This window comes from Bubalus bubalis, chromosome 15 (genome assembly GCF_019923935.1).
Source record: "Bubalus bubalis isolate 160015118507 breed Murrah chromosome 15, NDDB_SH_1, whole genome shotgun sequence".
NCBI lineage: Eukaryota > Metazoa > Chordata > Mammalia > Artiodactyla > Bovidae > Bubalus > Bubalus bubalis.
In genome coordinates this window covers 44,962,820-45,514,626 of record NC_059171.1, presented here as the reverse complement: position 1 = coordinate 45,514,626, position 551,807 = coordinate 44,962,820, and the positions used below count along the sequence as shown (strand labels likewise).

Below are 551,807 nucleotides of genomic sequence, written 5' to 3'. Positions count from 1 at the left end.
GCTAGAACAGAGAAGGTTAAGACTCAAACCTGATTATACTCAAACATGGAAGTGGCTGGGTTAAGCAACAGGTTAACAAATGGAAAATTTTATTTCTGATAGTAACAGATGCTATGAAATACAAAAAAGTTTATATATGAAGAGATGTGTCTGATATCTTTTTCCAAAATGAAAAAAGTCAAGTATACAGATCTCGTGGCTGAATGTTCCAGACATAAGATTCCAAGTGCCAAGACTCTACATTAGAAGCTTATCATTTGAGGAACAAAAGAAAATATAGCTGTCATAAATTGAGGATCAAGAAGTATGTAAGTCACTCAGTCTGTGACTCTTTGCGATTCCACCAGGCTCCTGTCCATGGGATTCTCCAGGCAAGAGTACTGGAGTGGATTGCCATTCCCTTCTCTAGAGGATCTCCCCAACCCTGGAATTGAAGCTGGGTCTCCTACATTGCAGGCAGATTGAGCTATCACAGAAGCCTAAGGATCAAGGAGAAGCCCTCTCAAACATCTCCCTGCCCTAATTTCTAGAACTTTTGAGTAAGCTGCTTTATGTAGACTTTATAGATGTTACCTTTTATTAAGGGATTTGAGCTTCAGAATTATCCTGGATATCCAGGTGGCCCAGCATTCATCACAAGAGTCCACAGAAGAGGGAGGCAGGAGGTTAAGGGCCAGAAATGACGGAAGCAGAGACTATACTTTGAAGATGGAGGAAGAGGAAATTGGAACAGATTCTCCCCTAGAGCTTTAAGGTGGTAGGAAGGGGTGTTGACTTGATTTAGCCCAGTGAAACTGATTTTGAACTTCTGACAATTTGTGCTTTAAGTCACTTAAGTTTGTGGTAATTTTTTATAGTAATAGAAAACAAGTACTTAGTGTAAACTATGTCAGGCACTGTGTAGGATTGGAAAAAAAAAACAAAACTGCCCACCTTAAAAAGTTGACTGACTTAAAAGAGAGTAAGATTTTGGCTGGCTGGCAACAAATCTGTCAAGGAAAACAGCAGGGGCAGAAAGTTGTCAATCTTCCCCAGGAGGTGGTTTCCAAGGACACAATAATCTGTCACATCTTGGGACATCCTTGTGTAGCACTTATTTCACCATCTTTAAGTCTATTTTGCCCATTAGACTAACACATGAAAGCAGAGCTATTTTCCTTTGTACATCCCTCTCAATGCTGAAGTTACACAGCAAATAGCATTTACTTAGCACTTTGAACCAGGCACTAATGACCTGACATACTTTAATCTTCACCAAAATTCTATATTAGTTACCACTATCTCCCTTATTTTGCTAAGGAACGAGAGATGAAGTAATTTAACGACTCAAATTATTAAGTGGAAAAGTGAAAGTCACTCAGTGGTGTCTGACTCTTTGTGACACTATGGACTTTCCAGTCCATGGAATTCTCCAGGCCACAATACTGGAGCAGGTAGTCTTTCTCTTCTCCAGGAATCTTCCCAACCCAGGGATTGAACCCAGGTCTCCCGCATTGCTAGCAGATTTTTTACCAGCTGAGCCACAAGGGAAGCCCAATTAAGTGGAAGCTGGATATGAATTCAAGCAGTTTGGCTCCAGAGCCAGCACTCTTAATCATTTACCACAAAGAAACCCTCAAAGATAAGCCAAGACCAGGGTAACACTGCTAAAAGCCAGTGAGTGCAACAGACAGTTAAACTTTATGGCTAGGATAGCCAGGAGACGACCTAATAATAATAAAGCTGGAGCTTTGAAGGCTACAACTGGAATGTCCTTACATGAGATCAATCTTTGCATAAGTGGAACCTGGGTGCCCAGAGTTTCTTCAACGAGGCTGGTTAGCTTTCTGGTGATTTCTTATAGTAAGTGAAAGATTTTGGGTGAGTTTAAGTAAAATAAGGCATTAAGCTGCATTTCAGCAGGTTCTAACAGTTCACAAAATATTCTCATGTGTTTTTAGTCCTTACACTCCTGTAAACGCAGATGGTATCCTCACTTACAAACTCTCATACATTTCCCTATCCTCTGAACCCATTTGGAAACTATGTGGAGAGTGGAATTTCTAGGATTGTCTGCAGAAGACTTGTACAGCCCAAACACTGTTTCTTTCCTCTCCATATATCTAGGATCTTCCTATCCTCACCAGCTTCAAAAACTTGGCTACTTTGGGAGATGTGTCAACATCCAAGGACTTTAACACGTGCCCCTCAGTGTTGATAGTGGGGGAGACTGGGTATTGGGCACAGGAAGATACATGGGAAATTTGCTGTGAACCCCAAACTGCTTTTTTTTTGTAAGAGGCATTGTTAAAATACCATCCCACATAGAATACCATCCCTATTACTATTGCAAATCCTACACTGTTTCCCTCCACCCTCCCATGCCTAAGGTAGCCAAACGCCACTTGAACCACTGGCACCGTAACCAGACGTTTTCTTCTGAGCCACTTCAACCTTTCAGGAGACTGGGATGTGCCAAGACTGGGGACTACCAGGTATATTTACTTATCAAAGCAGTAAAATGAAATAGGTAATTTCAGAGCTTAAGACTTTTATGCTCCACCAAGAAATTAATGATTTTTAAACATAGATCCAACTGTTTACCAAAACATTAAATTTCTTGCAAAATACCTGATACTCATTATGTAACATTGGTTATAAACAACCTTCTTAATTTCCTTCAAGGATTCATCGACCCTAAACTCACAGATAAACAGCTTTCAAGACCCAAGACTGTATTTAAATATACTTAACTTTCACATACTAAAAAGTAATGATTCTGGTACAATATTATAAAAATTCATACTGCATCATACCCTTGGCGCAATCAGTGAGGATAGTAAAACTTTACTTATATGTATTCCATGTTATGCAGGGAGTGTTATTTATAAATTACATTCACAGGCACAAATTTCCTTTCTTCTTGTTACACACAATACATAGTAGAAATATTAAAAACTCACTGAAGTATGGGTAGAAGATGCAAAGCAAAAATAAGAGTGAAATGTAAAAAGAAAATTGACATTAAGATTACCATTTTATAAGCAAGTCAAAACCTGAGAAAATGGAATTTCTGCAACATTTTTAATCTGTAAACTGAACTTTTTATCATGCACAAAGGCCTGTGAAATAGGCTTTCTTAGATTAGACCCAGTTTGGCCAACTGAAAATGGAAAATCAGGATTGTTTTTTGTACAGGAAAATTTTCAATAAGCCCAAGGAATGTTTTTCACAAGACACAGGCTGGACCCTAAGTTTTGCATCCAAGAGGCTAGGCTGTTGATTTTACTTAATCTTGTCGCACCAAGATTTGCAAAGGAAAGATAAAAGTCAACCAAGACAGTACATTTCAATTTGTTTCAATTGTTTATTAACCAGATTACAATAATAATCCTGGTAGATACCTGAAAGGAAGGAAAAAAACCCCATTAAACATAATAATTAAAAATTAACACATACCAGGAGTTATCAATACCAATTGTTTCCTACTTAAAAGTGGAAACAGAAAAAAAGAAAAAAGAAACAGGCCTTTTCTTCTCTCCATAATGTCCTCAAAAGGGAAAACCAAATCAACTGTGATCATATTACATGGCTGATTTTCCCCCACTAAATGCCAACTCAATGAAATCCTTATCAGCATTTAGATCAATTTACTCTACTGCTGCTGCTAAGTGGCTTCAGTCGTGTCCCCATAGACGACTCTGTGCGACCCCATAGACGGCAGCCCATGAGGCGCCCCCGTCCCTGAGATTCTCCAAGCAAGAATACTGGAGTGGGTTGCCATTTCCTTCTCCAATGCATGAAAGTGAAAAGTGAAAGCGAAGTTGCTCAGTCGTGTCCGACTCTTAGCGACCCCATGGACTGCAGCCCACCAGGCTCCTCTGTCCATGGAATTTTCCAGGCAAGAGTACTTGAGTGGGGTGCCATTGCCTTCTCCTCAATTTACTCTAGCATTAAGTAAACTTCTTTCTGGATGTAGTTGCTCACCTTAGTTCATCCTTCTAATAAGCCTGTTGATCTGGTCTTCCCTGTTGCCAGCATCTCCACCTTCTACAAAATGGGTGGTCTTTTTCTTCATTCCACCTCGTGGAGAAGACAATTTAAAGGGCCACAGGAAGTTGTTTGCTTCTTTGAAACGTTTTCCAACGGTATAGATCTCATGAATCAGATCCTCCATGCAGATGATTCCATATTTCCCTGTGTTTAAAATTATTTAAGATTATTAAAATTGTTTACTTTGAGATTATTACATTTTAAGACATTAAAGAGTATATATAGGCTGTAACAGAGTTAAAGGTAAATCAAGAGTGAAATTAACAAAGAAGGAAATATGAGGCTTTACGTACAAACATACAGCTCAAGCCAGTAAAATCACACCTTCCTTTTTCCATAAATAGTATAGGGAATAAGGGAAGGTTCTTAAACAGTAAGAATAGCCAGGCTATTCTCAAGACACCAAAAAACAGCTTGTCTGATACAATAAATTTTATAATAATTACCTTTCCCCAAAAAGGCAGAACCTACCAAGAGATCGAGCAATCAATGCGTTGTCTGTCAGGGCAATTCGCTTTTTGTTGATTTTGCCATAACCACGCTTGTAAATCAATTCATTTACAGACTTCAGATTTGGGTACCTAAATACAAAAAGAAAAATAGGCATAAGTGACTAAATAAGACTATCACTGTCAAAACCTCTATAATTCGTTTACCAAAAAAGAAGTCAAGGACACCTACCCCCATGCAATGTATGGCTCCACAATTCTCAGCATGTTAATTGATGCCTTGTTGAGCTTCACAAAGGTGCCGTTGAATATCTGCCGGAGGCGAAGGAGCTGCAGCACCTTTCGAACCTTTGGGCTCACACCGTTGATACTGCAAGGAAAAAACATAGAAAATTCCTTTAGCTTTTATCAAAACTTTTACAATAAAAAGACAGGGAACTAACATTTTGGGGCAACACGTCACACCCAAATAGGAATAATCTCCTGTTACAAGACCACTCTTTCCTTTAGTTATAGCTGTATTCTATCACCTGTCAACTTGCCTCCCCTGCAAGGAAACAGTCTTTTGATATGTATTTTTCATATTCAAAAACTTCCCCAATGTTCTTATTACTTCCTTTTGTATAGATCTCTTTTAAGTCATTCTCCAGGACACTGAAATCAAATGCTCAGAATGGACAGATGCTTTGGGCACAGGGCTTATCATCACTAAAATACTCCCCTACCCCATTCCACTTACCATTCAAGTTTCTTTTCCAGTGTTATGAGAACCAAGGTCCCCACAAATGTGAAATTTTGCTGAGTGGACAGCTTTCCCTTTAAGAATAGACTGCAATAAAAACTGAACTTACCCTCTGATCCTGATGACAAATGCCAATTTGGGTTCCGCGGGTACATAGAAGTTACCGGCTTTTCGTGCCATCCTAGCCATTCGAATTTCAGTTCTGTACATCTGCCTGTATTCCTTGTGGTAATGCTTAGCTTTTTCATAGATAAGCTTCCTCCTTGCCTTTCGAAGCTGAAAAACCAACATTATTCTTATTCATTTGCTTTTTGGCTCCCAAACACAATTAGCAATACCAGTTAAGAGAATACTCTTCTCTTTAAACTTTCTCACCACCATATATATTAACATTCCAAGAGAAAGACACCAACTTCATTAGAAAAGATCATTCTAAAAGTTAACCACACTGACTGCTACAGTAGCTGAAATAAGCCTTGTTAAAAATATCCAACTGATTTTCAATCACAGGACCTCTTTACTGGTGCGTCAAAAAGTTTACTTACCATCTTTTGGGCAAACTTCTTTCTCAGTCGCTTGATCTTAAGCTCTGCGAAATTCTTCCGCTTTTTCTTAAGGGTTTCTGGCACAGCAGGAACCTTCTTTTTCTTCTCTCTGACAACAGCAGACAGAAAAAGAGTTAAAAGGCCCACAGCACTACATCACTCCCCATTCAGTACTCAGCACGCTTTCAACGTACCTTCAACTGTTCTAGTATGCTATGCCTGTAATCTTTATGTCTAACAAGGGCCACTGTCTTTAAAACGAGTCATAAGACAATAAATTCCCATTTAACCTACAATCAGTGCCGGGGTCCCAAGACAACAAAAATAGCGACAGCGAAACACAGAGTAAAAGACTGCTCCAAGACACTGATCCCTAGACTATTAGTGCGACTCGTAAACCACCAACCACCACCCCGATTCAAACCTCAAGTTCCACATGTTTAAGCAAAGGCCGGATACTAGGGACGCTTAGGGCAAAAGCCAGCTAAGGAAGAACCCAATTCAGAGGTTCTGACCCTTCCTCCTAGGACGAGGAACTGGATAATCCGCCAAACCCACATATATTCAGCTCTCACACCTTGTCCCCGGTACCTCCAAGACCCCGAGGCCTCCTGAATCCCATTTTAGCCTGAGACCACCAGTAGTGTCACAGCGCGTCACAAACACACAGATATGTTGTCAAAGATACAGGCTACAGACGGATCGAGGGAGACAGAGACTGGAGGGCTCTGGTTTCGGGGATGGAAGAGGATACTCGAGACGACGAGGAGAAACTTACTCTGCACCCTCCATGGTTCCAGCCGGGAAAGAGGAAGTAGGCGCATGCGCGCTGTCCACTTAAAGACGGCGAGCGTGAAGCCCCACGACTCATAGGTGTCTCGAGATAAGCCAGAAAAGAACTCGGAACTAAGAGCTCGACTCGCAGACGCAGAACCAAGAACTGCCTGACTCAGCCTCTTTACGATCAAGTTTCGGGTAAAATGTGTATGGGAAAAATGAATGCGTTGGCTAGACTAATCGATACGATGAGAGCAAAGAGTGCCGATTCCTTGACTATTCGGGGTCCTAATCTTTAGGCTGCGTCGACAGGCTATGGCTCGACTTCTACCCAGTAATATATGCGAACGACACGCCGGCGGGGCGCGAACTACAAATCCCGGCATGCATCACGTTCAAGGCCCGCCCGCCGAAAGGGCAACGCCGGTCAGCGTCTGAAGGGAAGCGCGGCGGTGGTGGTCCCGGCCGGGTAAATGGGGAGCCTCTAGGCCTTCGATCCAAAGAGCCACCTACGATTCTAGGCTGCTCCCGGCTTTTGGCCGCCTTCCCGGCCCTTCGCTAACACCAGCAGCCGACCGGCACGCCAGTTGCCGCGCTGCCGAGGTCCTTGTCTTCGTTCCTCCAGACTGCAGGGCTGTCTTCCGCAGCGCCTGATCGCCGGCGGAGCCGTCCAGAACCCCTGGGTTAACGAAAGTGACTTAGACGGGGGAAAAGCGAGGACCGGACGGCCGGAGGAGGACAGCCCGGGCACTGCCGACTGTCCGGCCTGGCGGGCGAAGGTCGGGACAACCCACGGCGGGGTGGGGGTGGGGGTGGGGGCGTGAACCGCGATGGGAGGTGCAAGGAGGGCTGGAGGCTGCGGCCACGGCCGTGTGAGAGGGGCTGCCCCGCCGCAGCTCGGCGGACGGCGGGCGGGCGGGGGGCTGGGTCGGGGGCGGGGTGCGCCCGGGGGGCGGGGAGGGCCGAGCTGGGGGAGGGCCGATGCCGCCGCCGGCTCTTCCCGGTCGCGGGTTATATATCGCGGAGCGTGGAGCCCGCTCAGCAGCGGCTGGCGGCTCAGCGACTCGCCAGCGGCGCTGCGCTGCGGAACCCGGTGCCCGAGTGACAGCCGCGGGGGGGCGCAGGGCCAGGGTCCACGAGACCGCGAAGGCAGCCGCAAGCCGGGGGGAGCGCTCGCCGGCGCCGATCGAGTCCCCTCTTCCCGGCGCTCCCGCTGCCCCGCACCCCACTCTCCCATCCTCTCGCAACTTGGGTCAAGTTGACAACTCCCGCGGCGGCCGGCCGACCCGTGCCGTCTTCGCCGCGCGCCCCTCGCCCGGAGTGAGAGGGACCCGCGGCGGCGCCTTGGCCATGAGAGCCGCGCGCGCCGCCTAACTCGCGGCTGTCACCGCCGCTGCAGCGGGACCGGCCGGCGGGGCGGACGCTCCGGGACCGGCGGGCGGCAGCCGGCAGGAGGCGCCGAGCCGGGCACAGCCTGGGGCCACCGCGCCGAGCCCGGGCGGGAGTGGCCCCGCGCGAGCGGGGAGCGGCGCCGCGCACTCCAGCCCGGCGGGCACCTCGAGGGCGGGCGCGGGGCGCAGCCTTCGGGTCCCAGCAGCTCTGACCAGCGCCCCCGGGGCAGCTCGGGGAGGGGGGCGGACGCAGGCGCTGGGCTCGTACTGGGGCTCCCCCGGGACGTCGCGATGAACATCGTGGTGGAGTTCTTCGTGGTCACTTTCAAAGTGCTTTGGGCGTTCGTGCTGGCCGCGGCGCGCTGGTTGGTGCGGCCCAAGGAGAAGAGCGTGGCCGGCCAGGTGTGCCTCATTACGGGCGCCGGCAGCGGCCTGGGCCGCCTCTTCGCGCTCGAGTTCGCCCGGCGCCGGGCGCTGCTGGTGCTCTGGGACATCAACACCCAGAGCAACGAGGAGACGGCGGGCATGGTGCGCCACATCTACCGCGACCTGGAGGCGGCCGACGCCGCGGCGCTGCAAGGTAACTCGGACCGGCGCCCGCGGCATTGTTGGGTCAAGCCTCTTCCCACCCCCGCGCCGTCCCCCCGAGGGCGCCGGAACCCCACTGTCACAGCCGGTCCTGCTCTCGAGGAAGAGCACCCTACCCCCTGCAGCCCAGGCTTCCGCGAGTGGAATTTGCCCCCTGATCCGGGGCATGAGCCCTTCTGTATCAGAAGGGAGAAAGTGTGCCAAAGCCCGGTGTTAACGGAGGTCCAGTCCTTTGGGGAAGACTGTGGGCTTTCCTAAGCCCTCAGAGTCTAAGCAGGGCGAGGGAACTTGGGACCCCCGGTTTGAATCCTAAAGAGATGTCTCAGTCTCGTTTGGAAAGGAGAAACTAGTGTCTTTGGGAAGTTGTTCTCAGACTCGCTCATTGATACATACGCTTAAGTTACTGCTGTCTGAAGGGCTGAGACGAGGGCAGCATTGATGATTTCACTATAGGTTTAGCCACGGGAAAATAATTAACATTGTTGCACCGGAGATGTTAAGTCAGTGCTTGAGTTACATACTCAGCCCGATTGAAAGACATCCGGCCTCTTAAGGGAAAACGCTTGAAGGATTTAAGCCTTATTGTAAAATTAATTCCATGTTTTTGATAACCTTAGGAAATCTGCATTTCTGGGTATTTATTAACTAACCTGAGTCTGAGACTTTAAAAAAAAAAAAAAAAAGCCAAAGTGGAAAACATAACCGACCGTAAGTATCGGTCTGGATTTGATAATGGCTCTTGCTTTTTGACAATTTTTTCATTTCCAGAGAAAACACCGAATTATATTGGGAGGATTAACTTAAACATCACCCCTCCCCGATACCGATCATTTGTCACCAAAATTTTTGGCACCTGTCTTTTATGTCAGAAAATCAAAGGTTAAAACTGGTACATCTCCATTGGAATGAGGGTAGCAAACAGATTTCTGTGCTCCCTGCCCAAACCTAAAAGAGAAAGGTGGTTGTTTTCCAGAGAAGAGATCAGGTTTTTAGATTAAGTTCTTACACAGGAAAATCACACATTTACCTGTCAACTCAGTTTATGTAAGGCTGCTGCTTGGGGGTTTTAGCTACTCCAGATAGGACCAACCAGTGTGATCCTCACTTTGTTGTAACAAATTCGGTTCATTTCTGGACTTTGGCTGAGTTCAGATTATTAATTACAGTTTTGATTTGTGAGCCTGGGGGCTCGCAGACAGACTAAATAGAGTAAGAGCTGCTTCTGACCACTGTTCCCCCCAAAGAGGAGTCTGTGTGTGTGTGTTTGGGAGGAGGAGGTGTTACTCTCTGGGCTGAGATCCGTTCATTCCAGGTGTCTTTAGCTCCAGAAAGCCAATCCCATGAGGTCTGACTTGTATTGGGCTGGTCACAATTACATGATTTTCCCCTAAGCAAAGTTATCCAGTAAATTGCTGTAATTCCCAAAGACTAGAGGGAGGAAGGCAGCTGTAAGTGCGGTCATTGGCAGGCCTTATGGTGTTAGAAACTTGAAGCTCACTGTAGTATTTTTGTTTTGTGTGATCTTTGTCCTACTGATGGCCACGTGACTCATGTTTTGCACCCCCCCCTCCCGTCCCTTCTCTGTTCCATTTTTTTTCCCTTCATCTGGACTTCTGAGGACAGCTGGGAATGGTGAGGAAGAAATTCTGCCCCACTGTAACTTGCAGGTTTTTACCTACACCTGTGATGTGGGAAAGAGGGAGAACGTCTACCTGACAGCGGAAAGGGTCCGGAAGGAAGTCGGCGAGGTCTCTGTCCTGGTCAATAATGCCGGCGTGGTGTCTGGGCATCACCTCCTGGAATGTCCCGATGAGCTCATTGAGAGAACCATGATGGTCAATTGCCACGCACACTTCTGGGTAAATATAAACATCCTTGTTTTTATTATTGGGCCATACTCAGCAAGAAGGTTGGGAAAGAGCGAGATTTCAGTACCAGCCTGAAAGCCACCTGCACTCTTTCACCCACAAAGCTGCCTTCCAACTCTCTCTTCACCCCCTGGTGAATTACAGCGTATGCCGGTTACTATTAAATGGTTGTTTTCCTCCCCCCGCCCCCCACTCCCAATTCAGAACTTCTGGAGAGGGTAGAGGACTGAACATTTTGAACTAGTTTGAAAGATTGCCATAAAAATAACAAGAGGGAGTATAAAACCCTGAGTTTGTTTATTTTACTTTCTGTTGAGTTTGTAAAACATCAGTTGTTCTTATGAATTCCTAAAGTCAGAGTTTAGGCTTCCAAATTACTGCTGAGCCACATTTCAGAAAGCGCCAAAGATTCTGAGATCAGCATCTGTGGTCCGGTGGGAGTGGTCAGGCCACCCTGGCAGCCACTTACCATCCACTGACTATCCCCAGGGTCTGTGGCATATTGGGGCATATCTCAGAACTTTCTCAGCTTAGAAGATATATCTCTAAGAAGTCACTCTGAAAGGACCACAGAGTCCCTCTGTAGGGGGCAGAGGGGTTGAGACCTGGCAAAACAGGGACTAGAACCATTTCAGCCTCCAGTCATCATAGAACTATTACCTCATCTAAATAGATGAGAGAGAGGGCCTTCTGCTCTGGGGGCAAAACTTATCCCGGTTTGCCAGCTAACCTTTTCTAACAGTAGGCGTGACGCTCTCCCCTTTAACTGTACTCTCTTGACCCACTTTATGCTATTCTAACCCCCCTTTACTTTTGTAGGCAGGTGGGATCCAATAAAGAACGGATAAGGAAATAGGATTTTTGTTTATTTGTTGTCTCATAGGCGGATTAGTCTTCTAACAGAACACAACAAAGAACTGTTTCTCCTAAATAGGTCACGTTAAACCTCATTAATTTTTTAGCAACTGCTTAAAAACTTAATCTGGCTTTAGAAGTACTCGTTGAAACATTGCTCCTTGAACAGTAAGCCATTTTTCTGACCCCCGCAGAAGCTCATTTCAATGTTGTATATTCAAGCGTGAGCTTTAAATCATTTCCAAAGCTCTAAAAATGAATATATAAATGACAGACTCTAACTCATACCTATGTTTTAAGCGCGTAAGGTTACCAAATACAGTTTGGAGGGCTTCAAGTGTGTTTTGTGTGTGCGCGTGCGCACACGTAGATTGGTATGTGTGGTGCGCAGTGGGAGTGGGACACTGAATAAAAATCCTGTTCCCGTGGGGGCCGCAGAAATGGGGCAGCTGATCAGGTGGGTAAAAGCCAGTGCAAGAGAATAAACTTGGCAACACAGTTCATCAGGAATCTTGTGTGTTATAATTTGGAGTAAATCAAATAGCCACCACTTGAAATAAAAGATGTACATAAATTGCGGGTAGACTGTAGTTTTCATATTTAAAACCTGGTGAGGATGAGGCTGCCTTAGCAACTGCATCTGATTTCAGTCCATTTGTCATTCTTAAACAGAGCTCTAGCCATCAGTTGACTAGTTATGAACCATGGGCACCAGGATTGTTCTTTTTTTCCCAGTCACTTCTGACTGAGATGATGCATTTCCAAACTGTGTACTTTTACCTCCACAAAGTACTCTGAAGTTTAACCACCATGCCCAATTGCCCTGCTTGATTATTTTGCTGACTTGTACAATGTCACACATAAACAGATTTTTAGAAAAACCCTGTACAATCTGAAGTTAGGTACTAGTAAGAGGAAAGCTTCTTTTTGTTGGACATCCTATAAAAAGAGAGCCAAGTCAAGTATCTTAGGCATAAAAAATCCATAGCCTCAGCTTTAAAAATGCACATCAGTTGATAGACTTTCTAACCTAAGGAGGAAATTAAATTTTGAACAGAAAAATTTTTGTGGCACCAGATCTCTCTCTCTACCAATGAGGAACGTGCCACCTTCCCAGAGTCCTTCCTTTGCTTGGAAATGTTGTTTAACTGCACAATTTAGGGAGTTCTTGGACGCTTTGACAGGAATGACGTCACTTCATATTAAACTATGGGAGGCTCCTGAATTCTCCAGCTGTTTTTCCCTTAAGCATCTAAACCTCAGAATTTATTTTCAAAATTGAGTCAGAAAATTCATTTTAAGAGTTGGAGTTTCTGACTTCTTGCCAAGACTCACAAACCATTTAGGAAGAAATCTAGCAAGCCAACATTTAGAAGACAACTTACTATAATTTTATAGTGATTTCTTTGGGGGAGGGCATCGAGTAGTCTAAGAACCACCTGAATTCAGCTTCCCTTCCAGTAGTCCCCTTAGGTGAAAATGTTCGTGGTAACTGTTCTAAGACGTACTGTCGTGTGCTGCTTTCCTTCCAGAAAAAGGTAACTAGCACAGCGTCTTTTTACTGCATCGGGGTGGGGAAAAGTAGTTGCCCCATACATTTTAAAGAGTGGATCATCTGAGCCAAGACTCGTTCAGTGATTGGAACAGGTCACCTTGAGCCAGACTTTTTAAGTAGCAGTTGATGTCTGTGTTCATAACATAATCAGCAGTGTGTTGATCCTGACCCAGCTCTACAGTCATAGGCAGTGAACTGGAAACCACGTGGATGTTCACTGTGGGTGCTCCGATTTCAAACCACCCCTTATACCACTCCTCCGGCCTGGAAGGCCCTCTGCTCCGCTCCAGACATCTTTTCAGAGCTAGCTCAGGTTCTTCCTATGACCTGCATCCTCACTCTGGCCCTTTTCTCATGTTTTGATGTGTTGGAGCCACAAGGATCCTTAGAGACCATCTTGTCCAACCCTTTGTTTTCTGATGAAGCTGCAGTTGAATAACTGACCTCTTCTTTCTGTTGATCTCTCGCGGTGTTTGTTGTCGTCCTCGTCCTTTGTCCCTGCTGTGTGCTCTCTGGGGTACCTCCTGATCCATTGTTCCCCCGGAGCCCCAGGTAGATGGCAAGCTGTCTGAAGGCAACTTGTTACGGACCTCTGTTTGTTTTCCTCTGCCAGGAACAGAACTCTACTCCTAGTCACTTAGTAAATGTTTGATAGTAGAGGCTAGGCTTCTGCTTAAATATTTAGAAGATCACCTACTCAGAGAATGCTCCCATGAGTCTGGCTTCTGAAGCTTCAAAAGGTAAGCATTATGTTGGACTAATTCAAGCTGCGGAAGATTGACAGGATCTCAAAGTGAGGGATCTTAAGTTTGTTACCACATGTCTCTCCTTTTGTTTCCATCCACAACTTTTCCAGTCTCCGTGCCCACCTGTAAGCTTGCTTTTTCCTATAGTATATTGACTCTGCTCGTTGGTGCAAGGCTGGTGGTTGATAGATAAGTTTAAATCAGCTCAGTTCAAATATATGGCAGTCATTCCTGTTTCTAGCTGAGCCTCAAGGAGAGGATTCTGGCCATGGTTCATTTCTTTTTTGATTTTTTTTTAAACTTTTATATTGGAGTGTAGCCACTTAACAAGGTTGTGATAGTTTCACATGGACTGCAAAGAGACTCAGCCATACATGTACATGTATCCATTCTCCCCCAAACTCCCCTCCCATCCAGGCTGCCACATTACATTGAGCAGAGTTCTGTGTGCTATACAGTAGGTCCTTGTTGGTTTTGCATTTTAAATACAGCAGTGTGTACGTGTCCATCCCATACTCCTTAACAATCCTTTCCCCCCATCCTTCCCCCCTTCCCTGGAAACCATAAGTTCATTCTCTAAGTCTGTGATGCAATTCCTTTCTTGCTTCTCAGCCTCAGACCTATTTCCATACCCATTAGAAGTGTTTGCAGTACTTAGCATTATTTTGCACAGCCCTCCGGTCTGCCCTGGGCTTACTTGGTGGCTTAGACAGTGAAAGATCTGCCCTCAATGCAGGAGACCCAGATTTGATCTCTGGGTCAGGAAGATCCCCTGGAGAAGGGAACGGCAATCCACTCTACTATTCTTGCCTGAAGAATCCCATGGACAGAGGAGCCTGGCAGGCTACAGTCCATGGGCTCACAAAGCTATGATACTCAGGGTTCTTCTAGCCCAGCAGCTCTCCTCGGAACCTTGTCTTGGTTACCAGTCAAGAAGTAATAGATTTAGTGGGTAGGTTTTAATCAGCATCATCTGTTGTGCAACGTTCAGTTAGGACAAGAACGTGGGAATGTGTGCAATACAATGCTCTTGACTTTTGGCATAAATCAGAGAAACCATATCTATTCAGACTCACTCTGTATCTGGGTAAGAGGCAAAAACTTGAAAATACTTCTCTAGTATCCTTTGAAATACGGAGAACTGGCCTCCACATAGGAGCTACAAACCCATGTTTCTCCAAAAAATATTAATATTTTGCTTCACTTGTTATTTTTAAAGGGAATCTTTAAAAGGAAAAAAAAATCGTAACTTGTCATTTCTAAAAGACAGAATTTATCTGTAGGTCCTTTTTGACCAAAGAGCTGCATTTGGCGTTTATACATGAGCAGCAAATTGATCCCCGATTAACCAAAAGGGGGAAGCAAAAGCATTTAACTCCAGGCCTTTTTATGTTCTAAAGAAATTTTGCATGGTAAAGGACTAAATCTGTCAAATTGCTAGTCGGTAATTTACTTCTATTGATATGATAGTCAGACAAGGTAATTGGTAGTTAATTAATAGACCACTTAACTTAAAAGGTTTCACAGTTTTAAAATACTAATTACTGTATTGGGCATTTATCTATATCCAAGTGTCTAAAGTCTATTTAGTTAAAATCCATCCAGGAAAAGTAAAAGCCTACCGGTTAGATCTGAGTAATGTAGCACTTAAAGACATTAGTGCTGTGGTTGTACCTAATATCTCATGAATGGTCCCTAATCATTAATGTTTAAGTTCTTACGTGATTTATTGGTTTTTAATCTCAAATACTATATTCCTCTGTCCTCTGGTTAGAGAAATCTAGTTTTGTTCGTGGCTTCTTGGATTTGGAATTTTTTTAAAAAATCACTTCTAAAGTATTCTTATAAAACTATGTAGCTGATACTTCCTCCTCCAAAATGTAATATTAAGAATTCCTAGGGTAAATATTTTATAGAGTATTGTTTTCCTGTCTTAGGACAGCGACTAAAAATGTGAAAGTCGTAATGTATTTTCAAGTTTGTACTAAAGCTGGCTTTTGTTATTAAATAAATTCATATGCATAAACATCAAATGTTTTGAGCTTCTGCAATAAACTTTTTGTGTCTTGGACCGAATTGTAAACTTACATAGGGTCAGCATACTTCATGTTATTAATTCTCATGGTCACAGTTAAAAACCGAGTAAAATGTCTCTTTAGATAGCAACTGCTTGGGTACCTGGAACTCTGTACATTCCTATCAGGGTCATTTCATAGCCTTCTTTCCTAACATAAAATAAGATCACATGCTCATTGAGCTTTAAGTGTCTATATTTGATACATTACATGCTGGACCCAAATCTAGTGCTACTAGAAATAAACATCTATGACATGATAAATAACCGGTGTGAGCAGGGAACCATCCTACAAAAATCTTCCCAGCACCTTTGATATATGTTGTAATCTGGCTATCTCAGTTGTTTGGAAAATATTGCCAAGTAACCAATGTCATATGAGAAAATGGCAGGGGCTTATTTAATGGCCATATCCAGTGTGTGGCATGAGCTTTCTACCGAAAGTGAGCCTGTCAAGCATCTCTTTGAGATGCTGGAGCTCTAGCTGGCATGATAAGCCCACTTTCTCCTGCTTCTCCTCTCGTCTTCCCAGTTCTCTCTTCTCCTTGCCTCCAAGATCTGAGGGCTGTCTAGTATGGCATGCTCAGACCGCTTCTCACTGTGCTCCTCAAGCTGGGTAGTCTCTTTATTTCAGTAGCTTTGACTGTGATTTCTGCGAGTTCCCAAGTTCATACAACTGTCTTGCCTCTTCCACGCATTCCCTAAAACCAGCAAATCTCAAAACGGAAAGCAATTCCTCTTTGCCCCGTCTTGAATCCCCTGGTGTGTGACAGATGCCAGGCCTGGAAACATCAGCAATGTCTTTAATCCTCCATCCTGCACATACTCGTGGGTCACCAAACTGTGTACTTTGATCCCCTCCTTTCCATTTCCATATCCTCCTCTGTGCTTCCGTCACCTCTTGCCTGGTCTTGGCAAAGAATCTGTGAACTTCTCTCCCTGTTTCCAGCCTTTGTTCGCCAACCTCAGGGTACCTAAGCAGACTTGAATTGGTTGTATGCCTACTTAAAGATTATGCTGACTAGAACCTTACCCCAAGCCCTTGCGTGACCATATTGTTCACAGCGTGAAGTCCAGGTTCGTTAGCATGGCAGCTCCAGCCTTCCAAAGCCGATTTCCACCTGCCTGCCAAGCCCATCGCCTCACTGGGCCTGAAGGGGCCGGCACACTCACCTCTCCTACCATTTGGGTCCCATCTTCCTCGGGGACAAAAGTTGAATAGTTCAGACAAAATGTATCACTACTCCTGAGAAAGAAAAACGAACACATTTGAAATCTTTTCACATTGACTTCATAGTGTCTTGATATACCAAAGGGGGCAGTCCTTGTGAAATAGAATAGTTGCATGTTCCTTGTTCAGGGAATGGCACTCTCTTGTTTGATTATGTGCTGTTTAATCTTGATTTTTGGAAGCAAAATTGATGTTCTTTTCTCCTTCATTATTTCTACATCCAGGGCTTTATCCAGTATCTGCCCAAGTAGACATTAACCTACAGGGCACGTCAGAGTGGCAGCATTCGTTAACCTGCGCTAATGCTGACACTGCCGGACTAGCTTTTTCAGAAAGACTGAGTGGGGAGCACCTGGCAGAGTCCTCAGCCATTCGATTGGCTGCAGGATCAGGTCACCGTGGCCCAGAGCATGGCTGCAGACCCTGTGCTTAAATGCTTAACTGCTCACATTCTCAGTGTATTCTCTTCTACATTTGTCTTTTGTTGTTGTTCAGTCACTGAGTTATCTTCGACTCTTTGGGACCCCATGGACTGCAGCACGCCAGGCTTCCCTGTCCTTCACTATTTCCTGGAGCTTGCTCAGACTCATGTCCATTGAGCCGGTGATGCCATCCAACCATCTCATCCTCTATCACCCCGTTCTCCTCCTGCCTTCAGTCTTTCCCAGCATCAAGGTCTTTTCCAATGAGTCAGCTCTTCATATCAGGTGGCCACAGTATTGGAGCTTCAGCATCAGTCCTTCCAGTGAATATTCAGGGTTAATTTCCTTTAGGATTGACTGGTTTGATCTCCTTGCAGTCCGAGGAACTTTCAAGAGTCCTCTCCAGCACCACAGTTTGAAAGCAACATTTATCTTTACCTTAACCATTTTTCAGATTTTCAGGATCTTTGGCAAATTCTAGTGAATTGACTTGAGTAATTTGAACATACATAAGATGTGACAATCAGAAAACTCCTTCCAAGCAGTTTAATACCCTCAATAGGGAGGGGGAATAATTTTTTTTAAGTAGGAAACCCTTTTTTAATGTTTTTTTTTCCCCTTGAGTTAAGGAATATTAATAGCAGATTCATCTAAAATTCTTGTTCTAGTTCTTTCAGAAACTGAAATGATGATAAGTAGGCAACTTGTCTCTGCCTAATCCGGCAATCTGCCTATGTGACTGGATGGAGAGATGATGTGTGTGGTTCGTGCGCTTGTGTGGGAGTGCTCAGTGAGGAAGAAGGCTCCTGACCGTGGATGGTGCAGCTACAGCCTCTGGACTTGGAAAAGTGCTCCAGAGGCTGTGTTAAGTCCAAAACACCGGGGATGGTTTTGGACCCCCAAATTGTACTATGCTGAAATTCCACTAGGGGGTGTCCTGGCAGGGTGAATTTATGTCTTCCTTCCCCACACAGAGCCACTAGTTGTTCCAAGATAAAGGGCCTTTTGTTGTTCATCTCTGGAGTGTGACAAACTCTTGAGAGTCCTTAAGAAATAGGGACCTGTTCCCTGCCTCAACTGCAGGGGTTAAATCCAGTGTTTTGAGCCTGTAACTCCAGGGATCGGATTAAAATGTGTTAATCTCCCTTGGTTTAATTAGTGATTTCTTATCTCAGAAGTTACTGGTGTAGTTGGCTATTCAAAGAACTAACCCCTTCTTAAAGTTCTATCAAATGACTTAGGCAGAGACCCCTTGTAAGCATAACCAGAAAGTTACTCAGAGGATGGAATCTTTTAATTCTTTCTTTGAAAATATACAGTAGACAGATAAAGCATACAGCTGGGCCCCATGATAGGGCTGTCTCAGAGAACCTCCCAGATTGTGGTCTAACCCTGATCAGACACCACTGTTTAGAGTAATTGTTGTCAGAGCATGGCCTTAGGACCTAATCTCGTTCACCCTGCCACACCTGGCCAGCCAGTTCCCATCACCTGGACCTCTGGGTTTACACAGGCTTACGCCATCACAGCACCGGCGGGCATGCCTTCCGACATGCCTTCTGACAAAAGGATGCCAATGTCTTTTACTTGCTCTTATCCAGCATGGCCTGCTCCTGAGGTGTTTCTTTTTCTTTTTCACTTTATTTGTCAAGTCCCTCAAAACTCAAGTTCACACCTGTCAGGGACCATTTTCCTAAACGCTCTGAAGCTAAAATTAAGTGAACCACAGGGAGAAAAAAAAAAAAAATGAATATCCTCTCATAATGATGATAAGACTTCCAACACGGCAGCAAATGCTGCTAGAATATTGAACAAGGAAGGGCAATTACCGCCGCAAACTTGAGTGCTGTCAAATGAGCCCAACTGACAAGCCACTTACAGTGAATTCACATTTGGAAACACAACATGACTTGGTGGGTGAAACTTCCAAAGATCCCACAAAGATGTGTGAAAGGTGGCAGCGGTGTTAAAATTGGAAGCACTGGCATTGTGGGGGGCTTGTGGAAACCAAAGTGTTTCTCATTTGCCACTTGCATAAAAATGTGAATTTCTTGCCTTGCCTTCAAATGGCTTAGTACTGGAATTGCTGAATATTAACACGGTTCAGCTTCTCAGTGTTACTCTAAACAATGAGGCTCAAAATAACACTTCCCAAATCAGTGTAACTGGGAAAATATTTGTGGTGTAACTTATGTAAGCACATGGGTAGCTTGAGGACAAGTGAAAACTTCAAATTCAAAGCCTGAATTTTTTCCCACCTGCAAATTGTAATTAACATACTGCCCCCTACTGATTTCTCAAGGTTCTCTTTAATGAGGATAGTTCTGTAATCTCTCTGGAAAGAGAAACTTCAGGTCTGATAAATGATTGTTAAATAGTTCAGACTGACTTTTAGTATTTTTATATTTGCTGGACTCTCCTTCATCAAGCAGTGTCATTTGTATTTTGAAATGGTGGTTCTCTGACCCTTAGAACAGAACTGAAGGATTAGAGAAGAGGTGTTACTGGAAAGTGTCTGTTGTTTCTGAGCATCTCCCAGGATTCTGGAGGAAGAGAAGAGGTATTACTGGAAAGTGTGTGTGGTTCCCGAGCATCTCCCAGGATTCTGGAGGAAGAGAAGTGTTACTGGAAAGTGTCTGTTGTTTCTGAGCATCTCCCAGGATTCTGGAGGAAGAGGGCGGGCAGCTTTCAGCCCCGGGTGTGTGAGACCGCTTCTGGTGGTCCAGTGCGGGGTTTTTGCCGGAAGTGTGGTCTGACACTGCCCGGAGGGCAGGGGGCCTGGGAACCATACATGGTAAGAACCTGGAACTGGCAGGAACTTGAAGAAACAGCATAACCAAAAATAGATAGCACTTCTAACCCAAGTAGCCTATAAATATATGCTTGATTAGCCTTGGGTGCATTTACTGTACTTTTATATAGCGCTTAAATTTTACAAAGCCCTTTCATGAATGCTCTTCTCTCATTTGCTCCTCACAGCAACTCTCAATTAAGTAGAGCCATTATCCCCATTTTTATGGATGAGGAGACAAACCGAGAGAGGCTATGGGACTTGCCTAATGGCTCCACTGGGGAAGGAAGAATCTAGGACCTAGACCCTCAGCCTAGGACCTTAGTTTGTGTGTGAGCACTCAGTCATGTCAGGCTCTTTGTGACCCCAGACTGTAGCTCATCAGACTTCTCTGTCCATGGAATTCTCCAGGCAAGAATACTGGAGTATAGCCATTCCCTTCTCCAGGGGATCCTTCCTGACCCAGGGATCGAACCAAGGTCTTCCCACATTGCAAGCAGATTCTTTACCATCTAAGCCACTAGGGAAGCCCAGGACCTCAGTGTAGTAGCTCTGCAGATACTTCTCCAGGCCACATGTTCTAAGGTAAATTCTCCTGTGAGTCACTTAGGCTTGTGCCCTGTGGTATAATGTATGAATACACCTTCAAATGTTCTTTTTTTTTTTTAATTAGTATGGTTAGTTTAGCAATGACTAATTAACCCTAATATCCCCAAAAGTCTGCTCCATAAATTAGATAAGCATGTAAAATTATAAAGAACCAGTACCACACTACAATTTTATTACCAAAGCCCAGTTCATGTGTTTTTCCATAATTTTTTGTGGTCTGTAGCTGAGGTGGTTACTTCATTAAGGAGAGCGTGGTATATCCTTAGCCACCCAGCTTCCTTCTCTTCCTAATTTGCAGGTCAGCACTGACAGACACAGAAAGTAATGAATAAAAAGGGCTCTTCTAGATGGACCGGCTGAACAAAGTTCTGTAAATACTTGGTACTGAAATGTCAATAACAGTGTGATTTGAGTTTTGATTTTTGTTGGTTTGTTCTAGGCTTATCTCCTGGAAAATGTAAAACCTTTATTCTGTTATATAATAATCTTATGAGATCAGAATTCCAGATAACTCCACGAGCTTTGCTTAGAAAATGTAATCATGGATTCTCAAAATTGTGCAGCTTTGGCCAGCTGATAGTGTCCCAACTTGTGGACTAAGCATCTGATTTTTAAAGGAATAGTTCTTTTCCTATTAGGGTTTTCTCGTAGGCTAATCAAAGCATGAAAACCTCAAAAGATAAATGTGGAAAATTTTTAAAGGTGAATACTGAGGCTAAAAAGGTCTAAATTCCTTGCCTTGAAAACTAAGCCATCAAAGCTCTGTAGGTAAGGGGAAAGGATTTTGAAATCTTCTGGATCTCTTTTTGAGAGCTTGTTCTAATGCGGATGGGGGTGTCTTAGTCCATTTGGACAGCTTGAGCAGAGTACCATGGACTAAGGGGCATATAAAGAACAGGAATTTTTTGCTTACAGTTCTGGAGGCTGGACGAGGTCAAAGTCAAGGCTCTGGGAGATGGGTTGTCTGGTGAGGACCCATTCCCTGGTTTCTAGACAGCTGTCTTTGCTGTATCTTCACATGGTGGAAGGGGGAAGGGTCTCTTTTACAAGGGCACATATCCCATTCATGAGGGCTCTACCCTCATGACCCAGCAACATCACATTGGGCATTAGGTTTCAGCATGAATTTTGGAGGGACACACACATTCAAACCACAGCAGAGGGGCTTGCTGGTGCTAAAAATGGAACCAAGGCAAATATATAAACAGTCAACCTATAAACTCCCATCGTTGTCCATACAAATCTCCCAGGGCTCTTGACATCAATTTGAACTGGTGTTTGTCTGACAAAACATTATTGGGGAAAGGATGCGTGGAGTGAAGAACAGGACCTCTCAACCCCAGATACCCTGGTTCAGAGAACACAGATAGGAGAGAGGGCAGAGAAATTAGTCTGCCTTTTTTGTTGAATTTCTAGGAGAAATCTATTTGAAGCCACTTGACATTTGGAGTAGACATTAGCTGGCTCACACTGCAACCTTCTGCTCAGCCTGTGGTCCAGAGCAGTAGTGTTACCTGCCAGGCTGCACATTAGGAGACTTAGGCCTCTCCCAGACCTCCTGGGTCAGGGTCTGCACTTGATTTAGATGCCAAGTGGTTCTTGTGCACATCACAGTTAGTGGAGGAACTGCTCTTGAGCATGTATTTCCATTCCCACTTTCTCAGTAGTCTCTGCATGTTTTTTCCCCAGAGCTAGTTAGTCCTTTAGGAATTTTGTAGACTAGAAAAATGCCAGACCATGGATGCTGGGGTCCATCCTTGTCTAGGATTTTGTTTGTTTTGTTTTTGTGGTTCCAGGCCATTGTTAAAAGATGCTCTCTTGCCCACTCCTCCCCTTGGTTGCTGTGCCCAGGGTGGAGTTTCACAGTGTGCTGAAGAGCTATGTTCTTCCTGCCTAGGACCAAAACAACTGAAAACAAGTTGCAGGAGGGCAGAGGCCTTGCCTCTTGTGCATCCCCCTCCTCCACTCCTGGTCCCTGCAAATTGTCAGCATTATTTACCTTCAACACTATTTCTGAAGTGAGTGCTAGAGTGGTGAAGGTTTTGACATGTAAACTAAAAAGAATGGGCTTTTGAGCCTAACCCAATCAACAAGTGATGGAATATAAGTTGTGAATTTAAGTTGTGATTTTTTTTTTTAAAGTCTAGAATGTCTTCCAAAGCTAGAAAATGTGATGACAATATGAGAATTAGAGCTCAGAAAAAATCATCACTGGACCACATGGAACCTAATTTACTAATGTGCGAATTCCTTCTAAAGAGTGGTTCTCATGGGGACTCTTCCTCCCCAGGGGCATTTGGCCACATCTAAAGACATTTTCCTGGGTCAGAACTGGTGGGGTTATTTCTGGCATCTAGTGGGTAGAGGCCGGAGATACTGCTTAACATCCTACAATGCACAAGACAGCCCTCCCACAGCATAACATCATCCAGCACAAAATGTCAGTGGTGCTGAGGGCAAGATGACTCTCTTCTTAGGCTCTCAAATGCAGCTGCACAACAGAGTCACCTGGGGAACGCTGGCTCCGGTGCTGGACTCCCTCCGGGATATAACTGGTTCAGAGTGTGCCCCAGCATCAGAAGGAACTTCCCCAGATGATTCCAATGTATAGCATAGTTTGAGAACCGATTTCTAGAAAACATGGCTTTTACAATCCTTAAGTTTCTTTCAGAAGGGCTTCCCAGGTGGCTCAGTGGTAAAGAATCTGCCTGCCAGTGCAGAAGATGTATGGGTTTGATCCCTGGGTTAGCAAGATCCCCTGGAGGAGGAGATGGCAACCCACTCCAGGATTCTTGCCTAGTAAATCCCATCGGCAGAGGAGTCTGGCAGGCTACAGTCCATGCGATTGCAAAGATGTTTTTAAACAATACCTAGCACAATACAGGTGCCTCATAGACCCTCATACACAGTGAGTGAGTTCTGAATTGTTACAGTGCATGCCTAAGAATAAAGAAAGTTTTTAGGAGTAAGCTCTTGATGAGATGCACCTTGAGTTTAGGTAAAGATTTGATTTTCTATAAAGACTCCTACAGTAAGCATCCTAGAAGGTAGAGAAGAATTTGAACTCTTTGCACATATGAAGTACAAGAGATGACAGAAAGTGATCATGGGGCCCTTGCTGGGCTGTGGTTTGGTGGCGGGGGTGGGGGTGGGGGGCGGCATCCTGCCACCTAGGCAGTGGCTGAGCCCTTGTGCCTGTGGATGAGCCTCCTGGAAGTGGTTACCAGTCTCTGGAGCAGAACTGAAGCCCCTGCCCTTGGGAAGATCTGTCTTTATTATACTTTCGGTGATGTGAAAGCAAAGCAAAGGGATTAATGACAACCTGTTGTTAGCAGACTATTTGCAATTTTTCGGGTGATTTTCACTGTTCTATAAAGAGTTACTAAATCGGGGAAGGGGCCCGAGCTGGAGCTCATGGCATACTCCTTTGATCATCTAGGACTCAGCCTGGGGAGGGCCAGGGAATGTAGCATTTCGGAACCAGTGGGCAGCATTCATTGTCTCGCTCTTTTTTTTTTTTTTTTTCCATCGTTTCTTTTAACACACTGGGCATCTGTGGACTCAAGTAAAAGACAGAAAAATGATTGTAATTTTTTTTTACTAGATAAGAGGCATGGATTCAAATTATCTTACTATAAAAGGCACAGTCATGACAACATATAAATGTTTAACGAACAGATATTTTTGCTGCTCACCAGATGCTGGCAACTGCGCTAATGGAGTTGATACCTTACTGAGTCATTTATGAGAGTCTTAGGCAAGTAATACCTCAGTGTTAAGACTTGTGTATTGAACACGTGGTGGAAATCGAAGGATGAATGATTGGATATAAGCCATCATCACACTTTTGAGCTAAGAAATCTTGGCTATCTCCTTTTTATCTCCCAAATGAGTTAAGCCAAGAGAGGTCAATTAACAAGGAAGGTTAAGTAATTGACAGTCAGAACTATGTGGTCTCTGGGCAGTAAAGGCCAGTGTACTTTCCAGACACATTGAGTTTTTAAGTCCTTTCCTTTCTGGCATTTCTGCACAGTGAACTCTGAAGTGTCAGGGAATGTTGATATCTGAATCCCTGCCTCAAGCTAGATCCATCCTATGTTTTAACAGTGGGAAGGCAACTTAATGAAGCATTTATTTTTGCTGAATAACTAATGGTGTCATCATCTAGGTGTTCCTTTGAAAAGCCCAGCTCTTTTATTAGCTTCTCGGTTGCAGGGCAACTGCAGGAGTAGATTCGTGCATGTGTGTTAGGTATTAACTGCTGATGCCTCTAAAGGTTAAACCAATCCCTGTGGGCTCAGAATAATCAGAAAAAGGACAGTAGATGTAACATTGATAGGAATTTGATGATTATGACATATTCTCTACAGCTAAAGAGAGAATATTTTATATCAAGCACATAGAGACTTTGATGAACATCTTGTTAAGTCTGAGACTCATTCCAGCCTTCAGTATCTTTGAGACTCTATTGCACAATTTGTCAGAAGGTCTTTCTTGTCTCTACAAACATACCCAAACAGGAAAGGGAAAAAAGGGCTGTCATCGCATTACATGAATTTCTGAATTTGTGTTGGATTCCTAGATGGCGCAGTGGTATAGAACCCACCTGCCAGTGCAGGAGACACTAGAGACACAGGTTTGATCCCTGGGTCAGAAAGACTCCCTGGAGAAGGAAATGGCAACGCACTCCAGTATTCTTGCCTGGAAAATTTCAAGGACAGAGGAGCCTGATGGGCTGCAGTCCATGGGGTCGCAGAGATTCAGATACAACTGAACATGAGCACGCATGCTGTCAACTGCAAATGAAGTATTGAAAGCCAGTGTATTGCTAGCAAATACAGATTTGAGTTTGACTTCCTAATTGAAGATAATTTTGTAATGAAAATTCTCAAGTTACAGTTTCTGTGGCCAAAATGAAGTTTACAACATTGGTGGTCACTACATGGATTAAACAGATATCTCTAAATCGATAGGATTGAGGCTATTTAGGCATGTGTTCCTTTCCCAAATTAGCTTGGGAGGACATCACCCTTTTTTAATCTTTGAACACACTAATGATTTATCCTATATTTTTAAACCCAGTTCCCTACATTTTCAGCACCCTCAATAGTATGTAGTGTCGAGTCATAGTTTTCCAGGAGCAGTGACTGAGTTTCCAGAGGAATGTGCCACCAGATGTCATTTTAGCCTTGTAAATAAACAGTACGTCCCTTTGTGATTCTGATAAAGACAAGTAACTCTCATAACGACACAGGCAGAAATAGCAAAACACCAAGGAGGGTCGTTGAGCCGTTTTGGAGGGATACCGCAAGCCTGTCAGTTAAATGTTCTTTGTTTAATAGAATCTCGATTGCATTTTTTCCAAATCATATATTGCTCTTATTTGGAAATTCTGAAAACCCTTAAACATACATCAGAAAACTGTCCAATACATGTGCTGATGGCATTAAGCCTTTTCCCATCATAATATGATTTTTGGTCCCCTTTAGGAAAGAAGGGGACCTGAACTTCCCTGGTAGTTCAGACAGTAAAGCGTCTGCCTATAATGCAGGAGACCTGGGTTCAATCCCTGGGTCGGGAAAATCATCTGGAGAAGGAAATGGCAACCCACTCCAGTACTCTTGCCTGGAAAATCCCATGGACGGAGGAGCCTGGAGAGCCACAGTCCATAAAGTCTAAAAGAGTCGGACACGACTGAGCGACTTCACTTAGAAATGAAAGTTTTCTGTGTTATTTTTGGACATTCAGGTGAGAGAGAAATACTTCAAAATGATTTTTTTTTTTTTTTAAGATGCCTTTTCTTGAATTAACTGCAGGACAGTCAGGTAACTGCACAAAAATAGAGGATGCAGCCTTTTCCTACTGTGAGAAATGAGCTTTGCTCCTCGCTCAGTGTCCATTAACCTCGAAAAACTTGAAAATATGGAAAATGTATTCTGAGTGTTTTACCTATACCTTTAAAATGTCATCAATCTCGAAATTTCTCGAGTCAGACTTTGCCGGATACCGCAGTTCTTCACATTCTCTTTTGTTTAACTTTAGGTTAATTTGTCCTGACAGTGCAGCTGCAGGCTCTGCATTGCAGTCTGTCATTAAGAGCACCAAGAATGGTCTGGAGGGTTGGAACTGTTGGGAGTTAATTTGGCGTAAACCTAACACTCAAAGATTTCTCAAGATATGACATGTCATGTCTATGTCCAGTCACACTTCTGTTTAAGAAGTTCTTGTTTATATTATAAATATGACCTTTACAGTTATCTTTCAAAGGTCCCAATGCTTTGAAGAGGAACCCTGAGGAGCTATGGAGATATTAAACTCGCGAAGCATGTTTTCATAGCAATGTCAGTGTCCATTTGAATATCCTTCTTCTTTCTTTTCTTTTTAGTCACATAGCAACCCTGTCAGCCAGTTGCAGGTTATGATATTGGAGTCTTGTGATAAAATTCAACACAGGTAATCAAAAGTCTCTTATCACACTTTTTAGCCAGAGTCCATTACTAAAAGTTTTCTCTTTTGCAGATAAACTAATCCCACTGGGTCCCTTCCAACTCTAAATTGTCTCACTGAACATACAAATTGGTATATACTGGTTGCTGACTCTGAGCCCCCCACCCCTGCCCTGCTCGAGAGTCAACCACGTTTTCCTGATGACAAACTAGATGCCCTCCCCTGTGTCTCAGACATTTGAATAAGAGGACAGATCTTGGAGTGCAGGCTTCCCTGGTGGCTCAGTCAGTAAAGAATCTGTCTACAGTGCAGGAGACCCAGGTTCGATCCCTGGATGGGGAAGAGAAACGGCAACCCACTCCAGTATTCTTGCCTGGGAAATCCCTTGGACAGAAGAGCCTGGCCGGCTACAGTCCATAGGATCACAAAGAGACTCAGCGATTATACCATCACCACCAAATAGGACCTGAAGTCCCCATCAGCACAGTCAGGGTTAGGCTAAGCATCAGGCTAACCTTGCCAGCTACCGTTGGGACCTGCTAACTCTGGTGACTGATGAAATGTACTTCCTTTAGAGATCCCTTGACTAGCTGGTAACTCCTGATAATTCGTCCTTCAGCGGTGTTCAGCAGGCTCTCTGAGTTGCCCCTCTCAGATTCACTGTGAGCAGCCTGTGCGTGAATTTACACTCAAACCTTTTGGGTGTGAGCCGCAGATTTGCTCTTTATGTTCTTCTAATGAGTCTGAGACAAAGTTGAAGATCACGAACCTGAGCTTGAACTGACTGGTGTCATGGCAACTAGCACTTCACCTCTGCTGGTCCCCCTCTCACTCGTGCTACGATATTTGTGCGCATTAGTAATTCATTACAAAGTGCCAGGTTTCTTTGTGCTGTCAAACCGTGTCAAGGACGGAATATGATGTGCTATCTCAGATGTCACCCACCAGACTGTCGAGGGCAAGAGTAATTAGAAAGGAAAACTTGTCGGGTTACTCTGGAAAGTTCCTGAGAACACGATGCTTTCTCGCCACCCATTTACAGCCTTTTTTTTTTTTATTCCTAACATAAGGACCAGGCTTCGTGTTGATCAAAGCGTATGTGGTAATGCGCCCCAGACACAAGGCAGGGGTTTGGTTGTGGAAAGAACGCCTGGGCAGTAATTGCTCGCCTCCATTCAGGCAGCAAGGGAAATGATTAACAGCCTCAGTGCTCAGTCACGTGGATCAGGCTCCAGCCTGAGCCGTGCAAACTTGGGTTTAAAAAGAAACCTGAGCGGCCCTGGTATGAAAGCTTTTCCCCCAGGCCTGCCTCTGCCCGGCACCCAGGAGGAGCTGAGTGGTGGCCGCCAGCTTTGGAAGGCAATCAGTAGGGATCCCAAGGCCACCCAGCCCTTGGATGGCTCACTTCCCCTCCCAGTTTCCTCAGCGCCTGGTGTGTTGTCCCTGGGCTGCCAGGAGTTGTCGTAACTGTAGTGTTAGACCTGTAAGTAGTGAGCCTTTCTAGATGAACATAGGCCTTTGCCTTGGAAGGTAAAAAGCATAATGACACACTGGGTTTTGTTTCTACAGAAGGCCAAATTTGTCCCTGATTGGAGAAAAGAAGTCACATATTTTACAAGAATCTTTGACTTGCCACACCCCTTTAAAAAAAAAAAATCAACCCCTCCCTCTAAAGAAAACTTCATACTAAAACAAACAAACCTGTGTCACACTTTACTAGCTACTTAAAATGAAGTCTGTTTCCCTAAAAAATATGTTTACAACACACAGTTGGAAAAGACTTTAGTCACATAGATATATTTGGATCCTTTTGTTTCTCTGGTTCTTTTTTCTTATTTCCTTTAAGCACAAACCCAGCAGCTTAAATGTCCCTCCAAACTACTTTGTGGGGTGGGAGGGGAAGCAGGTTCATATCAGACTTTTTAGCATACGCAGCTGCAGCATGCTACTTTTGTGAAGGATGAACCAGAACTGTTTTCTATTTGTTGTACTGACGTAACACAGTTTGGTGCTGATGAGTATGCCAAGTTGCTTCAGTCATGTCCAACTATTTGCAACCCCATGGACTGAAACCCGTCAGGCTCCTCTGTCCACGGGATTCTCCAGGCAAGAATAGTGGAGTGAGTTGCCATGCCCTTCTCCAGGAGATCTTTCCAACCCAAGGATTGAACCCACATCTCCTCTGTCTCCTGCATTGGCAGGCAGGTTCTTTACCACTGGTGCCATCTGAGTATAAAAGTCTGCTTAGAGACAGGAATGAGACATGCTCACGTGTTCCCCATCATTGCTTGGCCAGATCGTAATCAGGTCCTGCATGTAATAGGTGTTCAAGAAATACCGGTTGAAGGAATAAGTTAATTCCAGCAGGGCTAGAGGGGACATGAATCCGTTTTAGAACCTTGCAAGAAGTTAAAAAAAACAGTGAGGAACTTAAAACAGTTACCTGCCTTCATATGTGCTGGGATATGGATTAGTCCTTTAACACCTGCAGGCACCAACATGGAGCACAAACATGGAGACGTCATTAGAGCCAGCCCACTGGGCATCTGGGTTTCTGGGGAGGGCTGGCCACCTGGTAGAGTTAGCATGGACACAGCCTGGGGATGACCACGGTCAGCGACTCGGATTTGTCATAACCACGTAGCAGATTCCTGCTAGTATTCTGTACTGTATGTAATTGCTTAGAATTTACTCTCAAGTCCTTCTAATTTCTTAACTTAAAAATAGGACCTTCATGCTAAATCTATCCTTCTCTTCCAAGACGAGGGAAACTGTTAATACTTAGAAGTGATCTCTGGATAATGTCAAGACTAAATTTTATACTTTTGAGCTAATCTAGAAACAATTGATTATAATCAGATATTTAAGAGAAGACTCATAGGCATGAGTACTGAAGGATGTGTTTTTAGTTTAGATTGACGTAGATAACTTTCCCTGTGATGTTACTTTATTGTAATTCTGTGATATGGTGCTCGTACACAAGTTATAAAGCCTAGAGTTTGCAGGTGCTGTAAACTGAAAACAATAAAAAAAAAAAAACAAATTACCACAGAACATATAATTATTTGTCACAGTGAATGATACTGGTTATATGGACAAAGTCAAGGTGAGTGGAATAACATTGAAGACTTAACACTCTTAACTACCTGTGTTAGAGAATTTTTAAGGGGCTCCGATGACATAATTAACATAAAGGACTTTGAAAAGCGTGAGAGGCTATGTAAATATGTGATTGATATTACAGTTTGAGTTTTATAAGAAGACTTTGGGGGCAGATTGTCAGAAAAGAGTTGAGTTCACGGGTAAAACTGTACAGATGAGAATAAGCATGACCCAGGCTTTCTAGTAGCTCGGTTGATAACGAATCTGCCTGCAATGCAGGAGACACCTCTTCAATTCCTGGGTTGGGAAGATCCGCTGGAGAAGGAATAGGCTACCCACTCCAGTATTCTTGGTCTTCCCTTGTGGCTCAGCTGGTAAAGAATCCGCCTGCAATGAGGGAGACCTGGGTTCGATCCCTGGGTTGGGAAGATCCGCTGGAGAAGGAATAGGCTACCCACTCCAGTATTCTTGGTCTTCCCTTGTGGCTCAGCTGGTAAAGAATCCGCCTGCAATGAGGGAGACCTGGGTTCGATCCCTGGGTTGGGAAGATCCCCTGGAGAAGGAAAGGGCTACCCACTCCAGTATTGTGGCCTGGAGAATTCCATGGGGTTGCAAAGAGTCGGACATGACTGAGCGACTTTCAGGGAACAACGGTGCAGAGCCCACGATGGATGTAAGTGGGGACCGAGGGCTTATATGATGATCAGGAGTCAGACTGGGGAAGACCTTGGGCTGCTTCACAAAATTTCATCTGACAATGCGTCACGGATTGGAACGTGGGAAAAACTTCAAAATTAATGGAATGACTGTTTGATCTTGTCCACACAAAAGTTATCAGAGCAAATCATATACGTGTGCAAAAATTCAGTGATGTCTTAACCGGAAAATCCTCTGAGGAGGGAATGCAACTCTTCTTTAAGTCCACTGGGTAGTGTTTGGGCTTTTTTTTTAACTTCATAAATCATGGGAAGCTGTGTTGGCAGTGGGATATAACTCAGCAGTAGATGGATTGCTCTTTGCTGCTTTCTTTTAGGAAGCAGGTTATAAAACTGTTGGGAGCCTAGTGGAGTAGTTAATAGATTATCTTAAGCAATTTGAAGTAATTTAAAAAAAGAAAAATTACAGCTTTGTGTCTTGAAGGCATGAAAGCTAGAGGGAAAAGAGAAGTTTAGTGAAATGAGAAATGGATGCCACCTCTGGGTCCACTGCCCTGGAGCTTCTGCCACATGCTCTGTCCCCCTAGGGCTGGTCACCTGCCTCCACGGGAAAGACACTCCCCAGGAAACCCCACAGCAGAGCTGGGTCAGTCAGCTGCCATGAGCTGTTGTCATGTAAAGTTAGGGTTAGGACACAGTTTTCATTAAAACTATTCTGTACTTTTACCCTCTTTCTTTACACCTAAAATACTTTACCTCCTGTGAGTAGACTCTGATAATACAGCTTGGATGTTTGAAGATGCTGCTGGAATATCTCAGCCTTCGTGGGTCTGTTGCTGAGTAGACGTAGTCATGAGGCAAACATTACAGGAGCCTCCTATTTGTGGGCAGCGGGAGGTCCTTCCCAGACCATGAGATGCTGCACTCAACTGTCACAAGCATGAAAAGATCTCTGACCCAGGAGTAGTTTAGATTAGCAGATAACTCACTTGAAAGGTGATAAAGAGCCTTCTCCTAATGGCTTTCTTTTCATCTCTGGACATGGTCCCCGAAAGCGCTTGTGTTACAGTCTTGTGGGTCACGGCTTGTGATAGGCTTGCCATGCCGATGACACGGTGCTAAGTGAACCAGGACGCTTCAGGGATCTTCTGGTTTTGATAAATGGGAAATATTTTAAAACAAACTGGGGAATGTAGCATTATATGGATAAAACTTTGTTTCATGATCTTGAGTTGGTGGGGTTCGGTTTGGTTTCGTTGTTTTTTTGTTTTTTAGGTGAAATCCATAGGTCATTTCTGAAGCTTACATCTTCCTTTTCTTGCAGACCACTAAGGCTTTTCTTCCTACCATGCTGGAGATTAATCATGGTCATATTGTGACAGTTGCGAGTTCCTTGGGATTGTTCAGCACTGCTGGAGTTGAGGTTTGTCATTATAAAGCATCTCCTTTCAATCAGTTCATCTCGTCACAAATACACTACAGTCCTAGAAGCATGCCTGCTGCCCTCATAGTCCTACGAGCCCCTGGAAGCTACCTGTGTGCTGTTTGTGGAGTGCACCCCAGCACCCACCAACTCTACATATTCTGCCGTAAACTTACACTAGTTTGACAAACCAACGGCAGCAGCAGAAGTAGGTGGGCCGGTCCCCAGTATGGCCCCATTCTCATTAGCAGTTTTACTTGACGACAGTGGGAAGACACAGGGTCAAGCTGAAACTGGAGGGCACTGGCAGTGCCCCAGAGAACAGATAAATGAGGCTAAAGGTTGACACTCTGTTTTGGTCAGCTTGTCAAAAGTGAGCTATCTTGTGTTATCTCATCAGATGAGATGGTTAGGGTGGGTATGAGGTGTCCGCATGTTAAGTCTGTGGAACTGGGCTTAATCAGACCCTGTTCTTCACCAACTTCAAGTTACAAAGCATGCATGTGTTTGTTGTTCCGTGTTTGTCCCACGGGTGCCTGTAGCAGAAAATAGGAAACATCAGCCCATGCAAATATGCAAAAGGATGCGCAAGAGACGGCTTCTGTATTGTACATTTCCATTCCTAAATTTAAAGTTGGATAATGGAGAACTTCTTTTCTATACCGTGAGTCCTTAGGTTGAGTTCTAGTTGAAGTTTACAAGGTGGAGTTATCATTTCCATTTTCACTTGGCCCTTAAGAAGAAAATTGGATCATAACAGCTCATAACTCCAGCTCTAGTCTCCTTTGTTCTCCTAGCATTAATTTAAACAAACTGGTTTTTCAGTCTCCTTTACTGAACAAGAGGCCATTTGTAAATTTTCCAGACACTTCAAAGTGAGTCTCTCTCCATTTTTAGCCCCAGCTTGTTAGCTTTCATAGACTCCTTTGTGGTAACTTCCCCCAAAGTAATCTGATACTTCGTTGATGTGGCAAAAAGTGTTCATCTGTTTCTGCTGTTGCTTTGAGAATATTATTTCTGCACCAAACCACATCAGATACCCGTCTTTTAGAATGCTCTCCTTTTTTTTGCTTAGTCACCTGTAACCTTTTGTATCAGACGTGTAACCTGAGTAACGGGGCAACCTGGGGCTTGGTCCAGAATGTGCACTATGCTGAGTACCTCTGCCCTCTGTGCTTTGCCCCCAGGACTACTGCGCCAGTAAATTTGGAGTCGTGGGTTTTCATGAATCCCTGAGCCACGAGTTAAAGGCTGCAGAGAAGGATGGAATTAAAACAACGCTGGTCTGCCCTTACCTGGTGGACACTGGCATGTTCAGGGGCTGCCGAATCAGGTCAGTGAGGGACCTGCCTCCATGCTGATGATTAGCAGCTCTAACAAACCATCTTTTCATCTTGGGAGACTATGTGAAATCAGTCAGATCTCCAACCGTAAGCAGCCTGGCACTTCCACAGCTGACATTTTAGCTCACGTGTAGTTTTCATTGGTCAAGGTTTGTCAAGTTGATGCATGTGTGATTGACAAGCAAGGGCTGGTATTAATTTGCAGAAGGCAAGGAGCATCAGTAGGAAACGACCTCTCTGTCCTTCAGGGAGCAAATACCTAGGATTTTACTTAGAAGCTACTACTTTGGAAGTGATTTTCTTTCTTTAACATCAGTGTAGTTAGTGCACAACCCCTCAGTCACGTCCGACTCTTTGCAACCCTATGGACTGTAGCCCGCCAGGCTTCTCTGTCCGTGGGATCCTCCAGGTAAGAATCCTGGAGCAGGTTACTATACCCTCCAGGGGATCTTCCCAACCCAGGGATCGAACCCACGTCTCTTGCATCTTCTGCATTGGCAGGAGGGTTCTTTACCACTGCACCACCTGGGAAGCCCCTTAACATCCATGTTTGCACATAAATGTGACTTTGGTTTGGATACAGAACAGTGTCACTGCCACTGAGGAGGGTGGCCTTTCTTCCAAAAAGACCCTTCCCACATTTGGGAACTTCCTTTTTGCAGAGAGTGTCTGTAGCTAGAGTCACTCTGACAGAATGAGAAGAAACATTGAGATTTTCTACAAATGAAATAAAACACCCCCACACTTTGAAAGGAGGCCCGTGGGAATAGCCATGTCAAGTCACATCTGACTCGAGCTACACAGAATAAACAAAGCCGTGACTCACGAAGAGGACACTTGTGGAGACATGCTCACTGCGAGATCTTTGCTTAGATGAATTTGAAAGAAAAAGCGAGATAAGTGAGCCAGTTCCCCGTGGGTCAGGGCCAATCTTGACACATCCTGAACCTGGCCCGGCTGTGAAGTAAGTGGAGGTGGCTTGAGTCATTTCAATCTCAGGCTGAGTCCAGGTCCAGACTGCGAGTGGACTGGACCCCACCTCTTTTTCTGTGTGTGTGTTGGTTTGGCTTTTGCCTCTTACAAACTTAAGAACCAGTTGCAGAGGGTCTGAGGAGCTCTGTCTCCTATTTAGCATCACAGCGGGTGTCCAAAGCTCTGGGGGCTGGACAATGAAAAGTGAGGGGGGTAAATTCTGTTAAGTTATTTCTACGGGAAACTGGATGAATTCAGCTGAAGGTAGGCTGTCTCCCGTGCACTTCATTTCAGAGACCCCACCCCCCTCACTCCTCCCCCCACCCCCCAAAAAAGCCCCGGGCTTTTCCTCTCCAGGCATCCAGGGAGGCACACAGCTGAATTTTCTTTCACTCAGGAAGGTTTATGTCGGTGTTTACACACCATCATTTGAACTACACTTAATGCTAATTTGGCATCCTGTTTGGGTTTACTGTTTGTTATGTCAGACACCCTCTCTTTTTTCAATTGAAAGAAAAAAATAATAATAATTTGAAATACCTTCCAAGGCATTTTGAAAACACAACTTTCTCACTTTACAGAAAAGCAGACCAATTCTGCTTTTCTTTTATTAAAAAAAAAAAACAAAAACAAACAAACAAAAAAAAACAAACTTGTTTTCCAGACAATGCAAATAAAATATGTTCACAGTAGGAAAATTTGGAAAATTCAGTGAAAGCACAACGAAGTGAACAAAACAGATTGCAAATCCTATTGCTCCGATAGCATCACCCGTGGTGTTTTGATATGTATTTCCAGCCTTCCGTATTTCATGTGAATTCTTAATTTAATCTTGAATGTGTAACTCCCAGGAAAGAAATCGAGCCTTTCCTGCCCCCTCTGAAGCCCGATTACTGCGTGAAGCAGGCCATGAAGGCCATCCTCACCGACCAGCCCATGATCTGCACGCCCCGCCTCATGTACATCGTGACCTTCATGAAGAGGTGAGTGTGAGGGGCCTCCCCGCTCGGCGGGCTTTCCCACACCCACCCTGTAATTTAACAAGCACACCACATCTCACGTTTGCTAACTGTGACTCTTCCTTTTCCAGCATCCTCCCTTTTGAAGCAGTTGTGTGCATGTATCGGTTCCTAGGAGCAGACAAGTGTATGTACCCCTTTATTGCTCAAAGGAAACAAGCCACAAACAACAACGAAGCGAAAAACGGAATCTGAGGGTCTTTTTTGTATGGAATATCATTTCTACCAGAAGACCATCAGGATATCTTAGTCCGACCCACATCAGCTTGACTGATACTCTCTGGATTCTACATCCATGGTTTTTTTTTTTTTCAAATCAGCTTTTTACAAAAATAAATGAAGTGTAAATTAACTGACTAGAGTACTTGGAAAACGTGATCAGCAGAAGTGAGCTTAAGTCGTTGCCAACGGGGTCCTTTGCAGGCAGAACCCTAAGACCAGTCCAGTCTTTTAGATAACAGCTGTGTGACGTCGCCAGGCCACCATTATTATTATTATTTTTGGAATGAACAGGAAGTCTCAAGATGATAATGACTGTGTGTTTCATGTGTTTGTTTTCCTTCATTCCCATAGAGTTTATTAATTCTTGTAATTAATCTCTAGCAAGTTGACACCCTTGCAACTTCAAGGACTGACAGTGCTGTATTTTCTCATGTTTTCTAAGTTTCAGCTTTGCAAAGCCTGTGTGGCTCTTTCATGGTGTGTGTATATATACAGCCCTTTTAAAAAGGCATTTTGAAATCTCCATCAATTGGAAGTAGAGGATGTCTGATTGTTACAGTAAAGTCATGTGATCAGGTCTCTTTGTTAAAGTAACAACGACCAAATTGTTGGTCGAATTTTAAAATGTATATCTGAGGTCTTTCCTTACGGAGACCTATTTATCCAAAAAAAAAAAAAAATCATAGATTTTTCTACCTGTGAATTTTGCTGCATACAGAAAGTGCCCTTTCCTAAGAAAGTTGCTGTGTTTCATTTCTTTGGTTGGACTTTGATCTAGAATACATAGCAGCTCTGCAAAGAAACAGTTTCTAAAAGTGAGAACTTGTGCACTTAAAAACGTCCCTGTTTTTGTGCCAACTATGATTAGCAAGGGGGAAAAAATCTTACACTATGGAATACATACGGAAAGGTGTAAAGATTCTTTTGAAAGTTTTATTCACATTGTAGAACAACAAATGACATTTTTACAGTATTTTTTTGTAAAGCAAACTATTTTGTGCCTTGAATTTGGTAAATGTGTTAGTGAAACGTTGTAAAAGTGAACTTCTACCTCTGTATCTAAATGTATACCATCCACTTGTAAATTACTATAAACTATTATGTGATTGCTCTCTTTTTTAGAATGTCTTGTTTAAATAGCGGCCAATGTTTTAGGCTATTCAAATAAGCCATCTTTTACTAATTAATTGGGAGATTTTATAAAGGAGTGATTAAATTTAAAGACAACTTACATACAAATGACTGTGTGATCATTAGTTATCAGCAGTGTTATTGGGACAGACACTGTGTCCTTATTTTCTTTGCCATATCACTCAGTAATGAAAAATGTTTGAACAGGCTTGTGTTCAGGGACACTGGTAGGTTAGGGAGCCCTACACTCACATTTCCCATGTTACCATCTTCCCAGATTAGATACTTTATCACGGGCTTGTTGATACTAAAGGTGGGGAAATAGAACCCCATTACCTGTGTGTTGTCCGGCTGCACCACAGATGAGTTCTGCCATGTATCCACACGTAGGAAAGAACTGCCTCACCGCTAGTGTCCCCAACACTCGTCTTAAAAAATAGCTTTATTCAGTGTTTAAATTTCTTTGTATAAATGATAACTAAACTTGAAGCCACTGAGGCACTGACTATCTCTTATTTTCCAGTTTGGATTTTAAGTACAGTTGACCCTCAAACATCATGGGGGTTAGAGGATCAACCCTCCATGTAGTCAAAAATCCATGTATAATTGATAATCAGCCCCCTGTATCCATGGTTCCTCTGTTCCCCCAACCCCCATCTACCGATTCCACCAACCACAGATTGTGTAGTACTAGAGAGTTTACTACTGAAAAAAAAAATGTGTGTGTAAGTAGATTGGCACAGTTCAAACACGTTATTCAAGAGTCAACTGTGCTTTGAAGTAAACCTCATATAACAACATGAGGTGGAGACATATTTTTAGGGGTTCTCCAGGTGTTCTCTGTCAGTTAACCCCTGGTACCCTCCAACCATCCTACAAGATATCTGTTCCAGTAAAGCAAGTCTGCCCTCCATTTAATTTCATTCTCATATGTTGTCATTTAAACCTTTTTCTATTCTTGTTTGTTGTTGCCCTGACAAGGTTGTCCATCTCTAAATTCAATAAACAAAATTTAGTTAACTTTTTGGTATAAGTCTTCAATTCCCATGTCCCAGCCTTAGTTCAGTTACCTCTGTGACTCTTCCTTGAATGTCATCCAAATTCTCTTTACCATCTTTAGCTGTGAAGTTGGGAAGGGGACTGAGTCAGAGCAAACTCAGGGCTGCAGGATTCCTACCTGTTGCACTGCTTGACTCCAGTCTCCTGTTCTTAAGCTATAGGTGCATTAATGATGCTCTTCTCCCCAAAAGTGAACTCTCTTCTAGTCAACCCTGCCCACTTCTGTTGATCATTTAAGTAACTGCCAAGGCTGCTTTTCTGGCAGCTGATTATTCATTGACACCCCCAATTCCACTTTGAGGTTAATGCTGACTTAGAATATGTTACCTTTTTCCGTTGTCTGGCCCTTTCAGGCACTGTTGAGGGCAACTGGGCTCAAGGCTGACCCCCTAGGAAGACCACTTCTGTCCCCTAGCTAGAACTGGTTCTCTCTAACCTCTCAAGCAGTTTAATGATAATCATATTGAGTGGAACCCAGGAATCAAAAGTTTCGAAGGCAGCAAACATAAATTCCAACTGTTGTTTCCCCCCTTGATCTACCAGGTCTGTTGTTCTGTTACAAAAGATTAGATGAGCTTGACAGGATTGAATTACGTAAAGCCAGGCTGGTGGGTGGGTTTTTGTTGTTGTTGCTGTTGTTGTTGTTTTTAAGTATCCTGTTTCCTTGAAAGGCTAACAGCTTTCAAATTTTTCCCCAAGTTGAAGGAAAAAAGAAAGTCAAATGTCTTTTTCAAAGTTTTCTTTTCCAACTGGCAGAAAGAATTTGAAATTGGTGTTGACCTGAATCTTGGAAATTTGCTTTTGCCTCCAACAAAATATAAAATCAGTGGGGGCTGGTTGGGGTGTGTGTTGGGGGGGGTGGGGGTAGTTCTTTCCATGCCAAATTTATTGCCTGTGTCTGATTAAAAAGAGTAAAGAAAGCAAGGCTGTAATGGGCCAGAAGTGGCTGGGACGGGGCGGGGAGCATAAAGCCAGCATTTGTCCACACTCAGTTAACAGATAAACCAGGCATCTACTAGGCCCAGGGACTCAAGTAGCATACAATTTGCACGCAAGTTCAAATACATGTACCTTTCTGGGCATATACCACAGATTAACCTCAGGTGTGATAAGGTCTTAGTGAGGTGGGGAGGCACCTGAGATAAGCCCTGCAGGTTGGTGATGCAACAGATGGAGATGAGGGTGAGAGCGTGGATGCTGCAAGGGATAAATTAAATGATCAGGAAAGGCCCAGAGGTTGAAAAACAAATATAATTCTCATCATGTCTGAAACAGAACATATGAAGGGAGTGCCATGCAACCCCATGACAAAGGCCCATTTTGAAAAGAAGCCTTCATTCTGGGAGGAGGAAGGGGTGCTTCATTTGATGGAGAGAAGAGGGAAGCCCAGGGAGGTTTTTTTTGCAGGGAAGTGACAGGAGCAGAGTTGGGGAGTTAAGAGCATCAATCAAGTTGTTGTAAGCTTGAATTTTCAGCTGCTGGGAGCCAGGAGAGCAGTCAAGAGGGAAGCTGTGACGGGCCTGCGAGCCAGCCTGGCAGTGAGACTGGAAAATAACACAGTGAGAGTTTAGGAGGTAGGAGAACTCTGTAAGACCGAACAGCTGATTGCCCACAAGATCTGGCTTAGGCTCCAGTGACTAGAGCCTCTCGAGTCAAAAGCCAGGTTGTTTTTACTTTTTAATTTACTTTTATTTTTTTTTATCTTTGGGCCATACTGTGTGCCATGTGGGATCTATTAATAATTCCTTGACCAGAGATCAAATTCGTGCCCTGTGCATTGGGAGTATGGAGTCTTAACCACTGGATCTCCAGGGAAGTCCCTGTTTTTATTTTTAACTTACAAGATTTTTTAAATTGAAGTCTAGTTGATTTACAGTGTTGCATAAGTTGCAGGTGTACAGCAGTGATTCAGTTATACACACCTATATATCTTCTTTTTCATATGCTTTTCCTTAACTGGCTGTGTGGCACGATGGACAGCACATTGGACTTCTAGCTGGCCTAGATGTAGTTATTCATATGATTTTCCATTATACACTGCTGTGCTGTCATGTCCAACTCCTTGAGACACATGGACTGTAGTCCACAGGCTCCTCTGTTTATGGGATTTTCCAGACAAGAATACTGGAGTGGGTCACCATTTCCTACTCCAGGAGATCTCCCCAACCCAGGGACCAAACCCGCATCTTTAGCATCTCTGCATTGGCAGGTGGATTCTTTGCCACTGTACCACCTGGGAAGCTCAGAAGACATTAAATATCAGACCTAGAGATTATCATACTAAGTGAAGTAAGTCAGACAGAGCCAGGTCATTTCTAAGTGGGAACAGCAGAACCAGCAGGGAATTGAAGAAAAACTGCATTCGAGCTGACACTCCATCCCCAACAGAAAGTGGGACATTAGCCCTGGCCCCCAGGAGAGAAGTGGGTGCTGGGACTCTGGACAGAAACTGGGAGTAGGGAAGCACAGAATGAGAAGGTCCAGGGCTCAAAACCCGGGGAACGTGAGAGAGCAACTGAGGGGAGAGTCGTAGAAGGTGACGTCTGAGCAAAGTTCCGACGGGAACTTCCTCCTCCCAAGGAGAAACCAGACTAGAAACAATTATCTCCTCTGCCTGGACCTAATCTCCAGTCTGAGTCACACTTAAGAAACCTCCGTCTGGCCCAAGAAAAAGAGTCTGTGTGGCCAGCCCTGGGGCAGAGGCCCAGAAGGTGAAGGGCAGTGTTAACAGATAGCACATGGCGGCTATCTACCAGAGTATTTAGGCTCCTAGTAACTGAGTCATTGTTGAAATGACCAGAGGAGAATTTCTTTCTATGTGAAGGCTGGAGACTGTGGTCTGACCATTTTGTTGGCTTGGCCTCAGAAGCATGACTTGCTTAAATGCGTGAGGCCATGTTTCATGAGAACCCCGGGGAAAACCAAAGTGCTTTCCAAGTATCATCAAATGGATACTTGTTAGTTCAAGTGAACTCCTTGTGACTTGCCAAAAAAGATGGGACAGAACCAACTTCTATCAGTCTGCTCAACAAGACAGTCTCCTCTCTGGTTCCCTCAAGTACTGAACTCTTACACAAGATCTACTCCAGGCAGGTCCCCAAGGTCAAGATGAACATCCAGGGACTCCCTAGTTCTCCCAGGATTCAAGGCCAGAGCTGTCTGTGACCACAGTCCTAGGTACTCTCTCGTGACTCTTCCTGGGCCTTGCAGTTTCTATCATACAACAGTGCTTGACACATTTCCCTGTCTCTTTGGACAAGTATTGAGGATATGTAGTCATGAATTCTACTCACTGGGTCTCTAGTTCTCATTTAACTTGCTGCATTTCTGTAGAGCATTCCCAAGATGTCTTCCAAGAGCTTCCAACAAACTTTTCAGCTGTCAAATGTTGAAATCTTTCTAACCACTCACCGAAAGCAAGAGAACTGATTAGCAAGAAAAACAAAGCATCTTCAGCTCAGATTCTACGTTTGAGGTTTTCCTGTCAAGGTGATTTAAACCATACTGCAGGGAGAGATGTGTGTTCACAACAGCCATGAAAAATGCCCCCTTGCCTTGCCCACACGTCCTGGGTGGTCCACCTGGATTCCTCTGCAGCCTCCCCTCCCCCACAGAGAAGGAGCCTGGCTCCTCCTTTCCAGCCCTCTGCCTGTACCCACGCTGTCACCCCAGCTAGCCTGGTTCTGTAAAGGGCGTGCGTCATCCAGGAGGCCGATGGGCAGGTTGGAATCCTGGCAGCAACACAGGCATACAGCATCATGAAGCCATAGATTCCCCATGGAAGCTCAATGTTGTGTGGATCAAAATGTGTCCCCCAGCCCCCCCCCCCCAAAATAACGTGCTGAACTCCTAACCCACTGCTGCTGCTGCTAAGTCGCTTCAGTCATCTCCAACTCTGTGCAATCCCATAGACAGCAGCCCACCAGGCTCCCCTGTCCCTGGGATTCTCCAGGCAAGAATACTGGAGTGGGTTGCCATTTCCTTCTTCAATGCATGCACACATGCTAAGTCGCTTCAGTCGTGTCTGACTCTGTGCGACCCCATGGACAGCAGCCCACCAGGCTCCTCTGTCCACGGGACTCTCTAGGCAAGAATACGGGAGTGGGTTGTCATTTCCTTCTCCCCTAACCCCCTGGTTCCTGTAAATGTGACCATATTTGGAAATAGGGGCTTTGCAAATGTAATCATGATGAGTTCGTATTACAAGAAGGGACACCCTCAGTCCAATCACTTGGAGCTCTTCTGAGAAAGATGGAAACCTACGGGGAGAAGATTGTGTGATGACAAAGGCGAAAATGGGAGGGACACGGCTACAAGCCAGGGAATGCCAAGGATTGCCAGCAAGGACAGTGAGAAAGAAAGGAGGAGCAGATTTCCCCCCAGAGCCTAACAAAAAGGAATCAAGCCTGTCAACACCCTGATTTCAGATTTCTAGCCTCTGAAACTGTGAGAGAATACATTTAACAAAAACCATCTATAACTTATTTTATCTTATGATTTATTATAGAATATAAACCTCTTGGTCAGAAATGCATAAAAGGGGGACTTCCCTGGTGGCTAAGACTCCACACTCCCAATGCAAGGGGTCTGAGGGCGATTCCTGGTCAGGGAACTTGATCCCACATGCCAAAACTAAGAGTTCACATGCCACAGCTAAGACCTGGAGCAGCCAAATAAATAAATATATTTTTTAAAGAGGCATAAAAAGAATTTCCCTGATGGTGCAATGGTTAAGATTCCGTGCTTCTCCTCCAGAGGGCATGAGTTCGATCCCTGGTTGGGGAACTGAGATCCCACATGCTGTACATTTATTTATAAATGATGTGTTTTATTTAGCGCACAAAAAATCGCCTTGTATATGTATTTAAATTTCACTTCATTGTATATTTTTTCTTTTTTCTAATATTTATTTGTATTTATTTATTTGGCTGTGTCAGATCTTAGTTGCAGCATGCAGGATCTTTGTTACATCGTGTGGGATCTTTCCTGGATGCTCCCAGGCTTAACTGCCCTGTGGCAAGTGGGATCTTAGTTCCCAGACCAGGGATCAAACATTTGATCCCCTGCATTTCAGATCGGATTCTTAACCACTGGATTACCAGGGAAGTCCCTGTGTGTTTTTTCATTAGGTACACAAAGAAATGTACTCATCGTAGATTTACTCTTTTTAACGTGTGAACTATTATTAAAGTTTACTCTCATTCCTAATATTAAAAAAAAAAAAGCATCCAGTCTGTGACTCTCTGCTAAGGCAGCCCAAGGAAAGGAGCATATCAGAGTCTGCTGACCTACAGCCTGTGCTCAAAACCAGGTCTGCCTCTCACTGGCCATTTCTCCTCGGCCTTTTCCTTAACTTCTGGAAGTCTCAGTCTCCTCAAGTATAAACTGGGAATCAGTAGTACCGATCTCAAGAATATTGTGAGGAATATTCAAGGGGACTCACGTAAAGCACTCAGTATTGTGCCTGCTACCAATTATAAATGCTGAAGAAAAGGCATTAGGTTGAATTATATCAAAATGATGTGACAATTATTTTTGACTTACAAAAAAGGCAATTTCATAGGGTTCAGCCTAGCAGTAATGATAGTCATGGTGGTAAGAACAGAGGCCTTGTTTGTAATGCCGTTTGGTTTTTCCAAAGCAATTCTCAGCTCTCTGACCCCAACTGGGGGTCCTACAGTTCAGTTTCAATTCTGACACCTCTCAAGGTGACCACAGACCCACAGGTTAAAGGCTAAGTCCCACGAGACTGCCCCCACTTCAGATGCCAGCTGCAAATGGGAGCCCTGGGTTACCCACACATCTGTCCAGCTGACTCCACAGTCAGGGGTTCCTGCAACACCCCCTTGGGGTTGCTACTTCGCTGGAACTCATAACTCAGGTAAACACTGTACTTAAGATAACAGTTTATTATAAAGGATACAAATCAACAGCCAGATGAAAAGGTTGCACAGATCAAGGATGCAGAGGGGAAAGGTGGTACCCTCTCCAGACACACCGCCCTTCCAGCATTCAAGGTGTACGCTCACCTGAAGGCTCTCCAAATCTCATAGTTCCAGAATTTTCACCCTTGGCTATTCTCCTGAAACTACCACAACATTGTTAATCAGCTAACCTGCTCAGATGCTCAGTCCTGTCCAGCTCTTTGCGACCCCATGGATTGTAGCCCACCAGGCTCCTCTGTCCATGGGATTTCCCAGGCAAGAACACCGGAGTGGGTTGCCATTTCCTTCTCCAGAGGATCTTCCCAATCCAGGGATTGAACCCATGTCTTCTGCATTGGCAGTCAGGTTCTTCACCACTAATGCCACCTGGGAAGTCATACAAAATAAAAAGTTAAAAAAAAAAAAAAAAAGGAATTTTTATTCCTTGGCAGTCCAGTGGTTAGGACTCGGTATTTCTACTACAGAGGGGTTCGATCCCTGGTCAGGGAACTAAGATTCCCCCAAGCCACATGGTATGGCCAAAAAGAAAAAGAACTTTTATGGTGGTTTTATTATGTAGGCAAGATTGACTAAATCATTGGCCACTGATGAATTCAATTTCTATCACCTCTTCCTACCCAAGAGGTTGCTGGTGGGAGGGGATGAATGGCAGTTGAAATTTCCAACCCTCTAGGCAAGGCCAACCCCCTCCTTGAAACCATCTAACTGCAAACTTCAAGTCAACTCATTAGCATAAACCCTGGCTTAGTTGAAAGGGGCTTGTTATGAATAACAAAAGACACTTCACTCCTGAAATTCCAAAGGTTTTAAGAGTTCTATGCCAGGAACTGGGGGCAAAGAACAAATATATATATGTCTTTTTATTATAACACAAAAATCTGTTGTTGTTTTGTTTGTTTTAGTCACTAAAGTCCTGTCTGACTCTTTGTAGCCCCATGGAATCTGCTATGTTGCAATTATTTGTACATCTGAGGTCAACCGTCCTGTTTATTCATCTCAACCGTCCTAGTCCTAGCAGATCAAATAGAGCCAAGCACACAGTTAGACGCTCAGTTAATGTTGACTGAATGACCTTTGTGTTTTTCACATCTTACCTGGTGGCCATCTCATCCATGCAATAAAAAGGAACTTTCCCAAATCTTGTGCGCATTAAAGGAGTTGTTTTCTTGCTCTATTGCTTCTAAAGGAATTATGAGGACAAAGGAAATTTGTATTCACGTGCCCTTGGTAGACTTTACTCCAATCAACCTCACCAGTACATAAGGTTCTAAAGACCAGAAAAGTTTGTGAGGCACCTATAGATGCTGTTCCACCGATGCTGGCCCTCCCAACCCCTCTGAGTATCTCACCAGGCTTGGAAAGTCAAGAAAGAACAACAAAAGTTAGCCACATTTTGTAAAAGATGAGCATTGAGGCAGACACAGAGAAGTTGAATCGGACCCCTAACACATCATTTTCTTCTGTCTCGAAGTGACAATGGAAAGCTTATCTTTTTCAGGAGAAGAAGAAAAAGAGAAAGAAGAAATAGATGCTTCTATTGTCCAGAATCTGACTTTTCATTTTCTATGGCTTTGCTCTGACTTTGGCAACAGCATTGTCAGACTTTTCTGGGCGCTACAGCAAGATGGATGCTAGAGGATCTTTGCCACATTCCCGGGAGGGGACCGAAGATGCTTTTCTCATGACAGCCTTTGGAGTCCAACTTGCTGCCCTCAGCATTCCTGAAGCAGCGGAGGGAGATTCCCCCCACCCCTGCCCTGCCCCCTCAAGCCATCTCCCCACACCCCCTACCCCCGCCCACCCTGGACTGTGAGCCGGGGAAACAGAGAACCTGGCCAGGGAGTGAAGAAATGAATCCGGCTGTCACGGAAGGAACTAGATGGAGCAAAAGCTGGGCCCCGGGGGAGATTCCCTAACCAGAATTCCTCCAGCTGCTCTGACTTCCTGCTCCACCACCGCCTGGAGTCTGTCCCCGAGGACCTTCCCGAGGCCAGCTGAAAGCCAGAAACCATCCTTTCTTACCTGCTCCAGATGCAACGCAGCGCATTCTGGACAGAAGGGACAGCAGGATCCCCTCTCTGGGATGGAGGTTTCAGGAACAAGTTTCATTCGCAATTCTAGGTTTTAGCTCCAAGAGCCACAGGATAAAGAGGGTGCACAATCGGGGTTCTCAATGAAGAACTGTCCATTTGAAATTACTTCTCTTAGAAGGGAAGAAGTAGTGCTTTACGGATGGGAGAAAAAAACTTCACGGATCAGTTCATTGTCAGCTTAAGAGGAAGGGAGGAGGAGATGGTGGACTACAGAAACATACACACAGTTGTAGGATTCCCCAGGCCAGTCTACTTGGCCCTCCCAGGCAGTGGAGTGTTGTAGCCTGAAGCAGATTCCTTAATCAGCCTTGGGATTTCTAGTATTTTCTCATTGTATAAGATCTCCAAAAACCTGATTCATTTGCAACCACACCAGCTACAATCTGGGAGGTGGGAAGATGAAAAAGGAAAAGAAAGAAAATGTTTCTGTATTTCTAAGTTCAAATAAGTTATTTAAAGAGCACACCTCAGTCTTAGAAGAACAGGTATTTCAAAGACTGGAACACCTGCGTGTTGTTGTAAACAGCTGCATCCTGGAATATAAAATGCTGCAGCCACTATGGAAAAAGTATGGTAGTCCCTCAAATAATTAAAAATAGAATTTTCATATGATCCAGCAATTCTACTTCTCCATATATATCCAAAAGAATTAAAAGCAGGTCTCAAGGACTTCTCTGGTGGTCCAGTGGTAAAGAATCTGCCTGCCAATGCAGGGGACACAGGTTCAATCCTTGGTCTGGGAAGATCCCATATGCCTTGGGACAACAAAGCCCCTGTGCCACAATTACTGAACCCATGCTTTAAAGCCCACCAGCAGCAAGAGAAGTCACCACAATGAGAAGTTCGAGCACCGCAATGAAGACCCAACACAGCCAAATACAAAAAAATAAATAAAAATTTAAAAATAAAGCAGCGCCTCAAAGAGGTATTTGTAACCTATGTTCATAGCACTATTCACAAGAAAAGTTACAACCAACCTAGACAACATATTGAAAAGCAGAGACATTACTTTGCCAACTAAGGTCCGTCTAGTCAAAACTATGGTTTTCCCAGTAGTCATGTATGGATGTGAGAGTTGGACTATAAAGAAAGCTGACCGCTGAAGAATTAATGCTTTTGAACTATGGTGTTGGAGAAGACTCTTGAGCGTCCCTTTGAAAGCAAGGAGATCCAACCAGTACATCCTAAAGGAAATCAGTCCTGAATATTCATTGGAAGGACTGATGCTAAAGCTGAAACTCCAATACTTTGGCCACCTAATGTGAAGAACTGACTCATTGGAAAAGACCCTGATGCTGGGAAAGATTGAAAGCAGGAGGAGAAGGGGATGACAGAAGATGAGATAGTTGGATGGCATCACCAACTCAGTGGACATGAGTTTGAGTAAACACCAGGAGCTGGTGATGGACAGGCAGGCCTGGCATGCTGCAGTCCATGGGGTGGCAAAGAGTCTGAGCGACTGAACTGACTGACTGATTGACTGACTGATAAAGTGAAAGAAACTCACAGTCCATTGACAGATGAGTGGATAAACAAAATTTGGTATAGACATACAATGGAATATTATTCCACCCTACAAAGACAAGAAATTCTGAGACATATTACGACAGGGATGAACCTTGAGAACATGATGCTCGGTGAAATAGACAAGTCACAAAAGGACAAATACTGTATGAGTCCACTCATACGAGGTACCTAGAGTAATCAAATTCACGGTGACAGAAAGTAGAATGTTGGTTGTTAGAGAATGGTTAGGAGGCGAGGATGGGGGAAAGGAAATGGGAATTTATTTAATGGGTACAAAGTTTCAGTTCTGCAAGACAAAAAAGTCTAGAGACTGATTGCACAATGATGTGAATATGTGTAATGCTATTAAACTGTAAACTTGGGAATTCCCTGGTGGTCCAGTGGTTAGGACTCCATGCTCCCATTGCCAGGGCCCAGTTTCAATCCGAGATGGAAGTAAGGAAACTAAAATCCCACAAATCCATGTAGGGCAGTCAGAAAAAAATTTTTTTGAACTGGAAACTTAAAAATGGTCAAGATGGTAAATTGTACCATACTCGTGTATCCTAAAAGTGCTGCACTCAATATGCCAGCAAATTCTGAAAACTCAGCAGTGGCCACAGGACTGGAAAAGGTCAGTTTTCATTCCAATCCCAAAGAAAGGCAATGCCAAAGAATCCTCAAACTACCGCACAATTGCACTCATCTCACACGCTAGTAAAGTAATGCTCAAAATTCTCCAAGCCAGGCTTCAAGAGAACATGAACTGCAAACTTCCAGATGTTCAAGCAGGTTTTAGAAAAGGCAGAGGAACCAGAGATCAAATTACCAACATCCGCTGGATCATCAAAAAACCAAGAGAGTTCCAGAAAAACATCTACTTCTGCTTTATTGACTATGCCAAAGCCTTTAACTGTGTAGATCACAACAAACTGTGGAAAATTCTGAAAGAGATGGGAATACCAGACCACCTGACATGCCTCCTGGGAGATCTGTATGCAAGTCAGGAAGTAACAGTTAGAACCAGACATGGAAAAACAGACTGGTTCCAAATTGGGAAAGGAGTATGTCAAGGCTGTATATTGTCACCCTGCTTATTTAACTTATATGCAGAGTACATCATGAGAAATGCAGGGCTGGATGAAGCACAAGCTGGAATCAAGATTGCCAGGAGAAATATCAATAACCTCAGATATGCAGATGTCACCACTCTTATGGCAGAAAGTGAAGAGGAACGAAAGAATCTCTTGATGAAAGTGAAAGAGGACAGTGAAAAAGTTGGCTTAGAACTCAACATTCAAAAAACTAAGATCATGGCATCCAGTCCCATCACTTCATGGCAAATAGATGGGGAAACAGTGACAGACTTTATTTTTGGGGGCTCCAAAATCACTGCAGATGGTGAGTGCAGCCAGGAAATTAAAAGAGACTTGCTCCTTGGAAGAAAAGCTATGACCAACCTAGACAGCATATTAAAAAGCAGAGACATTACTTGGCCAACAAAGGTCCATCTAGTCAAAGCTATGGTTTTTGCCAGTGGTCCTGTATGGATGCGAGAGTTGGACTGTGAAGAAAACTGAGTGCTGAAGAATAGATGCTTTTGAACTGTGGTGTTGGAGAAGACTCTTGGGAATCCCTTGGACTGTAAGGAGATCCAACCAGTCCATTTTAAAAGAAATCTGTCCTGAATATTCATTGGAAGGACTGATACTAAAGCTGAGACTCGAATTCTTTGGCTACCGGATTTGAAGAGCTGACTCATTGGAAAGGACCCTGATGCTGAGAAAGATTGAAGGCGGGAGGAGAAGGGGATGACAGAGGATGAGATGGTTGGATGGCGTCACCAACTCAATGGACATGAGTTTGTGTGGCTCCAGCAGTTAGTGTGCTGCAGTCCATGGGGTCACAAAGAGTCAGACACAACTGAGCGAGTGACTTAACTGATCTGAACCATGCATCTGTGTGTGTGTGTGCTCAGTCACCTCAGTCATGTCTGAGTTTTTGTGATCCTGAGGACTGTATCCCTCCAGGCTCCCCTGTCCATGGGAAGTCTCCAGACAAGACTACTGGAGTGGGCTGCCATGCTTTCCTCCAGGGGATCTTCCCGAACCAGGGATTGAACCCAAGTCTCCTGCATTGCAGGCAGATTCTTTACCACTGAACCACTGGGGAATCCCACTTGTGTATCTTACTACAATTTAAACAAAAAACACTTGGATGGCCCGGCCTTTGGGGCCACTATGAAGAAGGTGACATTTCACCCATAAGTGACCATAGCGGATTTTCTCCTTACGGGATGCTATCTTTGCCTGTGACAAGAGAGGAAGAAATCACAGGGCAAGCACTACAAGCTGATGCCCCATGCTGAGCAGTGAGAATGCAAAGGTGACCAGGACACACATCCTTAGGGGACGGAAGGCTGGACACTCAGAGGAAGTGACTGCTGTATGAACACTGCGAAGGCTGTTGCCAGGTGTACTTTCTAAGCCTCTAACACTGCCGGCTCCAGTTTCCAGTGACTTCTCCAGCTCCCAGACTGCACCCCACTCACAACATCAAGCATGCTCACATGAAATACAGCACCTTTTCCCCATGAGTCTCCAGAGATGCTCCTAGGAAAGTGCTCACGGCCAGAGACTGTTCCCGGGTCATCAGGAACACCCCTCAGTCCTGAGGGATAGCCAGTTCTGAGCAACCTTGGGAATTCAGCTGCTGTTTAAACCTCTTTGTGGTTGATCCCGGCTTGACCAGGGCTCTCTGCAAATCAGGGTTGAGTCTTGGTTTCCTCCCAAGGCTTGGCACCGAGAAGGCCTTCAGGGCACATGAGCTATTGCTTTGCACCACTATTTTCCTTCCCGAACTGAGGACAGAGTTTTCCAAGTTGGGAGCCAGCTCTCTCACTGGTCTAGGGTGGAAGGTAATGAGGCCACTGTGGTTTTTCTCAGGAGTCCTGGCCCTTCATCTGGGTTGGAAGTGACCTGAGGCATGACCAGAAACCACTAAGCTGAGGCCCGGCCGAGACCGACAGCTCACAGAGTGGGCTCAGACAAACAGAGAGGGGACCCAGAGGCAGGGGCAGACCACCAGTCAGCCTGGCTCTGCAGAGCGGTCCAGGTGCTAACACAGAAGTCCCCTAGTAGGAAACAGGACTTCTCTGGGCTCCAAGGTCTTCAGGCAGCCTTTTCTCAGCCACGCTCACACACCTGAGTCATAGCAGCCCCACCACAAACTGGTACAACCGCTCTGTTGCCGCATCCGGGGGACAGTTCCTGATAGGTTGGTACTCAGTTTCCGAGCACTTAAAATCCTCAGACGAAACTTCCATTCATGTTGTTGTTGTTATTCTGTGTTCTGTAGCTTCATCTTATCCATTTTTTTCTTGTTTTAGTTCTACCTGTTTATTGCTACCAATCCATCTCCCTCCACTCCCCCTTATGCATGGATGCTCAGTCATGTGACCCCATGGACTGGCCTGCCAGGCTCCTCTGTCCATGGAATTTTCCAGGAAAGAATACTGGAGTGAGTTGTCATTTCCTTCTCCTCATCTTGTCAATTTTTAATTGTGTATCATCTCATTCATGTATCCCTCCTCCCCTACATGCTTCCCCCCACCTCTGTCCCCAACATTCTTCTGGATTTACTATCTCCCTGGGGGTCTTTGGGCTTCCCAGGTGGCTCAGTGGTAAAGAATCCACCTTTCAGTGCAGGAGATGCAGGTTCAATCCCTGGGCCTGGAAGATCCCCTGGAGGAGGAAATGGCAACTTGCTTCAGTATTCTTGCCTGGAGAATCCCAAGGACAGAGGAGCACGGCAGGCTACAGTCCATAGCGTGGCAGAGTCGGGACATGACTGAGCATGCGGGCCACTTGGGGATCTTTGAGCTTCGGCCAGGTCATTTCTACTGTTTTCCCACTTTCAATGTGGGGCCCCAGGCTCACACCCTCCATGGGGCCCCCAAATTGCTCCACCAGAAGTGCAGTCTCCTTTTCTCCACTGAACTCTCCGAGTGCCAGGTCTGTGCTGGGGGTACTCACTGTTCACATCTCTGCTGCAAGCAATTAGAAGGTAGGGATCTTACTTTATCCATCTTTGTATTTCTCCTCCCATGTAACTCCCCCATGCCTCACACAAAATTTATGCTCAGAAAATGTTTACAGAAAGAACACATGCAACTCAACTGTATAAAACCAAACAGCCCAATTAAAACACGAGCAAAGAACTTGAATAGACATTTATCCATAGATCTGCAAACAGCCAACAAGCACATGAGATGTTCAATGTCATGAGTCATTAGAGAAACACCAATCAAGATCATAATACGATACCACTTCACATCCACTAGAGTGGCTATCATAATAAAAATAACAATAAAAACAGAAAACAACTTTTGGCAAGGATGTGGGAGAACTGGTACACTTGCACATTGCTGGTGGGGATGTAAAATGGTTCAGCTGCCGTGGAAAACAATTTGGTAGTTCCTAAAAAATTTAAACCAAGAATTACTGTGTGTGTGTGTGCTAAGTCACTTCAGTCATATCCGACTCTTTGTGACCCTATGTACTGTAGCTTGCCAGGCTTCTCTGTCCATTGGATTCTCCAGGCAAGAGTACTGGAGTGGATTGCCATTCCCTCCTCCAGGGATCTTCCCAACCCAGAGATCGAACTCAAGTCTCCTATGTCTTCTGCATTGGCAGGTGGGTTCTTTGCCACTAGTGCCACCTGGGAAGCCCAAGAACTGCCACATGACCTAGCAATTCCACATCTAGGCATGTACCCCAAAGACTTAGAAATAGGTATTTAAATGAAAACTTGTACATGAATGTTCATTGTAGCACTATTCACAATAGTCAAAGGGCGGAAACAATATGCGTTTCCATCAACAGATGAATGTGCTCTACAGGCTGCAACTTGAATGAGCCTTGAAAACATTACTCTAAGGAGCCAGGTGCAATAGATGACACATTGCCATGTCATTCCTTTGTATGAAATGTCCAGAACAGGCAAAGCTGTAGGTACAGAAATTAGATCAATAGTTGCTTACAACTAGGAATAGAGATGGAGGCTGGGGTGTGATGGCCAAAGTGCATGAAGGTTTCTTTGAGGTGATAAAAATGCTCTAAAATGGACTTTGATGTTGGTTGCACAACTCTGTGTATAGACTAAAAATCACTGAATTGTACACTTTATTTATTTATTAATTTTGGCCACACTGTGCAGCTTGTGGGATCTTAGGTCCCCAAACCAGGGATTGAACACAGCCCTTGGCAGTGAAAGCGCCGAGTTCTAACCACTAGACTACCAGGGAATTTCCTGAATTACATACTTTAAATGAGTGATTTGTATGGTACATAAATTTCATTTCAGTGAAGTTCTTTTAAAAAAAAAAGAATAAATGAACGTGCTTAATAAACTTTTACCATTCAAGTTTTCACATTCGTGTTTTTGAATATTCATGCAGTGTACTGAAGAAGACATACCATTATTTAAAATTTGCTGGGGCCCAATTTGAATTCCACAAGTCAAGAAACTGGCATACTTAAGGGCGTTCTTGGACCAAATGAGAAGACCAGATGCCAGCTAGATTCCTTTATACTAACAAGGCATTAATGGCTTTTATACATTAAGATAGAGAAGAAGTGATAGAAATTTTAATACCATTTTGTTTCTCTGTGAAAAAGAAATGGCCCCAGTCAGTGGGGAAGGGAGTCATATAATCAATAGGTATAGCCCACGTGCAGGGCAGCAAAGGAGACACAGATATAAAGAACTGACTTTTGGACAGAGTGGGAGAAGGAGAGAGTGAGATGATTTGAGAGCACAGCATTGAAACATATACATTACCATACGTAAAATAGCCAGTGAGAGTTCGATGTATGAAGCAGGGAGCCCAAAGCCAGCACTCTGTGACAACCTAGAGGGATGGGGTGAGGAGGGAGGTGGAGGGGTGGTTCAGGAGGGAGGGGACACATATGTATGCCTATAGCCGATTCATGTTGATGTATGGCAAAAATGATCACAATATTGTCAAGCAATTATCCTCCAGTTAAATAAATAACAATTTAAAAAAATCTATAGGTATAAAAAAGTGACACTGTCCAAGAGTTAGAATTCCATGAAAGTCTTCACATCTTCCCAGGAAATATTGAGTATCTGTTGTTGTTGTTTACACTCAGTCGTGTCCGCCTCTTTGTGACCCCATGTACTACAGCATGCCAGGCTTCTCTATCCTTCACCGTCTCCCAGAGTTTACTCAGACTCATGTCCATTGAGTCAGTGATGCCATCCAACCATCTCATCCTCTGTCATCCCCTTTTCCTTCTGCCTTCTATCTTTCTAAGCATCAGGGTCTTTTCCAATGAGTCTAGTGTATTTAGAATCCTAGCTTTTAGACTCTTTTGGTTATCCAGTGGTTAAGACTCTGTGCTTCAAATGCAGAGGATGCAGATTCAATCCTTGTTCAGGGAAACTGAGATCCTACATGCCGTTTAAAAAATCTAGAGGCGGAATGTCAAGATTTGCAGGGTTTATCCCACAAAACTGGCTCCAACCTGGAACTGATACCCAAACAAAGCTCACTGACTGGAGATAAAGATCTTTCTATGCAGGTACCATACCTTTGGAGCCGAGGATATCCCAGCCCTTGGCAAGTGAGCCTCATCTAATACTCCGGGTTAGTTATAGACGACTAGGAAAGTGAAGCTTTGCTGGAGAGGGAAGTGCAGGGGTGATAAGGAAAAGATAGACAAGCAACAGAGTGGCAGTGGATCCTCCTGCTGCCAAGGCAGCCACTGTATACTTACAGGATAACAAAACAAAATTCATCCTTTGTATGGTTGTTGAAGCTATCAGTTCCTTCCAACTCTTGTGTCTGCCCCCCACCTTCAAACAGCTGGGCTGTGCCCTGCTCTTGGCCACAGGAGAAGAAAACCTCACAGCAAAGGAGCTGTAAGCAGATCTCACTGATAATCAGGGAAATGGGATTTTAAACCACAAGGAGGGACTTCCTTGGTGGTCCAGTGGCTGAGACTCTGAGTTCCCAGTGCAGGCGGCCTGGATTCAATCGTTGGTCGGGAAACTAGATCCCACATGCCGCAACCAAGAGTTCACATGTGAAAGTGAAAGTTAGTCGCTCAGTCATGTCCAACTCTTTGCGAACCCATGGACTGTAGCCCACCAGGCTCCTCTGTCCATGGGATTCTCCATACTGGAGTGGGTAGTCATTCCCTTCTCCAGGGGATCTTCCTGATATGGGTCTCCTGCATTGCAGGCAGATTCTTTACCATCTGGGCCACCAGGGAAGTCCAAGAGTTCACAGGCTGCAACTAAAAAAAAAAAATTGTTTTTATTAAAAACCAAAATAAAACCTCAAAGAGATACCATTTCATGCCTATCACTACTGGCAAAAGTGAAACAACTCTAACAATACCTTGTCCAGAGTGTGAAGCAACAGGAACTCTCATAATTGCTGGAGAGAGTGTACCACCTTTGACATCTCCAGAAAAATTCAAGCAGCACACACAGCATTACCCTACAACCCCACCCTAGATAAAAAGCCTGGAGAAATCCTCATATACGTGCACAAGAGGATGTGAACAAGAACAGCCAATGTAATATACTTGTATAAACAGACTGGAAATGATCAAAAGGTCCATCAAGAGGAGAACAAACACACTGTGATATGCTCGTTCAATGGATTATTATAAAGCAGTGAAAAAAGGAATGAACTATGGCTATATGCGTCAACCTGTGTACGTCTCAAAATGTATTATTAAAAACAATAAGGACATTGTAGAGAGATGCAGTATGTCATTTATTTACAGTTCAAAAATATGCAAAATTATTTTATGCTTATTCTTGGATGCATATATTAAATATAAGAATCACTATGAAAGCATCCACAAAATGCTAAGCACCAAAACGAGATAGTACTAGCCCCAGGAGAGAGAAAGTAATAGGATCAGATGAGGTTGAGTGTGCAGGGGTTTCAACTGTATAATGTTTTTGGTCTTTTTCTAAGTATATATATGTATATGTGCGTTCGTGCTAAGTCACTTCAGTAGTTTTCCTATTCTTTGCAACCCCATGAACTGTAGTCCACCAGGATCCTCTGTCTGTGGGCTTCTCCAGGCAAGAATACTGGAGTGGGTTGCCATTTCCTCCTCCAGGGGGTCTTCTCAACCCAGGGATCAAACCCAGGTCTCCCGCATTGCAGGCAGATTCTTTACTGTCTGAGCCACCAGGGAAATCCTATTTACACATACACCTGAAGGAAATAATGGAAAATCATTAAACTCTAATATACTGGGTGGTAGAATAACGAAGTATGCTGACATTTTTATATTGACTTTTATTCTTGTTTTGCATGTTTGAGTACTTCCTAGTTTTCTAAAAGGCAGAAGATATAAAAGCAAAGAAATCCGTGAATCCCTTCCTGCATTTGCCTTCTAAAAATGTATGAATTTGAAACATTCCTTAGAGGAAAGAAGAACGTACACAAAGCATTTGGGATCAGAGGGTTTAAGAAGAGTAAAGTGATCCCACTCACCCTTATTCCACAGAAATACTCCCAGGGCTGGGGATCTCATAGGGGGAAGATGGAGAAGAAGTCGAGAAAGAACATTGATTCTGGGGTCTGAGGGTAAAGAGCCTCCTGCTCCTACCCATGCAGAACAATGGGGAGGTGGCAACAGCCAAGATAGTCTGGGAGGATCTGAGTTGGAAGAGACCCGTGCCCTGCCCCAGAGACTTTGCTGGGCAAGCTGCTGCCTTAGCATGGGAGAGAGGCAGTAAGTGGGTTCAGAGCCCTAGCGTGACTTTTATGATCTCAAGTCTGGAGTTAGACAAAACCACGTGGCAAACAATCCAAATGTGTGTCATTAAGTAGCTGTGAGAGTTGTGGTCCTCCTAGACAAGAAGAATATATGGGAGTGGGGGGATTCTGAACAGAGTGTATGTGTGTACTAAGTTACACAGTCTTGTCTGACTCTTGGCAACCCTATGGCCCTATGCACCATAGCCCACCAGACTCATCTGTCCATGGGATTCTCTAGGCAAGAATACTCTAGTGGATTGCCATGCCCTTCTCCAGGGGATCTTCCCAACCCAGGGATCAAACCCGAGTCTCTTACGTCTCCTGCATTGGGAGATGGGGTCTTTACCACTCATGCCACCCGGGAAGCCCCTCTAAACAGAATCAAGCAACAAATAAAAAAGATGAAGCAACCCTGGTGCAGGAAGTTACAGACTCAGACCACACAGAGACCTGGGTGACATACACCTTGAAACCTGGAGATTCCAACCCCCTCTACAAAGCAAGAATTCTAGTCAACGCATCTGTGAGTCACAAGGAAAACTGGACCCTAAGTCCACAGTAAAATCACCTCAGTCCACTGAGATGGGTACTACAACTTGCTAGTTTCAGTTTTGCTGTTTCCTCCATGTGTAAGTGTCTTTGTCCTTGGAAGGGATTCAACAAGTATTAATACTCCTCTATTAGGATTTGCAATGATTTGTGTATATTGGGCATTTTGAGTGTTAGTAATGTTTAAGAGGCGTTGGCATTAAAGAATCTAATATATTAGCCTCATGATTCCAATTTAAAATGTGTAATTGAGTAATTGTTTAGATTTGTGATTTTACTAGGTTTGTAAACAATATTGGAATGTTTATGAGAACTTGAGATGCATTGGATTTTTAAGTTTAATTTATTATACTTATTAGGGTTGTTTTAGTCTTGGGGAATGTTCTGATTGTTAGCTATTTGAAGTGTTTATAAATAAAGCCAAATATGTTACATTTATAAATCCAATGTAAAATATATAAGGGGATTTGATTAATACAATGTAAAAAGCCCCTTTAAGAGTGATTGTTAAAATTTACTAGATTTATAAATAAAATAATGAGTTGTCAGTTGGACTTAAAAGCTTAAGGAAAATTAGGGGGTTTTCCTCAAAGTATTATTTAAATTGAGTAGAATTTTTTAAAAAGTAACCACAAGTATTGTTGGGCTTCCCTGGTGGCTCAGATGGTAAAGAATTGGCCTACAATGCAGGAGACCTGGGTTTGATCCCTGGGTCAGGAAGATCCTCTGAAGAAGGGAATGGCAACCCACTCCAATATTCCTGCCTGGAGAATTCTGTAGACAGAGAAGCCTGGTGGGCTCTAGTCCATGGGGTCACAAAGAGTTGGACACGACTGAGTGACTGATATACACACAAGTAGTGTCTCTTTCATACATCGATCTCCCCTCTAGGACATCACACAAGTCACTAATCATTGCACTTTATAGAAATGGCAGAGGGGCTGCCCAGGGCTTTGCAGGTGGCAAGGGAGGACAAGCCGGGCACCACTACGGGCTGCCGTCTGGGGCCAAGTGTTCCTCTCCCTGATTCCTGCTGCTGTGTAAACACAGAGGCTCCACGGAATCTTTTTCCAGTGTTCAATTTTGAAAATTTTCAAACATACAAAAAATCAAAAAACATACAGTACAATAAACACCCATACACCTATCCCTAGATTCAAAAGTTGCAAACTTCATGCCATACTGATTTTATTTACATCTATTTTTCTGTGATTCCCTGGTGGCTAGACAGGAAAGAATCTGCCTGCAAGGCAGGAGACTTGGGTTCGATCCCTGGGTTGAGAAGATCCCCTGCAGAAGAAAATGGCAACCCACTCCAGTATTCTTGTCAGGGAAATCCCATGGACAGAGGAACCAGGCGGGCGACAGTCGATGGGGTCACAAAGAGTCAGACATGGCTAAGCAACTAACACTTCCCGTCTGTCATCTATCTATCATCTGTTTATCTATCATCTAACAGAAACACCATAAAGCAATTTGCTGATATCACGACACTTCATCTCAAAATGCTTCACTAGAAATCTCCTAAAAGTAAGGTTTTTCTCTAATAGAACCATACCACCATGTTGCACCTGACAATGTGAACAAGGATTTCCTGGAACTCCCTGATGGCCCAGTGGTTAGGACTCTGTGCTTTCACAGCTGAGAGGCGGGTTCAATACCTGGAAGGGGATCAAGCTGTGAGGCAGAGCCAAATCAAAAGCAAACAAACAAAAAACCTAAGGATTTCCTAAAATCATTTAAATTCTTAGTCCATATTCAAATGTTCTCAAATGTATGTCCCACTGATTTTTTTTTTCATTTGGGTCTGATTTATTTAATTCACATGCTTTTGAGATACATATATGTAGTGTGATGCATCAGTACATTGTTTAATATATACCTAAATAGAAAATTGTGAGTTTCCCAGGTGGCTCAGTGTGTAAAGAATCTGCCTGTGATGCAGGAGACTCAGGGGATACGAGTTTGATCTCTGGGTCAGGAAGATCCCCTGGAGGAAGGCATGGCAACCCACTTCAACATTCTTGCCTGGAGAATCTCATGGACAGAGGAGCCTGGTGGGCTACAGTCCATAGGGTCGCAAAGAGTCAGACACGAATGAAGCAACTGAGGCTGCACACCAGAATATCGTGCTGTATAATGTATTGTACTGCTACATCATATTCTATTATAAAATACATATGTTTATATATCCATTCAACCAGTTGTAAGTATTATTTTTCTAGTTTTTGCCTAAGTAAATGGTGTTTTCTTTTTTAAAATTAATTAATTAATTTTTTAGTATTTTTGGCTGCGCTGGGTCTTCGTGGCTGCACTCAGGCTCTCTTTAATAGCGATGAGTGGGAGCTACTCTTCGTTGAGGTGCACATGCTTCTCATTGCAGTGGCTTGCCTTGTTGCAGACCATAGCCTCTAGGCCCATAGGCTTCAGTAGTTACAGCATGCAGGCTCGGTAGTTGTGGTGCATGGGCTTATTGCTCAGCAGCACGTGGAATTCTCCTGGACCGGTGATTGAACCCCTGTTCCCTGCATTGGCAGGCAGACTCTTATCCACTGTACCATCAGAGAAGTCCAGTGCTTTCTTAAACTACTTTTCAAGCAAGAGTCATGCATGGCATGTCTCTTTATATTATTTAATCTGGAACAACTCTTCATCTTTTTCATTAATTTCATGTAGCTGATGTTCTTCCAGGTTCAGTTGTCTTGAAGAATGTCCTGAATTATGAATTTGTCTTTTTTCCCTGACACTATTTTAATGTCCCCCATCTCTGTTTTTCCTGTAAACTAGAAGTTAGGCCAAAAGGGTCGTTTAGGTTCAGGTTAAATATTTTTGGCAAGAATGCATCATAGGTGATAATGTACTAAATATTGTATCATATCAGGAGATTCGTAATATGGGATCATCCCGGTAGAACTTGTTTAAGATGGCAATGTGCAGGACTTCGCTGGTGGTCCAGTGGTTAAGAATTGACTTCCAATGCAGGGGACTGGGTTTGATCCCTGGTTGGGTAACTGAGATCCCACAGGCTGTGGGGCAAGTAAGCCCGTGGGCCACAAGAGAGGCCCGTGTTCACCAAAACTAGACAAGCCCGGATGCCACAACTAAGAGCCAGTGTGGTTGAAAAAATCATAGTAAAATAAATAAATATTTTTTTAAAAGAATGGCAATATGTTTTTTAAGTGTTGGAACACAGCAAACACAAAATAAACATTGTCTATTATCGACTTCATTTTACAGATGAGGAAACTGAGACTCCTACATTTTCAGCTAATTTTCTTCAGATAACTTACCTTGTGAGTGGCAAAGCTGGGACTCAATCCTAGGCCCTCTGGTTCCAAATACTGACTTCTTTCCCTTCACTAGCCAAATTCCCATCTTCACAGAACTAAAAGTGAAAATTGCTCAATTGTGTCCAACTGTGAGTGGGTAGCCTTTCCCTTCTCTAGGGGATCTTCCCAATCCAGGAATCAAATCCAGGTCTCCTACATTGTAGGCGGATTTTTTACCAGCTGAGCCACCAGGGAAGCCCAAGAACACTGGAGTAGATAGCCTATCCCTTCTCCAGCGTATCTTCCCGAGCCAGGAATCAAACCAGGGTCTCCTGCATAGTAGGCGGATTCTTTACCAACTGAGCTATCAGGGAAGCCCACAGAACTAAAAGGTACCTTACAAATTATCCAGTAATTTACTAGTTCATTTCACAAATAATTAATGCAAGCTTACTGTGAGCTGTTTGGGCCTGATTTCAGGTCCATAGGATGCTTCAGTGATAAAACAAGTCCACAGGAAACTTACTTTGTCATGGTGTGAGATGGACAGTAAACACAAACATAAAGTAAAATTATAGAATATGTTGGCTTCCCTGGTGGCTCAGACAGTTAAGAATCTGCCTGCAATACAGGAGACCCGGGTTCAATCCTTGGGTTGGGAAGATCCCCTAGAGAAGAAAATGGCTACCCCTTCAGTATTCTTGTCTGGAAGATTCCATGAACAGAGGCACAGTCCAGGGGGTCACAAAGAGTCAGACACCACTGACTGACTAACACTTTCACAGAAGATGTTACATGATCTGGAGGAAAATAAAGGGGAATTGGGTGGGTCTCACTGAGAAGGTGATTTTTGAGCAAAGACGTATAAGAGGGGAGAGGATGAGCCATGTAGAAATTTGTGGGGAGAGTGTTCTAAGCAAAGGAAACAGCCAGGGGACCTTCCTGGTGGTCCAGTGACTAAGAATTTGTGCTCTCAATGTAGGGGGTCGGAGTTTGATCCCTGGTCAGGGAGCTAGATTCCACATGTCACAACTAAGAGTTTGCACATCCATGTCCCATACCTAAGACCTGATGCAGCCAAATAAATAAATAAAATATTTTCAAAATAAATAAATCTATACATAGTTCAAGGTGAGGTCTAGTAGAGGAACTTGAATTGGAAGCTGTGGGAAACTGAGGTTTCCAGTCTTTGCAACCCACATCCCTGATTTACCAACGTGGAGATGGGTGGACACAGCTGAGCATCTGGGAAGTTCTGGAAGCCCAGAGAGTAGAGTAAGGAACCATGTATGAGTCTCAGGCCTGCCCTGGGAAGGCCATGGATCTTCCTGCCTGCATTGGGCTGGGGTTCTCCAGGCTGGATCTCCACGGGTATCCACTGAATTAAGAGCCTGGGCTGCACTCTCGTGGGTAGGTCATTGGAAAAGTCTGAGCTTGAAGAGCTCATGAAGCTAATCAGAGCCAGCGGGACACTGTGCTGATCACAGAATGCTTTCATTCACCTGCTCCTCAGATGAGGACGTGGCTACAAGTGTGCAAGCATTTGGACCAGAGCCTTAGAGCTCCTGCTGCTGGATGAAAGGATTATCCAGAAGCGGTTGACCTGTCCCGCCCGGAGCATGGATGGCTCTAGCCAAGTGCCCCAGATGTGCCCTTGAGACCAGAACTGGTGATGCTGCTGTGGGTTGCATCCCTACCCTCATCTTCACTCTCCATCCATTGCCCAGCTTCCTCTCCTGGCTAGAATGTTCTCTGGCAGCTAAAACAATTTTTTGCTCATTGGGGCTGCAAAGCAGGCTGTGAGACAGATGATAAACACAGACGTTCAAAGGGACTTTCTTCTCTTCCCCAAAGAAAGAGATTTCCTGCCTAGGATTTCTAAGGCTTGAGGGGAGGGTGTGAGAGAATCAGGGGAGCTGAAGGAAGTGCAGGTGTGGCACAGGGAGCCATTGTTAGGACAGGTTCCAGGTGGAATCCCAGAAGCATTTCTGGAGGGTAGAGGTGAGGTTGGCCAACCCTCATGCCAAGGGGACTGAGGTCCAGTGAGAGGCGGGGCAGGATTCTGAGATGGTGTGGCGGGTGCTGAGATAGAGGGGGGGAAGTGGATTTTCCTTTCTGCCTATCGTGCCCAGGCAGCTGTGGTCCAGGGAACTACACTGGCCTTTCACATTCTACCTCTCCCATTCCATGTTCCTGGCCCCATGTCTGATGATCAGAGCCGCACATTGTTCAAAGAGTTTCATCAAAGTTTTGCTTTGACACAATAGGAGCTATTAACTGAGACCACACTCTTTTTTTTTTTGCTTTGAAGACAGCCAAACAACAGATAAGAGAGTCCCTATGTAGTTCAATGGAAGATGGTCCTTAAAGAACTTGAAGGAGGCTGGGGAGCTGAGCAGGACAAACCTGAGCTAGATGGGCCGTGGCTAGCTGAAGCTGACATTCAGAATGCTGGGGACAATAATTGCACACCCTGACCGAGTGCTGGCCTTCATATAGTAACTCATCTAATCTTCACAACAACCCTGTGAGGCAGTTACTATTATTAAGCCCAGTTACAAGCAAACACAAAGTCACAGAGACAGGCAGTGACTCATTCAGCCCAAAGTCATAGAGGTGATGTAGAGCCAGGCTTAGAACACCCATAATCTGTTTTCGGAGTCTGCACCCAGTTACTCCTCCTTCTCACTTGCCCACACTTTGAGTCAGGGGCTGATGGCCCAGTTTAACAGAGGAGGTTGGGCTCCAATTCCTCTGCCACACATGAAAGTGAAACAGGACCCAGAAAGCCAGTCTCACGTCTGATGATGAAGGGGAACCCAAGGGGAAGAATCAGTCTCTGGTGCATTTTCCAATGAAGCACAACCTCAGACCAGACAATTGAGTCAAGTCCTGCCTCTGGTTCAACAACACATAGTGAAGGAAAAGATGCTCAGTGTCATTCATCAACAGGAAGATGCAAATCAAAGCCACAGTGAGATACAACTCCATACCCCCTAGGATGGCTATCATCAATAAGTCAGAAGGGGCGTGTTGGTGAGATGTGTGTTGGTAGAGAAATTGGAGCCCTCATCCATTGATGGTGGGAATGTGAAATGGTGCAGCTGCACTGGAAAATGGTCTGACAGTCTCTCAAAAAGTTAAATACAGAGTTACTATATGATCCAGCAATTCCACTCCTAGATACAGTCCCCCAAAGAACTGAAAACAGGGATTCAAACAGATTATTGTACACACATGTCCATAGATAGCCAAAAAGCAGAAACAACCCAAATGTCCTTCAATGGAAGAATGGCAAAAACAAAATGTTGTATATCCTTTCAATGGAATATTATTCAGCCATCAAAAGGAACAAAGTATCAGTACCTGCTACAATGTGGATGAGCCTTGGAAACATTATGCTAAGTGAAAGAAGCCAGATACAAAATGTCATCTAGTCTATGATTCCATTTATATGATATCTTACGCGGAAGAGGTAAGCACATAGAAACAGAGAATAGATCCGTGGTCGCCAGGATCTGGAGGGAGAGAGGCCTGGGGAGTGCTTTCTTAATAGATGTACGGTTTCCTTTTAGAATGACTCAAATCTTTTGAAACTCTGTAGAGTTGATGGTTGCACAATGTTATGAATGTACCAAATGCCACTGAAGTATTCACGTCCGAATGTTATTTGAATATACCTCCATTAAAAAAAAAAAAAAAGTAAAACCAAAATATACAGTGTAGAAAAGAGGAGAAATGTAGTTTGGCATCTGTTTTTCTGAAAACCTGAGTGTTCGGGTGAGTGTGAACCGTGGACACCATGATAACAATGACTAACATGCCTCCTCTGCCCACAAGCTGCCCTAGGGCCTCACACCATTGACCTATCTGCTCCTCACAACACCATGAAGGTGACGGCCAGGGAACATACAGTCATCTGTACGGGTAGAAAAAGGCAGAGCTGGGATCTGAAACCATGCACTATACTCTAGAGTTCTTGCCCTAACCCAAATAACTCTGCTTTTCTGTAGGAGTAGCGACAACGTTGAGAGGCACAATAGCCAACATTTAATCGGTTATGCTCTTAGCGGGTGCTAAGAAATTTGTTTTTTCACAGGTCCATTCCACAAGCATTTATTAAGCACCTACTCTGTGCCGATTGCTTTTCTAGGAGACAGACCAGGTCCCTATGCTCGTGAAGCTTACATTCCAGGAGAGAGAGCGACAACACAATAATAAATGTGAATACTGCATGAAGTAAGGGCTAGTCAAGAAAGAAAAATAGTTAAGGAGAGGGAGTGACAGGGTAGGCTGGAGAGAAACAAGTGTGGTGGGGAGATCCGGGGAAACTGCTCCTAGAAGGGGATGACACTGAGCAGACTTGATGAAGTGAGGGAGAAAGATTGGCAAACACTGGGACTTCCCTGGTGGTCCAGTGGCTAAGACTCCTAGCTCCCAAATGCAAGGGGCCTGGGTTCGATCCCTGGTTTGGAAACTAGATCCCACATGCCACAACCCTAAGAGTGTGAGCCACAACTAAGACCCAGTACAGTTAAATAGATAATTTTTTTTAAAAATTGGCAAAGACCTCAGGGGAGAAAAACTCAGGCAAGGGACCAGTAAATGCACAGGCCCCAAGATGAAAGTCAACTTGAGGAGCAGGGGGGAGATCTGTGTGCAAGGGATGAGGGGTGGGCAGCGGGGAGGGGCGCAGTCATCACTTTCCTGCACAGAAGTCTGAGCACAAGGGGACTCACAGAGAAATGTGCAAGTTTAATGAGAAGTCACATACTATTAATATCTCCATGAACTCTCACAGGCAACACTATGTGAACCTCAAAGTCACTCAGTCGTGTCCAACTCTTTGTGATCCCATGGACTGTAGCTCACCAGGCTCCTCTGTCCATGGGATTCTCCAGGCAAGAATACTGGAGTGGGTAGCTATGCCCTCCTCCAGTGGATCTTCCCAACCCAGGGATCGAACCTGAATCTCCCGCATTGCAGGCAGATTCTTTACCATCTGAGTCACCAGGGATAGGCGGCTTTATGAGGCACATACTATTGTTATTATCATCCCTGTTTTATATGGAAAAAAAATTCTGAAGCTCAGAGTGGTTAGTTAACAAATTCAAGATTCCACAGGAGTAAGTTTGGAGCAGAGATTTGACCCAGGACTTGTGATTCCAGAGCCCCAAACCTTAAACAAACAAACACCTCAGCTACAGGCCTTTTAGCAACACAAGCTCAGCCTCAGGCTGAGCTGGTTCAAGCCCCCAGTAGAAGTGCGCACTCTGCTTACATTCTGCACCTGAGGCAGAACTTGAGATGCTGGGAGACGTCCTGAGAGAAAGGAGGACGATGGTGTGAGCCCTGGTCCCACACGGTCTCTGCTCCATCCTCCGCAAGCATCAGAGTAGGATTAAAGCCTTGTTTAGAAATGAGGAAAACTGAGACACAGACAGGTCTCCACATTGCCAGGGGTACAAAGAGGGTCAGGTGGTGGAACTGGAACTCGGACCCAGACAGTTTCAGACCAGAGGCAAGGAGTTCACCCACAGACCCACATTACTTTTATCTTGGGTTCCTGATGGGATTAGACTCATGAACTTCAGATGGCCTCACCTTGGAATTCCCTGGCAGTCTGGTGGTTAGGACTCTGCACTTCCACTGCATGGGACACAGGTTCAGTTCCTGGTGGGGAAACTAAGATACCACAAGCCTCGAGGCACTGCCAAAAGATTTATTTTAATTTAAAAAATAATTATAAAACCAAAACAGGATCTTCCCTGGTGGTTCAGTGATAAAGAATCCACCTGCCAAATGCAGTTCGATTTCTGGTCTGGGAAGATCCCACATGCCTTGAAGCAACTAAGCTGGTGCGCCACAACTACTGAGCCCACACTCTAGAGCCCAGGAGCTGCAACTACTGAAGCCCGTGCACTCTAGAGCCCGAGCTCCACAATAAGAGAAGCCACGGCAACTAGAGAGTAGCCCACGCGTGCTGCAACTAGAGAAAAGCCCAAGCAGCAACACACACACAAATAAAACCAATGGCTTCACCTCCCTGATCCTGGACTCCTTACCCCTGTGGGAGGGGTGGGGACCATCCAGTCATCCTGCTCCTCCTTCCACATCCCTCTTCCCCATTACCCTGCAACTCAGAGATTTCTTCCATCCCTGTGTGCACACATGTCTGCATGCATGCATGCTAAGTCGCTTCAGTCATGTCTGACTCTTTGCAGCACTATGGACTGTAGCCCACCAGGCTCCCCTGTCCATGGGGTTCTCCAGGCAAGAATACTGGAGTGGAATGCCATGCTCTCCTCCAAGGGATCTTCCCAACCCAGGCATTGAACCCGCATTTCCTGTGGCTCCTATATTGCAGGCAGATTCTTTACCGCTGAGCCACCAGGGAAGCTCTCATCTACCACCCATGACCTGTTGCCAAATCCTGCCAAGACGCCTCAAGCCTACTCATTCCCTCTTCTCCACACGCAGTGCCCCTGTGACTCTGTCATTCTCTTACAAACTGGGAATGCGAAGACAACCAGATGCAGCCCCACCCTCAAGGAGCTTACCATCCAATGGGCAGAAACCAATGAGTAGGCAATTCATATTTGGTGAGTAAATCCATGAGAAAAGAAGACACATGGTCACACCTACAAATGTGTGTGTTGAAGGGAGGCATATGGGTGACATCTAGGTAACTTGAGGAAGTCAAGGAAGGCTTCCTGGAGGAGGTGATATCTGAATTGAGCCTTGATGGCAGTAGGGACAAGAGACAAGGCCCAGCTCAAGATCCCCCAAGAATCCTGTGCTCTACATAGTCTCGATCCTACAACTTTTGCTCAAAGAGTAACTGCAAGAGGACAAAACAATGTTGACAGACCTGGGTTCAAATCCCCACTCTAACACAACCCAGAAGCCTTGGGCGGGTTGTTAAATTTCACTGAGCCCTTCTTTCCTCAGCTGTAAAATAGAATAATGCCTACTGTGTGTAGCTGTTAAAAGAATTAATGATAACATATGTCCCAACCTGACACATGGCAGTTATTTAGTAAGCGGTTGCTCTTGTTATTAGACTGTACTGCTAAAATACCTTTACCCTCAAACCTCAATTTCTTTAAGAAATCATCTGAGATCTGAGAGTGGAAATTAGAATCTCCTCTTTCAGATCTGTTCCATTGCTATCAGTGGACCTCTCAGGGTCTGCCTTGCATTAGTGATGTATGGTTTGTCTGACTCTCCTAATAGATGCTCAGCTCCTGAGAATAACAATTGTATTTCATTCATTTTTTTGTAAAGTCTTTATCGAATTTGTTACAATATTGTTTCTGTTTTTATATTTTGGTTTCTTGGCCTGGAGGCATGTGGAATCTTAGCTTTCTGACCAGGGATCGAATCCATAGCTCTAGAATTGGAAGTACAGAGTCTTAACCACTGCACTGCCAGAGAAGTCCCTGTTTCATTCATTTTTAGCCCCTTCATGCTCAGCTCAGTCCAGGCTTATCAGCATTAATCAGATTGAAATATGGACCAAATCTTGTCCTGGGCGATGCCTGAAGCAATCTGGGGATGGAGATGGGGGTGGTGTGTCATTCTGGCCATGGGCCACAGCAGGCGTAGGTCAGGGCATGGGAACCCAACGTTGAATGTGCAGTGATGGGGGATGGGGATGGGACCAGCATGGATCAGCAGAAGAGGTGGAAAACACAGGAAAGAAAAGGTGGACATTAGTAAAACAACATACTTCAAATTGTCTGACCATATAAATTGGAGTCACTTTGCTTCTCATTTAAAAATCTTTCACAGGGACTTCCCTGGTGGTCCAGTGGTTAAGAATCCACCTTGCCAATGTGGAGGACATGGGTTAGATCCCTATTCCTGGAAAATTCCACATATCATGAGGCAACTAAGTCCCTGCACCACAGCTACTGAGCTCACATGCCGTTGAACCCGTGCTCCACGACAATAGAAGCCGTGGCAATGAGAAACCCCTGCACTGCAACTGGAGAGTAGCCCCCACTCACCGCAACTAGAGAAAGCTGGTGCACAGCAATAAAGACCTAAATATATAAATAAATCAAATTAATTTAAAAATTCTCCCGCAAATAGGCAATCCCCAAAAGAAGAGTTAAAGAAACATTCATCGTATGAAAAAGTGGCCAAACTCATGAGAAGTAAAAAGTGAAAACTGATACAAGACAGAAGAGCTGCGCTTCCCTGATGGCCCAGTGGTAAAGAATCCATCTGCCGGTGCAGGAAACACGGGGCCGATCCCTGATACGGGAAGATCCCAGATGCCACGGAGCAGCAAAGCCCATGTACCACGACTACTGAGCCCGTGCTTGAGAGCCTGTGAGCAGCAACTACTGAGCCCACGCGCCCTGGAACCTGTGCTCCACACAAGAGAAGCCACCACGGTGAGAAGCCCACGCACAAGTAGAGATCATCCCCTGCTTGCAGCAACTAGAGAAAGCCCTTGGCAGCAACTAAGACCTAGCACAGTCAAAAATATATATAATCATATATATAATATATATTTTATACCATATAATATATACATACAATATATGTATTAATAATACATATAATAATATATACTATATATTATATACATATATATTTTTTATATACACATATATAAAGGACAAAAGAGCTCAGAACAGTAAAGATAGAAACAATGTATGTGCCTCACTGGTGGCCCTTAATCTATCCCAGCAAGATATAAGTTGATCCAACATTAAAATGTGCCTACCCTTCATTTCTACAATCTTATTTCTAGGAACTTCTTTTAAGGAAATAATCAAATAAGAATGTCATAGCATGGACAAAATGATTTATTACAGCACTGCCTATTAATAATAGCCCCCAAATGCCAAACAGTGAAATACCCAATGATAGGAGGCTATTAAATGATGGCACAATATTATGTAACTGTTAAAAATAACATGGCAAATCTGTATTTCTCAACATCGAAAGATTCTGTGATATGGTAAAAGTAAAAACAGAGCAGGTTACAAAATGACAATATCTTATTTTTTGTATTTGTATATTTATATACACAGAGAGTAAGAGAATTCAAAAATTCACCTGTGTACAGTGGTTATATACGCATACTTTCTAATTTTTCTGCAATAAATAAAATAAATTTTGTGTTCCACATGGGCTGTAAGTGACCTGGCCCTCGGGTAAAGCAAGTAACTCCTTCTAGACGGTCAACACCTGGCCACCCTTGTACTCACCCAGGATCCCAGGTACTTGGTCCCCATCAGGACATGAGTCCAAAGCCACCAGCACAGAAACTCTACCCAGACCAGAGTGGGTCACACAGTCTTGCCTCTGAAAGCAGAAGAGGATCTGTGAGCAGATGGGCAGGTTTGTGAGGACAGAGGTGGGGCTGTCCCTAGAAGCTCTCCTCCGGAATTAGGGATTGTAAACTCACACGGGCAGTCGGACAGCCCAGGGTTTTTCCTCACAAAGTAGGGATGTGCAATGGTTGGGGAAGAAGGTAAGACCCGCTTACCCCAGGAGGTCACCAAGTTAAGACCTCATTATCACAACTAGTCCTTGCAATGACAGGTTTTGTCAAGCTCAGATAAGAGAAATCTGATATTTGATATTAACTGATCACCAGCCAGTGTGAGAACTCCTCCCTGCCTGAGCAGGCTCCAAGCACCAGCATATGTTTGAAGAAAATCCTTGGGCTTGAACTTGCTCCAGGATGCAAAGCTGACACCTCTCTGGATGAATGGAGAAGCAAACAGGATGGAGTTGAGTAGAAAAGCAAGAAGACGGTCCTTAGAGATAGGTCCTACTTCCTCTAAGAGTCCACCAGAACTTTTCCTTCTATTATTCATTGACAGTGAACACTTCCTGCTCGGTACTATTGTCTTTTTATGTCTTTTCAGGCACTTCGTAGTTCAGATGAACTTTATTAGATTGACCATGCCCCCAAGGGAAAGGCCAGTTTCACTGGTCTTTTTATCCCTCCACCCACTCCACACCCACCCCTTCAGTACCAAGCAAGGTGTCTGGAGCAATAAGATCACTCCTTCAACATGTACTTACTGAAGTCTTACTAAATGATGCTAGGAGAGTCTATAGTGAACAGGGCAGATGCACTTTCAAACTCATTAAATACCCATTCTAGTAGATGGGCACCAGACAGTATATGAACAAGCAAACAAACTTAGTAGACTTACATAATTTTAACTACGTATGTTCAGCAACTCTCAGTAACACTGAGAATAATAAAAATAACAGTGACATCAGGCAAGCAATTCCATCTGCCATTGCATTCCGTGAGCACATCTAAGGGCTTCCCTGGTGGCTTAGTGGTAAAGAATCTGCCTGCCTATGCAAGAGACACAGGTTGGATCCCTCACCCAGGAAGATCCCACATGCTGCAGGGCAACCAAGCCCATGCACCACAACTACTGAGCTTGTGCTCTAGAGCCTGGGAGCCACAGCTACTGAGCTCACATGCCACAACTACTAAAACCATTGCCCTAGAGCCTGTGCTCTGCAACAACAGTGAGCACACCCAGAGAAAGCATGAGATGGACAAAGGGCATCTGCTCTCCTGTCCTGGGCATCTCACCTTGCTGAGTGGGACTCATGTTTTTTCAGAAAGCATCACTCTTAAATAAAAGCTATCTGGTGCTCAATCAAAGGAAACAGTGATCTGTTCCAACTTGGAACAGATCTGAACTGTCTGACAGTTCTGTCAAACTTACTGAGAGATGGTCAGTGGTATTTCAATATGGTGTCTCCCTGGGTTGGGGGGAGGGAGGAGGGTTTTAAGGATTATTTCGATTACATGTCATTTCCATAGTGCATGTGAACTTGAGGTTTAATCCCTGATGAAGTTTGACTCCCCTGTGTGTATGCTGTCTGACAATTTTCCTAACTCCATCTATGGTATCTGATAACTCCATACCATTTTTTTTATGAGGGCTCCATGGTGGCTCAGATGGCAATGAACCTGCTTGCCAATGCAAGCGAGTTCCAGAAAAACATCTACTTCTGCTTTATTGACTATGCCAAAGCCTTTGACTGTGTAGATCACAACAAACTATGGAAAAGTCTTCAAGAGATGGGAATACCAGACCACCTGACCTACCTCCTGAGAAATCTGTATGCAGATCAAGAAGCAACAGTTAGAACCGTACATGGAACAGACTGGTTTCAAATTGGGAAAGGAGTATGTCAAGGCTGTATATTGTCACCCTGCTTATTTAACTTATATGCAGAATACATCATACGAAATGCCAGACTAACTGAAGCACAAGCTGGACTCAAGATTGCCGGGAGAAATATCAATAACCTCAGATATGCAGATGATACTACCCTTATGGGAGAAAGTGAAGAGGAACTAAAAAACCTCTTGATGAAAGTGAAAGAGGAGAGTGAAAAAGTTGACTTAAAACTTAACATTCAAAAAACTAAGATCATGGCATCCAGTCTCATCACTTCATGGCAAATAGATGGGGAAACAATGGAAATAGTGACAGACTTTATTTTCTTGGGCTCCAAAATTACTGCATGTGGTGACTGCAGCCAGAAAATTAAGAGGCTTGCTCCTTGGAAGAAAAGCTATGACCCACCTAGACAGCATATTAAAAAGCAGAGACATTACTTTGCTGACAAAGGTCTGTCTAGTCAAAGCTATGGTTTTCCCAGTAATCATGTATGGATGTGAGAGTTGGACTCTAAAGAAAGCTGAGCGCTGAAGAATTGATGCTTTTGAACTGTGGTGTTGGAGAAGACTCTTGCGAGTTCCTTGGACTGCAAGGAGATCCAGCCAGTCCATCCTAAAGGAAATCAGTCCTGAATATTCATTGGAAAGACCGATGCTGAAGCTGAAACTCCAATATTTTGGCCACCTGATGAGAAGAACTGACTCATTGGAAAAGACCCTGATACTGGGAAAGATGGAAGGTGGGAGGAGAAGGGGATGACAGAGGATGAGATGGTCGGATGGCATCACCAATTTGATGGACATGAGTTTGAGCAAGCTCTTGGAATTGGTGATGGCCAGGGAAGCCTGGCATGCTGCAGTCTATGGGGTCGCAAAGAGTCCGACACGACTGAGCAACTAAACTGAACCAAACTGCCAATGTAGGAGACACAGGTTTGATCCCTGGATCGGGAAGATCCCTTGGAGAAGGAAATGGCAACCCACTCCAGTATTCTTCTTGGAGAATTCCCTGGACAGAGGAGCCTGGCTGGCTACAATCCATGGAGTCACAAGAGAAGGACACGACTCAGAGACTGAACAACAACAAATTTTTTATGAAGTCCCTATTATAATCAGTATTATAATGTGTCAGTATCTACTCTACACACTGCAACTAGAAATGAGTCCAAAGAAGTCCCACTCTCAAAGAGTGAATGAAGTCTTCTATTTGCAGGGTGCTTTGTATCTATAAAGTATTTTTATAAAGTTGACCTAATGGTTATCTGCCCAGCATCTCTATTCTTTTTCTGGGAATTGCACTCCATTGCACCCATACTTTTAGAAAATGCTCCTTTTCAGGATACAACTCTGAGTTTGGAATGGAAGCTATCACTGTTTTCCAGTATCTCGTCCCTTGCTCCTCAGTGGATTTAAAGTGGAACTAAATGCAGAGTTGCAGGCACTTCTGGTGGGGAAGCACTGAGATCTGGTGTGGTCATGGCAGGGGCCATGCTTGCACGCCATGCAGAGTAAGGGAACATGCAGGAAAGCACTAATGTTCAGCTGGGAGCAGAAATGAGTGAGATACGGAGGAGCCTCCCTGCAGCAAGCATTCCCACTGCCCAGAGGATTCCCTGAAACATGTGATTTCCCATCAATTCTTTTGCCTGAGCCAGTTCAAGATTGCAACCAAAGCATCTGAGATGTGCCTCTACTTATCATGTGTTCCTCACCTTGAAGAAGGCACTCAAAGAGGTTAAGCAAGCTCAGAAAGACCAGGAAGAATTGCAACACTGCTTCAGAACCTGTTTCACATCCTTGACCCTTGTAAGGGGTTTCCCTGGTTTTAGTCTCACCTCCACTCAAGTACGATCTGCACACTCTGGTCCGTGTCTTTTTCACAATGCAAAGCTGAGTGCATGGCATGTCCGGGTCCAGTCCTCTGGTGACAGTCCCACCTGAGACTCCTCCGGCCCATCTTTCCAGGTTGCACTCCTTCCCTCGGCTCATGTGTGCCCCCTGCGGCTCCTCATCCCTAGAGTCGAGCGCTCAGGCTCTGTGGGTGCACTGCTGCCCCTGCCAGGAGCTCTCTCTTGCCTCCACCTCGTTCCTCCAGTCCCCACACAACCAGGTAGCCTCTCTGCCATCCACCACCCCAGGCAGGACCACCCCTCCTCCTTCCTTTGCACCTCTCTTGGATCTGCACCTAACAAGGCACCAATCTCTTTGTTTCTTAGTCTCATCCTCTGCCTTCTAGAATCAAGGTTCAGGGGGCCAGAGATAGTGACATCATCTACCTCTATGCCCTGGCCCAACGTGTGGCACACAGTAGGCATTCACTCCATGTTTGCAGAAGGGGCGAACAAGAGGATAAGGAATATGGAGTCGATGCAAATATTAATCTCCAAGCATTTATACTTCATTAATAATCAGCATCAGTTTGGGGTCGAGCAATGTGCTGCTCTGAAGCCAGTTAGAGCTGAACAGGCAAATCTGAAATACCTTTTCAGAGATTCATCTTCACTCTGTGTACCCAATTAACGTGGGACCATTAGTCCCTTCTCAAGCTGCCAGGATCTATTAAGCCATTTAACTTATCCTCAGGCACTTCAGGATCAGTCCCAAGGGCATTTTTTTCAGGCATGGGCAGCCAAAGCCTAAGTGGTGAGCTTTCTATCACTCCCACTGGGAAGCCATCCACGGAAGCGAAACTTTAATGGCTCTAAAGGGCCGTGAAGCAGGAAACCTACAGCTCCTACAGCCTCAACCCTTAAAGAAATGCTGGTCTGGTACCCTTCCTAAGGGCTGGCCTTCTGAGTAACTGGAACAGGAAACCACCCTCTGTAGAGTGATAGGAATGGTCCTAGGAAAGTCCCCAGGCCTAAAGGATGTCCCTCAGCCATGCACTCCACTGCCTGAAATTCCCCCCATTAATCACTTTGCAAATATTTATTGAGCACCTACTAGGTGCCAGGCACTCGGGGATTCTGACACAAATCATTACACATTTATTATTTTGAACTAAGTTAGAGCTTTATGCTGAACTCAAAAGCAATTGTTCCTTTGAGCGTGATCCACTAAGTGTTATCAGTCAATAAACACCATCTTGCCAAGGAGACTACTGGGGCAGGAGACAGCTGTATGGTGGGGTTTTAGGATACACAGGGGTGCAAGTTGCTGGGGAACAAGAAGAGGTGTGGTCTTAGTACTAACTCCAAGTGTGGTGATTGGACACTGTGGTTGAGGTGAACCATTTCCATTTCTTTCTCATACCCCTTCCTACCCGCTGCAGCCACCTGGAGTTGCTAGATTAGAGAAACAAGCAGAGTTGACCTGGCAAATATACCTTGTTTATAGGATTAGCCTGTATTCCACAGCTTGGTCACACTTTTAATTCCATCGGGAAATGCCCCAGATTTGCATTTGGAGAGTGTGTGCAAGCAGATCCAGGATTCCTAGTTTGGGCATTTAGTTTAGCCTCTGTGAACAAAACTAAGGCCAGGGTCAACGCTTTATGCGGTGGCGGTTATAACACAACAACTATCGCTGTTGTTGACAGCTGCCATTGCAGGAAAGCTATCGTTTATTAAGAACCTACAAGGCGGCAGGCATTTTAGCAGATGCTCTATTTAATCCATTTTTCAGAATAATGTCAAGGTATGCATTTTGAAGAAACCACATATTTTTGTTTTGTTTCTGACGGCATGGCTCGTGGGATATTAGTTCCCTGATCAGGGATGGAACCTGTGCCCCCTGGAGTGGAAGTGCAGAGTTTCAACCATTTCACCATCAGAGAAGTTCCAAGAAACCAAGTCTCAGAAGGGCTAGTTGCTTAAGGTCACACCTCAACTGCTGAGGCAGGGTTGCAACACAGTCCCTATGTGGCTCCAGAGCCCATTTTCTTTAATGTTAGGCTACATAAATCATGGGTACAGTTAATGTTTAGTACCATCCTTGTCTAGACCCAGAAAGGCAACATGAATGATCTGATCAGAGCCTGGAGAGGGGAAAGGGTTTGCCCCCTGAGACCTGTAAAGTTACAAGGGACTTCCCTGGTGGTCCAGTGGTTAAGAATCCTCCTTGCAATGCTGGGGATGTGGAAAGCTTAATGCCTCGTGGGGGAACTAAGATCCCACATGCCTCAGAGCAACTAAGCCCGTGCGCTTTGACTACTGAGCCAGGTGCTCTGGAGCCCTTGAGCCACAACTAGAGAGTCTATGTGCTGCAACAAAAGATCCCATGTGCTGCAATTAAGACCTGAAGCAGCCAGATAAATAAATAAAATAACAAGGGAAAGTTCCTCTAAGCAGAGGGGTTGGCTCAACCACGACCTCATTAAAGATATGGAAAAAGGAAGAGGGTTAGGTGGCCAGGAGAGGACTCCTACAACAGATGAAATCAGGAGTGCACATGTCTATATTTTTGGCCCTGTTGTCTTAAGGAAGTGATGTGCCACTGATGAGCAGTATCCGCTCTGGTGGAGACAGATGTATCAGGAAGTGTCCCAGCCTGATGAAACCAGTCACCACCACCTTCTCCCACTGGGTATTGGTTCCCCGTAACATGCAATTCAGTGGACAGAATTATCTGATTCTTAATGATTCAGCTCCTTTAAATGACCAAACTGAAATTGTAATTATTCATCTTCTTTCATCATCTTATGGGCTTCCCTGGTGGCTCAGACGATAAAGAATCTGCCTGCAGTGCAGGACACTGGGTTTGATCCCTGGGTTGGGAAGATCCCCTGGAGGAGGAAATGGCAACCCGTTCCAATATTATTGCCTGGGAAATCCCATGGACAGAGAATCCTGGCGGGCTACAGTCCATGGGGAAGAAAAGAGTCGAACATGACCGAATGACTAACACTTCATCATCTTAGGGCCTTAGTTCAGCTCAGTCACTCAGTCATGTCCAACTCTTTGAGACCCCATGGACAGCAGCACGCCAGGCTTCCCTGGCCATCACAACTCCCAGAGCTTGTTCAAACTCATGTCCATCAAGTCAGTGATGCCATTCAACCATCTCATCCTGTGTTGTCCCCTTTTCCTCCTGCCTTCAATTTTTCCCATCATCAGGGTCTTTTCTAAGGAGTCAGTTCTTCATATCAGGTGGCCAAAGTATTGGAACTTCAGCTTCAGCATCAGTCCTTCCAATAAATATTCAGGATTGATTTCCTTTAGGATTGACTAGGATTAACACCACAGTTCAAAAGCATCAATTCTTTGATGCTCAGCTTTCTTCTTAGGGCCTAGTACATCCAGATATACCAATAATAGCCCTGAGACCCACCACTGAGGTCTGTCTGGATGCTAAACTGGCAGGCCCCAGGAGACCCTCTAGCCAGTCTCAGGCTTTCTTTAGGTGGTACGGCCCTGCCAACTCTCCCTCCCTCCTTAGGAATTTGGTGCCTTTGCACTGGCCTTGATCCAGCCGCACTCCTCACCGGAGACCCAGGGACAACCTGGTACCCACAGGGGTGGGTGTGCATCTTGCTAGCTTCTTTCCCATTTTCTTTGTATTCTGCCTTCTATGATTTCATGCACCTTCACCTGATAAACCAATTCGCATGTTACCTTTCCCAGGCATTAAAAATAAAAACAGCTTCTGAAGTGTTAAAAATCATTGTAATTTTTATTATAGAAAATATGTATTTCAACTGTATAATTAAGTATCAGTTCAGTCGCTCAGTCGTGTCCGACTCTTTGCGACCCCATGAATTGCAGCACGCCAGGTCTCCCTGTCCCTCACAAACTCCCGGAATTCACTCAGACTCAAGTCCATCGAGTCAGTGATGCCATCCAGCCATCTCATCCTCTGGCGTCCCCTTCTCCTCCTGCCCTCAATCCCTCCCAGCATCAGAGTCTTTTCCAATGAGTCAACTCTTCGCATGAGGTGGCCAAAGACTGGAGTTTCAGCTGTAGCATCATTCCTTCCAAAGAAATCCAGGGCTGATCTTCAGAATGGACTGGTTGGATCTCCTTGCAGTCCAAGGGACTCTCAAGAGTCTTCTCCAACACCACAGTTCAAAAGCATCAATTCTTCGGCGCTCAGCCTTCTTCACAGTCCAACTCTCACATCCATACATGACCACAGGAAAAACCATAGCCTTGACTAGACGGACCTTTGTTGGCAAAGTAATGTCTCTGCTTTTGAATATGCTATCTAGGTTGGTCATAACTTTCCTTCCAAGGAGTAAGCGTCTTTTAATTTCATGGCTGCAGTCACCATCTGCAGTGATTTTGGAGCCCAGAAAAATAAAGTCTGACACTGTTTCCACTGTTTCCCCATCTATTTCCCATGAAGTGATGGGACCGGATGCCATGATCTTCATTTTCTGAATGTTGAGCTTTAAGCCAACTTTTTCACTCTCCACTTTCACCTTCATCAAGAGGCTTTTTCGCTCCTCTTCACTTTCTGCCATAAGGGTGGTGTCATCTGCATATCTGAGGTTATTGATGTTTCTCCCGGCAATCTTGATTCCAGCTTGTGTTTCTTCCAGTCCAGCGTTTCTCATGATGTACTCTGCATGGAAGTTAAACAAGTAGGGTGACAATATACAGCCTCGACGAACTCCTTTTCCTATTTGGAACCAGTCTGTTGTTCCATGTCCAGTTCTAACTGTTGCTTCCTGACCTGCATACAGATTTCTCAAGAGGCAGATCAGGTGGTCTGGTATTCCCATCTCTTTCAGAATTTTCCACAGTTTATTGTGATCCACACAGTCAAAGGCTTTGGCATAGTCAATAAAGCCAAAATAGATGTTTTTCTGGAACTTTTTTGCTTTTTCCATGATCCAGCGGATATTGGCAATTTGATCTCTGGTTCCTCTGCCTTTTCTAAAACCAGCTTGAACATCAGGAAGTTCATGGTTCACATATTGCTGAAGCCTGGCTTGGAGAATTTTGAGCATTACTTTACTAGCGTGTGAAATGAGTGCAATTGTGTGGTAGTTTGAGCATTCTTTGGCATTGCCTTTCTTTGGGATTGGAATGAAAACTGACCGTTTCCAGTCCTGTGGCCACTGCTGAGTTTTCTAAATTTGCTGGCATATTGAGTGCAGCACTTTCACAGCATCATCTTTCAGGATTTGAAATAGCAATTGTATATTATTTATAAATATAGAAAAAGGTCATTTAGTTAAAATTAAATTCTAGAACTTTTCAACTTATAAGAAGCAGAGAGAAGAATATAATGAACTCCTACATCCTCACCATCTAATTTCAATAATAATCAACATTTTAATCAATCTGGTTTCATCCATCCCCTACACTTTTTTGCTCTGAGCACTTTTAAAATAACCAGAAGACATATGACTTTACCCACAAAAACTTACATATGTGCCCTTAACAGATAAACACGTTTTAAAAGATATAACCTGAACTTCCCTGGTGGTCCGGTGGTTAAGACTCTGTGCTTCCAATGCAGTGGGCATGGGTTCAGTCTCTAGTTGGAATATAAGAGCCCACATGCAGTACAGTGTGGCCAAAAGATATAAAATAAAATAAAAATAAAGGACATAACCATAATGCCACTATCACCTTTAACAAAATAAACAAGAAACCCTTAATATACTCTAATACTCAGTTCCAAAGTTCAAATTTCCCAGATCATTTCCAAAATGTCTTATTGTAACTATCTATTCCTACTTCTCTGAAGACAAATACAAGAGTTCATACAGATTATGAACCATGTTGTTTTAGCTTTCCTATTTTAAAATTCCCTGTTAGCCTTTCACTAGATAGTTTTAGCATCCATTGATGATCATTTCTAAATCCATTATCTTATCAGGGGTTGCAAAAGTCATGATTTTCTAGTTCTGTTATTCCTTGTTATTAGGGAGAATCTTGATGTAAGGATGAACTTTATCTTACCAGATCTTTGGCTATTATGACATACTGTTCATGAAGGAAAGGTGGGATATTCTCATTTTTATCAATTTTCATCGGTACCCAAACAACCTCTAATAGTGACCAATAAGGAGCTTGTTTTTTAAATCATTATAAATTTTGAGTTTTCTATTTTTGCCACCTTTCAATACATTGCAGTCATTATTCTTTTTGATGCTAAAAGTTTCCCATCTTTGGCCAGTAGAACTCTCCAGTTGGCTCCTGGGCTGGGTTTTGTGTTTTTTTTTTTATTGCATTTAATTTATTTGGCTGTGCCAAGTCTTAGTTGTGCTACAGTGGGGTCTTCAGTTGTAGCATGTGGGATCTAGTTCCCTGACCAGGGATCGAACCCAGGTCCCCTGCATTAGTAGCATGGAATCTTAGCCACTGGACCACCAGGGAAGTCCCCGGGCCAGCTGTTGATAGCTTCCCTGCTTTCTGACACAATCATGTAGACTCATCTTGGACATTTCTTCCTCCAATCAGAAAGCAACTCTTTTTCCAAGGAGCTCTGGTTCCTTTCAGTGTTCCAGGCATCTTTAAAGGACTCCCATTGGGATGATAACATACCTACCCTAGCAGAATCGAATAAAACTGGGAATTAGAAGCACCAAGATGAGTAAATAAGACAAAGGTTTTCTTCTTTGGGGATGGAGAAGGGTGGGATGAGGGGAGAAAGGAAGATTCCAGAGACCCTCACACAATTCTCCCTGCCCTGCTCATCCCTGTCTCTAAATCTCCACTCCCCGTACACTCTAGTCTTAGGACTAGAACTTTCCATCGCAGGAAATACAGGTGAAAGTTCGGTCAACTCGGAACCCTGGGGCCCCACCTGACCTGCCTCCGCAAAGAGCCCGTAGCCTTTGTGCAGCGTTACGTCACTTCCCTCCCAGCCCTTCCTGAGCCAGCTCCCTGATGTCTTCCAATAACACAACCGGCCTCATCCCAGTGACATCAGGGAAACTCCCATTTCCAACAGTTTCTCCTTCAGCTGCAAAAATGTGCAGCGGTAGACGGGGTGTGGGCTTCTGAAGTCTCTGCAGGAAGCAGAGTTGTTTTCTCAGCACCCCCTCTGAGCGCATCTTCCGTGAGGGCTGTGGTTGCTCAGCTGGTGTGGAACCTTCGCATCCCCTCACCCGGTCCCACCCCACCCACAGGGGTCAGGGAGGGCAGACCCCACACCAAGTGGAAGCTGTTGAGGACGACAGAGGACCAGCGCAGACCAGCAAAATCTAACGGAGGCTGACAAGGCGGGTGCCTGAGACCCGCCCCCCGCCCCCCACCCCCCGAATTTCTTGAGTTTTGTTTCTTCCACCCCTTGCTCAAAAAGACAATAGATATCACTGCACTTAAACTGACACGGGGTGAAGAGAGTCTGAAATTCTGCCACACTCCATCAGTGTGTTCATGAATCTACAATCACATTTCATGTGGTTATCACAGTCTGCTGGTGCTGCCAGCTGGAATGTTGATCATGACAACTTCCTGAAACCAAGGAAAGAAGTCCCCATTTAATAACACTCAGAAACCAGCTAGTCCTGGCAAAGAGCTCCAAGGACCTACTGTGTGCCCAGCGTGCTTTCCCATGGGTTCTGTTTTTTCCTCCCAGTATCCCACGGTGGACTCAGGTCAGGTCTCAATGTTCTGAGGCCATCTGCTCCCCTCTGTTTCTACTTTCCAGACTCTGCAGTGAACCTTCTTGATTGGGACCAGAAAATCCATGATATTTTTCCTTTTAGGAACAAAAAGTTGCATAATTATTGCTATTGTAGTATTAGAACCACCATGCCTTGGCTTCTGTTTTACACCTAGAGAAATAGACCCTGGCTCTGTGATATTGTTGTTGTTGCTGCTGTTCAGTCGCTAAGTCCTGTCTGACTCTTTGCAACCCCATGGACTGTAGCATGAAGAATTCCCCATCCTTCACTACCTCCCAGAGTTCGCTCAAACTCATGTTCATTGAGTTGGTGATGCCATCCAACCATCTCATCCTCTGTCACCCTTGTCTCCTGCCCACAATCTTTCCCAGCATCTGGATCTTTTCCAATGAGTTGGCTCTTCCCATCAGGTGGCCAAAGTATTGGAGCTTCAGCATCAGTCCTTCCAATGAAGATTTAGGGTTGATTTCCTTTAGGATTGACAGGTTTGATCTCCTTGCTGTCCAAGGGACTCTCAGGAGTCTTCTCCAGCACCACAGTTCGAAAGCATTAATTCTTCAGCACTCAGCCTTCTTTATGGTCTAACTCTAACATCCTGACCTGACTACTGGAAAAATCATAGCTTTGACTATACAGAACTTTGTCAGCAAAGTGATGTCTTTGCTTTTTAATATGCTGTCTAGGTTTGCTATGGCTTTTCTTCCAAGGAACAAGCATCTTTTAATTTCATGGCTGTGGTCACCATCCACAGCGACTTTGGAGCCCAAGAAAATAAAATCTGTCACTGCTTCAACTTTTCCCCCATCTATTTGCCATGAACAGGTGGGACCAGCTCTGCGATATGGCTAATATAAACTCGGCAGAATAGAGTAAGTCAGATCACACCTTCCTCTGCTCATAGATCTTCAATATCTTCTCATCTCAGGCTACTAGTCAAGGCCCTTATAATGGATTTCAAGGTCCAACCGACCTCATGTATGTCACCCAGCTCCAGCCACAGGTGGGGGACACAATTCCCATCGTGGTCTCTGTAAGTGCCTCTTCTTGGGGATGAGTAGGGCTCAAGATCCTGCAACTCTCCTGCTCGGTCCACTCCACTCCAGCCATGTCAGCCTCTTTGTCAGCCAAGATTCAAATCCAGGCATCAGGTCTAGAGCCCACACTCTTTACTGTGAAGCTCTACTGCTTTTTCCCATTTAAATATTTTCACACTAGACTCCGTCTTTCCCTTTTGCAGGAGAAATGCCCAGTAATATCAAATGATAGCACCCCACTTTCTAGTTCATCTGTGGGTTCTTACATGAGCTCAGAACCCTGGGCATTAGTGAGAACGACTCCTGCTGCTTTCCAGTAATCCAAAGGAAGCTTTGGAAGGCAGGATGCCTCCCAAGCACCTCCTGATGGGTTTATGATTGTGTCCCGTTTTCTTATCTTAAGCCTTGGGAGCAGGACTCCTCCCATGACTTCAAATCTCTTTCAGAGGCTGCTGGTTTTAAATTTAATCTTGAGAAGGCCCTGCTGGGACAGGTATGTCCACCTTGCCATCGGCTGGATGTGTCTGTACTTGGGTGATTACCACATCTGCACTTGCCTGGCAGGTCATGCTGCCCACCAGTGGGTATGGCCACCTTCCCTGCAGTGGACATCTATGTTTATTATCTCATTTCAACTTTACCCCACTTTGTAAAGTGGTTCTTAATATGCCAACTTTACAAATGAAGAACCTTGTCTAATGCCACCAAGATTTATAAGTAGGCATGACTCCAAAGCTCATGCCTTTTCCAATTAGCTACCCTGCCTTTCAAAAGTAGGTTGTCTCTCTGTCTTTCCCAGCCTTCAATGTCTAGATCCATGGTACACAAAATACATAAAAATGCAAATAGACACTGCAATGCTTTGAGGTCTAAACAGTATTCAGCCTTACTTCACTTAACCTTATTTTAACCTTGTTAAAATTTACTTGGGCTTCCCAGCTGGCTCAGTGGATGGAGAGTCCGCCTGCAGTGAAGGAGACTTGGGTTCGATCCCTGGGTCAGGAAAATCCCCTGGAGGAGGGCATGGCAACCCACTTCAGTATACTTGCCTAGAGAATCCCATGGACTGAGGAGCCTGTTGAGCTACAGTCTGTAGGATCATAAAGACTTGGACACGACTAAAGCAACTTAGCATCCACAAACCTTATTTAAAACCTTATTTTTATGTATGTATGTATGTATGTATTTCAGCCATGCCACAAGGCTTGTGGAATCTTAGTTCACCAACCAGGGATCAAACCCAGAGCCCAGCAAAGAATGCACTGAGTCCTAATCACTGGGCCACCAAAGAGTTCCCAAGCCTTTGTTAACCTTCGAAGACACTGGCAGACTTCCCTGGTAGTCCAGTGGTTAGGAGTCCACCTGACAATGCAGAGGATGAAGGTTCAATCCTTGGTCTGGGAAAAGCCCACTGTGCCATGGAGCAACCAAGCCCATGGACCACAACTACTGAGCCCGCGTGCTGCAACTATTGAAGCCTGAGACAGAGCCTGTGCTCCACAACAAGAGGAGCCACTTCACTGAGAAGCCCACACATTGCAAGGAAGAGTAGCCCCTCCTCACAGCAACCAGAGAAAACCTGAGCACAGCAATGAAGACCCAACGCAGTCAAAAAAAAGAAAAGAAGATGCTGACATCTGGAATCCACTCCAGTCTGGTGTTGATCGAAGTATGCCGCTTGATAACATTTTAGTTGATATTTAATATTTTTAATTTTAATATTCTTTAGGAAAAATACAACCAGCATGCCAAACCTATTATTTAAGATACTAATTAGGATGAAACTATGTTTTAAATAGTTATTAAAAATAGTAGGAAACTAATGGGTCTTGCCTGGAGAATCCCAGGGACGGGGAGCCTGGTGGGCTGCCGTCTACGGGGTCGCACAGAGTCGGATACGACTGAAGCGACTTAGCAGCAGCAATGGTACCACAGATTCACAGAAGTGGCAAAAATCAAGACTGCAAATGACAACTATGAGAAATGTGTACACTCCAATGTATAATGAGCAAATGGCTCTCCTCCTCTCTGTCTATCCAGCCACTATCCTGACTTTTTAGCAAATTAATGCCAATGATTGTAAAGCAGCATGGGGTTCTCTAGAATTGTGTATCACTGGCTTTTATCACTATCTAAAAATGGAACTACGGTTTCCTAGTCTCTGGCACCTTAAAAACAAAATAGAGAACATAAAATGAAGAACATCTTTTCCCCATCATGTAGGAGTCCCATGAGATTTACTGAAAAACTACCTTTATCACTACACCAGTTTTTGGGAACTAATAATCCACCCCAAGAATAAACAGTAAATGGGATGACGATTTTCTAGGAAGCACAGAATCTGGCTGCAGTAGCAGCAGCAATGAGCCCAGAGAGATTTTTTGGCAGTGCTCGAGGGCCGTGGAAAACCGTGAATTCTGATTAAGAAAGCACTCATCTGTTTATCTCCGTGGGAGTCGGGGAGCGCCTTCTGTGAGGCATGAGGGTGTCGGTCTTATCTGGGGATTTCCTTTGGCATTACAGAAAATGATTCAGGGGTGCCTCCATTCCCCAGAAGGACCGGCAAGAGGCCAGCCAGGCGGCCTACTCTGTGGGGTCCGGATTTTCACTGACGTTGGCTCAGGAACCCTTCAAAATGATTCATCTGTTGCCTGGCATGGCTTGGAGGACAGCTCCAAGCCGGGCTTCCAAGAGTAAGTAAAAGCCATGGTAAGAACAAGCACAGTGGTTCGTGGAATTTCTTTTACAAACAAGGCTGCTCCATGTGCAGAAATGTTCATCGTAACACTGCTGGCAACAGCACAAAAGCTGGAGGCCGCTGTGTCTATGAGTGGGAGACTGATTTAGGGTACTGTGGTATGTCTGGTATGGCGTGTGATGAAATACAGTGAAACTATTTTTGAAAGATGACAGTAAATCTATGTGAATTGACACTGAAAGACGTCCAGTATGTTTCAACAGAAAGAATAAGCCTCACAACCATGAGTAGAGGTGTGTGGGAGAGAAAATTTGCCTGCAGATGATGTGGGCAGAGCTGCTTCATGAGCTTGAGGAGGGGGTAAGCAATGGATTGTGTGATGTTGCCCCTCTTTTCATGATCAGCCATTCTATGAACGCAAAAGAGATTCTGACTGAATAGTGGGCTTGTAACTGAACTTGTTCCTATGACCCTCTTGGGGAAACCTGAACCTTTTTGCTTTTTCTGGAACTGGGAAGAACTGCCAGTGAGCCTCACCCCTTATCTAAAGAGGTGATCAGACTCTCTGTCCTGAGGACCAGCCAGAATGACATTGCCCAGGGGATATTGAAGGGTTTAGTTGTCTGACTCTTTGTGACCCCATGGACTGCAGCATGCCAGGCTTCCCTGTCCTTCACTATCTCCTGGAGTTTCCTCAAACTCATGTCCATTGAGTTAGTGATGCCATCCAACCATCTCATTCTCTGTTGCCCTCTTCTCCTTTTGCCTTCAATCTCTCCCAGCATCAGAGTCTTTTCCAATAAGTCAGCTCTTGGCATCAGGTGGCTAAAGTACTGGAGCTTCAGCTTCAGCATCAGTTCTTCAATGAATATTCAGGGTTGATCTCCATTAGGATTGACAGGTTTGATCTCCTTGCTGTCCAAGCGACTCTCAAGAGTCTTCCCCAGCACCACCGTTTGAAAGTATCAGTTCTTTGGTGCTTCGCTTTTTTTATGGGACAACTGTTAACATCCATACATGACTAGTGGAAAAACCATAGCTTTGACTATACGGACCTTTGTCAGCAAAGTGACATCTTTGTTTTTAATATGCTGTCTAGGTTTGACATTGAAGAGGGTGGAGCCTATTCCACCCCTGGGACTGGACTACTTCCTCTTCCTTCTTTCACAATGTCCGTGACTCCCAGCCTGCACCTGAATTTCCCAGGGCGCATCTCTCTTCCCCGGGCATTTCCCTAAACTTGAGGGCTTCCCTTACCTCTATACTTCAGTCCTATCAAGTCATCCTTCAAATCCTTGTTCTCTGGGAGGAAGCCATTAAATTTCAGGTGTCTCTGCCAGGCCACACATTTGCATGTTAACTGGGATTTTTCTGGGAAAAAACTCCTTACCCAAAACAAACCCACACATTCTTTCAGTCAGATGCTGGGAATAAAAAACAAGCCTTGTCTGGTGGAAGACCTCCTGCAGGGTTGGAGTATGGTGCAGGTTGGGATTTCAGACAAGAGGGCAGCAAAAGATGTTCTGGGAGAAGTGAGTTTCATCCACATGACCAAAGCAGACCAAGTAGGCTCTGCCCCAGCATTTGTGGGAAAGTGTGCTCCTGTTGTTTAGTCGCTCAGATCAGATCAGATCAGATCAGTCACTCAGTCATGTCCGACTCTTTGCGACCCCATGAATCGCAGCACGCCAGGCCTCCCTGTCCATCACCAACTCCTGGAGTTCACTCAGACTCACGTCCATCGAGTCAGTGATGCCATCCAGCCATCTCATCCTCTGTCATCCCCTTCTCCTCTTGCCCCTAATCTCTCCCAGCATCAGAGTCTTTTCCAATGAGTCAACTCTTCACATGAGGTGGCCAAAATACTGGAGTTTCAGCTTTAGCATCATTCCTTCCAAAGAAATCCCAGGGCTGATCTCCTTCAGAATGGACTGGTTGGATCTCCTTGCAGTCCAAGGGACTCTCAAGAGTCTTCTCCAACACCACAGTTCAAAAGCATCAATTCTTCGGCGCTCAGCCTTCTTCACAGTCCAACTCTCACATCCATACATGACCACAGGAAAAACCATAGCCTTGACTAGACAGACCTTTGTCGGCAAAGTAATGTCTCTGCTTTTGAATATGCTATCTAGGTTGGTCATAACTTTCCTTCCAAGGATTAAGCGTCTTTTAATTTCATGGATGCAGGCACCATCTGCAGTGATTTTGGAGCCCAGAAAAATAAAGTCTGACACTGTTTCCACTGTTTCCCCATCTATTTCCCATGAAGTGATGGGACTGGATGCCATGATCTTCGTTTTCTGAATGTTGAGCTTTAAGCCAACTTTTTCACTCTCCACTTTCACCTTCATCAAGAGGCTTTTTCGCTCCTCTTCACTTTCTGCCATAAGGGTGGGGTCATCTGCATATCTGAGGTTATTGATATTTCTCCCGGCAATCTTGATTCCAGCTTGTGCTTCTTCCAGTCCAGCATTTCTCATGATGTACTCTGCATAGAAGTTAAATAAACAGGGTGACAATATATAGCCTCGACGTACTCCTTTTCCTATTTGGAACCAGTCTGTTGTTCCATGTCCAGTTCTAACTGTTGCTTCCTGACCTGCATACAGATTTCTCAAGAGGCAGATCAGGTGGTCTGGTATTCCCATCTCTTTCAGAATTTTCCACAGTTTATTGTGATCCACACAGTCAAAGGCTTTGGCATAGTCAATAAAGCCAAAATAGATGTTTTTCTGGAACTCTTGCTTTTTCCATGATCCAGCGGAGGTTGGCAAATTTGATCTCTGGTTCCTCTGCCTTTTCTAAAACCAGCTTGCTCAGTCGTGTCCAACTCTCTGTGACCCCATGGACTGTATGTAGCCCGCCAGGCTCGTCTGTCCATGGAATTTCCCAGGCAAGAATACTGGAGCTGGGTGCCATTTCCTTCTCCAGGGGATCTTCCCAAACCAGGGATCAAACCTGCGTCTCTTGCATTGGCAGGCAGATTCTTCACTGCTGAGCCATCAAGGAAGCCCACTAGGGATAGGAGCATGCGTGTGTGGTAAATCACTTCAGTGGTGCTTGACTCTTTGTGACTGTATGGGCTATAGCCCACCAGGCTCACCTGTCCATGGGATTCTCCAGGCAAGAATACTGGAGTGGGTTGCCATGCCCTCTTCCAGGGGACCTTCCTGACCCAGGGATTGAACCCATGTCTCCTACAACTCCTTCATTGCAGGCACATTCTTTACCGCTGAGCCACCAGGGAAGCCCACCAGGGTTAGAAGAACTAGGTTCAAATCTTGTGTCTACCACCTATTCCCTGGCTGACCTTAGACAAATCAAGTCACTCAAATCTACAATTTCCTCATGAGTGAAGTAAGGATAAAAACAGTGCCTGCATCCTAACCCATGGGATTCTAGTTGTGCTAACTGAGATGTCTTGTATTTTACATTCCACATCACAACACCCCAGTTGAATGTTGCTGAGGTGTCTGCTAGCTCTTCTGGAGGCAAAATGTGACCTTATAGCTGGTGCTCCCTTGCCTTGATGGGTTGGGTTCATGACACAGCAGATTGACACTGTAGTCTGGGCCAACCAAGAGTGCCAAATGTGGCCAGATGCTCAGACTCCTAGGCCAGGTGTCTGGGTCCAACTCTGTGACCTTGGGCAGGAGATTAAACCTTGCAGGACTCCAGTGTTCTCATTTTTAAATGGAGTCAATAATGAAACTCACCACCTTGCTGTGTTGAGAGAATTAAATTCATGCAAAAGCAACATACATGATAAGCTTCTTGACATCAATCTTGGAGATGATTTTTTGACACCAAAAGCAAAGGCAAATATAAACAATTGGGACTATATCAAACTGAAAAGCTTCTGCACAGCAAAGGAAACCATCAACAAAAGGAAAAGGCAGCCTATTGATGGGAGAAACTATTTACAAATCGTATCTGAGAAGTGGTTAATATCTAAAATATATGACAAACACATACCACTTAGTAGCAAAAAGAACAAACAATCCAGTTTTCAAAATGGGCAGAGGATCTGAATAGGTATTTTTCTAAAAAAGATATACAGATGACCAACAAGTGTATAAAAAGTTGTTTTATAGTCATCACTGGTCATCAGAGAAATGGAAATCAAAACAATGATGATATCACCTCATACCTGTTAGAACGGCCATTATAAAAACCATAAGAGAGAAATGCTGGTGAGAATGTGGAGAAAAGGGAACACTGAGCTCTGTTGGTGGAAATGTAAATTGTTGTTCCCACCATGAAAACAGTATGGAGTTTCTTCAAAAAATTAAAAATAGAGCCATTTAAAGAAATTAATAGATTAATTTTTTAAAATAGAATAGATTAAATTAATAAATCCATTTAAAAATAAAAATATTTTAAATTTAAAAATCCATATTTTATGGATCATAAAAATATGATCCAACAATTCTTCATTTTATATGATCCAATAAATTCCTGGGTATTTATCAAAAAAAAAAATCCCAAAACACTAACTCAAAAATATACCTGCATCACCATTTTATTGCAGCTTTGTTTTCAATAGCCAAGATGTTGAAACAACCTAAGTATCCATTGATAAATGAATGGCAAAAAAATTATATATATATATATATATATATATATACACACACACACATACCGGAGATGGCAATGGCACCCCGCTCCAGTACTCTTGCCTGGAAAATCCCATGGACAGAGGAGCCTGGTGGGCTGCAGTCCATGGTGTTGCTAGGAGTCGGACACGACTGAGCGACTTCACTTTCCCTTTTCACTTTCATGCATTGGAGAAGGAAATGGCAACCCACTCCAGTGTTCTTGCCTGGAGAATCCCAGGGATGGCGGAGCCTGGTGGGCTGCCGTCTCTAGGGTCGCACAGAGTCGGACACAACTGAAGTGACTTAGCATAGCATAGCATACACACACACACACACACACACACACACAGGCTTACCAGGTGGGGCTAGTAGTAAAGACTTTACCTGTCAATGTAGGAGACAAGAGACTTGGGTTGAATCCCTGGGTCAGGAAGATCCCCTGGCGGAGGGCATGGCAATCTACTCCATATTCTTGCCTGGGAAATCCCATGGACAGAGAATCCTGGCAGGCTACAAGTGCATAAAGTCACACAGAGTTGGACACGCCTGAAGCAATAGCATGGATGCACACACGCACGTACGGGCTTCCCTGATGGCTCAGCCAGTAAGCAATCTGCCTACAATGCAGGAGACCTGGGTTTGATCCCTGGGTGGGGAAGATTCCCTGGAGAAATAAATAGAAACCCACTCCAGTATTCTTGCCTGGAAAATCCCATGGACAGAAGACCCTGGCAGTCCATAGTCCATGGGGTCCCAAAGAGTTGGACACAACTAAGTGACTAGCACTATATATACATACATACATGCATATATATATATATATATATATATATATATAAAATTCAGCCACAAAAAGAAGAAAATCTTGCCATTTGTGACAAAATGAATAGATCTTGAGGGCATTACGCTAAGTGAAATAAGTCAGACAGAAAAAGACAAAATCCATATAGTCGCTTACATATTAAAGCTAAAACAATCCCCAAACCAAACACCAGAAAACTTCATAGATGTAGAAATCATAGATATAGGAGCAGATCTGTGGTTGGCAGAGGCAGTGGGTAGGGGGCATGGGAGAAATGGATGAGGGTAGTCACAAAGTGCAAACTTCCAATTATAAGACAAGTAAGTCATGAGGCTATATATACAACATGATGACTATAGTTAACATTATTATATTTGCAAGTTACTAGGAGAACTGATGCTTTTGAACTGTGGTGTTGGAGAAGACTCTTGAGAGTCCCTTGGACTGCAAGGAGACTCAACCAGCCCATTCTGAAGGAGATCAGCCCTGGGATTTCTTTGGAAGGAATGATGCTAAAGCTGAAACTCCAGTACTTTGGCCACCTCATGCAAAGAGTTGACTCATTGGAAAAGACTCTGATGCTGGGAGGGATTCGGGGCAAGAGGAGAAGGGGACGCCAGAGGATGAGATGGCTGGATGGCATCACTGACTCCATGGACGTGCGTCTGAGTGAACTCTGGGAGTTGGTGATGGACAGGGAGGCCTGGCGTGCTGCAATTCATGGGGTTGCAGAGTCGGACACGACTGAGAGACTGAACTGAACTGAACTGAACTGAGGAGAATAAATCTTAAAAGCTCTCATCATAAGGAGAAAAAATGTATAGTGATGGATGTTAACTAGACTTATGGTGGTTATCGTTTTCACAACACATACATATGTTGAATCATGTGGTACAATTGAAACCAGTGCAGTTATATGTCAGTTATACCTCAATTTCTTAAAATTCCATGTAAAAGCAGGTGAACAGTGCCTGACTCGGGTTGGTTCAGTGTGCGCTGTCGGTAGAGACCACTGAGGAAGGGTCGTACACTCAGTGATGACTAAGGCTGGGTGGTGGGTACACCAAGCACGTGGGACATTAGAGAATTCTATTTCATTTCCCAGCAGAAAGGAGCTGAGAAGAAGCAATGCATGACTAGTAGTCCCTATCACACTGATTCTCTGACTATAGCATCAGTCATAGATAAAGAGGTTTCAAATCCCAGAATGTGAAGCTTCACATTCTGAAACAACACAAATACAAATATAATAATAAAACACACAGTGGGGTATTTAGAAAGAGCAAAACTGAAACTCCCCTAGTGGTCCAGTGGCTAAGACTCCGAGCTCCCAACGCAAGGGGCCTGGGTTTGATCCCTTTTCAGGGAATTGAATCCCACATGCTGCCACTAAGAATTTTCAGTCTGTAACTAAAGATCCTGCATGCCACAGCTAAAACGGCAGCCAAATGAATAAATAAATATATATTTTTGAAAAAAAAATCAAATTATACACAACTATACTATATACTCGGAGAAGGCAATGGCACCCCACTCCAGTATATTTGCCTGGAAAATCCCATGGATGGAGGAGCCCGGTGGGCTGCAGTCCATGGGGTCGCTAGGAGTCAGACATGACTGAGCGACTTCACTTTCACTTTTCACTTTCAAGCATTGGAGAAGGAAATGGCAACCCACTCCAGTATTCTTGCCTGGAGAATCCCAGGGACCGGGGAGCCTGTTGGGCTGCCGTCTATGGGGTCGCACAGAGTCGGACACGACTAAAGCGACTTAGCAGCAGCAACAGCATACTATATACTATATATATGAAGAGATGGCAAGAATATACAGAAGAACTGTACAAAAACGAGCTTCATGACCCAGATAATCACGATGGTGTGATCACTGACCTAGAGCCAGACATCCTGGAATGTGAAGTCAAGTGGGCCTTAGAAAGCATCACTACGAACAAAGCTAGTGGAGGTGATAGAATTCCAGTTGAGCTATTCCAAATCCTGAAAGAGGATGCTGTGAAAGTGCTGCACTCAATATGCCAGCAAATTTGGAAAACTCAGCAGTGGCCACAGGACTGGGAAAGGTCAGTTTTCATTCCAATTCCAAAGAAAGGCAATGCCAAAGAATGCTCAAACTACTGCACAATTGCACTCATCTCACTCGCTAGTAAAGTAATGCTTAAAATCCTCCAAGCCAGGCTTCAGCAATATGTGAACCGTGAACTTCCTGATGTTCAAGCTGGTTTTAGAAAAGGCAGAGGAACCAGAGATCAAATTGCCAACATCTGCTGGATCATGGAAAAAGCAAGAGAGTTCCAGAAAAACATCTATTTCTGGCTTTATTGACTATGCCAAAGCCTTTGACTGTGTGGATCACAATAAACTGTGGAAAATTCTGAAAGAGATGGAAATACCAGACCACCTGATCTGCCTCTTGAGAAATTTGTATGCAGGTCAGGAAGCAACAGTTAGAACTGGACATGGAACAACAGACTGGTTCCAAATAGGAAAAGGAGTACATCGAGGCTATATATTGTCACCCTGTTTATTTAACTTCTATGCAGAGTACATCATGAGAAATGCTGGACTGGAAGAAGCACAAGCTGGAATCAAGATTGCCGGGAGAAATATCAATAACCTCAGATATGCAGATGACACCACCCTTATGGCAGAAAGTGAAGAGGAGCGAAAAAGCCTCTTGATGAAGGTGAAAGTGGAGAGTGAAAAAGTTGGCTTAAAGCTCAACATTCAGAAAACGAAGATCATGGCATCCAGTCCCATCACTTCATGGGAAATAGATGGGGAAACAGTGGAAACAGTGTCAGACTTTATTTTTCTGGGCTCCAAAATCACTGCAGATGGTGACTGCAGCCATGAAATTAAAAGACGCTTACTCCTTGGAAGGAAAGTTATGACCAACCTAGATAGCATATTCAAAAGCAGAGACATTACTTTGCCGACAAAGGTCTGTCTAGTCAAGGCTATGGTTTTTCCTGTGGTCATGTATGGATGTGAGAGTTGGACTGTGAAGAAGGCTGAGCGCCGAAGAATTGATGCTTTTGAACTGTGGTGTTGGAGAAGACTCTTGAGAGTCCCTTGGACTGCAAGGAGATCCAACCAGTCCATTCTGAAGGAGATCAGCCCTGGGATTTCTTTGGAAGGAATGATGCTACAGCTGAAACTCCAGTCTTTGGCCACCTCATGCGAAGAGTTGACTCATTGGAAAAGACTCTGATGCTGGGAGGAATTGGGGGCAGGAGGAGAAGGGGATGACAGAGGATGAGATGGCTGGATGGCATCACTGACTTGATGGACGTGAGTCTGAGTGAACTCCGGGAGTTGGTGATGGACAGGGAGGCCTGGCGTGCTGCGATTCATGGGGTTGCAAAGAGTCAGACACGACTGAGCGACTGATCTGATCTGATACTATATATACTCGGCAAACTGTAGAGTGTTACACAAAGTTGGTTACCATAATCCTTAAAAAAAATAAAATAAAAAAAAGCAAAGTTAGGGACTTTGACAACCAGTTTTGAGGATAACTAAAAATCAGTCGGAAACAACTACTCTAAAATGAAATGTATGAAGCAGTTGAATTCTGAGTATTTTCCTGCTGATCTTGCTGGGGGGTGGGGGTGGGGTTCCAGGGATACCTAGGAACTTCAGGTGTCATTCAAACAGCACTCCTCACACCCAGTTGTGCTCACATCCAGATGGAAGACAGGGAGACAAGATGTTGCGCCATCCTTCTTTCAGCATCAGCGATGAGTTGTGTGCTAAGTGCTGGTGGGCAGTATAGCAGTAAAGTCTCTGGGATTTTGGAGGAAGGCTTGAGTTTTGAGGCCTGGGGTGAGTAGGCAAGGATTCAAGGAGGGGATGGTCTCTGAGTCAGACAAGATGAGGAAAAAGACTTTGTCCAAGAGAAACTCTTTGGTACCAAACAAGGATCCATTTTAAGCCTCTTTAAATTTGGTAGGAGATGGACTAGAAAGAAAAGAAGAGGAGAATTTTAGGGATTAGTATGGCAGAGGGTCAGTGGGCAAGGGTTTCTTGGACAAAGTAAAACCAGAATCTACCCACTGGCATCACGTTCCTGGAGACCTGGAGACCTCAGGCCTCAGGTCACCAACATCCCTAGCAAGAGGCACAGGTTTCCATGTACCTTCTAGACCAGACTTCAGTTGACTTTCCAAAAATATTTTTTCAGATATTCCAACTCCATAGATATCCAGTCAACTTGGGGACAGTTCAAAACAGTAAACAAAACTCCTTTGTTCCTATTTGTGTGATCAGGAGAGCATTATATATAGACTTGTGACATAGATTCCTGGGGCTTGAGCTTTGTTGTTTTTATTTTTTCCCCCTAGTCAGCATCTAAGGATGTGCATTTCTAGCCCCATAGAGAGAAATGACATGTAAGAGTAAAAGGTAGAGACATTTGCAGTTTCCGGTGTGGTCATGACTCTGGGAGGTGGAACCCATCTCCAACAGGGTGGTACCTTCAAAAGCCCAAGAAGTTTAACTCAACAGCCTTTCTGTCCACTATCTCATTAACGGACACTGTCGTTGTTTACCATGTTGTTGCTTACATGGGCTGAATGTCCACCCCCCCTCTTCCAAAAATGAAAAAGACATGGAATCTGTGAATGTGACCTTATTTGGGAAAAATCTTTTCAGATCTAATTAATTTAAGGATCTTGAGGTGAGTTCATCCTGGATTAGGGTAGGCCCTAAAACTAATGACAAGTGTCTTTATAAAAGAGGAGAGAATCCCCAGGCAGTCCAGTAGTTAGAAATCCACGATTCCACTGCAGGGGGCCTGGGTTCGATTCCTGGTCAGGGAAATAAGATCCCACAAGCCACATGGCATGGCCAAAAATAAATAAAAAATAAATATTTTTTAAAAATTAATTTTTAAAATTTATTTACTTATTGACTAACCTGGGTTTTCATGGATGCGTGGGCTTTTCTTTAGTTGCAGTGAGTGAGTACTACTCTGTAGTTGTGGTGCTTAGACTCAAGAGCCCAAGCTCAGGAGCTGAAGTACACAGGCTTAGGTGCTCCTTGGCTTCTGGGATCTTCTGGGACCAGGGATTGAACCCATGCCCCCTGCATTGGCAGGCATATTCTTTACCAATGGGCCACCAGAGGAGCCCCCAAATAAATCTTTTTTTAAAAAATCATAAGAGATCCAACATCATCATTGGTTTCACTAATGAAGAGGAAATTTTTCAGAGTTAGTATTTTTGTGGTGAAGAATCACTTATCTAAAGTCTGGCAATACCTTTGACTACTTTTTTTTTTTTCTGTTAAATTCAAGAAAAATGGAATGTTTAACTTAAAATATCCCTGTATTAAACAATCTCGTATTTGTCAAGCTTATCTATCCGACTCCGCCTTTTTCTTCCTATGGTTCTATAAGTCCATATACACACAAAGACATTGGGGAAGGTGTTCATCAAATGTTGACAATGGTACGTTATGAAATGATTTTCCTTTGCATGTTTCTAGGTTCCTGAGGCCTGTGTAAAAAATGCATTTATTTTCACAGAAACAACAAAGTTATTTCTAAAAGCTTATGTGTTGGTACATACAATAGGCAAGTGCTTCCCTGGTAGCTCAGCTGGTAAAGAATCTGCCTGCAATGCAGGAGATGCCAGTTTGATTCCTGGGATGGGAAGTTCCCCTGGAGAAGGGATAGGCTACCTACACCAGTGTGCTTGGGCTTCCCTTGTGGCTCAGGTGGTAAAGAATCCAGCTGCAATGTGTGAGACCTGGGTTTGATCCCTGGGTTGGGAAGATCCCCTGGAGGAGGACATGGCATCCCACTCCACTATTCTTGTCTAGAGAATCCCATGGACAGAGGAGCCTGGCAGGCTACAGTCCACGGGGTCGCAAAGAGTCAGACATGACTGAGCAACTAAGCACAGCATAGCAGCACAGAGTAGCCAAGTTCATGGAGACAGAACACAGATTAGAGTTTCTAGGGATCTGGGGGCGTGAGAAATAGCTAATTATTATTTAACGGGTACAGAGTTTCTCTGTTTGGGATGATGAAAAAGCTCTGGAAATGGGTAGTGGTGATGGTTGTGCATTGTGAACGTGCTTAACACCACTGAATTGCACACTGAAAAAAGGTTGAACTAGTAGATTTTATTATACAATCACACACAAACACACACACCACCACCACATATAGAATACATATATGTATATTATGGGTTCCCTGGTGGCTCAGATGGTAAAGAATCTGCCTGAGATCCAGGAGACTCAGGCTTGATCCCTGGATTGGGAAGATCCTCTGGAGAAGGGAATGGCTATCCACTCCAGTATTGTTTCCTGGAGAATTCCATGGATAGAGAAGCCTGGTGGGCTACAGTCCATGTGGTCACAAAGAGTCGGACACAACTGAGTGACTAACACTTTCATTTTCACATGTATATTACATGTGTGTGTGATTGTATTATGTGAACTTATCTCTTGTGTTTCCCTTGGGCACTATGGCAGTCAATGCTAAGGTAACCAAGGTGGGGTAGATGAGCATGGCCAATGGGCTGACTTCTTTCTGTTCAGTATTTGCACAAATGACGCTGTAATGGTTTAACCTCAAGAAGAGACTGAAATGGGAATTTGAGGATCTTAGGCAGAGCCCAAGGAAGAAAAGCCCTCTAAATACCTTTGAGTGGAAGAGAGGGGTGGGGTTGAAGAAAATCTTTTCTGTTGCCCTTGAAAGCCTGGCAGGTTAGGTGGGGGCTTTTCCTTTTCTTGTGCAAAATTGGCCAAGGAGGTCTGAGCTCTGCTCTGCTATTGGATCCCTGTGCTCTGTATCTTCTCATCCAGCTAAGTGTCCCATGTTTGGCCCAGCGATCCAGTAACCAAGTCCAAGTTCACGTCTGTGTGTCTGGTCTGGAGCCTGTCATCTTCTAAGGAAGTGCAATCCTGGACTCTGTGCTCTCTCTCTGAGGAAGACAGATGGATCAGCAAATCGTGGGCTGGAGACAGGAACTCGGGCCCCACCTCCGGCCTGTCAATTCCAAGCCCCTCAGAACCTCTGTTGTAGCTTGCTGCCATAGCAACTGCTGGGAAAACACCTGGCCGAGAGGGAGCCTGCCAAAACCCACTGGAGCAACAGCGAGGAGGGACAAGGAAGAGGGTATTTCCGGGACAGTCAGTGAGCAGTTAGAGACAAGGGGGCCAGATCTGAGCCAGCTAGCCCGAACAGTCTGGAAGTATTTGACCCAGAGTTTAAACCACAGAGGTTGAAAATATAAATCTTTTAAAAATTTAATATAATTGCTTCTGTAAGCGCTGAATACTGAAGGACTCTTTGTAAGTTGCTTTCTCAGTCTTTATTCTGGGGCATGATGACCAGTAAGAAGGCTGGCCTCCATTCCTGGCCCTTCATGGGGTTTATAATTACAGCAGATCCACAGAGAGCTCCCAAACACCCTGGCCAGCCAGGCGGACACCAGCTGTTCGCACATAGACCTTGAAGACAGCGATGCCTGCAGACAGTAAAACATGTTCTCATATTAGCGTCTTGCTAGGAGCACTGCTCCCTTACACTGTTAACAGAAGACACAGGAGGCAAAGTGGCTTCCCTGTGTGTGTTTCTCCTCTCCACTCCCTTTTCTTTTCTCTCTTTTTTTTTTTTAACATGAAGTTTTAAATTTCAGGTTCTGTGATCTAACTTCCCATTTCCCACTCACAAACAAATGACATCTGGCCACTCTCAACAATAAACTTGGAAAGATGAGACATTTCCTGTTAGTTCTTCTTGTAACCCCTGCTTAAACTTTCAAATTCCTGAAAGAATTGCCTGAAAAATAAATGGATCATTAAAAAGTGAGGAAAAGGTGGGGGGTGGGGGTGGAGGGGACCTGCACAAGGGCCCTTTGACAATTAATGCTCATAAGCTCTTAGCAATATTTCTGCTTTCCCTTCTCTTTCTTTTTTTTTCTTTTTACCACGTCAGAGCCCTGAAAGATCAAAACAGATTTTGTTATTCTGCACAACCACCCTGTGGAAATAGCAATTGGTAAAACCTTCCACCAGGCTGCTGGAACCCCCATTGTGGCTAATTGCCCAATTCCTTTAAGTGGTGGCAGATAATATTATTTTAAAGCACTCATCTGTTTTTTAGCACCCTGCTTATCTATCCACTCAATTTCTGAGAAATGGCATCCGGCCTCACAATCTCAACAGTTACATAACACATTTCTTTCAAATCTGTGTTTCCAAACCTGGACTTTATTGTCTCATCTTCAGCTGCCAGTGGGACACAGGGCCATTTCTCCCTCGAGGCCCTCCGTTATCTCATAATCAGCAAGACTAAAACTGCTCCCTGCTCACTGGTTTCCCAAAGCCAGCTCCCTTTGCCACACTTCCTCTTTCTCTCGATAATTCCAACTTTTTCTGAGACCCAGGCTCAAGCTGTGATGTCACCAAAGAGGGCCTGGGCTCTTCTGCAACTCGGCCCATGGAGGCTGTTACATCCCATCACGTCACACAAGCTCCCCTCTCTTCCCATTTCTATAACCACCAACCTGCTCTGTGCTTGCCAAGTCCATTGATTTCCTAATAGGTAACTGTGGTGTTGGAGAAGACTCTTGAGAGTCCCTTGGACTGCAAGGAGATCCAACCAGTCCATCCTAAAGGAAATCAATCCTGAATATTCATTGGAAGGACTGATGCTGAAGCTGAAACTCCAATACTTTGGCCACGAAGAGCTGACTCATTTGAAAAGACCGTGATGCTAGGAAAGATTGAAGGCAAGAGGAGAAGGGGACAACAGAGAATGAGATGGTTGGATGGCATCACCAACTCAATGGAGATGAGTTTGTGTAAACTCTAGGAGTCCGTGATGGACAGGGAGGCCTGGCGTGCTGCGGTCCATGGGGTTGTAAAGAGTCGAACACAACTGAGCGACTGAACTGAACTGAATGCCCCTTCTTGGCCACTTCCTGTCCCTGTTTATCCAGGAGGCAGCAGACAGCTAGTCTTCCCTGCTCACAATCTCTCGATGCATTCTCAAGGCTTACACAAGGTGAGGTGAGGGTGGGGGAGTGTAAGGGTCTTCATGAGGGTGCCAGCTGGGCAGTGGCACAGGGCCCCAAGGACGCAGGAGGGCAGTACATTTGGTTCAGTGCTCCACTGCACTGTCTTGAAACCTACATTTTTGAACAGAGGAACCCCAATTTTCATTTTGCACTGGGGCCTGCCAATTAGGTAACCATTCTTGCTTCCGTGTTAAACCCAGTCTCCTGAATCACACCTTCCCTCCTCCTCTCCATAATCTCTCCCTCTTTCTCTCACTTCTATTCTTTTTTGGTCACACCACAGGGCTTGCAGGCTCTTAGTTCCCTGACCAGCAATGGAGCCCAGACCCTTGGCAGTCAAAGCTCAGCATCCTAACCACTGGACCGCCAGGAAATTTCCTCTCTCACTTCAATACTACTTATGTTTCAGTATTCCCCTCCTCCGTAATCTTTCCCTCCACTCTAGTCCTCTGACAATAATGATCAGCCTCGTTTGGCTCTTATACTTTCATTTTTCTTACTTTCTCCTTTTACTCCCTGAGCCTTGTCCTCCCAAACAGTAAATACTGAGTTCTGGGAGTATGTCTTACACCAGTTCCTACTTTGCCTTGGAGGGTGCTCGGGTGATAACCAATGGATGAGTTATTTCTTCCCTCTCTAGAAAGGGTGTTAGAATGTCTCCACTTTATAGATGAGTAACACACAAAGTGGGTTAGTGAAAAGTAAAAGTGTTAGTCAAAGCTATGGTTTTTCCAGGAGTCATGATTGGATATGAGAGTTGGACTGTAAAGAAAGCTGAGTGCCAAAGACATAATGCTTTTGAACTGTGGTGTTGGAGAAGACTCTTGAGAGTCCCTTGGACTGCAAGGAGATCCAACCAGTCCATCCTAAAGGAGATCAGTCCTGAATTGGAAGGACTGATGCTGAAGCTGAAGCTCCAATACTTTGGCCACCAGATGTGAAGAACTGACTCATTGGAAAAGACTCTGATGTTGGAAAGATTGAAGATAGGAGGAGAAGGGGACAACAGAGGATGAGATTGTTGGATGGCATCACCAACTTGATGGCATGAGTTTGAGCAAGCTCCGGGAGTTGGTGATGGCCAGGAAAGTCTGGTGTGCTGCAGTCCATGGGGTCGCAAAGAGTCAGACACAACTGAGCAACTGAACTGAACTGAACTAGTCGCTTCAGTTGTGTCCCACTCTTTGTGACCCCACGGACTGTAACTTGTCAGGTTCCTCTGTCCATGGGATTCTCTAGGCAAGAATACTGGAGTGGGTTGTTATTTCCTCCTCCAGGGGATCATCCAGACCTAGGGATCACACACAGGTCTCCTGCACTGCAGGCAGATTCTTTGCCATCTGAGCCACCCGGGAAGCCCCCATAGTGGGTTAAACTGTATACAAAGTGGAGAAAACTGGAAATATTCATTGAGCACCTCTACACATGAGTTCAATGGATATTTATTAAATGCCTGCTTTCTGCCAGATTCTGTTCTGATCTCAGCCATTAGAGAGGTCGGCTGGCTGCCAGCTATTTGGCTGTCCCCTACAGTCCCAGGAGTGTTCTGTGGCTGGGCCCACACAGGCAAGTGGTCCCCATTCAACACTGCCTTCCGCTCATGGAGAACATCCTTCAGTTCCCAGGTGAGGCCATCACATCCAGATCTGCTCTGGGACCTTGATATCCAACTCTGCCTGGGCTCAGCCTTAGGCCAGATCTCCAGTCTCCTGTCTCTCAGGTTCTTCAAACATACCTGGAGTTTGTGCTATCAGCTCTCAACCTGGGATGTGACTTACAGAAATGCCGGCAGAGAGAAGGCAGGGAGCTTCTACTTCCCTGCCCCTCCTTACTTCCCTACTTTTTCTCCTGTAATTGAGGAAATCTAATTCATAAGGAACTTGTCCAAATTAATGGTTTCTGCCCAAAGCTCCCTCAAAAATCCTATCTTTCCAATCGTACCTTACCGGAGACAATGAAGGACTCTCCATGGCTACCTGTCTGGGGGTGGGTGGAACACAGGTTATGGGGTAGAAGGAAATATTAGGGATTAAATAGGTTAACCTTTTAAAATTATGTAATATCTCACACGCCTCCATTTACAGATAGTAATGGAGCATCCCTTCCACATAACAAGCCCTGGACCAAACACGTAAACAGAAAAGGGCGACAGCCCCTGACCCTGGGGCTCATAACACACTGCAGCTTCCAGTGTAGAGCGAAGGCATCACAGATCCTTCTGCACTAAGGAGGCTCTTAGTCAGCTCTTCTGAAAGCTGCCGTCCCATAGGGAAATGACTTCTTAGAACAAGAGGAGCTTATTAGACTTTTTCTTATAAATACAGATAAAAAGAACAGACAGCTCCTGGTGGGAACAAAAGCACTGTGTGAACCTCACATGTGCATGCATACACACAAATAGATGCTAAATAAAATACTATGGGGGGAGTGGGAGGAAGGTTCAAGAGGGAGGGGACCTATGTATACTTAGAGCTAATTCACGTTGTCCCACAGCAGAAACTAACACATTGTAAAGCAATTATCCTTTCTCCAATTAAAGTTTTTTTTAATTCTTAAAAGAGATAAAATAAGTACTATGATTTCTTTGAGTAGTGACATTCCTCTTTCTAAAATTTCCTCCGTTCGAGTTCATGATGCTTCAAGCTTTGGAAAGGTATGTGGGCACTTTTTCTTCCCCCGGGTCATTTTTGGAAGTACAGGGGTGGAGAACCGGGCTCCCGGTGGCTTGCACAGGCAGGTGTGTTCGGGCTCCTAGGTTTCCAATCCTGTGGCAACTGGCTGTCAAGTCAGGAAGGAAGAGGAGCTGGGGAGCTGGAGCCAGAATGGAGAGTGGGCTCTGAGCCTGCAAGGCTGGGGTGTCAGGCCTGGAAGCCGCTCCTGTGAGGAGGGAAAACAGTGTCTCTTTCCATCCTCGGATGGTGCTGAGGAAAACGCTGCCCGGAAAGATCCTCACAGGGAGCTGGAGGAGTCACACCGACACGGAGGTCAGCTACGTTCTGAGAAGAGCGGAAATAAGAATTGTGAAACTCCCAGATGACCCGATTCAGAAGCGCGGGGTTTGCTTCTTGAATGCCACGGAATTGCTTCCGGAAAATACTCATTTTTAATTCACATGTATCTGTGATCACAAAGGAAAGGCATGTTGATTGCTGGTTTTCTGGTGAAGTATTTCTGATGACGGGATTTTTTGGAGAAAGATAACATGTCATCTGTTAAGCAAGTCATAGGAAAAGAAATTCTTTTTTTTTTTGATACTTCTTTTGAAAACGAGTGCAAGTTTTTTCTCAAGAACTTCTTACCAAACCAAAATCAGAACCTAGCCACGGAGGAAGACAAGGCATTTTTACCTGCGTCGGTGTTGGTTGAGTCTCCTCGGGCATTGCCAGGTGCTGAGGATGAAGGCAGGTAAGACAGAGCCTGGGTTCTCAAGGCACTTGCAGCCCGCAGAGGGGAGAGAGAGAAGTGCTCAGAGATCAAGGAAGAAAAGAAAGAAGCGTGTGAGGTCGGAGGGAAAGATGGCTAAATTCCTGGAATAGCTGGCATAATTTGACCTCTCAAAGTCTCCAATGGCTTCCATTTTGTTCTGAGTTAAAGCTAAGTTAGGGCAAAGAGTCAGACAGAACTTAGCGACTGAACAGCAACAAGAATACTGAAATGGGTAGCCAATCCCATCTCGATCCAGGAATCGAATGGAAGTCGCTTGCATTGATTCTTTACCAGTGGAGCTACCAGGGAAGCCCAGAGAGCAACACCAACAAAGCTAAGTTTCTGCTCTGTCTGCCCAGGTCCCTTCTCTGGCCTCATCTCCTCCGCTCTCACTGCCCCTTCCCTCCACACTAGCCACACTGCCTCACCAGACACAGAAACCTAGGGGCTTTCAACTTGTCTGCCTGAAACGCTTACCGCAGAGGTACGCCCAGGGTGGCTTCAGGCCTCTGCTCAGCTATCACTTTCTCTGAGAGGCTTTCCTCCCACCCCGCAACACACTCCATTATTCTTTCCTTTCCAAAGCCGATGGTGAGCCCTCAGGGATCCACGGACCCCACTTTGAGAACTGCTGCATTCAAATTCCATGGGAGGCTTACTGATATCCAGCTCCCAAGCTCATCCCCAGAGATGCTGTTTTTAGCTCCAGAGAAGAGCCTGGACCTGTGTATTTTAAAAAGTAGCTCAGTGTTTTAATGTGGTGGTCCAAGACCACCTTTTGCAAAAATAAATGGGAAGCCATTGAAAGGTTTCCAACTGGGAGACAGAAGACTAGATCAGGCCTACAGGAAGGCCTGGGAGCCACTGTCCTAATCCCTAAGAGATCACATCAAGAGTCAGCTAATCGCATTCTGCAGGGGAAATCGGGCCCTCCACCTGTTTGTGTAAATAAAGTTTTTCTGGAACACAACCATACCCATCCTTTTACATAATTGTCCATGGTTGTTTGTGTTATAAGTGCAGGGTTGAGTAGCTGTGACAGAGACTATAAGGCTGGTAAAGCAAAGAATATTGTGTATCTGAGCCTTTTCAGAAAAAGTTTGCCAATCCCTGGTCTAAAGTAAGGGTTGGAAGGTGGAGAGAAAAAGTGACTAATATTTGGACTAATATTGGAGATAAGACTACATAGATGGGTAGATGACATGAGGTAGAGATGGGGAGGAAGGAGCTGAGCCTCCAAGCATGAGTCCCGGGTTTCAAGCTCGTATCACTGGGTGAGAGTGGTACCCCAAAATGAAATTTATGTTGCTGGAAGAAACCCAGAATTTTCATGAAGATGATAACTATATGTTTTGGAATATACGTTTTCCAGGCTTAACATACAGTTTCATTGAGATTTTCTGTAGTTCATCCCTATCAGGTTGGTATTTGCCTCTCAGAAACAAGGCTCACAGTTTTGTCAGAGAACTAATTTAAAATGCATTGCCTCATTTATCATCATCACCCAATGAAAAGGTGCGATTATTTCCATTTTATAGATCAGAAAAATGAGGCTTACACGTAAAATAATGTGCACAAGGACAGATCTATCAGACTCCAGAGTTCTTAATGTTCCTCTTTACAAAACTGAAGATCTAATTAAGATCTAACTTGTATATTATACGGTTTACAAAAGTGGTTTTTAAAAGATCACTCCCAGTGACAGGTAATAAAGGATTCCGTTGTTTGTGCCTTTCTGCTCAGAGCTTGTCCTACCCTTTGCTTCCTGCTTCTAAGTAAGTTTCTCCGAAGAATTAGAAGCAATTCTCTTTATCCTACGGGCTTCCCAGGTGGCGCTAGTGGTAAAGAATCTGCCTACCAGAGTAGGAGACGAAAGAGACACGGGTTCCATCCCTGGATCGGGAAGATCCCCTGGAGGCATACATGGCAACCCACTCCAGTATTCTTGCCTGGAGAATCCCATGGACAGAGGAGCCTGGTGGGCTACAGTCCATGGGGTTGCAAAGAGTGGGACATGACTAAAGACTTAGCACGCACACATGCTCTTTATCCTACAATTCTTTGCAAGACCAGAAATGCAGCTCTAAAAACAAAGTCCAACTATCCTCTTAAACAATCACGCTCACCTGTGCAGAAACAGGAAGACCTGGGTTGTAGCCTAAGTGATACCAAGGGGCTGAATGTTCATGCAACTGCATGGTTCTTAATTTGCTTTTTTACATCAGGGAGAAGATTTCCAACTAAGAAGGAAACCAAAAGAATTACAGCTTTCTCTTTGGAATATTTTTCTTTCCCTCTGGGTACATTTAATTTAGGGGAGAAAGTGTACAGAAATTCCTGTCAGGCAATATCTTCAATTATCTTGTGACAACACATGGACTTAAGAGGCATCTCCAGAGAGGGTGCAAAAGGCTTTTTTTCCCCTCTCTCTTTATCTGGTATTATAGGCAGAGATTTGGGAGAGCAAACTGTGGTAAGGATTCTTACCTTTAGCTGTCTTTTGCCAGTTTTCCCAGGAACCCCTCTGCAGGCTTTGGCAACTACTAGAGTTTGGCAGGGTTTTCCATTGATTTTCATTTTAGTTTCCCTTGGCTGTTGAAGGGAACACTGTAGCAGTTTACCAGAAAATCCCTCAGAGACTCATTAACTCTGAGAGGGGGCCATATGGGAGGCCCCCTGGGAGTATTGTTATAGGAGTGCCTGAGAGGCCACTAAGCTGGTGGACTTTGTTTACACTCTTGTTCCAAAGTCCTCTCCAAGTGCTCAGCTATGGTCATGCGTTCACCAGATCAGCGGCCTCCCATCCTAATTTCTGCCTTTTTATGAATCCACTTATCGCAGGAAATGATCCATTTACAAAACATTTTGAGGATCCTTCCTGACTTTAAAAAATTCTTCAACTATGGCCCTTAGTTCAGCCTTTCGCCAAAGAGTAAAACGTACCTGAGAAGGATCCCTGGTGGCGGTCTTATTTTAAAAAGATAACTGTTTAATAGTCTCCTCAGGGTGGAAAGGGCAATTCAGCTAGAGGATTACTAGCATGTGTGCTCAAATCACAGACGCTGAGGAGAGCAACAGGAGTTATGCCCTTCTTATAGTTGGTTTTAGGCACCTCTTAAATTTTAGTTTTTCATTAGCCTTTTGCAACAAATCCTTTAAAGTAGCTATTTTGGAATTTTGAAGCCTTTTTGGAGTCTTCTGCATGTCAGTTAAAATAAGTATCCTAGTCAGTTTTTTAAAATTTGAGAACCCTCGCTTTTTCGTGCACTTCTTAAATGAGAGATTCCATGTAATTGGAACATTCCCATAATGACCAGTGTAATTCTAGGTTGTCTTAGTAATATTTTAACATTTTCAAGATATTTACAGCTTCCAGGACTATAGTTCTTAGATGCAAAATAAGCAGAAGGTGGCACGCTCAACTTTTTGGAATTTAAGAATACTATTTTTAGTCAATCAATCAATTAATCAGCTTATCCTTTGAGCCAAACTAATTCCAAACGAGACGTATCACTGTATCACCACCCTGTGTGGTGTTTTACAGTGTACTTGTGGCGGGGAAATTTTCTTGAGATTGACAGGTGATCTCTCATCAATCTAACCTGTTTCATGACCAACTTATTCCAACATGGGAGTCTTACGTTTGCACTTGGTTAACTCTAACAGCTTTCAAATGCCCCACCTGTGATTTTGCAATTTTTTGGCTTCTGAGATTTACATTAGGTTTTACCCCACATGCATATTAAGAGAAACCAACAGCTAGTGAAGAAACAGGGCTGTAGTGTGGACACCAGCACTAACCAAACAGATGTCACTATGGAGTGGCCAGTACAAGGCCTTGTGCATACCACCAGTAATTCTCAACATGGACTGGAGACCGGGGGAAAGAGTAAACCAACAGACCCCAGAGAATGGGGACAGCAGGCTGCTTCCAAACAAAGGGGAATTGCAGCTGCCACCAGCTGTTCCCAATGTGGAATCTGGGGACAGAAGTTAGGGCTGGGGTTTCCAATAAAATGGGAAATTATGGAGTGCATCACCAGCAGTTGCCAACATGGATCTGAGGACTGAACCAGCAGACCTTAAGAAATGGAGCTGCACACCAAACCAAGGCTGAGGACTTGGGTTCTGGGTAGAACTGTTTGCCAGCTCAAGCTCACCAGCCCTGGACTGGGAAGCCAATTAGATCGGGAGCTTGACATGAAGAAAGTAGAGTTCAGAACCAAGAGGATGTCAACCTGCAGTCCTCAGAAATGATGAGAAAGAGAACTCAAAGATTCTCGGGTACCAATGTCTGCGTTTCTCCTTGTCTATCACCTTACTTGGTGACAAAACCAATTTCTCTTTGTTTGTATTCCAGTCCCTTCAAAAAAAACTGTAGAGGAAAGCATGAAAAATTTCACTACCTCAAAATGAAGGATTCTCTACAACAACAGACACCCTTAATAATGTTAAAATATTAGCAACAGAGTGAGAAAAGAATTTGCAACCTATGTAGCAAACAAAGGATTTGTAAAAAGAATATAAAGAATGCTTATGAATCAATTGGAAAAAGACAAATAAATCAGTTTAAAAATGGTTAAGGGACTTCCCTGGTGTTTCAGTGGCTAAGATGCTGGGCTCCCAATGCAGGGGGCTTGTATTTGATCCCTGATCAGGGAACTAGATCCCACAGACTTCAACTAAAAGTTCTTATGCCACAACTAAAGGTTAGTGCAGCTAAATAAATAAAAGATGTTTTTAAAAGATACATAGCAAACAAGGTAGATATGTTGATAGCCATTATGTTATTTTTAAAAAATGGTTAAAGAATATAAACAGATAAATGGCCAATAAACAACATAAGGAGTTAGTCTCTTTAGTATGCAGGGAAACATAAAACAATGAAGCCTCAGTTCACACCTATGGGACTGGCAATATTTAAGTGGGATCATATCAGTGCTGGTGAAGATGTGGGGCAGGGAAACTTCAGAGAGCTTCAATTAGATCCATAGATTAGTGTCACTTGGCCCTTTGGGGCAGCTATTTAGTGTATACATTACACTTAGATTTGCTACTCCATGATCATCAGTTAGAAGTCTAGGTAGCTTCTCTGGAGACATTCAAGGGGGCATGTGCAAGACCAATGCAGCATTGCTTGTAAATGTGAAAGTTATAAATGTATATTACAGGGGGAAATGCCTAAATAGAACAACATACAGTATATTCAGGAAGACGAATCACATCTATATGGATCAACAAAAAGTGAAAGTGAAAGTCGCTCAGTAGTGTTCGACTCTTTGCGACTTCATGGACTATACGACCCCAGATTATACAGTCCATGGAATTCTTCAGGCAAGAATACTGGAGTGGGTAACCTTTCCCTTCTCCAGGAGATCTTCCCAACCCAGGGATTGAACCTCGGTCTACCCGATTTGCAGGCGGATTCTTTACCAGCTGAGCCACACGGGAAGCCCAAGAATACTGGAGTGGGTAGCCTATCCCTTCTCCAGGGGATCTTCCTGACCCAGGAATTGAACCGGGGTCTCCTGCATTGCAGGTAGATTCTTTACCAACTGAGCTATGAGGGAAGCCCAAAACACACTGCTAGGTGATAAAAGCCATGTTCATATTATATGTGCATGCGTGCTCAGTCACATAGTCATGACCAACTCTTTGCAACCTCACAGAGTGTAGTCCTCTAAGCTCCACTGTATATCCCGTTATATGTACAGTATGGAAATAAATTGTATAAAGACACTTATATGAAACAATTCTATGAATTTTCTGGGGGTGCATATAAACATATGTAAGCTGTTAAACCCTGGAGAAGGGCACAGCAACCCACTCCAGTATTCTTGCTTGGAGAATCCCCTGGACAGAGGAGCCTGGCAAGCTGCAATCCATGAGGTCTCAAAGAGTCAGACCTGACTGAAGTGACTTAGCACACAGCACACAAAAGGTGTTAAAAGTGGGCTGGATGTATACCCTCCAATTTACAACCAGGTTTGTCCTGGAAAGAAAAGGTGGTATTTGGGGGAAGGTGGTCGAGGAGGACTTTGGTTGTCTGTAGCTCCCATTCCACACCCAAGGCTGATGTGTGGGAATGTTCATCATGAAGCAATTAATTCAATCCTGACACTATATACATGGAGGTAGTGTCAGATCCCATAGGTTAAGGGCATAGCCCTACAAAACTACCCATTCCCAATTTCAGAGGCCAACTTCCAGGCTGTCATCTACGCTTCTTATATATATATATGAAGTCCATGGGGTCGCTAAGAGTCGGACACGACTGAGCGACTTCACTTTCACTTTTCACTTTCATGCATTGCAGAAGGCAATGGCAACCCACTCCAGTATTCTTACCTGGAGAATCCCAGGGACGGGGGAGCCTGCTGGGCTGCCGTTTATGGGGTCGCACAGAGTCGGACACGACTGAAGCGACTTAGCAGCAGCGGCGGCATATATGTATGTATTTAAATTTTTACTTAGTTATTTATTTTTGGCTGTGCTGGCTCTTTGTTGCTGCTTGAGGGCTTTCTCTAGTTGCAGAGATCAGGGTCTACTCTCGAGTTGCGGTGTGAGGACTTCTCATTTTGGTGGTTTCTCTTGTTGCAGAGCACAGGCTCTGGGACTCATGGGCTTCAGTAGCTGCAGCTCGAGGGTTTAATTGCTACTTGGCACGTGGGATCTTCCCAGACCAGGGATCGAACCCATGCCCCCTGCATTGGCAGGTGGGTTCTTAACCCCTGGACAAGCAGGTAAGTCCATCACCTGTGCTTCAGGATCAGCAGTTCCAACAATTCCCCTCCCTGGGTTCAATTAATTTGCTACAGCAGCTCACAGAACTCAGGAAAACATTTACCTGCTAGATCACCAGTTTATCATTAAAGGATATAACTCAGGAACAGCCAGATGGAAGAGATGCACAGGGAGGGGTGTGCAGGAAGAGACACAGAGCTTCCCATTTTCCCCAAACCTCCACATGCTCACAGCCTGGAAGCTTACTGAACCTTGTCCTTCTGGATTTTTATAGAGGCTTCATCACAGATGCATAATTGATTAAATTATTGGCTATTGGCGATTGAAATCAATCTTTAGACTTCTCCTTTCCCCAGAGGTCAAGGGTGGGACTTAAAGTTCCACTCCTCTAATCACGTGCTTTATTCTCCTGGAAAGCAGTCTGCATTCTTGGGTTACCTAATGGCTTCCCAAAAGTCATCTTATTAAGGTAACAGAAACCTTTATCTCTCTCATCACTTAGTATACTTCAAGGGTTTTAGGAGCTCTGTGCCAGAAACAAAGATGAAGAACAAATATATTTTGTTCTCAAAGAGTTAGGTACAGAAATTGACAGTAAGCCACTAGAAAATTTTATAGCCGTTTGACATTACTCCAGCATCCAAGCTCATGATCAATAGATTCATCTCAATAAAGAGAATGTGGGCCAGTTGTTGAACTCAGTGAAAGTTTGCTCCAAATGTTGGCGGAAGATGAAGGCAGAAGGATTCAACGTGAGAAAGATTTAAGATTTCCTGATGTGAGATGGAGGGGACCACCTGATAATAAATGTGAGTGGCCTCTAGACTCTGAGGGCAGGTCCTGACTTCCAACAAGAAAATGGGAACTTCAGTCCTATAACCACAGGACCTGAATTTTGCCAATAACCTGAATGAGCCAGCAAGCAACTTTACCCCTGAGCCTTGAGCTAAGTCCAGCCAATGTTTGGAGTTCACCCTGATGATACCCTGAGCACAGACCCTGCTGGAGCCCACCTGCCCTCTGACTACAGAACTGCCTGCTAATAGCATGAGTGTTATTTGAAAAACAACAAAAACTTGGATCGAATGCCAGGGTCAGGGCTTCTCTGGTGACTCAGTGGTCAAGGATCCACTTGCCAATGCAAGAGACATGGATTTGATTCCTGATCCAGGAAGATCCAACTAAGCTGCAACTATTGAGCCTGTGCTCTAAAGCCTGGGAGCCGCAAATACTGAGCCCACATGCCCTAGAGCGCATGCTCAGCAACAGAGGAAGACACCACAATGAGAAGCTAGTGTATCGCAACGGGAGGGTAGCCCCCGCTTGCCACAACTAGAGGCAAGAATACTGGAGTGGGTTGCTATTTCCTTCCTCCAGGTGATCGTCCTGACACAGGGGTTGAACCGGAGTCTCTTATACCTCCTGAATTGGCAGGTGGGTCCTTTACCCCTAGTGCCACCTGGGAAGTTGACTTCTGGTAGTTTAGTCAGTACGTCGTGTCCGACTCTTGTGACCCCATGGACTATAGCCTGCCAGGCTCCTTTGCTCATGGGATTCTCCAGGCGAGAATACTGGGGTGGGTTGCCATTTCCTTCTCCAGGGGATCTTCCTGACCCAGGAATTGAACCTGGGTCCCTTGCATTGCAGGCAGGTTCTTTACCTGTGCTATGAGGGAAGTTGCCATCTGGGAAGTTGACTTGTAGGTCTGTGCAAATTTATGAGGAAGGCCACAGGCAGGGCACAAAACAATGAGCTGCTGCTTCTCGTGTAATAATAGATTTGCTGCTGGATACATGTTATTGGAAATGGAAACTGGAGTCTGGAGAAGGCACCAGGACTTCCTGGGGTGCAGGGCAGTGCATGCTGGCAGCTTAAACTCGGCCCCACAATAACTCAGCCCTCACAGGCCGTTGGGCCAGAGAGATTTATGGACCCCAAGGAACGCGTGCAACCAAGGCTACTCAAAGGAGGCCATACATTGTGAGATTCTGACTGTCAAATAACATGTTGGGGTTTCTTCAGTGGTCCCAAGACTTAGAGATTACATCTTTAACACATCAATAACTTAGCCTCTGGTTAGCAAGGTTCACTGGGGCATGACTAATCAGCGGATGAAAGTGTCTTTGTGGGGATTAACTTTAATGAAAAGAAAAGGAATAGTTATTTGGGGAGTTTGAAATCTTCCATAAATCAAAGTGAACACTGACAAAGCAGGTTCATAAGGTAAGAATGAAGCCATTGTGGGGAAAATTAAGGAACAGCTACTTTTTATATAAATCACAGGTCAGGGCTACATTGGTTGGGGATTCCATGGGAACAAGACCATTTAACTTCTTCAGGTGTAAAGCAGTGATATTTGGGGAAGCTCCACTCTCCTTAAGGGAAAACAGATGGCCTGTGTCCTTATTAACCCTTTCCCACCTACTTGCAAAACAACCTGGCAATGGGCTTATTGAATTTTGAGGGAGTGATCTCTGCTTATTCCAAATCCCACTTATGAAGAACATCCTGAACCCATCCCTTGCCTAAGGGCCCTGTAATTCAAAGTCTATCCCAGAAACCATGGGAATGACTCCATGTAGGCTACTAGTTACTCAAGAAAGATGACTGTCTGTCTCAGTGAGAGCTTAGGAACTAGATTTATAAGAATAAGCTGGACTGCACTGCAATCAATTGATTAAAGTTTACTCCACTAGTAAGAGGTAAAACTGGCCTGTCCCTCCTGACTCAATGCACTGAGAAGGATGCTGCATCACCAATGTGTGTTCCTACCAAACACGTGTAACCTGAGTTTAATCATGATGAAACTATAGGATCAACCTTGGTTGAGGGAAATTCTACTAAACAACCAGCCAGTTCTCTCTCTTTAAAAAAAAAAAATATATATATATATATATATATTTTTTTTTTTTTTTTGGTAAAATACAAAGAAATTCTGAGTAACCATTCTAGCATAAAGGAGACTAAAGAGATATGACAATTAAATGCAATGTGTCATCCTGGACTGGATTTTCCTCAAGACAAAAGTCACCATAAACAGCATTGGGACGTTTGTGAAACATGCACATGACCCATGTTTTAGTAACAGTACTGAACCAAAGTTAAATTTCCCGAATTCCAGAATTAAATAGCAGTTACATGAAATGATCCTAGTTTCTGAAGGATGGTTTTGGTTTAGATGCTAAGTCGCGTCCGGCTCTTGTGACCCCAGGGACTGTAGCCTGCCAGGCTCTTCTGTCCGTGAGATTTTCCAGGCAAGAATACTGGAGTGGGTTGCTATTTCCTTCACCAGAGGATCTTTCTGACCCAGGAATAGAACCTGGGTCTCCTGCATTGCAGGCAGATTCTGAGGGATACATATAGAAATATTTTGAGGTTAAACTTCAAGATGTCTGCAACTTATTTTCAAAGAGTTCAGAAAAATTATATATGTCATATTAAAGAGAGAGAAATAAATAAACAGACACCAAGACAGAGAAAGAAAGAGAGAAATGTAGCAAAACATTAACTAGCAATTGGTGAACCTAGACAAAAAATACCTAGGAGTTTATTATATTCTCACAATTTTTGTGGAGGTTTAAAATTTTTTCAAAAGAAAATAAAATAACGAATCAAATACATTTTAAGAATAGTAAATGCAGGGGAAATTCATATAATCCTTAAAATTTTTCCTCGCTGAGTTCTGGTTGGTGGAGTCAGTGACAATCTATTGGACTATGTGTGATGTGAAAGAAATGGTTAATAGTATCAGTTAAGAATGCTTTTGACTTTGTTTCATAAACCTAACTTGTGCAAATGTGAACATGTTTCTCACATCAGTCATTCTGGAACTGGTGAGGAGACTCCAAGGCTCCTTTCATTTCACTCTGCTTTTAAGTGGATTGGCTTTATGTCTCATGGATCCAAGATGGCTGACATCATGTCTTCCAGGCATCATGTCTTCTTTCCAGAAGAAAAGAAAGTGGAAGAAGAAAAATGAAGCTGTATCTATTTAGAAAAGCAAAAGTTTTCCCAAAAGCTCCCAGAGAGCAGCTACAGGTAAATATAATCAAAACATGTCTATTCTCTAGTTACCCCTTTTCTTGACCTTGAAATTATGTATTACGAGAAGGAAATGGCAACCCACTCCAGTGTTCTTGCCTGGAGAATCCCAGGGACGGGGGAGCCTGCTGGGCTGCCGTCTCTGGGGTTGCACAGAGTCGGACATGACTGAAGCTACTTAGCAAGTTTCAGAAGGCAATGGCAACCCACTCCAGTGTTCTTGCCTGGAGAATCCCAGGGATGGGGGAGCCTGGTGGGCTGCCGTCTATGGGGTCACAGAGAGTCGGACACAACTGAAGCAACTTAGCAGTAGCAGCAAGTTTCAGCAAGTAGTAAGTAAGAGTCTGAAGACTGGATTCAGCTCCGGTTCTGTTTTTCATTCTATTTGTGACTTTACACAAATCTGTAAATCTTTCTGGACCTTCATTTCCTCATTTTAAAAATGAGACATTTAAACTGGATTATCTCAAGTTCTCTTCCAGCGATAACAATCTATGATTATATAATACTTCCTAGCATTTAAGAGTGCTTTTGTCTGATGTGGACACCACTCTAACTCAAACTGACTTAAATAATTAGAAAATTTATTATCTTATGAAAGAAGAAAGCTGGGTGGACCTGGATTCAGGTTATTTGATTTAATTCCTTAATGGCATCACTGATCAGCATTTCAGGCTCTTTCCATCTCTCTGCTCTGACCCTGCTGGACTGGCTTCATTTTCATACTGTTGATACAGCTCTTCCAGGTGGTGTATCCAGATAAGACAATGTGCATTAGAAGAAGAAATAGCATCTAGTACCATGGTATTTCTCAAGGGAGAGATGAAACTTATCCAGCAGCCTTCTAGAGACTTCCTTTTGTGTCCCACAAGACAGAACTGACTTGTGTGAGGGTCCCTGAGCCATCACTGAAAAAACAGAATTACCTAGTTGGTTTAGACTAAAAGGCTTAGGCTAATTATCTGAGGTCAAACAGACTTTGGATAATCAACCATGATGTGCTTGTATCAGGGTTCTCCGAGAAAACAGAACCCATAGGTAACTAGATAGACAGACAGATAGATAGATAGATAGATAAATCTATCTATCTATCTATCTCACATAGTTAAGAGGCCAAGAAGTTCTACAATCTGCTGTTGGCCAAAGGCCCGAAAACCAGGAGCTCAATGTCCAAGGGCAGGGAATTCGCCCTTCCTTCACCTTTTTGTGGACTAGTTGAGGCCCACTCACATTGGTGAGGACATGTTCTCTTCTCTACGCAGCCCACTGCCTCAAATGCACAATCTCTTCCAGGAACACCCTCACAGACACATCCAGAAATAATGTTGTGCCAGCTCTCTGGGCCTCCCTCAGCCCTTCTTTCAAGTTGACACATAAAATGAACCATTGCAGTGTTCTTTAACTTTTAATGGGGGACTCTTTTGGGAAATGGTTTTTATTCCAGATACCACAGGATGCTTCATAGACATCAAAGGCTCACATATATTTGCTCGTCCTCTTAAATCAACATTGGCCACTTTCACTTTAACCAAGGAAATATCTCCTTAACTGACTGCTCTAATAAAGAGTCTGAAAGAAAATACCCACACAGGCCTAGAGGGGAGTGAGTGTCTCTAGAGTTTGTTTAAGAATATAGTCATTCATTCACATACATATATTAATTCAACACATATTTATTGAGCATCTACTATTTTCTAGGTACTAATGAAGAGTTGTAGTCTCTGCTCTTAGAGAATTTATACCTTGGTGTTGAAACAGATACCTTAACAAATTATTCATCGTAAGAGTCAGAAAGAAAGAATACCTGAAGACTTGAGTGACATTGTAAAGGCAAATTGCAACTATTTCAGATACTTGAGATTCTAATGATACTAATTATGCTGTAAAACATAAGCAAGATGGTTTTATGTATGTATGTGGGTATATGTGTTGGGGGTATTATTCTTTTGTTTCTTTTATCTGAGATTAAAAGAATTCCCATGTACATTCACACTTCACAGACAATTGTGCCTTTCAAATAAATAGTTGTGTTGGTTTCAGCTCTGACACTTCCTTCTCTAAGAAGTCCTAAAACACAGAAACTACTTTTGACCATGCCTGTAGATTTTCTCCATCCAATTCCACTGGCTTCTCTTAATAGTAAAAAGGGAGAGATTCTTTAGGCTTCGTTATTAATGAACTAACATAATAAAACTTACTACATGCCAGACACAAAATGTGTATGTGTATATATATATATCTCTCACTTAATATATATCACTCATTTACTCCTCACCACAACTTTACAATAGAGTAAAGAAACTGGGCCACAAAGGGTGAAATAACTTACTCAAGGTCACAAAGATGGTATTCAAAAGCACTGACCTGGCTTGAGTTCATGATCATAGCCACTCAGCCGGGCTGCCTCTCACAGTGATCTCTAGCTCTAGAAACTGGACCTCAAGACAGAATCAGTTTCAGTCACATACTCTGTATTGGTCACTTAATTCATTCCCATAACACCTTGTGTTAAGTAGGTATGAAGGCAAAAAATCAGATTATTTATAAAACACTGTGGAAACTTGAATATGGCCTATGTATTAGATAATAAAATGGAATTTGTCATTTTTGCAGGCAGGCGGCTGCGACTGGCACGCTAAGCACAGGCGAGAGGAGCCACCCCACATCCAACGTCAGGGGCAGAAGCCGGGAGGACCCCATGCCCGAAGGCCGGCGGCCAAGAGGAGTTACCCCACGTCCAAGGTCAGGGCAGTGGCCCAGAGTACCAGACTGCGACGGCGCAGGAACGGCCGAGAGGAGCTACCCCGCGTCCGAGGTCGGGGGGGCCGCCGAGAGGAGATACCCAGCATCCGAGGTCAGGGGCATTGGGCGGGAGGAGCTACCACACGCCCCCATGCCCGAGGCCAGGGGCGGCCGCCGGGGGAGCAACCCCACGTCCAAGGAGCCGTGGCTGCGCAGGCGCAGGAGGGCCTAGAGGAGCTATCCCACGTTGAAGGTCAGGAGGGGCAGCGGTGAGGAGGTACCCCTTGTCCAAGGTAAGGAGCAATGGCTGCACTTTGCTGGAGCAGCCCTGAAGAGATACCCCACGCCCAAGGTAAGAGAAACCCAAGTAAGACGGTAGGTGTTGCAAGAGGGCATCAGAGGGCAAACACACTGAAACCATACTCACAGAAAACTATTCAGTCTAATCACACTAGGACCACAGCCTTGTCTAACTCAATGAAACTAAGCCATGCCCATGGGGCAACCCAAGATGGGCAGGTCATGGTGGAGAGATCTGACACAATGTGGTCCACGGGAGAAGGGAATGGCAAACCACTTCAGTATTCTTGCCTTGAGAACCCCATGAACAGTATGAAAAGGCAAAATGATAGGATACTGAAAGAGAAACTCCCCAGGTCAGTAGGTGCCCAATATGCTACGGGAGATCAGTGGAGAAATAACTCCAGAAAGAATGAAGAGATGGAGCCAAAGCAAAAAGAATACCCAGCTGTGGATGTGACTGGTGATAGAAGTAAGGTCCGATGCTGTAAAGAGCAATATTGCATAGAACCTGGAATGTCAGGTCCATGAATTAAGGCAAAATGGAAGTGGTCAAACAAGAGATGGCAAGAGTGAATGTTGACATTCTAGGAATCAGCGAACTGAAATGGACTGGAATGGGTGAATTTAACTCAGATGACCATTATATCTACTACTGTGGGCAGGAATCCCTCAGAAGAAATGGAGTAGCCATCATGGTCAACAAAAGAGTCCGAAATGCAGTACTTGGATGCAATCTCAAAAACGACAGCATGATCTCTGTTCGTTTCTAAGGCAAACCATTCAATATCACAGTAATCCAAGTCTATGCCCCAACCAGTAATGCTGAAGAAGCTGAAGATGAACGGTTCTATGAAGACCTACAAGACCTTTTAGAACTAACACCCAAAAAAGATGTCCTTTTCATTATAGGGGACTGCAATGCAAAAGTAGGAAGTCAAGAAACACCTGGAGTAACAGGCAAATTTGGCCTTGGAATACGGAATGAAGCAGGGCAAAGACTAATAGAGTTTTGCCAAGAAAATGCACTGGTCATAACAAACACCCTCTTCCAACAACACAAGAGAAGACTCTATACATGGACATCACCAGATGGTCAACACCAAAATCAGATTGATTATATTCTTCGCAGCCAAAGATGGAGAAGCTCTATCAGATCAGATTAGATCAGATCAGTTGCTCAGTCGTGTCCGACTCTCCATGACCCCATGAATCACAGCATGCCAGGCCTCCATGTCCATCACCAACTCCCAGAGTTCACTGAGACTCATGTCCAGTCGAGTCAGTGATGCCATCCAGCCATCTCATCCTCTGGCGTCCCCTTCTCCTCTTGCCCCTAATCCCTCCCAGCATCAGAGTCTTTTCCAATGAGTCAACTCTTTGCATGAGGTGGCCAAAGTACTGGAGTTTCAGCTGTAGCATCATTCCTTCCAAAGAAATCCCAGGGCTGATCTCCTTCAGAATGGACTGGTTGGATCTCCTTGCAGTCCAAGGGACTCTCAAGGGTCTTCTCCAACACCACAGTTCAAAAGCATCAATTCTTCGGCACTCAGCCTTCTTCACAGTCCAACTCTCACATCCATACATGACCACAGGAAAAACCATAGCCTTGACTAGACTCACCTTTGTCGGCAAAGTAATGTCTCTGCTTTTGAATATGCTATCTAGGTTGGTCATAACTTTCCTTCCAAGGAGTAAGCGTCTTTTAATTTCATGGCTGCAGTCACCATCTGCAGTGATTTTGGAGCCCAAAAAATAAAGTCTGACACTGTTTCCACTGTTTCCACTGTTTCCCCATCTATTTCCCATGAAGTGATGGGACCGGATGCCATGATCTTCATTTTCTGAATGTTGAGCTTTAAGCCCACTTTTTCACTCTCCACTTTCACCTTCATCAAGAGGCTTTTTCGCTCCTCTTCACTTTCTGCCATAAGGGTGGTGTCATCTGCATATCTGACGTGATTGATATTTCTCCCGGCAATCTTGATTCCAGCTTGTGTTTCTTCCAGTCCAGCGTTTCTCATGATGTACTCTGCATAGAAGTTAAATAAACAGGGTGACAATATACAGCCTTGACGAACTCCTTTTCCTATTTGGAACCACCCTGTTGCTCCGTGTCCAGTTCTAACTGTTGCTTCCTGATCTGCATAGAAATTTCTCAAGAGGCAGGTCAGGTGGTCTGGTATTCCCATCTTCTTTCAGAATTTTCCACAGTTTATTGTGATCCACACAAAGGCTTTGGCATAGTCAATAAAGCAGAAATAGATGTTTTTCTGGAACTCTCTTGCTTTTTCCATGATCCAGCAGATGTTGGCAATTTGATCTCTGGTTCCCCTGCCTTTTCTAAAACCAGCTTGAACATCAGGAAGTTCACGGTTCACATAGTGCTGAAGCCTGGCTTGGAGAATTTTGAGCATTACTTTACTAGCGTGTGAGATGAGTGCAATTGTGCGGTAGTTTGAGCATTCTTTGGCATTGCCTTTCTTTGGGATTGGAATGAAAACTGACCTTTTCCAGTCCTGTGGCCACTGCTGAGTTTTCCAAATTTGCTGGCATATTGAGTGCAGCACTTTCACAGCATCCTCTTTCAGGATTTGGAATAGCTCAACTGGAATTCCATCACCTCCACTAGCTTTGTTCGTAGTGATGCTTTCTAAGGCCCACTTGACTTCACATTCCAGGATGTCTGGCTCTAGGTCAGTGATCACACCATCGTGATTATCTGGGTCGTGAAGATCTTTTTTGTACAGTTCTTCTGTGTATTCGTGCCATCTCTTCTTCACACCTTCTGCTTCTGTTAGGTCCATAGCATTTCTGTCCTTTATCGAGCCCATCTTTGCACGAAATGTTCCTTTGGTATCTCTGATTTTCTGGAAGAGATCTCTAGTCTTTCGCATTCTGTTGTTTTCCTCTATTTCTTCGCATTGATCGCTGAAGAAGGCTTTCTTATCTCTTCTTGCTATTCTTTGGAACTCTGCATTCAGATGTTTATATCTTTCCTTTTCTCCTTTGCTTTTCGCTTCTCTTCTTTTCACAGCTATTTGTAAGGCCTCCTCAGACAACCATTTTGCTTTTTTGCATTTCTTTTCCATGGGGATGGTCTTGATCCCCTGTCTCCTGTACAATGTCACGAACCTCATTCCATAGCTCATCGGGCACTCTATCTATCAGATCTAGGCCCTTAAATCTATTTCTCACTTCCACTGTATAATGATAAGGGATTTGATTTAGGTCATACCTGAATGGTCTAGTGGTTTTCCCTACTTTCTTCAATTTGAGTCTGAATTTGGTAATAAGGAGTTCATGGTCTGAGCCACAGTCAGCTCCTGGTCTTGTTTTTGCTGACTGTTTTGCTGACTGTATAGAGCTTCTCCCTATATAGTCAGCAAAAACAAGACCAGGAGCTGACTGTGGCTCAGACCATGAACTCCTTATTGCCAAATTCAGACTCAAATTGAAGAAAGTAGGGAAAACCACTAGACCATTCAGGTATGACCTAAATCAAATCCCTTATCATTATACAGTGGAAGTGAGAAATAGATTTAAGGGCCTAGATCTGATAGATAGAGTGCCTGATGAGCTATGGAATGAGGTTCGTGACATTGTACAGGAGACAGGGGATCAAGACCATCCCCATGGAAAAGAAATGCAAAAAAGCAAAATGGTTGTCTGAGGAGGCCTTACAAATAGCTGTGAAAAGAAGAGAAGCGAAAAGCAAAGGAGAAAAGGAAAGATATAAACATCTGAATGCAGAGTTCCAAAGAATAGCAAGAAGAGATAAGAAAGCCTTCTTCAGCGATCAATGCGAAGAAATAGAGGAAAACAACAGAATGCGAAAGACTAGAGATCTCTTCCAGAAAATCAGAGATACCAAAGGAACATTTCGTGCAAAGGTGGGCTCGATAAAGGGCAGAAATGGTATGGACCTAACAGAAGCAGAAGGTGTTAAGAAGAGATGGCACGAATACACAGAAGAACTGTACAAAAAAGATCTTCACGACCCAGATAATCACGATGGTGTGATCACTGACCTAGAGCCAGACATCCTGGAATGTGAAGTCAAGTGGGCCTTAGAAAGCATCACTACGAACAAAGCTAGTGGAGGTGATGGAATTCCAGTTGAGCTATTCCAAATCCTGAAAGAGGATGCTGTGAAAGTGCTGCACTCAATATGCCAGCAAATTTGGAAAACTCAGCAGTGGCCACAGGACTGGAAAAGGTCAGTTTTCATTCCAATCCCAAAGAAAGGCAATGCCAAAGAATGCTCAAACTACCGCACAATTGCACTCATCTCACACGCTAGTAAAGTAATGCTCAAAATTCTCCAAGCCAGGCTTCAGCACTATGTGAACCGTGAACTTCCTGATGTTCAAGCTGGTTTTAGAAAAGGCAGGGGAACCAGAGATCAAATTGCCAACATCTGCTGGATCATGGAAAAAGCAAGAGAGTTCCAGAAAAACATCTATTTCTGCTTTATTGACTATGCCAAAGCCTTTGTGTGGATCACAATAAACTGTGGAAAATTCTGAAAGAAATGGGAATACCAGACCACCTGACCTGCCTCTTGAGAAATTTCTATGCAGATCAGGAAGCAACAGTTAGAACTGGACATGGAACAACAGGGTGGTTCCAAATAGGAAAAGGAGTTCGTCAAGGCTGTATATTGTCACCCTGTTTATTTAACTTCTATGCAGAGTACATCATGAGAAACGCTGGACTGGAAGAAACACAAGCTGGAATCAAGATTGCCGGGAGAAATATCAATCACGTCAGATATGCAGATGACACCACCCTTATGGCAGAAAGTGAAGAGGAGCGAAAAAGCCTCTTGATGAAGGTGAAAGTGGAGAGTGAAAAAGTGGGCTTAAAGCTCAACATTCAGAAAACTGAAGATCATGGCATCCGGTCCCATCACTTCATGGGAAATAGATGGGGAAACAGTGGAAACAGTGTCAGACTTTATTTTTTGGGCTCCAAAATCACTGCAGATGGTGACTGCAGCCATGAAATTAAAAGACGCTTACTCCTTGGAAGGAAAGTTATGACCAACCTAGATAGCATATTCAAAAGCAGAGACATTACTTTGCCGACAAAGGTGAGTCTAGTCAAGGCTATGGTTTTTCCTGTGGTCATGTATGGATGTGAGAGTTGGACTGTGAAGAAGGCTGAGCGCCGAAGAATTGATGCTTTTGAACTGTGGTGTTGGAGAAGACTCTTGAGAGTCCCTTGGACTGCAAGGAGATCCAACCAGTCCATTCTGAAGGAGATCAGCCCTGGGATTTCTTTGGAAGGAATGATGCTAAAGCTGAAACTCCAGTACTTTGGCCACCTCATGCAAAGAGTTGACTCATTGGAAAAGACTCTGATGCTGGGAGGGATTAGGGGCAAGAGGAGAAGGGGACGCCAGAGGATGAGATGGCTGGATGGCATCACTGACTCGACGGACATGAGTCCGAGTGAACTCTGGGAGTTGGTGATGGACATGGAGGCCTGGCATGCTGTGATTCATGGGGTTGCAAAGAGTTGGACATGACTGAGCGACTGGTCTGATCTGAAGGGGCGACTGCAACTAGACAGGTTCCAGTACATGGCAACGAAGAGCCCAAATGCCGGAACTAAGACCTGACACAGCCAAAAATAAATGAATAAAATAAATATATATTTTAAAGCAGAGATGCCAGAGAACTCATCCCCAATACCATCTCCATCTCCTGCCCCATCTCCATTCACATCTCTGTCTCCATCCACGTCTCCAACTCCTCTCAGTGGGTCTCAGCTCTCACCACTCCCCAGCTTGGAGCAACACACAGCAGGCTGTCTTGGGCTCCATGAACAATGCTTTTGAGTGGACAGGGGGTGACTACTGAGTGGAGGCCTGGCCCAAGCCTTAACTACAGAGCAAGAAGAACCTAGTTCCATGCCCAAATCTAGGCTCCCACCTACATTTGTAAATAAAGTTCTGTAGCACACAGCCACTCATTCATTTACATATTGTCTATGGCCACATTATTGCTTCAGTGGCCCAGTTGAGTAGTTTTGACAGAGACAGTGTGGTTCACAGGGCCGTTTACTGCCTAGTCCTTTACAGAACAAGTCTGCTGACTCTCTACCCTATTCCCCAAGGCCCAGGTTTCTGTATCCACCTCCTGAGCAGGGGCAGGGGTGGAGGGCAGTTGCAGACCTGTTAGCTGATGAGAATAGCATGTAGGCAGAGGTCGTTGTAAATACCCACCTCTGTTCTGCCTTCAAAAGACCTGGGTTTGGGTCTCTGGTCTGGTATTGACGGCAAATCACAGAATCTCTTTCTGCCTCTATCTGCCCATCTCGTAGATCAGGGGGAAATGACAATATTTGCCCAATCTACCTTCCCAGGTGAGGATCAGTTGAAATACTGCATGTCTGAGCTTATAAGGCTAAAGTTCAGTTCAGTTCAATTGCTCAGTCATGTCCGACTCTTTGCGACTCCATGAACCCTAGAACGCTAGGCCTCCCTGTCCAACACCAACTCCCGGAGTCTACCCAAACCCATGTCCATTGAGTCAGTGATGCCATCCAACCATCTCATCCTCTGTCGTCCCCTTCTCCTCCTGCCCTCAATCTTTTCCAGCATCAGGGTCTTTTCCAAAAGTCAGTTCATTGCATCAGGTAGCCAAAGTATTGGAGCTTCAGCTTCAGCATCAGTCCTTCCAATTCAGGACTGATTTCCTTTAGGATGGACTGGTTGGATCTCCTTGCAGTCCAAGGGACTCTCAAGAGTCTTCTCCAACACCATAGTTCAAAAGCATCAGCTCAGCTTTCTTCACAGTCCAACTCTCACATCCATACATGACCAATGGAAAAACCAACCATAGCCTTGATTAGACAGACCTTTGTTGGCAAAGTAATGTCTCTGCTTTTCAATATGCTGTCTAGGTTGGTCATAACTTTCCTTTCAAGGAGTAAGCGTCTTTTAATTTCATGGCTGCAATCACCATCTGCAGTGATTTTGGAGCCCAGAAAAATAAAGTCTGACACTGTTTCCACCGTTTCCCCATCTATCTGCCAGGAAGTGATGGGACCAGATGCCATGATCTTCGTTTTCTGAATGTTGAGCTTTAAGCCCACTTTTTCACTCTCCACTTTCACTTTCATCAAGAGGCTCTTTAGTTCTTCTTCACTTTCTGCCATAAGGGTGGTGTCATCTGCATATCTGAGGTGATTGATATTTCTCCCGGCAATCTTGATTCCAGCTTGTGCTTCTTCCAGACCAGCATTTCTCATGATGTACTCTGCATATAAGTTAAATAAGCCGGGTGACAATATACAGCCTTGACGAACTCCTTTTCCTATTTGGAACCAGTCTGTTGTTCCATGTCCAGTTCTAACTGTTGTTTCCTGACCTGCATACAGGTTTCTCAAGAGGCAGGTTAGATGGTCTGGTATTCCCATCTCTTTCAGAATTTTCCACAGTTTATTGTGATCCACACAGTCAAAGGCTTTGGCATAATCAATAAAGCCGAAATAGATGTTTTTCTGGAACTCTCTTGCTTTTTCCATGATCCAGCAGATGTTGGCAATTTGATCTCTGGTTCCTCTGCCTTTTCTAAAACCAGCTTGAACATCAGGAAGTTCACGGTGCACATAGTGCTGAAGCCTGGCTTGGAGAATTTTGAGCATTACTTTACTAGCGTGTGAGATGAGTGCAATTGTGCGGTAGTTTGAGCATTCTTTGGCATTGTCTTTCTTTGGGGTTAGAATGAAAACTGACCTTTTCCAGTCCTGTGGCCACTGCTGAGTTTTCCAAATTCGCTGACATATTGAGTGCAGCACTTTCACAGCATTATCTTTCAGGATTTGAAATAGCTCAACTGGAATTCCATCACCTCCACTAGCTTTGTTCATAATGATGCTTCCTAAGGCCCACTTGATTTCACATTCCAGGATGTCTGGCTCTAGATGAGTGATCACACCATCGTGATTATCTGGGTTGTGAAGATCTTTTTTGTACAGTTCTTCTATGTATTCTTGCCATCTCTTCTTAACACCTTCTGCTTCCGTTAGGTCCATACCATTTCTGTCCTTTATCGAGCCCATCTTTGCATGAAATGTTCCCTTGGTATTTCTAATTTTCTTGAAGAGATCTCTAGTCTTTCCCATTCTGTTGTTTTCCTCTATTTCTTTGCATTGATCACTGAGGAAGGCTTTCTTATCGCTCCTTGCTATTCTTTGGAACACTGCATTCAAATGGGTATATTTTTACTTTTCTCCTTTGCTTTAACTTCCCTTCTTTTCTCAGCTATTTTTAAGGCCTCCTCAGACAGCCATTTTGCTTTTTTGCATTTCTTCTTCTTGGGGATGGTCTTGATTCCTGTCTCCTGTACAATGTCACGAACCTCCGTCCATAGTTCATCAGGCACCCTGTCTATCAGATCTAGAAAGCATAATCAAAAGGGATATTCTAAAACTTCAGGGTGCTCGTAAAACACCCAGAGGACTGATTACAATGCAGCTTGCTGAGACCCACCCCCCAGAATTTTGGGTTCAGTAATCTGGTGTAGAGCCTGAGAAAATTGCATTTCTTGCACATTTCTGAGTCATGCCCTTGCTGCTTTGGAAACCTCTGCCTTGGATTAACAAGCAGTTCTCTACCACACATGCACATTAGAGTCACCAGGAAGCTTTAAAAATCCAGATGTCCAGAATATATCCCAGAACAACTAAGTCAGAATGTCTGGGAGGGGGACCCAGGAAACAGCATTTCTCTAAAGCTTCCCAGGTGATTCCAATGTGCAGCCAATGTTAAGGGCATTAACCAGGGTCAGTGGGAGGAATATTTGGGTGTTTTTCTTGTTTGTTTTGTTGTTGATACTATGTCATTTATAGCTTTAAAAAATTATAGACTAGAATGCAAAATGTATGTGAATTTTCAGACAGTTTCTATTTGCCATGAACTGCTTACTGCTTTAGATTACATTCTGCTACCAAAGGAAGTAATAATTTCTGTGAAAATGTCTTGTATCTTGGAAGAAGCCAAGATTGAACAGTATCATCTTAGTCAATCTTTGTCTAAATCCCTCCATTTGCATGTTGATGCAGCCAGTGGATAGAATTTCCAGGTTTACCTCCTTCTGCAACCAACTATGAAATTACTTCCTCCAGAATGCCCTTGGATTTATTTTTTTTCCTCCATTAATCAACACACCATCATGTCTTACTTGCCACTGGAAATGAGACCTTTGGCTATATTCCCTACTAATAACAAGATTGGTTTTATGAAACCTAAATCTGATTGTGTCTCTCTCTGACCGGAAACCTTCGATGGCTACTACTGCACTCAGAATAAAACTTAAACACTTCACTTGGTTTACAAGTCCCATCCACTGCTCATCTCCCCACCTTTATCCTGCTCCCTTATCTCTCAAACACTCTTGCCAGAAGACTTCTCTCAGCTCTTGAAAGAACCCAAACACTTCCTCATTTAAGGCCTTTCGTCCACCTCAGCAATCTTTCCCAGATCTCCTTGTCCTTCAGAGCTTCACTTAAAAATGTCACCCCCCCAAAAAAAGAAATGTCACCCCAGACAGATCTTCCCCCTCGGCTTATCGAGGGCCAGCTTTCTGGCCCCAAACCCTGCTGTATAGTATCTTCTCTTTCCTCTAGGCCCTTTAGAATAGTTACCACAGCTTGTAATGACTGTTTCCTTCCTCCTCTTCCTTCCTTCCTTCCTTCCTTTCCCTAGCTCTGTCTACTCTCTTCCTTCCTTTCTTCTCTCTCTCCCTCTATCTATTCCTCTAGGATGTAACTTCCTTTAGAAAAGGGACCAAGTTGTTCTCCACTGTGTTCCCAGGACCAAACACTCTGGGTAGTTAATTGCTCAGTCAATATTTATCACATTAAGGTTACTTTAGTGTTACTATCAGCCAACACTGACTTCTCACTTGTCCACACAAGTGACATAAGACCCACAGGTTGGTATGCCCCAGCCCATAGGGTGGACTTGGGGAGACAGGAGTGAAAGAGGGCCAGGCCTCTGAGAAAACTGCTGCCACTCCTTCCTGCCAACTGTCATCATGCAGGCCCCTGGCTGCTGAATCTTCCAACATTTCAAGAGATGCAGACAATCCAGATCTTCTGTGATTTAAAAAATCTTGGCAACTAAACTGAAAAAAAAAAAAAAAAAAAAAAAAACAACATAGGGGAGGCCAAACAAAACACACAGCACATCTGTGGGCTGGGTCCAGCCGGAGGGCTGCCAGTGTGCAACCTCTGCTGAAATCTAGATGGACCGAATCCATGGCTCCACTCTGATCTACCAGCCCAGCCACCCTATCAAAGGGAGGAGTGACGTTACACGTGGTTTGGATTATCAATGATTCCTAAGAAAAGTCCTCGGAACCATGAATTTGACCCTGGATTTCAAGGGCGGTAGGCCCAGTGATGGGGCGAGCCCAGAAGCATGCCATCTGCTTAACATTTCTCTGTACCTGGCATGTGCCAAGGAGGGTGCAGCCCTTGGACAGCAGCTGAAGATCAGATCCTTGAGCCATGATGCTCCAGCAAATTCCTTCCTCCCTCTGCCTTCCCTGCACCCTTGAAACTCCAGCTTCACTCCTCCCTTCTGCCTCTCTCCTGGCTCCCTAGGAACCTGCTGGCCCCCAACCCCACCTCCTCCCTAAAGCCCAGTCAGAGGAGGTGTTTCTCCTTTCAACTCCTCTTCTTTGGCACAGGCAGCACTAAAGGCGATGGTTTGGGTGGTGACCAGCACCGGCTGTTATGTGATGCTTTATTTTACTATGCTTGTTTCACCATTTATCTATCCATCCAGCCCTCTCTCCATCCATCAATACATTTTCTGTTCTGATGTATTTGCAAGTAAATTGTGCCCATCAGTATATTTCCCCTCTTCAACATGCACATTAATAATATTCAATATTTGTTAAAGTTTTTTTGAGATAAGCATTTACCTTCCATGAAATGAACAAATCTTAAGTATTTAGTTTTGAGGTCTGACAAGTACATGTACCCAGAACATTATTATCACCTCAGAGAGTTCCCTTGTGCCCCTTTCCCTGTTGATCTCCCATCCTGTCCCCCAGGAGCAAGCACTGCTCTGAATGTTTTCATCATAGATGAGACAAGTTTTGCTTGTTTCGAAGCTTTACATAAATAAAGTCATTTGTGGTTGTTGTTGTTTAGTCACTAAGTTGTGTCCAGCTCTTTTGTGACCCCATTGGCTGTAGCCCACCAGGCTCCTCTGTCCTTGGGATTCTCCAGGCAAGAATACTGGAATGGGTTGCCATTTCCTTCTCTAGGGGATCTTCCCAACCCAGGGATCGAACCCGTGTCTCCTGCATTGGCAGGTAGATTTTTTTTTTAACCACTGAGCCACCAGGGAAGCCAAAATGAAGTCATTTAGTATGGACTATTTTGTGCAAGGCTTCACTCAGTATAATGCATTGGAGATTCATTCAAATGATGAATTTCTATGATCCTTTGTATGTTTATCTAATTTGCTATTGATGAGTTGTTTACAGTTTGGGGCAGTTAAGAAGAGATTTGTTGTGAACATCCTTGGACAGGCATTTGGATGTTCATTTCTCCTGGGTGGAATGTCTGGGTCACAAAGCAGATGCTTATGTTACTGGGTTTTAACTGGGGTTTCCATTTGATCCAATGATATCAGCAATCACATCTGAATTCTTCCTCTGGGTCGGATATGGCTGGATGTGTCCAGAAAAGTGACACACAGACCTTGCCTTCAGAGAGCTTACAGTTTCTTGAGGGGGACAGACATGCACTCGTGGCCACTTAAATGACAACGTGTGGGGGACTTCCTGGTGATCCAGTGGTTAAGCTCTCAACACAGGGGGTCCCGTTCAATCCCTGGTCAGGGAGCTTAGATTCCACATACTGCAACTATGGGGGCTTCCCTGGTGGCTCAGACAATAAAGAGTCTACCTCTGATGCAGGAGACCCGAGTTCGATCCCTGCTTTAGGAAGATCTCCTGGAGAAAGAAATGGCAACCCACTCCAGTATTCTTACTTGGAAAATCCTATTGATGGAAGATCCTGGCTGGTTACAGTCCATGGGGTTGCATGACTGAGCAACTAACACACATACTGCAAATAAGGACCATGGCAAGCTGCAAGTACTGAGCCAGCTCACTTCTGAGCCTGTGCACCGCAATGAAGATCCAGTGCAGCCAAAATAAAGACATGTAACAAAACGAAACAAACAAGAACAAAATCCAAAGATGGTGACCTGGGGCTCACCATCTGCTAAGGAGAGAAGGTAAGGCAGCCTCTGCCATGAGTTTGGGCAGACAGAGGTTGGAGAATCTTGGAGAGCTTCATGCAGGAGGTGGGCTTGAGCGGCCCCCAGAGAGGAGAGTGAGGAGGGAAGGGGGAGGGGCGGATGAGTTGGACAGGAGGTGGTGAGGAAAATATGGGGGCAGGACAGGGCCAGGCCTGCTCAGAAGACAAAGAGAAGATAAGGTGACCTGGCCTAGAACACCTGGAGCGAAGACTAGCATAAAATCAGGCTGCAGAATGTTTGGGGATCAGATCATTGACCATCAGGTCCCAGAACTTCAGGTTTTGAAAGATTCTCCTCCTTCCTCTCCTGGGGCTCAGTGAGTTGGGTGACCAGTAATTTTAGTCCCCAAACAAAACTCTCAAAATCCAGAGAGGACTGCAGATTTTTCATGTTCCTTAGAATTTCTGGTTGCAGAAAGTCAAGTATGTCATTTCAGCACTGCCCTAGTGATGTTCCAACTTTTGAGTTTGTCAGGTAGGTGGATAAGCTTCCCAAGAACTGCTGCTGCTGCTGCTGCTAAGTCGCTTCAGTTGTGTCTGACTCTGTGTGACCCCATAGACGGCAGCCCACCAGGCTCCCCTGTCCCTGGGATTCTCCCGGCAAGAACACTGGAGTGGGTTGCCATTTCCTTCTCCAATGCATGAAAGTGAAAAGTGAAAGCGAAGTCTCTCAGTCATGTCAGATTCTTCCTGACCCCGTGGATCACAGCCTACCAGGCTCCTCCATCCATGGGATTCTCCAGGCAAGAGTACTGGAGTGGGGTGCCATTGCCTTCTCCCCCAAGAACTGGACACAGCAGGAAATCTCACTGTCATTGCTTCTTTGTTTATTGATTTTTGGCTGTGCTGGGTCTTCGTTGCTACATGGGCTTTCTCTAGTTGCGGTGAACGAGGGCTATGCTGAGGTGTGGTGTGCAGGCTTCTCACTGCCGTGGCTTCTCTTGCTGCAGAGCGCAGGCTCTAGGTGTTCCGGATTCAGTAGTTGTGGCGCACAGGCTTCATTGCCCCACAGCATGTGGAATCTTCCCAGACCAAGGATTGAAACTTTATCCCTTGCATTGGCAGGCAGATTCTTAACCAGGGAAGTCCTGTCATTACTACTTAAATGCCCCTGTTTGTGACTTTGAGCACTCTGTGTAGTCGATGGCTTTGGAGGTGGGTGAAGCAGGATTGGGGCAGGTAGTTAAAAGAGAACACCTGGGATGCTGGCGTTCCATCCTCAGTGGCCTGGCCCATGAATAAGATGCTTCGAATGTGCAGACAGGGCTCCCACGTGACAGAGCCTGTGCTTCCTGTATTGTGCATTCTTTCCTGGTAGGACACACCATCTCCTGACAAAAACAAATGTCTCCCCTCCAGAGAATCTGTGTATCTTTTCCAGAATTAGCAAAGGCCCTACCCCTGACGAAACCTAGGTTTCTGACTCAGAATCCTATAAAGATGCTCAGATGGCCTCAGGCAGCAAGAAATCTGTTGACCAGCTCTTGTGGATCTTACAACACGCTTGGGCTGCCAAGCCTCCAAACTGGCCTCTGTGTGAGATTACAGAAGCAGGCAATCCTGGGGAGGTGCACCCTCCAAGAGGCGGCAGAGAACCACGGTGAGAATAACCTAGACTCTTCTCGTACAATTTCTTCTTCTCTGGCATTAGGAGACATATCACCTTTGTGATTTCCTCTCTCTGCTCCTGGAGGATGGACACTGGCAGTGCAGGGGACCAGCTGTCCAGGTTTGCTTGGTGTTTCTAGTTTTAGTACTAAAAGTCCCACATCCCGGGAGACTCCTGTCCTGGGCAAACTGAGAAGATTAGTCACTCCATAAATGGTGACGCTCCTATGGAGCACTTTTCTCTGAAGAGAGTTTGGGTTTCTCTACCATCTCAGAGGCATGTGCTGACAGCTTCCAGGCCAAATCAGGCCCTGCCTGCCCAACAAGGGTAGCCAAGTGAAGGGAGAAAATGATCCTCTTCCAACTGGGCTGATGGTGAGCACAGGACATGTGGACCTGGACACAGAGGAGGAGTCAGGGCCATGGGTTTAGCTGCAGAGGTGGTTTCTGGATGAGTTTCCACCATCTTTGATGAGGCAACAGATCTTAAAAGGCTGTTTTATTTGCAAATTTCAGAGGAAGAAAAAGATATCCACTGAGATGGGCTCTCTCACCTCGGGGCTTGAGATCGGGTCATGGTCAGCTTTCAGAGGTTTGGTTCTGGGTTGGGGTAGAATTTGTCCCCCTCAGATGTGTCTGATTCTTTGAGACCGTATGAGCTATAGTCCACCAGACTCCTCTGTCCATGGGATTCTCCAGGCAAGAATACTGGAGTGGGTTGCCATGGCCTCCTTCAGAGGATCTTCCTGACCCAGGGATTGAACTGGCGTCTCCCGAGCCTCTTGCATTAACGGGTGGTTTGTTCACCACTGCACCCCCTGGGAAGCCTGCACAGAGTCAAAAGGCCTCTCAGCTATGCAGGTTTTATTTCCAGAGGTTCATTCTCCTGTGCGTTCCTCTCTGCTAGAGTAGAAGGATCTGAGATTCTTGGCCTGAAAAAGCCCATTTTTGTCCTCCAAATTCCCAAGGACCACGCCTCCAAAGGCGATCACAGAAGCCCGTTGCCCTGTGGTGGGGGTTGGCATGATCGGTGTCTTGAACCACTGTCTTTCTGAGATGCCATAGAAGTCTAGGGCCCCATTGTTCTATGGGTGCTGGGTCATACTGTCTGAAACAGCTCTCATTGGTATAAACACAATGCGTCAGTCTCAGCATTCTAGGGGTCTCTTCCTGTCTCTGTTCGGCCCCGCATACCACCACCCCCCCCACTCCCCAGCCCTGACATTGCAACAATGCTCTGGCGACAGGATCACCAATTGTCCCTTGAGGATTTGAGGCTGAGCTCAGTGCTGGCGGCTCTCAGACAACTGTGGGCATGTGTCCTCCACCAGCCACGCTGGCCAAGACGTACAATGTGTTCTTCATTAAGGGCTACACAGGGGGTCTGAATTACAAGGAAATAATTCGATCTAGCAGGTTAGGGTGAAATTGCCAGCCAAAAGAACAATTCATGAGATCATCCAAACCTGGATGTGAAATTAATTCCATACATGGTAACTCACCACAGACCACCTTGTTTAAATTTGTTTTTTCCTCCTAATAGGATCTTCCTGGTATCATTTGTGTTCCAGACAATAGGAAAACAATACAACCAACATGCTGGAAATTACATTAAATTTGAACTACAAAGAGTTACAACAGTAGTGTGGGCTTTAGGCAAATTGTGCCTGTTATAAACCAATTCGTTTGAGTTGATGAGTCAAAGCATGCTTTTTAACAGTATCACAACCTAGTAGGAAAAATGGAATTTTGGTCAGTGTGACTGAACCAGAACTTTCTGAGGCACTCTTGTTTCAAGCTCAAGCCCGGGTCCATAGGACTGTCCTCTCCCAGTGAACTGGTATTGACTCTGGGTTCCTATGAGGGCTTCCCTGGTGGCTCAGATGGTAAAGAATCTGTCTGCAACCCAAGAGACCTGGGTTCGATCCCTGGGTCGGGAAGATCCCTTGGAGAATGGCAACCCACTCCAGTATTCTTGCCTGGAGAATCCCATGGACAGAGGAGACTGATGGGCTACAATCCATGGGGTCACAGAGAGTAGGACACGATTGAGCGACTAACCCTTTCCTTTCCCATGAGACAAGGAGGTGCTTCAAGCCTTTGTCATCCTTGCTGATCTACCCAACCCAGAGTTCAGAATCCAAAATGAATCTGTTCAGAATCCCTGTCCTTGTGTACATGCTTGGTCGCTTCAGTCATGTCCGACTCTCTGCGACCCCATGGACTGTCGCCGGCCAGGCTCCTCTGTTCCTGGGATTCTCCAGGCAAGAACACTGGACCGGGTTGCCACTTCCTTCTCCACCCTGTCCTTGAGGAATTTACAGATGAGATACTGGGGAAACGTTAACACAGACAGAGCAGCAGTTAAGAGCATGAGACAGCCCATCATGGTGGCCTGGCACTCGAGCTTAATGGTGGCCAAAAGGCTGGAAGTGATTGCAGGGCTGAGTGGGCCTCAGAGCCCACCCGGGGCTGGGCGATTCCAATCAGTGGTGCTGACTAAGCACAAACATCCGGTGGTTGTGATCAAGTGTCACATCACATAACTAAAACTAGCCTTCAACACAAGAAAGAATGGGAACTTAGCCATCTGGGCTCACCTAGTCTTGGCATCTGGCCCTCTCTTATGGAGACTGACTGGAAAAAAAAAAAAAAAAAAGAGTGCTGCATTCAACCGCCTGTGTAAAAACAGCCCCAGTCCCAAGTGGCTCTGCTCACTCATTTAAAGAAGACCCCCTCCCCCCTACTCCAGTTGGAATTTCCCAGGCCTTCGGTGCCCCCACCCATGTCTGAGACGCTCACTCAACCAGGAGATGGAGTGAAAGAGAACACCAATCCTGTTTTGCTCCTTACAGAGAACTGTGGGAAGGCTTCTGTGCAGAGAGATGGACGCCAAAGGGTGATTTCAGGGTTGCTTTTGCCAGTTTACCCTAGCATTTGGGTTTAAATCCATAGAAAATACAAATCAAATGATTCAGTTACCTAAAACTGCATAACAGATCATCCCCAAAGATGGAAAAATATAATTTCTCACAATTCTGTGGGTTGACGAGACTTAGCTGGGTGGTATCTCTTCTCCACAAGATGGTAGTTGGGGCTGTGGTCATCCAAGACTTTATTGGGCTGGAGTGTTCAAGATGGCTGATTCACATGGCTGCTGGTTGATGCCGGCTGTCTTGTGGAGACAAGCTAGGAACTCAGCTAGGACTATTGACCGATGTGTTGTGACTATGGCCGTGGCCTCTCCACGTGGCTTGGGCTTCTCACAGCATGGTGGCTGGGTTCTAGTGAGAGCTGGAAGAAGAAGTGACCCAACAGAGAAGAAACAGGAGGCTGGACCCAGAAAGCTAGGTCTGGAACTGCCACAATGTCACTTCTACCAGATTCTATTGATTTAGCAAGAACAGGGCCAGCCCAGTCTCAAGGGGAGGGGAAAGAAATGCAGTGGGGGGAGTGACCATTTACAGTCATTGTAGTCCCCATTCAATCCTAATGATTGCCTTTCTGTAGAAATCAATGTGTCCTGATCTTTGCCCGAACAGGCCACATCCTCTCAACCTCAGTCACCTTCAGCACTCTTGCTGAGGAGACCCCCAAACCAGGCTGACTCCCAATTGAGTTTCAACCATTGTTAGGGAAGTTAAAATGGGGGTAGTCTTGTTCAGGCTTCAGAAGTAGGAAAGCAAGCTTCTGACTGACTTCGGACCTTGCCTGGATCCTGCCTGGACTACAGGCCTCCCTGCAAGCACAGTAATTGTTGTTTTTAAGTCACTCAGTTGTGTCCAACTCTTTTGCAACTCCATAGACTGTAGCCCGCTAGGCTGCTCTGTCTATGGGATTCTCCAAGCAAGAATACTAGAGTCAGTTGCCATTTCCTTCTCCAGGGGATCTTCCCAACTCAGGGATTGAATCCAAGTCTCTTGCATTGCAGGCAAATTCTTTACCATCTGAGCCACCAAGGAAGCCCAGTATGTGGATGTGTGTGCTAAGTCGCTTGAGCTGTGTCTGACTCTTTGTGACCCCATGAACTGTGGCCTGCCAGGCACCTCTGTCCATGGGATTCTCCAGACAAGAATACTGGAGTGGGTTGCCAATTCCTCCTCCAGGGAATCTTCCTGACCCACAGATCAAACCCATGTCTTTGTCGTCTCCTGCATTGGGAGGCGGATTCTTTATCATTAGCACCACCTGGGAAGTCTCAATATGTGAATACACATTGCCAAATTGTCCTTCAGAAAATTGTACCAACTCACGTGAGCATGTGCTAAGTTGCTTCAGCCACATCTGATTCAAGACTACCAATGTACGGTCCTTGTATCCAATGTACTAGTGTATCAAGTAGCTAGACGACAGCGGGCAGAGATTTGGCTTGAGGAGCTGGCTTGTTGCTCAAAAAGAGAGTCAGGCAACCCTTCCTTATATCCTTCTCCTCCTCTTTTCTGAACAGTCTGATAAAGGTCATCCATGACCTCCTCATGCCAGATCGTAGGGGCTCTTTTTCTGTCTTTTCTTGCTTAGTCACTTCCCTCTGTGGCAGCTGACACTGTTAACCATCCTGATCTCCCCTGGCCATCATTTTCTTACCAGGGCCATTCCTTCTCAGATACCTGTATGAGCTCCTATTCTCTGTGTCTTCAATGATGGTGCTTCTCAAGTCTTGACCCTTGACCTTCTGCTCTTCTCTTACTCTATGGGATCTGTCTGGAGGATCTTCTTAAGACACATGTCACCAGTTACCACCTACATGCTATTGCTTATCTTCTCTTAAACTGTGATGTCTTTCCTGACCTTTCATGATGCATCCTCAGTTACCAACTGAAGGTTTTTCTCTGGATGCCCTGCAGGCATGTCAGCCTTGACAAGTCCAGAACTGAACTCATTACCAGCTTGCTCTTCCTCTGTATTTACTCTCTTAATGAATAATACTGCCACTTATCTGGCTTCCCAAGCCAGAGCCCAGGAGCCAGCCTAGATGGTCCCCCTCACTCCACCCCTATATCCATTTGGCGATCAGGGCCTGTCCAGTCTACCTTCTTTATGTTCCCTGTTCTCCCTCCTCCCATTGCCACCCTCACTGGGACCCTCTTTATCTCTACTCCATTGTAAATATCCTTTATTACCCATTTCTGTGTGTTTAGTTGCTCAGTTGTGTCCAACTGTTTGGGACCCCATTGACTGCAGCCTTCCAGGCTCCTCTGTCCATGGGGATTCTCCAGGCAAGAATACTGGAGTGGGTAGCCTTTCCCTTCTCCAGGAGATCTTCCCAACCCAGGGATGGAACCCATGTCTCTTGCATTGCAGGCACATTCTTTACTGACTGAGCCACCTGGGAAGCTTACCCACTTCTTGGGCCTCTACTTCTTCTCAGGATGGTATACTAAAGAAACAAGGGGAAATGACCATGATGGTGAGGGCATACTTGTAACCAGAAAGAACAGAGAGATAAACTGACTCTTCCATATGGGCCATGAGGACAGGGCTATTTACAGTTCTCTCTCTCTCTCTTTTTGAATATTATTAATTTTTTTTTCCCATTGAATTGATTTCTTTATTTGGTCTTTGGGAGAGTCTCTTTTTTTTTTTTTTTAAACTTTACACATTGTATTAGTTTTTCCAAATATCAAAATGAATCCGCCACAGGTATACATGTGTTCCCCATCCTGAACCCTCCTCTCTCCTCCATCCCCATACCATCCCTCTGGGTCGTTCCAGTGCTCTAGCCCCAAGCATCCAGTATCGTGCATCAAACCTGGACTGGCAATTCGTAATTTATCGGATCTTAGTTGCAGCAAGCAGGATCTTTTAGTTGTGACATGTGGGGTCTAGTTCCCTGACCAGGGATAGAACTCAGACCCCCTGCATTGGGAGCACAAAGTCTTTAACCACTGAACCACCAGAGAAGTCCCTACAGTTCTTTCTGTTTACCACCAAGAAACTTCATGACAAAAGCCAAGGCCAGCCTGGTATCTCAGTGTCAGTTCACCAGCCTTGGTTCCTGACTACTGACATTGTGTGTGCCTTTTTGGGTCACTGGGAGTCCTCGCCCGCCATCATCCCCTGGTCCTCTGAGGAATCTAGAGTGGAAGGTGTAGCATGAGGTGTGTGGGAAATGTGTAATCCCTTCATGAGAAGTAATTCTCCCACTTGTGGGTCCTTCTCACCAAATGAATCCCAAGAGGCATTAGGAGCCGCAGACACTTGGCTTTGTGGAGAAGGCATATCAAAAACGATGATCCTGTTATCTGAGTGGCCCACAGGGGCTCCCTGGCCCACATCTCTGAGAACATTCAGTTTGGAGTAGTACTTACTTGTGTGCATATTTTACGACTGCCTTTAAGAAACAAAAATTCCCCGATGCCAAACAGGGTTGTGCCTTATTCATCTCAGCCTATTTTTCTTCTCTGCACTTTTATCTGGCACACAGTGGTTGATCCATAATTATTGTAATAACTCATGTTTATAAGGTACTTGCTCTGTGCTGAATACAGTTCAAAACACTACATGTTTTTTTTAATTTTTGGCTGTGCTGGGTCTTCGTTGTGGTTGGGCTTCCTCTAGTTGCAGTGCAGGGAGCTTCTTATTGTTGTGGCTTCTCTCGTTGCGGAGCATGGACTCTAGGGCACGCAGGCTCAGAAGTTGTGGCACATGGATTTCATTGCCCTGTGGCATGTGGAATCTTCCAGGGCCAGGAATTGAACCTGTGTCCCCTGCACTGGCAGGTGATTTCTTAACCACTGGACCACCAGGGAAATCCAAAATGCTCTACATGTCTTCATTCATAAAACTCATTTATTTAACCCACGTAACAACACTGCCACCTTCACTTTATTTATTTATTTTTTTTCATCTTCACTTTATAGCTGAAGAAAGTGAGGCTTGGAAAAGTTATGGGAACTTAACCTGAAAATACAGGGGGAGTTAGTGGAAAAGCTGAGCTGAACCTAGGCAGTCTAGGAATCCCAACTCTTAACCATATCCAACACTGTTTTCTTGGTACAAGATAGATCAGGATTATATACCGGTAGCTGGGAAGGTTGGTGGTGATGGTAGAAGCTGTGATCGTGGAGAGGGTGGTGGCTCATAAAGCCTCAGCTATCACAGGGACTTACCCCAGGAAAAGGAACCATGCAAACTGTGTTCCTACAGCACTTTGGTTGCAGGTTGGTTGAACCAGATCACCAGATTAAGGAAAGCAGGAATTCAGAGTAGCCATTCTTTTCAAATCAAAACCTGGATCACTGGTCTGTTTCCCCATGATGCTTCTCATACTCACTGTGAAAGCAGAAGAAACTGAAATTGATTTCTAATGAAGTGTATCTGTTTCTGTCTTCTTGCATTTCCCCCTCTGTGTATCTGGTTGGCATTTTATCTTCCCAGTTGGATCGGAAGCTCTTTTATGAGAGACATTACTTGAAGCTTCAGGGGTTCCCCATAATGACTAAGTCAGGGATAGAGATTCAATCAATATTTGCTGATTGGTGGATAGGTTAAGATTTGAGTATGGTCAGAAATTAGAAGGCAAGATATGTTTAGCCAGACATTTCCAGGCTAGTACTGTCTTCTTCTCCTAAGACAGAGGCAGTGGCTATAGTGGGGATGAACCCTTGAACAGCTGCTGTGTGTTATGTTGTGATGACTGTGGAAGCTACTCTGGTTCCAGGCGAAAAAAAAGAGTCCTGACCTTCTCTGATATCAGAGATAACCCCAACAGCTAAATTCTCCTTGGAATTCACATCCAAGCCTGATCTTTGCCAAAGCTGAGGCCTTGATATTGCTCTAAAGTTGGTGAAGAAGGACCTAGTTCTTTCCCCCTGCACTCTGGGGATGAGGAAGGCTGAATGGCCAAACACCTTTCTGGAAAATGACTACACATATAGATTTAGTGGCAGGCTCGAAAGGAAACAGATGTTAACCGCTCATTCCTGATGTTGAGGTGAAAGCATCTAGAAACTTACCTGCTGGGAACACTGAAGCTGTTCCCATCATGGATACTTTCTCCAGAACATTCCACTTCCTCCATTTTTCTCCAACATATCTTGGCTTCCTCACCCACTTTACTTCCCCCTCATCACAGAATACATATTTTATTGAAACTGTTTATAATTTGCATACAATCTAAAAAATCTAATCCAGAAACTCTAATTATCTTTGCATCCAATAATTATAACCTACACATGTGGCTCAGTGGTAAAGAATCCACCTGCCAATGCAGGAGACTCAGGTTCAATCCCTGGGTCAGGAAGATCCCCTGGAGAAGGAAATGGCAACCCACTCTAATATTCTTGCCTGGGAAATCCCATGATCACAGGAGCCTGGTGGGCTACAGTCCATGCGGTTGCAAAAGAGCTGGACAGGACTTGGTGACTAAACAACAACACAGGTTGAAACAATATCTTCAGCTGCTCAGTGATCGGTCAGAATGAAATTTAACGTCAGACGTCAATCTACTTTTAAAACCATGTTTAGTTGAAATAAATGAGTTTTGTTCACAGCTTTTCTCTGTTCTTTTTTTCCCTAAAGGCTGTCACCTCTGTTTCCTTTACTTTATACTTTTGAATCCAAATTTCTGATCATCTCTATTGTCCGCTTTCTCCCACCCACTTAAATAACGCAGTCTCCTCTCTTCTTGGAGCTCCCTTATAGTTAGAAGTAAAATTTGAAGGAAAACTAAACCAAGATGGCCTCCATCTGTAGCCACTTCAGTTGTAAGAATCAGCAATGCCCTGACATTTAAAATCCACTCAGGATGACAAAAGTAGGGATGTGGCAGTCAGGCTTCTGGTTCTGTTATCACCAACAAAGGATGACCCCTCTACTGCCTAATTTTCTCATTATTCATGCTGAAGGAAAGAGGGCTTTTAAAAATAGACTAATTTGGGATCAGCTTCCCTTGTGGCTTAGTGGTAAAGAATCTGCTTATAATGCAGGAGACTTGGGTTTGATTCCTGAGTCGAGAAGACTCCCCGGGAGAAGAAAATGGCAACCCACTCTAGTATTCTTATCTGGGAAATCCCATGGACAGAAGAGTCTGGTGGGCTACAGTCCATGGGGTTGCAAAGGATCAGACACGACTTAACGAGTAAACCACCACCAGCAATTTGGGATCACTGGGAAGCTTTCTTTCTTTTTTTTTAACCTAGGTAGTTTTGTGACTCACTCAAGATAACTTTGTGTTTCATCAGACCCTTGAAACTAAAGACTGAAAGGATTAAAGAAAACCAAACAAAACAGTACAGCCTTCATAAATCTCTGACCGGTCTATGACTTTGGAGAGATTTCCTCACTGATTTAAGCTTCACTGTTTACACTGAAAGGAAGAACTAGCACATGACTGTAATGAAGCTTGTCCCCCACAACTCCTTTCCAGAAGGCAGGTAACTATTGGGTTTTCTCCCTAAACAGTGATTCTTGCTTCTCTGAAGACTACTCTGTCCTGTTCCAAAGGGGCTGAGTTGAGGCAGTCATATCTGTACAACAGGGGTCAGGGGTGAACATCCGTCCAAGGTGAGCCAAGCAGGAGCTCCTTCCCACAACCCAGGGAATGAAATCAACGGAGAGACTCAGGGTTCCCTCGGGTGATTGTGAACTTGGTAGCCAGGTTCTCTGGTTTGTGCAATTGAGAAGCAGGAGTTGGTATGGAGAGAGAAATGATTCACACATTCAGAGAGGGGAGGAGAACTGAGAGAGAGAGAGAGAAGGAGAGCTTCCTGGTTTCCGCATAGCCTTGTACTTCCTGACTCCAGTCCACTTCTGCATTTTTGCTCTTAGGTTCTCTGAAACTCCTTGTAGTTTTTGAACATATTTCCCATTGCTGGTTTGAATAGTTTTTTTCAGAGTACCACTGATATATATATATATATATATATATATATATAATATATATGCTTTATAATGTACATATATATGTATACATACATATATGGAGAAGGAAATGGCAACCCACTCCAGTATTCTTGCCTGGAGAATCCCATGGACAGAAGAGCTCAGTGGGCTACAGTCCATGGGGTTGCAAAGAGTCAGACACAATTAAACTGACACACACACACACACACATATATGTGAATACACTGCCATGTGTAAAACAGATAGTGGGAAGCTGCTGTATAGCACAGGGAGTTCAGCTTAGTGTTCTGTGATGACCTAGAGGGATGGGATAGGAGGAAGTGGGAGGGAGGCTCAAGAGGAAGGACATATATGTATACTTACAGCTGATTCACTTTGTTGTACAGCAGAAACTAACACATCATTGTAAAGCAATTATCCTCCAACTTAAAAAAAAATACCCCAGGAAACAAGTTTTCAGGTACAGAGAAGATAAAATAAGAATAATAAAAATGGTAATTATTAAAGCCACCTCATGCGAAGAGTTGACTCATTGGAAAAGACTCTGATGCTGGGAGGGATTGGGGGCAGGAGGAGAAGGGGACGACAGAGGATGAGATGGCTGGATGGCATCACTGACTCGATGGACATGAGTTTGAGCAAACTCCAGGAGTTGGTGATGGACAGGGAGGCCTGGTGTGCTGCAATTCATGGGGTCACAAAGAGTTGAACACGAAGACTGAGCGACTGAACTGAACTGAACTGAAAGTTGAAAAAAGATGATTTTTAAGTTTTTATAATTCACAGCCAAAGAATCCTAATTGATATGAGTAGTATTTTCCTTGCAGGTATTTGATTTTAAAAATTCACATATTAGAGACAAGATTTGAATTCAAGCATACCACTAGTAATAGAGGTATTAATGGTAACATAAATTTAGACCTGCAATGCTCTTAGAGATCATCATTTTACAGATGTGAAAACTGAGGCCCAGGAAGGCTAAATCCCTCTCCAAGGTCACATCTGTGTCTGAACCAGGTCTCTAGACTCTTGACTTCTAGATCTTCGCTTTTTCCCTCATTCCCACTAACTTTGATTGCAATATTGTATTTACTTTCACAACTTAAACATTTAAAAAAAATAGACTCTCAACTTCCGTATATCCTTAGTCCTACTCTTTTGGATGAGACATTGAAAATTTAAGATATTAAATGACTTCAAAAAGACTGCACATGAACAGAAGTAGAACTAGTTTATTTACAGGCAGAAGGTTCCGTTCAATAGACCAGACTTCCCTGTCCATGCGTTCAGGCCAGCACTGATCCTGTTAGGTGGCAAATCCATCATGGCAGGGTTTTTGGGGTTATTCATCTACTCAACAAACATTTATCAAGTACTTACCATATTAAGGGACTTCCCAGGTAGCTCAGTGGTAAAGAATCCGCCTGCCAATGTAGGAGATGTAGGAGACTCGGGTTCCATCCCTGGGTCAGGAAGATCCCCTGGAGGAGGAAATGGCACCCCACTCCAGTATACTTGCCTGGAGAATCCCATGGACAGAGGAGCCTGGCGGACAGCAGTCCACAGGGTCACAAAGAGTCGGACACCACTGAATGAGTATGCACACCCGTACCATATTAAGGTGGGCACCGTTCCAGATCAAGAGATACAACAAGAGGTAGATTCAGTTGGTCAGCCTCTTGAGGGTAAGTGAGCTTCAAGAGCTTTACCTGGTATATGTATATTTGGGGCTGTGGGTGGGATCAGTCAGTGAACATGTAGAGTGTGTGAAGGTGACATAGGTATACTACTAAAGGCATGGGGTTTTCTGACAGTGTCACAAGAATACAGCATGCTGCCCAAAGCTGAGTGGGATAAGTGAGGGACTGACTAGTGACTGAGAGAGACAAACAACAATCTACAATGCAGGCTTTCTGAGGAAAACACGCTCACCTCTCATGCTCACTTCCTGGTCTAACTTTCCCTCCAGCTAGAATGTGGGTTCTTGAGGGTGAAGTAATTTCATTTGTTTATTTATTTGCTGCATTCCGAGCATACATCAGAGTGTGCTGGGGATCCAGTCAAGGGAGCTTTTAGTCATGTTAAGAAGTTAGAATGTAAGAGGAAAGCCTCCCCAGCAAGACAATCGATCAGTGAGTCTCAGCGAGATGAGCTGGAACTTGGGTGGTGTCCACCAGAAATCAGGTCTAAGGAAGTCTTTGCTTTGAGCCAGATATTACAAGCCCCTCCCCATGGGACATTTTTCTGTGATTGTGAAAATAAAGGAAGCTGTCTGGGGGTGAGGACTGGAATTGAATCTGCTGGTCCAAGGAAGAGATGTTCATGCAAAACTGGGATGCTGGGGGCAAGATGGTAGGTCTTCGTGGGTCCAAAGTCCTCTGAAGTAAAGGGGGGCTTTTGACTTGCTGTGTTTTTTAAGAAATGCCCCAGTGCCCCCTGGGATTGAAGGTACAATCATCTTGTTAACACTAATGAGGTATATTATCATAAGTGTCAGGTTAAGCAGTGAGATTTAAATTTTATTTCTTCAACAGGTTTATCTGTCATTTTGATAGATCATTCATTTGTCCATTTGTTCATTTATTGAGTGTATCATTTATCCATTTATCAAGGACTTATATTGTGATGGGGAAGGTTGGGAAAGACCCAAAGACACATGATTTTGCCATTAATGACTGCTAATGAAAAACTGTTGGCTTTTCCTACCATTCTTGGCCATGATGATAACAAGTGGCCTTTGGAAATTAAAAGTTACAGAACAGAGTCTGGCCAGTTGCACAGATAATTCAACAGCAGCAAGATTTAAAGACCAATCAGTTGGTCTGGATCACATTTCCAAGGTCACTAGGAGTCCTAAAAACCTATGTATAATAAGGTAAGTTTTTCATTAATCTATTTTTATTTTATGGTGCAGGAGATTGGTTGAAGCTGTCAAAAAAAAATCACCATTGAGAATGTTGGCTTGGCCAAAGAATACTAGGACACCTCAGAGAGGTCACCCCAGGAGAGGGGAGGAGGGTCCTTGTCACAGCCTGAAGGGTGGTGTCTCACCATTGATCTTTGGCAAGTTGTGCTGGAAAGGGCTGGTCAGAGTTCCAAAGCGCAATATTATATTTCCAATTAAAATGTAAAAACAAACCTCTTCCATAAAACACATTGGCTTCAGCCCTGGGAAGTGACTACAAAGCCTGCTGCTGATTGAGAAAAGCTGAAAGCAGACACTGTAATTGATAAAGAAGATAAGTCAATCTGTGTCCTTTAAAGAATAATGAGTTCCATTTTTCATCAAAAAGATCTCCCTGTGCTGAAGAAACATTCTTTCAATAAATCTACTTAATGGTTTCCCTCTAATGATATATAACATGGCAGGCCACCCATCATTTGCAATGCTAATTCAACCCAAAGGAAACCCAACCAGTTCCCAGGAAAGGCTGCTGGAAAACCATCTAAAGGGAAAAATTCGAAAGGCCTTTTGGGGCTCCTCAAGTAGGTAGATGGATGGGAATTTGAATACATAGAGTCTCACTAAACTTGAAACTCGATGCAAATGTCCATCCACTACCCCCACGGCCACTCCTGTGTGCTCACCTCCAAGGATGACTTGTCAGATGGTTCCAGAGTAAATACCTCAGATGCTTGGGCTGTGAGAAACGATGAGCTTTGTTTGTTTCCTGAGCTCATCCATCTCCCACAGCCCGGCCAGCCTTGGTGGTGTTGGGACCGTGGGCTGTGGGAGGCACTTTATGGCGTTTGGGAAACTGAAGATGTGTTTTAAAGATCCTGTCTGAGTGATGCTGACAGGGCATGGTCCCTGCCCAGCCCAGGGCCAGAGCCTCAGGTGCTGAAAGGCCCAGGGGGAAGGAAGGGCCTGCCCCCTTTCCGAGGGTGTCATGTAGGACCCTCCTCACCTGGTGCCAGGCAGCAGACTTATTGTTTGACCTGGCTGATCTTCGTGAATCCCAACTTTACAAATGGGCTGTTATCTCCACCAGGGCCCAGACATTAGGGAGCAAAACCCATTTCCTCTGAGGGCACCCAGCCCTCTCGATGCTGGCGGACTTCCCCGCCTGGGAGTCGTTAAGAACAACCCTCCAGTGATTTCCTTCTGTTGCTGTTTGTTTATCCTCCAGTCGCGTGTGAGTCAGCCAGATCATGACTTGTGGTGGTTTTGCTTGTGAAACCTTATATAATTCTAGGCCTATTGTCACGTTGGGCCGAGCAGTTAGACCATAGAGTGTTTTCTCATTGCACAACGTTGGCAGATCAATAGGGAGAAAACCTGAACAATGAGGTGACGCTGGCTGGTCAGGAACCTGGCTCCGAGTCACCCAGGGAGGCAGCCCTGCAGTTTCGCAGAGGCAGCCTGGTAGCAAGAGAAGCCTGGACGTCCCCTTCTGTCACCACTGTGCAGTGACGGGGCCCGCCTTCGGGACGGGTGACACTGGGGTGACGTTTCAGAGAGGAGAGCGAAGCAAGGAAAGAAGAACAATGACCACACTTCACACAGAAACCGACCACATTTTTTTTTTTACTGCGTTGTCTTCACCCTGGATTCCAACATGCTGGTCCAGAGCATGGCTGGCAAGACCTCTATGGATCCTCTGACTGGCTTTCCTTCCCCGCCATGTACATTACTGCTTTTGATCCCACTCCGTGACCCAAGTGCAGAGGCAGTTATCAAAGAACACTTTGGATGCAAACAGTGAGCGGCTTACAACACATGGATGGGGTGGGAGCGATGTCCACCACGAACGTGGAATCCACATAAATGGCTGGAGAGGCAAGACGCCTCCTCAGTGGCTAATAGGATGATGGCGTTCAAAACCCACAACTGGTTTTTGTTTTCTTTCTGAATTCCTGGCGTCTATTGAAACCAGTTGTTCCTACCCTTATTTCATATGTGTAATCACAAGTCTGACCTGATTTCCACCATGGTTGTTGGCATACATCTTTGAGTGGTGCACCCTGAAGTTATTCATACTGATATAGGATGAAGCTTACAAACATCTGCATTGAAAGAGAAACTGGGGTGACTCTATATGAAGACAACGACCATCACATTGCACAGCACATCGTTGGTTAATCTTGGAATCATCAGGCATTATTTAAAATGAGAGAGAATAGAAGCGAACACAAGTGCCACGAGAAAACAATCCTAACAACAGAACCAAACCCAATTTCTCTATTCATCATTGAAAAACCAAACCCAATTTCTCTAACACTTTTCATTAATTGTTATTTTAAGCTCCAGTAGCAGGATCGGATTTCTGCTGCCTCTGGGCAAATGAGTTATGATCTGATCTCAAGTTCCAAGGGAAATGCTCAAAGTTTTATTTTCCCCCAGTTGAATAAACAGTCCTATGTCTATTATCCCTTGTGTTAGAATAGTGTTGTCTTCACATAAGACTCAAATCATGGTATTAGTCATTCATTTCCTTGAACACAGACACCCTCATGCGTGCTGACAGGTTTATAAGGATGCGGTGGCAGCGCGGTTATGGGAGCTGCTAGATGACCGACCTTGATTTCTTGCAGTCCTGAGCGATGGAGCCCGGGTGTGTCTGGTTATTGTTCGCTTTCTCTCCCAGATGCTGGGCTTGTCTGGAAGATTAATACATTAACAAGAGCTGAAGGTCCAGGGTTGCACATCTTCAGACATGTTTATTAGCAGATGGCACACAGGATTCAAAGGTCACCACAAAAGTGACATTTTAAAGTGAAACAACAATATTTATGTTCAGATAGTCTACTGATGAGATCATGTGGAAATGGTTTTGATTAAATTAGCTTATAAATGGTTGCCAATCTATAGACAACTTAAAATGCCACGTCTGTTTACCAAATGTTTTCTTCTCACGCTCTCACCCTTTAAATATTAATGACCAAATGCTGTTTTTTCTTGGTCAGCGTGGGGGGGTGGATAAGCTTTTTTTAACTGTAAGATCTGTATATTTGGTTTTGACTTCCTGGGTTATCTGACTTTTCCTTTTTTTTTTTCATTCTAAAAATGTTATCTCCTGTATGAGTTCTGAAGTCTCACCTGCTATTATTCCTGCTTGGAAAGAATTTGGATTCCACTATGGTAAATACAATGGCTTGCAATTTCTTTAGTATAAATTGGGTCTCTGGAGGGACCTAAAGTTCAGTCCCTCGGATCAAATGTTATGTTCAATATCATAAAAGAGGTATGAGCTGGATTTCAGAAATTCTTATTAAAGCTGCGATTTGGCCTCTGCAGCCCTCAGAAGCCACAGTTTTGTGACAGTGTGTGCTAGCGTTTCATATAACAACGTGAAAAACAAAATGCAGCCAAAGGGAGAGAACCCTGCTCTCATCTTTTTTTTTTTTTTTTTTCCTTCTCTGTTGTGCCTACAACCTAGCAGGGCTTTGAGGGAAAAATTTTACCTCAGAAAATGGTTTAGTCAGAGAAGGCTCAACAGTCTGAAATCAAAGTCATCTTTTGTAAGTTTTGCAGGTCTCTGTGGTCCATAAAACTCACAGAAATATTTCCAGCAAAGGCATTAAAATGCAGAAATAATGATCCATCAGTAGATTAAAACTTTCACAGAGATATTTAGAGGCAACAAATATGAACATATATACTGGTTCTCTTTTATTTACACTGAATTGTGTTATGAATAATTTTGCAGGATATAGATATTATTGTCTTGAGTTTTTCACTTTATTATGATGTTGATCTTATTTTCCAGACAAGTTACAAAATTACAAATGTAAGAATACCACAGAAGATGTACTCACTTTTCAAGAGAACCTTTTTCAATATTCATTGCCCCTTCCATTGAATCCAGTCCTTGTTCAGAAAATTGTTTCAAGGCACTTAAAGCTGCCTAAAAATGAAAACAAACACGCAGACAAGGAGATTCATTCACTGACTTTCACATAATAAACAGGAATGCAATGGTAAAAGAAGCTGTGATATATAGTAAAAGCTATCATTTTCATTCCTCTAAATAAATGCTTTTTTGTATCACTTAACAAAATTACATTTGAGAGGGTATATTATGATGGAGCAATGTATGTCCTAGAAAGGCTTTATTTTTGTGTGTTTGTGGGGAGAAGTGGAGAGAGGAACCTGCATAAACCTTATGCCTTATCCATAATTTTGTAAGATGGCAACAAAGTTTTATCCGCAAATGTAGAAACATGTCATAGAAGCCTATCTATGTTCAATGATGATTTCTGCATCATTTCTCCTTACATTCCTGAAACTACATGTTCTCTTCTTCCAGATGTGAAAGCATCAGATATTTTTTCCCAACTGTCCAAAGCTAGCATAAATGTACTGGTCAATTTTATAGACATTTAGCCCCAACCAAGTCACAGAATGTGAGTGGTGAAAGGGACCAAAGAATTCTGATGGGATGGTATGATGAAGGTATTCTGTACATAGAGAAAAAATCTGCCTCCGTGGGGGCCCTGGGGAGGCCTGCCTGGCCACCGCAGAGCCTCCTGAGGTAGGGATATGCCCGGATGCGTGGGATGCCGAAGGGTGTTGACAGGCTGGTGGAGCCTCGCTGAATAGCTGGGAGGCACCAAAAAATGTGATGCTGATAAGATCTGCATAACTTGTTGACACTCTTGTGCACGGTCCAAACTGTTATTTCTTTGAATAAGAATTTGGTTCTTCTTCCCCTCCCCCACAGCCCACCCTTTTAAGCTCGATTTAGAAGGGCTTTGTTGAGTCTGAGATAGGTGTGAGCGGCCAGACTTGTTTGTATCTTGGAGATCCTGCTGGGTCACACTTTGGTCATCTGCATCTTCTCAAAGGCCTTTGTAAAAGAGTTAACTCCTGCCACTGCTCAAACTTTTATCTGCCAGCAGCTTCTTTTGGGTAGTTAAGTGCATGATCTTTTCTGCATCTCTTTATACGTAATATATCTTTTTGGTTCGGATTTTTAAGTTAATAGACTTAATTTTTTTTTTTTTTGAGAACAGTTTTAAGTTTATAGAAACATGAAGCAGGGAAACCCTCTTCCCTTCCCCCTCCCTCAACATCATTTCCCTTATTATTAACATCCAGCATTACAGAGGTACATTTATTACAACTGATAAAATATTGATATATTATCATTAACTTAAGTCCATAGTTTACAGTAGGGTTTGCTCTGTGTTGTACCTTCTATGAATTTTGACAAATGTACAATGTCATGTGCCCACCATTACATCATAGAGAATAATTTCACTGTCCTAAAAATCCCGTGTTCCACGTGTTCACCCCTCCTCCCTTTCCACTTCCCCATCCCTGGCAACTCCTTTTTTTACAGTCTTTATAGTTTTGTCTTTTTTGATGCCATACAGCTCTAAGTGTACAGTATGTAGCATTTTCAGACTGGTTTCTTTCACTTCGCAATATGCATTTAAAGTTCCTCTATGTCTTTTCATGGCTTGTCAGCTCATCTCTTTTTATTGCTGAATATGTTCTATTGTCTGGATATACCACAGTTTGAGGGATATCTTGGGTTACTTCAGGTTTTTGATGATTATGAATAAAGCTGCTATCAACATCTATGTGCAGATTTTTGTGTGATGTTTGTAACATTTTTTTTAGTCCTTTTATTTTTAAAATATCAACCACTATATTCAACCAAAAGGACTAATACATCCTCATCTTTTCCTTCAGGCTGTTTCTTCCTTTCAGATCTGAGCTGATCTTCCCAGTTCAGCTGAATGCCCACTGATGCCTCTGCTCTGGCCTGGGAGGGCTGGGGCAGGGGCAGGGTGAAGGTGGGGCGGCTGTGCTGGGCTCTGTGTTTCATCACTCTCTCTCTAAACCCGGAGTCCTTTAGGAATGGCAGTGCCCCAGCCCCATTACCCTTGATCTCGGTCTAGGCTCCTACTACACAGTAGCTGGCATAGGTTACAATGACACGTAAGCACTAACCTCAGTTGGGTAGGACCAGTATGGCCATCTCATTGGGGTTACTATTATGGACTGAATTATGTCCACTCTCAAATTCGTATGTCGTTCCAATCCCCCATACATAGAACATGACCTTAGTTGGAAATAAGATCTTTGCCAACATAATTAATTAAGATGAAGTCATACTAGATCATCCATCCCAGGTGGCACAGTGGTAAAGAATTCACCTGCCAATACAGGAGACGCAGGAGACTCGGGTTTGATCCCTGGGTCAGGAAGATCCCCTAGAGTAGGAAATGGCAACCCACTCCAGTTTCCTTGTCTCGAAAATTCCATGGACAGAGGAGTCTGGTGGGTTTCAGTCCATGGGTTTGCAAAGAGTCAGCCACAACTGAGCTCACACACACACACATATATTAATTAGATTAAGGTGGGTCCCAACCCATTATGACCAATGTCCTTACAAAAAAAGGAAAATTCAAAAACAGAAACACACACAGGTAGAACACTGTGTTAAGAAAGTGAGTTAAGAAAGTGTTGAATTGATGGAACAGAAGCCAAGGAACACCAAAGGCTGCCAGGCAACCACCAGAAACTAGGAGAGAGGTATGGAACAGATTCCTTCCGCATGGCCCTCAAAAGGAACCAACCATGCCTACACCTTGCTCTTGGACTCCTAACCTCCAGAGCTGTGAGACAAGAACTTAGTGTCAAATTTATTGTGGGTGATCCTTTGTTACGGCAGCCCTAACAACAATTACAGGCACATCATCATTCCTCTATAAGGAAAGACCCTCTTTCTCCTCTCTTTGATATTTCCTTCATTGTCTTTTTATTATAAAAATAGTTTCTCATTACAGAAAAATCATAATATGTAAGCAAGCAAAAAGAATGTGAAAATATTCAGTCTTACACACCACTCAAAACTTGGTGCATGTCTTTCCAATCCTCTTCTATCCCCCTCCTCACCAGTACACACTTTAACCTGGATCATATCCTAACACTATTTTAGAACCTGCTCTTTTCATTGAATCATTAGCGATTTTCCATAGCAACAGAAACACTTCAGCAACGTCATTTTGCAGGACTACACAGTATCTCACTGACTTTATGTGCCTTCCTGTATTTAACCAATCCCTACTGTTGACATTGAGACCACATCCAATTTTTAGGCTCTTATTAACACTGCACCAGGATCTCCCTGGCAGTCCAGTGGTTAAGATTTTAAGCTACCAATGCAGGGGGCATGGGTTCCATCCCTGGTCATCGAACTGAGATCCCACATGCAGTACAGCATGACCCAAAAAACAAAAAACACTGCACCAACCAAGCTTTCTAATACTAAATCATTGCCTACTGTCCCAATAATTTCCTTGTGATAAAGTCCTATAAGTTGAATTTCTGGACCAAAATGCACACATATTTTGAAAGATGTGATATGAACTTCCCTCTGCCCTCAGAGAGGTTGTATCCACAACAACACTCTGAGGAGCACCTGTTTCTCTAGGTCCTTTTGGAATTACCTCTCAGAACAACTTGTGGATCATTGGAGCCAACCGGTTTTGTCATTTTATGGCCCCACTTTATTTTTCATTTGTCCATCCTAAGCATTTACTTGATTCACTAGACTTAACTTTGAGGGAAGTTTGGTTGCCTTCAAAAGTTAAATTCACCCTCAAAGGACTCAGATTTGGACATTTCTCCTCCTTAAAATAAAAAGTAATTCGCACAGGAATTGGAGTTTTTTAAAGCCAATGAGGTGACCTCTGTGGTCCTTTCAAGTCCTGAAATACTCGGGGGCCTGGGCAACCTGCCCACGTGACTCTGCTGAGCATGGCCCTACGGGTGTGCACATCCTTGTGGGCTTGTCACGTGAACCTGAGCGTGAAGTCCCGCCCCCTGTGCACACGCATGGAGGGTGGCACCAGGCCTGCTCACAGTATGTGAATTATTGGCAAGAATGCTGATTTTTATCAATTTCTTCCCAAATGGACATTACAGAACACCTTCCATAGTAATCTGTCTGCATGTGGTTGGTGTTGCTGAATGAGACTCCTGAGTGCTCCAGGGCTTCTTGGTCCTGTTTTATTCCCAGCATAGCCAAAATGACCACCAGTACAAATTCTTAAAAAATAAAAGCAAAACCCACTTATGAGCTAACTGTTCAGCCCATTTTTCAGTAGTTGCTTGGGGAATACAGGTTGTGTCAATACCAGAAATCTTATGTCTTGGCTCACAGAGTCCAGGACCCAATGAAACTCATTCTCTTCCATCCAAATAGAGATGCCCCTAAGAGATGAAGGTGAAGTCTCAGGGAGCAGGTTGCGTGCTTTAGCTCTTGCAAAAGCTTCTGGATGATTTAATCAACATGACAGGCAGGTCCCCAAGCGCTGTGAAGATGACTGTCACCGCTCCAAGAACGTCCTCCCAGCTGGAATGGCGGGGTACTCTTTCACTTGATGCCATGAATGGATTTTCAGAATTCTTATGTGGCTGGTTCCCTCCAAAGGTATGTTTAAAGGCTTTCAAATAACATTCCCTTATCTGTCTGATGAGATAATTCAGCCCACATCTTATTGATAACCCTGAATACAATCGCTTCTAAGTATGAGATGACTTCTTTCTAATTTATAAAAGGCAATGAAGATACTTTATCTTCTCTGTAAACAGCAGTTGCTGCCCTTTGATGAGCATCCCTGTGCCACAGTCATGAGACCAGGTCCCTTACCTGCGTGACCTCAGGTGTTACCACAGCCCTGCAAGGTGGGCCCTTCCCATGAAGAATTCAACAACCTACTCAAGGTCGCATGGCTAGGAAGTGGCAGAGCAGAGGCGTGAACCCGGCACACATCCTGGGTCACTTCACGTTATTTTCTTCAGACATAAAAACCGCTCACATTCAGCCTAGCCAATTTCAGCATAACTCCTTCCAAAGTCCGTCTAGTCTAAATGTCTAAACAAGGTCCGTCTAGTCAAGGCTATGGTTTTTCCAGTGGTCATGTATGGATGTGAGAGTTGGACTATAAAGAAAGCTGAGCACCGAAGAATTGATGCTTTTGAACTGTGGTGTTGGAGAAGACCTTTGTGAGTCCCTTGCACTGCAAGGAGATCCAACCCAATCCTAAAGGAAATCAGTCCTGAATATTCACTAGAAGGACTGATGCTGAAGCTGAAGCTCCAATACTTTGGCTACCTGAGGCGAAGAACTGACTCAATGGAAAAGACCCTGAAGCTGGGAAAGATTGAAGGCAGGAGGAGAAGGGGATGACAGAGGATGAGATGGTTGGATGGCTTCACCGACTCAATGGATGTGAGTCTGAGCAAGCTCCCGGAGTTGGTGATGGACAGGGAAGCCTGGCGTACTGCAGTCCATGGGGTCACAAAGAGTCAGAAATGACTGAGCGAACTGAACTGAACTGGATGGACCTAGAGACAGTCATATAGTGTGAATGAAGTAAGTCAGAAGGAGAAAACAAATCATTCAATAATGTAGATGTAGAATCTAGAAAAATGATACAGATGAACTTATTTGCAAAGCAGAAATAGAGACAGATGTAGAAAAGAAATATATGGATACCAAGGGGGGAAGGAGGTGGTGGGAGGAATTGGAAGATTGGGATTGACATATATACACTATTGATACTATGTATTCCTAGGGATCTTTCTGACCCAGGGATCGAACCTGCATCTCCTGTATTGGCAGGAGGATTCTTTACCACTAAGCCACCAGGGAAGTGGTAAAGCAATGGAATATTCAGTTCAGTCAATTCAGTCGCTCAGTCGTGTCTGACTCCTTGCGACCCCATGAATCACAGCATGCCAGGCCTCCCTGTCCATCGCCAACTCCCGGAGTTCACTCAGACTCACGTCCATAGAGTCAGTGATGCCATCCAGCCATCTCACCCTCTGTCGTCCCCTTCTCCTCCTGCCCCCAATCCCTCCCATACAGCCATAAAAAGAATGGAATAATGCTATTTACAGCAACATGGATGGACCTAGAAATTATCATGTTCAGTGAGGTATCAGTGAGTGTACAATATGGTATCACTTATATGTGGAATGTAAAAAAAATGATATAAATGAACATATTTACAAAATGGAAATAGACATATGAAACAAAGTTATGGTTACCAGAGAGGATAGTGGGTGGTGGTGGTCAGGGTAGGGGGAAGATAAATTAGGAGTTTGGGATTAGCATATACACACTGCTGCTGCTGCTACTGCCGCTAAGTCGCTTCAGTTGTATCCGACTCTGTGCGACACCATAGACGGCAGCCCACTGGGCTTCCCTGTCCCTGGGATTCTTCAGGAAAGAACACTGGAGTGGGTTGCCATTTCCTTGTCCAATGCATGAGAGTGAAAAGTGAAAGTGAAGTCGCTCAGTCGTGTCTGACTCTTAGCGACCCCATGGACTGCAGCCCACCAGGCCCCTCCATCCATGGGATTTTCCAGGCAAGAGTACTACTACACATAAAACAGGAAAACAGTAAGGGCTTACTGTATAACACAGGCAGGGCTTCCCTGGTGGCTCAGTGGTAACAAATCTGCCTGCCTCTTTTCATGGAATTTTCCAGTTAAGAATACTGGAGTCGGTTGCCATTTTCTATTCCAGGTGATCTTCCCAACTAGGGATCAAACCCATGTCTCCTCTGTCTCCTGCATTGGCGGGCGGATTCTTTACCACTGGGTCACCACAGAAGGCCTGGGATTGTTTTTTAAAGGTCTATCCAAGGCAGTAGATGTAGCTTTGTTTGAAAGGTGAAATTTTAAGTGTTTTTAAAAAGTGGATGACATTTCCTTTTCTTAGTCCTGTCTTTCCAGCTCAACACTTGTATCCATTTGTGTGTGTGTGTGTTTCCCTTAGAGGAGGGCATCTGCATAGATACATAGAAATATTTTTGTCCCCCAAAGATTTTACAACTGTTTTGGGAATAAAGCCCCACAGGGTCTAGAACAGATGTCGCTACCATTTCATGTAGGGCTTGTTTTGTGCGTAGTTATAGCAATGCCAGAAACATAATGCCAATAAGATGCTTCCCATGCCGGTTTGTTGGTCTTGGTTCGCATGTGTATGTGTGTGTGTGTGTGTGTGTGTGTGTGTGTGTGTTCACAGGATAGGGGTGAGCCTTTCCAGTCGTTTCTGTCATTTCTAACTTTCCTCTGGTTGATGAGCAATTAAGCAGACTTGAAACCAGGGCCTACTCTTCCTGCTTTCTTCTGCAGGGATTAAATAGCTTGTAAGGACAATGTAGCAGCATTAAATCATTCTTTGAGAGACAACAATGGCTCATTAGCAAAATGTGAATTTTAACTCATCCCCTCTTGACACGCAGCACTTTTAGGAGTCTTTGAACAGGATGCCCAACAGATCCTTTTATTCCTTTCTTTTTTTTCCATTTCACACTTTTCCCACCGATTTCACATCCTGAACCCCAGAAACAGGCTGTTCCCATTAAAGTCAATGGTAACCATACAAGTCCAAATGTGGCCTTCATTTTGAAGTTAAGTGTTCAAGGTTTGTTTTGTTTAGGCTTCTCCCCCTTAAAGTGCTTGCTCATATGGAACTCTTCCTGGGAGTAGATCTAACTGCTGGACTCATTTCAGAACACACACAAATGGACCTATATGTGGCTCATTAAATCAGTCTCCTTTAATGAGAAAATCATAGGCTTCAAATTACAAACATCTTCAACTGAGCTGCGGACTCCTCTCACTTTTTTTTTTTTTTAATGTGGCTCATTTTTAAAGTCTCTATTTTATTTGTTACAATATTGTTTCTGTTTTCTATTTTGGTTTTTTGGCTGCAAGATACATGGGATTTTAGCTTGCCAACCAGGGATCGAACCCACGCCCCCTACATTAAAATAAGTCTATCCACGGGTTCGCCAGGGAAGTCCCAGGACTCCCCTTCCTCCTCCCAATAATCTTTGAGATCAACTCTGCGAAATCACTTAAATGACTGAAAAACCAGAAGGTCTTTTCTTCAGTAGGTTTGAAGCCTTACTGCCCAAAGAATGTGAATTTTAATGTTTCTAAGTTATCATTTTCTTACTTTTAAAAGTCTGTAACAAAATGCCAAGTCTCTCTTTATATAAAATAAAAGAAACCCCAAAGAGAACATTGTATTTCTAAATTTTATCACATTATGATAGAAGCCTCAATCTGTATTTCATTTCAGATGAATCTGTGGTTGGACTTAAGAAATAAAAATAGGATTATATTGAGCTTTAATTAAACCAATTGCTGCTCTGCTTTCTAACAGTTTCACTATCGTCCCCACTTTCATTTGTGCTTACACAATCCTGTTAGTTCGGGTAATTTTCATAAAATTGGTATTTTATTAAAAAAAAAAAAAAAAGCTCCTACTGTTGGAACAAAGGGATGTCAGCTAAGGTGAAGACTACTCATTCTAGGGAAAAAAAAGAGGTGGGGGTGGTCAAAAGACATGCACATTTTAGACCATCTCCTAAGGCAAAGAACAGGAATTCTGGCTTGAGAATTTGGGGAATTAGTACAAAATGGGACATTTAAACTATAGACTTAGGCATCATCTTTATTTCAGTGATCAGGCTCTGACTGTTGGTTAATCCACGTAGCTGCCAGCCTTGACAATAATACAGAATCGAATTTGAAAAAGGATTAGCTGTGCTAAGAGGAGTGTTTTCAGCGTGCTTAGAACAAGCTCGAGTGGCGCCCTCATCGTGTTCTCGCCGTCCAGTCACGCTGTGTCTGTTTTACCAAGAGCATTCATTTTAAATTTGTGTGTTGTCTCTATTTTTGCTTCAACGAAAAGTCCCCTTTGTAATGGCGTTTATGGAAACATGTGTTGGGCACAAAGGCAAGCGTCCCTGAATGGTGACAGCATCTATCTCTGAGCTTGGCAGGATAATCCTCCCAAAGGTGTCCATGTCTTACCCCCCAGAAGCTGAATATACTGCCTCACATGGTAAAAGTGATTTTGCAGATGGGACTGAGGAATGAACATTGAGATGGACAGGTTATCCTGGATAATCCAAGTGGGTCCAATTTAATCACATGTCAAGTCACTTCAGTCGTGTCCAACTCTTTGCGACCCCATGGACTGTAGCCCTCCAGGGTCCTCTGTCCATGGGCTTCTCCAGGCAAGAATACTGGAGTGGGTTGTTATGCCCTCCTCCAGGGGACCTTCCCGACCCAAGAATCGAATCCATGTCTGTCTCCTGCGTTGGCAGGCGGGTTCTTTACCACTAGTGCCACCCAGGCCCTAATTTAATCACACAAGTGCTTAAAATCACAGAACCTTTCCTGGCTTTGGTAAGAAAGAAAGATGTGGCCAGGAAAATATGGTCAACGAAATGCAATGTTCTTAGTTTGAAGGTGGAGGAAGGGGGACAAAAACCAAGGAAAGCGGGTGGCCTCTAGAAACTAGAAAAGGCAAGGAGATACTAGAGCCTCAAAAAGGAACTGCAGATATCTTGATTTCAGCTCAGTGAGACTTGAGACTCCTGTCTGAACTCTAAGAACTCTAAGATAATACATTTGTGTTGTGCTGAGTCTATCGTAAAGAAAATCAGTCCTGAATATTCATTGGAAGGACTGATGCTGGAGCTGAAACTTCCATACTTTGGCCACCTGATGCGAAGAACTGACTCATTTGAAAAAACCCTTATGCTGGGGAAGCTTGAAGGCAGGAGGAGAAGGGGACGACAGAGGATGAGATGGTCGAATGGCATCACCGACACAATTTACGTGAGTTTGATATAAGATTGACATGGTAGGCTCCGGGAGTTGGTGATGGACAGGGAAGCCTGGCGTGCTGCAGTCCCTGGGGTCACAAAGAGTCGGACACAACTGAGCAACTGAACTGAACTGAGCCACTAAGCCTGTTCGTTTTTTATAGCAGCAGGAGAAAACGAATACACTCTTCTGGTCGCCTGGACAAGGAAGTGAAAGGGCATGGCACTTAAAGTCTGTCAGGCCTAGATTCAAATGCCAGCTCCATGGGATTTCCCTGGTGGGCCAGTGGTTAAGACTCCATGCTTCCATTGCAGGGAGCATGGGTTCAGTCCCTTTCAGGGAACTAAGATCACACATGCCTCGAAGCACAGCCAAAAAAAAAAAAAGAAAGAAGATGCCAGCTCCACTGCAGACCAGCTGTGTGTCTTCATGCAAGCGACTGTATCGCTCACAGCCTTGTTTTCGTGTGCCATGATTAGGCCTAAGCAAGCTAACAATAAACCCTTTCTATCATCTAAATGCCCGGGTCATGTTAAAATTTCCCTGATAACTTCAATAATGTATTTTAAAGTTGGTTTTTGAATCTATATTCCAACAGTTCACCAGTTGTATGTGATTGACCTTTTAGGATCTAGGCATTCCATGGCAGCAGAATAATGCCTCCCAAAGACATCTGAGTTCTTGTTCCAGAGACCTGTGAATAACAGTTTTCAAGGGACTTTGCAGATGGGATAAACTGAGAGCCTGGAGATGGGGAGATTAGTCTGCATTCTCTGGTGAGTTCAATCTGATCCAACGAGCCCTCAAAATTAGAGAACCTGTCCCACCTCCAGTCAGAGAGAGACATAATGATGGAAGAGGGGTCGGAGGGCTGCGACATATTGGCTTTGACTATGGAGGAAGGGGCCAGGAAGCAGGGAATGGGGGAAGCTTACAGAAGCTGGAAAAAGCAAGGAAACACTCTCCCCGCTGAGCCTCCAGAGAGGAACACAGCCCTGCTGACTCTGGATTTCAGCCCTGTGAACCGTGATTGACTTCTGACTACAGAAGAGTCAGATAATCCACCTGTGCTGTTTCACACCACCCTGCCTTTAACAGAGGGACTGAAGTCACACTAAGGTGTGACCTCTGCCGCCAGGTTCTTTCCCAGGACCAGGCTGGTGCTGGGTCTGACAAGGAGGTCAGAGGGCCTGCCTGAGACTCTGGCTTGGGGGTCTGAGAAGAAGGGCCAGCTGAGTGGCAGCCCTCCTCAGGCAAGAGCCAAAGGACTCTTCTCAAAGCAGACTTCACCCTAGGATCAGGTCGCCAAGATCAAGTCACCTAAATCCTTCTAGGACCTCCCTCTGCCCTCGGGGCCTATGCAACTTCTCTCCCTTCGCTCCTTCCATTCTGTGCTGGCCTCCTTTCTGTTCCCTGACTTTGACAAACTCCCCCTGACCTCAGGGACTCACAATGGCCAGTCCCTCCAGCCACCCCCTCCTCAGGACCAGCTGCCTGTCAACAGTCAGGTCTCAGACCAGGAAGGCCTGATCTGAGAAGGCCTGACCACCCCCAGCAAATCACACATTATCCTCATAACACTTGTCACAGCCTGTCATTATTTCCCAGAGGGAGGGGCCTTGTCTGTCTGATTGACAACTGGGTACCGTCATTCAGTCAACAGAGTCAGTGGTACTATGAGGTATCACCTCACACCTGCCAGAATGACCATTCATGAAAAAGTCTACAAATAACAAATGCTGCAGAGTGTGGAGAAAAGGAAACCTTCCTACACTGCTCACGGAAATGTAAATTGATACAGCCATTGTGGAAAATAGTATGGAGGTTCCTCAAAAAACTAAAAGTAGAATTACCATATGATTCAGCAATTCTAATCAGAGATATATAGACAGTAGATTGGTGGTTGCCGAGGGGGTCAGGGGTGGGAGAGGGCTGGACTGGAAGTTTGGGATTAGTAGCTGTAGACTGACAGATACAGGATGGATAAGAAAACAAGGGCCTACTGTAGAGCGCAGGGAACCATATTCAACATCCTGTGATAAATCATATGTGACAGAATATGGAAAGGAATGTAGATATGTATATAACTGAATCACTTTGCTCTACAGCGGAAATTAATACAAAATTGTAAATCAACTATTCATCAATAAAAAATAAATTAAAGGGACTTCCATGGTGGCCCAGTGACTGAGACTCTGTGCTTTCAATGCAAAGGACTGGGGTTTAATCCTGGTCAGGGAACAAAATCCCACACGCTGCCACTAAAGATCCCACATGCCGCAATTAAGACCCAGCACAGTCAAGTAAATAAAGATAAAAATAAATATTAAAAACATACAAAAGAAAATAAAACAGGGTTATTGAGGCCAGGGAACCACACTGGGCACCAGGAAAACTCAGCTGAACAGACAGGGTCCCTGTCTGTTCTCAGCATGTCTTCCAGCAGGAAGGAAAGCACGCCGACCACACCAGGCCGACAGGTGATGCTGTAGAGACAGCACCGACAAGCAGCCCTGGGAAGGGCACCCAGGTCTGCCTCGAGAAGACGGTGTCATGGAGAGGCCACAGGGTACACAGGGTGAGAAGGACTCCTTCGAGGAGGCGAGCAGTGGGCAGAGGGTGATGCTGGCAGGGGGCACTGCTCCTGCACAGGGGCTGGGAGGGAAGGCGGGCTTGGGGACATGATCAGAGTCCTGGGCGATAGACCAAGGAGGCTCCGTGTCCTGGAAAAGCTGAGCCAAGCCTGAGGGGCAGAAGCCATAGGCAAAGGGATTTGGTCTCCAAACAGGAAGGAACCTTGTGTCTGCAGAGAGCAAGCTGGGTCCTGAGGAAGGACTGGGTGGGACACCTCGCTGGAGCAGGTAGCTGTGAGGCCACTTGCGCCTCAGGCTCTCCGATGCTCTAAGTCAGGTGAAGAACGCCTCACAGCTGCAGAGTGAGGCGGCAGTTGCAGAGGTGACAGGTAGAGCTTTGTCACCTGTGATGACTGTGGTTTGCAGGGAAAGCTGAGTTTGGGCCTGAGCTTCACTATGGGTCCTGTGAGAAAGTGTCTTTCCCTTCTCGTTCCTCAATGTCTCAATTTAGAAGACGGAGTAGCCGTACTATTACAGGGGTGAATTGATGGATGTGTCCTGGGGTTGTCTGCCACACATTGTGCTGCATGGAAAATGTGTAACAACTAACCCTCATGGGGAAAAATCCCTAACTGGTACCACCTCCAGCTCCCTCCTCACTGCTTGGAGGCAGGGCAGCAATGCTGTTTTAAGAGCCGGGCTTATTGACCCGCTCCACCAACTGGCAACCATAATAGGACTTTAGGCAAGTGAAACTCTCAACTCTTCAATGACATCTCATGTTCATAACACTCACTTTACTCTAAGAAGTTTCCATCCCTAACTCATTTATCTTCATGGTTGCTACAAGGAGCCTTGACTGTCATCTCCAATTTAAGAGGAGGATGCAGAGACAGAGATGAAGAAATTTATGCAAGATCAACAGGACTTGATCTTGATGGATCTGAAATCTGGACACAGATGGTTTGGCTCTGGAGCCAATTCTTAACTATTATATTGTACCACCTGCGAATCCAGTGATAGGATGCACCCTCTGAGTGCTCAGGAAATGGCCTGATGGACTTCCCTGGTGGGCCAGTGGTTAGGACTCTGGGCTTCTACGGCAGGGGGCGCGAGTTCAATCCCAGGTTAGGGAACAAAGATCCCACATGCCTCTCGGTGTGGCCAAAATATAACAAAAAATTATTTAAAAAAAATATACCCGTAGGTCTTGTGTGTGGTGAGGTGCTTAAAAAGAAAGAAAGGAATGGCATGAGCCAGTCCAAGAGCATGGAGCCTCATGAGAGACAGGGTCTGAGTACAGGCTCTGAGGATACGGGCTGCCTCTTTGATCCAATCCCTTACTTCCTCTATGCTCTTCTGAGCTGTGGGCTTTGGGTGGGAATTGAGAACATATCTGGAAAGACAGATGTGAAATTTACATGTTCTAGCTGCTCTTTAGGACAAAATCCCAATTTCTGACTCAGGCTCTGACGTCCTCGTGACTGTCGACATCTACTGTCAGTCTCAGCAGCCTCATTACCACACTCTTCCAAACCCCAGAGCTCCAGCCACACCAGCTCCTCTGCTCTTTGTAGAGCACCTTGAGTTCAGTGCTGTCTCGTGGACCTTCACACACTTCTCCCTAGACCTGGGGCCCTTCTCTCTGGTCTCCATAGGGCCCTGTCCCCCATCTCAGCCAGTTCTCTGCTCAACTGTCATCCCTTGAGACCAGTGACCCTACAGGAGCAACACATCCCATGCCTAGCCTGGCGTTCTTGCATCTTCTTACACTGCCTAATTTTCAGTGCTTACTGGCCCTAAAATTTTATGTTATCTATTTAATCATTTCCTCAATTATTGCCCACATCCACATTAGAATGTAAGTTCCGTGAGGGCAGAGATCTGTCTGTTTTGTTCACTGCTAAGTGCTCCACACCTAAAATAGACACTCATTTAATAAATACTTATTAGTTGAATAGGGCTTCCCTAGTAGCTCAGATGGAGAAGGCAATGGCACCCCACTCCAGTACTCTTGCCTGGAAAATCCTATGGATGGAGGAGCCTGGTAGGCTGTAGTCCATGGGGTCGCTAAGAGTCGGACACGACTGAGCGACTGCACTTTCACTTTTCACTTTCATGCATTGGAGAAGGAAATGGCAACCCACTCCAGTGTTCTTGCCTGGAGAATCCCAGGGACGGGGGAGCCTGTTGGGCTGCCGTCTATGGGGTCGCACAGAGTCGGACACGACTGAAATGACTTAGCAGCAGCAGTAGCTCAGAATCGTCTGCAATGCAGAAGATCCCGTTTCGATTCCTGGATTGGAAAGATCCGCTGGAGAAGGGATAGGCTACCCACTCCAGTATTCTTGGGCTTCCCTCATGCCTCAGCTGGTAAAGAATCCTCCTGCGATGCAGGAGACCTGGGTTTGATCCCTGGGTTGGAAAGATCCCCTGGAGAAGGGAAGGGCTACCCACTCCAGTATTCTGGCCTGGAGAATTCCAGGGACTGTGTAGTCCATCGGTTGCAAAGACTTTCACTTTATTAGTTGAATTAATGAATGACTGAATGAATGGCTGAAAACAGTGACCAAGAATATCTAGCTACCTCATATATATGATAAAGTGAAAGTAAAGCGTTAGTTGCTCAGTCATGCCCAACTCTTTGCAACCCCAAGGGCTGTAGCCTGCTAGGCTTCTCTGTCCATGGGATTTTCCAGGCAAGAATACTGCAGTGGGTTGCCATTTCCTTCTCCAGGGTATCTTCCCAACCCAAGGATTGAACTCTGGTCTCCTGCATTGCAGGCAGATTCTTTACCGTCTGAGCTACCAAGGAAGTCCTATATATACAGTGCGGTTTTATTAATTCTCAGAAGTTCCTTATGGAAATTAAGGGGTAGCTCACTTCCTCCACCGATTAAAATCCAGAAGTAAGCGTTCATTTGATGTTGAAAGGCTGATTATTCAGCTGAAGTACGTAGCTGCTACATGTTGGTCTTTCAAATGAGGGAATTAAGTATCATGATAGATCCCCAAGGTAGGTGTTCTCATATACTGTGGACTTATTTTATGCCAATTACTTTATTACAACATTGGAAGAAACTTTCTTGGAATTAATTTTAGTTTTTTTTTTCTAGAAATTCTTTGTTTCCTTCAACTAAGAGAAATATTGTCAGTGTCAAGTTCAAGAAGTAAACTTTTATCTTCTTTCTCTAGGTGCCACTGAAAGAAGCACGTCACTAATAATATCACAGTTGGTTTGGTCATTTTTAGAAACTCCATTAAAAGTAATTGTTAAGGTTTATAATTAAATAGCCATCTTAAAGGAAAAAGTAGTATCCCGGTTTCCTAAAAACATCTTCATTAAGACAATATAATCAAACAAAGAGATTTATAAATAATTATGATCACAAATGGTCCCCTTTCCCTGCTTCCACACTCAAATGAAAAGTAATTTAGTATACTTTTGGGGATGCAGTTTAGGTCTGCCAAATTCTTCTAAGTTGTTTCAAGCTAGTACTCTGAGGGTTGACATTCTAATATATCCAAACAGAGGTGTTTTTTTTTTCCCCCTAATTGTTTGGCTGCAGATAAAGATGTAAGGTTATAAGTATAAGAATTTATGCGATGATCAGTGATGGAATCCTAATCCATCTTAAGCTGTCAGCATGACAACTGGCAGTTCCCAATGTGTATTAAGAGACAGAGAAATTTTTTTTTGCCCGAGGGTACATTCCCTTTCAAAAGCAGAATATTTTTCTTCTTTTGCTTTCTAAAGATATCATGTCAGACTCCATTCTTAATGGTTAATCTTTTAAGGAGGCAAGATAAATCGGAGAGAAAATATGTGATAGATTTATAAATTGGGGGAAAATATAACATGAGGCATTCCAAAACGCAATTTCAAATCAAAACCTTAACATGGGCAAGGGACGCTATATCAACCAACAGCATTCTTTAAAAATGCCTGACATTCAGTTGGATAGAATTATATATTGAAATAGATTGTAGGCATATTGGGGATGTTTTTCCTCTAGCATCTGGTAGTATCAAAGGCCAGGAGGAAGAGTGGGTCCAGAATTTAAAAGCTGCCTTTTGGATAAATATGTGGAAAGGATAGGAATTAAGTTATCAAAAGGCTAGAAGAATTTACTGAAAGTGAGAAGGGTGCTAAAAGCAATAAGCTATTTGGAATTTGATAGCACTCAACTTTAGGGCTTTGCAGAGCTGGTATTGTTAGCCAAATAAGGGTAAAGTGATCGTACAAAAGAGGACAATTTAAGAATGAGTCAAACATGAAAAGCAACCAGGCAATACCCTGATCTGTGAAAATAAGCAGTATTTATAGTATCTGAAAGTCTTCCCAGTGGCTCAGTGCTAAAGAATTCGCCTGTGGTGCTCGAGCTGCAGGAGATGCGGTAGGATCCCTGAGTGGGGAAGATCCCCCGGAGGAGTTCAAGGCAACCCACTTCAGTGTTCTTGCCTGGGAAACCCCATGGGTGGAGGAGCCTGGTGCGCTACAGTCCACAGGGTCATGAAGAGTCAGACACGACTGAAGAAACTGAGCATGCACACACATATAGCATCTGAGAGGCAACCTGGAGTGAGCCCCAAGGGAGCCTCCTCTATGAAGCCTACTCTATATTTGGAAAAGAATAGTGACTGGTGATTTCTATGCCCTGCATCACTCAAAGTAAACTGCTAAACAGTCACCCCTAGAATCTCAATGCTCATGGAAAGACCTATTGCACATTGCTGGACAGCGGACCCTGATCAATCAAGGTCCTAGACCCCTTCCATCTTGTGACTCCACCCTCCTCTAGGCTTGCATTATGGTCCTCTCCATTCAGCCAGTGAAAGAGAAAATAAAATGGAAGATAGCACTTAGGAAGATTTTAAGAAAGAGATCTCAAAGCCCTCGTGCTGCGGAACCCAGTGACATGACCATACTGAACTCCACGACTCCACCCAACTCCAGGTTGGGTAACTAAATCTGGCTGTGAGCTGAGGAAAAGAGGAAGCAGGTGTTGTGAGCAATTAGTTTCAATTAGCACTCACAAGTGGTACTATGTCATCACACGCATTTGCTGAGGTATCTGCATGCCTATCTCCTAGAGCTGAAATTATAGTCTCTAGAACCGGGCAGGGAGAAGGCAATGGCACCCCACTCCAGTACTCTTGCCTGGAAAATCCCATGGACGGAGGAGCCTGGTGGGCTGCATTCCATGGGGTGGCTAGGAGCCAGACATGACTGAGGGACTTCACTTTCACTTTTCACTTTTACGGATTGGAGAAGGAAATGGCAACCCGCTCCAGTGTTCTTGCCTGGAGGATCCCAGGGATGGGGGAGCCTGGTGGGCTGCCATCTATGGGGTCGCACAGAGTCAGACACGACTGAAGCAACTTAGCAGCAGCAGCAGCAGAATCGGGCAGAGCTGGATGTTGTTTAGTAGCTACAGCACTAGCAATGACGTAGAATCAAGGCTCATTTGTAGGCAGGGGACGTGGGCTGCCTGGTTCACAGAGCACAGCAGCCTGGAGATGCTAAGACTGGTGATCTATGCGTGAATATTGCCAAAAAACACCCAGGTCTTTCTCCCTTCCTCAAGATGGCCTCTCTGTGAAGATATTTCCAGAGGGCAAAGATATTTCCACATGCCTACAGTGGGCAAGGGGCACTTAAGTCTGTTAATTCTTAATGTGTCTTCATGCAAAAAGCCTTCCCAGGGACCCTATGTCTCTTAGGAGGTGCTTCATTGTGGGAGGGAGCTATTGGGTTCCTGAATGACAAAGGATAGGGTAGAGGGTTTCTTGTGAACCCAAAGTTTGGGACTAAAAGTGGAAACAAAATATTTGTCAAGGGAACTTTACTGGTGGTCCAGTGGCTAAGACTCTGTGCTCCCAATTCAGGGGGCCTGGGTTCAATCCCTGGCCAGGGAACTAGATCCCACATGCTACAACTAAGACCCAGTGCAGCCAGATAAATAAATACATTTTAAAAATAAAGTCTACTAAAAAATCTTTATCAAGGATACACCAGACTTTCTTGTTAACTGAGAAAGAAGCCAGAAGTGATAGGTGAATAGGTAGGACTATATAATGTTATAAATTTATAGAATGTTATTCTGTCTCCATTTGATTTCACACAAAGTAGTAACAGCCCCCATGTGACTGACAGAACACTGGTATCTAGAATATATAAAGTAAATAACAATCTAATTAGAAGATGGACAAAGGACATGAAGAGAAGGTTAACCAAAGAGGATTTACAAATGGCAAATAAACACCTGAAAAGATGCTTAACATTACTAGCTGTTAAGACTAGGATATCATTACAAACCTATTAAAACACTGAAAACAAACATTTGTGACAATACCAAATAAAGGAGAGAATTCAGACAAACTGTGTCTATTGTTATACATTTGTGATGGGACTATGAAATGGGTCAGCCACTCTGGAAAATAGTTTTCCAGTTTTATAAAAAATACAACATAAACTTACTATACAGCCCAGCAATCATATTTTGGGGCATTTGGGAGGTTCGTGACATTGTACAGGAATGTACAATGTCATTGTACAGGAATCAAGACCATCCCCAAGGAAAAGAAATGCAAAAAAGCAAAATGGCTGTCTGAGGAGGCCTTACAAATAGCTGTGAAAAGAAGGGAAGTTAAAGCAAAGGAGAAAAGGAAAGATATACGCATTTGAATGCAGAGTTCCAAAGAATAGCAAGAAGAGATAAGAAAGCCTTCCTCGGTGATCAATGCAAAGAAATAGAGGAAAACAATAGAATGGGAAAGACTAGAGACCTCTTCAAGAAAATTAGAGATACCAAGGGAACATTTCATGCAAAGATGGGCTCAATAAAGGACAGAAATGGTATAGACCTAACAGAAGCAGAAGATATTAAGAGGTGGCAAGAATACACAGAAGAACTGTACAAAAAAGATCTTCACGACCCAGATAATCATGATGGTGTGATCACTGACCTAGAGCCAGACATCCTGGAATGTGAAGTCAAGTGGGCCTTAGGAAGCATCATTACGAACAAAGCTAGCGGAGGTAATGGAATTCCAGTTGAGCTATTTCAAATCCTGAAAGATGATGCTGTGAAAGTGCTGCACTCAATATGTCAGTGAATTTGGAAAACTCAGCAGTGGCCACAGGACTGGAAAAAGTCAGTTTTAATTCTAACCCCAAAGAAAGGCAATGCCAAAGTATGCTCAAACTACTGCACAATTGCACTCATCTCACACGCTAGTAAAGTGATGCTCAAAATTCTCCAAGCCAGGCTTCAGCAATACATGAACCGCGAGCTTCCAGATAATCAAGCTGGTTTTAGAAAAGGCAGAGGAACCAGAGATCAAACTGCCAACATCTGCTGGATCATGGAAAAAGCAAGAGAGTTCCAGAAAAACATCTATTTCTGCTTTATTGACCATGCCAAAGCCTTTGACTGTGTGGATCACAATAAACTGTGGAAAATTCTGAAAGAAATGGGGATACCAGACCACCTGACCTGCCTCTTGAGAAACCTGTATGCAGGTCAGGAAACAACAGTTAGAACTGGACATGGAACAACAGACTGGTTTCAAATAGGGAAAGGAATACGTCACAGCTGTATATCGTCACCCTGCTTATTTAACTTATATGCAGAGTATGTCATGAGAAACGCTGGGCTGGAGGAAGCACAAGCTGGAATCAAGATTACCAGGAGAAATATCAATAACCTCAGATATGCAGATGACCCCACCCTTATGGCAGAAAGTGAAGAAGAACTAAAGAGCCTCTTGATGAAAGTGAAAGAGGAGAGTGAAAAAGTGGGCTTAAAGCTCAACATTCAGAAAACGAAGATCATGGCATCTGGTCCCATCACCTCATGGCAAATAGATGTGGAAACAGTGGCTGATTTTATTTTTCTGGGCTCCAAAATCACTGCAAATGGTGGTTACAGCCATGAAATTAAGATGCTTACTCCTTGGAAGGAAAGTTATGACCAACCTAGACAGCATATTAAAAAGCAAAGACATTACTTTGCCAACAAAGGTCCATCTAGTCAAGGCTATGGTTTTCCCAGTGGTCATGTATGGATGTGAGAGTTGGACTATAAAGAAAGCTGAGTGCCAAAGAATTGATGCTTTTGAACTGTGGTGTTGGAGAAGACTCTTGAGAGTCCCTTGGACTGCAAGAAGATCCAATCAGTCCATCCTAAAGGAGATCAGGCCTGGGTGTTCATTGGAAGGACTGATGTTGAAGCTGAAACCCCAGTACTTTGGCCACCTGATGCAAAGAGCTGACTCATTTGAAAAGACCCTGATGCTGGGAAAGATTGAGGGCAGGAGAAGGGGACAACAGAGGATAAGAGTTGGATGGCATCACCGACTCAATGGACATGGGTTTGGGTGGACTCCGGGAGTTGGTGATGGATAGGGACGCCTGGCGTGCTGAGGTGCCCGGGGTCACAAAGAGTCGGACATGACTGAGTGACTGAACTGAACTGTCCCAGAGAAGAGAAAATTTATGTCCACATCAATAACTTGTACACAAGTGTTCAAGGCAGTTTTATCTCTGTTAGTAAAAGAAAAAAAAAAGCCCCAAACCCCCACAATAGATGAATTATTAAACTGTGGTACATCCACACCATGGAATACTACTCAGCAATATACAGGGATGAACTGTTGGTACATACAACAACTTGGATGGATTGCAAGGGTATTGGGCTGAGTGAAAAAAAAGTCAGTCTCCTTTTAAGACATACTGAGTCACATACTGTATGATTCCGTTTATATAGCATTCTTGAAATGACAAAAGTCTTGCCAAGGATTAGTGAGTGATAGTGGTGGGAGGAGGAGTGGGTACAGAGTGAGACCACAAAAGGATAGCACTAGGGAGATCTCTGTGATGATCAAAGAATTCTGTGTCTTGATTGTGTGGTGGTTACGTGAGTCTCTGTATGTGATAAACTGGCCATAGACCTACATTACAGAAGTGGTCCATTGTCAGTTGGTTTCCTTGGTGGCTCAGAGGTAAAGAATTCACCTGCCAATGCAGGAGTTGTGGGTTTGATTCCTGGGTTGGGAAGATCCCCTGGAGCAGGAAATGGCAACGTACGCCAGTATTCTTGCTTGAGAAATCCCATGGACAGAGAAGCCTTGTGGGCTACAGTCCATGGGGTTGCAAAAGAGTAGTACATGACTTAGCAACTAAACAACAACAAACCAGTGTCAATATCTTGGTTTGGATATTGTAGTATAGATAAATAAAATGGAAAATAAATAATACATAAAATTGGGGGAAACTGAGTACAGAGTATACAGGGTTTTTTGTATTATCTTTGCAACTTCCTGTGAATCTATACTTATTTTGCAATAAAAACTGAAAACAAAATTTGGACTGTACTGTTTGTAAAATTAGTATTCCTAATTTTAAAATAGTCCTCATTGTAAAACTTTGAAAAATACTTAAATGTCAAGGAAAAGCCCCCCATATTATCTTACCCTTCGATCAACTACAAGCCCACAAACTAGAAGTAACTGCTAATTAATAGTTTGGTGTGCATTTTTCCAGGTATTTTGTTTGGTATATCCTTACACATATACATGCTGTTTCCCTTGTGACTCAGACGGTAAGGAATCTGCCTGCAATGCAGGAGACCCAGGTTCCATCCCTGGGTCAGGAAGATCCCCCAAAGAAGGGAATGGCAACCCATTCCAGTATTCCTGCCTGGAGAATCCCATGAACAGAGGAGACTGGTGGGCTACAGTCCATGGGGTCACAAAGAGTCGGACGTGACTTAGCGACTAATACTTAATACTTATACATATACATATATGTGAACTCTGTGTTTCCCTCAAATGGAATCGCTATGCTGCTTCTTCTGAAGCTTGCTTTAGTGGTATTCTAGATAGGTGGTTTAAAATTAGATGGGCCGTCCTCCCTTGCGTTACTGAAGAATAAGGATTTGCAAGCCCAGCTGCCTGATTCCTTCTCTTGAGGAATTCTCTTGAGATCTGGAGCTCCGTCATCAAGGGGCACCCCCTTTCTTCGGGAATGTGGTTCCCTGGCCCACCTGTAAGCTTGGCAGTTCTTGCTGATGGGACACTGATACATCTGCTCTAGTTTGAACCCACTAGGCACCTGAGGCTAGGGTCAGGTTTCCCTGCATTTAAAAGAACAGGCTGGATAAAAATGTTTGCATTTGTTTATTAAACAACACATTGTGTGTTTGGGAGAATTTGGTCTAATAATTGCTTTTATTTTAACACACCACCAGACAGCATGGTTAAACAGAGAGGGCAAGCTGGCTTCTCCCACCCTTAGTTGCCAGAAGTAACAGTATGTGCATGCTCGGTCACTTCAGTCATGTCTGACTCTGTGCAACCCCACGGAGAGAGGAGCCTGCCAGGCTACAGTCTATGGGATTCTCCAGGCAAGAACACTGGAGTGGGTTGCCATGCCCTCCTCCAGGGAATCTTCCTGACCCAGGGATTGCACCCGCATCTCTTACATCTCCTGCACTGGCAGGCAGGCTCTTTACCACTAGCGCCACATCGACCAACATTCACCAAAGGATCCACTGGTTAACAACAGTCCTAAGAAGCATACACCCTGCTGGGTCTGGGGAATGACTGGCCCTCTCAGCCATTACCTCCCTCTTTCTTGTTCCCATCACAGACCCATCCCCATTGTGATTCCACTTGAAATTTACATTGGACTAGCCTAGTTGTCTATGGGGTCGCACAGAGTCGGACACGACTGAAGCGACTTAGCAGCAGCAGCAGCCGCCTAGCTGTCAAAGGATGGAAGCTTCCCAGGGAGGACCCCGGGGCAAAACTCTAAAACAAATCTACTGTAAACTCAGTTCTCTCAGTTGTAGGCATCACTGAATTTTAACTAGAGAAAGGAAAGGTTGGCAAAAATCATCTTGGCTGAAATTCACAGGTCAGGGATCACTGGGGAGAGATCATTTGGAGAAAAATTCCCATATGATTTTTTTAAAAATCATTTGCCAACAGGAGACACAGACCTTAGAAAGGCTGAGAAACACTGACTGGGACCTGTGCCCATGGTTTGCTCAGAAACTTGTATCTCAAGGTGGTCATGGACTCTTCTGAGGTCACAAAGCTCGTGAACAGCCCGCCCCAGCCTTGAACCCAGATTATCCTGGAGTAGGACAGAGTGAGTACAGTCCAGCTGGAGGGATGGCTACATGTATTTGTTCATCGGATACTTACAGCAAGCAGAGTGCCAGGCCCTGGGCCAGGCTCTGGGCACACAGAGATGAAGGACAGACAAGCCTGCCCGTGGGATGCCCCGGGCGGGTAGGGAGCATGAACGCGCATGTGATGATGTATGCAGTCTGGCCCGCAGGGTGCGGGGGGTGGGGAGGAACTTCTTGAGTGAGGTGCAGCCTGAGCTTTTGTAAAGAAAGGCATCCAGGCAGAGACACTGGGGTGATAAGCAGCATGCCTGGGTGCCTTGTGAAGGACGAGGCACCAGTGTTCCCAAGCGGCAAGGGGACACTGGGCCTGTCCTCACAGGAAGCCTGAGAGTGAGGCTCTATTAGTTTGCTGGGCTGCGTAACAAAACACCACAGACTGACAGACTGGGTGCCTTAAACAATAGAAACATACTCTCTCACGACTCTGGAGGGGAAACTCGGAGATCGAGGTGTCAGCAGGGTCACTCACCCCGCAGCAAGGCTTGCAAACAGATGCCTGCCTTGTCCCTGCATTCTCACATGGCTTTTCCTCGGTGCACATGCCTCCCTGGGCCTCTCTCTCTGTGTCCTAATCTCCTCTTCTCATAAGGACACCAGCCAGATTGGATTATGGGCTTCCCGGGTGGAACAGTGGTGAAGAACTTGCCTGCCAAAATAGGAGACATGGGTTTGATCCCTGGGCCAAGAAGATCCCCTGGAGGAGGAAATGGCAACCCACTTCAGTATTCTTGCCTGGGAAATCCCATGGACAGAGGACCCTGGCAGGCTACAGTTCATGGGGTCGCAAAGAGTCAGATACAACTGAGTGACTAAACCGTTCTTGGCCCCATTTCATTTATAACTTAATCATCTCTTTAAAGGCCTGTCTTAAAGCAGTCACATTCTGCCATACTTCACTGTATGGGGCTTCAATATATGCATTTTGAGAAGAAAAGAGCCCAGTCTCTAACAAAGGCCTATGTGTCATTTCAAGGAGCAGGGACTTGGGCTACACAGACGTTCACCAAGACAGAGACACACTCAGGTTTGCATTTCTGAAAGAGCCCCGCGTCTGCAGCTGGACAGTGGCCATGGCAGGGAATGCAGTCAGGAAGCAGCAGAGTGGACCAAGCTTTCTCTTCCTGACTTGATCCTTCTTCAGCTCTTCTTCCACCAACAGCCCTTGTGGTTACACCACTTTCACTCTGTTTGGGCCCAAGCGGCCCAGTTCAGTCCAGTCGCTCAGTCATGTCTGACTCTTTGTGACCGCATAGACTGCAGCAGGCCAGGCTTCCCTGGCCATCACCAACTCCCGGAGCTTACTCAAACTCATGTCATTGAGTAAGTGATGCCATCTAACCTCTCATCCTCTGTTTTCCCCTTCTCCTCCCGCCTTCAATCTTTACCAGCATCAGGGTCTTTTCAAATCTTCTCTTCGCATCTGGTGGCCAAAGTATTGGCGTTTCAAATTCAGTATCAGTCCTTCCAATGAATATTCAGGACTGATCTCCTTTAGGATGGATGGGTTGGATCTCCTTGAAGTCCAAAGGACTCTCAAGAGTCTTCTCCAACACCACAGTTCAAAAGCATCAATTCTTTGGCTCTCAGCTTTCTTTAGAGTCCAACTCTCACATCCATACAAGACTATTGGAAAAACCATGGCTTTGACTAGATGGACCTCTGTTGGCAAAGTAATGTCTCTGCTTTTAAATACGCTGTCTAGGTCAGTCATAGCTTTTCTTCCAAGGAGTAAGCGTCTTTTAATTTCATGGTTGCAAGCACCATCTGCAGTGATTTTGGAGTCCCCAAAAATAAAATCTCTCACTGTTTCCATCGTTTCCCCATCTATTTGCCATGAAGTGATGGGACCAGATGCCATGATCTTAAGTTTTCTGAATGCTGAGTTTTAAGCCAACTTTTTCACTCTCCTCTTTCCCTTTCATCAAGAGGCTCTTTAGTTCTTCACTTTCTGCCATAAGTGTGGTATGATCTCCATATCTGAAGTTATTGATATTTCTCCTGGCAATCTTGATTCCAGCTTGGGCTTCATCCAGCCCAGCATTTTGCATAATGTACTCTGCATACAAGTCAAATAAGCAGGGTGACAATATACAGCCTTGACGTACTCCTTTCCCAATTTGGAACCCAGTCTGTTGTTCCATGTCCAGCTGGGCCAAGCGGCCCAGCCAAGGGCAAAATGGTTCGGGTGCAGAGAGGCCTTTCCTGGGTGTCCATTGCTATCCCCTGGGTGACTGCTGGGCCCCTTCTGCCATCATCAAAGACAGCAACACCTTCCCAGCGGGGCTGCAGAGAGGGTCAGAGGCAGACAGAGGCCAGAACTCCTGCCAGGCTACTCAGCGCAGGTCCAGGGCCAAAAGATGGGCCGAGGTTCTCGGAGGCCAGGGGCTGAGTGGAACAAAGTCGCAGCCCAGGGCTGCTGCTTAGACACTGTCCACCAGACCAGGGGTTTAACTCTGGGCTCATGGATTTAGGAGCTTTATGAATTTAGACAGGGGAGAGATTCAGTTATGTGTATTAACATCTAACAGAAACTTAGCACTTCTTTAAGCAAAATATTGAGCTTCCCTGGTGGCTCAAACGGTAAAGAATCTGCCTGCAATGCAGGAGACCTGGGTTCGATCCCTGGGTCAGGAAGATTCCCTGGAAAATCTTGGAAATGGCAACCTACTCCAGTTTCTTGCCTGGAGAATTCCATGAATTATATTAGATGTATGGTTATCAGACCCACTGCGAGATCTAGTCAGTCAGTGCGCAAATAAACAGGTTTATTGCTATAGCACAGCTTTATTCTTTTGATAACTGAATATCTGATAATTGATTTTAATATAATTTTTTAAATCTTATGTATTTTAATTTTAGGTAGGTTAACAGTATTCTGTGCAAAGGTCTGCAGGTTTCACCAGATAACCAACAGAGTTGTTGCTGTTCAGTTGTGTTGCTGTTTAGAGGTGTCATACACAGATGTTTCAGACTGCCAACCACCCTCAGTTGTTTCCAACTCTTTTTCGACCCCATGGACTGTAGCCCTGCCAGGCTTCTCTGTCCACGGGATTCTCCAGGCAAGAATACTGGAGTGGGTTGCCATTTCCTTCTCCGAGGGATCTTCCCAATCCAGGGATTGAACCCGAGCCTTCTGCACTGCAGGAGGATGCTTTACCACTGAGCCACCAGGGAAGCCCTCTGGCAATAGATTCCATGGCTCAAAACACATTATAAACCAAGGCCACAGATACGATGAAGCAGAGTCCAAAGACAGGAAACTAAATGCGCATTTTACCCTCTAATAATTAGGCGTTTGGGAGCCAGGACTTCAGAGAATTAAAGCAGCTCCTGAGCAACTAGCAAGTTCAGAGCCTCCAAAGAAAACACAGATCAAGATGAGAAAGATATCTGTGTTCCCCTGATGACAACTGATCTGAGTTCTTTATTATCCTTTTGCACACAAACCACAAATCTGAAAACGGCGAGACCTTTTGTAAAACACTGATCATCATCAGGTCGCTTCTGCCTTCAGCCCTGGATGTGTTTATTTAAAACCTACCAGTGTGTGCCAAACGGGGTGAGGGGCTTTGCTAAATTCACACCAGTCAGTGAGTGTTCATTCTGAGCTTCAAGCGGACCAGAGGCTTCCGTTGTGTATGGAGACACCGCAGGGTGTGGTAGCCTGGGGACTCTATCGCCACCCGGAGAGAGGACAGGAACAAGATGGTGACGGCTTCTGCAATTGCCAACCACCCTCTGAAACGTCTGTGTATGACACGTCCAATTGCCAGTGCACAGGACGTGCAAACCAAACCGGGGAGGAACCGTCCGTGAAAATATCAAAATGCCCAGTGGTCCATGAGTTGGTGCCCCATGCTGCTGGGCTAGGCATGAAGTTGGTGGTCTTCTTGCCGCATTTCTTTCCCAGAGCAACCAGGTAAATGGAATCCTTGAACAGGGTGCTCTTCTTCCTAGCCACTCCTTCCTAATTCCGGGCTTTCTACTTTGGAGATGTTGTCTGTGTTCATCGCACTTGAACCTACAGCCGTCAGCCCCTTTAATAGGGGTGTCTATAAAGAGCTGCCCTAAAATATGCTTTTCCAGTGCACTTAATGTCTTTCCAATTAAATCCAGATGTGAAAAGCTGAAGGATCAGTTCTCAGGACCAAACAAGATGACATAAATCTTGCAGCTGACAGAGATCCCACTGAGCTCGGTTGGAGAAACTCACAGAGAACTTGTTTTGGGCCAGAAAATCGGCTGGGTATAAAGACAGATGTGTACACTCTGATGCACAAAAATAAGTTAAGAGAGAGAAAACGCTCTTCTAACCCAGAGCCTCCAAACTGGGCTGGAGGCATGGAGCAGGTTGGTTGGACTCCCCTCCCACCCTCTGCTACATCAAAGGAAGTGATTGAAAAGGCTTTACTAGAAAACAGACCCAACCCAGCAATGCTTCCTGATCTCCTTAATTGCTCTTCTCAGGGAGAGGAAGGTGGGCACTCCTGACAGACCTTCGCTGGAAGAGAACAAGGGCTGTTTGTGCAGCTGAGGGCTTGGCTTTATTTTTTTAATTATCGGGTTTTGTACACTTTCCAGAAAGTTCCTTTTAAAAATAGTATATTCTTCCTCCTCTGCTCCAGATGCTAGGAAGTACAGGTTCAACCCAAACCGTGTCTATTTCAAAGGGACACAAAAACCCAGGGCTGGAGTTCAAGGAGTTTGGTGGCAAGCTGCCCAAGGACTAGAGGCTTGGGTTTTCTCTTACCCTCCCGGTAATTTGGTTTTAAGGCTTGGAAAACAAATTCCCCTTGGAGGATGGGCTGCTGCAGGATGCAGTGTGGAGAAAGGCTGGGCTAGGGGTAGAAACCAGGAGCCGGGGGCAGGGAACGCGCCCAGGCCAGAGTCCAGGCGGCCATACTGATGGACAGGTGTGCGGTGGACGCACAGCTCCCTGCTCATCCAGGAGGCTGGCTGGCTGGGTTTCAGGGACACAGGACAGCAGTGTGTCTTTCCCCCTCAGGAGCACCCCCTCTGCAAGTATCCCTTGCTTCTCCTCTCACCCCTCTCCTGCCCCATCGCGACAGCAGCTCTGTGACTGAGGACGGAGGGCTGACACTTGCTCGCCCCACCCTGGCAGGGCGGTGAGAAGCCTCTGGCCCCCTCCACTGAGCCTTTTGGCTTTTTCCTGCCGTGCCTCCCACAGAAAGCCCTGATGAGAGTGCATTTCATTGACAATTTTATGACCCTGACCATTTCCCCCTGTAACCATATCTTTAAAATGACTCGTTGTCTTCAGGTGGGTGAGACTGTGCCCTTCTTTCTACTTCCTGCTGCCAAAGACGTCTCTGCCCAAAACAATGGGACTAAAGTCTTAGAAAGTGAGTTCTGGATCACAGAGCTATGACCACTTTTATTTTCCATCTTGAGATAAAAGCCAAAACATGTTTTTTAAATTTACGTTTGACATCTTTTCATCGGGTATTACTTTTCAGAGTGAATTCGAAGTGTTGTAAAGATGTCTTCAAAGACAGACAACTTCAACTGGGAAGAAATGAATGCCAATTACATGCATCCCACATGCTAATTTATAGCACCGTAAAGGTACAGTTCAAAGCTCGAATGAGCCAGAAGGAACCTGGTGGATTGATGGTTTGCAGTAAGAAAGGTTTAGAAACAATAAAATGTAACCAGGATTTTAGCTTGGAAATGAGCTAAAGGGTCCATTTGTTCCAAGTTACTGAGTTTTTAATTTAGATCTGCTGTTAAAACCTAATGCATTTTGTGTCTGTGGTTAGTAAATGACTCAAACCCAGTGTCTTTAAGGAAACATTGCAAAAGAGCAGGAATAATTCTTAGATAAGACTCGAAGCTGCAGGTTCCTTAGCAAAAATGTAAGCTTGACATCTCACCTTTAAAATGATGTGATTACAAAATACAAAAGTTAAAAAAAAAAGACACACCTGTGATTTTTTTCTCTTAGTGGTTAGCAATTATTGTAAAAGGGAAAGCTTATTTCCATAGAGGCAAAAATTCACCGGTAACAGCATATAACATATTGTACATTCATGACCACTTACTGGCAGTTATTTTCCCCAAATATTTGAACCTGAACAAGAATGCAAAATCTATCATTCGCTGTATAAATACATGTATAAACATGTACTCCCATTTCTGTGCTCAGTATTCATGTCACTTTACTCTGCATCTACACCTAAGATGGAAATATATTCAAGAAACATATTCTTTAGATTAAGAGTGCTATCTGGGAAAAACTGAGAGGCACTTCACTACCCAAACCAAGCTGATGAAAACTGGCACAGAGGCTTGTCATAGCCTGAGTGTTTTGAGGCCAGAGCAGGTAAACTAGTTTGAAAATGGATAGCTCTTCTTAGAAATCAGAAGGAGAGAGGTTTTTTGTTTGTTTGTTTTCTAGTAGGGAATGCATTCTTAGGATAGGTCAATTTTATTTTTCATTTTATACTGAACAGAAATATAAACTCTGCTTTGGTAACACAACATCTCTTTCTAAAAGACACAAAGATATTGATTAGGCATGTCTTTTTTTTTTTTTTCTTTTTAAAGTCAAATGTCCTAGGTGTGAGTCAGAGCAGCTGGGCCACTCTCCCCAATGAGGTACCCATCTCTGAAACAAACGACTTTCCCCAGTGACCACTCTGCTCCGAGGGCAGAGCTGAGTGCCTTCAGTCGGGGCACATCTGCACGGCCAGAAAACAAAGGGGCACTTCCACTGAATGTATCTTCCTTTCACTCAAGACCATCTGATTCTAAATATGCTCCTTAGGGGGGAAAAAAATGACCCAGAATATTAGACTATTTAAAAATGAGTTATCCATAATAAATAAATTCTCTATAAAATGGAGGTCATTAAATTTGTTTCTCAGTAGAGCAAGCTGTAAAACGGGCATCCTGTTTGCCCGTCCAAGTTAGCAGCTACAAATTCTGCACTTCACGCTGCATGTTCGTTCTTCAAATGCCACACATTCATAAAGTTGCATTTTACTACACAGGCCGAAACATTAAACAGTAACTGGGATATTACACCCACTGGACAAATTCATGATTCACAGGACCCTGAAGAATAAGATTTCACCTTGGATTGTCTGTTTGCCCATTTCATTTGTAGATATGACCTAATTAAAAAAAAAGTTAAGTGGATCTACCTTCAACTCACATATTTACCTATGCTTTTTTCTTTAACCCATTTTGCCCCTGTCTCTCTCTGCTCTTACCCCTTCCTGGGAACCACCAATCTGTTCTCTTTACCTATGAGTCTGGGTTTTTGTTTGTTTGTTTTTTAATTCCACACACCAATGAGATCATATGGAATTTGACTTTCACTTAACAAAATGCCTCCAAGATCCATCCATGTTGTCACCAATGGCAGGTTCTCCTTTTCATGGCTGAATAGGATTCTTCTCTCTCTCTCTGTTTATATATATATATATATATAGGTTTCTCTGTGGTTCAGACAGTAAAGAATCTGCCTGCAGTGCAGTAGACACAGGTTCAATCCCTAGGTGGGGAAGATCCCCTGGAAAAGGAAAAGTCTACCCACTCCAATATTCTTGCCTGGAGAATCCCCATCGACAGAGGAGCCTGGTGGGCTACAGTCCATGGGATCGCAAAGATTCGGACATGACTGAGCAACTAACACACACACACACACATATACACACATCACATTTTGTCTATTTGTCAATGGACACAGGTTGTTTCCATATTTTGGCTATTGTAAATCATGCTGCAGTGAATATACATGGGAGTGCATGTATCTTTTCTGATTTTGTTTTCTTTGGACAAACACCCAGGAGTAAATTTTCTGGATCATATGGTAGTTCTACTTTAATTTTTTGAGAAGCCTCCATATTGTTTTCCACAGTGGTTGCACCAGTTTACATTCCTTTCCATAGCACACAAGGAGTCCCTTTTCTCCTTATACTCCTTATGCTTTCTATGTGTGCTTCTTGATAATGGGACCATAGAAATGAATTTAAAAGACTTCTTCATGTGACGCTTGTTTGCACCTGTATTGAGGAATATTATTCTAAACCCTAACACAGTGGTGGCAACAGAGAAGGAAAATGAAGATCAAGATACACAGGAATGGGACCTTGGGGCCCGTTTCCCAATAGTACCATATACTCATCCACTCTCTTCTTCAACATAACAAAAGTAATAATACTCCACAACAAAAAATTCAACTTCAAAACTGTCAATTTAGAGACGGGATTTTCCCCCTCTAACACATACTGAACATAAATAGCTATCTATGTTTAAAAGTTTTCATTACTATACTAAAATGTGAAATAATACTTTGAACATGATTCCAAATCCAAATAATATGACTGTTATATAGACTTCGTAGTAGTGTTAGTCGCTCAATTGTGTCTGACTCTTTGTGACCCCACGGACTGTAGCCCAACAGACTACTCTGTCCATAGGATTCTCTAGACAAGAATACTCAAGAGTGGGTTGCCATTCATTCCCTTCTCTGTTCTTTGGGCTTCCCTGGTAGCTTAGTTGGTAAAGAATCCACCTGCAATGCAGGAGACCCTGGTTCAATTCCTGGGGTGGGAAGATATGCTGGAGAAGGTATAGGCTGCCCACTCCAGTATCCTTGGGCTTCCCTTGTGGCTCAGCTGGTAAAGAATCTCCCTGCAATGTGGGAGACCTGGATTCGATCCCTGGGTTGAGAAGATCTCCTGGAGAAGGGAATGGCTACCCACTGCTGTATTCTGGCCTGGAGAATTCCATGGGCAGAGGAGCTGACAGGCTACAGTCCATGAGGTGGCAAAGAGTCAGACACGACTGAGCAACTTCGACTTACACATAAACAGAAGAACAGAAAGGTGAAGTGAAAGTCGCTCAGTCATGTCCAACTCTTTGCCACCCCACGGACTGTAGCCTGTCAGTTCCTGTGCCCGTGGAATTCTCCAGGCCAGAATACTGCAGAGGGTAGCCATTCCCTTCTCCAGGAGATCTTCCCAACCCAGGGATTGAACCCACATCTCCCACATTGCAGGCAGATTCTTTACTATCTGAGCCAACAGGGAAGTCCTGTGAGCTACAGGGAAGTCCCAATTTATAGCCTTTAAATTGTTATAAATGAAATGAAGTCATTTATTGAAACATATTATAAAGTAATAAGACATGGTCAGTGTAATAGTGGTGGGTATGAAATTCAGGGCCTTTATTTCCAGTGTCTGATCTCATTAAAAAAAAAAATAATAGTCCATGATGAAATCTTACATTTGAATGGCATTTGCCATTTAACTATTTTTAAAGAGAGAAGATAAGAGACCAGGAAAAGACTAATGAGGACGTTCATTCAAAGGCAACTCAGTAGCATCTCAGCTTGGTTGTAGAAGTTCTAGATGAATGGCCTGTAGGCACATGACCACAGAAGACTGCTTCGGTGACTTTACAATAAGGCTGACAGTGAGACTGTGCTCCCTAGGGAACAATGACAGCCATGAGAGCTGTGGATGCACAGGTCGGTCATTGTTGGCACTGGTGGGTGGGTGCCTGTGAAGCAGGCAGAATACTTTGGTGGAGAGGACAGTTCCCCTCAGGCTAGAAGGGGAGTGGTTTGGGCAGTTCTTCCAAGCCAGCTTACGCTTAAAGATAGGATTCAGCCTCGAGCAGAGATGGAAATACTTAGCTAGGTCATCCTATTCAGTGTTTGTAGCATGACACTGGATTTCTCCCATGTGCAAACCCGCCAAACACATGCCTTGCTGCAGGCAGAAGGGCCATCTGGATCCCATCTCTCTGTACCAAGGTGCAGGTCTGGGAGTCTCCTGCCTGCTCCGCTTAGGCTGGGGCTGGGACTCACTGCCACCTAATGGCAGGGACATTCCTCCTGAAAAGGTTCAGAAAGGAGAGGCCCTGAGGATTTGGAGAATTTAAGATCTTTGGCCTCAGGTCAAACTCCTTCTCTCTTGAGCTGTGTGGCCAAGGTGGAAGGTCCAGAGTCTGGACCACCAGTCAAAGGCCAACATGCCCAGAAGGCTCACACCAGTCACAGCAGACTCTGAGGTCTCTGATCAGATCTCCCTTGACCTGGGAAGGGTGTGGGAAACATTCCCAATGGGCTCTGTGTGCACACTAAGTCGCTTCAGTCTTGTCCAACTCTTTGCAATCCCATGGACTATAGCCCACCAGGCTCCTCTGTCCATGGGATTTCCCAGGCAAGAATACTGGAGCAGGTTGCCATTTCCTCCTTCAGGAGATCTTCCTGATCCAGGGATTGAACCCATGTCTCGTAAGTCTCCTGAATTGGCAGGCAGGTTCTTTAGCACCAGTGTCACCTGGGAAGCCCACTGGGCTCTGAGGCAACCACAAATCAGGGCAAGGATGGAGGAGGGTCGCCACAGCCCTCAGAGAGAGGCTCAGCACTGCTCCGAGCTTTTGCTTGGGCTACTTTCTCTGTCTAGAGGGCCCTTCCTCACCTGCCTCCCCATGAAAAACCACTACTTATTACATATTAAAGATTCAGCAAAACCATCATTTCCTCCCTAAAACACTCCCTACATTCCCTAAGGATGAGCTGTTCCTGCTTTTTGTATTCCAGAATGTTTTGCCCATGTATTCATTACAGACTTTATCACACCCATGATATGCAAGGCTACACATCTCTGTACCCACCAGGCCACCAGCTACTGAAGGTCAAGAGGTGTGTTGTACTTATCTCTGAAAATGAAAGTGTCCGTCTCGCAGTCCTGTCCGACTCCTTGCGACTTCATGGACTGTAGCCTCTGTTCATGGAATTCTCTAGACAAGAATACTGGAGTGGGTTGCCATGCCCTTTTCCAGGGGCTCTTCCTGACCCAAGGATTAAACCTGGGTCTCCCACATTGCAGGCAGATTCTTTACCATCTGAGCCACCAGGGAAGCCCATTTATCTCTCTAGTCCTAACACAAAACCCGAAATATAGTGGATGTTCAATAAATATTGGATGGATAGATAGATGAGAAACTGAGGCTTGGTATCTGAAGGTGTCAGCCAAATCAAAGTTCACTGGCTTTTTAATTTTTAAGCTTTTTATTTTGTGCTGAGGTATAGTTGATAAACAGTGTTGTAATAGTTTTAGGAAAACAGCGAAGGAATTCTGCCATACATATACTTGTATCCATTCTCCCCTGAACTCCCCTCCTATCTAGGCTGCCACATAACAGATTTCCATGTGCTGTACAGTAGATTCTTGTTGGTTATCCATTTTAAATATAGCAGTGTGTACCTATCCACCCAAAACTCCCTAACTATCCCTTTCCCCCATCCTTCCCCGCATCATGGAAGTCTGTGAGTCTGTTTCTGTTTTATAAGTAAGTTCATTTGTTATTATTTCACTTTAGATTCCCCATTTAAGGGGTGTCATACTATACTTCTCCTTCTCTGTCTGACTTAACTTCACTCCAAATGACACTCTCTAGGTTCATCCATGTTGCTACAAATGGCATTATTTCATTCTTTTTTAATGGCTGAGTAATATTCCATTGAACATATGTACCACATCTTCTTTATCCATTCCTTTTGTTGATGAACATTTAGGTTGCTTCCATGTCTTGGCTACTGTAAACAGTGCTGCAATGAACATTGGGGGTGCATGTATCTTTTGGGGCCATGTTTTTCTCTGGATATATGCCCTGGAGAGGGATTGCAGGGTCATATGGTAGTTCTATTTTTAGTTTTTTAAGGACTCTTCAGACTGTTCTCCATAGTGGCTGTACCAATTTACATTTCCACCAACAGTGTAGGAGGGTTCCCTTCTCTCCACACTCTCTCCAGCATTTATGGTTTGTGGATTTTTTGATGATGGCCATCCTGGCTGGTGTGAGGTGATATCTCACAGTAGTTTTGATTTACATTTTTCTAATAATTAGCAATGTTGAACACCCATTCCTGTGTCTATTGGCCTTGTATACTTCTTTGGAGAAATATCTATTTAGGTCTTCTGCTCAATTTTTGAGTGGGTTGTTTTTATGCTGTTAAGTATCATAAATTATTTGTAAATTTTGGAGACTAATCCCTCATCTGTCACATCATTTACAAATATTTTCTCCCACTCTGTGGGTTGTCTTTTCATTTTGTTTATTGTTTCCTTTGCTGTGTGAAAGCTTTTTAGTTTAAGTAGGTTCCCTTTGTTTATTTTTGTTTTTATTTCCATTATTTTGGGAGACAGATCAAAAAAGATATTGCTGCAATTTATGTCAAGAGAGTGTTCTGCCTATGTTTTCTAGGAATTATATAGTGTCCAGTCTCATATTTAGGTCTTTAATCCATCTGGAGCTTATTTTTGTGTATGGAGTTAAAGAATGATCTAGTTTCATTTTTTTTTTACATGCAGCTGTCCAGTTTTTCCAGCAGCATTTGTTGAAAAGACTGTCTTTCCAACATTGTGTAGACTTGCCTTTTTTGTCATAGATTAATTGACTACAGTCACATGGGCTTATTTCTGGTTTTTCTATCCTGTTTCATTGATCTAAATTTCTATTTTTTGTGCCAGAACTATACTGTTTCGATGATGGTAGCCTTGCAGTATAGTTTGAAGTCAGGGAGCCTGATTCCTCCAGCTCTGTTTTTCTTTCTCAAGATTGCTTTGGCTATTTGGGGTCTTTTGTGTCTCCATACAAATTTTGAGACTTTTAAAATTCTAGTCCTGTGAAAAATTTCACTGGCTATTTTTAGAGTCTAAGAAGATGGGTTCAGTGTTGAGGTCCAAGTGAAAAAGGAAGCCAGGTACTGGCACAAACTAACTGTGAAGATGTACTCTCTCTGGTGGGCAGGATCAGACTTAGCAATAAAAAAAATATTCATATAATATTCAGATCTGGGAGCAGATGTACTTCAGTCTTGTTGCCACTGAGCATTGTTGAATTAAAAGTTAATCTTATAAAGCAATTATCCTCCAATTAAAATTTTTTTTTCTAAGGTTAAGCAGGGCATAATTACATGGGATTAAGCATAAAAAATAAAAGATTATTATAAAGCAATTATCCTTCAATTAAAAATAAATAAAATTAAAAAAAATTAAGCATATTATATTTAAAATACACAGCATGGTCTACTTAGATCCCAGTTGGTGGTATAGAGGACTTTAAACAAGATCTGTTTAAGATAGGTGAGTCTAAATGAATCCAGGCTAAGAAAGGGAACCTCTCAGCTTGCATTACACAGAAAAAGAATAACTGAAATCCGCCCAGAGTTATCAATCATTCATTCAGGCAGCTATTTTCTGAACACCTCCTAAGTGCACAGCATTGTCTCTGCTTCAAGGAAGGGGTAGAGAAACAGGCAAAGAGCCCATGAAAGGAAGAACTCGTCATGTGGTCTGAGAGCAGCAGGCACTCCTCCAGGCAGGAAGGGGAGGGGCAGGGGGCCCAGAGCTAGAGGTCTTGGCGAGGTTCCATTCCATTTCATCTTACCAGATAATTATTCTCTTCCTATTACTCATATGCAGGTCACCTGGGCTGGTACAATTCTATATTTTTATCGCCACTGACATTTTCTCTAGGTCAACGTTTACATTTTTTTAAATATGGAAAATTTATACACAAACACATGGGCATCCATTTAAAAATGGAAACAGTACAAGGGCTGCTGAATCCAAATTTGAAGAGTATTACGGAGACCTTTTATTTTGTAGTGAACCACACAAAGCGTATTAAATAACCACATTTAGCAAGTGAAACCAATATCCTTTTTTTTCAAAATCTCTGATGCACTAATTTAATAAATGCATCGCTACTTGCACTTGCTAATGACATTCTTTTAGCCCTGACATTTTTCTTTAATTTGCCCTGGGCCCTCTTTGAAATGCTATGAGTTTTCCTCAAGGGCATGTTATATCCATGAATTAAGGTTTTTGTTTTTTTTTTTCCATAATTCTCTCTGGCCTTTTTTTGCCAGAGAAAAGGACATGGGAAGGTATAAAAATGAGTTCGCCAGTGGAAAAAGGCAAGGATATTAGAGAGGTAATCAAGCTTAGAAATATACAGAAACCTCAACAACCAAAAAAGCACTTTCCTTCTGATACAGCATCTAATGCCAATCAATAACACAACAGACTGGAGGTTAGTGTCCAAGCATAGTCCCTTGGGGGCTACTGGATCAACAAGCCTGTACCAGGTGCCTGGGGGCTCCAGGCAGCCCCCCAACAGCCTCAGCTCTTACACATGTGGTTGGGTCTTCATCTCAAATGAACCATTCATGCCTAGGCTTCCTCTCATATTTCCATTTGTAATGTCATAAAGGAATTTCATTTTATACTTTCCAGACCAATGATTTGGTACAAAAATGATTTGCTGCCAAAATAAGAGGATGGGGGAGGAAAAGAATTCTTGCAGACACTTGTGAATCAGCAAGGCAATGGGCTGAGAGAAACTATGCAGTGACTTTCATCTTCTGGGTCCCAATGTCTCCAAGGCTTGGCTTACAATCTATCACAATCTATTCAATCTGGGCTTTAAACACCAGTCTTAGTTTTCTCTTTGATGTCATATTTGTATTCATCTGACTTTAATTTCTACTGAAATGTCTTAGTTTAGGTGTTAATTTATATGATTTCCCACTAGGTTAGGCATGCTATGCAAAGTCCTGACTGACAGGATAAGTTAACTGGTTAACAGGTTAACATGGGCATTGACCAAGCAAAGCTGCCTGCTGCCCTGGGCTGGGGCTGGGCCTTCAACATCCCATTTTCACTGGGTGTAATTCATTTGGTAGCTGGGTCCTGGGGAGATGGAGTTGGGGGATCTCAGAGAGGGGCCTGGGCAGCCATGGGGTTGGTGGCAGCCACTCAGAACTTGAAAATGCAGCTATTACCAATGGGTATGGAGGTGTGTCCATATTTTAACGATCAGTTAAAGGGAGTACATTGGTGGTGCAGTGGTAAAGAATCTGCCTACCAATGCAGGAGACACAGAGACGTGTGTTCGATTCCTGGGCTGGGAAGATCCCCTGGAGTAGGAAATGGCAACCCACTCCAGTATTCTTGCCTGGAAAATTCCATGGACAGAAGAGCCTGGTTGACTAAGTCCATGGGGTCACAAAGAATTGGACACAACTGAGCACATCAGTGTGTTCAGTGTGCAGTGTGTTCAGTGTGAGTACACCAATATCCATCTGAGGAATATCATCTCTATTAAGATCTACTTTAAAATTTCATTCCTTAATCTGATTTTTAAGTTTCCTTACCAGGAACCTCAAGGAAGGAACTACTATTCAATTAAAATTCTCAGCTTTACTTCCGTAAAATATTTGGTTGGCCAAAAAGTTGGTTCGGGTTTTCCCCCCATACGATGTTACGGAAAAACTCAAGCAAACTTTTTAGCCAACCCAATAAAACGGGCCCTAGAACTGACCTGGAATCTCGGTTTTCACAATTATGGTTTTCCTTATTAGACAGTTCAGCTTCATGATAAACTATTTGAATCTCATGGTTTCTACTCTAATCCTGATTCAATATTCTAAGATATTTAGGAATATTACTTTTACTCCTGTTCTCATTCTAGTGCACAAATACCTTTTTTACTTTATCAGTTCTTTGGACTTAACCTTGTCTAGGAAGTTTATAGAAACAATAAAGAGAGAGAGAAAAAAGAGCCTGCAGTTTCATTAACAGTTGCCAGACATTCCTCCCAATACTTGTCAAGGAAAGCTCAAGGAAAAAGGTTAAAAACTGAGAACAACAACAAAATACCAACAGAAAAGTCACTACAGAATGCTCTTTAAAAAAAAATTATTACTCACTTGAATACCACCTCTGACTGTAATAAAAACATTGGTTCGTTCTGAACCTCTTTAACAAAGATATAAGGAAGTGTCTACTGTTACGTGACCTGATTTTTGTCATGTGTATTCTCCAAAGGGGAAACCAGAATTTTATCCTGATATGTTCAAAACCAAAGTGGTGTAAACCAAGCTCTGAATACAGAGAAAGAACAGGAGGAAGTTGATGCTGTTCAGTGGGTGGATGGCACCGGAGAAGGGCAATAACACTTGACATTAATTATACATCTACCCACCCGGTCCGAGGCAGGGTATTTGCCAAGAAGTTCTTACATTCCTGTGGCCAGGAAACAGGGCCACACTAAAGTTTCTTGGAAAACAACAGTGCATTATAAAACATTTTAATCACTTCAGCTCCCTGCAATGACTAAATAATCTAACAAAACTTATCACTGAATAGAAGCCTACCTTTGTGAAAGTAATCAAATTTGGACTTCAAAAAATTTTTTTTCTAAAAGAAGTTTCCTTTACTCATTTTTCTCTCATGACTAACAACTGCTGATTTGATGTTAAGTTGCCAAGGTTTTTATACTACAAAGATAGATGCAGAGATATAATTTACAAAAATAAAAAACAAAATCAAATAAAGGGTGCTCTTACTTTGTGTTATCAACACAGAAGAGAAGCAGAGCTGTTTCTCACCTAGCATGAAACAAGTTAATTTCCAACAAACACAGAGAATAGGAGCCATTTCTGATAGGTTTTATCATTTTTTGTTGTTTAGTAGTTAAGTTGTGTCCAACTCTTTTGCGACCCCCTTGGACAATAACAGCCCGCTAGGCTCCTCTGTCCATGTGAATTCCCAGGTAAGAATACTGGAGTGGGTTGCCATTTCCTTCTACAAGGCTTTATCATTATATTCGTACAAAAGACATAGAGTTTTAGAGAATATCTTTTCCGTACAGAAACTGGCAATTGCTAAATCCATTCTGAGAGCCTGCTGAATGTCCAGGCTTTTTTATAGGGACAATTTTATTTTAAACAGTAGCCATTTTAATGAGTAAACTATTCTATTAAAAGACAGAATCTGAAATAAAATACCTATATAGCTATGTTGTTTACTATCAAATCAATAGTACTATAGGGGGGAAAAGGCCTATGTCTGCAGAACATTTTATTGAAGTAAAATAGCCAATAACAATTCTAAACTGACATCTTATAGACTAGTCATTAGTTGGTGCCTCAGACAGTAAAGAATATGCCTGAAACGTGGGAGACCTGGGTTCAATCCCTGGGTCAGGAAGAAGGAAATGACAACCCACTCCAATATGCTTGCCTGGGAAACTCCATGGGCAGAGAAGCCTGGCGGCCTACAGTCCATGGGGTCGCAGAGTCAGGACATGATTGAGCCACTAATACACACATCAATAGAGGCAACTTTAAAACAGTTCCAAGGCACTCTGGTTCTGGGGGCTTCCCAGGTGGCGCTAGTTTTAAAGAATCTGCCTGTCAATGCAGGAAACGCGAGTAGCAGTTTCGATCCCTGGGTTGGGAATACTCCTGGAGGATCAAGTGGCAACCCACTACACTATTTTTGCCTGGAGAGTCTCATGGACAGAGGAGTCTGGTGAGCTACAGTCCATGCGGCCACAAAGAGACACAACGGAGCACACACACACACTGGTTTCCGGAGCTGCACCTTTTCCTGCCAGGAAGTGGGGCCCCCTCCCTGAAGTCTGATCTCTTGAAAAGGATTCCCGCCACAGAGCCCGCCAAGGCGGCCCGAGCATGCGCAGAGCCCCCACTGAAGTCAAAACCCACTCCCGACTCACGAAGCTCCGCCCCCAGATGTGGCCGCATCCCACACAGGCTGCCGTACTCAGAGCAACGCTGTTGTCACAACACCCCACGGGGCTGTTACTAAGGGCCCTGGTATGCGGCCGAATATACGTATTCAAGACGTTCAAAACATATTTCAGGAATACTAGTCCTTGGCTCCACATCTCTGTGCGCTCAATGTGGCCACTGTGTCTGAGGGAGCGACTCCTCTGGGGCCTGGCTTCCCGGACTCTGGAGGCCTCTTGGTCCCCAGCCCCAGTCGTGAATACACAATGGAGTTGAGAGGAATGCTGCCGGAGGAATCTAGGGCAGAGATGAATGGGCTCCTTCTCCTCCTTTTAGACCATTCATACAGGTCATCACATCTCGCTTCACCCCGTCCTCTCCTCGGCAGTGGCTGCCAACCCCAGCTCCAGCTCCTGCCCAATTTTGTATCCTTATCTTCTTAGGAGTCTCAGTGTCTTAACCTGAGGTACCCGATGAGTTATGTGTCTGGCAAGCATTTGGTTCACCACCACCCCCCACCCACCCCTCAGACTGGGTGTTGTGGAGTGGCTACTGTTTGTATATTGAACCAAGGAAGAACTTGAAGACAAGGGCATTGCTGTTGTTTTGATAAAGGTGGTTTGGAGAAGGCCATCTGCTCCAAGTGAGAAAAGTGACATGATTTAATCAACAGCACAGATGACTAAATCAAGATGTTGTTCAGTGGCTCAGTCATGTCTGACTTTTGCAATGCCATGGACTACCCCTCCAGGCTCCTCTGTCCATGGGATTTTCCAGGCAAGAATATTGGAGTGGATTGCCATTTCCTTCTCCAAAATCAAGATGTGGGGCTGTTAATTCTTTTTGAACATGTATGCTAAATCCCTACAGGGGATGAGAGAGATTGTGAGCAAGTTTAAACACATTTGATAATCTTTCCTTTTGGAACACCCTTCAGCGTTTCCTGGAAATTGCCATGAGTCAACTAACAGAGGGAAAGGATGGCTAGATGGTAATTACAAAGGGCTTTTGAGGAAATCACTTAAGCAAGAGGGGTGATTTCTGTCCTCTGCTACGGCTCTGAGGACCCTTAGACCCATGGTCTTCTAGACTGGAGGTGTCTTATGATTTTTCCCTAGTTGCTTCAGAGGAGTCGGCTGTGGTGACACAGAAGCGTCCTTTGCTTCTAGGATGAGAGGCATGATGATTTACTGCCACACTGCACACAGCTCTGTTTTCATAGTCCTCACACTGATATCATAAGGAGCTCTATGATTGTCCTTGTGCACTTAGGACTTGGTCACATTCCACAGATTTCCAATATGCTTCTGAAAGGAATTCATTCCAAATGGTTTAGCTGTCAACACTAGAATCTGCTTTGCATTAGGAGTCTGAATCATAGCTCTGAGTTTTAGTTTTTGGGGTGCACCTGCTGCCCTCCTGCGCCCCCCCCCCCATTCTTTCCTTCTTTCAATTGAGTTCAACAGACATGCAGTGAATATCTGTGTGCCAGGTTCTTTGGTACGTAGTACGTGACTGTATGGGCTGTGGTGTCAGACTGACCTGGCCTGCACCCTGGCGGGGAGACCTTGGGGAAACTGCTTCACCTCTCAGAGTCTCAGTTTCTTCAATGGTGGGGGTTTAGTCGCTCAGCTGTGTCCAACTTTTTGCAACCCCATGGACTGCAGTCCACCAGACTCCTCTGTCCATGGGATTCTCCAGGCAAGAATACTGGAGTGGGTTACCATTTCCTTCTATGAAAATTCCTTCAGGGGATTTTCCTGACTCAGGGATTGAAGCTGGGTCTCCTACACTGCAGGCGGATTCTTCCCTGAGCCTCCAACGAAGTCCTTCAGTAAGCGTCCTCAAAGGAGTTAGTGCACACCAGTGTTTACCAGTGTCTGACACTATGGAAATGTGTGATACACAGCAGTTCTCACTATCACACAGATGTATGTGACAGACCACAAACAGCTCATGGGCTAGTGGAAAAGGAAGACACTCGACATGCCATTGCAATAGTTCTGGTTAAGTGTTGGTTTTAAAGGAGCAACACTTATCTCAGCCTGAGTTAGTAAGTAGGTGGAAGGTGAGGCTCAAGGACTGAGACCTGAGCTATATCGTATTGGATAAATAGGGGGAGATGTCCTCTCTCTTTGGTTTAAGAAAAATCAGAAATGGAAACAGTACAAGTGCTTCTGGATTCAAATTTGGAGAGTATTACAGAAAACTTTATTTCATAGTGAATCACAGACAGGGTATTAAATAACCACATTTAGCAAGTGAAACCAATATTCTTATCTATTCCAAAATCTCTATTGCACTGATTGAATAAATGCATCACTACTTGAACTTGCTAATGACATTCTTTTAGCCCTGCTGACATCTTTCTTTAATTTGCCCTGGACCCCCTTTGAAATGCTATGAGTTTTCCTCAAGGCCATGTTATATTCTTGAATTAAAATTTTTTTTCATAATTCTCTTTGGCATTTTCTTGCCATAGAAAAGGACACAGAAAGGTATAAAAATGATTTTCCCTGTGGAAAAAGGCAAGGACATTAGAGACCTAATCAAGATTAGAAATACACAGAAAGAAACTTCAACAACCAAAAGTGGACTTCCCTTCTGATATTAGCATATAAATGCTGGTGGCTGAGTGATAAAGATCCACTTGTCAATGCAGGAGACTGGGGTTCGATCTCTGGGTGGGGAAGATCCCCTGGAGGAGGAAATGGCAACCTAATCCAGTATTCTTGCCTGGAAAATCCCCATGGACAGAGGAGCCTGGCGGGCTACAGTCCATAGGTTGCAAAGAGTCGGACACGACTGAGTGACTGAGCATGCACATATGCCAATCAATAACACAATTTCTCCTGTGTATTTGCAAATGCATCTGTATGTTAAGGACAGGATACCACATACATCATGTCATGCTGGTGGCAGCCCTAGCATGAGGATGGCACACAGCAGTGGGAGGAAGATGGAGACTGTGTAGGAGGGGGAGAATGCGGTGGGGAGAAGCAGGAGTCAGGCCGGGCCCCAGCTGCAAGCTCTCTCCCATCTGTGGAATGCAGGGGAACTCTGAAACTTGGAGCCTGCAGGAATGGAACTGGCCCAGTCACCTGGGACTTCAGGCTTAGGTCTCTGCCTGGCCACGGTGCCCCACCCCGAGCTCCAGCTCCATTGTCCCCAGCCTGCTTCCACCCTTCTCCTCGGTCAATCCAGCCTCCCTGCTTCTTTGCCTAGTTGTGATGACCTGTTCCAAGCCTGTCACATCACCTTCTCTGTCAATCTTTTAACCACTATCCTCCATTTATAAGGATATTTTATCCACATCTACTGATAAATAACAAAAAATGTTAAACCTAAAAATATGTAAGAGATGTTTCCTTATTCCTGGTGTATCCATGAACTTCAGATCTCACCTACACTGTGATTTGCCAAAATGTGTTTTTAGTCAATTTAATGTCTTAATGATACCTACTAGTTAAAAACATGTGCAAGTCCAGGGGTTAGGAGTTCACCTTCCAATGCAGGGGACTCAGGTTGGATCCTGGTTAGGGAACTAAGACCCTATATGCCATGGGGCGACTAAGCCCAGGCACCCGAAACTAGAAACGCTCCCGAGCCACAATGAAGCAAATACTCAGAACAGCCCCAAACCCACAAAACTAGTTACAATAAATAAATGATAAAAAAAAAATTTTAATTAAAAAAATGCAACTCACTTGAGTGCTTTTGGAACGTACACAATTGATCAGGCAATACAGATTATGGGATTCCAGAGTGTGTAGTCAATGATGGGGAAGGAAATTGTTTGCACAAGAAACAATTAACTTGAAGCAGGTAATGAGATGCTTTTGAATTGTGGTGCTGGAGAAAACTCTTGAGAGTCCCTTGGACAGCAAGGAGACCAAACCAGTCAATTTAAAAGGAAATCAGTCTTTCATTGGAAGGACTGATGCTTAAGCTGAAACTCCAATACTTTGGCCACCTGATGCAAAGAGCCAACATATTGGAAAAGACCCTGATGCTGGGAAAGATTGAAGACAATGGAGAAGGGGGCGGCAGCAGATGAGATGGTTGGATGGCATCATGAGTTTGAGCAAACTCTGGGAGATAGTGGAGGACAGGGAAGCCTGACATGCTGCAGTCCACGGGGTCGCAGAGTTGGACGTGACTTAGCTTGAACAACAACAAGATAATGAGAAGGCTCTTTTCTTTTCTTTCCGGTCTACTTGTCTGCCTGCTTCTGCTTACCTGCCAGCATTCATTAAGCCAAAATGGAGAAGGGTGTGTCAAACAGGCCTGGATGTGACTCCTGGCTGTGTGACTATGGACAAGTTAATTAGTCATTGTGACACTCTCTAGAGAGTGATAAGACTAATACTGCCTAGCTTTATCCTACTTCATACCTCATCAAGGCAATATCCTGACCTTTGAAAGTGAAAATGACCCATAGGTCTTTCTGGATGGCCAAGTCCATTGGCTGGACTTGAACTGGTTCATGTGAACTCTTTCCTGACCTACTTGCACCAGTGATGAACAAAATAAAAATGGCTTTTATAACAATGCTGTCCAGAACAATTGTATTCTTGACATCTAGTGCATGTGTGCCAGTTCTGAAGAGTAAATATGCTTTAGCCATGAATTTCTGATACTTGATTATAAAGGATATTGCTTCATAAGAAAGATCGTAAAAAAATAAATCACTGTAATTATTCTGTAAGCTGATGACAGAAAACAAATGTTCACAGTTCAGGCTTCTGAGTCTTTCTGAGTCGTCAAGGCGTTAGCCTGATACTCTTCCCACAACTTTGCTAGAAGTTTATTTATTGTCTATAATCCACGATTCAGACCTTACTTTTATGGGAAGCACATTCAAGCAGAGGAGTGGAACCATCGACTCTATATCTGAAGGTGACTTTCAAGAAGGCAATTTCCTTTGGTTCTGATTTATCTCATATCTGAGGTGAACAAAAGTTTGAATTCTGCAAAATGAGTTCTAATCAGCGAGCAGCTTCAGGGAACACTTATGAGCTGTAGGATGCAGAACAGGAGAAGGAAAGGGTGTCATGGCTCATGGAACTGAGTCTGAGTATTGTCAACTGGAACCCTGCAAGCCAGCAGGTTCACCCATCTTGGATGTGCTCAGAAGAGGGAGAGGAGGTTGGTGGCTATAAAGTCAAGACTTTAAGATGGTACATCAGAATTCTTTCTACCGACAGCCACGTTCGTTGCTGCTGCTGCTAAGTCTCTTCAGTCGTGTCCAACTCTGTGTGACCCCAGAGACGGCAGCCCACTAGGCTCCCCCGTCCCTGGAATTCTCCAGGCAAGAACACTGGAGTGGGTTGCCATTTTCTTCTCCAATGCATGAAAGTGAAAAGTGAAAGTGAAGTCGATCAGTCGTGTCCGACTCTTTGCGACCCCATGGACTGCAGCCTACCAGGCTCTTCCGTCCATGGGATTTTCCAGGCAAGAGTACTGGAGTGGGGTGCCCGTTAGAAAACATTTTTATTCCACCATTTTTTTTTCCTTTTAATAAAGAGTCAGGATTTTTGCACCAATGCTTCCCAAGTTGCCTGAATAATTTGTAACAACTTCTAACTTTTGAATGAAACACTTCTGGGATACTGCCTGAACCAGCAGGCCCTAGTGGGTTTTTGTTTTTTTTTTCCCCACACAAGAAACAGGCTGGCAGAGGGACCAGGCAGAGCCCTGTTTCAAGAGGCCACTGAATCTTCTAAGCTCACACCAAGTATAAGTTGGTTCTCAGAGTCTACATTTCCTCTCTGAATCCTGTCTGAATGAAGGTCCTTGGGGCTGCTCACTATCCTTTCGGAGCGTGACACCTACTCTCTATTCTCCCTCACTTTGAATATCATTTTTCAAGCTTTCTGGGAAACGCTGTACACTTCTATGAAGAGGCTCCAACTGCCAATCTCGAAATATTCTTTGAAACCAGTAACACCAGGTGCTCTGTTTAAGGTGGAAAGGAGGCAGAGCCATAGAATATACAATACGACATTTGTTCACAGGGACAGCATTGGGCTTAAACACACACACACACAATGGCAGCCTAAATAGCTCAATGTTTCTCTTGAAACACTCTAAGGGTTTCAGGAAATGCAAGGAAACTTTCAAAAACAGAGCATTTAAAAAAATGGAAACAGAAGAATCAAAGGAAACTTTAAAAAAGGGATCCAAGTTGAACAGGGCTTGTAATAACATGCTTAAAAGAGCGGAAGCTGGGAAGATGGATGGAGTTATATCATCAACCTGCAAATAAGAATGACCTCTTTCAGAATGAGAAAAGATCTACTCTTTGTAAGCAGTTTTAGAGGGGGTGGATTTGTTTTTGTGATATCATTTTAGGAAGATACAGCTCAAATGAGCTCATTGCCTGTTGGAGGATACTGCTGTTTTCTCAGTATAATTTATGTATGGAACCAGAGTCAATGGAAGAATAAACATCAACACAATGTTTTCTCCTGTTGCCAAGAAACTAATATTTCTTCTTGAATTTTTAGACAGTCTTGCTTTTCAAAGAGCAGAGACCTGCAGAGGAGGAAATTGAGGTGGTAGACAGCTGACCCCAGGCCCAGCCCACACACACTGATAGCCTGGGTCTGGTCTACTTCCCTGGTCACTTGGGCCATGTGACCCAACAGTGCTGAGGTATCCTATCCGATGCTCAACAGTTTAAAGACGTGATAAACATTTCATATCTTTTTGGCAGCATGTTTTATGTTTTCCAGCACATGTGATCATATTTCACTAAGTATTTGATGGCAGTTTTAAAAACAGTTCCTTTATGGTATCCTAGAGTATCCCCGGGAGAAGGCAATGGCACCCCACTCCAGCACTGTTGCCCAGAAAATCCCATGGACGGAGGAGCCTGGTAGGCTGCAGTCCATGGGGTCGCTAAGAGTCGGACACGACTGAGCGATTGCACTTTCACTTTCCACTTTCAGGCATCGGAGAAGGAAATGGCAACCCACTCCAGTGTTCTTGCCTGGAGAATCCCATGGACGGAGAAGCCTGGTAGGCTGCTGTCTATGGGGTCGCACAGAATCGGATACAACTGGAGCAACTTAGCAGCAGCAGCAGCAGAGTATCCCCATCCTCCTTATTTACTTATTTCCACATTTACTAGGAATATATGCGACTAGAAAATGTTCAGAGCCTCCCAGGTGGCTCAGTGGTAAAAAAAAATCCACCTGCCAATGCAGGAGATGTAACAGATATGGGTTCAATTCCTATGTCAGGAAGATCCCCCAGAGTAGGAAATGGCAACCCACTCCAGTATTGTTGTCTGGGAAATCTCATGGACAGAGGAGCTTGGTGGGCTACAGTCCATGGGGTCGAAAAGAGTCAGATATGACTCAGTGACTGAGCAAACAGGAAATGTGTTAGACCCACCTTCTTTGTTAGTGGAGGTATTGGGGTGACTCATTTATTTTTTATTTCTTAATTATTTTCACTAATTATCTCTTTTAAATAAAGCTTAGGTAGCTGCTGTCTATATTTTTTGAAGAAAGTGATTAACTTCTCTCTTTGCTTTCAAAGGACAATGGTTTAAAATTCTCCTTTTCCTAACCTTTCCCAGGCAAGATCACTTCGGACCTGTTCCAATTGATACTAAATATGAATAGCTCCATATGTCTATCACAGCCTTGCTTAGTTGTCATGATTTAAATATATGTGTGCATACACACATATATATGTGTACATGTATTGCTTACTTATATCACAATGGAATTTAACACCCCTTATTCTTTGTTGCCTTTTGTGTCTTCATTGTTCTGAGTTTCTTATCCCTGAGTTTAAACGCAGTATATGTAACTGTGGGCTTCCCGGGTGACTCAGCTGGTAAAGAATCCACCTGCAATGCAGGAGACCCCAGTTCCATTCCTGGGTCAGGAAGTTCTCTTGAAGAAGGGATAGGCTGCCCACTCCAGTATTCTTGGGCTTCCCTGGTGGCTCAGACAGTAAAGAATCTGCCTGTGATGCAGGAGACCTGGGTTTGATCCCTGGGTTGGGAAGATCCCCTGGGGGAGGGCATGGCAACCCACTCCAGTATTCTTGCCTGGAGAATCCCCATGGACTGAGGAGCCTGGTGGGCTACAGTTCTTCGAGTCACAAAGAGTTGGACACGACTGAGCGCCTAAGCACAGCACAACACATATGCTATGGTAGGATTATCCTCAAATGTTTTCATCTTTATTTTTTGACCAATTCAGCAAATGCTAGGGAAGTGCTTTTGCATTTTAGAAGAGCATACCTATAGATCTCACAGACCTGAATGGCCATTCCTAAATTACATTGCTTTAAACCAAAACACCATGGGGTTAATCTCATAGCTGTGCTTCATGCAGTTACTCAATCCTCTTTACTATTTTGTATGTTCTATTCATTTTAATGTGGCTTACAAATCGTGAGCTCTCCTTTCTTTACACTGTAGTTCTGAGTCTTAAAAAGAAATTATTTTCCCAGCTATTAGCTCCCCCATCTTTGTAATAAAATTCCTGTAGAGGAGAGGTGAAAGGGCTTGAACAACGCCTTCCACCCTCTGGCTTGTTAGAGAGGATGAAGGGTTTCTAAGCAGGATGAAAGCAATAATCCAGGAAGGAAGCCAGGAAGAAAAGGGGGTGGAGGGAAACCTAAGCCAGTGTCAGGAGGTCGGTAAATAGAAGAATGTGACACAGAAGAGTAGAAAACAGAAGCCACTCAGATAAATCTCACTATCCATCCTTGAAGGCCTGTTTCAAAGTCTTCTTCTCCCTAGAGCCTTCCCTGCCTTCTTTACCCTCACACAGCCCACCACTGGTGTCCCAGAACATTTTATCTGCATCTCCCTGACAGTCCTTGCCAATTGCGACTTTGGATTATAGGTACTTGTGTGATTTCCTATAAGCCCTCGATTAGTTCAACACAATAAATGATTACTGAGCCCCACTTCCCTTGATACCAGTTGCTTTGCTAAATGCCAGGGGTCCAAAGATGATTGGGACATCACTGTTGCCCTCAGGAAGCTAACGGGGGACTTCCTTGGTGGTCCAGTGGCTCAGGCTGTGCTCCCAGTATAGGGGAAAGTGAAAGTGTTAGTTGCTCAGTCGTGTCCAACTCTTTGTGACCCCATGGGCTGTAGCCCACCAGGCTCCTCTGTCCATGGAATTCTCCAGGCAAGAATACTGGGGTGGGTAGCCATTCCCTTCTCCAGGGAATTGTCCTGACCCAGGGATCGAACTCGTGTCTCCTGCCTTGCAGGCCGATTCTTTACCATCCAAGCCACCAGGGAAGCCCCGCAGTGTAAGGGGCCCGAGTTCAATCCCTGGTCAGGGAACTAAATCCCAAATGCCACAACTAAGACCCAGTGCAGTCTCTGTTTATACATATATAATTCCCAGAATCAAAAGGAAACAACAACAACAACAAAAAAGAGGCTAATGGTGGCCCAGCCCTTGCCTGCACCACCAGTCCCATTCCCTGCTGGGACTCATCATCTTGTCTCTGTCATTTCTCTGTCAGTGCAGTATCCCTTGCCTGAAACATTCTTTTCTCCTTTTCCTTCTTCTGTCTGTCAAGGCTCATGTGCAAACTCCTCAGGAAGGTTTCTCTGAACTGCCAGGCTGGGTTCCCACATCATAAACACACTTCCCTTCAGTACTTCCCATAAATCAAAACTTTTTGTTTGCAAAACTATCTCCCCCAGTGGATTCAGGGTGGGATCCTTGCCTTCTTCCCTTTGATTTTCTAAGATCAATGACTATGTCTGGTCCATGGTGTGTGTGTGTGTGTGCCCGCGTGTTAGTCACTCAGTTGTGTCTGAATCTTTTGTGACCCCATGGACTGGGGCCCATCAGGCTCCTCTGTCCACGGGATTTCCCAGACAAGAATACTGGAGTGGGTTGCCATTTCCTTCTCCAGAGGATCTTCCTGACCCAGGGATTGAACCCATGTCTTCTGCATTGCAGGCAGATTCTTTACCACTGAGCCACCAGGGAAGCCCAATAATTAATTAGCTCTCCTCATATGTCCCTCTAAGGTAAGGTGGGAAACAAGGGACAGTGCTGTGGACTATTGGTGTCCACCTATCCCCCTACACCATGCCCAGATTCATCTGTTGAAGCCTAACCCCAAGGTGATGGTATTTGGAAATAAGGCCTTTGGGAGGTCATTGGGTCATGAGGGTAGAGGCCTCATGAATGGGATTAGTGCCCTTACAAGAAGGAACACCAGAGATCTCTTTCTCTCTGCCAAGTGAGGACCCAGCAAGAGAAACCAGGAAGAGGGCCCCACCAGAAACAGACCATGCTGGCACCCTAATCTTAGATTCCTCAGCCCCTCAAACTATGAGAAATATATTTGTTACTTAATCCATCTACTCGATGATATTTTGTGAAAGTAGCCCAAACTGACTAAGACAGATGGAGAGGATCAGTGGCCCAGCTCCAGATTTAAATGATGGCAGGGTTGGCAAAGGGGCTTCCCAGGTGGCATAAGTGGTAAAGAACCTGCCTGCCAATGCAAGAGACATAAGAGATGCAGGTTCGATCTCTGACTTGGGAAGATCCCCTGGTGGAGGGCGTGGCAACTCACTCCAGTATTCTTGCCACGGATAAAGGAGCCTGGAGGGCTACAGTCCATGGTGTTGCAAAGAGTTGGATGTGGCTGAAATGCACGCATGCACAGGGAGAGGCAAGAAGACATATCTTCTGCTCTAGTCACCAGACTATTACCAGATTTGATATCAGAAAAAGGTGTGCCTGTTTCTTCTGTGTCATCTTAGAAACAGTGTTTGGCTAGGAGACTGAGGAGAAGGATGGGGAGATACAAAGATTCTGGGACAGACATGGTAGGATCTTATTTGACAAAATGGGGAAGTAAGTGAAATGTTATTTTTGGTAATCTCTGGAGAAGACAGGTGGAGAGTGTTGCATGGATTCTAACCACGTCAATTCAAAAAAGGAAAACAGTGTGGGCCAAAGGAAAACAGGGTGAAAAGTAGATTAACCAGTGACTACTATGCTGGGCAAGAACACACACATAAAAATATCCAGAGGGCAACTGAGAAAAATTATATTAAAGCTTGAGTTAAAGAAAAACTCTTTGCTTAGAGGACAAGGTGCAACCTGGGAAAAATGGGAAACAGCTGAACTGATTTATGAGTGACTATCTAATTGATGTGACTTTTAAATGTGCAGATGTATTTTATTTTTACATAAGGGTGACAGACAGCACAGGGCAGTGGGAGGGGCCTGCTGGTCCCATTTTCATTCAGAAGCTCTGGTTTTAGATCTACCTCTTAAAACTCACAGGCTCTGTCACTTTGGGCAAGCCACTTAGCTTCTCTGAATTTTAGTTTCTTCTCAAGATGATATCATGCTGTATTTTATAGGGTTGTTGTGAGGACTGACTCTTCATTAAGAAGTTCAGAATTGTTTTGCAAATCACTACATTCAGGGTTGGATGAGGTTGTTGGTCAGTTTTCTCAAAAGGCAGATGCTCCTTTATGTCTTGATGGCAAATTTCAGTTACATGACCACCCCCAGGTGCAGAGAGTCTGGGAAAATGATAACCAGTCTTGTTTTTGAGGGCTTTTTTCTTTTTTTATTGTTACTGTTTGGTTTTTGTTTCTATAAAGAGAAGAATTTCAGGCAGAAAGGAATTCAGAACGGTTTTTGGGTTCGTCAACCTTTGCCTCAAAACCCCCTACCCAGCTGTGACAGCACCCGCGTAAGTGGACAGCAGAGCGGAATCATGGGACGAGAGCTAGGCCGTGGGCTTGGGATAACGAATCTAATTAAATAGTAAATTAAGAGTAATAGAGTCTGTGGGTGGAGGAGCCCATTAAGAGGAACTGCTGAAGCGCTGCCACCATGAGTTTCCAGGAATAATACGTAGGCATATTTCCAAGAAAACTGAGTAGGAGATCAAGCTGCCTCCTTTTAGAGTCTCTCTTTTTCATGGTTGGATGTCAGCATTTGCTTTTCACTTTTCACTTCTCCCTGCTATCTACCCCGAACCTGGATGGTTTTTAGTCCCTTAAATGCCATTTTGGGGTGGGCGCCATTTCCCAGGATTTTCTGTTTCTGTTTCTTTTCCTCAAGAACTCAACTATCTCATGTTTCATTTTCTCAGACTCTAATTCTTGTTATTGCCTCTGTGACTGAAAAAGAAAGGAAGGACAAGAGAGAGGGAGGAAGGAAGGGATAAAGAAAGAAAAGCCAAGCTGAGGTGGGTTAACCCTCTCTTATTTACTTTTATTTACATTTTAATAGTAGCCATTAATGTCAGAATACAAAGTCCTGCAACAGGGAACAACAAGCATGGTTTGGGGCATTATAGGATAGGACCAGTAGAAAGAAGATTTTCAGATTAGGGGACCTTCTCCTAACTTTGTCAGCTAACACATCCTCACATTGGTTAAGCCAAAGACCAACACTGTTCACACCATCTGGAAACAGAGATGCTGGAAGGGCATGCAGAATGGACTTGCCTCTAGTCAGAGTGTGGGGTAATAGTGTACTAGAGTGTACACACAGGGTGGTGGTGTACTAGAACTGGGTGGGGAGGGCAGATCTGTCCAAACATGAGAAGGAAAACTGGTGTGCTAAGGAGGGATGACACAGGGTTGAAAATGAAACTTCATAAAAAGCTACACAATTGCATAACACCCAATCAAAATACTCCTTGCTGCTAATGGGACTATTAGCATGGAGATAAAACTGTGAGTTATACATGATAACCAAGGAGGGGAGGGGTGGGTAGAGGGAGAATACGATTAGGGAAGGAAACAGTGAAGATACAAGTTGGCCTCATATTAAAACATACCCCGGGCAAAATGAAGGTGACTTTAGTTTGCTTATTCTTCAATAGAACGAATTTATTTTCCTATGTGTTTAGGTATAGATGGGTACTATTAGAAAACCATCAATAAAAGAATAGGGAACTCTGCTCAATGTTCTATGGCAGCCTGAATAGGAGGGGAGTCTGGGGGAGAATGGCTACATGTATATGTATGGCTGAGTCCCTTTGCTGTCCACCTGAAACCATCGCAACATTGTTAACTGACTAGACTCCAATATAAAATTTTTAAACAGTTTTTTAAAAAAAGAATATATACAGATAAATTAGGGATTACTGACTTTACCAAAATAATTCTCTTAAATTTTCCTAAGTGCCATTTAAAATAGTATACAGGTTATCAAAGTTTTTTTTTAATGTATAGTATAGCTTTTAAGAATTCTATTTCATAAGGTAATTCCATGTAATAGAGAGTTAAAGGTTTCCATCAATTTAGTTCAGCATAGAAAAAAAAGAAGAAACATACACTGCTAACAGAGAAAAGAGATAGAAAAATGCAACCCACCTTCAGCTGTAATGAGGGGTCATTTTATATGCTATGCCAGTAAGCTCTTGTTTCACCAAGAAGAATTCATTAAGTAGAAAGAAAGTCAATAAAAATGAGCTTTATTAAAAAAGAAGTGATATAATTAAAGGTATTGGTGAAAACGAGCCCAGTTATGAAGGGGAAATGACTCAGCTGCATGTTTAAGAAATGAAACAATGTTCCATAGAATCTTCTCCCAGTTTAAGTTATTTCGGAAACAGAAAAAAACGATACTCTACATAATTTGTAATAGCCAAGGTGAATGCCAGCATGATGGAGGAAGAAGTGCTTCCATAAAACTGTCATTCTTCAAATAGTAGTGAATTATAGTATTGACAGTGCTCGCAGCCCAAGAAATCTGTTCATGGGGGAGGTAAGAAAGCACACCCCCCCACACCTGCTGGCGGCTTCACATGGGTAGCGGAGATGTTCCTTAATACCGTGCTGCATGTTACAATCTAAATGAGAACATTGGGTTTCCGGAATACATAAAGATGCAGACTGGGAAAAATAGGTTTAAGACTCTCTGAAAATCCCAGATCAGATGATATTTCTGCAGAAGCAAATGTATGGGCTAGTCAAGTGGAACAGCACACACATACCACCCAAGAGCAGCAGAGTGGCCACGCCAAAAAGTTTCTGAAAAGCATCATCTCATCCAAGTTTATATGGTCTTAGTGACATGGCTGAACATAGGGCAAAAATCCACGAGAAGGAAATGGCAGCCCACTCCAGTATTCTTGCCTGGAGAATCCCAGGGACGGAGGAGCGTGGTGGGCTGCCGTCTATGGGGTCGCACAGTCGGACACGACTGAAGCGACTTAGCAGCAGCTGCAGCAGCAAGACCAAGTCACATGTATGCTGGGTATTTTTGCAGACCTGAGATTCAGGGATCTGCAAAGATGCCAGAAGACCCCAGGGAGTGACTAGCACCCTCTCTCCCCGGGGGCCTGCAGCTTAATGCTGTCTTGTGATCTGAACACGACCTGGGAGACAGAGAAACAGCTGGATTTGCCAGCAATGCCATATGACAAGTCTAACACCTTCTAATGTAACACCACCAAAAGGATAAAGTGCTTACTGGCTACAAAGCACTAGAAAGGTTAGTGCAGTGTTCGACTTACTGGCTGCCTTACCCACACGTCGAGGGGGACATAACAGGGGTATTGTGAGAAGAAGGGAGATGGAAAAAGTTGGGAAATTTCCAGTTACAAAAATAATCAGTTCAGTTCAGTTCAGTTGCTCAGTCGTGTCTGACTCTTTGCGACCCCATGGGCTGTAGCACGCCAGGCCTCCCTGTCCATCACCAACTCCTGCAGTTTACTCAAACTCATGTCCATTGAGTTGGTGATGCCATCCAACCATCTCATCCTCTGTCATCCCCTTCTCCTCCCACCTTCGATCTTTCCCAGCATCAGGGTCTTTTCAAATGATTGGTCAGCTCTTCGCATCAGGTGGCCAAAGTATTGGAGCTTCAGCTTCAACATCATTTACAAATGGATGGCACTTTCCAAATTGGAATAGAACGTTTTCATATGCTCTGTGACCCACACAATCTTTGCTGTCTACCCCCAGAGAGTCCTAAGACAATCAAATGAAATATTGTCTACAAGAATGATTTCACAACTATAAATCCTTTAGAATTTATGGTGGTATGCAGTCTAAATGGTTAAAAACACAAACCCCAAAATACCTCAAGAAGCTTGAAGAGGAGTATCTGAAAATGGTTAGGTCTTCATCGTGTCCCTAGAGTTTGCAGGCATTTTTCTCTTGAAATGCTTGCCAGTGCACATCAGAACTGCATAGTGGGGCAGTAAAAGGCAGATGGTCTAATACAGTAAAAATAAAAGTTGGGTGACCAATTTGGGGGATGGGTTAGTTCATGATCTAATTACTGTCATCTTGCCATGATGTGTAAGGGAAAGACATTAGAAAAAGTTTTGATGAATCTGAAACTTTAAGTAAGGTTTACCTTACCTAAAACTTTTTCTACCCACAAATCACTGCTCTGTTAACAAACAGAAGCTGTCATGTTCTATCTCTAAGCATTGCTTAGGATGGAGTGTTCTTCAACTTTGCTCTGTTTGTCACTCCTTAGGCACAGGAGGTATGTCCTGTTTACCTCCCATCTTAATGGGTGTGTCTATCGGGGACAGAGGAGAAGAAAGTAGGCTGGATTGAACAAAAATTAATTTATGCCTTTTGATGTATTATAAAGCTAATTTCTACCCAATATTCCAACAGATCAACAGTCCATATGCCAACATATCACAGAATGCTACATTTAAAAATGGATTGATCTCCCTAGTAAAAGTGGGTGTGTATGGTCTCCATATCCTCTGAGCTACCAGGGAAGCCCAAAGATATAGAAGAACATATATAACAATATTCATAATAGCCAAAAATGGAAAAAGATAAACTGTGGGTAGTCCAGTCATGGGATAGTAAACAGCAACGACAGTGAATGACCTCCAACTAACACCCAACAGTATACAGAAATATAAAATTGAGTGAAAGAAATCACATAAGAGCATTTACAGCAAGACTCCATTTATGCAAGGCACAAAAACAGGCACAACTAAATGATGTTGGGACTTTTGGGGATGGGGGTGTGACTGAAAAGGGGCACAGTGGGGGTTTCTGGGTGCCTGTGTATTTCTTGATCAGGCTACTGGTTAAATAGACGTGTTCAATGATTGAAAATATATTAAGTGTATACTTACAGACTTTTCCCTGTGGTATATTTTATTTTAGAAAGATGTTTTTTTAAAAGTGGAGTGGCCTTTAAGTTGACAGGATTCAATTAGATTTGTTCTAGCCAGTACTCTGATACCACCTGTTTCCAAACTTTCCAGTTCCCATGGATCAGGAAGCAATTGATCAACAGAAATTTGACTGTTTTCTAAGGCTTAAAGTTGAGACAGAATCTATAAATAAGGGGTTTTACTTCTATTATAAATCATGGATTCAGTAAATGCATCTGTAAATTCAATGGATCTACAAATAGGTACTCTGAATTCAGTGGGTGTGATTTTGGTTATCTGGATTTTGTTCTATTTTTGAGATGTCTTAAAAACCTTGGAGATGCCATATCCTCTATATGACCGAAATCTAAAAAATGAATCTAAACTATCTACTGAATTTATTTAAATTGACAAAGGATTTTTCTACTGACATATGATCAGGGTCTCACTTAATGCTAATTTGGAATCATAGAAGATGTTTTTGAAAATGATCATGTTATGATTTTTAACCCCCTCAGTTTATAAATCAAGAACCTGAGACTCAGGCTAAATGATATGCCCATGGCCAGACAGATATTCAAACGCAGAATATGGACTAGAATTCAGGTTCTCTAACTAGTAGACCAATTTATGCCCATTTTAGCTTTCTGGCTTCTATTTTACTGTTGATTCACAGATTCATGAACAACTAAAAAGAGATGGTATGAAATGAAGTTACAATGGGCCAACACTAAAATTTTAATTTATTGGGATATTTACACACTCCAAAGATCAAGTCCAAGAAAGTTATGTGATCCTAAGTGATTACTGATTTTTAGAAACTAGCTAATATCAGTTAAGGAACTCATATATTAATACTATCTTTTTGAAAAATACTTTCATATTGGAAATTATTGTTATCAATGGGAGCTGTGGTGGCTATTTTATTTTCTTGTTCAAGAACACATATTATCACATATTATCAAAATGTCCTCACATCAGCCAGAACAAAATTTATCAGACTCTTCTACATACATCTGAAGACATATATTTAGATGGATTTGATGTTATCTCTAACTTCTTAGCTTAGGGCCATGGGTCCTGCAGATGTTTTCAATTTTTGAAAATACATCCAGTGTACACTTACACACACTTGGCCTATGGCCTCTTTTTACTTTACAGTGGCCTTTCAAGGACTGTTACTTGCTGTGGGTCCTTACTGTTTGTAAATGGTGATAATTATCTGAAGTCAAAACCATTTACCGTGTTCATTCCATTTCCCTGGATGTGTACGACTCTGGCTCACTGACTGTACAGAAAAGTAGTCTCATTATTTTTGAACCAATATACTTTCTGGCTTTGTATTATGGGTAACGTACTGTGACTTGGCATTGTGACCCTTATTCAGATTAAAAATATAAGTTTTCTTGACCATGGCTGTGTAATATCTATAGTCTGATTTAGTACACGCTCAATAATAGGAATCGCTAGATAAGACTAGGTTAAAAGAAACCATCACACAAATGAATTGACAACATAACATTTGGTGACAGACGTTAGGATATGAATGTATTCTCAGGCTGAGGCTCTTGGATGACTGGGTATAAACTGCACTTTCCTCTCACTGCCTGGAAAAATGGTAACCTCTCTCATGGTACTTCTCATGGTACTTGTGCCCATGGATGGACTCCTTGGCCCACATGCTCAGTGGACATATAGAGACAAATGCTCACAAGTGGCTTCTAAGTACTGTAGAAATCTGAGCATAAAGGTAATATTAATTATATACCTAGTCCTCAATAACAGTTGGGAGTGGGCATGATATAACATCAACACATCCATCAAAGACTTCATGAGCAACTATTCTGTCAGCTGGAGTTTAAATGAGAGAAGCCGTGTGAAGGGTTTAGCATAGTTCTGGTCTGTGGTTAACACTTTATAAATGTTATCAGGGTGGAGTTCCCTGGTGGTCCAATGGTCAAGAATCTGCCTGCCAATGCAGGGGGCACCCGTTAGATCCCTGATCCGGGAAGATCCCACATAGGATCTTCCAGAAGGACAACTAAGCCTGTGCCCCACAACTACTAAGCCCGCACTCTAGAGCCCGTGCTCCCCAACAAGAGAAGCTGCTGCAATGAGAAGCCCACACGCCGCAACTAGAACGCAGCTCCCACTTGCCACAACTAGAGAAAAGCCCATGCAGCAATGAAGACCCAGCTCAGCCAAAAATAAAATTTAATTAAATTTTTAAGGTGTTATCAGGGTAACACGTACCGAAGGAAGCGACTTTGAAGCTGGCATGGGAAGGAGGGAAAGAGTTAACCAGGCAGACACAGGTAGAGGAAGCAGAGAGTCGTCAAAGGCAAAAAGAGGCTGGCAGCCCTCTGGGATGGTCAGGGGTCCGGCAAAGTTGAGACATCAAGTGGCAGGAGCAAGGGCTGGGGTTACAGAGGTGAGCAGGTGGCAGAGTACGAAGAGCCCCATCATTCTCGTTAGAGAGGTTGGTTTTTATCCTTTGTGCAGTAAGAATCACAAAAAGCAGTGCCTTCCACACCATAGGGTCTCATCTATTAGTTAGCTCCAAAATCATTTTCATGGTTTTCAACCAGCATTACTTTTATAACAAAAGAGATCAAAGCAGAATGAGATAGGACAGAAAAAACTTGTTTATATACTTGTGTGTGTATTGGGTTATGATGTTAAATTTATTTCTTATTGTAAGCTGCAGACTCAAAGATTAAAGGCCACTTCTTTGAAGGATTTAAGTGGACAAATGATACAAACAGCCTTGCACTTTAGAAAATCAATTTGGCTGCCGCATAGAAGAAGGGAAGGGAAGAGGCGTGAGAACAGTAAGATCAGTTGCCACAGCCAGGCTACACATGGGTGACAGTGTTACCTGAGGGTGGAACTCGTGAGGATGAACGGACCTTCTGTAGATGGGTACCAGGCTGCTGAGCGGGCCGGAGGGAGGAGGGGAAGGTGTTACCAGTGCAACCTGGGTTGCACAAGCTTCTACCTTGGGCGGCTGGTTGAGCAACCGGATGAGTGTTGCTTCTCTTCTCTGGGGCAAGAAACATTAGTGCCAAAGTGGTTTTGAAGGCACGAGAAAATGATTAGGTCAGGACATGCCGAGGCGCAACATTGAAAATATGAAGAACACAATTTAGATAACGTGATAGAAGAACTTCTAGAAACCAATCATTATCAAGTATCTGTCTGATGCTAAAAGTTAGCACAGATATTGATATTAATGTTAGAAATACAAGTATGTGCGTGTGTGTATTTGCAGTAAGGAGAGTACATAAGGGATTTGCAAGTGTTCAGACATTAGGAACAAGTAGGAAAAAAGACACTTTCTAAAGTAAATGCAATTAAGACTCCTAAAATAGCCAGTGGGAATTTTTTATATGATGCGGGGAGGTCATGTGGTGCTCTGTGACAACCTAGAGGGGTGGAATGGGGAGGGAGGTGGGAGGGAGGTTCAAAACGGAGAGGACGTATGTATACCTGTGACTGGTTCATATTGATGTATAGCAGAAACCAACACAACATTGTAAAGCAATTATCCTCCAATTAAAAATACATTTTAAAAAAGACCAAAAAAAGACTCATTAATAGAATAAGGCTAATGATTACGGACAATGCATATAAGCACACATAACACCTGACGCACAGGAGATACTCCAACATCTGTTAGTTTTTCTTTCCCTCCGCTTTCTTATATTTTGTCAACAGGTCTCAAGATATAGCAAGATATAAACTATTTATGTGAGTATATTTCAAATAATCTGATAATTAGATTTAACAAATGATGGTTTCATTCACAAAACTGATCATGTGTTTTATTTTATAAGGGCTACCAAGAAGTTAATGAGCAAAACCATGATGTACCTCCAGTAAGTATACAGAAACTCATCATGGGCATTTTGTATATTTCAGTTCAGTTCAGTTCAGGTCCTCAGTTGTGTCCAACTCTTTGCGACCCCATGAACTGCAGCATGCCAGGCCTCCCTGTCCATCACCAACTCCTGGAGTTCACGCAAACTCATGTCCATTGAGTCAGTGATGCCATCCAGCCATCTCACCCTCGTCGTCCCCTTCTCCTCTTGCCCCCAATCCCTCCCAGCATCAGAGTCTTTTCCAATGAGTCAACTCTTTGCATGAGGTGGCCAAAGTATTGGAGTTTCATCTTTAGCATCACTCCTTCCAAAGAACACTCAGGGCTGATCTCCTTTAGAATGGACTGGTTGGATCTTCTTGCAGTCCATGGGACTCTCAAGAGTCTTCTCCAACACCACAGTTCAAAAGCATCAATTCTTTGGCGCTCAGCCTTCCTCACAGTCCAACTCTCTCATCCATACATGACTACTGGAAAAACCATAGCCTTGACTAGATGGACCTTTGTTGGCAAAGTAATGTCTCTGCTTTTGAATATGCTATCTAGGTTGGTCATAACTTTCCTTCCAAGGAGTAAGCGTCTTTTAATTTCATGGCTGCAATCACCATCTGCAGTGATTTTGGAGCCCAGAAAAATAAAGTCTGACACTGTTTCCCCATCTATTTCCCATGAAGTGATGGGACCAGATGCCACGATCTTTGTTTTCTGAATGTTGAGCTTTAAGCCAACTTTTTCACTCTCCTCTTTCACTTTCATCAAGAGGCTTTTTAGTTCCTCTTCACTTTCTGCCATAAGGGTGGTGTCATCTGCATATCTGAGGTTATTGATATTTCTCCCGGCAATCTTGATTCCAGCTTGTGCTTCTTCCAGCCCAGCGTTTCTCATGATGTACTCTGCATAGAAGTTAAATAAGCAGGGTGACAATATACAGCCTTGATGTACTCCTTTTCCTATTTGGAACCAGTCTGTTGTTCCATGTGCAGTTCTAACTGTTGCTTCCTGACCTGCATATAGGTTTCTCAAGAGGCAGGTCAGGTGGTCTGGTATTCCCATCTCCTTCAGAATTTTATTTCACCTCAGTCTTATTTTCAGGGCTTTTCCTCAATTCCTCCACTTACACAATATCACTGAGAAGTTTTTAAAGTCACTTTAACTCTTTTTTTGAAACAAGTCAAAGCCCAAATGGATAAATGGCCCAAATTCATGGATGGCTGCATGTTTGATTATTAATTATTAATCAAAGGCATATGAGCTTGAGTAGCTGAATTAGTTCACTGAGCCTTGGATCTTTCTTCTTCTAAAAATATATACAGAACTAGATAGACTAGTATAATGAGCCCCTGTGAATCCACATGCTAGCTTCAACAATTGTCAACTCATGGCCAATCTTGTTTCATCTAAACCCTCACCCACTTCCCAAACTCCTGGATTAATTGAAAGGAAATCTCAACCACTGTATCATTGCATTAATAAATGTTTTAGTATGAATTTCCAAAAGATAAGGACTCTTTAACAACATAACCATAACACCATTATTACACCTAAAAACAGTTAACAATTACTCCTTAATGCCATCAAACACTAGCCAGTGTTTAAGTTCTCCCCCAAGTTGTTTCTTAAACTTTTTTTTTTTAACAAATTGAATTTTAGACACAGATTATTTCTGGATCAACTTTTAAAACAGTTCCTCGGTAAGTTATATTGGACAATTTTTTTTTTTCTTTTGGCAGCACCATGTGGCATGTGAGACCGTAGCTTCCTGCTCAGGGATCAAACCCATACGCCCTGCACTGAAAGGCAAAATCCTAACCACTGGGCCACCAGGGAAGTCACAGTTCCTCAGTAAGTTAAGCTTAGGATCAGGAAGGGAAACTTACAAAGGAACCTTCTCTTCCTGGCCTGTAGCTGGATTCCTCCAGCTCTTCCTTAAACTTGTTTTTCTCTTCCTGTAGTCCTCCCAATCTGCACATGTTCTTTGTGTACAACTTGAGTTCACGAGTGTATATGCACACATGCACACATACACAATAGAAGAAGGTTTGAAACTTACTGAAACTTTTTTTTACATAAAAACAAATGATATAAAACTGAAAATTGTAATATAACAGAGAAACAGGCAAAACAAGTCCTTAAGAACACTGTTAAGAATTATGAAATGTATAACTAACAATTATCAAATCTTTGAGCAGCCTATTTTTTAACATTGATATATATAAATACTATTCACATATATGTATGTAGATATATCTACAGGCATCCCAGGTGGCACTAGTGGTGAAGAACTTGCCTGCCAATGCAGTAGACGCAAGAGACATGCGTTTAATCCCTGGGTAGGGAAGATTCCGTAGAGAAGGGCATGGCAACCCACACCAATATTCCTGCCTGGAGAACCCCATGGACAGAGAAGCCTGGCAGGCTGCAGTCCACAGAGTCACACAGAGTTGGCATGACTGAAGTGACAGTATGCACGCACATGCGTATGTACCTACTTACATACGTAGGTGTTTATGTATGTGTGTGTGAGCCAAAAAGAACACTTCACTGTGAGTATTCAAAGTAAAGTATCCCAAAGTTTCTGAAAAATTTTATCTCCCTTTCAAAATATCTTTACGAATACAGACATACTGAAGTGAATGGCTTTAGGGGAATGAAAAAAAGAGCACACTAATGTCTTTCCTTCACTGCTCTGGTCAGCCTCTGTACTGGTTTCTCTCACTCCAGTCTTTCCTCCAAGCCACCCAACACATAGATGCTGACAGAGCTAGTTTTCTAAAACCCAGATCGAACACATCATTCTTGAACATCATCCATTGCTAACGACTGTCTATAAAACCAAGTTCAAATTTCTGTACGTGGGAGTCCATGGTTATTACAATCCACTCCCAGTCTGCTTTTGCAACCTGGTACCCCACCTTGTGTTCCCACACCAGTCCCTCTGTGTGTGGCAATCATTCCACGCCCTTGGTCTTCACACCTTGGTGTTGTTCCCTTTGCCCCAAATACAATATTTACTATTTATTCAGCAGGTAATAAATATGATCTTGCAATGAAGTTAGGCATAAGGCATGATCACTGCTCTCAAGGAGCTCACAACCTGATGGCAAACCCAGATAAGTGAATAAATTTCAATAGAAATGTGATGAGTATAGACGTATTAATATGTATAGTAGGTTGGGTGGTGACATAAAGAAGGGAGGACTTAATTGTGTTACGGATATGAGACTCTTAGTCAGCATGCAGAAATACAACACACACACACACATGGAGAAAGGCGGTCCAACCTATGCTTTAAGCACCTCCCAAATTAAGGATGGAGAAATGACATGTGGCCATGGGATGGCTATATTCAAGAGCTTCATCTAAAAGCGTTCACAGTTTATTACAGGTAAGGCTGAGGACAGATTGTAATCACAAACTCAAATATAACTGCTTTACTTTAAGAAGTCTTTGTTACTAAATAAACACAAAATCTGTGGGAACCAAAGTGGAAGTGGAGGATAGCAAAGGGAGGCCAAGCATTGTGACATACACATGGAGAGACTCAAGCAATTTCTTCCAATAGAGTACCACACATGCTAAAATACAGACTCATGATTCTTGTAGTTCGATGTGACACTGAGAAGTAAAGCTTCTATTGTAAATTTGAGTTCACCATACTTACTTGCTAGCTTCCCAGGTGGTGCTAGTGGTAAAGAATCCACCTGCCAAGGCAGGAGATGTAAGAGACGTGGGTTCGATCCTTGGGTGGGGAAGATCCCCTGGAGTAGGGTATGGCAACCCACTCCAGTATTCTTGCCTGGAGAATCCCTTGGACAAAGGAGCCTGGTGGGCTACAGTCCGTGGGGTCACAAAGCGTCAGGCACGACTGAAGCAACTTAGCATACACACACACAGCACACAAACATACTTAATGCTATATTCACTCTGATGTTATTTAAATACTAAAAAACTTAATATTTTTAAAAATTCTTAGGAAGATTATAAAACAAAGAGTGCATATATATAAATTCATTTTTTAAAAAGTCAACAAGCATCCATGTACCTAACTCCCAGGTTAAGAAATAGAACATGACTGGGATCTTGAAAGCCCGAAGAACCTCCCTCCCCCATTGCCTCCCATTCCTTTCCTATGAGTGGTGACCATTATCTTGTTTTTTGTGCTAATCATTCCTTTGGTTTTTATTCTAACTTTACCATCTATATCCTACTGCCTAAACAAGCCTTGGGTTTAGTGTAGGAAAACACACAGCAAGCACGGACCTAACAGTCTAAGGAAACTCAAGCAATATTGCTGTTGCTAGATGGAAGGCCAGGAGAAGAGGGACTCAATGGGAGCCTATCCTGGCTTCAGGTTCTTTGAGGATTTTCTTTTTTTTTTTTTTTTTGGACTCAAAATATTTTCTATTTATTTATAAACATAATGATCACATTAACTCACCACACAACTTAAGGACTAAAACATTAATAACATCATAGCTAGCTATATATTACCCCATCCTATCTCCTGTCTTTTCCTTATAGATAACCAGAACCTTGAATTTTGGGCTTCCCTCGTGGCTCAGTGGTAAAGAATCTGCCTGCAAGGCAGGAGACCAGGGTTCGATCCCTGGGTTGGGAAGGTCCCATGGAGGAGGGCATGGAAACCCATTCTAGTACTCTAGCCTGGAGAATTCCATGGACAGAGGAGCCTGGAGGGCTACAGTCCATAGGGTTGCACAGTGTTGGACACAACTGAAGCGACTAAGCAGCTAGCAACAACCTTGAATTTTATGTTCATCCTTTTCTTGCTTTTTAAAATTAACACTTTATATATCTAATTATTATGTTATTTAGCTTTTTGTTGTTTTGAACTTTATAATATGTACATGTATATATATTATCTTTTTATGCAAGAACATGGAATTATTTCTTCCTTCCTTTATTTATTTATTTAAAAATTTTTTGGCCACGCTACGGAACAAGTGGGATCTTAGTTCCTCAACCAGGGATCAAACCCTTGCCTTCTCCAGTGGAAGTGCAAGGTCTTAGCCAGTGGACTGCCAGAAAAGTCCCTCTTTGTTTATTTAGATCTATCTAATACATCATTTACATCATTAAGATCTATCTCTCAGTAAAGCTTTATAATTTCTAAGTATAGATTTGAATATCTTTTATTAGATTTAGTCTTAGGTATTAAGTTTTTTTCTGTGTAAAAAGCATCTTTTAAAAATATATATTTCCTAATTGTTACTGGTGTGTAGAATTATAATTAATTTTTGTATGCTGATGGTAAGATCCAGCCATCTTGCTAAGCTCATTATTTTTTAGTGGTTTTCTATAAATTCATTACTTTCTCTATGGGCAACCTGGTTATTTCAAATAATGAGAATGTTATTCCCTCCTTTTGAATCATTATCCTTCTAATTTTTTCTTCTTATCCTATTGTACTGGCCAGAATTACAAGTGCTGGTTCCTTGCCTTTGGGAGAATGGCCTCTGCTTGAGGCGCTTAACCAATGGACCACCAGGAAAGCCCTCAGGAAGCTTTTTGAGAAAGAGAGCACAAGAGGTAAATATTTTGAGATTTTGCAGGTCTGAAACTATATTTGATTCACTCATTATTGATGAATAGTTTGGGTGGGTAGAGAATCTAGTTGGTGGCTATTTTCCTTAAGAACTCTGATGGTTTTGTTCCAGTGTCATCTTCCTGCATTGCTTTTGAGAAGCCCAGAGCTGTTATGATTCCTGAGCCTTTACATGTAAGCTCTGGAAGTTCGTAGCTCTTCTCCTTGTTCTTGATGTTGTGAAGTTTCACAATGATATGCTTTCATGGGGAGCGATTTTCACCCATTTCATGATACACTCTGGATTTTTTTAATATGGAAACTCATGTTTTTCTCTTCTCTGTACTCTATTTTCTGAGACCCATAATATTTGGACATTTTTGTTTCCCTATACCTATTTTCCATCTCTTTATCTTTTTGTCTTGCTTTTTCACAATGTTTCTCAACTTTATTTTCTAATCCTCCTGCTGCTGCTGCTGCTAAGTTGCTTCAGTCGTGTCCGACTCTGCGACCACATAGATGGCAACCCACCAGGCTCCCCTGTCCCTGGGATTCTCCAGGCAAGAACACTGGAGTGGGGTGCCATTTCCTTCTCCAATGCACGAAAGTGAAAAGTGAAAGTGAAGTCGCTCAGTCATGTCTGACTCTTCGCGACCCCATGGACTACAGCCCACCAGGCTCCTCCGTCCATGGGATTTTCCAGGCAAAAGTACTGGAGTGGGGTGCCATTGTCTTATCCACTAATCCTCCTATTAGCGAACAAAAGCATATTTCTGGGAAATAGCCTCATCATATTTGTATGCCACATTGCAGTAAAGACTAGGGAACACCTTCTAAGCAAAAGTTTCAGGCCAGGCATAAAAGGAAAATGGGGCCAAACGCTACAAAGAGCAGTTGTAGCTATAAGACCAGGTGAAGTTATTTTAAGTGCAGTGTGCGGCTAATTCTTTGGGTCTACTGAATAGTCAGCTTTACTCAACTGTTCTATGCTCAGAAGACTTGTTATAAAATTTCACCCCTAGGAATTCCCTGGGTTCAGTGGTTAGGACTTGGCACTTTCACTGCCATGGTCCCAGGTTTGATCCCTGGTGAATCCCAGGGACGGGGGAGCCTGGTGGGCTGCCGTCTATGGGGTTGCACAGAGTTGGACACGACTGAAGTGACTTAGCAGTAGCAGTAGGGAACTAAGATCCTTCAAGCTGTGCAGCCAAAAACATTTCTTCCCTGAAGACTACATGTTCCAACATAGGAATAGAAATTTCTACCAGCACTAAAATCTTGAATGCGTCTTTCAAAGAATTTGTTCATTTCATATAAATTATTGAATGTATTTCCATAAAGCTGTTCATAATATTTCCTTATTATCCTTTTAATGTTTGTAGACTCTGCAGTGATATTACCTCTCATCTCTGATAGTAAAATTTGTGTCTTTCCTTTTTCTTTTGTTGTTCTGACCTCTAGTCTGGCCAGAGGTTTATCATTTTATTGATCTTCAAGAATCAGTTTTTTTGTTTCACTGATTTTCTTTATTCTTTTTGTTTATTATTTCACTGAGTTCTCCTCTGATTTTTGTTATTTCCTTTATTCTACTCACTTTGGGCTTATTTGCTTTCCTTCTTTTAATCCTTGGGGATGAAAGCTGAGGCCAATCATCTGAGACCCTTCTTTTCTAATATAGTCATTTAGTGCTATAAATTTCCCTATAATTACTGCTTTAGCTGTGCTGACAAATTTGAATGAGTTGTAGTTTTGTTTTCATTCAAGATATGATCTAATTCCCCTTGTGATCTCTTCTTTGATCCATTCATTATTCAGAAGTGTACTTTGTAGCTTCCAAGTTTTGGAGATTTCCCATATTTTGTCCTGTTATTAATTTTGAATTTAATCCTATTGTGGTAGAGAACATAGTTGTGTGACTTGAGTCCCTTCAAATTTATTTAGACTTGTGTTACAGCCCAGAATATGGTCTGTAGAGGTAAATGTTCCATGTGTACCTGAAAATAATGTGTATAGTGCTCGGTGGAGTGGTCTATTAATGTCAATTTGGTCAAGTTGGTTGATAGTATTTAAGCTTTCTGTATCCTTACTGATTTTCTGTCTACTTTTTTCCTCAGTTATTGAGCAAGGGTGTTGAAATCTCTGACTATAATTGTATAGATTTGTCTATTTTTCTTTGCAATTCTATCAGTTTTTGCTTCATATGTTTAGAAACTCTGTTGATAAGTGCATACACATTTAGGATTGTGGCCATTTGATGAACTGGTCTCTTTACTACCATGAATGATCATTTTTATCTTTGGTAATAGTCTTTGTTCTAAAATCTACTCTGTCTCATATTAATATAGCCATTTCAGTTTTTTTTTAATCTTCTTTGAGTGCAAAAAACCGATGGCCATGTACAGAACAATCATCTCTATAAAACATCTGACAAAAGTCATAAAGCTAATATATTAACAAGTTCTATGTGGTTGAAAAGATGACATTCAGAGCAGGATACTGCAACTCGCCAGTATCAGCATCACTTAGGAACTCGACAGACATGCAAATTCTTAGCTCCACTCCAGAGCTACTGAAACGACCCAGAAATCTATGTTCTAACAAGTATACCTGGGAATTTCAGTGCATGCCAAAGTTTGAGAGTCCCTGCCTAGAGCCCATTCTCACTTCTGATTCTAGGAATAAGTATTTGGATGAGAATATTTATTTGTGGTAGATATGAACCCAAAACCCCTTTCTCAAGCTAGAAGGGTATTTCTGCAACCCTACATTTATATAATGTTACTAAGAGTCGGATACGACTGAGCGACTTCACTTTCACTTTCATGCATTTTGGAGAAGGAAATAGCAACCCACTCCAGTATTCTTGCCTAGAGAATCCCAGGGATGGGGGAGCCTGGTGGGCTGCCGTCTATGGGGTCGCACAGTCGGACATGATTGAAGCAACTTAGCAGCAGCAGCAGCAGCCCCAACTAAAGACCCATTTTTGAATGTTAGTTATATAATAAAACTTCTGATTAAAGTGTAATAACAGAATAAATAACTATACAAAGAACTAAAATTTGTTTTAAATAGAATCACATTTCAGGAAAATGGGGAAACATTCATTGCTTTGAGTTTTCTGCTATGATCTTTAAAGGTAGGCAATGCTGCTTGTGGAAACAATGAATTTTCACTGCACATGACTAGAGTCTTGGGGATCAATCAAAGGCAGGATGACTCAACAATTCCCTCCTTTAGGAACAGCTCTACAGGGCATGATATTAGTTTCCCTTAAGGTCCAGTACAGAAGGTGAGTGACGTTTCCTTATCCTGCAGTTGGTCGGTGTATGTATACTCTATCAAGTGCTATCCCACAGAAGCGGGATTCTTCTTCCCTTTATTTATTTTTTGGCCACGTTGCGTGCCTATAGGATCTTAGCTTCCTCACTAGGGACTGAATCTGTGCCCCCTGAAGTGGAAGTGTGGAGTCTTAATCACTGGACCACCAAGGAATTCCCTCTTCTTCCTTTCTTATAAATGTACTTTTATACCCCCTCACTACTTTCTGCTGCTACTTCTGATCTGTACCATTTTTAAAGCTCCTCTCGGGTGTGGGGCTGCACTTGGTTCTTTATACATATGATCTCATCTAATGCCCCCTATCACCCTGCCAGGCAGGTACTACCCATGTTACTGACCAACAGAACAGCTGACCTGTGATCCCACTGCCAGGGAGTCTGTAGATGAGGTGGAAGATTACTCCGAATCCAAATCCAAGAGAATTCCCACTGGGGCCACCAGAGCTATGAGTTATAACTTCAAAACACAAAGGACAAAGAAAAAGACTCAAAATCTACAAAAAAAAATTTTTTTAGTTCAAAAATTGAATAGACATTTGAATGGTAAACAAATTGGTATATTTTAGCCTACATGACATATTCTAGGTATTAAAGGAATCCAAAGGAAGGAGAAGATATTCCTTGCCTTGGCACTTTGTAAACTGACTACACACACCCTCACACAAACACCCTAAGCCAAGAGTTCTTTCAATAAACAGTCACAGGCAATGTTATGTGGCAGCCTGGATGGGAGGGAAGTATACGGGAGAATGGATATCTGTGTATGTAAGGCTCAGTCCCTTTGCTGTCCACCTGAAACTATCACAACATTGTTAATCAGCTATGTGTGCGTGCGTGCTAAGTCGCTTCAGTCACGTCCATTAGACTCTTTGCAACACTGTGGATTGTAGCCCACCAGGCTCCTCTGTCCGTGGGATTCTCCAGGCAAGAATACTGGACTGGGTTGCCATGCCCTCCTCCAGGGAAATCTTCCCAACCCAGGAATCAAACCTGCATCTCTTACGTCTCCTGCACTGGCAGGTGGGTTCTTTACCACTAGTGCCACCTGGGAAGCCCCATTAACTGGCTATATTCCAATATAAAATAAAAAGTTAAAAAAAGAAACGGTAGCAAAAGCCATTTCAGTGTTTCGCCTCTCATTTAATATGGTCTAGACTATATACTTATATGAGATGTACTAAGTTTTATTTTTAACAAAAGTCTTTTATTTGGGTTACAAGCTACATATTACTTAATTTTTTGCAATCAGAAAGATCAAGACTCATTAATTGTGGTACAGAAATTTTATCATATAGAAGTAATTAAGTAATTATTTTTATATATTGATTTGAACCACTCACTAAATAAAACTTAAGAACTTCATTTTGGGGATCACAGGGAGAATTAGGTTCATATTAAATATGGGAGCTATTTAGTCAATTAGGGTGGCTTATTTGGTGGTTTTCTCTACAAAGAATGGTAAACAGAGCTCCCATGCCTTTTCTAATTTCCTTGTATCAGAACCAAATATAATATTTAATATTTGCTTTGTACCTTACACAAGAAATTGTTTTTTAAAAAGCCCCATACACGGAGTAGTCAGTGGTCAGCCAAAGAATTTGAAAGCATAAAACAAGAAACAACACTGAAAGACAGAGTGGTAGATCTTTCCTCTTTGGTATCTATTTCTAGTAGCATAAAAGTGGAGTCACAGAAAAAAGTGTTTTCAACATGCTGATCACATGCCTTGAAGGAATTTTAACAACATAACATTAAGGGGAGAGGAGGCTGTCATATGAAAGCAAAAGCATGTCCACAAGAACTTGAAGAAATCAGGAAAAAAACTCCACAGATTGTTTAGACAATCATGAACAATCATTGACTTGGTTTGTTATAATTTCAAATTCACTCCTCATTAAAATATGTTATTTATATGTGACCATTTCCACAGCTCTTATCTATAATTTCAAAGGTGATCAGTTCAAAGTTTAATGAATTTTCTCAATACTGAATTTTTAAACCTTTGAAATTACAGTTCAGTAATGTACTATTAACTTAGCATTTTTAAGCCAAGCTGCAGGATCTAGAGAAAATGCAATCTCTTCTGATGATTAAATGTCAGTAATTAAACATAAAAACATTTGGAACCAGAAGGGCTGTATAAATGAACTGTCAGCATATATTACAACATTACAGGGTTGCGTAGGTAAGAAAAGGCTCCTTGAAGAAGCTGGCACAGTGACCAGCCAATTGGAAAAACAGAGGAAGTGAGCTATCACTGCAATAAGGAGGAGGAATTCCATTAAGGCTCCAGGCCAGGTATGTGAAGGAGGCGTGATTGATATGTGGGACTTGGAGATTAACTGTGTGGGACATTCTGAGGCCGTGCCTACACACATTGAACATAACGCGATATTTGGTATCAGGGTTTGACTGAAGTGATGTTTACAGAGTCACTGCTCTTACCCTTTTCTTTTAAAGGCTAAGGATTTTGTTTTACCGATGGCATCAGCAACGGAGCATTTTTTTGTGAGGAAAAGAAAAATATAGTCATGCCCAGAGTTAAGTCTCATATTAAGATGCGTTAGTGTTCACTTTTAGTGTCAATGACAATTTAAAAGGCTACATTTCATACAAAGACAGGGATGACAATGACCATGAGCTCATCAAGTTCCCATGTTCCTATCAGTAGGTCCCTTTGGATATTGTTAATAAATGGTAATATTTTAGAAGCCAACAGAATGACATGATATAAAAACAATTTCACAAATTTGATATTTATGAGTATGGGAGTATGGAAGAAGTCATTGTTTTGAAGCTGCTTCTAGAATGGCTACAGAGCATTGGAATTTTAGTTCAAGTTAACATAACATCTTTGAAATATTGAAGGCAGGAGGAGAAGGGGACAACAGAAGATGAGATGGTTGGATGGTATCACTGACTCAATGGATGTGAGCTTGAGCAAACCCCGGGACGTGGCGAAGGGCCGGTAAGTCTGGCATGCTGCAGTCCATGGGGTGGCAAAGACTTGGACACAACTAAGCAACTGAACAACGATGACAACACAACATCCTTAAAATGTTAAAAGACAAAGGTTCGTTCTGAGTATATATATCTACTGTAAGTGATCATATAGTGGGATAGAGGTCAGCCGGCTGGATTTGAATATTCTCAGTTTTTAAGATATTCTTGCCGGAATATCAGTGAAACACTGGAAATCTAGCACAATAGAATTTTGTTAATGGATGGTTTTTTATTACATGAATTCTGATATGGGGAGGGTTCAATAATGTTTTACCAAATTCACCCATTACTTATAATAACAGTAAGTATTTGATAGCTTGGGCTTCCCCAGTGGCTCAGTGGTAAAGAATCCACCTGCAATGAAGGCGACACGGATTCGATCCCTGAGTCGGGAAGATCCCCTGGAGGAGGGCATGGCAACCCACTCCAGTATTCTTGCCTAGAGAATCCCTATAGACAGAGGAGCCTGGTGGGCTACAGTCCATAGCATCGCAAAGAGTCAGGCACAACTGACGCAACTTAGCACACACACACACATATAATAGGTTGGTTTGTAAGGTGGATGTTAGTTCTGTTTACCAACACCCAAGTTATAGAGAAAAGGTCCTGTTTTCCTGTTCATGACTTCTGCTGTACATATAGAAGAATGAAGCAGCCTGGGATTCCTAGTTCTGTTACTAGCTCACTCTCTGCAGCAATTAATAATGCAAAAACTGGGACTTCCCTGGTGGCCCAGTGGTTAAGGTGCCACACTCCCACTGTAGGGGGTGCAGGTTTGATCCTTGGTCAGGGAACTAGGATCCCACATGCAGCATGGTTATAACCAAAAAGGTAAAAGAAAGAAAGAAAAAAATGCAAAAACTACACACATCGGAGGTTTAAGATTTCCTACAAAATGTTCTCTAATTAAATAATGTTTAACAACTGGCCCCAACAGAAGTAAAAGACATAACCTTAAGGTATCTGCTTTTTCCATACCTTGTTAATTAGTAATTTTACATCATAATTGTACTTCATCTTTCTTCCAAGACCAAGTTCAGATGGACACATTCCAAATCCCACAGGCACAAAGCAGCAGCTTGTCAGCCAGCATTGCCAGGGCAGTCCCTGTTACTAGAATTCACAATGTGTCCTCAACACCAGCAACTGGTATTACAGGCAATTTTTTAAATGTTGCTCTGTTCTGCTTTTTAGAGAACTACATCCCTACACTTTTAAAATGATAATTGGTTCTAAAATGATCAATCAGTTTGATATGACATATAGCATTGACATTCTTCCCCACCCCCGTCGCGCCCCACTCTATGTACTTAGGAGACAAACGATCCTCAGCCCAACAGGGAATTTACAATCCAACAACCAAGTGGCTCCAGGAGAGAAGTGAAAAAGTGCACGGTGGTTCACATATACACAGTATTGATACTATGAATAAAATAATGAATGAGAACCTACAACTCAGGGAACTCTACTTAGTTCCTAAATGTGGTGACCTGAATGGGAAGGAGATCCAAAAAAGGGGGATATATTTATAATGTACAGCTGATTCACTTTGTTGTACAGTAGAAACTAACACAACATTGTAAATCAACTATTCTCCAATAAAAATTGATTTAAAAAACTATAGAACCTAAAAAAACACTGGAAAAGACCCTGATGCTGGAAAAGATTGAGGGCAGAAGGAGAAGAGGGCAACAAAGAATGAGATGGTTGGATGGCATCACTGATTCAATGGGCATGAACTTGGGCAAACTCCGGGAGGTGGTGAGGGGCAGAGAACCCTGGTGTGCTACAGTCCATGGGGTCGCAAAGAATTGGATACAACTTGGTGACTGAACAACAACAACAGAGAATTAAGAAACTTGTTTCTGGAAAAAGGTGACCTCTGCAATGAGATTTCAAGTATGATTTCAAGTATGATGATATAAATATGAAAGAAAAAGCAAGAACAAAATAAACCATCACGAAAGCCCAAGGAAAACTAGGTGGTTTGGCCAAAGCCAAAGAGTGTCTGTGGGATGGTGGGAGAAGAGGCTGCCAGGACGTCTGGGTCTACTGTTTAGGATCTTGGATTCTTCTGATAAGGAGTCCAGACAGGAAAAAAAAAAATGGAGGCAAGGCCTCTCTCCACAGACATCTTACCTGAGACTAGGCTACTCAAAATATCATATAAATAAGAGAAAAATGATCAAATTCTATGTGCAAGGAGTGGATGTTACAAGTTTGTACTGGAGACTGCTCTTGCATACGATTAACTATCTATGTGTATCTGTATTAAATGCAAAACTATTATTTTTACTAAACATGAGATCTAATAACAGAAATTACTCATCAGTTTTTCCTGAAAAATATCTATTCTCCATATCTGCTTTTAAACAATTGTTTTAAGCTAGGAATCCAAGAATATGCCTTACAATGATCACAGAAAACGATACCTAATATTTCAGAATTTTCCTCTCTCATCAGCCATGTAACTCTTGAAACTGGTGTGAGTGACAAATGTAATATGCTCCTTCACCCCTACTTGTGACATCATTCAAGCAAGGAAGCATCTTAATGGAGCCCTAGCTTAAGAACTCTCTTGTCCATGAAGCTGCCAGTGCTACCCATAGGGCAGTCAAGGAAGTGATGCAGAGAATGTCCTATTGAAAGGCTTCCCCAGACATTACCTCTGGACAAGACCTTGGGCCTCAGTGCCTGCTATTAACTCTGGTGGGTGGTGGGGGTGGAGTTTGGTTGTCTTGATAGAAGAGAGGGACCCTGGTGTTTCCTCCCCAAACTGAAAACCTCTGATTGTCATTGGAAATTAATAAAGAGGTGAAGAGACAGTGAGTTTTCTGCAATAATAGAGGAGGTTCCCAAACATGGCAGTGATTATGGATGAAGAATGCACTTTTCTCTCCTTTCACTCCCTTCAGGAGTGCCCTTCTATTTGATAAAGAGGATGATAGAGGATCTGATTTGTTTGTTTGTTTAATGTGCAACTCTTGCCTGTTCCTGCTGCATTCTGCAACACAAAAAGGAACATTTTTCTTGCCAACTCCACACATACGGCATGTTGGCACATCTTTAAGAGCTTTAAATATATCTGTAGAAGGCAATATTGTGTCAGTAATATTAATGTTGAACAGTGGTTTAAACAATTCCAGACCACATTAGCTTAATTCCAATTAACAACTGATACTAGAAAAGAAAACCAATATTTGGGATCTAAGAAAGGAGAGGGTAAAGTTACTTAAAAACCAGATATAAATTTTCATTAGGTGCAACCTGTATTTAACATAAAAATGAATTCATGCTTTATAATGAGTCAAAACAGGTATTAACTGATAGTGATGAAATTATTTGGGAGAATTGGTGATTCTGAAATAGAAAATTTTTAATCTAATTTTGGGGGAAAAAATCAGTTTTACTATAAACAAAAAACATTTTGTGTGATGCAAATATTTAGTCCAGGCAAAACAGTTTCGGTTTTGTCGCACAAAGTTTGTACTAGGTAAGTGTTACGGGAGTATATGGGTCAATGAATGAAAACTTTACTATGAACAACTTTGTCCTTTAAAAGAACAGTGGGGCAATGTAAGTAGACTCTTATGTAGCATATAATTTTTAAATTATTTTTATTTATAAACATAATTCCAAATAAAAAGATGGGACTAAAATTCAGAAAACAACATATATGTTTTTTATATATTTTCTGTGTGAATGACATCAGGTTTGCATCTAGTTGTGGATGCAAGGTTAAAAAAATATACTCAGATTTCCTATTTGAAGACCAAATTTATCATAAAATAGCTTTTGATTACAAAGAATCCAGCATTTATGTCTCTGCTAGTCCAAGGAAATAAAGCTGTAATAAAGGAAATAAAGTGGTAATAAATTGCTCTAAAGCAAAGGTAAAATGACCACTCAATTAAGACATAACTCTAAAAATCACCTTGGGGTTACATTGGGAAGAAATATGAGGAAAAGGGCAATTAAAGATCAGTCTTTTAAATCTGAGGTCTCCTCACTGACAATGAAAGATTCAGTTACTTAAACTGTTTTTCGCTCTTTCATTTATGAGTTGCTTTTAATAACATTTCATTCCTTAACAGAGAGAATAAGGAATGCTCTTAGAAGAGAAAAAAGCTAGACCAGGCTATCAAAATCTTTGCTAAGAAAAATAAACGAATCAAGATTGATCTTGTGGATTTCTCAGAAGTTCACCAATTCCAAATGTTCACATACGTTTCACAAGGGAAGAAAACAACAAAGCTTCTCTATAGTAGCATGGTGAATAACTCATGGAGGGTGGTAATGTAGGGGTTACTCCTGCATTTTGTAAAATGCATTAACTATAATTAACATAAATGTGCATTTCTTTTCCTTTTTGAAAAATCCAAGTTTCTATTCTCCAGTACTGAGAAGTATGGATCAGTTTTGTCTACCAATTCTCTGGGGGCTTTCTAGAATATTTTTTAAGAACAGACTGAATGTGCTTTTAGCAATACTTTGACAGAAAGGGTGTTTTTTCCAAATTAAAAAATCTAACAATCATTTAAACTATTAAGTATGTTTACAGAGCAAACACAAGGGAGACTTCCTTTACATTTAAGCACACTTGCTTCTTTTTCAAGAGGTCTTCAATATTAGTGACTGATAGAGCAAATGAAAAAGATTTTAAAAAATATGAATCACATTACATAAAAAATAAAAAAGACTGGTTATTTCCCCTTGTTTTAAAATTCTCTTCCTGCTTCTTTTAAAGTCCACCCCAAACACAGTTTGCTATAAATGTCACACAAATGGAATGGCTAAATAGTTCAATACAACTGAAGGAATCTTAATCTAATGTACCACTGTCTGTCAGCTAATCTCTACTGGTTTAACAATCTGAGTTTAACTACTTTGTGATGAATGAGACAGGGTGCAAATGACCTGAGTGTTTCAGCCCATAAAACAGGCTTAGGGAAATAAAATTTGCAAATTTGATCACCCCCCCTCAGATTGGATATCATTTGGCAATACAGTTGGCGTTTCCACAGAGACTAACAGTTTAAAAGAAACTGTCTAAGTGTAATATTAGATAACGAAATGTTAATACTTTACATGTAAAGTACCATTTACTCTACAGCAGACTCCTAGCTGCAAGATTTGCCATTACACAACTGAAATTCAGATAGCTCTAAATTGAAAGATGGTGAGCTAGCTGTTGTAGGATCCACTGAAGCTGAACGTTTTGTAGACTCAGTTTTACAGAAAGTTTCTCAGGAGCATTAACCAGTAGTCACATTAAGCAAAAAAGACTCTGGTTGTTAACAGCAGTAGGTCTATTGTTCCAGAAGTAATAAATTTTAGGAGGTTCATTATCAAAGAAAGAGGTTGGGGCGGGGGAGTCCTTTTTGGCATTCTACATATCAAATCTTCTCAAAAAGACATGTGCAGTTTAAAAAAAATTCCACCTACTTTTACTACTACAAACCTTGTTAATTTTCTACAGTTCTCTGCTCTGACTTAAAAGTCATTTCCTTAAGAAAACAGATGACAGACAACTTGAGTGACTGATTATATTGGGCCATCACTTTGTTTTTCTCCAAGGCCTTGGTTTAAGAGGATGGATGTTAGTGTAGATGACAGAAAGGGGAGCTTCGCATACGATTTCACTTCTGTTCAAAGACAAGCTAATGTAACCTCGCTGCGGTGCGATCAACTTGACAAATGGACACGGTGCAACCCTCTGCCTCCCACTGAAACCTGAGAGCCTGATTTATACAATGTTCTCCCTGTAGATGGAAAAAGACTTCATGCTGCTTGGCTGTATAATGGGTTGATCTGATAATTCTTTGCATGTCATGAAATTTGATAGTATGAAAGTGAAATGCATCTCAAAGACTGAAGCGGGTTAATGAACTTATAAAACTACACTTAAGTCTGTTAAAGCCTGAATAAACAGACAAAGGGACTTATTAGCTCAAACCATACCAAGAAAATACAGCAGTTCTCATGCTTAACTCTTCAATCAATGAGAGATATATACATGGCTTTTACTGACAGTGAATAAGAGATCCTTGCTCTAAGGAGTACAGCCCTATTTAAACAATTCGATATCATCTGTAGACCTTGGTGTGCCTTATCTTTAACCATCAGATTTTTCCGTCCTCAATTCTTTACCTCAAGAATTTTACATTACTTTATCCTGTTAAATTATGCCCCTGAAAGCTTAATATCTTTCCTTTTAAAGTAGGACATTTCTGAAAGAATTTATAAATACTACTATATTTTACAATTATACTATTCAATTTGCAAAATTAAAAAACAGTTCATGTGAAGATGTAAACATATCCTAAACCAACTATGAACACACAAGTACACACACACAAAAATCACAGCTTCATAAGAAATATAAACTTTTGCTTTAAAAACACAGTGTAAATTCTTATTTATTCAAAGTCTGAATGTTTAGATACATTACTTTAAAAAGAGGCACACGGTGTAGTGTATTTTGCAGGCCAGGCTACTTTCAAATCCTCTGCAGTAAACCTGTCTTTTGGTATCAATGCTTGCAAATAAATACCATGAATGTAAACTGCAATCAGAAGCAGTTTTAACACATGCAAATGTTGAATGAGGTAGAATTTTAGCCTTTTGTTTACTTTGCTGTTGTCACAAATAGAAAAAGCACTTATGAAAACATTTCATGCTGAAGTGAATGGATTTCAGCAGCTGCTGACTTGGTGACATGGAGAACCCCAGTGGAGACATCCTGCTGAATTAACGTTTTGGAAATGTTAAAAAGAAACTTCAAACAGACCTCGTTTTAGCAGGCGGTCAAAGATTTTGCTCAGTGGGGATCATGTGAATACTAGCAGAGCAGTCCTTCAACCATGAATCAGACTTGTCAATAGTTGCCCATTTTCTCAACAGGTGATTCAAAAAAAGCACACAGTCTATTTCCCCTAACATTTCTGTGTGTGCTTGCATGGAAAAAAAAAAAAAATCCTCGATTTCTGCCCTGACATTATTTAGGAAGGCACAGCATGCATAGCTGAGGAAATTATAGTTTCAGGGGTTTAAATAAATTAAAAAATTTTCGGTACTTATGTTCGTCTCTAACCCAAAATATTTAGCTAAGCTATATTTAAAATCTACTGATTTTCAAATAAACTTTTATCCTAAGTTGAAAATCTGGGACAATTCAATCAAAGAATTATAGAACAGCAAGGAGTCTTGGAGATACCAAAGATCAAGTTTCTTGTTTTACAGATGAGCAAATGGAGACCTACAAAGATTTAGTAAAGATTTCAGCGATTTGTCTGAAATTTCAGGACTTCCCTATAGCTCAAATGGTAAAGAATCTGCCTGCAATGCAGGGGACCCAGGTTCGATCTCTGGGTCAGGAAGATCCCCTGGAGAAGGAAATGGCAATCTACTCCAGTATTCTTGCCTGGAGAATTCCATGGACAGAGGAGCCTGGCAGGCTACAAGTCCATGGGGTCACAAAGAGTTGGACACGACTAAGTGACTAACACACACACACATCAGCAATTTGTCAGAGATCACACAGGTATTTCTTTATGTCTTAGGACTTAGAATGTCCATCTGCTGATGTCTCAGCTCAACATTTATTATACTTACCCTTAAGAAATAAATCAGATTTAAGCCTCATTTAGCAATGTAAAATACTTAAGGAAAGAAACCGTTAAGCTGGGCAAGATCTCATGGTTCAGTGTTTTCCTGATCTGGCATGTTTTGATTTTTTTTTTCCCTTTAAACTGGCCACAAAGAGAGTTAATGGAAAATTCCTTCCCACATCACCAAGAAATGGGGGAGGAGGGGGGGCATGAAAAGAGGTCCAGTACCAAGCTTTGTTTTCAACTCTCAACATTTAAGAGTTTAGTACAAATATAGAGTACAAAAATAATAAAGCATTGCATTGTTACTGATTCAGATTGGCACTGTAAACTGTGCAATACAAGCTACTATTATGTCAGAAAATTACCAGGTATCCATTAAATGAGCCCAGACTATTTTCTATTGTTCAAGGATTTTTCGTTGTTTTGAAAGCCTAAGTACAGAGTTCAGTGAGAGTTCTCGGAGGTGACTCCACAGTCAGAGTGATGCTCACCAGCTTAGTCAACCTCACCTACGGCTCTGTTAACACACAGTCATTATCAGCAAAAGCGAAAATAGAACCTGAGGCTTAGGAAATCATTTCGTATAGACAAGACATACCCTGTTGGAAAATACTTTCCACTTTATTTGGAGAAAAAAATCAGGAGGATTTGTAAGTAAATGACAATCCGTAAACAGACACACAACTTTATACACAAGCTCTCAGAGTCCAAGTTCACTAATTCTTGTTATTAAAATTAAGTTTAACTCCTCATATGGTAAGAGGAAGCAGGGTACTCTGATACTAAAGTTGACGGGAGTATAAAAGACAGATTGAGTTTATACATCAAAATGAAGAATGTCCTCATCTTTTGACCCAGAATTCCCATATATAGAAATTAACCCTGAAGAGATAATTCAACAAGTAGGGAAAGATATATGTGCAAGGCAGTATTTTTTACGGTAGTACAAACTTGGAAATTAAGTTAAATTAAAATTAAATTAAATTAAAAACTGGCCAGAAAATAAAGGTACATACATACAACGGCATATATATGCAGCTGTTAAACATGGTCATTCACTTAATACAAAGCTACGATAAAGATATTAAAATCACCATTCATTTCATATAAAGTACAGTAATGTTAGCATATTTACTAAAGGAAATCAACCCTGAATATTCATTAGAAGGACTGAAGCTTAAACTCCAATACTTTGGCCACCTGATGCGAAGAACCCACTCATTCACTGGAAAAGACCCCAATGCTGGGAAAGACTGAAGGCAGGAGGAGAAGGGGGTGACAGAGAAAGAGATAGTTGGATGGCATCACTGACTCAATGGACATGAGTTTGAGTAAACTCTGGGAGATAATGAAGGACAGGGAAGCCTGATATGAGGCAGCCATGGGGTCACAAAGAATCAAACATGACTTAGCGACTAAACAACAAAAATATTAGCATACAGATTGGCAAATAGATGAATGGAACAGAACAGAAAAACCAGAAATAGACTCACACTTAATTTGGTCATTTGATTTTCAACAAAACATCAAAGTAATCCAACTATGTTAGCATTCCCTAACTGAATGCCATGTGTAAACAAAGAAACAAACAAAACTTAGACTTCTCTCACCACACACAAAAATTAACTTTAGGTCTATCTTAGACTTAAATGTAAAAGCTGAAACTATAAAGCTCTTACATGAAAAAAAGAATATCTTCACAAATTGGGTCTAGGCAAAAGTTTCTTAAAACAGAGGTAAATGATCATAAAGTAAAAATGTATGGACTGTATCAAAATTAAAAACTTGTGCTCATGAAAATACACTGCAAGGAAGATGAATAAGGAGGCCAAAGACTAAGAAAAAAAAATACTTGTAAAGCATATATGACAAAGGATTAGTATCTAGGATACCAATAATGAACTTCTATAACCTAACAATAAAAAGACAAACAACCTATTTTAAAATGGGCAAAAATTTGAACAGATTCTTCACAAAGAAAGATATATGAATGACCAATAAACACATGAAAAAGTACTCAACATCATTAGTCATCAGGGAAAAACAAACTCAAACCAATATGAGATATCATTACACACCCACATTATGGATAAAATTAAAAGGACACACCCAATGTTGGCAAAGATGTGCAGCAACTGAACTCTGCATGTTGGTGGTTGGTGGGAGCATCAAATGGTGTCTTATACAAAATGCACACCTACCCTATGACCCAGAAATTCTACTCCTAGGGACTGATCCAAGAGAAATGAAAACATAAAAGAATTGTAGATGAATGTTCATAACAGCTATACTTACGGTAGTTAAAAACTGGAAAGAGCTCAGGTGTCTATCAAAAGGAGAATGAATAAACAAACTGTGGTCTATTCCTACAATAAAATACTGAACTATTTGGCAGTAAAAAGAAACAAACCACAGATACACAGAGCAACATGGATACACCCCAAAAATGTTTTGCTAAATAAAAGCAGCAATACACAAGCAAGTGTATGCTATATGAGTTCATTTATATGAAGTTCTGGAACAGGCAAAACTAATAGATCATGGAATAATATCAGAATAATAGTTACCTTTGATGGTGGCAAGGGCTGGGATTTATGGAAAAGGGACCTTGGGGAATTTCTTGTGGCGATGGTAATATTTTATATCTTGATAGAGGCTTGAGTTGCACAGGCATACGGTCAAGACTTGTCAGCTGGTACACTTTAGGATTTATGCATTTTATTATATGTAAATTTTACCTCAAAAGGCAACAGAAAAACCATCAACAAACACTGAATTCAAGTTAATAACATGCATTTTAAATTACTGGAGAGGAGGAGGAGTACATGAATGTCCACTCTTTTGAAATGTTATTTCCCAAAGAGAGATTAATAGATGCTTAGAGACATATATGATGAGGCAAGTATAGCAGTCACAACTGTAGGTGATACAATGAAAGCACAGAATTTTTCAAAATAACATTTTTGCAAACTGACATTTTGCCTCTACGAATAGATACTTCTCTCATCTTTGTATGCAATCAAGTTTGATGACTGAATGATATTCAAGTCCATCTATGGTAAATTCAAAAGAAGATATTAAGTAAAACTAGTTCAGTTTGATCTATAGGTCTGAATATCTGAGTGCTATTAAAAATCTAAAAATCTTTATTCAGAGTAAAAACTCTTTTTTTATGAGTTCTTTCTTTTTTAAAGAAAAGTCTCACATTTTTTAAGTCTCTATTGAATTTGTTACAATATTGGTTCTGTCTTGTCCCTTTGTTTTTTTTGGCCTCAAAGCATGTGGGATCTTAGCTTGAATGCACATCCCTTGTATTGGAGGGCAAGTCTTAACCAGAGGACTGCCAGGGAAGTCCCTAAGACTCTTAAAATGATCTGTATTATCAATAAACTGTAAGCCATTTGCACTGCAAATAGAAATATAAAAAATTTTAAGAAATAACAATATTTGGCAAAACTAATACAATTATGTAAAGTTTAAAAATAAAATAAAATTAAAAAAAGAATTAAAAAAAATCAACAACAACAACAAAAAAAGAAATAACGTTAACTTAAATTTTAATGGAAAGTTTTGATAACAACTAACATTTAAAATCTTATAGATTACTTATTTCGGAGAAGGCAATGGCACCCCACTCCAGTACTCTTGCCTGGAAAATCCCATGGATGGAGGAGCCTGGTAGGCTGCAGTCCATGGGGTCACTAAGAGTTGGACACGACTGAGCGACTTCACTTTCACTTTTCACTTTCATGCATTGGAGAAGGAAATGGCACCCCACTCCAGTGTTCTTGCCTGGAGAATCCCAGGGACGGGGAAGCCTGGTGGGCTGCTGTCTATGGGTTCGCACAGAGTTGGACATGACTGAAGCGACTTCATAGCAGCAGCAGCAGCAGCAGCAGATTACTTATTTATATGCATACAGAAGGAAAAACATTTTTCCAGTTGTGTTATGTCAACAAAATGGAGATTAAAAAATTACAAGACATTGTAGAATCACCCAGAGTAATGTATAATAAGAACACTTTATTACAATCTCAGAGTTCCTTTATCATATATTTAGTATAAAAACCTTAACTTTGTTCCCATTTCTAAAATAATATATTCTATTGATAAAAGGAAGAGTTTTTACTCTTGTTGGGTATGATTTTTTATTTGCAATCGAAACAATAAATCTACTTTATATCACATTCTGGGTTGGTTGGCTATAACCCAAAATACCATGCAAGGAAACTGACCTGTTCAAATTAGAAGTGGACTGGTCTCGGTATACTAAGCACTAAATATATCACTATGTATAAAATTTAATGAAATATAGGGGAATATGATTATGGTATTCATTAATTTACAGATATTAAGTTTGCTACTTCATATTATAAAAACTACATAACAAGCCTCAGCAGGATTTCTTCATTTTCTTGGGTGATATAATATTTTTGTTCTCAGTCACACAAATACATGGCATCACATATCAATCAAGGTCAATGAAGTAAAAGTGCTCTGCCATTTAATTGGAAGTGAGAGGTCTTTGTTTTTTGTTTTTTTTTTCTGGTTAATGAGTAAAAGTAATGGTTAAAATGTTAAAAAGTTTATTTTAAGCATTTATATTTCTAACTTGTTATTTTAAAAAACACATATCAGTTACTTTACCAAATGATTCATTACTTATTTAATGTCCTCTCTATTTAATGTAACATTATAGAGTCTTCCAGTCATTAAACAAAATGCCAATAAAAAGTCACGTTTTTTTCATTACTTAATTTACCACATTTAAAGACAAGAGACCTTAAATTATAAATTACCAGTAAGAATAACTTACAAAGCTCCATATATATAATATATATTTGAATAGTTAACACTAATTCTTGGGTTTATCTCATAAAAAATGTGACTATAAAATAACAATGATTAAGATATCTCAGAAATTAGGTATACAAATGAGCACTCTTATTAATATTCATCAACAGAAACAGCAATTAATACAGTTGGAGAAGTCCATTTTGGAATTACCTTTCACAAGACTGTCTACCTCAAGCATATGTGTTCTCGCTCTCTCTCACACACACATCAGTACATACGTACACACAGGTACACAAATATGAAGTTATCTTCTTTTAAGATCATACTTTCAGACACAATAAAACTACTTTGCAAACATCTCTAAATAATTTGTGTGTGTGTCAGTCGCTCAGTCATGTTCAACTCTTTGCGATCCCATTAACTGTAGCCCACGAGGCTCCTCTGTCCATGGACTTCTTCAGGCAAGAATACTGGAGTGGGTTGCCATTCCCTTCTGCAGGGGATCTTCGCAACCCAGGGATTGAACCCAGGTGTCCTGCATTTCAGGTAGATTCTTTACTGTCTGAGCCACCAGAGATGCTGGAAATACTTTGTAGTTATTTCTAAAAATCAAAGCCCCACAAAAAGTGATAAAGTTGCTACCAAAAGAATGTTTGGAAAATTCTGAAGACATTTCTGAAAATGGAAACTTACATGTATCACTAAAATAAACAAACATACAGTGCCTCCCAAGATGCTAAGATGGCCACTTCTTACTGAAAGTACTGAAGAACCAACACTTACTGAAACATACATGCTCTGGAATGTGTGCATGTGTGTGTGTGTGTGTGTGTGTGTGTGTGTGTGTGTGTTATAACTCCCACATCTGAAGGAAGTGTCAGAATGGAAAGAACTGGGTCAGATATCAGAAAGCCTGGGTTTGAATCTCAGCTCTACCTCACAGTTTATAAGCTGTGCAAGTTTGGATAAGTCCCTTCACTTCTTTGGCTTTCAGTTTTCTCATCTTTAAAATAAAAGTCTGTCTAGACAAGCACAGTCTAATAGAAATATAAAATGGGATACATTTGTAATTTTAACAGCCACATTTTAAAAAGTAAAAAGAAAGAGATGGAATTAACTTTAAGAATATATATTTATTAACCTGATACATCCAAAATAATCTCATTTCAATATTTAATCAATAAAAAGTAATTAATGAGATCTTACACCTTTATTTTTGGTACTGGATCTAGAATGGGAAAGACTAGAGATCTCTTCAAGAAAATTAGAGATACCAAGGGAACATTTCATGCATAGATGGGCTCAATAAAGGACATAAATGGTAGGGACTTAACAGAAGCATAAGATATTAAGAAGAGGTGGCAAGAATACTCAGAAGAACTGTACAAAAAAGATCTTCATGACCCAAATAAACACAATGGTGTGATCACTCACCTAGAGCCAGATATCCTGGAATGTGAAGTCAAGTGGGCCTCAGGAAGCACCACTACGAACAAAGCTAGTGGAGGGGATGGAATTCCAGTTGAGCTATTTCAAATCCTCAAAGACGATGCTGTTAAAGTGCTGCACTCAATATGCCAGCAAATTTGGAAAACTCAGCAGTGGCCACAGGACTGGAAGAGGTCAGTTTTCATTCCAATCCCAAAGAAAGGCAATGCCAAAGGATGCTCAAACTACCGCACAATTGTACTCATCTCACACACTAGTAAAGTAATGCTCAAAATTCTCCAAGCCAGGCTTCAGCAATACACTAACCACGAACTTCCAGATGTTCAAGCTGGTTTTAGAAAAGGCAGAGGAACCAGAGATCAAATTGCCAACACCCACTGCATCATCAAAAAAGCAAGAGAGTTCCAGCAAAACATCTACTTCTGCTTTATTGACTATGCCAAAGCCTTTGACTGTGTGGATCACAATAAACTGTGGAAAATTCTTCAAGAGATGGGAATACCAGACCACCTGACCTGCCTCTTGAGAAACCTGTATGCAGATCAGGAAACAACAGTCAGAACTGGACGTGGAACAACAGACTGGTTCCAAATAGGAAAAGGAGTATGTCAAGGCTGTATATTGTCATCCTGTTTATTTAACTTCTATGCAGAGTACATCATGAGAAACACTGGGCTGGAAGAAGCACAAGATGGAATCAACACTGTGGGAGAAATATCAATAACCTCAGGTATGCAGATGATACCACCCTTTTGGCAGAAAGTGAAGAACTAAAAAGGCCTCTTGATGAAAGTGAAAGAGGAGAGTGAAAACATTGGCTTAAAGCTCAACATTCAGAAAACTAAGATCATGGCATCTGGTCCCATCACTTCATGGCAAATAGACATGGAAACAGTGGCTGACTTTATTTTTCTGGGCTCTAAAATCACTGCAGATGGTGACTGCAGCCATGAAATTAAAAGACGCTTACTCCTTGGAAGGAAAGTTATGACCAACCTAGACAGCATATTAAAAAGCAGAGACATTACTTTGCCAACAAAGGTCTGTCTAGTCAAGGCTATGGTTTTTCCAGTGGTCATATATGGATGTGAGAGTTGGACTATAAAGAAAGCTGAGTGCCGAAGAATTGATGCTTTTGAACTGTGGTGTTGGAGAAGACTCTTGAGAGTCCCATGGACTGCAAGGAGATCCAACCAGTCCATCCTAAAGGAGATCAGTCCTGGGTGTTCATTGGAAGGACTGATGCTGAAGCTGAAACGCCAATACTTTGGCCACCTGATGCGAAGAGCTGACTAATTTGAAAAGACCCTGATGCTGGGAAAGATTGGGGGCAGGAGAAGGGGACGACAGAGGATGAGATGGTTGGATGGCATCATCGACTCAATGGACATGGGTTTGAGTGGACTCCGGGAGTTGGTGATGGACAGGGAGGCCTGGCATGCTGAAGTTCATGGGGTCACAAAGAGTCAGACACAACTGAGCGACTGAACTGACTGACTGACTGAATGAATTTTGAAATCTTATGGCACACATCACATGTGAACAAACCACATTTCCAACACTCGGTAGTCACATGTGGTTAATGGTTAACAATTTGGATAGCATGGCTCTAAATAGCTGCTAACAATTCTTTCCATTTTAAAAACCTACTATTACTTTGCTGCCCAAATTAATATATTAGCATCAGAATTAACAGAAAGTTCAGCACAAACATATGAAAACCATAGATTAAATGCTTCCAAGGAGCATCTCCTTCCTGAGTAGGAGCATTCCTACTCAGGAAAGGTTCCTTAATTTCCTGTCTTATCTGGCATTTTTAAACTCTGGATGATTTTTCCCAACCCTGAACAATCATTAAGAAGTAAAGAACAGCAATTATCTTCTGGACTCAACCCCATAGAGAGCAGATTACTTAATCTATCAAACTGGCTTAAGTCTATTAATAATTGCCAAGTCCCCTATTTCATATTATGTGATGCAGATTTGGCCTTAATCTGAAGCTTAGATCTTTATGTAATCATAAAAATCATAAGACTCTTTAGCAAATGAATAAACAACCAAAGTTACTATTATAATGATAAAGTCTATTTAATTTTTGCTTTGTTTCATGTAGCCCAAATGACTAACACTATCAGGGTTTTATATCAGTAAATCATAGCACAAGTGAATTAGTGTTCAATAATAAGATACCATTTTGTCGATTATTAGGAGTTTATTACTGGAAAAGCCATGTTCATTAAAACAGGTAATAATATCCAATAATATTTTTTTTTGAAAGATCTTTTTGATGTGGCCCATCTTTAAAATCTGTATTGAATTTGTTACAATATTATTTTATGTTTTGGTTTTTTGGCCACAAGACAAGTGGAATCTTAGCTTCCCAACCAGAGATCAAACTCATACCCACTGCATTGAAAGGTGAAGTCTTAACCAGTGGACTGCAGGGAAGCCCCAATATTTTCTTAATAATAATAGAGAAAAAGAATTAAGCCATTAGCTATGCAGTATCGTTAATAATTTGGTCATTTAAAGGCTGGAGCAAAATCTACTTGCATCACAGGACAACTGTTTAATTATCAATTACACCTATGACAGATTCTTACAAGTTATTTATCTCCAGGTACAATTGTACATCATCTCAATTAGATTATGAGTTTGTTACACCAAAATTTACAAAAATCATATAGATGTACTCTCTGATAATCTTCTGAACCTTCTCTTTCCTCCTCAAATTCATAATAATAGAACATTCAAGTGTTTCTGTATCATTGGGGCTTCCCAGATGGCACTGGTAGTAAATACCCTGCCTGCCAATGCCAGAGAAGTAAGAGATGAGGGTTCGACTCCTGAGTCAGGAAGATCCCCTGGAGGAGGTCATTTATTTAGCAAAATTCTTATTTTTTTTTAAAAAGTTGCTAATAAAACATCCTATATGCTTTATGTGATAAGTGTTTCTGCAAATCTCTAAAATGTATTTCAACACTGTATAAAGAGAAAGCTGATGATACTAATTTATAGGTAGCAACCTAACAACAGTGACCCTTTAACAATGGGCATAACATACATTGTGTTTATAAGGGCTTCCAAGGTGGTGCAGTGTAAAGAATCCACCTGCAATGCAGGAGATGAGTGTTTGATGCCTGGGTCGGGAAGATCCCCTGGAGAAGGGAATGGCAATTCAGTCTAGTATTTCTGCCTAGAGAAGATCATGGACAGAGGAGCCTGGCAGGCTACAGTCCGTGAGGTCACAAGGAATCGGACACTACTGAGGGGCTGAGCATGCACACAGGCATATTATGTTTGTAAATTTGTCAGTAGGATAAAATCATGTTATTTGGAGTCAATTTCCTACATGATTTATACTATTCAAGGAGCATTCAGCAGAGCCAGTCTGACACATAATATTGTCACGTCTGGAGGAAAAAAGATAAGCATTATTGCTATTCTGCAGTTACTAAAACTAATCCTGCCAGGCAATTATCTTTTACATGTCAGTGGCCAATGAAAAAAGTAACAAAGGCAGAGTCATAAAACCCTTAATGTTATGTGGTCCACTCCTACTGTACTGCCTGGCACTTTGGGGATGTGTAATGTTTGCTGTGTGAATGGCCATACAGCACATACATTATACAGTATATAGTATACATATACTATATATAATATAGAATATGTATAGTATATATGTGTATAAACACTGTAGCTTGCATTCATTCTATCTATAAAGAAGCACACATATACATATACACACAGTATATGTACTGTATATGCATATTTCCTTTTTTTTTTCTAACTAGAGAAATTTGTTGGTAAGAACTTTTAATCTGATTCTAAAGTCTGAATCTTAGCTCCCCATTTGGGTGACATCAAAACTCAAGTCTTTTTCCTGTTTTCATTCATTAAGAACTCTGTTCATTCATATTTAGGTAGCCAGCATACGATAGGCACAGGGCTGATACAAAAAGAATAAGTATATCATGGAGACAAATACACAGACCAATCATTATTGTTTTATAAACAAAGGAATTGCTATTTGGGAAATTAAGAAATGTGCCCAAGGTAACCCAGCCTATGAGTGCAAGAATCAAGGGTCAAATCTCAATCTAAATGTCTTCCCACTATTCCCAGAGCTGAAACACACCAAGAGCTGGAAAGGAAGTGTGATGGCTAATTTTATGTGTCAACTTGGCTAAGCTGTGGTGCACAGTTGCTTGATCAGACACTAGTTTAGATACTGTGGTGATAATATTTTGTAGATGTAATTAATATTCATAAGCAGTTGCCTTTAAGTAAAGGAGATTATCCTCAATAGCGTTGGAGGGGCTCATCCAATCAGTTGAAGATCTTAGGAGCAAAATTAAGTTTTCAAAGAAGGAATTTTGCCTCAACACTGTAACACAGAAATCCCGTCAGCCTGCCCTTCAGATTTCAGACTTAAGATTGCAACATCGACTCTGCCTGTGTTTCTGGCTTGCTGACCTGCACTACAGACTTTGGACTTGGCAGCCCCCACAACTGCATGAGCCAACTGTTTAAAATGTCTCTCTATGTATGCATCCTACTGGATTTTGTTTCTCTGGAGAAACTTCACTGATACAAGAAGTCATAGCAAAGTACAGAGGTTGGTGAAGGATCAAAGTATGGATGTCGATGCAGTTCATGGAAGTGGAATGACACAGATGAACCAAGGAATCAAGGGTAAAACTTGGGTATTGCAGCATTTAAGGGGCCAGTAAAAGATGAGGAGTCAAAAGTAAGAGGTGAGTCAAAGGAAAAGAGGATTTCATAAAAGAGGGAAGTAATCCTGCAGAAAGGCCCAACAGGAGAGCTGTGTATGTGTGTGCACGCCAAGTCACTTCAGTTGTGTCTGACTCTTTGCAACCCTATGGACCATATCCCGCCAGACTCCTCTGTCCATGGGATTCTCCAGGCAAGAATGCTGGAGTGGGTTGCCATGCCCTCTTCCAGGGGATCTTCCCAACCCAGGGATCAAACCTAGGTCTCCAACATTGCAGGCAGATTCTTCATCATTTGAGCCACCAGGGAAGCCCAGTCTAGTACTATAAGGGATTCAAAAATGCATGAGACCCATTTGCTACCAGTCTACTTGTTTGGCTAATATGACCTAGTACATATTGAGTCACTGAACAGAGTTTTTATCCATTCCTAGAGTTAAATTATTACTAGTACGGTGTTATCGGAGAAGGCAATAGCACCCCACTCCAGTACTCTTGCCTGGAATATCCCATGGACAGAGGAGCCTGGTAGGCTGCAGTCCATGGGGTCGCTAAGAGTCGGACACGACTGAATGACTTCACTTTCACTTTTCACTTTCATGCATTGGAGAAGGAAATGGCACCCCACTCCAGTGTTCTTGACTGGAGAATCCCAGGGACAGAGGAGCCTAGTGGGCTGCCATCTATGGGGTCGCAGAGTCGGACATGACTGAAGCGACTTACCAGCAGCAGCAGCAGTATGGGGTTATACAATATATTGTGGGAAACCTTTAGCAAAATACACTCATTTCTGTCAAGAATTAGTAAAAATTAATATTGGTCCTCTGCGTTTCATCATTTGTAGAAATTTTTAAATAGAAGCTTGAAAATAAGATTTCCAGTACACGGTTTGGGGCTTCCCTGTTGGTTCAGTGGTAAAGAATCTACCTGCCAATGCAGTCTGGCAGGCTACAGTCCATGTGGTTGTAATAGTCAGACACAACTTAGCGACTAAGCAACAACACAAAGTTTAGTTATAATTCCAATTAAAAAATAACTATGTGAACTTAGTGTCTATATGAAGAGATCACTATTACATATAAAAGCATAATAAAATAGCACAGTATTCTTTGATCTTACCATGTTCAAACGTTTAGAAGACTACACTTGAGACTAATGATCAATAAGACTTCTTCTTTATTATTTTCACAACTGTGAATGTAAAGTTATTAGACAAATAATATGTAACATTTTTTCCTTAAAACATAAAGGAATTTGAACATTTTTCTCACATTCTGTGAAACTATGAGACGGGTGGTTAGAGGCTAAAATCTTTACATTTTCCAGTGATGCATTAACTAAACCAAAAGGACAACTTTACTCATTTCAAAATGTTTTATTATAACAGTAATCTTCGAAGGCAAACACAAAAGATTCTTCCATGCTTAGATTTTAAAACATAAATAACCAATTTAATGCATCACTAATAATGTACAATAGATGTCTTCTTGTAGTACCAATTCAAATAAGAGACTGATGTAATCTGCCAGATACTTCAAAGTAACTAATTTGCTAATAAGAAAACACTTCTATTGTGCAAAATTCCCTACTAAAAAAAATTGCAGAAACCCTCCCAGTTGGATATTTACTAAATAGAAGTGTTGAAGTCTCATTAAAAATGCTATTTAATAAGAAAAAGAGAACTAAGTACTTTAGGTCTTAAAAATGTATCTTAGGCTTTTAAATGGAAATATATCTCTATTCAAAGAAAATAGATATTAATGGCAAAGTATGACCTCTTTTAGAACTGTGTATTTATATTCAATGCATTTGTATTTCATGTCTTCAAATTTTAAATATCTATTACATCTGTTGCTATTATGTTATACACTCTATATACACACACTCCAGGTACCTTATCTATGAAAAAAGTATAGTAGTACACTTCACTTTTCTATAAATCTTCCCCAGCAATAGGTAAAACATTTCCCAGATTCTAAACTTCTGAAGGTAAAGACTTAGGTCAGTTTCCTGATCATACTGTATTATACTGTTAAACATATTTTTCCAGAGGAAGAAACCTTAGACTTCTGCCTTTTTTCTCTCTTACCTATCATGGAATCCATAATTTCAGCCTTAATAGGAAGAAAAAAAAAAAGCCATACAAAATTCAACAAGTATTTCCCAAACATGTTTAATAAGATTATTGTTCGTTGACACAGGCCATTTGCAATTTGTCTTTTGACCTACAAATGTCAAGCAAAATATAAATGTAAATTAAGACATGTTCACTTATCTGTTGTTTCTTCTCCAGAACCAGCTAATCCTGGGAAAGTACCTCTTATTCCACAAAGGAACAAGAAAGAAGGAGTTTCCATTTCTACAGTCACTGAAAGAAGGGTGTTCAGAAGTGGCCACAGGAGATGATTCTTCAGGCTCCTTTCAATGGTATTCAAAAGACCCAGGATCTAATTCTTCGATCTTTTTATGGCTAATGATAGAGGGATAGAAGTAACACCTATTGTGTTACCAACAGAAGTAACATCCTACTGTTACACTAGGATTTTCCTCCACCACATACTAGATATTTTAGGACTTATGCTCTTAATGAAAGAAAAACCCAAATCATTTAAGCCATATAATAATAAATTATATTATCAAGGGAAGCATTATATTATTTATTCCACAGAACTTTAGAACTAGAAAAAAAGATATTTCTTGAATTTGCTGAATTATTTGTGGCTTAATATTAATGGCTGGGTATGTCCTATGCCAGTACATTAGCCATGATTGGTTTGCATGTTTGCAAATTTTCCTGGCTTCTCATGACCTGCTGGATGAGATCCAAATTCTTTGTCCTGGCATCCAAGACACTTAACAGTCTGATCTCTGTCTCTCTAGCCCCTGTCCTCACTAAGATCTGAAGACCAACGTTACGCTTCAACCAAAGGGTTCTGCCCCCTAAACGAGCCTCCCCCTCCCTGCCAGTGCCTGGGCTCCTACTAGCCCAGCTGCCACATTTTATTAATAATACCTTTTATTAAATGCCTTATTTTTCTATTGTTTATTGGGAAACTTGATTTATCCTCCTTTTCTAGAGAAGGCCACCTTCTGCATAAGATTGTCTTAGTCAAAATCATCCTTAAGGGTCCCCCAGATTTCTTAAACATTTTGCTGATGTTTCTCATAGGTCCATTGTCTTTAATTTGCATTATAGATCTTCTTGTCATCACGGTAATCAATCTTTAGGGGCAGCATCCATTTCTCCTACACACCTTGAGACACATATCACCTCACTGCTTGGATGCATCAGACATTCAGTAAAGGTTTATGGAGTGAATTAACTTTTATGTAATCATAATCTTTTATTCTGGATTTATTCTTACATGAGCAGTCACTGTAGAAACCAGCGTCAAAAACCATCACTGCCTATAATCTCCTTTCAAAAGCAAACAATAGAAATGATGAATCTCTCAATTATAAATTCAATTGGAGGTGAGACTACAGATCAGCCTCATTCATAAAATGAGACAGTAGAAGCCCATAACAATACTGACAACCAGGGACTAAGCAAGGGGCCCTGAATGATAGGTTTCCTTGTAACTATGAAAAAGATATACTGCATATCAAAGCGTGCATGGGACATGCCATTTGATGTAAAACAGGAATGAATACAGAGTACACTGAAGTGCTTGATAATGAAGTTTTGCTGAATACATTCTTTCCTACGCTACTGAAGTGGTCAAATTTTAAAACCTCTAAATCAATGAGGCTTAAAGTAATAGCAAGGCTCATTTCCTGGGATGATACATGATTCTCTGTTCAGAGTTCTGTCATCTGCATAAATTGAGAAGCTTGTAATGAAAGAATTAATAAAATCGGGTTTTCTTTCACAGAACTGGTTGAAACAGTGAGTCACAATTTGAAAGTTACTCATCTAAAACAACAACAAAACATAAAACATCCAAGCTTCTTGCCTCTGGTTTAAAACACAAGAGTGCTTTTTTTTTTTTGGGCACATAGAGATATTGAACAAATATTTGTTGAATGGATGAATAGATGACTGGTTGCTTTTTAAAATCAGAATATTAAATGAGAACAGTGTGACTAGTGATGCGATGCTAATATCTGAGCACGAACTTTAGAGGAAGAAACCAAAAACTGGCTTCTTGGGTGCAATTTGAGAAATGTTCCCCCAATTTTATACTATTTCTGCTTCTGTGGAACTACAGCTCCAGGGGAACTCCATTGCTCTTTGTGATTCTGGCCCGAGCTTACAAACTTTAGTGTGGGGGAGTCCGTTTCTGTTAGAATAAAAGCAACAGTCTGTTGCCTTTTTAAAGACATCTGGATACAAGAAGGACAAAGTAAAAACATAAATGAAAAGAAAAAAACAATACCTAAAAGAAGGGAAATCACTAGCAGTGTCAATGTTGAAAATAAAAGTGGATCAGTACTTGCTGACTCTAACAAAGAAAATCGTTTGAATAGCAGTTTAAACTGCTGCTTTGTCTCAGGTTATTCTGAAGCATATCCTAAGTTCTATGAAATTAATGAAACCTCCAGAAACTTTTGTATTCATGCAAGAGAGAAATGCAACCTACAGTGATAGACACTGGTTGAAAAAGGACTTCTGAGAGCTTCCTACAAGCTACCACTAGACATGGAAGCTTACTTAAAATAGAGTTGGTCGTTTAGCTCAGGGTTCTTTAACAGTATTTTCCAAAGACCTATGTAGAGCACAGGAAACTGTGCTCAGAGTTATGTGGCAGCCTGGATGGGAGGGGAGTCTGGGGGAGAATGGATACATGTACATGTATGGCTGAGTCCCTTCACTGTTCACCTGAAACCATCACAACATTGTTAATTGGCTATATCCCAATAGAAAATCAAAAAAAATTAAAGATAGCATTTCCCAAGAACTTTAGGGACAAAATTGTGAATGGCCACAGTCATTCTGTCTTTGTATTTTATATACCTATTTTAGTATTTTGTGTGCATCCCCAAGCATTCATAACTGTTTCCTGCCAAAAATCAACACAAGATGTATCTTCACCCTCCACTTCACAGGAAACCTCAGGATTACATAGACTATGTATTTCAAATGTATAGAGTGTTTGATTTTTTCAAAATGACGGTTTTTAAGGACACATCACTGAGGAAGAAATGGCAAAGCTGGGTGCAGAAGCCCTGCTGTTTTCTCTCTCTCCAGCAGCTTACTTTTGCCACCTAGTGGGGAGGCAGTTTCCTAGTTACGTCTGTGTTTTGCAGGACTCTGAGAGCAAAGGTGAGCTTCTTAGTAGAATATGATCAAACATACTTCAATATGATCAAACATACTTCTCTTTCGTATTGGGGATTTTAGAAAGTTTGGTGCATGCTAAGTTACCTTAGTCGTGTCCGACTTGGTGACCCCATGGACTTTAGCCCTCCCGGCTCCTCGGTCAATGGGATTCTCCAGACAAGAATACTGGAGTGGGTTGCCATGCTCTCCTCCTGGGGATCTTCCCAACCCAGGGATCAAATCTACATCTCTTTTGTCTTCTGCACTGGTAGGTGGGTTCTTTACCACTCGTGCTACCTTGGGAAGCCCAGAAAGTTTGGGAATAACCATAAATAATTTCTCCAAATTGTCTGTCCCATATGCACTGATTTTCTTTTGAGCAGTCAGTTGTTACTACAATGGTCAACCTAGAGGAGGCAAGGTAAAATAAAGCCTCCTCATATACATGTATTATTGTAACTCTAAAAACACTGACCTCTTCCTGGTTTCCAATCATTCTCCATCCTTCTACCTCATAGGACTTCACAAAACTTCACGCAGTCTATGTTTTTGCTCATTTCTGTTTTTTTTTTTTTTTTTTATGTTTCCCTCATTTTCTCTTTTTAAAGCAATCAAAAATTTTTTTAATTTAGTTTTGGCTGTGTCAGGTGCTCACTGTTGCACAGGGTACTCTATGTGTGGCGCGTGAGCTTCTCCTGTTGCAGAGCACAGGCTGTAGGGCGCTCAGGCGTCAGTATTGGTGCCCACTGGGCTCAGCAGTTGCGACTCCTGGGCTCTAGAGCACAGGCTCAATAGTTGTAGTGCATGGGCTTAGTTGCTCCACAACATGTAGGATCTTCCCGGATCAGGGATCGAACCCATGTCTCCTGCATTGGCAGGGGGATTCTTTACGAGGGAAGCCCCTCATTCCTGTTTTACATACTTAGGTGGGGACCAAATCTATGTCTTCACCCCTAATTTCTCATTGAGGTTCTAATCTCAAATCTTCAGTTATCTACTGAATATCATCCCTGGAAATGACACTGAATATGTCAAAAAACCTGCCATCATCCTTCAGAAGAATCAAAGAATGGGCTTTCCTTTAGAGCCAGTGTGGCAGGCTTAATCAGATCTAGGCAGCAGTACCAGGGGTTAAAAATGGCAGAAAAAATTTCTTTTCAAGTGTGTGAAAATTAATGAAAAAAGTTAGGCTAAAGGAACAGTCAGGATCAGTTTACTGGGCAGGGTGGGAGGAAACACGATGAACATGAGTTTGGTGGAGCAATAAAAATGAACAGGAATTGAGGTCAGGAACATAGGAAATTTAAAACAAAGAAAACTGGAAATAAAAGGACAGAGTTTGGAAAACGATCACAGTTCAAGCCTTCAGGCTTAGGCACATGCAAGGACTAAGAGGGTGAGGGCCAGAAGATTAGTGGGGTCTCAGACCTGGAGGAACGTGGTGATAAGGTAACCCCCACACCCACCCCAAGCCCAACTGCCATGGAGGCTTCTGGAGAGCTTCCAGAGTTCCTGACCCAAATAAATGATTGCTTACCAAAACTGCCATGATCATGAACAGCCCTTTAATCCTCTTGGTCTCTGAGGCTTCGAAGGTTGTTTTTTGTTTTTTGTTTTTAACTCATTTATTAAGATGGGGCTTTCAGGTGGCATAGTGGTAAAGATCCCATCTGTCAATGCAGGAGATGCAAGAGACATGGGTTCAATTTCTGGGCTGGGAAGATCCCCTAGAGAAGGAACTGGCAACCCACTCCAGTAATCTTGTCTGGGAAATCCCATGGACAGAGGAGCCTGGGGCTACAGTCCATGAGGTTGCAAAACAGTTAGACATGACTTAGCAACTAAAAAAAAAAAAACAAATTAGGATATAATTATATAAAATATAATTATATATACACCACAAAGTTCATGTCATGTGAGTAGTTTCAATAAACAGAAAGTTGTAGAAACATCACCACAATCTAGTCCTAGCCACTGGACCAGGAAATTCTCCATGTAGCATGTTTTTGAGGTTTGTCTTTGTTACAATGTGTATCATGTCTGATTCTTGACCCATGACCCATGGAGTCAGAAAGAATCAGACATGACTGAGTCCACACACACAGGATACAGCCATACAATGGAATACTATTTAGCAATAAAGAATGAATAGATACACATTGTAACAAAGACAAACCTCAAAAACATGCTACATGGGATTTTCCAGGCAAGAATACTGGAGTGGGTTGCCATTTTCTATTCCAGGGGATCTTCCCAAATAGGGATGGAACTGATGTCTCCTGCGTCTCCTGCATTGGCTGGTGGATTCTTTACCATTAAGCCATCTGGGAAGCCCACATGGCTATATCACATTTTGCTTATTCTTTCGTCAGTTGGTGGGCATTCAGATCGTTCCCAGTTTTTTGGCCATTTTGAATACTCACTGATGCTGTGAATATTCATATATACATCTTTGTGAAAACATACGTTGGGGGGGCAGATGTAGGAGTGGAATTGCTGGATCATGTTGTAAATTTATTTAACTTTTTAAAAAATTGCCAAATTGTCTTCCAAAGTGGCTGTTCAATTTTCTATTCCCACCAGCAATCTGTGAAGGTTTTGGTTTCTCCCTATACTTGCCAATACTTGTTATTGCCCGCCTTTTTTAGCAAAATCATCTTAGTGAATATGAAGTGGTATCTCACTGTGGTCTTACATTCCCCTAATGGCTACTGACACTGAGTATCATCTCAGGTATTTATTAGTCAGTTGTATATTTTCTTTGATGAACTGTCTATACATATAATTTAATAATTTTAATTGAGTTGCTTTCTTATTATTACAAGAGCTCTTTGTATATCTGAGACACAATTCATATTTCCACATGATTTGTTAATATTTTCTTCACAAGTTGGTGGCCTGTGTTTTCATTTTCTTAATGATGTCTTTTGAAGCACAAAAGTTTTAAGTTTTGATAAAGTCCAATTTACCAATTTCCTCTATTATGGATTGTGCTTTTTTTTTCACTGTGGTAGGTCTTCATTGCTGTATGATGCCTTTCATTAGTTGTGGTAAGCAGGGATTACTCCCTATTATATAGATGCAGTGTGTGGGCTTCTCTTGTTTCAGAGCATGGGCTCTAGGGTGCATGGGCTTCAGTAGCTGTGGCTCATGGGCCCAGAGTTGTGGCCCACAGGCTTAGTTGCCTCACAGCATGTGGAATCTTCCCAGACCAGGAATCAAACCCGTGTCCCCTGCATTGGCAGGCAGATTCTTAACCGCTGGACCACCGGGGAAATCCTGGATTGTGCTTTTGATGATGAATCTAAGAAGTGTTGGCCTAACCCAAGCTCAAGCCAAGTTTCTCCAACGATTCTTTCCGAGGTTTTACAGTTTTAGGATTTAAGTCTATTCTCCAAGTTAATCTTTATATATGGCTGAGATAGGAATCTAAATTATTGTTTTTAATATGGATATTTAACTTTCCTAGTACCATTTGTTGAAAAGACTATCCTTCCTCCATTTAATTTCCTTGGCATTTTTGTTGAAATTGAATGAACATAAATTATAAAGTCTCATTTCTGGACTATTCCATTTGATTCTGTTCCATTAATTCATATGCCTATCCTTAAGCCACTAATGTGAATAATGTAACTTTATAGTTAAAAGTGAATCAGTAGTGTAAGCCTTCCAGTTTTTTTCCTTCCTTTTCAAAAATGTTTTAGCTACTCTGAGTTCTTTGCATTTCCATATAAACTTTAGGATCAGCTGATCAATTTCTACTTAAAAAAAAAAGCCTGCTGGGATTTTGTTAGCAACTGCATTGCATCTATAGGTCAATCTGGGGAATTTCCAACTTAACAATAATGTCTTATAATCCATGAAAACTGAATGTCTCTCATGTAATATTTGCTGCTGCTGTTTAGTTGCTAAGTCGTGTTCAACTCTTTGTGACCCCACGGACTGTAGCTCACTAGGTTCCTCCGTCAGTGGGATTTCCTAGGCAAGAATACTGGAGTGGGTTGCCAATTCCTTCTCCAGGGGATTGTCCTGACCCAGAGATAGAACCTGCATCTCCTGCTTGACACGAAGATTCTTTATCACTGAGCCACCTTAGATCCTTAATTTCTCTCACCAATGTTTTATAGTGTGAAGTCAACATCTCTTTGGTTAAATTGATTCCTAAGCATTTTCTATCTGATGCTATTATGAATGACACAGGAAATTTTATTTTTGGATTGTTTCTCATATACAGGAATAAAATTGACTTTTGTATATTGATTTATATCCTGTAACTTTACTGAACTTGCTTTAAGTCCTAATAGGGCTTTCGTTTGGTTGGCTGGTTGTATTTTCCCTAGGGTTTTCTACACACAGGACCATATCATCTGCAAATAAAGGTGGTTTGGTTTCTTCCTTTCCAAACCACATGTCTTTTTTTTTCTCTTTCTTTTTCCTTCTCTCCATATTGAACTGGATACAATCTTTAGAATAATGTTGAGTAGAAATGATGAAAGCAGGCTTTGTTCCCAAACTTAAAGGTAAAATATTTAATCTTTCACCATGAAGATGACATTAGCTATATTTTTGTAGATGACCTTTATCAAGTTAAGGAAGTTCCCTCCTGTTCCTTGATTGTTCAGCTTTTAATCAGAAATGGGTGTTGGTTAAGCTGAATAAAAATGACTCACACCTTTGAGTTTTACTCTTTAAATAAAAGGAAAGAAATGGGTGTCGGATTTTGTCTAATGTTTTTTGTCTAGAGATTATCATGTGGTTTTTCTCCTTTATTGATATGATGTAAACAACAACTGATTTTCAGATGTTAAATCAACCTTGATAACTGTGTTTAATCCTTTTACATGTTGCTTGATGTTGTCAAACAATTTATGAGGCTCTGTTAAATTTTTTTATTCTTTTTTTTTTGTTATTCAGACTAGATTATTTCTTTTGAACTATCTTGAAGCCTATGGACACTTTTTTTTGCCATCTCAAATATATTATTGAATCCAATCCCTTTACTAAATTTTTCATTTCAGCAATTACTTTTTACCTCTAGAATTTCTATTTGGCCTTAAAAATTTTTTTTTAATCTCTTTATTGAAAATCTCTATTTGTTGAGTCATTATCACTATGTTTTCCTTTAATTCTTTCAGCATGGTTTCCTTGACCTCCTTGAACATATTTATTACTGCAGCTTTGAAGTCTTTGTCTGCTGAGTCCAACATCTGGGCCCACAACTTTTTTCCAAGGAATACTGGTTACCCTTTTCTTTCTTTGTATATCTTGTAATTTTTTATTGAAAACTAGAAATTTAGATAATACATTTTAGTTACTCTGGGCTTTAATGTTTCTCTCCAGGATTGTTGCTGTTGCTGTGGTTTTCTTGTTTATTAATTTGCCTAGATTAAATCTGTGGACTCCATTTCCCTCACAGCATGTGGCTGCTTGTGTCTCTTCTCAGTTTTTTAAAAAATTATTTTCCTTTTTTATTTTTAAACCCAGTCTCCTAGGGGTAACTCTTGTGTCTATACAGCTTAGTGGCAGTCAATGACTGGACAGTGGTTGTACTTAAACACCCTAAGCCAACAAAGCTTCTACTCTCTGACAATGAATCTGTGTTTGGGTTGGGGATTACATTCAAAGATCAGGCAGTTCTCAGGTCTACTTTGGCTCTACTTGCTGCCAGGCCCTCTTACATTTCCTCTGCAGGGATATGTAGATAAATCAGGGATGTACACTCAGCCAGGGATACGTAGATAGCATGAGCCCTCTCTGGTCTCTCCTGCATGTGTATGAAGTCTTTGATCAGCTGTGTTGAGTTTATCGAAGCCCCTTATCACTGTATCATTTTCTAAGCCTCTAACAAATTTCTGGCTAGTCTATTGGTCAAAGACTATAAGCTCAGTTTCACTGAGCTGCTAGCTAGCCTTTCCTGTTGGTTTGCTACTAAGATATTTACTTTTATTCACAATGCCACTGGCATGGGTTTTTCACATTCCACTTAAATCAAGTAAGGCCACTCCTCCAGTGAAACTGCTGATTTCCATGGCTGCTTTGCCTTTGCAGAACTAATGTGTGGGCTGAGCCTAGAGGTGGGAAAGAGATCAGCTCCAGGCAAGAACACCAAAGAATTCTATCCTTCTCATCTGAAGTTCAGTAGTTTTTCCATCAATAAATATTTCTCAATTCAGTGATTGCCTCTGACCCATTTCTAAGTCCTAAAGTTGATATTTTTGACAATTCAGTCCAGGTTTATTGTTGTTTTTTTGGAAGATTTGCTCAGCTCTCACTATGCCATATTGGTAGCTTGCCTTAAATGTTATTTTTAATTGCTGTTTCTTTCCACTGTACTCAGCTGGTCACCAAGGTCTGCTGATTCTTTGTCTACAATGCTGTATTTAGTCACACCCATCAAGGTAATTAGCACCCATTCATTCTTGAATTACAACAGAAATGTTTATCACAGTCAATTCTGCATCTGGCTAATAGAATAACTTTACAGGCACCAGTATCATAATATCCCTTGCTTCTGACTGAAGTATGCTTCTTTGATGCAAAGAACATATAATTCATACTGCTCAATCTAGCTGTCAAGAACTTACTCAACGGTCTTGGTCTTATAGAGGATTTATTCCTGGAGCTTCCACCAAGTTGCGTTTTTCTTCACCCACGTATTCCTCGCCAATTTCCATGCTTCTGTTTTCCTTCATGTTTTCCCTATATGGAAAGCCCTTATAATTTGTCTTTCACTTCATAGTCCATCAACTCTTAAAAGAAGCTTAATCAAGTAAATATTCTTCTGCTCTTGATCATTTCCATAAGCTACAAACTCCAAAATTCATATACATGTATATGGATTTTTAAAACATTTCGTGACAGTAAATCATGTTGCTTTGCAATCAATACTCAACTGTTTCTACATATGTGTTGTTGCTTCTCCAACTTTTTACCTTTTAAATACTTTACTTTTTAGAGGAGTTTTAAATTCACAGTAAAATGGAGCAAGGAGCACAGAGAGCTCTCATATACCGGGTCTCTAACTTTTAATTGCACTCAATTTGAGGGCTTTCCTTATTTACAAAATATGAAATACTTCTTTAGCATCTAGTACAGTGGTAGAGCACCAGATGCTAAAGAAGAATTTCCTACTTTGTTGCAAAAGAGCTGGGACACAACTTGGTGACTAAACAACAGTGGTGGAAACACAGCTGGTGCTCAGTACATGACAGCTGAATGCTACACTAAAACACTTTCCGATCTCCCAGGGACATTTTCAAAAATCTTTCAAGAAAAATGATCACTTTAGGGTATCTCCCCCACCTTCCTACTCCCTTGAAGAACTTAACTCTTGCAAATATCTCTGAAAGCAGAGCGATATTAAAAATATTTATTAGTGTGGTACAGACACAAACCAAAAGAAACAACAGAAAAGAGACCTGAAAACTCATGCTGGCCCCAAAAATGCTCCATTAGATTGTGGACCCCAGAGGTCCCAGACATGAGGCTATGATGATAGGGGTGAAACATGGGGCAGAAACTATCAGCCAAGTGGCATGAAAGTATTAGATACTTTAACTCTTGGTACAACTATATCAGGAGGTACAGACTGAATACCAGTTCTGCCAGTAAGTAAATTGGTAATCTGGATGTTATAATGAATATAGACTATATTATCCATAAGATGGACTTATATTGATCATGAACAGTTTTGGATTTGGACAGCAATATGAGAACAGCAAGTCTCTGAAATGCAAAATGCAGACAAGAATAGGAAAGGGTCAGAAGCCAATGTCAAGGGTCAGTTAGGAGGTACAAGATCAGAGTACAAAAGGACTAGCAGGCCAAGACACACATGGCAGACCCTATGTAAGTAACCAGGAGTCAGAGTTCAAGGTAAGGCAGGTTCAGCCAGGCAGAGAGTAAGGACACTAGGTAAAGATCACAATAAACAGTTGTCTAGAAAGCAGAAATGTATAAGCAACAAGGAGACGGCAGCCAGACAACTCTGTCCCTGAGCTGGAGATTTTCTTACTACGTGCTTCCTACTAGGGTTTCATCCCTCCCTGGTGGCTCAGACTGTACAGAATCTTCTTGCAATGCAGGAGACCCAGATTCGATCCCTGGGTCGGGAACATTCCCCTGGAGGAGGGAATGGCTTCCTACTATGGCAAGAAGCTATGCAAAAGCAGGTGCTATCTGCATATGAGGTTAGGTGAACCAGCTACAAAGCCTATCAGTTGATAGTCTGTTAGAGTAAGAAATATTACAGGTGTGGGTCTTGGTAGACTGATGATGCTTCTTACCAAAGGTACCAGGTTTGCTGGTAATACATCACTGTACAGGCTATGAAGGGCAACAGAGACATTTTAAAGTAACTATGTCGGCCCTTATTGTTTAATTTTACACCCATTAAATATTTGGGGGTTTAAAAAATGTCTTTACGTTCCTCCTATCAGAGGATGCAAAAAAAAAAAAAAAACCAACAACAACAACCAATGAACCAAGAGTATTTTAAAAATATGTGGAGAGACATTAGCTATCAACTTAGAAACAAAGAGAGCAGGTCAAATAACTGTTAGCGATGACAGAATAAAATTGAGAATTAGGAAAAATAACCAGTGACTTGCCTGTTTAAAAACGAGTTTTGGAAATGGGGAGAGGCGTGACTTAATTGAAGGTGCATTGCTAGGAGAGAGAAGGTGACTGTTTTTCAGTTTTAAATAGTGTAATAAATCATACACAACACCATAATTTGAGTTTACAAGGAATGTAATACTCTTTAGGTTATAAAAGTGACCTCTAGTGGGCAATAATGCTCTCAAATTTGTGACCGAGGGAACTATATTCTATTGATCGTCACTTTAAAAAGGTCTATATAGGCAACAGTTCTCCATTATAACTTTCATATCCATTTAGCCAATTATACACATGTGGTATTTACTGACTCAATAATGTATCTGGTTATAATTCACCAGTATGAACTGTTAACAGACAGGTTTTTAGGATATTTCCCCAATAATCTTCAAATCAACATCAAACATCTAGCCCTAGGAAAAGTTGGAATATTAAATTCCTACTTAAATAATTTAAAACTAGAATACTGAACTGAAAATTAAGGAACTACTGAAATGGAATATGTATACAGGTCCAAAACAGAACAAAACTTATTAGGGAAAAATTTTAGGAAACACTTTTGGACTCTATTTGTCTCCTATGAGATCATAAACATGAAATTATCTTCAAAGAGATAAATCTGTTGTGAAACACTGAGCTACAGGTAAGGTGAAGTACAGAGCAAATAACCACATTGAAAATATTTTTTTCCTTGGTGCAACTGCAAAGTCATGTTTTGTAAAACTTAAAATTTCACACTCTCTGTTAATGAAAATAGTTGTTCTTCATCACTATAGGGAGCTTCCCAGGTGGTGCTAGTGGTAAAGAACCTGCCTGTCAGTGCAGGAGACTTGAGATGTGGGTTTGATCCCTGGGTCATGAAGATCTCCTGGAGGAGGGGGGCATGGCAACCCACTCCAGTATTCTTGTCTGGAGAATTCCATGGACAGAGGAGCCTGGTGGGCTAAAGTCCATGTGGTCGCAAAGAGTCGGATACAACTGAAGCAACTCAGCATGCTTCCATCATTTCAAGAAAAAAAAAGAAAGAAAACAATAATGTAAACTCGTGGGTTTTGACTATAGTCCAAAATTATTTTATGGGTTAAGTTAGTAAGTCATTTGTGTGTCCAATATGAGGATATATATAACCTCTTGGAAACATGGTCATGATGCACTAAGCATAAATAAAATTATAAGTCAGTTATAAAATGTATGGGCTTCCCTTGTGGCTCAGCTGTTAAAGAATCTGCCTGCAATGTGGGAGACCTGGGTTCGATCCCTGGGTTGGGAAGATCCCCTGGAGAAGGGAAAGGCTACCCACTCTAGAATTCTGGCCTGGAGAATTCCATGGACTATACAGACCATGGGGTTGCAAAGAGTCAGACACGGCTGAGCGACTTTCACTTTCACATACTATAAAATGTATAATATTCAATCTTCCCATTACCTTCCCCTGTAACTGATTGTTGGTTCTGGAAACTGGTTATATATTTGAAATGAAGAGACGAAAGATCATTATGGAAACAACAGAATATTCTCTATTACTTAAAACCTACACACAAAACTCAGTTAAGAAGCATTTCTAAATGGGATTTCAAAAATGACACAAAAGTAACCTTTTGCTATTAGTAAACTTTCTTTCAATGCTTCAGTGAATACTGATGAATAAAGATAATTATTTTTCCCTTAGTGAATTAAACTGCTTTCTATTGTAAATAAATCCAAAATTCACAACCAAATCTAACTGTATTATAATACAGGCAACATTTTCAGTAAAACAATACCTTTCTGAAAGAAAATGAACTCTGAATGACCATGTTTAGAGTAACATTTGATACAAAATTCAAAAAGTGCATGCCTGATGTTTCTTCCTTCTAGTTCCGGGATTAGATCAACAAACTTTCTATAAAGGAGAGGACAGTAAATATTTCAGGTGTTGTAGGCTAAAGGTCTCTGTTGTAATTACTTGTTTCTGTTGTAGTGAAAGTGGTCATAGACAATACCGAACACGTGGGCATGACTGTATTCCAATAAAACTTATTAACATTAGAATTCTATGTAGTTTTCTTATCTCATGAAATGTGTGTACAAATGTGTTAGTCGCTCAGTCATGTCTCTTTGTGACCCCATGGACGGTAGCCCACCACGCTCCTCTGTCCATGGAATTCTCCAGGCAAGAACACTGGAGTTGGTAAACATTTCTTTCTCCAAGGGATCTATCCAACCCAAGGATTGAACCTGTGTCTTCTGCATTGCAGGCGGATTCTTTACCATCTGAGTCACCAGGGAAGCCCCTATCTCATTAAATATTAATCTTCTTTTGATTTTTTCCCCAAAATTTCAAAGTCTAAAAGTCATTCTCAGTTCAGCTGGTAGGCTGGATTTGGCCCATGGGCTGTAGTTTCCTGATTCCCGTTCTAGTCCATTAAGTAATAACTACCCAGTGATAAGAAGCTTTACCTGGTGACCTTCCCTCCTGAAATATTTTTTGAAGTATGACTGAATATGTAACTATGTGTGGTGATGGATATTTACTAAACTTGTGGCAATCTTTTCACAATATATACATATATCCACCTAAAATTAATACGATGTTATATTTCAATTATATCTCAATAAAAAAACAAACAGCTAAAAAACAAAACCAGAAGGAACTTGTGGACACAGCAAGGAAAGGGGAGGGTGGGATGAACTGACAGAGTAGCACTGACATATACACACTGCCACGTGTAAACAGAGGGCTATGGGAAGCTGCTGCATCACACACGGGGCTCAGTTTGGTGTTCTGTGATGACCCAGAGGGGTGGGACTGGGTAGGCAGGAGAAAGGCTCAAGACAGACAGGATATATGTGTACCTATAGCTGATTTACACTGATGTAAGCAGAAACCAACACAACACTGTAACACAATTACCCTCCAATTAAAAAGAAATAAAATTTAAAAAGAAAGGGAAAAACACAAAAATGCTATTCGAACTACTGGACTAATTACTGACATACAAAACATAAAGGAAAAACATATGGGAATTTTATACTGCAAATGGAAAGCCAGCAGAACAAATTTTATTCCTATAATCACGGGATAAGTTTCAGATAAAAGAAATATCTTAAAATACAAAAACAACAAATATGAAAGCACTTTCCCAAAACAAACATTAAGACTGATGTGTCTTTTTAGTATCTCTCTCAGCATCCTATTTCACAAAAAATAAACAAAAATCAAGTTTCCTGTTGAATTTTGGCAGCTCCAGAACCTCCTAGAAGCTGCCAATGGCAGTGTTTATACCTTCTCTTTAAAAACGCTATGGTCCTCAGCACTGTGGTTTGACAGTGGAGCAAGTGAAAAAGTGAAGTTCAAAACTTATACTGAGTGCATGTAATACAAAGAATGCCACAACTCTATTGCAGCTATGTCTAGGACAATGCAGTGAGGCCTGCTATTACACAACGTCAGTCTTTAAGTGCCCTTTATAGTAATACAAAGCCCTATGTGTTGTGGCTCAAACCTCTGAAGTCCGTGCTTCTTTATATTCAGAGGGATGCACTCCTCCATGACACTATTCAGTGAATATTGACTTAAATGGCGCCTGTACTCAGTCATGTCCAACTCTTTGTGATCCCATGGACTGTAGCCTGCCCAACTCCTCTGTCTATAGGATTCTCCAGGCAAGAACACTAGAGTGGGTTGCCGTTTCCTTCCCCAGGAGATCTTTCTGACCCAGGGATCGACCTGTGTCTCCTGCACTGGCAGGCGGATTCTTTACCACTGAGCCACCTGAGAAGCCCTACTGATGTGTAGATTACATTGTGAAATGCTAGAACCAGAAAGCAGTGCTGGAACTTGAAAAAAGGAATCTAGACACTGAGAAGGATGTACTCAGGTTAGAGAAATTCAAAGTTACAAATAGATCAGTAAAGAAATTAATGGAGATCTATGATGGATTCCCAAAGACAGTTATATGTTTTCAGATTATTTAGATACTCTGAGGTCACATTTGGAGGACCTCAAGATGCTTTCATAGAATACGTACCTATAAAGCCACAAAACATTCTATTTTTTGTGGGGCCAAAACATTCTATTTCTCTCCTCAGTTCTATCAAATGAATCCTACCAAATCCAAGTCATTCTAAATTTTCTCAGAAATTCATTTCCATGCTATAAATATGTGTTGAGTGCCTCCTAACTGGGCTTCCCGGTGGCTCAGTGGTAAAGAATCTGCCTGCAATGCAGCAGCCACAGGAGATTTGGGTTTGATCCCTGGCTGAGGAAGATCCCCTGGAGGAGAAAATGGCTGCCCACTCCTGTATTCTTGCCTGGAGAAGCCCATGGACAGAGGAGCCTGGTGGCTCAGACAGTCAAGAATTTGCCTGCCAATGTGGGAGACCCAGGTTCAAACCCTGGGTTGGGAAGATCCCCTGGAGAACGGAATGGCTACCCACTCTAGTATTCTTGCCTGGAGAATTCCATGGACAGAGGAGCCTGGTAGGCTATAGTCCATGGGGCCACAAAGAGTCAGACATGACTGAGCGACTAACGCTGTCAGTTTTATCACACCAGAGCAAAATCACAGAGAACACTCAGGCAAAGAAGACACCACCCTGGACCTCAGTGCTCAGAGGGGTAGACTGATAAGGAAAAAAGTAATGGGAAAATCATTTCATCAATGTAATGGTGGGATGATGTAAAAAGTAGGTTTTGTTTCTCCAAAGAAGCTATACAGATGGCCAACAAACACAGGAAGAAAATGTTCAATATTGCTCATTATTAGAGAAATGCAAATTAGAACCACAGTGATATATCACCTCACACCAGTCAGAATGGCCATCATCAAAAAATCTATAAACAATAAATGCTGGAGAGGATGTGGAGAAAAGGGAGCCCTCTTACACTGTTGGTGGGAATATAAATGGATACAACCACTATGGAGAAAAGTATGGAGAGTTCTTTAAAAACTAGGAATAAAACTATCAGATGACAGAGTAATCCCACTACTGGGCATATACCCTGAGAAAATCATAACTGAAAAAGACAATGTACCCCCAATGTTCATTGCAGCACCATTTCCAATAGCCAGGACATGGAAGCAATCTAGATGTCCATCAACGGATAAATGGATAAGGAAGTTGTGGCACATATATACAATGGAATATTACTCGGCCATAAAAAGGAATGAATTTGAGGCAGTTCTAGTGAGGTGGATGATCTTAAAGTATGCTATACAGAATGAAGTAAATCAGAAAGAGAAAAACAATTATATTAACACATATATAACAGAATCTAGAAAAATGGTACCGATGAACCTATTTGTAGGGCAGGAACAGAGATGCAGACACAGAGAACAGACTTTTGTACACAGTAACAGGAGGAGTGAAAGTGAAAGTGAAGTCGCTCAGTCGTGTCTGACTCTTTGCGACCCCATGGACTGTAGCCTACCATGCTCCTCCGTCCGTGGGATTCTTGAGGCAAGAATACTGGAGTGGGTTGCCATTTCCTTCTCCAGGAGATCTTCCCAACACAGGGACTGAACCCGGGTCTCCTGCATTGCAGGCAGATGCTTTACCATCTGAGCCACCAGGGAAGTGGCAGGAGAGGGTGGGACAAATTGAGAGAGTAGCATTGAAACATATACACTGCCGCTACTGCTGTTGCTAAGTCACTTCAGTCGTGTCCGACTCTGTGCGACCCCACAGACGACAGCCCACCAGGCTCCCCCGTCCCTGGGATTCTCCAGGCAAGAACACTAGAGTGGGCTGCCATTTCCTTCTCCAGTGCATGAAAGTGAAAAGTGAAAGTGAAGTCGCTCAGTCGTGTCTGACTCTTAGCGACCGCATGGACTGCAGCCTTCCAGGCTCCTCCGTCCATGGGATTTTCCAGGCAAGAGTACTGGAGTAGGTTGCCATTGCCTTCTCCGAACATATACATTACCAGATATGAAGCAGTGGGAAGTAGCGAGTGGGAAGCTGCTGTATAAAATAGGGACGTGATTATCCTCCAATGAAAAATTTTCAAAAAAAGTAGGTTTGGAGAAGGCTTATTGACTGGAGTGACATGTTGGCTGGATCTGATGGACGTAACAAAATCTCTCTTATAAGCAAGGAGCAAATGGCCCCAGCAGAGGAAACAGTGCAAAGAAAGACAGATACAAGAGAGCAAGAGATGTGGGAACAAACATTCCAAGGCATAAAGTGTGAGTACAAGTTAGGCACATGGAGAGCGGTCAAGGGTGAGACTGGAGACACAAGCAAGGACCGAGTCATAACGCCTTTGGAGTTCATCCTTTCTAACACACTGAGCACTTGAAAGAGGCTAGTCCAAAATGGGATGTATAAAAAAATATGAAATATCTCAATAATTTAAAAAGTTGATTACAGGTTGAAGTGATAATTTAGATATATTGGGTTAAATAAAAAAATATTACGATGATTAAACTTATTAGTTTCTTTTTAGTTTTTAAGTGGGTCTACTAGAAAAAAAAAAATTGTAGGACTCCCTGGTGGCTCAGAGGTTAAAGCGTCTGCCTGGAATGCAGGAGACCGGGGTTCGATCCCTGGGTTGGGAAGATCCCCTGGAGAAGGAAATGGCAGCCCACTCCAGTACTCTTGCCTGGAAATTCCCATGGAGGGAGGAGCCTGGTAGGCTACAGTCCATGGGGTCGCAAAGAGTCGGACACGAATGAGCGACTTCACTTTCACTAGAAAATTGTAAATTATTTATGTGGCATTTTATCCCTCATGTAATAGTCCTTGTCGTTGATTCCTCAATAACCCTTTTACCTCAAGCATTTAAACTAGCAGGGATCTCTTTTCTCTTGCCAGTGCCTAGTTTAGATGTGGGCATGTCACAGACACAATCCAGGCCTGAGCTGGGAAGGAAAGATGGCAGGAGGAGTTCCAACTACAGGTATCTTTGCCCCAGAAAGGAGACAGATGGAGACCAGAACTCATTTTTTTTTTTTCTCTAAGATGTGGCTATATGACCAATGACACAGAGAACCACTGTGGCCATCTTTCCATGACACAGGGGATAAAGCAGAGGATGGCAGAGTTTATAAATGAAGTAAAACCCAAACCCCTGTTGACATCACTGAGCAGCTTTATCAACCAACCTTGGAGTTCACCCTTCCTCTGAACTTCCTGTTATGTGAGATAACAAGATTTTTTATTTTTTAAGCCAAAATGAGTCAGTTTTTCTGTTAGTTGTAGCCAAAAGCATCTGAGCTAATACACTCCATTAGACTAAAGGGCAAGGAAGTATATGTATTATCATTTAGGACTCAAGCACTATGAAATTCTTTACATAGTGTACAATCTACAGTGTGATAGTATTGATCAGTGGGATAGCATATACTTAGATAGTATGTGTCAAGTATTTTTCTCTTTTAATTTTACATTACTATACAACTGTAAGACATTATGACACAATTACTCAAGTGAGTGTGTGAGTGTGAAAGTCGCTCAGTCGTGTCCAACTCTTTGAGACCCCATGCGCTATATAGTCATGAAACTCTCCAGGCCAGAATACTGGAGTGGGTAGCCTTTCCCTTCTCCAAGGCATCTTCCCAACCATGGATTCTTTACCAACTGAGCTATCAGGGAAGCCCCAATTACTCAAAGAGACCTGTAATTAGTCAGAAAAATAACTATGAACAGGATTTAATCAAAAGTAGAAGAAAATACTCCTAAGATTTGTAAATTCTCAGTTTAACGGTTGCCCTTTCGTTGAGAAGTCTGCCTTGAATTCTAGTCAAAGCACACGTATTGAGAACAACTACACTTGATTTTACTAACCTGGACATAAACCCTTAAAGGCAATATAGCAAGTGAAACAAGTAAGCAAATGGTACAGTTTCTACCTCATCAAGTTATCAGAAGAATTAAATAATGTAAGTTGGGTCTAGCACAGTATCTAGTACACGGTAAACACATTATATATAAATCTGGTTATTGTTCAAACTAGTAATAACCCATGGGGAGCAGGAAGGGAGGAGAGGCAAGCTGGGGGTAAGGGATTAGGAGGTACTAACTATTAAACATAAAATAAATAAGCTAAAAGGATATACAGTATAAAACAGAGAATATAGCTAATGTTTTATAAAACAATAAATGGAGTATAACCTTTAAAATTGTGAATCACTATGTTGTACACTTGAAAATACACCTCAATTTTTTTAAAAAAAGAAAATAAATTTGGCTTGTGTTCCTTTTCTCTTGTAAAATCATTGATTTCTAAGATTCTAAGTAATGTGTTAAATATGCATTGTCATTTGCTCTGTAAGATAATCTCATTTAGTGATAATGACTACAGGTCAGTTTACAGCAAATATAAGCAGACAGGTTACACTTCATTGGGTAGTTAGTGCTTCGTTAGGTGGTTGATTTATTAACTTATTCTTTCAGTTATACAAAGCAGGTGAGTTTCAGAGCTAATCTGAAAAAATTAAGGTAGGCAGTGGTAACACTGTTAACCAGAAATTAAGCTACAGTATTTTGACTAATCTTGCTTACCCAGTATTTGTGAAATTGGTGAGATTAATAATGAGTCTGAATGAAAATGGATAGAAAATATACAAACAAGTAAGTAAGTTTATGATTTTGAGGCTGCAATAGAAGGTGACTGATGTAATTCAGAGACAGAGAGGGAGAGGTACTCAGTAACATCTTGGAATGATATACAAAGATATAGAAGGGTATCAGGCCAGGAGGGAGGACGGATAGCATCTTCTGAGTTATACCAAGACAGGATATTCTAAAAATCTTTCTGCAGTATTATTTTTGCTTTTACTAATATATACTCTACAATATAAATTTAATTTCCAAATAAGATATTCTGAAAAATACTGACCAAAATCCTCACTAGCTCAATCTTAACAAATAAATGGGTTTTTTTTTTTAATTTGGCTTATGAATAAGGATGATGGTCCTTGAAATCACCATATGATCTATAAATTTTAAATTTTGCAAGATGACTGGTTCAGAGAGGACTATAACAAGTTACCTAGCTTACTATAAGGACTGTTAAGGCAGTTATCTTTGGATGCTCCCATATCTAGTACAGGATTCCTACACAGTTGTTAACAAATATTTCTAAAACAAAACTCAACACCTATAAATTTAAACTATATTTATATTCTGGACAATTAAACATTCTAAACTAATGTGAATGTATAATATCACATTTCTTATGGCGAATAAGGCAAACACATGTAGAACATTCTCACCCAAACAGGTGGGGACCTCCAAGCAGATACCGCCCTGAATGAGGCTGTCCACTGCCTGGATGAGAATTCAGAGTTCCCAAGTGAGAAACACTGGCCTATAGACCCTTTCCCTAAAGTCAGACAGGGGCAGGCTCAGACCAGTTTTTGGAGACTAATAATTATTCTAGGAGGCCTTAATCAACCATTGGTATTCAGAGGAGCTCTAACCCAGGCTATTAGTTAAACACAGCACGTTCCCAAGGTGGACCCAACACTCAGAGAACATAGGAAAGGGGATGACATCCTTCCATGTTTCCCTGGGATCAATACCACATGAGTAACTGATAAAATAATGAGTCTGAGGTTTTTTAAAGTTAGGTTTATTGAGGTGTAATCTGCATATAATAAAATTTACGTCTTTGAGTGTACAGTCCTATGAATTTGACAAATGTACACAGTCATGCTTCTATCATGACAATCAAGATATGGTACATTTCAATCACCCCCCAAAACTCCATGACTATAAATGGTCAATCCCTCCCCACCACGGTCAGTCCCTTGCCATCCTCTGCAACAATCGATGTATTTTCTATCTCTATAGTTTTGCCTTTTCCAGAACAGCACATATATCACATCTACAGAACGTAGCCTTTTGAGTCTAGTTTCTTTCATCTATTATGATGCAACTGGCCACAAGGCCAGTGAGACTGGGACAGAGTGAAAAGGAGAGTGGCAGGATTTGAAACTGGAGAGGTAGTGGGGCCACATCACGTAGGAACTTGGGAGGCCATAACAAAAGTTTTGGGTTTACAACAGGTGTGATGAGAAGCCAATGGAAGTTTCTGAGCAGCTGAGCAATATGATATGAGTATCTTAAAAATAATTTTGGTCAGCCAGTTTAGAGACTACTGTAGTGGTCTGGGTTAAAAATGCTCTTGACTTAAACTAGAATGGTAATGCTGGAGGTGGTGAAAAGTGTTCGGATTGGAGATGTAATTTAGAGGAAGACAAGTTAGGACTGGATGCAGCACGTGAAGGGGAGAGAGGAGGCAAGGATGCTTCAAACGGCGTGGCATGAGCAACAAGGTAGATGGTCATTTACCAGGATGGATAGAAGAGAAAGGAGATAAAAGATAAAAAGAGGGAAGAGCAGGTTTGGGATGGGGGAAAGGGAGAATTAAGAGCTCTGTACAATTGGATATCACCAGCATATAGATACTCTCCCGACTATTTTGCCTATCTATGTTGACCTTGATAGAGAATTTCACTTACTGTTCCCCATCCTGTTACTCTTGGTACAGAGAGGGGAATGCACTGGTATACCACACATTCAGTTTCCACTTTACTGGGTTTCTAGAGTTACATTTATTTTTAATAAGAAGACAAGCTGTAAACTCCACTCAGACCTGTGGCGGATTCATTTTGATATTTGGCAAAACTAATACAATTATGTAAAGTTTAAAAATAAAATAAAATTAAAAAAAAAAGGAAAAAAAGTATTCTGTAATAATCTATGTGGGAATAGAATCTAAGAAAGAGCAGATATATGTATATGTATAACTGATTCATTTTGCTGCACAGTGGAAACTAACACAACATTGTAAATCAACTATACTACGACAGAACTTAATTTTTAAAAATGAGGTATCACAGTGAGCGAAGTCCGTACTAAGATACTTGATGATGTCGGCAATGTCAATCTAAAACAAATACTTGGAGCTCCAACACCCAAAAAAGAAGGAGGAGGAGGAGAGCTGTAAAGGTTCAAGACTAGAGACGTCTTCCATTTCTCACCCGCATCTTCTATATACATAAGAACAATCTGAGTTTCCTAGGAAGGACTGCCATTAAATTTTACATATACTCTTTTTTTTTTTTCCAAATACTTATTCTCTTGTTCAACTGCAGTGGTTCAGATGAATTAAGAATAGAAAACACTTATTAAGTACTAGTAATTTTTCTTGCTTTAAAGTACTTTCTTGTTTTTTAGTATTTACAACAAAACAAAACAAAAACACACAGAATAAAATAGGTGAAAAAGCATTCAGTGGCCCATCTTTTCACCTGATGAGTTGCAGCCTACGCTTTTGGTATGGTGAGGGGAGTAACTTTTGCTCAGACAGACCCTCAGTACAAGGAAATGGCAACACAATGTAGAAAAGCCAGAAGACGTGGAGCAGAGGTTTCCTCTGTGTCTGCTCTCCTCTAGGAGCCCAATTACCCAAGCACAAGGCAGGGGCACTGATCACACCCCCACCCCCACTTTGCACCTCTGAGGCCACCAAAGCAGAGTGCTTGATAAACAGGATGGTCATTCTAGTCATGGCTCCATTTATGCATCTGTCTATCCGCCCATCCATTTGACGTTATCTCCTAGAAGTCTTTCTTTTTTTTATCTTAAAATTTCATGTAAATTTGTCCCCTGTAATGTAGTTGTATTTCCTGTAGTATAAAAATCTCTATTTACTTACCACTGAGTAACTAACATTCCAGATAAATGTAGACTAAGACCACTGTGTACAGTCGCGCAGGCTGTGCACGACACATCACGACTGGGAGGGCATTTGCACTGTAGCTACTGTGGATTTGTCTATTATGACAGTTTTCTATTGCATGCTTCGAGTCAGAGGTGTCTTTTTTTTTCTAATTTGTAAAAATGCCTTATGGGCTAACTGTAGCCCTGCCACTTGGTATACATAGCCACATATATGGACTTGGTACAAGCCTGAACCAGCCTCATTATTTGACTCTTGAGGAAGCCAAATTTCAGAGGTGAAGAGACAAGGTCCCACAGCTAGTTCACAGCAATGTTGGGTTTGATTCTGGTCTCCATTCCCAGTCCAATACTCTTTTATAGCAACAAGCTACCTCTACCAACAGTGAGCTGCTCTTCTCAAGTGTGTGGGTTTCTGAGACTGCTTTTATTTATTTACTTTGCCTAAGGAGAGACCTCTGCAGGATGGATATCTCATGCTGCTGTTGCCCTTTGTTTTTTGGCGTGAGTGAATATATAGTGTTGGATAAGCAGCAGATAGACTTCTTGCAAATTATTCAGAGGGGTGAAAGTATTGGAGTGTGTGCTCCATAAGAGCAGGAACCATGTCTACCATTCATACCATGCCTCTGTGGCACCCGACATATAGCTCAGCTACAGTTTTATACAGGGAAACACAAAACATTCCATTATCTAGGTCAGACCCTGTGCCTCCAAGCCCTGCTATAGTCTCTTCTGCAGCTGGAGCTAATATCAGTGCTGAACCCTGAGAAGCACTGGCGAGACCTCTAAGCTGCTTCCCAGACTGGCATGCTATTATCTGTTAATAACTGACTGGGCTCATTCAACCAAGAGCACAAAGATTACTTAAGAGCATTGTAAAATGGCAGCACTAGAATGAATCTTGCAAGTCAACTAACTCAACTCCCTCACTTGGCATCCTTGGAAACAGTCCCAAAGAGATGACAGTATTCACCCAGGTGGCTGTAGCAGCTTATGTATGCTGTGGTTAGTAACTAACACTCAGATTAGTTACAATTCGATTATTGCTCCTTCCGAAACACCACAATGCCTTGTCACCAAGCAAATAATGACTGGAAATCCATAATGTCAGGGACATCATGAACTACAAAGGTATGCCCTTAGGAATGTTTTTCTTAGGTCTTGTTTGGGCTGGACAATAAACCATGTATTTGAGAAGATAACACTATTATGCTCTTTCATTCTTTTCATGCAACGTACTACTTAGAAAAGAAGAGTAAGGCAAGACTATTAGAAATTCTCAAATTTACTGAGAAAAAGATATGAAAGTGTGTTATGAATGTTATGCATGAAAATGGTTAATTTAAAAAGCACAGCTGGTTAGTCATACAGTAAGCTCTATATGTCTGTCTATTTTGACTCCAAACTAGAATTCTATGACCTAGATCATTAGTTTAGTCTAATCTCATGATTATTTTAATTGAAAATATGTATTATAAACAGGATGCATTCTCAAGCTGCTGTCTAAACAAAGGCATTTGTCTTTTCAGAAAATACACTTTTCAGATTTTTAGCTTTATTTCAGAATTAAAACTTTTAAAAGTAAAAACAACACTGGAACATCATTTTAATAATATCCCAAGTTATGAGAATAAATGGATGGTTGTAAAAGTTTACTCAGTTATTTTATATTCTGTAACATGAAACTCTCTTCAATAGAACTAAGTCATATGTATCTTAGTGAGTTTATCGTAGTGAGATTCCAATGTTATCTATATTGTGTTGCTGACCCTTCTTTCCATATGTAATTATTAAAAATAAAAATAACATAGGGCCATTACTTCTTCCTTATAAGAGAATTCTATATTTAATAATGAATCACAAACCAGAAGTCTAAAATAATCGACATCTCCTAAGATACCAGGTTACCAACACACATACACACACACACACACACAGAATTTTGATTTCTCAAAAGTCTAGTAAGTGGCACTAGTGGCTGATATATTAGGGTGAGCAAAGCTGTATGTGTGCACATAGCTTCCACTTTGATGGTCTGGGATGTCTTAGCTGGGCCATAGCACAGCAAAATGGTAGTGGCACATTGTACCTGGTCATGGCTGGCTTCAATGGAGCTTCCAATAGCATGGAAGGTTGTCTGCACAGGGGCTAATGTCAGACAGGTCACATACTCTTTGCCACTCTGTCTATCACAGTAGTGCACCTATAACAGAACACATGCAAGCTGCTGAACGCCACCAGTAAGAGGGAGCCAGATGCAATTGGTCCTTTGCAAAGGTTCTAGCTTTCAAGAAGAAATTCACGTAACTTATGCAGAACACAATTCAAATATTTAAAACCTTATTGGGACTCGAAGATCTATGGAGACTCTATTAATTTTAATTAATATTTTATATTAATATTCTTTAAAAGAGTATTAGGAAATGCTTTGCAGAGTGCTCTACATTAGTACAGCCAGAAGAAAAATTCACAACTAAATGCTACACTCATCTTTTTTGTCCAACTTTTCATAATGCATAAAGGACTCTAGGGTCAACATAAGTCAAGTTCATTTGAATCCAATAAAATTTTGTCAACCTGAATTTTCCTCATCTTTGACTCTATGTGTGTGTGACCGCCACTTGATTGGTCTGACATTCTTCTATTTCTACATTATAGTCCCTATAAAACCAATGTTATCCATATACACACACATATACATATATATGTATGTATGTATGTATCTCAGTATACCATGTCTGTCTAGAATTTTGACATTAAAATCAAAATGAATTAAACTGAAATGACTTATAATGTACAGACCAAAATAAAGTCACTATAATATTATTTTTCTTTTAGTTGAATACAACCAACCATTATTAAAACCATGTGTAAGACACTCTATCAGAGGTAAGGTATGGGGGTGGATGTGGGGGAATGTGAGTCCATCTGCCCAATGGAAAAATTTCCATCCTTCCATTTATCTACTTTCAAAAAAGTTCTATCAAGCAGTGTTTAATTCTAAGCTAATAAAGTAAAAATCCTGTTGCTTTTGTGATAAACAAACATACATATATATATACACACACACAGTTATAATATGGATCTGACAGAAAATGATGATATAAATCCTCATCTAATGGTTTAATATCATTTTTAAACCAGTAAGGTTAAGATTCGCCATTAGTGTCCCTTAAGGCAGGGAAACTTCCTGGAATCTATAAAAAGTAGTTTAGGGTTCAAATCAAGCCAACATACAAAGCTTTGTTTCCAAAGCACTTTAAAGATTTTGTTATAAAAATATTTTTTCCAAATTAACTTTGGGGTAAAGGATTTGATGACAGTTCGAATTCACTGTACCTCCTGAGCAAATTAAAAGTTCACTCAGTGTACGAGTTCAAGAATGTGGGCCTGTTGTTTACTATGTGGCAGTGAAATATGAGAGGGGGGATGGAAATGAAACTTACCACATAACAGGTTTATGCAAAAGTCAATCAATGGTGACACTATAATAGCTACAGCTCACAACCATTTATGGTATAGTTAAAATATTATGTCTGATATAGTGCTATCATAAAACATGCTTTTTAAAATGAAATATAATCACCTTTTGACATCAATTGAAAGTCTATATGAAAGACAAGACACTCTCCCAAATACCCAAACTGATAGTGAACACGCTCATATGTCAGCAAACTTACTGCAGCTTTATTTTTTTCTTCTAGATAAATGAAAATTAGGAAGGACAAAAAGAGCACAAGACAATTCCAGCCAAAAAATAAATTTCAAACTTCATTTCCATCAGTGGCTTGGATACTAGGACTGAAAGATTTAACTTTTCTTCTAACTCACCATGAGCCTGCAATATCCTGTAAAATATTAAGACATCCTACAGACACTGAATATTGGTAGAACAATACGTGTCGGACTAAATGAAAAAGAGTCTCAGCAGAAGCCAAAGGGATACTCAGGCCAAGCAAAGTGACATCTACCAAGAACAAGGTTAGGGGCATGGACCACTGGTAAAGTCCAAAGGAAACACAGCTGCCCTTCAGGGACGGAGGGAACTGGGAAAAACATGTAGTATTTTACAATAACTGTAGATGGAGTATAACTTGTAGAAATTGTCAATCACCATATCGCACACCTGCAACTTACATAATATTGCACAGCAACTATACTTCAACAAAGGAAAAAAAAAAAAGTAAACATCATCTACATGGAAACCAGTAATGGATGAAACTAGGCTAAGTGTTAGCCTCCTCATTCTGCAGGGCTTCCATCAGAGGAGTGACTAGGCCTGAAACAGAGGTAGAATGTGGAGGAACATGTCTCAGAAGCAGATTAAGTCCCCAGTCCACCAACCACAAATATTCAAAGGTGCTGGAGTATGAGGAAGACAAGAAGAAATCACCGCATACTCTTCCTCCCCTATGAGTCTTGAGCCAAAACGGACGGCTGGCAGTGGGGGAGCAGGGGCGGTGGGGGGGAACATGAACTTGCAGTTTTACAGTGAACTGCACTAAATTTTTCAAAACTAAAGGTGACCAGAAAACCACGGGATTTGCCAAATATAAAAAGAAACACAAATGAGAGATATTACCGATCATGGGGAACAGTGGTGGCTGGAGAAATAAAATCATTCCAGGTTTATACCCTCACTGCACTGAGACTGCTCCCTCCAAACAGATAAAAATATGTAAAAAAATATATATAGGAAACTACTGCTTGAGGACACAATTTCAAATTAAATAAGAAGTTACAATATACAGACAAAAGGCCTTAAGAAAGAATCATATTTTACATAATCAATCACTAATAAAACAGGTTGGATATGGCTCTTCAGTTATTCTCTTCCTGGACATAGAAACATTCGAGTTCATAAAACTGTGAATTTCTAAAGGAGAATAATGTATGAATGACATTTTAAAATTCACCTTTCTAACTCTAAAAATGCTTCCGATGATTCAAAGCATTAGCAAAACCAGGAATCTTAGAACTCTAAAATAATTAGGGTAATAATATCCCACTGCATTCTACAATGTACAAATCTTCAGGATTGATGGGTGAAATATTTCTGCTACAACAAAACAGTTGTTTCTACAAATGTGGTCCTAAAATTTCCAATGTACAATGATAATATTCCAGTGTCATAATCTTGATTTTGATCAAAGAGAAATGAATAAAGATAATTTTAGAAAACTACAGAAGTCATCTCCTATGTTTGTTTAAGATTTACTATTTATGATATCATTTTGCTGTCTTTTGTATTCTAAAATGTACACAACTCATCTTGATTCTTACACTATTATAGCAGTAGTTCTGGATTTATAACATCATTGACCACAGCAAATTGACATTTTGTTTCTTTCTCTCAGGCTTACAAAAAATATTCCACTAAAAATAATGGGTCAGAAATTCCAATATGTGCAAATTAAATAATGCAGCTTCCTTTGAAATCTGCAAATCTATAATAATTTTTATGTTAAAATAAGTTTCCTAGTTTGATTTGTAATCGCATAAACCCAAATGAGACGCTATAATTGTGCATTCTGTTAACAATTTCTGCCAGTCTAGAGATTTCTTCTTCTTGAAAGAAGAAGTGATTTGTGTCTGAGACTCATATTCAGATAACTTAAGAAATAAGAATTCAAACCTCAATTTGTGATATGTTTAAATGGCAAATCTTGATTTGATTTGAATAATATCCTCATTCCTTAAAAAAATGAAATAAGGGAAAATACTATAAGCTATAAAATAACTTACATAAAAAGCTAGATATGTGAATTTTTCATGCCCTTCTGAAAACATGAGGGACCATTCAAATGAAAAATTTTAATTCTATACCCCCTACCTCTAAAAAAAGTTGAATCAAATTGTTACTTGCAGAGGTTGAAAAATTCCCTAATGTGGGACTACTATTTTACTAATCTCATCAGGGAAATGGTTAACAGCTTGTCTGTTACATATTTTTACCGGTCACCTGCTGTGGGACAAAAATGAAGAGTGTAGAAAAGGTCCATATTTAAAGAAAGCTACTCAGTAGATTGTTAAGATAAAGGTCTGTACATTGATGTCTGATAATTAACATCATCATTGTGTTAAGAAAACATGTTTGATGAGCACACCTCCCATTCATGAGTTTACTCCACAGCAGCAGGCAGAGATCACATTGTAGCTATTGCCTCCAAGGAGAGGTGAAGACAGCAAAGAGCTGAAGGGTGGCAATTTAGTACTAGGTCTTAGAATATTCCAAACATGCTTGATTCTTGCAGTCTGCACACTAGCTGTACAAAAGATCTAAATTTTTACTAACATGAAAATCAGCATATTCTTGGCAAAGCATAAAACAATACTCCGTGATAAATATGTAGAGTAAATTGGTAATAAACATTTCTTAACTACACCTTTTTTTTTGGGGGGGGGGCGCTTCTCAGGTGGCCCAATAGTAAAGAATCCTCCTGCCACTGCAGGAGACGCAGGTTTGATCCCAAGGTCAGGAAGATCCCTTAAAGGAAATGGCAACCGACTCCAGTATTTTTGCCTGGGAAATCTCATGAACAGAAGAGAGGAACCTGGCGGGCTACAGTCCATGAGGCCACAAAGAGTTGGACATGACTGAGCAACAAACACTTTCACTTTCCCAGGCAGTAATACAAATCCACACTGTTATCTATTTAGAACAAATTTATAAGTGATAAATAAAAGAAGCTCCCCCAGGAAAAGTACTTAGAATGATGCCTAGCTCACAGTTACCATTAAAATAAATAATAGTATTAGAATAACACATCCCATAATAATGTTTAAAATTAAGATATGACATGATGTATAATTATTTCCTCAATACTTTTCATAACTAAAGTCAAGGCCTTTATAACTAAAATGTAAACATATATTTAACATGCTCAGTCATGTACCAGTGTTTTAGCTGGATGAGTAATCTATTTTACTCTGCATACAATATGCTTGACACATTAATGCCTCTAAAGGGATAAGTGAATGAATGAAATCACATTATACAGACTGAGCCTCAACTTGTAATTATCTTTTCTCTCTTTTGGAAATTCTATGCTTAGGAAAAGATTTGAAAATTACATGGCTTTATTTGGTATACAAAATCCAGCAGTGATGTACAGATTTATTTCTAGTATAAAGTCACACACAAAAAAACTGTCTAACAAATGCAACAACAGATGTGTTCTCAGTATTGTTAAGGAAGATAATTGCATTCTTACTTTAAGTGGTGAGTTTGTACATGACACAAATCCTAAATCTTTGTTCACTGCTTTTCTGCTTCATTGACTATGCCAGTGAAGGTCTAAAGAGGCAGCCAATTAATATATAAATTATACATACACACACAGAATTATTTTAGTTTTACATCCCTGGTGGCTCAGACAATAAAGCATCTGCCTACAATTCGGGTGACCCTGTTTCAATCCCTGGGTGGGGAAGATCCCCTGGAGAAGGAAATGGCAACCCACTCCAGTATTCTTGCCTGAAAAATCCCATGGACAGAGGAGCCTGGTAGGCTACAGTCCATGGGGTCACAAAGAGTCAGACATGACTGAGCGACTTCACTTTCACTTCCATCAAAACAAAACACCACATAATTTTTAACAGTCTACTACACATCTACCAGAAAAGAAGTTCCTCTCTTCTGTAGATTGTACTCAGGCTTTGATGCACTCACACACACCCATTTACAAAAGTAAAACAAGCTACATGAAAATCTACAGGCTTTGCAAAGAAATAACTTTTTAACAAGGAAGACTTTCTCCAAGGTCAAAGGAAAATAAGTTATATAGGCACTCTGTATACCATGATGCTGGGAAAGTTTTAAGGCAAAAGGAGAAGGGGGTGGCAGAGGATGAGATGGTAGATAGCATCACCAATTGAAAAATTATCAAATAGAAATGTTAGATCAAACAGATACAACGTGCTGTGCTTAGTCGCTCAGTTGTGTCCGACTCTGCGACCCTAGGGACTGTAGCCTGCCAGGCTCCTTCTCTATCCATGGGATTCTCTAGGCAAGACTACGGGAGTGTGTTGCTGTGCGCTCCTCCAGGAGATCTTCCCAACCCAGAGAACAAGCCCCATTTCCAAAAAGACAGAATAACTGAAGTGAAAAATTTATTATATGGGCTCAACAGCAAATTGGAGAGGACAGAGAAAAGAACCAGTAAATCTGAAAATAAACCAACCAAAGTTACATAATCCAAAGATGGTGAAAAACTGTAAATAGTCTCAAAGACCTCCAGGACAATATCAAGAGGCTCAACACATACATAACTGGAGTCCCGAAAGGAGAAGACAAAGAAAAGGGCAAAAAAAATTTTTTGAAAAAAAAAACAAAACAAAAACAAAACAAAAAACCAAACAGAAACTAGCCCTAAATCTTTCAAAACTAATGAGAAAGTAATCTAAATAGCTAAATGAATCCCAAGCAGGATTAAAAACAACCCTAGACATAGCACAGCCAAACTGGTGAAACCCAAAATGAACAGATATCTTAAGAGCAGCTAGAGTAAAACAACACATTGCATATATAGTACAGAAACAACTGGTTATCCTGTGGGAAAAACAGACTTCCACTCTCACCCATACCACACAAAAAATTAAATGAATATCAGAATTAAACACAAAAGCATAAACCATAAAGTATTTGGAAAAAAATCAGAGAAAAATCTTTGCAACCTTGGGGTAGTCAAAAATTCCTTAGATAGGACAAAAAAAGGTATAATTTATGGAAAAAAAATTGAACTTCATCAAAATTGAAAACTTCCCCACTTTTTAAAAGATGCCATTAAGATACTGAAAAGACAAGTCACCAGCAGGGAGATAATATCTGCAACAGAAAGGATCTGTATCTAGAATATATAAAAAAAGCTCTGATGACACAATAATTTAAAAAAATCAATACCAGAAACTGAGAAAAAAATGTGGACATTTCACAAAGATAGAAAATTGGCCAACAAGGACAAGAAAAGAAGTGCATATTATGGGTCATCAGGAAAATACGAACTGAACTATCAATGAGACAGCGCTGAATCCTTCATAGAGTAAGAACCATATCAATGTATGAAACCTGCTGCTTTTGTTGTTTAGTTGCTAAGTTGTGTCCGACTCTTGTGACCCCATGGACTGTAGCTCGTCAGGCTCCTCAGTCCACACAATTTCCCAGGCAAGAATACGGGGTGGGTTGCCACTTTCTCGGGGAGACCTTCCTGACCCAGGGACTGAACCACGTCTCCTGCACTGGCAGGCGGTTCTTTGCCCCTGAGCCACTGGAGAAGCCCATGCAGTATGATACAGCACACTGAAAGAGCACCGGACAGCTTCTTGTAGGTGTGTAAGGACACTTCCCATGGGACCCAGGAACTGCACTCTGAGGTACTTTTTTCAAGAGAACTGGAAACTCTGCACAAAATCTTGTACATGAATAGTCGCACACAGCTTTATTCATAGTAGCCTCAAGCTGAAAACAACGCAAAGGTCCACCGACAGATAAAATGATAGTTTGTGGTATACGTCCATGCAATGAACTACTTCTTAGCAATACGAAGGAGCAAACCGCTGATATGCACAACGTGAACAATCTCAAAAACATTACAGTGAGTGAAAGAAGCAGGAAACAAAACTGTCTGTTCATGCTGTCTGATTCCATTTTTATGAAATTTTAGGCAATACTAATCTAATACTCGGAGAAGGCAATGGCACCCCACTCCAGTACTCTTGCCTGGAAAATCCCACGGATGGAGGAGCCTGGAAGGCTGCAGTCCATGGGGTAGCTGAGGGTCGAACATGACTGAGCGACTTTACCTTCACTTTTCACTTTCATGCATTGGAGAAGGAAATGGCAACCCACTCCAGTGTTCTTGCCTGGAGAATCCCAGGGATGGGGGAGCCTGGTGGGCTGCCGTCTATGGGGTCACACAGAGTCGGACATGACTGAAGTGACTTAGCAATAGCAATAGCAATCTAATACTAACCAAGGATAGCCTGGTTGCCACCAAGCCACAGAGAGGTGAGAAAAACAGGCTACAAAGAGACAACAGGGAGTTTTTTCACAATAATAGAAATATTCCCATCTTGACCCTGGTTGTAGTTACACAATAGCATACATTTTTCAAAACTCATCAATTTATATAACTAAAATGGGTGTAATTTATCATGTAAATTATACCTCAATGCAATCGATTAAACAATTAAAAGGTATAGTTATTTGATACACTGATACAACAGCTGGCGACACTAAGTTATTGCTCATTACCTCTCATAAATAATCATAATTAATCTCCAAATTAATTTCCAATTAATTATTACCTTAGGAGACTAATCATTTGAATTTATCTTGTGTCCAGATGTGACTGTGTACACTTCCACTTGTCCTGTTCCCTTCGCCCTGGCCATATTCCACATCCCACTCCCATCAATCCCATCGTGATGTCAGCTCCACGAGGACAGAACACTTGACTGTCATTTACGTTATATCCTTAGTGCCAAAAAGTACACCCGGTTCACAGCAGGCGCTCAACAGACTTCAGCTGACTAAGTGAATGAACCAATCCCTTAAACTGTCAGTATTCATTGGGAATATCTCCGAGGTCTTTGCCCACTTCTCTTGGTCAGTCTTACCTACTTTTATGGAATCAGTTATATCTGCACACCGAAGACTCTCGAATATCTGTGTCCTACGCCCTCTTGCTGTTCGCCAGAACCACTGAAGAACGCCTACTAGACAGCTGACTTTGAAAGTCCCAAAGGCAACTCGTTCGCCATGTTTAAAATGGAACTTATTAACGTCTTCTAAGTCTATTCATCACATTCATACTAAAAAATAGAACCTTTCCTAAAACATTCATACTATCTTCCTACTTTACTTTATTCTCAAATTCTTGGAATGGTCAACATATCGTCTGCCTGCATCTGCCCACAATGCAGGAGACCTGGGTTCGATTCCTGGGTCAGGAAGATCCCCTGGAGAAGGAAATGGCAACCCACCCCAGTATTCTTGCCTGGAGAATCCAATGGACAGAGGAGCCTGGTGGGCTGCAGTCCATGGTGTCGCAAAGAGTCGGACACGACTGAGCGACTTCACTTTCAACATATCCTCAGATAGCCTCTAACTACTCTTCAGTGCCGGAGAAGGCAATGGCACCCCACTCCAGCACTCTTGCATGGAAAATCCCATGGACAGAGGAGCCTGGTGGGCTGCAGTCCATGGGGTCGCTAAGAGTCGGACACAACTGAGCGACTTCACTTTCACTTTTCACTTTCATGCATTGGAGAAGGAAATGGCAACCCACTCCAGTGTTCTTGCCTGGAGAATCCCAGGGGCGGGGGAGCCTGGCGGGCTGCTGTCTATGGGGTCGCACGGAGTCGGACACGACTGAAGCGACTTAGCAGCAGCAGCACTCTTCAGTGCATTGAATCTAGCTTCCCTCCTGATCAGACCAGTGAAAGTACCCTCACAGAAGTCAGCACAAGAGACCATTTAATCCTCTTATCTGTACCATGGACACCTGCACCTCTGCCCCACTCCTCTACAACCACTGTGTGCTCGTAGCTCAGTTGTTCTGACTCTTCGCGACCCCACTGACTGTAGCCCGCCAGGCTCCTCTGTCCATGGCATTTTCCAGGCAAAAATACTGGAGTGGGTAGCCATTTCATTCTACAGGGGATATTCACAACCCAGGGATCAAACTCGAGTCTCCTGCATCTCCTGCATTGGGGGATCAAACTTGAGTCTCCTGCATCTCCTGCATTGGCAGGCAGATTATTTACCACCGCACCACCTGGGAAGCCCCAGCAACCATTAGCTTTGCTTAATTCAATCTTTGCTATTTTCCTACTGAATTCAAGCAAAGTCACTCTAATTGGTCTTTCTGCTACCAATCATTTTTTTGTCTAGTTCCTCCTCCACATGCCTACAAAATTATCTTTCTAAAATAAAAAACCAATGTCACCATCCTTTAAAAAAGAAGTTGGTGGTCTCTAACAGCTAACTTCAAATTCTCAGCAACACACGTCTTTTCAGCTTCCTTGCTGACACTTCTGCTTTGAATTCTAAGCATTTCTAAAGCACGTGCCCTTTTATGTCTCAAGTACTTACCTCCGTCTGCCTACAATTCCTTTCCTTCTTAGAATTCACTTTAAGATTCTATGTACTTCTTAAAATTTATTCAAAAATCCCTCTGCTATGAATTCTTCCTAATTCAATCGGTCAGAGCTGTTCATTCCCACCCATTTTTCTTACATGGCTGACCACACCTCCCCCGATCACTTACCATATTACACCTATAATGAGACTTATTACATGAGGAAGGCATTTCATTATTGCCTGCAGTATATTGTAGCATGTTACATATTTACTACAAATATGTAATTTTTTAATTGAATTGTCACATTATGTTCAAAAACTGATCCCTGGAAACTGGACACAATTGTAATAATGGCCAATCTTCTGTGTATTGATTTTGTTTTCCTGTCTGACCCCAATTTGACCATTACACTTCCTGTGCCCACTGCTTAGTATGCTACCTGGCATGTGTAGGTACTTATTAAGTATCTGCCCAGAGTGATTAAATAAATAAATATTCAATTTATTTATTAACTAAATCAATTCTAGCATTCAATAATATTTTATAAATGAATTAACTTCATATCCATCTATTCTTCACATACATACTGAAATTAATGAAAACTATTCTTAATGTACTATCTACTATTTCTAGAATTTTTGAAGTTGTGGACTGTGTATTCTTCTCCAATTGTAGTCCTGGTTTCTTCAAATGTTCTCTGCAGGGGTCCCCAACCTCTGGGATCTAATGCCTGATGACCTGAGGTGGAACTGATGTAATGATAAGAGAAATAAAGTGCACAATAAATTCAATGTACTTGAATCACCCAGAAACCAGCCCTTGCTCAATCCATGGCAGAGCTGTCTTCCAGGAAACCGGTCCCCGATGCCAAAAAAGGTTGGGGACCACAGTACTATAGGACTTGATTCTGAACTTTTATTGTACTTTAAAAAATACTACTACAGATAAAAACATTTTAGAAGCTTTTCAAACATCTCTTACTTCTAACAGTTAAATCTGCTTTTTGATGAGACTATGTGAAGACAGAACTTCCCTGAACCTGAAATCTTCCAGGGATTAGAAGGAACTAATAATTCTCTATGTGAACATGAGTAACCTGCATTACTAATAGGATGTTTTATTTGTGTAGTTCCGCAAATGTGTATTTACATCATAAAGTTATATCTCTGAATAAAATCTAAGGTTCCTTCCAGCTCAAAAGAGAATTAACTCTTATATGACTCAGACTCAGCTGTGTACACAGTGGAGTGCATGAAAGAAAAAAGAAGTGAAAGTGTTAGTAGCTCAGTCATGTCCGACTCTTTGCAACCCCATGGACTGTAGCCTGCCAGGCTCCTCTGTCCATGGAATTCTCCAGGCAAGAATACTGGAGTGGGATAGCCATTCCCTTCTCCAGGGGATCTTCCCGAGCCAGGGATCAAACCTGGGTCACCTGCACTGCAGGCAGATTCTTTACCATCTGAGCCACCAGGGTGGAAGGCATAAATAAATTTATTAATGCAATCTATGACTAAACCAAAGACCACAGATTACCATGAACACTAATCCTACCTTCAGGAATCAGGCTTCAAACACTATACAATAGTTGGATTTAAAATAAAGATTTGTAAGCAAGAAGCAAAAATGTACTGGCATTTCTGCTGTGTCATAAAATAATATGTGTAATTCCTCTTTCGCTATCTGATACATAACAAGGCAGTCAATAAATGTCAGTTTCATTTCCTTGTTTACTCATGTATCTTCTAATACCCCTGGCATGTCAGAGTATTTTTTTTTCAGTGTGCAGATATCTTTACAGGCAGCATTCCACATACTGCTCTCTTTTTCTCAAGAGTTGTCCTGGATGAGAAAAGAACAATACATTTGAAATTTTAGATGCTCTCATTCATGGAAAAAAAAAAAAAAAACTTCAGCTATAGCTGAATGCTGAAGAGAGGAAAATAGACCATTTCAACATGACTTAGAAAAAATAGGTATATATATATATACACACCAGCCTGACATGATGTAGTACCTGATGGGTACTACAATTAATCTTCTGTTACTAAGTAAAAAATCACATCATTGCCAACCATTTCTAGCAAAAGGAAATGAAATTCACCTTTAGATGAAAAATAATTTCCTTTTCTTCAACTTGATTGAAGAAATAACTGCTTATTGCTTTTCAAATAATTTCAAATAGAATTCTTGAAATCTCTTACAATACAAACAAAAAAGGCTACAGATATTTCTAGTTGTGGATGACACATAATGACAATTATTTTTTTCTGCACATCAGTGGCTCATTTCAAATCCACATCAAAGTCACTGTGTTAGGATAGCTCTTCTATGTATTACTCTTTCTTTGAAATGTGTCTTATTATGTATATGCTGGTGTATCAAGGCTCAAGAGTATGTCTATCCTGATTACATTCTGCAGTGATTTAGGGTGGAGTTAGTCTTGAATAGTTTATGTGGTAATAATGGACTATTTTGTTTCCCTGGTGGCTCTGTGGTAAAGAAGCCGCCTGCCAATGCATGAGATGCAGGTTCAGTCCCTGGATTGGGAAGATCCCCTAGAGAAGGAAATGGTAACCCACTCCAGTATTCTAGCCTGGGAAATCCCACGGAAAGAGGAGCCTGGCGGGCTACAGTCCATGGGGTACACAGAGTCAGACACGACTTGGCAACTAAACAACAAATGGACTATTTTATTTAAGTCTTGATTGATTCTTAACTGTTATTCATCACACTATGTTTTTATATGCATCAGGATTTCTTTCTTAAATTTAATATTTTTCTCTAAATATTTGGAAATTTCAGCCAAGTGAGCTGATATGTAATTCTAATGGTTTTTATGAACTATAGTTATGTGAAATGTATTGACAGTTTGTATGCCCTTGAGGTTTTGGCCAAGTATATCAAACTCTGAAGAAACCAGACAACAGGTCAGTTTGCAGATAACAGGCTGCCCATCTGAAAAACAAACCTGAGTTTTAGGGTCACCACAGGAAGACCAAAGACTTCAGGAGAATTCTTCCAATTTCTCCAAGGTCTTTGGAAAGTTGAGGCTAAATCCAAGAGGGCTTTGTAAGAAGTGACTATAAATCAGAGCAAAATCTCTTGACCCCATGCCAAACCCATAAATGTATTTTGCTCATTGTACTCAGTAATTTCTCATCACTTTATATACATTGTTCAGCAGTGTAGATGAAAATTTGGGCTCAGAAGTGACATGGTAAGTTATGTTTCAAGGACAAATTAGACATGGGGGAAAACATTTCTAAGTGGAGGAGTATACATCCATGCATGATTTCTTTCTCCATATTTTCCTATTAGAAGTCTACAAAATTTTACTTATACTGGTTTTTAAAAAATGGACCCCTTACTCCAAAAAAACTAGCCGCAAACAGCCTGATTATAAATCAGCCTGATTATAAATCAAAAAAACTCTGATTATAAATACATGGATTACAAAAAGTGAGATATAGGGAAAATAAGAAAAAAGAGAAAGAACACTGATTCTCGAGTTGGGTAAGCCCCACTCCCCATGTCCCATCTCAGTGTAAACTGTACTAAGACCAAACAGTTGAAATGTTATGTCATTCATGCCTTTAAGAGAAGCCCATAATCATAAGAGAAACCTGCTGTAATCATACTAAACTTCAAAAAAGAAGACATATTAGTTGAAAGGTATTATGTTTGAATTGTACTTGAAAAGAAAGTTTTTAATTAAATAGATACTTCTGAGCCTTCTACTGACATTCTCATCTTGCTAAAAATTGCACCAACATCTAAAACTCACAATAATGAAAAGGCACCCCATCCAGTAAAACATTCCCTGATTTTTATAAAATAAATTAAATATGGTTTAACTAAGATACTAAGTACTTTCTTTACACTCTTTATATGAAAAAGACAAATCTAGTTTTTTATATTTCACTCTGGAGGTTTTAAAAACAACACTGCTCACTGGATGATAATCACAAGGAAGGGTACAGACTAAAAGATTAAAATTAAACCCATCTAGAAAAGATAATTTACTAAAATAATTCATTTTAATTTCCAGTCTAATTTTTCTAATGACTCAATTAAACAATGAAACTGCTTACAGTTAATTATACAGAGAGATTTCTAATATAATTAGTATGGAAAAACATATTTATGATGCAAAAACTCAGAATTATGTAAATTATAACACAACAAAACAAAATCTACTTCAGCTCAAAAGTTGATGAGCGTTTCAAAAATGTCTCCTCCATAATAATTTTCTTTAAAAAGCTGAATGATTTTGAAACATTTTGGCATTATAATTAGAGAGTATCAAGTACATACCAAGGAACCCTGGACACTAAGGTATACCTGTATTTCAAATGAATTTTCATGAAATGCATAGAAGTTAAAGAAGCACACTAACTGGGCTGGACAAAGCTTGACGTTCACAGAACTGCTGATATAAAGTGTTTTTTTCCTAAAAAGTAATAAGTCAATAACATTCAAGTTCTAAAAGAAAATTTAAAAAAACATACTAAATAAAACTTCAAAAAATAAATACTCATTTATGATAGAAATCCAAAAGCTTGCATCTAAAATGTGATTAAAAACTTTAGGTTAGCCCAAGCAAGGATAAAAGAATTATTGAGAATATGTAAGTGTTCAGTCATCTTCTGACCTGCGGAGCCAGCTTTATTAATAATAACTTTAATTGTATAATAATTTTAATTATTTTATAGGCTTAAGGGAAAGGATGTGAGCTTAATACTTGCATTCTGGTGAGCAAATAAATTTTTTGTCACTCAAATTTCAGTTAAAGAGTGGGTAATGAAAAAAAATTTAAAGTTAAAACAACATAGTTTTCAGTACACTAATATATTTTTTACTTTTAATACAATATAGCTGTCACATACAATGGCTCTGGTAGGCTTAAATCAAATGTCAATGGGCACAGAAGGCCAGAGAAGAGTTTATACAATATTCAGTAAGCAACAATATCTATTCAGTGTACAATAACAAAATTTTAAAAGTACTAACCTTGAGACACAGAGAAAGAATTTATTGTTTTTAAGTTCCAGAAATAAAAATAACACAATAGCATGGAATCCGTAACAAGCTGGCCCTATCATTTCTAAACTATGGTCCAATTAAAACATTTAAGAAAGAGAAACAATCTACATGTTTTTCTAGCAGGTAAATACACCTGAGAAAGTTACCTATAAAGAAATAGGCTTTAAAACTCTCAACCACAACGACTCTTCCACTGTGGCATTCTGAGGGTGTGCTGGGCACCTGGCAGGGCATGGAGCCATTTCCCAGTCTGTTCACTGCACAGCTGCAGGCTGCAGCTTGTCAGCAACACAACATTTCATATCAACACCAAGCTCGTTTGACCAAAGAAGCACAGTAATGTTTCAAACCATCTGCTTATATTCATTAGTATGTAAAAATCACCAAACACAATTTGGAAATGTTTACTAACTTGTCCATAAATAAGAGTGTAATATCTCAGCATAAACTTTAAAGAAAAAAAAAAGGGTCTGAGTTGTCAGCCCAAATATAGGAGTAACAGATTCTACATTTTGACTAAAGCGAAACTATTTTAAAATTATAGTTGCTGTCACTGCCAAGAATTAACAAATAAATACAAATTTAAAAATTTAAGTAGTTCTTCTGGCAGCTAAATGAACATCTACCACAGTAACTTCTCCAAGCAAAAAACTCAATTCAGAGCTTGAATAAACTTGTGCTTTGTTTCTATAAAAATCCAAATGTAGTATTACTTTCGGACATTTTTAGACAACTAGATTTGTAAATAAACAGTGAATTCCTTTCCATCACAGTTTATTTCTAGTTCATCCATGCACATGATCGATAGAATTGCTTAGTTCTTTTTCTGCAGGACTTTAACCGTGTGAATGAAGGTCCTTTTAAACAGTGAGTTACTATTCTTAAGGTAAACCACAAAACAAACCCTAAAATTTTAATTTTTAAATTAAATGATTAAAATTTCAGATGACAGAGCCAAAAACTGGTAACAGCTTTTTAGATTTCATATTAATAATCTAATTAAAAACACTAACCACTACCTGGCAAGAGATTGGAAAGGATCAGGTTTCTGTGAAGGGAAATAAACAAACCAAAAAAAAACATGCAAAAATTCCACCCCCTCAACCACATGATCTTCTCTCATATCTAAATTTGAAAAAAATTTATAAATACATGATCATTTTAGACAATACAGACCTTCTAGAGCATTTCTAAAGGAAATTACAGTTTTTGGTCTTACGGAGTAAGACTAAGATGGAAAGGGGCGTGAAAATCATGAACTCTGCGGGGACAGTCTGTTCTTTCTACACACAAGCACGCTGCTGTTCATCCAGTCAAGTGGTTACAGTTCAGTACAAGATTTTCAAGCAACTAAGATGTCAAAACACAGGTATTTCCTCTTTCTAGAGTTAACAATTCTTTTAAAAGATCTACCCACAGAGGATTATTGTGGTTTGTTTTTTTCCAAAAGGGAACAATGACTAAATGGGGGAGGGGGAGAGTTTCCAGCCCCAAATTCTTATACACAACAAGAGGCCTATAAGCTAGGTGTAGACTGCCCGGAGAAATAGAATTATTGGTACCATCTGAGGTAGGTGCTACCCTAGATGGTTCCAAACACAATCCAGTAAAACAATACATGTTTTTATGCCTCAAACAGCTAGAAAGCATTTATCACTGTTCTAATACCATGGTTAATGAACTCCTAAGACAACAGACTTCTAAGATGTTATACCTTAGTGGCATCTCTGGATCATTACTAGCAACAGAATGCCAAATTGAAAATTGCTATGAAAGTAAAATCAGCATTAGAAAAACTCAACCTTACTGTAAACTGAGGGAGCACTTAGTGTTAAATACTAAGACCAAATGTATGAAGGCAGGATCTTTACTTGGGAGGACAGAGTGGAGGGAATAGATGCGCCCAATTGAGACCAATCAGAAGACAGAAGAGAGGATGAAAAATGTCTTAAAAAAAAATAGAGGAGGAAGAAAGAATATGGAGGAGAGCCAGGCAGCAAAAAATAATTACTGGAGAGAATGAAAAATCTTTAAAATGAGGCATGTGCACATGGCTCGTTTTTCTGTCCTCCGTGTTCCTAATGATTTACAATGTAAGTGGCACAGAAGTCACGCTAGCAGGCAAGAATGAGCTTTCTGATGGAGAGAGATGGAGGACTAGGGGCTAATGAAGTGCTTTGTTTTCTTGGTTTTGCTTTTAATTCATACCTGAAAGCCTTGAATCCTTGCTAAATATTCCAGCTGTTTTGAAGGTTGTACTGGAGAACAAGGGGGAGTAGGAGAACTTCCTTTTAAACCTATGGCTTCAGCTGTAGAAGATGTTCCGTTCATAAGGAGTTCCCTGGCAATTGTAGCTGAACTACTCGATGTGGGAGATATACTGAAGAAAGAGCTCGAGGGTTGGTTCATATCTTTGGGTGACAAATAGCCTAGAGTCGTGCCAGAGATTACTTTGTGGCGGCTGGCTTCCATCTCTTGATAAACATCAGGAGACAAATGAAGAATTCCTTTTGGAGCTATAAGTAAAATAAAGAAACATTGTTATTACACTTAAAATAAGTGAAACAGAAACATGTTAGAGCATTAGTGACTCCAGGATTTCACGTGAAACAAGGCAATGAAAAACACTGTTAAGCACCCGTCTTCCCCATACTTGCAAAGGCAATTGCAGTCTCCTCTTTGGAGGCGAAAAATGTACGTTTCAATATTCCTAAAAATCATTGGCTTAAAAAATCACAAAAGTGACTTCAAGGGAAAGCGTATGTGGTGGAGAAGCTATGGAGGAAGATCGGTTACTGATGTGTAGAAGTGCACTGGGGGTAAGATTAGGAATGTGTAGGGTCTTCAGCCTGCAATTTAATATTTTATGATCTCTAAAAGAGACACTAAATCCCTAATGTATGCAGCAGTTGAGACACAGAGGTAAAATGATGGCTGGGTCAGTCCAAATTATCTGAGCAAAAAACTCATACATCCAATGGCCTGCTGGTATTCCTCTCTCCACAAGGATGTCCCACTGTCAACTCTACCTAATGAACATGTTAAAAACTGACAGAGCATCTTCTTCCCCCAAACTGTCTCCTATCTGGCTTATCTCATCATGATAGGGCTGCCCTGGCGGCTCAGTAGTAAAGAATTCGCCTGCCAATGCAGGCAATGTGGGTTTGATCCATGGGTCAGGAAGATTCCCTGGAGAGAGAAATGGCAGCTCACTGCAGTATTCTTGCCTGGGAAAGCCCATCAACAGAGAAGCCTGGTGGGCTGCAGTCCATGGGGTCACAAAAGAGCTGGACACGACCTAGTGACTAAACAACACGATACCACCATCCATCTGCTCGGCTGCCCAACCTAGACTCCTGGCAACCAGCTTTGACTCACTCACCAACAAGTAGCCACCATGTGCAGTCTAGAATGTGCCCTGTCAGCTTATCAAGTGTATTAGCCCAAGTCAGGCCATATGCAGATTCTAACATCAAGAGGAGTGAGCCTGGGGCTGTGTCATGAGTTGGCAGAGTTGTAAACATATTTCCCTTGACTTCCATTTGTCTGAGAGATATTTCAAACCACATTTCACATGCTTGTTCTAACATCTTTGGATCAGATATTAATGACTCTCAAATCATGACACCATCTTCTAAAATTACTGATCAATCACCAGTTTTGGAGAACGTGCTCTGAGAAAGAAATCCTGCCGCTTCCTTTACCACCACTAACCTCCTGATTCAGGCCCTCAGTGTTTCTGACAGGGCTATTGCAACCATCACTAAAAGCTTCACACTGCTGCTCTCCCCACTGTCCATTTCCCAAAGTGGGTCTATACCATAATCCCCAAATACAAGGGTTCCATGATAAATACATGGGGGAAATACTGCAAATTATATCACACACAAACATCCCTTTGGGAGGATTAAAAATGCATGTCAGCACAGTAAAAACTCTGAGAAATCCAGAAGAACAGAAATCCATTTAACTTGGTTTAAGCCAGGATTTCCCAGATTCATATTATATCCAGGCTTCCCATGTAACATTAATAACAACACCCTAGGAAATGCTAAGGCTAGACATTCTCTCACTTTAAAATCTTTACTGGCTCTCCATCACTTACACATCAAATCAGAATCCCTCAGGATGACAAATGAGGCCCTTAGTGCTCCGGCTCCTCCCTTCCTCCCCATCCTACTAAAATCTTCATGGAGACCCCATGCTCCACTCATGCAAATACAGTCACACCTCTCCCCATACTCTGGCTTGTTTGATCTCATCACATCCTTATTTCTATTGTTCAGTCTCTCTTTCTCTCTCTCTCACACACCCACACCCACACCCACCCTCCCCCCACCCCCCTACCTCCCCCCTCACACACACCAGTTAGCCTCCTACTGTTAGGTTTTAGGCACCGTGCTAACCAATAGTGTCCTGACCTCAAGTCACCCTCAGTCTCTCAGGAGATGAAAATGAAAGGGATAAATATCATGGTGTGGCAGGTACCTCTGCAGAAACGGGTTGGGGAGCAATGGGAATGAGAAGGGAGAAGCACTGGGAGCTCAGGAAAGGCTTCCTAGAGATGGTACTGTCAGCACATCCCAAGGGACGAGGAGAACTGGGCCCAGGAGGGACAGAACTGAAGGCAAGGGGAGGCATGAACAGACGCAGGGATCAGCAGACCTGGGAACCTCTGCCCTGGAGCAAGAAGGGGGAGATGCGGACTGCAACAAGGAAAAGTGGAGGGCTGAAAGGGGCCAAGCTCCAGGGAACTTCACCCTGATGGTGTTATAACATAAAGCGAGTGAGTGAAAGTTGCCCAGTCGTGTCCGACTCTTTGTGACCCATGGACTATACAGTCCATGGAATTCTCCAGGCCAGAATACTGGAGTGGGTGGTTACCACTCATTGGATGGAACACAGGTCTCCAGCATTGCAGGCAGATTCTTTACCAGCTGAGCCACAAGGGAAGCCCAAAACATAAAGGGGTTGCTTTAAAAAATAATTTATATATGGCACTTCCCTGACATTCCTGTGGTTAGGACTCTATACTTCTACTGCAGGGGGCACAGGTTTGAAATTGCTTGGGGAACTAAGATTCTACATGCCGCATGACATGGCCAAATGAATAAATACATAAATAAATTATACAGCATAAAATATCATCCTATTTTACAGATTTAAAGGACTTCCCTGTAGCTCAAATGGTAAAAAATCTGCCTGCAATGCAGGAGACCTGGGTTCAACCCCTGGTTAGGGAAGATCCTCTGGAGAAAGGAATGGCAATTCAGTCAGCATTCTTGCCTGGAGAATCCCATGGACAGAGGAGCCTGGCAGGCTACAGTCCATGGGGTCTCAAAAAGTTGGACATGACTGAGCAACAAACACACACATGTTTTATGGATTTAATTTATCTTTGTGTTTGTTAGCTTTACATTCAGGAAAATTTTTAACAAAAAAATTAAAAAGAAAACATATGCGTTGGGGAAAAATTACAGATAAATCTCACTAGCCAGAGTAAACTACTTTTAACATTTTGCTTTAAACATATACTTTTAGTCTTTTTTCCTATACATTTTTGTTAATTGAAAAAACAAGTTAAAAGACAGAAATACAACATGATCCTTTTGTTATTTATAAAACTATGTACTTTCATTAATAACTTTAAGCTTAAAATTTCATTATATCAGTTGTTTCTTTAAAGAGTTTCATATTGCTGGACATCTAATTTATTTCTTTTTTTAAAAAAACAACACAGGGAAACACATTTTTTAAAATTACATCTTTATTCACATGAAAATTGATTTCCTTAACTCAGAAGCAGAACCGCTATTTCAAAGAATATGCATTTTATTTTTTTTACACTAATAAATTGCTCTAAATTGGTACAAACGCTAGTAGTTGTGCCAATTTCACACCTCCATACAAATATGTGGAAGTTTCTCCTTCTTATTTCAGTAGTAGATATTATTATTAAAAACCCTTTGCCACCGCTGTTAGTATAGATAAGTGGCAAAGATTTTTAAAATAATAATATCTAATATAAAAATAGGGGGGAAAAGGTACTTTAAGCTTCACCTCATGATATCTGGGGAGGTGAGAGAGGTTGGAGATTTGAGGGCTTCCCTGGTGGCTCAGACGATAAGGATTTGTCTGTCATGCAGGAGACTCAGGTTCGATCCCTGGGTTCAGAAGATTCCCTGGAGAAGGGAATGGCAACTCACTCCAGTATTCTTGCCTGGAGAATTCCATGGACAGAAGAGCCTGGCGGGCTACAGTCTATGGGGTTGCAAAGAGTTGCACAGGACTGAGCGACTTCGCTTTCATTTTCATGTGTGACCAATGGTTTAATCAATCATGCCTATGTAATGGAACTGCCCCAAACGCCCGTAAACGAGGAGGTTTGAAAAGTGTTTGAGTTTGGGTTGTGTCTCCCAGCTTTACTGGGACAGACGCTTCTGTGCTCCAGCTGCTTCTGAGCCCCACCCTGTGTACCTACCTCTTCCTCTGGCTTTCATTTTAAATCTTTTATAACAAACCCATGATAGTATCTTCCTGAGTTGTGTGAGCTGTTCTAGCGAGTCATCAAACTTGAGAAGGGGGCTGCGGGAACCCCCTGAATTTACACCATTTCAGTCAGGAGTACAGACGGGAATATGGGGCTTGTGACTGGCAAAGTGGGGCATCTTGTGAGCCTGAGCCCTTAATCTGTGGGGTCTGCACTGATTCCAGGGAGCAAAGGAACCAAACTGTAGGACACCCTTTTAGTGTCCAGAAAGTTGGAGAACTGGTTGCTATGGAGGAAAAGAATCCCTACACAGTTAGTGTCAGAAATGCGGTAAAAACAGCCATATGTCAACTCTGATCAAACTAGACATGTACGTGCAATTTTATGTTCAATTTTATCTCAACAAAAAACATTTGCCAATTTGATAAGTGAGATGACGTATTACTTTTTCACTAGGTGTACCAACACCAGACACAATTCTTATTTAAAGGATAACTTAATGTATGACTCTAAATTCTACACTTAATTTAAGAAATCAAGAAGCTAAGAGCATTATTTCAGCAATGTTATTATATAGCAGTAACGGGCTTGCCAATAGCAATATTATCAAGCAACAAAAATGCTCTCCCAGCACTCTGGAGAGGGATTACATCACAGCAGAAGAACTCATGTGGGGTACAGGCTCCCTTATTCCACTGTAAAGCCCGAACTGACTTCATGAATAAAGAAGATTCCTTTCTATGGAGATCAACTAATATAATAGTCACAGAGAGAGTAAAGATACGTGTAGATGTCTGCAGTCAACTACCGAATGATTTTCAATGTGAATATTAGTAACTGTTTGGATCAGTCACAATTCATTTAGGTTCTTTCTGTTGTAAATTTAAGTAACTTTTCAGTGGGGTAAAGACCTAAAACAAGAATCAAAGAGTAATTTAAGGACTCTCTGGTGGTTCAGAGGTTAAGAATCCGCCTGCCAATGAAGGGCACACAGGTTTGATCCCTGGTCCAGGAAGATCCCACATGGTATGGGGCAACTAAGCCTGTGCCCCACAACTGCTGAAAGCCTGTGCACCTGGAGCCCATGCTCTGCAGCGACTCACTCAACTAGAAAAAGTGTGCAGCAGTGGAGACTCAGCCGAGCTAAAAATAAATAAAAACAATAAAAACGAGTAATTTAAAGTATACACATTTAAGGACTTTCCACTGTCTCCTGAAAAACCACCCATCTCAATTTATACTGCTATTAGCAATGTGTGACTAAACCTGCTTTCTTACACATCTGTCAAAACAGGCTTTAGTTATTCTAAATAATTACTATCACTCTACAACATTTTGTTGTTCTATTAATTTACATTTTTTTGATTACTGCAGATAAACTTTCTCTCATGTGACCCCCTTAGGCCCATGCCTTCTTTCTTGTTGGCTCTGACCTCAGTTTTGCTCATGGACTTGGAAAAGAATTCCCCTGCTCAGCCTTGTAATGTCTGTTCTTTTCACCCTCTATTTGAAGATGTTCTGAACCGTTCTTCCATCATCTACCTTTTGTCCCTGATGTGGCCTTTAACATTCCCATCTTAGTGCTGTCAATCTGTAACCACTGTACACAGCTGCACTGCAGAGACAACACGGGCACTATTCTAGCACTTTACATGCATATCTCATTTAATCCACACAACCACCATATGAAACGGATTTTTATTTCTCTAGATTACAGATGAAAAAACTGAAGCACAGAAAAGTCAGGAAACACAGCTAAGGATATGGGTAACGTTTAGCAATGCTAGATTTTAACTCCAGGTGGTCTATCACTAGGGTCTGGACACATTACATTAAATGACGTCCTAAAAGAACAAGCAGAGGGAAAAAAGTGAAACGTCCAGCCAGTTCTAAACACCCAGGTTTAATCCAGGAAGTGAACTCCACATGTGACGTTTACCCAGACTGGCTCCACAATTGATCCATGCCACCATGGCTGTTCTTAGATGTTCCAGAGATAGCCTCACCAAAATCTTCCCTAAATTATATGACGTCATACAGGATTTTAAAAGCCCCAATGTGCCAGGGACAGTGACATCCTACAAATGAGGAATGCCAGGCCATGGTGCCCTTTCTACTTGTTTTCCCCACTAGGTTTATGCTTCTCTCAAATGGGTGTGTAAACCCTCTAGCCTCCCACAGCGTTTTCCCAGTGCTCCAGTTCTTACTGGAAGAGCTGAAGAGGACATTCTGAATTGAGATCTCTTAAAAGGTCTTATATGTATAGATCAGCAAACTTAGCAGAACCTTGCCTTTTGATGTTCACTAACATCGTAACTCTTTGAGAGGCTGAAGAACATAAATGAGTAGTAACTGGTACTAGGGGTATCAGAACAACAGGGCAAACCAAAGGAGTAAGAAAGATAACGTCACTTCACTGGTACAAGCGGTTAATGTTAGTCTATAAAAATGAGTTTCTATGCATGTCCATTGAATGAATGCATTGTGTGTGCTTCATCACTAAGTCACATCCTACTTTTTGTGACCCTGTAGAATGTAGCCCGCCAGGTTCCTCTGTCCGTGGGATTTCCCAGGTAAGAATAATGGAGGGGGTTGCCATTTCCTTCTCCAGGGAATCTTCCTGACCCAGGGACTGAACAAGCGTCTCCTGCATTGGAAGGCAGGTTCTTTACCACTGAGCCACGGAATGAGTGCCTAGCTATTGCTTAATAAAATGAACTTGTCACCTTTTATACCAAAGCTTCAAAGAAAAATCTTACTGTATGTTTCCATAAATCAGCTTGAATCTTGCCACAATACTGCTGGACTAAATGTTTTATTTATAAATACTCAAGTACCCAACAATATTCATCTACTTCTGTCTCAGTGAGATTTTTCATAGCAAAAAAAGAGCAGAAACAGTGATGAAGGGTTCTTCTGATTGAGATTTATGACATGTGGGTAGATGTATGACTGTTTCAATGCAGATACTATCAAGGATGACTCACCAAATGTTAAGAAGAAAGTCAATTGTTTGTATATGGTTTGAAAGCTGAGGGCTTAGAATTATACTCCTCCTCTGATCAGATAGAACATTTTGTTTAGTACTGATACTATCTCAGAAGACAGAGTCCTGCTTCCTAATAGGCATCAATTATCTTAAACCACAACCTAGTTTTGGGGTTTGACAATTTAGAACTGGATATCTGAAAAGTTACTTGGTTGTTACTGGAAAAAACAGACTCTTAATGAGGAGTTTCATTTTAATCTTTTCTTGTTCAAAGTTTCAAGTGACAGCCAGGCAGATATAAACACATTCTGTGACTGGTCTTCCTGATGGTGAAAGTGAAATCCGCCTCTCATAGCATTTGCTGTAAAGTCCACCTCTCCTGGCATTTGCTGCTCAGTGAATTTCCCTAGGGTGTCCTGATGGTGGCAAAATCTCGTCATTATTCCAATGTTGAATAAACCTTATTTTTAAGGTATCAAAAAATTATCATTAAAAAATTCTTAAAACTTGGAAAAATAAACTGCTGGTTCAAAACAGGAAATGTGAGAAAAGGATGAGCAGGAACAGCAAGATTTATCACTTTGACAGTGATTTTAAAAATCATTTATATGAAAACTCACAAAAATCCAAGTAAGGTCTATAGTCTAGGTCACTGTATCGTTCCTGTGTCAATCTCCTCATTTTGATAAAGTGCTATGATTTTGTAAGATGTCGCCACAGGGAGAAGCTGGGTGATGGGTACACACTGTACCATTTTTACAGCTTTAAAAAGCTTTAAAAACCCATCTACATGAAAGCACTGTTAGGCTGCTCTGGGCATTTCCAGGATAGAGGACCTAAAATAAGGCTGTGCGGAGACCTCAAGGTGGAGAGCTTGACAGCTCCAGCTTCGGCCACTGCCTTGCCTAATGGGCAGCCCTGGCTCCCTGGGCTCTGGCTGCTTGACCTCTGGTTCCATGATAATAAGGAAGAACATGATGGGAGTGTGGGCCTCGTGGTTGACATTCTGTTCTTTAGCAGGGAAGCACCATGCCACCAAAGGACAAGTGGGGAGCCTAGGCTCTGAACCTCACCAAGGCTTCCTTGGTGGTTCACTGTAAAGAATCAGGCAGTAATGCAGGAGATCTAGTTTCGATTCCTGGATCAGGAAGATCCCCTGGAGAAGAGAATGGCCGCCCATTCCAGTGTTCTTGGCTGGAGAATTCCATGGACAGATCCATGGTCAATTTTGGAGCTTTCCTGGTGGCTCAGACGGTAAAGAATCTGCCTGTAACGCAGGAGACCTGGGTTCAATCCCTGGGTTGAGAAGATCCCCTGGAGAAGAAAATGGCAACCCACTCCAGTATTCTTGCCTGGAGATTCCCACGGACAGAGGAGCATGGGGTCACAAACAATTGGATACTGAGCGACTAACATACATGCGTACTCACATTAGCTGTAATGAGGTTCCCCTGGACCCTGTGGTAGTGCTGCACACAGCCTAGAAGAGAGCTGGGACTTTGATACTGCTTCTTGATATCAATGCAGACCACAGGGAGACTGGACTTCTACTCCCAGCCAGCAATAATGAGTAGTGTCATAAGAGAAAGAGTGGGAAGTCAGGACATTAATCATCACCTAGAGGTAAAGAGCTTATCCTCTCTGTGATATCAGTGAAGATCATGTAAGGACCAGAATTCCTACTCCACCCAGCAATAACAAGGAATCGACCACCTTGGACACCAATGGAGGCAGAACGGGGAAACTGAAGTAGAATTCTGAAAAGTGATCAAGTAACCCACAAGGAGTGAGTAAAGGAAAGCAAAAGAATAGAAAAAGTAAATAAGATGGCAGACTTAAGTCCTAAACACATAATTACATTAAATGTAAATGATCTAAATATATCAATTAACAGGAAACTAGCAAAGTAGATTAAAAACATGACCCAACTACATGCTGCCTATAAGAAATTCACTCCAAATATACTGATACAGGCAAGCTAAGAGTAAAGGATGAGGAGATAAGATGTATATCTTATAAATATTAATCAAGAGAAAGCAAGACATTCTATTTCTAAATAATGACATATGGAGGTCTATGGACCCACCCCAACAAACAACCATAAGTTATGAATATTAATTTTAAAATACTTTTAAGTCTCTGGAAATTATTCTAAGGGCATATAACAAATAAAACATTCTCCCATGTAATAAAAAATTTGGCTGGATTTTGTCCCCCGTTCCTGGGAGACAGCTTCTAAGTCCTTAGAATTCTGTGAGTGACACAAGTGTCTTCTTTATTCATGGTGCACCCCTCGGACATGTCAGAATTTATGCCAACAAGATAACTGAGAATGGGGGATGGCTATGTCAGAAAGATCAACCATGTGTGTAGAGGGTTGGAGCTTTGAGTCACGTGGCATCAACTGACCCTCTAAAGAGGAAGGCTGGAGATTGCTATCAACTCCATGACCAATGATTCAATCAGTTACACCTGTGATATTAAATCCCCACAAAAACTGCACAACTCTGGAAACTGAGTGAACACCCACCTGGCAATACTCTGTGCATATTACACATCACTGAGTAGGGAGCAACATGTTCCTGACTTCATGGGAAAGGACATCAGAAAAAGTACACTGGAAGATTTGTGTCTGGGACTCTTCAGATCTTACCCTATGTGTCTCTTCTTTTAGCTGGTTCTGATTTGAATCACTTTTGCTGTAACAATATTGTAATCATAAATATAAGACTTTCCTGAGTTCTGTGATTCATTCTAGTGAATTATCTTATCTGAAGGATAGTGCTTTCCAAACTATGGTATTGAAAAAGACTCTTCAGAGTCCCTTGGACGGTAAGGAGATCCTAAAGGAAATCAACCCTGAATAGTTATTACAAGGACTGATGCTAAAGCTGAAGCTCCAATACTTTTGCCACCAGATAAGAATAGCCAACTCACCTGAAAAGACTCTGATGCTGGGAAAGATTGAGGGCAGGAGAAGAGGGCGATAAGGATGAGATGGTTGGATGGCATCACCAACTCGATGGACATGAGTTTGAGCAAGCTCTGGGAGTTGGTGATGGACAGGGAAGCCTGGCATGCTGCAGTCCAGGGGGTCGCAAAGAGTCAGACATGACTGAGGGACTGAATTGAAAGGGCAGTGGGAAGCCTTGACTTTATAGTCAGTTGGTCAGAAGTGAGGGTGGCCCTGGAAATCCTCCCAGTGGTGGCTGGTGTCTTTTTTTTGTAATTAATTTTTGGCCTCCCCGGGTCTTTGTTGCTGTGAGTGAGCTTTCTCTAGTTGCAGAGAGCTGGGGTTACTTTCTTGCTGCAGTGCACAAGCTTCTCATTGCAGTGGCTTCTCGTTTTGGAACATGGGCTCCAGGTGTGTGGGTTTCAGTAGTTGCAGCATACAGGCTCTAGAGTGCGGGCTCAGGATTTGTGGCGTACGGACTTAATTGCTCCACAGCATGTGGGATCTTCCTGGACCAGGGATCGAACCTGTGTCCCTTGTGTTGACAGGAGAATTCTTAACTACTGGACCACCAGGGAAGCCCTGGTTGGTGTCTTTTGAAGTGAAGCAGTGTTGTAGAAGACTATGCCCTTAACCTGTGATACCTAGCCTAGCTCCAGGGTTTGTATCATTAGTCATTGCACCTTTATTCAGGGAAATCTAATAAATCTCAGAATAAAAGTCTCTGGTACTTGAGCTATGACTCATTCCTTCCACCACCTGCAGCTACAAAGATGGGGCTCTTTTTCTCCTCAACCACCTGTAAGTAATATGGTAACTCACTAGAAGGGCAGGCCACCAGAATTTCTCATTTCCCCCAGCTGCGAGCTGCAGAAGTTAAATTTCTCATGTATAGCCAAAAAAGTCAGGCAGTCCCTTTTTACACCCAGCCACCACTCACACAGTGAAAGCTGAGAGCACCTGAGAACTGACTGCTCTCTCCTCAGCTTGCTCATGGGATGGAAGTTGAAGTCTGAAAAGGCAAACCAAGAATACCAGAGACTACCACCCCTGACCAACACTCTGCTCACAGAGCAGCAGTGTCAACTCAAAGAAGTGGGCCACTGTCCCCATTCCTACTCCAGAACAGTAGCTCAGAAATTCTGAGGTAGTCCATAAGAACAGAGTTCTGAAGTTTTCCCAAAGGAACTGACTTTATTTTAAATAGAAGATAGGAAAATTCAAGTCTAGGGGCAGTCAGTCATGCATAACTCTTTGCTGGCCCATGGACTGGAGCCCTCTAGGCACCCCTGTTCATGGGATTTGCCAGGCAAAGATACTGGAATGGGTTGCCATTTCCTCTTCCAGAGGTTCTTCCTGATCCACGGATCGAACCCAGGTCTCATGTCTCCTGCATTGGAAGGCGGGTTCTTTACCACTAGCACCACCTAGGAAGCTCTACTGGAGGTTTTGGTAGTAAGTAATTCACAGCCAATGAGCTCTAGCAGTGAGCTCCAACATAAACCAGCTAATTTCCCAGAAAGAGCTAGAAAAAGTGCCTCTAGGGACTGAACAAATCTGAAATACTGGTTTCAAAAACTATCCTGAAAAGGGACTCAAATTTGATTGTATCCGAATGAGAGCAATTTATGGTTTTATGCCAATAATCAGCAGTACTTCCCAGGTGGGACCAGTGGTAAAGAACCTGCCTGCCAATGCAGGTTCCATCCCTAGGTAGGGAAGATCCCCTGGAGAAGGGCATGGCAACCAGCTACATTATTCCTGCCTGAAGAATCTCATGGACAGAGGAGCCTGGTGGGCTACAGTCCATAGGCTCACACAGTCAGACATGACTGAACTGACTTAGAACGCAGACATGCAATCAGTGGAACCAAACAGCTGAGTGTCGTGTCACAAAACAGGCAAAACGTTTATCACATTAGAGTGAGAAAGAGTAAAAGAGAGCCCTACTAAATCTGTCATTCCATGTGACTATGAGCATGCTAAAGACGCTCCCTCTGAGAGGTGACATCAGAGGCTTCATTCTGCAAGAGAAATAAACTTCATAAAAATAGTCCAGCTTTTCTTCTGAAATCAGGAACATGGCAAGAATTCCCCATTTTTGACACTTCTATTCAACAAATACTGGAAGTGCTAATCAAAGCAGTTAGGCAAGAAAAAAAGACACACAAATTGGAAAAGAAGTAAAATTATCTCTATTTGCAGACTGTATGATCTTACATGTAGAAAACATGAAAGATTCCACAAAAAAAAAAAAACCTGCTTAGAACTAATATATGAATTCCAGCAAAGTAGCAATACATGAAATCTACAGACAAAAATCAGTTGTTTTTTCCATACATGAAAGATAAACAATCTAAAAAGGAAATTACAAAAATAATTATATTTACAAAGGCATCAAAAGAATAAAATATTTAGGAATTCTCTTAACCAAAAAAGTAAAACTTTCATACTGAAAATTATAAAATACTGCTAAAAGAAATTAAAGAACACACAAATGAAGAGATCCTGTGTTCATGGATAGTGAAATATGTTAATAATACTATTAAAATGTTCATACTACCATAACAATTTCTAGATTCAATGCCATTCCTATCTAAATCATAGAGGCATTTTTATAGAAATTAAAAAAAAAATCCTAAAATTCATATAGAAGTATAAAAGACCTTGAATAGCCAAATCAATCTTGAGAAAGGAAAAAAAATCCGGAAGCATCACACTTACTGATTTCAGAATATATCAGAAAGCTGTGGTAATCAAAACACAAGGATACAAGCATAAATACTGACATACAGACCAACGGAACAGGTTAGAGAGCCTAGAAATGACACGCTTTATGGTCAAGTGATCTTCAACAATGGTGCCAAGACTACACAATGAAGAAAGAACAGTTTTCTTTAACAAATGGGCAACAGGATATCCACATACAAATGAAGGGAACTGGATCCTCAATCTTACACCACACACAAAAATCACCTCAGAAAGGGTTAAGGACTTAAGACCCCAAACTGTAAAATTCTCACAAGAAAACATAGGGCAAAGGTTTTACAACATGGGTCTAGGCAATGATTTCTTAGGTGTGATACCAAAAGCACAGCACCCCCCACCCTGCCAAAAAAAGAGCAACAATAGACCAGGTGGAACAATGACAAACTAAAATGCTTCTACACAGAAAAGGAAACAATGAACAGTGTGAAAAAGCAATTTATAGAATGACAGAAAATATCTGCACACCATCTATTTTATAATCAGTTAATATCCAAGATATATAAGGAACTTCTATAATTTAACAGCAAGAAAACTAATCTGGTTAAAAATGTACCAAGAAAGGACTTAAATAGACATTTCTTCAAAGAACACATATGAATGGTCAATAGATATGAAAAGATGCTCAACATCACTGATGATCAGAGAAATAAATGCAAAGGCAAAGCCATAATGTAGTATTGCTTCACACCTGGTAGGACGGCCATTATTTTAACAAAAATGAAATAGGTGCTGACAAAGATGTGGAAGAAACTGGAGCCCTTGTACACTGTTGGTGGAAATATAAAATGGTATAGCCACTATGGCCGGAGCTGCCTCAAAGAGTTACAAAAAGAAACAGCAATCTCACTTCTGGGTATTTACCCAAAAGAACCTGATAACAAGTTCTCAAAGAGATATCTGCACTCTAGTGTTCACTGCAGCATAATTCACAAAATTCAGGAAATGGAAACAATCTAAATGCCCATCGATGGTTGAATGGATAAAGGAAGTATGATTTATACACACCATGGGATATTATTTAGTCACAAAAAAGAATGAAATCCTATCATATGCAACAACATGAATAAACCTTGAGGAGATGATGCTAAGTGATATAAGCCAGTCATAGAAGGACAAAACTAGTTGATTTCACATAGAAGAGGTATATAAAGCAGTCAAACTCATAGAAACACGAAGCACGATGATAGAGGGGACATGGGGACCTGCTGTTCATTGGGTACAGAGTTTCAGTCAGACAAGGTGGAAAAAGTTCTGGGGATCTGCTGTACAACACTGTGCTTACAGTTAACAATACTGTATTGTACACTTAAAACTATTAAGAGGAAAGAGCTCATGTTATTTTTTATCACAATAAAAAATAGTGAAATTTATAGTAAATATCCTACATTCCAACAATGAAAAAGTGTAATTTGAAATTAAAAACACAATACCATTTATTTTAGCACTGCCCCAAAATGAGATATTTAGGTATAAATTTAACAAAATATGTACAGATCTATATGAAGAAAACTCTGATGAACAAAATCATGAAAAACTAAATAAATGAAGAGATATTCCATGTTCATGGATAAAAAGACTCAATATTGTCAAGATGTCAGTTCTTCCTAACTGAACCTATAGATTCAACATAATCGCAACCAAAATCCCAGCAAGTTGTTTTATGGATATCAACAAACCGATTCCAAAGTTTATATGGAGAGGCAAAAAACCCTGTAAAAGGCAACACGATACTGAAAGTGAAGAATAAAGTTGGAGGATTGATGCTACCTGACTTCAAGACTGACTACAAAGCTATGGTAATCAAGATAATGTGGTATAGGTGAAAGAACAGACAAATATACGATGGAACAGAAGAGAGAGCCCAGAAATGGACACCCATAAATACAGCCAATTGATCTTTGATAAAGGAGCAAAGGCAATACAATGGAACAAAGGCAGCCTCTTCAACAAATGATGCTGGGATAACTGGACATGCACATGTAAAAAAAGTCATCTAGACACAGACCTTATACCCGTCACAAAACCCATAGTAATAAATGTAGAATTCAAACTATGAAGCTCCTAAAAGATAACACAGGAAAATATCTAGATGACCTTGGGTATGGTGATGCCTTTTCAGATATAATACCACAGATAAATGAAAAAAATAACCAATAAGCTGGACTTTGTTAAAATTAAAATTTCTGCTCCACAAAAGGCATTATCAAGAGAATTAGAAGAGAAGTTACAGACTAGGAGAAAATACTTGCAAGAGATACATTTAATAAAGGTCTATTATCTAAAAATATTTTATGAGAGACTCTTAAAACTGAAAAATAAGATATCAATCCATTTTAAAAATGAGCCAAAAACCCTGACACCTCACCAAAGAAGATACAAAGATGGCAAATAACCATATGAAAAGATGTTTCACATCATATGTCATCAGGGAAATGCAAACAAAAACAAACAGATATCACTACATAACTATTTGAATGGCTAAAATCTGAAACTCGGACATAACCACCAAGTGTTGGTCAGAACATGGAGTTAAAGGACTCTAACTCATTGCTGACAGGAATGCAAAATGGTACAGCCACTCTGGAAATTCATTTGATGGTTGCTCACAAAACTAAACATACTCTTACTAGCATATGTTTCCTGGTATTTAATCAAAAAAGTTAAAAACTTATGTCCACATAAAAATCTGCACACAGATGTTTATAACAGCTTTATTCATAATTGCCAAAACTTAGAAGCAAGCAAGATGTCTCTCAGTAGGTGAATAAACTGTGATACACTTTTCAGAGCTAAAAAGAAATGAGTTATCAGTCGTGAAAAGACACCGAGGGACCCCTGAATGCGTATCACTATGGGAAACAAGTCAATATAAAAAGATTACAGGTCTGTGATCCCAACTACATGATATTCTAGAAAAGACGAAACTACGGAGACAGAACAGTGGCTGCCAGGGGTGATGCGAGGTTAGGAGAGACACAAAGACAAAACAGAAGATTTTGAGAACAGTGAAAATATTATGTATGATACTGTAATGACAGATATACATTAGTACACATTTGTCTAGACCTATAAAATGTTTAGTACCAAGAGTGAACCCTAAGGCTCACTATGAGCTTTGAGTGACCATGATATGCCAATGCAGGTTCATCATTTGTTTAAAAAAAGGTACCATCTGTTGAGCTATGTTGTTAATGAGAAAATTTATGCATATATGATGATGGAAGGTATATGAGACATCTCTATATCTCTTTCTCAATTCTTCTGTAAATCTAAAACTGCTCTAAAAAAACTAAAATGCTTTTAAGTAACAAAAAAAAAATATTAGCACAGAATGTAACAAAGAAAAGATGATACAGTTCAGTGGTAAACATACTTGAATGAAGCCCAGCTATCAGAGGTCAAGTTACAGATTGCCTCTTTACCTTGTTTCCTTCATCTGTAAAATGAATTATACTAAGGGAACTTGAAAATCTCTTTCAGCTCTAAAAGTTTATGAATCATCTTAACACAAACCAGAAAGCTTGGAATAAAACAATATGCTTGAATAACATCACCCCAAAAGCCTGTTGAGTGTTTTTAAAAATGGACTATTACTAAAGTTTTTTAGGTCTTAAGAAAAGTCATATAATGCAGATGGTGGTTTCACTGGTAAAACAAACACTGCACGTGCTTTCTCAGCCATTTAGTGTTTTTACATGATCCACCCAAATATCAAACTGGTATCTGAAACAATAGTTTGGACATTTTCCACATTATGAAACATCCTATAAAACATCCTTTCAAGAAAATGCGTATTTAATTTTAGTGGAATTTCTTTAAGAAAACATTATTCAATTTTCCCTTAATTATCAGAAAGTGATATATCTAAGAAATAAATACGTTGTCAGGTGGCAAACGCAGATCTTAGAATCAGAAGACACGAATTCAAGTTTTCACTATCTCTAACTAACTGAGTATCCTCAGGCAAGTTATAAAATCACCTGCAACCTCAATTTTCCTGTTTATAAAATATAAGAGCTGGATGTTCTCCGATCTTTTCAGTCTTAGGACTTCTGTTGTCTTTTTGTTCTATGAATACCATGATTCAAGGATCTGTCTTTCAGACAGACTGCATTTCTTTAGTAACAATAAATCATCTTTCTGTTTCTTCCAAAAGACTGCCAATGTGAGATTCAGAACAGCTTGATATATGAACTCAGACATACATTGTTCTAACCCAAAGCAAAGCAGTCTACTAAGAATGAATGCATTATTTCTATTAGGTTGTTGAAATACCAATAATGATACCTATTATATGTAAGAGTCCAGCAACACCATGCTGAGAACTATAAGTCTAGATGATATCTAAGACCATTAATACAGTGGGAAGAAAAGTGAAACACTGCTTTTTTTTCATTTATACGAATATTAAACACTGACAATGTCAGGTACTATGCTATATTATTTTATTTAAAAATTAAAAAAGCAATTGATTTTTTTTTTTCAAATTACACTTTCCACTTTTTAAGTTTTCTTTCCTTTTCTTATGGGCAGAAGAGGAATAGTTAACCCTGTTTATCTTACAGACTGAGTAGCTTCTCAAAAAGCAGTTTCAACTTTTAAAAACTTCATTAAAATCAGCAATAATACCAAAACCAGTACATGCATGCACGCTCAGTCACTTCAGTTGTGTCGAACTCTTTGCCACTCTATGGACTGTAGCCCGCCAGGCTCCTCTGTCCATGGGATTTTCTGAGCAAAAATACTGGAGTGGGTTGCCATTTCCTACTCGGGAACTTCCTGACCCGGGGATCAAACCCAGGTCTCCTGCATCTCCTGCACTGCAGGCAGATTCTTTACCACTGAGCCACTGGAGAAGCCCCAAAATACTACAATGTAGTCTATAAATACCTTCTGAAGGAATGAATGAATGCTACACCCATTACACACAGAGGTTTTAGGGAGACCATCACTGCTGCCTTTCTGGACCCTAACTGCCTTCAACCATACAGTCCCCTGCTGCCTCTTTCAGTGCTTTTAATTGATAACGTGACTACCCACACTCCTCTCATTTCTCATATCAAGGGGATTTTTATCTTTTCAATTATTTATACTCCACGTAGTATGTGCAGAAAAGAACATAGACCAAACATACCTTCACTCACATTTGTTTTAAACAAAGTTTAAGTTTACTGCTGCTAAGCTGCTCCAGTCATGTCCGACTCTGTGCGACCCCAGAGACGGCAGCCCACCAGGCTCCCCCGTCCCCGGGACTCTCCAGGCAAGAACACTGGAGTGCGTTGTCATTTCCTTCTCCAATGCATTAAAGTGAAAAGTGAAAGTGAAGTCACACAGTCGTGTCCGACTCCTAGTGACCCCATGGACTGCAGCCCACCAGGCGCCTCCGTCCATGGGATTTTCCAGGCAAGAGTAATGGAGTTAAGTTTACTCATATTAAAACAAAATAATGATTAAAACTGGTGCATAGTTAAATGAGGGCTTTCCAGGAGGCTCAGTGGTAAAGAATCCGCCCGCCAGTGCAGGAGATGTGAGTTTATCCGTGGGTTGGGAAGATCCTCTGGAGAAAGAAATGGCAACCCACTCCAGTATTCTTGCCTGGACTATCCCACAGGCAGAGGAGCCTGGCTTTATAGTTAATGGGGTCGCAAAGAGTCGGCCACGACTGAGAACATGCACATATGCCATGGTCAAATGAACAGAAGACAACAGAAAGTGCAGAATAAAACCACATACATACAAGAATCTTAGTATACAACAGTCATGTGAATGCAATGGGGATGAAAGCTGAATCCATACTTTTAGCATAAATCCCAGAGGTATCAAAGATTTAAGGACCAAAAAAAGAGAAAAAAAAAAAAAAAACTATAGAATTTCCAGAAGGCAATTAAAGAATTTTTTATAATCTCAGAATGGAGCAGGCATTATTAACTATGCTAAGATTACAAATGCTATAAAAGATCATAAAATAAAGGCCATTCAAATACTTTAAAAAGAAAACCAAAATTTAAAAGAAAATTCCACCATATATAAAGAGACCAAGAAAAATATTGGCAAGTCATATCATAAAGGCACACACACATGCTTTTTTCAAGTAAGGGGGAAAAAAAGACCAACAAACTAATTTTAAAATAAGCAACAGATATAACTATATCACTGACATAAACTAGTTTAGAAACAAAAAAATGTGTAGAAATGGCTCATAAATGTACAAAAGATATACTCAATCCTACTCTCAATGGGAGAAATGCAAAATAAAACTACGCTGAATAACATAGTTCAGCTATCAGATTGGCAAGTATCCAGAAGTTTGAGAGCACGCGCTTACTGAAGCTGTGGGGAAACAGGAAATCCCATACACTGCTGGTAGGAATGTAAACAGGGAAATCTCTATTGAGCATAATCTGGCGATGTTTATCAAAATTATAAGTGCACGTATTCTTTGACTTACTATTACCACTTGTGAGAATTTATCCAAAACACTAGCAAACATGTAAATGGATGTGGGTATGAGGTTTTATGCAACAGGATTATTTATAATATAAAAATACAGTGAAGTGAAAGTCACTCAATCATGTACAACTCTTTGCGACCCAATGGACTATACAGTGGGCTTCCCTGGTAGCTCAGACGGTAAATCACTGCAGATGGTGATTGCAGCCATGAAATTAAAAGACGCTTACTCCCTGAAAGGAAAGTTATGACCAACCTAGACAGTATATTGAAAAGCAGAGACATTACTTTGCCAACAAAGGTCCTTCTAGTTAAGGCTATGATGGTTTTTCCAGTGGTCATGTATGGATGTGAGAGTTGGACTATAAAGAAAGCTGAGCGCTGAAGAATTGATGCTTTTGAACTGTGGTGTTGGAGAAGACTCTTGAGAGTCCCTTGGACTGCAAGGAGATCCAACCAGTCCATCCTAAAGGAGATCAGTCCCGGGTGTTCATTGGAAGGACTGACGTTGAAGCTGAAACTCCAATACTTTGGCCACCTGATGTGAAAAGCTGAATCATTTGAAAAGACTCTGCTGCTGGGAAAGATTGAGGACAGAAGGAGAAGGGGATGACAGAAGATGAGATGGTTGGATGGCATCACTGACTCAATGGACATGGGTTTGGGTGGACTCCGGGAGTTGGTGATGGACAGGGAGGCCTGGCGTTCTGCAGTTCATGGGGCTGCAGAGTCGGACACAACTGAGCGACTGAAATGAACTGAACTGAAAGCACCTCCCTGCAACGTGGCAGACTTGGGTTCGATCCCTGGGTTGGGAAAATCCCCTGGAGAAGGAAATGACAACCCACTCCAGTACTCTTGCCTGGAAAAATTCCATGAATGGAGGAGCCTAGTAGGCTACAGTCCGTGGGATCGCAAAGAGTCAGACACGACTGAGCAATTTCCCTGGTCACTGGACTATACAGTCCACGGAATTCTCCATGCCAGAATACTGGAGTGTGTAACTGGTCCCTTCTCCAGGTGATCTTCCCAACCCAGGGATCGAACCTAAGTTGTTTGCTGGGCAGGCAGATTCTTTACCACTGAGATGCCTGGGAAGTAAACAATCCCAATGCCCGTCAGTTCAAAACTAGTTCAATAAGACTAAAGTCCTACATATAATCAATTTGGAAGGATCTTTGGGACATACTGCTGAATGAAAAGAAAATTGTAGAAGAGTGTGTCTAGAAAACATATTAAATAAAGGTATGTATTATTTTATCCATATTTGAATTTGCTTCTATATGTATAAAAAGATTCTGGAGTAATATATAAGAAATTAATCAAAAGTTACTTGTTTGAGAGACAGGGTGGAAATTGCGCCAAAGAAGACAAAAGGGAGATTTCTGACCTTTTTTGCACTTAAAATTTTTATCCATTCAAAAGACTAAGTAACAATAGAAGAGTAAAATAAATAAGATTAATGATATAGTCTTATTTATTTTACTCTTATATAGTACAGCTTCCCTGGTGGCTCAGATGGTAAAGAATCCACCTGCAATGCAGGAGACCCAGGTTCGATCCCTGGGTTGGGAAGATCCCTTGGAGAAGGGAATGGCTACCCACTTTAGTATTCTTGCCTGGAGAATTCCATGGAGAGAGGAGTCTGGCGGGCTACAGTCCATGGGGTCGCAAAGAGTAGCACACAACTGAGAGACTAACAATGATAGAATAGAATCTGAACTAAATTTGAACTAATCCAACTAAAACATCATCAAAATGAAGTCAAAGGTATAAAAGTGAGTTCAAAATGTTTCTATTTCTTCTAGATATTTTGAAGGGCACTCCAGTTCTTCTTCTATAAAACAACCAGTGTTTCCTGTAAATCTGAATTTACACATACCTAGTTATACACAGATACCACTCCAAGGTGTGTTCCCAGAAACTCTTACACAAGAGTACCAGGAGACATGGTCAAAAATGTTTACAGTGATGCTGTTTTTAATAACAGAATCTTGCAAATAACCTCAGTGGCTTAACAGGAGGATAAATTAATTATAGAATATGCACACAGTGGCACAGTGGATGGAATAACCATATGTTAACAAAAGTCTTAAATTACAATTTGAAGTGGGAAAACAAAGTTCCAGAAAGTATACAGCATAATGTCATTTTTTCCCTAAAGTTTAAAAAAGCAAAACTAAACAAATACTGTTAAAGACACATACTTAACAAGTTGGGAGGACTATATGTAAAATCCAGAGCGAGCAGTGACCTCAGGTGGGAAAAGGCAAGCCAGCCAAGAGACGAGAAAGAAGGTAACGACACTGGCAACACTGTGGGTCTCAAATGGAGTGGTGGGAATCTCAAGTGTTTATTATCATGTGTCATAACTTATACGTGTTAAATTTACTATATATCAAGCATTACCTATATTTTTTCTTTAAAAATAACACACAGTTTAACATCTCTTGGAAAATTACAATATATTATCTGGGAGTTTATAAACCTCCATCTTTCTAGACACGCTGATGAATGAGTACTTACTACTCTTATTTTCTCCTATGTTTATTGTAGAGTTTCTCTGATAACAGAGAAAATCAGCACTGTAGTTCTTAATACCTCAACTTTCAGTCTGGGAGACTTTGATCTGTGTGTCACTGCTCTGCTCTTTTTCAGTTGGAAAAATCCTAGTTCCAAACACCTTTGATCCCCATAGGCCTCTGAGAATACAGAGCACATATTTCACATTTCCAAAACACATTTCAGAAACTGAAATTGCATTCAAACTTTAGAAAACTACTCATTTTCTCTTCTTAAAAAAAAGTCATAAAAGGCTCAAGTGGAGAGCCTTAGGTATTCGGATAACTACCTCCCTGGCTATTTAGTATATATATCATTTGTTTAAATTCAAACAGATTGTGCAATTCAGGCCAAAGTTTGTACATCTGTGAGTGTTATAAATATACTTCAATTTTTTTTCTGATTATAAACCAGAGTATGTTTATTACAGAAAAAAATTCTCTTATATTTTTCCATATCTTTTAGTTAAGTTATAAGAAAAAGTGGGCCTAAGCTTTGTATTCTTACTTCTTCAGAAAGGCACTGCTAATTCACGATCCTCTAACAGCTGGTGAGTGCTTGTTGCTTCAATGGTTGGAATAATCATTTTTTAACTCTTGTCAATTATATGGATCAGAAATTATGGAACATTTACTTCTAATCTGGACTTTCCTGATTGCTGAACAATTTCATTATTTAATTTCTGTTCTTTTTAAATGGCTCCCTAAATTCTTTGGGCATTTTTCTATTGCTGCTCAGCAGCTAGGTGTGTCCAACTCTTTTGTGACTCTGTGGACTGTAGCCTGCCAGGTTCCTCTGTCCAGGGGCTTTCCCAGGCAAGAATACCGGAGTGGGTTGCCACTTTCTCCTCCAGAGGATCTTCCTGACCCAGGGACTGAACCAGTGTCCCCTGCATTGAAGGCAGATTCTTTACTACTGAGCCACCAGTTTATTAATCTATAAGTGTCCTTTGTGTATTTTTACCTGTGGCTATATAGGATGCAAGTTATGCCTTCTATCATTTGACTTTTTACTTTCTTATGCTGTTCCTTGAATTCATTTTTGGTTTTCATATATCTAAATCCATACCTTTCTTATGATTTCATTCTCTGCTCTTATGCTTAAGAACACTGTCATCCTGTAATCAAGGGATGCAGCCTTAAATTGTGCATATGGTTTCCTTTTTTCAAAAAACATGTATCTGAAATCGTTTTGCATGTAAAAATGTAAGTCAAGCAAGTTTTTTAAATCACGAAAATTTAAATTCATTCAATCTTTCTTGAGAATACTTCAGAAAAATATACTGTGTTAATCTGATTAAAGACTTTCCTTCCAGTTTCAGGTTATTTTTCCTTAAATAAATGGGCATTTGATTATTAACTCAACTGGTATGCCTTAAACAGATAAGTTTAACACTCTCTCATACCCCTAATTGAAATACCAATGAATTGAGACTTCCTTGGTGGTTAAGAATCTGCCTGCAAATACAGAAGACATGGGTTCTATTTCTGGTCCAGGAAGACCCCACAGGCCATGGGGCAACACAGCCCGTGTGCCACAACTACTGAGCCTGTGCTCTAGAGCCCGTGCTCCACAAACAAGAGAAGCCACTGCAATGAGAAGCCTGCACACCACGACTAGAAAGCAGTCACCAACATTACTTATTGTGATAATCATTTCATGAGGCAAGTCAAATCATTATGCTGTACACCTTAAAGTTATACAGTGTTATATGTCAATTATAACAATAAAACTGGAAGAAGAAAAAAGAAATAAGATTGCCACAAGTAAGCTATACTCTTAGATTTCCAACACAGTATTTATGTTCAAGTAAATAATTAAGTTGAATCACTTGGCTTTATATTTAAATCGTTTTGGCTCCAAGTAATTTAACTGTCTCATTACAAAGAAGCTTCTATTATGGAAGGCCCCAAAGGGAACTGTATATTCTTGCCTGGAGAATCCCATGGACAGAGGAGCCTGGCAGGCACAGAAATGGACATGAGTGAAGTGTCTTAAGCATGACACAAAAGTGACAAAATTTTTGATAAGTCAACTTCAATACTGCAAAGGTTAATAAGAATTCTTTCCCATCCCAAAAGTATTTGTCTTGAGTTATCTCTAATGAACCTAGAAGAGTCAGCATATTTCACAGGGGCTAAATAAAACTTTTTAAAAGGTTAACGGAAAAATATTTATGTGAGAAATGCCTCCAAATAATGTTTTAGTGGGTGGATTCGGCACATACCAGTGAATACCTTTGAGCTGAGTCCAATTCTGAATTAAGCTGGAGTTTACCTTTAAGAAACAATGAACCTGCTTTTAAGTAAAATCCTGTATTAATAAGAAGCATGGAATGTGCATTTAAAAAAAAGATGTTATCAACTGAACTGTATCTAAGTATTTTACAAAATTTTCCATGAGCCATCAGTAAGTCTTTAAAACGCATGATCTTTTAAAAAACTTGCTAGTCATTCATCTGTAAAAATCTAGCTTTTTATGTGCATGCCAAGCATAAAATTGCCCCCATGCTAAATTTAGCACAAACCTCACATTACAGAGTTATGTGTTCTTACACTTTGACACGACTATGACAGTGATTCACAAGGTGAAATACACTTAGAAAGGTCTACGTTCCGCAACCCAGGACAATGAAGAAAGCCTGGGAAGGATGTCAAAATTAGGTCCATATTTTAAATCTGCAGCCAATCAAGCCAGGAACCCGGCTATGCAATCACAATCACTTGCAAAACCATTTAAACTATTTCTTAGCTGTACTTGTTAGCAGTTTCTTATGACGGTAATCTTTTTTAAAAAAATATCTCCCACTTCAAATATTAAATGCACATGTACATTAACTTTTTTTTGTCTACCTACAGTTAGGTGCCGGAGAAGGCAATGGCACCCCACTCCAGTACTCTTGCCTGGAAAATCCCATGGACGGAGGAGCCTGGTGGGCTGCAATCCATGGGGTCACTAAGAGTCGGACACGACTGAGCAACTTCACTTTCATGCACTGGAGAAGGAAATGGCAACCCACTCCAGTGTTCTTGCCTGGAGAATCCCAGGGACGGGGGAGCCTGGTGGGCTGCCGTCTATGGGGTCGCAGAGTCAGACACGACTGAAGTGACTTAGCAGCAGCAGCAGACAGTTAGGTGCTATCTGCACCAGGCTAAAATTGTCTTCTTTCCCCTTTACAATTCTGCATTCTCTTAATTTTTGTATACTATAGCTTCAAGTTAATTTCATAGTATTTATCCAAATAATGAGTGGTTAAAATTTTGTTCTTTTTAACTACAATTTGTGAAGTAAAGTTTAGCCAAGAAAACAATGAAGAGAGTCACTTTATGACATTTTGTTGTTTACAAAGTAATGTTACCTTTTCAGATGTTATTCAAGGGTGATTAGTCAAGTTTAGAAAAGTAAAGACACTTAACATTATAAACTGATATGTGTAACTCATAACAGAGCACATTGAACAAGAAGATGTAAACTGAGTTGCTCAAGGTCATACAATATGGCAGTGAGGCGGGCAGCTCAGGCAGTCTCAAACTCCTGTCTTCCCCTCACGTGCCATCCTGAGCAACCCCTGCTCTAACTTCTGCCTGCAAAACACTAAGACACATATTGTCCACAGGACAGGAAACACCTAGGGCAGAATTTCAAACTCAAGGAACTGTTTAGAAGAGACTTTAACCTAAAAGCTATCATACTATGTGAATTTAAATTACTTTTTAGGTGATGGAGTCATCATAGTGATCTACTTTTTCTTGTATTAAAGGAGCTAGGAGCTGGCTCCAGAGGACTCAGGGGTTCCACTACACAGAACCCAGGGGTTCCACTACACTTCTCTCAGGAGAAGAGAGACAGTTGACTGGTAGAGCTGGACTGCCCTTGCTGTCCGTGGTAACCTGGGCGGGGCCCACTCAGAGAACCTCTGTATCAGCTTTCTCACCTCCACAATATTGGGAAGGGACCAGGGAGCATTCTTCTTTCAGATTTTGAACTACTGGAGACCAGAGCAAGTCCTGAAGTGCTAACATTTGGTTACATCTTAAGGATGCTTCAAACAGCTTATCATTTCCAACATTATGTTTAAAGCAAATCTTTTAGACCTTCTTACACATTTCTCATCAGTGAAACTCACTGGCCTTTTTGTGACATTTCTTCCCCTAATTGCAAAGGAGCTCCAAATCCCTCAGAAAGTAAAAAAAAAAAAAAAAATCAACAGACGTAAAGATGAGGGTCAAAATACCACTGTTTAGTGATGGAGGCTTCAGGTCATCTATAATGTGCTTTCATGTTAAAACTACCAAATTAATAACTATCTGACTTCCATATTTAAATATGTAATGTTTATGTTCTCTGAAAAAAAATCTAATGTCAAAAGTAATCATTCAAATACAAACCATACATATTCTTTGGTCACGTGTACATGCAGAAAAATCTGAGCGATAAGAAGTTTAAGAATGACATTTTTGGCAAGCCTACACAAATTTATAGAATTTTTATTAAAAAAACAGGGGTGGGGGGGAAGAAGGCATGGAAGAAAACTAACATTCATTATGTGCTTACTAAGAAATAGCTCCTGTGCTAAGTACTTAACATAAAACTGAAATCAACTGAATGTTTCTCACATTCCTTGACCAAATAACTATGTGCTGTGCTTAATCACTCAGTCATGTCCAACTCTTTGCAACCCCATGGACTGTAGCCTGTTAGGCTTCTCTGTTCATGGGATTCTCCAGGCAAGAATACTGGAGTGGGTTGCCAAGCCCTCCTCCACGGGATCTTCCCAACCCAGGGATCGAACCCAGGTCTCCCACACTGCAGGCAGATTCTTTACTGTCTAAGCCACCAGGGAAGCCCAAGTAAATTCAATTCTCTATATTCAAACAACAAAGGAATTAAAAACTCTCTGAGAATCCTGAACTGATTCCATTTTTCCTTTGGGCAATGTGCTGAGCCTATCACATTCATCATCCTTACATACACAGACAAAAGGCCTAGACTCATACTGAATTATTTAAATTATTCCCAGAAAATAATTCATGAATACCATTGCCTCAATGAAACAGTTTTTTCAAGAGGCTAGTTTTGATAATCCAAGAATTCAATTCTCATAAGCAGGCTCTGAAAAGAATTGTCACAAATTTCATTATACATCAAAAGATGAGCTACTAATATGAAAGAATACTCTTCATGACAACAATTTACATATTTAAGCTAATTCAGCTTCTGAAGGTTATCAGGAAGAGAACTGGGGTTAGAAATGAAAGAGATCCGACTTTACTGGGGACTTCACTTTGCCAGGGTCTTCACTGGCTGGCTGTTTCATTTTACTGATTTACAGTAAAATGGTCACTTGAGTAAAAACAGATGCTTTTGGGGAGAGGCGGGGAGGAAGTTAAAAATGTCTACACTTTCAATGTATAACAGCTTGATCATGTACCTCTGAAAACAGAAATACCTGAAGTGGATTTTTATTTTTATTCTTTTTAAATTTTTTTGAAGAGCGAATTGGCTTTATTCAATGATTCATGAATCAGGCAGCATACTATCTAGCAACCAGGAGGATGCTCCAAACACTGGGAATTATCTTAGGTGAGCAAAATTTGCCTGCCATCCTAAAATGTTTCTCTGTGACATGTAGATTATTTTGAGCTGAAAACAATCAAGGTCCCAAAGACTCAGGAAGACCCTTTCATCTTCCCATTAACTACTCAGAAGTATTTAGTTAGAGGATTCACTCCAGGAAGGGAGCTATCACCATAGCTCCCTTCTCCCACTTCAGCAGAACTGAAGTGGATTTTTAAATGATGATATACTATTATTTGGAATAAAATTGTGAGCAATTTTATCCTTACATTTCTGATATTTCAACTAGTAACTTTAATAAAATACCAAAAATTCTAATGACTCAGCACAACCTAAAAAATGTGTACTACAGTGTTAAATGAAAACACATTACAAATTTTTGTCTATATTCTAATTATGTTAAAGTGTCTGTGTGTGTACCTAAAAAAGTAGAACTGTGAATACAGTTAATGCTGGGTTACATTGGACTGGTAGATAACTGTTTGTCTTTCTTGATTCTTTTCTATTGTGATAATGTCACAATAAAAACAACTTTAAAAAAAACATCATCACTTTATGGATAAAATGGTTTTCTGTCTGCAATGACTTAACCATGTTGAAGATATGAGTCTCTGTGTCTTCTGTCAGTTGCAGGAAAGCAAACACCACAACTTCCTGCATCCTTCAAAACACTTAGCATAGCATCTCAGACCCAGTAAATTCCCAGTGAGGGACATGTCATGGAACCACTGACGAACACCAAGTGTAGCTAATATAAAGGTAGAAACTTACTGTTATTTGTTGGTTCAGGAAACCCAGCCTTTGGACCACTCCATCCTTTGTTTTCCCCTGTCTGAAAAATTAAACCAATTGTTTAAATTCAGGAAAGAAACTTAAATTCAAAAAAAAAGTTAATCCTAATTAATAAAAAAAGGGTACAGGTTATTCTGTTCATCCTCTCCACTGCTGACCCCAGGACCATGGACACAACAAGTACTAACAAGAGCTAAAACATCTATCCCTTTTCTACATTCATATCTGTTTCTTATGCCTCCTGATTTTATCTATTTAAATTTATAATTTACATCATCAAGAAAGCCCCATATTTAGCATAATATTTAGTATATATATTATGTATAACATGGGCACTATCAAGGTGGTGAAGAAGTAAATAATTTGTTTTCAAACAGTAAACAATAATCATCGCAAGTTCTAAAGTAACTAAAAGAGATTTTTTATCACTTCTGAAGTTAAATTAATGATAGAAATATTATTATGTCTGTTCTGGAAACGTCATGATAAGGGTCAATGAATAATGCTAATGACAGGTACAAAAAACTGAAAACTAAACCCTAACTCGAAGCAAAATCTGGAATATCCTGGCTTTTGCCAGATGATTTGGTCAACATTTAGTGTAAAATACACTCTGAGCTCAGACGTTCTGAAGTAGTATTTTAATCAAATTATAAGTGACATTAACTGGTTATGTTCTCTTTTTGTGGAGCTGGTATTATTGATATAAAGTACTTCGGGGTGGGGGAGACATACTTATTTTTATAATCGGTATTTTATATTATGCTGCTGCTGCTGCTAAGTCGCTTCAGTTGTGTCCGACTCTGTGACCCCATAGACGGCAGCCCACCAGGCTCCGCCGTCCCTGGGATTCTCCAGGCAAGAACACTGGAGTGGGTTGCCATTTCCTTCTCCAATGCATGAAAGTGAAGTCGCTCAGTCGTGTCTGACTCTTAGCGACCCCGTGGACTGTGGCCCACCAGGCTCCTCCGTCTGTGGGATTTTCCAGGCAGGAGTACTGGAGTGGGGTGCCATTGCCTTCTCCAAACACAAACTACATTTCTAGCAAATAGCTTGCAACTGTGAAAGGGTGGAAGAGAAGGTAACGTGTGTAAATGCAGATACACATGGATGGGAAGGCCTGAGGAGACTCCCACGCACATGTTCTCTGTGAAGCACAAGACAGGATCATAGAGAGAGGGGGGCGCTGCGGGAGGGAGGGAGGTTATAAATCTAAGGAAAGTGTACACAGTAAGCAAAAAGTCTAGGAAAGAAAGAGCTCAACGATTAGAAGAATACAGATCCTCAGGCATTTGAGGGCTCAGTTGAAGTTGGTAATAATATATTTAGCACTTCATTCCTCCTTTTCTCTCCTTCCACTAATAACCAAAGTTATTTAAATATTAGGTTTTATTCCTTAAGCCTAATTTTTCATCAACTGAATCCCAAGCCTGCTGCTCTCTGATTTCTATCTCAACACTCTAATGAAACTGCTTTTCTAAGGTTTCTGCTTTAACATGACAGAGTAAACATTAAGAGTAATCTCTTCTCTCTCCCCAAACAACTCTAAATTGATAATCCAATAATCCATAAACTCTCTCTCCTTCCCTCTGCCCCCAGCCTCCCCTGAATATGAAAGGAATCAAGAGAAGAGAAAAGTCAAAATTTGTAACATGGAGAGTACATTAATTATAACTAACTTAGCAGGTGTGGGCCAGCTGAAACCTCACCTGCAGAGCTAGAAGCTAACAAAGAGCTTACAAAGAGTAAACTGATTTGTGCTTCAGGACCCCAGAAAGCCTCAGGAATCAGAAGCACACCTGGTACTTCTAAAGATGAATCCTGGAAGAGTATGAAAATAGGAAGATTGTTTGGAAGTCTTTCAAATGTTATGAAACTTTCAGGTCACTTCTGTGACCCCAAGGAGACAAATTTCCTAAAATGTTGCCTCTTCAGAAAGGCCTAAAACAAAGAGACTCTGGACACCAGGTACAGCTGAGGATGGGATGGATCTATACACCACACTGAAAAGAGAGATGGATTCCAAAGTTACATCCTAGAAGATAAGATCCCCAGCTCCCTTTATCACTGGGCCTCTAAAGACAATAATCAGTCTCCCAATCTATAAGGAATGGTGAGCATAACACAGGGAACAGAATAAAACCTCAAAAATCATTAAAAAAAGCTCTCAGAGAGACAGAAGTATTATACCCATTAAACAAGAACAAGAGGTTATAAAAAGGAATATTCTGAGAATGAAGAATAGCTCTGGGAAATAAAAAATACAGTAGCCAAAGGAAAATATTTCAAAGAAGGACTGGAAGACAAAACTGAAGAAATCTCCAGTAAACAGAACAAAAAGAGAAACAGAAAAGAAACGAAGGGAGAAAGAAAGAAGCAAAAAATCACTCTTTAGACTAACAGGTATCCTAGAAAGAACCAACAGCAAAAATGGAAGGAAAGAAATCATCAGAGAAAAAATATAAAAGTTTCCTCACTTTTAAAGTACACGAATTTCTGGATTAAAACCCAAACACCCAAAAACAATTTATCAAAGAATACACAAATCCAATCAGTCACTCAAGAAATTTCAGAACTTCTGAGAAAAGATGTGAGAAAAGCATCACGAGGGACAGGAAATGTAAAAGTTTCATAAATTGGCTAAAGAATCCGAAGACTTTGGAATTTCAACAGTAATGCTGAGAGGTAGAAAACATTGGTACAATGCCTTCAAAACTGTGGAAAAAATATTTCCTATTTAGAATTATATCTCAGAAAAACTACCAATTAAGTGTGGGGGAAATAGAAAGATATATCAGAACTACAAGGTCTCAAAAAACTGTATTACTCATGCATTCTCTATCAGGAAATGATGAAAGCATGTACTCCATCAACACAAGAAAATAAATTAAGAGCAAGGAAACTGTCCAGAAAGCAGGCAACTCAACAAGAGAGAGGCAAAAGGAATTAACAGGGAAATCGTGAAGAGAAGAACCAAAACATTGGGTCTTCAGCAGATCAAACAAACAATCCAACATAGAAGAGGAAGATAAAGAACTCCAAGAAAGAAAAAACAAAGAAACTAAACAGTACATGAAGTGTTTACTTGGCAGAGGGCAACAGGGATAAGTTAGAGAGACACAGAAAACTATACATGTTGAGTAAGAAAACTAACTCTTCGGTTTTCAAAGCAGGAACCCAGGTAACATCTAAAAAGAAAAAAAATCAAGAAACTGCAGTGTAAGTTATTAACAGTACAAAATAACAGAACAGCTAAAACAGGTAGTAAGTGGTTGCCTCTGTAAAAAAGGTAACAGAAATGGGCAGTCCCAGGGCAGGACAGCATGGTTTATTATAAATCTTGAGTCTTTATATCATTAATCTTGACTAAGTCTTGATTTGTTATACATATGAGTATTACTTTGAACAATATATAATAATCAAATATTACAAAGAATGAAGCACATGCCAGTTACATCTTGATGCGGAACAAGCTCTAAGTTGTAACCGAAACCCCATGTAATTGAAAAAAAAAACAACCAAGATGCAAGATCAGTGTATTTTTTAAAAAGTAAAGAGTGTTCTGCTCTTCCTTAGAATGTAGAAATGTAACAATGACTCAGACAATGTAAGAAATCATAACTTTTCTCAAACCCATCAGAGATCTGAGATTGTAAAGCAAACAGATGACATGAATTCTAGAGAGTGACAAAGCCCTCTGAGGCGAGGTTCAGCTCACAAAATAATTCAACATTGGCAAAGAAGAAAGAGATGAATATCAAAAATATTGGTAAGAAGAAAGCAGATGAAATGTTAATGAATTCTAAAAGACTGTGTGAGGGTCAGCACAGCAGTTTAGAAAAATTAGGAACTCCAGAGAGAAGTTCTTTTCTATGGGCTTCCTTTGGGAAGTCAGGACAACTGGAGATACAGCAGAGAACCAAAGAGCCCCACTCAGTGGTGCAGGTGTGAAGCAGAGAGAACAGCTCAGAAATCTGCACACTCCTCTGGAGAAGGAAATGGCAGCCCATTCCAGTACTCTTGCTTGGAAAATCCCACGGATGGAGAAGTGTTGTAGGCTACAGTCCATGGGGTTGTAAAGAGTCAGATACGACTGAGCGACTTCACTCACTAGACTCTTCTTTTACACAAAGCAAACAGCACAAGCTACAAGAGAAAGGGGAGAAACATATCCTGTCTGCCTCTGAGATAAGGCAAGAAATTTTGTTGCTCCAAAAGCTCAGGCAAGGACTCACTGTTTCTGCAAAAAGATTAGAAGCAAAAGTTACCTGCTCCTAGGAAAAAAAGAAGGAGGTGAAAACCTTGAGAGCAAATCCCTGCACCAATATTAAGCAGATTTCTGAAAATGCTGGGGAAGGGGCTGGAAAACTCTACTGCACCTAAGACAACCGGATGCTTGGGGCTGGTGCACTGGGACGACCCAGAGGGATGGAATGGGGAGGGAGGAGGGAGGAGGGTTCAGGATGGGGAACACATATATACCTGTGGCGGATTCATTTTGATATTTGGCAAAACTAATACAATTATGTAAAGTTTAAAAATAAAATAAAATTAAAAACAAAAAAACAAAAAAAACAAAAGTAAAGTCTGGCTATCATGGAGAAGGAGGTAGAAACATTAGGAAAAAACCCACTTCTGAGACTCAGGCACACAGAGTTTGAGAATGAAGCTGCACAAGAAAATCAAGAGCTATGTTTCTATACCCAACACAATCCTACAACCAAATAATAAACAACAGCAATTGACTATGGAGCAGAGAGATATCCCTTACCTCATGGCATAGCAAAGAGAGGACTGATGAAACCAGAGGATGGAGCAGAAATATTGAGGAAAATCTTCCCCAAACCTCACCCCACACAAAACAAAGACAGTGGCAAACCAAAGCTAAAGGAACCTGAAGTTAATAGTGACTATGGAAACAAAACACCCAAAATGAGCTTAACTACCAACTGGATTGATGTCACCCTCCATGTTAACAGTCTGACAGAAAGGGAGACATGCCTGTTTCTTAACATAAGTACTACTTAACTCTGCCTTTACTGTTTCACAATACACAATGTCCAGTGTTCATTCAAACATTATAAGACACCCAAAATTGCAAAAATAAATATGTCAAGTGATAAAGAAGTCAATAAAAGGGAGGCTCAAGGGTGGTGGTGGGGGGGAGATATACGTATACTTATAGCTGATTCATGTTGTAATATAGCATAAACAAATACAACATTGTAAAGCAATTATCCTCCAATTAAAAATAAATAAATGAAAATTAAAAAGAAAACAAGTCAATAAAACAGAGCCCAGAGATGACCCAAGTGCTAGAACTCTAAGAAATAAGTTTTATAATATCTATGATTAACAGGATAAAAGATCTAATGAAAAAGGCAGACAACATGCATGAATATTTGGAGAATTTCATTAGAAAAACAGAAACCTTATAAGAAAAGCATATGGAAATCCTAGGGGGAAAATACCACAGATGAAAATTAATATTGATAACATTATTAACAGATGGACACACCTGAAGAAATGTCAGTAATATTACAGATAATTAATAGAAATTACTCAAACTGAGACACACAAAAAAAACGGAGTGAAAAATAAAAAGGAACAGAAAATCCTGGATCCATAAGACAATACTAATGGTCTAAATTTTCTAGTTTTTCTAAACTGCTGTGCTGACCCTCACACAGTCTTTTAGAATTCATTAACATTTCATCTTCCCCAGCATTTTCAGTGATATATATATCCATATATATAACTGTAAACTCCCAAGGAGAGAGAAAAAAAGGAAGAAGAAATATCGGAAAAGAAAGATAACAGCTGAGAATCTGACAAAAATTAAAAAAAAAAAAACAAAAACAAATCACAGATCCAATATATTCATATTCATTAAGCAGAAAAAAAATACAAAAAGGAGAAGAAAGGAAGGAGGAAGAGGAAGAAAATGAAGAGACAGGGAGAAAAAGAAAAGGAAGGAGGAGAGGGAAGAAGAGGAGAAAGAAAGCAAAGAATCAAATTTAGATACATCACAGTTAAACTGCCAAGAACTAATTAAAAAAAGGACATTTCTGAAGGCCTTTAGAGGGAGGAAGAAAGCATGTCAAGATGAAAAAGAAGATAATCACAGCAGACTTCATACAAAAGACTATGCAAGTCAGAAGACAATTGAATGAGATCTCTGAAAGTGCTGAAAGAAACAGAAAAACTCAGAATCCTATACCCACACAAAAGTAACTTCTAAAATGAATACAAAATAAATTTCTCATCAAATAAAAGTTGACAGAAATCACTGCCAGCAGACCTGCTAATACAAGTAGTATTAAAGGAAGTTCTACAAACAGGAGTATAATACCAGAAAGAAATCTGGATCTAAACAAATGAACAGTATTGAAAATGGTAAAAATGAGGTTAAATGTATTTTCTATGATTCTAACCACATAGAAATAAAATTAACTACATAAAGCAAAATTTGTAACAATGAATTATGGGTTTTATACATATAAAGGTAAGTAAAATGTACGACTACATGAGAGGTCAAAGAGAAAAAAGTGAACAAAGAATAAATGGAACAAATAGAAACAATTAGAAAAATGAAAAGTTTAAATCCAACCATACCAAAGGCTACAATAAGTACAAATGGTCTGATCACTCCTAACTAAAGGTAGAGATTGTCAAAGGGTATTTTTAAAAGCAAGACTCAATTATATGCTTTCTAAAAGAAACCAATTTAAACATAAAGACACTGATAGGCTAAAAATAAAATGGTGGGGGGAAAATACCCCATGCAAACACTAATAAAAAAAAAACTGAAGTGACTATTAATATCAAAAAGAATTTAGAACAAGGAATATTACCAGGGATGGAAAGAAAATCACATAATAATAAAGTTGTAAAGTCATCAAAAAGATATAACAATCCTAAATGTATATGTATATAACAACATAGCTTCAAAGTACATAAAACAAAACCGATAAAACTGAAAGTAGTCAAATTCAAATTTATAGTTGGTGACATTAGCACTTGATAAAAGAAGTAAACAAAATCAGAAGAGACATAGGACTTGAATGAAGAAACCAAAGGGAAATTAGAACATATTTTGATGAAATGAAGTTAAAAACTCAACTTCTCAAAATTTGTGGGCCAGGGCTAAACCAGTACTTAAAGAGAAATATATATCACTAAATTCTCAGATCCACAGACTAAGCTTCTGGCTTACAAAAGTAGAAAAAGAACAGAAAATTAAACCCAAAGCAAATAAAGGAAGGATAAAATAAAGAACAGAAATCAGTAAAACTGAAAACAGAATAACAGGGAAAAAAATCAATGAAATCACAATCTTGTTTGAATATGATAAAAACAACTGACAGACCCCTAGCTAGATTCATCAGGATATAAAAAGAGAAGAAACAATTATCAATTTCAGAAATGAGAGAGAAAATATCATTACAGATGCTATAGCCACTAAAAGAATAACAAAGGAATCCTATGAACAATTTTATACCATTAAATTCAGCTTAGAGAAAATGGACAGACTCCTTGAAAGATTCAAACTGCCAAAGCTCGCTCAACAGTAGGAAATCTGAGTAGTCTTATATCTATTTTTACATCAATTTATATTTAAAACCTTCTTACAAAAAAAATTATAAACCCAGATGGCTCCACCAGTAAATTTTACTCAACGATTAATGAAGGAAGAATAGCAAACTCTCTGAGATGATGAAAGAAAAGGAGATACTTCCAAACTTACTATATGAGTCTAGCACTACCCTGATAATGATACTAAAACCAGTATTTCTACTTCAGATGATGAAAACTTTCTCGAAGTGGATAGTTGAGATAGTTGTAAAACACTGTAAATGTACTTAATGCCACTGAATTGTACACCTAAAAATGGTTAAAATGGTAATTTTTTGCTGTGTATGTATATACAGGTATTTCACATTTTTCAAAAGTTTATGTCACTTTGCTTTTATGAAAGACATGCACTAGTACCTGTTTTTGCTAACTAAAAGAAATCCAAAGAGGATTTTCACTTTTATGGAAAAACAAAAAATACCATTCAGTGTTTTACTTCACAGCTAGCCATTACTGAGGCAGCACACACCAGGAGCAGTGAGAGTGGCAACTATATTCAGTATCTCAGCATCCAGTCACCACGGCTTTGAACCGTGTGTGAGAATCTGTGTTCTGTCTGGATTTATTTTGTCCATTCATTAGCAAGATGAGTCCTAAGGTAATTGCTTCTTTGTATCAGGCCATTTTGGCTTACAAAAGGTTTCACAGGAATTGCTTTACTTTCAGATAGTGGGGGAAACCTGTATCACATAAATTTTAAAAATCCATCAATTAAAAAAAAATTCACCATATCCACAAACTAAACAGAAAAATCATGTGAATATCAACAGATGCGGAGAAAACATTCGGCAAAATTCAACATACGGTGGGGAGACTTCTCAACAAAGCAGGAACACTAGGAACTATCAAGCTGATGTAGAGCATGTATAAAAACCTACAAGCATCATGTATATAACAGCAAAACACTGAACAATTTCCTTGTAAGATCGGGAACAAAGTCAAGATACCTGTTTTTCTGTTTCAACAATCAACCTTCTATTCAACACTGAATGGGATGTTTCACTCAAGGCAATAAAGCAAGACAAGTAAATAAAAGCATACAAATTAGCAAGAAAAGAATAAACTGTCTTTATTAACAGATAACACAATCATCAATGCAGAAAATTGCAAAAAATCTACAAAATAAGCTACTTTAACAGATAAGTCAGTTCAGCAAGGTCACAGGATGCAAAGTCAATATATAAAAACAACTGTATTTCTATATGCTAGAAAAGAAGAATTTGAAACTGAAATTAAAAACCAATGCCATTACTAATAGCACCCACAAACATGAAACATTTAGGGATAAACATAAAAAATGTGGAAGATATTTCTATAAAAAAGTACAAACACTGCTGGGATATATTTCAAGAAACCTAAATAAACAGATCAAGATCTTGTTCAAAGGTTGGAAGACTCAATATTTTTAAGATATATTAATAAATGCAAACATGATCTATGTAATATTCAACACAATCTCAAAGAAAAATTCCAACTGGATATTTTTTTGGTAGAAATTGATTTTAAAATTTATTATGAAAATATACAGATTAGCCAAAACAATTTTTTAAAAGTAGAACAAAGATGAAGTTCTTTATCTGATCTCAAACCTTATCCAAAAAAGGTACACTCTACATACAGTTGTACAGTTAAAGAACAGACATACAGATTAACAAACAGAAAATCTAGAAACAGATCCACACATAAGTGGTCAACTCATTTTCAACAAAGGTCTAACGAACTCAATGGAAAAAGCATTAATCTTTTAAACAAATGGTGTCTGGACAACTGGACAACATATGTAAAAAAAGGAGAAGAGAAGACAGAAAGTGAGAGACAAGAATCTTTTATCTGATAAGGCACTGGCATCTAAAATATATAAAGAACTTTTATAACTCAATAATAAGAAAGTAAACCAGCCAATTTTTTAAAAGACAAAAATTCTGAACAGATACTTCAAAGAAGAGATACGAGTGGTAAATAATATATGATGAACTAGTCAGCATTATTAACTAGGGAAAATGGAAATGAAATCCAATAAAACAACATTAAACACCTAATACCATCATCAAAGCTATAAAAACTGACAATACCAAGAGCTAGAGAAGATGTGGAGTAAGCAGAAATCTCAAACATTGCTTGTGGAAATGAATATGCTACAACCTCTCTGGAAAACATCTTGTTTCTAATAAAGTGGCATGTGCACTATTATATGAATATGTACCTAACAGGCTATATTAGAGAATATATACAGTCAAGATTTGTACATGAATGTTTATAACCACTTTATTTACAATAGCCTCAAACTGAAAACCTAAATGTTGGTAAAGAATACAACAATAACAAACAGAAAAGATACATGATAACAAATGATAAACAAATGATAAATGCAACAACATGGATCAATCTCAACAATAAGGGTTGACACAAACGGCTACATAATGTACCATTCAATTTATTCAACGTTCTGGAAAAGGCAAAACTGTACAGACAGAAATCAGATCAGCGTTTGTCAGGAGCTGAGGAAAAGGAAAGACATTTACTATAAAATGGCATTAAGAAACTGGGGTAACAGTAATGTTATAAATCTTAATTGTGATGTGGTCATATACACACACTTGTCAAAATTCATTAAGCTGCAATTCACTAAATCTTAATGTTTTTAAAGTGGAGATATATTAGTACATACATGCAGAATATCTTTGTGAGGACATTTATCTTCTTTTTTTTTTAATCCTTATATAAGATTGACTATATTCAGACACTATTTTAAATGATGTACAAACATGGGAGATACCTTTAGGAAGAGACCAAGTCTGAGGGTTTCGGGGTAAAGTGAAGCTAATTTTTTCTTCACTGTTCACTCTTTTGCACTTTTAAATTCTTCCATGGACAGAGGAGCATGGCAGGCTATAGTCTATGAGATCGCAAGAGTCAGAAACGACTTAGCAACTAAACTACCACCACCATCATCACTCAGTTACGTACATACCTTGATTATTTTTTTAAAAAGCCAACTTTTCAAAAGGTACTTTTAAAGATTTATTTTTATAATTGCTTTTGTCACATTCTCAAAAGCTCTTCTTATTGACAAATCAAGGAATTAACTAACTCCTCTTACTTGATCTTTGCAGCATACAACTACCACTGTTTTTATTTTTGGCTATGCCATGCTGCTTGTGGGAATCTTAGTTCCCTGACCAAGGAATGAACCTGGGGCCAGGCCAGTGAAAGCACCAAGTCCTAAACACTGGACCACCAAGGAAGTACCAGGCACCTCTTCCGTAAAGTCTCTTCCTACTCTCTTTTTTACAGGTATTCTTCCTTTCTGTATCCTCCATGCATTGTATCGGCTACTGAAATCTTAACACATACACTTAAGAAGCATGGCTGGCGTCTTTTCCCTCTCCTCTCTACACCACTGCCCTAGCTCAGCCCCTCAGTATCTTTCACCTGAACAATTCTGCTAGCACTGGCCTCCCTGCCTTCAGTCCCATCCTGCCCGCATCCATTCACTACATTACTTATGGGGCTGTCCTACGTAGAAAGCAAACCAGATCATGCCATTTTCAAGCTCAAATCTCAAATGAGTAATTCAAAAGCACATTACTTCACATAAAAATAGTCATCTCAGCTACTCCTGACTTTCCAGACTCATCTTCACATACCTAGAATTTTAATTATACTGTAACTTTTGTTACGTGATGTAAGCTCCTCACTCCTAACACTTACTGGTCAGTTTTTTGAGTGCAGGGACCAAATTCCAGTCATCTTATCTTCAGTTTTAAGCGTCTGGCATTTAGTGGGTGTGATGATTAATTTTATGTGTCAACTTGTCTGGGCTAGGTACTCAGATATTTGGTCAAACGTTATTCTGGGTGTTCTGTGAGGGTGTTTTTGGAAGAGATTTACATTTAAATCACTGAACTCTAAAGAGTAAAAAAACTGACTCTCTAGAATGTGGGTGGGCCTTGTCAGTTGAAGGCCAGCAAAGGCTGACCTTCCCTGGAAAGAGAGGCAGCTTGCCAGTCAATGGTCTCCAGACTCTGTAGCTCCTTCCTGAATCTCCAGCCTGCTGGCATCCCCAGCAAATTCTGGAGTAGCCAAGCATCCAAAACTTCATGGGTCGATTCCTTAAAATAAGTCTCTGTGTGATACATACACATACACACACACACACACATGCACACTCCCTGTGGGACTCTGTTCCTCTGGAGAACCCTAACTAGTAACACAGTGGGTATGCAAAAATATGTTTTTCTAATTAATGAAATTAATGCTGGTGTTTTGTTGTTTTATTTTCATTTAACTTACAAATAAAGATCTACGAGATTTATTCTGACATATTTTTATAAATCACTTACCAGTTTTAAGTCAATATAAATGTGTTAAGTTAAAACAACATATACACAATGTAAGAACTACAGAAATTTGAACACGTGTTAGGTTTCATGTTACAAATACTTTTAAAACAAGAAAACACATTCACTAGCCAGGTTATAAAAACAGAACTGAAATCTCCAGTGATATCACACAGATAAATAATGTTTAATCACTCAAAATAACTGCCTAGATATTTACAGCACCTTAAAAAGTGTCTCTAAGTATTTTTTAATAGATAATTTCATTTTTACTCCAAACTTCACAAAGATGTTCCTGCAGAAACTGAAAATATCCCTGAAATAGAATCCGTATGCGAGAAAATGGCATGGAAAAAACCGTATTGTTTATGACAGAAATAATTATTAAGCTTGTTTTGGGAATGTTCATACAAATGAAATGTTTAATAAAAATAATTTCTACATATGTATAGATAAAATGATAATTGAATACAATGTGAAATGAAGTCAGTTCCTGCCAAGTTAACTGCCAAGTCCTGAATTCAGGGTTCTCAGCTTCTCTTGCAATGCAGGCAGGTGTTAATGATGTCATTACCTGCTGCAGAAGAAACAGGGGACCATGAACACAAGTCTTGGCAGAAAATAAACACCCTCTGAGTTTACCTTTAATTTAAAGTAAATAGAAAAATCAGTTTATAGAGTGTCTGTCCTATATAGCTCCTGCCCTAAAGGGATAACTCAGGATCTTTATTTCCAGGGTTTTCAGCTGTACTGCAGAAATAAAGGCTAACAACCTCCATTCTTAAAAAGCACAAATTAAAAAACTGGGTATATATATCATTAGTCAGTATGGTAAAACTTACTACACTGGTACTAATATTATATAAAATATATACAATTATACAGCAAATTTTTAATATTTTCTAATTGTAAGATTATAATATTTTATTGTGACCCCTAAACAGTGGTTATTTTGTATCAGGAGAATCTGTATCTTTAAAGATATGAAGATAAGAGTACCAACTTGGCAAAGTTAAAACTTGACATCTACTTTACACTAGTTAAGACAATACTGAGTCAAGGAACACTGGAACAGAACTTGCTCATTATTTTTATACTCTGACAGGACAGAACTTATCCGTGTAAATTTAACTCTCACCTTGTCAAGCTGATCTTGAAGACTAGTGGATGCTTTATAACCAAGTTGTAACAGCATGGCTTCCGCAGCATTTTTTTTGGCTATCTTTTTATTAGGTCCTGTTCCAGTAGCAACTTCATTCCCTACCTTGACCTGGTAAGAATAAAGTAAGAAATGTAATGACAGCTGCTTTGGTAACAAACATTAACATCACTAAGCAATGTATTCTGCTCTCTAGCATTCAAAAATATAAAGTTCAGTCCATAATAAAATAGCAATTATGGTCCCTTTTATATTTTATATATATATATATATATATATATATGAATGCATACACAGAGAAAAGTATGGAAATCTGGTCCTCAAAATTGAGGACATTTTGAGGGGTTATGTCAGGATGACAGAATCTTCAGTTCAGTTCAGTTCAGTCGCTCAGTCATGTCCAACTCTTTGCAACCCTATGAATTGCAGCATGCCAGGATTCCCTGTCCATCACCAACTCCTGAGGCTTGCTCAAACTCATGTCCATAGAGTTGGTGATGCCATCCAACCAACAGTCTTAGAACATTTTTATTTCCTTACATATTTCTATATTCTTTGATTTTTAAACAATAAACTTATTTATGTAAGCAGAAAAATAAAATTCACATTGTAGAGAGTTGCTTATGACTACATTTAGTATTCTTCACTTAAATTAATAAACTGAAAAGGCTAAAATTCACATTGTTGCCATTTAAAATAATGTTAAAATGCGCAGAAAACCTGAATACCCATTTCTCCAAAGAGGATACGGAGATGATCAATAGGCACATGAAACGATATTCAGCACTGCTAATCATGAAAATGAGATATTACCTCAAACCTGTCAGAACAGCTATCATCAAAAATATCCCAAATAACTAATGCTGGCAAGGATGGGGACAAAAGGGAACCCTTGTACACTGCTGCTGAGAATGAAAATTGGTGCGGCCACTATGGAACACAATGTGGCAGTTTCTCCAAACAACTAAAAACAGAATGGGGGGAGGGATAAATTGGGAGAATGGACTAGAGATATATACACTACTATACATAAAATAGGTAACTAGTGAGGACCTATTATATAACACAGGGAACCAACTCAATACTCGTAATGACCTACATAGGAAAAGAACCTTGCTAAGTCACTTCAGTCGTGTCTGACTCTGTGCGACCCCGTAGACAGCAGCCCACCAGGCTTCCCAGTCCCTGGGATTCTCCAGGCAAGAACACTGGAGTGGGTTGCCATTTCCTTCTCCAATGCATGAAAGTAAAAAGTGAAAGTGAAGTCACTCAGTCGTGTCTGACTCTGTGTGACCCCATGGACTGCCGCCTACCAGGCTCCTCCGTCAATGGGATTTTCCAGGCAAGAGTACTGGAGTGGGGTGCCATTGCCTTCTCCAAAAGAACCTTAAAAAGAGTCAATATATGTATATGTATGCTTCCCAGGTGGCTCAATGGTGAAGAATCTGCCTGCAATGCAGCAAACGCAGGTTTGATCCCTGTGTCTGGAAGATGCCCTGGAGAAGGAAATGGCAAACCACTCCAGTATTCTTGCCTGGAGAATCCCATGGACAGAGAAGCCTGCTGTACAGTCCATGGGGTCACAAAAGAGTCAGACATAACCTAGCGACTAAACAACAACATGTATATGTATAACTGATTCATTTTGCTGTACACTTAACTATACTCCAATAAAAATCATTAAAAAAAAAAAAAAAGGAACTACCATATGTCCCAGCAATTCCACTCCTGGGTATATATCTAAAAAAACCAAAAACACTAATTCAAAAAGATACACACACCTCAACGTTCATAGCAGCAATGTTTACAACTGCCAAGATAAGACACAACCTCAGTGTCCATCAACAGATGAATGGATAAAGAAGATGTGGGTAATTATATACACAGTGGAATACTACGCAGTCATAAAAAGAATGAAAAATTTGCCATCTGAAACAACATGGATGAACTTAAAGGATATTATGCTAAGTGAAATAAGTCAGAGAAATACAAATACTGTATGATGTCACTTATACGTGGAATCTAAAAATACAACAAACTAGTAAATATAAAAAAAAAAAGAAACAGACTTACAGATATAGAAAACAAACTAGTAGTTACCAGTGGGGAGAGGGAAGCAGGGAAGGGCACTATAGAGGCAGGGGATTAAGAGGTGCAAACTATTATATATAAAATACGCTATAAGGATATACTATACAGAAAAGACCATATAGCCAATACTTTATAGTAACTATAAATGGAATATAACCTTTAAAAATTATAAATTATTATACTGTACCCTTGTAACATATACTATTGTACATCAACTATATACCAATAAAAAATCTTTAATCCAAAAAAATAAATTTAATAAATTATATAGTTTACAAAGGATTACATTAAGTAGTTTCTGAAGAGTACATATAAAGATTAATACAATACTGTGGTTAAAAACAAAGACTTCTGAGTCAAATTTGGGTATGAAATCCAACTCCATTATTTCCCATGAACTGATTCAAATTATTTAATATCTCTAAGCCCCAGTTTTTTCACTAGTAAAAGAGTGGTAATACAATGACCTAACAGTGTTACTCTGAAAATTAAACAAGAAAATGTATGTAAACTACAGTGTGTATTATAGCATAATTGCTCAATAAACGGTAGCTTTTTATCATTAGAACTATCCCACAGTTCTCTTTTGTGAGCAAGATGCACACATGTATGTACATCCATACATTCAAATATACATCAGTCATCTTATATCCACATGTACATTTCCTGAGCTGGGTAATGATTTTTTAGTCATGTATATGCTGAGATAACATAAATATAAAAATTAAATCAGCAAACAAAAAAGGAAAAAAATTACATGAAGAAATAGAAAATACACAGTGAAAGTGGGATTTATTTTTACAGATTATTCTCAGTAAGTGATAGAAGGAGCAGACAAGAAGATAATCACAATTTTGGAAATTAAAGAACGTAATCTAAATAATCTATGGGCAAAGAAGACATCTCACTGGGAATATTTTAAATAAGTAATAATGAAAATGCAATATGTCAAAACTTGAAAGATGCAGCTAAAGAGGGTGTAGAAGAAAACGTATAAGCCATAAAAGCTTAGAAAGAGTAATGAGCTAACCATTCATCTCAAGTAGTTACTAACAGCAAAACAAATCCAAAGAAACAGAACATTAAAAACAAGAGCAAAAATTTAGAAAATATAAAACAAAGTACAACAGAGAAGTTCAAAAAGCCAAAAGCTGGTTCCCTGAAAAGACTAATACAGTGGTAAACCAAAGGTGAGACTGACCAAGAAAAAATAAGAGAAGACACAATTAAGAATGAAGATGGGAGATTATGAACCTTCCGTAGCATTACAAAATAATAAGGGATACTGAATAACTCAGCTAACATTTTTTAATATTTAAATAAAATGGAAAATTTCTAGACAATACAAATTTCCAAAACTGGCATAGAATAAACTCCTAACTATATAAATCTATAACTACAAAAGAAGTTAAAACCACAATTTAAAACTTTTTCACAACGAAAACTTCTGAGAGTTTTTCTAGCAAGTTCTACCCGATATTTAAGGAAGAATAATGCTACTCTTACAAAAATGCATCCAAGAATAAAAAAAAAAAAGAGGAGTCCATCCCCAATTATTCAGTGAAGCATCACTTTGGTTTCAAAATCCAACAAGAAAAGTATAAGAAAAAAAATTTAAAGACCAGTTTCATTCATGAACATAAATGTTAGTTTAAACCATGTAATAGTACACTGAACAAAGCAATGTGAAAAAAAAAGAAAAATAATGACTAAGTTAAGTTTATTTCAAAAATGTAAGGTAGGTCTAACATTCGGAATTCAATCAATCAATGTTATTTGCTATATTAATCAGTTAAGGAGACAAATCATATGATCACCCACATAAACTGAACAAGAGCATTTGCAAAAACTCAATGTTCATTCATATTACTCAGCCACAAAAAGGAATGCATTTGAGTCAGTCCTAATGAGGTGGATGAATGTAGAGCCTATTATAAAGAGTGAAGTAATCAGAAAGAGAAAAACAAATATCATATATTAACACATATATATAGGATCTAGAAAGATGGTAGTGATGAACCTATTTGCAGAGCAGCAGTGGAGACACAGACATAGAGAAGAGACTTAAGGACATGGCTGGGGAGGGGGAAGGAAGGAGAGGGTGGGATGTATGGAGAGAGCAATATGGAAACATACATTACCATATGTAAAATACAGAGCCAATGGGAATTTGCTGTATGACTCAGGGAACTCAGACCGGGGCTCTGTGACAACCTAGAGGGATGGGATGGGGAGGGAGGCGGCAGGGGTGTTCAAGTGGGAGGGCACATAGATAAACCTATGGTTGATTCATGTTGTTTGGTAGAAACCAACATACTACTGTAAAGCAATTATTCTTCAATTAAAAATAAATAAATTAAAAAAAAAATTTTAAAGGATGTCTTAACAGCTATCAGAAATTTTATAGTTCAGATCTGTGCAATGTTTTTGAAACATTTCATCTTGCTTTTTCTGCTGAAACCACATCATAACAAATCAACAGTAGTCTTATGGACCCCACTTAGAAGCACCGATCTAGTGCCTGGAGTTAGATGAACATGCACCACCTTCCGTATCTGTTGGCCTGCTCCTGACCCGAACAGCAGGCCCTATATACAAAGTCTTCAAGTCCCTGGCTAGAGCCAGCCTCTGCTACCTGTTGTTTTTTCCAGTGCTTGGTTTGTTCCCTGGCTTCACGAGACCCTGTGCTGTTGCTGGAAAACTTGAAGCTGGAAAGCTGCTCTGAGGGTCAAAAGACTTGCCAAAGTAAATGGCAGTGAAAGATAATGGAGAAGCAAAAAAATGTTTCAACTGTTTTCACAAGCTATATACCTCTTCTCATTCTCATTCAAATCTTTGGCTCCTTCATCCTTAAATCTCAGTTATTGCCCAAGCCTGAGACCCTCTGCCTCTAGGTTCCTGTTCTTGGGACAGGGGGTTCCCATCACAGCAGTCATTTTAGATCTGAGTCTGCTGGCTTTCCATCTGACCTACTCTGACACCTAAAGACTTACTTCCAGAACAAGTGCTTTCAGATTCATTTTTCCTATTCATTCGCCCCTTGCCTAACACGAGCTTTTATAGTTCCATAGTTCAACAGTTTGTGAGTAGCTGGTTACCCCAGAGTTATTTGTTAGGACTGAAAAAGACCACTGTGCTAAAGGACTTTGGTTCCCTGCCAGCACTTACAATGAGCACTCAAAAAAAAAAAAAAATTCACTGCATTATAAAAGTCAGTAAGCATGTAAATGGGCTTCCATGGTGGCTGAGTGGTATAAAGAATCCACCTGCCAATGCAGGAGCCACAGCTTCAATCCCTGGTTCAGGAAGATCCCCTGGGGAAGGAAATGGCAACCCACTCCAGTATTCTTGCCTAGGAAATCCCATGGACAGAGGAGTCTGGTAGGCTATAGTCCATGAGGTTGCAAAAGAGTAAGACATAACTTAGTGACTAAATAACAACAAAGCATGTAAGTAAACTTCCAAAAGTCATCTTCCTAGAAAGCTTCCAAGATTTATGACTACTGTAAGATTTTTACATTAAAATGTAAATTTTTCTACAAAGAAGCTCAATTATTTTACTATGCAATAATTTTATGATGACTAGATTTTTGTCTTTAAACAAATCATTTAAATTAAATCCTCTGGACTTCACTGGCTGTCCAGTGGTTAAGACTCTGCACTACCACACTGGGGGGGCATGGGTTTGATCCCTGGTCAGAGAAGGCGATGGCACCCCACTCCAGTATCTTGCCTGGAAAATCCCATGGATGGAGGAGTCTCGTAGGCTGCAGTCCATGGGGTCGCTAAGAGTCGGACATGACTGAGCAACTTCACTTTCACTTTTCACTTTCATGCATTGGAGAAGGAAATGGCAACCCACTCCAGTGTTCTTGGCTGGAGAATCCCAGGGACGGGGGAGCCTGGTGGGCTGTGGTCTATGGGGTCAGACAAAGTCGGACACGACTGAAGCGACTTAGCAGTTAGCAGGGAACTAAGATCCCACATGCCATACAGTGCAGTCCCCTCCCCAACAAAAATTCAAGATACTATTTTTTAAAATAATAATAATAAATTAATTCATTAATGAAGTCTACAAAAAACTAACAAGAAGTCTGGTAAAATAGCATTTACCAAAAAATTAATGAAATTTCCTTAATATATATTTTTTAAAACTTGAAATCTTAAAAAAAAAAACCCAAACCTGAGATCTTAATCACAGATAGGTAGAAAAATTAACATATGACATATAATAATAAAATGTGCAGATACACAATTAATTTAGTTATCATTATTTTCTCTTTGAAAAATTAAAATACCCCTTTCCAAAAAAAGAAAAAATTTCCTCTGGACCTAAATGCCCAAATAGTGTCACTGGAAATTTTCCTTTACCTAGTAATCAATACAAGTAAGGACATCCATTTTATAACACACATTTATTTGTGGGGTTTTTCTGGTGATAGACAAATATGAGCATATTATCTTTAGATCGTTTACTTCCACATTCAATAATAATGATTCCATTATAACAAATGATAACATTGTTTAAGCAGTTTATACAAAACCCTTTACTTTGATGAAGTTACAGCAGCACTGTAATGAATCCACTGGGGCTTTCAGAAGAAGGAAAAAACAATATGAATTCAGTGTGAAAACATTTAAAAGCACAGCCAAATGTTCCTGTTTGACTAGAATGTTTATGAATACCCATAAAATGGAAGCTGGCCTAAGATATTCTAAATTCCTCTTTCAAAAGGGGTATTCGGTATATTCCACAGGAAAGGAATTGTTTAATAAAGTCAAAGCCAGTTTTTATTTGTAACACAGGTCTAAAATGTGTGTGTGTGTGGGGGGGGGGGTGTGGATCTTTTTTCCCTCAAGTTTTGGAGTTCAAAAAATACTTTCTAGAATTCCTCAAAGTTAAGAATGTAAAAAGAAAAATGGTGCACATACTTTACAAAGTAAAAAATACTAGAACAACACTGCTCTGGGTCCTAATGACATCTAGAAAACCACGTGTTTAGTAACCACAGCAGAATCCCTCCTCCTTGGACATCTAAGTTAACAACCATGGTTTACTTGAAACTACAACATAAGTTTATATCTCCAACAAAAGTCAAACATACTAGCTCTCAGTCAGGCAGGCAACAAATATACCTCATAGGTTTATAAGATCCTACTATACACATTCCACCATATTGGGTACTGTGAGATAAAGAAACACGGAGGTTATAAATTAGTCAGGAAGGTAAAACTCAGACATGCACAAGAAGTTAGTCAACGTGAGATACCATGTTTGAGTCTAGATGTCTGCCATATGGTCAGCACTTAATTAACATCTGTTGATTGTAACTGGGTTATATCAAACGTGAGATCCACAGGTTTGGCTGGAAAAGCTTCTTTGACAAGCCTGTTGTTGCTCAGTAGTGTCCGACTCTTTGCAACCCCATGGACTCTAGCCTGCCAGGCTCTTCTGTCCATGGAGTTCTCCAGGCAAGAGTACTGGAGTGGGTAGCCATTCCCCTGTCAACCCAGGAATCGAACTGGGGTCTCGTGAATTGCAGGCGGATTCTTTACCAGCTGAGCTACCAGGGAAGCCCATAACCTAACAGAAACAATTGGGACCATAAAGAGAATTTAATATAGACTGGGTGCTAGAGGATTCTAATGAGCCATACCTAATGCAAGAAAAAGTAAAAACCTTCCATGTGTTTTAGAGTCACACACTAAGCATATAGGCTAAAATGACATGTGGTTACAAATTAGCTTTAGAAAACTTCAGAAGAAGGAAAACAAGAAGGGAGGAAGGGAAGAAGGAAAAATTGATAGCCAAAGCCAAGCACAGCAGAAATCTTTACTGTTGTTTTTGGATGATGGGCATAGTCCCCAAGAAGCCGTTATGCTCTTCCATTATACTGTCCTTTATTGTGTACTATTAAACATATCCATCCACCTTTGGATATGCTTAAAATTTTCATAATAAAAAATGAAAGGTTTCTATGATATTGAGACTTGAGTTGGTAAATGAAGATGGGACGACCCAGAGGGATAGTATGGGGAGGGAGGAGGGAGGAGGGTGCAGGATGGGGAACACATGTGTACCTGTGGTGGATTCATTTTGATATTTGGCAAAACTAATACAATTATGTAAAGTTTAAAAAACAAAATAAAATTAAAAAAAAAAACCACACACACACAAAATCCTATTGTCTCATACATAAAAATAAATAAATAAATAAATAAATAAATATCATCAACACTAAAAAAAAAATAAATAAAAAATAAAAAGGAGGGCATTTCAGGCATTCTACCTCACTCCCAGTCCCCACCCCTAGACCAATACACCAATAAACTCTTCAAGTTTCCAGGCTGTACAAAGCAGCACTTAAATCTCTCAGCAACTCAGAGCCCCTCTGTGCTCACCAAAGTTAGGCAGCCAGCTATCCCTCTTTTCTCAATTTCTCCAACGACAAGCAAGCTCATGCTCTTGGCCCTGTTTCACCTACTACCTCCATCCTTCTAAATCATGTTTCTAATTCCATCTGTCTTTTATTCCCAGTAGTTAACAGACTCCAGCTGCAAATTGCAACACATTAAGTTAGAGATAGGCGTTCTCAATGATGAACTCTGGGTGAGCTCATAGTCCCTTTGAAACCTCACACTCTCCAGTCTGACATGTCCTTGACACTTGAATGTTCCAACCAAGTTGGTAGATGGATCTGGAGGGAATGAACACTTTAAGTGTAAACAGTTTTATCTTCTACTATTAATTCCTAGTCTTCCTTCCCACCATATCTTTATTCTAGCCTTAGGATTTCTAAATGTTTTCAGTAGTTTAAAAAAAATCTTTTAATATGAAAGTGAGACATACTTGCATCACAAATTCCCGACGTCGCGGCATTCCTCTTTCTGAAAGCAAAACGTAATCTGGCTCCTTTTCCTTTTTGGCCTGTTGAATCTGAGCCAGGCGGCTAATGGGGTTCATTCCTTGACCATATTCTGGTCCAGCCTAAAAAATAATTGAAGAAAAAAATTTCAAAATATGAAACATGCTTGTAAAACTTCTTACTGGATCCTTAAAGAAACCATGGTTCTCACCTCCTCCTCTGCACCCCAAAACTATGACTGGAGGTAATAAATGAAAATCAAGACAGTTTATAAAGGAAAATCATAAAGTGAATCTGAAAGTAGGGTTTCTAGAGGATTTAGGGCTCACAGGTATTATTGGTAAGTTGGGTCAACTATCCTTTTAAACTCTTTAATATAGTAGGAGTTGTTTCACAACTTGTAGTTATCAAAAAACACCAAAAAGAAAGAAGATAAGCTATCAACTGAGAAGAGATATTTGCAATATATATAACTAAAAAAAGATGTATCCAGTATGCAAAATATATATTTTAAAACTCCTAAAAATTATTAAAAGACAATCTAAAAAAATTGAGCAAATGAGATGAACAGATATTTAACAGAAGAAAAAACATATAACAAGATAATTCATCTCATTAAGATTCAAAATGCATATTAAAACCATAGTGAGGTACTATTTCACACTTATCAATTTAGTAAAAATTAAGAAGTCTGACAACACCAACTGGTGAAGACGGGGAGTAACAAAACTTATACAGTGCTGATCCTAATATAAATTGGGAAACAATTTGGCAATGTCTCTAAAGCCCATGACCCATTCCTCAGTAGTCTATTCATCTAAAAAACTGTTACCCAAATGTGCCAGTTCATTTGTACAGGAATATCCACAGCTGCATTATTTAAAATAGCAAAAAAGAAAAACTAAAATAACCTTATGGCATGTTCATACAGTGAAAAGGCATACAGCAGTGGAAATTAAGTTTAAGTACTGCTACCTGCATCAAGATGAATTAATTTAAGAAAAAAAAAGTTAAGTGGCAAGAACAAGCACAGAAGAATATATACAGTATAATATAATTTATATACACTCCATTAAAACATAAAACACTGGTGAAATTAAATAAGGTCTCAATAGGTGGACAGGCACACGTTAATGGAGCGACAGATCCAATATTTTTAAAAAGTCAATTGATCTTCCAACTGATCTACCAGTTCTCTGCAATCTCAATCAAAACCCCAGCATGCTCTTTTTGGGTAATAATTAATAAGCCAGTGTTTAAAATTCACATGGCAAAGCAAAGGAAAAATAATCAAAACACCTTGGAAAAAAGAACAAAGTTGGAGGAATCCAAATACCTGATTTCAAGATTTATTATAAAGCTATAATAATCAGGACAGTATGTGTGGTACCGGGACTTCCTGGTGGTCCAGTGGTTAACAATCTGCCTTGCACTGCAGAGGATGCAGGTTCAATCCCTGGTCGAGGAACTAATATCCCATATGTCACCGGGCAACTAAGCCTGTGCACCACAACCAGAGGCCACGCACTGCGACAAAAGATCTCGCATGATGCAACAAAGATTCAGTGTGCTGCAACTAAGAGATCTGACGCAGCCAAATAAATAAATTAAAAAAAAAAAAAAGACAGTATGTGAGGTACTGGCATAGAGAGAAAGAAATCAATGAAACAGAACGCAACCCGAAATAGATCCATACACACATGGCCAACAAGGGTGCGAAAGCCATTCAGTGGAGAAAGAGTAGCCTTTCAACCAACGGTACTGGAACAACTGGATATTCATGTGTAGAAATAAATTTCAATCCACACATCACTGAAAAATTAACTTAAAATGGCTCATAGGCTTAAATATAATGTCTAAAACATAAAGAAAATACAGAAGAAATTTTTATGGTTTGGTTAGGTAACGATTTCTTAGATACAACGCCAAAATCACATTCAGCAGTAATAATAATAATAACAACAACAAACCGGTAAGGATAATCTTATCCAGAAAACTTTTATCTCCAACAGCAGAAAACCTTCTCTGAGGTCTTACCTTGTAGAAGAGAATTACATTAAAATTGAGAATATAAATTCAAAGACACCATCAGGTAGTCTTACATTTTAACAAGGTAACTCTGTAGAGTAAATTAAAATCCAAAAGGAGTTCAAAACCAACCAGTTTGAAACTGGCACTGGCATCAGATGTGACTGGACTCGAAACCTGACTCTGCTCTGTGATCTGAGGGAAGTTTCTTAAACATTTAGAACCTCATCTTTAAAATGAGGACAATATCTACATCTCAGAGTGATTAGGAGGTTCAAAGGAGACAATGTGATAGCTTCATTATTCTAAACAAAATCAAGGTAAGTCATCAACAGATATCTTCTCTGTTTCTATTGCATTAATAATAAGGAATGGTAGAACCTAGATATAAAAGACATTTAAGGAAGTGACTAAAATGTTGAAAACCAAGATACTATTCAAGGTGATCCTCTTACTGGCCCATTATAAGGTCTGATCATACTCAAAATTAACCTAAATTTCAACTCATTGTATCCGTGTTGCTTTCTCAAAATAACCTTACATTTCAGAGAATATCTATAGACTTTAACATAAGACAGATATAATACAAGTAATTCCAAGTGTGATGTATGTGAGGAAAAATGCAGGGGGCTAAATGAATGTGGGAGTCAGGGAGAACTAGAGTAGGCTTCCCTGAGGAAGTCAAGTGTAAGCTGAGATCTGAATGGTGGACAAGAAGAAAGTTCTGCAATTAAATGGTTCAGGATGGGGAACACATGTATACCTGTGGCGGATGCATTTTGATATTTGGCAAAACTAATACAATTATGTAAAGTTTAAAAATAAAATAAAATAAAAAAAATAATAAATGCATATATAATAGAGGTAGTAGCAAAAAATCATTTTTAAAGTTCAAAATGTTTCTCCCCTCTTTTGGAAATAATATTTGAACAATATTCTTGCTTTTAATGGCTATAGTTAAAAGTAACAGGAGTTATATTTATAGTCTACTATAAAAATGATAGATCTTTTTTTAGACTAAAGGCTGGTTATTCTTAATTTGAGATTAGAGTTAGTTTAATAGATTAGGTACAAGTTAATGTGACTAATTTTGCAGTAATGTAGAGCACTGTTCTTCCACTATGGAGAAGTTTTATGTAGATTTTATATACAAAAGAATTTAGGAAAACAGACCACGGATACATTCATATACATATAAAATATGAACAGACAGAATGAGATACAAAATAACAAAAGACAGTATTTATTGAATGGGTTTCCCAGATGGCTCTGTGGTAAAGAATCCACCAGCCAAGCAGGAGTCTGGGCCTAGGTCAGGAAGGTGGCCTGGAGGAGGAAATGGCAACCCACTCTAGTATTCTTGCCCAGGAAATCCCATGGACAGAGGAGCCTGGCAGGCTACAGTCCATGAGGTCACAAAGAGTCGGACATAGCTTACTGACTAAACAACAAGCAACAAATATTTATTGAGTACTTACTATTTCTACTGTTAATACATATTTAATAATAATAACTAATGCATTCTATGTATCATCTTGAGTAACATGTAACAATAATTCAATTATTATTCATCTCATTCCTCTGAACTATGCCTTAATTTTTTTTTTGATTAATGTACGCAAAATCTGATTCCATAAAAGAGAATCACAACCTCCTGAAAAGCCGTGTGGCTCTACATTTTTCTGAAAAGGTACTCACACCTGAGAGAACAGAAACCAAGCCATCCCATGACCCCCAGGTGTGCTCAGTCGCTCAGTCGTGTCCGACTCTGTGACCCCATGGACTATAGCCTGCCAGGCTCCTCTGTCCATGGGGACTCTCCAGACAAGAACACTGGAGTGGGTTGCCATGCCCTCCTCCAGGGGATCTTCCCAACCCCGAGATCAAACCAGGTCTCCCGCATTGCAGAATTCTTTACCGACGGAGCTAACAGGGAAGCCCGAGGGCTGCTCTGTGGATTAAACGTGATACCGCACATGAAGCACCGGAGCCCCATCTGGCACACCAAGTGCTTTACCTTTGCTGTCTGCTGCTGCAGCTGCTATCATCAGTGTGAGTGTTACTCTTACAATTATTACTCTGCATCCTATCACCATGTCCTAAAATCTTGGGAAGTTACCACACAGCAGTGTGGACTGCACAAAGAACGCTGGATTATGGATCAGTAGTTCAGGCTGCCACATGTGATTGGTGAACACAAGCAAGCAAATTCTTTGAACGTGTTTCATAAAAACTTGTTTGTAAAATGAGGGGCAACATCTGCCTTCATTGTGATGAGAATTTTACCAAAGGTGCTTATAACTGAGAAAGTATTTTTTAAACCATAAAAAAACTATAAATATGCAAGGTATTATTATTTAATGAATGAACCCAAGTATACAAGTGTCTAAAAGCAAAACAGAATTACTATTCACTTACAGACACATGTCCAACCCTGATTCTGCTTATAACCCACAGGCTTAGGTGCCTGCCCTATGGAAAAACTTTTAGCTAGAGTTACCAGGGGAAGATCCCCGGGAGGAGAGCATGGAAATCCACTCGATTATTCTTGCCTGGAGAATCCCATGGACCAAGGAGCCTGGCGGGCTACGGTCCATAGGGTTGCAAAGAGTCAGATACAACTGAAGCGACTTAGCATGCATGCACTATAATAAATATATATGTATATTATATATATATAGTATAACATTCACAAGCATATACTTACCTTTACTATTGTTTTAGGGCGTTTTTTAAAAAATAGTTTTGGCTTTTCAACCACAGGCAGAGGTGGAAGTTTCTTAAGCTCCTGTAGCACAGTGGTTGCAGCTCGCTTCTTGGAGAGTTTTTTGCTATTTCCCTCTCCTTCAGCAGAGAACTCTCCCACTGACACCCGAGTCACAAAGCTTTTCATGTGTGGTGGTCCACTTTCTTTAATAACCTATTAAACATAGGTAAAAGATTCAATACAGGGACTTAAGATGGGTTTTTACGGCATGAATCTTTCTTAATGTTCATATAAAAAATCAAAATTGAAATTATTAAGAATTATACCAAAATTATGGATTTCTTCAATAAAGCTATTATGAACTCATTATACAGAGACTCTTCATTTATACTTATGATGCTTAATGAATTACATTGGAAAAAACAGAAATGTAAATAAACATATTCAAGTCATGGTCAAAATTGTGTTTTACTAGTTTAAAAAAGGCAATTCTAATTATGGTTGCCCTGTTTCTTATGGGACAGAAAATTAAGATCATAAAACATACCATTACTGCATACATATCTAACTTTCTCCTCTGTGCAAATAAGTTACTGGAGTATAAGGAGTATGTCTCACTGGAGTTCTATAACTTATGAAGCATCTTGCATGTGGAAGCCTCTCACAAACAGGTGATAGATGAAAAATCACCTATTTTTGATGGAGACCTCAAAGGTTGTTTTACAATAAGGAATATTTACTCCCTGTGACATGGTCTTAAATAGGTAAGCAGATTTGCCATAAAAATACCTAGCTTTCTAGAGTAATGGATTATGAATTGTCAGCTATGAATGTTCCTAAATCCTGTATTTAACACGCTCTTTTTAAACTATGCCAATTTTGGGAAGCAAAATGCCTTTTAAGACCCAAGTGCTCAAAACTTCATTACGTCTGTCAAAAAGCCTGACCTATTAAAAAAAATACCCTATTTAAATACTTTACCATTGACCATTATATTAAAATTTTATCTTCTAATATTGGATACCAATAAAGAAAAGATACAGTATCTCAATAATCCAGTACTATTGAGGATAAAGGAATTTATGATAAGCATACTTTTCAAGTAATTTAAGCTTACAGATTGAAACACCAAAACTGTTTAACCACTTTGATGGACATCTTTCTCAATTAAAAAAATATACATATATATTTTAGTGACTAAATATTCAACCTGTTACTGCTCACATTAGATCACCATTATAAACATGAAATATTCTACACTAAGGACATCTAAGGCCTCTAGGGACATCTAACATTTTTAAAACTGTTCCTGTTCATCTAGCATTTAAAAGGCCCCATCTTCCAAAGACTTTCAAGTAAATGCAGTTACTTTTGATAGGTTTTCCAGATTTTCCCTATCATTTCTCGCTGGGACCAATAGGCCCTCAGGTACATTCTCTTCCTGCCTTCTTCATTCTGCTGCCTTTAATCTGCTATGGGCCGAGAAATCAGGTAACACAACTTGTAATAGAATTATGTTTAAGAAAGAAAACAGGCTCTCAGTTGAGGTGAGTAGATCCTGCCAGTGAGTAAAGCGTGAGAGCTTTCCAACAGGTGAACAGAACATAATTTGAAGGAAAATATTCCTCAACTGTTTCAGCTTATTCCTGGGTTTTGCCTATTTCCTAAATACTTGAGTTGCAAAATTAGTGATCTCTTAATAAAGGAGGTATTATAACAATTTAATATTTTTTCTTTTTTAAATGCCACATAATTTTACAAATATTTTATGACATATTTATCCAGTTTTAAACTAGAGAACTGCTTAATTATGTCTTAGTGACATCAGTAAAGGTTAAATGTAAAGTTAAAAGATTAAATTTATATTTTGGCCTCCATAAATTTAAAAGAAATTAAATATTAATATATACATGTGACTAAATATTAATTATATATCGAATATTTTCAATGTGACCTTGTCAAAATGCCAAATCATATAGGTTACTATAAATTATCTTAAATTTGGAAAATAAATTTTATGATGAAACAAATGGCTGAATACAGAAAAGCCAAAGAGATCAAGAGGACTCCATGATATTGTAAGCTCTGTTTTCTTAGGGCCATGATAGACAGCTCAAACAGAAGGGAGCACATTAATTCTTTCCGGATGCTAAAATTTTATTTGTCAAATTTGTTTTGTTTGTTTGTTTAAAACAATGAGGAGCAAGGAGGGAAAAAAATGGGAGATCGCTGCTGAACACATACCTCAAAACTGACGGGCATATTTCTCTTCAGAGCAATTTCAAACACTAAGCTGATCTCAGACTTATTTGCATCTTTGTCATCATCCATTTCTTTTCCTGATTCGCAATTCTAAATCACAAAAAAATAGGACGACATTGAATCTTCACTTTGTAACAAACTTTACATGTACTGAACAATCAAGAGAACCTATCTTACACATCACAGGAAACCAGAGACTGGATCCTGTGGATTCCCATGGAACCACCGCAGTCAAGGGCTTTGCTGAGAGGCTTCTTGTGATTTGGTTTTAAGTTTTTTTCCCTCAGAGTAGAAGGATAAATGCTGAGTGTGGAAACCTTTTACTCAAACACTAATCTGATGTAGATATCCCCAGACCTAGTTTTCTTTACAGACCTCCATCGCTCTCTCTCTCACATACACACACACAGAATCTCCACAAGTGTGTGATATTTAATCTTCTATGAAGACTAAGTTGCAGAAAGAGTATAGGATGCAAACCAGGATGCTGGAGCTCTGCGTCTGGCTCTGCACCTATTTAACACTTACTTCTGGAGCCCTACACATGCTGAACACCATGTAAGCCTTAAAGAGATCAAGAGACAGTATTCTTGCTGTCAAGAAGCTTAGGACTTAGTGGAAAGACTGAGAAGCAAACGTAAGAGTCATGATGAGAGTGCACAAGGACAAAAATACTAAGTCTGCCATTAACTAAGATAAATCTCAAAGGGGGAGGGACAACAGGCTTGAGGAAAGGCAAACTAAAGGCTGGACCTCTAGCTTCAAATAACAAAGTGGAGAACTCAATAAGAAGGGGACTTATTAGACACTCCTGAACTAAAGATACCATTTTGAAGTCAACAGAGAAAGCAGCTGAAACCATGGGAATGAGTGAAATTACTGAATATCTGCTTTGAATAACCTCACTGGTAAAATAAAGTAGGACTAAAAAAATCCATAAATATCTCCTCCACTTGAAACTCCTTGATTCTAGGTGAATTAACACAATGTAATTCATGCTCAATAAAACACAGCACTCAATGCAAAGTAAATGAACATTATTTCTCATCCTTGCTCACCTTCCCAAATCCTGACTTGCCTGGGAAGTGGACTCCCTAGGCTGAGCCAAAATGCTCAAAGGCAAGGCCATCCCAACAAGACACAAGAGTCTAACCGAGCACACAGGTGCGCTGAGGCGCCGCCACAGCCGATCCAGGGTTCCCTTCTACTAGCAGAGACATCCTCTATTCGTAAAGGAGCATTTCTTTGTCTTCTCAGTAATCTCCCTGGGCGGCTATTAGAGATAGGCTGCCACACACCGCAGGGACCCACCTGAGCTGATTTTTCTGGAATAGGTTCATTCTGCAGTGCCTGAAGGGCTTTCATCGCGGCATTGTGTCTAGCGGCTTGTCGAGTCTTCCCTTCCCCAAAAAATTCATTATTTCCTACAGTCAGCTGAACATAAAAGATCTTGGGCACTGGGCAATGATACCTAAAGTAAGAAAATAAAAATGTTAATATAAATTCAATAAAAATCCCTCTGTAATCATTAGTAAAATTTGTTTTGTTTAAAATATTAATAAGCAGGTATGATCCACTGTGTGTGTGCGTGCTAAGGCACTCCAGTCGTGTCCGACTTTTGTGACCCCATGGACTGTAGCCTGCCGGGCTCCTCTGTCCATGGGGATTCTCCAGGCAAGAAAACTGGAGTGCCCTCCTGCAGGGGAGCTTCCCAGGGATCAGGCCCAAGTCTCTTCTGTCCCCTGCATCGGCAGGTAGGTTTTTTTTTACCACTAGTGCCACCTGGGAAGCCCAGATCCATTATAACCTCCTGTGAACCTCAATAAAGTTTTACCTCACAAATGTACTTATAAAAGATAAAATGTGAGTCAGCATATATATTGATAATAAAGCATGTATGCTGATCTCCATGAAAAATGTATTTTGGAAAACATTAAACATAATACTGTAAAAATTATTTCATTATATCACAGAAGACTTCCTGGCAACAAGTTTTCAGTTACATTTTGATGGAAGTGAGCCACATGGTCTGGGGCTGAAGGATGGGGACCCGTCACAGAGACAGAAACAGGCGAGACCATCCAGGTGAATATGCAGACTGCCATGCTTTTAGCAGAAGGTAACCATGATTAGACGTGGGAAGGGCAGAGAGATGGAACCACTACTGAAAAGTAATAAGTACTTTGCAAAGTACTAAGGAGAGCAGATTCAACATAAGAAAGAATGGGGAGTTTCAGCCAATTCTAAAGCAGAAAGAACCATAACAAAATGTATTCAAGGTGAACACTTTTAGCAGGTTTGTGTTTAATGAGACTGAGAGGAAGCATAATTAGAAAGCTGCAATGATGCCAACATGAGGGGAGATTGTAAGGGGGTTGTAAGAAGAAAGGACAAACAAAAGAAATTAAGAGGTTTTGCAATATAATCTATTAATTTAACAATTATTTATGGGGCACCTTCTTATGATGAGGGAATATCACAGCAAACAAAAACATACCTTACAGTGGAGAAGACAGACAATAAATAAAATAAATAGGCAGAATATCTAGGATGTTAGAAATACATGTTGCTTTTTAATGTTTATTTGTTTGGCTGTGCCAGCTCTTAGTTGAGGCACACGGATCTAGTTCCCTGACCAGAGATGAAAGCCGGGCCCCCTGCATTGGGAGAATGGAGTCTTAGCCAGTGGATCATCATGGAAGTTCCATATACATTTTAAACAGAAAAAGAAGGAAAGGTTCAAAAGTGAACTTTTTAAAAATTGCATATATTAAGATTACAAAAGAAACACTAGTGACACCATCTGAACAAAAGCAGTGATTTAATTCATTCACTGGTAATGGCAGTGAATGAAATAGTGAAAGTCTCTGGAGAGAATCAAGCAATTATCCAAGAGCTGTAGATCTGATTGCAATATGGTCTTCCGGTGTCGTCTGTACCTTCAGCGGCTTTCTCCTTTTTTGCCAACTACTCTTTTGAAGTCATTCATATTTGTTGCCTGGAGTCCCAATAAAAGTAAAATATGAAATTCTTGTTGTTTCTTCTTCCCTTGATTGGGCTGAGGTGTGAGGAAAGAGGGGCAGAGAGAGTGATCAGTGAGTGTCTCACTGACAAGGTGACAATTGTGACAAGAGCTTGAGCAAGTGAAGGAAACATACAGATATCCGGACCAGGGCATACACGGCACTGAAAACACCAAGCGCAAAGGCTCCGAGGCAGCCGAGCGTCAGCAACGTTGAAGCAATTCAGAGGATTCCCACCCGGTGAGAGCTGAGGGTGTAAAGGAAGGTAGGCTACGAGCTGGAACCGGTGCCCAGATGCCACAGGGCCTTCCTTAGAAATCACTGCAAGGATCTGACTTCTACCCTGAGTGAAATGGCCAGCCTCCAGAAGGCTTTAAGGAGAGAAGTGACATAATCTGACTTAGACCTTGGAAAGATCATCTGACTATTATGTTGAAAACAGACTGTAGGGGAATGATGGCAGACACAGGATATCTGTAAAGAAGCTATTGCAATAATACGGGGGCCTGAACTAGGGTGACAGCAAGGGAAGTAATGGGAAGTACTTGGATTCTGGACGAATTTCAAACGTAGAGAAGATGGGTTTACTGAAGCACTGGCTATGAAATATGAGACAGGAGTCAAGGAAGACACCAGAATTTCTGACATGAGCAACTGGAAGATGGAGTGCCCACACATTAAGTTGGTGAAAACTGCAAAAAGAATGGGTTTGTTGGGGATGAATACCAGCAGCTCTGGTTTGGAGATGTTGAGTTATTCAGTCTTTTAGACATCCAAATGAAGATGTTAGACAGTCAGATCTAATAAGTCTGGATTTCAGGAAAGAGGTCCAAGGTGGAGATAAAATTTGGGAATCATCAATGCAGCATATATGCTGCTGCTGCTAAGTCGCTTCAGTCGTGTCCGACTCTGTGCGACCCCATAGATGGCAGCCCACCAGGCTCTCCCGTCCCTGGGATTCTTCAGGCAAGAACACTGGAGTGGGTTGCCATTTCCTTCTCCAATGCATGAAAGTGAAAAGTGAAAGTGAAGCCGCTCAGCCGTGTCCAACTCCTAGCAACCCCATGGACTGCAGCCTACCAGGCTCCTCCGTCCATGGGATTTGCCAGGCAAGAGTACTGGAGTGGGGTGCCATTGCTTTCTCCACTATATATATATATATATATATATATATATATATATATATATATATGAAATTTAAAGCCACAAGACAGTCAGAACTCTGTGGGAGGGAGTGATAGGAGGAAAACCAAGCAAGCAGAATATCCTTCCTAAAAGCCAAATGGGGACAAGAATGTCCAGGAGGAGGGAAGAGTCAGTCCTATCAAATGCTACTTTACAAGTCAAGTGAAATGAAGACAGAACTATGACCGCTGAATTGGGCAACTGAGCAAAACTAACAGAATCAATGTTGATGGAATGCTGAATTTATCACTGAAACACTGAAAAATAAGTTAAAAATCACTCCAGTGCTGGAAAATGTCTCTTTTTAAGCAAAGAAAAGCCAATCAAGTTACCACTAAGGTTTAGACGATTATTGGTGTCCAAGTGGCAGACCTCTATAGTCAACCTGAGATAAATTGCACACAGCCCATTGTATAAGAATTCACAGGCAGATGGGACTCATCAGTGAAGGTTTACTGAAGGTGAAGGACTAGAAATGTACATCAGTACTGAAGATGAGATTTGGGAGGTAATAATTGAAACCATGTTGAGTGGATAAGCACCTGGAAAGGGTAAGTGTAAAAGCACCAAAAAAAAAAGAAGAAAAAAAGAGCCTAAGGCTGGGATCTGATGAATACCCATGATCAAAAGGCAGGGGAAATAATAGACGGCAGTGAAGGAGATGAAAGAGGGTCAGAGTTAGAAAAGAAATTACAACACAATGTCAGAGGAAGAGATAATCAACAATGTCAAATGTAGCAGAGAAATCCAGGGTGAGTATGAAAAAAAAGGCACTGTTTTACATTTTTAAAGTCAATTTTCTTGGCCCACAGTTTTCTATTAAGATAAAATATGTTAAATGTGTTTTCATTATATGTCATATGTTCTCATTTTTAATTGCTAAATATAAAAAAGTTAAAGGAAGAAAAATCACTTATAGTAAAAGATATTCTTAACATGCAGAGACTACAAAGCATTAAAGCCACAATTCTTTTTGCTCTTTGATTGCAAAAACTAATGATGTATTGAATTATATAATTTCCTAATACCTATTTTACCTTAGATCCCTTTAATGCAGAAATTTTGACAGACTAATATCATGAATGCAGGTTATCTTCCTTCTCACAAAATTCAGTTTTCCTATCTTCACAGAACTTTATGCATATTTCTAACTGGTTCCACTATAAAACTTGAAAACAGACAACCTGAAATCAGAAATTTACTCCTGGACTGAGATCTTATGTGGCAAGCTTTCACCATAGAGCAAATGTTTACAATTAATTATACACTTCTGAAAACAGAGGTCCCCGGCTGGAATGCTAACAGATCTTTAACTACAGCGGAGGGAGCGGGCGCCACTCTAATCACTAAGGCCTGCTGACAATTACAAAACTCATTTTGGTTTGCCACAGAGACAAACAAAATTTCTGTTCATTATAACTTTACTGGAATATGATGTCATAACACATAACCATACTGAAACAATCTGCTGATTTTCTGACCAAATTATTAATTGCACACTAAAGAGCCCTTGGGGCCTCTTCCTTTTGGGCCCTCAAAAATGGCTCTATGTACGTGTATGTGTGTGATGTGGATACGTGTGTGTATATGTGTGTATGTATGTGTGTGTGTGTGTGTGTGTGTGTGTGTGTGTGTGTGTGTGTGTATATATCTAGTATCACATAAATATCAGAGGGAAAACTATGTTGTATTTTTAACGTAAAAAGTAAAATGCTCTAGCACTAACAGCAGGAAATACCAAGACCTGACGACTGACTTGTTTCATTCCAGTTTCATTCCATCCTCTTACTTAACAATGATTCTTAATAATTTACCCCACGTGGTTTGAATACCTTATATATCACATCTCCTCATACCATCATGACTATTACGATTAACCAGAGCACTCTCATTAATGGCTCCCAGATTGAATTATAAGAGAGAAGATGAAGAAATCCTTTTGTATGTTAGGTCCTGGTCTCTAAATATTCATTTCCCGTGGTTAATAAAAAAAAGTCAGGTATTTAACTTTAAAAGCTGGTATGGACAGAGGATGAGATGGCTGGATGGCATCACCGACTCGATGGACGTGAGTCTGAGTGAACTCCGGGAGTTGGTGATGGACAGGGAGGCCTGGCGTGCTGCGATTCATGGGGTCGCAAAGACTCGGACATGACTGAGCAACTGAACTGAACTGAACTGAACTGATGGTCCATTTAATGGAGTTCCTTTTTCTATTTTTATGTATTTCTATTTTATTTTTGGTAAAATGTGTATAATAAGTGATGCATGTATTTCTACAAATTAGTACATATATACTTACCTAATCTTATTCTCCTCTTTTCTCTTTTAATATTCATCAGTTTGGTTTTATTTTTATGAAAACTTTTTAGTTTGTAGTGGGGCACAGCTGGTTAACAATGCTGTGCTACTCTCAGGTGAACAGTGAAGGGACTCGGCCGTACACACACATGTATCTTCTCCCTCATCCCATCCCATCCAGGCTGCCACATAATACTGAGCAGAGTTCCATGTGCTCTACACTAGGACCTTGTTAGTTATCCATTTTACACTGCTCTTCTTGAATGATGTTCCTTAATTAGGATTTTGTGATCAATGCTTCAATCCCCATAGTGATTACTGTTAAAAGATGAGCCATGAAAACTCACCCATCCAGGCTATTAAACGTTCAAGGTCAAATGATTTCTACCCACCGCTTCTTCCAGAGTATGTTTTGTAAAGCATGATTCTGCTTTCATAAGCATCTTTGGTGCTTGTTACAGATGCAAGTTCCTGTGTCCCAACCCTGACGCGCTGAATCCATCTCTGAGAATGGAACACAAGGCTTCACTTGCACAAGTTGCCCTGGTGAGCGTGCACACTAGTCTGAGAGTACCCGCAGCCTACAGGAGGGCTGATGCAACCTGATGACTGCTTCAAACCACGTGCAAGCAAAGGACTGAACTCGCTCCTTATATCACCACAGTTAGGTTTCCTGAATCTCTTTCTTGTTTAACCCTAAAGGCAGCTTGGTGAGATTGACGTCTCCATGGTCACCTTGTGTGTGTTAGTTGCTCAGTCGCATACGACTGTTTGCAACCGCATGGACTGTATCCCACCAGGCTTCTCTGTCCATGGAATTCTCCAGACAAGAATACTGGAGTGGGTTGCCATTTACTTCCCCAGGGGATCTTCCTGGGCCAGGGATAGAACCCAGGTCTCCTGCATTACAGGCAGATTCTTTACCATCTGAGCTACTAGGGAAGGTTTTATGGTCACTTTGAGATGTAGCAAAACTCCCCAACAGTTACTGGGGGTCAAACTCAGTCTTCCTAACTTCAGAGCATAGGATGCTCAAGTCATTTGCTGATAATCTGCCTTACCTTCTTCTATATTTGTTCCCATATACTTATGATACTAGTTATATCCTTAGCAGGCAAGAGAATATAATACTGGGTTTTTTCTAAACCTAATAATAAGGTCTACTATCAGATGTCAGTTGTGCTTTACTGACAAGCTGCTGAACAAACAGAACTCCACAATGAGATTTATATTTTTAAGGTATGTCAGGCCAAGCAGGGACAAAAATAGGCACAACTGGGTAACCTACCAGGCACTAGTAGTAAAGAATCCACCTGCCAATGCAGGTGACACCAAAGATGGATTCAGTCCCTAGGCGGGGAAGATCCCCTGGAGTAGGAAATGGCAACCCACTCAAGTATTCTTGCCTAGAAAATTCCATGGACAGAGGAGCCTGGCAGGCTGCAGTCCATGGGATCACAACGAGTCCAACAGACACACATACAGACGGACACACACACACACCCAGGAGCAAAAGATCAGAAAAATGGACACACACACACACACACACACACACACACACACACACACCCTCCCCCCCGACAGGAGCAAAAGATCAGAAAAATGGGCTCAAGTACCACCCTGCCTAACAGTCTTAAATTTTATAAAGGCTGTTTGTAAGACCACATTTTCCCCCCATTCCTCTTTGTCCTCTGTCTGCTAATAGTCTTATAAAAAAACAAACAAGCACACTTTCAAATAAAATAAAAGCTTCCCTTTTCTTTAGATCTCAAAAGTCTTTAGATTTGGCCTGTCTTCAACATTTCACAAGTCACTACAACAATAAAGAAAAGAATGGTACTTGGTTCTTTTGAATTAGTACTTGACATTCCTTATACAGTTTTGCTTTGTTTCTGAGCAAAGGGAAGGTTTTACATTCTTATATATTCTCGTGAGAACATGATATTCTTAGTCTTATATCTCACTGTCAGTTATAATGACTTTCCATACCATAGATCCTTGCCATCCTCCCTAAAGTTACCTCATTAATGCTCTCTTTGTGGACTCATTTTATATTTATCTTTCTAAAACAACCAGAATCCTCCCGATTATTCTCTGCCTTCTTCTCCAACGGCCCCACTTTTCTAAGTATCATTTTTACAAGGTGAGAAAGATATAGTCCAAATAACATTATAACTCTTAAAAATTGAAAAATAATTGCCTCATTTTATTTGATAGCCTTATTCATAAATCTCAGCCCAGCTTAAGTGTTCATATCTCCCCTACAGGTTTATGTCTTAAATATATGAACATGTTATCTTCTGATCTAATAAAGAAGGGCCTTGAATTTCTGTGTTTACTTCTAACATGGACTGAAAACAGCAATGTCACTTAATCTTTCTATCTCAGTTTACTTAGCTGTAAGATGTTGGCAGAATTTATGTTTAAAGGACTCTAAAAAGCAAAACTGAGAATTCAAATGCCCTGTTGATTATTCTGACGCTCTGTACACTTTTTGGCACAACGAAGCATTTTTTTTCTTGCTATAGAAAAATAATAGGCTTTATCACAAAGCTATAAAATAGTCCCTGGCACATTTTCAAGCTTGTATGTATATAAAATGTCCAGATAGGAGAGAGTTCTTTCTCTATTCACATCTATAAATTTTGAAAATATATCTTTTATGGGAATGTTTAGTCTTGAGAAATTTCAAAAATGAACATATATTAGAAAAGATTCACAGGGCAGCTGAAAATAAGCTTTAAAAGAGTTTTTAGAATATTCTATTCTATTTGTTAAATTATTAGGTTGGCCAAAAAGTTTTGTTCAGGTTTTTCCATTACATCTTATGGAAAAACTCGAACAAAACTTTTTGGCCAACCCAATGTTATGTTTAAAATGCATAAAGAAAAATAAAGATATGCACTAAAAGCTGGGATGGGATGTTTTGAAGTGATTGAATTATAAATGATAGTTTCTTTCATAATTCCAAATGTTTTAAAATAATGTAGCTGTACTGGTGTATAAACAGAAGAAAATGTTGAACTGAAATAAGTCTAGGCACTGTCCAAAGGTAAACCTGTGTTCAAAATGTAAATCTGATGAATTAGTGGAATGACTTGTAGAATATAAAATATGAGCCATTAAGAGTCAGTAATTTGTACCAGGTCACTGATGCCAGGACCAGGACTATGGAAACCAGAGCATGTTATCAAAGAGCCCCACTTTATAAACACATAATCAGCACCCTCAATCCCAAACTTGGATCCAGCATGAAACTATTCTTGCCCCTTCCCTAAATGGTTATCTAGATGAATCATCATCACCACCATCACTGTGATCACAGCAAACACACAAAACTCACTACGTGCCAGTCATTATTCCAAGCTGTGTGCATACTCAACTCATTCAGTCACCATAACGACCTCAACATCACTTCACACATGAGGAAATGAACAAAGATGTTAACTAATTTGCCCAAGGCCATATCACTTGAGTCAGCATTTAAACCCAGACAGGGGCTTTCCTGGTAGCCTACCTGGTAAAGAATCCGCCTGCAATGCAGGAGATCCCAGTTCGATCTCTGGGTCGGGAAGATCCTCTGGAGGAGAGCATGGCAACCCGCTCCAGTATTCTTGCCTGGAGAATTCCATGGACAGAGCAGCCTGGCGGGCTACAGTCCATGGGTGGCAAAGAGTTGGATACGACTGAGTGACTAAGGACCCACAGTCTCACTCTAGAGTCAAGAGCTTAATGCCTGTATTATGCAGCCTCTGAATGCAATGGATAAATGAGCACTATAAATTTCAGAGCTACTAATCCTAAACTTTGGAGAGGTCATGACAGACCTAGGACATCAAGGCAATTTAAGTCAAACTAGATATAAGAGATCAGAGCCCACATCGGTTCCAAAGAGAAAGCTGGGGGCAGTAAGTTCAGGAGACGGAGCTGACACCAGCCTAGTGACCTTTCTCAGGCTCTGTCTCCTCTCTTAACCCGCCTTGTTGGAACCCATGCTTAAACGCTAACAACCCCATTGTTGCTGTTCAGTCGGTAAGTCGTATATGACTCTTTGCAACCCCATGGACTGTAGACACCAGGCTTCCCTGCACCTCATTATCTCCAAGAATTTGCCCAAGTTCGTGTTCATTGCATCAGTGATGCCGTCCAACCATCTCATCCTCTGACGCCCTTTTCTCTTTCTGCCCTCATTCTTTCTCAGCATCAGGGACTTTTCCAAAGTCCCATTAGGGAACTGCATCAGTTTCCCATCAGAGAACTGCAAATCAAACCCACAAGGACATATCACTTCACATCCACCAGGATGGAAACAGTTGTGCAGCCACTGCATTCCTTAAAAGTTACACACAGAATTACCATTTGACCCAGCAATTCACTCCCAGGTATATAAAACCTAAGAGAAAATGTTAAAGGTGCTGAATCAAAAATGGGTATGCAAATGTTTATAGCAGCATTATTCGTAACAGCCCCAAAGTGGAAATAACCCAAAGGTCTGTCCAACTGATGAACCAAAAAACAAAATGTAGCATATCCAAACAATGGAGTATTGTGCAGCCATACAAAGGAACGTGTGGGTGCTAAGTTGCTTCAGTGGTGTCTGACTCTTGACGAGCCCATGGACTGTAGCCTGCCAGGCTCCTCTGTCCATGGGGATTCTCCAGCAAGAATACTGGAGTGGGTTGCCACGCTCTCCTCCAGGGAAGCTTCCCGACCCAGGGATTGAACCTATGTCTCCTGCATCTCTTGTACTGGCAGGCGGGTTCTTTTACCACTAACACCACCGGGGAATGAAATCTTGATATATGATACAATGTGGATGGACTCTGAAAACATTAAGCTAAATGAAAGCTAGACACAAACTCTACATATTGTATGACTGCATTCAGATGAAATGTCCACAACAGGGAACTCCATCGAGACAGAAAGGAGATTAGCGGTTGTCAAGGGCTAGGGAGAAGGAAGGTGGGGAGTAACTGCTAAGGAGTATGGGGTTTCTTACAGGGGTGATGAAATGTTCTGGAATTAGATAGTGGTAATGGCCGCACAACACTGTGAATGTAGTATTTCACAATGCACTGAACTCTACAAAGTGGTTAAAATGGTGAATTTTATGTTATGGTGGGTTTTACCTCAATAAAAAACAATTTAAAAAAATGTTCATACTCCCTAGGCTTCAATCTTCTGTTTCTCATAGACGAGACAGTCTTCCTAGGTGATGTCACCTGTTCCTACTTACATTCTTGGCAGACTCCCAGAAATTAGCCTGCCAAACTGGGGGAGCACAGGGGAGAGAGAATAAAACCATTCCTCCCTTCTGAATGCTCAGGAATGAAGAACCTGGTCCTCTTCCTGCCCTTGTTTGATTGCCAGGGGTGTGGGTAGGTGGGGTATATAAATCAAATTATTGACTCAACAAATATTGATTAAGGACCTAATTTGTGCTAGGAACTGTTTTTGTCCCTAGGGATGGTGGACAGGACTCAGGAGACAATCAATCAAACAGTATCTACTGGTAAGAGGGCTAGGAAGAAAAGTAATGCAGAGGAAGGGAGCAAAGTTAAAGGGCTCATTCAGGAGGTAACACCTGAATAAAGAGATCGACGGAGTAAGAATTCTAGGCATCCAGATGCCAGGAGGAAAAAGTGTCTCAAGCAAACAGCACGGCAAGTGCAAAGGCCCTGGGGCGGTAACAGAGGGGGGCATTCTTTGAGGAAGAGCAAGTGTTCTTGTATCTGAGAAGCAGTGAGTCAAGGGGTGAGTGGTAGGAAACTAGCCATACCTTCACTCCACGTGTGACAGGAGCCATGCGGGCGGGGGTAGAGGGGTAAGCAAGGAAGTGACACGGTCTGACTTCTTACTGCAAAGTCTCACTGCTGTTTGCCCAAAGAAGCCAAGAAGAGAGTGGTTGGCAGGACACGGCATAGTCCAGAGAAGTCGTCTCTGAGCACGTGAGACTGAATTTGCCCAGGATACAGCAGAATTGCAGCAGAGATGAAAGCCCACCTAAAGACTATGGCCATTATTTTAAGATGAGACCAGTCAGCATAGTTATACTTTCTGAGGTATATTTGCAACCCTATGGACTATAGCCCACCAAGTTCCTCTGTCCTTAGGATTCTCCAGGCAAGAATACTGGAGTGGGTTGCCATGGCCTCCTCTAGGGGATCTTCTCAACCCAGGGATCAAACCCATATCCCTTGCATCTCCTGCACTGCAGGTGGATGCTTTACCTGCTGAGCCACCAGGGAAGCCCAAAACGGAGGCAGAAGAGCTGGACTTAATCAGTTAAAGTTCTGTAAAGCATCAGTGATCACTGAAGCAGGGACGCACTAGGAAGCACAGGAGTTAAGTGACTGACCAGGATGGTAAGAAAAGAGTGATAAGCGCCCATGAAATGCAGCCCTGCAGAATCTGGCAGGTTACTAAAGGCTGCAACTGTCCTGGAGCTCTGCGCAACGTGTGCCCTAAGCACGGGTAACAAAGGACACCCTCTATTTCCTGCCACCCCGCTGAACAGCGGGCATGGATCAGGGGCAGCTAGGCGCGCCTCCCGTGTGATGGCTGACATGCAGTGCTGGAACTTGTGACTGGAAAGAAGGGTCCCCAGCAGAGCAAGCTGCGGGGAGCTCCCCTGCCAGAGTGTATTGCTGCTGTGTCCCTCTGGGCATTGAGGCACACTGTATGAGACTGGTAAATGACTGGCACCACAGCCAGCCATGTGAGGAGTGATAGTACAAGAATGGGGTTGGGGCCCTCAGGACAGAGTGTCTCAAAGTGAAGTGAAAGTGAAGTTGCTCAGTTGTGTCCGACTCTTTGCGACCCCATAGACTGTAGCCTACTAGGTTCCACCGTCCATGGTGGGTTGCCATTTCCTTCTCCAGGAGATCTTCCCAACTCAGTGATTAAATCCGGGTCTCCCGCATTGTAGGCAGACGCTTTTACCATCTGAGCCACCAGGGAAGTCCCTCAAAGGTCCACATAAAAACCACCAGAGCCCAGGACTTCCCTGGCGGTCCAGTGGTTAAGACTCCAAGCTGTCAGTGCAGGGGTACAAGTTCAATCCCTGGTCAGGGAACAAAGATCCCACATGCTGCCTGGTGTGGCCAAAAGATTAAAAAGAAAAAAATCATCAGAGTTCTCCTGGAGGGGTCAAGGAACACCAGTTAAAAGGCAGATTCAAGACTGACAATCAGACTCTTCAGGTGAGTCCAGTAATCAACACCATTAACAAACTGCCTTGGTGATTTTTTTTTAATTTTTTTTATTTTTCTTCCTGTCCCCTGCTTCCGAATGCAAAGGATTTCAATTTCTAAATGTTAACTTTGTCCTATCTCTCTTACTGAATTCTCCTGCTGCCTGTAACAAGATTTTAGTTCTCTCGCAATTTTCTAGATAATCACATGTGCGAAAAACTGTTAACTTTCTCTACTTCTTTCCATATTCTTTTCATTTTTCCCTAAATTAAATGGGTCCATATTTCCAACTTTATCACTATGAACAAAGCTAGTGGAGGTGATGGAATACCAGTTGAGCTATTTCAAATCCTCAAAGATGATGCCGTGAAAGTGAAGCACTCAATATGCCAGCAAATTTGGAAAACTCAGCAGTGGCCACAGGACTGGAAAAGGTCAGTTTTCATTCCAATCCCAAAGAAAGGCAATGCCAAAGAATGCTCAAACTACCGCACAATTGCACTCATCTCACACGCTAGTAAAGTAATGCTCAAAATTCTCCAAGCCAGGCTTCAGCAATATGTGAACTGTGAACTTCCAGATGTTCAAGCTGGTTAGAAAAGGCAGAGGAACCAGAGATCAAATTGCCAACATCCTCTGGATCATCGAAAAAGCAGGAGAGTTCCAGAAAAACATCTATTTCTGCTTTACTGACTATGCCAAAGCCTTTGACTGTGTGGATCACAATAAACTGTGGAAAATTCTGAAAGAGATGGGAATACCAGATCACCTGACCTGCCTCTTGAGAAACCTATATGCCGGTCAGGAAGCAACAGTTAGGACTGGACGTGGAACAAGAGACTGGTTCCAAATAGGAAAAGGAATACGTCAAGGCTGTATATTATCACCCTGCTTATTTAACTTATATGCAGAGTACATCATGAGAAATGCTGGACTGGAAGAAACACAAGCTGGAATCAAGATTGCCGGGAGAAATATCAATAACCTCAGATATGCAGATGACACCACCCTTATGGCAGAAAGTGAAGAGAAACTAAAAGGCCTCTTGATGAAAGTGAAAGTGGAGAGTGAAAAAGTTGGCTTAAAGCTCAACATGCAGAAAACTAAGATCATGGCATCTGGTCCCATTACTTCATGGGAAATAGATGGGGAAACAGTGGAAACAGTAGCAGACTTTATTTTTCTGGGCTCCAAAATCACTGCAGATGGTTGACTGCAGCCATGAAATTAAAAGACGCTTACTCCTTGGAAGGGAAGTTATGACCAACCTAGATAGCATATTAAAAAGCAGAGACATTATTTGCCAACAAAGGTCCATCTAGTCAAGGTTATGGTTTTTCCAGTGGTCATGTATGGATGTGAGAGTTGGACTGTGAAGAATGCTGAGTGCCGAAGAATTGACGGTTTTGAACTGTGGTGCTGGAGAAGACTCTTGAGGGTCCCTTGGACTGCAAGGAGATCCAACCAGTCCATTCTAAAGGAGATTAGTTCTGGGTGTTCATTGGAAGGACTGATGCTAAAGCTGAAACTCCAATACTTTAGCCACCTCATGCGAAGAGTTGACTCATTGGAAAAGACCCTGATGCTGGGAGGGATTGGGGGCAGGAGAAGGGGACGACAGAAGATGAGATGGCTGGATGGCATCACTGACTCGATGGACGTGAGTCTGAGTGAACTCCGGGAGTTGGTGATGGACAGGGAGGCCTGGCGTGCTGCAATTCATGGGGCTGCAAAGAGTCAGGCACAATTAAGCAACTAACACTTTCACTTTCACCTCCAACTGAATACTGAAGAGGAACTGATAACAGATGGTCTTGTTTCTTATTTTAATGGGAATGTGACTAGCATGTCCTTATAAGCATAATGCTGGTTTTTGGGTTGGGTTAAGATGGAATGGGATGGTTGTGTGTGAAAGAGAGAGAGACTATGATTTCTAAGTCAAGAATGGGTTTTTAAATGTCTTTTCAGCATCTGTGTAATTAACAATTTTTGCTTATTATCTGTTAATAAGGTGAATCTTATTAACATTTTCTAATAGTGAAACAATTTTACATTCTAAGAATAAATACCACCCAGTAAGGGTACTTACTTCTACATACTGACAATTGTTGGCCAATATTTCAATTAAGATTTTTCCACTGATACTCTAACACACAATATTGATCTGAAGCTCTGTCCTTTGCTGTTTCAAACTTGCATTGTTGAGCTAGACATCAAGGTTATTCTTCACAGGTTCAGTAAAATCCCTCTGTGAAACCACCAAGGCCAGGTGCCTTTCCTTCAAGGTGGTGGGGGAAGGTGGCGGGAGTTAGCTCTTCAACTACTTATCCTTTTACACAGATAGACATTGCATCTTTATTTTCTCCTTTTGAGGTCAGTTTTGATTGTCTATTTTCCTACAAAAGCAGCCCACCCGTGATCGTAGGTTCTGAACTCTTTCCCGCTGAGTTGCACACAACCGCCCGTCAGGAGGGTTTTCAGTTCTACGTCTGTAGTGTTCTCCCATCCTCAGACTGTGTTATGCGTATCTGCGCTTTTGCCTCACAATGGTTGCCTTAAGTCACCTATTCATATACTGTATTGGTTCTAAAAATAAGATGTTGGATTATACATGTTTTTTTCTATTTTTCTTCGGTTTTCTAATTTATCTATCAATACATTCATCTTCCTTCCTCAGACTTCTGTTACTCCTTTCCTAACTTGTTGTGTTGGACATAAAATTAATTTTCAAGGTAACTATTTATCATAGATATAAAGTTAATGAACCTGCCTTCTAATAGGCCTTATGTTGTCTGAACTGTAATGTCTTCAAGAGGGAAATACACAATACAGTGCTTCCTAAATATTTTTGGTAATGAAACTCCCTTTCTAGTGAACTAGCATTCTACAAAACACACCTAGAGACATACTGCGTTAGTTAGGACTCTGCATATCCCTCCAGGTTACTGCTTAATCTGCTAAAAGATTTTTATCTTAAATGTAATAAAGATTACTTAATATTTTAAGAAATATAATTAAAAATATTTATCAAGTACACTTAGAAGATTGATCAAATTAGATAAACACTAACAGAGTGAACAGAGATCTTTAGATTACATTAAGATCGATCGGACTGAGGCTCCATCTCAATACATATCTCATATATATATACCTCTCATCTATAAGCTCTTTGGGTTAAGAGGAGGAACTTTTTCTAAGACTCATCAGTAATATGAAAGATTTTGTCTGTATCAACTTTCTTCATCTGATTCAAGTGGCAAACCAGAGGGAAATGACTGCAATTTTCATGAAATATCACAGCACATCTGTGTATTTATTCAGGAACAATTTTCAAATGTGTGTGTGTGTACGCACGCACCTCGAGTGCACTTGGCACTTCAAAAGCTTTTGTAAAATTTTAATATGTATTTACTAAATACTGCACACTACTAGTCTAACAGCAGATCCTTTAGCTTAAGGAAATAATGCAACACGTGGCTTATTTTTTCTTTGGGTTGAAAGATTCTCTTATTCAATTCCATCAACCAATCAGCTTTGGTTGGGGGCTGTCTGAGAGTGTTCTCTGAAAACCACTGGTGAAGAGAACCTCTCAAATCCTTTCCAGTTCTTGAGACTAGTTCCAGAAAATATTTTAAATACTTCTGTTTCTTCATTAGCTTAAGCCCCAACGATGTATGTTATGTTATAAACATTACAGATTATAATTTTAAAAGGGGTCTAACATGCTTTGCGGATAAATTAATTTTGTAACGTCTAGAACAAAAGATTCAAGTTCATGACTGTTTGCACTGGAATCTTCCAAGAGCTTTAGAAACTGTTTGCTTTGTTACAATGTCGAACCCAGACATCTACTCCAGTGCCTTTACTGATCAGAATTAACTATCAACTTTGGACGCTTGCCCACTTCAAATACTCCCAAAAGTAACATGGAGACATTACATCAGCGTCATTGCAGGAAGATTAATGTGCTTTGTTTGGAGATGCAAACAGTAATTATACTTACTGCATACTTCTAGTATTTTTGTCTTTTTTACCTAAATCTAAGTGAATCTACTTGTATATTTGCATATAGTTTAATAACAACAAAAATGTGTAGTTAACAGATATTCAGTGGAATATAAAAATTTATTTGGCATTTTCCCAGCTAATTGTTTTTACAGCTTGACTTCACTTATGCATTAGCTGCATTCATAAAAAGGTTTACATAAAGCAAATATTTTCATATGAATCCCATTTTCCCACTGTTGCCCAATATTAAATCTTGAGTTGTATTTCTACAGGAAAATGTTGGCTCTAACACATCATAAAAATTATAATTAAACATCTAAAGATGTATGCCAAAGAATAGGTACATTTAATCAATTATTTTACAAAATACATTTTATCCTCTCACCTGCAATAAAGATTAATCAAATGGATAGCCATTTTGTTTCACATTCCTACAATCATTAGAAGGGCATGTACATTAAAATAACAACAACAAATGCAGAGTTTTGGGTGACTTCATAGAAACTGAAAGTAGAAATATAACTTATTACCTAAAATTGCCACAGGGAGACATGTTGTCAGATTCAGGCAATGCAAGTAGTCTCATATTATTGATAATAATCATTAAAGGGTCTTAGAAATTTCTTCTGGTTATTGGTAATATACTTGGCATTTTATTATAATCCATACCAGATGACTTACTGGAATTATACTGACCATTGGAGCCAACACCATCATCTGACTCAAAGATTACTTTTCAAAGAAATGGAAAAAAGGACATGCTCAACTACCTGGGATCCTTTTACAGTATAAAAAGGGTGAAAAGCACCTTTTGCTCAAGTAGAAGAGTACCTGGGGCTTTTAGAAAATTTTCCAGCTTTTAACTATAAATAGTTTGAGGTAATGCTAAGCAATTCAATTTTCAGTCATTTTAAATTAATTTTTTAATTTTTCTGCACAAATTCTCCAGGGAATACTATGTGGACTGCAACTGTCTATGCACCCCTTTCCACAATAGATGCAGATGATCTAGGTATGCTTTTCATCAATAATAAAAAATAAATTAAATAAAAACAACATCCTTATTTCAGAATCTGCACTAACCTGCAAAACATGAAATCTTCATTTCTGCCATGAACCTTGAGGAAAAAGCACGGCATGGCCACAAATCAGATGGTCATACTGAAAGCTGTGGCGCTGATACTGAGCATGACCGCTGCACAAAGCGACCGGCTGAGTAACACTTAGACCTTTAAAGGCTAACCGTTCCAAACTTACGGTTGCTGGGGTAAAGGACAGTTGCGGAGTTTGGGGTGGACATGTACACACTGCTGCATTTAAAATGGATAATCAACAAGGACCTACTGTATAGCACAGGGAACTCTGCTCAGTGTATGTGGCAGCCTGGATGGGAGGGGAGTTTCGGGGAGAATGGATACATGTATATGTATGGCTGAGTCCCTTTGTTGCTCACCTGAAACTATCACAACATTGTTAATCAGCTATACTTCAATACAAACTAAAAAGTTCAAAAATAAATCAATTAAAAAAATAAAAGATTAACAGTTCCAACCTCTGATTATTCAGATAGTTTATTCCTGATCACAGTATGGATAAGAGACTACACTTCAGTCACGCACTGCAAATTCTTTTCTGTAGGCAAAGCAGCTTTTGAGGTTATCCTTGAATCAGTCTGCCATGATTTCCTAGTATTCCAAAAGTGGTGACATTTATAAGAGTGAGCATAATGCAGCAGAAATAAAGCATGAGTTTTGCAGACATGTAATCCTGGGCTAGAGGACCACCTTGGTCCTCTACTCGCCTGTAACCCACAGCAAGTTACACTCGGGGTTGGAACACAGTAAGAAATCATGGTTGTCTGCCCTCCTCTTTCTTGGCAACTAACCCATCATCCTTCTTAGACATTCCACAGTGCTTTTATGATACTTCAGCATCTCTCATGCTTTTTATTATTCCCCTTAATTAAACTAAGGGCCTTGCCACCAGCTCCTCAAACCCAGGGACGCTGCCACCAGCTCCATGTAACTCTGTCTGCCAGGGGAGCCCAGGAAGGAGGTGAGGCAGTGATGCTGGCGGGTCTCTAGCCTTTCACTTCACGTGCTGGGTGGTGCCCCCGTCAGGACTCACCACATCAGAGAGAACAGCACTCTGTGACTGCCTAGGAACACTGCCAGTTGGTTCATCAGCCATTTGAGAATGCTGATGCACATCAAAATATCAGGTGGTGTTCAGAAGGCATAATGACATGTCCGGATATTACAAAGACCAGGAAAAATCAACTACATAAATCTTCAGATGAATCTAATGTAAAGTAATGAACATTACTTTTACTACACTTTTAAAAATTCTGTCTTATGTCTCAAGGACATCTATTTACATGTTTGGGGTTATGTTCTATCTGTATAAACTATTCTGTATCGTGTCAGTCAACCACAGTGTAGGAGTCTAGTAATTAATTTATCTTTGAAGAAGTGCATCTTGACCAGAGACTGTGAGAATGTCAACAAATAATGAGGAAATAAAGAAAGCAAGTGGGTCAAGGTTCTGATAACTGAAGCCAAGAAAAAGCCTGGGAAATTATTGAGCAGTAAGCTCCCAGGAAACCTGCACTGAGAAGAGCAGCAAACCATCATAAGAATAACACCTGAGATAATCACATATATAGTCCCAACAGTAGCAGAGGATCCTAAACCTGACTCTAAGGGGAAAGAGAAAGTGAAAGTCACTCAGTCGTGTCTGACTCTTCGCGACCCCATGGACTATACAGTCCATGGAACTCTCCAGGCCAGAATAATGTAGTGGTTAGCTGTTCCCTTCTCTAGGGGATCTTCCCAACCCAGGGATCAAACCCAGGTCTCCCTCACTGCAGGCAGATTCTTTACCAGCTGAGCCACCAGGGAAGCCCTGACCCAGAGGTAAAGGAGAACAAGTAAACAGGTGAGGGTGCTTTTTTCCATCTCAATGAGAGAGACCAAGGGATGAGGAAATGGCAGAGAAAAAGCATGAAGGCAACAGGGTGGAAAATACCTGATGACGCTAGGTATGGTATTAAATTATTTTATTACATTCCATTAGAAATAAAGACCACTGAAACAACATAAACATGTACTGGATTTAGGGAAGATCAGAACATGAGAGAGTTTTATTTTTGTTTTACAGTGGGATATGGAGACAACTAAAAAGTTCAATACAGTTAAAAAAAAAAAAATGACCTGCTGACTTTACTGATTTCAACAAAGTCTTCCATATCATCTTAAAAAGACAGGATGTCAATCAATGGGTCATTCAAACCTAGTGTGTATAACATTCTAGAAGTATTTGAGGAATTCTGAGGAACACAAGAGAATTCTGAAAACCTGAGACCCACGTGGGAGTAAAGTAAGAATGCACCCTGAGCAAATTTCACTTATTTCTGTTATTCTCTTTTACTTACTTTTATCACTCTTCTGAAAAGTTCACTCAAGAGAACAGAAGAAAGGCTCACACAAACACACAAAGACTATAGAGTCTTACTTGTGGAGAGTGACAGCTGTTGCAGGACAAGGAAAGAAACTTGCAGTATAATCTCAGATGGTAAAACTGGGAACTCCCCAGTCATAGAGGCAACAAGCCTGACAAGTGCATGAGGGCAGTGATCCCCAGGGAATAAAATCACCCGGACATGCAGGAGAAATCCCGGCCAGACACTGAGCGCTTCAGAGCTGGGGAACTTACGATGACGTCAACCGGATGAAGAGCTAATCCTATCATCTTGGTTGTCATTTGACTCTCGTTCTATGAAAATGTAATTCTAATAACACCAAAGTAAGTACATTCTTTTACTTCTCGAATTTAAGAAGGCAAGGCCGCCCCTGAAAATGCCTGTGAACCCTGTAACCAACCATAAAACTCCTTTACTAAAAGAAATGTTTAGAATGAATAACTCACATACTCTTCTGGAGGTGATGTTCTAGGAAGGCTGTAAATGGACAGATTTCTGCTCAAACACAGGGGAAAGGGGAATCTTATTCATTGTAGTCTTAGTGTCTCTTATCTGGCATGACGTTGAGCACTTAAAAGGAGTCCAACAGGACTTCCCTGGTGGCGCAGTGAGTAAGAATCCACCTGAGAATGCAGGGAACACGGGAAGATCCCACATGCCACAGAGCAGTTAAGTCTGCGCCACAACTACTGAGCTCACGCCCTCTAGGGTTTGTGCTCTGCAGCAAGAAAAGCCACCGCAATGAGCAGCCTGTGCACCGCAACTAGGGTAGCCGCCACTTGCCCCAACTAGAAAGTCCATGCGCAGCAACGAAGACCCAGCACAGCCAAAAATGAATAAATAAAATAATACAAAATATTTTTAAAGAATAAAATGAATTTTTAAAAAGGAGTCCAACAAATCTTTGTTAACTAGGGGAAAAGATCACAGTTAGCATTTACTGAGCAGTGACCCTACACCAGCACTGTGCATATGGAAATTCATCTAATCCACACAAGAGCCTTAGAAGGTAAATACTATTCTCACTTCCATTTGACACCTGAGCAAACTGAAGAAGAGAGAAGCTAAAGTAACCTGGACGAGGGAGGTCAGACTGGCTCCACAGCCTCTGTGACGGCTCCTCCATACACTGCAGTCCTCTCCACACGAGAGTGGATGGCTGGGGGAGCAAACTGGCCAAGCAAGAGCCAGGCTCTAAGCTCTATGGGAATAATGGATGAAGAGAGGACAAATGAAGAGATGAGAGGACAAAGCAGGCCTTGCAGCAGGCTGAGTTCAAACTACACAACTGTCTGTGAGGTCCGGTGAGGGAACATGCCAGGAGCAGACATGCTCAGTTGTGACAGTGGACTCTAAGAACTTCCCAACACTTGGCATGATCAGTGACCTCAAGGAAGAAAAGCTATGACAAACCTAGACTGCATATTAAAGGCAGAGACATCACTTTACTGACAAATGTCTATATACTCAAAGCTATGGTTTTTCCAATGGTTAGGTACAGATGTGAGACCTGGACCAGATAGCAGGTTGAGTGTTGAAGAACTGATGCTTTTGAACTATGATATTGGAGAAGACTCTTGAGAGTCCCTTGGACAGCAAGGAGATCAAACCAGTCAATCCTAAAGGAAATCAACCCTGAATATTCATTGGAAGGACTGATGCTGAAACTCAAGCTCCAAGACTTTGGCCTCCTGATGAGAAGAGCCAACTCATTGGAAAAGACCCTGATGCTGGGAAACTAAGGGCAGGAGAAGGGGCTGACAGAGGATGAGATGCTTGGATGGCATCACCAACTCAATGGACAGGAGTTTAAACAAACTCCAGGAGATGGTGAAGGACAGGGAAGCCTGGTATGCTGCAGTCCACGAGGTCACAAAGAGTCAGACACGACTTAGTGACTGAACAATAGATGGGAAATCTCAGAAGGGAACTATTAAAACAAAAATGGAAATTCCAAAACTGAAAAATAAAATTTTCATATTCACTTAGACAGACAAAATAACAGAAATGAGATGACAGAGTCAAGATTAATCAACAGAAATTATACAATCTGTGTAATTAATCAACAGAAATTATACAACAGAGGTAAAATGATTGGAAAAAATGAATGGGGCCTTAGGAATCTGTGAGACAATATTAAAAGGTCTACCAGGAAGAAAGGAGATAAAGAAGGCAGAAAAATATTAAAAGACATAAGAACCAAAAACATCTCTTGGCAAAAGATGTTAAGTACACAGTCAACAAATTCAGTGAGTAATATAAAGAAAACCACACACGACACATATACTTGAATTGTTAAAACCTAAACACTATACATAGGAAATGATCATTCAAATGATGGTTGACTTCCTTTTTTGTCAGTTAAGGAAAAAATATGGTTGTTTTTAAATGGCTGACTTCTCATGAGGAAAAAAAGTGAGGCCCAAAGACAGTGGAACATCATCTTTAAAGTGCTAAAAATAAAAAAAGCTGTCAATTCAAAATCCTATATTCACTGAAAATATACTACAAAAATAAAAGTAAAATAAAGACATCTATTTTAATGAAACTGAGGGAACTTACTGCCAGAAAACCTGTAGTACTATAAGAAATGCTGAAGAAGAAAACTCAAGGCTAAAGTGAAGCCAGATGGAAACCTGGATCCTGAGAAAGGAATGAAAATGGTGAACTTGTGAGAAAATGTGAAAGACTATTTTTTTTTCCTTTAACTTTCTTTAAGATATGCAGAGTACTTAAATTCCAAATTATTGTGGCAGTTCATAGGGTGTGCACACGTAATACAAAGAACAATACAATTAACAGAGGAGCTGAGGGGTTAAATAAACCCCCACAGTTATCAGTTCCTAAAATCTTCACACTAAGTTATAAAAAATGATGCAACTCCGTGTAGTAACATGGAATAATCTTTAAGGCGTAACTCAAACTTTAAAAAGATTCAGAATATTGTTACAGAATGATGCTCTGTTAAAGTAAATACACACATTCAGCCAGAGGATATCCTGAAAGGAGAAGCATGAATCTGGCAAGGGCAGGTTGGGTACTGGAATGCATGGGTGGTACAGTGTTCACACTAATATTCAACTTTTAAAAATTTTGTAATATATAAAAGTAATACCAAAAAATTAAAAATAATATACACAAAAAGCAAAAGCTCTGAAAAGTTACACAGTAAGAAAATGTTTACAGTGTCCTTGATCCATCATTTCCCAAACCTGAAAGAATGCCACTCCCTTCCCTTTTTAAAATAACAGCTATTCTATCTCAAGAAGGGTTAGTGATGCAGGTAGTGGCTTTTTAAAAAAAAAAATCACTCTTGGATTAATTAAGCTTACTAAATACAGTAAGAAAACTACTCAGGTCATTTGAAATACTACTTTTAAAAAAGACTTAGACCACCCGAGTAACTCTAATGATAATTGCAATTTCACTGGCAGTTTAACAAAGTTGCATCCACTGAAAGTCTAAACTCAGTATCTTCCAAGATACACTTAAAAGTAGTCACTATCCCATGACTTATTTATTTTAAAAAGTCTGTCTTGGGTGTCTCTGACATTCCTGGCCAAACTAAATGAAATTAACTATCTCTGAAAGCACAGAAACTATTTGTTTGTTGAACAAATAGGTTCCATTAAAAATGCCACAATACATTTTTAATTCCTAAAGTTTTACTTCCTAAAGATTGATACGAATTATGACCATTATTTTGGTGTAAGGATGAAAAAATTTAAGTTCAATTAATATTATTAGAATGTATCCATCTTGGTGTTACAGGTTAATATATAATCTTTCCATCTGATAATCACTCATTTTACTAGTTCTCTGGATTCTGGGTTCCTCTGGATTTTAAATAATCCACTAGTCAATCTTCTTTGAGTGAGTAAGTGAGTGAAAGTCATTCAGTCATGTCTGATTCTTTGCGACCCCATGGACTATACAGTCCATGGCATTCTCTAGGCCAGAATACTGGAGTGGGTAGCCTTTCCCTTCTCCAGGGTATCTTCTCAACCCAGGAATTGAACCAGAGTCTCCTGCAGTGCAGGCGGATTCTTTACCAACTGAGCTATCATGGAAGCCCTCAATCTTCTTTAATAGTGTATTTTATGCAATTTCTCTTTGCACCTACATGAACAAAGGAGTAAGACCACAATATGTGAATACTCAGAAGTTCTTTAAATCAGGAGATTGTATATGTTTCTATGCTATTTGAAGGGAGGACATGATCCCAGTTTCATCTGAGCTAACAATGAGAATTTATTACAAAAAAATTTGGGAAAGGGATGAGATGCTAAAATAAAAGAAACAGACGCCTACTATATTTGGCTGGTTTTCTTCTTCATAAATGAAGTGTTGATAGTGAGGTGTTAACAACCCATACTTGATAGCTATTCTCTACAACCCTCTCAGATGACTCAGAATGAAAATAAGTTTCTGTATTACAAATCAAACCAAAAATTATATTGAAAAGGACATGTTTAAGCACTTTAGAGGTATCTACATATTCCAAGTTGATTCTTAAAAACATCATGCTTTAGGTAACTTTGAACAAGACAGGCATAATTCCATTATTCTTATTCTGGTTTGATATTGTTTTTGTTTCTCCCAAACCATAAAATTTGTTAAGAGAAATACATTCATCCATAAAAGCATTCATATATTTCAAAACAAAAATTAAATCAACTCTCTATAGAGTCAAGAAGAGAGTTATCAAACAGAATACATAATAGAAACAAAGTTATGCAAAACTAAACTGGTAGCTGCTGCTGCTGCTGCTGCTAAGTCGCTTCAGTCGTGTCCGACTCTGTGCGACCCCACAGACGGCAGCCCACCAGGCTCCCCCATCCCTGGGATTCTCCAGGCAAGAACACTGGAGTGGGTTGCCATTTCCTTCTCCAAGGCATGCAAGTGAAAAGTGAGTGAAGTCGCTCAGTCATGTCCGACTCTTCGCGATCCCATGGACCTCAGCCCACCAAGCTCCTCCATCCATGGGATTTTCCAGGCAAGAGTACTGCAGTGGGGTGCCATTGAACTGGTAGCACCATATATCAAAGAGGAACTAATCTAAGAAAATTTACTCTGGCTACTTTAGGAGGAAAAGTCAATTAGTGATTTGCTAGGCCAGCAAAATCCAATAAGAATATTATTCTGCTGATTATAAGATCATTTGAAATAATTATTTTTAAAAAAGATTTAGTACAGCATTGTAAGGGGCTTCCCAGGTGGCGCAGGGGTAAAGAACCTGCCTGCCAATGCAGGAGAGGCAAGAGATAGGAGTTTGATCCCTGACTCAGGAAGATCCTCTGGAGTAAGAAATGGCAACCCATTCCAGTATTCTTGCTGGAGAAATCCCAAGGACAGAAGAGCCTGGCAGACTATGGTCCACAAGGTCGCAGAGTGGGACACGGCTGAAGCGACTTTGCAAGCAAGGAGTTTCATTCACCTCACATGTAAAACAGTATTAAAACGTGGCCACAAGAATTCTGGCATTTTCATTATTAATGCCATTCTGTATGTTAATACTGAAATGTCTTAGAAAAAAAAAATCGAGACACAGTCATGGAAACCACACTGGTTACCTTTAACTAGTTAAGATCCCAAGGAAATCACATAAACCAGCATTACCTAAAGTCTGTTCTATATCCACAGACAATCTTTAAAATAGCAGAATCCATCACCAAATGAATTTGGGAAATACTATATATTAGATATATTTCTAGATTTATAACACACACAAGCATACCATAAATTCTGAGAAGCTGTGCATTAAAGAACTTTTTGGTTTAATCCAGATTCTCCAAATTGACTCAATTGGTTTTTTAAAGAAGTAGTCATTAATATCCCCCCAAACTAAACTTCCTTAAACCACAATTTGGGAAATTTTCTTATCAGTAGAGATGAGACAAATATCGCTTCAGGTTCTAAATTTTAAAATTCTGAGAGATTATTTGTGAAAGCTGCTCAATATTTAATGCAAGTTCACAAACCTGAACCCTCTGGGCCAAACAAACTCATTATGCTCCCACAACACTGAGCCCTTCCTCTTTTGGAGCACTTACCTTCGGATTGAAATCACCTCTCTAATCATCTAGACTCTCCTTAATTGGGAGAGAGAATCATACTCCATCATTCTCGTTTCTTCAACACCTAACAGGGTGCATGGATTATTAAGTATTTTGCTTTTGTCTTTATTCTAATGCAACAGATTCCTATTTGATTAACTCATAACCACTCAACCCCTCTCTTACCGCCTCTCTATGCAACTACGGTTACGTTTCCTCCTCCTTGAAAACCTTCATCTCTCACTCCTCTTAAGATAGAGGCCAAATGCCAAAGGACAGCCCTGGAGGAGCTCACCTTCATCTACCCTTCTCCAGCTTCACTCTGTATCATTGCTCCTCTCTGCTTTATACACTGCAGTCACACAAAGACAGTACAGATGCCATCAAATGGCACACACAAAAAAGGACAGGACAGGGACTGGAAATGTCAGAGTGAAGTCAGGTGTGTGGCCATGAATGGCATAACTAAAATGTTCCACTAGTGACAGGGAACAGAAAAACAGCCTGAAACTATGAGACTGGAAAACTCATTTGGAAAATGCAGCCAGTGTGGCTACAGTGGAGCTGACATGGTAGAGAGCAATCCATGAGGTCAGAGAAGTAGACCAGGACCTTCGAGGGCACTGGGCATGCAGCCAGCTGCTACCGCCTCCAGGGTCATCTCCTGTGTCAAACTAGATTTGACAGCTCCTCTTGGATGTCTTACTGGAACGTTTATCTGAGGTCTTACTTTCCATTTCAAATCAGTTTCTCCTCCATTCTTTCCCATCTCAGCAAACGGCAGTAACTTCCACACACTGGCAAAAGCCAGAAACTTGAAAGCGCCTCCCACTGAATTGAATGTAATGAACATTCTCCATGCTCAGTGGCCATTTCCTCTGATTAGCAGAGCAAACCTGGGGAAGAACCTAACCCCATACACAGAGTACTCCACTGATGACTGCCTCCAGGCATATATTACACACATACTTGCATCTGATGCCCACGGGAAGGAATTAACATTCCTGCAGGTGCAGAGGCTGGGTGAAGTGGGAAATGTAATCTGGGTGTCCCTGAAATGCCACATGTTCATCTAAGACAAAAATGGAACATCACCTAGCTTTCAACCCTAACAGTAGCTTCAGGCTAGGAGTCAGCAGTCATAGAGGAAGGGGACCCTATAGCCTTTGACAGTCTTAAGTCTAAAAGAGAGAGATCCAGTGAACCCTATCCAGTAGGATCAAATGTCCCAAATTGCTTTATTTTTACACTCTCTAAAAAGAAATGGAAACCACAGACCAGGAACTACTGTTCTGCTTGGAAACTTCCCCATGATTATTATTTGTGCTATTATTACTTCAGGGTGACTAGCAACAAATGTCACACAAAAGTAACAATAAATTATGGTGTATTACTACAGTGAATGCTAAGCAAATTTATTAAGTGATAGTTACATGGAAAATCTTAACACATATTAAGTGAAAGAGGAATATATGATTTCCAAACAAAATATTAGTAGCAGCACCTCTGAAAGGTAAGAGTAAAGATAGTTAAATCAAAGGTTTGTATATATGCTTGTCCTAGAAGGTAGCAAGAGGAGCTAAGAAAATGTGGAGCTAAGAAGGAAAAATGCAAGATCAGACAGATTTTTTAAAACTACATTTTATGAGATTTACCATAGTCTTTTACTAACAAAAACAGATTCTGACACCTACTTTCCACTTTTGGTAGTCTTATTATTCAAAAACCTTTTGTGAAAAATTTTCTAGCAATGAAATACAAACTTCTACCTTTACTGAAACATTAAATTAGCTATGTATGATGCTTTCTTTACTCCTAAAGTCTAATAAAATTTATACACATGAAAGGAAATTATGGGTTCCAGGATAAGACAGAGTAGATGTACTTCTCTCCTCCCCTCATGCTAAGTGTTAAGTACACTAAAACTCCAGATCATTACACATACCATAAACTTAAGAAAATTCTGAAGGTTGGAGAAGGAAAGCTGGCTAAAGAAACTGGGACCAGACGAACAACATACCGGGATTTCTTTTTGCCTAATATACCCTGAACTGGGTGCTAAGAAGCCAGCAATCTGGAAATGTCATTGTGTACAGACAACACACACACACAAAGAAAGGCTTATTCTCTCCAGACAAAGGATGAGGAAAAGGGCAATCATGCAGGACAGAGAGCTTTTAGATAATAATTGCTATACTCCAACAATGTACCACAAAAAGCTGCAATTCCATCCCATCTCTGCCAGCAAAATTTACGTAAGGAGCCTAGATTTCCATTCTCCCCAGCTATAATGAGGAGCTCTTTTTCCCCCTGCTGGAATGCTGTCAGAGATAGCCATGTGAAGTTGGGACTTTCATTCCTACCCAGAGGTAATGAGCCTCCTTCTCCCCTATGAGGTGTCTATGACACTAAGTAGGAAACCTGAATTTCCATCCAGACCTGGCAATAGCATGACAAAGTCCTCACTTTCCTGCTGATGCAGTATCAGAAAAAGCCTACTAAAAAGATTTAAGTTAGCTCCACAATCTCACAACATAATACCCAAAATGTCCAGATTCTAGCAAGATCAGTCATCATACCAAGAACCAAGAAAACCTCAACCTGAATGAAAAAAGACAATCACTAGATACCAAGGAAAGACAACGCAGGTGTCGGAATCAACTGACAAGTATTTTTAAAGCAGTTGTCATAAAAATACTTCACTAAACAATTACAAACATACTTAAAACAAATAAAAAACAGGAAGTCTGTGTCCAGAAAAACAAAACCCAGAAGATACAAAGAAACAAGTAGAAGTTTAAGGACTGAAAAAAAATACAATAATCAAAATGAGTAAGTCACTGGAAAGGCTCAAGAGCAGAACAAAGATGACAGAGATAAGAATCAGCAAAAGTGAGCCTAGGACATGAATTTCTCAATCAGAGTAACAGAGTGAAAATAGACTGGAGAAAAAAAATTAACAAAGACTCATAGAACTGCAGGGCTATCACAAACGATCTAAACATTTGTATAACTGGTGTCTCAGAAGAAGAAAAGAAACAGTGTATAGGGTTGGAAAGTAAGTCCTCTTCCAAAGTGGCTGGAAAATTACCAGTTTTCAAAAGATGTAAACTTATAGATTCAAGAAGCTGAGCAAACTCCAAACAAGATAAACCCAAAGAAAACTATGCCAAGACAAACTCCTGAAAATTAAATCAAAGAAAAAATTTAAAAGCCACAAGAGAGAAATGACACATTAACACAACCTATCAATAAAGGAAAATCGATTTGAATTGCAGTGGATATCACACCAGAAACCGTGGAGGCCAGAAGAAAGTGACATAACATTTATCATGTACTGAAAAAAAAAAAAAACAACTATCAACACAAAATTCAACATCAAATAGGCTTATCCTTCAGCAATGAAGGGGAAATCAAAGCATTTTCAGATGAAGTTAAACTAAAAGAATCTGTTGCCAGTGGACCTATCTTGAAAGAATAAAAACAGAATGTTCTTGAAATGGAAAGAAAATGATAAGATCTTGGAACATTCAAAAGGAAAAAAGAACAAGGGAATAATTATAGATAAACTGAGGAGATTTTTCCCCATTTTGATTTCTATGCTATATTTAATAATGCTTGGGGAAAAAAAATAATAATACCACTGTCTGGTATGGTTCTCAAAGTACACATTTAAAACAATATTACAAATGAAAGACTATTAAGGGACTTACAGGGAGGCTAAGGTTTCTAACATTACTTTTACTGGTAACATGCAAACACCAGTAGACTCTGATAAGTTATGCATGTATAACATAATATTTGGAGCAAGCATTTAAAAATCTATACAAAAGGATATACACTGAAACACCAGGTAAATCAAAATAGAATACATAAGGCCCAAGCAACCCATATGAAGGCAGGAAAAAAGAAAATAGACAAAAGAAAAACAAAGTAATTAACTGATGAAATGAAAAACAAAATAAAATGGTAGGTTTAGGCCTTGACATATCAATAATTACAGTAAACATAAATGGTCAAAATATTCCAACTAAAAGATAGAAACTGGCAGAGTGAATTTAAAAACATTATCCAAATATATACTGTAAAAAAGTACTGAAAATATAAGATTACAGGGAGGCTGAGAATAAAATGATAGGTAATAAAAGAGTACTATTTTAATATAAGAGTAGATTTCAAAGCAAAGAAATTACCAGAAACAAAAAGGGAAGCAATATAAAGATAAAAGGGTCAATTTACCAAGAAGATACAGTAATCCTAAATGTGTATGTGCCAAACCACAGAGCTACAAAATACGTGAAGCAAAAACAGAAATGAAAGAGAAATGGACAAGCCCAAAATTTTATTTGGAGACGTTAATATATTTCTCACGATCGACAGAACAACCAGACAGAAAATCAGTGAAGATACAAACTTAACACTTTTAACCAATATGATCTAATTAGTATTTATGGAACACTCTACCAACAACAGCAGAATATATATTCCTTTCGCGTGCCCATGGAATATAAACCAAGAAAGACAATATCCTGAGCCATAAAATAAATTTCAAGTTTAAAAGAAGTACAATCATACAGAGTACACTCTCCGACCACGAGAGAATCGGACTAAGCATGAGTAGCAGAAAGGTAACAGGAAAAATCTCCAAATATTTGGAAACTATACAACACAATTCTAAAACAATCCTTGGGTAAAAGAAGAAGTATCAAAGGAAATAAGTATATACATACTTAACTGAATGCAAAGGAAATACAACATACCAAAATCTGTGAGCTGAAACTAAGAAATGCTAAGAGATAATTTATAGCACTAAATGTGTACATTAGAAAAGAGGAAAACTCTCATATCAATAACCTACGCTTCCATCTAAAGAACACAGAAGAGCTACATAAACCCAAAGCAATATGCAAATCTAAAATAGAAATCAATAAAATTGAAAACAACAAAAACTATAGAGAAAAGCAATGAAACAAAAATCTTGGTCCTTTGAAAAATCTGATAAAGTTGACAAACCTCTGACAAGTCTGGCAAAGAAAGGAAGATAAGACACAATTATCAATACCAGGAATGAAACAAGATATCACTACAGACTTTGTAGACATAAAAGGGATAATAAAGGAATACTAAGAACAACTTTACACACATGAATTTGACAACTTAGACAAAATGGACCAAATCCTCAAAAAGCACAAACTGTCACAAGTGATTTAAAATGAAACAGATGACTTAAATAGTCCTTTAAGTATTCAAGAAACTGAATTCATAATTTTAAAGTTCCTGAAAAACGTTAAGTCCAAATCCATACGTTTTATAGAATTCTATCAAACATTTAAAGAATTAATTCTGTGCAATTTCTTCCAGAAAACAGAAAAATGAACACTTTCCAATCCTTTTGAGTCCAGTACTATCCTGATACGAAAATCAAGGAATGTACTAAACAAATCAAAAAAGCTATAAATATCCATCTTGACTATAAAAGCAGAAATCTTTAACAGAATATTAGTAAATAGAATTCAACAACATACATAAAAATTACAGATCATGGCCAAGTGGCATATATTGAAAGCATAAAATATTCAAAAATCAATATTCAACAGTCAATTAATATAATCTATCACAATGACAGCTTAAAAAAGACAAGTCACATAATTAGATCAATTGCTGCAACCAAAGAATTTAACAAAATTCAACACTCATTCATTACAAAAATTCTCAAAAATCTAGTTAAGAAAAACACTCTCAACTTAATTTTTAAAAATCTACTTTTAAAACATACAGCTAAAATGATGCTTAATCATTAATGATTAAACTTTTTCTCCCCAAGATCAAGAATGAGGCAAAGAGGTATGCCCCATCACTTGTATTCAACATAGTGCTATAAATGCTGGCTAGTCAGTGCAATCAGACAAGAAAGGGATATAAAAAGCATACAGATAATAAAGAAAGAAATACAAAACTATTTGAAGATGGCTGACTATCTATGGAGAAAATTTCAGGAATCTATTTTAAAAATCACCTAGAACCAGTGAATACAGCAAGGTAATAGAATACAGGATGAAAATTTGGGGGTGATAGAGGATGAGATGGTTCCCATCTCATGAACTCAGATCATAGTTCCCTACGATGAACTTTGATTCTGCATAAGAATGTGGATTCACAGTAACATAGAATTTTGGTGTTGGAAGAAATCTTAGAAGTTATCTAGATTAGTGTTTTTAAAGTACAAATGATGACCCATCAAGGAGTCATGAAATAAATTTAATGAATTACAACTAGCATTTTTAATAAAACCAAATAGAAAATATTATAGACTACAACACACATGTACTGCATCACAGACCTTCTGTTTCATTTGTATATGTGCATGCATGCTCATAGCTAAGTTGTGTCTGACTCTGTGACACGATGGACTATAGCCAACCAGGCTCTTCTGTCCATGGGATTTTCCAGGCAAGAATACTGGAGTGGGTTATCATTTCCTCCTCCAGGGGACCTTCCCCACTCAGGGATCAAACCTGTGTCTCCTGTATTAGTAGGCTGATTCTTTACCACTGAGCCACCTATGTGTATGTATGTATACATAAATAGGTACTAGGTCACACTACTGAAAAAATTATTCCTTACCACAGGTTAGTCAAGAGTTTTAAGTCATTCACCTACATCAAGCCACAGAAAGAAACCTCTCTTGGATATCCTTGTCAGATGATAATGCCACCTCTCTTTAAATATCATCAAAAGTAGGATATTTACTACTTATACTTCAGACAGTAATGTTAGGAAATATTTTATGTAGAACCAACATCTTTCTCTATTGATTTTTGATACACAATTCAGAGAAAAAAGGTTTTTTTTCTTCCAAAGAAAAATACTCTGCAGTCCTGTTTTTCTTTTTTTAATCAATGAACAGAGACAGTTACACCTAATTTCAAAAACTACAAAAGAAACTTTTTTTCTTTTGGTTCCCAAGAGACTCTGGAGAAAAAGGGCAATAAAGGAACAGAGAAAGTACATAAGGACCCTGACTGGAGGAAAAAAGCAATACCGAAAAAAAAGGTCAAGTCAATAAAGGAGTATCTTTGTAGAGATGACATGAATAAAACAATCAGACTCTGCAGACAATTTCATGCGACTACGCATTATTTACCAGCAGTCTCATTTTGGAAATGAGACATATCTTTTTTTAAACACACACATCCACAAAGAGAGAGAAAAGAACTATATTCAAAAGAAGAGGAAAAAATTGTGCACAAATGATACCCTCTCATTAACTTGTGAGGAAGCCATTATTTGAAATTTATCAAAGCAATTATTATTTCTGTCCAATCTTCCTGTCATTAAATACATAAATAAATATATAAATACATTATTTTATAAACATATAATTATCCAAACATGTATTCAGTTAGCTGGCAACCTCATCCTACATAAAATGCATAAAAAATTCAAAATGCATGACATGAAAAATTATGACATTAAAAAATTCACGAACTAAATAAAGCTCATGAACTTCACACTTGGGCTTCTCAGGTGGCTCGGCCGTAAGGAATACCGTAAGGTAGCCACCAGTGCCTACCAATGCAAGAGACGTGGGTTCGATCCCTGGGTCAGGAAGATCCCCTGGAGAAGGAAATGGCAACCCACTCCAGTATTCCTTGCCTGGGAAATCCCACGGACAGAGGAGCCTGGTGGACTACAGGGGTAGTCCTGGGGTCCTGGGGTTACAAAGAGTTGGACTCGATTTAGCAACTAAACCACCTCATACTTATAGGACCACCTCAGAGCCCAATCCAAAACCTTGTTACTCTTACTCTGCTCCCAATTCTAATATCAGTTTCCAAGACAATAGCAGTTTAAGAACATTAAATTAGCAGGCAAGCACTGTGTACACAAGTGCTGATATGCAACAAGAAATAAGGTGAAAACCTGACTGTCAAGGATGATTTATAGAGTAACAAGGTGCTCAAGAAACTGATGTCAAGCATAAGGACAAGCCACAGTCTCATGAGGCTTAGAGTAACACTTGCCATTTATATGGCTGAGACTGAGTCAGCATGTGAGATTCTTTATGTTCATAAATGTTAGCATCTTTTTAATTTAAAATTATTTTTAGTTGGAGGATAACTGCACTGTCGACATTTTTAACATGAAAAAGGTATGCCATAACCTTTAGAAAATTTTCTCTCCACAATCACTGAAGTAAAAAAAGTTTAGTTTTCAAAAAAGGGTGAAATCCTCCACGATTTGGAACCCTTGGCTGTCCAGAAACAATTGATTCCCTGAGATCTGTGGTTAACTGTAACTTTTACCTTCTACTTAGCTCTTTCAAAAGTTCTATGACTACTTTAAACCAACATATCATAAAGTAATCTTTGATATTAACAGAGGGTACCATGTGTTTGGGTTAGTATTCCAATGACTGCGCATTAGAATCACCAGGGGAACATTTTTAAACACTGGTGTTCAGATGCCCCAACCAGAAATTCTGATTTAATTAGTCCAGATAGAGCCTGCCATCAGATGTGTTAAAGCCTTCCAGGAGAGCCTGCCATTCAGTCAGGGTTGGGAACCACTTGGACAAATCATTTTCTGCGTGACATCTTTAAGAATCTGTAAGGAGTCTTCAGAGGGATACAGGATGCGGCATTTTGCAAACTTATCTTCAAATCCATTTCTCAAGGAGTACCTGGTAATTCATCAAGATAAATCTTAAGTTTGGAATCAAATTGAGTAGCTTTACAAATTTATTAAAGCTCTAACGTGCTTACCAGGGACAGGGAAAGTGAGGGAAAAAAGAAAAAGAAAGGTTCACTTTTATACAGCTATTTCTTATTATATTACAAAAACTCCAAATGAAAGATTTTAATTTGAACTAAGAAACTTCACAGTTTATTTAACTGATGCTGACATTAAGTCTGTGACTCAAAAGCATTCATACACCATAAAAGCTAATTTCAAAGGTAAATTTATGCTGCCCTCTAATGGGTCAAGATAAATATTTTTACCTGGACTATGCCAGAAATATCAATGGTGGATACAATTTTATTATTCCATAAATGGGAGAATTATTTTAAATACTATAGAAAGAAAACAAGATTTCACTTTTGGGTGTAACTGAACTCAAAAGATGAACTATGACTGCCATATTCGTGTTCAAGACTTTTTAAATTACCAATCATCATCCATTTCTTTTCATCATCCATTTCACCATCCATTTTCATTGCCACATTTGCTAATGTATGTAAAAGGCAAAATGAAACTGTACACCCCTCTGTGCATTCTGCAATGGTCATCTCTAACTCAGCTTCTCTTCAAATCAGTCCATGGCAATGGTCTTCAAACTTAATGCTCATACCTCATAAAAGAATTTTGAAAACTACGTATATATACTCCTCGACATTTTTTTATTACATTTAAAATTTTAATTAGTATCTAAAATTTTTCATTAGCAGCTGAAATACAAAGGATGAAGTTTCTGGCTTATTGTAAATATTAATATTTCAAAATAAAGGCGCTATGTCACTCCTCTAAATATACTGAAAAGAATCTAAATATCACAGTAAGCTGACATTCACCCTTATCTACTTCAAAAATACATAAATTCTGTTAAATATATTAGGAATTTTACATCAATTTTTTCTTCTTGATCTTCCTTTTAATTCTACTTTCCATAGATTTCTATTCTAATGTTACATTTTGTTGCTCACTCTCACAAACCTATGCATCAAAAACATGAATATTAATTCAAACTTTCAGAAATTTGTATTGCCTGTGATCATACACATGAACATTTAAAAAATTTGTGGAATTAGCCATTATTGCAATTAGTATTATAGCAGATAAGTAATGGAACATGAATATCATAAATTTTGATAAATAACTTTCTAAAAATGTAAAATCTTAATAGGCATGCTTCTCAATGAGATAGGGCATTTTTAAAAAATGTACACTGCTGTGTCTAAGGAAGTATTTCTTACTACTAAAAAAGATAGTTTTCTCTATTTTATTCTTATTTCAGAGTTTTCTAGGTATAATCACTGACAATTATTCACAAATAAATCATCCTTGAGTTTTGTTATAGCAAAAATTTTTTCTATCACAACTTACATTGTGATCTATCATCAAAAATTATTTTTAATGATATGGCAATTGACAACTTGACTGGCTTCTCAAGAACCAGAAACTGCCTGACTTACAACAGGGTGTGTTACATGTTTATTGAGCTTCCCAGGCGACGCTAGTGGTAAAGAATCCGCCTGCCAATGCAGGAGACACGGGTTTGATTCCTGGGTTGGGAATATCCCCTAGAGTAGGAAATGGCAAGCCTCTTTCAGTATTCTTGCCTGGAAAATTCTATGGACAGAGAAGCCTGGCGGGTTACAGTCCATGGGGTTCTAAAGAGTCTTTTTAACTAATGCCCCCAAGACACACACACACGTATATATCTCAAACTTCACATCCTTTATACTTGCTGTCAAGAGCATCTGCAATATTCCCCCTGATCCTACATTACATCTCAAAGAAAGCATGAGTAAGCTTCTACAAAAAGAAATATTACCAAAAAAACAGTCTAGGAGCAAAATATAATAAACCAAAAATGAGTTAAAAATTTTTATAAAGACCCTTCTAACTCTGAAATTGAACCTTTAGTAAAACAACTTTATAACAAGAAAAAATTCTTCGAACTATAGAATCGTTAACAATAATGAAAATACTACATAACAGAATCTAAGGGACACCTGTAAAGCAGTGATCAAGGAACCTGCAGAGCTGTCAACAGTTAAGCTATAAAAATGAAAACATTAGAATAAATGGGTTGAATTCAACTCAAGAAGATTTTCTAAGAGATATACACTTTAATTAATTTGGTATCAGAATCTATTTGCTCAAGTTTTTTTCTCATGTTTATATGTTAGATTGCAATTTCTTTTCCTGTCCTGTCTTGCCAGGATTAGGTATTAATGTTATATTTGTTTTCTAAAGAAAATTAGAAATTCCACTTTCCTCTCCATCCTTTCCTCTCTATTGTCTAGTCAATATAACATTAAAACTATCTGGTCTTTGATAATTTGAGGGATAGAATTCCCCTGTGAAACCATGTGGGCCCACTGCTTTTCTATGGGCTTATTAACTTTCTATCTCTAATGGGCCGATTTGGTGCATAATATTTTCCTGGGAAATTATCTATACCATCTAGGTTTTTAAACATATTTTTACAGAAGTCTGCAAAGTAGTCTCTTGTAATTTGTTCACATTTTTCTCCAACCCCATGGTTATTTTCTCTTTGTCATTTCTCTCTCTTTTTTCATCTGTTCTTTCTCCCTTTTACCTCCTTGATAGTTAGCTAGTGGTTTGTCTATTTTGTCAATTTTTAAAAATCACAGTTTTGATTTATCAGTTAGATCTACTTTCCTCTATTCTCTACTTCATTTATTTCTGTTTTCATCTTCTTTATTTCTTCCTCTGTACTTTCATTTACTTTACTTTTCAAACTGGCTTTTATGTTGTTGAGCCATCCTATCCACACAAAAAATATCTTTTCATTCATTGAAGTTTACTTTTATGTCTTTCAAAAGTACTCTGAAGTTTTCCTCATGCATTTTTACACACTTCTTCATAAGTTTATTCATCAGTGTTTTCTCCTCTTTGTTGTTGTTATAAGTGAAGTTTTCTCTATCATTATATTTGTTTTGTTGTTGTTTCAGTCACTAAGTCGTGTCCAACTCTTTTGAGACCCCAAGGACTGTAGCCTGCCAGGCTCCTCTGTCCACGGGATTTCCCAGGCAAGAATACTGGAGTGGGTTGCCATTGCCTTCTCCAGGGGAATCCTCCCAACCTAGGAATCGAACCCACATCTCCCACATGGGCAGGCGGATTCTTCACCACGGAGCCATCAGGAAGTCTACTTATAAGTCCTTGTATGTTTGAAGGCTATTGATTCTAGATATAATTTTATATCATGCTACTTTGCTGAATTCTTGGTTTCAATTATTTTCTAAGCCTTATGCCTCTAAATTGCTCACTCTCTCTCTTCTCTAACTGCACCAACTAATGCCTCTAGGACAATGCTGAATAGTTCTGGAGATGGTGTGCCTTATTCCATATTTTAATGGATATGTTTTAAACAAGTTAAATTCCATATCTTTTTTTTATTGTTTTTTCATTTTTTAAAAATTTATTTATTTATTTATTTTTTAATTTTATTTTTAAACTTTACAAAATTGTATTAGTTTTGCCAAATAGCAAAATGAATCCGCCACAGGTATACATGTGTTCTCCATCCTGAACCCTCCTCCCTCCTCCCTCCCCATTCCATCCCTCTGGGTCGTCCCAGTGCACCAGCCCCAAGCATCCAGTATCGTGCATCGAACCTGGACTGGCAACTCGTTTCATACATGATATTTTACATGTTTCAATGCCATTCTCCCAAATCATCCCACCCTCTCCCTCTCCCACAGAGTCCATAAGACTGTTCTATACATCAGTGTCTCTTTTGCTGTCTCGTACACAGGGTTATTGTTACCATCTTTCTAAATTGCATATATATGCGTTAGTATACTGTATTGGTGTTTTTCTTTCTGGCTTACTTCACTCTGTATAATAGGCTACAGTTTCATCCACCTCATTAGAACTGATTCAAATGTATTCTTTTTAATGGCTGAGTAATACTCCATTGTGTATATGTACCATAGCTTTCTTATCCATTCATCTGCTGATGGACATCTAGGTAACGGAATTGTTTTAAACAAGTTAAAAACACTCAATTTTTGAGGTGTATGTGGTAATTGCTGTCATGGCATTTATCACTCTGAATTATAATCATCTACCCTCTCCCACTAACTTATAAACTCAAGAATAAAGGTGATGTCTTACTCATCTTCATGTTCACCACCATCTTGCTCCTCAAGAGCTCTCATTGACTGACACTGACATATTGAATGAATCAATTTACTAATAAATATATTCCTGTGTCAATGAATCAGAGAAAGAACATGTCCCCAGACAAGAATCAGGAATGGAGAAGTGGTTTTAAAATTGGTGGGGATCACTTCACATCCATTAGGATGACTATTAAAAAAAGAAAAAAAAGTATGGAGAAGGTGGAGAAATTAGAACCCTTGCACAGAAACAAATTTGGATGATGTAGATTTTATCTTATAAAGCAGAAATTTCCCTACAAAATATGGGAACTGTTTTGTTCCAGCATGCCATTCCCACTCCTTAACAACTTTACACTGCACTAAACATTATATTTCATACTATTGCTATAAGGCATGTCTTAGCCACAACACCCTGGAAAAAATTAATGCCATTATCACTTTTTCATCTTCAGGTCCTTTCTACAGTTTTTACATCTGGTTATTTAGCCTACTGCTGTCTTTAAGCCTTCTCTTAAAGCATGGCCAACCTTAAGGCTCTTCTTTGTGACTGAATAAATTTGTTTCCATTAATAAACAATTTGAATTAAAACCGTGGAGGAGGAAACTCCCTCTATCAGCCCCTTTCTTTTCTACTCCTCATACTTACTATTAGAGTTGCAAGAAGCTCACTACTATAGGTCAGGTGGCATTAAGAACATGTTCCTTGAAGTTAGAACTATTTACAAAGAATGCTGCTCATTGTAATTAAAAGGAGTTTTTATAGGCTATCTTGGGAACTTTGCTACCATTTATCACAATCTTTCTATGAGAAAATACATTCAAGTTTCCAGTCACCAACATAAAAACAAACTCTGAACCATGGCCTATTTTGATGATCACCCAAATCTTGCCCAGAATTTATTAGACACAATATTCCATTTCCAAGAAGTCCTATTATTACATAAACTTCTATAAACATATAGCATAAACTCTTATTATTAAAAGTCATAGCACTTGCATTAAAAGCTATACTTCGATTTCTTTTTAAGTCCAATTAAAGTTAAAAACTTCACAAACCCCTCACTAAATATCATTAAGTGTTAGTCTCTCAGTCGTGTCTGACTCTTTGCAACCCCAAGGACTATAGCCCACCAGCCCCTCTGTCCATGCGACTCTCCAGGCAAGGATACTGAAGAGGGGTAGCCACTCCTTTCTCTAAGGGATATTCCCGACTAAGGGATCAAACCCAGGTCTCCCACATTGTGAGCAGATTCTTTACAGTCTGAGCCACCAGGGAAGCCCCCATAGTTGAAGGAAATATATAAAAAGTGATTATTAATGAGAAACACCAGGCAGATGACGCTGTTTCTCAATTCATAAAAGAACTCTCCAAAACAAAGGAAAAAAAGATTCAGAATTTTCAAATTTCTCAGAACTAATATAAGGAACCTATACAAATTTTCTTTGCACAATTCTGAAAAATGAAAGCACCTCATTCACCTGATATGCCACCTTAAAAAGAGCTTTGTAAACTGATCTGTCATTTTGCCCAGATATTTCCTTAAAACACAAATAAATAAATAATATGCACTGCTGAAGCAAGATTCTGTTCAAGTGAACAAAAAGACGACATCTGTGAGACAGTATTGCTTCAAACACAAAGGAAATTATGTATGTGCTTGGTTTTCAGAGACTGAACAACAGATTAATAAAATTAGTCTCAATAGAGGATGTGGTTTATTTCCCCTAAACTAGGGTAAAATTGTTTAAATATAATAAACTTAGCATTTATCACATTTAAATCATGGTTGCTGCTGCTGCTAAGTCGCTTCAGTCGTGTCCGACTCTGTGCGACCCCATAGACAGCAGCCCACCAGGCTTCTCCATCCATGGGATTCTCCAGGGAAGAACACTGGAGTGGGTTGCCATTTCCTTCTCCAATGCATGAAAGTGAAAAGTGAAAGTGAAGTCGCTCAGTCATGTCCGACTCTTAGCGACCCCATAGACTGCAGCCTACCAGGCTCCTCTGTCTATGGGATTTTCCAGGCAAGAGTACTGGAGTAGGGTGCCATTGCCTTCTCCGAAATCATGGTTGCATTTTCCTAAAGAATCATGATGAACTTGAGAAGGGAAAAACAATTATTCTTTTGATGCAATTTCCTTATATTCACATTTATGGAAAATAATACATAAACTTTTAGTATAAAAAACTCAAAAACAGAACTCCCCTCAACATTTAGTGGTTAAGACTCCACGCTTCCAGTGCAGGGAGATGGATTTGACCCCTGCTGAGGAACTGTTAATAAGATCCTGAACGCCACACAGCACAGACAAAAAGTAAAAAAGTCAGAAAGGATTTCAAGAGAATTTTTTTTAAAGAGACTAAACAAAATTCAAACAAAGGTCAAGCAAGAATTATAAAAAGTAACTTTTTAAATTTAAGAATTGGCTTTGTTCACTTCTGCTTTTGTCTGGGGACTTTTTTTTGGGGGGGGACACAAAAAATGTTAAACTCGTGTGGCATGAAAATACTTTTTATTTAATAAACCTACCAGATCATTTAAACCCTCCTAATCTAGTTATGTGGTGAGCCTTGAGCCTGCCTGCCTGACTGCCTTCAACAGCAGAGCCAAGGAATATGAAGTTCTGGATGTGTATCATGGGAAATTCATTAACAAGTTATTAGTACTTGAATACTAACTCAGTGGCAAGAAAACACAGACTAGCAATTTTTCAGGAATGAAGGTGAGAAACTTGAAAGATCAAAGGTAAAACACATGGCTATAATGCCATGGCGAGGCAGCAGTGGGATGTGCATGAGACAACTACATAAAAGGCACAGGTGTCCCGAGGCCTGCATTTAAACCCTAAGTTAACAACTGCCAAAATACACAGTAGTTTTCCAAAGAAATGACTCTGAGCTGCAATGACAGCATTATTCCAAGGCCAACTGAATTCCAACAAACAGCCAAGAGTATGCATATCCGTATTACAGAATCAGCCATCCCTTCTCTGAAGCATATACTGAGAAATAATAATAGAATTATAGTGTGATTTTTTTAATTGGATAGAAATGAAATTTTGAAAACCTCTCAAAATAATGTCCTGGAACAAATGCACAGTTATTTAAATTATTTTTAAGGAACTAAAAACATTATGGTAATGTAAGGTAATGGGCCATGTGTGGTCACGGAATTGTTAGTTTAATTCTGAAAACTACCCTTATGAGGATGCAAAATTTATTTTCTCCAATTTATAGGTGAGTTAACTGAGAATGAGAATGTTTGAGTAACCTGCTCAAATCCACACAGCTACCATTTCAACTCCAGAGTATGCATTTGTAACTAAACAATATTACCCATAATATAATAAAGGCTAACAATTAAATACCATTTATTGAAGAAAGGCAGAAGCTAAGCAATTAATAGACATTTTAGCCTCACTCTATGAGGTAAATATTACTTTAGCCCCTAGTAAGACATTTATAATGGTTTTAGCCAAATGCTTGAGAGGCAAAAATCAGATGCTTTCTGAGAAATATTTTTAGCGTCAAAGAAAATTGAGAATTACAAAATGTATTGTTAAGTCAACTTTATTGAGGTGTATTTTACATATAATGAAATAGGCCTACTTCAAGCTCATAACTAATGAGTTTTTACATAATCTATTTAACAATCACCAAAATCTAGACAGTTTGGGTAAACTCTGGGAGTTGGTGATAAGACAGGGAGGCCTGGCGTGCTGCAGTCCACGGGGTCGCAAAGAGTAGGACATGACAGAGAGACTGAACTGAACTAAAAATCTAGATATAGAATATTTCTATGACCCAGAGAAAAGCACTGGTACGTTGGAAAAGAAATTCCCACTTTTTTTGTCACAACAGATTACTTTTGCTTTTTCTAAAATGTCACAAAAATAGAATCTTCTAGTATATACACTATGCATCTGGCTTCTTTGGTTCAGCATAATGTTGTGGGGACTCACCCATACTGTGACTTGGATCAGAAGTGCTACTTCCAAGTAGTATTCCATGCCATGGGTATGACACAATTTAAGCATTTACCTGGTGGTGGATATGACCAGTTCAGGGCTATTGGATATGACCAGTTCAGGGCTGTTCAGCTCAGTTCAGTTCAGTTCAGTTGCTCAGTCATGTCCGACTCTTTGCGACACCATGAATCGAAGCACGCCAGGCCTCCCTGTCCATCACCACCTCCCGGAGTTCCCTCAAACTCATGTCCATCAAGTCAGTAATGCCATCCAGCCATCTCATCCTCTGTCGTCCCCTTCTCAGGGCTATTACAAAGAAAAAATGCTACAAACATGCATGAACAAGTCTTTGAATAGCCACATATTTTCTTTCCGCTTAGGTAAATACCAGAGTGGAACTGCTGGATGGCATGTAAGTGTATATTTAACTAGAGTGACAAACCACGATAGAATGGCTATACCATTAATATTCCCAGCGGTAATTACAAGGGCGCCAGTCATTCCACCCTGATACTTGGTATTATCAGCCTCTTTGGCTTTTTTTTAATTGGGGAGGGAGTATGTTTGTTTTGGCTGCGTGGCTTGTGGGATCTTAGTTCCCCAACCAGGTACTGAACCTGGACCCACAGCTCTGAGAGCACAGAAGCCTAACCACCGGACTGCCAGGAAATTCCTTGCAACCTTTTAAAATTTTAGCTATTTTATGCCACATTTCCCTGATAACTAGTGATTTCAAGCATCTTTTCATGTGCTTCTTAGCCATTCTTTATCTCTTCATTGAAGTGTCTAGTCAAATATTTTGCTCACACTTGTCTTCTTGTGTTCGTTTATATCATTCTGGATTCAAATCCTGTCAACATAAGCACTACAATTTTTTTTTCCAGTCTGTCCTGCTTTTTCGAGTTTTTTGTTTTAGCCACACCACATGGTACATGGGATTTTAGTTCCCCGACCAGTGACGAACTTGTGCCCCCTGCAGTAGAGGGGCACAACCATTGGACTACCAAGGAATTTCCCCATCACTTTTGCACTTTTTTTTTTTTAAAGGTAAGAGGTGAATTTATTCAGAGAGAAACACACTCCGCAGACAAGAGGGCCATCACAGCGTGCGAGTGCGGCAGACTTTTTCCCTCTTAAAACTGTGACTCTGGGGTAGTAGAAGTTTTAAATTTTGATGAAGTTCAATATCTCAATTTTTTCTTCTATGATTTGCGTTCTTTGTGCTCCAAATCTCGGTCTCCAAAGTAACAAAACACTTTCTTCTAGAAAGTTTACAGCTTTTTACATGGAGGTCTATGATCTATTTCTAATTAATTTTGTCTATGGTGTGAGGTAAGTGTTGAGGATCACTTTTTCCCATCTGGATACTAAACTGTTTTACCACTGGTTGTTGGAAGGAGTAGACTCTGCCTATTAACACCTTCGCTGAAATTAATTTTGAAAACAAAACAAATTGACCATATGTGGGTATGTTTATTTCTTGACTTTATATTCCTGGGATCAGCAAACTTCTATACAGGGCCAGATGACAAATATTCTGGGCTTTGCAAGCCATAAAACTTCTGCTATACCTACTCAACTCTGCTAATGCAGCAAGACAGCAGCTACACAGAAAAGACAAACAAATAATCATGGCTGTGTTCTAATAAAACTTCACTAACAGACCTTAAAATCTGAATTTCATCTAATTTTCATATGTTATAAAATATCACTCTTTGGATTTCTTTTCCTCAACCATTTTAAAATGTAAAAAACATTCTTAGATTACAAACCATGCAAAAGCAGGCAGGAAAGATTTGGTCCATGGGCCCTAGTTTGCCAACTTCTGTTCTATTCTGTTCCACTGACCTACACAGTCGGCCTTCATTATCTGTGGGTTACATACACATCCTTGGATTCAACCAACCATGTGCAGAAAATATATTAAAAAAAAAAACTCCAGAAAGTCCCAAAAAAGCAAAACTTGAATTTACCACACGCCCTAGCAACTATTTATATAGCATTTACATTGTATTAGGGATTATAAGTAATCTAGAGATGATTTAAAGTATGAGAGAATGTATACAGATTATATGCAAAAACTGCATCATTTTATATAAAGGACTTGAGAGCATCATTGGATTATGATATTTGCAGGGGCTGGGATTGGGGTTCTAGAACTCACTCCCCATGGATACCTAGGAATGATCATATATTATTCCCCATGCCAATATTTCACTGTCTTGATTACTGTAGGTTTACAGTAAATTTTGAAGTCAGGTGGTGTGAGATCTCCAAATTTATTCATCCTTTTCAAAATTGTTTTCACTACTCTAGATCCTTTGCATCTCCATTTAAACGTTACTTTTATCTTACTATTTCACAAAAAAACCTGCTAGGGTTTTGATTGAGATTTTATCACATCTTCATGTTAACTTTAGGAAAATTGATATCTTAATAATATCAACTGTTCTTTAGCTTGAGCAATATTTTTTCACTATAAGTATACAGATTATGCACATATTTTCCTACATTTAAGCCCGAGTATATGTTTTTATGCTTTTTAAATTTTCTGGCTGTTCTTTACTATTAAACAGAAATACTGTTGATTTTTTTGTATAAAAATTAATACTGTAATTTTTTGATCTTGTAACCTGTGATCTTGCTCAACTCCTCTATTTCAGTAGCTTTTGTGTTTTCTTATAATTTTCTACATACATGATTATGTAATTTGCAAATAAAGAGTTTTATTTCTTCTTTTCCAATATTTTCTATTTATTTCTTCTTCTTCCTGAACTTGCTAGAACTCAAGCACAATGTCGAACAGAAGTATGCATCACTGTCTTGTTCTTCATCTTAAAAAGTATTCTATCTCTCACTACAAAACATGTTAGCTAGAGGTTGGTTAGAGAAGTCCTTTATTAGACTAAGTTCTCTGGCATTCCTAGTTTGATGAGTCTATATCATGAACGATTTCTGACTTTCATCAAATGCTTTTTCTGTGTTTAATAAGGTGCTCATATGGTTTTTCACCTTTATAAATATGGTTAATGCTTTCCTAAGATAAACTCCATTTAATCATGTGTATTGTATGATTTAAATATTACTGAATTTAAATTGCTAATATTTTGTTAAGGGTTTTTCTATCTGTGATGATGAAGGATACTGATCTCAAGTTTTAAGTTTTTTGACTCATTTTGGTACAAGACAACACTGGCCTCATAAAATGAATTGGGAAGTGTTCTTTTTCTCTGTTTTCTGAGATAATGACAGTATTTCCTCCTCAAATGTTGGTAGAAATTATTAGTGAACTCGTTTGCAATTTGAATTTTCTTTCTGGCCAAGTTTCTAAAATAAACTCAACTTCTTTAATAGGGTTTACTGAGATTTTTCTAATTGTCTTTAAGTCAGTTTTGGTCATTTGTGCCTTCTTACAAATTTGCACCTAAGTCAGTCAACTTTTCCTTAAAGAACCAGATAGTAAACACTTTAAGCTTGCAGGGCATATATATATAGTCTGTCACAACTATTCAACACTGTTACAGTTGCAGCCCAAAACAATATATGAATACATGGACATGGCTATGTTCGAATAAAAGTACAGGCAATGAACCTACAGGTCACAGCTTGCCAACCAATGATCTAAGTGATCAAATCTAGAAATAGTCATTCATAAGGTTCCCTTATAATTCTTTTGGTATCAGTAGAATTCCCTCTTTTAGTCCTGATATTGGCAGTAATATATGTTCACAATCTCTCTTTTGTTGGTCTAGCTAGAAATTTATCATGTTATAGATCTTTTCCCAGAATTACTTTTTATTTCATTGATTTCACTGAGATTTTTTTTTCAGTTGTTTTTCCGTTTTCAATGTCATCACCTTTTGCTCCTATTTTTCCCATTTCCTTCTCTGTATTTTGATATTTAATGTGCTCTTCTTTTTCCAGTTTCTTATGGGAGAAACCTAAAGCATTAATTTTGGATCTGTTTTTCCTCATGTAAGCATTTAAAAATATACATTCTCCTCCAAGCACAACTTCAGCTGCACCCACATATTTCAATGTTTCATTTTTACCTTAATTTAGTTCAAAATACTTCTCTAGTATTCTTTGTGACTTCTCCTTTGACTCATGCATTACTTAGAAATGTGTCATTAAATTTCCAAATATTTATAGAATTTACCAGATATTTTTATGATATTTCTAACTTTTTCCCTTTGTGGTCAGATGACAGAGTCTGTATCATTTCAAGTCTCTTAAATTTATTGAAAATTGTCTAATAGCACAGCATATCCTGTCTTGCTGAACACTGCATGTGCACTTGGAAATAATGTATAGTCTGCTGTTATTGAAGGAGGGTTTCATAACCCTGGATGACAGTGTTAATGAATTCTATCAATGTCTTAGCTTGAGCTGTCCTAATAACTTACCATTGACTGGGAGGCTTAATCAGGAATTAAATTCCTCTCAGTTGTGGAAAGCCAGATGTCCAAGATCAAGGTGCCAGCATGGCCAGTTTCTGATGAAAGAGCTCTCTTTCTGGCTTGTAGACAGCCAACTTCTTATGTCCTCACATAGGGGGAGGGGCAAAGTGCAGAGAGCCAGCTGTCTGTGGCTGTCCTTATAAGGACACTAATTCCACACTGAGGGCCCCACCCTCATGATCTATCTAAGCTTAATTACCCTCCAAAGATCCTATCTCCAAATACCATTACTTTGGGGGGTGTGAATCTTGGGAGTACATAATTCAGTCCATAGTAGCAGCAGTATGTATTTCTATTAACTTATTCTAAAGCCTGTTAGTAGGTGCATGTATATTTAGAACTGTTAAGTCTTCTTGATGATTTTACCCTTTTATCACTGATAATTTTATACCTTGTCATATTCCTTGTCCTGAAGTCTACGTTATCTGATATAGCCACTCCAGCTTTATTATAATTAATGATTGCACAGAATATCATTTCCCATCCTTTTAACCAATCTATGTCTTTATATTTAAAATTGGTTTCTTTAGATAAAGGTGAACTTACTTACGAAACAGAAACAGACTCACAGACTTAAAGAATGAATTTATGGTTACAGGGTGGGGATGAAGGATGGACGGAAGGGATAGTTAAGGAGTTTGGGATGGACATGTATACACTGCTATATTTAAAATGGATAACCAACAAGGACCTACTATATAGCACAGGGAACTCTTCTCAATGTTATGTGGCAGCCTGAATGGGAGCAGAGTTTGGGGGGAATGGATACATGTATATGTATGGCTGAGCCCCTTCACTGTTCACCTGAAACTCTTACAACATTGTTAATTGGTTATACCTGATAAAAAATAAAAAAATTTTTTTTTAATATTTTTAAATAAAGTAGATTTCTTTATACATCATATAGTTGTATCTCCTGCTGTCTTATACAATCTGACACTCTAACTTTTAACCAGTATTTTAGACCATTTACACTTAACATAATTATCAATATAATTGGGTTTAGATCTATCACATTGTTCTTTGTTTTCTATTTATGAGTTCATTACTCCTTTTTCTACCTTTTTTCTGCCTTCTTCTAGATTACAGTTTTTTATGATCCCATTTTATCTCCACTATTGTATTTTTAACTATTCTTTTTTTGCCCTGCATCAATATACATCTTTAACTCACCACAACTTCTCTTCATATCATATCACTTCATATATAATATAAAAAATATATCCAGGTTTTCTAGATTTTATAGTGAGAGGGTAAATCTAGTCCCAGTTATTTCATCACAGCCAGAACATAAACCCCCAAAATATTTTTTAATAATTTGATTTTTACCCTATACTTGGGGAAACATGTTGAGAGACCCTCTTCATATTGCACTTCAAAGAAAAAAGCTATATTTCAATTTCATAAAATGAAGAGTGTTGCATCTAGTTTAACCAATTAGTTTTATTTAAAGGGTTACAATGTACAGTAGTTCCTATTCTTTATTTTTCTTTCAGTTACTAGTTCTTCTTCTTAATTTTAAATAAGACTGCCTAAGACAAGAGCTTCTGACCCAAATAATTCTTCCTTTACCTTTATCTCCCTGGCTCACTGATTCCTGGCTTCATTGAATTCCAGTTCATTCTCCCTCATTTTTGCTTTGGTAACCTATTCAAATTCTCTTTTCTGGCTTATGAGAGTTTAATATTTCTTTATTATGGGTTTAGACTTATTTCCCAGAATGAAAAGCATCCCTAATTTAATTAATATAATCCTATATAAAAATATGAGGAAGTATTGAAAGTTTTGTCTTGCAGTCTTTCAGTTCTACATCTATTCTATACAGTGATATCTTCATAAAAAAAATACCATTTTTAAAAGAAGTATCATTTTGAAAAGTTCTGACATACATTTCATGAATAAAGCATATGATAAAAGAGAAAGAATATATTCAACAAACCAAGAAATATAATACATAACAGGTAAAATCAGATTTAGAATGAATTTCTGCTTTTTACCACTTCATATTTATTTGAGATGGATGGCATCACCAACTCAATGGACGTGAGTTTGAACAAGCTCCAGGAGTTGATGATGGACAGGGAAGCCTGGCGTGCTGCAGTCCATGAGGCCGCAAAGAGTCGGACATGACTGAGTGACTGAACTGAAATGATTTATTTCACTTATCCAAGAGGCTTTAGAATTATGTACTTAGCTAAATTTTTCCGATTAGGTTGAACTATACGAAACTGTAATATTTACAGGTCAAAGCAAGGTCAAAACTGGCAATTTTATATAATTTAACCTGTCACTAATCAATAAACATAAGCCTTGGAGTATTAACCAAAGAGAACTTAAAAAGTCTGTAGGTTGTTTTATCAGTACACAAGCGCCATCTAGTGGCAGAAAGCAAAATTGTAGCTCTGTACTTGTTAATACTACTGCTGCTAAGTCACTTCAGTCGTGTCCGACTCTGTGCGACACCATAGACGGCAGCCTACTAGGCTCCTCCATCCCTGGGATTCTCCAGGCAAGAATACTGGAGTGGGTTGACATTTCCTTCTCCAATGCATGAAAGTGAAAAGTGAAAGTGAAGTCACTCAGTCGTGTTCGACTCTTAGCGACCCCATAGACTGCAGCCTACCAGGCCCCTCCGTCCATGGGATTTTCCAGGCAAGAGTACTGGAGTGGGGTGCCACTGCCTTACAAACATTCAATTTCTCAACTGTTCTACTTTCCAACATACTTTTGAGAAAGGCATTACAAACTGGTAACAGATTGATTGTTTAAACAGGCTCAAAATACCTAGTAAGCCAACATAATAATTAGCAGCTAGTCATCAGCCTATAAACTTTGAAGATGGAGAAGAGGGGACAGTGACTAGATATTTAGGAGGCAGACTTGGGGACTGCATGATAGAGGCCATGAAGGGTGACTTTCACATATGTTGTAATAGTGTTCACAGTGAGAGGAGTTGGAGTAGACCTTTGGAGAGAGGAGGAATTCGGTTTTGACTATGTTCAGTTTCAACTGAATATGAGATCCTTATAAAGAGTCCATTTTATCACTCTTTAAAGCCTCAGTGAAGGGTATTAGAAGATTTATCTTTGGCATTGAGGGTTTGTTGGGAGTACATATGGAAAGAGGAGTTTTAGGGTCTAGGGCTTCCATAATACGGAGAAGGCAATGGCACCCCACTCCAGTACTCTTGCCTGGAAAATCCCATGGGCGGAGGAACCTGGTGGGCTGAGGTCCATGGGGTCGCGAAGAGTCGGACACGACTGAGTGACTTCACTTTCACTTTTCACTTTCATGCATTGGAGAAGGAAATGGCAATCCACTCCAGTGTTCTTGCCTGGAGAATCCCAGGGACAGTGGAGCCTGGTGGGCTTCCGTCTATGGGGTCGCACAGAGTCGGACATGACTGAAGCAACTTAGCAGCTTCCATAATAGGGATATGTAATATTATCTTGGATAAAATGGCATTGTTTAGGATACAACCTAAGTTTGAGTGACATGTCTGTTATTCATTCATCTAGTATTTAAGCTTCTTTCCTCAAAGAGTTTGGTTATATTGGATTGCTGTCATTCCATTTAGAACAATTTCATGGCACGCTTCTATGCCAAGTTCCCCTTGTCGTCAGGTGTGCTTGGTGTTTGTCAAGACAGTATTTGGTTGCTTTTGGCTAATGTGTCCAGGTCCTGGTCCAGTCACTGGTAGCTAGGTTAGAAAAGTTGCTTTCTCTTAGCATGTGTAGTATGAGTCATAGCAAGTTAAACTTGTCCCTATAGGCAGATCCAGGTACTGCTTGAGGCTTCATGGTCTCCAGTTTTCCCTGGGAGATAAATCTGTGAGACTTAGAACTTTGTGGACAGCTATGGCTGTTAGTAGAAATTTGATAGGTGAAACAGATTTTCTGAAGCATCTGAGCTGATTTAATTTCATTATGTTAATTATGAGTAAAACTAGAAATAACTGGATTTTAGGTCATGAAATAGCTTATTAATTACATTTCACTTTCAGGTTCTCATCACATTAAGCCTGAATTACAGCATCCTTGTAATGCACCTTCTCCCCTAAACTTTAAGCCTATCCAAACTATTTCCCATATAGTGCAAAAGCAATTATTTAGAAGACAAATATACAATTATTTTATCTCTCAACTTAAAATCCTTTCAAGGCTCCCAATCAACTCCAGGATAACCTCTAAATCTCTTGGCATGCCACTTGAGGACATCCAGATTAGCGACCTGCCTGAACTTCAGCCTCTTTATTCCATTCAAACCAAACTGCCTGCATGTCCATGAATAAACTAAACTTCTCAGGATTCCTTGCCCTTGTTCCCAAAATCTAGATTGCTTTTTTTAACCTTCTTCAGCTGGCTGATGCCTTATTAACCTCGAAGATTCAGTTCAAGTGTCAATTCCTTCTGTCAATTCAGTTCAAAGCCAATTCCAAGTCAATTGGCTTCTTTAATTCCCCAATCTGAGTGAGGTGCTTACTCTCAATGTTTCCATAGCAGTCTATGGAGATATCTATCACTCTGTTAGTTCCTCTTCACTGTCTTCCTCCTCTAGCCAACTATAGTCTACCATATTGTCTTTCACCAAATTATCTACTCTAACACAACATGTGGCAAAGAGTAGTCATTAGATAAATGTTTGCTGAATGAGTGCAATCTTGCAAAAGAGGAAAGTAAGGGAGGTCGAGAGCCTTGCCCAAGATCATATGATTGAAGGCATCAGAACAAGGACTTGAACCAAATATTCTGACTATAATGGAAATAATTTTCCCTCTGAATCTTTGCCTTCAGGGAGCAACTCTATAAAATAACTGTGCTCTGAAGAGCAGTTTGGATGGGACTACCTTGTTTCTCCAGGTTGACAAATTCTGGGATGAACAGATTACCTGGAACTTGTCTAAGAGCTATCCAGAAACAAAAATGTGGTCCTCGTCTAGTACAAGTCTAAGGGCTATGTGGCCTATGAGGTATAGCAAATGGAAGCCAGTGTTTTTGAAAATCAAGTCAAGCAGAGGAAAAATGAGACAAGAGCTAGAAAGAGAGAAACGGAAAATGAGGGTGAAAGCCCTACAGTTTACCAGGCCTGAAAGTTTCCCCAAGAGACGTCCAGTTACACATAGAGAAATTCCCATGTTCAGCCTATACAGTTTGAGTTGTGGCCCTTTGACTATCTGCATCAGTAGACCAGGGGGATTTCTGGCCATTAGCCCTGCAATAAGGCTTTTTTAATCTGCGAATACAAAAAACCTAATCAACTATTTGCAGGAGGCCTGATTTCAGCCATTCTACTCCTTGAGATAATGTAAGTCTTTATTACAAAAATATAAACAAAAGTATAAAATGTTCACCAATCTTACATCTTGTACTGTCATATAAACTTCTGTGTGCATTCAACTTCCTATCAGTTAACACTACCCCAAATGAGAAAGAAAAAGATATCCTGGATGTATTCATTTTCAAACATCTTGGGTACATTAGAAGGAGACCCAGGTATTTCAGAATTCGAGTTGTATACACAGAGTTTGCTCATGGATAAATCCTCTTCCCCCAATCAACATAAAATGAGGCAGGCTCGGGGAGGGAGACCTTTTCCTGTTTAGGCCTTTGAATAGGTTCAAGTGAGAAACCTAACCAGAAAAGAATTTAAAACAAAAAAGGCATGAGTAATATCTAATTATTAAATAATATTATTTTAAACAGAAAATGAAAAGATCTTTTCAAAATTCCCTCTAAATGACACCTGTCTCTTTGACTTCTTAACCTTTCAGAACCTGCCTTAGTAAAAAGCTACCAATTCATCTGGAGTCTGACAAGGAGAAGAGCGTCTCCTCTGATCTTTGGTTCCAAATCCCCTGTCACACACACAGGTGTTGTCACCTGCAAATTAAGATCATATATGAAACCATAACATTAACAGCCTAATAAGTAATGGGTAGGTTTGCCCTTTTGTGAGCAGAGTGTTTAGGTTGAAACATGGTTTGGTTGTTTACCAGTACTTCCTTATTTTCTTTTTACCCTTTTTATGATCTGCAGAAAATTCTAAAGACTCTTCAAAAATCTGAAGAAGAGTCCACTTGATCCATTAAATGGGAACCGCTTAAGGCATAATCGTTTGGAGAAGTTGTTAAAAAATTCTTACAGCCTCATGACAACCATGGAATCAGACCTTGAAACCAGAAATTGCCAAGAATGAAAAAATGACAATGTTCTTAAGGTGGCGCTAGTGGTAAAGAACCGGCCTGGCAAGGTGGGAGACATAAGAAATGGAGGTTCAATCCCTAGGTCGGGAAGAATCCGCTGAAGAAGGGCACGGCAACCCACTCCAGTATTCTTGCCTGGAAAAATCCCATGGACAGAGGAGCCTGGAAGGCTACAGTCCATAGGATCGCAGTCAGACATGACTGAAGCAACTTAGCACAAATGCAGTCAGACATGACTGAAGCAACTTAGCACTCACTTAATAGAAAATCTAAAATGGGGGAAAAAATCAAACTAAACCAACTGTCTGCAATGCAAGGAGGCCTGGGTTCGATTCCTGGGTCCGGAAGATCCCTTGGAGAAGAAAATGGCAACCCACTCCAGTATTCTTGCCTGGAGAACTCCATGGAGAGAGGAGCCTGGTGGGCCACAATCCATGGGGTCACAAGAGTCAGACACAACTTAGCAACTAAACCACCAGCAAACCACCTGACTCCTGTCACATCCTCACAGCCTCACTTCTCTCCTCCAGGCCCAGGCCAGTCCAGCCACACTGGCCTCCTGGGGGCAGCATCGAGGCACCAGGCTTTGTGCTGCTTTTTCTTCTGCCTCAAAGTTCTCCCCTCTCTCTTAGCATTGACACTGCTTATTCCCTCTGCTCCTAGGCCTTGATCAAAATAGTCACCTCACCTAAGACAGAAATTACTGTCTGATTTTTTCATTGCTTTAGCACTAGACTGCTTTCATTTAAAAGTAGTAAGTTCACTAATCAAAAACTTTACTTCAAATAAAGGACTACAGATATCAAAATACATTATGCTTTAAATATAATATTCTCTTGAATATTCATTATATTACATTAAAAGAAAAGTATCTTATAAGTATAAAATTGACAAGGTGTTCCTATCTCAGGTGATCAAACCTATCTGTTGTGCTCAAGCAGGCAAGTAATTGTATTTATATTCAGTAACCTCAGACTGGTGAGAAAGGCAAGGATATGTAACAGAAAAAAGGGAAGCAAAGCAACCATAAGAGAAATGGTATATTTCTCGTGCTTCCCATGCAGCATGGACACCAAGTTGAGGGCTGGTAAGCCTGGCAGTGTATGCTCCAGTTAGACAGAAGAGGATGAGAATCGAACCACATCCAAAGGAGACAAGGAGATCTAAGAGCTTAGTCCAAAAGGGCAAGAGGAAAATGGTCAATACTCTCCGACAGCATTACCTGAGGGGAAAAGATGGACAAGTCACCAACTGCAGGGTTCAGCAGGGCAGACAAGAGAGGAATCAGCTACTTGGTGGACAAGAGACATCACACCACAAAGACCACATGAGCCAGCACTAAGAGGGGGTAGGGGGGAGAGGCACCCTCCCTTCTCACCAGGACTATAAAGTAAATCCCCCCCAGATACACTGGAGAGGAAAGAGAAAGGGGTGGAAGTTTTTCTTAGAGAACTTGAACAACAATATTTAAATGAGCCATTTATTATTTGAGTAAGACTGAATCGTGAATGGTAATTTTTCCACTACCAAGCAAGACACCAAAAAGTATTAGATTATCTATTGATTAAACAAATAACTTGTCCTATCTGAACGGTAATAATTTGTCAGCAAATACACAAAATGCTTTTGAAAGCAACAGCATCCCAACACTAAAAGGAATGGTAATTATGTGACTGGACAGAGGCTACAAGCTCACACTACAGTGGCACCCATACTGCAGTATAAATGCATCAGGTCCGTGCTCTCTACATCTTCAGCTTACACAGCGCTGCACGCCAATTATGCCTCGATTTAAAAACAATTTTAAGCATCAACAAATGTCTGATCAAACATGAGAAATAATTTCTTAAGCATAGAAGCAGTGGGAGAAATCACACCAAAAATTTTATAGATTATGCCATATAACATTAATTGGAGTACATTAAAAAACAAAACTAAAAAAGCCATTTTTAAAAAACAGGAAAATCAAACAAATATTCTTAATGCTAATATCCTCAACACACAAACATCTGAAGACAAATTAAGCAATGCAATCAAAATTAGCCAATTAAAATGGACAAGTAACTAATAAATATTTATTTAAAAAACTGTTGAGCCTAACAGGTTATCAATAAAACCAAAAAACTTAAACATACCACTTTTTAACTATCAAGACTGTGTTTTAAGCTCAATGTTGTCAGAATAGTGTGAAATACACTATAAGAAATTTATAGTATAAACTTTAATGTAATTGGGTAATATATTATTCTTTTTTTTTATTTTATTTTTAAACTTTACAATATTGTATTGGTTTTATATTATTCTTTTTAACCCAATACTCCCCTTATAGTAATCTATCTTAAGGAAATAATGATATAAACAAAAACTTGCATATAAAGATTTTTTACTGAAACATTATTTATAATTGTCCAAAAAAAGGGGGAGGAACAATCTAGATGATCAAAAACAGGTGTTTTTTAATATACTTATCATTAATATACTTAATGCATATACTTAATGCACTTAAAGTCTTGTAAACAAGTCTTGTTTACACTTTACTAAATTCTTGTAAAGTATACCTCAACCATATGAATATAGCCATCAAAACTGTTTTTCAAAGGTTAAAGATATGAAAAATGATACCCCTATTAAGTGAAAAGAAGGTGTAATACTCCACGTTCAAAATGAACAAATGATGATAATTCATACAAAGAACATTATTCAGCAATTAAAAAAATGGTAGAACCTAGGTATAAGCAACATGGATGAATCCCAAAAATCAAAAACTAAAAACAAACAAAACAAGAAAACCATTATTATGAAGTGAAAAAAGCCAGACACAAAGAATAAAAGCTGTAGGAGTCTATGTAAGTTCAAGGACAGGCAAAACTAATCTATGGAGATAGAAGAGTGGTTATTACTTCTGGGAGGAAGAATACCAAGTGCAAATAGGTGTGAGGAAACTCTCAGGGGGATGGAAGTGTTCTGGAGCGTGATAGGTGATGATCACATGAGGACACACAGATGTGAAAGGTCATCAAATAAGCTATGAATACATAGGTCCATAAATAAAACAATAAAGTCATCAAGAGGTACATTCAAGACTCGTGTGTTTTACTGTTCCTATATTATACTTCCATAAACTAAGACAGAATTGCATATAAAGGATAATTTATATTTGGTTAAATATATTTGTGTGAAAAGAACAAGAAGAATGTAAAGCACATCAAAATATTAAAGGTCTTTAATTCTAGGTTTGCAAATTATCTGTATTTTTTTACTTTCTGCATTTTCCACATTCTCTACAATGAGCCATATGACTTTTATAAATAATCAGGAAAAAAATAAAAACCCTAAGATTTTTTACAGAATTCTGCCACATGTGCAAAAGAAAATTCTGTTACACTTAAAACTATCCCAAAATTATTCCATGTGCAGAAACACTTAGTAAATCCTCCTAACAACTTTCCTGTAAGTTATAAACAGTCATGTTTGCAATGTATTCAGACAAATTAAGAAAAGTACTAATTAAGCTAAAAGCATCTGCTTGCTGAATAAATGAGCAAGACAACTGAAAACTCCACAGCACACTGTGGAACAACTTTAAAGCGTGGTCCTGCCTGCAGCAAACATAGGGCTCTCATGAGCTCCTGTAAAAGTTATTTTTTAAAATGTATTACTTTATAAGCCTGATATATCTATATTCCATGAAAAATACCCCAAGTGAACTTTCTTTACAACAAAAATACCTTTTGAGTTTCAGAAACTTTGATAATATGCATAAAATAATAAATAAGAACAAAACCAAAGAAGACATACAAACCTCTGATTGTACATGCCCCGAAAGTTGTAATTAGCTCTATAATTGGGGAAAGGCTTTGGGTCTAATGGCCTGTAGATGGCAGGCTCTCCCCTTTTCATAGCAAGCCCATTCAGTTCCACAGTTGGAGTGATACTACCTGTTTAAAAGAAATACCAAAGGCACAGAAATGAAATATTTCCATAATAAATCATCCAGTGTATGTTTATTTTACATATAACTAGCACAGAAGAGTGGCTGGCCCCTTGTCTGATTTGTCTAAGGAGGCGCATAAACAAGCTGCATAAACAGGAAAGTCATTTCTAATGAAATCTCTTCAGGGTTTTTGCAACATTTTCTGTACAGTAATGACCAAAAATTGAACTTTACAGTTACACTATTTCAAAAGAAGAGAAACAAAACATTCATAAATCGCTTAGTTTGTACGTCATAAAACCCATTGAACTTGACAGTTACTTCCTCCAGAAAGCTTATGATTTTTAATCATTAAAACCATTATCATCTGTGAATATTTTTATTTATATTTTGGTAATCAAGCAACTAAAATTAGCAAAAAATACAGGGTTATCAGTAATTCTTGCACTTATCTAGTGAAAATAAATTTTTTCTACAACAATAGGAAAAAATAGTACATAAAACAATGTCCTGTGAATAATCTTTAAAGATGCTGAAGCATTTATGGATGAAGTGACATATCTGAGATTTATTTTAAAATAATTCAGAGGACAGAGAGATGAGAAGTAAGATGGGATGTGTAGGTAACTGTTGTACCTGATGACAAGTACAGAGATGTTCACTATCTTACTCTTTCTACTTTTATAAAAATTTGAAAAATCCCATAATAATTCACAAATAATGTACAACTATTATGTCAACTTTAAGTAGCAAAAAAGGTTATTTAGTTAAAAAATATATATATATATATGTTCCACATGTTGTTGTTCAGTCACTAAGTCATGTCCAACTCTTTGCAACCCATGGGCTGCAGCACACATTATAACAAATCACAAAAATGAACCTAAAGCCTTAATAGAAAGTAAAATGTATTTCCAGTCTAATTCTGCATTATTTCATTTGAATTATGCCTTTTGCAGGCTCCCCTATAGCTCAGCTGGTAAAGAATCTGCCTGCAATGCAGGAGACCCTGGTTCGATTCCTGGGTCACGAAGTTCCCCTGGAGAAGGGACAGGCTACCCACTCCAGTATTCTTGGGCTTCCCTGGTGGCTCAGACAATAAAGAATCCGCCTGCAAAGCAGGAGACCTGGGTTCGGAAGATGCCCTGGAGGAGGGCATAGCAACCCATTCCAGTGGACTGGAGCCTGGCGGGCTACAGTCCATGGGGTCGCACAGAGTTGGACACAACTGAGCAACCTAAGCATAGCATAGCATGCCTTCTGCATCATAGATTTAAGACTCCATTCATCACTAACAAAAATGGGTCCACTTATTGCAGAAGAGAAACTGGGGCACAGTATCAGCCAAGGGGTGGTAGAGCCTGACACAAATGCACAACTGGCAGCCAGGCCAAAAGCAAGCCATCAAGAGTCATAAGCTGCTGATTTTATGTCTCATTTCTAAGGAATTCACATGAAATCACTAAAGAGTATAATAAGAACAGGAACTAAGAAAAAAGAATAAAGGAGGTGGGAGGACAATGGAGGAGGCAGAAAAAGAAAAAGGATAAGAAAAAGTTAACATATTAAATAAGTCCAATTAGTCCAAACCCAAATTTAATGCACACACTCAGAGCAGAGGAAGAGTATGTCAAGCACAAAGGGATTCTCTTCTCCTTGTTTCTTACAGTATTTTACCACGGTATAAGTAAAATGCACAAACCTTGAGCATACAGCTCCATGAAATATTATCTATGTACACACGCATATAACCACCACTCAGATTAAGATCTGAACATTTCCATCACCCAGAAATACCCAGTCAAAACCCACCTCCCCACCTTACCTGTTCTGACTTCTGCCATCATAGATTAGTTTTGCCTGTTTTTCAAATCTGAATATATATTAGTTTGTCTTGTTTCTTTCCTTCAAAATAAGGCTTTGATGAATATCACTATTTCAGACTTTGTCACTGAATAATATTCTGCTCAGTTTATCTAACCTGCTATTGATGGAGTATTTGGGTTGTTTTCAGTTTGAGGCTATTAAGTATAAAACCACTTCAAACATGTTTCAAGAAGTCTCTTGGCAGACACATACACTCTTTTTAGCTGGGTATACATCTAGTAGTGAAATGGCTACATCACAGAGTAGACTTATGTTTAACTTTATTAGAAACTGCCAAACAGTCTTCCAAAGATGTTTTAACCCCAAAGAGCCATGAACACCTTTAGAAGTTTAGACTTTTCTTATTTCAGAAAGATTTGTTTAATAATTAACTGACTAATCACTTGTATGATTTATGTCATTATGAATTCTCTGCAACAATCATACAGACACAAACAGCATAAAGTTCAAAGAGGAAAAATAGAAAAAAAAAAAAAGCAGCAGCAGCTTGAAAGACCTCATCCTTTAAGTGTGACCATAAACAGAAAACTAATGTCTTTGAAAATGATCAGTGAAATGATTTTAACACACTGGCAGGATACAGCATGTCTGCCACCCACACCAAAATTATATTTTAAACTCGGTAAAAGTACTGTATTCATATTATTTAAATAAAGAAATAATCCCATGTAAATTCCTCACTTGAAAGTAAGGCTACAGGACATTATCTTCACAGAAATGCTAGAAACTGGTGTTGTGAAGGAGAGGAGAAAAGAAATAGAAAAGCACAAACCATACAGAAAAGGTCCCAACTCCTTTAGAGCGAGGACTCCATCTGTTTCCTACAGAACAAGACTGACATCTCTACACGTGAACACCTTTTGATACTGGATTGGCCAAAAACTTTGTTCAGGTTTTTCCATACGATGTTATGAGAGAACTCAAACTTTTTGGCCAGCCCAATATTTACACAGTAACGCTCTCACAGAAAACATTTAAAGAATAATCAAACTATGAGCTGCCTCTAGGAACTGCTAAGTAGTACCATGGTTTTCAACATGTGTGGGTTAAGACCCAAGTTGCATAAAGATGACCATTACATAGAAATCCTCATATATTTTATGGCTATAAAGTTAACATTGTAAACACATCATCAGCTTTTAGTGGTTTCTAGATACATCAAAAGAAATTTCTACATTTACTGATGACAAACATAAAAAGACTGATTAATTAAATATACAGAAGTACATAACAACAATTGCGGATTCCTGTTATGAGACAGATTAAAAAAAGATGCCACAACTAGTTCTCAAGGAGCAACATATTGCTAACATTTAAAGAAACAACTTTGTAGGAAGTTAGAAAAGTCCCTGGAACATATAACAGTAGTCACTCAATAAATATTTGCTGAAAGAATGAATTGATTAGTCAGTCAATCAGGGCTCCTAAAAAAATGACTGTAACCAGGGAAAAGAAAATGCAAGATGACCTAGAGACAACTTCTACTGCGAAAGCAATGCCCAAAGAATGAGGAGGAACTATCTGAAGGACACAGGAGTCAACCTGAGGGGCCATACCACTGGCCAAGCCTGGGACAATTTGAGCATCAAAATAAATAATGATAATAATAATAAATAAATCTTTATTTATTTATTCAGGAAGCAACCTGAGCTTCCCAGGTTGCTCAGTGATAAATACCAGAATCTGCCTGCCCATGCAGGAGACACAGGTTCAATCCCTGGGTTGGGAAGATCCCCTGCCTGAGGAAATGGCAACCTGCGTCAGTATTCTTGCATGGAAAATCCCATGGACAGAGGAGCTTGGCGGACTACAGTCCATAGAGTCACAAAGAGTGTGACATGACTGGATGACCACACACACAGACACACATATCATAAGCCTGTAGGTAAAACAGGAATCCAAGAATTGATAGTGATATAAACAAACAAAAACATGAGGGGGATGAGAAAGCTCTTGGGTAGAATTCCAACTAACTAATAAATCAAAAAAGAATACGGAATTAAAAATCACCCTTTGGCAACCTTCAGAGTAGTCACTGATTCAGACAAGAATCATCAATGGATGCCAAAGCTGGTAGGTGAATGGAAGTTTGATAAGGAAAAGAATGTTTACATAGTCTCAAAGTATCTCCTCAGAAAATACTTATTAATTATACTGTTTAATAATAAAACATACTTATTAATTAACTTTACAAAACAGAAGCCTGGCTGACACACTCTTCACCAAGAAACCAACGTCATCACTAATGGGACATTTCAACATCCTGGATCTCCAGACATGAAACACTGAGATGACCCCAGGTCACTTCTGTGATGTTTGTGCTAAAAATGCATAAGTCATGAGGAAAAACCAGACAAATTCAAGTGAGGAGCATTCTACATACAGTGTGTGGAAATGTCAAGGTCATAAAAGGAAGACTGAGGAACTGTTCCAGTTCCATTCACGTAAGTGGAATGGAGAGACACAGTAGGCCAGTGATCCTGATGAGATGCTGTTCCTATAAAGGACGGTATTGGGGTCATCACTGAAGAGTGAGTAGAGTCTGTGGGCTGGTGGTTTGTGGGAGTGGAGTCTGGTGATATCAGATTGATGCCAGCGTCCTGAGTGGACAGTCTCTGTGCACTTAGGGAATAAGGGATAATGGGACACCATGTCCATAACTTATTCGCAATTGGTTTGGCAATGTTAATCATTTCTGGGTGATGGTTACCTGAGAGCTCTATGTACTCTTTCTATAAAGTGTGTGTGTGTATATAAAAGAAATTATTTATTTAAAAAAGTTAAAAAAAAAGAGGAAGAAGAAAGCAAATACTTCTTAGATACACTCCTCATTAACTGGCAGATTCCTCATGCAGTACTAAATTTAACTCCTCTCTTGGATGCAATTACTATTTAAGGCCCATCTACTTCCTATGAAGTCAGGCCTGGATCTCCCCTCTTCTGCAGTGCAGAGAGGAATGGAGTGAATGGATTACCTTTTTAGTAAATAATGCTAACTGAATGTCTATGTATTAAAAGGGAGAAAAAAATCTTGAACCCTACCTCAGCTCATACATAAACCTCAATTCCTGACAAACTTAGATCTAAATTTAGAAGATGAAATAATAAAACATAATAATAATAATATTTATATAAATAATAATTATTATTATAATAAGCTTTATAATAATAAAAATAATATGAGGTCATCTTCACAAGTTTGTGGGAGACAAAGGTGTCTTAAATAGCACACAAAAAACCACTACCATTCTAGCAATTCCCCTTCTGAGTATTTATCCCCCCAAAATAAAAAACACTAACTTGAAAAGATATTAATATGTGCACTCTCATGTTCACGGAAGCAAGCTAAGTGTCCGCTGAAGGATGGATGGACAATGAAGAGGTGATACACATGAACAACAGACTATTAATCAGCAATTTTAAAAAAAAGTTGCCATTTGTGACAATATGGATGGCTCTTGAAGGCATTATGCTAAGTGAAATAAGTCAGATAGAGAAAGACAAATTCCACATGACCTCACTTATATGTGGTGTCTAAAAGAAAGAAAACACACAAAAAAAACACCAGAATTCACAGATACAGAGAACAGACTGATGGGTTGCCAGAGGTGGGAGATGGAGGTAGGTAAAGGGGGTCAAAAGATACAAACTTCCAGTTATAAAGTAAACAAATCAAGAGGATGTAATGCACAGCATGGTAACTACAGTCAGTCATACTGTAATTTATATTTGAAAGCAGCTAAGAAAGGTAGATCTAAAGGCTTCTCATCACAAGAAAAAAACATATGGGGACGGATGTTAATGAGACACTGTGATGATCATTTCACAACATATACAAATATCAAATCATTGTGTTGTGCAGCTGAAATTAATATAAACCTATGTTCAATTACACTTCAATTTTTTAAAAAGCACTATCCATAAGGGGAAAGACTAATATATTACATTTCATTAATATAAAAATCTGTTTACCAAAATGTACCATTAGGAATACAGAAAGATATATGCTATACACATATCTGACAAAGGATATTAATCCAGAATATCTAAGAAACCTGCAAGTCAATAAAAGAACTGAAAAGAAATAAACAACCTGCCAATGCAGGTTTTTAACAGGAAAAATATATCAACAGCAGAGAAGATCCTATTGCCAACAGGCATATGTAAAGGTGTTTACTTTAATTACTAAGGAAATGCAAATTAAAATCACAGTGAAATACTACTATATCCCCAGAAGAATAGGCAGAAATTTTGAAAGCTGAGGATGCCCTTTGTGGACAAGGACATGGGAAACTCGCATATACTGCTAGAGGGAGGAAAATGTGTCAGGTTGAACATTATGTATAATACTGAACACATACATAACCTACTTAGCTACACCCCCAAAAGAAATGTATACATCCAACAATGTTCATAGCATTGTTGTTGTTTAATCACTAAGTTGAGTCCGACTCTTTGCGACCCCATGGACTGTAGCCCACCAGGTTCCTCTGCCCATGGGATTCTCCAGGCAAGAATACTGGCGTGGGTTGCCATTTCCTTCTCCAGTTCACAGCACAGTAGTCTTATCTCTAACAGCCCCAAACTGGAAACAACCCAAATGTCTACCACCAGTATAATAAATACATAAACCGTGGTATATCCATGCAGTGGGATATTACATAGCAAAAAAATACTATACTGTTAACAACACAGATGAATCTCACAAACATGACACTGAGAAAAATAAGCTATGACAGAAGACTCTGGCGGACGATTCCAACAAGCAGGCACAACAAATCTAGGATGACAGGATGCAGAACAGCGGTTCCCTTTGGAGTTGCTTAACCTTGTTAACTAGAAGGGCTTTAACCCCTATGCGAGAGGCTTCTGAGGCTCTGGGAAACCCTGCAAGGCATTCACAGTGCAAAATCCCATCAAGGTTCCACAACCACAGTTTGTGCACTTGCAGATACATAGTTATATTTATTTTAAAATTTTACCTCAGCAACAAACAAATGTATAAAATGTCATACAAAAAAAAATTAAGTTAAAAAAACTAATTTACCCCTCAAAATCTACGCATTCTGTCAGCTCAGTACAACGTTCAATGGTGGGAACATCTCCACTGGCCTTCACACTCTCCTGTTCCCTTGCTCTGACTCCTCTGCTCGCCGGTCTCCTGCTATAGCCCCTGGGAGTGGACCTGAACCGAAGCTCAGCACACAGCTGCTCGTGCTTCACAGCCTCTGCCCCAGGGGGCAGGTCCACAGGCCTGGCTTCCACCAGTGGATCAGTAACACTTGTCCTTCTGCCCATTCCATGAACATGAGTTTCTTCTCTTTCTCTTCACCCATCAACTATGGCTGTGGTTTCCTAACTGATTTAGCTTCTAGTTTCTTCCACCTTCCATACACATGTCAAACTCAACATCCTAAATTGCTCTTTTGAACACATCATCCACCTGCTGGTAAAAATTAATCCCCGAACTAGAGATAACATTTATTTCCTAAAGCTGCATTCCAGTCCATCACTATCTGCTTTCTAACTACATCTCTAGTCTTATCTCTTATTAGCCACTTAACTGCTGCTGCTGCTAAGTCGCTTCAGTCGTGTCCGACTCTGTGTGACCCCATAGACGGCAGCCCACCAAGCTTCCCCGTCCCTGGGATTCTCCAGGCAAGAATACTGGAGTGGGTTGCCATTTCCTTCTCCAATACATGAAAGTGAAGTCACTCAGTCGTGTCCAACTCCTAGCGACCCCACGGACTGCAGCCTACCAGGCTCCTTGGTCCATGGGATTTTCCACACAAGAGTACTGGAGTGGATTGCCATTGCCTTTTCCGAGCCACTTAGCTGTTCTACTTAAAAATCATCTACAGGGGGAGGGGAGAAAAAAATCATCTATAAAGAAAATATTTTTTTGCCAAACCCACAGTCCAGATTCCTATTCCAAGGAGTTTCCTCAGTATTCCCGTAGCCTGGAATACACTTTCCTCTGCCTTACGCCTGCCTGCTCTCTATTCAAGACCTATACCTCACCTCAACTACCTCAGTACATGTGTATCATTACTTATAATACTGAAGTCTGCTATTACTCACTTGGTACTTAATCTTTACCACTGGGTTACATGTTTTATGTAAATAACTAAAACCCTTACAGAAAAGAACAATGGTTTTATTTTACATCCCTTAGATGTATTAAAACAAATGCTTAATAAATAGAATTAGTGCTATGATGCTAATGATCAACTAGTAATCTGAACAGAGTTTGAAAGTTAAATATAGCCTCTACCTAGCTTTAAGCTAAAAGAGTTTTTTTTTAATTAGAACAGTATTTTGGCTTATTTACCCATACTTACCAAATATTGGAATAAGCTGAACATATGTAAAAGGACTACCATTAGGAAGGTCACGGAATTCTGGAAAGAGCAGTCCTTGAAAAAGGAGACTGTCTACAGAGCACGTGCCACATGGGAAAAGAAGTGCTGACCTGATTATGAGTATGAGCATGTGGACTGTAACTAAACAGCCTATGGAGTCAGTGTTGGCAGGCAAAATGTTTTTTTTCACTCCATCACAAAAATACCTAAAGCAACACTGGTCAGAAGGTAACCGCTTGCATTAGTAAGTTAACAGATGAGTAAATGGCATAACGCTGGTACTAAATTTACGGAACTTTATTAACTCGATGCTATCAATTCATGCATGGTGTCCAATACAGGTTTGTTCTTCCCAATAGATAACTGGACATATAATGCTGCTGGTACTGCATGCAATCGACTTTTTAAAGTCGATGCATGGAACAACTTTTTAAAATTATTCTTAGGAGCTTAAAACTAGAACTCTCATTTTCTTAGAATATTATACACAGGAGGTTTTACTGGATTTGTGGGTTTCTTAACAAACTTCATATGAATGTTTTTAAATGTAAATGGCAACCATCTCTACATGAGCAAACAAAATAGTAAGATGCTTAGGACTAATTTTATAATTTTCTATTAAACTAAAGACTATTTTAATTAATAATTATATGTTATATACTTAGAAAGAGAAATTGATGACTTCTATCTTTGCTTTAGAAAAAACCTCAGTCCTATTTTCATGTCTTTGTAGCCAAATGCCTTTTTGTCACATTTAAAAAGTAAATAATACACCTTTAGAGTAGCCATTAAAGCAGAATTTTAAAATAACTCCAATTACCTTCTTCATTCTCTCATCTTCAGTTACTATACTGTTGTATGAATACCCATTGACTATGCAACAGGCCTGCGTGAAGGAAAATACAGGGAACAGCACATGCAGAGGACAAGAACACAAGGAACCAAGGCAGGGCCATACCTGGGTTATTATTAACATTGCTCTTGGGTGGCTTCTGAACTGGTTTGGGGAGCGTGGATTCTGTCAAAGCTTTGTTAGCGACGGCTTGCTGGGCCTTCTTTATACTGCTCCCTTCGGATTCCCATGTCTGCTCCCCAAGACTCAGTTGCACTGAGAACATCTTGGAAAAACATAAAGAGACCAGGAAAACATTGAAATTTTTCAGGAAATAAAATGTGCTGTCTGAGAGAAAAACAGACACACCACAGAATCAAAATGTTAGAGCTAGGGTTGAGTTTATACGTCATTTGTAACAAAAATCTTATTCTCTCTAGTGAAAGAATGTTAAGAGGTCGAATTCTGTTCTATCCAGAGGCTTAAAGGCAGCTCTAAGTGTACATTTTTGGTAGAATATATCAAGAAGAAAGAGCTTCCCTAAATGGAATCATATTGTTAATGCCATTCAAATAGTCCTCAAAAAAAGTAGAATAAGAACAAAGAATAAGAGAAATTGTAAGAGAATCCAAAAGAACCTGTCTCTGTAACTATCACAAAAACTAATTACTTAAACTTTATACTTAACACAATTTAGTCAATGAGTCAGGAAATCCTATTAAATATCCTGTCACCAAGAAACTCTCAATCCTCCACAATCAACCTTTAGCCAGTCACCAAATCCAATCAGTTTTAACTTCATAAATATTTCTCAAATCTCCTTCCTCTCTCTGCCAGGAACTCTGCTGCACTGGCTACAGTCTTTCATCATCTTAGCTTGGATGTAATAATCTCCCATCTGATTGCTGCTAATGCTATCTTTCTAAAACTCAAATCCCATTGCATCACCCAGAACACCACCAGCTTGAAAACCTTCAACTGCCCCCAGTGCTGCACGCCACAAAGGAGTGACCTGTCCATCTTCACTTCACACACACCCCTCCCCTTGCACATCCTAACACTCCATCTACACCGTATTTCCACATGGGCTCAAACACCTCTAAAATTTAGGATCAAGTTACAGTATACACACACAATCTGCTGCTTTCCTGGACCCTAGATAGCTCACTGCTCTGTAGGAATACAAGGTAAGAACCTCAAAATGCTTATTAATTATTTAGAAATAAATGTGAATTTACAGGAAAGAGATCAGGTAGACGATACCTTTAAAAACCAAGTATTTAGAATTAGCATCATCAATAATCATACAAATGAACATCACATGCCTCCCGACAGGATCCAATGAGAAATATGTAGCATTCTTGGCCAAAAATGCTTACTGTGAATCTAATCATAGGAAAACAATCAGACAGATCTGGATTATGGTGTATTCTCTAAGAAACTGACTGAAACTCTTCAAAATGTCCATGTTATGAAAGAAGAAAGACAGAAGAATGCAAAGGGGCTGTCCTAGATGAAAGGATGCTAAAGCGATATAGAAGGTCACAATAAGCTATCAATAAGCTATTGATCAGACTTGTACTAGAAAGAAAAAAAGTACAAAGCGTATTTAGAGAACAACCAGGGGAAACCAGGGAAAATTTGACTATAGACAATATAATAAATAATGTCTTCAGTTATAATTTTCAATTGAGTGATGATAGTATTATGGTTATGAAGAAGAATGTCTTTGGTCTCACAAGATAGATATACAAGTATTAAGGATAAAAATGTCATGATAGTCGGAATTTATTTTCAAACTGCTCAAGGAAAGAGTATATATATTTCTATACAGAAGGAGCAAGGAAAGAAATAAATGTAGCAATGTACTGAATAAATTAATGACTAGTAAATATGAAAGATTTATTATTACACTGCTCTTTCAATTTTTCTCACAGATTTTCAATTTTTCTCACAGATTTTCAATTTTTCAAAATATACAGCTGAAAATATTTACAATCATTTGAAATTCAAAATATATACATATCTTTTAAAAGTGAGTAATTTTTCTTTTGATTCAGTGTAAAATTTTTATCTAAAACATATTTTAAATACATTTGCCCAATTTTAAAATGATTTCTCAATGACTAGGTCTTTTGGTTTTCAAATTATATAGTATGTAACAGAGAACTCTGCCACAAAGGATATATTATCTCTCCCATTTCTTCCAAATCAGTTCACCCTCCAGAATGTTTCATCCATTTTTCTTTCATTAATTCAGGTTCAAAACCTCAATAGCTCCTTTGTTTATCCTTGTCTTCTTAAGATTTATTTCACAACACTTCAAAACTGTTCCCGGACATTTCTTTTGTCACCACCTTAGTCTAAGGCCCTATAAACTCAGGTTTCCTGCCTCCTAACCTTCCAGATGTCACCACTTTTCCAGTTCACAAGCCAAACACCTTTGAATGGTCCTCCTTGTCTGCTCCATTTCTCTCTACATTCTTCCCTGCATCCAACTGATTCAATTTCAAAAACATTTTTCAGATCTGGCCTTTATCTGTATTCTCAGTTAAGAGTATCAATGTATCTCTCTCCTAAATTACTACAAGACCACCCTAACACCATTTCTTTCACATAAGACTTTCCTATCAAACTGTCCTTCTTGGGAATTCCCTGGCCATCCAGGGGTTAGGACTTGGTGCTTTCATTGCCAGGGCCTGGGTGCAGTCCCTGGTTGGGAAATTAAGATCCAGAAAGCCATGCCATCATCAACATGAACATGCTATAAAATGCAAATGTATCCAAGTCAATTCTCTGCTTTCTGAGATCTCTTAAGAATTCCACTATGCTGCACCTAAAAGCAATGCAACATTATACATCAATTACATCTCAAAAGAAAAACAAACAAAAAAAACCTGGAGAGGAAAAAAAGTCCCACTATAATAAACATTTAGTAGCAATTTTGAGTAGGAGTCCTGGGACATACTGCTTATGAGCTTAAGTCACAGATCCACCATTTACTATGTGTCACAGTAAGGAAGTTCTTTACTCTTTCCATTTGTCTTCTTACTTATTTAGTGAAATCAGGGTAATAACCACAGAACAGTTATGAAAGTTAAAATGGTGTAAATACCCCCATTTGAAATGTAGAGACTGTCAAACTGGATAAGAAAACAAAATCCAACTACATGCTTCCTACAGGCAATGCACTTCAACTATAAAGATACATGGTTTAAAAGCAATGGGATAGAAAAAATGTATCATGATAATGTAAATTAATGAAAAGTCAGAATGGTTATAATAATATTAAGCAAAGTAGATTTCAGAGCAAAGACTACTACCAATAATAACAAAGGTCACTTCATAATGACAAAGGAGCCAACTAATCAAGAAGAGGACTAAAGATTTTAAACACTTGGGCAATGCAGTTCATATATACAAGGGAATATTACTCAGCCATAAAAAGGAATGAAATAGTGTCATTTGCAGAGACATGGATACACTTAAAGATGGTCATACAGAATGAAGTAAGTCAGAGAGAGAAAAACAAATACTGTATAATATCACTAATATGTGGAATCTAAAAAAATGGTACGAATGAACTTATCTGCAAAGCAGAAATAGAGACAAAGATGTAGAGAACAAACATGGATACCAAGGGGGAAAGGGAGAATGGAATGAACTGGGAGATTAGAACTGACATATATACACTACTAGGTATAAAACAGATAACTAATGAGAACCTACTGTATAGCACAGGGAGCTCTACTCAATGTTCTGTGGTGACCTAAATGGGAAGTCTAAATAAAGAGGGGACATATGTATAGTCGGTTCACTTTGCTGTACAGCAGAAATTAACAGAACATTGCAAAGAATTATACTCCAATAAAAAATTAATTAAAAAAAAAAACACTCGGGCAACTAACAACACGGCTTCAAGATACATGAAGCAAAAATGAACAGAATTCCAAAGAGAAATAAAGAATCCACAATTAAAGTCAAAGACTCAATACCCCCTCTCAATAACTGATATAACCATGACAGCAGACAATCAGGTGGAACAGAATAGAGCTGAACAACACTATCAACCAGTATAAACTGACTGCAACGTCTTTAAAACACTCTACCCAAAAAGGGCAAATATACATTTGTCCTCAACTTCTCACAAAATATTTACCAAGACAGACAATATTCTGGACTATAAAATAACTCACAACAAATTCTAAGGATTCAAGTGATGTAAAGTATATTCTCTGACCACAATGGAATATAAATTAGAAACTAATAACAGAAAGATCTCTAGAAATCTCCAAATATTTAGAAAATAAATAACACATTTCTAAATAAATAACACATTTCTAAATAACCCATGGAGAAAAGAAGAAATCAAAGAGGAAAACAGAAAGTATTTTAATCTGAATGCAAATGAAAACACTGTATCTCAAAAGATGACGCTGATAAAAATACTAAAGGGAAATTTCCAGCACTACATACCTACACTACAAAAGAAGTGAAGTCTCAAGTTAACTTCAGTTTTAATCTGAAGAAACTAGAAAAAGAGTAAATCGAAGCTGAGATAAACAAGGAAAAAAGTAATAAAGGTAAAAGCAAACATAAGAAAATAAAAAATAGGAAAAAAATGGAGAAAAACCCACAAAACCAAAAGCTGGTACTTTGCAAAGATCAATAAAATTTGTAAACCTCTATGAGAAAAAAGAGAAGACACCAATTACCAGCATCAGGAATGAGAGAGGACATCACTGCAGATTCTCACAATATTAAAAAGACAACAGGGGAATATTTAACTTTAAGCCAATAAACTCAACAGCCTAAGTTTTTAAAGGCCACTGTTATGAAAGCTCATTCAAGAAGAAACAGGCAACGTGAATAGCCTTATATTAATACATGTTAAAGGAACTGAATCTGTAGTTTAAAACTTTCCTACAAAGAAAATTCCAGGCCCACATGATTTGGATATAAAGTCTACCAAACATTTAAGGAAGAAATAATGCCAATTTATAAAAACTGTTCCCAAAACCTGAATTGGAAGGAACACCTCTTGATTTACGTTATGAAGTTTACATAACTTTGACAATGAAACCACAATAAGATACCACCAGGGAAAACAAAACAAAACTACACACCACACAAAATGTAAAAGTCTTTATCAAAATTCCATTAACAAATGGAATCCGTCAATACAGAAATCAGATAATACTTTACAACCAAGCATTTCACTCCAGGAAGACAAAGATGGATTGTACATTTGAGAGTCAAACAATGTAATTCACAATAATAAGCGATTAAAAACAGCAAGGTCATATGACCATCAGAATCAATGTAGAAGAACCATAAGACAAAAACCAATATTAATTCATGTTAAAACTCTCAGCAAAAAAAATAAAAGTAGTGAAGAATTTCCTCAATCTAATTAAAGACATCTATAGAAAAAGCTACATTTAACATCACAATTAATGAGGGAAAACTGAATGACTAAGTCACGAACAAGTTAGAGATGTCTGTGCTTATCACTTTTATTCAACACTGCACTGCAAGTTCTAGCCAATGCAATTGAGCAAGAGAAATAAATAAAAGGCAATCAGGTTGGGGAATAAGATTTAAAACTGTCACAAATAGCTTGTGGGACACCCAGCAGGATCTTAAAAAAAAAAAAAAAAAGTCTACTAGAACTAATAAATGAGTTTAGCAAGACTGCAAGATGCTGGATCAATATACAAAAATCAGTGTATTTTTGAAGCAGATTCACAGAAAGAACAGACTAGTGGTTATGGGGTAGGGGTAAGAGAGGGGAAATGTAGGGATGGGGGAATCGAAGGTACAAACTACTGACTATACAATAGACTTAATGCTGTATTGAACAGATGGGGAATAGAGCCAACATTTTGTAATAACTATAAATGGAAAGTAACCTTTAAAAATATATATAAAAGGGCTTCCCTGGTAGCTCAGTGGTTAAAAATCAACCTACCAATATAGGAGGCATGGGTCTGATCTCCGGTCCAGGAAGATTCCACATGCCGTGGAACAACTAAGCCCGTGCACCACAACTATTAAGTCTGTGCTCTAGAGCCTGGGAATCCCAACTACTGAGCCCCGCGCTCTAGAGCCAGTGCTCCGCAAGCAGCAGCAGCCACGCAATGAGAAGCCTGTGACCACAACCAGAGACGAGGCCCCACTAACTGCAACTAGAGAAAAGCCTGCACAGCAACGAAGGCCTAGCATACCCAAAAATAAATATATAATTTTTAATTACATAAAAAATTTATAAAAAGAATTTTTAATGTATCATAAAAATAATCTGATATATTTCACTCTCTTCTACATTCTTTGGCACTGTATGGATTCCCTATATTAGAAAGGCAGTTATTTTTAGCACTATTTGACAGTAAAAATTAAAGTTAACCTGCTATGGAAAAAGTAGGAATCTTCAGATTTCTCTATTTGTACTTTTATTCTTCACACTCTCATGTGTGCATACTTATACAGAAATGCTATACATATTTCAATGATTTAAAATTTATAAAAGAAAATATACAGAACAAAAAAATCACTGTATTTTTATATATTAGCAATGCTTAATAAGAAAAATTATAAATTGAAATTTTTAAAAACCATACCACTTACAGTGGCTTCAAAAACATGAAATATTTAGAAATAAACCTAATGATGAGAAATACCTGTCCACTGAAAACTACAAAATATTGAGAGAAATTAAAGAATGTCTAAGTAAACAAGAGATACTTTGTTCATAGGTTGGAAGACTCAATTTTTCTAACATGTTAATCTTCCCCAAATTGAGCTATTTATTCACTGCAGTTCTATTCAAAATCTCAACAAGGTGCTTTATAGAATGGACTAGTGGACTTTAAAATCTGTATGAAAATGCAAAGTGTATTGAATAGCCAAAATGACTCTGAAAATGAAGAACAAAAGTAGAGGGCTGGTACTACCAGATTATAAAGCTATAGTAATCAAAATAGTTGGGCTTCCCAGGTAGCTCAGTGGTAAAGAATCCACCGGCCAATAAGGGGACATGGGTTCGATCCCTGGACAGGAAGGTCCCCTGTAGAAGGTAATGGCAACCCACTCTAGTACTCTTGCCTGGGAAATCCCATGGACAGAGAAGCCTGGCAGGGTACAGTCCCTGGGGTCACAAAGAATCACACATGACTTAGTGAGTAAAACAACAATCAAAACAGCATAGTATTTGCCTAAAGACAGAAAAAAGAGACCAACAGAACAGAACAGAGACCAGAAATAAAGATATATACAGACAGCTGATTTTGGACAAAGGTGCAAAGGCAATGAAGTAGGAAAAGGACAATCTCTTCAACAACTGAACATCTGTAACCAAAAAATAGAAATAAAAATTAAATTTTGTTACATATCTCATATCATCTATAAAAATTAACTCAAGGTGGCAATTAGATCTAATTATAAGACCCAAATGTAAAAACTTAAACTATATAACATCTAGAAGAGAGCACAGAAGAAAATCTTATGACCTCTAATAGGGCAAAGATTTCTTAGGTATGATACCAAAAACGAAATCTATAAGAGAACAAATGGATAAACTGGAGTTCATCAAAATTAACAATTACTGCTCTTCAAAAGACACTGTAAAAAAAAAAAAAGAAAGAAAAAGATAAGCCATGAAGAGGGGGAAATAATGTCAGGCACATATCTAATAAAGGATTTGAATCCAGAATATACTAAGAGGCAAAACAGCAGAGCAGAAAGCTCCAAAAAGGAAGTGTCTGTCATATTATACTCAACAGATATTTTACCAAGGATTTTAAAATCCTGTATACAACTATTAATAACATACAATGAGACAATTATCCAGGTATCTCCATTATCAACATACTTGCTAAGAATTTACAAACTATCATCCTATTATACTAGACTAGAACAGGTACAATAGTTTTCAAATTACAGGTGAGATTCTAAGTTGTTTGAGGCCACACAAGCCAGATAATGTAAGGCTAAGATCAAGCCTGGTAAATCTACCAAGAATTAAAAGAAGAAAAATACTTCACCTTCAAGGCCACTGGGTAGAACTGCCTCCCTCAGCAATATTTATTCCAGAGTAAACTTTCTTCAAGTGTTACTATGACAGCAGCTTTCTTAACACTCAGCCATGCATATCCACAACTCATCAAAATAGGGAAATAAAGTAAAAAAAAGAAAATACCACTTTATGTTATTCATGGCTGTCTGCATTATAATAGCCTTCTTTTGAGATTTGAGAAAATCTAAACAAGTCATAAGAAAATAAAGAACTAGACTTAGGTACCTAAGAGATACAATACAGCAATGTCATAATAACTTACATAAATATAAGGAATAACAAATAACAAAAATAAAAGGGGACAAGGCAAACATTAAAATAGTTTTTATTTACTAGTCACACATTAAAAGTTCTGCAAGTTGTTCACATTCTGTAAGACTCAATGAGGAAAGAAGAAAGCATGTAAATATAGATCAATACTTGCCATCAAGAAGTATGTATGAGAAGACAGTTCTATACCACCTTGAAGACATTAATCTCTGTCCTGTGTTTCTCAACTCGGGATGCACATCAGGGTCATCTTAGAGCTTTAAAAAAGTCCTGGTATCTGGGCCTCATCCAAGACCAATTAAATCAGAATTTCTGGGAGTAAGATTCAGGCTTAAGTATTTTTTAAAGCTCCAATGAATAACCAAGGTTGGGAACCACTACTGTTAAATATGTGTGTGTACATAAACACATCTTTACATACCTATGGAAGTTGCCATATAACTGGCTAATGTCCCAAGAAAATTAATGAGTTGGGGCTAGGTTTAAATTTTTCATGCCAGAGATAATCATTTATTTCACTCAAATATATTTTATGTCTCACTTAAAACCACTAGCAGACATGCATAAATGCAAATGACTTTACTTTCCACAAAAAGGATTCAGACTTAGCCAACTAATATTAACATTAAAATTAATTATGACTTAAGACCAACCTAGACAGCATATTAAAAAGTAGAGATTACTTTGCCAACAAAGGTCCATCTAGTCAAGGCTATGGTTTTTCCAATGGTCATGCATGGATGTGAGAGTCAGACTATAAAGAAAGCTGAGCGCCAAAGAATTAATGCTTTTGAACTGTGGTGTTGGAGAAGACTCTTGAGAGTCCCTTGGACTGCAAGGGGCTCTAACCAGTCCATCCTAAAGGAGATCAGTCCTGGGTGTTCATTGGAAGGACTGATGTTGAAGCTGAAACTCCAATACTTTGGCCACCTGATGTAAAGAGCTGACTCATTTGAAAAGACCCTGATGCTGGGAAAGATTGGGGGCAGGAGGAGAAGGGGATGACAAAGGATGAGATGGTTGGATGGCATCACCGACTCAATGGACATGGGTTTGGGTGGACTCCAGGAGTTGGTGATGGACAGGGAGGCCTGGCGTGCTGCAGTTCATGGGGTCGCAAAGAGTCGGACACAACTGAGCGACTGAAATGAATTGAACTAAGACTTGTAAGTACTACCTTTCATTCAAGAATATGCTACTTATTCTTGTTCTCACTCTTTTTAAGATGAGCAACAGGCTAAATGGTGTGGTGTATGACCAAAGACCCAGAGCAGTAGGTGGAGGTTGCCAAAGGAATCTCCACAGTTCCTTAAAACCCAAGGGAATCTAGGACTGTCTACAAAGAAGAATGTGGGCCACAACAAACCCGCTCCATTAGAAGCAGAATTTGATGACACAGAAGAAAGTTAAGGGAAGAGAGGGGAGACAAAGCTGGAGGAATGACCTTGACTAGGCAAAGAGGGGTTGGGACTTGGTAAAGAAATAGAAACAACTACTCATTGTCCTCTACAAGTCATTCATCCATACCTCTGAAGGGACAGCAGAGTTGGGATTTGGGTTGGGATTTTGCTAAGCATGTTCTAATCAAGAGTGGAAGACAGTTAAGGGTACATACAAAGTGTATGGAATTTAAGCTGAAAAAGGAAACTTGAAGACTGAGATAAGTGAGAAATAGTAAAAAGGTGGTAGAATCAATGGCTTGTGGTGTGGAAGGACTACTGAAGGCAGACTATTAGACCGAATGAACTGGGTGTCAGAGACAAATGAATGCTTGCGATTCTAATTCTGGAGGGTCTTGCAGTTACTGGTAATGGTAAAATCAAGACTTTGATCACAGGAATGAGTGGCTGAAGGAGAATGGAAGACAAGGTAATTGGAGAAAGGTAAGACACTAAAATGTCAGCATGCTGAAATAACCATCATTTAGGCAGTATCACCAAAAATTAAGAATGAATATTGTAGAGACTGAAAGTGAGCCATGAGAAATGTGATGGAATCACTCAGAGGTCAGCAAATGTCTAGTGTGATGTCACATGGGTGGTGAGTCTATTAACATGAAATTCAAACCTGGAGGCCTATCTCAAAGAAGAATTCCTGGAATTGGCAATGAGAATAAAAAAACAGGAGACATACTAAAGGAATTATGAATTGTAGTAGGATAAAGTATTTATTGCTCTAAGGAAATGGCCTCACACATCACAGTAGCACAGCACAGCAACAACTACAACTAAGAAAGTCAGGGCCTGCCAGAGGCCCAGTGGAGGGAGCAGAGAAGTTTCACAAAGGTTTGGAAGATGTGAGATGTGTGTTCAAATCTGACAGATGTGAAAAACCATGAGACACTGTAAGAAATTCAAACACTTCAACAAGATTAAGGGTAGAAAGAAAGTGTGTGTAATAGACATGAATTAACAGGTATGGAAGAGAAAGGCTACTACCTTTGTCTCTGAACAAAAGATATTCTGAACAAATTAAAGTGCTGCCCAGAAATCCTTCACAGAAGTCTCTAATATGGAACAAAATGGACAGATTTCAGTTTCATCTTATTTCCCTTACTTTGAAGGAGATGCTAGAAGACAATTAAATAATCCAATAACCTGTACTGTATGAAGATTAACCAACTTGTAGAGAATCAATTGCTTCCACATTGCATACAAAAATGTATAATCATTATCATAATCTCCAATATCCAAGATTAAAAATGTACCAAGGATATGTGTGCACAAGTGATATTTTTAAAAACAGGATGACAGAGCTCAAGCATAAATGCTTTAGTCATAATTTCTTTGCAATGTATACACAAGCAAACATGTATGTATGAGGCTATATAAAAATATAAATCAATTTTACATTTAAAAGAACAGTATTATAAATGAATACACAGCTAACAACAAAACTGGCATATACAACTTTTATAAATGATGAATCTTGGAATTAAACATCCTATTGGAAAAGGCGTCTCACTAAGTAACTGTTGCTGTATTTTACTCTGCATCCATTTTTAGGTTATCAGTTACTATGTCATGGGAAAAGCACCATACTTGAAGGTCACAGAATACACGTACAAGTGCTGGCGCTGGCACTCATGAACTATTAAGCAAGTTACTTAGCTTTTCTGTGCCTGAGTTTCTTAATTTACAAAATGGAAATCAAAAATTCGTATCTCATGTGGTTTCATTAAGATTTTTGTGAAGTACTGTATCAGAATGAACTCTGCAAACCATAATGAGCTATACAGTTACAGACTTTAAAATACTTTTAAAAGAGAACTAAGAGAGCCTTTAGGCCATCCAGTACCCCCTCCCCCCAAAATAAAGCACAGTTAAAACCTGAGATGATAAATCTCACAGATTTGATAAGCATGGCTCACCACCTCTCTTCGGAACCTTACCTTCGAATGAGCAGGCCCTCTTTCTTTCAGAAGTTTATACTGGGGTTGGACTCTATTGAAACGGGCTAACTCATTTACCAGACACATTGGAGTTTTCTCTTTGGGGTTTGCCATTTTATCTTGGAGAGAAGCTGTAAATAAAAAGGCTGTAAAGTTTTTGTGAAGAATGACTTTACAAAATGGAAGAAAAACTAGTTTTGACTTTTTCAGGTTGAAATCAGATTGTATATTTGGACTAAATTATTTTCATGAATTTTAGATAAAAGTTTCAAATCATCTAAATTTCAAATCATCAAACCATTTGATCATCATTCAAATCATCTAAATCATCTAAATTTCCATTACATGCAACAGAAATATGTATCACATTTTAAACAAATTAAGGTAACTTTTTTCCAGAGTACCTAAATTGCTCTCTATACATAAACATGATAACAGCATGCTTAAAGACTGAAAAACAGTATAAAATTATATAATAACTTTTAATTTATCCTATAACTTTCTTCTCAAGAAATTTTAGCATAAACATATAATTCTTATTCTTATTGCTATAAAACTAAATTTTATCTGACTGTTTTATCATGTAATCTTCCTTTTTTCCTTCTCATTCTAAGGTAGCATATTAAATTGAAAAAGCTCCAGACATGGGAATCAAGTCCTAAGTTTAATTACTAGCTCTCCTGACTATTATGTTTTCATAACTTTTTTTTTAATGAAATTTTGGGAAAAAAATTAGAATACTTTAACAAATGACCAGTACCACCCAAAATTAAAATTAGTATTTTGTTTGCTTTTGGTCTTACTTTTTAAAAAAAGGAAAAACAGTATTATATTCCAGTTAAGTTCCCTTTATCATTTCCAGAAACTACCACTATGTGAATTTAAACTATATCCCTCTCGGATAATCTAAAATACATTTATATGCATGCATATATATCCATGAAGAAATACATAATCCTGACATATATGGTTTTGTAGTTCACATAAATAGTAATATAACAGACATACCATTTTCACAATGTTCTTCACTCTTCATTATGTTTTTGAGATTTAACTCATAGATCCAGTGTATTACTTTTTAACTGATGTATAATTTTCATCACAATACCTTAGCCATGTTTTAACCCTCCTTACTGATAGAAGACTTTTATTAATAGATTGTCTTTAATTTCTCACTCTTACAAGTTAAAGTTACACTACCCCAAACATCACTAAAAAGAATTGTACCTTTCCTCAGCAGCATGATAATTACTATTTCCCTCCAACCTTGAAAATGTGTAGTATGGTCAGATATTTTCATCTCTGACAATCTGATGTCTGACAAAACTGTTTTTGATTATCTGGGTTTCCTCTTCTGGGAGCTAGTTCTGTCCTTTTTTCTACTGACTATTTTATGTATAATATTTATCAATCTTTTCTTTTGTGGTCTGTGACTTTACTACCTTAAGAAACTCTCCCCTAATCTGAAATGTCTTAATTATTTTTACTTAAATTTACTAAGCCTATTATCCTTTATCTATACAATAAGAGTAATAAGTATATTCTACTTAACTAACAGGTTGTTATAAGGTTACAATTTTAAAATACATAGTACTTTAAATTCTACCACAATTACAGCTTCAGAATATTTTTATAGTATCTTATCCTATATTTTTGCTTCATCTCATTTACAGACATATTTAACTGCTTTTTTAGTTTTTCTTTCACCTCCAATTTTAAAACTTAAACATAGGGACTTCCCCAGCAGTCCAGTGGCTGAAACTCTGCCTTCCAAAGAGGGGGCGGGGGTTCAATCTCTAGTTGGGGAAATAGGGTCCCACATGTCATGGGGTATGGCCCAACACTTAAAAAAAAAAAAAAAAAAAAAAAACCTAAGCACATGCAAATGGACTACTTCCTGCTCAATTAAACTGGAGTCACAATATATAAAGAATACATTAAATAAACAGAAATAGCTGGTTTTAGGAACTTCATCTATAAACTTTCTATGACAAGGTTTAATGTAGAAAATAGTATCTTTTTTAATACTTTTAATTTACTTTTTAATACGCTTTACAGGACTAATAATTTGGTATAATAACGATCACAATCATTATTAAGAAATTATTTTATAAGAATATTACACGAATACCTAGTAAGGCATAAGTTAAAAAAAAAAAAGAATATAAGCAACCAACTGTAGGACCAATACAGTTGACAGTTAATTCTACAATTAAACCATTCTAAATGGCTTGCAAAGCAAAAATAAACAAATAAGGAAAACCACAAAAAAGGCAAAGACTACTAGTCAAGAAAGGTTGAGGAAATCTGCATTTATAAACATTTTATAAACATTTCTGTGCCAGGAAGTCAGTTATTATATAAAATACACAGTGATCTGGGACCATAGTCAAATTCTGGTCCTTGCAACCATAGTGTTAAATACTAAAGTACAACAGATCACACAGCTACCTGAACACCAAAAAGCAAAAGAAGAATGAAAATGAGAAAATATTTAAGCCTGGTAAAAATGAGTTATTTCGCATAATACTAAAACAGCACTTATACTGCTACCATGACAATTTTCGAAACTCAGCAATGCTGCATATTCATCTGTTATGATACAAAAAATATTAAGATCATAGCAAGAATAATAATGTGATGATTTTACAGTATAAAAAGTAACAACACCGGATTTAAGCATGTTTAAATGTGTTTAAAATATGTTTATAGCTCTATAAACTTAGCTCTGTTTGGTAAGAAAATCTGATCTAAATTCCTTAAAGGAAAATGATAATAACATGGCACTAAAACTTATATTCCACTCATTCTAACTTTCTGCTTCATAAAACCTACATGAATCCAATAATGGATTCACAGAATGGAATCCAAAAATGGATTTAATGTTTAAGTTTTGGTGTGAAAGATGTGCAAAATACATGTAAGATCAATAAAACTTCAAAGTCCAAATGTTTAGTTAGTAAATTCAAAAATAATTAGTCCTAGTTCAGATTTTATTTTACAAAATGATTAAAACTTTATTTTCCATAGCTGTTCCTGCATTCAATCAGAAATCTTATTAACAATACTAACAATACTAACAGAGTTCAATGACAAAGTAGTAATAAAAAATTAAACCAAAATTTTGATTAAATATCTACAAAATTATAAAACAAATTGGTCTATAAAAGTTGAAATCCATAAACTTTATTTATTATTTTTTAGAAAAGTCAATAGTACAAAAAGTGAGAAATATATATATATATACACACATTGTTTCATATGTTTTCAAGAGACTGAAGAAAGCTTCAATTCAATTTGGTGGCTGGAATAGTAGATACCTACTTAGAAGTAAATAAAATTAATGACAATGAATTTCACAATTTTAAAACTTTGCTTCTGAGAGAACAAACACCATATACTTAAAGAGCCTAAGAGCCTGTTTTGGGTATCTCTGCCACTGACTGACTTCTACACATAACGTTGAGAAAGTACTTAAATCTCACTTTCCTGGACAGTGAAATAGAAATAATAATTGTTTTTTACTAGATTATAGTATATTGGTTGAGTCAAATGATGTAAGATACTATTAACAATAAGAATCCATTATTACTCTGCATATAAATAATCTTTAGCACACTATCACTGAAAATGAATACAGTGATATGATTTCATCAACTTTTTTCATGGCTTCCTAAGCTAAAATATTCAGAGTTAAAATGTTTGTTAGGATAAGTTGATTATATTCATACTATTATACTTCTTTAGTATTCTATAAAAAGCATGTATTTGCTATTATTTTTCCACTGACTTACTGTAATATATTAAGCTTGCTTCCATTGAAAAATCCCCAAGTGTGATATATATTACATGTAAGACTTCTCATATTTCTGTTAGGGAAGTGTTTACCTTGGATATAAATTTTGTTTACATGTAACTCTCTGTAACTTTGACAAGTTATGTTGGTAAAATAGCTGTAACAACAGGATCTGCACACTCAGCAAAACAGAGGCCTACCCTGCTTTTTGAGACAGATTGTTTCTATGCTTAATAAAATGTCCTAAACTCTCTGGGACTTGATCTTTAAAATACGCCAAAATAATACAGTTGACAGTTTTCAATCAACAGGCAAAGAATACTTGTTCCAAAGGAGTTCTGAGTCTGTGAGAAAACACGCACACAGAGAAGAAACAAACACACTAGACTACAACATGGAAGGTGCTAAGACAAGGCTTTAAAGGGACTCCTAGGGTGAAGGGGTGTTGAAAGGCAGGTTTCAAGGGGTGTGATTAGATTACATTACATTAGTTAAGGAAAGCAGGCACTCGTCGAGTTAGTGAGGGAGGGAAAGAGAAAGAGGCAGAGTTTTTCCAGAGCACACATGCAGAAGAAAGCACATTAAACACATCACATTCTGGAAAATGCAAGCAGACCACTGGCAGAATGTAGAATGCAGAGTAGGATGTAGCAGAAAAAATATGTGACCAGAATCCACCAAAATACCAAAAGCTGCCTAAGCCAGAACTCAAGAGTAGCACCATTTTTAAGGTAGTTAAATTACAGCTGAAGTGATGCCAGGAAACCAGAGGCTAACCTCACCTGCCAAAGCAAGTCTCTCCATAGAAGAATCTGTGTCCATTACAGGTACAGAAAGTGACTGGAACACAGTCTATGTCTCTCTGCTGGCTCCCCTCTCCCTATTCCCTGCTACTGGAAGGGGCTCATCCGAATTCCCAAGTAAAACAAAAAGAAAGAATAGAGTCAAAATAGAACAAGGAATTTACTTTCCACAGAGTCCTGACCTCTAAGAGAAACGTAACTGTCTGTCCACAGCTGCAACTAAAACATAGCCTATAACTTCACATCAGACCGTAACCTAAGGCTGTCCAGGCAAAATCACCACCCAAGGATCAAATTGCTGTACTAGAATTGCCTGTTAATTAGGAAAAATTAAAGTTCCTATCTCATATGGTTGTGGCGGTATTTTAGTCACTATGTCGTCTGACTCTTTTGACGCCATGGACTATAGCCTGCCAGGCTCCTCTGTCCCTATCTCAAATAGACAGAAAAATTAATTCCAAACGTATTAAAGTGAAGAATATAAAAATATGACAAAAGCACAAGAAAACTTGGCTAAATGTATGTCAAAATCCTGCAACATAGAAAACTTCTAGAAAGAAACCTAAAAATCATGATGGGATAAACTGATAGATTTAACAACACAAAAATGTAAAACTTCTATAGAGCAGAACACGCCAGGAATGACACTAAAAAATTGTCAACATAGACAATTCCCCTGGATCTATAATTTGGTGAAAATCAACATTTTAACAAAGCTGAGGCTTCCGATCCATGTACATGACATATCATCCATGTACATGACATGAAAATCTCAATTTTCATTATTGAGATGATGACACCTCAGTGATAGCTATGTTTTTTAACATTCCTGCAAAACAGTGAATTATTAAATACTGAGTTATTGCTTCTGGGGAAATAAAAGGTTAGGTTCCTGTAAACATCTGGGCATAACATTTTTTTAAAGTCAATTAATAAATAACCTTGTTTTATGTGTGTTTTATCTAGCTAAAGATCCCTTACTTAGTATATACTGTTGAACTCACTAATACTGAACTCAGAGCCAACAATAACTTCTGAATGAAGCTTAGCTAAACAGATACATCTTCTCCATAAGACATATCACAGCCTTCCTGTGCTTAAAGACACTACAAAGCACTTCAGCACTATGCTTGGGAGCCATTTTAATAGTTAAATCACCAACCAAAAGACACAAAAATAAAATGTGGCACTAAATAAACCAAGAAAAGGACACTTGCTTATGGCAGGAGAACTGAAACGAGAGCAGACTGTCATCTTGTTCAACCCCAGTTCAGACTGTGCACACAGGGCAACTCAATTTTTCACCACTCCGCACTTGTCAGTAAATGATCACAAAAGCACTGCAAGGATTATTTAGGGATTACATATAAATTTTAACAAATAGACCAATTTACAAATACAGAATCCATGAATAATGAGGATCAAATGGATCTCAATTATTTAGGTATCCTTTCATTTCAGCAGTATTTTATAGCTTTCAGTATTCTTTAACATACTTTGGGAGATTTATCCATAAATATTTCATATTTTTTATACTATTTTTAAATAGTATTGTTTTAAAGATTGTTCCTTGCTGCACACGCTCAATCATGTCAGACTCTTTTGCAAACCCATGGACTACAGCCCATCAGGCTACCCAGTCAATGTAATTTTTCAAGTAATACTGGAGTGAGTTGCCATTTTCTACTCCAAGGGATCTTCCCGACCCAGGGATCAAATCTGCATCTCTTGTGTCTCTTGCAATGGCAGGTGGATTCCTTACCACTGTGCCACCTGGGAAGCCTTGCTAGTGTATAGAAACACAATCAATTTTTGCACATTTATCTTGTATTCTTCAATCGTACTATACTTATTCATTAGGTCTAGTAGGAGTCCATCAGATTTTCTACATAGAAAATCAGGTCACATCTGTTTCTTAGGACTTTCTTTTATTCCTATTCCAGAACCTATTGCCTGGTTCTGCATCTCAGTAATGCTGACACTGAAGTCTTTAGAAATCACTCCTTCCACTTCAAATATTTTTGAAAAGTTGGTGTAGAACTAATATTATCTCTTCCTACAGTATTTAGTAAATTCACCAATTGGTCCAGTAGGTGAACTGGACCTACAGTTTTCTTTGTGGGAAGTTTCTTTTTTTAACTACAACTTTAGTATCTTTAATACATATATAGCTATTCAGATTATCTCTTCTGCTTCCTCTAGAATTAATTTATCCTTTTTCTACATCATTAAGGTGGAAACTAAGGTCATTTATTTGAGATCTTTATTCTTTTCTAATATAAATATTTAAAACTATAGATTTCCCACTAAGTACTGTTTTAACAACATCTAATACATTGTGTTTCTGTTCTTAATTTAAAATACTTTATAATTTCCCTTTTTGTTTCTTCTTTTAATCATGAATTACTTATAAGATGCTATTTAATTTTCAAATATTGTAGATTTTCCAAGGACATTTCTATTAATAATTTCTAATTCAACTGCACTGTTATCTGAGAAGGTTCATTTTAGGAGTTGATTCCTTCTGAATTACTGAGATTTGTTTTATAGCCCAAAATACAGTCTATCTTGGTAAATGTTCTGTATGAACTTGTGAACAAATGGGTATCCTGACTTTCTTGTATAAAGTGGTTTGTAAACGCAGCCACGTCAAGTTAGTTGACATTGTTATTCAAGTCAACTACATCTTTGAAACTTTTTTATCTGTCAATTTGTTACATCAATTATTGAGAGGGATCACTGAAATCTCTGACCATAATTGTGAGTGTTTCCTTGAATTTCTACTAGTTTTTGCTTCGTTTCTTTTGAAATTCTATTACTAGCTGCCAGTGGCTCAGTGACAAAGAATCTGCCTGCCAATGCCAGAGACCTGGATTCAAACCCTGCGGCAGGAAGATTCTCTGGAGAAGGAAATGGCTACCCACTCCAGTACTCTTTCCTGGGAAATCCTGTGGACACAGAAGCCTCATGGGCTACAGTCCACGGGGTTGCAAAAGAGTGAGACATAACTTAGCAACTAAACAGCAACAACAACAAGAAAACATTTAGCACTAATAGTCCTCTTAATTAACTGATCCCTTTATTGTTACGAAGTGATCTTCTTTAACCCAGGTAGGAAATATTCCTTGCTCTGAAACCTACTGTAATACTAATAAAACCAGTCCAAGTTTCTTTCAACTAAGTCAGTCTGTTATGTCTTTTTCCATTCTTTTAATCTATTTGTGTTTACAGTTACTATTTCTTACAGGCAAGTATATGGTCAGATCTTGCTTTTTAATTCAATTTCAGCCTGCAAATCAGGATGTTTTTTAACACTACTTACTTTTTTAAAAGTATGAAACACCACACAAATTTATGTATCATTTTTGTACATCTCTGCATCATTCCAATTTTACATGTGTTGCTGAAGCAAACACTATTTACATTTAATGGGATTATATAATATCATTAGGTGTGAACCTATCATATTATATTTTTCCCATCTGGTCTTTGGTCCCTTCATCTTTTCATGGTTTCTGTTGACTTAATTATTTTATATAGTCAATTCTATCTACTGCTTTGACTTATCAGCTCTAAGTTTTTGTTTTGCTATTTTACTAACTGCTAGAGTTTATGACATATATCTTATCTACCTTTATATTGTACCACCTAATGAAGGGCATTAAAATCTTTAATAATATCTTCCATTTCTCCCTCAACCTTCAAGCTGTCACTATGCACTGTACTTTTTTGTATGCTATAAGCCTCACAATAGTTTAATATTTTTGCTCTGAATAATAAATTACCTTTCAAAAAGATTAATAAAAAAAGATTATACATTTACCCAAGTAATGACCATTTCTGCTTTTTTCTTTGTTCATCTTTTGCACTTTCCTGCTGCCTGAAGGACATTCTTTTAAATTTTTCCTATAGTGGTAAGGTATTTGCATAGACATTTCACCAACAATGACATACAAAAAGCCAACAGGCAAATAAAGAGACATTAGACATCACTAATATCAAAGATGCAAATAAAAACTCTAAGATGCCATTTCATATCTAGTACGATGGCCATTAGCAAGGAGGAGAGGGCGGGAGGGAAAAAGGAAGGGAGGTAGAAAGGAGAGAAATAAGCACTGGTGAGGATGTGGGGCACTTGGAGCTCTTGTTTATTATTAGTGGGAATGTGAAATGGTGCAGCCACTATGGGAAACAGTCATTAAACAGAGAACTACCATAGGATCGAGCAATTTCACTTCTGGATATATACCCAGAATAACAGAAAGCGGGCATCTGAACATACACTTGCACCCCCAAGCTCACTGCAGTATTACTCACAATAGCCAAAAGGTGGAAACACCCCAAATATATATTGACAGATGAATGGATGAACAAAATGTGATATACACATAGAACAGAGTATTAGCCAATGGTGGTTGACAGGGGCTGATGGATTGAAAAAAGGGGAATTAGTGCTTTAATGGGTATAGAGTTTCAGTTTGGGAGTATCAAAATTTCTGCAGATGATAATGGTGATGGCTGCATAACACTGTTCATGTACTTAATGTCACTATACACTTAAAAATGGGCTTCCCTGGTAGCTCAGTGGTAAAGAATCCACCTGCCAATGTAGGAGATGTAGGTTCAATTTCTAGGTTGAGAAAGTCCCCTGGAGAAGGGAATGGTAACCCACTCTAATATTCTTGCCAGGGAAATCCCATGGACAGAGGAGTCTGGTGAGCTACAGTCCATGAGGTCACAAAAGAGTCAGATACAACCTAACAACTCTATAACAATAAGACTTAAAAATAGTTAAAATGTTAAGTTCTGTGTTATATACTGAATATTTTATAATAATTAAAAAATTTTAAACAAAAGAGTCACTTCTTTTTCATTTCCTCTGGAATATATTGTTATTGAAGTATAGTTGATTTACAATGTTCTGTTAATTTCGGGCATACAACAGTGATTTAGTTATATATAAAAAATATACACATATATTCATCAGGTTCTTTTTCAACTATAGGTTATTACAAGATATAGAATACAGTTCCCTGTGTTATATAGTAGTCCTTGTTATTTATCTATTTTAAGCATAGTAGCGTGGAGAGGGCAATGGCACCCCACTCCAGTACTTTTTTTTTTTTTTCCAGTACTCTTGCCTGGAAAATCCCATGGAGGGAGGAGCCTGGTAGGCTGCAGTCCATGGGGTCGCTAAGAGTCGGACACGACTGAGCGACTTCACTTTCACTTTTCACTTTTATGTACTGGAGAAGGAAATGGCAACCCACTCCAGTACTCTTGCCTGGAGAATCCCAGGGACAGGGGAGCCTGGTGGGCTGCCGTCTATGGGGTCACACAGAGTCAGACACAACTGAAGCGACTTAGCAGCAGCAGCGTGTATCTGTTAATTCCAAACTCCTAATTCATCCCTCCCCTACCTTTCCCTTTGGTAACCATAAATTTGTTTTCTATGTCTGTGAGTCTGTTTTGTAGTAAGTTCTTTTGTATGACAAGTCACTTCTTCTCAGAAAACATTCTCAGAGGGAACAGAATCTAAAGTTGACAAGTATTTTATGGTATGTTTAAAATGTCATTTGACTCTTTTCTGGCTTGTACATTCCAACAAAAACTGTCATCCTTATCTCTATTTCTCTATATATAATGTCTTTTTTCCCCCTGACTGATTTGAAGATTTCCCTTTACTATCACTGATTTTCAGTCATTTGAATATTGTTTCTCTCAAATTAGATTCACTGAGCTTTACACAGTTATGAAGTTTATACTGGATTGGCCAATAAGTTGGTTTGGGTTTTTCCATAATATTTAATGGAAAAGTCATTGAAAAGTGAAAGTGAAGTCGCTCAGTTGTATCCGACTCTTTGCAACCCCATGGACTGTAGCCTACCAGGCTCCTCAGTCCATGGGATTTTCCAGGCAAGAATACTGGAGTGGGCTGCCATTTCCTTCTCCAGGGGAAAAGTCATTATTTGGTCTAATGTTTTCCTGTTCCCCCTCCCTTCTCCTGAACATCTAATTAATTTATCTTAGACTTATGATGTTATCCAACAGCTCACAGATGCTCTGTTCATTTTTTTCCTGTCTTTTCACTCTTTGCTTCATTTTGGTTAGTTGCTATTCCCTACATATTCCAGCTCACTTACCTTTTCTTCTACAGTGTCTGCTATTAATTCCGTCAAGTATTTTTTACTTCAGATATTGCATTCTTCATTGCTAGAATTCCCATTTAAGTCTACTCTCATACCTTTTATTTATATTCTCATCATTTTCCTATTTTCCTCTACCTTCCTGAACATTGACAGCATTATTAATAGCAACTCTTCTTACAGTTTTGTCTGCCGAATCAATCATCTTTGTCATTTCTGGGTCTCTTTCTAGAGATTAATTTTTTTACCCTAGTTATGGGTTATATTCTCATGCTTCTTTGCAAGCATGTTAATTTTTTAATAGAAATGAAACTGACATAACATCAAATTAGCCATTTCAAAGTGAAGACGTCAGGGGCGTTAGTACAGCCACAATGTCGTGCAACCACCACCTCTACCTAGTTTCAAAATGTTTTTATCACACCAAAATAAACTCCATACCCACTAGCCCGTTATTCCTCTTTTTTCCTTACCCCCCAGGACCTGGCAACCAGCAATCTGCACTCTGTCTCTATAGATTTATTTATTCTAGCTATTTCATGTAAATGGAATCAGATAATATGTGACTCTAGTGTTTGACTTCTTTCACTTAGTAAAAGGGTTTTGAGGAGCATCACATTATACCATGTATCAGTATGTCATCTTTTCTTACAGATAAATAATATTCTATGGTGTGTATGTACCACAATTTGTTTACCCATTCATCCATCCATTTGGGCTGCTTATACCATCTGGTTATTATAAATAGTGTTAATATGAACATGTGTGTGCATGTATTTGAATAACTGTTTTCAATTATCTGGGGTATATATCTAGGAGTGGAATTGCATGGTAATATTATGTTAAACACTCTAAAGAAATCCCAAACTGTTTTCTACAGAAAATAAAACACTTTACATTCCCACCAGTATAGTACAAGTGTTCTGCTTCCTCCACTACACCACCAACACTTGTTATTGTCGGTCTCTCTGATTCCAGCCATCCTAGAGAGCAAGAAAGGATACACATGGTGGTTTTCACTTGCATTTCCCTAATTACTAACAAGGCTGAGTATTTTTGTTCACATTCATGTTGGTCATTTGTATATTTTCTTTGGAGAACTATTTATTCAAGTCCTTTACCCATTTCAGTTGGGTTTCTTTTTATTGTTGAGTTACAAGAATTATAGTTCTTATGTCAATGACCCATTTTGAGTTAATTTTTGTATGCGGTGTGAGATAGGGGTCCATGTTTATTCTTTTGCATACAGATATCCAGTTGTCTTAGAACTCTTATTTATTGATGATATTATTCGTTCCTGCGCTGTGTGGTTTGGGGCAATCTTATCAAAAATCAGTGGGTCATATACGTAATAGCTTATTTCTAGCCTCTCAATTCTATTCCATTGGTCCTCCTTCCTTACGCAGAACCACACTGTTTTGATTACTGTAGACTTAAAATATGTTTTGAAATGGAGTATGTAGGAGCCGTCCAACTCTGTCCTCTTTCAAGATTGCTTTGGCTATTTGGGCCCACTGCAATTCTATAAGCAGTTGAAGATCAGTTTTTCAAGTTCTGCAAAAAAGGTCACTGGAATTTTGACAGACTTTATACTGAATAGGTAGACAATTTTGCATAGTACTGCCATCTTAACAATACTAAGTCTTCTAATCCATAAACAAAAAATATCTTTCCATTTACTTGAGTCTTCTTTAATTTCTTTCAACACTGTTATATAGTTTTCAGAGTACAGGTCTTCCAATTTCTGTATGCTTCTGGATGATGTTATAAATGGAACTGTTTTCTGAATTTCCTTTTTGGATTCTACACTGCTGGTATAGAAAAAGAGAACTGTATTTTGTATCATCTTGTACTGCAGCTTTTCTGAATTTGTTAGCTGTTTTTTTTCTTTGTACTCATAGATTCTTTGGGATTTTCTATATACATGGCACATGTCATCTGCAAATAGAAATGGTTTTACTTCTTCCTTCCAGATTTGAATGTCTTTTATTTCTTTTTCTTGTCTAATTACCCTGGCAATAACTTCCAGTACAATGCTGAAGCAGTGGTAAGAACAGGCATCCTTGCCTTGTTCCTGAATATAAGGAGAACTTTTTAGTCTTTCACCATTAAATTGGATGCTACCAGTGAGTTTTCCATAAATGCCCTTTATCAGGTTGAAGAAGTGCCTCTCTATTCCTAGTTTTTGAGTGTTTCTATTATGAACAGGTGCTGAATTTTACCAAGTGCTTTCTGTATCACACAGGAGGTGATCATCTGTGTGTGGTGTGGGTTTCCATTGTCTATTAATGTAGTGGATTATACTGATTGATTTTCCTATGTTGAACCACTCTTGCATTCCTGGAGTAAATTCTACTTGGCTGTGGTATACAATCCTTTAAATATATTGTTGGATTTAGTTTGTTAGCATTTTGTTGAGGACTTTTACACCTATATTCATAAGGAATACTGATTTTCAGTTTTTTCTTCCTCATGGTGCCTTTGCTTTGGCTTTGATATCAGAGTAATACTGGTTTTATAGAATGAATTAGGAAGTATTCCCTTCTCTCCTATGTTTTGGAAAAGTCTGAGAAGGATTGGTGTTAATTCTTCTTTAGATGTTTGGTAGAATTCATAAGTGAAGACATCTGGTTCTGGACTTTTCTTTGGGAGGGATTTAAAAAAAAAACTGATTCAATCTGTTTACTTCTAATAGGTCGGTTGAAATTTTCTATTTCTTCTTAGTCTGTTTTGGTAATCTGTGTTTCTAGAAATCTGTCCATTTCATGTAGGTTATCCAACATGCTGGCATGCAACTGTACCATGAGCCATTGTTGCTGTTGCCGTTGCTAAGTCGCTTCAGTCGTGTCCGACTCTGTGCGACCCCATAGACGGCCTCCTACCAGGCTCCCGTCCCTGGGATTCTCCAGGCAAGAACACTGGAGTGGGTTGCCATTTCCTTCTCCAATGCAGGAAAGAGAAAAGTGAAAGAAGTCGCTCAGTCATGTCCGACTCTTCGCGACCCCATGGACTGCAGCCTACCAGGCTCCTCCATCCATGGGATTTTCCAGGCAAGAGTACAAGAGTGGGGTGCCATTGCCTTCTCCGACTATGAGCCATAGTACTCTCTAATAATTATTTTACCTCTTTAAGGTCATGGTAATGTCCCCACTTTCACTTCTCATTTTAGTTATATGCATCTTTGCTCTTTTTGTCAGTCCAGCTTGTCAGTTATCTTTGCAAAGAACCAACTTTTAGTTTTAGTGATTCTCTATACTTCTTTCCATTCTCTATTTTATCTCCACTTTAATCTTTATTATTTTCTTTCTTCAGCTAGCTTTGGTTAATTTACTCTTTTTCTGGTTTTCTTAAAGTGAAAAGTTAGGTTATTTGTTTGAGATTGTACTTTTTAAATGTAGGTGTTTACTGCTGTAAATTTCCCACTGAGCACTGCTTTTACTGAATCCCGTAAATTATAGTATACTGTATTTTTATTTTCATTTGTCTTTGTTGTTCAGGCGTTCAGTCATATCCAACTCTTTGCAACCCCATGGACTGCATGACACCAGACTTCCCTGTCCGTCACTGTCTCCTGGAGTTTGCTCAAACTCACGTCCATTGAAACAGTGATGCCATCCAACCATCTCATCCTCTGTCACTCTCTTCTCCTTCTGCCCTCAATCTTTCCCAGCATCAAGGTCTTTTCCAATGCATTGGCTCTTCACATCAGGCGGTCAAAGTATTGGAGCTTCAGCATCAGTCTTTCCAATGAATATTCAGAGTTGATTTCCTTCCGGACTGATTCATTTGATCTCCTTGTTGTCCAAGGGACTCTCAAGAGTCTTGTCCAGTACCACAGTCCAAAAGCATCAATTCTTCAGCACCTCAACCTTCTTCATGGTCAAACTCTTACATCCATACATGACTACTGGAAAAACTATAGCTTTGACTACATGGACCTTTGTCAGAAAAGTGATTTCACTGATTTTTAATACACTGTATAGATTTGTCATAGCTTTTCTTCCAGGGAACAAGTGTCTTTTAATTTCATGGCTGCAGTCACTGTCCACAGTGATTTTGGAGCCCAATAAAATAAAGTCTATCACTGTTTCCATTTTCCCCATCTGTTTGCCATGAAGTGATGGGACTGGACATCATGATCCTAGTGTTTTGAATGCTTCTGAAGCCAGCTTTTTCACTCTCCTCTTTCACCTTCATCAAGAGGCTCTTCAGTGGCTTTTTGCTTTCTGCCATTAGGGTGGTGTTATCTGCATATCTGAGGCTACTGATTATATTTCCCGGCAATCTTGATACTAGCTTGTGTTTCATCCAGCCTGGCATTTCACATGATGCACTCTGCATATAAGATAAATGAGCCAGGTGACAAAATACAGCCTTCATTTGTCTTTAATTACTTGCTTTTTTACCCTATGATTTCTCCTTTGATCTACTGGCTGTTTAATAAGAGTATGTTGGTTAATTTCTACATATTTGTGATTTTTTTTGTATTCTGTCATTGATTTCTAGCCTTATTCCACTGTGACCACAGAAGATACTCTGTACGGTTTCAATCTTTCAAAACATACTGAGGTTTGTTTTGTGACCTAACACATGGCCTATTCCTGGAGAATGCTTTATGTGCACTTGGTAAGAATTTGTATTCTGATGTTGCTGAATGCTTTGTATATGTCCATTAGGTCTAATTAGTTTATAGTGCTGTTCAAGTCCTCTGTGTCCTTACTGATCTTCTGTCTAGATGTTTTATCCCTTATTCAAGGTGAGGCAGCATTTTAATTTTGGATGACAAACACTGAATTTTAAATGTTAGGTTCTGGATTATGTGGCATTCCTCTATATAGTTTTGGACTTTGTTGTGGTGCACAGTTAAATTACTTTGGGATCACCTGGAGTCTTCTGAAGACTTTCCAATACCCTATGTATTACAAGGTCTTTATAAACTAGACAGTGGAAACTCAAACTATTCCCAGCCCCGTGTGAGCTCCAGAAATTCTTTTCTTACTACTCTCCAGTACTTCTTTCCCTGACTTTGATATGGTCCTGTCATGCATCTACAGATCAGAACTGAGCCAAAGACTCAAGAAGAACCCTCTGAAGCACTTTAGAATGCATATATGCTTGAGTGCACTCTTGATTATATATTTGCCACTTCTCCCCACAGCTCCCTTCTCTCTGGTACTCCGACCTACAATTCTAACCACCTTGGCCTTCCCAAACTCTTATCTTTGTTTCCTAATCCCAACAAAACTTGGTTCTGCTTTGATTCCTCCTCCTTCTACTGCAGCATGCGAACAACCTCTGGCTCTGTTATAAACTACTGCAATAGAAGGGCTTACTTCCATTTGTTTCTATTCTCTCAGGGATCACAGTCTGTTGCTACCTGTCATCCAATGTCTAAAAACCATTGTTCACACACATATACACACACACACACGCACACACACACACACACACACATATGCTCTCAAGTTTTTTAAGCAGAAAGAGTAAATTATTGCTGCATAACAAATTACCCTCAACTCAGTGGCTTAAAAAATAAGCATTTTTTAAATCTACTTTCTAAGGTTCAGCAATCAAGGACCAGCTTGGCTTAGTGGTTCTGGCTCAGAATCTCTCATGGTGCTGCAGTCAAGATGTTGGTGGGCCAGCAGTCTCTGGGGTGAAAGCTTCACAAGGGCAAGAAGACCTGCTTCCAAGAAGGCTCAATCACACAATGTAAGCTAAAGGCCTCCGTTCCTTGTTAGCTGTTGGCAGGAGACCTCAATTTCTCACCACGTGGGCCTCTCCAGTGAGCTATTCACAACACGGCAGCTAACTACTCTCAGAGTGAGCAACGCAGGGTGACACAGAGTGAAAGAGAAGAGAAGCTTTTTTTCTTTTGGGGGCCACACTCCGCAGCATGCAGGATCTTAGTTTCTCACCAGGAACTGACCTTGTGCCCCCTCTGTGGAAGCACAGTCCTCTGGGCTGCCTGGGAAGTCTTCCACAAGGTCTTTTATAACCCATCCCTGGAAACGACCCGTCACTTCTACCATATTCTACTGGCCAGACCTGGCAGAGCATTAACACAAGGGTGGCAGAGATCACTGGGGGCTATCTTGGAAGCTGGCTATCCAGAGGACAAATCCTGTTATGCCAGCATGGCAGAAAGCCAACATCTTTCTTAAACATTTTATCCTCCCTGTGATTACTACTTTTTTTAATGCCCTAACTGTAAACTGCATCCTATGACTTTAAAAAGGGATGGGCAGATTGTGGACCCTACTCCAAAGACAGACTTTGAAGAAAAATAAGAGTAAGTACCAGCAGCTTTTAAGTGAAAAGGACAGTTCTGGGGCATATGGTAAGAAAGAAGAGAGCACTTGCAGCTGACCTGCCTTGAGAAACATTCAAGTGCTTCACTCCCCCAAACAATTACTTACTCTAATGACCAACTTAAACATCTGCCCTCCTTTCCCAACAATCTCCAGAGCAACAATAGCAACAATACCAGTCATAGTAATTTTAACAGAAGTAACAAGAGTGCTAGGACCAATGCTAAGCATCTGGCCTTTGTTGTCCCAATTATTCCTCACAACAGACCTGTGGGATACTATCATTATCCCTTAAACTTTAGACCTTTTGTTTCTTAATGACCAAACCCTGGCTTTACACTTTACAGTATACCTTGATACAACTTTATTCTTTCTATATAATACCTGGCTCCCTTTCATTCTATAGGATTCTCAACTTTTCTGGCACTGAAACTCTATTTTGTCCTCCCTATTCTCCTACTTCACTTTAATCAGGCCTTAAAGCTTCCCCTTAGCTTCCATGTTCCCAACAGTAACTACCAAACCTCTTTAGAAGGAATCACCACTTTAGACTTCTATTAAATCCCTGCTGCTGGGCTCTCCCAATGCTACAGCTGCCTAACACAGACTTCCCAACCCCTGAGACACACTGCCCAGTCAAGTGTGCCTCACCAACTAATCCGAAAACATTTGCTCTATTTCACTCACTAATTTTCAAGTATCATTTCACAGCACATGTGGCTTCTCAATTTATATTTGCTGCAGCTTAATGTTGAAATGGTTTCCTTTCCCTCAAAGTAAAAGTGTTAGTCACTTAGTCGTGTCCGACTCTTCCCAACCCCATGGACTATAGCTGACCAGGCTCCTCCGTTCATGGAATTCTCCAGGCAAGAAAACTGGAGTGTGTTGCCATGTCCTTCTCTAGGGGATCTTCCCAACCCACAGATCAAACCTGGGTCTCCTGCATTGCAGGCAGATTCTTTACCATCTGAGCCACTAGGAAGCCCTAAGGGCTAGTAATTAAACATCAGGAAGAAAGATCCAAACGCTTAGTACAGTATGCTGGAAACACAGGTTACCATCAGTTATTTGTTGAATGAATGAAAAAAAAAACAAAAACTAATGACTAACTTAGAAAATTCTGAAGGGGATATAATCCAAAGAATTTTTACAAATAAAAAGATAAAGATACCAGTGAAAACATATAAGCAATTCACAAAAGCCAAAATACAGAAGAATATAAGCAAATCATAGAAATTCAAATTAAAATATCACTTTTTGTCAGACAGATTGACAGAGACAGAAAATTTGTCACAGAAATAAGGAAACAGGCATTCTGATAAACTAATAGATATAATCTTGTATTTTTGGTATTTATGCATCAAATATCTTTAAAATCTGCATATTTCTTTGAATAGTATTTCCATTTCTAATAATTAATTGCAAGAAAATAATGGACAAAGGAACACAGGTGTATATAAAAAAATACTCATGGTGGCATTAACTACAATACAAAATCTGTCCAACAATAAGGATTTGATTAAATAAATTTTAGTACTTTCAAACTATGGATTAAATCACTTGAGTATTATGTATTACATAATCCCAGGTTTTTTAAATAATACATATTTACATAAAAACATACCTGCATAGAAAAAAAATTAGAAGTATACATCCCCAAATGTTAGCAGTGATTACTTCTGTAAAATAATGGAATTACTGGTGATTTTTTTTTTCCTTTTTACATGTCTATACCACCTATTTTTTCTGCATGAGTTGTACGTGCATAAGAACACACACTTTTAAAAGGTGAAAGTAAAAATGTGAAGAAGAATTTAAAGGCAGAAGTATCATTATGGCAGCAGAACATGGTACATTCCTATGTTTCTTAGTAATAATGTCAGCTAGAGACAATATAATATCAAAGAGGATACCAAGTAACTCGGTATTCAATACTCTAGTTTTTAATTAGTTCTAGGAACACATATGGAATAATTTGCTAGTACTAATCAGGCATTTTAAGAAACAAAACACCTTCCGAATAAAAATTTATCTACTAATCCTAAATACTGAAAATCACAAAGTGAAAAATCTCAACTGCTGCAAGATGCCAGCTTCAATCGCCTTTTCATGTCTTTTCACATTTATCTTGAGAACTCTCTAATACGAAAGCAATCACCATGAAAATAACAAAACATTAAAATCACTTGTAAGTTTAAAAATTCAATGTGACTTTAGGTTTGGCCAAAGAGGAAGTGTTCTCTATAACTTCTACTATTTCAAATTAGGTTAGTTTTTTCTCTCAGACTTGAACAGTTTGGGAGGATAAAACTTAATCAATAACAAGAGAGGGTCCTGAAGCGAGCTGAGAAATACTTCTTTGCTACAAGCAAAGCATGTCTATCTCCTGGCACTGTGGACAATTTCTAGCCAAGGTGCAGGGAACTGCTGTGGCCATGCAGAATGTTGCCTAGTTTTTGTCTGCAAGGCCTGGTTCAACATGACCAGCAGCACTGAGGGTTAGTAAATCCTCATTAGGACTGTTCCATAAACCATAATTTTCAATGACGTGGTCTGACATAAAACAAATGATAATTTCTGTCTATCTATGGTAGAATTACTGTACCCATATAATTAACAGCAAGTATCCATACAGTCACTTGGGGGACCTCACACCTACAGCGCAGTTTGTAGGTCACATCCCATCAAGCGCCATCAGCGCAGCCAGTGGGACTTGACGGAACCCGGAAGGCACAGGAAGCACTAAGCACAGTACCTTCCCTTTAGCCTGTGTGAGTAACATCTTTGAGGAAAGCAGTATTTGCTACACAAGAAAACTGCCTAATTCAAGGAAAAAATCAAAGATCAACTTTGCATAAAGGAGAGATTTACATTAATGGCATCTGCGTGAAGCAGCATCATACAATACCAAAACTTACAACACAATTGTGGTTACTGTTGACAAGAATGGAGATCTCCCTGCTTTAGTGACAACCCTAGCACCATTCACCCACTCATCCAGCAAATACGTAAATATCACAGACAGTAAGAACTATTCTAGGACCTGGGGATTCAGCAGTAAACAAAGTAACAAGGAAGACAGATGTTAATCAACATTACCTATTTGAACAGAATTTCAAATGTCAGAGCGTCATTAAACAAAAGGGCAGGGTGTTATGAGAGCACATCCCAGGCCTGTGAGTCAACTGAACCAAGCACAGGGCAAGAGGTGGGTGGGGGGAGAGTGAGAAGAGGGCCAGGGAGAGGTAAAGCAGGAACAACCATGCTTAATCTAGGACCTAAAAGAGTCTAGTTTCACTGAAGCATTTAGACTGTTTCCTAGGCACACATTAAGTCCGAGATGCAGAAAGATATCCAAGCTAAGAGATCAAGTTGGTAACTGCTCCCTAAGTCTGAAGCTCAGAAAAGAGGTCTCAACGAGGTATAAACTTAGAAGTCATTGACTCAGAAATGGTACGTGAGGCAGAGGAACTGGAGATTTCTTAGGCAAGGTGAACTTCATGGAGCGGGGATTAGCGGGGAGGTCATGGATTACTCCCTCAAATCACAAAAAAATGTAATTTCTTCTTGCAGTGAAATTAATTACTCCTCTCTTGATTTGCAAATGTGAAATAAAGTAATTTTGTAAAATTACAGTTATGATACAATACCCTTTTTTGTTCAGAAAGGGTAAGATTAAATGTATAAAGTTCTTGGAGAAATGCCAAGACCTAAGAAAACTATTTCTTTCAGTGAGTCTAAGACATTATATGCTATAGTTTATTTAGCAGAGCACTTCCTTTTAGCCTTCTCCAGCACCCCAGAAAAAGCAATCTTTTTTTAAAGCACTGTTACAACTACTTCACAAGATTTGACACTGAAAGTGCTTCCAGTCTGCAGAACTGCCACCTACCGAAGCTAGATCATGACTCCTGAATACACCAAGTCCTGGAGGGATGTGACATCAGAAAGAACAGATGAACCTTCTGCTGTTAACACTCAAAATCTACCAGCGTTCAGGACTATTGCTATAATTCTTACAAAACCTGCCCTGCAGCCTTCCTATGACAAATATATAGTATGTAATTGCTCTATAAACTGGTGGTCAGGTGGTGGTTATAGGAAAGCTGAGTTAAAATGCTCTACGATTTATGGCCCAAGCACCATATAAGAGTGACATGCCTTAACACAAACTCACCTGATTTATCTGAAGCATGTTAAAACAATATTGACCAAAGTGCTGTATCCCTCACGGCTCCAAAAACTAGAAAACGAAAATGAAGAAATAAAAGTTCAACTTAGTTGGTGATCACAATGATTAGCACTTTAAACACATGTTCGTGACCAAAAATCAAATATATAATGGAGCAGATCTAGATCAGCGTAGAACTTTCTATGATGATAAACATATTCTAGATCTTCACTGTCCAAGCTGGTAGCCACATGTGGCTGTTGAACACTTGAAATGTGGCTAAAACAAATAAGAAAGTGAATTTTAAACTTCCTTTAATGTTATTTAAACTTAACCACACGTGGCGACTAGCTACCATACTGGATGGAGCAGATCTAGGCTGAACAAAGTCTCCTCTGGTTCTAGAGTTCTACAAAAATTTCAGCAAAAGTGAAGCTATTAAAACAATCTAAAAGTTTCAGATTAATATTGAATATATACTTCCCTTGCTCCAGTAAGGTTTTAAACAGCTCTGTTCCCATCCTCTATAAGATAAATTAAGCCTGAAGATGTAATATGCATACTCTCTTAGGTGGAATGGAAAAGAGCACATGGTAAGGCTACCTAGTTTTGGTTTTTTCTTGTTTCTGGCTTTAATATCATTACCAAAAAACTGCATGCATATTAAAATTTTATATAACATTTTCAAAAAGAAAATCACCACTGTGACACATCCCATTCTTACATTTGGATTTGTTTCCTTATGGGTCTGACCTCCTTGTGATGGCTGTATTATGTTCATGTGGCAAATCTCTTCTTCACGTAACTTAAAAATAGCTATCAGGGACTTCCCTGGCAGTCCAGGGGTTAAGACTCCGTGCTTCCACTGCAGGGGGCACAGTTCGATAGTTTCACTACCAGGGATCAAACAAGATCCCACAAATCCCGTGACCCAAAAGAAAGATAGCAAAGAAGGGCAGGAAAACCCAAACTTAAAAATAAATGGACCTTGTAATGGGAGAAGTTAAGACACGAAATTATCTACAGTTCCCCCCAAAAATTATCACAACTTTTATATACAGCAAAAGTTAAATTCAATCACTTGTGTAGAAACTTTTATACTGAAAAATTTAATACTGAACTTTCCCTCTGAAGCAAAGGTTCTTGAGATATGTATATACAGACACCATATGAATATGCATGTGTTCATATGTATATACATTTTTGACTACCATTTTTTTCAAGATGACAAACCAGAGTCAATTCAAAATGACTTTGAAAGTTTTCAATTATCTAATAGTGACCTCAGCATCTATGTCAGTTTTTACATTTTTCAAGAGAACTGCATGTTGTAGAAACAGCACAAGGCCTGAGTACCGGTGTATTTGCATTTTAGTCCAAGCTCTTCAGGAGATTGCCTTTTGAGCCTTGGTAAATTACTTTGTGTATCTTAAGAGTTCTTTCTCTTGCTTCTATTTTTTCTTTTTTAATTTTTGAAAAGTAAATGCAAGTCCTCTGGTAGGCAGCCTCTAATGAATAGAGCAAAGCAGCAATAACAAACTACCATTTCCAAGACTGAGTTACAAAAAGACCATCATTACCCTCCTGCGTGTCACCTGCTCTCGTTCTCTCTCACCTGTTTGCTCTGTGGGAAGCCGGCTGCCACGTTGTAAGCTGTCCTGTAAACAGACCTACGTGGCAAAGAACTGAGGGACACCTTGGGCCAACAACCCAGAAGAAACTGAGGCTTTTGGTCCAAGACACTGCAAGAACTCAGTCCTGCCAAGAGTCTCATGAATGACTCAGAAGCAGATCTTCCTCTAGTCAAGCTTTCAGATGAGATCACAGCCCCAGAAACAGCTTACCTGCAACCTCCTAGGAGACCTTGAGCCACAGGCACCCAGATAAACTGCACCCAGATTTCTAACCCACAGAAACTAGGATGATAAATATTTGCTGTTTTAAATTCTTAATTTCTGGTGTAATTTGTTATGCAGCAATAAGTAAGACAGTCCTGGTCAACTCTAAAGTTCTATAATTCTATGATGCTTTAGGTGTTAACTAATATATTTAGGCAAACCCCCAAAAATCAATTCCCTGTTCAACATTAATAAATAATTAATGCTAGAATATGAAAGTGGTAAATTATGAAACTTAAACATTTACATTTTATTCAAGAGAAAATCATTAAAAAGTACAGCATTAGTGAAATGGTGTTAAAATACACCACCATAGCTTTCTTATCCATTCATCTACTGATGGACATCTAGGTTGCTTCCATGTCCTGGCTATTATAAACAGTGCTGCGATGAACATTGGGGTACACGTGTCTCTTTCCCTTCTGGTTTCCTCAGTGTGTATGCCCAGCAGTGGGATTGCTGGATCATAAGGCAGGTCTATTTCCAGTTTTTTAAGGAATCTCCACACTGTTCTCCATAGTGGCTGTACTAGTTCGCATTCCCATCAACAGTGTTAGAGGGTTCCCTTTTCTCCACACCCTCTCCAGCATTTATGACTTGTAGACTTTTGGATCGCAGCCATTCTGACTGGTGTGAAATGGTACCTCATAGTGGTTTTGATTTGCATTTCTCTGATAATGAGTGATGTTGAGCATCTTTTCATGTGATGCACGATACTGGATGCTTGGGGCTGGTGCACTGGGACGACCCAGAGGGATGGAATGGGGAGGGAGGAGGGAGGAGAGTTCAGGATGGGGAACACATGTATACCTGTGGCGGATTCATTTTGATATTTGGCAAAACTAATACAATTATGTAAAGTTTAAAAATAAAATAAAATTTAAAAAAAAAAATAAATAAATTACAAATATTTTGATAAACATTAATGCAGGTAATAAAAGAGTCTGATGTATTTTCCTGATAGGAGGTTTACATGGCTTTTATAAGACTTTTTGTTGGAATAAAAATGAAATATGAGCATAAAAAAAATAAATAAATAAAATAAAATAAAATACACCACCAATATGTAAAACTACAAACCAAACCAATTTTCTTTTTTTAATCAAAAAAAGTTCACTTGGACATTAAAATATGAATTAACTACTAAAAGCATTCTCAGTGATCTAATATCCCTTACTTCCCAGAATTTAACATTATTTAATAAGAATTTACCAAAGTTAAAAAAATCTCATTTTGTTTTTCATGTATGCCTCTACAAGTTAACAATGCTATCTATAGACCTGTATGTGTTTCTTCAATATTAGAGTTTGGCAACACTGGTGGCTGATCCTGAGAAAAAGGCACAATAAAATACAGGGGAAGTTCTAATCTTCCGATATACAAAAGGCAGTTTTATGAAGAAGCAAAAGCAAAAGCACCTATTCACTCAAAACTGACGATACAATTTTAAAAATTCTGTAAGCCTTTCCTTCACAATTATAAAGATCTGTATAAATTAAAACATGAAACTATCAGTCTGTAACAGCACTCTGGGAAGTCACAGGATAAAAACTCTGAACTTAGTTTTTTTCACAAACAAGTTATCTTAGATTTATACCAATATAAAGATTCAACTATTCCACGGACAATCTGGAATGCCCACCATAGCACATTTCTTTAAACTTCATTTCTTCTTTAAAGACATGCCACATCTACTGTCCTATATTTAAAAGAATCTGATAAAAATATCAAGTCACATCAATACAATGCAGAGCATTTTATACTGCCTACAGCTTCATAAAATCCACCTTCCCTTCATCTGTCAAAAAGTTTCTAGCTACCTTTCATTCCAATTACAACTATGTGCTTTTAGAGAAACCTATTCACGTGTCCCCAAAATGCCCTACAGTGATACCCTGTCAGGCACATCAGGACAGGTAGCTCCAGATTCCAAGCTACTAAGTGGAAACAGGCAGGATGGTTTATGGAGACAAGGCACCACTACCTGGAGGGGACCTGCCACTCATGAAGAATTAAAGGTCCAACGTGACTCAGAAATGTACTGCTATTATCACTCGCTGTGTGTATTATGAACCACAGTCTGCTCATCTGAGTAATTGAAAGCTGTGCAAAATTAAATCTATAAAATCCTCAACAATTAAATCCTGCTTTATAAAATGGCATTATTAAATTATTATATCTATACAACATCTTATATTGACACCTATCCCACAACCGACAGGCAACCCTCACTTCAGTGTCTCATCTGACAATGAAAAGCAAAACATTTACTATTCCCATTCTTAGATTCCAAGCCACTACAAAACTGAATACCAACTCAAAGCTTCTAAAATTTTCATGGGCTTCTTAAAAAGTGTTTTAAAAAAAGTTTTTCATTTTCATTTCTTTTCAAAAGTACCACAAATAACTGTTTTTCTCTAAGAAAAACAGAACAATTTGGTACAAAACAGTGCCCTAGAGACTATGAAGGCTTCCCAGATGGCTCAGTGGTAAAGAATCCGCTTGCCAATGCAGGAGACCCGGGTTCGATCCCTGGGCTGGAACGATCCCCTGGAGGAGGGCATGGCAACCCACGTCAGTGTTTTTGCCTGGAGAATCCCATGGACAGAGGAGCCTAGCAGACTACAGTCCATGGGGTTGCAAGAGTCAGACACAACTTAGGGACTAAATAACAACAAAGAATCTATGATATATTCTAGAGAAGTCTCACTCTATGAACCATTCCAGTGGAAAACATCCACATACATACTGCTGCTGCTACTGCTGCTAAGTCGCTTCAGTCGTGTCCGACTCTGTGCGACCCCAGAGACAGCAGCCCACCAGGCTTCCCTGTCCTTGGGATTCTCCAGGCAAGAATGCTGGAGTGGGTTGCCATTTCCTTCTCCAATGCATGAAAGTGAAAAATGAAAGTGAAGTTGCTCAGTCGTTCCCGACTCTTAGCGACCCCATGGACTGCAGCCTACCAAGCTCCCCTGTCCATGGATTTTCCAGGCAAGAGTACTGGAGTGGGGTGCCATTGCCTTCTCCGACATACATACTACCAGCCAAATAAAAAAGAAAAGAGTTATCAGACACCAATTTTAAGTATCAGGTGCCATATTTTGCCATATTTATATTACCTCCTTTAATCCTCAACACCTTGGAATGTAGGTGATATCTCCATTTTTCTAGAAGTTGGGTCACTCCTCCATGGTCACATCACTAGGATTAAAACTCAGTTTTGTCTGGTTCAAAGTCCCCTTCCCTCCATTATATATTAAATTATAAATAAAGACTCAACTTCTTAAAAATATTCCTGTAACAAAAGGCCTGATCTCTAAAACAATAATGGCAAGGATCCTATATAGAACTTCAGGGAATTACTCAAAATCGATGACACAAAAATAAAAATTATAATTATTATGAATTCTATACACACACCTAATATTTTGAGTATCTAGAAAAAGCATGAATATATCTAGATATGATTTGATTATAGTGTGTATTTCTCCACTAGTCAGTCTAATATTAACAAAATTCAACTTTGCAATATCTAGACTTTTATTATGATCTGTACACATAAATGATCCAATATCCAGTGCTCAAAGTATACAAAAGAAAAGAAGACACAGAAATAGATGTAAAGAGGAGGTTAACTACAGAGGAAAAAAAAACCCAACACATTGGCCAATTATAACTTTCAGAACCTGATTCTAATACAGAAAAACCACTCAACCTCACTTTCTATACTGTTTGTATACTAATAACTGATAATCAGCTTAGATATTTTTGATAGTCTTATTCTTTGTTGAAAACCAGACCAAGCCTCTCCTTCCTAGAATTTCATTCCAGGCATGGCAAGTAAGCTAAAATGTGAAATTTACATGGTCTTCCATGCTGAATTATGGCAGAGTAAAGAACTATGATGTATGTAACTTATCCTCAAATGGTCTAGGAAAAAAAACATTATGTGTGTGACAGAAAGAAAGTAAATGATAAATTGTAAAATGGTAAAAGGTGACTCTGAGTTAAGGTTACAAGAATACTCTTTGCATTATTCTTATTATTGGTACTTTTCTGTAAACTTGAAATTATTTCCAAATAAAAAAAATGTAACTTAAAAATTACATGGCAGTCTATCTGAAGTTAACAGTGCAAACCTGGATTATACAGCAACATTGTCACAAATACTAAACACAGATTTTTAAAGAAAATTTTAGTGATGAGTGAAGAAATCTGAACCATGTCCTACCAACTAATGATCACTCAGGAATAAATTTCAAACTACACTGCCATGGAATGCAGTGTGGCAACCGGTGCCTTGAGTTGAAAACATAGCAGGATAAAACCGTAGAAATCACATAGCTTGTTTTAAGTTTCACAAATTTAATGTAGGCCTGCTGCAAAATGCAGCAAATTTACAATTCAAGTGGTATGTGTTATCTCTGGTTTGCAATAAAATACAAACTGAAAAATGAAAAACCTGCCAAATTACAAAACAATCGAGATGCAGAGTATCTGGATTTTGATGGTTTTATTAAACAAATTTTTTTTTTTCCTACTGCAGCTCAGTACACCGTGGTATGTGTGAATCATCTTGAGAACGCAAGGACAGAGAAGAAATAGCCTCCAGGAGCAATGTTGTAATCTTTTCTCCTACAAGGTTACTATTATCCCGCGTGCCCATCACAGTTTTGATTTCAAATATTCATCATGCTTCCTTAAAACATAAGGATGCATCAGAAAAAGTGATTAATGCTCAAAGTTCCCTAAAATCGTGAAATCAAACATTAAAATTGAAGGTTTTCAGCTAACAGTTAAACACCTTTAAAAGATCATCTCATCTTTTCTGCAGGAATCACCCAACTTAAAATCTTTTAGTATGTTCCGCTAATTGAATGGTCCTTCACTACCCAAGGAGATTTAAACCTTTGGGGGAAGGTGGTGGGGGGTGCGGGAAACGCGTCACGCCAAGCAAAGATCCTTTCCAAAGAAAATTCTCAGCAAGTGCAAAATTCTGCACATATTTTCAGGGACTTTCAGATCCCAAGGCCATTATCCCCGCCCCCTCTCCAGAAGGATCCCAGCTGAAGCGTTTCCCCGATCGCCTCTGCGGAACACCCCCCTGGACCCAATCCACACAGTGCCCGGCTCTCCCCCGAGGACGGGAGGCTCCGTCCTCTCCGGGTGGATTCTGTAACCGATCTTTGTCTCTCCGCCCAACTCCCTTCACCTCGGCAAGGTCACTAGCTGCCAACCACCCCTCTGTGCCGAGCCCTCACCGTAGTAGTTCTTAGGAGCCACGGCACAACTTGCGTGTCATAGGATACATTCTGCCCCCCTCGGCCCCACCTACCTTCCCCGTTTCAGAGCCTTACGTCTTCATCACTTGCCCATTATACAGAAATAGCCACCACCGCCCGCCCCCCGCGCGCCCCCGCCCCGCCCCACCGATCCTCCCGCGCCCCCCGGGCCCCTTCTTGGCAGACCCTCCAAGGATGGACCCCCCCCCGTCTCCCCTCCCTTCCCCTCCGCAGGGACCCTCCCCCTCCCTCTCCCGCACTGTCGCCTCTCCCGCAGTCCCCTCTTCAGGCAGTTCCCACCCCCCCGGCCCCCTACGACCCCCACCTCCCGGGTCCCTGCTCCCCCTCACCCACTGGCCCCCCTCAATCCATTCGTGCCGGCCTCCTCGCCTCCCTCCCGGCTCCTCCCCTCTGGACACCTGTGTCGTCCCACCCCCTCCACATTCGCCCCCCCCACCAATTCATTCACCTCCTCCCCGGCTCCCTGCCCCCCGCCATCCTCCTCCCCTCCCCCTCCCGCCCCGAGAGGGCCCGAGGAGGGAGGGAAGGCGCGGGGGAGGGGAGGCCGCCAAGGGGCCGCTCTTCTCGGGGTTCGCCGCGCGCCGCGGACCCGCAGAGCTCCCCAGCGCCCTCTGTCTCCTCCGCCGGCGGGGCGGAAGTCGGGGCCTCCCGGACGCCCCCAATGAGGGTATTTACCTTCTCGCCGGGGACACTTTGCAGACGACTCCAACATTGGCAAACACTACAGAGAACTGACCCCGCTCGGCCGCCGCCGCCGCCGCCGCCGGCTTCCACCCCTCGGGTTCCCCGCCCCCCGCCTCCCGCCTCCGCCCGCCTTTCGGGCGCTCCCGCCGCGCCCTCCCGGGCCCGCGCCGCGCGCTCCCGCCGACGCAGCCGCTCCCGCGCCCCAGCCCGCCCGGCACGCGCGCGCGCGCGCGCGCCCCCGAACCCCCGCGGACCTGCGCCGCGCGCCCGGCACCGACCCTCCCTCCCTTCCTCCTCTCGCCGGCCCGCGGCCGAGCGCGGCCATTGTTCGAGGCTCCGCTCCCGCCCCCTGGCGGCCGGCAGTGCGCCGCAGTGGCGGCCGTCGCGGGCGCTGCGGTGCTGGCGCCGGCAGGCCGGGCCCCCGGGCGAAGGCCCCGTCCCCCGGGTCCTTAGAAAACGGGGGCGAGCGAGCGCCCTGTGATCGCGCCCCGTCCGCAGTCTCCGGGCCCCCGCGGCCCGGTTCCCCGCCCCCTCGGCTGCAAAGGGTGGGCCTGGGGCAGCCTCGTCCACACCTGCAACTCGGCCACTGCCTCCCCCGCCCAATGGACCCTCTGCTCTTTCCCGGCCGTGTCTGCACCCCGACTCCCCGCCCGTACCTTCCCCAGGCTTTCTCGCTGCCCCCCTTTGCTCTGCTGGGGACGCGCTACCATCCCGCGTCTGCTCCGGCCGCCGCTGTGCGATGCACGGTTTAGCGGATCCTGCACCTTTCCAGACTGGGAGGAGGAGGGGGCGGGGGAAGGGGAGGGGGATAGCGCAACTGTCTCGCCCAGAAAACACTAGTGATCAGTAATCACCTGCTCTCCAAGAGCCGCAGCGTGGCCAGACAGCCTCCTCGACCAGAAAAATCACGAAAAGATAAATCTTTCGAACCAAAAAGGAGGATCATCCTAGAATAGTGCCCTAGATTCTAGATTGTTGAGGCAAGAACGCCAGAAAACTCGAATTACTTCTTGATTCGTCCTGGTTTTGATGTGGGTTACTGATGTCTGGATAACTTCAACCCAGTTAAGCCCCGTGAAATCCAACACTCCATTTAGTAAGTGGCACCATAAATAATCTCGTAATAAAGTACGTCTAGAAATAGAATTATTACTGTGTTTCACAAACTTATCCATTTGCATTATTATTCTCAGGGTTCCTCTCCCAGTATCAATTCTCTGCCTGAGACATGTCTACCAGACCTGTGATTTCTTTCAGTCATCACGTAAAACCGATAGTTCTCTGAACAGCTAGGAAGACCGTGTAGCATACAGGTTACAAGAAAGGGCATTCTAACTAGATAACCAGGCCAGGTTATCCACTTACCAAGTAGAAGACCATGGGGATGTTATTTACCTGATAAGTTTTATTCTTTTGTTGCCCAGGAGACAGCAATGTGTATTTTTTTTTTTTTTAAGATTTATTTATTTTGGCTGTGCTGGGTCTTCCTTGCTGCATGTGCTTTTCTCCAGTTGCGGTGAGTGAGTGCTACTCTCTAATTGCCGTGTGCAGGCTACTCACTGTGGTGGCTTCTGCTGCTGCTGAGCACGGGCAGAAGGGCAGGTGGGCTGCCCCTAGGGCAGGTGGGCTCAGTAGTTGCAATGCCCCAGCTCTAGAGCACAGGGCTCAGTAGTTGTGGCACATGGGCTTTCTTGCTCTGCGACATGTGGGATCTTCCCAGACCAGGGATGGAACCAGTGTCCTCTGCGCTGCCAGACGAATTCTCAACCACTGGACCACCAGGGAAGCCCTATAACGTGTGTTTAATGTCATAGTATGCACAAAGCCCTTTAAAGCAGGGCCTGACCCGTGGTAGGTCTCCCGTGCAAGGACATCATCTCCTGCCATGTTTTCCTCCTAGAACTCTTTCCTATGCTTCTTCCCCTCTTTTTCACCTCTGCCAGTTCCTTCAAACGTGGTGCATCCTCCCTAAGTGTGCCCTAGTCCTTGGTTAATGACTTCTAGCGCTCAAGCCTAGCATTCAAATACTTGTTCAATGCTTTGAATGAGAACATGCCCTTCATACCAGCAATATGGAAGGACAAGCCTCCCACATTTGTGCCTTTGCTGCGCTCCTCCTGCTCCCTGCAGTCCATCCTCCTGTGAGCAAGTCATCCTTCAGTTCAGTTCAGTCTCTCAATCATGTCTGGCTCTTTGCGACCCCATGAATCGCAGCACGCCAGCCCTCCCTGTCCATCACCAACTCCTGGAGTTCACCCAAACTCATGTGCATCAAGTCGGTGATGCCATCCAGCCATCCAATTCTTTGGCCACCTCATGCAAAGAGTTGACTCGTTGGAAAAGTCATCATTCAGATCCTTCCAAAATCACCTTCTTGAGACCATTTTGCAGCTCCTCTGAGCAGGCCAGCTCTTTTTCTTCTCTCTCCTCTGACATGATAGGTGTATTAGATTGTTTTTGAACCTGATTCTATATGCCAAACAGTATCTTGTATAAGGCCAGGCTCTGTGTCTCATTCATCTTTGTAGTCCCAGCATCCAACAGCCAACAGGTGGAAGTAAATGCTTTCGGAATAAATGGATGAGTTGATGCTTTTAGAAATGGCACTGAAGTGGTCAGAAGTGTCATTCCCTCTTATTCAGGTCGTTATAGTTCATTGAAAACTCGATCTCTGCTGTAACTTTTTCTTATAATTAATTTTAAGGCTTTGGTTATCCACTTGCTAATTAAGAGATGGGGGGAGAGAGATCATGGGTGTGTTACATTTAAGCCCCAAATCGAATAAATTTTTTAAATTTCATTTATTTAATTTAGTTTTGGCTACACTAGGCAGCATGTGACAAACATGCTTACAGTGAAAACACCAGACGTGGGAAAATCCATACATGCAGTATTAGAAATGTTTATATGAATAGTAAAAGACTTTTGTTTTTCTCATTAAGTTGGCATGCAGAGAACCAGAAAAGCGGCTGGTAGTGCGGGAAAAAAATTCCAGAGAGAGAATTTATCATCTGGCTTTATTCTACCATTGTTACTCTAATTCCCAATACTTTTCTTTGTGCCTTGCTTGTAATTATTTACATTTTCTTGAAATAGAAAAAATGTGTAACATCTCTGAACACAGGGGCGTGGGATAGCAGGTGTTTCTTCTTAAATAAGTTCAATTACGTCTCCTAACCCTTTTTAATTGTGTCTATTTTGAAAGGTATCATTTAGCACTTTGTCATCTTTCCTTCTTGTCCTATCCCCTCTTCAAAAGGCTTCATTATTCTTTCTCCCTTCCCATTTATAAAGGAGCGGGTGGCGGGGGGAGGGGGGGTGGAGAATAAACATTCTAGCTGTTTATACTTTCTCACTCTTTCATCTCTTTGGTACTTGTGATTGCATTCTGAATTAGTAATATATTGCAGTTGTAATAAACCATCCCCAGGGAAATCCCTGGTAGTCCAGTGGTTAGGATTTGGCACTTTCACACTGGGGTTCAGGTTCCACCCCTGGTAAGGGAACTAAGATCCCGCAAGTTATGCAGCATGGAAACGAATGAATGAATAAAATAAGCTCTCCCCACATTTAGTGACTGAAAACAACAGAGGTTTATTTAGTTCAGGCAGTCTGGGAAAGGCTCAATAACTTTATATTTAACTGCTCCCACAGTTATCAGCTAGGACAGCTCACAGGCTGGGAGCCCAAACCAGGTAAGGACACACTCACTCACACCTGTGGTTGATGCTGGCCGTCTACTGGGACCTCATCTGAGGCTGTCGGCCAGAACACCTACCTGTGGCCTGTGAGCTGCTTGGCTTCCTCAAAACACAGTGGCTCGGTTCCAAACAACAAGAAGTCAAAGACACGTGTTCTTTTAAGGCCTGGACTCAGCAGCTGGCACAACTGTGCTGTGAACTCTGCCATATTCTATTGGTCCAAGAGTCCCAGGGCCCAGATTCAAGGGGTGAGACCAGACTGCCAAAGAATTTTAGAGTCACGTTTAAACTCTACACACTCACTGAAATATATCTCCTTGTCTGTTCACTCTTTTGCTCTCGTGTTAAAATAACGATGGCATTGAAAATGTCTTTTCATGGACACCTGGGTCTGTGTGTATCATGGCGACTGATTTCTCATTGAACGTGTCCCTCGCCCACTGAAGACACCTGAATGATGGAGGCTACAAAAACCGGGTTCCAGAGGGCTTAGTACACTTTTCTAGTCCACTCCCTGCCTCAGGTCAAGGGGGAGACTTCGGGCAAGTCAGGTAGTCAGCAGCTGCAGCAGTGGGAGAGAGGAACAGGTAGGTTGGATGCTGGAGGAGAGGCCCAGGCTGTAACGTGCAATTGTAACACCAAGTCACGCTGTGTTTCTGGAATGTGTGCAGTTGGACGTGCGCCATGTGGCCAGTGAGGAGGTGAGAAGTGACCCAGGGAGGGACCGACAGAGGCAGGGTCAAGACAGGGTCAAGCCAACTGGTAATGTCAAGAGGATACATCACCCAGGACAGGGGCTGCTCCTTCCTCTCCCATCCCTTTCTCAGCATCTCTGTTGCACTTAGTTGCTCAGTCATGTCTGACTCTTTGCAACCCCACAGACTGTAGGCCCACCAGGCTCCTCTGTCCATTGGGGATTCTCCAGGCAATAAAACTGGAGTGGGTTGCCATGCTCTCCTCCAGGGAATCTCCCCAACCCAAGGATTGAACCCAGATCTCCCACATTGCAGGCAGATTCTTGACTGTCTGAGCCACCAGGGAAGCCACCAGGCAGGCGCATTTTTTCATTTACTCATTCAGTGTTCATGCTGTGCCTGGGGCAACCCCAAAATATGGCAGCTTGGCGTGAGGAGTATGTTAAACTAAAGGAATTTGAGAAACAGCATGTAATGGAAAAACTTTCTGACCTTCTCCTGAAACAGGTCATAAACCCTCATGTGAAACATGCCCTCTTTATACCCAGAGGAAAGAGCATCCTTATCTTCCAAAGATGAAAGGACACGGAGAGGAACCTGCATGAACAAGCCTTGCTCAGCTTCGGCCAGTTTACTCCCCTTCCCTCATAACCTCTGTCCCATCACATCTTTCCCCAACGTTCCACTGTTCATCAAACCTAGCATAAAAGTTTGCAGGTTTAATTGTTTCTTTGGGTCCTCATTGCCTTATGAAAACTTCTGTGTTGTGTAAAAGTTGTGTCCAATAAATTTGCATGCTTTTCTCTTGCTGATCTGCCTTTTATTATCGGGGTCCCAGTCGAGAACTCGGCAGTAGGGGAGACAAAGATCTATTTCCTGCACTACAGCTGCCAGTGACAGTGATGTCTGTCAGGGTGTTAAAATTGTCTGGTGCCACTCTGTACCCCTGCCACTATACGGGGCCAGCAGATTTGTCTGCCTCACCGACCCAAGTTCCAGTGTGCTACCCTCTGATACTGAAAACTTAGCTGCTGTGCAAATCAAATCTCAGAGACAGATTTTGAGGTGCAATAGTAAATAATAGCTTTATAGCTTCCATGGGCAAAGAAGGACACAGCAGACTTGTGCCCTCAAAAACTGTGTCTCCCACCAGGGTAGGGGGGTGAGAGTATTTGGTGAAGAGTCTTATAGCAGTGCTTCAAAGGTGGGGTTGCTGATAAGGGTCAGTATGTGCAGGGTAAGCACTCCTTTAATTTGGCCTCAGGTGGTCTCCTAATGACCTTCTGTGGGTCTCAGAATGCTCAAACTGTGACTTTCCTTGGAATGAACAATGCTTCATCGAGTATCTCCCATTTAGGGTTTAGTTCTATAGAAGAGTTTAAAGATATTGTCATATATTCTCTGAGGCAGAACCAAGACTCTCTCCCAAGGCTGCATTATTGATTCTTGACTGCTCCTCCCTTGTCTCCTCCTCCCCTCCCTGATTAGTAACTGTTTGAACCTACCCTCTGAAACTCAGGGAAGGTCATAGAAGCTGAAGCCTGTTACTTACAAGCTAGAAGCAGGGAACACAGAAAGGCCTCTGTGCCCAGGAGCCCCACAGGGTCCTGTTTGGTTTCACATCCATCCTGCCAACTGCCCTCCGACAGACACACACCCCCACACACACACACAGGGTCCTGTCTGGTTTCACATCCATCCTACCAACTGCCTTCCAACACACACACACACACACACACACACACACACACACACACACATTTCATTTCTTAAGACCTGATATACAGCTTCTGTCCAGTACCTGCTGACCTCTAAGCCTACACTTACCTGCATCCTCATCTCTTAGGATATCTTCCCCTAAAAGTGATCCCAGCTGTCCGCAGGCTCACTGCAGCCTCAACACTTGGCTGCTGACCCTCTGCCATTCCAACCTTTCAGGGCTCTATGCTCCTAGCTCCCTAATTTGCTTGCAACTGCACTAAGGAGTGTCTCCTTGACCTTCTAAGACTCACACTGGCAAGACTACTACTAGGCTAAACACTATGGAAGGTAAAGGAGTCTTTCCATAAACCCACTTAAACATTCCGGTCATCATAATTCTATCAGCACTCACGTTTCTCCATTCACTCCACTAAGTGGCCCAAGAGGCAGCATTTCACCAAACTGGCTGGTACTCAGTGCACAGGGCTCCCACGTCAAGACTCGCAAAGTTCTCTTCTCCGTCTTCTGACATACTTTACTGCTCCTATGCATTAGGCTTTGGGTCCCCAGTGAAGGGGGTTGAGCCTATGGACACTGGCTCTTCTGTCAATCTTTATCTTAACTAACCTGCCTGAGATTTGCATCAAGTGGTTGCAGGTCAGGTTTTTCATTATAAACTTTGCTTTCCAGCGTTTAAAATGTCTCCAAACTGGGGTAAACAGAGCTGACCTATTTGGGTGTCTCACTGGCCTGGCCAACCTTTGAGAGCACAGTGGTAAGACCTCTGTTTTAACCCCATCAATGTCAGTTTTATGCAACCCATTTTTAAATAACCGTCTAAAGCTTTCCACCTGGCTGAGATGAATTCCATGGCCCTTCTTTTTCTTTTGTCTTACACTCCATCAATATTGCCTTTATTCACATTATTTCTTAATAACAATGTTAAAGTTTTCATACTTCTAAGACCAGTCCCTTGACTCTTTCCTTCGCCTCTCCCCATTAATTAATTAATTAATTAATCTAATGTTTTTATAAGCATCTGCAAGACCCATGAGGGGAAGCTAAGAAAGCAAATTCCAGATTCTTGCTTGATTATACATCACTAAGTTTATATGAGGTACCAGGAGATGTGGGTTCAATTCTTGGGTGGGGAAGACCCCCTGGAGAAGGAAATGGCAACCCACTCCAGTATTCTTGCCTGGGAAATCCCATGGACAGAGGAGCCTGGGAGGCTACAGCCCATGGCTTTACACAAGAGTTGGACACGACTCAGGAACTAAACAACAGTTCACTTCAGTTCAGTTCAGTCACTCATTTGTGTCTGACTCTTTGTGACCCCATGAACCAGAGCATGCTAGGCCTCCCTGTCTATCACCAACTCCCAGAGTCCACCCAAACCCATGTCCATTGAGTCGGTGATGGCATCCAACCATCTTATCCTCTGTCGTCCCCTTCTCCTCCTGCCCTCAATCCTTCCCAGCATCAGGGTCTTTTCAAATGAGTCAGCTCTTTGCATCAGGTGGCCAAAGTATTGGAGTTTCAGCTTCAACATCAGTCCTTCCAATGAACACCCAGGACTGATCTCCTTTAGGATGAACTGGTTGGATATCCTTGCAGCCCAAGGGACTCTCAAGAGTCTTCTCCAACACCACAGTTCAAAACCATCAATTCTTTGGCACTCAGCTTTCTTTATAGTCCAACTCTCACATCCATACATGACCACTGGAAAAACCATAGCCTTGACTAGATGGACCTTTGTTGACAAAATAATGTCTCTGCTTTTTAATATGCTGTCTAGGTTGGTCATAACTTTCCTTCCAAGGAGCAAGTGTCTTTTAATTTCATGGTTACAGTCACCATCTGCAGTGATTTTGGAGCCCAGAAAAACAAAGTCAGCCACTGTTTCCACTGTTTCTCCATCTATTTGCCATGAAGTGATGGGACTGGATGCCACGATCTTTGTTTTCTGAATGTTGAGCTTTAAGCCAACTTTTTCACTCTCCTCTTTCACTTTCATCAAGAGGCTCTTTAGTTTTTCTTCACTTTCTGCCATAAGGGTGGTGTCATCTGCATATCTGAGATTATTGATATTTCTCCCAGCAATCTTGATCCCAGCTTGTGCTTCTTCCAGTCCAGTGTTTCTCATGATGTACTCTGCACACAAGTTAAATAAGCAGGGTGACAATATACAGCCTTGACGAACTCCTTTTCTTATTTGGAACCAGTCTGTTGTTCCATGTCCAGTCCTAACTGTTGCTTCCTGACCTGCATACAGGTTTCTCAAGAGGCAGGTCAGGTGGTCTGGTATTCCCATCTCTTGAAGAATTTCCCACAGTTTATTGTGATCCACACAGTCAAAGACTTTGGCATAGTCAACTAAACAACAACAAGATTATTTGAGGTACCTAGGCAAAAGTGGCCCCCTTAACGACAACATTTACCATGATTCAAGCGACGGGCAGTCAGCAGGTGAATATCCTGTCAGGAAGGCACTCCCACGTGGATGCGTATGAAGCACAGCAGGCGCTTCACCTGGAGGGCTCCACTGGTGTTTATAGAGGGAGTTGGCAGTCTTTCTTCTCAGGGTAAACAGATCTTACATGGCTTGTATCCAGTTCACAAGCCTGGCTGTTCCCTCAGGAACACCCTGCTTTGTGTCTTGATCAAGTATAGTTTTCTGTGATCTGTCGACTAAAAACAATGCTCACCCTAAAAGCTAAGAATTATATTTTATTCAGCAGACTCTGAGGACTTAAGCCCAGGAGATAACTCCAGGGGGCTTTCTGAAGAGGTAAGAGGGGAGCCAGAATATTTAGTTTTTGCAAGAAATGAGGTGGTAAGAACATCAAAACATCACTGTTAATTAAAGAAAAATAGACATCTCAAATCAATGAAGTTAGCACTTTTCTTTGTATGGGAAGATGCAAGAGTCTGGGTTCTTTGAAATCATTCCTTGGATATGTAGATATATACCTTATCATTCAGGAAAAAAAAAAAAAGTTGCTTGTCTTATCAATAAAAAAAAAAAAAAAAAAAAAAGGACAATCTTACAGCCATCAAGTCATCACATTGCAGCTGGCCTGATGGTGAGCCCTAAGGGAGCTCAGGGTAGAAACAGGAAGCCGAGCCATCAGACACTGCAGCCGACACCCCCACCACAGAGCACCCTGAGAGACTCAGGGTGAGAAAGTACAGATCCTGACCCCAGACAGCTGAGGTGCACATCAAAAGAATGATTTCAATGAGTCCTGACTTTTGCATCTCCCATATAGAGAAAGGCATTAAATTCCTTAAGTTGAGATGATTGGTTTTCTTTAATCAATAGCCATCTTTTAATGTTCTGATTTATTGTCTTTGTTGCAAAAAGTCCTTTATATTGTGGTCCTCCCTTACCTCTTCAGTGCAGTCTCTCAGAGCTGAGATGCTGTGTCCTGGGCTTAAGTGCTCAGTTTTGTCTACCAAATCAAACATGATTCTCAACTTTTAGGTTATGCATTTTTTTTTCCAGCCAACAACCTTAACTATCTAGGGACAGAATCCTCATTTTCTCCATCCTGAATCCATTGGGGGTGGAGGAGGGGACAGCTGCAGTGGCTGATGGCTTGATGGCTGTTTACTGATACAGCAGGTGACATTCTTTGTCCACAGTTTAATAGTGAGGCGTGTGTGCCTGGCTAAGTCACTTCAGTCATGTCCAGCTCTCTGCAACCCTATGGACTGTAGCCCGCCAGGCTCCTGTGTCCATGGGATTCTCCAGGCAAGAATACTGGAATGGGCTACCATTTCCTCCTCTAAGGGATCTTCCAGAACCAGGGGTCAAACCCACATCTCTTACAACTCCGGCACTGGCAGGCAGGTTCTCTAGCACTAGCACCGCCTGGCCAGTCCCATAGCGAGCCTTGGGTCATGGATAAACCCAAACAGGCTCTTGCATCTGCAGCCTTCAAAACCAAAGATGCTCCTGCTACATTACTCTCACAATACGTTTTAGTAAAGGTCCTTCAACAGCTGCAGAGAGACTTTCCTGGTGGTCCAATGGTCAAGACTCCATGCTTCCACTGCAGGGGGCATGGGTTCAATCCCTGACCAGGGAACTAAGATCCTGCATGCCGTGTAGCATGGCCAAAAAGTAAATAATAGTTTTTGGTTTTTTTTTTTTAAGCTGCTGATACCAATCCACAAAATGGAATTTTGTCACACTGTACTCCACGCTTGGCTGTGCCCTCTCCCACATGGAGGTGTGCAGTCAGGGGGTTGGGAGTGTGAGGCTAAAAGTTCTAACACTTTAGCTAAGACTTGATTTTCCTGGTGACCAACCCAGCTACTCATCATCTCATTAACATTAAAAAACAGACACACTCATCACTCAGGACATTCCAAGAATCTTAGAAGTTCTTGTGTCGTTGTTGTTCAGTCGCTAAGTCATGTTCAACTCTTTGTGACCCCATGAACTGCAGCACACCGGGCTTCCCTGTCCTTCGCTATCTCCCAGAGTCGTGTCCATGGAGTCTGTGATGCTGTACAACCATCTCATCCTGTCGTCTCCTTCTCCTCCTGCCTTCAACCTTTCCCAATATCAAGGACTTTTCCAATGAGTGGGCTCTTTGCATCAGGTGGCCAAAGTATTGGAGCTTCAGCTTCAGCATCAGTCCTTTCAGTGAATATTCAAGGTTGATTTCCTTTAGGATTGACTGGCTTGATCTTTCTGGTGTCCTGCATTGCAGGCGGATTCTTTACCAACTGAGCCACAAGGGAAGCCCTCTCTGGTGTCAGGGAAGACTAAATATTATAACAAAAGACACTCCTATTCCCCCATCATTTAGGAAATTACAAGAGTTTCAGGAGCACTGTGTCAGAAACTTGGGGCAAAGATCAAATATATATTTCTTATTATATGACAAATGCCTTTTGTGAGAATTTAAAAAATATAACTCCTCTGGGTGGTCACAGTTCCACAGACGCAAATGTTATTGAGTAAATATCACCTTTGTGCCAAGAAAATGGGTATAAGGAGAAGATGCAATGGATCTCCAACCCCACTAGGCTCTCAGCTAGGGCTTTGTGAATGGGTAGCCTGAAATGGTAACCACTCTGTTTCCATGCTGTGGACTCAGTCAGTTGTCTGAAGCCAGCTGGTGGCTGACAATACTCTGAGGTCAGAAATGATCTAACCCTTCCCATTCCACTCCCAAGTTAGTGCCATTTTTCCATGACATTCAGTGAGCGACTGTCTGTCTCCCCTTATAGAACAAAAGGAATCAAAACACTCATCACTGGATCCTATAAGGTCAGTTTTTCCAGCACTTCTTTTAGCAGCAGACTCAATGGATACTGTCAGAATTATTCTTGGATCCCCTAAATTCAGACTATAAAGCCAGAACCAGTCGAAAACAGGGTTAACAGTATCAAGTATGGAATCTTTTGAGCAAATTCCAGACCTTAAATAGGACTGATCTAGAATACCATGTACTATAATTCCATGCAATCATTTCAACAGACATTAATAGATGTTATGTGGCGAATGGGTTCTCTGATTAAATGTGTCTAAGAAGCTGTTAGACACATTCTTTAACAAAGTTAGAGAAGCTTATTTACTGCAGAATTTCTCAGAGACTTTCTTCTGCCAATATAGATGAAGTTTCCAAGAAGGGATAGGTTATGTTCTGTTTCCCAAACTTATTTGGCTATAGGACCTCTTTGGCAGGGAGCACATCCATGGAGCACATTTTGGGAAACATTTAGGCATGGTTGAAAAATCAAGCAGAGAGACTCTGCCTGTAGATGGAGCTAAAGACACCAATTCCCAGCTAGGAACTGGAAGACTACTGGTAAAATAAGACATTGCTAATTCCCCTGGTATCTTTACTTATCAACAGATCATTTTTAAAAATAAATTTTTTTTTTTTAGAGCAGTCTTAGATTCATAGCAAAGTTGAGCAGAAGGTACAGAGGTTCCCCATTCATCCCTTGCCCCACACAAGCATAGCGTCCCCCATCATCAACATCTACACCTGCACCAACATCCTGTTTAGATTTGTGATGACTGACACCTCGCGATCACCCAGAGTCCACAGCTTACATTAGGGTTCACTGTGTATGTTGTACTTTTCAAGGGTCTGGCCAAAGGTATAATGACCTACATCCACCAACTGACCATGTTTTCATAGGTCTTCTCTCCGTTCTCTGTACTCCATTTTTTCATTTGTTTTGTTTTGGCCACCACATGCAGCATGGGGATCTTAGTTCCCTGACCAGGGATTGAACCCGTGCCCCCTGCATTGGCAAGGCAGAGTCAACCACTAGATCTTCAGGAAAGTCCCTGGTACTCTGTTTTCTTAACTCTAAGATCTAAAATGTCAAATTTGAAAGCACTATTGATGGCCCAATGTCTAAAAAAGATAAAGTTTGATGCTTTAAAGCAATTACAGCCTATGGGCCAAAATTAGCCTGCTGACTGCTTTTGTAAATAAAATTTATTCAAAATACAGCCACACACTTTCATTTACATATTGTCTATGGTTGCTTTCATGAATCTACAGAGTTGTTGCTGCTGCTGCTGCTAAGTCGCTTCAGTCATGTCTGACTCTGTGCGACCCCATAGACGGCAGCCCACCAGGCTCCCCCGTCCCTGGGATTCTCCAGGCAAGAACACTGGAGTGGGTTGCCATTTCTTTTTCTAATGCATGAAAGTGAAAAGGGAAAGTGAAGTCGCTCAGTCGTGTCCGACTCTTCAAGACCTCATGATTGCAGCCTACCAAGCTCCTCTGTCCATGGGATTTTCCAGGCAAGAGTACTGGAGTGGGGTGCCATTGCCTTCTCCGCCACAGAGTTGAGTAGTTGCAATAGAGTTTGTAGGATCGTCCCCTCCACCAACTGAAAATATTTACTGTCTGGCTCTTTATTAAAAAGTTTGCCAGCCCTCACTGAAAAGAGAAAATAGAAGGTGGTGTTAGTTCTGTATTCAGTCTTTTTCAAAGTCATATTTCAATGAATTTTGCTAGTTTACACTTTAAATGATGCGATTAATTATATTTTGTTTGCATTAGCCATCTCTGTGTATTCTGCAAGTTTTCCTTTCTCTCTCTTTTTTTCATTCTTTGACCACACCGCAGCACACAGGATCTTAGTTTCCTGATCAAGGATTGAACCCAGGCCCCATGTATCCTCTGCCGTGGAAGTGTAGAGTCTTAACCACTGGACCACCAGGGAAATCCCTCCTTCCTCTTTTCTCAAAGAGCTCTCCCCTTCTTCTGTCAATTGGAAAAAAAAAAAAAGCACAACCTAGGAATTCCCCAGCAGTCCAGTGGTTAAGTCCAATGTTAACAAATGTACAACATAAAAGTTGCAAGTTAAGATTTACTTGGAGACTTTACTGGGGACGATAGCTGGGGAGGCAGCCTCTCATATAGCTCTGAAGAATTGCTCCAAGGAAATCAGGGAGGAGCCAGGATATATTTGAGTTTTGCTGGAAAAAAAAAAAAAATGTGGCCAAATATCAAAAGATTACTGCTAATCACAGAAACAGACATCTAGAGTTAATGATTTTAGTGGTTTTTTATGTCTGGGAAGATACAGGAGTCTGGGCTCATTGAAAATTTTCCTTAGATATGCATCTTAACAGTCTGGGGCCAGTATTCAGAACACAGAATGTTTCCTGTCTGTCTCTATTCTGAATTCCCCTAAGGACACACTGATGTGGGGAGTGGGGATTGGTGGCTGCAGTGGCTGATGGCTTGATGGCAGTATTCTTTGTTTATCGGAATGGCACGCAACATTATCTTGCCATATTCCCATAATACACCTCTCTCCTAAATATGAAAGGTACATAGAAACCATTTTTATTTTTTTCAAATTAATACTTCTGGTTATAAATGGCAGGTCGAACACATGCATTTCTCTCTCATCTCCCCAACATCCTCTTATAATGAAGTCAAAGAACCTGAAAATTCTAAGCTCATGAAGAAAAATTTTCAAAAAACACCAGTGAACAAAAAATAGTTAAGAAAGTTGAGAATATGTACAGAGGATGAAGAAGTGCTGACAAATATCATCACCTGTTAGCCAAGAAAGCAGAACCTAAGTGCCTAGTGGAAAATGAACTTATTTAACAAGAAGAATCCAGGAACAGCCCAGAAACTGAGGCATCAGGTAGTGCTTAAAGGGGATAAGGCATTGAGCTCACAGCATAAGAACTGATTGAAAAACAGGAGCCATTAAATGAGTTTGTACTCCTGCAACAAACAGCTGAACAACTCTTGTTTAGTTCCCCAAGGAGATGGGAGGCTTATTCTCCAGGGAAATTGATCCATAGCGGCTAAGAGTGACCAGACGACTAAGCTGTCCCCAGAGTATAGTCAGCAGACACTTTCTTGTACCTGAACTGCCCCTAGTTTTTTCCCTTTACTTAGGCTGGAATCTGCTTAGTCTGAGATCCTGTTTCAATTACAGAGGACAACGCCTTAGGGCAGTTCTTAAACCTCCTGTGCTGGTGTGTTCTCAGTCACTTATCCGACTCTTTGAGACCCTATGGACTGTAGCCCACCAGGTTTCTCTGTCCATGAGATTCTCCAGACAACAATACTGGAGTAGGTTGCCATGCAGTCCTCCAGGGCATCTTCCTGACCCAGGGATCTAACCCACATCTCTTATGTCTCCCACATTGGCAGGCAGGTTCTTTACCTAGAAGCACCACCTGGGAAGCCTTGACAAGGATCAAAATCATCTGAGAGTTTATGAAAACACTGAGCCCCACCCAGAACCTTCAAGGGTTCTGATATAGTAAGTCTACAGCAGGCCAGAAAATTTGCTTTTCTAACAATATTCTAGGTGATGCTAATGAACCATTACCCTAGAAATGTGCGTAAGTAGAAGGAAACCAGATCCCTGAACAATCAGATGGAAGGAACAGTCTATTTACTCAAGCTTGACAGATATTCAAAAGAGAACTTTGTTCTTCAAGCCACTGAACTTTGGATCCCTCTCTGGTGTTCTATGCTTATGAACAGCCACACCTCGCTTCTGGAACTGCGGCAGGCAAGCTGACACCTAGGCAAGAGACTAGAGATTTCCCTATAGAATTTGGTTGGCTGCAGAGAAACAATTTACAGATACTGCTGGAGTTACCCAACAACAAACAAAAGCAATAACACTCAGGCTTATCGCCTTATCATATGCAGTAAATCCTACACATCAGTAAGCCTTGCCCATGCACAGGGCATGAAATTAAAAGACACTTGCTCCTTGGAAGAAAAGCTATGACAAACCTAGACAGAGTATGAAAAAGCAGAGACATCACTTTGCTGACAAACGTCCACATAGTCAAAGTTACGGTTTTCCCAGTAGTCATGTACAGATGTGAGTGAAAGTGAAGTCGCTCAGTCGTGTCCAACTCTTTGCGACTCCATGGATTGTAGCCTATCAGGTTCCACCATCCATGGGGTTTTCCAGGCAAGAATACTGGAGTGGGCTGCCATTTCCTTCTCCAGGAGAGCTTCCTGACCCAGGGATTGAACCGGGTTTCCCACAAGTTGGCATTGTAGGCAGACGCTTTACCATCTGAGCCACCAGGGAAGATGTTACAGATGTGAGAAGTGGACCCAAAAGAAGGCTGAGGACCAAAGAATTGATGCTTTCAAACTGTGGTGCTGGAGAAGACTCTTGAGAGTCGCTTGATTGCAAGGAGATAAGACCAGTCAATCCTAAAGGAAATCAATCCTGAATATTCATTGGAAGGACTGATGCTGAAGCTGAAGCTCCAATACTTTGGCCATCTGATGCAAAGAGGTGACTCACTGGAAAAGACCCTGATGCTGGGAAAGATTGAGCGCAGGAGGAGAAGGGGGCGACAGAGGATGAGATGGTTGGATGACAGCAACTGACTCAATGGACATGAGTTTGAGCAAACTCTGAGAGATGATGAAGGACAGGGAAGCCTGGCATGCTGCAGTCCCTGGGGTCACAAAGAATCGGACACAACTTAGTGACTGAATAACAACAACATGCACAGGGACCTAGACAACTTTTTGTGCCTACCAGACACAGGAAGAAAGTATCTAACATGAAAGAAAATGACCGAAAATGAAAACAGGGGAAAAAATAGGACTAAGATGAGAGACGATGCAAGGAACAGAAGTTTGTTTTTTTTTAATTACCATTAATCAGAGTTTAGAGTCAATACTGTATCCTTTAAAAAGAATTAGATGTTTTGGCTTCCCTAGTGGCTCAGTTGGAGAAGGTGATGGCACCCCACTCCAGTAGTTTTGCCTGGAAAATCCCATGGACGGCGGAGCCTGGTGGGCTGCAGTCCATGGGGTCGCTAGGAGTCGGACACGACTGAGTGATTTCCCTTTCACTTTTCACTTTCACGCATTGAAGAAGGAAATGGCAACCCACTCCAGTGTTCTTGCCTGGAGAATCCCAGGGATGGGGGAGCCTGGTGGGCTTCCGTCTATGGGGTCGCACAGAGTCGGACACGACTGAAGTGACTTAGCAGCAGCAGCAGCAAGTGGCTCAGTGGAAAAGAATCAGCCTGCCAATACAAGAGACATGGGTTCAATTCCTGGTGGAAGAAGATCTCGCCTGCCATGGAGTAACTAAGCCCACCCAGTGTGCCACAACTACTGAGCCTCTGCTCTAGAGCCAGGAAACTGAAACTACTGAGTCCAGGTGTTGCAACTACTGAAACCTGAGCCCTAGAGCCCCTGCTCAGCAACTAGAGAAGTCACTACAATGAGAAGCCCATGCACTGTGACTAGAGTAGCCCCGCTCACCACAACTAGAGAAAATCCTCTGCAGGAAGGAAGACCCAGCACAGCCAAATAGATACATAAAATTATATAGAAAAAGAATTGGATGCTTCCCTTCAGGAAAAAAAACCCAGATGGAACAGTCGCCTCCTGGTGGTTGAGTGAGGTAATACACCATTCCGGGCTTGGGTCCAGCCAGCCAGGGACTTCACAAAGTGTGACCATGTCTCCACACCCGAGTGTTATCTATGCAGAAGAAACTAAGGACCCAACCAAAGTCTCCCCACTGACTGGGCCCTCTGAGCTACCCCTCCCCCTGTATGGAACAGAAAGTCATGATGTTTTAAAGCAGAGCCAGAGAAAGCCAAGCCCCTCCTGTTTTGGTATTTCAGAGCTATAAAAATGGTGAAGGGGAAAAAAAAAAGAATTAAATGCTTAAAAAAAAATTTATAACCTGAAAGAATGTGTTCTTAGAAATTTAAAATAACTGAAGTAAACATTAAAGCAAAAGAATGAAAAACAAATATAAAACATGAAAAATAAATAAGCAAAAAGGTAAACAATAGTTTTGAAAGAGGAAAAAAAGACTTTTAGAGACTCAGTTAAGGAAATGAAACATCCCTCTACTGAGGGCTCCAAAAACAGAAGATGAGGGGTGGAAATTACCAAAGAAACAGTAAAAGAAAATTTCCCCAAGCTGAAGGATAGGAATTTCTAGACTTAAAGAGACCATCAAGCACCCCACACATGATTGAAAAGAGACCTATTTAAGAGGGAGGGAACATATGTATACCTATGGCTGATTCAAGCTGATGTTTGGCAGAAACATCAGTATTGCCAAACACAATACTAAAGCAATTATCTTTCAATTAAAAATAAAGAATTTTAAAAAGAGACCCATTTAAAGGCATGTTGTCATGAAATTAGTACTTCAAAAAAATCTTCTGGAACTTTTGTTTCCAAAGAGGAAACATATCACATACAAAAGAATGAGAAAAAATGGCATTGGCTTCACACACACACACACAAATTGAAATCCAGAATCGGTAAAGACATGCCTTCAAAAAATTCTGGAAAAACGATCTCCAACTTAGAATTCTATACTCAGCGAAACTGTTAATCATGAATAAAGACAAAAAAAAAAAAAAACCACGCACAAAAAAAATGAATAAAGACAATTTTTTGTGGCATGCGGGATCTTAGTTCCCTGACCAAGGAACCAAGGATCAAACCCACGCTCCCTGCAGTGGAAGTGCACAGCCCTAACTACTGGACTGCCAGGGAATTCTGGTAAAGACATCTTCAAACCTGAAGGGTTTCACAATTTACCTCCTGTGCCTGCCTTCTCTTTCTACAGGGAGAGTGAAACCAAATGAGAAAGTAAACAAAGAAGAAGAAAAACACAGGATCCAGTAAGCAGGGTCCAGTCTACATGACACACAAAGGGAGTTCCCAGGATGAGGTAAAGGGAAGTGCCTGCATGACCCGCCATGGCTGTGGGGCGGCCCGCGCACAAGCAACCGGGAGCAAACAGGAGACACGGGCCTTGGGGGCATGACTCCTAGAGAAAATGGACCTGATAAATCATCTGTGGAAGACTATTCCCCTTCTGGGCTTCCCTGGTGGCTCAGGTGGTAAAGAATCTGCCCGCAACGCGGGAGACCCAGGTTCAACCTCGGTGGGGAAGATCCCCTGGAGAAGGGAATGGCTACCCACTATTCCAGTATTCTTGCCTGAAGAATCCTAAGGACAGAGGATCCTGGCAGGCTACAGTCCACAGGATTGCAAAGAGTTGGACACAACTGAGCAACTTACATCCCCCTTCTGCCAAATATTTTGGCTTTTTCCATGATACCCCTCCTTTCAGTGTCCACTCCTGAGATTACAGACCCCTGCCCCCTGGGATGGCGAGCGTGGCCAAAGAACCTACTTGACCCAACATATCGCGAGTAAACGTGATGAATTACTTGAGTGGAAACTTTAAGAGCCAGTGTGTGCTCTCCCACCAACCGGCTCTGTTCCAAAAAGAGGCTACTCTTCACTCAGTTCCAGAGCAGAGACAGCATGCAGCCAAACTTGGACAGATTTCTATCATGAGAAAAATCAAACAAAACAACTTCTCTCTTGTAAATCTCTGGAATTTGTGGGTAATTTGTTACCACAGCCTGACCTATGTTCTGACTGATACATCATCTGATATGTTTGACCATGTGGAAAAATGTATTGTAAGAATGTGGGAAGACTTAGTGAGAGGTACCTGGAAAATTAAGCGATTACATTCATTTATTTTAAAAATATTTATTAGCTCCTAGCATGTGTCAGGAATTTTTTCCTAAGGTACTAAGAATATGAAAAACAAGAAGGTTAAAGAAACAAATTTTTTTTGGCCATGTCACACAGCATATGCTCGGCAGTAAAAGTGCAGAGTCCTAACCACTGGGCTGCCAGGGAATTCCCAAGTGAAAGTCGCTCAGTCGTGTTTGACTCTGTGACCCCATGGACTATACAGTCCATAGAATTCTCCAGGCCAGAATACTGGAGTGGGTAGCTTTTCCCTTCTACAGGGTATCTTCCCAACCCAGGGATCAAACCCAGGTCTCGCACATCAGAGGCAGATTCTTTACCAGTTGAGCCACAAGGGAAGCCCAAGGAGGCGATTATTAGTAATTATTAATGTCAAAAAATGCTTATAGGAAAGAGAAAAAAATCATAACATACTTCTTGCCTCATCAGAGAATAATGTTCACATAGTTACCATATAAGAATTGATGAGAATAAAGGGAGGGTAAGCAGTGAGGTATGGAAGTAGTAATCTAAATCCTAATACACCATAATGGGATAATATCTAAAACTGACAAATCGAAAAATAAGTTATAAACATATTATGAAAAAAATAACACAAACTAAGTTAATAAGTTCAGGAAGGTTGCAGAATACAAGATCAATACATAAAATTCAATTGTATTTGTATATACACCAATAAGTAATGTGATATTGAAAGTATTAATAAAATAACAATTTTATATGAAACAGCATCAAAAAGAATAAAATATTTAGGATTAAATTTGATAAAGGAAGTAAAGACATATATCGTATGTTTAGAATTGGAAGACTTAGAGATCAAGCCAGTCAATCCTAAAGGAAATCAGCCTTAAATATTCACTGGAAGGACTGGTGAAAGCTCCAATAGTTTGGTTACCTGATGTGAAGAGCTGACTCATTAAAAAGACACTAATGCGGGGGAAAATTAAGGGCAAGAGGAGAAGGGGGTGACAGAGAATAAGATGACTGCATGGCATCACCGACTCAATGGACATGAGTTTGAGCAAACTCAGGGAGATAGTGAAGGACAGGGAAGCCTGGTGTGCTGCAGTCCATGGGGTCACAAAAAGCGGGACACGACTTAGCGACTGAAGAACAATTGTAAAGATGCTGGTATAAATATGTTGTTTACATCTTTGTTGTAAAGATGGCAATACCACCCAAATTAATTTACAGACTCGATATAATCCCTATCACAATCCAAGCTGGGTTCTTTGCAGGAAATGACAAACTGATCTTAAAATTCATGTGGAAATTCAAGGGATCCCAAAGAACCAAATGGTCTTGAAAAAGAACAAAGCAGGAGGCCACACATTTCTTGATTTGAAAACTGACTACAAAGCTATAGAGTCAAAACAGTGTTACTGGCATAATGATACTTAGAGATGTAACTCAATGGAATAGACTTGAGAGGCCAGAAATAAATCCACACATGTATGGTCAATTAATTTTCATCAAGGGTGTCAAAATCATTCAATGGGGAAAGAACTGTCACTTCAACAACTGGTGTTGGGGCCACATGAATGTGCATAAGTAAAAGAATGAACCTGAATGTCTACCTCACACATACAAAATTAATATTGGTATGGACAAAAAATTCACAGAAGAAAGCATAGATGTAAATCTTTGTATCCTTGTATCAGACAACTGATTTATAAATATGACGCCAAAACCAGAAGCAAAAGAAAAGAGAAAATAATAGGACTTCACCAAAATTAGAAACTTTTGTGCATGAAAGTGTCAATTAAGTAAAAAGACAACATACAAAGTGAGAGAAAATATCTGCAAGTCATATATCTAATGGGGATTTATCCAGAATGGGAGAAGGCAATGGCACCCACTCCAGTACTCTTGCCTAGAAAATCCCATGGACGGAGGAGCCTGGTGGGCTGCAGTCCATGGGGTCGCCAAGAGTCAGACACGAGTGAGTGACTTCACTTTCACTTTTCACTTTCATGCATTGGAGAAGGAAATGGCAATCCACTCCAGTGTTCTTGCCTGACGAATCCCAGGGACGGGGGAGCCTGGTGGGCTGCCGTCTATGGGGTCGCACAGAGTCGGACACGACTGAAGTGACTTAGCAGCAGCAGCAGCAGTATCCAGAATACATAGAGTTCTCACAACTCAACATCAAAATGATAAAATAACCCAATTAAAACATAGGGCAATGGAGAGACTGTTAACACGGGGTTTCTTTTTGAGTTCTGTGTTAGATGGTGGTGATGGTGGCACCAAATACTGAAAACCACTGACTTGTACACTTTTAAAAAGGTGAGTGTTACAATGTGTGAATTATATCTCAATTTTTGTAAACATTGAGAGAAAATATCAGTAGACACAGCTAACAGAGATGACAGTGGTAACTTCTAGAGAGCTCCACCTTCTCTACAAACAGAGTGAGCTGGTAACTACTGCTTTTTCTTGCATCTCTTAGTATGTCTGGCATTCAATGCTATAAATATTTATTACTTTGATTTTTAAAAACTTATTTTAAAAACCACTGCATCTCAAAAAAAAAAAAAAATCACTGCATCTCAACCCCATTCAAGGTCTCAGTGGAGTCTGAGAATGGAATGAAAATACATCATTAATGAATTATGCAATCCTCTTCAAAAAACATGACTTTTTACTTTTGGATAGGAAGGGAGTGGAATCTTGCCTGAACTCTATTTTCTTGAATTAAGACATAGGACAGCTTTGGGGAAAGGATGGCACAGAAATAGAGGTGGCATTAGTTAACTTTAAGTCAATGAAAATCTAAAATCAAGGGGAAATTTAAATGAGTCAAGAGCTTCTTATTTATAAAATTGATTTAAATGGTTATGCTTGAAAATGAGGTTGGAAAAAGGGAGCCACTGGACTTCCCTGGTGGTCCAGGAATTAAGAATCCACCTTCCAATGCCAGGAGAATGGGTTGGATACCTTCTCTGGGAGGATTTCACATGCTGTGGCGCAATAAAACTCGTTAGCCACAACTACTGAGCCCGGAGTCTGAAATAAGAGAAGCTACCACAACAAAGAGTAACCCCTACTCACCACAACTAGAGAAAGGCTGAGAGAAGCAGCAAAGAAGCAGTGGAACCAAAAACAAACAAATAAATACATTTTTTAAAGGGAGCCATTAAGTTATAAATACCTTCAATTTCCAAATGAAGATAAGAATAAAGCTATCAGAAATAAAGTACTTACCAAGCATTCTCTAGATCAATGTGACTCAAACTAATGGATTGTATAAAATACAATAAAAATGAATAACTAGAAAAATGAAATTAAGGAATGAATACATACAAGCTACAAAGCCAAATTTTCATTATTAGATTTAACAGACATTGGGCTTCCTCGGTGGTTCAGTGGTAAAGAATCCACCTGCAATGCAGGAGACACAGGAGACGAGAGTGCCATCCCTGGGTCAGGAAGATCCCCTGGAGGAGGGCATGGCAACCCACTCCTATGTTCTTGCCTGGAGAAGCCCATGGACAGAGGAGACTGGCACGCTACAGTCCATAGCATTGCCAAGCACTGGACACGACTGAGGTGACTTCGCATACACGCCTATATACATTAGAGAGTGGGCCCAGGCTATATGTGTATACTTACATAGCAAAGGGTAGAAAATATCTAGGGACTTCCCTGGTAGTCCAGTGGTTAGAACGCCACATTTCTACTGCAGAGAACACGGGTTCCAATCCTGGTCAGGGAACTAAGATTCCATAATTTGCATAGTGCAACCAAAAAAAAAAAAAGATAGGGGCCAGACTTTATATTCATTAACCTTAAGGGCTAAAAGAAAAGGGACATAAAGGGGGAAATTTTTACCTTAGTTCATTCATACATTCACTCATGATTTATTTGAAAATCATGTACCAAGGACCAATTATGTTCCAGGTGGGAAGAAAACAATGACAGATAATAAGCAAGTAGACAAAGAACTTGAAAAGAAAGGAAGGAAAATAGGAAATCGGCAGGGAGAAGGGAGAGAGGGAAGGTGTAGGGAGGGGGAATGAAAGCAAATTTCAACATAGCTGATAGCAGAGTATTTTGTCCTGTCTATTAGACAGTGGGTGCTAAATGGCTTCAGTTGTGTCCGACTCTGACTCTGTGAACCCGTAGCCAGCCAGGCTCCTCTGTCCATGGGATTCTCCAGGCAAGAATACTGGAGTGGGTAGCGAATCCCTTCTCCAGGGGACCTTCCTGACTCAGGGATAGAACCCGGGTCTCCTGTACTGCAGGGGGGTTCTTTACCATCTGAGCCACTAGGGAAGCCTAGTATACAGAAGCGAAGGAACACCTGCCCCCACCCTCCAGCAGGTGGAAGAGAAGAGGAAGCATTCTTGTCTAGGGCCTCAGAGTAGAAGGGTCCTGCTGTCATCTTGGTTTTGGACTTCTGACTTCAGCACTGTGAGATAATAAATCTCTGTTGTTTTAAGTCACCAAGTGTGTGATAATTTGTTACAATAGCCACAGGAAATTAATAAACCATGATTACAGTAAAGTTAAAATACCAAAACTTAGAATACTGTAAAATTGAATGAGAATTCTTTAATGCATCTTAATTGAGGAAGGAGCAGGTTAAATTCTTATTGACTGGCATTTACAGACAATTTACTATTTAAGCACTTTAATGTATTAGCTCATTTAAGTCTTAAAAGAATGCTCTGAAGTCATTACTATCCCTTCTTAGTATTTGGAAACAAAAAACCCCAGGTACAGACGTTTAAGTAACTTGGCTGATGTCACCCAGCCATGAAAGGGCCAATAAATTGTTGTTGCTGTTGTTGTTCAGTCACTAAGTTGTGCCTGACTCTTTGCAACTCCATGGAATGTGGCCCCCAGGCTCCTGTATCCATGGGATTCTCCAAGAATACTGGGCTGGGTTGCCATTTCTTCCTCCTTGGGATCTTCCTAACCCAGGGACAGAACCATGTCTCCCGCATCTCCTGCGTTGGTAGGCAGATTCTCTGTCCATTAGAATTCCCCAACCTCATTCTTGTTGTGTTGGGAAACTCCTCCCCAACTGCATGTGGTCCTGATGTAGCTGTAAACTCAGTCCCACAGGGAAAACCATGAGACCCATACCTGCCAAAGTTCCCGGTACCCCCAGGCTCAGTGATGACTGAGGGGTGTTGCAGACATAGGATACAAAAAAGATTAAGGAGAGTCCACTCTAAGACGGCTTTACCAATACTGGGAAGAGACACTAGTTTTCTTGGAGGTGCGAGGCTGGAAAGTATAGCTGTCAGTGATCCTCTTCCTCACCATTTGGGGAGAATTTTTAGAATAAAGCTAAGTAGAGCTGGGAGAGGGAGACAGAGCCCTGACTACCTCCTGTGAGTCCTGTTTCCAGCTTTTCTGAAGCTAGTGCCACTTTTGACTCTGGTTTTATCAATCCACTAATCTCTTTTAGTTTTGCTTGAAAACAAAAATAGCCCTAATACAAAGCCCAGGTTCAGCTTGAAATGCGGAGAAATGTTTATGAACACTAAAAATAATCTGAACACTTCTTGGCCTTTTGGCTAAGATGAAGTGTAAACATAATCTGATTTCTTTCTGATGACTGGAGAGTTTGTCACTGATCTTAAAACAATTCTCTCCACTAAAATCCCGTATTTATTTTAAATAGGAAGTACGCATGTGTGCTCAGTCATGTCCTATGCTTTACGATCCCATGGACTGTAGCCCACCAGGCTGTCCATGGAATTTTCCAGGCAACTGGAGTGGGTTGCCATTTCCTACTCTAGGGTATCTTTCCAACCCAGGGATCAAACCTGCATCTCCTGCCTCAGCAGGCGATTCTTTACCACCTCGTCACCTGGGAAGCCCAACAGGAAGTGTTTTCCTCTTAATATCTGGTTAGCAGTTTGTATATCTTCCTCTGTTTCTGCAATAGAATTACGGTTTGTACGTTTTGCTGTTGTTCCCTTGCTGTGTTATTCTCCCAGACAAGTATTTACACTCCTGATACTAAATTACAGCAAAATTTGTCTTCCGTCCTCCTGGAAAAGAAAGAGAAATAACATTGCTCGTAACCTAAGAAACTTGGAAGTGAGTTAAACCAGTCATCCTCAAACCTGGCTGTGCCTCAGATTCATCTAGGAGAGCTTTATTCCCCTAAAGTATGAATTCTGGCTCCATTCCAAATCTCACTGGAAGAAGATTGAGTTGAATTGATTTAACACTCAGCAATGCTATATGGGCTTCCCTGGTGGCTCAGACGGTAAAGAAACCGCCTGCAATACAGGAGATCCAGGTTCAGTCCCTGGGTTGGGAGGATACCCTGGAGAAGGAAATGGCAACCAACTCCAGTGTTCTTGCCTGGAGAATTCCATGGACAGAGGAACCTGATGGGCTACCGTCCATGTGGTCAGAGTCGGACACAATTGAGCGAACAAGCACACGCACTGCTGTAGTGAATGAAGTTATAATTCTTTCTTAAAGAAACAAAGATATAAAACATGATCTCTTCTGTCACTGGCCAGCATCCATGAGCTCATGAGAATCTGTTCAGCTTTGTGACTAGAGGAAAACGTTCACCATGGAAGACTGAGCAACAGATGTAATTCCAGGAAGACTGAAATGAGAATACACAGATACAGTCCTAGAAATATTCTAGAGCTTTGTTCTGTGATGCAGTTGAGTTGCCTGGAAAGAGTTTAGTCCTTTTTGATACTTGCCTTTGGGTTTTTTGTGGTGGGAGCAGAGTTGGGAATCCATTTTTCCTCACTACTTAGGCAATGTTCTCCTGAATATTCCATGCTATGTCCCAGAAATTACAGGGTTCCCCTCTCTGGCTGGGGAGAATACAAACTCTTCTCGGCCTTTTGTCGTCTCTTAGGGTTGCCCTTTTTCGGCGCAGTTCTTTTCTCAGACTCAGATGTGGTTTTCTCACAGGCTGAGGACTTGCTGGCTGCCACCTGCAACCTGGAACTCGCTGTTCCACACTGGAACTCTCTGCATATTGCTTCTGTTTCTCAGCGCTTGAACCTGACAATGCTAGTCACGCTGGGCCTCCCTTGCCTTCCAGTTTTGTCTCCTCACAGAGGAGGTGACGGGGCTCCACCGAGCTCCCCTGCCCACAAGGCAGCCTGGAAGACCCTCTCCAGGCAGGAAGCTGTGCTACATGTAGGGTTCACCACAGCTGCTTCCTTTCTCTCAGGAGCACTGTCCTTCCTTGGCTGATAGCCCACGTTTGGGAAACTGTTACTTCATACATTTCAAACCCACGGTGGCTCATTGGTAAAGAACCTTCCTGCCAATACAGGAGACATAAGAGACGTGGGTTCAATCCCTGTGTCAGAAAGATCCCCTGGAGGAGGGCACAGCAATCCACTCCAGTATTCTTGTCTGGAGAATCCCATGGACAGAGGATCCTGGCAAGCTACAGTCCATGGGATCACAAAAGAGTCAGAAAAGACTGAAGAGACTTAGCACACACGCATTTAGTTCTCTCCATTCTTTTCTGTTCTTTACCTTCTTTAAATTGGTCCTGCTTACTTTCTGATAGAAACAGAGAGTAGAAAATGAGTGGTTACTAGGGGCTGGAGGTGGGGGAAATGGGGAGATGTTGATCAAGAGTGCAAACTTCCAGTAAGATGAATAAATTCTGTTGTTGTTATTGTTCAGTCACTCAATTGTGTTCAACTCTTTGTGACCCCATGAATTGCTGCCCACCAGGCTTCCCTATCCATCACTAACTCCCAGAGTTTGCTCAAACTCATGTCCATTGAGTCAGTGATGCCATCCAGCAACCTCATCCTCTGTTGCCCCCTTCTCCTCCTGCCTTCAATCTTTCCCAGCATCAGGGTCTTTTCCAGTGAGTTGGCTCTTCTCATCAGGTGGCCAAACTATTGCAGCTTCAGCTTCAGCATCAGCCCTTCCCAGTGAATATTCAGGGTTGATTTCCTTTAGGATTTACTGGTTTGATCTCCCTGCTGTCCAAGGGACTCTCAAGAGTCTTTTCCAGCACCACAGAAAAAGTTCTGAGGACTTAATATACAGTGAGGTAGGAGGAGAAGGGGACAACAGAGGATGAGATGGTTGGATCACATCACTGACTCAATGGACATGAGTTTGAGCAAACTCTGGGAGATGGTGAAGGACAAGGAAGCCTGGCATGCTGCAGTTCACGGGGTCTCAAACAGTCGGACACGACTGAGCAACTGTACAACATTGTAATAATACCGTATAATAGGGAATTCCCGGGTGGCCTAGTGTTCAGAATTCCAGGCTTTCACTGCTGTGGCCTAGGTTCAGTCCCTGGTTGGGGAACTAAGATTCCATAAGCTGTGTGTTGAGGCTAAAAGAAAACCAAAAACAAAAACAAAAACCCCAAAACATATTATAAACTTAAAAGTTGCTAAGAAAGTACATCTTAAATGTGTTCATTACAAAAAAGAAATGGTAGCTATGTAAGGTGATGGAAGTATTAACTGACCATACTGAAGTAATAATTTCACAATATGTAAATATATAAAATCACCATATTGCATATTTATTTATTTGGCCACACTGTGCGGCGGCAGGCAGGGTCTCAGTTCGTTGACCAGAGATCAGAGCCAAACCCCCTGCAGTGGAAGTGAGGAGTCTTAAGCACTGGGCCACCAGGAAGTCCACACTGTACACTTGAAATTAATACAGTTGTATGTCAGTTACATCACAAACGCTGGGAAAAATTAGATTAAAAAAATATATAATTCTTTCTTTCCATTTCTGCAGCACATTTCAGGAAGGTTCTGCTGTACCTTAGACTTACACATGGGAAAGCATTTTAGCTCTTTTTTTTTGGCCAGGCCCTGAGGTGAAAGTGCCCAGTCCTAACCACTGGGTCGCCAGGGAATTCCCAGCATTTTCGCTCTTTATTGGGAGGGTCAGGCCATCTCTACAGGCTCTAAAGTTTCACAGAGGTCAAGGGAGCCAAAATATTTGGAGTTATCCACCCAGATGTCTCCATCCCAAGTGTCAAAGTCTCAAATTATCCCAGCTGGGGCTTTGACCCTGGCATAAGAAACCTCTCTCAGCTGAGCATTCAAATATCCTTGAAACTGAAGGCTATTTTACTTTTGAACTTTGGTCTCCAGCTTTTCCTTCTCTCCCACTGCAGGAAATAAGATCGTCCTTGGCAGTTAACAAAGAAGCCCTCTGGTGTTCAGACACATTTTTCCATTGTGTGTTAACTGCCCTCAATTTTGCATTATCTTTCTATTGGGGGTGCTATGAACTGAACTGTGTTCCCCTTCTCACCCAATCCCCAATTCATGTGTTAAAGTCCTAAATCCCAATGTGCTAGTATTGGGTACAGAAATAATTAGGTTTTGAAGGTTTCCAAGCAGGCTCAGGCGTAAAGAATATGCCTGATGCAGAAAGGCAGATTTGACCCCTGGGTTGGGAAGATCCCCTGGAGAAGGGAATGGCTACCCACTCCAGTGTTCTTGCCTAGCCGTGGACTGGACAGAGGACCCTGGTGGGCTATCATCCATGGGGTCGCAACAACGAAGAGGAACGGTATGTCACTTCTTGTGTCTCTCTGTGAGTGCAGGAAGAGGTCACGGGGGCAGAGATGGCAGCTGCCTATCAGAAGAGGCTTCAGATACTTTGCCAACACCTTGATCTTGGAGTTCCCAGCCTCCAACACTGTGAGAAATCATTTCCTGTTGTTTCGGCCACTCATCAACGGGATTTAGCTATAGAGGCCCAAACAGGCCATCAGTGGTCAACAAAATAAGCCAGCCAATTCCATTGTTCTCTCATAGTGTCCAAAGGCACGAACCATTGTACTGTCCAAGATGGTCTCCAATGGAACATTATTCCAAGTCATCACCTCACTGTCAGGGTGACAGTGAGTGGTGAGGTCTCAAAACTCCATCTTATCATCTTTTTGACAACACCCAGTGCCAACTGTGTTGATTCGGGTTGTTGAGGAAGCAGACACTGATTTAGGAGCATGAGAGGTTTGTTGTGTAGTTTGTGTAAGACAAAAGTCGGATGCGGCTGGGAAAACCAAACTATGATGCAGATATGAAACCTGTGAAGGGAACAAGGGGAGATAGCAAATTTGGGTATGGAGAGATGCAGATGCGGATCTCCCCTAAAGGGAAGATCTAGAGCAAGTATTACCTGTTTGGAGAAGGTCCCACATTGGGCTGAAGGGGCCAGGCCTCCACAAGCTTAGTTATTGGCTGGGAGATAGTTGGGAAAGGAGCTTCCCAGTTGATACTAGTGGTAAAGAACCCGTTTGCCAATGCAGGAGATGTAAGAGACAAGAGTTCGATCCTTGGGTGGGGAAGATCCCCTGGAGGAGAGCATGGCAACCCACTCCAGTATTCCTGCCTGGAATCCATAGGGTTGCAAAGAGTGAGACATGACTGAAGTGATTTAGCATGCATGTACGCTTGAAAAAAGGGTGACTTTGGTTCTAAAACCAAGGCAGATTATCCCTGAAGGGCTTCAGTTAGGGGTAGGTACCAGCTAAGTACACTGTCTGCAGCTGACCAGCAAGTTACTTCAGGAAGGGAGATGGGAGCGGTGCGCCCTCACTGACACCATCACTGTTTGGTCACTCTGAGATATTTTTAGAGTGGAAAATGTACATTTCAGCAGATTAGAAATTACATAACAATACATAGAATTTACTTATTCAAATAGAAACCAAAGGAATGACCATTTGAAACCAGCAGAAGCTCACCAAAAACAAGTTGCACCAGAAAATCAGCATCTCCTTTCTTTGATAAAACTATACAGAAATATGGCCTGAGAGGTGCTAGTTTAATGTGTGACAGAAAACTATTAGTAGTTTAAATAACACACTGGGCTACAGATACTGTAGCCTGCTGTCCTTTGCTTGTTTTAAACATGGGAAAGATGTAGAACAGAGGCTCTGAGGTGATATTGAAAAGGAAGGAGAGAGAATATGGTACAAGACGGGAAAAAAGCAAACAAAAAAACCGAAGGCTCAACAAACAAACAAAAAAACACACAGCAGGACTAAACAAGGTGAAAAGACATGAATAAGTAACACACTTTGTTGTTGTTGTTTAGTTGCTAAGTCCTGTCCGACTCTTTTTGACCCCGTGGGCTGTAGACCACCCGGCTCCTCTGTCCATGGGATTTTCCAGGCAAGAAAACTGGAGTGGGTTGTCATTTCCTTCTCCAGGGGATCTTCCCAACCCAGAGATTGAACCTGTGTCTCCTGCATTGGCAGGTGGATGCTTAACCACTGTGCTACCAGGGAAGCCCAAACCAGGTGAAAGCTTACTCAAATAAGTAATGTACTTTACTGGGGACAAAACAATAAAATTAAGGGGGAAAAAAGAAACCCTACACAGATAATAAGCAACATGAAAAATATAGCTTTACCAATCAAAATCAAGTGTGATGTGGCTGCCAGAAAAAGTTAATTCAACCACAGGTATTATTAAAAGGAGTGTCTAACTAAACCAGGGCTTCTCAAACTTGTTCTAAACAGCAAACCCTTTCTCCTAATGCAAACATAGGCAGACCATCAATGTGAAACATATTCAAATATTTCCCTGAGGTAATTCCAAGGAATTCCTAGAGCTGTGAGAAACAGCTTGAAAAATCTTTGACCTAAACCGTAGAGTAAATTCCATTCTCTTATTTGAAGTAGTGAGATCAATTCTGGTTGTTATTGTTGTTTAGTTGCTGAGTTGTGTCTGACTCTTTCGCGACCCCATGGACTGTAGCCCACCAGACTCCTCTGTCCATGGCATTCTCCAGGCAAGAATACTGGAATGAGTTGCCATTTCCTCCTCTGGTGGCAGGGAGTGGTGTCAGATTCAGATTTAAATTCCAGCTCCATCACTTTTAAGCTGTGATTTTAAGCAAGTTGATGACAGTTAAATTTGTTCATGTTCTCATACCTATTTCAGACCATTATCATTCTTAGTCTTTTATTACCGAAAGCTTACTAATTCTGTTTAATCGAGGTAAGGTGTTCAATAAACTACAAATATTTAAAATGTACAATGTAATGAGTTTATATATAGGTGTGTATACATATATATATACACACACACATATGCACATCTGTGAAATCAAGATAAGAAAAAGAACATATTAATCACCTCCATAAGTTTATTCACAACTGTTCTCACCACTCTATATTCTCCAGCAAACAGGTATCTGATTTCTTTTTTGGCCGCATGTTATGCAGGATCTTTGTTCCCCAACCAGGGCTTGAACCCATGCTTCCTTAAGTGGAAGCACACAGTCCTCACCACTGAACTGCCCCAGAAATCCCTGGTTTTTTTTTTTTTAATTGAAGTTTAGCTGATTTACCAACAGCATGTAAGTTTCAGGTATACAAAACAATAATTCAGTTTTTAAAGCTCATACTCCATTTATAGTTATTAAAAATATTGGCTATATCCCCTGTGCTATACAATTTGTAGCATATTTTATACATAGTAGTTTGCATCTCTTAATCCCCTATCCACATCTTGTCCCCCTTCCTCTTCCCTCTCCCCACTGGTAACGGAGTTTGTTCTCTATCTGCGAGTCCACTCCTTTCTGTTATATTCACTACTTTATGTCATTCTTCGGATTCTACATACGACAACACACAGCACCTGTCTTCCTTTGACCCATTTCACTACACATAAACCCTTCAAGTCAATCCATGTTGTAAATGGCAAACTTCCATCTTTTTATGGCAGTGGTATCTCATTGTGTGTAATACATGTGTACATATATATGTCTATATATACATACACCACATCTCCTTTATCCATGCATCATCCCACCCCCAACTCCTTTCCCCTTTGGTAATCATAAGTTTGTTTTCTAGGTCTGTCTGTGCCGTTGTTGCTAAGTCGCTTTAGTTGTGTCCGACTGTGCGACCCCACAGACGGCACCCTCCCAGGCTCCCCCATCCCTGGGATTCTCCAGGCAAGAGTACTGGAGTGGACTGCCATTGCCTTCTGTGTGTCTGTGAGTCTGTTTCTATTTTGAAAATAAGTCCATTTGTATCATATTTTAAATACAAGTGCCATCATATATTTGTCTCTGACTTATATTGAAAAGCAGAGATTACTTTGCCAACAAAGGTCCGTCTAGTCAAGGCTATGGTTTTTCCTGTGGTCATGTATGGATGCGAGAGTTGGACTGTGAAGAATGCTGAGCGCCGAAGAATAGATGCTTTTGAACTGTGGTGTTGGAGAAGACTCTTGAGAGTCCCTTGGACTGCAAGGAGATCCGACCAGTCCATTCTGAAGGAGATCAGCCCTGGGATTTCTTTGGAAGGAATGATGCTAAAGCTGAAACTCCAGTACTTTGGCCACCTCATGCGAAGAGTTGACTCATTGGAAAAGACTCTGATGCTGGGAGGGATTGGGGGCAGGAGGAGAAGGGGACGACAGAGGATGAGATGGCTGGATGGCATCACTGACTCCATGGACGTGAGTCTGAGTGAACTCCGGGAGTTGGTGATGGACAGGGAGGCCTGGCGTGCTGCGATTCACGGGGTTGCGAAGAGTCGGTCACGACTGAGCATCTGAACTGACTGACTGGCTTACTATGATAATCCCTAGGTCCATCCATGTTGCTGCTAATGGCATTATTACATCCTTTTTTATGGTTAACACCCTATTATGTGTGTGGATACACACGTATATATATATGTATGTATATATATCGCATAAAGTGATGGCAACCCACTCCAGTACTCTTGCCTGGAAAGTCCCTGATAGGCTGCAGTCCATGCACTGGAGAAGGAAATGGCAACCCACTCCAGTGTTCTTGCCTGGAGAATCCCAGGGACGGGGGAGCCTGGTGGGCTGCCATCTACGGGGTCGCACAGTTGGACATGACTGAAGCGACTTAGCAGCAGCAGCAGCATGTATCTGTATGTATGTGTGTGTGTATATATATATATATATATATATATCTAACATCATCTCTATCAGTCCATGAACACCTAGGTTGCTTCCATGTCTTGGCCAATGCAAACAGTGCTGCTATGAACACTGGGATGCATATTATCCCATCGAATTAAGAGTTTTCTCTGGCTACATGCCCTGGATCGTATGGCAGTTCTAAATTTCTAAGGATCCCCCACACAGTTCTCCAAAGTGGCTGCACCAATTTACATTCCTATCAACAGTGTAGGAGGGTTCCATTTTCTCCACACCCTCTCCAGCCTTTACTTGTAGACTTTCTGATGGCCATTCTGACTACAGTGGGGTGATCAATCTTGAGTTTTGATTTTCATCTGATAATAAGCAACATTGAGCATCTTTTTTTAATCAATTGCTTTTGATAATTTGCGTCATAGTTAAGAAGTCTTTGCCGAATTCAAGATCTCAGATTTTCTCAGTTTCTTAAAGAAATTTCAGTTTTTACTCTTAATTTAGGTGTACGATTCATTTGGGATTAATGTTTGTATATGGTGTGAGGTAGGATTCTTCAAATGCACTAGTACCACATGTTGAATAGATTAACCTTTCCCCCTAGAAGCACCATGGCATTTCTTTTGAAAATTACCTTTGGACTCTCTGTTGTGTTCCATCGATGTATATATTTATGCCAATACTTTATGATCAATTCACATCAGGGTCATCTGCTGTCTGCTTTACAATTAAGCCTCCTGTTGTAACCCTTCCAACCCACGGCCAAGGTAACTTTTCTGAAATGCAAATCTGATTGTCAGTCACTACTGCCCATAAGATAAAATCAAAACTCTATAACCTGGTCTTTCATGTTCTAGCTTTAGTTTTATCTCGTATTTTCCCTCATTCAAATTTCATGCTGCACAGTTCCCTCTCACCCTTGGTTTTTGTATTTGCTGTATGCTTTATCTCAGATGCAAATACTCTTCAGCTCCCCTGGAATTCTTTCCAGACTCCCTTAGCTTTGATTATTCCTTTAAAAAAAAATTATTTTGGGGAGTATAGTTGGACTTACAGTGTCATATTAGTTTCTGACGTTTCACAGCAAAGTGAATCAATTATACACATATATCTACTCTTTCAGAGTCTTTCCTGTGTAAGTCATTTGAGTAGTGTTCCCTGTGTTACACAGTAGTTCTTGCTGTTCAGTTGCTAAGTCGTGTCCAACTCTTGGCGACCCCATGGACTGCAGCATGCCAAGCTTCCCTGTCCATCACCAACTCCTGGAGCTTGCTCAAACTCATGTCCATTGAGTCGGTGATGCCATCCAACTATCTCATCCTCTGTCACCCACTTCTCCTCCTGCCTTCAATCTTTCCTGGCATTAGGGTCTTTTCCAATGAGTCGGTTCTTTGCATCAAGTGGCCACAGTATTGGAGATTCAGCAACAGTCCTTCCAATGAATATTCAGGATTGATTTCCTTTAGGAGGGACTGGTTGAGTAGGTTATTAGTTAACTATTTTATGATTGGGCCTGCTTTGATGCTCACTCTGCATCCTATTATTACCCTATGACACCCCTGTCCTCCCCTCCCTGCCAGATCATAACCTCCTGGGGACCCAGCACAGACTCAATATTTGAATGTGTATAAAGTTGAACAAGACAGGTTCTTGTTCTTGAGAAGCTAGCAACATGGGGTGGTGTGTAGAGCAGTAAACCATATCAGACGGTGTCACTCCCCACCCCACACTTTCAATGCTTTCTAGGTCTATTTTTTCTGCTTTTTTACCCTGGTATCTTGTTTCCCAGGTAATCTTTGTGTACAGATCACTGAATTGAAATGAATCACTCAAGTTATCCAGGAATAACTTGAGGCTTTCTTCAGAGAGAAACTTTCAATTGCTTTTGATCTCCTCGGGAGGACACAGCCAGTCAGGGACTTCATCTTAATATACATCCACAGTCTGACATTCCCCAAACCACTCCAGGGTGCAAGTTTGAATCAGGGTTGTTTTCCCAAATGATCCTTCCTCGGGGAGTGGAGTTCTACTGGGCTCTGGCTTTATGTTAGTTTTGATGGGTGGGATGTTGGCAGAGTAGCTTAGACCCATTTGGGGATGTTCTGGACTTTGCTAGGCAAACATCCCTATGATGTTGCCCAAACAGGGGCTCAGTTTCCTAATTTCCTCCTAACTGGCAAATGCCCTGAGAACAATGGCAACTTTGCCTGCTGGGCCCATCTGTTTAGTGGAAGCCATGAAAAATTAATTTTAGTCTTACCCTGATTCATGAAGTCCTACATCATTTGGTTTTTGGCTTCTGCTCCCGTCTCTGAACCAGCCACACCATCCTTTGGGTTGACTTTCAGACAAGTCCTGTCCTAGAGCTTCTGTACTTGAAACCTTTATACTTGCCTAGAGTTCATCCATAAAGTTTGCATTTTTCAAGCTATGACATAACTTGTTCCTCTGATTGTCAGAAACTACCATTTATCTGTGGGCCCAGATGGCTCAGTGGTAAAGAATCAGTGTGCCAATGCAGGAGATGCAGGTTTGACCCCTGGGTCAGAAAGATCCCCTGGCGAAGGAGATGGCAACTCACTCCAGTATTCTTGCCTGGGAAATCCCATGGACAGAGGAGCCTGGTGGGCTACAGTCCATGGGGTTGCAGAGTCACAGAAGACTGAGCACATACATGCATGCATACCATTTATCTGTGCCCCTTCACATTCAGCACTTTTGTATTATCTATCTTCCTTATTATTGGCCCTTGGAAGATATATACTTTTTCTTACCTGCCACCTTTCTTGATATAGGATAGGTCATCACTAAGTATTTGCTTAATGCCCATTCTTAACCTTAACGACTGTTAGGCTTATTTTTATGATCTCAGAGTTCCACAAATATATTGTTTAAAATAACCATATTCTTAATTTGTGAACATATTCAAGCAATTTACCTCAAAGATAAGGCATTAAAAAACAAAGCCAATTAAGAATGACTCATGATTAAAGCAAATTTTTTCAAACTCTCTGGGACAGGAAAGGTAGGGTGTTCTAACATTTCACACAGATGGTGGTTTGCTTTAGATTTGTTCAAAAATTGCTAGTGCCTAGGTTTCCTTCAAAAAGCTGGGATAAAAATACAAGTACAATCAGGTTAATTCAACTAACATTTATTAAAAGCTTTTGTGATAGGTACTGTGTGCCACAGTGCTGGGTACACAAACACAAGTGAGACATCGTCCCAGTGGAAAGCGTTCAGGACAGAAGGCTGGTGGGACAGCCTTCTAAAAGGGAAGGACCAAGATGATAACCTTTTAACTACATTTGTAGTGGACCTTGCAAGTAGAAAAGGAGATAATGAACATTCCAGCAACAGGGAAGAACATTAAAGAACACAGTAGTCTGTTTTGCTGTTATCTATGGAACAAGGTATGTGGGGGGCTGAAGAGCAGCCTGAGAACACAGGGCCAGGCAATGAAAAGTCATAACAAAGGGACTGGAGAAAAGGAGGAAATACCAGAGATGGTTTAAAAAGACAGGCTCAGCAGGACTTGATGAAAAATGTCAGAGAGGACTGGTAAATAGTGCTAGATTCTTCATTTGTATAATTAGGTTGGATAGGAATGCAATTAACTATAACAGAAAAGAGAAACAGACATTTGGGAGGTTGAAAGTAGAGATAAAGAGATTTTTAATGTTAAGCTGGATACCTCTGCTGTAGGACAATCATCCATATTGGCATCTTGTATGATTACATGTATTTACCTACATTAAGCACTTGAAGGTCAAGTACATGTATGAAAGGTATTTCCTGCCTTATTTCAGCTTTCCTTATTTGACACTTTTATTCAGTTAATGTTTAATTTTGCCATGTGTTACCTCAGTGTGAAAAGTACTATGGAATACAGGGAGGATTTCAGTAAGGCCACTTATCCACATAGCTTAAACCAGTGGGGAAAAGTCATCCCTTCTGTGAGAGGTAGAAATTATTTTAAGGATTATAAAAGAGGGAGAGAGGGCCATCAAAGTACAAAGATAAACCTTGCATTTATCTAATCAGCTACTCATCTAGTTGGTTTAGGGCTGTAGAAACAGCTTGCAGAGATAAAAGAGCTTTATGGTAGCCTGGCTGACCCAGTGGAGGAGCATGGTGTTCCTGGGCAAGCAGATCTCCTGTGAAAAGAAAAGACTAGCAGCAGGGCACACTGAATTTCTTCCTGCCAGGAATATCTGAGATGTGGAGATATTCCCTTCTGCTTATTTCTTTCTTCTCAGAGCTTCAAGAGCCCCTCAGTTATGTAAGTTAGTTGATCTGTCTGTACACTTGGTAAAGTATCTGCAAGTTCATTACAGCATGTCCAGCCTGAAGTTCAGGAGCACCAGACTCATGATTAACTCGAAGTCTGGTCTCAATTTCCATCTTTTCTGAAAATGCCCAGTCTTTAACCAGGACTTAATTAATTGAAGCATGAAGAATCACTAAACTATACTAGGCTACACTAATAAGCAAAGATGATCTTTAAATAAACAAAGTGCTTTAGTGACTATCTTCATTCTGTTGTATTCATTTTGGAAATGGACACATTACTATCTCCATAATCTTTTAAAGATCACAGTCTTTTGCAAAGGGGAACTACTAGGTAATTTTTCACATTATTATAAACTACAAAAAGTTTTAATATCTATCCAATTTAGCATTGAAGTCTACAAAAAAAGAAATCAATGACAACTGCTTTATTATTAAAAGTTACTGAGTTCCATAAAGCACACAATGTAGTTTATATTCAACTAACAAAAGTTTCATACATGTATTTAAAAATATATAATATATAGATTTATCTGTCAACATTTATATTCTATTTAAAAAGCAGTAGCTTTACATATTTTACAACTTGATTTTATAAAATATATACATCCACCCTATGCAAATCTTCCAGCATGAGCTTTCATTCCTATTAATAAAATGCACAATTTGTATTTCTGAATATTAAGAGAAAAATGGTACCAACTAAAAATAAAAAATTCATTATAACCTGAACATGCATCTAACTCTTGGCTACTAGATAAATGACCTAATAATCTATTCAAATAACTGTGTTACCTTGAGCTTGACAAACAATTTGCATTATGTAAACAATCTGTGGTTAACTATGAAGAGACTTGCACTTCTAGGTATCTGAAACAATCTACCAAATTCTTTATTTGCCCTGTTTCAGGTTTTTAATTAGAGAGGCAGGATTCTTCAATTATTTGATGTGCCATGAAATCTGACAAGTCACACCTGACAAGCCAAAGCCCTGTGAGTTTTGAAACCACACTTTTGCTTTTGAGAAAACAGCTCTGAGAATTATTGTAGGAGCAGTTTTCTCAAAACCCCTGCTGATGTGTATACCAAGAAACAGAACAAGAACTGCTTCTCCTTTCTCCAATAAACTGCACTGAACTTGCAAATTCGAGTTCTGGTACGTGAGGATGTACTGACGTCTATTCAGACATTCCTGCCACATAGTCAAAATAGCTTCAGATATGACACTGTTTTACTAACAAAAATTTTTTTATAAAAAAGATATTCATGTAATAATTTTTGAGATTCAACCCCAAATAAAAGTTGCAATACTACCATTAGAGAATGAAATTTTTTTAAAAAAATCTAAATTATCAGGAGCATAGTCAGAACTAGAACTTCAACTTGAAGGACAGAGATCTAAGTTTGAAGTACAAATTTAGATTCCATGGACCTTAGTGATAAGGGTGTATATAAGTCTGTCTTTAAATTCTGCTGAGAAGATAAAAATCTCCCACAAATTATTTTTAAAAAATAGTTCCATCCAACTCTCAAAAATGATTAACATTTAATCATTAAATGTTAAAAACTTAAAAGGAAAAACATGTTCATCAAAATAAGTAATTTAATTCATTAGGGCAATAATTAGTCTTTGAGGGACTTCCCTGGTGTTTCAGTGCTTAAGACTTTACCTTCCAATGTAGGTGGTGTGAGTTCGATCCCTGGTTGGGGAACTAAGATCTCACATGCCTCAGGGCCAAAAAAAATAAAAAAACATAAAACAGAAGCAGTATTGTAACCAATTCAAAACAGACTTTAAAAATGGTTCATATCAAAAAAAAAAATCTTAAAAAAAAAAAAGGCTTTGAGAGAGTCACATCCAGAAAGTAAACAAAATTCCCTCAATATCAGTATTTAAGAACTAAATTAGAGCTAACTGACAGCGTATTTATCAAGCAATTATTTAACAAGTTTAGCCATCTACTGATGGACTAGTTATTTATCAGAAATTTTTGTAGGATGGAGTCTTTTTATTAAAACTTTTTTTGGATATAATTTTAATAACGCTCTGGATTTCCTATTCTCAAGAATGGGAGAGGGGGAGTAAAGGGGAAGGGAAGAAAGAAGGGAGGGAAGAGGGGAGAAAAACTGAGTGGTCAGAGGGGCACTGAAGACTGATCCACTGATACCTGTGAGATGAGAAGGTAGAAAAATAAAGGAGGAATAAAAACAAAGACTGCAAAGAGGACTAGAGCCAGGAGGTGCAGACTAAAGACACCTTCTTCACAGACCTTAATTATGCAAAGGTATCAGCATAAAAGAATAGTGCAGCAGCTGGCTTTTGGTAGCAAAGAATCCTCAAAGGGACATTCAGTCAAACCTCAGCTCTTTCTGAAAATAAACGTGCATATATAAGTTACAAACCTTATGCATTCAGCTAAAATATGTACAAAAAACTAAATAAAAGTGAGATGGAGAAATACAAGCAGCAGTAACCATAAAGGCTGAGAACTAGTGACACCGAATTCTTTATTAAAAAAAAAATTTTTTTTTAAACACACAGTACCTCCTCTTCTCTTCTATTTTTAGGAAGAAGCTTTAACAAGTTTTAAATGTCTCAATTCTCAAAAACAATAGGCTTTTTAAAAAATAAGACTTGATTACCAGAAACAAGTAATATGTGGTTACATACCATTTTCATATCATTACTCATTTCAATTTATCTTTGATGCAACCTGGGAACAATTAAGCAGTCACTAGATACCTGTTTTAGAATCTGAAGAAATTATTATCCACCACAGGAATCTAATGATATATGTTTTTGCATATAGTTAAAATTTCAAAAGGGAAAAAAGTAGCTAACTATTCTCATTACTTTGTACCAAATATTTATATACCTAGTCAAAACAATAAAGATCAAGATCTTTCTCCAGATGAACTGTATATAAAAGCTATTTTTAGCATTTTCTTCCAGGGATTAAAAAAAAAGTCTTATTTCCCTGCTGGCTAAAAAGGAGGAATTTAAATTCCTTAAGAGAACTGCCATAAAATTTGTTTTTAAAAATTTATCTTAAAAAACTGAAAACCATTTCTCTCTTTAAAATCTATGGCATTAATTACCTACTTGACTTTTTTTTTTTTGAAAGGGCACCAAGTTTGTGATCTAAGCATGCAAAATAAGGAACTCAATGTATCACTGCCTTAACAGAATTTGGCAAACCAGAAAAATGGCCTTAAAATAAATAAATAAATAAATAAAAAGGAAGAGAGTCCATGCTGTCTAAATCTGAAGGTCTAATTCTGTAGAGCTCTACAGCAGACAGTGCCTCACAGAGGGAATGCGGGCAAGAGGGAAGTAGCATGTTCCTATGTACACACTTGCTTGGTATTCTGGTTGTTATTCAACAACGTATTACAGAGAAACATTCTTTTTATTATTACAAAGTCGGTAATTGCCCCTTCTTGAGCAGTGACTTAGGTAAACATCTTTACGTCTTTTAATAATGTAACATATTTAAAATTAACTAAATCTAAGTGCACATGAGTTTTCAGTGATTCCTAAAGTTCAAGGAAGTAACGCAGGTGTTATCAGACTGCAAATTCTGAATGGTTGGTGCATCTATGTTTTAGAATATTTCGTCCCGTCTTCTTTCCCTTAAACCATAAAATGTACCAGAGTTATTTGGTTCTCCTCTACTTTCCTTTTCGTCATCTTAATTTATTTTATGGTATCTCTATGTAGAGAGAGAGGTATGTTAAAATATTATTATTCATATTAAAAAATTCAATTGAGACTATATATGACCTATTAATCTATATGATAGCAATGTTATCCTTTGACCTGGTATATTAATTCCTTTGGTGAATAAATGCCACAGGTCATTTCCTTATAAAAGGATTTTAGTAAGAGGACCAGCAGTATGGAGAGAGATTTCCCCCACCCCCACCAGGGAAAATGACCAAGTGAATCAGTAGTTTAGAGCAGTTATGTAAAATATGAAAAATACATCATTTACAGCTGCAATTTTCATATTAAAAAGCAGTTAAAAACTAAGAGCAGTTCAAAGCATTCCAAAAAACATTTTTTTTGTCTTAGCTAAACTGGCCAACTAATAGGACTGATAAGAGACTGCTGAGAGAACTTACGTACATCTAGGCAAGACAGAACAAAAATGTTTTTAATTTTGAACAGTGGTAGTTGCTATTAATAACTAGCAGTATAAACAGTGTCCACAATTTGGTGGCTGGCCATAGTTCAAAATTTTTTTTCAAGTTAATTTCTACAGCAGACGTATTTTTGAAGTCTACCCACCCCTGAGTTCAACAATTATACTTTTAGAGTGTAAAATTATATGCCCTTAATTAACAACATGTACAAACCTACAAAATTTCATCTATACAGAGATTAAAAACAATTTTTAAAATATTATCCGCCAATTATTGATTGGATGGTTTTGCTGGGGTACATATTTCAAACCTTTCAGCCAACTGGCTTTCATTTTTAAGCCCAAATTGATTCATATATTCACTGTAGGATATGTCATAGAGTGCAACAACAGGCATTAGTAAAAATAACATTGTAGTAGAAACAGATTTTGCATATGCGAAAAGGTAATTTATAAAATACATTAATTGCTTTTTAAAAAGAGAACCTAGTTGCAGTATCATTAACTTACATGGTACTGAGAGTTGGACCTTTCAAACAATTTTTTTTCTATAGAAAAATGTTGTCTACCTGTAAGTGAAGTCTTAAATAACAAAACAGAACAAAACAAACAAATCCCTCTAGAAAAAAAAACCTGTATGGTTGTGTGAGACAAATAAGCAAACATACTGTTCTATAGTGTACTTTTGCCTAAATTTTAAAATAAAAATGTCCACACTCTTTTGTTAAAACATTAAGCCTCTGTCAAAAATGTATTTCTTATTTTAGGGTACAGGATAGGACAAGATGATACTTACAAGTAAAGAAAATTTACAAGAAAAAACTTGACAAAAGTTTTTCAATTAAAAGTATCATAACATTCAAACTTGACTTCAAACATAACAAAAGAAACAAAATTGCAAACAAAAATGTTTATGGATTTTTCCAAACATAAATAAATGAAATAGTGTTTAGGCAGTAGGGCTCATGCTGATGGCTAGCAGGAAGTAACAGAGTGTCATCTATTTGGAAAAAATTGATTATGTATAAACAATAAGCCCCAATTATGGACTATAGCAGTTTAATAATCACTGCCATTTTTCTTACTTCCAAAATAAAGCCTTGATTAAACCACTTATAGCCTATATTATTCATACCTTTACTTCAGAGACTGAGGAACTATGTACAACAAACAAATTTATTTTCACCATAGGGATAACATATTGTACCTCTCTGCCAATGTTACTTGAAAACCGTCCATGTCAAAACAATTTGACAGCAGATATAAACAATTCAATAAATACGCAATGATCTTTCATTACAGTCCTTTAAAGACGCATGTTAAGTCATGCTGTTAACCTTAGGTTCACAGTGCATAGAATCCAAATATGAGCAGTTGGGGTGACTTTCAGAGTAATGTTGGATCCCTCACTTTATTTATAATCCCACTCTAACCGTTAAGTTCATGTCATAGGCCCTATCACGCATTAATCATTGAGTGGCAGAAGGGTGAAATTTTTTCTTGTTACAACGTCCATTGCCGGCAATGAACGTCGCAAAACCGCCAAGGAAGTCATTGTTATTGCACAATACATGAGGACCTGGAACTTTTCAAAAGCTTAAAAAAATAAAAATAAAAAATGGAATTATATTTGACATTTCCTGACACCTGCATTAATACTGTATGACTAATCAAAGCATGTCAGTTGCCTGGACTCAACCAGCGATCAACATGCGCCCCGAATGCACACGAGTAAAAATGCAGTCAAAGGAAGCAGTCTTCATTGCCTATAGGTCACTTCCAGTCAAAGGTTAAAGTTCAAAGACTGAATGATCAAAGTGCTCATTTTCTCAGTAGGACTATCTTCTGCTAGGAGGATGAGAACAGTGGCATCAACAAGTATCATCTTTAAGAAAAGGAGAAAAAAGATAATTAAAACAGTCAAGCATGCATAAGTAAAAGTTACAAGTCAGTCTAATACAGCAAAAATTTCAAGTAGCAAGAAGAACATGGTTTACGTTTCTGACTCATCTCCCTGGATCCCCTGCAAATGAGTCCATTTTGTGTTCAAGTATATATTTACAAACAAATCAAACTCTAGGTTTTCAGAGAAGTGGTAGTTTGCACAAATTTTAAAATTATATTATTATCAGTATGTTAAGTTCTATTTAAAATAATAAATTGATATGTGTTAGTACCTATTAATGATTACCAGTCATCAGAGAATGTTTTTACAGGTAACAATTTAAAACTATAATGAGACGGCAAGTAAACTCACAACCAACACTGTCACATTGCTTAACAAAGACTAATACAAGGCGTGTCTGAAGGAAGTAACTTCACAAATGAGGAATACTCTCTAACTCAATCAACAGTAAATGTTATTAACTTCTCTTCAGAAAATAAATTTTCAGGAAGAGTATATATATATATATATATATATATATATGAAAAGGAGGTCATTTTTAAAAATCCCAAAGATTTAGTGACACATTCTGATAGCTTCAACACATTTATGTAACATAAATTCTGGTGGGTTCATCACTTATTTCACAACACTTACCTCACAAAACATATTTGAAGGATTGTAAGGATTAGTTATTATTTATGAAGTACCTTTAGAAAGATTTAAGACCAGTGGCAACTTACTCAAAGTTGTGAAAGCTCTCAAGGAGAAAATTCTGAAAAACTGGCCAAAATGTTTTACACAAACCACCCCCTATTAGGATTGATATATTGCTCATAAAGACACAATGAGAACTAAAAAGCAGTAAATCTGACTTCTATGCTGGGCAAATTAGTGAAACATTTCACAATCCTATACCTTAAGGGTAATATAAATGGTGAAATAGACTAAATTTTAAAAATAAGCTGTATCTAAGTCATTAGAATCCTTTAAATAAATAAATAACATCTTTAAGAAGAGATCAAGTAAATAGTTTACAGCCTCTGCCACATTAAAGTGTATGTCTTATGGGACTTCCTTGGTGGTCCAGTGTTTAAGATTCTGTGTTCCCAATTCAAGGGATGCAGGTTTGATCCCTGGTCAGTGAACTAAAATCCGGCATGCCGCATAGAATAGCCAATATATATATACATATCTGTTCCTTAAATGACTGCGCATCTTGAAATAAAGAAGATATGTTTGTCATGGATCAGAACAAGCTTCAGAATATGAGGAGGTTTCTTAAAACCTCACTTCTCCAGTAGAGTATTTTATAACACTAGAGTTCTTGAAATTAGTACTAAAACTGCTGCTGCTAAGTCACTTTAGTCATGTCTGACTCCGTGCGACCCCATAGACGGCAGCCCACCAGGCTCCCCCATCCCTGGGATTTTCCAGGCAAGAACACTGGAGTGGGTTGCCATTTCCTTCTCCAAAGTACTAAAACTAATCACATTTAAATCGCTAAGCTAAGAGATGCCACTAAAATCTACCTAGGATGTCAAACTACTGGGGAGGAACTTTAGCTGGACCCATAGACTAAAACTTTATATATTCATGATGGTTATATGGCTAATAAGGAATCTATAAGTAAAAGTTCAATATGGAGACAGGTAATGACCCAAACCCATGTCCACCTTTTCCCTAAATAAGAGAATCACTAAGAAGGAAAAAATTCATTTGTTAACAGAGGGAATAGTTTCCTAGTTTTGGCTTTCCCCCCCCAAAAAAAGTTGTTAGAGTTAACCTATCTTGGGTCAAGACAAGTATAGGTCTATAAAAGGTGGTGAAAGAACACAATTATGTTTAACCTCTTGGCTACAATATTTGTGGCAAAATTATGGCCTAAAAAAAAATCTTATCATAAACCACTTAAACTTTTTCTGGAACTAGAGAAGACCCTACTAAAATTATACCCTCAAATATAATATACAAATTAGCAGTTCTTAAGAGGTGACACCTACCATGGCTAACTTCACTGGGTCTCTGGAAATTATGAATGAGAGAACTACATTAGAAGATCACTTAATTTTCCCCAAAGTATAAAAACTATCACATTTTATTGGAAATCACCTCCCTGAATATTCCCACAGACAGAAGACAAGAAGTAAAGGAACAGAGTAAGAGGTCAGTAGATATGAAGTGGGATTCCACCTCCAAGAAAAACAAAAATAGATCTTTACAGTTAAGTTTGTGTCTCAACAGTTTAGGGAATTAAAAGTTTTCCTCTGATGAACTGATTCAAGAAAGATTACACAGTAGATCACAGAACTGCTATCCCACAGAAAATAAAGGGCAAAGAATTAAACTGAGTGAAAGTTTGGACTCAGGAATTTAGAAAGTGGTTGTATAACACTAAAAGGTAGTACAAATAAAAAGGTTCACAACTAACAGAGGTAAACCTTCAGATACATATTAAGCAAGGAGAAAAGGAATTGTTATACTAGTCTGAGATAATTTTGCCTTCCTATCCCCTTATAATCCTTACTGTCCTAAAGGAAATGTTCCAGTTGAATGGAACCAGAATGTACTCTCTAGTTTTATACAAAAAGACATTCCTCTACTCCTCCCCAAATTACCATCTCATCAGTCTACTGGACATAATATCTAAACATTATGTCAATTTAGTTCTTATAAGTCTAGTTTTCTGGAGCCAATACTCAATAGTCATCTTAAACTATACTGTTCAGTTATCTATCACCTTAAGGAAAATGTTTCAGGAACCACAGATCTACACTCTCATCAGTGAAAAGCGATCATTTATGACACTAAGTCGTTTATATTTAATATTGATCCCAGGAAACAGACAGGTATTATCAATGGATTCTACTTGGCTATCTCACTGAAATTATTTTTATGATGTCATAAACAGGTTTTTTTTTTTTATCTTTTTCAAGAACAATTACATTTGCTTTATGATCCAGAACTCAGGTTCAATCATTAATCTGTACACTAGACTGGGTATAGATCTATTTTCTAAGGAAAATTCTAGATCTGAATTGTAGATTAATTCCTCAGTCCTTTTGCATGCTGAGAAGAGCTGTCTTATTACCTATTTTGGTTAGGTCCCTTTAATTTTTTAACCCTATTCTCAGCTCAACTGATTTTTCAATGCATATGGACCCCTACCTTAACTGGCAACACAGAATATTTACATTCCAATGCAGGTATGGCCTTAATTTCTTAGTGAATAGAAAGTGAAAGAGTTCTGGGCAACAGGTTGATAGTCAACTTCAAGTAATTAACAAAACAGAATATATATTCACACACCAATGACTTTTTATACTTTAATAACTTATGGCGTGCTGGAGAAAAATCTCAAAAGAAGTGTAATATAAGGCGTGATGTGTACAAAGTAACAGTGGGCTAGGATGACTGGCCTAATTTTCAAGGAGCCCTAATAATGTGGAAGATTACGAATTTAAACCTGGGCTTCTTTTCAACACTGGTATTGGGCAGCTCAATTGTGGTATGTCAGCTGAGTCCTTCTCATCTAAACAAAAGGAGATCAACTCAATTTCAGATTTGTTGTTTTTCATTAATAATGAGTCCATTGTACATCCTGGAAGCTCCTTCTAAGGTACACAGATGTCACTAATCTGAACCCAAATCTCTCTTGCCTCTTTGATTACACCTGACAAACATCCTGGCCCATGCTGACCCAAGTATGTTGGTCAGCACCACACAGAATGGCTGTGGAGTTTGACACCTGAGGCTTACAATTCTGCGTGGTTTCTAGAAACTAGAATGATAAATGTTTCAGTGAGTTCTTCCAACACCAAGCAAGCCTTTGTTTAGTCTCTGATCTTTTGTTTACCATTGCAAGTCACATCTTGACATTGCTCTGACCTTGCAATCCTTTCAGAATTAAGGTGATGATAAGAAAATAACTAGAGCCCATATTTCTTGGAACTCACATTCTAAGGAGAACACAACCATTACAGATCTTTTGGAACTAAAGCGGCTAAGCACAAAAATGTAAGCTGAAATTTCCAAAGTTTCAAAACAAAGCTGATGTGGTTGTGCTTAATGAATGAGTATGATTACCTTTTTTGATAAGATTCTTCCAAATTCAACTATTATACCAAGGTGAACTATTTTTCATATTGTTTGTAACTGTTATCGTGGAATGTAGAAGACAACAGAAACTAAACAGCTGAAATGCTTTAGCTATGGAAAGATGAAGGAAGAGTTCAAGGAAGAGTCCCTGTACTCAACTACCTGAGTGACAGGGTGGGGGCTCCATCATCTTAAAGTGTAATGAACACTACCCTTCATTGATTTCGTATGACAGTCATTCATGGAGGAAAACCATCCACTTAAAGGAGAATGCAGGAGACGAATGATCCAGGCATACAAGATTCAAGCCAAGAGCAGAAAACTATCAACGTAAGAATGGGGGTGTGGACGAGGGTGAGTGGGGGTGAGTGTCTTCCAGTGTCTGACTCTTTGCGACCCCAGGGACTGGCAGGCAAGAATACTGGAGTGGGTTGCCATTTTCTCCTCCAGGGAATCTTCCCAACTCGAGTATTGAACCTACGTCTCATGCATTTCCTGCACTGGCAGATGGACTTTTTACCACTGGGAAGCCCAAAGAATAAACTGAGGATGTTTTAAACAAGATTATCTGTAAATGAAAGAAAGTATCTGTATCTGCAACAAGAAACAAGACCAAGAAAGTCATGGTTTAGTTGAATTAGAATCAGGTGCCTTTTTAAAACGGCTAATTCGTATGGGGGCAGGGATACTTTCAATCTGTTTATTGGAAAGATGAATTCCTACACAAACTCTGTACTGTTTTACATTAAGTAAGAGGTTTAGTTTAAAAAGCCTTTAAAAGAAAAAAATTCTTCGCTAACTTGGGGATGATCCATCTTTAAACAATTAAGACTTTTCTACTTCAGTTATAAAAATAGATTTCTCAAGTAACACATAAAAACTACTATGAAAAACAACATCTATGAAGTATATTTTAAAGAATTATTATATTTCCTGACTTATTATGTAAGTTTTCTTATTCAAAAGCAGGCAGTAATAAATTCTAGAAGTATTCTTAAGTAAAGGCCTTCTTGTAAGTCCTTTCAACATAACAAGACAGCATTAGAGAGCTTCAAAGATGATTATCTTTTTGAAATTTCCCTGTGGAATACAAAAGAAAATGGAAATATATTATCTAACAATGGGGTGGGACAGAGTGGCAAAGAGGACTATACTTTCAAAATATATGTATTTTCTAAATTCCATCACTCTAAGACAATTTCTTCTCAAGCTTAACAACAAAAACAAAAACTTAAAAGTGGTTTTAAAACACTGTGGGGGGAAAAAAAGGGAAAAAAAATACTGTGGAAAAGATAATAGGGGAATTTTTCTATTATTAGTGAGGTTGGGTCAGAAATAGAATGACAACTATCTTGCCAACTTTGACATTTTAAAAAATGTTTGATGTAGTTTAGGTTTCTCAACATTGAGAAACCTAATTGATTGACTTAATCTCTGATAATTTAAAGAACTTATGAAAGGTAAAGGGGACTGTGACACTCAAGGAATGTTTTTGTTTTTGTTTTTTTTGGAAAAGGTTTTTTGTAAAGGCACAGAGGGAAGAGACAACTCAGTGCTTAGTCCTAAAAGACAAGAGGATGTGAAAGAAAGAGAAGCTGTTGCTTTCTTAAAAGATTAACTTGCTACCTCAGATATGCAGATGACACCACCCTTATGGCAGAAAGCGAAGAGGAGCCTCTTGATGAAAGTCAAAGAGGAGGGTGAAAAAGTTGGCTTAAAACTCAACATTCAGAAAACTAAGATCATGGCATCTGGTTCCATCACTTCACGGCAAACAGATGGGGAAACAATGCAAACAGTGACAGACTTCATTTTTGGGCTCCAAAATCACTAAAGATGGTGGGGGCAGTCATGAAATTAAAAGACGCTTGCTCCTTGGAGAAAAAGTTATGACCAACGTAGCCAGCATATTAAAAAGCAAAGACTTTATTTTACCAACAAAGCTCTGTCTAGTCAAGGTTATGGTTTTTCCAGTAGTCATGTACGGATGTGAGAGTTGGACTATAAAGAAAGCTGAGCACCGAAGAATTGATGGTTTTGAGCTGTGGTGTTGAAGACTCTTGAGTCCCTTGGACTGCAAGGAGATCCAACCAGTCTATCCTAAAGGAAATCAGTCCTGAATATTCACTGGAAGGACTGATGCTGAAGCTGAAACTCCAATAATCTGGCCATGTGATGTGAAGAACTGACTCATTTGAAAAGACCCTGATGCTGGGAAAGATTGAAGGCAGGAGAAGGGGACAACAGAGGATGAGATGGTTGGATGGCATCACCGACTCAATGGACATGAGTTTGAGTAAACTCCAGGAGTTGGTGATGGACAGGGAGGCCTGGTGTGCTACAGTCCATGGGGTCTCAAAGAGTCGGACACGACTGAGCTGAACTGAACTTGCTATACCACCAGGCTTCCCTGGTGGCTCAGATGGTGAAGAATCTGCCTGCAATGCAGGAAAGCCAGGTTTGATCCCTGGGTCAGAAAGATCCCCTGGAGAAGGGAATGGCAACCCACTCCAGCGTTCTTGCCTGGAGAACTCCACGTACAGAGGAGCCTGATAGGCTACAGTCTATGGAGTTGCAAGAGTCAGACTCAACTGAGCGACTACCACTGCTATACCACCAGCAAATAAGCAAAGTTTTATTAAGCTCTTTATCCTCCTCCTTCAACACCACACTCATTTTATAAAACTGCCAATAAGTTTCAAAATATTAAAATTTAATTATTTTACTGTGTTGAACTTTTTCGCCCATGCTTGTAATTAATTTATTCTTGAGTAGCAATTATAAATGCTATTTTTACAAAGCTATGTTTTCCACATTTTATTTTTTGACTTTACACTGACTGTGATTTGAGGTTTTTCCCCAAGCTTTTATATGAGTTTTACATTTTCATATATCTAAATGTTTAATCTGTGACTCCTTTTAAGTTCAGAAGTTCTTTCTTCCTTCCTCCAGAATTGATACCCAACTTAAATACTTTTTCTACTGTATGTAGTTTTTAAAATGCTTATTAATTCAATCCAAGGAAATATTTTCTATATGAAAAGATAAAATCTTCTTTCCCCAAAATACCAATTTTCTAACAGGATTACTTACTAAATAATTTTTCCCTTCTCATTGGTTTGTGATACATTTATTTATCACATATTCAAAACTTATATACAAAAAGGCCTAGAAAAGAGTAATTCTATTTTGATGTCTGTTCTTACACTATTATCTTTTGGTGTTTGGTAGACTTATCCTCCTTCAATATCTTAATTAAAAAAAAAAACCAAAAACCTGCTTTCTTATCTTTCTTCCAAACCTTAAAAGCACCCATTCTATCACTGAACTGAATTTCTACTGAACTACACATTAAAGCAATAATTTGTAAAGAATATACATTTTTATAATATTTCAAAATAATAATTTTATGGTTTCTTCTTTTCTGTTTTTAATTTCAAACACCTCTTTGAGGAAGCAGTTTAGAAAACGTGCTAGCAGCCTTCAATTATTAAGTGACCATCACCCAACAAAAACAGAAATTAAAATATTAAAAATAATGTATTCACAAAGCTACAATCAGTAGAACCTCAGATTTTTTTAGGAATAACTATTAGATTAGGAAGAGCTTTCTTTAAGTTAATAGGCCATCTCTAACAATGTGACATTCTACCTGCTAACAACAGTACCACAACTGAGTACACTGGCATCATAACTTCTATCTCCAGTAACAGGTTTCCAAATAGGCTAGTTCTAATTTGATTTATTATTATTAAGTACTTCTTTTTTGTAATAAAATAGTAGGGCAGAATATTCAAGCAATTTTAGATTCTACTTGTATGATGGCCATGATTTTATGTGCTCCATTAAAAATCTGGTCTAACTTATCCACAACATCCATTATATAATTCCTTCTTTTTCCCAAGCAGATTTATAATCTTTCAAACATAAATACTGAAAAATTATCATTCTAAATAAAACTGCTTACCATGATACCACCATTTTGTTTTCTTTGGATTCTTGTTACATGTTCGAACATAAAAAGAATTATCTGGTGGTCGTCTCTGAAACGAAAAAGTTTAAATAGATAAGTTACAAAACAGGAAAACATAAGGAGATAGTTTTATTAAAAACCTCTAGGCAAAATTATTATAGAATGTATAAGAAACGATATAAGTGCTGATGTCACAACTGAAAAAAAATATATTCCAGGAAATGTAGCCTCTAAAACACTGAAATTGTTTTTTTTTTTTTTTCCAAAATAGATATGCATATGTGATTTGGGTTAGCTTCCAGTGGGATTACTAGAGAATGACAATCAACCATAGTGGCAGCATTAGGTTCTAAAGAATTCTAGTTTTATTTATCTTGTCTCCCTAGAAATAATTTAATAATTATTTTATGAGCTAATCAAAACAAAAGTCTACCTAACTAGCTTTGTCTAAGAAATTCTAGCAATTTATAAACAAAGGATTATTGCTCTCCTGTGAAAAAAGTATAGTTAAGGAGAAACTAAAGGATTCAGTTTCCAAAATGTATGTAAGAGGAAATGAAGGGAGAGATACATTAGCATTTCTGCTATACCTATGTCCAGGCCAGCACACTATTAGAAGCATATGGCAGCGCTACAGGGGAGTTACATCAGAAATAGTGATGCCAACAACAGTGAAGATAGGTTGTAAAAGAATTTTCTTGAAAAACTATTAGATGTGGATCAAACACAAGAAATATGTGCCTCTCTACAAAGATTTGGAAACATGTGAAATGCGTATTAGAGCCACTGAAGGCAGGTTAGTGGATATATGACAGGTCCAACTAAATAGCAATGGTGAACAGGACTACTGACATAGCGGAAAGCAAAACTGACAGTCAGTCTCACTTGATGCTTCCAAAATCCATATACAAAACTATGATCTAACTCTTATGAGATAGCAATCATAGTAATTTAACAGAACAAGCAGAGCATAAGACAGTGAACAGCTATTCCAAGATCATCCTGTTTATACAGTTTAGAGAAAATTCCTGAAAAATTACCATGAAATTAGATGCCTACTTCAAAGAATTGATGGTCTGCCATTGTCTGTCTTGTAAAGTCATAACCTGTGCTCGTGTAGAATAAACTGCTACTGCTGTAACAATTTTATAAAGTCATTTATCACAACCCAATCTTCAAAAATCAAAAGAAAGGGGGAAAATTCATTCTGTTTGCTTTTATCAAGAATATAAGCAAATTAGTGACTAGGAGATGTGTTTCTTAAAAAACTAAAGTATACAAAAAATTGGATTAGCAAAATTGTTTTAAGAATGGAATACAAGCTGGAAAGTTTGGACTATCTATATCACAAGATCACTGAGACTAAAGTGTAGGTTACTGAAAGGTCCCTGATCTCAATATCAGAAATGATCTTTAATCTGCAGACATAATGGATTTAAAAGCCTTCAGTCTAGGGAACCATTCTTGACTATGAAAAAGGAAATTGGAACAGAAGAATTATGACTAAAAATTGTCTCTGGTAAAATTAAAATTTGTATTCTGAGAGTTGACAATTAAAGTGAAATTCATATATCCATGTCCAGTACAGAATAAAACTCACCTGTTTTAACAGAACAATTTCCAGTGAATTTTAAAAGACTTTTTTAAAAGTCTGTTTCGTGCTAGATTCCTCTCAATGCCTGAGCATGCTTCCTCTTCATCTTAGTAACCTGGTACTTAGCACAGTAACAATGGCACATAGTAGGGTCCTAATAATGTCTGAATTTTATCATTTTTCACAAAACTACTGCTGTCAGAATCTAACTTCCAGATTATCATTTTGGTTGAATAAATTATAATTTATAGTTTATATTATATAATATAGTTTATCAATAATTTAAATGGAATGATTAGTCTTACACTATGCAAGAACACTAAGAGACAACTAGAAAGTGAGGGGAAAGATGAGGGTTAGAAAAGGATGAAGGAGTTAGAGAACAAAATAATTTTCTAGTTTTTAATAGTAAATCATTGCATTTAAATGTAAACAGATCTAATAATCATAAGGCACATGTAAGAACTATGCACAAACACCACTGGCATTAATCTTAACTTATTAAATCCTATAGTTACTGCCTCATCTTTCTATAGGCATTAAAATTAAGAGAAACCTTTGTAATTGTAAACTGCTCTGCGCCACACCTAAGTATGTGTTGGGGTTGGAGGCTGGGAGAGGAGAAAATATGGAAGCAATAAATGAATAAAACTTGTTTCCAAGCCCTTGGGGTTAACAAAAGTTCAAGTGTAGCCTAAAATGTAGCCAAGAAAAGCCAACAACCAAGAGGAAACTCAAGTTAAGTGATACTAACATTAGATGATTGGAGAAGGCAATGGCACCCCACTCCAGTACTCTTGCCTGGAAAATCCCATGGATGGAGGAGCCTGGTGGGCCGCCGTCTATGGAGTCGCACAGAGTCAGACATGACTGAAGCGACTTAGCAGCAACATTAGATGATATGTACCCTCTTTCATCTATTCTAAGATGTACATTTTTTTCCTTAATATTTTACCCATATGGGGATCGTCTTTCGACTAAGGGTATGTGATAGTTTAACTGCAATAAGTTTCTTTCCTTATCTTGTGGTACATAAAATTGCATATTAGAGGCTCTCACATTAGAATTAATAAATATATATGAAATTAACCCATTATTTCCCATTCTTATTTGAACAATTTTTTTTCTTATAAACTGAACACCATGAAACCTCCTATGGAACTCACATTCTAAGAAACTCACTTTGCAAACAAGTGACCTAGAGTGTTTCAAAATCTAGATAAGCTACCATTTAAAAATGAAGTACTCTCTTCAATGTTCTCTAAATAGTTATTTGGTAAAAGTGACAGTTCAAATGGAAAAAAAGCTCTACTACAATAAATAAATAACCCTACAGCTCCCTGATCTCTAAGATAAATTCATTTCTCCTTTAAACAGAATACAAAACAAAACCCTCCCCTCACCCTCACTATGGAGAAGAAAAGCTTTAAAATGTAGAAATACAAGAATATTGAGACACTAACCATCAAGCAGGAATGACAAAGAGGGCTGGAAACAGAGAGGATTTAGATACTTTAAAAGGGTATTCTAAATTTAACTCACATGATTTTTCTTTCTGGTCTTTTCCCCCTTTCTCCATCAGACAGAATCTGTAGATTAGTAAAGGAGAATAAGAGGAAAAGTCCTGAAAATTCTATTAGTAATTTAGTCTGCCGCCTTCAGTCTAGTCTTTATGATAGGAGAGTTCCGGTTCCTGGACAATTCCCTAAAACAGGCTTATAAAGTGGAAACCAGCAGAGAGGCGAAGGGAGCCAGAAGGCTTGTTTCTGGGGCTTCCCACAGTGAAATCTAGAAACCATAATTTCTTATACACTTTTGCCCTGTGCATGCTTACAGAAATAAAACTTAGATTATTTAAGAACATCTGAAGGCATTTCCTATTTAAGAAATATAAAGTCTGATGTCTATTATTAAATTATTTTCCAATCTACTACTAAACATCCTCTATAACTTCACAGTAAAAAGCATTAAGTACTTTCTTCAAATAAATTTTATATTAAAACAGTTTCTCTAACTGAACTAAAAGAAAAGCTATTACCTGAATAGTTCTGAAAAGTCCTACCTTTTCTTTGCAGCTGGAAAGCATGCTAATAATGCTAAGACAAACTGACTGGACTGAGAGCGCTGGGGACCAGTCTTCTGTTAGAATGGATAAACAGATATGACCATTGCTATAAACATGAGGATGAACAGGAATATTTTCACCAGTAAACATGACCTAAGAAAGAACAAAAACCATTAATTTTATCTGTATTACCAAAAAATAAAATATTCTCCATATAAGTTAATATTTTAAAAACCAAATTGAAAACAAACAAAATCAATGCCAGGAACAAGATAAACTGCTTGTATTTTATTCTTATCAATTGAATAAGTAATGGTTTTACTAATATGAATAACCATGTAGTAGGAAAAAACCTTCAGATTATCTAGTTTATATTTCAGCTATTTTTCACAAATTACTTTTAAATTTTCTAAATTACCAAGCATTTTTAGACTAGTGAAAGACAACTGTATGTACAAGAATGGTTTTTCAAATTCTACTCATTGTTCTCCACATACAGAAATCAAATACACTAAAATTCCAAATCCTAGTGTTCAATTTTAGGACAATATAAATTACATGTAATAGGAACACTCCTCCTACTGACGACAATGCTATTATCTAAGGTGCCATATACATAAAAGGAAATGATTGCTATATATTCTACCTCATCTAAACTCAAACTTCAGTATGATGAGCAATTTCAAATTACCACTTATTAAGGAGTAAAGACCTATGTGCTTGGATGAAAAAGCAAAGGTTGAATGAGTCTCCCAATTATTTGCTCTTTCTCTCTGCTTTTTCTTTTACTCAATTCTTCTACCAGTTTTCTCCTTTATCCATCTTCCCTCAGCATTGTTTTGAAAGATAATAAATCTATTATTTCCTTCCTTAGCCCTAATACATTCAGAATATCAATAGTGCTGCTTCTGAAACATATCTATCTAAGCATCTGAATAGGTAGGAGAGTAAATTCATATATTCCAAGGAATCTGTAAGCACAGGCCAAACTACATCAAAGTAGAAGTCTCATATTTAACAAAGCTTGGATATATGTTAGTTCATAATACATCACTTTGATATAAAATTAACCATCAATCCTCTAAGTGAATTTTATACGGCAGTATGATGCACCATTTTTACTGTTGCAGCAGTTCTTAGCAGTAACTCTTATTTCTTGATCTTCCCCCTCACCCCTTTTAAAAGTTTCTGGCTGTGCCTCGTGTCATTCAGGATTTTGGTTTCCTGACCAGAGATGGAACCCAGGCGCCCTGCAGTGCAAACATGGAGTCCTAACCACTGAACTGCCAGCAAAGTCCCCCATCTGGCTCTTAGGGGGGAAAAAAAAAATCATCTGGAGATCTGGCTAAAAATACAAATTCAAGAGCCCCACTTTCACAGATTCTGATTGACTAGGTATGATGGTATTTTTATAAAACTCAAGTGGTAAAGAACCTGCCTGCCAATGCAGAAACCATAAGAGACATGGGTTTGATCCCTGGGTTGGGAAGATCCGCTGGAGAAGAGAATGGCTACCCATCCCTGTATTGTTGCCTGCAGAATCCCATGGACACAGGAGCCTGGCAGGCTACAGTCCATGGGATCACAAAGAGGTGGGACATGACTGAAGTGTCTTAGCACATCAAACATAAACTAGTAGTTCCCAAACCAGACTTAATAGTAAGTGTATCTCAGCCCCACAAATTGCCTCATACTTGAATACCTCATACTTGAATACAGCAAAATCTTCATAAGGAAAAAACCCTACCTTAAGTGATGAAAAATTGATGAAATATACTGCTCTAGGTATATCCACCCTTTTTTTCCTTTATAAAGCAGAAGAGAGCCAGTAAAAAAAGTGTAGCCACAATAAGGTATGCTATATTTTAATACAGGATATATTACAGTAAACTACCATAAGTTAGGTTTTGCTTTTAAATATCTACCTATAAATCTGATTTTAGTACAATTTTACAAACACTTACATTTAACAAAGCACACTTTCATATGAGTAGGTGTCTTCTACTATTTCTACTGCTGACATATGGGACCCATTTCTTCAGCTGAAGTTAATATAAGATTCCAATAACACAAGACAAGACTCTACACATGGACATCACCAGACAATCAATACCAAAATCAAACTGATTATATTCTTTGCAGCCAAAGAAGGAGACGCTCTATACAGTCAGCAAAATCAAGACTGGGAGCTGACTGCGGCTCAGATCATGACCTCCTTATTGCCAAATTCAGACTTAAATTGAAGAAAGTAGAGAAAACCACTAGACCATTCAGGTATGACCTAAATCAAATCCCTTATGATTATACAGTGGAAGAACAGATTCAAGGGATTAGATCTGATAGACAGAGTGCCTGAAGAACTACAGATGAGGCTCGTGACACTGTACAGGAGGCAGTGATCAAGACCATCCCCAAGAAAAAGAAACGCAAAAAGGCAAAATGGTTGTCTGAGGAGGGCTTAAAAACAGCTAAGAAAAGAGAAGCGAAAGGCAAAGGAGAAAAGGAAAGATATACCATGTGAATGCAGAGTTCCAAAGAATAGCAAGGAGAGATAAGAAAGCCTTCCTCAGTGATCAATGCAAAGAAATAGAGGAAAACAATAGAATGGGAAAGACTAGAGATCTCTTCAAGAAAATTAGAGAAACCAAGGGAATATTTCATGCAAAGCTGAGCACAATAAAGGACAGACATGGTATGGATCTAACAGAAGCAGAAGATATTAAGAAGAGATGGCAAGAATACACATTAGAACTATAAAAAAAAGATCTTCATGACCCAGATAACCACAATGGTGTGATTAGTCACCTAGAGCAAGACATCCTGGAATGCAAAGTCAAGTGGGCCTTAGGAAGCATCACTACGAACAAAGCTAGTGGAGGTGATGGAATTCCAGTTAAGCTATTTCAAATCTTAAAAGATGATGCTGTGAAAGTGCTGCACTCAATATGCCAGCAAATCTGGAAAACTCAGCAGTGGCCACAGGACTGGAAAAGGTCAGTTTTCATTCCAATCTCAAGGAAAGGCAATGCCAAAGATTGCTCAAACTACCACACAATTGCACTCATCTCACACGCTAGTAAAGTAATGCTCAAAATTTCCCAAGTCTGGCTTCAACGTACGTGAACCATGAACTTCCAGATGTGTAGTCTGGATTTAGAAAAGGTAGAGGAACCAGAGATCAAATTGCCAACATCCGCTGGATCACGGAAAAAGCAACAGAGTTTCAGAAAAACATCTATTTCTGCTTTACTGACTATGCCAAAGGTTGACTGTGTGGATCTCAACAAACTGTGGAAAATTCTGAAAGACATGGGAATACCAGACCACCTGACCTGCCTCTTGAGAAACCTGTATGCAGGTCATGAAGCAACAGTTAGAACTGGACATGGAACAACAGACTGGTTCCAAATTGGGAAAGGAGTACATCAAGGCTGTATATTGTCACACTGCTTATTTAACTTATATGCAGAGTATATCAAGCAAAATGCCGGGCTGGATGAAGCACAAGCTGGAATCAAGATTGCCAGAGAAATATAAATAACCTCAGATATGCAATGACACTACCCTTATGGCAGAAAGCGAAGAAGCATTAAAGAGCCTCTTGATGAAAGTCACAGAGGAGAGTGAAAAAGTTGGCTTAGAACTCAACATTCAGAAAACAAGAAAAGATCATCGCATCTGGTCCCATCACTTCATGGGAAAGAGATGGGGAAACAGTGGAGACAGTGTCAGACTTTATTTTGGGGACTCCAAAATCACTACAGATGGTGAGGGCAGCCGTGAAATTAAAAGACACTTGTTCCTTGGAAGGAAAGTTATGCCCAACCTAGACAGCATATTAAAAAGCAGAGACATTACTTTGCCAAAAAGGTTCGTCTAGTCAAAGCTATGGTTTTTCCAGTAGTCATGGATGGATGTGAGAGTTGGAGTGTGAAGAAAGCTGAGTGCTGAAGAATTGATGGTTTTGAACTGTGGTGTTGGAGAAGACTCTTGAGAGTCCCCTGGACTGCAAGGAGCTCCAACCAGTCCATCCTAAAGGAGATCAGTCCTGGGTGTTCATTGGAAGGACTGATATTGAAGCTGAAACTCCAATACTTCGGCCACGTGATGCAAAGAACTGACTCATTTGAAAAGATCCTGATGCTGGGAAAGATCGAAGGCGTGAGGAGAAGGGGATGAGAGAGGACAAGATGGCTGGATCACTGACGTGATGGACATGAATTTGGGTAGGCTCTGGGGGTTGGTGATGGACAGGGAGGCCTGGCGTGTTGCAGTCCATGGGGTCGCAAGCAGTCAGACACAACTGACTGACTGAACTGAACTGAATATAAGATAGGAAGAGGAATTTTTTCTCAAAGGAATGACTTTATACACTGCATTTTTTTGTCCTTTAAATTCTGGACATTCACCCTCCATTTCCATGAAGTTGCTGCTGCTAAGTCGCTTCAGTCATGTCCAACTCTGTGCGACCCCACAGATGGCAGCCTACCAAGCTCCTCTGTCCTGGGGATTCTCCAGGCAAGAATACTGGAATGGGTTGCCATTTCCTCCTCCAAGGCATGAAAGGGAAAAGTCAAAGTGAAGTCGCTCAGTCGTGTCCAACTCCTAGCGACCCCATGGACTGCAGCCTACCAGGCTCCTCTGTCCATGGGAGTTTCCAGGCGAGAGTACTGGAGTGGGTTGCCATTGCCTTCTCCAATTTCCATGAAGAGAGCTAAAGTAAACCTGATAATTAAAAGGAAAAGTCTTAAAACAAGAGATTGTCCTGCCCAATTGCAAACACCCCCTGAGAGACTTGGGTACAGCTGTGTTTGAAGGACCATTTACCTCAATTATATCTATCAGTAACAATGTGTTCAGTGGCTCAGTCATGTCTGATTCTTTATAACCCTATGGACTGTACCCCACAAGGCTCCTCTGTCTATGGGATTGTCCTGGCAAAATACTGGAGTGGCTTGCCATTTTCTCCTCCAGGGGATCTTCCTGGCCCAGAGATCAAACCCAAGTCTCCTGAGCAGAATGAAATAAATTAGATCTCAATAAAGATAATGCTATGAAAGTGCTGCACTCAATGTGCCAGCAAATTTGGAAAACTCAGCAGTGGCCACAGGACTGGAAAAGGTCAGTTTGCATTCCGATCCCAAAGAAAGGCAATGCCAAAGATTGCTCAAACTACCGCACAATTGCACTCATCTCATGCTAGTAAAGTGATGTTTAAAATTCTCCAAGCCAGGCTTCAGCAATACACAAACCGTGAACTTCCAGATGTTCAAGCTGGTTTTAGAAAAGGCAGAGGAACCAGAGATCAAATTGCCAACATCCGCTGGATCATGGAAAAAGCAAGAGAGTTCCAGAAAAACATCTATTTCTGCTTTATTGACTATGCCAAAGCCTTTGACTGTGTGGATCACAATAAACTGTGGAAAATTCTGAAAGAGATGGGAATACCAGACCACCTGACCTGCCTCTTGAGAAATCTGTATGCAGATCAGGAAGCAACAGTTAGAACTGGACATGGAACAAAAGACTGGTTCCCAATAGGAAAAGGAGTACGTCAAGGCTGTATATTGTCACCCTGCTTATTTAACTTATATGCAGAGTACATCATGAGAAATGCTGGGCTGGAGGAAGCACAAGCTGGAATCAAGACTGCCAGGAGAAATATCAATAACCTCAGATATGCAGATGACACCACCCTTATGGCAGAAAGTGAAGAGGAACTAAAGAGCCTCTTGATGAAAGTCACAGAGAAGAGTGAAAAAGTTGGCTTAAAGCTCAACATTCAGAAAACTAGGATCATCGCATCTGGTCCCATCACTTCATGGCAGACAGCTGGGGAAACAGTGGAAACAGTGGCTGACTTTATTTTTGGGGGCTCCAAAATCACTGCAGATGGTGACTGCAGCCATAAAATTAAACGATGCTTACTCCTTGGAAGGAAAGTTATGACCAACCTAGACGGCATATTAAAAAGCAGAGACATTACTTTGCCAACAAAGGTCCATCTAATCAAGGCTATGGTTATTCCAGTGGTGTGGTGTATGGATGTAAGAGTTGGACTCTAAACAAAGCTTTGTGCCAAAGAATTGATGGTTTTGAACTGTGGTGTTGGAGAAGACTCTTGAGAGTCCCTTGGACTGCAAGGAGATCCAACCAGTCCATCCTAAAGGAGATCAGTCCTGGGTGTTCATTGGAAGGACTGATGTCGAAGCTGAAACTCCAGTACTTTGGCCATCTGATGCAAAGAGCTGACTCATTTGAAGAGACCCTGGTGCTGGGAAAGATTGAGGGCAGGAGGAGAAGGGGATGACAGAGGATGAGATGGTTGGATGGCATCACTGACTCAATGGACATGGGTTTAGGTGAACTCTGGGAGTTGGTGATGGACAGGGAGGCCTGGTGTGCTGCAGTTCATGGGGTCACAAACAGTCGGACATGACTGAGTGACTGAACTGAACTGAATGCTTAAAAACAAAAAAAAAAAAACAAGGGATTTTAAACCTGCTGCATCCGAGATCAGACGAGATCAGGGTAGTATGACCGGAGACTAAACGTGCTGCATTCAGCACAAATGCAGCCAATCTAAAACTTCCAACAATCCAAAACACGCGAAGTGACTTGTTGCACATGGAACACAGGGTACAGGTAACCCCTAGGAGTTTGTCTAAACAGAGAAAGGCTGAGTTTCCATGCCAGAGGAGAATTCCTGAGATATAAGAAAAAACGTTTTTCAACAGTTTATTCACGTAAAAGTCTGGTAAGCTGCCTGAATAGACAGTTTTGATGTAAACTTTGCTATTCTGGTTCTCTGCACAGGACACAAGTGTAACCACTGGTGAATTTTTTCAAGGCCACACTCTTAACTGTCCTCGTTTATTTAATATGCAGTACAAGCCTGAGGAGGAAATGGACATTTCAAGCTTTTTTAATGCAGCTAAACTAAATAGGTTCTGAAAACTTAAAGAGTCTTTAAACTTTTCAGAGTTGAAAACCTATTTTTGGGGGGCCAAGGGAGTCACAAATAGCTGATAAACTATCTAACACAGATATGAAAAGAAAACTGAATACAATGAATTTGAAACCAAAGGGAATAAAGGGTTTTGCTAATTTGCTTTTTTAAACAATTTTTTCAGATTCAAAGTAGTCATTCAGATTAAACAACAAGAGTGCACATATTCCCCATTATGTAAATCAAACTGAATAAACTGGAATTACAGACTTTCAAGAACAAGCTGTTTAATGGAAAAAAAATTCAGAAAAGGATCTTTTATCTAATGTATGTGAACCACATCTGAAATTCTGAGTCTGCATAAGAAGCAGCCCTCAAGTGTCTCTAAATTTCCAAATACCCAACTATCTGTGTGGCTCAAATTTGAAAGCAGATGAGAGCTGAGAAGGAACTATGCTTTTGGAGGTAAGAATGCATTTCCCACATACAACCTAAAATTTTAAGCAAATCAACCTCTGGGTAACCTTTGGGTACTAAATGTATTATTTGTTCATAAAACTACTAAGATCTAAACTTAATGCTACCAAAAGTGATAATATAAAGGGTGGATATTAGCTAACTGTTTCTAATATGAAATTCATGTTACTTGTTATACCTGAGGACTTTAAACATCAAGCTGAATACTCACTGACTTCACAGTACTGAGATCTTACACAATGCAGGCATACTAATGTGTTCAGACTAATGCTCCGCAAGAGATTAGGAAGTCAGACACTGAATATGGTATGTCAAGATAGGTCAAAATACAATATACATAGAATGAGCAATACAAAACAGGCTATAATTATAAAAGCCAATCTACAATATGGACATCAAAGTTTCTATAGGGACAATAAGAGGGAATGTTTTCTCTGATTAAAATTGCAAGTAGATGAGAATACTTAAAGGGCAACTATAAAAACTGAACATGCAAGTAGATAGTTTCATAAACTAAAATAATCTAATTATGAATAATATATATGACATAGATAGTCTACCATATATGATAAATATTTGACAAAGGTGGTTGGGGATAAGACTTTTAAAATAGTTTTCAATTCAATTCTCCCCTTTTTAGTCATCTCATATGGATCAGTAGAATGAATATTAATAGTTTTCACAAAGCAGTATGAGAATCAGACCACAAAAAGACGAAGACACTATTTGCTACAATGTTTCTAAAGCTTTATAATCAAGGCAAGTATATTTTTTAGCACCTTTAAAATAGGTCCAAAATATGGCCACTTTCACAACCTCCATGGTTACCCTTCTGGTCCAAATCACTATCACCTCTCACCTGGGTCAATGTCATCGCTTATCTGGCCTCCCTAAAACCGTGTGCTTCCACATCTCATCAAATAAAATTTTCAGTGAATGGGGAATTTCACAACCACTTGTCCAGAGCAATGGACCTCAGGAAAGTTTTGCTATCAGAAAAATCTTCAAATCTATACGTACATTAAGCTCTGAGTACTGGACCCTTTATAATTATTTTATAACCATATAGATAATATGATTAAAATAACTTTAAAATCATTTAAAAGTATTACTGGACTTCCAGTGCTCTGTCCTTTTCTTAATCATGGGTATCAGAACATATAACTTCTATGACATGGGAGGGATCATAAAATTAACTGATGTTAAAAGGGGATCTTCGTATTTCAGAAGACTGGAACAACTGCCCTAGGGTTTCCACATCATTCTACATGTAGTCTTTAATTTTCCGAAATAACATTACTTAATGAATTTTTTGTTGCTGATTAGTTGCTAAGTCGTGTCCAACTGCTTTGCCACCCCATGGACTGTAGCCCACTAGGCTCTTCTGTCCATGAGATTTCCCAGGCAAGAATATTGGAGTAGGTTGCCATTTCCTTTCCAAGGAACCTTCCCAACCCAGGGATTGAACCTGCATCTCCTACATTTAGCAGGTAGATTCTTTACCACTGAGCCAATTAATGAATAAGCAGATATTTTCCATGTTGGTGTTCACATCTAATCAGCAGAATGGGAGAAAAGTAAATTGGATTTGATTCTTGATTGTTCTAATAACTAGCTTTTAAACCATAAACAAGACAATTCACTTCTACAGGCTTCAATTCCCTCACATTAAATGAGGATGAATCTATTTCCTCTATTTCATTGAGCTGTTTCAAGATAAAATCAGAATGAAAGTTACATTAATAAAGTATGATGCAAATACTACAATACAATAGAAGGCATGGAGGTTAATGTGTGGCTGAAATGCTTCAGTTCAGACTTGACCATAAAGAGACTAGACTGCTAAGCTTGACTCTACAGGAAGTAAGAACCATTTACTGAGAAGGGTGAGGATGGTGGTGGTGGATGTATGTGGGAAAACCAATGAGGCAATGGCACCTTCAAAGAAATTTAACAGCCATGTGAGAGGATCTCTAGGAGTGGGAAGAATTAAAGGCTACTCTGTAATAGTTCAAATGAAAACTATAAACTTGGACCACACAGCACTGATGATAACTTAAGAAAAGTGATCAGACTGCCTTACGTCTGTGAAAGGATCTGAAAAACCACACTTAAGAATGAGGGAAAGGAAAGAAATTTAACACAAGAAGATGCGTGAACAGAAATCAAAGAGAGAATTCTCTTATTTTGTTATTAGGAAAAAAACTGAGTTTATTAGCTATGTTAAATTTGGGATGTCTGGAGGTGTTCAAGTAGAGCTGCCCAACAAGGGCATGAAATTAAACCTCAGAAGGAAGAGAGTGTAAACAGAGCTGGAAATCTGGGAGTTAGTGGTTTAAGATGGTTAAAGACATTAAAGAGTGAGAAGAATAAAGAAGCTGCTGCTAAGTTGCGTCAGTCGTGTCTGACTCTGTGCGACCCCATAGACGGCAGCCCACCAGGGTCCCCCGTCCCTGGGATTCTCCAGGCAAGAACACTAGCGTGGGTTGCCATTTCCTTCTCCAATGCATGAAAGTGAAAAGTCAAAGTGAAGTTGCTCAGTCGTGTCCGACTCCTAGCGACCCCATGGACTGCAGCCTTCCAGGCTCCTCCGTCCATAGGATTTTCCAGGCAAGAGTACTGGAGTAGGGTGCCATTGCCTTCTCCAATAAAGAAGCTAGAGGACACCAAAATCAGACCAGTAAGCAGGAGTGAAATCAGGGAAGAGGATAACGAATAAAAGCTAAGATGATAGGATTTATGACAAAGGCTCTCACAAAAATATTAAAGATGAAATTCAAATGATGCTTAAGTTTGACATTTGATTTAGAATGAAGAACAAAGTTTTAGAGAATACCTTAGACCTAGTTTCATGGTTAGAGGATTTTTTTTTTTTTTTAAGATTTGTGAGTTTCCACAGTTAACCTTCTCCAGTATTCCCTAAGGCAAAGTTTCTGATTCCATGATTTGTATTCTTCCTTCACAGGCCTTCAAGGGATTTAGCTGAAGTGAGGTAGAGGAACAGGTTGAGAACAAGTGGATACCTCACTGCCTTCAAGCAAAAACAGTTAAGATGATGCTGATAAGCCAAAGGCAACAACAGAAAGTGAAGATTATTTTCTGAAGAGAAGGAATACATTTGGTTTCTGATTACAGTTGATGTGTGGTTATTATAGAAACCCAGAGATCACGACAAGACACATTTCTTCACCTTTTTTTAGAAAAACATAAAAATGAGCCCCCAACATCTTACTTTTCTGCTCGCATAAAAACTTCAGAACTCAAGGAATCAGTTTCCATTTAATACTATGCCTTGAAACAATTATCTTTTTAACTACAGCACAATACAAAAGTTGACTTCCATCTATACTCCCACATGGCTAAAAGAAGATTAAGCTATTTGTGTCACTACTTAAAGTAGTGACATTTTCTTTTCTTGGGCTCCAGAATCACTGTGGACGGTGATAGCAGCCACAAAATTAAAAGACGCTTGCTCCTTGGAAGAAAAGTTTAGCGTGTTAAAAAGCAGAGACATCACTTTGCCGTCAAAAGTCCATTTAGTCAAAGCTATGGTCTTTCCAGTAGTCATGTACAGATATGAGAGTTGGATCATAAAGAAGGCTGAGCGCCGAAGAACTGATGCTTTCAAACTGTGGTGCCAGAGAAGACTCTTGAGAGTCCTTGGACACAAGGACATCAAATCAGTCAATCCTCAAGGAAATCAACCCTGAATATTCATTGGAAGGACTGATGGTGAAGCTGAAACTCCAGTACTTTGGCCACCTGATGCGAAAAGCCAACTCAATGGAAAAGACTCTGATGCTTCGAAAGATTGAGGGCAGGAGGAGAAGGGGGTGAGGAGAGAGAAGATAGTCTGATGGCATCATTGACTCAATGGACATAAGCTTGAGCAAACTCTGGGAGATAGGGAAGGACAGGGAAGCCTGGCATGCTGCAGTTCATGGGGTTGCAAAAAGTAGGGCAAGACCTAACAAGTGAACAACAACTTAAAAGTAGCAATAAAATATGAATTTCCTCAAAAATAGCATATTTTAGCACCTAACACGGAGAAAGCAATGGCACCCCACTCCAGTACTCTTGCCTGGAAAATCCTATGGACGGAGGAGCCTGGTAGGCTGCAGTCCATGGGGTCGGTAAGAGTCGGACACGACTTCACTTTCACTTTTCACTTTCATGCATTGGAGAAGGAAATGGCAACCCACTCCAGTGTTCTTGTCTGGAGAATCCCAGGGATGGAGGAGCCTGGTGGGCTGCCATCTATGGGGTCACACAGTAGGACACGACTGAATCGACTTAGCAGCAGCAGCAGCAGCACCTAACACACTGAATTTCAGGTTATTTGGGAAATTTCATGATCTACAACACCTGATCACCTAGCAGTGCTACAGAGAGTTAGTCACTGTCTTATCATTTAGCTACTAGTAACTCATTATCCATCTTACCAACCCAGAAAGCTGGAATTCATCCTAAATTCTCCTTTTCTCTAACCTCCAAGGATTAATCATTTACCACAGTTAAACAGCTCTCAAAAATTTTTATCTACCACCACTACCCTTTGTCCAAGTTTTCAGACATTAACTAAACTGACAGTGTTTCACACTAAAATGATCAGATTTGGGGCTGATGTCTAGATATTTAATATCTTATATTTTGCCCTTGCAGTATTGAAAGGCTACAAGAGACAGCATGGCAATGAGAAATCAAAGAAGTGCTCCTTTCAAAACAGCACTTGCCTCTTAATGATGTCATTCTATCAATATCATCATCTTATCTAGAAAGACATGGCTCCAGCTACTCCAAAATGCGAAGTTCTCCCAAAACCTGTGGGCCTAGGGGTTAGATTTATGCCCTTTGGTCTACTTAACATGAATGGATCAGAAATAGTCTTAAGTTTTTAGAAGTACAAAAGCAGCAAAGCCTAATCTCAATACAGTAAATCTCAATACAGTAAACTGTCCATATGACCTCGATTATATTACAAATAAGATAAAGAAACAAATCTACTTAATATAATTGTAATGATTATAAGTTTTTACTTAGTCAAAAATCACGAATTTGGCATTTGTCTATAATCTAAAAATACAATAAGATTTTAAAAAGCAAAACAGTTACCTGAGGAGAGTCAAAAGGATATCGACTACTAAACTTAAATAGAAGTTGAAATTTTTCCCCTTCATATAAGGTACCTGGTGCACCTTCCATGTCTACAATCCACCTAGAATAGAAAAAAAAAAAATTTAACTTCAGTTATAAAGGACTGGGGTGAGGAGGAAAAAGAACACCAGATACGCATCTATGCCAGGCAATGGGACAGGAGTCACCCATGTGTAACAACACACTTCATCCTCCCAACAGGAGTAGGTAGTAACACTCCTGGCCCTATTCCCTTCTCTGACACTCCTGGGTTAAATAACTAGACCAAGGTCAGACAGCTAAAAAGGACAGAGCCAAGTTTTAACTCAGGTCCAGAAAAAAAATAAAACTCAACTTCGGTGTACTGACACCAAAGTTTACACTCTTCTTACTCAATTTATGGTACCTTATTTTTTCAGACCATCTCTACAATTATGGAAAAGACTTTATAGATAAAATCAAGCTAATCAACTGCTTTCCTGATATTAATTATTTTAGAAGCTATTAGTTTGAGAGAATTTGATGTCAGCAATGACTACAGCAGCTGTCAGATCAATTTTCTCATGAGTATTCCAGAGACAGCTAACCAGGAAAAAGGAAGCTAAGCTGACATCAGTCCACTTACTCTGACGGCTACTCAAGGCTCTAAAAGGCCTTTCCTTTGTCTCTCATTATGTTTCAATCGTTTAATAAAACCCAGAATAAATTTAGAAAGATGGTAATGATAACCCTGTATGCAAGACAGCAAAAGAGACACAGATGTATAGAAGTCTTTGGGACTCTGTGGGAGAAGGAGAGGGTGGGATGATTTGGGAGAATGGCATTGAAACATGTATAATATAAGAAACAAATTGCCAGTCCAGGTTCGATGCAGGATACAGGATGCTTGGGGCTGGTGTACTGGAACAACCCAGAGGGATGGTACGGGGAGGGAGGGGGGAGGGGGGTTTACGATAGGGAGCACGTGTACACCCGTGGCGGTTTCATGTTGATGTATGGCAAAACCAATACAATACTGTAAAGTAATTAGCCTCCAATTAAAATAAATAAATTAAAAAAAAAAACCCAGAATAGATTTCTATGGTATCTATATAAGCTTACTTTGTTTTCATATATAATAATCATGAATATAAATCTGTTTATAATAATATACTGCACACTATCTCCAATTATTTTAAAAAAAGAGGGAGAGGGTGGGGAGATTTGGGAGAATGGCATTGAAACATGTATAATATCATGTATGAAACGAGTCGCCTGTCCAGGTTCAATGCACGATACTGGATGCTTGGGGCTGGCGCACTGGGACGACCCAGAAGGAGGGTATGGGGAAGGAGGAGGGAGGAGGGTTCAGGATGGGGAGCACGGGTATACCTGTGGCGGATTCATTTCGATGTTTGGCAAAACTAATACAATATTGTAAAGTTTAAAAATAAAATAAAATTAAAAAAAAAAAAAAAGAGGAACAGTTTATTACAACATACATGACAGGGCAGATTTTAGAAGTAAAAATCTGAGTTCCTAATTATAACCATGCCACTTGTAATTACTGTATACCTGGTCAATTCCTTAAATCCTATACTTTTCAGGTATAAAAATTTATTATATTAAATACAGGGAAGCAAAAAGAAGGTTGAGGATACAGTGCTGGGCTACTATTGAGCACCTCACATATTATGGACTTCAGTTCAGTTCAGTTCAGTTGCTCAGTCGTGTCCGACTCTTTGCGACCCCCTGAATCACAGCACGTCAGGCATCCCTGTCCATCACCAACTCCCGGAGTTCACTCAAACTCGGGAATATATAAAATAGTAAGTGTGGCTACTCTCTGAAAGTAACCAGGTTGGAACACATAGAGATCCTTAAAAGCATGACTATTCATTCTCAGAAGGCATGCTGAATACTTTACATGATATGTAAAGATAGAAAAGATATGACCACAGACTCAAGAGGCAGTATTGTACAGCAAAATTAGACAGTCCCTTAGTTAGCTGTGTGGCCCTCAGTACGCTCTTCTGTTTTAAGTACTTAAATTCTAAAATTGTTATTTTAAAAAATTGTTAAAGTTAATAAAAAAGTCACCTTAAAGTTTTGTTAGAAAGATAAATGATATTGCATATGCAAAAAATTTTGTATATTCCTAACACCAGAACCAGTACACAGTAAATGAAATGCAATGCAAAAATTGCATTAAAAAGACAAAAACAAAAAACCTACTCTCTTTAATAAAAACCAGGTCATTCCTCCTAATCAAACTTACAAGCTTTTGCACAGCAAAGGAAACCATCAACAAAATGAGAAGACAACCTAAGGGCTGGGAGAAAATATTTGCAAACAATGAGACTGCCAGGGGAGTAAGTGCCCCTCCCCGCCACCCCCGGCCCCAGCAAAAAAGCAATGAGACTGATGGGGGTTTAACTTCCTCCCGCAAAAAAAGCAATCAAAAGATAGGCAAAGACCTAAATAAACACTTCTTCAAGGAAGACACACAGATGAAAAGGAACATGAAAAGATGCTCCAAATTGCCAATTATTAGAAAAAAGGAAATCAAAATTATAATAAGATGTCACCTCATACAAGCCAGAAGGGCCATCATCAAAAAGTTTACAAATAAGAAATGTTGGGTGTGGAGAAAAGGGAATTCTCTTAAACTATTTCTGGGAATGTAAATCAGTGCAGCCACTAAGGAAATAGTATGAAGTTTAGTTTCCTTAAAAAACTAGAAAAAGAACTACCAGATTCAGCAATCTCGCTCCTGGGCAAGTAGCTGGAAAAGATTAAAACTCTAACTCAAAAAAGATAAATGCATCCCAATGTTCATAGCAGCACTATTTACAACATCCAAAACATGGAAGTAACCTCGAAGCCTATTGACAGACCAATGAATAATGATGATGTGGTACATCATCTATACATACCTCCTACACTGTTGGTGGGAATGTAATTTGGTAAAGCCACTTTGGAAAACAGCATGGAGGTTCTGCACAAACTAAAAACAGGATTACTATAGGATCCAGCAATCCCACTCTGGGGAATATACCTGGACAAAAACATTATTCAAAAAGATACATGAACCACTATGTTCACAGCAGCACTGTTCTCAACAGCCAAAACACAGAAACAACCTGGATGTCCATCGGCAGCTGAATGGATAAAGACGTGGTCCACGTATGCAACGGAATACTATTCAGGCATAAATAAAAACAAGATGGTGCCATCTGCAGCAACATGGATACAACTAGAGATTATCATGGGCTTCCCTGGTGGCTCAGATGGTAAAGAACCAGGCCCCAGTGCAGGAGACCCAGGTTCAATACCTGGGTTGGGACAATCCCCTGGAGAAGGGAATGGCAACCCACTCCAGTATTCTTGCCTGGAGAACGCCATGGACAGAGGAGCCTGACAGACCACAGTTCATGGAATCGCAAAGAGTCAGATGAGTGACTGAGTGACTAACTAACTCAGTGACTGAGTGACTAACACTTTCACTTTCATACTAAGTGAAGTAAGTCAGAAAAACAAAGACAGATATCATATGGTATCACTTATATGTGGAATCTAAAATATGGCACGAATGAACTTATCTATGAAACAGAAACAGACTCATAGATAAAGAGCACAGACATGGTGGGGGAGGGAGAGATGGACTGGGAATCTGGGGTTGGCAGATGCAAACTATTACATTCAGAATGGATAAGCAACAGGGTCCTAAAGTACAGTACAGGGAACTATACTCAATATCTGTGATAAATCAGAATGGAAAATAATATAAAAAAGTGATATATATATATGTGTGTAACTGATTCACTGTGCTGTACAGCAGAGATTGGCACAATATTGTAAATCAACTATACTTCAATCAAAAAAAAATCAAAAAATAAAGATGTGGTATATGTATACAATGGAATATTATTCAGCCACGAAAGGAATGAAATATTGCCATTTGTAGCAATATGGATGGACCTAAAGACCTAAAGATTATCATACTAAGTGAAGTCAGACAGAAAAAAACAAATATATGAAGGGAAAATTAGCTTTGCTGGATATATTAAGATAGGATATATACCAATACAGCCTCTCTCAAGGGTTTTCAAAGGCAATTATGACTATATAAAATTTTTGCCTTACATGATGACTATGGACTGTTAACTCAAGGGGTGCCATTTCATTGAGAGACCACAATAGTTCTAAGTCAATCTTTTAGTATCTCTGTTCCTTCCTTAGGAGAGCATAGGTCAAAGGATAGCATATTAGGTCAGAGAACATGATTCTAATATTTTTTAAGGTCTTAATACATGCTACCAAACTGTCTTCCATAAAGCATAATGGGCTTACTTCATCTTCCTTACCCATATCCCCCATTTCATATGATCCCACTTCAACAATTTTTTTTTTCTTTTTGGCCACATTGCGCAGTTTATGGGATCTTAAGTTCCCAGTCCAGGGACTGAAATTGGGCCCTAGCAGTTGAGAGTTGTCAAGTCTTAACCACTAGACTGTCAAGGAATTCCCTCCATAGTTTTTTCAAACTAGGTTAGAAGTTCTATCAAAACATTGCTCTTTTGCCTATCTCTGATTCCTCTAAATCTATCTTTTGTTTCAGCTTCTGCCCTGCTCTGATTAAAAAAACTAAAGAACTCAACAGAAAAAGTATATTATTTTAAAATTAGTGTTTATTTCCTTTTAATTACATGCATCTCTTTTAACTAGATTAATATTTGGTTTGCAATTCATTTCATTCAAAAGATCCTTTCTTAATAATCCTGTTCTTAAAGCTTGACTCCTGTCTTAATCACTGACTCAAATGTCATGGTCAAAGGTAACCAAAAATTGTTTCTTCTGAAAATAAGTATGTCCCTGTTGTGTCAGTTTTGGTTATTCCTGCTCTCTGGTCTCTGTATCACTAAATATTTGAATTGTTCAATTTGTTCTACAAATTGGTTTACAGGAAATTTTTATCTTGTTGGCTTATACCCCTTTTCATTTTAGGGTTTTTTCCTTTCTTTTTTAAGGACAGAGTCAATTACTTAAAAATCTCCCATTTTACTACATTTACCTTTTTCCAATGGAACTGTTAAATCAAAGGAGTGGTAAGGACAGACCAAATACTCAGTTGTGAAATCTTAGGATGATACTTTCAAAAACATTTCAAACTAATTCAAATGCTCATTTTTAAGAGGGGGAATGCTCTCTTTTTAAAATGCTCATTGTAAAGGAACTCATATCTCTCTACTATTCTTGGCACATATCTGGGAAGAAACTTCTGCTCCACTCCCAAGGAAGGAGCTGAATCAGAGGATACTTCTGTGTCCTTCTTCTACCCTTCACATTTCATCCTCATGCAAGTCTCTAATTTATCAAATGAGAATGCTGAGGGTGTGACATTCTCTTAGCTAACGCTGCTATAAAGAAAGCAACCATGCTGTATGTTCAGGGGACAAGGAGAGAGGTGCGCCTCTTGACAGTTTATTCACTTCAGTTCAGTTCAGTCGCTCAGTTGTGTCCGACTCCTCGTGACCCCATGAACCATAGCACGCCAGGCCTCCCTGTCCATCACCAACTCCTGGAGTCCACCCAAACCCATGTCCATCGAGTCAGTGATGCCATCCAACCATTTCATTCTCTGTCATCCCGTTCTCCTTCTGCCCTCAATCTTTCCCAGCACCAGGGTCTTTTCAAATGAGTCAGCTCTTCGCATCAGGTGGCTAAAGTTCACTTCAGAGCCTCAAATGTTTTTGAAAAATCTGATAAATAACCTCATACCAAACTACTCTATCACAGGTGAAGAATACTCCCTAACAAAGTCAGGCCAAAGTTTTTAACATGCTACTTCATCAGCAGGAAACTTTTATAAAACAAAACTGTTATTTAAATGCACAGAGTAAGATATGTTTACTGTATTTACTTCTCAGTGGGAGAGAATCAGATAAAATATGCAAATAATTCTGACATACAGAAAATAATTCTGTATTTTTAAAATGAGTATACATTCATACTTACATTGATAACAAAAGAAAAACAAGTACTTTAAAACTTAAAATACTTACTGTGTAATTGAATTTTGAACACTCTTTTCATTTAAAGTCATTCCAGGAGGTGGGTCATTTTGCAAAGCCAACAGTTCTTTCTGTAGTCGTTTCTTAAAAAAAAAAAAGAAGAGTATCATTAATAACTTCGTACTTTTTTTTTCTTACAACATAATATCCTTGTAGTCATAAAGTCTGAAATCCTTGATTAAATTTCCTCCAAATGCTCGTGCCTTTTCCTTTATAAACCCCTTACATCTATATATTTTACATGCCTGATTCTCACATTTCTTACTGCTTTCCTATAATTCACAATTATTAAATTATTTCTAAATATATTTGTAACCATTGATGCTATAAGATAGTTACCAAGTTATAAGGTTATAAATGCTTAAAAGTTTTAGCAGGGCTTCCTTTACTGGTTTTCAATGATAAAAATCATAGTTTTCCATAACTCTTAAAGAATGCATCATTTCAGACAAATAGGTTTTCCAGAAGAACTATAGAAAACATCTTTTGAAAAACTTTAAAATAATTTAAATTTTCAGCTATTTGGTTTTTTTTTCTATTTGTTTTCTTAAAACAGTATCATCCACATATAATTTAATCTTTCAACACCAGAATATATCAGAGCCTGAGATTACATAAAGTTATTTTTTTCACACACTAGATGCCCTGAAATGGCTATGTATTTGCATTCTATTTTGTATAGCTTTTATTGTTCAATTCTTCCCTTATTATTATCACTCGACATTCTTTTTCAGGACACAACAAAGCAAAATAAAAACCACAACAGTCCATAATTTATGGGTTTAAAAGCAAAATAACCAATGTTATTAGAAGTGCATGCAACATTATAAAGATTCTTAGTGAATATCTTTTTTTTGGATTAAAGTACACAAGCAGGATTTCCTTGGTGGTCCAGTGGTTAAGAATCAGCCTGCCAATGCAGGGAACATGGGTTTTGATCCCTGCCCCAGGGAGATCCCACATGCTGTGCGGCAACTAAGCCCATGTGTCACAACTACTGAGCCTGTGCACCCTAGAGTCCATGCTCCACAAGACAATCCACCAAAATGAGAAGCCTGAGCACCACGAGGGAAAGCCTGAGCGCAGCAATGAAGACCCAGCACAGCCACTAACTAATTACAAGTTTGTTTAAAAATAAATAAAACTACATAGTAAATGTTCAGGAAAGGAAAAAAAGCAAGCACACAAGCATGGATTCCTATTCAGAACTTCAAATAACTCTACTTAAAAACTAGTTTCTGATTTTTCAAAATAGTGGAATATCACTATCAATATAGCAATGTTTGTAGTTTTCTACATCTTTTCAATTCATAACATCTTTCAATAACCCTACCAACATCTAACACCTCTAGAGATGAGAGAACTCCTCCCTTTTTTGTTGAGACACAATGGCTCTTTTAATTGGCAAAAGTGAAAACTTTTCCTCAAATGGTACAATACCAAAATTGCTAGCAACAAAGAAAATAAGGTATTAACTGCAATTTCTGACCTCAGTTGCCTTCCAAAACGCAAAATTACAAACTGAAAATTAGTTTAGAAAATTTTTAATTATCGAAAACTTAGAAATAAAGCTGCCTAAACAATGTTTTGAATAAAGAAGGAATATATTTGTGAAAAGTGTCTATGCAGAAGAGGGTTTTTAATTTACTTAACAGGGGCTTCCCTGGTGGCTCAAGACTAAAGACTCTGCCTGCAGTGCAGGAGACCTGGGTTCGATCCCTGGGTCAGGAAGATCCCCTGGGGAAGAAAATGGCAACCCACTTCAGTACTCCTGCCTGGGAAATCCCAGGAACAGAGGGGCCTGGCAGGCTATATAGTTCATGGGGTTGTAAAGAATTGGACAGGACTGTGCGTTTAACACTTTTCACTTTCAATTAAAGTCAACAAATCCTGTAGGTTCTGTGATTAAGTCAATTTTCAAAAACACTAGACTGAAAAAAAAAAAAAGGTTTTGCTTTTTTTTTAAAGCAGGAATTCTAAGACGTCTGATATACTAACTTGCATGACGATTCTCTAAGGGGAGGAAGATAACATACAGGTTTCCAAAGTAATGGAATCCTCTCAGTGTAGGGCATCTTGGGCAAGTCTTGTTTCAATGACCACAGTTTGGGAAACAATGCTGTGGAAATCCTCCAGACCTTGACAACTTCATATAAGACAAGGAAGACAGCCCTTGTCCACAAATCAGGATACAAAAGAAGGTCAACTTGCATAACCAGCTACCAAAAGAAACAGGAATACAAAGGCAAGCTAAGAAGAATTGCATTGGTGTAATTATCCCTAAAAGACAACGTGACCAGTGCTGAAGAAAAAAAAAATTTTTTCCTACCCCAATACTACTACTCGGAGAAGGCAATGGCACCCCACTCCGGTACTCTTGCCTGGAAAATCCCATGGATGGAGGAGCCTGGAAGGCTGCAGTCCATGGGGTCGCTGAGGGTCGGACACGACTGAGCAACTTGCCTTTCACTTTTCACTTTCATGCATTGGAGAAGGAAATGGCAACCCACTCCAGTGTTCTTGCCTGGAGAATCCCAGGGACGGGGGAGCCTGGTGGGCTGCCGTCTATGGGGTCGCAAAGAGTCGGACACGACTGAAGTGACTTAGCAGTAGCAGTAATACTACTGCTTGTATGTCCACAACGAAAGGGGCCTGTGGTAGCCAAACTCCAAGAGAATCTCCAAGTAACTGCTTCCTGGTAGTCACATCCTCCCACACAGTACCAGAGTTGGTCAGTGTAACCAATACAATACAGCAGAAAGGAAGGTATGTCACTCCCAAGATTAGGTTATAAAAGATTGTGATTTATGTCTTGGTTGTTCTCTCTAGAATCACTTGCCATACTGTGAACAACCCAATTCAGAGGCCAGCAGGGTAAGGTTAGGGCCTCCTGCCAATAACCACGTGTCATTTGGAAGAATCTCCAATCTGGAATCTCCAATTCTAGCCAAGATTTCAGACGACTGCCGCTGGGGCCAATACTTTGCCTGCAAACTCAAACGAGAACCATTCAACTCTGGAATTACAAGGGATTTTAAGTGTTTGTTCTTTCAAACATCGCATGTTTTTCCAAACATTCAGTCTCTGCTACCAGGCAATAAACTACCTTGCACATTCATATTTCTGCAGTAGAAAGACAAAACAGGACTAACATGGGGGAGAGGTGTTAATGAGTACTTACTAAGCACACTAATAAAAACTAATGATTCACCCGTGTACTAAAAAAAAAAAAAAAAAAAAATAGATAAGGTAGAAGGTCAAACAGTGTATTTGGTAGGTTCATAAAAACAGGGAATTCACTCTTAGGTGTATCCTTCCCAGAACAATAATTCATTAGAGAAGGCAGGAAATGTTTTTGAGTAAGCCAACAGTTTCCCCAATGGTCCTCTGGCTCTTCTAAAAAACTGGTTCTAAGAACCCTGACTATGAGCAAAGAAGCTAAAAAAGGAGGACTTAAAGAGTTCAATATAAAAATAAATGAAAATTCATACTCCAGGATATGAAGAACTAGTATAACTGTTTAGAAATCATACCAAGCAACATCAACAGAAAGCTATTATCACATGAGGAAGCATTCACCTCCTGACTTTGAAGACTAAGTGTTAAAAGCAGATGTGAAATACTTGCGTTAGGACTGAACTCTAGCAAAATACCAGCTCATTAGACCATCAGGGCAACACTGGCTGTTTCCCTAGGCAGAGGTAAAATAACAGCCTCGAACTGAGGTAACGCGATATAACTGGAAAATATCTGCAGAAGGTAACTAAAGAAGCAGAACTACCCACAAACCACTGGGAGCTGAGGGGGCTGAAAAATTAAAAGTTCCAAAGGTTCACAGCCAAATATCACCCTGTCTCTTCCTGAATCGGAGAGGTACGAGAAAAGTAATTACACATATTACAAATGTATCATGGTTCTCTGAATCTAAGACACACAATCAATTGTATTATTTTATGTAACACTAAGAAAGGAAAACAGCTACCAATTAAATGACAACACTCCACTGACATATCTTGATTTCAGATATGTTAAAGTAGGGAGGAATATGTGCATTCAAAATTGTTAATAAAGGTCTGATTTCCCTAACTGTTAAGTATCACAACTACTTGAAGAGTAAAAATTAATTTTCTGAGTAAACTTAATATGCCTAAAATGATTCTTCTCTCAATATTTAACACCTACCCCACAATGCATGATCTCAGTCGATCTGTAAATATGCACTTTATTCCCAGATTGCATAAAACAGAAGCACACCTATGCTCCAAGGCAGAAAGACCAGGCAGGCCCACAATCTAAATGTTTGAGAACATCCCAAATCTAGAATAACCTGAAAATTCTATCTAGCCCTAACGTGTGTTAGCTCAAGTCTAGAAAACTCAGAGGAGTGTGAGCTCTTCTAAGAGATCCAAACGGTTTATACACCCAGTGTGAAAGATCCTGATATATCTAAATACGGTGGAAAAAAAAAATGATTTAACGCTTTCAGAACTGGCCAGTGGCTCTACGGTCTATAGACAGCACCTTCCTTTCTCTCTTTCCTTATGAATACAAATGAATCAAAGTGATATGAATCCACCGTAATTTACTACTTTGGGGGGTAAGAAGACCACTGACCAATTTTGGAGTTAACTATTGTCAATGACAAGACACTGGGAAGCACCACGCAATGGAATGACATTCCCGTATGTCATAATACTATGGCTGAGAAACTCCAGACTACTGCAACAGCTAGGATGTGTCACGCTGCACTCAAGACAGAGTGACAGAAGTTCAGTTCCTAAAACTTTTTCCCACTTCAGTGCTGTGAGGAATTATTCTTGAGATTTACTCTCCCTTAGAACTGGGGCTTACTCCCGGGTCCAGGAAAGCGTTTGTGTAACATGAAAAGGCGGCCCAGGAGCTTAACACCCCTTCTTCTCCACTACACCACTCCAAGAATCACTACAGCAGCTGTTTCACACCAAAGGTCAAGTGTGGGGCAGAAAAAGCCCAAAAGAATAAAACAGATACATAATTACTTTTGGCTTTATGAGACTTAAAGCCTTCCAAAAGCTCAAGCCACAGTTTTTATACAATAGAGTAAAAAACTGTAATCAGGACTTCCCTGTTGGTACAGTAGGTAGGAATCCACCTGACAATGTAGGGGACATGGGTTTGACCCCTGGTCCGGGAAGATTCTACATGCTGCCAGAGCAACTAAGCCCTCAGGCCACAACTACTGAGCCTGTGCTCCACAACAAGAGAAGCCACAGCCACGAGAAGCTCACACACAGCAACAAAGCGCCCCCACTCGCCACAACTAGAGAAAGTCCATGCACAGGGATGAAGATCCGGTACAATCAAAAATAATATTTTCTTTTAAATGGAAAAAAAAAAAAAAACACCGCAATTGCTGTGAGAACTTCCTGGCAGTCCAGTGGTTAGCACTCCATGCTTCTACTGCAGGGGGCACAGTTTGACTCTCTCATCAGGGAACTAAGATCCTGCATGCAGTGTGGCATGGCAAAAAAAATAAAACACAAAATCCAGAAACAATATAGGTGCCTATCAATAAGTATACAAATTGTGGCATATAGAAGTAAAACTATACAACCATTAGGCTTCCCAGGTGGCTTAGTGGTAAGGAATCCATCTGCCAATGCAGGAGCCTTAAGAGATGTGGGTTTGACCCTTGAGTCTGGAAGATCCCCAGGAGTACGAAACATCAACCGGCTCCAGTATTGTTGCCTGGAAAATTCCATGGACAGAGGAGCCCAATGGGCTACAATTCATGGGGTTGTAAAGAGTCAGACACAACTCAGCACACATAAGCACACACACAATCATTAAGAATGATGTGGGACTTGGCTAGTGGTCCAGTGGTTAAGAATCCACCTGCCAGTGTAGCGGATACGGGTTTGATCCCTGATCTGGGAAGATCCCACAAGCCGTGGGTCAACTAAGCCTGTGAGCTCCAACTATTGAGCCCCCACTCTAGAGCCTGCGCTCTGCAATAAGAGAAGCCACCACAATGGGAAGCCAGAGCACTGCAACGAAGAGTAATCCTCAATCTCGGCAAACAGAGAAAGCCTGCACACAGCAAAGAAGATCCAGCACAGCCAAAAATTGATGAACAAATAATTTTTTTTAAAGCTATGTCTTTAAAAGAAAAAGAATGATGTGGATTTCTGTGTACTAACACCAACAGAAGAATCCCCAAACATACTGAAATGGAAAAAAGCAAGCCTCAAAAATACATGTAATTTCTTTATATTAAAACAAAAGCAAGAGTTATACAAACATCATATAAATGCATATGGAAAAGACCAGAAGCAAGCACGTCCAACCATTTTATAGTAGTTCCCTCCTAGCAGTATAAATAGAGAAGTGGCTACCCATGTTTGCAATACATACTTTTATATATATATTTATATACATATATACTTATATATGCCATCACTTCATGGCAAATAGGGGAAAAGCAGAAACAGTGACAGATTTTATTTTCATGGGCTCCAAAATCACTGCAGATGGTGACTGCAGCCACAAAATTAAAAAAGACACTTGCTCCTTGGAAGAAAAGCCATGACAAACCTAGAGAGCATATTAAAAAGCAAAGACATCACTTTGCCAACAAAGGTCCATATAGTCAAAGCTATGGTTTTTCCGGTAGTCACGCACAGATGTGACAGCTGGACCACAAAGAAGGCTGAGAATGGAAGAACTGATGTTTTCAAATTGTGGCGTTAGAGAAGACTCGAGGATCCCTTGGACAGCACGAAGATCAAACCAGTCAATCTAAAGGAAATCAACCCTGAATATTCATGGGAAGTATGGATGCTGAAGCTCCAATACTGTGGCCACCTGATGTGATGAGCTAACTCACTGGAAAAGACCTTAATGCTGAGAAAGACTGAAGGCAAAAGAAGAAGGGGGGCAGCAGAGGATGAGATGGTTGGATGGTATCACTGACTCAATGGACATGAGTTTAAGCCAACTCCAGGAGATAGTGAAGGACAGGGAAGCTTGGAGTACTGTAGTTCATGGGTTGCAAAGCTGGACATGACTTAGCAGCTGAACAACAAACAAGAACAACATTAAAAAATGGGTAAGTTCTTTAGTTAAAAGTTAAATGGCTGGTGAAAATATATAGTTTCTGTGATTTTTAAAAGACATAAATAAAATGTAAGGACAAAGAAAGGTTCAAAATCAAAGGACAGAAAAAGACATCAGGTCAAATGAAAAGTTGATACAGCTGCACAAGTATCAAGTAAAACTGACTTTAAGACCAAAAATACTAACAGAGATTAAAAAAAAAAACAAACTACATAATGGTAAAAGGTTCAGTTCATCAAAAGTATAAATATATCCAACTTAGCTTCAAAAACAAAGGAAAATTAACAAATCTACCTTCATAGTAGGAGATTTTATTAACATCTCTCCAAGTAATAGAGACAAAAAAGCCTGTAAACTATTTTTGCCAGATTCCCCTGTCTTCCACTCTGCCAACAGAAGGTACTTGGGGGAAAAAAACACAAGACAAAAGGAGAAGAAAAATGTCATTTCCCCTCCCATTCTTTCCTGGTTCTGATACACCCAAGTGAATGAGTCTCCTCCTACTGAAGTCAAGACCAGGCAGCTGTAGAACCAGGAGTGTGCATGGTTCTACTAAGTAGCAGGAACTCATACCAGTATCTCCAGCAGCTTAGCACAAGTACAGGCTCTTTAGTTCCACCCATAGATAGTAACAACTCCTAGCTTTTTAGACAATAATCTCCCTCTCCCTCTCAAACCCTTATAACTGAAAACAGTGTGGCAGATGTACTGGAGAAGTTTAAGACAGAATGAAGCCCAGGAGGCCAAACTGAAAACTGATCGAAGGATAAGAAGTTGAGACATTACTAGTGAACAACCAAGATACAGAACAGACAGGATTTAGTGGTAAATGATCAAGAGAAGTGAGGAGGAGGGAAAAAAAAGACTCCAGGTCAGCTTAAGTGATGGTAGAAATATTAATTTGAAACATACACAGCAGGAGGAACAGGTAGAGGAAGCTAGTCTACATGGGGATGGAGGCAGATGAGATTAAAATCAGTTTTGGACATGCAGATTCAAGTTTCTTGAAAACATTCAGAATGATAGACAAAAATAACTGAATCAACCAGAGCTGAAGTCTGGCTGCTCCTTTTAAATGAACTCTTTAGGCTAGGTATCCTCTCTACCATGAGCCCAGTGGATCCATGATATATACTTTAAAGCAGCTTGGCTCCAGGAGGCAATGAGTTTACAATGATAAAATCATATCCAAATTTCTCAAGCTAGTTCAGAAGGTATCTGTCTGGTGTTCTGGAAATTAACACTCTAAATAAAATATTTAAGCTACACAGAAACCTTGACTCTGGATGAAATAAAATACAGTTGAGAGTCTACTGTCCTGCCCTGTGATCACTACATTTCAAGCTCTAAGTGAAAAGCAGTAATTATCATTAAGTCTGATAAAGTCAAGGTCCCATTTTAGGTAACCTTTTTTGACAGGGGAGGAATATTTAAATTCCCCCCTCCTTGTAAATGTACAATTCAAAATTTTTTACCTTTCAGATTTGGCTATGCTGGGCTACATTCAGAGATTCTGATAACTATTAATAAAGCTACTGAGGCAAATAAAATATCATAAAGCATAAGACAACTATGTAGTGAGAAATGTAGATTATACACAATTTGGCACACACTAACTCTTTTTTTCCCCTTTAAATTTATTTATTTGTGGTGGGTTTTTCTCTAGTTGTAGGGAGCAGGGGCTACTCTTTGTTGCAGTGTGCAGGTGGCTTCTCTTGTTGCGGAACATGGGCTCTAGGGCACGCGGGCTTCAGTAGTTGTGGTACCTGGGCTCTAGAGCACAGGCTAAGTAATTGCGCCCATGGGCTCAGTTGTTCCACAACATGTATGATCTTCCAGACCAGGGATCAAACCTGTGTCTCCTGCATTGGCAGGCAGATTCTTTACCAATGAGGCACGAGAGAAGCCCTCAAGTCTTAATTAAATATGCTGAGTGGAAAGTCTGGTTTGACCTACAAACCAAACTGCAGATCTATCACATGAGACAAGAGTTAGGATTTAGGGTAATAGAACTGGTTACTTATTTGTTAAAAATGTGAGGAAAAGTCAAGCCTTAAGAGTAAAAGTGCATGGTCCAGTAGTTAGGACTCCACACTTTCAATGCTGGGGACTGGGGTTCAATCCCTGGTCAAGGAACTAAGATCCTAGAAGCCACAAGGAGCATCCCAGGACAGGGAAGAAAAAGTTTAAGTGCTAAAAGGAGTATGTTCAACTGGAACACTCAACATCTGCTTTCCAGCGTACAGTACGTTTGACTTTGGATAAATAATATTCTGTCTTAATTTCTACATAATTAAATATCTACCTCATGCTCAGTAGCATCCAACTCTGCAACCCCATGAACTGTAGCCCACCAGGCTTCTCTGTTCATGGAATTTCCCAAGCAAGAATATTGGAGAGGGTTGCCATTTCCTTCTCCAAGGGATCTTCCCAACCCAGGGATCAAACCCACGTCTCTTGCACTAGCAGGTGGATTCTTTACCACTGAGCCACCTGAGAAGCTGGATTGTGACTAACAGAATGAGATGGGTCAGCAAATATAACAATATTTGAAAAGTTTAAATAAACACACTAAGGCAGTATTAAAATTTACAGATAGCAACTAAAGCAAAGATATGAAATAAAAATATCCTAAAATTAGGATATTAGAAAGAACTTTATTAGAAAGCGCATGAAAATATGTATCAACTTCATTTATTTGGGGGAATTTTTTTTTTTTTTTCTTTTAACCCAGCCCCTTGGCAGTGAAAGCTCTGAGTCCTAAGCATTGGACTGCCAGGGAATTCCCTGGAGTGATATTTTAAATAACAAACTTCAGCTTTTCTTTCAACTGAAAAAGAAGATTCTCTCCCCTTCTCGAATCCTTCAGTCTCTCTCTGGACCTCATGCCTTACCAACTCATCCAGGATATTGTTCTCAGAGTCAATAAGGTGGTTTCTAGTAACTTCACTCTTTCCCAGTCCATAACCCCTTCCTTCAGTCATCAACTGGGTCTCTCCTAGCTTTAAAACAGCCATGATTTATTTTCTCTGTCAATTTCTTCTTTTCTTTCTTTGTAAAACTCCATGAAAGAAGTGGGTGAGCCAATATCCACTGCCTCTACTTCCCCTCTAACATATCCACTTAAAGCTTCAATCCCTGCAAGCTTCTGAGAGTTCAAGCCACTTGCTGATTAAATCTACTGGAGGTCTTATTTCACAGATTTATCACTTACAATCTTTCATGTCAAGAGCTTTCCCTCTTTGATTCTATTATGCCAAACTTGGCTTCTCTTCCTATTTTTGCTATGGTTCTTATGTTTTACTTGCTGGGCCTTCTTTTTGTAGGTACTCACACAGCAAAAATTTCTGGTACTTTTGGTGCCACAACTTTCAACTCACTATCATCAGATATTTTGAAAGCTAGAAAACACAGATTCTATGACTTAGTAACACCATTCTTGAAAATTAACCTTAAAGAATAACACAAAACTGGGGGTGCGAGGGACAGGAAGCAGCACACACGCAGCTTGTAATGGTGAAAGTGTGGACACAGGAATATGGCTATTTAGAGTGCAACATACTGTTAGAACAAATACTGATGCTCAACTCTCTACACCAAAGGGCAGCTTCCACAGCTTTTATCTTTTAAGTTTTACAACTTCAAAAAGATTTTATAAGATTCTTTGTAAGCTGTAAGACGAGATGGATCTTAGTTACAAGGATATACCCTTCTTGCAGATTTAGTCTCAAAGGAGCACACATCTGGTTATTTATAATTTACTGAGTATGACTCAGTTATAATACTGAGTAATGTTACCATACTCTTCTAACAAATACATATTTTTAAAGATGTACTGTATTTCTCCTACAATTTTACTGTTCTGGGTTCAACATTTTTCAATGAACATAAAATCTGGTTTTGCAAGGGAATCCATCTTAGATAAATAAAAGATACTACAGATAATTTGAGAACATTTTTTATTCTGTCAAGTAGAGTTATCTTAAAGTACAAATAATAAATTTAAGTTAGGGAGACCATTTCCCAAATTGCAAGTATACCCTAAGTATCACATCTAGGGAGGTTACCTAAGTTCTGGGTCCATTTTTTCATTTTAAAAAAGGATTATCTCTGAGTTCTTTTAAATCAAAAATTCCAGAACAAAGGTTACTCTATTTCAATTTTCACAAGTTAAAGCTTCCTTCATATACTGTTCAGTCCAATTCAATCATATATACCTATAGTTATTTTTCTGTAGTTTTACAATGTAATGTAAATGATGTAAATATTCTCATTATGGTTTTAAGCACTTCTCAGTATTATAAATCCTGTGTGATACATAATATCTTCATCTAATGTGAGCAGTGTTGTTTATATACATTCATATCCCTACATATATCTTTTTACTCCAAACAAACTCAGAAGTCAACAACTTACAATACAAGGCCATTACAATTTATTTTTTTTATAAAACCAACAACCACGTTTTTTTCAGAATAACACGAAACTCTAATTTCTTGAAAAAAAAAAAAATAAACTTAAAGAGAACATCAAATGTATTTATACCAAGATTCACTCTAATAAGGAATGCAGAAATATAAAAGTATAAATGACTATAATTTATAAAATCAATTTTGGCATTCTATGATATCAGTTTAAGAGATTATGTACCTTTCAACTGTTTTTCCAATTACAAAAAGAAGAGCTGCTGAGTTTTTTACAATTTAGTCTCAATTTTTGCCAGTTTATGAGGATCTAAAGTAAGTTAATAAAAATTATTTAATGTGGGGGCATGGTTTCCCTGGTGGCCTAGTGGTTAGGATTCCAGGCTTTCACCACCATGGCCTGAGTTCAACCTCTAGTAAGGGAACTGAGATCCATGGCCAAAAAAGGAAGGAAAAAAAAAAATTCAATGTATCTATATAGAAAAATCTGGTTTCAGTCAGAACCCAATACAACAGTCTATTTTAGAACAGGTGATACAAAAAAGGAAGAAGTAGTACCTAATAATGCTACTTTTGCTATTTAGGATCACAGAATCCTTTCCAAGCCAATGCCACTAACTGTCCTGGCTTTCTCTAGTACTTCCATCACTGTCATTAATATGAAAACTAGAGGCTTGCCAAGACTGAACTGGGCTTCTATATCCTCATAGGGGTTGTTTCTTGAGGTAATGTTTGTTTTGTTTTTGGTAGAAGTAGTCCAAACTGACCAATTCTTCCATTATATTTTTGTTTTTTTGTGGTAATTTTTGTTTTGTTTTTGGTAGAAGTAGTCCAAACTGACCAATTCTTCCATTATATTTGTTTTTTGTGGTAATTTTTGTTTTGTTTTTGGTAGAAGTAATCCAAATTGACCAATTCTTCCACTATATTTTAAACTTAAAAAATCTGAAGTACAGCTCTGTCACTAGGAAAACACCATCACTACCATACACAAAGAACAAAGGGCTTGATGTTCACCACCCAGTTCTACAAGTGTTAAGGTGTGCCCAGCAACAGTACAATCTGAGGGGAATTCAGAGTGAAAAATAGGATAAGGAACTTTTGTTCCCTGGATAAAACAGGCCCTCAGGAAGAAATGCAATGATGCCAGGTTCTTGCATCTTTCCATAAACAGACAAGCACTAAAAGTCATCACTTGGTATATCTGTTCTTTGTGATTAGCAGTCATCTTTTACCAAGACGTATGCCTGAATGCATGCATTAAAGTTTCCTAGCCAAAAATCATATATAACTTGGCTTCTCCCCCACCTCTTTGGAGCAGTTTCCTCAGAGCTGAGTGGCTATCTCCTGAGCTACTCTACTCAGTGAGACCCTGAATAATATTTAAACTCACAACTCTCAGGTTTTGTGTCTTCTTTAAGTCAACACTGTGTTTAAGTGTGATAAGGCTGATCAGAAGCCCAGCCTGAACTTCAGACATCAACAGATGTTCTGTTCTTTGCTACTTCTCAGAGAACCAGACTCCTTACACCAAAACTCCTCCACCCATACCTCATACTTCCTCCTCCCACAGGCAGAGACAGACAGATCCACACCTAGACACACCCTAGGAATACAACTGGAAAAGGAATACAATTCCAGAAATGAGAAGAAGTATCCTGAGACACAACATAGTTGGGCTTAGGGAGAGGGCAACCACATAATTTTAGTCTCCATGAAGCAAGACCTAAGATTACTATTGTCAAAATAAGTTGTAGATTGGAAGCAATCACATAATTTTAGTCTCCATGAAGCAAGACCTAAGATTACTGTTGTCAAAATAAGTTGTAGATTGGAAGCTTAAGGGGAAAAACCTACCATGGTGGGGTGGGGGGTGAGGGTGGGGGGGAGAAGGGGATACAAATAAGACTTTCACTGAAACATTATCTTCAAAGTAAAGAGTTACAAACCAAACGTTAACCTAGTTGAAACAATGCATTTAAATAACAGGAAATGAACATTAATTTAAAATCCTATATACTTTTTCCTATTCTTTAGTTTAACTGATCCAGTGTTAGTTGCTCAGTCATGACTGACTCTGTGACCCTATGGGCTGTAGCCCACAACCAGGCTCCTCTGCCCCTGGAATTCTCCAGGCAAGAATACTAGAGTGGGTTGCCATTCCCTTCTCCAGGGGATCTTCCCAACCCAGGGATCGAACACAAATCTCCCCATTGGAGGCAGATACTTTACAGTCTGAGCCACCTGGGAAGCCCTAATTAGGCCAGGGCAGAAGCCAAAACAAAGGATAGGGCAAAAAGGCAACGTTTTGATATCACTTCTGACCTATTTTGAAAAACGTATTTCTTTACTTTTACTTGAGTGCTTACTACTAGTAGCACACTGCCCTCAGTGACTTAAAAACCAATAAAGTACCTTTATAAAAGTACAAGGCGGAAGTGAAAAACTCTATGAAAGAGGTCAAGAGCGCTATGAGGACATACGAGGTAAAAAGTGCGTACAGCTGTGAGACTGAGACCAAGTTCGGTGGATTCATGATGCCAGGTACAAAGTTTTAAAGAACTAATGGAGATTTTGAGTAAAACGTGAATTCAAAACGACAGTAGAAACAGTACGTAACTTAGCTAGGTAAGTCTAAAAAAAAAAAAAACACACACAAAAAACTCAGGAACAATGAGAAGACAAAATTGGGAACTGTGAAAGTTACCCAGAATGCAAAGCGGAAGCTCACTATAAAAAGAGACTAAGAGCTGCTAAGGATTCATAGCAAGTAAAAGCTACTGACAGAATCTACATGTTTACAGTAATAACCAGTTCAACTTAAAGACAGGAAAAATAGACTCAGGCCCCAGAATCATAAAGAGCCTGATTCTCTGTGATTTTAACAGACAAAAAGCTCTTGGCATAGGCCTAACATGGGAGCTGCATAATGTTATGCATTACTGGAGAACAATAATGGCCAAAAGACTAAAAACAAGACTAATGTTCCAAGGGCTATTTACATTTTAATATAGGACCCCTAAGATTATTTAAAACAACAACAACAAAACAAACTCAAAACCCAACAATCTTAGATTGGTAACTATTCACATTCAACTCCCGAAATTCCTGATATAAAATGTGTTTGTCCAGAAACACAACTGGCACAGAAGAATCACTCAGCTCACAGCTAAGCCTGGAGGGTCCCCCAGCAGCCACAACTTCTTTTTTAAAAAACATGTATGTATGTATTTGGCTGCACCGGATCTCGGCTGCAGCATGCAGGGTGTTCAGTGGAGGCATGTGAACTCTTAGTTCTGGCCTGTGGCATCCAGGAGGCAAGTTCCCAGCAGCCACATCTCAAACGCATTTCCTTTACTAATCCTCCTCCAGAAAAACTCTTACAGCAGATATTTTGTTTCTTTGTATAAAGTAGCCATCAGAACAAGAGATTTTTGCAAGATAGTCAACATTTGCTCTGATACTACAGAAAACACATGTTTTCTGATAGAACCCTAACCAGCCAGGAACATAAAACAGTTTTAGTCTCAACTTTGGTTCCTAAAAAGATCTTTCCAGAGGCATCAACTTTGAAAGGTCTACCATCTCCTGAACGCTAAATCTGGCCCAAGGATAAATGTTATATCTTATACAATTTACATAATTTGCACAGCTAAAATTTCCCACTGTAGCTAGGTAAGTTTTCAACTTAGGTAGCAGATCAGGCTTAACAAGGTGTTGAGAAAAATTTCAATATCCAGGATGAACACCAGACCAATTACTCTCTGGGGATAGTTGTTGTTAAAGCTCCCTAGGTGTCTTCAACATAATTCCAACAGTGAAAATCACTGACTTGCACTATGTGGGTAAATAAAAACAACAACAACTGAGGGACAGGATCTAAAGCAGAAAATGGAAAAAGGGAAACAAGGAACCTGACCAGAGTGACATTACATTTTACCAGTTTTAACATGGCTTCAACACATTTCAGATCAAAGGGGGACTGAAATTTAAATCAAAATATAGACATTTTACTTTTTTCATTATTCACAGAAGTAACATTCTATAAAGTCACAGCAAATACTTAATTAGCAAATAGTGAACCACTGTTTCCAGGGGAAAACAGGGTTAGGTTCCTGTAATCCTCTGCTCACATTCAACCAATTAATAATAACCTTAGTTTTTGTGGGCTCCTATTTAAAGAGTTCTTAATATATATTGCTGACTCAACACTGAACCCAAGGGCAACAGTACATGCCTAAATGAAGGTTATCTAATACACAGATTTTCTGAATAAGACACATCAGTCTTCTTGGAACTAGAAAGACTGAATAGCACTCCAGTATACTTGAAGGCCACTTTAAACAGTGAAATCACCAAAAGCACAAAAATGTGAAAAAAGTGGCAACAGATACAAGGAAGGATATTTGTTTATTATATAACAGCTGAAACAAGACAGTGTTGCTCTGTTTCACTTGAGCAGGGCACATGCACACCCAGCAACTCAAATCTTCCCACTCTGCACATGTGTGTAAATCAGCACAAAAGCACCATGAGAATTGATTTCAGGGTTACAAATAAATGTTATCAAGTAGGTGGATTCACAAGTACAGAATCCATGAATCATGTGGATAGACTGTAGAAATATCAAATCAAGGTAGCTCAAAAGACAGGAATTTATGAGGTTTCCACTAAGTAATATAAAGAGCAAAGATGGCACCAATATGCCCAGCTACATAATTTTCTCCACTACAATCTTTAAATTGGTTTTTCCTATCTAAGGGACATTTTTTCTGTAACATTTTTCCTCATATAAAATCCATATACTAAAAAAGAACTATATACTCAATTTGCTCAACATATGCCTTCCATGAAGTACAAAAGTAAACATTTTACCAACGATCACTAATCACAAAATTCAGCAATGATTTAAAGGTATGATGGTTGGACTAGATGACCTCTAAAAATGTCCAGTGGCTCAATGCTTTTGCAAGTTTAAAAACCAAAGTTGATGTATGTCTATTTTAATTATAGTAAAAGTCAACATATATTCTTAGTAATAGTTTATTAGGATTACAATCACATTTTTTAGTAGTAGGGTTACAATATAAATCTTATCTGAAAAACAGATAATAGCTGCACTCACCAAAAGAAATAACTTGAATCCAGTTGAGTATTATCAAACCTGATGGATCCTCATCGTGGATCTATACAACTTCGAAAACAAAACAACCTGCCATATTAATGCTATAAAGCTAAATATGCCTCAAACCGTATACAAAAGTTAACTCAAAATAAATCAAGATGTAAATGTAAGAGCTAAAACCATAACACTCTCAGAAGAAAAGTATAATAAACTGCAAGTCTTCATGACCTTGAATTAAGTAATGATACAAAACAAAAATACAAATGAAAAAAGAAAAAAACTGGACTTCATCATAATTAAAAATATTTATGCTTCAAAGGATACCAGGAAGAATGTGCAAACATAGCTCATAGAATAAAAGAATATTTGCAAATCAAATGTCTAATAAGGTCAGAATATACAAAGAAAGAACTCTCACAAGTCAACAATAAAAAGATAATTTTTTAAATGGCAAAGGATTTGAATAGACATTTCTCCAAGAAATGTACCAATAAAAACAAGAAAAGATGTCCAATATTAGTCATTAAGGAAATGCAAAGAGAAACCACAATGAGATACCACTTCACACCCACTAGGACAGCTACACTTAAAAAAATGGACAACAAATATTAGCCAGAATATATACAAACTGCAAGCTCTGCACACTGCTCATGGGAATGTAAAACAATGCAGCAGACATGGAAAGGTCCGGCAGTTTCTTAGAACATTAAACATAAGAGTTACCAAATGACTCAGCAATTCCACTCCTAGGTATACTCCTAAGACAAATACCCATAGCAGCATTATTCAAAAGGTAGAAATAATATAAATAGTCAATTAACTGACAGGAACAGGAAACAAACCAAATGTCAATTAACTGATGGATAAACAAGCTGTGGCATAACCATAAAATGGACCATTAGCCTAAAAATGAACAAAGTCCTGATATACAAGCTACAATATGGATGAACCTCAAAAACATTATGCTGAGTGGAAGAGGCCAGTCCCAAAGGCCACATATTGCCTGACTCCATTTATATGAAATGCCCCAAATAGGCAAATCTATAAGGATAGAAAACAAACTAGTGTTTTCCAAGGGTGGGGACAGAGAAAGAAGGGGACCAGGTAACATGATACACTGGGAACAAAGCGACTGATAATGGCTAAGGGGTTTCTTTTAGGGGTGAGTTTATGAATATATTCTTTTCGTGACCATGGGTATGAATATATTTTAAACACCACTGACTTTTATACTTTAAAAAATGGTTAAGTTTTATGATACATGAATTGTATTTCAATTAAAAAAAGGAAAAAACTGAACTTGCCATTTAAAATTGATATAGAAGGCTCAAAATTTTACTTGGCTAATTCTCAAATTTTGAAGAGGACTGGCAAAGAATACACGCTAATTAGAAATCATACTTCCTCTCTGCTCCCTGTGGTGTGTAAACACAAGGAGAGACTTCACATAAAGGAAATCTGCTTTTTTGGTAGCCTTTGTTGGTAGGCAACAAAGAACCAGGAATCAAAAATTTTTTTAAGTGAATATCTGACAGAGGTAGTTTACACAAATAAAGAGGCCTACAGAATTATAAGATATAACTCACAAACAATTCCAAAGATCTATGACATGAAGTGATTTGTAATTTTACCCCATATGATGGGTTTTTTAAAAAAAGGTTACACAGATTTTAAGTGGCAAAGCTAGAATTCAAACAAAGGTTATCTGAATTCAAACCTGTGCTTATTCCACTGACAGTTACTGAAGGTCTACCACATGCCAGGCACTGGGGTATGTCCAGCAGAAACAGTATATTAATTAACAATATGCCAGGCATATAAAGATCAAATTTAGGAGGTTAAGGGGCACTGCAAATGCCAGGGATGCGAGGACTATCTTGTACTGGATGGTCAAGGATGGCTTCTCTTAGAAAACTACATTTGGAAAAAGATTTGAGACAAAAAAAGGAAGTGAGCCATCAAATAAGTAGAGAAAAGCACTCCAAGTAGAGGAAATAACAGGGGCAAAGACAAAAGGGAGGTCCATATAGCTGCAGAGAAGTGAGGAGGGTAAAGTGGAGGGTGGTGAAAGAGACAGATAATGTAAGGCCTTTCTAGATCACTAATAGGGATTTTAGCTTATATTTTCAATAAAATAGGGAAACCACAGTATGGATGTGAGTGAAGTAACATTTGACTTTTGTTTTGAAAGAATCTAAATGATGAGTTGAGAAAAGACTGTAAAGGAACAAGTGCAGAAGCAGGGAAACCAGTGAGGAAGCTATTGATACAATGTAGATGACAGATGATGATGATTTACATCAGGTAATTATGCAGGTGGCTCCAGTAGCACAGAACCTGCCTGCCAATGCGGGAGACGTAAGAAACATGAGTTCAATCCCTGGGCTGGGAAGATCCCCTGGAGGAGGGCATGGCAACCCACTCCAGTGTTCATGCTTGGAGATCCCATGGACAGAGAAGCTTGGCAGGCTACAGTCCATAGGGTCTTAAAGAGTTGGACACAAGAGAAGCGACTTAGCACGCACACACACAATGATGCAGAAGTGTAGACGGCTGGATTATTTATTTTGAAGGTAGAACTCAACAGAATCTGCTGATGGTTTGACTATGAAGTGGGATGAAACCAAGGTTTCTAATTGAACAACTGGAAGAATCAAGTTTTGCTAAGCACCACAAGGGGAATACTATAGAAAGGTTTGGGAAGTTTACAAATGCTTACCTCTCTGCTCAACTACTTTTGTCTTAATCACTACACTACACACTGGTTTTTGTGCAACACAGCTGTTAAGCAGTGAAACAGAGCCTGAATCCAGGTCTTTCGATTCTAGATCCTGGGCGCTTTTTTCTAATGAAGTTTTTATAAAAGCAACTGAACGAGAATACAATTTTTCTCAGGAGAAAAATAACTCAAAGGCATGCACCATTTGCTGGTACTCCAAAAACAGCATTCACAAATAAAGGCCATCAAACAGAGACATTTTAAAAATACCCAACAAACATTAACAAGTATTACGCAGATAAAACAATGAAGCAGACAACGTTATAAAAGATGCAATAAAATTCATCTAAACAAAGGCTCAACCTAGATAAATACTATGTAGAAGTGTATTTTCAGAAAAAATGCCAGGGCTTCCCTGGTGGCTCAGTGGTAAAGAATCTACCTGCCAATGCAGGAAACACAGGTTCGATCCTTTATCTAGCAAGATCCCACATGCCACACATGCTGCGGAGCAACTAAGCCTCTGCCACAACTAACGAGCCTGTGACCTAAAGCCGGGAAACTGCCACTACTGAAGCCCACAGTCCTTAGAGCCCCTGCTCAGCAATAAGAGAAGCCACTGCAAGAGAAGCCTGCGCTCCACAACTAGAGGAGCCCCCATTCTCTGAAACTAGAGAAAAGCCCACATAGCGAGGGAGACCCCGCACAGCCAAAAGTAAAATTAGTTCTCATCATAAGAAAAAATATTTTTAAAAAAGAAAAATGCCAGATCATCCTTCTAAAAACTCTCCTTAAGAATAAAGATTATCTTTGAACACTAAAGGTTCGCCATTATAGTTTTATTCAACGATCAAGTATATGCATAAAGAACCTTTGTAAAAATTTTGATACATAAAGTAACTTTATATTTTAAAATATAAGGAACACTTCCCTCTCATTTTCTTAGCTATAGAAGCAATAAAATATTTTAGTGAATGGTAAATTATTGACTAAAGAGTTAAATAAATATCTCCATGATTTCTCTACAAGATCAAACTTGTTAGTATGTTCATCTTAACAGCATCAGCTTCACTACTCAGTTGCTATACAATTTTGGGTAAGTCACTTCTCAAATAAGTCCTGCTGCTGCTCCTGCTAAGTTGCTTCAGTCGTGTCCGACTCTGTGCGACCCCATGGACTGCAGCCGACCAGGCTCCCCCGTCCCTGGGATTCTCCAGGCAAGAACACAGGAGTGGGTTGCCATTTCCTTCTCCAATGCATGAAAGTGAAAAGTGAAAGTGAAGTCACTCAGTCGTGTCTGACTCTTAGTGACCCCATGGACTGCAGCCTACCAGGCTCCTCCGTCCATGGGGTTTTCCAGGCAAGAGTACTGGAGTGGGATGCCATTGCCTTCTCCGCTCAAATAAGTGATTATTTATCAAAAATCGCTCTTTTTATTAGACTGAAATGGGATTTGACTTCCCATTTTACAAGGCTGGAGTAAGAATCCAGAGAGAATGTAAATACTTGGAAAAACACCAAAGTTATGGCACACATAAATCAAGAAAATAAGCCAACTTTGAGGGGAATATACATGTAATATAAAAATGAATTTTAAAGTATTTCTTTATAGGTACTTGACCTTTCTATTAAGAGAACTGTTTTTTAGATTTCTCTAAAACAGAATTAACGCAGAATTTGCTGTGTCAAGTGATGGATAAGCACTCACTGTAATCACTATGTGCACATTTAAGGGACAATGAGAGAGGGTTTTGTTGGTTTTTTTTTTGGTTCTTATCGAATCTATGGCCAAGGAAGTGGAAGAGACCTAAAAAGTTAAAATAAGAGATCCAAACCAACACTTTTAGGACAAAAAATAGAAGGCATCTTGTAAAGCAACAACTGATTAATAGCAAAAAGAAAAATACCACAATGACTGCTGTGAGAATTAAGAAAAGATAATGACCCCAGCTTTATGCTTTTATTTGGTGAAGTCTACTATCTACTTAAGTTTATCACTGACACAGAACATCTTCAATTCTACTCTTTGCTGTTTCCCTTTTCCTTCAGCACTTGCTCCAACAGCTCTGTGCTGGCCCCATTCCCGGCCAGTATCTAGCCAACCTTCTCAGGTACTATAATTCTAGGTATACTCCACAAACCTCCAGTGCTTAGTAAGCCTCAGGATCCGTGATGACAGTCAGTTTTCTCACTTTTGATTATGCTGTAACCCTTCATGATGATATCAACAAATAGTCATATGGAATCTAATTGTCAATAATATGACTATAATAATAATGTCAGAAAGAACTCATACTCTTATCTCTCAATCACTTCCCTGGGGCTTTCCTGGTGGCTCAGATGGTAAAGAATCTGTAACGCAGGAGGACCCAGGTTTGATCCCTGGGTCAGGAAGTTCCCCTGGAGAAGGAAATGGCAACCCACTCCAGTACTCTTCCCTGGAGAATTCCATGGACAGAGGAGCCTGGTGAGCTACAGTCCATGCGATCACAAAGAGCTGGACACAACTGAGTGACTAACACTTTCACTTTCAAGAACCCACACTCTCTCTCTCAATCGCTAGAACCAACAATTTGAGTAAACAACAATGCAGAGTTGTGAATAACCCGAAATAATTTATTGTTTCTAAATCATCTAAAAATAAGCACATATTCAAAATCAATTTCCCTCCATCTAGCCAAATCAAGAGTCAGTATAAGACCCAATTAAGAGGAAGAAAATGAAGAAAATCCACAGAGTAATTCAACTGATCATTTCTCTCAATTATATCACTGCTAAAGTATCAACTACTATACACTGACGTTCTAAGATCTTAAGACATAAAACAAAGGTAGCTTATTATCTAAAATTAATAAATCTAGGTGGTCAAATTAGAAAAGTATACCAGGTATACTAAAAAACTTCCAACATAAAGAAGTCTGAATGAAACAGCTAAAATCTAAAATCAGAAAATACATCCAGGAGGCAAAATTAATTAATCATTTCATAATATGAAATGAGCCCATGGGGAAGAAAAAAAGATTAAGAACAAAACAAAAAAAGAAACATACACAAAAAATACAACTTTATGGTTTAGCTGAAAACAGAATGCCCTAATATTGCTCCACTTTTAAGAAATGTTTTGAATCACATAAAAAATTCACTATAATAATGCTCTAAGAAAGTCTGTACCAAGTAATCTAAGTTCCTAAAATGCTAAATCTAAACAACTGGTATGACCAACTTTCCACTTAATAGTTTAAGATTTCTAGAATCATCAGAATTAGTGTAAATCTACTTATTCAACTCCTGTAAAGTTTAAGTACCATCATGAGCCCACCATTCTCTAAGAATGGTTTCTTAAAACAAAATCTAACCATATCTTACTTGGTGATTTGTGTCTGTTCTAGGAAGAAACAGCAGGGAAAAAATGAAAGAAAAAAAAGCAAAAATAGGAAAAAAAACATCTCAAAGGGCTCACAGAAATCTGAAAACCACAATCCTGAATCGTATGTTGAAGAACAAATGGTTTCTTAAAACAGAATCTAACCATATCTTACTTGGTGATTTGTGTCTGTTCTAGGAAGAAACAGTAGGGGAAAAAATGAAAGAAAAAAAAAAAAAAAGCAAAAATAGGGGAAGAAAATCTCAAAGGGCTCACAGAAATCTGAAAACCATAATCTCGAATCGTATGAACAACTCTAGCAAATGGAGCAGAAGTCTCCCCAGCATTATGGGTGTACCAGAACACTGATCCTCATTCCCAATGTTTTGTTGTGAGCTGCCCAGCCAGGTGCTTCCAGCCTCCAACAATCTCATCCACCCTGGTGCGCAATTCAAAAATTATTTTCTATGTGTGCTACAATGTAAAAAAAGGTTGCAAGGCACCCATAGAGTATACTACAGTAGTTACAATGTCAGCTTTAAGATACATACTCTCCAAAAAGAATCTGAAAAACAACAGATGTAACTGTATATCTTATGCTGTTGTTGTTATTGTTTAGTCACTATGTACAGGTGTGCTCTGCTGCTGCTAAGTTGCTTCAGTCGTGTCCGACTCTGCGACCCCATAGACAGCAGCCCATGAGGCTGCCCCGTCCCTGGGATTCTCCAGGCAAGAACACTGGAGTGGGTTGCCATTTCTTTCTCCAATGCACGAAAGTGAAAAGTGAAAGTGAAGTTGCTCAGTCGTGTCCGACTCTTAGCGACCCCATGGACTTCGGCCCACCAGGCTCCTCCATCCATGGGATTTTCCAAGCAAGAGTGCTGGAGTAGGGTGCCATTATGTCCAACTCTTTGCGACCCCATGGACTGTAGTTTGCCAGGCTCCTCTGTTCACGGGATTCTCCAGGCAAGAATACTGAAGTGGATTGCTATTTCCTTCTCCAGGGTACCGTCCCGACCCAGGGATCAAACTGTGTCTCCTGCACTGGCAGATGGATTCTTTACCACTGAGCCACGTGGGAAGCCCTTTATATCTATCTACATATAGATATGTATAACTGAATCACTATGCTACACACCTGAAATTAACATGACATTGTATATCAACTATATTTCAATAAATTTTTTTTTAAAAGACAAAACAACAACATACTCTCCAAAAAAGAAATTGAAAGTCCACCCTTACTTGCTATCCTGATGATCCTTACGGCTAAATTATTTCATCTTTATCAATACAGGTAGTAAGTCTTATATACATTTGCATAATATGCATACTTTTAAAACACAGTTCCTCTTACAGGTTAAGTAACCTCTTCATCAGCAGTCATAACCTGGTGTGGGTAAGATGAAGAAATCTACTGAAAACGTTTTAGGTAAGGACATGGTTAAAGCAGCATTCATGTATAGCTTACTTTTTCCTAAGAACTCTAACTAAAATTCAAAAAACATTTAGTAGCCTCCTTCCACAAGTTTTCTCCATAGCACCATAGCCGTCTAACATAATAGCAATTAACTTAAATATTTTCTTCTTACCCATTACCCCTAACCAGACTATTACATCCACAAAGGCAGAAACCTCATCTGCTTGTTTCATCGCTGTATCCTCAGCACCTAGATGAATACCTGACATTGAGGGCCCTCAGAAAATAACTGATGGGTAAATGAACAAACATAACCTAGTTGTTGTTTGATGTATAATCTATTTGTCTTGAAGAGTTAAACTTTGTTATTAAGATGGTCAGGAAAAAATTTTGTGCAAAGATAAAGAATAACCACACAGAGAAGTGCTGTGTTTCAAAAAGCCTGGTTAATCTATATTAAAATATTTTTCAAATACTATCAGGAGAGGACATAAAAGAAGAGGGAACCCTTGCACACTGTTGGTGGGAATGTAAATTGGTACAGCCATTATGATAAACAGTAGGAAGGGTCCCCAAAAAGATGGAAATTAGAAGTACTATATGATCCACTACTGGGTATGTATAAGAAAACAAAAACACTAATTTGAAAAGATAAATGCAGGCAAATAGTCACAGCAGCACTATTTATAGTTGTCAAGATAGGGAAGCTACGTAAGTGTCCATCAACCAATGAACAGATAAATAAGATGTTGATGCATGCGTGTGCACATGTGCACGCACACACATGACAGAGTATTACTCAGCCATAAAAAAAGAGTGAACCATTTGCAACAACATGGATGCATGTGGAGGGTATAATGCTCAGTGAAATAAATCAGAGAAATAGAATATTCTCTATAGAATATTCTACACTGTAGAATATCATTTACATATCAAATCTAAAAAGTAAAACTAGTGAATATAACAAAAAAGAAACAGACTCACAGATATGATTAGTGGTTACCAATGGAGAGGGAAAGTGACAGGAGCGACTTTGGGAGACAAGGTTAACAGGTACAAGCTAAAGTACAAACTACTATGTATAAAATAAATAAGCTACAAGGATATATTGTACAGAACAGGGAATATAGCAAATATTTACTAATAACTATAAGTGGAGAATAATCTTTAAAAGTTGTGAATCACTATGTTGAACACCTGAAACAAAATATTGTAAATCAACTATGCTTCAATAAAAAACTTAAAAAATAAAAAGATACTACCAGAGAATCTGTATCAGGTACTTCTAAAATACAAATAAAAGGAAGAATTTAGTTTTAATTAAAAGGGAAAACATCAGTTTTCCATTCCTCTAATCAGAAGACATAAAGGAATAAAGGGTGAAAAGACAGAGGTACTTGGGACACAGAAAAATGCAGTATTACACTGCCAAGTATTGTGTCTATTGCTTAAGTCGCCATGTAAAATTCCAGACTATCAACATTAAGTTTTGTACTGACTCAGTTTTGAAATCTGCTTTTTTTCAGATACTAAAGGTCTAATTTTAATCAGCAAATCAGTTATCCCTATACTCCTCTGCCAAATATCATCACTAGTACTGTGGATTTTAATCTTTTTATTCTTAAAGAGAATGGTTTTAATCTTAACACAAATAATCTTAAATTGGTCACATAGCCGATCTACTGTTCAACTCGTGTTCTACAGTTCCTTTTTTGGCCTCAAATGACGAAACCTCTCTAACGTCTCTGGGGAGATTACGGTAAAGTATAATGTTTCCTGAAATTGTTTTTGTTTTTTCTCTGGACTGTTTCATGACATCTCTTCAACTAGGAATGTTATATACAATTGTTTGGTTTTTTTTTTCCCTATTCTGCAGTAAAGTCCAGAGGGAGAAGCAAAGGTAAAAAGAGTCTTGTACGGAGAACAGGCAGAAAGCGGACAGATAACACAAAAGCACAGAAGTAAATACGAAGCAAATACGTGCACAAAAGAGGAAGATGATCCAGAATAGAGCTAAAAGAAAAGCACTGTTCTCGCCTAAAAAGAGAAAAAATCGGCAGGGGGATAAGGAAACTTGCTTATTCTTCTAGAAACAAAAGCATATAAAATCCTTCTAAGAAAAACGTGGTCTCTTTAAGATGCTGTTAAAACTAAAAAGCGCTCAGCTGACACTTCAAAGGGGAGTTCTGCCTTCTCTATGTTTTGACAGAGCTAGTCTTCATCTATAAATTAAATGCAAGCTATAGATAATGCAGTTAATCTCTACAAAACTGCAATTGTGGATGCCATCTTTGTCTGTTAAAAAAAAAAAAACAACACACAACTCTTTGGATTTGGAAAAAGAAAAAAGAGTCTATTAAGTTGGAAAACCAGAAAACCACGCGTTGCCAAGTCAGGTAGCTATAACATGGGTTAACAAACGCCTCTTATAAGGTGCCACTAAGGTCTGGGGAAGAAGGGCAAAGGGCTGTAGCCTAACCGCGACCGCAAGGGTGGGGCACTGTAGGAAATAAAAAGACTGGAGGGTGAGCTATCCCGGGAGGTATAGGGGGGCTGGTGATCCGTCCTTCGGGGAGATAGCCAGTTAGGTGGCAAATGATTCTGAGGGGCTCAGGGAAGCTTCAGCGAGGAGAAAATGAGCTGCGGGACCTCTGTTGGTTGAGAGTGCGAAGGCTGATAGAGGAAGGTACCCCTGGGGCATAGGACTAAGAGTCAAAAGGAGAGTCGAGGGACCGAGCAGCCAAGGAGGCCGGGCGTGGGAGGCCTGAGTCGAGGCCGCGAAACGCCTTTGCGAACAGCCGCCTTCTCCCGGAACGCCTTTTCGGCTCCCCACACTCAGCCCCTCTCGGGGCCGCCCCTGCCCCGGCGACAACGGCGAGAGCAGCTGTTTCCGCCCAGCCGGGGACCGCGGTGGAAAAGGCATCCCTGGGCCCGGAGGCAAGCAGGCGACAGTCGTCCGTGTGAGCCGGAGGTGATTCGAGACCAACGCCGCGGAGCCAACATCAAACTTCGCCCCCTCCTCCCCTTTAGCCTTCTTTATCCCCCAACTTCCCGGCCGGCTGGTGTCCGCTTCGACCGACCGAGACCACCCCCCCCCTTCTTTTCGCCGCCTCTCACCCCTCCCCAACGCCCTGAAGGTGGGAAGGACCGGTCTCCGGGGCCGCTCCGGAGCCCGCCCGGGTGCCCCACAGACCCAGACACACCCCCGGAGGAAAGGCTCTCATCCTCCCCGCGGCAACGGAGCCCGCCCAGATGCTGCAAACTCCTCTTACCTGCATTGACGCCATGATGGTACCATCCCCCCAAGGCCGGCGAGGCCAGAGACGCAGGGGGCGGAGCTGCCGTGCTCGCGTCACGCCGCGGGGCCCCAGCGTCCCGGGCGCGGGGGGCGGGGCCTCCGATGGGAAGGGGATAACGCCAGGGGATTGGCTGGCGGGCTAGGCGCCCGGGCGGGGGAGGGGCAAGCGAGGGTACAGTGAATGGCGCTGTCCCTACCTTCGGTCGCATAGAGCTCTCTGGCCTCCACCAGAACCCACTGTCTACCTTGATCACTTAGGAAACGCTGCTCGGGTTCTGACCCGAACCACGGTTGTTATTTTTTTTCTGTCTATACTCCGAGATCCTGATGATATCCAGGCCCGTGAGGTTTTTGTTTGTTTTCCCAACCACAGGTGTTAAGATTTACAGATTTTACCTTTCGTATTCTCTTTCCACACCACCATGCCCACTTTCACAGCTTTGGGCAAGATGAAACTTCCTGCTGGGCTGTTTTCTGCTCTTCACGGACCCGGAAGGCTTCTCATACTCCTAATTTGGGGAAGAGAGAGAGACAGATTTCCTTCTACAATGGGATAAGAATTGGGGGCAGAACAGCACTTGGATATTTTAAATGAAAGGGTAGATCTGTAGAGCCGAAACTTGCCTGAGGGGAAAGAGAACATTTTGAAGTTTTTCTTTCGTGTACAGTTTCTCCCCTTAACCCTAGACCCTCAGTTTGAAACTTCCCGTGTGTCAGTAGTAGTTGTTGTAATGGCATTGACATTTGGCTATAGCGATTTGACCCTAGACGTGCAATTGTTTTTAATGTATCAGTGTCATGTTACAATATACACTTGTATACACTTGTATCACATCTAGACTCCTCTGAAGCCTGTTTCATGGTGGGTAATTTTGTGGTCATTTAACGCAGGGATGTATTTGAGTAGGGAGAGCTGAATACACAGAATTTGTTCTGGAAATGCACTAGTTCTCCCAGCGTTTATAAGAAGCCACGCGTTTAAACGCTGTTCCAGAACTGAAGATGTTGTTGATTTATAACAGGAAAATGGAAGCCAAAGGTTTGCACTTTCTGTTCTTTTTTTTTTTTTTTTCCATGTAGGTGGCTGATACATTGAGTAGAAAGCTTTTACTTTACCAGAATGAAACCTTAAAATCTGTCATTAACTTGAAGTTCTTTTTAGAAATGTATAT

At 40.5% G+C, this 551,807-nt stretch overlaps 4 protein-coding genes across 13 annotated transcripts; 1 reads left to right on the top strand and 3 right to left on the bottom strand.

Annotated features, from left to right (window-relative positions):
- Window positions 1–3,326: 3,326 nt before the first annotated feature.
- Window positions 3,327–6,633, bottom strand: RPL7 (ribosomal protein L7). The gene is made up of 7 exons (XM_025265246.3): window positions 6,547–6,633; window positions 5,769–5,877; window positions 5,333–5,499; window positions 4,714–4,851; window positions 4,504–4,613; window positions 3,967–4,176; window positions 3,327–3,383 (listed from the first exon to the last, which is right to left on the bottom strand). The coding sequence occupies exons 1-6, from the start codon at window positions 6,558–6,560 to the stop codon at window positions 3,968–3,970; spliced, it is 747 nt and encodes a 248-aa protein (XP_025121031.1). The 5' UTR covers window positions 6,561–6,633; the 3' UTR covers window positions 3,327–3,383; window position 3,967.
- Window positions 6,634–8,083: 1,450 nt separating this feature from the next.
- Window positions 8,084–38,010, top strand: RDH10 (retinol dehydrogenase 10). The gene is made up of 6 exons (XM_006054191.4): window positions 8,084–8,516; window positions 10,148–10,383; window positions 32,205–32,303; window positions 33,491–33,636; window positions 35,470–35,601; window positions 35,709–38,010. The coding sequence occupies exons 1-6, from the start codon at window positions 8,228–8,230 to the stop codon at window positions 35,830–35,832; spliced, it is 1,026 nt and encodes a 341-aa protein (XP_006054253.1). The 5' UTR covers window positions 8,084–8,227; the 3' UTR covers window positions 35,833–38,010.
- Window positions 38,011–144,623: 106,613 nt separating this feature from the next.
- STAU2 (staufen double-stranded RNA binding protein 2) lies at window positions 144,624–450,297 on the bottom strand. Of its 10 annotated transcripts, XM_045162795.1 has the most exons (16): window positions 449,497–449,554; window positions 441,627–441,692; window positions 424,972–425,082; window positions 420,394–420,524; window positions 408,785–408,944; window positions 399,446–399,581; window positions 342,199–342,358; window positions 340,870–340,977; window positions 338,626–338,838; window positions 333,875–334,012; window positions 324,913–325,044; window positions 311,779–311,839; window positions 283,426–283,733; window positions 266,181–266,294; window positions 146,873–146,961; window positions 144,624–145,714 (listed from the first exon to the last, which is right to left on the bottom strand). In XM_045162795.1, the coding sequence occupies exons 3-16, from the start codon at window positions 425,009–425,011 to the stop codon at window positions 145,621–145,623; spliced, it is 1,884 nt and encodes a 627-aa protein (XP_045018730.1). In that variant the 5' UTR covers window positions 425,012–425,082; window positions 441,627–441,692; window positions 449,497–449,554; the 3' UTR covers window positions 144,624–145,620. The 10 variants fall into 10 exon arrangements, with proteins under 10 accessions (XP_045018730.1, XP_045018732.1, XP_045018731.1 ...); XM_045162797.1 differs by lacking the exons at window positions 424,972–425,082; window positions 449,497–449,554 and adding an exon at window positions 450,162–450,230; XM_045162796.1 differs by lacking the exon at window positions 424,972–425,082 and having other exon boundaries at window positions 449,497–449,565.
- Window positions 450,298–489,309: 39,012 nt separating this feature from the next.
- UBE2W (ubiquitin conjugating enzyme E2 W) lies at window positions 489,310–550,741 on the bottom strand. Its single transcript, XM_045162794.1, has 6 exons — window positions 550,610–550,741; window positions 523,182–523,273; window positions 517,117–517,219; window positions 504,576–504,731; window positions 500,914–500,989; window positions 489,310–492,848 (listed from the first exon to the last, which is right to left on the bottom strand). Exons 1-6 carry the CDS (start codon window positions 550,622–550,624, stop codon window positions 492,835–492,837), a joined length of 456 nt encoding a protein of 151 aa, XP_045018729.1. The 5' UTR covers window positions 550,625–550,741; the 3' UTR covers window positions 489,310–492,834.
- Window positions 550,742–551,807: the final 1,066 nt, after the last annotated feature.

Bases quoted from the DNA above. Each gene is read 5' to 3' on its own strand.
- UBE2W (XM_045162794.1), bottom strand. The intron at 517,220-523,181 runs GTAAGTATTTTA...TTTCTATTCTAG, and splicing joins GTTCAAAATTCAATTACACA to GTGGATTGTAGACATGGAAG. The intron at 500,990-504,575 runs GTAGGACTTTTC...TTTTCGTTTCAG, and splicing joins TTTCCAGCTGCAAAGAAAAG to AGACGACCACCAGATAATTC.
- RDH10 (XM_006054191.4), top strand. From the start codon at position 8,228: ATGAACATCGTGGTGGAGTTCTTCGTGGTCACTTTCAAAGTGCTTTGG. The intron at 8,517-10,147 runs GTAACTCGGACC...TTCTGAGGACAG, and splicing joins CGACGCCGCGGCGCTGCAAG to CTGGGAATGGTGAGGAAGAA. The intron at 10,384-32,204 runs GTAAATATAAAC...CTTTTCTTGCAG, and splicing joins ATTGCCACGCACACTTCTGG to ACCACTAAGGCTTTTCTTCC.
- STAU2 (XM_045162795.1), bottom strand. From the start codon at position 425,011: ATGGACACAGATTCTTCTATGGAGAGACTTGCTTTGGCAG. The intron at 311,840-324,912 runs GTGAGAGTTAAA...TTAATTTTTCAG, and splicing joins TTCAAGATCAGCTTGACAAG to ACAGGGGAAAACAAAGGATG. The intron at 145,715-146,872 runs GTGAGTACATCT...TTAATCTTCCAG, and splicing joins GAAAAAGGTTCTCTTGAAAA to ACAAGCCCAGCATCTGGGAG.
- RPL7 (XM_025265246.3), bottom strand. The intron at 5,500-5,768 runs GTAAGTAAACTT...TTGGTTTTTCAG, and splicing joins AGAAGTTTGCCCAAAAGATG to CTTCGAAAGGCAAGGAGGAA. The intron at 4,614-4,713 runs GTAGGTGTCCTT...TTTTGTATTTAG, and splicing joins GAGCCATACATTGCATGGGG to GTACCCAAATCTGAAGTCTG.